The following is a 576,716-nucleotide window of genomic DNA, read 5'->3' on the forward strand; positions in this document are numbered from 1 at the left end:
ACAGGACAATTTGTAACCAAAATATAATCTTTGAACAGCCATAAGTTCAAAGTTGCAGTCTTCAGGTGAAATGTTAGTCTTAGTTAAAATTTTAATAAAATCTACATAATCAAGCAATCGATTGGTAAAGAAAAAACTGTATAATGAAAAACCAGTTTTTTATGCTTCTTTAGAACACTATGTCTCAGAATCCCTTTCACACTTGAGATTCAGTGCAACCCCTTCCTGTGGTCCGATTCCGCTCAAATTTGGCATATGGCCTTGTGATAACTCCCTTGAACCATTCAAGTCTTTTTTTGCGAGTATTTTGATTTTAAAGTAGGTATTTATTAAGACAAATTTGATAAATTCAATAAAAAATATCCTAAATTGTGATTTTTATTAAGAATTAAACCGTGAATAGCTCTTCACACGATGATACAAATAACATATTTTGTTCAGCAAAGTTTCCGCATCTTTTGATGGCATTGGTATCAAAAATATTCTACGCTTGGTGCATATTTTGGTCAGTTGAATACAAAATTTTTGTACCAAAAAAAAATTTTTTTTTCTAGGAAATAGCTTGGTTGTTTTACATTTTGATACAAATTTGGTTCATTTTTCATTTTTTACGATTAGTATTTAACTCAAACAAAATTTAAAAAAATATGAAATATGTAAATTTTATGAAAATTTTTGGACCCAGATTTTTTTTAAAATCGAATCTTTTGAAAGTGGACTTTTTTCAAAGATCGCGCTTGCGGAACCCCTAAACATGATTTTTCTTAGTCTTCCTCCAATCTACCATTTAGAGGGTGAGCCCCCAGATTCCCAGAAGTTATGCAATTTTGCAATCACGGAGGAAGAGAAAGCATCCAGAGTAGTGTAGAACATACTGCTAACAGTAACAGTATATTTCTTCGACCAACAACTGAGCAAAAAGTTATAATTAAAATCAGAAAGCTAGATCCTTCAAAAGGCCCAGGATCGGATGGAATTCCAGCTCAGTTTGTTAAAACCAACCATTTAATTTTCGCACCTTTAATGTGCGAAATTTTCAACCAATGTATTCAAAACGGAGCCTTTCCGGAGTTCCTTAGATAGCACGAGTTATACCTATCTTCAAAGCAGGGAAAAAACCGACCGTAGTAACTACCGCGCCATATCAATACTGTCAGTTTTCAGCAAGATTTTGGAACAGATAATAGCAGATCGTGTCTTGAAATTTTTGAAACACCAAAGAATACTGTATAGCTACCAATAGGGGTTCTGTGAAGGATCGAGTACTCTGACAGCGGCAACTGAGCTGGTCGATACCATCCACGAAGCCCTTGACAAGCGAAAGTTTTAAGGAGTCTTGTTTCTGGACTTGAAAAAAGCCTTCGATACGATTCACCACACCATTATCTATGCTTCGGAAACTGAATAATCTTGGAATCAGAGGCAACGCGAATGCTCTTTTTGCCAGTTTTCTTGCTAATCGGAAGCAGTACGTGCAAACAAACCAGTCATCCAGTGACCTCGGAGACCTGTCTGTAGGAGTTCCACAGGGCAGTAATCTTAATCCTCTTCTTTTCATTCTATATGTGAACGATTTGTACAAACTACGTTTGCGTGGTAAGCCTAGTTTGTTTGCTGACGATACATCGTTGTCATACGGACACTCCAATGTTGGGACAAAAATTTCCCAGATGTCAACGGATCTGGAAAAGTTGAAAGCTTACTTCGATGTCAACCTTCTTTCACTTAACCTGGATAAGACCACGTATGTCATCTTCAGCTCAACCAATCGGCTTTCTTTCTACCATGGGCAGCTTCAAGTTGATAAAACTCTCATAGAGCAGGTGAAAACCTTCAAATACCTGGGTCTTTATTTCGATGAATGCTTGAGATGGCACACACATGTTGATTATCTCAGAAATGCCCTTAGTGCCATACACAGTATCATATGGAAGATATCGCGATTTGTACCTACTAAACAACTAGCCAGCGTGTATCATGAATTTGTGCAATACAAATTGCAATACATGGTCTCAATTTGGGGAGCTGCAAGAAAAAATGACATCAAACCACATCAAGCTATGCAGATTCGATGCCTTAAAGCTGTGTACAAACGCCCCAGACTGTTTTCCACATACAACCTATTCCATGAAGCCCCTGCATATTACCAATAGTTACGTTAACTTCAAAGAGTAATTCAAATCCACAATAAACTACACAACCCACCACAACCAAAAAATCCAACAGCTGAATTACCGATTTCCCACAAGGTCTAGGGAAAATCTGATACATAGAAGAGTAAATACAGAAAAAATGAAGAAGTCTTCAAACTACTTCAACAAAATTAAGAACAATGCTCTACCAGCGTACTTGAAACTCATATCGAACGAAACATGCTTTAAACGTCAAGTAAAGGCTTACCTTAGAACCAACCTAGCAAGCTGACGGACAAATAAAATTTAAAAAAATGTGAACACACACAGTTCGTAAAAGCCCCTTTAACAGAGTATAATCTCACTGATGGCCACAAGACCACTATTTGTCTGTATTCCTTCTCTGCCAGTCATCTTCGCAACGAAATCAACCGCTATGAAACCGGCCACCAAAAACCGCCCACCTCAACACTGCCTACTACAAAACCGCAGGACCACAACAAAAAGTTTATGATAGAAGAAGAAATAGTGTAAAAAATAGTGTAATCCAAGAATTGTAAAACTTTTTTTCGAAAAAATATAAAAAAAAGATGAATGAATGTCAGGAGGTTTTATGCCTTCGGGAGAGCATGACCAACTCCCGGGGGGCTTTCCCTGCTCAAATAAAAAAAAAATCTGAATTGAAATTTTACGTTATTGGAGTGTCTTCTGGGAATGCCGGCAATATTTATCGAAAACTGTAAAATTTTCGATAATTTTCACCGCAACCGGTCCGTAATATCTGATTATAATGCAAAGCACGAATCACGACTCATCTCGCTTAAAGGCAGCCATACAATATAGCGTCGAACGTCGCGTCGCGTCAGCTGTCAACGCCGTCGTCGAGTACTAAAACGCTGGCGCGACGCAACCGAAGATTTTAGAGCACCTGCAACGGTTCAGGCGTAAATATTGGTTTTAAGTATACCAGTTTTAGCAGAATTTGAAATTTTAGAATCGGCTAAAACACCCACTCCCCACCGGTGTAGGAGTAATTTTAAAACGGAAACACTTTCATTGCAGACACTCATTAATTGAGAAGAAAAAACCCATTTTATAATAAAAATTGCATAAGTTTTGAGTTTCACGGTTAATTGTCTTAAAATTAATTCTACGAATATTCTTTTTGACAGAACAATGATTTCAACTATTCTACCAGGATTTCATTAATTTAAAAGCAAAAATAACTACACAACGAGGAAAAAAGGTCAATTGAAATAATTCTCCAATTAATTCAGTCAAATTGCTTTGAATCAATGGAATAAGGTTTTGTTAAAATGAAATGAAAAAGCAATTTTTTTTTTCAAGTTATTGCTGACATTGATAAAGGAAATTAGAAATGTTTATCCCAAAGTCAAAGGAAATTTTCCTTTGACTTGTCGACATATTTGTTTGACAAAAACTTGTTTCACTTTGTAAATTTATGTATGGATACAGAAAAATATGCTGATATTGACGAAAACTCCGAGCAATCTATACGAAACTAAAAATCTCTCAATATGTCAAATAAAACAAAAATTATAGAACAAACAATAAACATTTATTTTACCTCATCGAAAAAGTATTAAAATTTTCTTTTCGTTTATTTTTTTTTCCAAATTTTAGAACGCTGACTAAATTCACAAATTCGTCGAGCCCAAATGAAAAGCTTTTTATTTAATTATATTAAATCGAGAATAATGTGACATCTATACATTTATGACATTTATACTTGATATGGTATTTATTAACATTTATTCTCGATTTATGTTACGTATAGGCTGGTTGAAACGAAAAAAAACATTCAAATAATACCTATCTCAAAAAGAAACTATTATCACACCCAATGTTACCCAAACATGTGTGAAAGTAATCATCATTGGCTTAAATTTTCTCACCGTGAACTAAATCGGTCTGTCGTATATTTTGAAATCCTGTTTCAAATTTGCATGAATTTGGAACAAAGGCGTATAACTGTTGGGAATTTCGAAATCGATAACTGTGCTAAAACAGCAATTTACGCCACCGGTGCCAGCCGGATTGTTTTAGCGTGGTCGAAAACCGTGTTTTGCATCAACCGTTGGGACAGCCCTTAGGCAGGAACACAATACCGCGTCGAACGTCGCGTCACGTCAGCTGTCAACGCCGTCGTCAAGTACTGAAACGACGACGCGACGCAACCGAAAAAATTTGCATCACAATACAGCGTCAAGAATCATAGCAACCAAAAGTTTGTTTTGATTTGCTTCGGGACGAAGTTGGTTTTCGTGTCTGATTTGTTTTCGCCGTTTTTGCGGAAAAAGATACCAATAAGTTTTGTTTCCCCGGTATTTACGCTGCTTGAAGGACAGCTGCTGCCTCACAGAAGGGAGGTTCTACTTGGAAAATTGGGTCATCATCAAGAGATACAGCAGGTAAGGGATCTGAAATACTACTGAAATATTGGAACCAATTTATTTTAAAAGCAAAATAATTATTTTTTTTTCTGTTTCAGGTAATACTACACATCATAGGAAACGGCTTCCAGTTATTTTGAAGCATATTCGGTAGCCGATGGGTTGCGAGGACGATTTGAATCGGCCGTCGCGTCGGTGGAAAGATTAAACTGTGGAACGGACCAGGTTAGTTCAACTACTCAACTGCACGGAAAGGCAGGATGAAGGTTGGCACAAATTATCATTTGATTGGTATAGTTAAATAAATGTATTGACTCAAACTATTGTTAAAGAAAAACTAAATATCCGAAAATCCATTGGCACAACCACAATATTTTCATGAGACGGCTCATAGCATTGGTTACCCAAGGTATCAAAGAACATTTAAATGTTGAAAAATAATTTGAATGATAAAATTTGATAATTTCTAAGTGAAGGAGAATGTTGACTTTTATTTAAATTTTGGGTCTGTTTGTATCAAAATTCGGCATAAAACATAAATACGGAATATTCAAAACGCTGGCTGACGCGAGACAGTTTTGATTTTTTTCAAAACCAAAACGTCGACGCCGAAGAACGCTGTTGTTTAGAACATGTTTTGCGTTTTAGTACAATGCTGTCAATGACGCGAATCTCCATTGTGGTGGCTCAAACTGAAAATGGTATCCTCAAAATGAAATGTCAACGTGACGCTGACGCGACGCGACGTCTAACGGGCTATTGTGCGTGCGCCTTTTTGCATCACAATGCAGCGTCAAAGGACATAGCAACCGAAAGTTTGTTTTGGTTTGCTGCTTTCGATTTGTTGTCGCGGAACAAGACCGAATTCAATTTTTCCGGAATTTTCGCTGGTTGAAGGACAGCTGCCGCCCCACAGCAGGGAGGCCTTGTGAAATTTATTCAAAACTAGCTGATCCCATACGAACTCCGTTTCGCTTTCAACTTGGAATATTATTATTTTTATTAAAGACATTTTACCATTCTTATAACTTGGAATATGTCATAAACAGTTTGTATGAAAGGCAACTGCCAAATATTTTCCAGATGTACTTCCGAATTCATTGTTTAGTAAAAAAATAGTGTCGTCTGCCACTGAATTTGAAATCACGAATCAATTATCCGTGACAAAAACCCCCGTCTATACATTTCGACTCGATCGTTGAATAACAACTCAATTATTGCCAAAAAGTTAAACCTCTTTCGGTTGCCTCTCAAAACTGCCGTGTGCAAATTTTCAAAGCAATCCATTGCATAATAACGTCAATATTGCTAAAACAGTGAAAAAATTATTTTTATGGACGACTCTTTTCGACGACCCCTGGCAAAACATTTGACATCTAAAATCGATTGCCCGTCCCCAAATACTACCGTGTGCAAATTTTCATCCCAATCCGATGTCAAATAACGACGATATTGCAAAAATATTGAAAGGTTAATATGGACAACCCCCTTTGCCGGCCTTTTACACCAAATATATTACCTGGAATCCATTGCTCGTCCCTCAAAACTCTCGTGTACCAATTTTCAGCTGCATCCGATGTATAATAACGACAATATCTCATTAACATTGAATAGGTAATATGGACGACCCCTTTGGCTGACCCCTATTTGTAATTTGGATAAGTTGTTTAGTTTTAATCACCGCACGTACTTATAATCTTTTTTGATTGATATTTTTCGGTGAGCGCAAGACGAAATAAAATGCTGTTTTTTAACGTTTTCGGCCTACTTAACTTTTGGCCATCCTCAGAAAAAAAAAAACTTTTTTGCCGCGTGTTTCCTCAACGGCCGTCTCACGATCGTGAGACGGCCGTTGAGGAAACACGCGGCAAAAAAGTTTTTTTTTTTCTGAGGATGGCCAAAAGTTAAGTAGGCCGAAAACGTTAAAAAACAGCATTTTATTTCGTCTTGCGCTCACCGAAAAATATCAATCAAAAAAGATTATAATTTGGATAAGTGAAATCGATTGATTGTCCCTAATAACTCCTTTGTGCAAATTTTCATCCCAATCCGATGCATAAAAACGTCAATATCAATAAGATATTGAAAAATTGATATGGACGACCCCTTTTGCCGGTCGCTTACACTGAATTTGATATCTCAAATCGATTGCACGTCACTCAAAACCAAAGGACTGAAGCAACTGTCAAATCACATACAAACCAACCGTACTGACTTTTTGGAACCAGAACGTCAGTTCCCCTTCGATTTCAATGGAATTTTGGAACCAAAACGTCAGTGCGGTACTGAAATGTCAGTTCGGAAATTTTCTTCTCTTCCATCCCCTTGCTCAAAACTATCGTGTACCAATTTTCATTTGAATACGATGTATAATAACGTCAATATCGCAAAAACAGTTAACAGTTAATATGGACGACCCCTTTGGCTGACCCCTTACACAAAATTTGACACCTGAAATCAATTGCTCGTCTTTCAAAACATTCATGTGCAAATTTGCAACACAATCCGACGAAAAGTAACGTCAATATCGCGAAATCAATATTTCTCTTGTATGGGCGACCCCCTTCAGAAGGGGTCATCCGAAAATCTGAAAACATTTTTCATCCTTCCTGGTCCTAATGAGCATCCATGCCAAATTTCAGATCTCTAGCCCTTAAGACGGCTGAGTCTATAGAGGACAAACAAACAAACAAACAAACAAACAAACAAACAAACAAACAAACATACAGAAATTGCTTTTTATATATATAGATAAAGGATACAGCAGGTAAGGTAGTTCAAACAGTGCTGAAATACTGATTCATTTTTAAAATTACAAACATATGGTTTCTTTAAGGTTTTCCAGGAAGGATCTGAATCGATCAAAAGTTGAAGCTGTTGCACGGACCGAATAAGTGAAAGCCAGTCTTGTGTTTGGGTAAGCTAGTGAGGATCAAAACCAACCAATCTCAACGGAAGAGTATGCTCATGCGGCTTCCCAACTCCTCAACTGCACGGTGTTAATTTGACACGGAAGGAGAGGAAGATTGGGAGAGTTTGTATAAAAATAAGTCGATTTGATTAGAGTAATAAATGCATCCATTTCAATAAGTGTTTTGAGAAAAACTGTTAACACGAAAATCCGTTTGTATTCATTTATAATTACACAACAGTATGATTTTTCATTGATGATAATCCTCGAAAGAAAGATTAATTTTCTCAACGTGTCAAAGCACATTTAAATGTTCATTCTTAATGAAAGTTTCGAAAAATTTTAAATCGAGAAAAATATGGAATATTATAAGATATTTGAGTCTATTAGTATCATACTTTGACATAAAACACAAAGCCGGAACATTTATAACGCTGCTGACGCGAGACAATTTTGATTTTTTTTAAAACAGAGCGTCGATTGGAGAACGCAGCTTTTTAGAACAAATTTGGCGTTTTAGTACAATGCCTTCATTGACGCGACGCACCATTGTGGTGGCTCAAACTGAAAATGGTATCCCCAAAATGAAATGTCAACGCGACGCTGACGCGACGCGACGTCCGACGAACTATTGTGCGGGCGCCTTAATGCACTGGACATCATAAGGAAATTACCATACACTTTATGGTTTTCGGTAGAAATTACCGAAAACTTTACCTGTATATTACCGGTACTTCGGTAATTATTCAAGATATTTCTTCAAAAGTACTGATTTTTTTGTAAAACTTTCAGAGTTTTGGTAATAATTACCGATATTTCGGTAAGAATCCCCAGAATACTACTTATCTTTTACAACTTTTCGGTAAAAATATTTGGTTATAATTTCAGGTATAACGGTAATAATTAATTAATTAATAATAATAATTAATAATCATTTCGGGTCAACAATGCCGGTTATAAGGTTATATAACGAGCTGTCACAACTGTCAATATTTTGACAGATGATTTTAGATATGAAAAGCCGAATTTCGGCAAATTGTTGCCGAAAAAGTTCCGTAATATTTGACAGCTGTCAAAAAACTACAAATAGTTGTAGATTGAATGGAAATCCTTCGCTAAATATTGGCACGAATGAAGCTGTTTAAAAACATTATCCAAACCAAAACAAACATCTCACAAGCCATTGTCTTTCTGTTCAATATCGCACAGCCATATCGCACTGTCAACGTTCGTAATCATAATTTGGAACGTGAAACGCTGCTGATGCGGTTGCCGAGCAGAGCAATGGATGCAATGCACTGGTTGCGGGTACAAATTCCCCTGCAAAACTAACTAATTTCGCTAAAATGTTTTTATCTGTCTCTGGCGGTGGCGCGCCGAAGTCTGCCCCGGATGCACACGCCACGCTATCTTTCGCGTTGCTTGGCTGAAGATTGGCAAAGCCAAGGAGGTAACGTAACTCGTATCTACTGCTCGTCGTCGCCATATTGCATTGTTTTGTGTTCCGAATAAACTGCTCTTTTGCCGAAACGTCACGTCGTTGTCGTTTTGGTCCGGATACCGAGGCACGCGGTTTCATCTATACCTTCTTTTTTTGTAAGGCATTTTGTTTTACTCGTTGCCTTTTCAATGAACGGTTTGTTTTTACAAGCAGCAAAACGCGATCTTAAACTGCGCTTTATTGGATCAATTTGTTTTTGAAATTAGTTAGCGAGCAACAACTCAATTCCGCTCGGGCTCATATCGGTCTGAATCGGATGGTTGCTTGGTAGGGCGGAAGTTTCTCATTACGGGGGGTGGCGGGTGTGGCGCCATCTGATGCCGAGTACACGGGCGCAAATCGAGCAGTCTATCTCTATCTCATGGCCCCTGGTTCTCTGCGTCCGTTCTTGGGTCGGTGAATTATTCATATTTCCGGGCAGCCAAAAAGGAAAAAGGTTTTTGTTTTCGGGTCTGCCGTTCGAGGAAGCTCATTTATGATGAGTTCGAATAATAATATTTTTATTTTCGGGTTATGAAATTCGGCTCTTCAAGGATCGGGCTGCTGCGCTTCCGGATTCGAAGATACCAGACCCTTTGGGGCCACAACAGAAGAAGATGATTCGACGCGGGCTGGCTGATGAGGTTGTCAAGGAAACGAAACGAACGATAATAATGCAAACAAGATTGCTGCCCGTTTGGTTATGGTTTGTTGGGTCGTGATTATGGCATAGCCAATATTTTGGTGAAGCGAACGGAGTTACGTACATACATATGTACGTCGAAGGGTTGTTTCCGGAATCGAGATACACTTGCTCCTCGCTCGGTTGCCAATTGCATTAATTAATTAAATCTTGGAACTGAGTACTTTGTCGAGGCGATCGACCATTTGGAGCCCTGCATTTGGAGAACTTAGTCACGTGCCATTGCAATCTTTCACCCATACCTACTTCGGCGTACATTTGCTAAGGAAGGGATGGCTGCTTGGGGTTGGTCCGAAACTAAACTAAATCTCTTAAGATAATGAAGAAGCGTACAAGAAAATGTCGTGTCCGGTAAACTACACTTTAGAAGCAAACGAGGGACTTGAAAAACTTTGTATCTTTTCTGTTGATTTAAGTTTTTTTTCTATCAATTGTTCAATAATAACAATCTTCAGTCTACATCCTTTAGAACCTCATTTAGGGGAATTCATTCATCTTAAGAAGGGTATTGCTTTTATTCCGCTCAGAGAAGGATAAACTCGGATGATTAAACAGGAGCTTCTCGGAACAATTACTCGGTTTAGAACAACAGCCATTACCATGAGATAACTACCTTCCTGTATGGTATGGGTACAGTTTTCGAAAATGACATTCTTAGATTTAAATAGATACATACTATTTTATTTTATTTACATTTACAAAAAAAAAATATTTACATAGTATACCGTCTCACGACATAACTTGACGAACATAATTCCTAAAATTCACTCGGTCCATGGCAACCGTTATCCAATTTCTCGGGCACCTCACGTTCGCCAGATCACGCTCCACTTGGTCTAACCACCTCGCTCGTTGCGCCCCCACTCGTCTTGTTCCTACCGGATTCGTAGCGAACACCTGTTTTGCAGGACAGTCGTCCGGCATACAAATAGATACCATACACGTCCGGAATACAAGTGGTGCGCTCAGTTTTTAAAAATACAGGGAATTTGTATAGTGTAACAACAATTTTTACACCTGTGTTTAAAGCTAAGCTAGCTTCGTTTGTTTGACTACTCATATCCACCTTAACTCATTGAACCCGAATTGCTTCACTAAATTGTTTTGCAAACATTTTAATTCTATGATTATAAAAAAAAACATATGTCTTGAACACATTTCGAGCTCCATGATCACTGGCGTGTCTAAATAGAACAAGTTCCACATCGCCAATAGTTGCTTTTCCGTGATTGATCGAGGCCATCAATTTTATGCAAGGGCCAAAAAAAACTCAGGCTCTCACTTAAAAAAAAAAAAAGATCAGTAACGGCGCCGGCTACGTCCTAGTAGTCAATGAGGGATGGAGTAAGGATTGTTAGTAAGATACTTTTTAGGATCAACAATAAATCTTTTATTCCAATTTTTTTTTCAAAAGCTTGTTTTGAAGAACTCTGAAACATTGATAAGTCAGTATCACGAGATATAGAAACCATCTATAGGTCTGCGAATTTATATTCAAGTGTTTCAGAAAAGGATTCTGGAAGGTAAGGACCTTCTAAAATCCTAGACATTTCCTGAGGAAACTCCTAATAATATCTCCGTGGCGATTTAAATTTGGAATTTTAAAAAAAGTATTATGATCACTCAAATAATTACAAAAGCAATCATTCAATTTCCCACAGGCAAGTTATTTCCTTAACTATAACCTTTACTCCTCACAGATTTTCGAAACTATTCTATTCTATTCTATTTTGTTTATTTATAGAGGATTTTAACCACCTTGGTCATTCTTCCTCTGATTTTCGAAACTACTCTTGAAAAGAAATATCAAATATCATGGACGTGGAAGAATATTAAGAATATTGACCTTTTCAACTATTCGGCCAAACGAATATTCGGCCGAATATTCGGTCGAATATTCTGTTGAGTTTTCAATAGAAATAATTCTATTTCTACTGCTATTTCTAATAGAAATCTTCTACTTTTCTGCTATTCTCATGTCCCTCATGTTTTTAAGTTGATAATATTATACCAGATGTATCAGATCTTTTTTTTAAGTAGAGGTCTCTTTGATTTTCAAAATGTCACCATTAGCTGAAAGAACGCCAGATGACTTGTCGCTTCTAGAACGTTCATCACAAAAGAGATTGGATTCCAGTGAAATCTGGAACGAAACATGTCAAAAGAGATGTTAAGCTATTTTTTTTTTAAATCGAATAAGATGAATGTCTAATTTTTGCTAGATGTCATCAGAATAGTTACCAAAAAGAACTATGATCTTTAGCCTTAAGCATGTAATACTTTCTACGATACGACCGGGTCTGAACGATTTGTTGACAATACAACATGAATCTTTAACACATTCGTCGCCAAGCTCGTTTTGATAGTTTTATTTGCTGAACCAAAGAAATTCTCGGAGCGTGGAAGAAAAGAGAGAGCATTCCATGATTTAAAACGCGTGGCGAAATTGAGAGGCTAATTTGAGTAAGAGAGCGTCACTTGTTTTCTAAGTGACGGGGACTCCCAGGAAATACACCCGTCACCCGAATATGGGTCCCATGGCGACGAACTTGTTAAGAGATTTTTTTGAAGAAAAAGAACTCTTTGCAGAGATGGATTGAAAACTATGTTTCAAGCCTTTCTGGATTGCCCGGTTTTTGTTATATGATTAAACATGAAGGTCTCACTAAATCCAGGAATAAGGATGGAAGGATAGGAAGGATAGGAAGATGTGAAACAACTCATGAAATGATCCAACTCAACCGGTGAACAACAACGGAAAATTTGGAGTTAACGGTAACCATCTTGTTCTTGAAAATTAAGTTTCCCCTACGAAATATTTAAGTAGCGATTTTCTCAGACAATTGGGCTCGTGCTGTTCCCTTAGGATGGCTTGTCAATTTTGATTCGAACTGCTTAGAGTAAGGTTGCCAGATTGCCCGGTTTTATCCGGGTTTGCCCGGATATTTTGTACACAATTTAGAAATGGATTTCATTGAAAAAAGCCGGGATTTTGCCCGGATTTATTCATTTTATTTGGCAAATCAAACAAAAAAAATAACAAACGCCTTCAAAACAAAATTTTGTGAGCGAGTTTTTATTAAATAATCATGAAAGGTTTTTTGGAAGCCTAAAATGCGATTTAAAATACACTGAGGTTTTTTTTTACGCGGTATTTGGTCCCGCGTAAAAAAAACCCGCATAAAAAAAAACCGCGTTAATTCGAAAATCCGCGTAAAAAAAAAACCGCGTTAATTCGAAAATCCGCGTAAAAAAAAACCGCGTTAATTCGAAAATCCGCGTAAAAAAAAAAACCTCGTTAATTCGAAAATCCACGTAAAAAATCCATTTTAATTAAAAAGTTCAAACAAAACAGCACGTTACTAAAAAAACGCGTAAGAACCATGATTATTTAAAAATTTGCGTACAATGATAGTTTATTTTTAAGATAAAAAACAAAATCAATTAAATTAATAGAATAGTAGGGTCTCAGGTCTCATGTTCCATGTCTCAGGTCTTAGGTTTCATGTCTCAGGTCTCAGGTCTCATGTCTCATGTCTCATGTCTCATGTCTCAGGTCTCAGGTCTCAGGTCACATGTCTCATGTCTCAGGTTTCAGGTCTCAGGTCTCATGTCTCAGGTCTCATGTCTCATGTCTCATGTCTCAGGTCTCAGGTCTCAGGTCTCATGTCTCATGTCTCATGTTTCATGACTCATGTCTCATGTCTCAGGTCTCATGTCTCATGTCTCATGTCTCATGTCTCAGGTCTCAGGTCTCATGTCTCATGTCTCATGTCTCAGGTCACATGTCTCATGTCTCAGGTTTCAGGTCTCAGGTCTCATGTCTCATGTCTCAGGTCTCATGTCTCATGTCTTATGTCTCAGGTCTCAGGTCTCATGTCTCATGGCTCATGGCTCATGTCTCATGTCTCAGGTCTCATGTCTCATGTCTCAGGTTTCAGGTCTCAGGTCTCATGTATCACGTTCTTAGTCTCAGAGCTAAGATTTTCCCAACTACAAAAAGATTCTAAGTGTTTTCCTTTGAAAAAGTCTTAGAATATTTTCTCTGAAAAACCGCGTTAATTCGAAAATCCGCGTAAAAAAAACCGCGTTAATTCGAAAATCCGCGTAAAAAAAAACCGCGTTAATTCGAAAATCCGCGTAAAAAAAGCCGCGTAAAAAAAAACCGCGTAAAAAAAAACCTCAGTGACATCAATGAGTTAATAATTTTAATTTTTTTTCTTGATTTTGGTTGAGTAATTTCAAGGTTTGAGAAAATTTGATGGCTACAGGAGGGCTCACCGATAGGACTTGAACCCGCATTCTACGCTTTTCATGTAATTTTCAGGTACGAAATGTACCAAAACGTAACCAGAAACATTGGATTTGAGACCAAATCTCTAGAATTTGGTTTATTGGTTACAGGTGCACATCAAAACTTTCGATTTTTCTGTTTGAATTTCTCCGCAGCCAATTGCTTCAATCTTCTGGGTTTAAGACTGTTTTTTCATGCTTTTTTGATTGAATTTAAAAAATTGAAATGCGGTTGCGCAAAAGCTGAAAGGAATAATTCAGCGGCCACAAAGCTTATTATCGCCAATCGTGTGCAAATCCCATGCTAATTTTGTGCAAATATCGGCATGTCATGATTGGAGTAGATCCTGAACTTGGGGTGAACAATCGCTACAACCAGTTAGCAACATATTTCAAAGATGGAAGAGATAAAATTCGAATATTACCGTTGGGTCCCCTTCTAGTAAGTACAGAACAATCAAATTAAGTTGTACCTACCAAGTGGCAGTAGGCACGAGTTGAAGTGGTTTGCAATAAATTGGAATATTGACACTTCACTTCCGACAATGTGTGTCGGTTGATCGGTAGGTTTCCCTCTATCGATAGCAATCACCGGCAGCAGTTGGAGAAACAGTGGGTACTACACTTGTTTTAAAAGAAAAAAAAGAGACCGAATTTACTTCGTTTTGTCAACAACCATGTACTACAAAACTTTATTACCGACATCGACCGGAAAGAATGGTACAGTGAGAGGAAAAGACACGTTTTACTCAAACATACACGAAAGGGGGCTCTGTATGTAGATAAATACCACCGGAAACTCTCGGGGAGGAAAATTTCAGCGGGCGGGAAACGCTGAACGTAGGAAGGTGTGTAGTAGCTAGGTGAAGCTTCAAGGAAATAACATTTTCACTTCTTCAGCCCTGCGGGGGTTTTCGGTTCTTCGGAATCTCCCCAATGAGGGGATTTCTTGGTTGGACATCAACGCCACCTTTTTCGACATCTAATGCTTTTCCTTTACTTGTTGGTCACACGTATAAGCAGGGAAGTTCCTTTCCCCTTTCCGATTTGCTCCGAGCTAGGGGGAGGGGGCAGTCTGCGGTACATCCTTTTTTCGTCTGTTCATTTTCCTGTGAACACCAGCAGCCAAACAACGTAGTGTCCCATCGGAGTTATCTTGTTGTAACAAGCAAGCTTGGTTCTTATCCTCGTCTTTCTTCTCATAAAGTGCGGCAGCAGATTTAACGGGCGGAGAGCCACAAGATGCATCTTGACAGAGCACGCACCATTATAGAGGGAGTCGGTCGTCGGTATACTACTATCTTGGTTATCTTCGTCGTCGGATGGTACTTTTCTTTCCGTAGTTTTTTCTTCGTTTCGCTTCTACATTTTTGGTTAGCAAAAAGGCGAATCGAAATCGCCAAGTGCCTGGGATGGCGATGTGGTCAAGAACGATATCTGAAGAATGTTACGGTCACTGCCGCCTGACGACGACGACGATCTAGAGCCGGTGCAGCTTTATATGACCAACCCAGAGCCAGAGAGAGCTATAACCATAAAACTGTACCATTTCACTCGATGGACGTGAGTTGGAGTGTGTAATGTGTTCTAGTTTTTGGCCTGGTGGGAACATTCAAACGAACAGTTGCTGGACAGTGGCTCCCTTTAATAATAGTTACTTTAAACTACAGAGCAAAAAAAATAAAACCGAACATAATCCAAATCATTAAAGGACATGAAACCATCCCGTTACCGGATGGAACAGGAAACTCGTGCGGTGCTAGTTTTAACGGGAACAGAACGTTTGGTTTGGTTTACTGTGAAATTGTAAGAAATTCTCGGTACATTCCAAAAGTTTAAATCGAATGAGGGAATGTGTTTTGCTTCATTATTGAGATTCCCACTTCCCTTTCTTTCGGTTTGATCGTTGAAACTATCTTTGAAACATTGTGGTTTAGTTAAGTGGATCAAAAAAGAAAACAAGCAATCTCAGAGGAACTTGTGATATTCCCTTGAATTTTACACTTGTAACCCTTTAGATAGAAATGGTAATACCGAGCCGTTTTCGCAAAAGCGGTATTCGGTATTTTATTTTCGCCAAAACTGATAATACCGGTATTGAGGAAATATTTAAAAACCAATACAAAATTAAAGACGAGATTATGTTTCAGTAAAAAAACGCCTATTTAAACAAAAATAAGTTGTTTAGTAGTTTAGTCTATTCATGAAACGATTGAAAATGCGTGATCCTTTGCTGTAATGCAAGTTAAGGACTTAATAATATTTTTCTATTTTTCTTCAACACTTAATATCATTTTGCATTCAGATTTTGAGGACTTTTCTTATGAAAGTCGAATCCTAAGGCTGCTTCAATTCTTGGTTCAGTGATGAAGCATAAGCACAAATATGTTTATTGAACTTGCGATGAATATAATTAAAAAATACTTGAGAAGTTTCTCAAAAGCAGTGTCTTTTCGTTTCTTTCTTTAGGAACGAATTAAAGAAAAACAAATTATCTTGGCAGAAGATTGTCTATGAATCATAGTTCATTTATATTACACGACTTCCAAAACTGCATTTGAACCATATCGTTTAAGAGTTAGAGATGTACAGTAGGGTGTCCCGAACTTGAATGATGTTGTGAAATCTGGGATTCAACCTCCAAATGAGACCAAACTTTTGTATGGTACCATCTAAAAACAATCATATTTAAAAGTTTCGCAAAAGCGATCATTTAAAATAGTCGACTCTTCAAAGATTTTATTTAAAAAAAAATTTTTTTTTGGTTCCTAGGATTTTGATTACATTTCATACTACACAAAAAAATGGAAAAGTGATCCAAATTTGTATCACAATTTATAATTCACAAACTATTTTTTTATTTCGATTATAGTCGTTCTACCATTTTTATAGCATTCGCGACTTTATCAACGCTGCAGATGGCGGACAGTTAGCTTAGCTTAGCTTAGCTTGGTTGACTACTCACATCCACCTTTAAACATTGAAACCGGAATGCTTCATTATATTTTTAGTAATAAATTTATATTGAACAATACCGTTGAATTTCCTCAGTATACTTTATAAATACTGTTTTTTGGTAGTACGATTATATTGAATCAAATACATTTCGAACCCCATCCCCCCGAATCTACTCAGGAGACAACTGACTTGCCCACTGAGCTATATCACAGTTTTGTTCTTCAATTCTATATTCAAAAATGTGTACTTAGAGTATCTTTTTATTTTGCAATAGAGACTTAGATGGTTCAAGGGAATATCAGAAGGCCATACGGTAGTGGACTTATTTTCGAAGATCGCGTTTACGACAGTTCTAAACATTGATTTTTTTTTTACAAAAGTTTTTTCTCCACACCCTAATCTATCATTTGGAGGTTGAGCCCCCAGATTCTAAGGCATCATGAAATTTTGGGGCACTTTTATGTACAGCGATTTTAGCCTATTCCTAAATTAGAACATTAGAATTCTAAAAAAATTAAAGCTATTGGGTTTAGGTTAGGCTGGATAAGGAAAACTGAAAAAAAAATTCGTGTAACATTAAAATGCAAATTTATACCTTCATGGCTATTTTCCAATACCGGCAATACCGGTTATTGGAGAACTAACACCCAGTATTCTGTATTAGAAAAATAACCCGAAAATTTTCGGTTTTGGTATTTCCGGTATTACTATCCCTACTTTTGGTTCTGAGGTCCTAATTTGTATTTGAAAAACAAAAATTTATTTTAATTAGATGACATGAAACGGCATATTTTATAGGGCTCTCACGTTAATTAGCTAACGTTACAAATTCAATACCAACATTTGCATTCATCACAAAATATGATAAAAGTCATAAAAATTGTGTGAAACGGTTCCAAAATGCAAAGAATGATCACAAAATTCTATCGGACCCGAGAAACCTTGCTATTTTAGGCTTATCCGTTTTAATACCAAGCCGATTCACCGCATTGGCAGAGTTTAACAAAAATTTAATAAAAGCGGAAGTAGAAGTCATATTCACAAAACCCAAAAAGCGATATAATCTACAAATGTTAGCAACGATATATAAAGTGCCGAATAAAAAAAAATCTGGTATTGAATCAAACGCTGGAAACTGCTTAAAACATTAAAACGCCAAAAAACAGCTATAAAGTGCAAAACAAACGATCACGAAAATATCGAAAACAAAACAACTGGCTTATTAAAAAAAAAGATGATTTGATTATAAATGTTGCTCTTATTTAGGATTGAGAAAAACGCTTCAGAAGGCTTAAAAAATTATAAAAAAAATAGTTATCATAAAAGTAAAAGCGAAAATGATTTAAATAATTCTCGGCTTGTAAAGAAAACAAATTATCACGGAAAATTGCGAACGGCTATGAGGCTTTATAACACTAAAATAGAAAAAAAGTGAATTTAAAAGTTGCTCTGATTGAGGTTTGAAAAAAATAAACACTTTGGAAGGCTTAAAAAAGTAACAAATAAAAGCGAAAATGTTAAAAACTCCTCAAAAACAATCAAGAAATTTAGTCAAAGTCCCATCAGAATGGGTTTAAAAATTAAAAAAAAACTTACTCACAAAATGATTACTAAAATCAGATAAAATCAAAAAAATAATCCACGAGTGGCTTTGAAATAAGAAAAAAAAATACCACGAAACGAGGAAGAGACTTTGAAAACCAACGAAATTTTTTTTTAAATCGAAATCCAATCAAAACCGCGGAAAGCATAGCCTCAAAATGCCAATAATAAAATCTAGCACAAAATAAATCAAAGGTTGTTAAAAAAATGGTTCAAGTTCAAAACACGATCTTTAAACAACGCGTAGAAAGGTGAACAAATTATCACGATTTTGTGAAAATAAATATGCTTAAAGGAAATGGACAAGGAACATCAATGAATTTTTATCGAACAAAATAAAATCTGACCACTGTAAAAAAAAATAACTGACATTCAAAAAAAAATTAAAACAAGTTAAAATACAAAACAAAAACAAAATTGCCACGAAATTGAGATAAAATACACGGTTTAATCGGTTAAAAAAGTGAAATTGCATGGAAAATCTCAGAAAAATATTAAGAAATACACACGGTAATTGTTTTTTTGGTTCGCGCTCCATCTCGCCAAAAGGCCAACTTAATAAAAAAATAAAAAACGTTAACAAATATTAAAAATGTAGAAAAAAGATCAGGCAATTCGGTCTAAATCATGGAACAATTCATAAAAACGGCCTGACAGTTATCAACACAAATGATCACATAGTTCTAACAAAATTTTGAGAAAAGAAGCTAACAACTCTTTCAAATGTTCTTGATGGGTTATAATAGTCTGTGATTAGTATTTTTCGTATCACTAAGAACGTTTCATTGAAATAAAAAAGCATTCATCACTGTTAATGAGTCGGGGCGGTCGAACATATTGACGAATACCACCGTTGAAAAAGTTGGCCCATTTTTGAAGCCTAATAACTTTTGTATCTTAACTCTTATCGATGTGCAGTCTTCGGATGAAATATTTTTCATAATTTAGGCATTAAGAAAAACCGTTTTTGAAAGAAATCGACCGACGGGAACCAAAGTTATTGATGAAAAACTGGTTTTTCATGTTTATCCCGAACAAAATGTTTCCAAATCCCATACAAACTTCAGGCTCGTTGAGCGACCCCTTCCCGTGATCCGGTCTGGCCAAAATTTGGAATAACATCTTTTACTAGGCCTAGGATCAATTTTAGCCTGCAGCGCAAAAGTTTTTCAAAAGTCGGGTCATTTGGGGCACTCTAGTGTACACGCATTATTTATTGCTAAAATTGGTGGATGATGTCTACTGGCCGCTGCAAGAGCTGGAGCCGATGCCAGAGCTGATTGGGAATGACGAAGAACCTTGTAGGGGAAAGGTTTCCTAAATGGGCCTATCGGGTTAAATGACCCTACGGCTGTTTGGCGAAATGGCTGACTAGACAGCTTATCTGAGCAATGCATTTTGAGGGTGATACGCTTAGAACATAAGGCAAGAAAGAATTTTATGAATTTACAAACTCAAAAAAAATTAAAAAATCATACAAGGTTTTGATACATTTTGATGTAATATTTCGACTTTTATAAATTATACGTATAGAATCTTAAAACAAAAACTAGGATGGTTTTTGTTCCTTACTCAAATGAACTTAAGAAATTAAACATATTTCAGCTTTTGTGGAGGTTTAATAATGATTATATAGTGGAATAAAAGGGTGTTTTTGTATGCCCCCATCATGTTTCTAAAATGTCTCCATCCTAAAATAACAGGTTAAATAGAATAAATAAATGATTTTTATGATTGAACCTTCAAATCTAAGCTTTGAACAGCATCTTAAGAGAGAATTGAAGATCTAAACACAGATTTGATAAAGTTTTTCTCATGGATGTACTGTCTCCATAGTATGGCAACCCTAACTTTTGTTTTATTCTATAAAATCATAATATACATAGATTTTTATGAAACTTCAGCTTTGTCGTACGGAAATTATTACTTTCTAGTAGTTTCAATGAAATTATACGGATATATTGCTCAAAAAACACTAATTTTGTTCAAAACATAAATAGGCGCATTTAGCCCGCACGGTTTGAGGTTCGGCATTTTAGACAACACTTACAATAAAATCATTTTCTTGGAAACAGAAGATAATTTTAACATAAATTTTTTTCCATTGAATAGAAAACAGATGCCTGCACACGTGTATATAGTTTTTGTACACATATTCGATGGGATATTTGATTAAAGCAGTGTTCTGCTTAATAGGCGCATTTAGCCCGCTCCTCCCCTACTGAGAACATCGTGCGTCTTCCACATAACGACCGATGAATCATAAAAAAGGACAAGGAAAAGTACATTTCCAGGGACGTTGATTTAAGCGATGAACTCGGGAACAAATTTGGGGTACGAAGTGAAAGTGGCGAATGGGATTTTACCGGAGTAGGAGAACAGAAATCACCGGTTCAAAAATACTGATGGAAGAGATGAGCGTCCCAGACCTGCCTAAATAAGCGTAAACCTAAGAAGTTTCTGGTGAGATCAATCCATTGTTTTGTTTTTATTTCTGATTTCAACTGTACATTTTAAACATTATCACTTTATAACCTAATCCTACATAACCATAAGAAGCGTTTGGCAGAGAACTCTACGCTTCATCTCTCCCTTGTTCCTGTATCTGTTGCGTTTTCATCACATGGTTGGCCTGGCCGTAGTAGTATCTGCAATGCATGTTCTATGTATCAGATACTACGTTGAAAAGAAAAATGAGGAACGCAAGTTTTTTATTTTCGAGGATGTATACAAGTTTGGTCATGTTGGTGTTAGAAGAAGAAGAAGAGGAAGAGGATAGTTCGGATTAGACCGGCCCGAATATGTGCTGAAAAATTTCTGGCAACCTTTATTATGTTCATCATAAAACGTCTCACTTAGAAGACTTATAATCTTAAATACATGTTCCAAATTAAACAAATATCTGAATGATCGAAATTAAGCGATGTTACATCAACCCAATAAGAACCAAAGGAAAATATTTTATTCAAAGTTTAAGATATCCTCACTTAACCAAAACCTGTGCAGATTTATGGTTAGTTCCAAAATGGCCGAACGAACACCGGCTCACTCGGTGGCGATAATCAGATTCCAGGCAATCAGCAGGATTTTACCCCCGCGTGCCGGCCGGCCAGGTGCAAAATATTCCCAATGCGTTCCCGATGATGGTTCATTACGTTTCCGATAAGATGGAAGCGGAGAACAGCATCTTCTCCCACCCGATGTCGATTGGGGGTAGTTAAGGCTTGCAGACCGCCTCTTCCGGCATCAGGGTGGACATTAGATTTACGTGTTTATAGACTTTGAATCTTGTAGCTCTCGTGTTATTCTTCAAATAAGTGTGATATTACACATTCTGAGGAAACTTCTTTAGATGTTTTAATAAAGTTTGAGACTCAGACTGTTCTCTTTAAACCTCTTTTATAACTCTCATATCATTCTTCAAATAAGTGTGATATTACACACATTCTGAGAAAACTTCTGGTGATGTTTTACTAAAGCTTGGGACACCAACTCTTAAAATCCCACTCAAAATCGATAATAGACTCTCTATCGATTCGAGGCAAGTTGGGCAATTCCCAGTAATTCAAACCTTTCCGAAGTGTTTGAGATGAACGACATCTTTCCCGGAATTTCTCGAACTCCCCATGGAGCCACCCCAAACGGATAACAAGTGCCGGCAGCGGCCGGACACCAAATTCCATCGTCTTTGGCGGCTGCCACTTCCTGTTGTCCTGTACACACCTCAGCCAGTATAACCTGCTCCATCGGAGGCGCTTGATAATAAGATAATCTTTATTTTGTTGGTTCGTTTCCGACCCATTTTGCGCCTTTCGTGTTTCCTTCTTTCGGTTTTGTCCGCAACGACACAACCTTTTGAGCAAACGTTTAACCCCGGAATCCTTGCAGCAGCAGCAAGTTTCCCTGGTTCCAAGAAAGATAGTGGAAAAAATCCGGGTCTTCTCATCGTCGAAAAGCATCAATAGATTTGCTATTATCGAACAGTTGTTGTTGTTCTGTATTTGTCGATTGGGTGTCTTCCCCCCATCCCTACTTTTTTTTACTTAAACCTACCCGGAAGAAGTTTACCGAGCAAGGACCTTCTGGAAACAAGAAAAAAAAACATTCCGATGAGTGGCCTCTTCTTATTTTGAAATATTGTGTATCCGAGCAACACTCAAAATGACTGGAGGGATTTGGATTGGGACGGCGAAGGAAAAATATGAAAAATGGCGAGTGTCGAAGTTTATCAACTGTACTTGACTCTTTTTCTAGAGTTTAGGCTAGCTGTCAAGAATTCCCGGATAATTTAGTACTGATAATCTCGCCTAAAGCTTAAGAAGTTGATTGCTCAGGGTTGGCAAATTTTCTATTTAACAGAATAATCTCGACCAAAAAATAACTAGTTTCTTCAAACAAATTGTCTATAAATTATAAAAACAAAGATTTATACAAAGATTTATTTTATAGAAATAAAAGTAAGTTTTGATATTTGGAAGAGCAACAGCTGATGTTATGTTTTACGCGCGATAATTATTTTATTTTATTGTTTGTCATTTGAAGTTTTTCAGACTTTTTTATGAATAATTCAGATTAGATTAGACATAGTTGAATAAATATGAACCAATTCTTTTGATCAGAAATATCCATGGAAAATCCAATTGGTTTTGTAAGAAGAAAAACAGTTTTCCAAAATAAAAAGTTAAAAAATGTCACAAAAAGAAATATTTAATTTCTAACAAGTTTGATAATTGATAATTTAGCAATATCTCTGAAAATTAACCGCTAGATGTGAAATGTGGCTGTTATGTAAAACTGTCTTATATAATTGTTTTTTAACAATTCTTTTTTTTCTTTTCTTCTTCTTATTTATTTTTGAAATAAGTTTTATTAAAAAAATACGTGAAAAACAAATTGGTTTAGTAACAAGAGAAAAACGGATTTTAAATAATGAAAAATTAGTAAAATCTTCCGCTAAGAATCATGAGAAAAGAATGATTTCTCAAAAGTTCTCAAGGTTTTATGGAAGTTTTAAGCCGAATGAATGACTTGCTGAACCCGAAAAAGCCGATTTCACCTTTTCGAAGCGTAAAAACACGCAAAATTTTATAGCTGGACAACAACTTTTCATGAATTACTTCCATTGACATTAAGGTTTCTTGAAAAAATTCTATACAAATTAAATAGTTTTTTAAACAGTAGTATCTGTGGAAAGTCTATAGGTTTTGTAAGCGGAAAAATATTTTTTCAACAAAAAATGCTTTATGGAATACCAATTTTTCTCTTAAAATGCCCTAATTGACCAGTTATACTTAAGATTCATAATTTTTTAAGGTTTCATAACAGTTCTCAAAGTATTATTTCGATCATTCGAAGACTGACAGCACTTCCGTTAGTTTAACCTTATCTATATCAAAGAAAACAAATTTTTAGATTTTCAATACTATTGACGAATTTCGCGCCAACTCGGCACATTATCTGGCATGACTCTCTCAGAATTTAATGAAACTTTATGGCAATAAAAATCTTACCTGATAAAGCAACTTGGTATACTCTGTTTTGCCAAAAACTATGTAGACTTACATTTGAAAAGGGCTAAACTTTTAAGGCAAAAATTTTTATAAACACTTTTAGCTCGAAAATTAAAATTCCTTGTAAGTTTAAAACCTACCACCCCACCGGCGTTACAGGGACTCCCTTTATTAGGCCTCAGGGCGGCTCGCTTACCAAAAGAAATCGCAGGGAGTTCGAACTCTAAGATCAGGAAAACCCCAATTATGCACTTCTCTACCTTTATTTGACAATTGCCACAACAATTCGAATATGCGCAAACTAGTAATGACTAGAAAGATACGGTACCTTTTAGGGCCACGCCCTGGTTCGGTTTTGAAGATGGCGGAGCTTCGACGAGGGCGACGCTGCTGCTGCTGACCAACTGCTTGCCGGTCCAATTCCTACCGGAACCCGGGATGTTCTTTCCGGGATTTTCGGCTACGTGGCGGAAGGAGCTGCTTGGAGAACTTGATTGGTCGCTCCGAGTGTTGTTGTTCGGAACCGACAACAATCTCCAATCAATGATCACCCGGATGATAACGGCTATCCGGGCAATCGTGACCAAACCAAAGCCGATTCAGGGACCAGGGATCAGGGACAAAGGTTGGCTTCTGTCCCGCCAAATGGTTTCTTTTGGCCAAAACTTAGGGGTCCTGCATAATAACTCGGCGTTAGTGTTCCGTCTTTCAGCGGGAACAAAATGGCGGTTAGGCGTCTGATGGCTTACCTGGTGTCTGGCTTTTAACACTTAGCTGGCTTTATGTGCTGGATGTGTTGTGCACTTTGTACTTCGCAGTTTAGTGGTACTATTGGAAGTGAGCCAGCACCAGGTAGTCGCCTTTGACCGTCCTTGAACCGCGAGTACAGGTCGTTGCTCTCCCATTATGGCGGACACGATCGCTTCGCCTTCGTCAACTCGTCGGGCGTCGCTACCGATCGGATGGTTACCAAGCAGCGCGGGTTACCATGAATGGCCCTCTGGTTGTCAGGTGTTGAAGCTTCGTGGCTGCATACTGGTGGCTTGTGGCGCTGTCGTCGGCTTTGAAGACTACATTATTTGGGGAAAACCATCACCCATCATTTTCCCTCACTGCGATATTTAAAAACTACAATTACCCGCGACAAATCACTACAACCTCGATGGAAGTGTTATCTGACGCTTACATCCTACACAAATGTGGTACATGAGAGAGTTTTGGAAAAATTATTGAATTTTTTGAAAAAAATTTTGATTGTTTCTAAATCCTACACTGAGAAAAAGGCTTTTTAAAATCTAAAACACAATTTCCCAAAAAATGCCATTCCAGAATTTGATCTATTTTTTTTCTAAGCCGAGTCGTCCATAAATTCTAACTTGTGCATATTTAAGGGAAATAAGTTTTTTTCAAAAAAAAAACTTTTTCATGATTTTTTTTTTTTTGAAAACTACTTCGTTGAATGGGATTTTTATTTTGAAATGTCGCTTCTCTTACATGTAGGTTCACTAGGTAAAAGTATGTTAAAATCTTACACTGAAAAAAATGCAAACTAAAAACTTGAAGTCGATTTAAGAAAAATGCAATTTCAGAATTCGATGAGTACTATAATGATCTGCCTCTAATTAAGTTTTATCATTATACACCCAAAAAATTTGTTTATACAACCAAAGCATTTGTTCATAAAAAACAGCATAAAAAGTTTTTGATAGAAATTTTTTTTTCCCTTAAAAGTGCTCACTTTGCGATGTTCAGAAGAGTTTTAGACCACATTATTCCTCACTGCGAAAAAAAATTAGCGTATTCTGAGATGGGTATTTTTTTTTTAAATCGACTTTAATTTTTCAGATTGCATTTTTTTCGGTGTAGGATTTCCACTTATTTTTTTCATCGGTTATTACAATCGAAGTTATTTCTTCGAAATTATTACAATCAATTCAAGGAAGCAGTTTTTGATTTAAAGGTTGGGAATCTACACTGAAAAAATAAATTACAAAATTTTCAAAAAAAAAATCATGAAAAAGTTTTTGTTAGAAAAACTTTTTACCCTTAAATATGAACAAGTTGCAATTTATGAACCACTTGTATTCCTTATTATTATCCGGCTTAGAGAAAAAAATCATCATATTCTGATATGGCATTTTTTGGGAAAATGAGTTTCAGTTTTTGAAATTCATTTTTCTCAGTGTAGGATTTAAAAAAAAAACAACAATTTTGTTTGAAAATTCAATCATTTTTCCAAAACTCTCTCATGAACCACATTTGGGTAGGAATTGTAATTTTCGAGCTAAAATGTTTATAAAATTTTTGCCTGAAAAGTTTAGCCCTTTTCAAATGTTAGTCTAGATAATTTTTGGGAAAACTAAGCATGGCAAGTTGCTTTATCAGGTAAGATTTTTATGCCCACAAAGTTTCATTGAATTCTCAGAAGGTCTTGTCAACTACATGTCGATTTGTCGTGAAATCCGTCTATTGGCATTAAAAGTCAATTGAGTTTTTTGAATAAAACCCTGAGCCGATATCCGTGAGTTCGAACCCAATAGTAAACATCTAACACAGTTGTACCGGATAAGTTTTTTCAAAAATTATCCGCCAACTGCAACGTTGATATAAAGTCGCGAATGCCATCAAGAAGGTAAAACGTCTATAACCGAAACAAAATAATGTCAGATAACATAAAATTTGTTCTTTGAAAAAAAAACCTTAGTATACCACCAATGAAAAAAGAGGAAATATCTAATAAATCATCAAATGTAAAAGCTCATAAAAAATGATTGGTTGAACCGAAAAAATTAAAGATAGATTTTTCAGAGAATAGTAGAACTGAAAATGGTCATTTAACCCTTTTTTCCAAAGTATACACAGTGAACGAGAATTATCGAGTTCGGTAATTTATTTTACCGAAACAGTTTTGGAAATGCCGGAAAACTGTAAAATATTCGGTTATTTTTACTGAAATCATAAAACGTTCTTTAATTTCAGCTTATAATGCACAGCGTATTATGCCAGATGAATCGAGACTCCAGATTCGATTCATCTTGCGTAAGACACTGTGTATCATAAGCTGAATTATTACGATTTTTACGATTATCGGTAAAAATTAAAGAAAATTTTGCAGTTTTCGATAAATATTACCGGCATATTTCGGTAAAAGCTATCAGTTGTTCGGTAAAAATCCCCGAATATTCGGTAAATATCATCGATTTTTTTCCTAATTTCTCGGTAAAGCTTACCGGTATTTCGGTGTAATCACAGGTTTTTCGATAAGTCTACCGGTTGTTCTGTAAATATTACCGAGGTTTTGCAGCTTTTCGGTAAAATATACAGATATTTCGATAATAATCATTAATATTTCGGTAAATATACAGGTATTTCGGTAGACTCTACAGAATGTTTGATAGATATAATCGAGCTTTCAGTTTTTGAGTTAAATATTCGGACTTTCGGTAATAATTACAGGCACTTGTTGTTCGGTAATATAACGAGCTGTTAACATTCCGACAGATGATCTTAGATATGATCAGTCAAGTTTCGGCAATTTTTTACCGAAAAATTCCGTAATATTCGACCACTGGGAATTTTTTTTATAACCTTACGGGTTTGCGCCAGGGGTCTTACGATCTTCCCTAAGATTGAAAATGTGGTTCATTTTTATGACTTAAAAACATATTTTATTTGAAAAGCTGATAAAATTTCAATGCGTTTTGATGTGCTTTTTAATGATTTCCGTTGTAAAATAACTGAGTTATGTAGCTTTGGAATAAGGTTTCATTCTATTCACAAAAATTATTATCGAATCTAACTCGGAAAATGAAATTTTAGAGTTCTGAAAAATACATTTAGGATCGTAAAAATGAATCAAATTTTCAATTTTGGAAAAGATTTGAAGACCACCAGCGCAAATCGTCTGATTATTTAAAAAAAAACTCCAGCTGTCACTTCCCGGCCATGAAAAAATTACCGAACAGATTATCAATCTCCACAAGTTATAAATTCGGTAAAATAATTACCGAACTCGGCCATTTTCATGTACTGTGCATGATTGATTTTGATTTTATTTTATTTTTTCAGAGTAATGAACTATTTTTGTTTTTAAGAACAAAAAATAACAAGAAATTAATTTTTTAAAATGGGTAGATGGGTTTATAAATGACTTTAAGAAGTCAAATCGTATTTTTGTGGAATTTTGAACAATAAAAAAATATCATTGGGGCTAAATTTTGGAAAAAAAAACCTAAAAAAGATATCAAATGGTTGAGAGATCACATCATGAACATCGAGAAAATTTACAGTTTAAATTTTAAACTAATTCAAATTTAGATAAAAAAAAAAAACAAAGTTCACAGATTGGAATGAAAAAAAAACCTGATAATCGAAGATAAGGATAGTATTCTTATGTTGAAATAGCAATTCCGGGATTCAGCTGCGGATCTTTCCGGTCGATTCATTTTTTTCGATCTCATCTGATGAGATTAATGGCGTAGATGCACCCGCAGAAGCAGTCTGTCTGGTATGCTACATCCCAATCCATTGGGAAAAATCGTTTGGGGACCCTACCAGAAAAAAAATTGCAATAAAACTTTGACTTTTTTCTCTTTTCATTTCTACGATAACGACGAAGGCCGGGGTAGAGAGGTGGGGCGCTTCTCTTAATCCGAGGCTAATTTAGCGAAATGGCAAAGAAAAGATGGCAAAAGGATTTGAAATGGCACTTTTTACTTTTTTTTCTCGGCGACGGCGACAACGTCGAAGAACTTTGCGCTATCGCTTTTCGGGGCCAATATTGCAGATTGTGCCCCCTCCTCCAGTTTTCTTCTTCATTCAACATTGAAGGAGGTGAAGTTTTAAATCCTTTTGTCTTTTTTTTCTCCTCAAATTGTTATAGGAAAGACAAGTTCAAATCCGCCCCCTTCCTCCTATTTTAATATCTGCCATCGATGGAATAAAATCAACCAAAAAGCGTTAAGGAACCGGGGAATAAACTGGGCAAAAAATCGAAGCGATTGTGAAACATGAATAAGTTATTTTGCGACCACTTGCAGAAAATATCGAGTTTGGCGGCCGGAGCAAAAAAAAGTCCTGGAGGTAAGGAAAAATCACTTCCGCTGTCGACATGGCATGCCAAATCCGACAGGATTGTATGGAATTTTCGAACCAATTTTTTCCCGCTATTTGCGTTTTTCAGCATGCGTTTCGCTGCTGAAAAGTTCACATTTGAATATCAGCCGGAAAAAAAGAGAGTTCCACCAGTCAGTGGTGCCTTTTTTTCGGCACGAATAGCTGCAATCGAATATTTGCTTGATTCATGGGCGATTTTTTTACTGTCTTCCTTGCGCTTATCGACAGCTGTGTGAAGATATCTATCCGGATTTGAGGGGAGTGGTGTTAATGCCAAGAACATGGAACAATATTAAACACAATTTGTCGCATGAAGGTTGTTCCGGTAAAATGATCACATTGATATGGAAAATTTGCGGATGAAGAACGGAATTCCAGGAAGGATTTAGACTTCAATACATCGAATCAAGTGTGTGAGGATAAAATTATTTTATGCATCGCTACACATATATATCACTTTTTTGGCAAATTTTTTAAACCTTGAAAAAAAATGTTGTTTGATGTTTTAGTACTTTAAGAAATATGAAAACAACACGTTATGGAGTTGATGAAAGTTTTTGATCTAACTTTTTAATTGAGCACTAAAGATAAAGAATTGTGTATCATTTGCTTCGAAAAATTGGATTAATTCCAGCAGGTCAAACGGATCTTGCGGCAAAGATCCGCTATCAGCGGCCATTAGTTTCAATTTCGTACTGCGGGGCAATTTGTACTGCTCAGCTAGCGTGTCATTGCATCTAATGCCAGAGTCAGCCCATCGACACTTTGAGCCAGATTGACTTGACAGAGGGACGGCCGCGGCGCCCATCAGGAATCGATCCAAAACCACCATCCAAACGACAAGTGGCCGTTGCCGTCATTGGTTTTCAGTCGATGTGGATAACCCTCCTGTACGCACCGCGCTCTGGAAGAGATACAACAACACCAGAGGCCTCACGACGAGTACGAGACGTCCGACCAATTGACAGGGACCGGTTTTCATCGATAACCTCATTTTCTGGGCCGCGCGCCGTAATCCGGGCAATCGCCTCGATGACTCTTTTTTTTCTCTATGTTGTGTTGTTGTTTTTTGTTTGGGATTAGGTGCGCCGATTAGGGTGAGTTAGGAATATTTTGGCACGGGAGGTAACGTTACATTTTTTCTCACAGATTATTTTGCTAGTCAGATTTTTTTTAAATTGTAATCGTGTCACAAAATCACAAATGTATTTCAATTGACCGGGCTCCTTGCTTTAGCTTAAAACTGTGCAAAAACATGACGACTGTAAAATTTCTTTTTTTAGGCGACAGCTTAACAAATAACAGCCTTTGTATTTTGTTACGATATGTAATGCTTTGTTGTGCAACGTAACAGACAAATAGAAGCCTTTATGGAGCAGAGCTTTATTTTTACGATACATAATGCTGTGTTCTGTAACTTAACAGACAAATAGAAGCCTTTGTAGAGCAGAGCTTTGTTGTTGTAATGCAATGCTGTTCTGTGTAATGTTACAGACAAATTATAGTGCAACTGAGCTTTACTGTTACGATATATAATGCTGTGCTGTGTAACGTAACAGCCAAATAATAGCCTTTGTGGGGTTGAGCTTTAATGTTACGATGTGTAATGCTTTGCTGTGTAACTTAACAGAAAAATAATAGCCTTTGTAAGGCTGAGCTTTGTTTTGGAGCAGAACTTTGTTGTTACGGAAAGTAATGCAGTTCTGTGTAATATATTACACGCTAACTTTTGGCTACCCCTTAAAGGCGTAAAATTGACCCGTTATTGAGAACCTCCACGATCTGTCAAATAACGGATCATTTTATCGGATCAATATTACCCCTTATTTTAAAAAGTTTGAGTCCGTTTGGAAAGGGTAGTTTTATATCTTGTCGAAGTAACGGTGCAATTTTTTTGCGGTCTGGATGTTGGTAAGTTTTTATTAATAAAATGAATTCGTTATTGTGTTATTGAAATAAATTTTTCTCGCCAGATCATTCCAGAAGTTGTTGGGCTGATACTTATTTCGCAATCTACTCTGCAGCACAAAGATGGCAGTTCCCTCAGTGACCTTTGCGGATTTGATCGACGATATATTAAGTGGTTTTCAAGTTATCCAAAGTTACCATTATTTTCAGTTTTGGTCATCCCAATTCGACAAGGAAAAGGTCCAGGTCTAATGCAACAGAGAAGGAAATAACGAACAAAATAACTAGGAACGTTACGGAAATCGGACCGGTAATTATGTATAAAAAATCCAATTATTTATGAATCTAGTTAATAAATGTTTTATAAAATCGCCAATATTTCACTTTATTTTGATTTAGAACTTCATGCATGCAATATTTCTCGAAAAGCCGCAAGCGTTTGAAATAAGGGGTAATTGTTCGCTATGCTTTTAAAATAAAAGGTAATTTTCATCCGATACAAGCATTATCAAGCTGAGTACCCCTTAAAGGGTAAAGGGGCTTTATCAGAAAAATAGGAGTTCTCCCAGTCTTATTGAATAACGGGTCAAAAGTATTCGTTAAGGGGTAGCCAAAAGTTAGCGGGAATATAACAAACATACCATTGTGTGTTGTTACCATGTATTTATAAATAATGCTGTGCTCTGTAACGTAACAGGCAATCAATAGCCTCTGTAAGCCTTTGTGGTTACGATATGGCTTGATTTAAACTTTTCTACAATGTTAAATCTGTTAATTATTTACGAAACAAGTGATCTGGCAACATTTTTTTTATAAAAACTCTCCCACCCAGCATACATTATTGTTGCTATATATTTTTGCTGTTAGATATACAGTACCGTTCATAATTGTATAGAAATTGGAAGCACGCGCACTGTCACTTCGACTTTGAACTTCCATAACTGTTTACTCTGATGATATTTTTTGATCAAATTGTCTGCAAAAGATAGATCAACTATCACACTATTATATCACAAAATTTGAGCTTTCTGGAGTTTGTGTGGCCTGAGGTACAGTAATTCTACGAAAATCGAACTTTTTGGACTTTTCTCATTCAAACTGCAATATCTCAGAAACTACACTACATATTTTGTTCAAATTTTGCAGAGTGATTGTTGAAATGTAAAGCTATCATGTCTGAAGTTTTTGAAAAGTTCGATCGATGGGATCAAAAGTTACGCTAGGTACAATATTTCAAGCATGAGCCTAGAAATGCGATGTCTATAGAATTTTGGACGAATGTTTCCATAGGAAAGTCCTATTTTATGCTTAACAACCAGTAAACCTATTTCAACCAAAAAATCAAAACAATATCGCAAGATTCTGATTTCAAAACACAAATAGATCATTTATTTCTTTTTTTCTTTTCTTTATTGCTTCCACCAGACATTTTTTGACTGATTTGTGGAGGAAACGATTTTGTTCTCATGAATCGTTCAAAATTCTATAGAAATCGCATTTCTAGGTTCATGCCTGAAAAATTGTTCCTCTCGTAACTTTTGATCCCATCGATCGAACTTTTCGAAAACTTCAGACATGATAGCTTTACATTTCAACAATCACTCTGCAAAATTTCAATAAAAAATGTATCGTAGTTTCAGAGATATTGAAGTTTGAATGAAAAAAGTCCAAAAAGTTCGATATTCGAAGAATTACTGTTTCTCAGGCCACACAAACTCCAGAAAGCTCAAATTTTGAGGTATAATAGTGTGATAGTTGACCTAACTAACGCAGAAAGATCGAAAAATATCATCAGAGCTAAAAGTTATGGAAGTTCAAAGTCGAAGTGACAGTGCGCGTGCTTCCAATTTCCATACTTTTATGAACGGTACTGTACATTATAGAATGATCGTATGAATGTTGAAAAAACAGCATTTACTTTCCAAAGTGGAGGCAATATAAATACATAATTTTTTTTAAAAATGACGACAACTAAACCTATTTTGCATTATCCGACAACTTATTAGTACCTATCAGCAGCGTTGCCACAAGAAAATCTGAATTTTCAGGCTAAAAAATCTGGGTTTTTCTCAAATCTCAAAAATCTGTATCGCTCATTTGGATGCAGAATTTAAAAAAAAAAATGTAGGAATAAATGATAAACTCATTGAAATATGAATTTTTTATTTAAATTGCTGCTATGTTTACAAAACGTTTATAGCTGCCTTATTATTAGTTATTCTTATTTCCAGAATTTAACCAATGATTTACATTTGAGAATTGCGTTCATAATTCATGTGCTTAGAAGTTTTTTTTAAATTAAATTGTACAAGTATTATATAACAAAAAGCTAACTCTATTCAATGTGTTTGGCACTCTGAAGCATGGGTAGTAGAGTGCCCCAAATGACCCGACTTTTAAAAAAGTTATGCGCTGCAGGCTAAAATTGATCCTTGGCCTAGTACAAGATCTAATGCCAAATTTGGGCCAGATCGGATCACGGAGCCTGAAGTTTGTATGGGATTTTGAGACATTTTGTTCGGGAGAAACAAGAAAAACCAGTTTTTCATCAATAACTTTGGTTCCCGTCGGCCGATTTCTTTCAAAAACGGGTTTTCTTAAAGCCTAAATTATGAAAAATATTTCATCCGTAGACTGCATTTCGATAAAAGTTAAGATAAAAAAGTTATAAGGCTTCAAAAATGGGCTAACTTTTTTAACCGTGGTATTCAGCACTGTTAATGAGGCGTCGATATGTTCGACCGCCTCGACTCATTAACGGTGATGAATACCATCCTTAAAAAAAATTAACCCATTTTTGGAGCCTTATAACTTTCTTATCTTAACTCTAATTGATATGCAGTCTTCGGATGAAATATTTTTCATAATTTAGGCTTTAAGAATACCCGTTTTTGAACGAAATTGGCCGACGGGAATCAAAGTTATTGATGAAAAACTGGTTTTTCATGTTTCTCCCGAACAAAATGTCTCAAAATCCCACACAAACTTCAGGCTCGTTGAGCGACCCCTTCCCGTGATCCGATCTGGCCCAAACTTGGCATAAGACCTTGTACTGGAACTAGAATCAATTTCAGCCTGCAGCGCATAACATTTCACAGGTTCTGAATTTCCCATACAAATTTGGGGCAGTCTAATGGGAAAATCTGTATAAAATCATGATGCATTTCCAAAAATCGGTAATCAGTATGTACAGATTCTTGGTTCCAAAAATTTGAAAAATCTGTATGATTACAGAAAAAACTGTATATGTGGTAACGCTGCCTATCGGAAGAATGTAAGAGAGCTCAACATTTAGCTCTCATAGCCTTCAAGTCGTTGCCAGCACAATATTTTCCAATTCTCTCAGTAGTCAATATGACTCAATTCCCATCCGATTTTTAGCCATCTGGATGCACTGCTGGTTGTAGAGAGAACATGACGACGGTTTTCTCACTTAAAACCCGCGCGGGAGCAAAGTCATTTCAAAATTTACAAACATACAAACATGGCGGGCTTTCTATCATAGCCGATTTAAACTGACTTCAGACGACATTTTATACGATCTTTTCACTACGCAGTTGGAATTGCGATTTGCACCACCATTGTAAACGACTTAAGTTATCATTTCTGACACGATTTCATGTTTGCTGAGCATCAGCAAAATTTTACTAGCGTACATCGGAAAACAAGAAAAATCCCTGACTGGAAAACATTCATCGGAAATATCTGCTCGACGAGTCGAAATCATCCGGAATAAGACACATCTTCGGGAGGAATTCCTGTCTGGGCATTGTTTTGCTATTGTGGTGGGCCAGAAAAGTTGGTGGAAGCGTAAACTAGGGAACTTGACAACACGTGATTCGAAGTACCGGTTAAAAAAGTGGTGAAAGTGAGCAAAAAGTTTTGGGAAAAATCGGCTAGGTTCGGCTGAAATTTCATCTAAGTTGGATTCATTTCTCTACAAAAAAAAGTTTCGCTGACTGAATGTTTGAGTCAAGACCCATCTCTGGGTCGCAATTTAAAAATTTATGATCAATGTTTTGAAAATATACACAGCATAAAGCTGAAAGTTTATTATTTTGTATATTAAAATTCTATCGACTGGATTGGTAATGAAACTTTAGAAATGTGTCACATCGCGAGGAATGGCAACACGGTAAATAAGAAGACTGATACTGAAGGGCTCAGTGTCATCTATGCCGGCATTTTCAACTCCATCAAAAACAAACAAAAACACACCAATACACATAATAATACATCAAACACACAAAATACAACAAACACACAAAAAACAACAAACATCAGTAGTGGCTAGGTGAAAAACAACATCCAAAACAGTGAAAACTATTTTTATATCCGTTTTCGTTTTCAAAACTTTCAAAAGTGTTATATCCATCTCAACCAGATCAATAGTAAGTAGAACAGATTCCAAGGAAGATTGCATGCAAGTAGAAAGCTCAACTTTTAATATTTCTGTTATACACCACAGACAACTGGACTTACATTTCCCAATTAGACAGTTTAGCAGATTCAAAAAACTTTTTGGACAATTAAAACGAGAAATTTCAGTAAGTACACCATATATTGTAACACTTTTTAAAACACATCATTAATCATGTTATATTAATAGACTCCTTGAAAAAGGCATAATAAATGCCGAAACGTCGGATGAAGAAATAAAAATCGTTTTATGAGTTTTTCGTGACTGAAATCGCCGAAAATCAATTTATTCGTTTATTATTTTGATCTGACATTTTTGACAATCTGAAAATTGTTCAGACCTGAAAATTGTTGAAAGAAACCTTAGTACTCAATCAACTCAATCTTGAAAAATTATTAGAATAACACCAGTAGAAGTCAAAACAGGAATCAAATAGAATGAGCACATGCAAGTTTTTGATGAACGTTAAGACAAGAAACTGTAACATTTTGTACCAATAATACACCTTTAACTCATCTTATTGACCGAAAATATAACCATGAATGGCTAAAACGATATTGCGGTTGTTGAAAATGAAGAATCTCCAAAACAGTCTGGCCCGCCTCGGTTGCCCGGATTCCAATAAAAATGCCTGGATTTAGCCCAGATTTATTCACTTTATTTGGCAAATCAAACAAAAAAAACGCACGCCTCCAAAGACCAATTTGATAAATGACGAAAAAAAATAATTTCTTTTCTTGATTATTTTTGAGTAATTTCTTGGTTTTGAGAAAATTTGCCCGGATATTGCCCGGATTCATGGTCGTCACTTTGAGATCAAATGCCCGGATTTTGCCAGGTTTTTTTTGTATATAAAATTTCCCGGTTTGTCCGGCCCGGATACGTGCTGAAAAAATTATGGCAACCTTAGTTTACATCAGGGGTGAGCAACCTTTTGAAGCAACGGGCCACTTTTAATTTGAAATTTATTCGACGGGCCGCATAAAAAATAAAATTTAGTTAATAATAGTTTTCAGAGCTTAACAATATTTTTATAACGACAAATTTTTGTCAAAAAACAAAACTGGTCTGGCCCGGTTAAGGGTTAAAGACCGCAAAGAAATTTAAATCGAAAAATATCATATTTCTACCAGCTATTTCTCGCTAACAACTGGATACGGAAGTCTACAATTTTATCATTTTTGAGTTGCTCGAAGTTTCTAGTTTAATTTTTTAGAACCCGGTTTGGGTGTTAATTTCAAAATTTTTTCAGTTATCCTGGAGCAATGGATTCACTGAAATATATGCACAGAACAGCTGAGCCAAAAATTCCCGATTTCTTGGAGGAATTCACGTCTTTTTCCCGATGGATTTCAAATCCCGACTTTTTCTCGCTTTTCCTGAATGCGTGGCCACCCTGCAAATAGTTCGAGTTATAGAAAAATATTTAGCGCAAAGTTGTCCGAAAAATATATAAGTATAGAATCTTTTGTATCTCGTTAAATCTTGAATAACATTAAGAAAAAGAAATAAATTTTGATTTTGCACTTGCATTTCATTGATCCTGAGGATTTCAATTGATTTTGTGACATGTAATTATTAAATGGTGAAGAATGGTTTTTCTTCAAATTCTTCAAAATTTCTAAACTGAGACAATGAGGTGAGTTCCAAAAAGTGGACGAAGTTTCCAATTCCTAAGAATTCCGTTGCCTCTTCCTCAAAAACTTAACAACTTTTCATATAATTGTAACATCCTAATGTTTTTTTTCTTCTTTTATTTTGGTCCAACACTGCTAGGGCATTTTACACAAGGAAACCGCAACCGATTTCGCTAGCTTCTTACCACACTTGTCGAGTAAGCGCCACTTGGACTGGATGGGGGAGTGACTTGAAGAAAGTGTTTCTTCCAGCAGCAGTGTATTTCTTGCCCTCTGCTCTCCGCTGCTACTATATCACCCACCCCCGCTAACTTTGTCACCTTCCCCTTTGCAACCCTCCTCTAGGCGAAACCGTAGCTAGGTAAGTGTGCTAATCCACCTGTGATTTGTACCATTTCTTCGCTTTCTACGTGAGCTGAGGTGTTCTTCGATTTTTTTTTCTTTACTTCTGTCGCTGCTTCTTTTAGGTTGATTGTTCTTTGCGTGTTGTTGGTTGAGAGAGAGAGAGGTTGATGCCAAGTATAGGAACAGAGAGCGCAAATCGGAAAGTCACGTTGTCGCGGTTTTTCTGCTTACTCGATTCGTCTCAACCGCGACCACAACTTCCCGCCCAACCTCCAACGATGGATGGTTCACAGGTTTACCTCGTTTCCTGTTTTTATATGAGAGAGAGAAAAAAAAACAGAGACAGCTCAAGGCTGCTACTTTATTAATTTTCCACACCAATCTATCTTAGTTTACGGCGTAGATTTGTAGTAACTCCCCTCGACTTGACGACTGACTTTGATAATATTAGACACGAAGCATGGAACCAATCCGGGGCATCCGTCGTTGAAAGATTCATCAAATGACTGCTGCTTCATTGATGGGGTTTCAACGGCATCTGAATTCAATTTATTTTACTTGAACAATCCTTGCTACGTCTCAAACGGTAGAAGGTGATGAAGGTCTTCGGACTCAACAAATTGATCATCAACAAAAACTAGTAGTAAGATTACATTTTCCACGTTTAATTTGTTGAAAGATAAATAAGTTGCCCTAGAAGGAGGAGGAAAATAAACGGAAAGTGGAAATGATTGACTTTCAACTCACAACTACGAATTATCTGAATTGAAACCTGATAGCAATTGAATCGTTACTCTGGTATATTTTAATTTGGTGGAGCCACAAACACAAACACATAAAGGATCTCAATGAAACTTGATGTTTCTTCTAAGAGATTCCTTTTACTTAACTCTCAGCATTTTTCGAGGATATGATGGCTAGCATCTTCAGATATGGAATACAGATACAAATTTAAACATTAGCTTCGGAACTCTGTTCTAATTTTTTTCGCCCTTTATGTATATATTATTTCTTTTACAATTCTTTTGAAACACCATTTTTTCACTCTATTTACGCTCTCTCTTCACTTATTTTTCTATCTCATTTTTATCTGTTTCTCCCACTTTTTTCATGATTTCATTATTTTTTTTCTGTTTTGATTGTATTTTCTCTCTTCTAATCCATTATTGATTAAAAGCTCTCTCCCTCTATTTTTTTCTAATTTTCCCTTTCATTCAGTCATTTTTTCTATTTGCATTGATAATTTTCTCTTAAATTAAAAAAAATATCTCTTATTAATCCTATTTCAATTTTCCTCTTTTCATTCTTTTCTACCTTTTTGAACTCAGTATTATTTCTTGTTTTCATATTTATCAAATCTCTCTCTTTTAATTATCTATCTCCTTCTTTTTTATCTCTTTATCATATTTCTCGCTCTTTTTATGTTTCTCTGTTTTTCATTCTCTCTGTTTCATTTAAATTCTCTTTCCTTATCCATGTAATCTCAGCTCTCTCTTTCTTTGTTTGTATTCCTCCCTTCTTACTGTAATTTAAGCTTTTTCATTTTTCATTCTCTCTTGATTTTTTCAACATTTTTTTTTATTTTTATAGCTTTGTTTTTATCTTTCTATTTTCTATCTATAATTTTATCTGCTTTTTTCATGTTTGTAACTTTTAAACTCAGTTTTATCTGTCACTTTCTAAAATATTTTTCATTTTTCATCTGTTATTCCTCCTACTTTGAATCTTTTTTGCATACTTTTCGTTTTTTTTACATCTCTCTTTTAACTATTTTCTTCCTTTTTATATATTTTTATTTTTAATATATTTCCCATTTTATATTTCTCTTTTTATTCATCCTCTATTTTAAATCTCTTTCTTTTTTAAATCTCTCTCATTTTTTTATCTCTCTGATCCATATCTCTCTGTCTTATATCTCTCTGTTTTATATATCTCTTTTTAACATATATATCTCTCTCAATTTTTCAAAAATAGACCCCGTTCGATTTTGGCAACACGGCCAAACATTTTGTGTTGCCACAATCGATCGAATCGAAGTATTACCACATAAAAACTATTATTATTAACATTAAACCAATTTTTAGCCAGTTTTTGATAACTTTTAGTAATTTTTTTGCTTACCATGTTTTGATGCATTCATATCTTTTCTTGTTTTGTTTATAATGTTGGTTTTTTTTGTCATATTTGCTTTTTTTGCCATTTTCGATCAATTTTTAGTTATTTTTTGTCATTTTTAGTTTTTTAATTGTATTGGATTTTCAATTTGAGAAATTTTCATCATTTTTGTGATTTTTGAATACTGTAGGTATATTTTTTTTATTTTTTGTTTTTGTTTACATGTATCTCCCTCTTTGGACATTTCTCGCTTTTTTATATCTCATCATTTTTAATACATTTCTCTCCATTTTTCATAAATCTCTTTACTTTCCTTTTTTCTATATCTCTCTTTTTCCATTTTTTATTTCTCTCTACATATCTCTCTCCTTTTTGTATATTTTTTTATAAATCTTTCTTCATTTTTATATATCACTTTCTTTTTTTACATCTTTCTTTACTTTTCATATATCTCTTTTTTATATAATTTTCTCCACTTTTATCACTCTCTCTCTCTCTCTCTTTCTCTCTCTCTCTTTTTAAATATCTCTCTCCTTTTTTGTATATCTTTCCCTATTTTTATATTTCTTTTCCATTTTTTGTATATCTCTCTCCATTTTCTATATATTTTTTATATATTTCTCTCAGTTTTTTATATACCTCTTTCTATTTTTTCTCTCCATTTTTTATATATCTCTCTCCAGCTTTTATATGTCTCTTTCCATTTTTAATATATTTCTTTCCATTTTTAATATATCTCTCTCCATTTTTTATATATCTCTCTCTATTTTTTATATCTATCTATCTTTTTTTTATATATCTCTCTCCATTTTTTATATATCTCTCTCCATTTTTCATTTATCTCTCTCCATTTTTTATATCTATGTATTTTTTAATATCTCTCTCAATTTTTTATATATCTTTTTTCATTTTTTATATATCTCTCTTTCTCCATTTTTTGTATCTCTATCGCCATTTTTTATATTTTTTCTACATTTTTTATATATCTCGCTTCATTTTTTATGTCTCTCTCTTAATTTTTTATATCTGTCTCTATTTTTTATATGTCTCTCTTCATTTTTCATATATCTCCCTCAATTTTTTCTATCTCTCTCTTAATTTTTGATATACCTCTCTCTATTTTTTAAATATCTTTTCCCATTTTTTATTTATCTCTTTTCATTTTTTATTTATCTCCCTTCATTTTTTATTTATCTCTCTTAATGTTTTAAATATCTTTCTCCATTTTTTATTAATCTCTTTGCATGTTTTATTTATCTCTCTCCATTTTTTATTTATCTTTTTCCATTTTTTATTTAGCTCTCTCCATTTTATATTTATCTCTCTACATTCTTTCGCCTTTTCTTTGGCTTTCTTTTGATATTATTATAAGTTTTAAAAATTTCCATGTGTGGCCCTATTGTTTCTCATTTTCATGTCTCGTTTCGCTATCCATAAATAAGTTCTCTTTGACTGTCTTATATATTCTTTCTCTTATTTGTTTTTTGATAAGATGTTCTCTTATCTGTTTTTTTCTATTTTTTAACGTCTATTCGTTTCTCTTTGGTTGTGCAATAGTTTATTTTTCGTTTATCATTACTATTATTATTTTTTTATATATCTCTTTTAATTTTTTATATATTTCTCTGCACTTTTTATATAAAAATCTCTCTACGTTTTGTAAATATCTTTCTCAATTTTTTATAAATCTCTCTTCATTTTTTAAATATTTCTCTGTTTACTATATATACCTCACAATTTTTTAAGCATCACTCTTTTTCAAATCTCGCTCGTTTTCTCATACCTCACACTTTTTTATCACTCTTTTTCTATTTAAGCTCCTATAAATCCACCCTTTATTTGGCGTTCATTTTCATATCATTATATGTTTTAAAAATTTCCATTTTTGCCTCTCTTGTTTTTCATTTTTATGTCTCGTTTTGTTATCCATAAATAAGTTCTGACTGTTCTATGTTTCTCGAAATATGTATATTCTTTCTTTTATTTGTTCTTTGATAAGCTTTTTTTCTGATCTGTTAATTTTCCTGTTTTATATTTTTGAACATCTATTCTGTTCACTTTGTTCTTCGAACAGTTTATTTTTTTTATCTATTTATTTTTTTTTATTTGGTTTAACTTTTCCTGTTAACTGAACATATAACTTTTCACTTTGACTTTTCTCTGAGCTGAAATTTGATTTCTTCAATTTCTTTTTCCATCATCCTATGTATGATTTTTTTCTATTTGTCCCTCAACTCTCGATTTTAATCTTTCCTTGGTTCTGTTTCTACGTTCATTTTTTATCACTATTAATTTAATTTTTCTCGCTCTCTATTCTTTTCTTTTCTCTCTTTCTGTTAATTTGGCTCTCTTCCAATCTACCTGTCCATGCTTCTATCTTTGTCAAACGCTTTTTTGTTTGTATTCATTCTTTATTTCTTTTTATATTTCTCTCTGGTTCATTTTCCTGAACGTAAGCTTTGGCTTTCTTATCAACTACTTTTCAGCTCTTTCGTCTTTAGCAGTTTTCTCTCTATTTTTTACAGTTTGCTGTACTTTTCTTGTGTTCTCATCTTTTATTCCTTTTTTCACACTTTGCTTTGTCTCTTTTCGTTTTTCTTTGCTGTAACTCTCCCTTTTTTCTCTATTTTCTTTTTTTTCTCTTTTCTTCAACAGGTGTGTAAATATTTCAAAATAACAAATTTGAATTTTAGATTATTTATTTTCAAAAACAAACTCTACGACTTTAGCGTTTTTTACCCGACCAAGACTTGACGTTATTTTGTCAACTGGTAAAAGAAACAATTCGTGCCCAGACATAATCTGTTGGAATCCAGAAACGACAAAAATCTGGCTAGTGCATCCCAACAATTCGTGGCACAGCATCTCGGTTACGGTTCATTTCATTTAAAAAAAAAAGACCATCCACGAATCACGATGAATGCAATAGAACTTAGGCCGGCTGCCCGACTCGAGGAGAACTTTTCCACGGATGAATCATGAATGTGTATCATATTTTCGAACAAAAAAAAATGTATCCATTGGTGATGTACCACTGGCACTGGTAGACGGAACCGCCAGAATCCAGAGAAAGAAAAACTTGGTCCCGGAAAAAATGGCCAACAAAGATTGATCATGGAAAAAATTGTACAATGAAAGTTGACAGTCGGGCACATACAGGACTAGACGTATGAAAACAGGGGACATAAACATGAACCAAACATGACAGGACCCAGGCACACTAAGCCGTATCGTGCTGCTCGGAAGCTGGAAAGTTGTCCATCAAACGAATGTATATTTTTGTTTGTTTATTAATTTTGTTTTTTTTTCTATTTGAAATTCGCAGAAAGGCGAGAAGGTTGAAAGTAAATTTCACTGATTTTAAACACTGCTGCTTGACAAATCCTACACTGAACAAAAGGATTTGGGAGATTTCAGGAGAAAAAATTGGTAAATATTTGAGAATCAGAACGTGTCAACAAACCCAATGTGGGAACTCTAAATTTCCAGCAACAAATATATGTCCCATAACATCATCGCACGTCTATTTGTACAGAACGGAACACTGAATCTGCTGGGATAAGTCGACAGCATGAGAAGGGGTTTTCCAGGAGGACGGACAGGACCGCGCGCGAAGTATGAAAACAAAACCGCTGACGTTCCCATTTTTTTTTTGCTGCCAACCTTTCTCTTATCCGTAACTTCCTTCTCGGTTAGTTGTCGTATTTTTTTTTCCTGCTGCTGTTGCTGTGCCCCACAACTTTCCGTCCAGACATCTGAACGCCCCCATTCCGCACGTGCGCTCGATAGCAACACTACATATGTATGTATGTACAACATTGAGCGCTACGTCGTGGTCTGTCACTTGGAGCAACTCGAGCGAGAAAGGGGACAGGATTCCCTTTCTTCGCCGCGACTTGGAGTACATTTCTTTCCGACCGACCGGCCTGGCCCAACCCATGTAATGCACTTCATTGCTGGGACGATGACGACGAGACGGAACAGCAGCAGAGCAGCAGCACCGTCGAATGCAATATGGTCTGTTGCTTCTTAATGTCTACTTGAGCAGGGCAGCTCACCTCCGGTTTTAAGCCATTGAAAACGGGCAAAGAAGAAGGAAAGGGGATCATCTCTGTAAAAGGTGACGAAAAGAAAAGGGAACTAAATCGGGTGTGGATATCTTTCTTGGTTGGGAGACAGCCAGTTATGCATTCTTCGGGTTGGTTTATGCGACGAGACTATCGCAATGATTCATGAGGGGTTGCCAAATTTTACGACGAATTTATATCAATTTGATGACAGGATATTAATATCGTTTTTGCCAAACCCAGCATTTTCCCTTGAAGTGATCATAAGCAACCATGTGCAAAGGTGTTGATTGGTTTCTTTGTATCAATCATAATCGAAGTCTAAGTGATTGTTTTATGAACCGTTATTCAGCTTTCAAGTTCCATACACGTTTTTGAGGCATTCTTCCTCGTACAGCTATCGCCTTATTCTTCACGAACACTTAGGTCTTCGCTCTGTAGCTGCCTGTTCCTAGCCTAAACATCAGTTTTTTTCAAATTTTTACCTGTACTTGAAAGAAACTGACTTGCCAACTGAGCCCAAATCCCCAGCCCAAAAAAATTGTGATCTAATTTAGATTGAGTTTGAAAATACGAAGTTGCTATGTCTTCGTTAAATAAAGTTTGTAGTTAGACGTTCCACAGAATAAAAATTCAGAGCTTGATTTATGAGAAATATACTGGTTCCCCCTTCAAATGAGAATTTCTTGCTGGGATTCAGTCATCTTGAAAGATTGAATAGAAACGGAACAGAATGGACTTCAGAAGCACAACAACTTCGAAACAGACTTGAAATTGAATCTACAATTGAATTGTACGGATCACTGACAATTGCCTGGATTTCAGTTATTTATTATTGAATTCAAGATCTTTTTTATAAAAATGTAGCGTTTTCTTAAAACTTTTAATAAAAAAAATACGGATACAATTATTTGTCAAGGTTTTGGAGGGATTCTCGATTTTTTCCTGTAACGGGGCTCATCAGCACACCTTCTTTGTCCATCGTTTTAGCTATATAACAACAATTCTTCATCTGATTGATGTCTTTGGCAACCTTTCCTTTTGCCTTGAGTCTCATCTTCATAATTGCCCAGTATTTCTCAATAGAGCGGAGCTGGGTTCGGGTGTTGGGTGGGTTAAGGTTTTTCGGATCAAACTAGACCCCTTTCTCTGCATACTATCCTTGAACAACTTTGCTGTAATGACAGCTTGCCGAATCTGGTCAAAACATTGCGGGATGGTCGTGGGATCGAATGAACGGCTAAATTCGTTTTTTGAGACACTCTTTTTGGTATAGTCATTGTCTTATTTGTAACGAAAACTTTCGTTTTTGTTTGCCACAGGTGCAAATGCCCTGCCAAATCACAAAATTTCGTGCTAATTTTTCGGCAAAAATAAATTTAAATTTGGCTGGAACATCCCCCTGAGCCCTTACTAAGTAACATTTTTGGCCTGGGATTTGTCTGAAGTCAGCCTTGACATAGGTTTCATCGTCCATCAGAAGACACTCATTGAACTTGGTCAGCACCTGGTCGTATAACTTCCGATCACGGATTTTGGCACTATTTTGCTATATGGTCTAATTTGGCTGTTAGCTCGATACGACTTGTTTCCTTGCCGGAGTCGAATTCTCCTCACGGTACTTTGGACAACACCGAATGTTCTGGCCAAATCACGGTTCGACAGATTGTAATTTCTCTTAATCGTCTTCAAAATCTTACCACGCAGTTTTTGGTCGACAGTTCCACTCCGACGATTGGCTTGAGGCTTCCTTATCGTCGGCAATGTGTCCTTATATCTACCGTTTGATAACGCGCCATACGGTATTTCTGGGCAATTTCAGCTGTTTAGCTAGCCTAGATGTAGGACACAATGCAATTTTTTCCCTACTTTCGGCTGCCATGTTGATTGTTTACAAAGAACAGTTGATTTGCGGAAGGTCTAAAATACATACGTGAAGCTGACAAAATTCCCGACACGTGGGCGCCAAGAACTTCCAAATCCGTCCACCAAGAGCGCCACAATATAGCAAAATTTTGTTAAAATTCTGAATGAAGCAAGCTTTATTGCCATGCATGCATTTGCAGCTGGATTCCGATCCGGACGATCATGTGTGGACCACATCACAACGCTACGAATAATACTGGAACAAATCAACGAATTCCAGGACTCTCTTCTGCTGGTGTTCGTTGATTTCGAAAAAGCATTTGACCGACTGAACCACGAAAACATCTGGGCTGCTCTTAGACGAAGAGGGGTCCCAGAGAAACTAGTCCATCTCATCGAAGCACAGTACGAGGCATTTTCGTGCAAGGTCTTGCACGACGGTGTCTTGTCCGAACCAATCCCGGTAACTGCTGGAGTGAGACAAGGATGTATTTTATCACCGCTACTTTTTCTCATCGTAATGGATGAGATCTTGACTGGATCGATTGACTGTAGACCAAACCGAGGATTACCGTGGAATCCTTCAACCATGGAGCAACTGAACGACCTTGACCTGACAGACGATATTGTTTTGCTCGCCCAAACACAACAAGACATGCAGAGCAAACTCGATGACCTCACCGAAAGCTCCAAGGCAGCAGGTCTCAAAATCAATGTCGGAAAGACCAAGTCGATGGAAATCAATACAGGAAATCGTTCCAATTTCGTGGTAGCTGGACAACAGGTTGAGACAGTGGAGTGCTTCCAGTATCTTGGTAGCCAGATTACGCCTGATGGTGGTACCAAAAAGGACATCGAAACCCGGATCAGAAAAGCCCGATTTGCGTTTGCGAGTCTCCGAAACAACTGGCGGTCACGCCAGATCTCTCTACGAACTCAAATCCGTATTGCTGTACGGGTGTGAGACTTGGTGCACATATGCGGTGACGACGCGAAAACTGCAAGTTTTTGTGAATCGGTGCCTGCGGAACATCATCCGCGCTTGGTGGCCTGGCAACTGGATCTCAAACGTTGAACTTCATCGCCGGTGTCATCAAAAGGCGCTAGAAATCGAGATTCGGGAACGTAAGTGGAGATAGATTGGGCACACGCTGCGAAGAGATGAAAACGAGATTTGCAGAGAGGCGCTTGACTGGAATCCAGATGGGCATCGAAGAAGAGGCAGGCCCAAAAGCTCGTGGTGGCGAAGTCTAGCCGCTGAAATCCGCACAGTTGACGAGAACCTTGGCTGGCAGCAAGTGAAGACGCTGGCTCCGGATCGCCAGCAGTGGAGATCTTTTATCTCAGCCCTATGCGCCGGTCAATCGGCGCTGGACCCTTAGGTAGGTAGGTATGCATTTGCATTTCTTGTTTTGCCAATTCGCATTTATCTACACTTAATTAGGTTTTAGGCTATCTGTTAATATTTACCAATTTAAAACCATGCAAGATTTCTATCTTAATTACATCATTCATGTCCGTAACATCAAGCGTAAATTTTCCGTGACCAAAGATTCCAGTTAATTCTATCTTTAGAATTTTAACAGAAATTTTTGGAGATTTCTTATTCTTTATTATTTAATATTTAATTTTTAAAAGAACGGCCAGGTTTTTCAATCATCCAATCTATACAAATATCGCTTACAAGTAAAAAATATGTTCAAAAAACATGTCATATCTAGTGTGGATAGACTAAACGCCAACTTGGTCATTATGAGATCGTTCATTTGCCTCCATTTTAGCACCCGGTTTCAGCATTGTTGGGTCATTGTGAACTCACATTTTTTGAATATTGTAGTCGTAAATCATATATGAAAGATTCTTTCCTGCTTGTATGCAACTGTCTCTCGTTTGCTGGAAAACGTTCTCGTTCGGAAATTCTAGGATATCATGTAATTCAGTGAGTCGAATTCTCAGAACTTTAACTAAAAGAATATTTTATCATGAATTACCTAATGTGGAAATGAGTATTAATGCTCAAAAATCTCTTTAAGGATAGGCTTAATACCATATCAAATATATTTATTTGATTTTCTTTTAATTAGGATTCATGCAATATTCGTTAGAAAATCGCCGGATAGCTTTCATGCCGTATTAAAAATATATAATTTTTTTTTCATATCTTTTTTTTAGGTTTTAAGATTTCTCAGCTATATGATGAAACCTGTGAAAAAAGACTAGGTACAATTTTCAAGTTTATCTGGATAACGTGATGTGTGTGGGATAATTCATTCTTTTTTTTAAAGATTTTTAAAATTCGACTTCGGAAAAACCTTTCAAGAAATGGAAGCAAATTAGTGTGTCACATTTCTTGCCTGGAATGGTTCGTGAACTTATGTTACGAACAGCTTTTTTATAAAGGGATTACAGGAAAAATCACGTTTTTTTCAATTTTCCGATTTTCCGAATCTAAGAGCTAACCCTAAAATAATTTTTTGGCGCTATTGCAAAATATTCATTTAGTTTCTTTCTAACCGCTCTTGTTCTTTCTAGATAATTTGAAGGTAAAATCATTTTTCAGGCCAAACTTTTTTATAAAAGACGATTAAAAAAAATCCTATTGTAAAATGTTTGAAATCGGTATTTAAAAAAAATGGAATGTAGAGACCTCGTTCGATTTTGGCAAAACGACCGAACATTTTGTGTTACCAATGATGCCAAAATCGAAGAGTTTTTTTTCTCAATTTTTTTTAAACTTAGTAATAATTTAACTTACTATCATTATTAATGTAATTTTTAGTCATTTTTTATATCACGTATCAATTTAGCATTTTTTTTGTTTCATTTGTAATATTTGTTTTTTTTTGTCATTTATTTTTTAAATTCTTAAAAGTCTTTTAGTTATTTTATGTCATTTTGAGTGCTTTGTTTGTATTTGTTTTTTAACTATATGATATTTTATAATTTTCATCATTTTTGGGTACTTTATAATTTTTTTAAAAATTTTGTTTTTATTTTTGTTTTTTTTTCACTATTTAAGAACGTTAAAATGTTTTTATGGCGTTTGTCTAAATTTTATGCGTCCTGTTATAACGAAAACTATAAGGCACATGTGCCAAAAAACGAACGGGGCCTGAATTAACATTCTCGAATATTAAATCCCACATTTTAATGTTACAACCAATAAAGTTTGAAATCCGTGAAAACATTTACCGATTGGAACAAAAAATTATAAAATTATAAGAAAATAATTTGAAAACTGAGTTATAGATTTACAGATTTTTTACGTGTAACGTTAACTGAGTTCTAAAATATGAATGATCAAATCACACACAGCTAATTGTGTTCGACCTGTAAAAAAAATTACAAAAATGCTAAAACGTAAAAAAAGAAACGTTCTAAACGTAAAATGTAGTCAATTATAAAAACAAACAAAAAATGAAAATAGTAACCAAATTTCAAAAAGGTAACTGGTGAGTGACTTAAGCTTAAAAAAAAATGACAAAGTTACTAAAAAATGCCCAACTTCTAGCCCTGGAATAATCAACTTTCCCGAAGACCACGAGTAGTTTTGACTTCTGATTAAAAAGTTATTGCAATTTCTTCTTCATATTAATTATTTCTAAATCTGCAAAAAAAAACGACGAAATTTTGAAATACAGTTTAACTAAATTGAATCTTTGATATTTCTAAAACTATAAGTCAAATTGTTTCGCAGGTTTCAACCAAGTTTTTTAATGAGTTAAAATGTTCAATATCAAATACTCAAAGACTATCTTGAATGATGCTAAAAAAAATGTAACCATGTCTATTCAAATCTTTAAAAATAGCAAATTTATACCGTGTAACTGAAACAAGAATATCTCGACAGAATCTGAATCCTTGAATGAATAAAGGCTAATAAATTTATTTAAAACCAGCTTCTAGTGTTATAGAGTGGCCGCTCAATTTCAATTTTTGATTTCCCGCATTTTCCCGCTTAATCTCACGAAATTCCCGATTAACAAAAACAAAACATAAAAAGTCACAAAAGCTCTATTTACCGGTTTTCCATCTCAATAAGTGATTGTTACCGGCCCTAATTCTTCGCATTTTCAAATCTCGCTTACGAAAAACCAATTTTAAATAAAAATGAAAACATTTAAAAAAACCAAACCGAAATAAGAAAAAGCTTGGAACTTAACAGAAATGGTATCGGTTTGGGTAATTAATAATTTTTATAATATTCGAGAAAACAAGTAATTTCCCATCTGGAACTCAAAGAATAGAAGTATTTAAAAGAATTGGAATGATTTTGTTTTATCGGAAATGCTGTAAATACTAAAAGTATAAACATCATAAAAAGGAGTATTATAGTAAAATTCATTTTCATTGAATCTCCCGTTTCGTATAAATGATTCAAAAAGGCAAATAAATAAATTCTCGTCACAAAGAAGAATTTTTTTAATCATATGTGCAATATTGTGTTTTTTATTTCAAAAACCTTGATTGTACTTATGTTATAAACTTTCTAAAACCTAATGTTTTTCAAGGAAATTTATTAATATCAAGGCATGAAATCAGTTCAAAAACTGTTCTGAGTTTACTGTGTGAATTTAGATTAGAAACTAAGCGATGTGTTCCTCGTTTATTTTATCCAATCATCCACAATGATACCAAAAAATTCATTTCTTTCTCCTTAATATTTCATCTGAAAATATTTCCTGAGTTTGTATTTTACACCGGAGGCTCCAAGAAACAATTTATGAATTTTAAGGACCAGAATTACCTAGTAATTTTCAATCCTAGAAACAAATCTCTGACTCCACCTCATATATGAAGTCTGCAAATATCGTCCGGAGTTCCAATTTCTAATGCTATTATTATATATGTGCAACTTGTAATTTAAACTAGATGCTTCATTAGTTGATGCTCGGAATTTTGGATAAGACATTCAGTTATTTAAACAAAAAAAGGAGGATGCAAGTTTAACGGAATTTGACATAGAGTAAGGTGGGGTAAAAGTACGAGTCGGGTTAAAGTACGTTTTGGGATTGTCACAAACCGAGAACAGTAAAATTCAAAACTCTGGCGTGGATTGATAGTGATTTGGACTGCCAACAACCAACCATAATTTTTTTTCGTAGAAATTGAAAATCCTCCGAAAAATGAGGTTAAGTAGATTTTTTGCTTGAATGATGTAATATTTCAAACAACGGCAAAAATGTTTGTGCAATCAAGAGTCTGGCTTTCAATGAAAGTTTTAATGTGTCTTTTAGTTGGTTTTAATCACTATCGAATGCCGAAGAAAGAATTTAATTACTATGTCTCTGTTCTGCACAATAAACTGTGAATCATGAGAAACCATGAAGGGGCAAAAGTACGAACTGCAAATGGGGCAAAAGTACGAAGGGTCTACTGAAGTAATTCTGAACGAAAAATTTCAACTTATTTTTTAAATGCTCTGGAAACATCAGCGCGTATATTTGTTTCTACAAGACTTGCTCGCGCGAAAAATTGCTCTAATTCGATGAGAACTGGATTCTGTAAACCTGTTGAATATGGATAATTGGTGAAGAGCTGAAAATTTGCGCAGGTTATTCACCCATGTATAGAATTTGTATAAGAAGCGAACACAGGAGCTGCTTTTGTAAGCAAAGATTGATATAAAATAATTTTACTCTTGACTTAATGCAGAACTGTGGAATTTTGAATGGTCGTACTTTTACCCCACATCATTCGAACTTTTACCCCCGAGGTGGGGTAAGAGTACGTTTCGATAGCAGTTAGGCATTTTTACTACTGCTATCAAATGCGTCGATTGATTGTCTTCATAATTTTGTAGAAGAGAGATAAAAGTCCAAAGAATCAAATGCTGTTCTTGGTTTTTTGGAAAACAACCGGCAAATTTTTCTAAAAATAGGATAGCACTAAGGTCGTACTTTTACCCCACCATACTCTATTAACCGCAAAGAAATTCAAACGGAAAAAAAATATATTTCTATCAGCTTTTTCTCGGTAACAACTGGGCTGAAGTAGACCATTTTATCATTTTTGAGTTGCTCGAAGTATCGAGTTTAATTCTTTTTGTTTTAAGTGTTGAATTCCTGACTTTTTCCCGATAGATTTAAAATTCCGACTTTTTCCCGCATTTCCGACTTTCCCGTAGGAATGGCCACTCTTTATTTACGCAGTGATATTTAGCCAATGACAGTATTCACACGGTCGAGCATTCAGGACGTTTTTCAAACAAAAAAAAGGAAAAATTTAAGTTAATTTTGGAATGAAAAACTCTAAAACTATTCAAAGAGAAAGTTGATTATTTTATTTGATTTAGCAAATAATCTGAAAAAACCCGAGCAAAATTTGGATTTATGGGCAAACCTTGACATACCAGGGAAATCTGGAATAAACGCTAATCAAAGTAAAAAGCGATATTCGTCAGCATTCTCCTGAACGATCTACAGTGAAAGATGCACGGATACACCTAAGATGTTTTGCTGAAACCATAAGCTTTTAATGATTGTGTGGCTTTTTCAACATTTCTTATGGATATTTTATAAATTATCCAAAATCATTTGAAAATATTTAAAAGTCTATACGACCTATTCAGCCGAATACTTAGCTTAACTATTCGATGAGCCGGTAACGGTTTTTGGGCGGTATTCGGTCGGCCTAAAATTCGGTACATCTCTAGTTATCAAAGATCGAGTTTAACCAAAACTGACCATTTTTTTCAATTTCCACACGGCATATCACCATAACTGAAAGTGATAGAAAAAATTTAACAATTATTTTGATTTCAGAACGACAAAATCTTCCAAAATCAATTATTAAAGCATAGGCACCAAAAATGCTGTTCCCCTGTGTTATATTGTTTCTAGACAAAATATGTTCGAAGTTCTTGCGAAACAAATAATAATAGATTTCCAAAAAATTAAAAAAAAATCATCAGTTTTATCAAAGCTCCAATTTTGAAACCTGAAAAAATGTTCCAGTTTCTTCAATTTATCTACCAATTCGTTAACTTCCTTTTTTGAAATTTTTCGAGTTTTACGGCACATAGTTCTTTCAAAAGGTTATTAGCGAATAAATGAATTTACAAATGTTCAATCACTAGTATACTGAAAGTAGTTTTTCCTTCAATACAGGTTTCCATTTTTAACATTTCAGAAACTGTGTTTTTAAAACTAATTTTTAAGGAGATAGGTTTAAGTGAAGTAAAATATATGAAAGAAATATTGCGAAAAGGATGGACTTTCTGGATACATTGAATTACCTAATACGATCGTAAACAAGAAGCGGTATAACGATCCTACCTTCGATTCAGAAAACCAAACAACAGGAAACTGCTGGCCCAACTGGCATCCCTGTTTCCGTTTCCATCCGGCGGCGGCCGTAGCGGTGCTGGTGAGTTCTTTTAGGCAGCCAGGCAGGAAGCGAGCAAACAGCAGAACCCATGAGCACAGTTAGTATGAAGCAGAGAACGATTCCGGAATCTCAGCCAACCAGCCAACTTCAGCACAGTCAGGCTTTTGGGTTTTCCATTGCGTGCAGGTTCCGTCAACAAAAATAATAACAACAACTTCCTAACTAACCAGATTCACTCTTCAAACTCTCACTTCCCATTCCCGTCGTTGGCCGTTTTGCAACTTCGTTCCCCACACTCTTTTTGAACAATCTTACGCGTTTTGGCCTAGTGTATTGTTGTTATTGGTTCTTCTCGCCGCGTCGTCGTTGTGAACAAGACATGTGTGTTGTGCACATACTCATACCACACCTCTGCCTGCTTTGGTGCTTATTTTTCTTTCGGTTTTTCGTAGTATGTACATACGTCCGTGATCCTTTAGCCAAAGCAGCAGCTCTGTAACTAGAACCCGTGGTGGCGCTAGACGGTAATGTAACCCAGATTCTCAATCGGGGTGCCTCCCACACTTTTCCCTACCTTCAGGAAGTTTCCACCTTGGACCGTGTTACGTCTAGAGTAGGAGGCTGTTGGATGGTTGCACTCCACAGCTTACACCTGACCTCTCGGAGAACGGCGGCAGAGTAGCATCGGATTCTGCTGAATCTGATAGCGAGTTAGCGCATCTATCTGTTTCAGATGCTTGGTCCCCATTTAGGAGAAAAAAAAACTCAACAACATCACACACATTATACATATAACAAACCACTTGGAAGCTATATCGTATGTACGGACTTCGTTCAGCTTCTAGTACCTATCTACTATGCATATAAGTATGTACACAGCTGTTGGTGTTTGGATGCTACCGATTCACCGCTGAAGACCTCTTCACATAATCCACAAACTTTCAGCGGAGCACGGCACAGAGTTGAATGGGTCGGAATGCACAAGTAGAAGGTTTACACACGAAATGCGATATGCATATGCACTCTCTTCCCGATTGACTCTTGACTGAACTTGCTGTTACTGGCTGGTTTTCTGTTGTTAATGATGACCGATAGTGACGACAATGACGGTAGAGCTGAGCTAGTTGGAACACGGTACGGTACTCTACTCACGATTCTGTTTTTACTAAAGTTTGCAACTTCACTTTTCGGGGCTCATCCTGATGAGATGCATCACACACAGTGTACTAGTTAATGTCATCAGACACGGTGATGATTTCCATATGAAAATTATGGTTTACGACGTTGGTTTTCTTTTCTCTCGCTGTGCTCCATTCATCTATTACGATGCACATCCATCAAGATCAAGTCAATCGATTAGTTGACTGCACTCGTAGCGAGTAGGGGAAAAATCCTGGCTCACAACCGGAGATGCAGGTTAAAATCAAGATAAGCGAGTGACACTCGCTGGTGCCAGACACACCTCGAACTTCCTCCGCTTTGGCCACACAATCGGGCCAGGAAGGCCCAACCCCGTTGTTGCAAGAGAGTGTAGATTTCTCTAGCAATTCTTCACCAAACCGGAAACGACGGAACCGATCGTAATCCCTTTTGGTCCACCGACGGAATCCGACGGCAGCAGCATCCCGGAAACAACTCGCCGTCCGTCTGCAGCAGCATTAGTTTTTTGCTCTTTTCAAGCAAATCGCATTTTCTTCGCCACGACGAAACACACCTACATTTTCTCACCAGTCAGGCAGCTACTACTCGCTCTGAATTTATGATTACTCCAGGGCGAAAGGCCCGAGGAAAAGACTCTTGCCACCAAACTAACTAACTAGCTTTAGCACTTGCACTTTTCCGCCATCATTTGGGGGTTCCTACTTTCCAGATTCAACCCAAAAACGGCCCAAAAACTTTGGCCATTATTGATACACCGAAAAATTTCCCCAAAACCGATGAAGGGCTGCCGCCACAGAAGAAAAATATAGATAGGTACCGTCTCCGCCTTGGCCACCCGAAAATCGAAACGACGACCGACTCAACTCGCCTGAACACTCGACGGCGCTCTCTTGTAAAATGCTGCTATATTCCTATCATCGTTCCATTCCGTTCCGTCTGGTTCCGATGGAGCAGAGTTTTAACTTGAGTGGAACACTCTCTCTCCTCGAAGCTGAGTTATAGAATTGGTTGTTTGGGGGGCCATCTCTCGCGAGTGACATTGGGCTATACTTTTGGGGTTCCACCCACAACCACAATACCTATGTTCAAAGGCAGGCAGGAACTAGCGCTGAGTTGAGGAATGGTATGATGGTCTGGAACAAACAAGCAGCAAAGAGTTCCAGCAAAGTGACACCCGCCCGCACTAGCTCGACCGCTCTTTTGCTTTTCCAGCTTACAGCCAACGAATCCGGAAGGGACCACTGCGCACCGGGTTACCGGATGCGGTCCAAAGAAAAGAAGTTTTTCGGGGAGGTGGGCCATGATATTGTTGTTTTTTTTTTTGAGCAGGAAAAAATGTTATCAGCCTCTGTGGCGGTTTGGGATTTCTGAACTTGTAACAGATTTCAGCTCAAGCAACATGAAAAGTTGAAAATAGTTATGATTGATGCATGCATGAAGAAAATATTTTCCAACATTATATTGACAGATTTCGCAGCAAAACATAGATTACATTTGATGCATGCCGCATCATAGGAACGTTTGCAAATTGAATGTTACAGAAAAACAATTCTTTAAAGTTTTCCCAAACATAAATTTGCTGGAATGGTCGGTTTTTGTATTTTCCTTTGTGCTCTACTGAATACTGACATGGATACTACTGAAGAAGAACAGTCACTTCTTGTATTGGGGAACTCTCGGAAGCGTTCAAAGGTGACCTCTCCAAAAAATCTCTATAAAAGTCCCTCTAGTCAGCCTATCAATAAACAGTGCCGGAAGCGGACAGAAGCGGATAAGGAAAACAAAATACCACTTGGTTTCCGTGGGATGGATTTCTGTCTGTCTGTTCCCTATAGACTCGAAAACTACTGAACCGATTTGCGTGAAACCAGGCAGACGGAGATATCGGAGGGCGGGAAAGGTTCCTAAGTAGTTTGGGACCTCTCCCTATCCCTGGAAGGGGAGAGAGGGTCTCTCAAATAAAAGTAACAAGTCTTCATAACTCGGGAACAGTACATGTAGATGGAACCAAATTTGGCGCTCGCAATCGAGTCCAAGCGTGTGATAAAGTACCTGGGGGTGATGATCGACGACCGGCTGAGTTTCACGGCCCACGTCGACTACGCCTGCAAAAGAGCGGCAATGGCGACAGCAGCTCTCTCACGGGCCATGTCGAACAACTCGGCGATCCGCTGCAGCAGAAGGAGGGTCCTGGCGAGTGTGACCTCGTCCATTCTGCGTTACGGAGTGGCAGCCTGGAAGGCAGCCCTGAGCAGGCAGTGTAATCTGCAAGAGCTCTGCAGTGTGCAGCGGCTGATGAACCTGCGTGTAATCAGCGCATACCGAACGGTGTCCTCGGTAGCTGCTGATGTTGTGGCGGGGGTCATGCCCATCTCGGTCTTGCTAGAGGAAGATACCTTCTGCTACGAGCACAGGCACATGCCCGACGTGCGGAAACATGCCAGAGAGACCTCGCTGTACAACTGGCAGCACCAGTGGGACAGCTCGGAACGTGGCCGGTGGACCCATCGCTTGATCCCTAATATCGGATCCTGGATGGATCGAAGACATGGTGAGGTGGACTTTTGCATGACACAGTTCCTGACTGGTCACGGATGTTTCATGCAGTACCACCATCGGTTCGGACACGTGGCTTCGCCATCCTGTCTAACCTGCGGAGACATAGAAGAGACACCAGAGCACGTAGTGTTCAGCTGTCCAAGGTTCGAAGAGGTACTTGCTAACATGCTTGCCGCCTGCGGACCGGAAACGACCGCCGACAACATCGTGCGGAGGATGTGCGAGGGCGCCAATACTTGGCGCGTGGTCAGCGATGCGTTCACCCGGATCATGACTGCCCTGAGTTGGAACCAGTACCATTCCGCGATCGGTGTAGGGTGACTCCTTCGTCGGGGAGCACCTGAGTAGTGTGCGTCCGACCCTGACAGTAAAGCATACAAAGATAAAACTCTACCTTCTGCGTATGCCGAGCTGCTAGGTACGTCGCGCGTCTGTGTGTAGTGTGTGTAGTAGTCTGTGTAACGTTATCGTCGCGGAGTATCCGAGTCGAACGCGCCCTCTGCGACGGAGGCTGTGAGGATAAGACATGACCTTCTCCGCCGTCGAACTCGTAGGGGAAGAGTATTCACGTCGCGGAGTACTCTCGGGTAGAGTGGTCTCACGTCGCCGTCGGATGAGCCACCCGAGTCGGGTAGGATGACATCACCGTCGGGATTCATCTGATTCGCAAGCGTCTAAGACCCGTACGTGTGCTGTGACAGGCGCGAGTCTAGGATAAGCTGCTCTCGATTCGGCACACGGCGGGCAAAAACCCTAGGGTTGCCAGCCAAAAAGGGAGGAGGAAGACTGGACCACGGTCGGAGTAGAATGTCCTTTCGGCGGAGGGCATTCGAGTAGTGTGCGTCCGATCCTAGCAGTAAAGCATACAAAGATAAGACTTTACCTTCTGCGTATGCCGAGCTGATTAGGTACGTCGCGATCGTTGTGTAGGATACCTCCACTGCTGCGGAGTATCTGAGTAGAACGCGCTCCCTACGAGGGAGGCTGCGGGGATAAGACTTGACCTTCTTCGTAGTCGAACTCGTAGGGGGAAGAGTATTAACGCCGCGAAATACTCTCGGGTAGGGTGACTTCACGTCGTCGGCGGGTGAGTCATCTGAGTCGGTGTAGGATGAATTCTTCGCCGGGAATCATCCGAGTAGTTTTTCGTAAAGCCCCGGACGTGTGCTGTGACAGGCGCGTGTCCAGGATAAGCTGCTCTCGATCGGCACACGGACGGGCAAAGAGGAGAGGGCCTCGAGCCAAGCCAGGTGGAGCCAAGATCTCAAATCGTTAGAGGAGAGGTCATTGGTCTCTAGCAGTGGTCTCGAACAGAGGCGGAGCGCACGTTTTTCATGGGAACCAAGCTAGTCTCGATTTGCGAGTAAAGGCCGGATCTCAAGTCGTTAGAGCAGAGGTCCTTAGTCTTGAATCGTAACAAGAGGCAGGGTATATATGCTGGAGTTTGACTCGAACTGGAGTTTGCCGATGAGCGCTTAAGCGCGGACTCCCATCTCGGGTATAGCCTTCGTTGCAGGTCCGGATGGGAATTATGGCCAGAGGCCCCAGGTGGACTTTATGGCGTAGGGGTACATAGTATCATGAGTCGTCCAATTGCACCCATGGACCCAGAGTAGCATACTGGGGGGACTCGGTCGCTCGCCGTGCCTTGGAATGCAATCCGTAAAAAGGATTTACCACCTGGGTGATCAACTAATAAAAAAAAAAATTGGCGCTCTGCGAAGTAGTTCCACCACCCCGTGGTGCAGACTGGAAACGTGTCTGCTTATGCAGATGTACGGCCAAAAGAACAAATCCCCCCCCCCCCTCCCCCTTATGAAGACCCTCGCTATCGAATTTTGATCACGGCAATGAAAATACTAATGGAAACCGACTTCATTTGGTGAAGGTGTAAAGCTTAACCGTGCCGATGTACCTGGAAGGTTGGCGGGTCGTTAAGGCACCAGGACACACCCCACAGTATCCCAGTCCTTGCTGCGCTAAGCAGGTAACTGGCGCAGTGGACCGTTTTTTACCTAGCTACTCGTGGGATTCAAAATGAGCAAAAACATCAACAAAACAAAAAGGGGGCGGAACGGTTGAAGGCGAGACAGAACCCGTTCGGCGGGAGTGGCCTTAGGCGCTCGCCGGTTAGGCAGTCTGCGAACCCGGTGGACCCGACGGCGAAGTCGGTGGAAACACCGAGCGAGGTTCGAGCAGACCCGTACGATGAAGTGCGGGAAGCGCTGAAGGACCTACTGAGCTCCCCGGAACTTCAAGCTCCGGGAGCTCCAGTAGAGTTGGTCACGGCCATGGCTGGCATCGCTGACTTTGTGGAATGTGTGAAGGGGAAGTCCAACATCCACAAGGAAATACGCGAGAAGCTAGCCAGGGTGATGCAGCTTTTCATCGCAGCCAACAAAGCTGTGGTGGAACGTCTCGCGGAACCCGAGGCCAGTCCAAAGAAGCAAGTCCGGCAGAGACCCCTCTGAGGGCGGACACCATCCGCCCGAAGAAAGTCGATGCCTTTGCCCAAACTGACGGCGGTCTAGCGTTTGCCGGCAACAGCAAACGTAAGAGAGGGTCTTCCGGGGAACTCAGACCCGGTGACTCTAAAAAAAGAGCGAAGGATCCGTCTGTCCAGCAGGATCCTGCGGCCAGCGCTTCCAAGCGGGCGGAAGGTCCTGCAGAGAACGCAAGTGTGCCGACAAGCGCAAATACCGGATGGCAACCGGTAACGCGCAAAAGGCCCAAAGGTACGGAGACGAAAAAACCAAACCCCGACCCCAACGACGCAAACGTCGCGTCAGGGAGAGGGGAGAGGCGATTGTCGTCAAGGCACCTGAGGACACGTACGCGGATGTCCTGCGACAGATGCGTACTAATGAGGACCTCGCCGAAAACATTCGGAGAATCCGTCGGACACGCACCGGCGAGATGATCCTAGCACTAAAACGTGGTGCGGGAAACTCTAGCGGGACCCTTACGGCTAAGGCGGCCGAAGCCCTTGGCGACAAGGCTGAGGTACGCGCCCTCTGTAAGGAGGTGACCATCCGGGTCAAAAACCTGGATGAAGTCACGACCGAAGAAGAACTGCGGGTGGCAACCCCTCCCCCCCCCCCCCCCCCCCGGATCTGGTATGCAGATTGGGCTGGTCAAGCTTCCGGTTGCAGTAGCAAATGCCTCACTTCGAGTGGGTGGCTAAAGGTGGGATGGTCGATCTGTCAGATATCCATCCCCCAGCAACCGGACATGTGCTTTAAGTGTTTGGACTGCACTGGGCCGAACAGAAGCGGCATATGCTGGCGCTGCAGCGAAACCGGCCACAAGTCGGCTAACTGCAAGAAGCCTGCTAAATGCCACGCTGCTGGCAACCCTAGGTGCCCCGCCTACAAAAAGGCGCAGGCAGTACCACCCCGGACGCCAAGAGCATAGAGGTCGTCCAACTTAACCTCAAACACTGCTACACAGCACACCAGCTGTTGCGGCAGATGACAGTTGAGGAAAAGTTGGACATCGCGCTAGTGGCAGACCCATATCGCAGAGCTGCGAATGGCACTAATTGGGCGACCAATGATGTCAAACTGGCCGCGATATGGGTAACAGGTAGTTTCCCCATACAAGAAGTGTTGGCGACTGAAAACGAAGGCATGGTGGTGGCCAAAGTTAACGGGATCTACTTCTGTAGCTGCTATGCTCCTCCAAGATGGTCCTTGGAGAGGTTCGGCACTATGTTTGACAAGATGGTAGAGGTGCTTACGGGGAGAAGCCCCATCGTTATTGCTGGCGACTTTAACGCGTGGGCCGATGAATGGGGTAGCCGCCTCACAAACCCCAGAGGTCAAATTCTTGTAGAAGCCTTGGCATGGCTGAATGCCAACGAAGGGGACACCAGTACCTACCAGGGTTGGAACGGGAGCGAGTCAACCATAGATGTCACCTTCGGTAGCCCGGGGTTGGTATGCGATTGGATGGTGAGCGAGGCCTACACGAATAGCGATCATTTCGCGATCAGATATCGGCTAGGCTCAAGTACGCGGACAGGGGAACGCCTCTGGAAGACAACACAGTTCGACCAGAACGTCTTTGTCGGAGTGTTGCCCTGGGAGAGGAACCTGGACAACCTGTCCGCGGAAGAGCTGACGAGGGTTCTAGCTCGCGCTTGCGATGCTGCGATGACGAGAAGGGCCAAGCACAATTTGAATAATAAGTCGAGAACGAATAGGTAAAACAAGTGTTCCAAATTTAAAATTTCTGATTTTCTGATTTCCTTTGGTCTCCCCTTTGAGCGCTTTAACGCACCCCTAAATCAAGTCCGATTGAGCTGAAATTTTGCCCAGCTCAGTTTTTTGGGTCAATCTACGAAATCTTCGCTTGTCCACGGAGGGGGAGAGGGTGTAAAAAATCTCGTTTTTCTGTCCACGTGTTATCTGTACGGCCTCTAAATATTTTATTCAGAATGAACCTAAAAAAAAATTACTTAAGAAATATATTCACAAAAATCTATAGTTTAACTAGGTACATTTTTTACTGGAATAATGTCAAATATCTAAACGTCCAGAAGGTTTGGAAAAATCATTTTGATCAGAATTTGTGTCTTTGGAGACCGAAGACACAAATTTATGCCCAAAATTTGTGTTTGAATCGTACAAACAAAGCCATTGCAGCCAACCAACATAAATAATGTTTGCTCCAGGCGGCTTCAGCATCCGCAACGAGAGTTCCTCCGGTTTATGTTGAGAATTTCTGGCCAGGATGGAACTCTTTCTCTCTCATTCTGGTCTGGTCTGGTTTGAAATTCTTATCGCTGCCATAGTTGATGCCCACAAAAATTGTTCAGCTTCCCGGAAACATCAGTTGGTTAAATTGAATACGATATTCAGTAGCAGGCCAGGATAACCACTAACCATAATTGAACCCCAAGTTGAAGTTCAATGCCTATTTCGATAGGAATGACTGTATTTTTATATTTATTTGCATTTTTATTTATTAAGCATTTTATACACCTGGAGCACCTGAGCAGGTGAATTTCCAACATTCCATCCAATCGGTATCAATCATATTCTACGAAACGGAAGAACTGCGTGATGCATTATTTCAGTGTTTGGGGGAGGAGGTTCTCACCGTGGAAATATTTATCATTTTCCAAACGTCTCATACAGGGAGGTAATGTTTACAATGAATCATGCTGAAACATTTTCTCATTTTACGTCGGCTCCGAATTTCAGCCGTTCTTGAAAGCCATCTCTGTTCAAAATACCATTGATGCAAAGAAAAAGATTGAAATCAAACTACTTACCAATCAATGCCGGTAGCTAAACGAGTGTATAGTGGTTTGATAGCGCCTTCTCTCTCGCTCCTACGGTTCCTGTCCGTCAATCAGTGCAACCGAATAGTCACTCACACTCTCCCTTCAATCAATTCTGCTCACTTGTTTCATTCGCTTTTGCTGCTTCGCTCTCTCCCACACCCTTGAACAGGCTTTGCTGGCTAGCTTGCTTGCTTATTTGCCACACCACCGCCCGCACACACACAAAAAAGCTCCAAAGGCTCCGATTTCCAGCAAGTGATTCAATCGAAAGGAGCCAAAAAAAAAAAATGCTAACACTCACACAAACACACCTTCCAGTTCACTTTCGACCCTGGACAAAAAAAAATCACTATTTTCACGGCATTGAAAATGCAACTTGCAGCTAGCACTACCGACAACCTTTATCGACTTCCACTTCCCGTAATTGTCAAACACTGATTAGCACTTATTTCAGCAGGTGCCGAATCGATTTGATGCACTTTTTCAATCGAAAAAGTTCCGACCCGAAAAACAGGAGCGCCGTATTTCGATTTCGAGATGAACAGTGAATGGGGCACGGAAACATCTCACCTGCTCACTATTGAGAGACACAGGTCACGCGAGAGAGTGAGTTAACAAATAATCACTCTCTTCTGGATCGGGTAACCAGTTCCCAGTTCTGTATTCGCACGAAGCATAATTGTAAATAGAGATGCTTACTTTTTATTTTTAAATTGTTATAGCAAAATGTCGAAATATTATGTGATATTTTCTCATTGACATAAAAAAGTTGAACCAAGAAGGGTGCTCAGAACATCATATTTCAGTCGTAAATAAACACGAATGAAAAATGCTAATATCAGTTGAAAATCTTGTATAACAAAAATTAAGAAGACTGACCGAAAGCAAAGCAAAACAACTTAACAAAAAATTTAAATACTAATTTGAAAATTGTCTGATTCAAATGAACAAACTGTCGAGTGCTTTCGAAATTGTATAAATTGACAAAATTAACAAAATTTACAAAATTGACAAAATGACAAAATTGATAAAAATAGTCAAAATGGATTAAAATTGACAAAAATGAAGATTTCGACAATTTTTAAAATTTCGACAATTTTGACAATTTTGACAATTTTGAAAATGTTGACAATATTGACAACTTTGACAATTTTGACAATTTTGACTATTTTGACAATTTTGACAATTTTGACAATATTGACAATTTTGACAATTTGATCAAATTGACGAAATTGTCAGAATTGACAAAGTTGACAAAATTGACAATATTGACAAAATTGACAGAAGAGACAAAATTGAAAAAAATGACCAAATTGCCAAAATTGACAAAATTTATAAAATTGACAAAATGGACAAAATCGTGGAATTTGTCGGAATGTACAATTTGAAAAATTTACAATACAAAATTAACCATTTACAAAAATTATAAAATTTACAACATTTACAAAATTGACAAAATTGACAAAAATTGACCAGATAGACAAAATTGACAAAATTGATACACTTAACAAAATTGACAAAATTGACGAAATTGACGAAATTGACAAAATTCACAAAATTGACAAAATTCACAAAATTCACAAAATATACCTTATTGACAAAATTAACAAAATTGAAAAAGTTGACAAAATGGACAAAATTGACAAAATTGACAAAATGGACAAAACTGACAAAATTGACAAAATTGACAAAATTGACAAAATTGACAAAATTGACAAAATTGATAAAATTGATAAAATTGATAAAATTGATAAAATTGACACAATTTACAAAATTGACAAAACTGACAAAATTTACAAAATTGACAAAATTGACAAAATTGACAAAATTGACAAAATTGACAAAATTGACAAAATTGACAAAATTGACAAAATTGACAAAATTGACAAAATTGACAAAATTGACAAAATTGACAAAATTGACAAAATTGACAAAATTGACAAAATTGACAAAATTGACAAAATTGACAAAATTGACAAAATTGACAAAATTGACAAAATTGACAAAATTGACAAAATTGACAAAATTGACAAAATTGACAAAATTGACAAAATTGACAAAATTGACAAAATTGACAAAATTGACAAAATTGACAAAATTGACAAAATTGACAAAATTGACAAAATTGACAAAATTGACAAAATTGACAAAATTGACAAAATTGACAAAATTGACAAAATTGACAAAATTGACAAAATTGACAAAATGACAATTTGACAGAATTGACAAAATTGACTATATTGAGAAAAATGATAAAATCGTCAAAATTGTCCAAATTGACAAAAATGACAAAATTGACCAAATTTACAAAAATGACAAAATTGACCAAATTGAGAAATTTACTTAATGGGAAAAATTGACAAAATTGACATAATTGACAAAATTGATAAAATTGAAAAAATAGAAAAAATTTACAAAATTGACAAAATTGACAAAATTGACAAAATTGACAAAATTGACAAAATTGACAAAATTGACAAAATTGACAAAATTGACAAAATTGACAAAATTGACAAAATTGACAAAATTGACAAAATTGACAAAATTGACAAAATTGACAAAATTGACAAAATTGACAAAATTGACAAAATTGCCAAAATTGACAAAATTGACAAAATTGACAAAATTGACAAAATTGACAAAATTGACAAAAATGACAAAATTGACAAAAATGACAAAAATGACAAAATTGACAAAATTGACAAAATTGACAAAATTGACAAAATTGACAAAATTGACAAAATTGACAAAATTGACAAAATTGACAAAATTGACAAAATTGACAAAATTGACAAAATTGACAAAATTGACAAAATTGACAAAATTGACAAAATTGACAAAATTGACAAAATTGACAAAATTGACAAAATAAACAAAATTGACAAAATTGACAAAATTGACAAAATTGACAAAATTGACAAAATTGACAAAATTGACAAAATTGACAAAATTGACAAAATTGACAAAATTGACAAAATTGACAAAATTGACAATTTTGACAATTTTGAAAATGTTGACAATATTGACAACTTTGACAATTTTGACAATTTTGACAATTTTGACAATTTTGACTATTTTGACAATTTTGACAATATTGACAATTTTGACAATTTGATCAAATTGACGAAATTGTCAGAATTGACAAAGTTGACAAAATTGACAATATTGACAAAATTGACAGAAGAGACAAAATTGAAAAAAATGACCAAATTGCCAAAATTGACAAAATTTATAAAATTGACAAAATGGACAAAATCGTGGAATTTGTCGGAATGTACAATTTAAAAAAATTTACAATACAAAATTAACCATTTACAAAAATTATAAAATTTACAAAATTGACAAAATTGACAAAATTGACAAAATTGACAAAATTAACAAAATTGACAAAATTGACAAAATTGACAAAATTGACAAAATTGACAAAATTGACAAAATTGACAAAATTAACAAAATTGACAAAATTGACAAAATTGACAAAATTGACAAAATTGACAAAATTGACAAAATTGACAAAATTGACAAAATTGACAAAATTGACAAAATTGACAAAATTGACAAAATTGACAAAATTGACAAAATTGACAAAATTGACAAAATTGACAAAATTGACAAAATTGACAAAATTGACAAAATTGACAAAATTGACAAAATTGACAAAATTAACAAAATTAACAAAATTGACAAAATTGACAAAATTGACAAAATTGACAAAATTGACAAAATTGACAAAATTGACAAAATTGACAAAATTGACAAAATTGACAAAATTGACAAAATTGACAAAATTGACAAAATTGACAAAATTGACAAAATTGACAAAATTGACAAAATTGACAAAATTGACAAAATTGACAAAATTGACAAAATTGACAAAATTGACAAAATTGACAAAATTGACAAAATTGACAAAATTGACAAAATTGACAAAATTGACAAAATTGACAAAATTGACAAAATTGACAAAATTGACAAAATTGACAAAATTGACAAAATTGACAAAATTGACAAAATTGACAAAATTGACAAAATTGACAAAATTGACAAAATTGACAAAATTGACAGAATTGACAAAATTGACAAAATTGACAAAATTGACAAAATTGACAAAATTGACAAAATTGACAAAATTGACAGAATTGACAAAATTGACAAAATTGACAAAATTGACAAAATTGACAAAATTGACAAAATTGACAAAATTGACAAAATTGACAAAATTGACAAAACTGACAAAATTGACAAAATTGACAAAATTGACAAAATTGACAAAATTGACAAAATTGACAAAATTGACAAAATTGACAAAATTGACAAAATTGACAAAATTGACAAAATTGACAAAATTGACAAAATTGACAAAATTGACAAAATTGACAAAATTGACAAAATTGACAAAATTGACAAAATTGACAAAATTGACAAAATTGACAAAATCGACAAAATTGACAAAATTGACAAAATTGACAAAATTGACAAAATTGACAAAATTGACAAAATTGACAAAATTGACAAAATTGACAAAATTGACAAAATTGACAAAATTGACAAAATTGACAAAATTGACAAAATTGACAAAATTGACAAAATTGACAAAATTGACAAAATTGACAAAATTGACAAAATTGACAAAATTGACAAAATTGACAAAATTGACAAAATTGACAAAATTGACAAAATTGACAAAATTGACAAAATTGACAGAATTGACAAAATTGACAAAATTGACAAAATTGACAAAATTGACAAAATTGACAAAATTGACAGAATTGACAAAATTGACAAAATTGACAAAATTGACAAAATTGACAAAATTGACAAAATTGACAAAATTGACAAAACTGACAAAATTGACAAAATTGACAAAATTGACAAAAATGACAAAATTGACAAAATTGACAAAATTGACAAAATTGACAAAATTGACAAAATTGACAAAATTGACAAAATTGACAAAATTGACAAAATTGACAAAATTGACAAAATTGACAAAATTGACAAAATTGACAAAATTGACAAAATTGACAAAATTGACAAAATTGACAAAATTGACAAAATTGACAAAATTGAAAAAATTGACAAAATTGACAAAATTGACAAAATTGACAAAATTGACAAAATTGACAAAATTGACAAAATTGACAAAATTGACAAAATTGACAAAATTGACAAAATTGACAAAATTGACAAAATTGACAAAATTTACAAAGTTTACCAAATTAACAAAATTTACAAAATTGACAAAATTGACAAAATTTACAAAATGGTCCTAACTGTCATTATTTTCAAAAATCGCAAATTCTTTAATTTTATTTACCTTTAGTTCTGTAGGTTTTTGAAACCAGAGATAGAATCTGTCAAAGATGAGTAAATTATTGACAGGTGAGGAGATTTCCATTCGCGTCTGTTTTCAATTTCAGTCGTTTCCGTTCCTATACTTTTTTCTGGGACTCGATTTTTTGACGTTATCCATCTAGATTATTTTTACAATCAAATTTTTTAAACATGGAAGAAAATATTCTTAAAACAGGCCATTTTTTGACATTTGTGAACAACTCAAATTTGACTTCCTTTCATCAAGAGTGTATGACAGGGAGTAAATTTGTGAGAATGAGATACCGACCGATGAGTGTGGGATTGCTGCTGGACAAGCCAGAGTGAGAGAACGCGTATTATTCGATTAAGCACTTCCCCATAAAAGGAAAAGGAAGGGCAAAGAACTTTACACGCATACGTACGAAGGTGCAGCGGTCGCGTAATTTGTCTCGTTTCGGGATTTCTAGCGGAAAATTCTAATTGTAAGTGACGGAATAGTGTGTAGTGCATTGTTGGTTACCGATACCAATAGTGGTTTGCTGGGAAATATAGGTTCTAAGCGAAATATTTGGTTTTTGGAAAAGTGCATGCAATATGGGAGTGCTAGAGAGAATATAATAGCTTCTGGCCAGTCTCACTTATCTGGAAAGAGGAAATCGCGTCATCACTCATTATTTTCTTTCGCATGAAAGGAATGAGGCTAGCGTGAGAACTGTCAATGTCGAAGTTTGTTTGTAGATGTGATATGGGAATTAATCAATGAGTAGCTACGTGAGTCAGAATAATAAGACATTTCTTATTGGAAAGAAAGATTCCTGTTAGTTGAATGAAGTAACGGTGCAAGCGAGTAGTAAGAATAGTGTGAACAGTGTGAAAGTACTGAACGCACCAACGGGAATGAAAGCATAACAGAGAATGAGAGCACTGGCATGAATGAGCGACTGGCTCTCACTCTCTATTTATATTACGCTCATGTTTCACGCTCCCATATTGGTTTGTCAAAGTTTTGAATGGCCAGAAAATGGTTCCAGAAATTTGATACTTCAAGTAAGGGCATTGCCATCCAGAAAGTTACTTGCCGATTCAGGAATCAAAAAAGGTGAAATCAATTATGCAAATTAGTGGTTCAACTGAATAAATTTAACAGTGGTGAGAGTCTGAATTAAATTCAATTTCTGCTCAAAGTGTTAAAAATGAAGTTCCAATTCCAAGAATAAGGACTTGGAGATTGACCAGAAATTACGTAACGTAATATCAAGCTGGAGATCTAATTTTCAAACTTAATTTCATATTATTGGAGAATCATAAAGTATTGTAGAATAATTTTACATGGTACAAAAATGTTTAACGTAATTTATGAAAGGTCCATTTTTGCCAGTACTTGACCCGGTCGATCGACCTTCATATTCTCATCTTTTTAGTGCCGATTTTGGTTCTTGCGTCTTGGTGTAGTGCGTTTGTCAGAAAAAGTTGGAAAGATTACTGTCTAGAAAGATAATTGCGGTAACATCCTGACAAAAAAGAAACCCAACTCTATAAAAAACAAAGAACACTACACGGGACTGAAATTGTGCTTCACCGGAACTGCACTGTGGCCTCCGGTGGTGATGAGCACCAACAGTGGTACCAACCCTGGCACGAGACCACGTCTCGTATCTACCTCGATTAGGAGGAAATTGTCCCCATCGAAGAAGGTGAAAATTACCGATAGCAGCGACGATCCGGATCTGGAGCTCCCGGGTAGTGGGATGATGGCCGAACCAGCTGCTAACAATAATGATCTGCCAGACGGCGAGGAGCGGCCAACGCCCGGGGCCATCAGGGAGCCGGATGAATGCTCCGATGCTGATGCTGATAAACCACCGACGAAGTTCACCGAGGCAGACCTGCAAGCGATTAAATTGACCAGTGATACCTTGAAGGTGAGTGGAAGACTCTGCCGAATAGTTATCGAGTAATGATGAGGGAAAAACTGGGATATCGGAGGGAAAAAAATCGGTAGTCAAGTACCATAAATAATTATCGATTTTCATTAGAAATTGTAAAGCATCAGTGGCTAGTAAAATAAAAGAATATATTTTCTGAATCAGAGGACTTGGAACATTTCATACTTATTAAGGTATTAATTAAGGAATTAAGGTAATTTTAGATCCGGAAATTTTGTAGGTGTCAAAGTTTTTACATAGATATTCATAGTTACTGTCCTTATTTGTAAACTGTTGACATTTTTAAGAAAATCTGAATTATTTATTTTAATATTTTAGTCGAATTTAGCACTTTTTATGATGTTTTTTAAAATGTCGCCGGAATATAAGTACTTAACATATATACTCACACAAGACTTGGAAAAATTGTTGTTGTCAGTTCTTTTTCCCTGGGCTTTTGCATGACTAATCTAACAGTTTACAAATTCTTTCAAGAAAAGGAAAAAACAAATAGATAACAGAAAGCAATCAGCGAACAGGGCATTTCTCGATTTTCCGATAGGCATCATACAGTGTGCTGACAGCGATATATAACCCATGTTATCCAGGGCAAGGGTGAGCAACCCTTTAAACCAACATGGAAAAAGGAAAGATAATACGAATTCACTTGTTTAAAGAAGCCAGAAATTTTTAATTTGATGCTGAGTCTTGTCGCTAACAAAGCTAAAATCGCCAGGCTTTTTCCTTCCCAAATTTCGTCAATATTCAAGAACAAAATTATTACATTCGTATAAGAGGCGAATGAATTGTAAATTTAATGCCTCTATAAAATCAATAAAACAAACAAACAAACAAACATATTACATTCGTTAATGGTTCTAAATAAATCAATTTGAGAAAAGGCCGCGTGTTGCTCATCCCTGATCTAGGACTATCGGAACGCCAGAATCAGTGGTAGTATCCTTTAAATTATTTTTCCTCCATTTCCTCATTGTGTCAATCTTGTAACGAACCTCAGAGTCAAAAGTAAGTGAGTGAGTGATCTTAGTATACAGTTGAGTATATGCTAGCTAGTGGATGGATGTATGAAATCATCTCCGGGTGAAATAGATAGAAAATGGGCAGTCGAAAGCAACACTTCACCGAAGTGGAGGAAAAATCAATATTTATTTCAGTATTATCTGTACACTGGGAAGCTGGATAAGAAAGAAGGGAACATCTCGTGCCATCTTTCAAACTCGCATACTGGAGCACAATTTACACCTTCCAAACAGCTGCTTGAGGATTGAATTGATAGCAGTTTTCTCAATAAATTTACCCTATGGTTTCCCACGAAAGTGGCATGGCATAAGGAATCAAAATTTCTACTGAATTGCCATGCAGTCATCAAATGAATGTATTGTTTCTCTTCAAGGAATATATTTTTAAAAATAGTTTCATTATGTGGAAAAAAAACATCTAAGCTCAAACTTTTCCAAACATATTTGTATTTATGATCTGATAAAATTAAATAAAAATGAGACAAAAAATTAGAAAACAAAAATGACAAAAGCTGGACTTAAGTACCTATATGAGAAAAAATGAGATAAAAAATGTGATACAAAAATTAAACAAAAGTTGCAACACAAAGAGAAAAAAATGAAACAATGAAACAAAAACTTATACAAAAATAAAACAAATATGAGATTATTATATAAAAAAAAAACTAAACATCAGCCAAATTCTACGAAAATAGCAAAAAAATGTGACAAAATTATGAATCAATTAAACAAAGATTAGAAAAGAATGATGAATGAATTGAAACGAAAACCTAACAATAAGAAAACTCAAATGAGAAAACAATGAAACGAAAAATGAAAACTGACAACAATGAAACGAAAAATGAATAATGACAAAAATGACAAAAATGACAAAAATGACAAAAATGACAAAAATGACAAAAATGACAAAAATGACAAAAATGACAAAAATGACAAAAATGACAAAAATGACAAAAATGACAAAAATGACAAAAATGACAAAAATGACAGAAAAGACAAAAATGACAAAAATGACAAAAATGACAAAAATGACAAAAATGACAAAAATGACAAAAATGACAAAAATGACAAAAATGACAAAAATGACAAAAATGACAAAAATGACAAAAATGACAAAAATGACAAAAATGACAAAAATGACAAAAATGACAAAAATGACAAAAATGACAAAAATGACAAAAATGACAAAAATGACAAAAATGACAAAAATGACAAAAATGACAAAAATGACAAAAATGACAAAAATGACAAAAATGACAAAAATGACAAAAATGACAAAAATGACAAAAATGACAAAAATGACAAAAATGACAAAAATGACAAAAATGACAAAAATGACAAAAATGACAAAAATGACAAAAATGACAAAAATGACAAAAATGACAAAAATGACAAAAATGACAAAAATGACAAAAATGACAAAAATGACAAAAATGACAAAAATGACAAAAATGACAAAAATGACAAAAATGACAAAAATGACAAAAATGACAAAAATGACAAAAATGACAAAAATGACAAAAATGATAAAAATGACAAAAATGACAAAAATGACAAAAATGACAAAAATGACAAAAATGACAAAAATGACAAAAATGACAAAAATGACAAAAATGACAAAAATGACAAAAAATGACAAAAATGACAAAAATGACAAAAATGACAAAAATGACAAAAATGACAAAAATGACAAAAATGACAAAAATGACAAAAATGACAAAAATGACAAAAATGACAAAAATGACAAAAATGACAAAAATGACAAAAATGACAAAAATGACAAAAATGACAAAAATGACAAAAATGACAAAAATGACAAAAATGACAAAAATGACAAAAATGACAAAAATGACAAAAATGACAAAAATGACAAAAATGACAAAAATGACAAAAATGACAAAAATGACAAAAATGACAAAAATGACAAAAATGACAAAAATGACAAAAATGACAAAAATGACAAAAATGACAAAAATGACAAAAATGACAAAAATGACAAAAATGACAAAAATGACAAAAATGACAAAAATGACAAAAATGACAAAAATGACAAAAATGACAAAAATGACAAAAATGACAAAAATGACAAAAATGACAAAAATGACAAAAATGACAAAAATGACAAAAATGACAAAAATGACAAAAATGACAAAAATGACAAAAATGACAAAAATGACAAAAATGACAAAAATGACAAAAATGACAAAAATGACAAAAATGACAAAAATGACAAAAATGACAAAAATGACAAAAATGACAAAAATGACAAAAATGACAAAAATGACAAAAATGACAAAAATGACAAAAATGACAAAAATGACAAAAATGACAAAAATGACAAAAATGACAAAAATGACAAAAATGACAAAAATAACAAAAATGACAAAAATGACAAAAATGACAAAAATGACAAAAATGACAAAAATGACAAAAATGACAAAAATGACAAAAATGACAAAAATGACAAAAATGACAAAAATGACAAAAAATGACAAAAATGACAAAAATGACAAAAATGACAAAAATGACAAAAATGACAAAAATGACAAAAATGACAAAAATGACAAAAATGACAAAAATGACAAAAATGACAAAAATGACAAAAATGACAAAAATGACAAAAATGACAAAAATGACAAAAATGACAAAAATGACAAAAATGACAAAAATGACAAAAATGACAAAAATGACAAAAATGACAAAAATGACAAAAATGACAAAAATGACAAAAATGACAAAAATGACAAAAATGACAAAAATGACAAAAATGACAAAAATGACAAAAATGACAAAAATGACAAAAATGACAAAAATGACAAAAATGACAAAAATGACAAAAATGACAAAAATGACAAAAATGACAAAAATGCCAAAATGACAAAAATGACAAAAATGACAAAAATGACAAAAATGACAAAAATGACAAAAATGACAAAAATGACAAAAATGACAAAAATGACAAAAATGACAAAAATGACAAAAATGACAAAAATGCCAAAATGACAAAAATGACAAAAATGACAAAAATGACAAAAATGACAAAAATGACAAAAATGACAAAAATGACAAAAATGACAAAAATGACAAAAATGACAAAAATGACAAAAATGACAAAAATGACAAAAATGACAAAAATGACAAAAATGACAAAAATGACAAAAATGACAAAAATGACAAAAATGACAAAAATGACAAAAATGACAAAAATGACAAAAATGACAAAAATGACAAAAATGACAAAAATGACAAAAATGACAAAAATGACAAAAATGACAAAAATGACAAAAATGACAAAAATGACAAAAATGACAAAAATGACAAAAATGACAAAAATGACAAAAATGACAAAAATGACAAAAATGACAAAAATGACAAAAATGACAAAAATGACAAAAATGACAAAAATGACAAAAATGACAAAAATGACAAAAATGACAAAAATGACAAAAATGACAAAAATGACAAAAAATGACAAAAATGACAAAAATGACAAAAATGACAAAAATGACAAAAATGACAAAAATGACAAAAAATGACAAAAATGACAAAAATGACAAAAATGACAAAAATGACAAAAATGACAAAAATGACAAAAATGACAAAAATGACAAAAATGACAAAAATGACAAAAATGACAAAAATGACAAAAATGACAAAAATGACAAAAATGACAAAAATGACAAAAATGACAAAAATGACAAAAATGACAAAAATGACAAAAATGACAAAAATGACAAAAATGACAAAAATGACAAAAATGACAAAAATGACAAAAATGACAAAAATGACAAAAATGACAAAAATGACAAAAATGACAAAAATGACAAAAATGACAAAAATGACAAAAATGACAAAAATGACAAAAATGACAAAAATGACAAAAATGACAAAAATGACAAAAATGACAAAAATGACAAAAATGACAAAAAATCACAAAAATGTCAAAAATGACAAAAATAAAAATTGACAAAAATGACAAAATTGACAAAAATAAAAATTGACAAAAATAAAAATGACAAAAATGACAAAAATGACAAAAATGACAAAAATGACAAAAATGACAAAAATGACAAAAATGACAAAAATGACAAAAATGACAAAAATGACAAAAATGACAAAAATGACAAAAATGACAAAAATGACAAAAATGACAAAAATGACAAAAATGACAAAAATGACAAAAATGACAAAAATGACAAAAATGACAAAAATGACAAAAATGACAAAAATGACAAAAATGACAAAAATGACAAAAATGACAAAAATGACAAAAATGACAAAAATGACAAAAATGACAAAAATGACAAAAATGACAAAAATGACAAAAATGACAAAAATGACAAAAATGACAAAAATGACAAAAATGACAAAAATGACAAAAATGACAAAAATGACAAAAATGACAAAAATGACAAAAATGACAAAAATGACAAAAATGACAAAAATGACAAAAATGACAAAAATGACAAAAATGACAAAAATGACAAAAATGACAAAAATGACAAAAATGACAAAAATGACAAAAATGACAAAAATGACAAAAATGACAAAAATGACAAAAATGACAAAAATGACAAAAATGACAAAAATGACAAAAATGACAAAAATGACAAAAATGACAAAAATGACAAAAATGACAAAAATGACAATAATGACAAAAATGACAAAAATGACAAAAATGACAAAAAAAAACAAAAATTACAAAAATTACAAAAATTACAAAAATTACAAAAATTACAAAAATTACAAAAATTACAAAAATTACAAAAATTACAAAAATTACAAAAATTACAACAATTACAAAAATATCAAAAATGACAAAAAATTAAAAAATGACAAAAATGCCAAAAATGACAAATAATGACAAAAATGACAAAATTGACAAATGTGACAAAAATGACAATAGTGACATAAATTCCAAAAATGACAAAAAAATAATAAAAATAATAAAAATTATGAAAATAAAAAAATTAAATCAAAATAAGTTTAAAAATGACACAAAAATGAACGAAGTTGTTGGATGATAAAAATTAAAAAAAAAGTTATTTCTCCAAATGTTGTATTTAAAAGATTGTAGGCTTTCAAAAACACCTTAAATTATCGGTTTTATATAATGTTGTTTAAATTTTTTTTAAAGTATCGCTCAACACTAATTTCGTTGTTTTTTGCAGCGCAACCCAAAGATGGACTTCAGCAAAACCGATCTTCTCAAATTGCTGAGCTACCTGGAGGGTGAACTGCAGGCTCGAGACGTCGTTATAGCGGTTTTGAAGACGGAAAAGGTTAAGCACCTGCTCAATACGGCCCGGTACAGCAAGTCGACCAATCTGAACGATCCACATGCGGCCCTGTATCGGGACAATCTGGCCTCGATCGGTAACATTGCGAGCCGGCAGGCTTCGATTCAGGCTGCCTATTCGGAGCACGAGATGCGGCTGCTGAACGATCAGCGAGTCGGCGTCAAAGAACAGATGGATTCGCTGGCAACATTGGTGATGCAACAGCGTCAAACGCAAGGCAAAATGGTCCAGGTGCTGAAGGATGCCGAGGATCGCTACAAAACTGTGGTTGCCGAGCTGGAGGAAGAACGGCGGAAGCACGAACATACTACGGCTCAGGGCGATGACATCACCTATGGGCTCGAGATCGAACGATCTCGTTTGAAGCAGGAGCTGGAACACGAGAAGGAGAAACACAAGGCCCTGGAGCTGGAGCTAAAAAAGGTCCAGGAACAGTTCGAGGCCGAAAAAAACCGCCAGAAGCAGATCGTTTTACTTTTGCTGGCCGAAAGGAAAAAGATCATCATCAAGTACATTGAGGAGCGGAAGAGGAGCGAAGATCTGGCTCAGATATTGTCCGAGGAAAAGATGCGGGTGGACACGATTGCCGAAGGGCTCGAAGAGGAAAGCAAAAAATCTCTAAGAATGGAGGCGGAGCTGGAAACTCAAACCCAGCAGTTTGATCTCGAACGGAAGGTACTGCACCAAAGTCTAGCCAAGGAGGAGAAGAGGTTCGTTACAGTAGGCTGAAATGTTTTTGTATATTTTGTTCATCATCTTATTATTAATTTTAGGATAAAAGAACAGGAACTGGAAATCCAACAACTCAAAGCTGAACTCGACCTGCTGCGAAAGCAAACGGGAATCAGGCATCCATTGGTGGCTCCACAGCTGCCCACCAAACCGGGTGGTCTGATGCCTTCGAGGCCATCTATCGGTGGTGCCGGATCTAGTGGATCGGGTGAGTTGAAATAAACTTGTTCGTAATCGTACGTCTACAAAGTTGAGAGCATGATATTCTTATGTGATTATTTCCAATTTAACGCTTGGGTTTAGAAAGTTTGTAAGATTCAAAGCAATAATCAATCAACAATAAAATTCGGTTGAAGATAAACAAGTATTGACTAAAAACAAGAAAAAATTTAACTATCACCATTGGCACTTCTTCCAGTATTTTTATTTACATATTCATTTAACTCTATTTTAAGTTTCCGAACTAAACTCTTACTTCTTTTCTATTACCAACTCTATACAAAACTGCCATTCCCTCACAACATAAAACCAACAACTACCAAAAAAACCCGCATTTCGCTCTCACATCAGACGTAGATGGCATAGGATCTTCTTCTTCCGCTTCCGCTGGTGCTGGTTCATCATCTGCTGCTGCCGCCGCCGTTGCCGGAATTTTGCCGCCTGGTGCTGCCGCTATGATCACTAGTGTGGCCACTTCCAAGGTGGTCCAACCGACGGCTACCGTTTCTAGTGTACCCGTCTCGGGGCCAAGTAATACATACTACCTTCCTTTACCGATTTCGAACGTAGTGCTACGTAGTTTTAGCCCATGAATGCTTTGGAGACTAATCGTGTGCGCGCTTTCACGTGATTTGATTTTTCATTTAGTTCCATCACTGCATCCAGCTATTTTACCTTTTATTTATTTCTGTCGTAAGCATATTTACATTTTTTTAAAATTTTGTTTGGTAATCACACTAGTAGGAATGTCACTAGCTAAACTTCGTCTGATAAAAACCGTTAAAAATGCATTACCGATAACTACTAAGCTAACAATGTTTTTTTATAAGAACTTTGTAAAATTTTTTTTTTAAGAAAGTTTATCATTTCGCGTTTACATTCATTTTATAACCAAAAATCAATCATGACATATTCTGACTAGTTATATTTTTTAAGTTTCAATCAAATATTCATCACTACGATGAATATTCGTAATTGATATTTTGTTTACCATTTACTGGGTTAGAAATCAATTCAGATAGTTAATTTGTTGAAAAGGAGTTACAATCACATAAGATCTTTAACAATCATAAATTGTTCTATAACAACCTTAAAAATTAAAGTTATTGTAACATTTTGTTCATTGATTTTAGTTGAAGCCTCGTTCGAGCTTTAATCGTTAATTTGAGGAAACGATACAAAATCCTCTACATTTCTTTTTTTCATTTAAGTACTACAATCAAGCGAAATGATGAACCAAAACGTTTTCACGCAGTGAGGTTTTCGGTTAATGACGTGTGAACGCTCTATAGTGACTTAGTCAGAAAGAGTTTTCTTGCAACTGCAAAGATTTGTACAAACAAAACAATCAGAATTCTTAATACGCGCAAATTACTGAAATTCATCATACACTTTTTTACTATTTTTTTTCAAACAAGTATCATTAAAAATGTTGCAAACTAAGCAGCATAACGCTATTTGACGTAGCATCGATTTTTGTTGTTTTCGGTATGACTACTCAATAAAATTTATTTTAAAACAAATCTGTATCTTTGAGTGCTCAAACACTTATTACCTACAATAAATAATGAACATATTTTTCATATCCGGAAAATATTCTGAAAATTTTCGACAGTGTGCATCGCCCACATCCTCCCCCCAACTCAGCTTTATCATTTAGTCTCAGATTTCGGCGGTGTTCGCAGTTTTATGGCAAAGCATAAATCGGCAACACCATTACTGGAAAGGTTGTGCGCTGCCCAGTTGTTTTTTGAGTTCGAGCAGTTCATGAAAAGTCTGCTTACTGAACGTAGGCATCAAACAGTGAAATGTTCCTCAATATTGTTTTAGAAAAGTGGTCGAATTATCGCGAACAAGTCGAAGAAATGCTGATCTTGGCGTTTTTTTTTTCATTTGCCTCAAATTGTGCTTCCAGCCAAGCTGGGCAAATGTATTCGAGCGAGTAAGTAACCAATCATTTTGAATTATACTGACATGGAAATGTGAATTCAATTCCAGTCCTCAATTCGTAAAGATAAAAAAAAACAAAACGTTGAATAAATCAGTCTGAAACTTAGAATAGAAACTGATATATTCTGATAATTTTCTTTTTGAAATCGGCACTTCACTCTATTTTCGAATTGATGATTATTTTATTTTATCCAACGTTTCGAGACTAGGTTGGTGTCATTCTCAGGGAAAACTACAAAGTTGTAGATACATATTTTGTTGAGTTCATGGATTTGAGCATAATTTGTTCTGTCCTACTTAAAATATAGTCATCTGTATGCGGCTTTTGTGAAGACTAATGGATGGCACTGTTGTAGATTTTCCTGTTCGAACTGTTTGATTTTGTTAATTGGTGTTTTGATAATGTATTTTTTTAACTAATCTTACCAAAAACGTTGGATGAAATAAAATAATCATCAATTCGAAAATAGACTGCAGTGCCGATTTCAAGAAGAAAATGAAACCAGTCGAAATCTGAACAAAAGAAACTGATATTTTATGAAAATAAGGTCTTGAAATCGTTAGAAAAAAAAAAGAAATCGTTAGAAGAAACAAAGTTTTTCAGAACTTTGCATGTACAAAATAGAATTAACAACGTTTTAGAACATTCAGATTTTTCCTAATCCATCTATGAAAATGTGTTTTGATTGATTATTAGCTGAAAATAAATATTAGCTTTACTTATTATAAACGAAGAATCAATTTTAAGATCATTTAAAGTTTTTAACTTTCTGATATGTATACAATTTAGGTCATTCTGTAGAAAACAGTGGGGCTTTAGAATTTAACGGGATATTTTTGATTAGAAAGAATTTTTACAAAATAAATCAGGTGTAAAAAAACAATAATTAAACTTAATCGCCATTGAATCTCAAACATTCAAACTGAAGCTCATCTTTCATTTCGTAAAGTTTATTTGAAATCCTAATAATTTTACAAGTTTTAACAGTTTTTCTATGATGTTTACATTGTTACGAAATATATGAAACTGTTACAAAATACACTCTTTTCCTAGTTGGTATTCTCTTGAGTTTTCAAAATTTCCACTCCGTGAAAACCTTTTTTTTATCTTTTTTTAAACATCCTTACCATTATGAAATGTTAAAACTTTTTTAATCCATTTTTTTTCGCCGCAAATTTACAGAGTTTTATGATAACATACCACTTTAGTTGTACGAAAATCTTTATTGTTATGGAAACATATTTACATTTTTTCATACGCCATAACTACATGGACTAAATTACTTAATGCCTTTTCCAGTAGAAAATATTGAACATATTTGTCGATTTGTTGTCGTTTATCCCAACCCCGCTTTAGACGGGATTTACATTTCTTTTTTAATTCGTTGTTGGTTCTCAGTTCAAATTAAATTTCAAACACCTTAATAAACCTGATTCGTTGTCGCAGTAAGTTCGTGCTATCAATTCAATCTAACTTTCTTAATCTATGAAAGTGAATGAAACCCTAATGAGGCCTTATTCAGCTGTTGTAGTTTAATTAATAATTTATCGTGCTATCATTTTATTATTGGTTCTTTATTTTGGTATTGGTTTGTCATCGAATTCCTGCAAATTGATGCTTTAATGAAACCTTATTTTGGCAACAGGAAAATAATGATTCTATGCTATGCTATCATTTTGACATTGATAGCCCATTTTGGCAGTTGTTTGCTATCGATTCGCTCATCAAAGTCTACTCAGGGTGACAAATCATCTTAAAAAAAAAAACAAAAAATCAGAGTAGTTGTAAGATTTAGACCTAACTGTCAATAGCTATTTTAGATCTAAAAACACATAAATCAAGGATTCTGACGCTACCAAAATTATTAATTTGCGAAATAATGTCCTTTTTTAATTTTCTTATATTTTTAAGCTTTTCCTTATGTGTAGCTTTTGACAATTGCTTGTTAAATAGTGCCCATTAGTTTAATGGTTGGCTTTGGTTTATGCTGATTTTAGTAAACCCTGTCGGTAGACGGTGTTGGTTTTTAGAAGGTTAATAAAATTCAATTTTAGATATTTTTATAAAGTAACAAATTGTCAAATTATACACAGACATGTAAAACATAAAATGGCAACAACATTTTTTTTCCGTAAATGTATAACATTGCATGTTAATCATGATTTGAACTGAAAAATTGAAAACTTGATGGGATTCAATTTTTATTGCTATAACCTTGAAATAAATTTCAAATATGGATTTAATGGTTCAATTTTAATTGCAAGGCCCGATTTCGACAGAAATCATCTCAAAACCTCATTTGTTTTCTCTTAATAATAAACAAATCAACTAGACAATTTCAATTAGGAAAATGCATCAACTTTTTTAGAATTACACAAGTAGTTTAAAGATGTCCGCAACACAAAAGCCCTAGCACATTTTTTCCATCAGCTATTCGATTTTTTCTACTAAGAGCGCTCTAGTTTTGATCTTTCTACCTTATGTCTAACGGTTCTACTTTCAATTTCATATTTCGCAGAAATGCTATAAAAGAAATAGGAGAATATTAAAATTAATTAAAATTTATATTTTATTTGAGTCGTTATCACAATTAAAGTTTTTTTTATCATAGTTGCCAATTTTTATTACAGTAGTCGATTAGTTTATTTGAAGTTTGAAATATTTTCATAATTAGTTCTTTGGAGCTACACATTTAAATTCAGTTCCAGAATTAAAAATACTCACTCACAATAATAACAATAATAAATTGATTAAGATGAATACCACTTTTAACAAAGATAGCCAATTTTTGAAGCCTAATTACTTCTTTATCTTAACTCTAATCGAAATGCAGTCTTTGGATGAAATATTTATCATAGTTTGGGCTTGAAGAAAATCCGTATTCGAAAGAAATCTGCCGAAGGAAACCAAAGCTATTGATGAAAAACTGGTTTATCATGTTTCTCCCGCCCTCCTCCTCCTCTTTCCCATACAAATTTGGGACAGTCAATGATTATTCACTAAAATTTTTAATTTTTTTATTTTTTCGTAGTATTTTACATTTTTTTAAGTGCGAAAATTAATTAATTTTTACTTTTTACCCTTTTTACCAAATGCTAGCCTTGAATCAAATATACTAAACCAATATTTACCACAGCCGTTTTCTCCATACAACGAAAAGACGGCAGCATTAATCCTCTCGCGGACAAAATGGAAGTACTAATTCGAGAAATTCATGTAACTGTGATATAGCTTGTATTCCGGACACAACTTAGTCAGGGATGCCAGTTATAATAAATAAACACTTTATTTCTTTTCTGGCACCATGAATATTATGGAAATTTGAAAAAATAAATTTTTTTAAGGGAGTATTCCACGCTTTGAAAACATTTACCAACAATATTTGCACAGGGCAATTGTTTTTGATAAATTTCTAATGAGGTCTTATTGTCGATAACCCAGTTGATTTGAAGATTTTGCTTGCGATGTAATTTCAATATCAAATCAAATGATTAAAATTCAAAAGCCTTAGGAAAAAAAACTGGTCAACTTTGCATAAATTCCACTGCAAATCTACAATTTATGAAAATAATATTCATTTCATTAGTTGTTTTGGCATATTATGCCCAATACGTATCACTACTTTCTCTATACTAGATGACGGATGAATTATTTTAATTGAACTCAACTAAGTTAAACTTAAAAAAAAAGCCTTATGAAAATTTGGATAGAGGCATAAAAAATAGTTATAAAAAACATTTTTCTTTGAATTAGTAGGAATTTAAATTCCGAAAAAAAATCCACTGATGCATTTAAATTAACTAACAATGTTGCGCTATCCAATCTAGTCATTAATGGGGGTTTCGACGATTTTGAATAAAAAAAGGTGTTGTTTTCATACTGTGCTAGGTTTTTCTTGTTAAGTTCTGGAAATTCCAAAATAAATTGGCTAATCATCAAAATTTGAGCTTTGTTAGACCATTTATCAAATCTCTATCATAAATAATAGAAATTAATACACATTTTGTATCCAAATATATCTATCGATTTCCATTGTTTGTGTCTTATATCAAAAGAACTATACTGAACCCAAAATTTTCGTGCAGACTAATGAAAATTGGAGATTAAATCAGATTTCTCAAATTGTTTTTATCATTGTACGAAAATTAGAAAAAAAAATGATGAAAATTTATTCAAAAGGCATCCCTGATCAACACCTTATGCGATTGTCTACCAAAGGTGCCAGGTGGTTTTGTCAAAAATGAGTACACCACGAATAAAAAAATGAATTTTTAAGTACATCACTAGACGATTGCATAAAGAAAAATGAAATACAGATACTGTAAACGCCTTTATATATGCAGCATCTTCACCACATTAATATGATCTAAACCGAAGATTTTCATCCGTTAAATGGGTTTAAATATTTTGTTGCAGATTAATTCGATGTTATCAAAACTTAACAACAAATAAGATCCTAATCGAGCACGGAAAATAATAAAAAGGTAAAATTTACCGAGTTAGCAAAGGTGAACGCTCGTGAAAGCCAAAAAAGGTAACTTCTACCTCTTCGAGGTGAAACTCACTTCACAGTGAGGTAAAATTTACCTGAATCGAGGTTGGAAAAAAGGTACAATTCACCGAGAAAAAAGCTGAATCCAAAAAAGGTAAATATTACCTCGCAGCGAGGTGAAGTTCACCTGAATTGAGCTCGATAAAAAAGTATAATTCACCTAGAAAAAAAAGGTAAATCCAAATAAGGTAAAACTTACCTCGTAGCGAGGTGGAATTGACCTGGATTGAGCTAAACAAAACGGTACAATTATTCTAAAAAAAAAGTAACTATTCGCCGAACACGTTCATTGAGGTTAAGCTATTTTGTCATTCTAAGAACAAGTTTTGCTTTGTGCCTAATATGTGAAAATCGGAATAGAATGGTAAGTGTTCTTAAATATCATTTAGTTGTGCTGGTTCTCGTCATAATACTATTGATTTTGTTTCAGATCGGCCCATAGAGCTTTGAGGTGTATTCCACGTCATCCTCCAGCCGAAAAGGCGAACCTGACCGGATTAGTCGAACGGAGGAGGCCATGAATGTACGCAACGCAGGTGGATTCAGCGGCCATAGCGGCTCAGAAGAACGCGAAGCCGAATTACCAGTCCCTATTTATCTCCAATAAATATCATTTTTGTAAGAATTTTGTATTTTTTGAATTCTTATTGAAGAAAACAATCAAACCAACCAGCATTTACCTTTTAAATCAGTAAATGGGAAAACGGTATTATTTACTATTTTGCTAGGTGAATGCGAAAAAGGTAAAATTTACCTTTTTGCTAGGTAAATTGAAAAAAAGGTAAAATTTACCTTTTTGCTAGGTGAATGAAAAAAATGTAAAATTTACCTCGAAAGAGGGGTGGAAAAAATTCACCTCGCAAAAAGGTAAATTTTACCTTTTTTTTATTTTCCGTGAGATGTTTTTTTTTAATCATGACAATGCAAGATCCAAGATATATTGAAGACCAATTTTAAAAAATTAGGACAATTTGGGCGTTTTTCGAAAATCAGGACGGTATTTCGAAAACAATCAGAAAATCAGAACTAATCCTTAAAAATTAGGATACCTGGCCCCTCTGACAAAGCTCCGAAAAAAATCACAGTGTAATACGTCCATTTCTGTCGCCAGGTAGCGCTATACGTGTCTCCCGTTTTCTCGTTAAGTGGTGTATATCGGTTAAAGTATATCTGCTTGAATCTCAGAAACGAAAGCACTCCAAATCAGCCAAATTAGCTCTTAATTATTTGCACATCGGAAAACCGTAAATTTTGTTACCTTGTGCTATCAGAAATTGATTCTTCATTTTATGAGTTTTTGATTATTTCTCAAAAATCGTTTTATAATTTGGGAATGAATAATGTGTCCAAGGAATAAAAAACAATTTTTCACTTTATTCATACCTTCTTTGTTGCTAACTGGTTACTATTCGAAACGAAGGGTTAAAATTTCATCTAATTCGTTTCAGAAATTCAGAAATTTAAGAGCAAATACATTTTTGTAGAGTTTCAAAGGTTCCAAATGCTGAGAAATTAATTTCAGAACTGATAAAAACAACACGATATTTCCGAATTTCATTCAGAAAAAATGACAAAATTTAATAAAAAACAGAGTTTTAAAATTAGTTTACAATTCGTAGCAATTATTTTTAAAAACTTATCTGAAATATTAGCTTTTTCAAATGTCTAGTTGCGAAAGAATATTTTCAAAATTTCGTTATGGTAACCTTCGCTGATATGAAAAAGTTCAGGGAAAGATTTCTGTCATTCAACAACAAGTGTGTTATTTTCCTTCATAATATGACATTTCTATTTTAGTATGACATTCCTTAATGAGCTCAAACGTCGATATTCTTAAATTCCCTAGGGAAACTTCCCACATGAAGTTTATATTTAGTATTGCACCTATCGAATCACTTTCAAGTAATTTTTTTTTTAAATATGGTTTAAAACGAAATTTTACATTAAAAAATGAAGAAGAGTTTGATATTTGTCATGGCTTAATTTTTGTAACTGAGGGACTATATTTAGCTAAATATCTTGAATCTAGTGGTGTTTCCTCGAAAATCATTAGGCCTTATAGAAATTTGTGCTGGGTCATTCTGATCCATTTTAAATTTTTCACGCATTAACATTCTGCATCTTCAGCAGCATTAGATTGAAACAGTTTGTTAGGATTTCATTCAATTATTTATAGAAGAAGATAACTCTGTGAACTCTGTGTAGGGAGATTGGCAATCATTTACAATTTTTGGTCGTTCGAAATTTTCGGACTCGAAGATTACTGGATCATGATCTGGCGAATGTGGGATGTCCGGGAAATTGGAGAACGGTTGCCATGGGCCGAATTTTAGGAATTATGTTCATTAAATTATGCCGTGAGACGGAATACTATGAAAATAATTGAATAAAGTTTTGGTCGTTGAAGAACCAGGGGAGATTCCAACTTTTTTTTTAGCAAAGATTCCATAGATCTTTTGTTTATAATTTCTCTCCATTCGTGGAATTATCTTTTATCCTACTTTTTCGTGATACCGTGCATGAGAGATTTGACATTAACAAGCTGAAAACTATTAACGTCATAAGTGTTGAAATTTTGTTTTGTCTTTATTTTAGAGACTTTCAGGCTTTGGCTAGTTCGTCTCTGTGTTGAAATTTCATTTCAAGAAAAGTAGTCAGCTCTTGTACATAACTCAACATTGATTGAATTTCAAACAAATATCGTTCTTTTGCATAGTTGTAAGTTATCTCATTGTCATGCATATCATTTATAACAGCTTGAAATAAAGAAAAAAAACAAATTATCAAAAAAGATAAAATTTTAACTCATTCCATGTTCTGTTCCACCAAACTAGCAACCGGCATAGCCCGCTCGGTGTCCCCGGGGCAGCTCATCCGCCAGACGGCCATATCACAGGTTTCGGTGACGTCTCCACCGATCGGTTCCGGTCCCGGTTCCAATTCGATGCCGGTGGCACCCTCACCCGAGACCTACGCCAACGCAGCTGCCGCTTCCGGTTTGATTACGCCCGGAAAGGTAAGTGCTAAATATCCCGAGACTCGGGCTGTTTTTTCTCGTGTCATTGTAATTTGTTCAATCATGTCGTAGGCTATCGGTATTCTATTCCTTATTTAGTTTGTTTTGTTTTTCACTTTGTTACACTGTTTTAGTGGCAGTAGGTTAAATATGAAAATGAGGCTAGAATCAACATTTTTATAGTGTACTTATGTATATTATTCGTTGGCTTTCCTTTCTTCGGAAAACTCGTTCAAAATCTTGAGTTTTTTTTTTATGGATTAACTTTAACATGAATTTTTTCTATGTAAACTTATGCTACATATACCCATTGGCACTTATTTGTTTCTTGAAGCGAATCGCTATATTATTTTTGATTCGAAATCACACAATAGGTAGCTACACAATTTCAAGTGTGCTGAAGAGTTTTTTTTGTGTATTATCCATCAACATGAACAACACTCTCTAACTTCGTATTTACTACAGTTATTGTTTGTTTCACGTCATCTTCTATCAAGGTAGTATAACTTTAAGAAAAACGAACTTTCATTAGGGTTTGTTGTGTGCGCCATAGGAAATTGTAAATAGATTAAACTTTAAGACTTTTGAAACAAAAATCTATTCAGTAATATTACCCTTTTTTGTGTATTTTGATGGTTATGCCCGAAAAGCTACGAAGAAAGTGCTTAACTCTAGTTCATGAGAACTACAGTTCCAGTTTGAGCCTTTTGAAAGTACTGTACTTGTACTTCTTTCAGGAGCTTCATTTGGAAATCTTTTCTTTTGGGACTTCAAATAAAGTCAAAAAATCCATTCCTGAAACATCACAGCTGTATTTTTCTTTCCAAATGGCATTCTAAAAAATTGCAGCACAAAATTGGATGCTGTTTTATTTTACCGAAATCAATTTTTACATTTTTCATACATAGATCTCTGGAGCGTCGAAGATACGTTTTTCCATCCCGGAATTTTTGAAAATTCACACATCCCAGTTTCGCAACTAAATGCAATAAGATTTTAAGTATTTTCTATCACTGTTCGAAACGTTCTGCAACGCCAAAGGTGAACTTCTCAAATCGAAGGGCATTTTCTGAACTTCGCAGTATCCGTAAAAGTGAAAGTCTTATATTTTGTCTCTCATTGCCTTAAAATTTTCTCGAAAATTTCACTATCTTGCAAAAAACAATACATTAAGTTTGTGAGAAAAAGAGGATATTCACTTGGTTCTTACAAAAGTAAACCTGTGTAGAAAAAAATGATCAGGAAAACATCTAAGCGGTGAATTTAGAAAAAAGACTGTGAATATTTGATTGTGTATCTAGAACGTTCTATAATTTTGTAATTTTTTTAAGATAAAATTTGTTTGAAATCTTAAAGCCGAAAATAGGACACTAGGGGTCATCAAAAATTGCTCAAGATTCTTTAGAATCAGCCACTCAAAGCAAGTTCGCGGCCGCACAGAGTCGCTTCTGGGCCACTCGGAGCCTAGGTCAGGTCAGGTTCGTTACTTTTCGACAGAAAACTGATGAGACATGCTCAGTTTGGTGAAATTTTGCAAACCTGTGCAATGCAAAACTATCTCAAAGACTTGAAAAAAAGTTTTAATAATGATCATTCTAATGAACCAAAATTTGATAACTGCACACTGGTTAGCGATTTGATCAGACCTATTTGATATTTGAGCGCTTTTTCTTTCTGTTTTCCAGCCCTGGCTCAGAGCCAACTCGTCACTCTAAACAAACGAGCTTTTTTCTACCTAAGAATCACTCGGAACTCTTTGTATTTGTCATCAGCGTTGCCACATAAAAATCTGTATTCTCAAGCTAAAAAATCTTGACCAATCAATGATTTTTATTCGAGAGATTTTATAACAAAAAGCTTACTATGTTCATTGTGTTTAAGCTTGTTTGGTTTTTATAGACCAACTTCATACACTTGATTATCCCTCTGAAGCATGGGTGACCATGATTTTTATCAAACGAGCCTCAATTTGAAACTTGTGAACAGCAGAATAGGTGTTCAATTTTGGAAAAAAAAATCGCACCATAGATAGGCCTGTAGGAAGATTGTTTAAAAATATGTTTTCATACATTTGGCAATCATAAACAGTTAAAAACTTTGTTGACCGCGAGCCTAATCTGTACCTAATAATAAACAGTGGAAACTAAAGGGGACCGAAAATCTGTATGAATTCACAAAAATATCTGTAATCTGTATATGAAGATTCTTGGATCCAAAAATTTGACAAAAATCTGTATGATTATAGAAAAATCTATGTATGTGGCAACGCTGCTTGTCACTGAAGTCAACAAAAATCTCTCAAGCTCCTTATTAATTTTACCACTCAAAGCGCAACATTCATTTTGTGCCACTACTCAAAGCAATCAGAACTATTTCCAAACAGAATGTCTTGAGATTAACCGAAGTTACATTAATGCTTTGCTTTCGACGCATTCCAAAATGGATACCTGGCGTCATCCAAATCGTGTTTCTGCTTTCAGCTTATTCACACTTTTTTTATCAACTGAATGCATCTAATACCTACTAACGTGGGTATAATTGCTGCGCCTTTGTCGAGTCCGATGGGCAGGGTTGCCAACATTATTTTTTTTCAAAATCAGAGACTATTGAAATAAAAATCAGGCTACGTCCTTTCCATTATTCATCACATTCGCAAAAAACAGGCAAAATCAGGTATATTTTCAAAATTAGGGATGTGTAATGGCTTATCAGGTTGTCAGGCTGAGCCTCGAAAAATCAGGCAAATCTTGACAAACCAGGCACATTGGCATCTCTGCCGGTTGGTTTTTATTTATACCCTTTGACAATTTATTTCTTAAAAATTTTCGTAATTGAAATATGGAATAACTGTTCGTTTCAAATACTCTCTATCAACTAAAGAATGCTTCCCCCGATCTGATTCGGATTTCGGAAAGCGAAATAATTTTTCATACTCTGCTTCGAATACATACACACACTCTCACACTAATGTAGGGATGAGATGAAGGATATACAGAAAATAAATCACATTTAATTAAGAATAAAATAAAATAATAGTTGTATTCGGCAACACTGAATATAAATTAAATAAAATGAATTTCTATTAAAACATTTGCTATTTTGGCATCACTTGACAAACAAACAAAACAAAGTCAGTCATTGATCTATTCTTGTGAGCGACAGACGTGTTTAAGTGAATCTCTGAATTGAGATTAGTAAAATCACGACAATGGTGGTAAAATAAGCACAAATAGCGCAGATATTTAAGGCTGCTGCTGCTGATTGTTTTGATTTGGCCTTCCGGTGGAATAAGACGGAATTGGCGTTGTAAGCGCAGATATTTAAGGCTGCTGCTGCTGATTGTGTTGATTTGGCCTTCCGGTGGAATAAGACGGAATTGCCGTGAGAAGCGCAGATATTTAAGGCTGCTGCTGCTGATTGTTTTGATTTGGCCTTCCAGCGGATTAAGACGGAATTGCCGTGAGAAGCGCAGATATTTAAGGCTGCTGCTGCTGATTGTTTTGAATTGGCCTTCCGGTGGAATAAGACGGAATTGGCGTTAGAAGCGCAGATATTAAAGGCTGCTGCTGCTAATTGTTTTGATTTGGCCTTCCGGTGGAATAAGACGGAATTGGCGTTGTAAGCGCAGATATTTAAGGCTGCTGCTGCTGATTGTTTCGATTTGGCCTTCCGGTGGAATAAGACGGAATTGCCGTGAGAAGCGCAGATATTTAAGGCTGCTGCTGCTAATTGTTTTGAATTGGACTTCCGGTGGAATAAGACGGAATTGGCGTTGTAAGCGCAAATATTTAAGGCTGCTGCTGCTGATTGTTTTGATTTGGCCTTCCGGTGGAATAAGACGGAATTGCCATGAGAAGCGCAGATATTTAAGGCTGCTGCTGCTGATTGTTTTGATTTGGCCTTCCGGTGGAATAAGCCGGAATTGGCGTTAGAAGCGCAGATATTTAAGGCTGCTGCTGCTGCTGATTGTTTTGATTTGGCCTTCCGATGGAATAAGACGGAATTGGCGCTGTAAGCGCAGATATTTAAGGCTGCTGCTGCTGATTGTTTTGATTTGGCCTTCCGGTGGAATAAGACGGAATTGGCGTTGGAAGCGCAGATATTTAAGACTGCTGCTGCTGATTGTTTTGATTTGGATTTTTTAGGCTACTGCTGCTGATTGTTTGTTTTGAAAAAGCTTTCTGGTTGGGTAGGCTGTTTCTAAGAATACTATCGAATTATTCCGACTCTGGTAAACAGAGACAGAGTGACAAGGAAAGCACAGTTTGAGAAAGCTGTTGCTAAGAATGTTTTTTTTGCGGATTGTTCCGGCTCTGCAGAGCGACAGGGAAAGCACAAATTGGGAAGGCTTTTGTGAAGAATATTTTCGGATGAAATGAAGAATATGCAAAAAAAAAAAAGATTTAGAAAGCTTTTGCAGAGAATGGAATGTAGATTTGATATGAAGGATATTTGGGATATGAAATTTTGTATTTTAGAAAAACAAAAGATTCTATTGAGAACAAGTTGAGAAGGAATGTAGAGATGAGATGAAGGATAAGCAGAAATTAAATAAAATTTGTAGGATGGAGAAAAAAGATGTGGAATATGGAATAAAAATTGAGGATATTTGGTAAATAAAATTTTGCTTTAAAGAAAAATAAAAACAAAAGTTGACGCGTGAAAAGTTTTAATTGAGAATAGATGTGAGAAGGAATTTAGGGATGAGATGAAGGATATACAGAAAATAAATGAAATTTAATTAGGAATAAAATAAAATAATAGTTGTATTCGGCAACACTGAAGATAAATAAAATAAAATAAATTTCTATGACAACATTTGCTTTTTTGGCATCACTTAACAAACAAACAAAACAAAGTCAGCCATTGATCTATTCTTGTGAGCGACAGACGTGTTTAAGTGAATCTCTGAATTGACATTCGTAAAATCACGACAACTAAGACGTCTCCTCGTTAGGTTTATTCTCCCGAAATTCGATTTACAGACTGATAGAAGCTCCCCCATTTTCCGTAGTTTTTGTTTTAATATTTTACTAATAACTGGATTCGAAACAATATTTTATTTCGGATTGTTCGAGTTGAGGCTGCACAACAAACCCTTTGGAATCGATATGCATTTGGTATTCAATAGGTTTGAAATAATTTAAAAAAAAAAGTTGTTCTTTACTCTTATCACAAATGTATTGAGTACCGAATCTGCAAGCAGCGTTATGTCTAGGGGTAGTTATAGCTAATTGTGTTTTCTCTGTTTTATTTCAACTTGCGATACGAATGTTAAAAAAAATTAAAATTGAACCAACTAATCGGACTTTGAAAACTGCCCTAAACGTGTTTAGAAAAAAGTTTCCTAATATGAGGATTGTAGCGTTAATTAAAAAAACAGATTCGAAGAGGATAGATCCGACCCTTAAAACAAAAACATCGAACAGATGCGATATAAATACCAGCAAATTAAATCACCATTTTTGTATCATGTAATTAAACATCGACACCACAATATCTTATGTCTATTTCACCACTGTGTTATGTAAATGGATCACACCGGTATCCGCAGATGGCCACTGTTCGGAAAGCGTCCTCGTCGCCGGCTAGTGTAAACCCTGGCGTCGGAATCACCGCAGGAACGGCCACCGTTAAGAAGACAATAATTCCGCCCGTCGGGGGCCGCGGCGTCCCACCTCCGATACCGCCGAACAAGCCACAGATTCCGCCGAAACTTTCCGGCACTTCGGCAGCGGCTGCCGTGGCCGCTGCAGCTGTTTCGTCGCGCATACCATTTCTGAGCAATAGCAGCAATAGTCCGAACAGCCCATCGATACTATCGCCATCATCTTCTTCTGTGTCCTCACCATTAGCACTGTCTGCTGCTTCATCATCGTCACCCTGCTCACCATCACAACTCTCCTCACAACCATCACAACAGCTACCATCCAGTGCTAGCGCTAGCAGTACTTCCTCCACTACTACCGCTACTAGTACTTGCGTAGTGCCCCAAGGGCTAACTGCCAACAGCAGTGGAACGGTACCGCCCATAAATAATTTTATCACATCTTCAACAGCTGCCAGCAACAGCAACGGAATTGCCTCCGCAGCAACAGCAGCTGCTGCAACAACAGCAACAACAACTGCCGCAGCAGCAGGGTGTGCACCGGGCACCACAACCGCCGCCGCAGTCGCATCACAAAATTCTGCGGCGTCAGCCCCATCTGCATCCGTTCCAACCGCAGCAGAAATATTGACAAACATCGCCGGTTGCGAAGGTGGGATAGTGTAAAGCTACGGCTGCCGCTAAGAAGTGTCTCACTAGCATCTAGCATCCATTTGCGCATATCTCCATCAACCCGCTTTCAAGTGATCACATCCCATCACCCTCACGTTGAACAAACACTAACTACCATACCACAATCCTACTCCACTCCTTATAAAATTTAAATACACACACATAAACAGACAGCAAATCTTCCGCAGACGCCTCGGACAACTAATAGGTAGGTACACGTACAATAACCTCCAGTTTGAAAAGATTCCATTAAGTTTTGAAAGTTATTGTTTCATCAGTGGAAGCTGTACACGCTCTTCTGATTGTAGTTGTTTTTATTTTATTTCTAGCCCTATATGGGTATCTTCCTTAGAAAACTGTATCCAAGTTTTTGTAAAACATTAATATATACCTACCATACTTTAACAAACCAGCCAATAAATAACGAACACAAGAATAAAAAAATTTCAGCAAAACTCCAAAAAAAAGGTCAAACTAGTTAAGATTACGGTTAAAAGCACACGAGCGTGTAAATGTAGCTAATTTCTTTTTTTCAAATGTTCACTGGGTTTCTGATTGGTACAACGGTCAAGCGCACCGTAATTTATCACAAACACAATGAGTTGGGTTCCGGAGACTTCGCTGGTTTTACAATTGCTCTTAGAACTTAGAAGATCGTTAGAACTTTTTGGCGCCCTTTCCAACCCGACGGGCATTCTTAAATATTTATAATGTTATCAAATTGTTCTACATATTGTCCATAACGCCCTGGAACCTCGAGGGTACACTTTTCCATCCGAACGGAAGTCTTGAAAATTCGCAGTGCCCGTTCTTGATGCACTGAACCGCAGTTTTATTGTAACGAATTGGGATTTGACATAGTTGTTAATTGCTGGAAAGTCTATGGTTTATCTTTCAACCCGAACGGAATTCTTAAAAATTTGTATTGCCCATTCCCGTCACAAATTGCCGTTAGATTCTAAGAAATCGTTTTCCGCCATTTTGCATAACACGCTGCAACGTCAAAGGTGTATTTTTCTTTCCAAAAGGTATTCTTAAAATTGCAGCATAAAATTGGATGCAGTTCTATTTTGCCGAAATCAATTTTTACATTTTTCATACATAGATCTCTAGAACGTCGAAGATACATTTTCCTACCCCGGAATTTTTGAAAATTCTTACATCCCAGTTACACAACTAAACGCAATAAGATTCTAAGAAAGTATTTTCTATCACTGTTCAATACTTGCTGCAACGCCAAAGGTGAATTTTTTAACCCGAAGGGCATTTTCTTAGCAGCGCAGTGTCCGTTTTGTTATTAAACGCATTTTTTTTTTACCTCCCACTTGTACTCTTCCTAAAAGTTTACTTAACAAAACAGTCACCAACTAGGGCTCAAATTATTCCTATGGGTTTTCTTTGAGTCTTTTTAATATATAGACTGGCTTACATCTTTGACTTTTCACCATGTTTGAGTTACTCCTATGGATTTTCCTCATAGATGATATCGAGAGCTTAATTTGCTTCAAGCTCCAAGATCAGCTCTTATAAACCATCTGACTTTATGAGTTCCCCTTCCAAAACAGCTCCAGCCTGTGTTATGAGTTCAGCATAGTCCTCCTTAACGAGATCATCCCAGAACTCCACCTTGGCAGTTTCCTTTACAGCCTTGGATCTCAGTGCTGCAACATGGAAGTCCCACAACTGTGATTGTGAGGTCTTGGTCTTTCCTCCAATGAGCTTATTTAAGCGGATGCTCGCTAGGAAAGTTATTCTAGCATATCCAGATTTTATCATTTCCTGGGAAAGAGTCGAGGCAACCACAGGACAGCAAAGGCATTTCCCCCATTTGGTGTCTTGCTTCACACCAATATCAGAAAGATCGATGGTCTTTCTGGTGCTAGTGGGGTGGGATGCCACCTGGAGTGCATTCAGGAGAAAACAAGGTGCTATGCGGGAGAGAGTCACAGTGTCATGGCTCTTGGTCTCTCCTGGTGTCGACACTCTGGGCCTGACACGCATGTTATCAATTAGGGCCGTGAAGTTCTTCTTCAGAGCTGGGGAATCTAACCCTGCTTTGATGGCATCAATGTTATTGCCTCTAAGAATGAACAACTGAATAAAGAAGGTCATCAAGTTGTCAGCATACTCTCGTCCCCCAAATCTAAGGACCTTTCCATTGCCTAGCTCAAGTACAGTGCCAGTCACTACATCATTGCTGTAAAAATGCAAGATGACTAGCTTGAGGCGCGTTTTAGGAACGTTTGCCTTTTCTACATCGACTTGCGGAGGTTTGGGGCCCAGATCTATCGTGATTGAATGAATGAATCGAAGATAACATGTATTTGCATATTAATCCAATATTTATTTGTTGTATTCATTCCAGTACTGTTGGGGTTTCCCAACTTTTTGTTGCCAAGCCATGCTTTGTCGTGGGTTAACTATTTTGTTGTCCCACGACTCATATAAATTTATATCTCGCCTGGATGCATCAACGCTTCCAGCACGGATATTTTGTTAGCTTTCAGCACATAAAGTTGTTCGATGTTTCTTTATTGACAGATGTATAGGTGCCTATGCTAAACAGAATTAGAAGCCATGCTGGCCACCTTTTAGCTATTCCAATGCACAATAAGCAGACAATCACTATCATTTTGCTAACGCGCAGGAAGTTGAACGTGATCATCTCTGCCTCTGCTAGGAAATCGTGTTTTGGTTTGTCTTCATCCGCCTTTTTGACCTTCGCCTTAGAGACGCATCTTGAATACGCTATGGTGAACTCTTGCCAAGTAGATCCACAATCAATGTTGGCCAAATCCTTTTGAAAGTTGAGTACCTTCGGGGACTCCTTTTCAATGTGCGTTCCAGCTGTACAAACGTCGGCTGGTCGTTTGAAGTGTCCAATACGTTTAGTATAATTTTGGCCGGTTTCGGAAAAAAAAACCGATTCCCCATCTGCGCGCAGATCACGCGAATTTACAGATTATCACCGAAATTAGGTACGTGTACAATGGAGTAGTAGTAAAGAGGGAATTCAAGAAGGATCTAAGATCGAAGATGGATCTAAAAATCGAACCCCAACATGATTGTCTAAATATAATGTTAGTCTGAAACGGAGCAAGTCATTGGATGTGTTTGGGAGGTACCTCGAGGATCACCTAGTCGCAGACCGCCTGATCAGCAAAAAATGTTTCGAAAACTAGCTATCGATGGTGCGATCGATAGCTGTGTAGATTGATGCCTGGGCGAAGTGTCGCCATGGAGTGACCTGCTGCTGGCCGCTTGTCAGCAGCGTATCTGCCGGATGTCACGACAATCCAGTTAGTTGGTGTTCTCAGATTCTAAAGACGCCTTCAATGCAGGCTCGAGTGGCCGCCTTTTCTAGTTTCCGTAGCCTACTCTGACTACGTTTCCACACAACTATTATCGCGCCACGTCGTGTACGGTTATCGACGCTTGTAGAATCTTCAAAGGGTCACATGTTGATGCTTGGACTTCACGGTTACTTTCTCCTTCCGTGAAGGTTTGTGCGGGGTTCTATTGATCGTTGGTGGTCCGAAATTACCGATACTGGCTTTTTGTCTCTTGAAATCGGAATATGTCGCGATTCCGCGATTCCAGGTGACTGCAATCAGGGTAATAGGGTTACCAGATGCATTGAATTTTTCTGGAGTAAATTCGAAGGGACTATCATTTTGTAATAATTGTGCTGAGGGCATAATCATTTTGGCCTAAGAATTGAACTTCTCATCTAAAAAAAAGGATTTATCCAGTTGTATTTTCAAGCATACTTCTTTTAATTTGAAGAGAACTCTAGAAAACCTTGAATATGTTCTTCGAACGAACTTGAAGTATGATGATGTCGTCCATATAAACAAGGTAACAGAACGGTGTCCATTATCCTCTGAAAGATTTCAGGAGCATTCTTAAGTCCAAACGACATTTTAGTGAATTCGTATTTACCAAAATTTACGGAAAACGCTGTTTTTCCAACGTTTTTTTGTCTTGTTGGTAGTTGGTAGAATCCAGACATCAGTTCTTACTTCTAGAAATACACGGATCTTCCTAATTTACCAAGTATCGCCACTGTCGATAAGGAGTTTGATTTCTCTCCTGGACACTCCTGGTACACAAATGAATGGGAAAGTTGCGGTTGTTATCCGACGCACTTGCTCTTCCAATTTTTGCTTTCTAAAAAGTTAAGTTCTGCTGATTTTTTTCTTCATCTTGACCATGCGATTGAAAATCAATAATTTTATCTTCATTATGGTCATAGAATTCTTGTTGTTGTAAGGCGCGGTAATAGCTTGTTTCTTCTACGGGAATTTCTTCTGTAATATGCGCGAATCTCTTTGCCTGTGGATTATGGGCTTGCATAGAGTTTATCGCTTCCTGCTAATTTCGGCATGTTTTGGTCATGGGTGTTGGATGTGGTTGTGAATGGAAGAATGTTTTATTTGGTGCGAAGGCATTGGGCATTGGCCGCCTTGATGTGAATGGTTGATTGAATCTGGTCTATGAGGCCGAGGGTATATTTAATCTTGGTGGGAATGCTTGGTTGAATCTGGCCTGCGGAACATGTTGATTCGATCTAGGTTGGGGAATTTGTTCGAAGTTTCTAGGAGGTGGTATAGGATGATAAATCTCATAAGCCTCTAATGAATGTGTCGAGAACGATTTGATTTATTAGTTTTATAAATTATAATTATAGATTCGCGTTTTATTGTTGAAGTTTCTGAAATTTTGCTGGTTATGGGGTTCATTAAAATTTTGAGGCTTATTAAACATTTGAGGTCTCGGTTGTGGTGGAAATGGTTGGGGTTGAAAACGCTGCGGTCTAAAGGGTGGAAAGAATGGAGGTGGACGTGGTTGTGGTTTTGCGGGTAGTTTTGGAATTGCTAGACCTGTTGGTCTAGGAGGAAGTGTAGGTGAATAATCATTCCTGAGTGGACCGGATCTAATGTCCATGAAATTGATAAAAACTTCTCAAGGTTTTGGGTTGTGCTGTTTTTAAAAGAAGGTGAAGACTCCTTTCATCTACTCTTATGAATGATTCCCAGAGTTTTCTTCCTGAAGGACCTTCCTGAAGTAGTCTATGTAAATTGGAGCATTTCTCCTGTATTTTTCATCAGTTTGAGCCTGTGCAATTATCGCAGACAACAGCTCATTAACACGACTTTAATATCCGGCTAATGTTTCTTAAGATCCCTTTTAAATAGTAGTTAGCTCAGAATCCAATGTTTTGAGCTCCCTCTTATCGCTTACAGAAGCAAGGCTGATTTTATCTCCTTCCAATCTGAAGTCACGTTATTTGCGTTTAACACATCAGCAGCTTCACCGATTATTCTTCTTCTTATGATTTTTTTCAATGAGGTCAAATTTTAAAGATTCTTTTGGGATGTAGCTGTACATCCGAAATATTCTCTCTACATCAAGGAACCAATTCATAAGTTCTGTAGGATTTCCGTTGAATAATCTTAAATATTTTATGAAATCGGGTATTCTACCCATTTCGATGAAGTCTTCGAAAGGATCGGACCTTCTCGGTGGAAGGGATAACTCAGGTGAAATCGACATCTCTTCTTCAAAATTAAAATTAAATTAAAATCAAGTTTCAGTTCTTTTTGATTACTAGGAATCGGCCAATTCTGAATAGCTTAAATCTTATCCAGATTGTGTTTTACGCCATTTTTAGTCACTATGTGACCTAAAAATCCGAATGTTTTCTTTAAAAATTCACTCTTTTTGTTCCACTTTCATATTAACATTTTGCAAGGCTTTAAAAACCTTTTCAATGCTTTCTAAATGTTCATGTAAGGATGTTGAGTAGATGATTTGTATAATCCATGTAAACTAAACAACAATTTCCTGCAAGGTACGAGGTGCGTTACGCAGCCCAAATGGCATACGCAGATACTCGTATGAGCCATGCTCAACAGAAAACGCAGTTTTCGGAATATTCGTAGTTCTGATTCGATGTTTAATTACATTAGTAAAAGTTAAATCGGTGCCTTCTTCATAAAAAACGTCATATTTCGATAAAAGTGGTAATAACTTAGATTTTTGCTCTTGATTGAGGTGATCGAGTTGTAAATTTGGCTCGATTTTACGTGAACCTTTATACTCTTTTCTTTGCTTTGTAAATTCAAAATTGTCTTAACATGTTGACAAAATTGTCAACATTGTTGACAAATAGTGTACAATGCTTGATGTCTCGTTTATTGTTAACCAGTGGTACACACGTTTTGAAATTTGACGCGTAATATAGGCCAGACGGAATGAAAACGTCGTCGGATATTTCTACGTCGTTATTTAAAACAAAGTTCCCCTGGCAAACGGGAACGGTTATTTCCTGAACAACTGATTAGTGTTCGTTGAAATTCACTGTAATCGCGTCTGGATAATTTAGATCCATTCAAGATTATATTATTTGCTGCCGTGTCAGTTATGACACCAAGGTCTACCATGGTCTACCTGTTAAGACTGCGTTCATAGTCGTTTGAAATGTGACCGGAGCATTTTTGAGTCCAAAGGGCATTCTAAGATACTCGTAATGGCTATTTTCTATGGAGAAGACAGTCTTCTGTATGTCTTTCTCGTCCATTGGTATTTGGTAAAAACCGGACGCTAGGTCATGTGTGATGAAGTATCTACTTCTACCTAGCTTGTCCAGGATGTCTGATGTGTTAGGGATTGGAAATTTGTCGTCTATAGTTTTGTTGTTCAATTTTCTATAGTCTACGGCTATTCTCCATTTTTGAGTGCCAGCAGTATCTTATTTCTTTGGAATGACCCAAATCGGAGAGGTCCACGGAGACGTTGATGGTCCTATTATGTTTTCAGTTAACATTTTTTGTATTTGCTTACAGACTTCCTCTTTGTGACAATGAGGATATCTGTAGCTTTTTTTTTATATACATGCAGTTACCGGTATTATGTGAACGATTGCTCTCAAGAATTAATGAAATTTTATGGGGTCACCATCTTATAGCGGTAGGTCTCTCAAAATATTAGGTGTTTGAAATTTTGAGTTTGAGTCATCTTTTTCTTGTGGCCGTCAAAAGTTGACAAGTACTGGTATGTGTATCATCTTTGGAAGTGGTTAGGAGATATACTTAAGCCAAACGGAAGACTCTTGAATTCGTAATGGCCCCAATCAGTGGAGAAGATTGAAAACTTTTTCGAGTAACCATACAATTCATCCCGGTAAAGTTTGGATTTAAGATACACTCAAGGTGGAGAAATATGCGGCTTAATCTAACTGATCTAAAATATAATCGATTCTTTTAGAAACTTTTTATTCAACTGACGAAAATCCATTACGAGGTGTCCAAAGCTTCTGCCTCGAAGAACATAAGTTAAGACTACATTGGTCGGTTTCGGCTTTTTGAAAAGATTTACGACTGCGCCACTTTGATGTCTGATCAAGACTGATTTATTATTCTTATTTCAATCTACATCAAACCTACAACTTAATCTATATTAGCCTATACGATCATTACCAAGACAAACATCTCTTGCTGCCGATGGTCTCCACGAGTGTCCAATTCCCTTCGATGAAGCATCATGCGATCATGCGGTGGGAAGCTGCGTCGTCAGTATGTTCTGTGGAGATGACACTCTTGGGTACAACAATGTTGCGGGAGACAATGTTGCTGGTGAGAATGTTGGGTACAACAGTGTTGCTTTTGGACCCATTGCACGTGTTTCTGGTCCAAGAGTCCGGTCCGGTTCGGAGTTAACTAACATATAAGAAGAAAGATTGATATTCTCTTTTAATAAAAAATCGCCGCGATTTCTTTCGAAAAAGGTTCCGGGACTTTCTTATGCATCTGAAATTTCGTACCCAGCACAAATAAGGAGTTGTCTAAAGTGTCTATTTTTGCTTTAAGTTCATGGAGCATCTCATAGCCTATGAGACCATGGAAAAATTTGTGAAAATCAAAGATGTGGAACTTGAATGTTTTTTTCTTATAGATCTGAGAATGGGTTGAAGTCTACGTATCGATCGATGGCGTGTGTGGCTGAAATGTTCGATACAACTGATTAATCAATGGATTGATTAAGCTCTTCGAGCGAGGCCCTTGACTGTGAGTGTGCAGATGATGTACCAAAGTCATTCTCAGATGAAGAAATTCTGGACAGAACGCCTCAGAAATTGAGCAGATTATGTTGCTTTTAAGACCACATCCACCAGATGTCGTGAAAGAACTTTTCACTATTTCCTTGTTGGCCACTAACCAGTCTTTAATGGTCTTCACATCATTAGGATATTTTAAACAAGCGGACCTGCATTTCAAGGAGAAACCAAGGGTTTTCGAAGGCTCCTTATGAACCTCTAGAGCATCGGGCTTGAAGTTGAGGGTTATAACACTTACAGCGATAGGCGGAGATGCAAACCGAGATGGTACAGGTTTTGTATGTCCCTCAACGGTTGGGGTTTTCAAAGGAAACGATCGCTTTACGAATCTTGAGCATAGATAGTTTCCATTAGCACCCGTATCTATTGATAATTTGAGATGGAAGCCATGAAGAGACGGTTTTTTCACATACGGAATACAGTTGTTCGATTTTATCTTGGAAAGTTCGATGACGTCTCCACTTGAAAATTTAGGTTATCGTGTTCATAATTTGAGAAATTTTCAGCTATAGTTTCAGCCATATTTTCTGAGTGTGGTTCTGAGTGTTCTGTCTCCAAATAGTTAGTTGTATAAAATTCTTGGTTATAACTCGTGGAAGGAAGCGCGAACGCTTCCTAGTAGTTTTCCTTCAGCTGTTTATGGGCTCACTTAGATGTCTATTCCTGTTGTACTGTCTGTCTGTCTGATTAGAAATATTAGTCTAATGAGGAAGAACCTGTAAAGTTCCTTTGAGAAAAATGCTCACTTTGGGTGATCTAATAGACCTGATTTCGTTTAGCAAACTTAACTTGACTAGAAGTGCTACTCGGATTCCGTGCGGTAGGAGAATTTTAGGTTCTAATGATCTCATTACACACTGTTGGGCAGCCTGAAGTCTAACGGAGTTATTCTCAAAAAAAAAAAAAACGACTCACTAGTTGATGGAACAACAATGATCAGTCACGCTTGTTGTACGTTGTCCATCACTCTTTGAAATGTTGATGGAGCATTCGCAGGTCCAAAAGTCATTCTTAAAAATTCATAATGTCCATTGTTCGACATCAATCTTACTCGACTCGGTCCTCGGTCAAGTATCGTGATATGCATACAACATGCTAATTTGTCTGTCGTGGAAAAGTCAATGGCGAACTGTCATTTGCCTTTTTCATAACCATTTAGCAGTTTCTCCGCGTTTTTTTTTCCATCCATGTGAGATCCAAATTTTAAATGTAGTTGTTATTGTAATATTGTCAAAATTGACAAAATTGTGCAACAATTTCTGGTAAAATTGAAAATTTTTATCCCACATCAAGTACGCCTTAAATCTCAATCCGTTCATCTCTGTAAGTTGCTCCCCCCGGTGCGTGGGGGAGCAAACTTAGTTAAAAAGAATAAAAATGTACTTTACTCCCCCCGGTGGAGGAACAATCTTTCGAAACTATTAAAGGTGTAAGTTGCTCCCCCCAGTGGGGGAGCAACTTCTTTAAACAACACTCGGCGGTGATATTTACTTTCGGGAGATCCGAACTCACCCGTTTCTCAAAAGCAACTAACACTCTATTTTACTTCAATTTTTAGATTCGTGCACCAAACCTTTCCGATCTTTGCAAGATCAGCACAAAATGTGCCTTTTCTGGAATGGTGCGCCTTCGATGGTGGTCAGTTTGGGATGCTCATACAGCACTTATGTTGTCCAGGCGCGTTCTCCTCTGGTTCAGTTCCAGTTGATGAATTCTTCTGGCGTTTCTACGCCAATGAAACAGGAGTATGGCGATTATTATTGCCACGATAACGATTCCGTCCACGGAATACGACGCTATGTCGTGGACTGAAATGTTGTTTTCCACGACTTCGTCTCCACTAAATGGCCACATTATGGTACTCTTCCGTCGTTTGGTACTTTGAGGCGCATTTTATCCTTTGATAACTACCTTTTTTCTGCTTACTATGAATTCGTTGTGGGAACTCAGTCGGCCACCGATTCCCTTCGAATTTGAAATATGTCAGCGCTTTCGCATTGGTTTGTTTAACGCGACACTTTTTTTTCGCTTGGTTTAGGGTTGTTTCTACCGGCTAGTTTTCATAATAATATCACTTCCATTTTCTCCCCCCTTTGGAGCGCAATCGGTCGCTCCAAATATTAGCGGGTGGTAAATCTACTTCAGGATGCGGTTCTACCGCTTCTTCAATTGGATGATCGGTTGTCGCAGATTCGATGGGTAGAGGGGCTAACAGCCTAACGTTTCTTTTGTAGATGTTTGATCCGACGCGAATTGATGCTACTCGAACGACCCCGTCAGATCCAGCTTGCGTGTGAACGACGATTCCCATCGGCCACTTTGCCACGGGATTGTTGTCATCGCCGATCAGAACTATCTGGCCGGGCTTCAAGTTAGGCTGCTTTCTAGTCCATTTCGCTACACAGCGAAGATGTTGCAGATACTCGTTCTGCCATCGCCGCGCTATGCTCTTCTAAATGAGCCGACGGAATGGGTATAGCTGTCAAGGCCCTTCCTATTAGGAAGTGCCCTGGCGTCAGTGGTTCTGGAGCTCCAGCTTCCGAGAACACCGTTGTGAGCGGGCGTGAATTCATGATGGCCGCTACCTGATAGAAAACCGTTTGTAGTTCCAATATATTAAAGCTGGAACCTTGCGCGGCTGCCGTGAAGAGACGTTTAGCCACCTTTATGTTGGCTTCCCATAGCCCACCGAAGTTCGGGCTCCTGGGAGGGATGAAGGAAAATCTGATTCCTTCTTCAGCGGCCATTCCAACAATTTCATGCTGAAACAGCTCCGTGTTGTATACTTTCAGTAGCTCCGCAAGCTCTCTGCTAGCTCCCACGAAATTACGGCCGTTGTCAGAGTAGATCACTTCTGGTCTACCGCGAACTGATACGAATCGTATCATGGCTGCTATAAAAGCTCCAGTGGACTGACTTTCCACAACTTCGAGATGTACTGCTTTGGTCGAAAAGCATACAAATATGCAGGCGTATACGGTAAGTTTAGATTTTGCTCGCTGACTTGGTAGGACATGGAATGGTCCACACAAATCTACACCAGTGTGACTGAAAGCTGCAGAGGGGTTAACCCTGGGTCTAGGAAGCTGGCCCATCAGCTGCTCGAATCTGCGCGGTCTGGCTCGCGCGCATCGTACACATTTTTGTAGGACTGCTTGTGCAGTTTTACGAACACCACGCATCCAATATTTGCGTTGAAACTCAGCTAAGACTATTTCAAGGCCAGCATGCTTATTTAAAACGTGTAGGTTCAATAGTATTATTTTGGAGAACGGATGCTCCCTTGGAATCAAGATGGGTTGCTTCTGCTCTTCGGGTAGATCGGCCAAGTTCAATCGGCCTGTTACATGAATTAAGCCATCTTCAATCACTGGATTGAGATGCTGCAGTGGCCCTTGCTTCGTAGGGCTTCCGTGAGAACTAATGCTTCTTAGTTCCTCTTGCAGACATACTGTTTGCATATTTTTGATAATTAGACGCGTTCCTGCATCTAATTCTTCCATTGAGAGAGGACCGGTGCTGGCTGGCAACTTGGTTCCTCTATGCAGATTGGCCTTAAAGTTGAGAATGGCCCGTTGTATGAGAGCAAAATGCCTTCTGGTTAGCCTAAACGAATGGCAATACTTGTAGTTTTGAATTTAATCGTATGTTTCACATAAGGGGTGGCATGGAGCCATAGCTGTTTCTTCGTGGTTAAAAGCTTCCGAACTGTAATGCCACGAGAGATTATATCGGCTGGATTCTGATCTGTAGGAATGTAGCGCCACTGCATCTTGTTGGTTAACTCTCTGATAACCTTAATACGATTCTGTACGTATACTTCGCTGTGCTGCTCGCTCGATTGTATCCACGATAGCACTACTTGGGAGTCGCACCAGTAATGTACTGTGCTGACTGGCTGTGGAATGATGCCGATCACTCGATACATCAGTTCTGCTAATAGTTTGGCGGCAATTAATTACTTTCGTGGTAGAGTGATATCCTTGATCGGTACTACCCTTGACTTTGCGCAAAGCAAATTCATCGTTTTGTTACCTTGTCTGTCGATTGCGTAGGCGTAGATAGCGCCTCCATAAGCACGAAGAGAGGCATCCGAGAAACCATGCAACTCCAGATGAGCCGCGTTACTTGGGATTGCCTTTAGATTTTTGATCATTTACATATGATTTTAAATATTCAAGTAATGAATCTTTGGCTGTGATAGCGTTTTTAAAAAAACTGCTACACATTTGACGGTCAACCAAAGATTAATTTTAGCAATCTTGGTTGTTAAAAGCATTGTTTCTATAACAGTCATTGGTGTCATAGTTGTTGGAATTATTGGTCTTGTTGTCTTGTCTGTTGAAGTTCATGTAATTTCGGTTATCCTCATTTTTGAAAAAGTTGTCATTGGTGTTTCTATTGTAATGATTTTCTCGAGTATTATTACTGTAAACGTTTCTTGGCTGTTGACGAGATGTTTTTGAGGGATTTAATCTGTTATGTATGTTCCTCAATTCCTCTCCTTTCTCGCATTCAAACTGGAGCTATTCGAGTAAATCCAAAATCGACTTCCTTCTCAGTGTGGTTGCTAAATATGAATCGCTTTCGAAATTTCGAATTGCTTTTGTGTTTTGAAATAGTTTAATTGCTCGAGTTCTGTAATTATGATATGACTCCAATTCATTTTGGTTTAGTGTCTCAATTTCCTTTATAATCGACCCTATGGAAATTTCCAGTTGGAAAGCTTTTTCCAGTTTATTTTTGACTCTATCCCTTGTTGTATCCATTATGTCGCAGAGTCGTTCAAGCGCTTCCTCCTTAAGTTTAGTATAAACCATATTCAAAAGTGGCTTATGGTCAACTCCTTCCGGTATGTCTTCTGCAAATTAATCAATTTGCATTACAAAGGGTAGTAGATCCTTCGATTTCCCAAAGAACTCTGGAACGACCTACGAGGCTTCCAGCTTTGGGAATTTGTAATTAGGGGGGTTTGCCATTTTGAATTAAGAGATCGAGTGAAACTTAAACTATCTTTAAAAACTGTTTTTTAAATTTTTCTGCAAGAAACTCAAAACAAGTCGACTATTCTACAATCAAGAATATTACAATCTGAATGTTTTTTTTTAGCAAGACAGCTCATGCGGTTAAGAAATTCATTTTATCGGCCTTTTTTTCTTGTCAATAAAAGGAGAAATGAAGCAAGCAAGCTTCGTTAATTTTCCTTAAATACTCCCTAACTTAAGTGAACTTCAGTTCATTTAGAATGAACGAAGTTCACTTTTCTCTCTCTTAACTCTTGAAATATTAATCACTCTTTTAATTCTGAATCATCACCGGTTATTCAAGAGTAAACGAACTTGTAACAGTCGTGTAGGTTAGGCCACAGCAAAAGGATCTAACTGACGAGGTCGCTGGGTAAACAACCAGCAAGATCGTCAACAAGATCCTTTTCCTGTGGCCTAACCTACTCTTGGCTACACGACCGTTACAAGTTCGTTTACTCTTGAATAATAGCTTCCTAGGCTTTCATTACCGATTTTTCTTAACGATGTAAGTTCATAGTCCAGAGTTTTTGAGTCTTGAAAGTCGGGCAATCAACCAAGTTCGATAAATAGAAATTATGTCTACTTTTTTTCGCCTAATTCCATATTTTTTGTTAATTGAACTACTTAAACAGAAGTTGTGTCTTTCTCGGACAATGCAAAAGCTATCATCCGTTGAAAACTGTTTGGACTAATGTTTATTCCAAACGGTAATCTTACTAATTGGTAATGACCAGCTTGAGTTGAAAAACGCTGTGAATTTTGGTGATGTTTCATGTTTCATCCAAGGGAATTTGTTGAAACCCTGACATCAAATCTAAAGTTGAAAAATGTGTTGCTCAATCGAGCTGATCAAATAAGGAATTTATTCTTGGTAAAGCAAATTTATTAGTTATAATCTTCTTATAAGGCTTCCTGAAGACTATGACAAAGCGGAACTAAGTCCCAAAAATTCCGTTTCTTTCTTTAGGAATTCTCATTCTCCGTTTCTTTCTTTAGGAATTCTCATTGGTCCAGCTGAATTTTGAAGTTGAAATTTGTCAAACGTTTCAAAACTTTTTCCTGATTGGTTTTCTAAATTATAACCGATAATTATGATATAAAGATATACAAAACAAATTGTACCTATGTATTATGCTAAAATGCTGTTCGTTCATACATTTTTGAAATGTCCCGGGTGCTCCTTTGAGCCCGAAAGGCATCTTTGTAAATTGATATACTGCTTTATCTGTAGAGAAAGCGGTCTTCTCCATATGTGCTGGGTTCATCGGAATTTGGTGAAATCCTGATTTTTAGTCAATTGTTTTTAGGAAAGTGATGGTTCCTTCTGGATCATAAATTTTGGCTTTGCATTGAGCCATGTATTGCGAACCAATGATGCCATAAAAAAATGAAATTGTGATTCGTCAAACGTTTGAGTTGGAAATTTTGGGCTTAAAACATTTTCGGTCACCTTTTTGTTAATAGTTTTTCTTCCCATCATATTCGTGATACTAGTGTCTGTAATTCTAATGCTGTTTGGGAAAATACCTGGTCGAATGATATTTTTATTTGCTCCGGTGTCTTATGGGATATTTAAGTTTTTGAAATATGGTAAATAATTTACGGTACTTTTGGTTGATGTTTGATTGTGCAAAAATTTAAATCTGCGTCATCCTCGTCGGATTGTTCGTTTGTCTCGCTATTTTGGTTTTCGATTTCTTGGTTATTAATCAATGGGATGTCCGTCACGGGGAAAGCAGGTGGGAGGTTCCGAGAAAATCCGGTTTGCTATCCGGTACTACGGCCTCGTTGACACTTATTCCTGTTTTCCAGCAGTCTAGTCAAGCGTGGCTCCTTCTACCATTATAGTGAGTACGGCTCTCACTATCGTTAGTTTAAGTTTTTCACTTAAGCCTGGAGATTTTCACTTCACTATTGGAACTTAGTTCCTTTTGAAACTTTACTTTTTCCCCAGGAACGGGTCAACCCAGAAGGGGCTGCCCAGCAACACCCAGTCCCTGGTCTAAAGCCACGGGGACTAACGGGTTTGGGCGCCCAAGGCCTCTTTTGTTCCTGGGTCTCAGGGCGTATGTTAGGCTGGGGGAGCTTTCGGACGGGTGGATTCCTAAGTAAAAGAAAATTACCTCGTTTTAATAAGATGTATTCGGCGAATTCTGTTCTTGATGGAAAGCACACGGGGGTCAGGATGGTAACGGGACAATCGTCTCACTTCGTCGGGTCGTCTTGGGTCGCCACGGGCCGGGCGACGCCTGGAGGGAACGGGAGGAATGCGGTGCGGTACCACGCACCACCCTCACGGCACGACTGGGCTTGGATAGGCGAACCACACACACGCCTAGGGGACCTCTCGGCTGGACCGTCGTTGCACCAGACGCAACGTTTGGAGACGCCTGGTTGGGACGGGAGCAGTACGATACCACGCACCACACTAACGGCTGGCTGTTTCGGTCTCTCTTCTTCGTCTCGCTGGCAGACCAACCACGCGCTTTTGACTAGGCGCGCACCTTGGTATGCGGTTGGGCAACGGGATGGAATCGAAACGGTCGTGCGATACCACACACTCTTGGCTGGCTGAAGCTGTCTCTTTCCGGTTAGACCAAGCACGCGCTACTGGCTAAGCGCGCACCTCGGGACTCGGCTTGGATTCACACGCACAGGTTTTGTTGGCTTTGGTTTCGTCTCACCACACACTTTCCGATAACTCGCGCTGCGCTGCTTCTCGATCGTCTAGCGGTACACTCGCGCGGCACGATCGAACCGAAGGAACTTGTTCGGATCGTTGAAATTCGATGAGGTGATAATACTTTGTGGAGCGCTGTCTCGATACGTCTGCCCACTTTAGCTGCCGGAAACCAAGCGACTTGGTGATTTGTCTCGCCTCAGCAAGAAACCTCGGCTCGGCTCTGCTTGCGTTCTTCCAAAACGCGTGAATCTTGCGGCCCTGCGTTATAGGCGTACGCAAGCCGTCAAACCCATGTGCGTTCTTCCATTTCACCTACTCCTCGCTGACCACTCTTTTGAATTCGAACTCGCCGTTTACTATTAAACTATCTATTTACAATATCTTAAAACCTAACTCCGACCCATCAATTTAAATTATAAAAAAAAAACAAAAACAATGTTACCGAGTTGGTAACAGTCCCCCTCTGGTCAAATTAAAAAAAAACTATTGGGATTATATAATTCAAATGGTTTTTTTCTCTAAAATTTAAAAGGAATTTTAACGTTAAATTATTTATTATTTAAGCAAAACAAAAACATCATTGGCTCATTTCGGTGAATTCGATAATCATCAACATTATTATTTTTTTCGAATTTTACAATTAATCGAACATGCCTCCATTATTCTTCGAAGGAACTTTTAAACATTTTTTTTTTTAATTTTTTTTTAATCGATGTCCAAAATCCTCAACCAAACAACACCCTTCAATTGACACGAGAATAGAACGAGATCAACTATTCATGGTCCTGTTCAAAAACAAATCAACAACTTCCATAAACATTTGATCGGTCTTGTACAAGTGCACTTAATTCTGTAAATCGCGAATAGGGTTGTCGAATCAACAAATAATGATCATTCATCGAATGAGCCGAATTACCAAAATAAACCGAATAGTTATCATCAACCGAACAGATGAATAAATCGGTATTCCGTTTAGAGGTGATTGGAGTATCTGGTTTGAGCTTACAACACCTGCTGTAGCTAGTTGTCAATGTCGTAAATGAGCTTGCGGACAGAAATCTTCATGGTTTCGCGAGTGTTGATGCCATATGAGTGATCGAAAGAATCGAATGAAGTCGAGAGCTATTTATTCTATACGATGTTGACCATTGGCCAGATATCTCGTGAACCGATTATTTATTTACCGCCTAATACTCGATTTAAAATATCAATCAGTGATAATTCTGATGACTACTTTGATTGGCTACTTCTTAACCGGTTTAAGAAGATCTTTTACCATTTCATCAATTTTCTTGATACGCGCGCGTTAATGAATTTTCGTGGACGTCTCCACATTTTTTAATTTTCATGAATGAAACTATTAGATACGTATCCGAGTTTACGAAATTGTTTCGAGGTAATGGATTGAATGTTCCGAGTTATCCGATTTTTTTCAAAAGATGTAACCACACCACGAACCGCCAGAGTGATCAGTTCCCACGATCGAAGAGTAGACACAAAATTTGACTATATTTTCAGATAACCTATCTGTCTTCTAGGCAGCTTTCAGTAAGCATGCCGGCCAAACTCCGATGTTTTGACCATCTGCGTTTGCTAACTCATACGAAGATGAGCCATACCTTTTTAGTACCGTACAAGGCAAATATTGAGGACCTAGTTTAGAATTATAAAACTCAGCGGAGTTAGACAACTTAGTATTCTTTTTATAAACCGTATCACCGACGGAAAACGGTTTCGCGTGTTTACGTGAACGTAAATTGTAATTCCGAGTCGAGGTTTCATGAGCTTTAATAAGATTGTTGCGAACACTTTCATACAGTTTGGGATGTTCATTACGAATTCTTTCCAGTCTATTCTCTACCGATTGTTCATTTGGGTTTACGAACAACTTATGATCGCATCCCTTTAACACAAATTCCTCACCTCTTGCAACGCGAAACGGACTATACGACGTAGATGAGTGGATTGTCGAATTGATTACAACTTCTATTTCAGATAAACGTAGGTCCCAGTCACGCTGACTGGTCCGCGCGTAAGAACGGATAGCTGTGTTGATAGCGCGGTTGACACGCTCTACCGGGTTGGCTTGCGAATGGTAACGCGACGTAAGCCAATGTTTGATCTGGTATCTCGACATTAATGTAACGAACTCTTTGGAGGTAAAAGTGGAACCATTATCTGTTAAAATTACAGCAGGCACGGAGTTTCGATAAAACCAATGATCTACCAGCTCAGTCGAAAGTGATTTTACCGAGATTTGAGGAAAAGCTTTTATCTGTACCCACTTACTGAATAGATCTAATGCAACCAGGATATATTGCTTGCCACTTTTGGACCGCGGCAATGGACCGATATAATCCAGAGCGATGATTTCCCACGGTCTGGTTGGAGTACGCATGTCTCCCATCAATGGTGTTGTAGCGGTGTTTGGAGGTTTTATTTCCTTACAAACCTGACACTTTTTGATATAAGACTTTACGTCCTTTGTCATTCCTGGCCAATAATATTGTTGCCGAATTTTGGCCAGAGTTTTCTCTGCACCCTGATGCATGAATTGATCATGTGCTGCGGTTAGAATGTCTCGTTTATGATCTTCAGGAACAACGATTTTCCAATCAAATCGATGATCGGTCAAATCGTCCTGGAAAACGTATTTTAGAAGATTGTCTCCATCCAACCGAAAATCTGGGTAATCTTCGGGATTGGTGTCGACTTTAGATTTCAAATCATTATACCACGACGACTTTGAAGTACTTTGGATGGCCATCACACTACGTGAAAGCGCATCGGGTACAACGTTGTCTCGTCCTCGACGATGAACGATTGTCATATCATACTGTTGTAACGATAAGCTCCACCGACTTAGTCGGGAGGATGTTTTCCATTTGGAACGCATTATAAACGTCAACGCTGACGAATCTGTCACAAGTGTAAAGTGACTACCCTCTATGTACCCTCGAAAGTGTTCAATAGATAGAAGAGCGGCAAGTCCTTCTTTTTCTGTAGCATGATATGATCTTTCTGGTGTCGTTAGTTTTTTTGAAAAATACTCGATGACGTGCTCCTGATCAGCCAGGCGTTGCGTACCCGATCAGGAGAGCATATCAAAATAATAGCTCAAACGTATCTCACCAAGATATTTACATCTGATTCAGTTATAATTAAGTACTCCAAATTTTCGATTTTAAGTTTCTCTAATCTGAATTATATCTTATTCTGATTGACAAACTTGAATGGGGTTGAGCTCATATTCAATGATCAAGATTTTTTTCGGATTGTCCTAAAATAAAATGATTATATCATATTTTGATATACGTACAACTTTTTCTGAAACACGGACATCGAAGTCAACGGCTCAAACCTTACATTAACGAGTTTCGCTCAACAGATTCATAAAATTGAATCAAATTTTTGGGAAACCAAAAATGGGGCATGGTTTTATCAAATAATGTGGTTTATTGACCTTCCACTAGAAAATTTTCTCGAAGTACTCATATCTTGATAAGTTTTAATTTTGATATAATTTGTTCTGTCCAATATCAAACTATGCTATCTGAACCAGATATAATCTTGATAGGAGCATATCAAAAACTGATATAATTTAGCTATGATCGTATAGATTTTTTGATATAATTTGAGATATTTTAACATCCTACGAGTACTGAATTATAACTCATTTAGGTAGAAAAAAATAAGTATCAAAATATCTCATTTTGATATAATTTTGTTTTTCCCTCCTGATCGGGTAAGAACGCCGGCCACAGCGTGGTTACTCGCATCGGTATGCAAGATGAACTCATGATCAAAATCAGCACTTGCTAGGATAGGTGATGTTATCAGTTTCTCTTTAATTACTTGGAATGCTACTTCTGCCTCAGATGTCCACTTGATGGTCTTGTTTTTAGTTTTTAAAAGTTCGGATAATGGAGCAGTTATCTTACTATAATCGGCAATGAATCGCCGATAATAGTTTGACATGCCAAGGAATCTCCTTAGCTTAGTCACTGTCACAGGTCTTTCATATTCTACAATAGGTCTTATCTTCTCAGGGTTTACCTGTAAACCTTGAGAAGAAAGAATGTAGCCGAGGAAAGGTATTTCCTCCAGGCAGAAGTGAGATTTTTCCAGCTTGATTGACAAATTCGCTTGTCGTAAACGCTTGGAGATCTCGGAGAGAAGCCGAATGTGGTCCTCGAATGTCTCTGTGACCAGGACTATGTCGTCCAGGTACACAAAGACATTCGGCTCCAGCTCACCGTTTCCTAACACCCTGGACATAAGCCGCGCCAAGCTAGCCGGACTATTTAGAAGACCATAGGGACATCGGCGAAAGGCGAACATCCCACGCCCCTGAACACTAAATGCGCAATACTTGCGAGATTCACGTGCCAGGGGTATTTGGAGAAACGCCTCCGTCAAGTCTATGGTCGACAAAAACTTTGCCCGGGGTAACCGGCTCAGAATCCGTCCAGGATGCGGAAGCGGATACGCGTCACGAACGGTTTTCTCGTTGAGCTTCCTTGCGTCGAGACAGAGGCGAATTTGACCAGATGGCTTTCGAATTGGTACTACATTCAGAGACCAATCCGAATTGGACTCTTCAATTATTCCTCTTGCTAACAATCGATCGATTTGAGCGAACAGACCTTCCTGAATTTTAGGAGCCAAGGGATAAGGGTATAAACGAATTGGTTTTGCTGATTTAAATTCATCTTTGATCACAATATGGTGTTCACACAAATCGGTAGTGTCCAGATAATCAGAGTCAGCAGTTTTGAAAGATCGTTTGACTTCTTCTAATGACGCTAATTGCTCAAGGCTAAGCCTTGGCTTTTCAGAGTCCGTCAGCTGTTTGACTGGACTTTTTGAAATGGTGGCGATTGCTGGATATATCCCAAAACGTTCCCAAAAGTCAATCCCACAAATGCAATCTTTAGTTAAAGAAGGAGCTACTAAGGTTTTGATGATTCTGGTTTTATTGTTGTATCTAAAAGGAAGTAAAACTTCTCCGATGACTTCGAGATTCGAGCCATCTGCTGTTCGTAGCTCTACACTATCTGACAAGGGACGAATTTTAACACGATTCAAACGATCAAAGACTCTGAAGTTGATAAAAGTTAAGCTGCTACCCGAATCAAGCAAAGCTTGAATCGGAATATCATAGATTGTTAAATCTATGTGTGGACGATTATCCAAATTGTTACTTATGGTGATTTTATGAATTTGCGGTTTCTCTTCTTCATGTTCAACAGTATGTCTTGGGTTGTAAAATTTTTCTAAATTGGTTAAGTCCGGTAATAAATCGAATTCTATAGTTTGCGCGTCTTGAAGTTCCTGCGGCTTTAGGACTTCCTCGACACGTTTTTTCGACAATATGGGCAGTTTTCTGAGGTGAAACCTTTGAACGCACACCTATAACAGAAAACTCTACGAGGAATCGGACATGTTTCCAAATCATGGAGGTCTCCACAATTGTAGCATTCTCCTTCCCCAGGTGGTACATAGCTAGCTACTATTCGTTGAAAGTTATTACTTCTACTTGTTCCTAATCCAGGGTCTGAAGATTTGTTGGATATTTTATTCATGGTGGGTTTCGAGTAATTTTGAGACTTGAATTCACTATTTACAAAGGTCTTTTGACCTGATGGTTTCGCGAGTTTCGGATTTGGTTTGGAAAACGGGTTTTTGTTACTTTTATCAGGTAAGTTTTTCGGATTTTTGGAACGATCATAACCTTCAATTGGACGAGACAAATTCGGAGATTTTCTACCCTCTGAGATGGCACAAGTTTCCTTTTTAGTCGGACCAAAAACTCTGGAAAACACTGAAAAGTCGGTTGCATCTAAATCCTTCCCCAAACTTAAAAGATCTTTCATTGTTCGAACATTTTTCCCGACCAACGTTTTTCGTGAATCGTAGCGTAAATTCGACTTCAAAATTTCCACCCGTTCGGATTCAGGAATAGGGTGATTCATTGCTAAAAACAGTTTTTCCATTTGTAGGACGAAGCTCTGGTTCCCGTAAGGGAGCGTGGGTAATGCAATCAGACATCGCAGGTACTTCTTCCAAAAATGGGTTCGAGTCACGATTGGGTAAAAACGACGCTGAACATTGAGGAATTTCCTCTTCGGGAAACAAAAACGGATTGGTTTTGTTCAACTTCGGAATTTCAGTAGAACGCGGGCACGGAATTTCCTGAGTCTGAACCGGAAGACTAGGACGGTTATTAGACGCGGAAGCTTGAAACTGGGCGGTAGTGATAGTAGTCAAATTATCTAATTGTTCACGCATACCATTAATTTGTTTCGCTAACGATTGGATTAGAATACCGACGTCTCTCATCGCCCTATCGAACTCTTCTTTCGTCACAAATCCTGGCTCTACAACTCGTTTCGGAATAGCACCGGTTCTTCGTTTTTCCGCGAACGTGAATCTATGATTATCAAAATGCTCGGACTCATGTTCTCTATCGGGAAACGCGTTTTCAGACCAAAAACTTTCATTTAAAAGATCCAAAACTTTCCGAAACACGAGGTCACTTTCGAAACGAATTTCACCGATCGCGTGGTTTTTTATGACGGCTAATCGATGACCTAGGTGGAGTAACCGAGCTTTCAAATGCGACGTCTGGCTTCTGGGCAACGAGGTTACCATTTGATGAATTTTACGATAATTCTTCTTACAAATTTCCAGATCCATTTCGGGATCGATATCGTAGTGAAGCTCAAAATTCTCACCGTCGGCTTCATTTCGCAAAATTTGCTTAAGCAAACTTGCACGTTTTTGACGCGACGCATCTTCCGCGACGATGACTTTCCGAAGAAGAAGCTCATAGTCGAGCTCCTCCGATTGCAAATCGTTTGGGCACATCGCACTATACACAACCTCGAAATCGGTACCGGAAATGGAAGAACGCCGTGAATGCATGTTTGTCAACCGAAAAAAAAAATCACAAATGCTCGTGGAAGCTGTCGTCACTAAAATAGCCACTGAATAGAAAGCACTTTCACTTTTACGCCCCGCTCACTTCAAGGTCAATATTCACGTATAATTCAGCTTCAGATTAACAAATTTACCGCGTGTTTAGAAATTCCTTCTTCAGAATAATCAGCCTTGTACTGTGGTTTTCCCACCGCGGAATCAAAATCAAAAATTCACTTCAATAAGCGTTTGATGTGACCAGAGGAGACATTTAATTTTACAAAGCTAATTTGGAAAACTCCCCCTCCGCCAGGTGAAAGAATATTCAAAGAATATTTTTCCTCTCCTGAGAACCTTTTTGGTTGGGCGCCAGGTGAAACTTTGCTTTTATTTCGTATACTTCACGGAGATAGATATGAGCGCACAGCATATTAATGAGAGATACGCTGGTTTGATTAGGGGCAAGAAACATAAGCATTTAGGAATATAAGGTTAAGCTGGGAAGATCTGTGCTAGATATTATCATTCGGGTCGTTTCCTCGATTTCTCAAACCCGGAAGATTGGGTAATCGTCTGAATCCTGGACACGGCCGTCTCGATTACTGCTAGTCTACGTCCAATCTCAGTTTGCCCCTCCTCTAAAGATGTAATCCTAGCGGTAAGAGCAGTCAAAAGGATCAAGCTCCTGTCCACTGCTACTTTGATAGTATCCATGGTCGCTTTCGGATTCTTGATCTCTATAGCGCAACTTTCCTTGGACAGGCCGGGATCTATCTTCACTTCGTCACACCAGTTAGCTACCACAGAGACGCCTGAAGACTCCATTATGATAAAGGATTTAGAAATAAAGACTTATATATCGTTTGATGTGCCTTCTGGCCATTGGTTTTTATACAATCTCCCACCCTAATCACCTAAATACTTACTCTAGACTTTTTCTGGGGTTTTCTCATTTTTCTGTTCTCTCTCTTAAGTAGTATATATTGTGGATTATAGAATCTAATAGTATGATTATATAGTGTAGGTTGATTAAATGAAACTTAGATAACTATTTAGTTAAGACATATAGATAATATATAGTAAGTAGAAACATATAATGATTAGTATGCATAGTGAGCCGAGGCTTCTATTAATTCTCCTACCAAACCCTCGTCTTCTTGGGCGTTACCGGCGTCAGCCTGAGCGGCTTCATACGCATCGAATATGGCTTGTACTCGATCATGATATTGACAGGCGCGGGGCACTCCCATATATGCTCGCAGATCTGCCTCTCCTTGGTATCTTATCAGGACCTCCCTTGCAATCCAAGCGAGGTTTCTGTATTTTTGGCAGAGATACCCTCTAGAGAGTGTACGAAACCATAATACGGGTTTCGATCAATCAGGCGAAAGGCGTTCATCGCCACCCTCGCTTCTCCCGGGAATAATCCCATAACCCTCGCCCATAGGAAGTTAGGGACGAGATCCAAGGCTTTCTTGATCAGGGTCACACAAGTAAGCCCTGACAGAGCTGCTTGACGTACAATGATTTTCAGTCGCATATTTTCCTCGGGGAGTATCTGTTCTATAGCTCTAAACCTGTCCGCGACGTTGTCCTCAGTGAACGTGATCGGGAACCGATCATGATACCTGCGGATTAAATCGACAGACAAGGTTATTTGCCTGCCCAGATCAGTTTTTACTCCTTCCATGATCTTCTCAAGGCATTGAGTTGTTACAATGCCTTTCTTGGCGACGGCGGTTACCACGCAAGTGTATGCTGCAACCGGGGTTACGTATGGGCGCGAATCAGGATCGGCCCTAATCCTCTCCATGACCTCATCAAACACGGCTTTCCGATCTGCTGGATCTATACGTCTAGGCCCTGCAGCTTCTGGTGCTCTTTCATTTTCAGGTGCTCTTTCATTTTCTTGCATCAGGGGGTTTCCTTGTGTTAAATCGCAGCAAGCGATAGCATCGGGGTTCCTTAGTATGGCCAGACATGCTGCGTACATGAGCCCATCTGCCACCTGCTGAGCCGCCATTTTCTCTGCCTGATATAGGCCGGTCATCTCGGCAATCATTAGCACTTGTAAAGGGACTCTTCCGTTCTCATTGATGGCTTGCATCCTAGATTGGCATACGACGTTAATTAACATCGGCAGCCACATCTTCTTATCCTCGTCTGATAAGTCTGCTACAAGCTGTGAGGTCCTTAAAATCAGCTGGCGATAGACGGTAGGGCCAGAGAGATAATGGTTTTTCAGAGCGTCCATCCAGTATATAGACGAGTGGGCTTGGAGGTCAGCTTGAGCATTCCTATCGTTGTAATCTCGGTTTAAGCCTCTAGCTCTATTAGCTTCCAGGGACGATGGTGGGTTTTCTGGTCGTCGTTCTGACCCGCCACTTCCTTGAGAAGGTCCTCCTCGCGCTACTGGAGCCGAAGAGGAAGTAGACGCCTGACGAACAGGGTCAGACATGGCTAATTGAACAGGTGTTTGGCAGACAATAGCAGACACTTGGGTGGAGCTCTCGTTACTCGGTGAGCTACAGCTTGATTGACCTGGCTCTACGTCACTCACACGTACTTTCTGCTTAGATCTCAGGGTTTCTTCGGTTGGTGATCTAACTGGCTGTGCAGTTAGAACCAACGCTTGTTCTGGGGCCTCTGAGATCTGTGTATTATCCGTGTCTGGTCCGGGGAGGTTAGCTTGCGCTAGACCTGCGGATCCAGGGTCGTCTTTGCTGGAGGTGGATCTTCTGTTTTTCTTCCCTATTTTGTCGACTCCCTTTGCAAATATCTGTATAATCTGAATAAGCACAGTACCGAATACTGCGGATAAGGTATCCAGGAAACACCAGTCTGCAAGCTAATAACCCCTCACGGCTTAACGTCTCTTTAGTCAGCACTAATCTCTCGTCCGGAAACTCAAATACTGAATCACCAACGTGGAATCTAATGTTCTGTGAACTCAAATTTGATTTGAACAATCTGGAAACGGTCGGTTTATCTCGGATATAGTCAAAGTCTTTCTTACTCAACATTTGCGCCTTCCGGCAACTGTTACCAACTCGGTAACATTGTTTTTGTTTTTTTTTATAATTTAAATTGATGGGTCGGAGTTAGGTTTTAAGATATTGTAAATAGATAGTTCAATAGTAAACGGCGAGTTCGAATTCAAAAGAGTGGTCAGCGAGGAGTAGGTGAAACTTTACTTTTTCCCCAGGAACGGGTCAACCCAGAAGGGGCTGCCCAGCAACACCCAGTCCCTGGTCTAAAGCCACGGGGACTAACGGGTTTGGGCGCTCAAGGCCTCTTTTGTTCCTGGGTCTCAGGGCGTATGTTAGGCTGGGGGAGCTTTCGAACGGGTGGATTCCTAAGTAAAAGAAAATTACCTCGTTTTAATAAGATGTATTCGGCGAATTCTGTTCTTGATGGAAAGCACACGGGGGTCAGGATGGTAACGGGACAATCGTCTCACTTCGTCGGGTCGTCTTGGGTCGCCACGGGCCGGGCGACGCCTGGAGGGAACGGGAGGAATGCGCACCACCCTCACGGCACGACTGGGCTTGGATAGGCGAACCACACACACGCCTAGGGGACCTCTCGGCTGGACCGTCGTTGCACCAGACGCAACGTTTGGAGACGCCTGGTTGGGACGGGAGCAGTACGATACCACGCACCACACTAACGGCTGGCTGTTTCGGTCTCTCTTCTTCGTCTCGCTGGCAGACCAACCACGCGCTTTTGACTAGGCGCGCACCTTGGTATGCGGTTGGGCAACGGGATGGAATCGAAACGGTCGTGCGATACCACACACTCTTGGCTGGCTGAAGCTGTCTCTTTCCGGTTAGACCAAGCACGCGCTACTGGCTAAGCGCGCACCTCGGGACTCGGCTTGGATTCACACGCACAGGTTTTGTTGGCTTTGGTTTCGTCTCACCACACACTTTCCGATAACTCGCGCTGCGCTGCTTCTCGATCGTCTAGCGGTACACTCGCGCGGCACGATCGAACCGAAGGAACTTGTTCGGATCGTTGAAATTCGATGAGGTGATAATACTTTGTGGAGCGCTGTCTCGATACGTCTGCCCACTTTAGCTGCCGGAAACCAAGCGACTTGGTGATTTGTCTCGCCTCAGCAAGAAACCTCGGCTCGGCTCTGCTTGCGTTCTTCCAAAACGCGTGAATCTTGCGGCCCTGCGTTATAGGCGTACGCAAGCCGTCAAACCCATGTGCGTTCTTCCATTTCACCTACTCCTCGCTGACCACTCTTTTGAATTCGAACTCGCCGTTTACTATTAAACTATCTATTTACAATATCTTAAAACCTAACTCCGACCCATCAATTTAAATTATAAAAAAAAAACAAAAACAATGTTACCGAGTTGGTAACACTTTTAAAGATTTTTGCTAAACTCTGAACTGCACTCGCGACGGTCCCTATTCGGGCGCCAGTTAAATCTCTCGGGTTCCGGATTTCTTAAAAAAAAAACACTCGCGACAATTACGACGGTCAAACTAGAACTGATATATTCAACTGATTTATCCAACTCCTAACCGATGCGACGGTGTTCGATCTGATGTGTCAGCAACCGCTTTCCGTTGCTGGCCGTCCGCCCGAAACGCTCAGGTTGCTGTCGCCGAGGTCCGCCAAGTTCCGCTGACATATCATCTTTCGTCTTCGACTTGGTGCACTATGGGTAAACGGTCGGGTGACCAGGTTGCTAACTAGCGTCCCGTAATTTTATTAGCTATTGCTGTTACGTAAAGTTTGAATTGGTTTCGAATCACTAGTGGCTCAAAATTGTCCAATATTTGCTCAGCAGTAGCGAGCCATGACGACAATTGCTTGCGGTTACCGTCGAAATTTGGGATCATTTTCGTGAGTGCGTTTTTTATTTCTCTTGGAACTTCACAGTTTCTTGTAGAGTAGAATTTCTCTTGGAACGCTTCTAACTCCGAGCGTTCCGCCACACAATTTTGGATGTTAGTCTTCTCTTAGAACAACTAAGCATCGATAAAAAAGAATGATTACCGCAATGCTGGAAAATTTTTATATTCTACACTTTACACTTAGAAAAATGTAAGAAAAAAAAAAACTTACCCTTGCAATCGTTTGGCCGGCGGATGCGCTAGGAGAAATGTACGAGAAGTAGGAGAATATTTGATCCAACTTTTCTCCGTTTTTCAGGATTGTTATGACGTTCTTACTTGTCTGGTCAGTCCAGAGCCAAGTCATGAGCTTATCGATCGGCTGTGTTGTGATCCGAGAGAAATACTGGAGACTTGTTAGAGCGGCACAATTTCGATATCTAAAGCTCAGAGTGCAGGTTTGAATTTTAGACCACTCGTCCGTGGGAAATCTCGCAAAGCTCATGTTTACTGCTGACAACAAGCTAGAGTAGTTGGTGTTTTGATTTCATGTGCCGCACTCGATCCGATAGGAGTTCAAGACGAAAGCGTCCGGAGGCTTCTGTCTCAGAACCTTGATGAATGCTTCCAAATGGTTCATCAGGATGTTCTGATAATTTTCTCTTATTTAATGTCAGATGAATCATGTAAGGAGCGAGGCACATCACCAGCACATAGGGACTCGCTTTTACGGAGGGTGCACTGGTTTCGACCTCCAATTCACTACCTCTCGTCTCCGCTTTCCCTTTCACGATGTTCTGAATGTTTTTCGTGATAAGTTCGGGCATTGGAATCGCCATGTCCGGTGCACTTCGGACCGGACGCGCCTTATGCTGTGCTTTTTAACCATATAGCATAGTCTTTGAAAGTGGAGAGATATTCATTTATCCATCGGCTTCGAAGGTTCTATACATCCTAAAAAGGCCTTTACAATTGGTCATCGAAGCCAAAACTTCGTTTGGTTCTCCGCCGGAAACATTTTTGTGGCTGGCAAGGCAGCTGTAAACTTCTAACTTTATATAGCCCTGAAAATAGCAAAAGTGATTAAAATAGTACACCATCCCCCTTTCAAAGAATGATGTAATAAAAAGAAATCTTAATTGTTTTTTTTCATTTGTATTTTTCATCACAACTTTCAAGTTTAAGGGGTTTTGAAATTAAAATGCTTAATCTTACTTGAGATTCCATTTAATCATAGGTAGTTTATTCTTATCGTGTGCTTTTTGCTGAATCGAAACATTAAAAAAAATCCCGTTGTTCACGACAATCGCTTATTTGGTATGGTGTGGTAAGGTATGGTAAATCTTTTTGTTCTTTTGTTAGGATTAGATTCAGTCCGAAAAAAAATTGATACCCATAATCACACCTACATTAAAGTAATAGATAGACCAACAGACACACTCATACACTAACACACATGCGCAATATCGAAACTTGTACGCTAAGATGCACACTATCTCACCAGAAATGCTACCGTTAATGTTTGTTGTTGATGTTGTTGTTCTTGTTGCTGTTGTTATGGCTACCACGGTTGCTGCTGCTGGTGAAAAGATATGAAAATCACATTGCCTACCTCTAATAACATAATTCAAAACATCGCAATAGACACCGCTTTTGTTCAGGGCATGATCAAATTCATTCTCCTCCAACCATCACTGACACTTTCTCCGTTGCCCATACTTTGACCTATTATCCCAAGCAACTATAAACTTCCGTTTAAGCTTATTCAGCTTAATAGTACAATTACTTTCAAGTTCCGAAACAAAACTATCCCTTAATTGAACTTGTCTCTTTCGAAATCGGTTATCGAATCTTTATTCAGCCATTATGGAACTTTTAAAGCACGTATTTGAAAAAAAAAACATGGATATTTTAGTTGTTGGAGACGGAACATGAAAGTGTTTTGAAAAAGGTAGCTCGCGATAGGATTCAAAACAAGCATTTGTGATCATTACGTGTCCTCAAAACGAACATAAATAGAGTATCATGTCAACATCATTCTCACACAGCAGAGCGCTGTCAAAAAACTTCTACGCTTTTTTGTAAATCATTTGTTAACAGATAGTAGACATAATATCGCTAGAAATGGAATCAATCACTCGTATTGGTAGACTCTGAACGTTCAACATGAAAAAGTATATAAAAAACAATAATATTCTATGCAATTTTCAAAAAAAAATCATAAGGAAACAGAAGAAACGACAAATGTTTACGCCAAAATGCAAAACCGATCCCCACAGAGATAAATGAAGCAATAGTTCTTGTCCATACATGCACCTACACAAGTGGTTTGCCCGTTTGTTTGAGACAAAATAAAATGGAAATAGACAACATTTCTTACACAAAACAAAAATAAAATACAAACCGCATGTTGATCATGCCGAAATACGCTTCAACAAATACTTACAACAAATAAAAAAAATAACGTGCGTTCAGGTATCCGAAAAAAGGTCAAATGAGAACAAATTTTAAATTAAAGCATCCTGTACGAAATAGCATTCAATCTCAGTTAGAAACGAACTCAATGAAGCGAGAGGGCGAGGGGTTTCACATTAGTAATGCTCATGTTAGTAAATCAGCTGTGATTAAGTTAGGAAACAAATTTACGTTCACTTACGAAAGTTTTTAATTTACTTAGTAGCAGAGAACGCGGGTTTTTATCTCATTTCAGCTGAAAGACGCAAACAATAACGAAATAGTATTCAAAGCAGCTTTAAAGAGGAGAAAAAAAAGGAAAACATAATCAATTAACCCAATTGGTTTGTACTCGTTTGGGTAAGTTTTGTTTTTTTTTTAAATTCAACTCGGATGAAAATAAGCAGCATATAAAGAAGCAAATAATCTTCCAAACTAGTGAAAGAAATATGAATAGGGTTTTAGCATTAAGGATGGAACTACAATTTCTTAACAAATAAATACAAGTAGACAGGATGAAAGAAAAATGGAACTAAGAGAGAGTGAAATAAAGTAATCTGAGCAGTTAGAATAAAAAAACGATTGAGATTATTTGCCGGGCAAAGGAACGAGCTCATTCACGCATTGGTTCAAATTACCGTTCATAAGTTTAAAAGTATTAAATGGTGCATTTCCTTCACCCGCTTCAGCGATGGTGTATTCGAATTTTAAATTAGCTGATAAGTTAAACTCCAAAACAAATGCCATTGTTTACTTTCTTGAACGTATAGATGTATGCTTTTTTTCTTAATTAATGAAATCGATTGTTAGGGTAATCCCTTCTTATGTGGAACTATACAATTGGAATTGAGTTAACTGCCGATCCGTTACACAGTTGAGAATGGAAAGCTCGATTGTACTCAAACAAGAATGGGAAGAGAAAAAAACAGAAGAACTCATCATAATGCAGCAAAATATATATAAACGCATCATAAGATAAACTTACAACACAACAAAGCATTGTGAACGATATTCATCAGTGAAAGTGAATTATGGAAAATATAATCACCCCTAGCCCATATATCAGTTAAATATATGCGATACATTTATAGGAGAATTACTTGAAGATACAACGTATGTATAACTTAAATTCCTATAGAAAACAAAACAAAACATCTGTAACCAGTGTAATAAAACACCTTACTTTAGAGACTTGCAAGAAATAAATATTTATATTTAAATAAAGATTTGTATTCCTTTGTAAGTATCCGAAAGCATATGTGTAGGCATATCATATTTCTTATCTTTGGAGGTTACAATTATGAATAAACTCAAGGAAAGGGAACGCGAGATCTAGGATTTTTTGACGAAGTTAACGAACACAAACACATATTGGTTCTCAATGAACCCTTATGTTTCCTCGAAGGGAATCCGTCAACTTAATACTAAGTCTTACATCTTTGGAGGATACGATGGCTAGTATTTCACAAATGCTAACACCACCAATCCACAGAAAGTGTACCTTGATGCTTTTTCTTGAAAATCAATAACGGCGCAGGCTACGTCCTAGTAGTCAATAGATAGGAAGAAAAATGAGAAAGGAAAAAATTCGTGTTTTTGGGCCGAGGTGACCTCTGCGTCCTAGCAAATAATATGGGAGGGAGGGTAAAAGGATAAGGTCTTTTCAATGGAGAAATAGAAAGCAAGGAGGGAGGTTCCCATACAATTTTTCGTGAGAGAACTAATCAAGCCAACGGAACCAAACTTGGCATGCAAGTGTTTATGTGTAGGAAGATTATTTTAATGATGGTTTGAGACTCCTCCCTCCTTCCAGTGTGAAGGAAAAGGGGGATGACCTCGTATACAATTTTATGCAAAATTCGAGAACTAATCAAGCAAATGGAGCCAAATGTTACATGGGTGGTTATGTGGGTACGAGAAATGTTTCTATAAATATTCAGGACTCCACCCTTTTTGATTGGGGAGATACGCTACGAGTCAAGTTTCTTCGATGTTTGAGATCCATCTGTTCTTCCACTGCACTGTGGTCCGAAAGGGCTAAAAGTGGAACTTTTTTCGTGGCGCCTCTGTCTTTCATCTTATCTCTTAAGTGTCTTCAGAACATTTGCTTCTTCAAACATGCTTCATAACTTGAAAGCATCAAAAGTTAGCCAAAGTCCACTATAAAAAAAATAAAAATATTAACTTTTTTTTAATTTTTTATTAAAAGATAGAGCTTTACTTTGTACTACAAAGTTGTAGAATAAGTGCAAATATGAAACTTTGTTGAATACATCAAAACTCTATCTCTTTTCAGAGCAGAGTTATAAAGGTTTTATTTTGAAAGTTATTTAAAAGTTAGTTTTTTAAACTTAACTATAGTTAGATGAGGATTGTTAATTTTAAAAATCCACTTGCACGTTTTTGCAATAAACGCTCGTGAAGTTGAGTAAAAATAAAACTTAAAGTTGCAATAAGTTGACTAAGAAACGTCGTAGAATGTTGAAATCTTGTGCAAAACGTGTAATTTGAATGCTTCAACAAATGTTCAGAACATTTTATTCATGTTAATCCTCATCTAACTATAGTTATGTGTTTGATTCCGGATGAGCCAATTACCACCAACCTGTGTAGTAGTTTTTCCGTGGTTGGACTTGATCTCAAGCCGACCGTCGCACGTTACCAGCAGATAGGATGCCTTTGCTGGAAACCCTCGAATGTCCCCTTGTATGCTGGGGGTTTTCTGGAAAACAGTAAACTCGCAGATTTTTTATAAGTTAACTAAATATAATTGACGGTTTTGCTTTACGTTAACTTTACTTATAAAAATAAAATGCACTTAAAATTTAAAGCCTTTTAGACCCGGCCAGGGTACAAACTCGTTGTTGGATCGGTAGTCGGTGGTCAACTAACAATCGTTCGCTGCTTGAGACGCTCTCAACTCCTCACAATTGGTTCGGGTGGTGCGATGTTTTTCCAATTGTTATCAGAGCAATTCTCCCTATTATCAGCCACACAGATCATCATTGCTGGTGATCGAAAATCGGATCCGACGACGGCTATTGTTGCTTGCAGCAGAGGAGAAGGCTCAGTAAATCGGTGGGTTGGGAGGGAGGTTTCCCGGTATCCCCAGCCCACTTGATCTTGCAGTTGTTTCTCTCGCTCATGGTTTAGATTTATGCTACAGTGGTTCTTAAACTGAACAGTTAAGTTTAAAAAACTTACTTTGAAATAACTTTCAAAATAATAACTCTGCTCTGAAAAGAGATAGAGTTTTGATGTATTCAACAAAGTTTCATATTTACACTTATTCTACAACTTTGTAGTACAAAGTAAAGCCCTATCTATTGAAATAAAAAAGTTAGTCAATTCAATTTTTTTATAGTGGACTTTGACTAACTTTTGATGCTTTTAAGTTATGAAGCATGTTTGAAGAAGCAAATGTTCTGAAGACACTTAAGAGATAAGATGAAAGACAGAGGCGCAAAAAAAAAGTTCCACTTTTGGCCGTTTTGGACCACTGTGCACTGGGAGGATAAGAAGGGTTGAGGGTGTATCCCATACAGTTTTATGCATCACTCGAGAACTAATCGAACAAAAAAACAAATTCATCATGGAAGTATACTCGTGTACGAGAAAATTTTTTTATTGCTATTTAAATGTTTGAAATTGCTCCAACTTTTCAACCGTTGGGTAGAATTAAATGAAAATTTGGGTGGATTTAGTTCATAGTGCATTGTTTACATCCTGCAAGTTTCAAAGTCCTGTGATTCAAATTCGCGGAAATGGAGTCGGAAGAATAGCACGTGCGTGTTAAAATTTTGCGCTTTTATCACGAGAACAAGGATCTCTTGCATCGTTCAATCGCTAAGACTTTGGGAATCGCAAATTTCTCGGTGTCGCGAGTGGTTAAGCGGTTCGAAGAACGGTTGACCACCGATCGGAAGCCCAGAAGTAAAGGAAAAAGTATTCCGTACAACACCAAAAATCACACCCGCTTGGGGCGTTCAACCGAAACCCGGAGCTTTGTCCGGAAGGCCTAAACTAAGGCTGGGCTTCTAACGTTCAAGGTACAAAAGGCCCCTAATCGCGACGAGAAGCAGAACAAGTCCGCCAAACCCCGTGCCAGGATGTTGTACCTTAACATGCTTACGAAAGTTGAATGCTGCATGATGGACGACGAAACATATGCGAAAGGCCGACTTCAAACAGATCCCCGGCAACCTGTTTTTCACGGCCAAGGATAAGTTCAGCGTTTTGGAGCATGTCCGCATTCAGAAGATGTCCAAATTTGCGAATAAATTCCTGGATTTCTGGTTTGGCAAGCCATCTGCACGTGCGAGAAGCGGAGTGCACCTTTTGTGACCCAGGATGCGATGAACGGGCCTGAAAGAGTGCCTCCAGAAGCGGCTGCTTCCTCTCCTGAAGGCCAAGGCGCGGGCATTTGCGTATGGACTGTAAATAAAATACGAATAAAATAGTAAAATGAAGTTTAATAGTTATTTTTCAATCTCTGAAAATTTGATGGCAATCGGATGAAAACTTGAATTTTGCGAATCAGTTTTGTGTGTGGCAATTTCATCGTAGATACCCTTTATTTAGAAAAAACCTTTTTCGCCTTGTCCAACATATGGAACCAAATTTGAAAGAAAAGGTATTCGAGTACCGTAAACTGGGGGAACTTTGATCACCGGGGTAACTTTGATCAACATGAAATTTTTGCAGATAATCATCATTAACTAAGTCTGAAGTTAAAATATCTGAAAACTGTTTTCCACGTTTGAAAGCCTATAAATTGAGTTTCAAATAGGCTAAATTTGGTTTGTAGTTGGCCATTTTTTTAAGTTACTTAAAATGTAGTTTTAAAGTTATAAAATATCTGTTTTTTTCGAATACTCACAAACACACAAACAAACACCTCTCCTGGTAAAATGGTAGCAGAAGCAAATGGGTTGTTTTATATTAAAGTTCAACTTTTTTTCTTTGTATAGGTATAGTTTTAAAGTTATTTTTATGACCATTTATCTTCTTCTTCTAATATACAGGGTGGGACTTCCTAGTTTCAATCAGTCGCTGAAGAGGGCGCGCGCGAGTTAGCGGAGTCGGAGTGGTTTCATGTGGTGGGGGGAAAGACGCCATTTTTAGTAGTCACCATGCCGTGGACTGGCGAGCATCGTGGTTTTGTAATCGAAACGATCTTTAAAAATAAGGATAGTGTGGTGGCAACCCAGCGTGCATTTCGTATACGGTTTGGTTTGAAACGTCATGATAGGGTTCCTGATGCTAAAACCATGAGGAAATGGATTAAAAGTGTTAGGGATTATTTTCTTTAGGCTTACCTCATATCTGAGGTTTACAAAGTTCGACCAAGGACCTTGGAAGCCCTTAAGGAAGCAATGTTGATGTTATCGCTGGAATAACGCCAGAAATGCTGCGTAGAGTTTTTGAAAACTTCATTCAACTGCTGAATATGTGTATCGCTCGTCAAGGTCGTCACCGGCACGATATCATTTTTAAAACTTGATAAAAAATAAATGGCATTGTATGTAGATTTCAGAATTAAAAAGCTTTCGTAAGAATCTTGTATGCTTTTTATAAAGTTAACCGATCAAATCAGGGAGTCAATCTGCCCCACCCTGTATAAAGATGAGTTGGACTATATATGTTTGTTGGTTTGTTTAATTGTATACACATTATACAAATCCACACCGCTTAACCGATCAGCATGAAATTTGGAACAGTTATGTGTTTGTACCACGGTAAGGTTTTAGTAATAATTTTAAGCCCCTCCCCCCTAAGGAAAGTGACCCTCCCATACAACTTCCATTTTTATTCCCACAAATCAATTTTTTTTTTCCCCCACACCAAAAGGCTCATTTGAGCCCCCTGGTAATGGACGCTACTGTTCTCAGCACGTCTGGCAGCAATTGAAAAAGAAAAATTAAAACGCGAGCAAATTCTACTCATGCTGAGATCACAAAAATTATTTAATTAATTGCGAGGAAATGTGATGAATATTATTTACACTCATTTACACTATGAATCTCAATGGAAAAAGTTTCCTTTGAAGAGATTCATGTTGAAACAAAGTTAAACTAATTATACAATAAAACTATACTAAATTTAAAAAAAAACTAACACTTCAAGTAAAAATTATACAAGATTAACGCTACAAAGTTATAAATCTTTACACTTAAAACTAGCTTTGTTCGACTTGTTTAACGACTTATTTTTTCTTTAAACATTTGAAGCAGTTTGTTTTTGAATATGGATCGACGATTAGTTTCTTTCAGATCATTGGGTAAGTTATTATATTTGGTTGGTCCGATGAAAGAAATTCTTTTCTGTCCTAAAGTTGTTAATGACCGACAGCATTGTAAATAATTTAAATGACGAGTATTGTGTGTTCTTATTGCAGCTCTAAAGTTGATATTTTGGATGGTATTTGATGAGTGCATATTGTCAAAAACATACATGATAGTTTGGAAGTCACAAAGGTCTACTAATGGTAAGATGTTATGAGCACTGGAGGAGTAAATAAGTTTGGTTGGATGTAAAATAGGGAGATTGTAAATATTTTTTAGACATCTGTTTTGCAAGGATTGCAGCTTTTTGTAAATGTGATAACAGCATTTAATGTATCAATGTTCCATATATACTTTCCCAAATGACATAAATTCATATTTAGGTATTTCCATATTCAAAATATTATATGAAGCGTTTGGTAGGGATCTCCACGCTTCATTCCGCCCCTGTATCCTGTATCTTTCGCGGTTTTCATCACATGGTTGGCCTGGCCGTAGTAATATCTACAATGCATAGGAATATGTAACAGATAATACGCTGAAAAGAAAAATGAAAGACGCAAGTTTTCCATTTTCCAGGATGCCTACATGTTTCGGCCATGTTGATGTAAGAAGAAGAAGAAGAAGAAGATTGCAGCTTTTGTAAATGTGATTGAGATGCTCGACCCCAAACTGAGATCAGGTAGTGTAAAATTGAATGGATAAGAGCGTAATAGAATTTCAACAAGACATGTTGAGGCACAAAACGTCGTAGTCTCCAGAGTACACCGCAAAGAGGAGATATTCTTTTTTCTAGGCTTTTTATATGGCAATTCCACGAAAGAGTACTATCCAAGTGAATACCTAAATATTTGAAGTTTTTTACTTCTTCTATAACAAACTGGTTCATGCTAGGGTCTCTATATTGTGGTAAGACTTTCCTGGCCGACCGAAATATCATATACTTTGTTTTTGTATAGTTTAATGATAGCAAATTGCTGTTAAAATATGCGGATAGTAATTTTAAATCATGCTCCATGTTATCGATTATGACATTCGGAGATTTTCTTGTATAGAAAAGTGCTGTGTCATCTGCGAAAAGCCTTGCTGTACCTAAAAGTGGAAGTTTACATAGATCATTAATATATAAAAGAAAGAGTAGTGGCCCTATATTGCTGCCTTGTGGGACGCCTACACCAATATTTCTGATTTCACTCTCTACTCCTTGAACAACTACATATTGTTTCCTATCCGAAAGATAACTGTGAATTATATAATTTGCTTTGCCCCTTATTCCATATTTATTTAATTTTTCCAGTAAGATGCCATGATTAAGCGTATCAAACGCCTTTTTCAGGTCCAAGAATAAAGCACCAACTATATTTTTGGAATGACAATAATCAATGAGATGATTGTGTCCAAGAACAGAAACATTGAAATAAAACTCAAAAAAATCCTTTTTCATAACATTATAATGGTAACTGCGGTTCAGAGATGATTTTTTTTTAGAAAACTTCATAAAACTATTAGGCTGGTACAAATTTGAAATCCTTCTTCTGTCACTTTGAGTTGAAATATCACGAGGGGTGGGGGAATCATAAAAAATAATCCAAATTCTCAATAAATTGCAAAATATTGAACAAAAGCTTGCTTGCAATAAACTTTCATACAACCAACATCACATAGCATCGCAAAATTGAGTAATATAAGATCTAAACTTTTGAAAAACTTCGAATACATTCTCTACAGATAGACTTTCGCGCTTCCAATTGTTTGAATTTTCGTAAATTCATCAAATTTTTCGATAAAATACCTTGAATTTTATTTATTTCCCCCTTCCGAATTTTCAGAAAAATCGAAAGGGGGGGAAAAAAGAAATTGAAATTTGTTCCGGCCTTAGTGGAACTTTCAACATTTAAGAACAAGTATTCATAAAATTGTGATAAATTAGAAAGCGAAAAAAGCAAACATACAATTGAAAACATCAAAAGTGAGTCATTAACATGGTTCAACAAGATTCGAAGGCTTTTAAGAAATTTCAAAGTTGATAAAACTTAAATGTACCATTGTAAAAGGAACCATCTTAAAAAGTGATATGATCTCCAAAAGAGATTTATATAAGAAGAGGGATGGGAAAAATTAAAAAAAAAAACAATTTTATCATTTAAAGATAAAAAATATAAGACGAAATTTATTGAAGCTTCCTAAAAATGGTGGGTGAAAAAATGTTCTTCGTGATACGATGAATAATCATTCAAGGGAAATTATTTTGAATGTCTATTAATTAATATCGATACGATACGATACGATAATCACAGTTCTAAGTTTTCGAAAAATCAAAAGAATTATTTAGACTTATATTTTAGGTGAACCCGAGCAAGGCCGGATAAAATCAGCTAGTGTATATTTAAAACAAAAACGGATTTTTCTATGAGAAAGCCTGTATAGAACAAATTGCTAAAAACCCTATCAAATGGTTAAGTTTGAATAAAAAAAAAGAACATAGAAACAGTAGGAGGACCTAGGGAATTGCATGAAGGTAAAATTTCATATGTTTATGAGGCAACAACATTGTCCATCTTTAGGGTATTTTTGTTTTTGATAGAAAACGTTGAAAAATTCAATTGTGTCCAAACAAAAAATTACTGTTACTGTTGTTTTAAGCCTTCTGTGCTAATTGCCATCAAAACAATAATTTTAAAGATGTTAATATACGTTAAAACCATAATGATCCATGTTACCCCGAAACACGATATCTGGTTTTGTAACAAACATTTTGTTATAGCCACTACTGTCGTTTGAATATTCTGCTATTAATGATCATGTTTTTTACTCCTTACCTCAGTAAGTATTTTAAAACTTTTAAGTGTTACAAAAAAGTAACCCCTTCCAAAATATTCGAAAATGATTTAAAAAAGTAATCAATGTTTTCCCAGTTTACGGTACGAAAAATGTTTCTATTTTTATAAGGATAAATTCCATACTATACAGAGCCAGGAATAAGGGAGCTTTTATTGCATGGTTTTTTAAACTTTTCAAGCAATAGAACCATATTTGATCTGAGAGTTTTTTTTAGATTCAAGACCCCTCCTGCTTACAGAGGAGAAACGAGAAGAAGGAAAGTATGTATATATAGCTCGAAAACTTATCACTTATATGTGGAATTTGATGTTATTTGGATACGAAAAATGTTGTTATGGCAGTCCGTGGACTCTACCCACATTCCAGGGGAGAAAGGCAATTTAAAACGAGTTCTTAATGTCAGATTTAAAACAATTATTGAAAAACATGTGATATGAAATCTCTCATTTGTAAAGATACCGAGCAAAATATCTTAAAATCCCATTCGAGCTTGACACTCAAGGCAACTCCTCTCCATGGTAAAATCCGAAATTTGGCATGTGACCTTCTGGTAAGCTAATGAGCAATTTTAGCTTGAAGCGAGTGAGATTTATCATGTTTACTACTTCCTATACTGAGATTAGTACACTTAGGTTCGTTAAATTATAAAAAAAACGGAAACATTTCTGTTAAAGTATATAACTTCTAAAATTTTCAACCAATTTTGATAAACAACCGCTTGAAATCTTTGATTTGAATTGACATTTAAGGCCCATATAAGATAAGATTTCCAAAATGTTTCCATTAAGTCTCAAACTGTCGATGAAACTAAATTTTCGCTATAAAAATAGGTTTTAAATCATTTTTCTACCATTAATTCACTTATATCAATAATACTGTTGAATAAACGCAAAAATGAAGTTCAGATAATCGAGGTATTTATTTTCAAATTTTCCAAAATTGCATATTTGAAGCATAACCCAAAAACTGATCTACTGAGATTTTATTGAACATCATTTTTGGATTCAGCGCACGATTTTACGTTAAATTAAAATTGATCTTCAGTTTACTTTGTTAGAAAATGCTGTAAACTAGCAAAAACATGAAAATTATGTTCGTGTATTTTGTTCGCAAATCATCCAAAAACAAAAAAGGGTATTCTAGACCTCCCGATCGATTTTTTTCTGAATAGTGCGTTGAATAGGGGAGAATCTGCAAATGTGCAAATTTGGAATACCGATTTTTTTTTTTCTATAAATTGAAAAAAAGACACCGAGAGGTTTTGCTATCGTTTTACACGACCCTTATTGCTTATCGAAAGTAACACAGTATTTTGGCTAAATGGAGAAATTGATTCATAATTATGGCCGGAAGACGACCGCACGCAGCTGTTGGTGGACTACGGCAACATCCAGGGTTTATATTTCTAGCTGCTGAGAATCAAGTAAATTGCTTAGAAAGTTGTGTAAAATACCACTTTCTTATAAATTAAAATAAAAAAATAATCAAAAAAATAATTATAACATCATGGAGAAATTCCTTGTTTTAGAAATGTAGTTGAAAACAAACCGATTTAAGCCTAACATTTGCAGGCTTCTCCGAATGCCTTATTCTATTGCTGATTTTCCAGCAATTTAGTTTGCTGATCTTTCCAGCCAAAAATATTGCTGGAAATTTGACTGGGAAGCCAGTGGGACAAGAACCAATAAAATTTTGAAACAATCAGGTTGGCTATGCTTTCAATAACTGGAGCCATTTTATACATATTATAGCACTACATCAAATTATTAAATTTGGGCAGAACGTAAATAGTGTCAAAACAGAACACTCTTTGAAGAAGATCTTATAGGGCATCTGAGGGTCCTGATGAACCTTCATCCCTGTGCTCAGTGTTTCCACCCGGATAGGGCTACCATATCCTGAAACGCCAAAAAGAGTACATTGAGAAATATTTTCGAAATTGTGAAGACTAACGCCATTTATTCAAAACCATGATGTTTTAGGTCATTCATACAGCGCCAATTTGTTGCAAGATATGTGACTTAATTGACAAATGCTCAGTATTTTAAGTTGAACTATTCAAAGTTTCGATTTTATACTGAGAAAGCACACGAAAGTTGATAAAAAAAATGAATTTTCAAGAGATTTTTAGAGGCGTTTTTTTAACACTCCAAAAACATTAATGCGAACATTCGTTCGCTTTTCATTTGTGCACTATGATTTTATGTAAGTTGTTGTTATGCATATTGTCCTTTGTTCAAGAGTTCATTGCATACTCAAAGGCGCTATTTTTGAAAAAAAAATCCAGATTGAAATCTCGTTATTCCTTCCATCCATCTTTTGAAACATTTAACAAAAGAAGCAAAACTGAAGTGTTGTACAACGATTGCATACAAAGTTGGATTTTTTTTTATTTAAAAAAAAAACAATCTTCATGTATAGGAAGAAATTAGTGAATTTATATGAGAAAATTCCATTTATTTCCTTTCACCAAAAATAGAGTACATTTGGTAAAATTTTACAAAAAGAAGAGTACGCTCATTTTTCGATCGAAACAGAGTACATGTACTCTTAAAAGAGTACGGATGGTATCCCTACACCCGGATCGATTAAATTTTTTAATAATGGATCAAAAAGATAGAGCAGAACTGCGGCTGCTGTGATCGAATTGAAAACAAGCTTGCATGCCACAAAAAGCTTTTTATGAATATGGCAGAAACTCAGTCTCCCGTTCTATGTTGTATGCTAGAATTTTCATCCAAGCTGGCTGCGAGGAACTTGCTCTCGTGAATTCCGGTACCTCACGGTGCACGTGTTGTTTCCATGGCAGCATGCCTTCAACAAACAAACAAACAAACGAATGAACAGGTACCTGGCAGGCATTTGACTCTTTTTTTGCACTTTTCCAACCATTTACATTGTGACGGCCACATTGAAAGTTGAAGGCAAACAACCACGAGGTGGTTGGAAGTCAGAAGGAAAAAAACCAGAACACTACCAAACGACAATGTAAAAGTATTTTACCAGCAATTTTCCATCAGCCTTTATTTGTTGTCGTTACCGCGATCGGATTGGTAGGTCGGAAAATCGCTTCACTTCGTTTCGTGACTTCTAGGCACAAGCAGGCTGGGCGTTTTTTCAGACCGAATGTTTCCTTGATAGAAATGTAACATTCAACCTACTTTTGCTGGTCTGGAAGTGTGTACATTGGAATCTTGGTAAAGTTGAATGATAAAAGCAAACAACTGCCGCGGTGCTGATAAGTATCTCAATAATAGCTTTGTCTCGTGCTGAAACTTTAATGAGAAAAAGGTGTACAAAGTTGGTGAAATAGTTGTAAAGGTTTGACTACATTTTCCCACTTGGGTCTAACGAAGTTAAAAAAAACATGGCTACCAAATCGTCTTCGGGGAATTTCGGGTTGCACGTTCGGCCCCTATCGGGCTGCAACCATCATGGGAAAATCTCGAACGGCTCAACGACCCACACCGGAACTGGACGGTCAATCAAAAGTGCTTCAGCCCTCAGGCCGGTGCCAGCTTTTTCCATCGAGTCACTGCAAAAGGGCACTTTCGTGCTAGGTCCTCCGAAGGCGCAAAAATGTAAGTATGGACACAATTCTGAAGAAAATAATATTCAAATTTTAAACGATCATTTTACCGAGAAAACGAAGCAAGAAGCCAACGCAGTAGCCTTTGCTCTGTTTAAACTCAAGATTGATTTTTACCGAGAAAATTAAAAGTCAAAGCCTCCTTCCGAAAATGTTTGCCATCCATTAGCAGCTCAAATAATTGGATGCGCTTTGTGGAAAATCGCTCCTGGCGTGGGACTTTTCAAGGATGGAGAGGCCAGGCCGTCAATGGGAAGCACGCAAGGTTCGAAATTATAGCTGCCAGTCGTTTGTTCAAGGATGATTTGTTTCCCTATAGGTATATGTATAACTACGTCGATACTTACCGCATGAAAGTTGGTCTTTGAAAAACCAGAATCGTTTATTGAAAGTCATTAAAGTTAACTACATTACATTTTATTATTTATTCTAAATATATTTTTTTTACGTTGAATACAGATAGGAAAAGATTCATAATTCACATTTTTTAATAACATCAGGAAATGAAAAAAAATATAGCTCAACTCAGATTTTCAAACTAAAAGATTCACCATTTATCAATATTCAAATGATTGAAAAATTAGGCAATTAGCCTAGCCACATGAAATGTTTTAGCCTACTTACAGCCGGTTTTCACAATTTTTAGTGATGGTCAAATCAGTGATGTAGCTCTATAACTCGGTTGACTTCATCAAGTTGAATTCGCTGCTAGATTCTACGGCACAAAACGCTCATCGTGCCCCGATTAATGGTGCTTCGGCAAAAAAAAATTAAATGCATTTTACAAACGCTTTTATCTATTTCTTCAAGTTCCAGACAGTTAGGAAAAAGACTTTTTAGTGTCTTAACACGGAACAATGACTGTTTTCTATGGTTAAATAAGCGTCTTTCTTAGGGTGGCCATTATGCCCTTTTATCCCCTACTATTTGAAAAAAAAAACAAATACTTGTTTGGCAGAACAAAAAAATTATAATCTATTAATAAATCACATTAATCGAAAATTTTCACAAAAACTAACTAAGATTTAGTAACGTACCGAATTAAATTTTGGTGGTCAGCTTTGCATTTAACAAGTCGTCTTTCATTTCCCTTCAAACGTTTCAGATAATTAAGAACATTTGAATTTCTTTTTCTTCTCTTCCAGTTTTTATTCGTCATGATTTTTTTTCTTATGAAAAGAGCTAGGTGCGTTTAATTTTAATAATTCTCTATAACTAAGACCCTTGAGGCATTACAATTTTTATTTGAATGCCGTTCGCCGAAAAGATTTTAAATTCAAATTGATCCGTTGGTTGCTCACCCCTGATCAGATCGAGACATAATTTCACATACCGGCAAACGGGGCATCATTCAAAAGCAGGGTTAGATGCAACATTTGTATACAACAACACTTATTCAATTTTCAGTTTAATATAATGTAATAAAGTTATCATCATTTAATGGTAACAAAATGATGATGACATAGTTTCTCACATCGTTAAAAAAATCGAGCCGTAGATGTACAAATTTTATCATTCTCCGATGCCGTAAAAAACTTTACCCAGTATGACGGATTGGCTTTAATCATTAAGCCTACAAACATTATAATGTTTTTAATATCCTATACCAACGCTGTTAGTGTAAAAATATGTTTTGGACAATCACAAATGTTTTTTTTTCAATAATTACTTCTATATGTAATTCAGTTACCAGTTTGGGCTAAAATGCATAAAAAAATGCAAATCAAAGATTCACCTTTGAAAACTCGTTTCCATATGCTGGAAAATAATTGTTTTGCATCACGCGTTGGATCACTTAAAAATTTCATCCATCCAAACATTAAATTTTATGATTTCAGATAGTAGAATTCTTTGTACACTCAAAAGAAAAGCATAGAAAAACTACTACATCCGGGTTTAAATGAACAATACGCAATCGTACTTTGTTTATATCAAATGGTCGGGATGCGACCAGATCGAACTGAACGCCATCAGCATATTTTAAAGACACTTTAGTAAACTAATATTTTCAACTTTGGATAAAATCTGTAAAACTTATTAACCATAACTGATAGTTTTTAATCCAAGGAACACATCCCAGTGAATAAATTTACTTGTTTTGGTTTCGCAAACGAATGACATGAGTTTCAAAATCTGCAATTCAAAATTTTTCTCATGGCGTTCAGTTCGGTCTGGTCGAAGCCAGGCCAAATATGCTTGATTCTCAAGAGTACCATGCGTGTAGTATTTTTTTTATATGAATTTGTACCACAATGGCGAAATTACTAAGCGGACGCAAGTTGGAATAAAAGCTATGATCACCTGGTGCATAGTAACTGTACAATGCGCACTTTTCACTAAATTGATGCAATACTATGCCGTGGTTGAAAATACTAAACGACAAAAATGGTAAATTTAGCATGACAACGTTTTTGAAATAGCCATACAATTTTTTTCGTGTGCTATTTTTTACCCCTAAATGTATGCAGCACTGATGTGCTTTTTATTTGAAAACATTTTGACAGAAGAAATGTTAGGGTAAATGATCTTGAGCGGAACCAATTGGCTCAATTCGACGCAACTCGGAACAGTTGATCAAGCGGTATGGCTTTGGGCTATATCCCAACAAATATTTTTTCAGTTCAGCGGATAGATCTTGGTTTCAACTTTCTAATGATGATTTTTAGAATATTTTAGAGTGAATCCTTATAACTCTAGAGCTGTTTTACTGAAGTAAGAATTCTGATCTTGAGCGGAACCAAAATATGATCTTGAGCGGAACCATTTTCTTCTGTCAACATCTTTAATAGCTCTTATTCCTAATACTTGTGTAACTGTGAAAACTTCAATTAAATTTCATCTTTGAAGATTTTAAAGTTAAAAAATTAATCTTCTTACGTGAAAAAAAGAAACTTAGCGTTCCAAAGGTGTTCTCAAAATATCCGTTCAAATCTATTTCTTGCTTAAAAAAAGTCCAATTTTCCCTTTGATGCACTGTATCCTATTTTGAAAGAATCGTTTCTCTAAACTCAAATTTTAGTTTTTTTAATCACAAAAATTAAATTCGTTAGTATATTTCATTGATTTTTTGAATGTGCGTGTTTAGGATCATACTGCCCCGAACAACTTTTGAAGGTAACGACAAAATTAGTAATAAAAAAGAAGATACTTTAAATTACAGATTTGGCAAAAAAACGGTACATTGCTCAAAATCAATGTTTTTGAGAAAAAACTCTTATTTTTTTTAATCCTTATTCCCTTATTTCCTTTATCTTTATTGGAAAATCATGATAATTTGTGTCGTTTTTAAATTTTAGTTGGGAAAAATCAGTTTACGTTGAAAATGTTTTCATACTTTTTTAATTCAAAGTAGAAACCTTAATTTTATATTGACCAAAACAAAATTTTAATTATGGAAATCCATTCGCAATTAAAAAATTCTGTGTAATCTGTAAATATTTCAAAATATCGTGTTCTGTGACACAGATTCTGTGATAAAAATTTCCTCAAAATTTTGTGAAATAACAGATTTCACTGTTATTTCGGCAACCTTGCTGTAAGCAACTTATTCATAGAATAAAGTTTAAAATAAATTCCAGTTTCTCATGAATCACGTTGACATTTATTTATATTCAAAATTTATTGAAACATTAATGATTTATCTCAATTGATAACACAATTATTTCTCAAACCAATTTCCAGTTCGAGCTCAAGTGTAAAGTCAAACACAAGGAAATCTGATAGGTTTAAAATACCAGGCCACCAATTGAATCGTGAAGTATTATTAGTATTATCCTAATTAGTTTTTGTTCCATTCGAACTTAATTTTGATAGAATAAGAAATATACAAATGTGCTGCATACATTCAGGGGTATAAACTGCGTGTGAGACATTAGGCATAAGGCAGCGCACCTAGCGGTTTATTTCGGAAGCTAGTAGTTCCGCTCAAGATCGAAGATGGTTCCACTCAAGATCATATTTTACTTTTAAAAACTACGCTATTAATTGATATTCTGATGAAAAACTTGCTACAAAAACCCGAATAATGCTTTTTTATGAGTTTTTCTACCATTTTAATCATTGAGAATTAGTTTACAACGGTCAAAGGTGACATAAATTGACGTTCAAAGTCAGCGTAGATTGATGAAAATTGCAGCAAAAAAGCGTATGTTTTTAAATCTTCTAATAACATTATTTGAGTTAATAAATTTTAGCAAAAATGTCAATGCTTGTATGGAAAGATCTTGAAAAAGTGTTTTTTCAACAGTTTGGTAAGATTCATAAACAATCATTGCCTAGAACTTAGAAAAAGTAAATGGTTCCGCTCAAGATCAGATTTTGACTAGTTCCGCTCAAGATCATTTACCCTAAATTTAATTCGAACAAAACCAACAATTAGCGCAGTTGGTGCTTTATGCGGTATGCGGACTTAACAAATATATCAAAAACTATAAATTTTCAAACGTTTTCATTCGATTTTTCATTAAAACAAATAGCGTATTTTTTTTTATTCCGGATTTGGATCTGGAACTGTCAGAATAAAAAACGATTTTCGGGTTTCGAGTTATTCCATACGTAGGTGTGCGTGAGAACGAGCGCAATGTTTACATGCAGCTGTCAGTTTGTTCTCCCTTCTAGATTTCTTCATTCGGTTCTTCACATCCGGATTGCCTTTTTTCGTGTCCGGATTGCACTGGACAGCAGATAGTACGATTTTGCTTGACTGAGAGGTTCAAAATCGCGGCAATCATCATTTTCCCGTTCATTATTTCAACTGTTTTGCTTTCAGCCAAAAACAGCTGTTTAATGTTTTGACAACAACGTTGAGAGTATTGGTGAACTTCTCGCAAAACTGACTTTCTTCTCAGGGCGACTCCGTCCGTTTTTCGAGCGAACCTAGGTTGCCTCTCGAGCAATAAATAAGCACGATGACAGCAGTTAGAGCGAACCTAGATTGCCTCTAGTTTGCCTCCAGGTGAAAAAAAAAAATACGGTAAAAGTTTGTTGCAACTTACTCCTTTTTCTCAGTAGGGTAAAAAATGCTAGTTTTTGTAAATTAAATAATAACTGGTGAAACTAATAATTTTCCTGACTATGTCAATTTAATCACCCATCAACCTTAAAATTTTATAATTATCTGTGGACACTAAGTTTTAAGAAGCAATTGAAGTTGAAAAGTGTTACATGATGCCCCAGTTGACGGTGCCGGGTTGGACAAGTCAGGGTGGCCAGTGAACCGGGAAAACCGTGAAAAAACCAGGAATTGAAAGTAGCTCCGGGAAATAACCGCAAATTTGAAATTAAAACCGGGAAAATTTTCAACAAAAGAAATCATTTTCCCCCTTAATATACTTAGATACATACTTAATAGAAAAGTTTATCAAAAGATTTTTTTTCAGAAGCTTTAAGTACCAACTGGTCAATTTCGTTCTATTATGATTTAACAAAAGAAGGAGTTGCAAGTTTTAGTGCCCCAATTGAGCTTTTCCTTCAAATGTTAGAGAAAAAAATATAGCCATAAGAGTCCGAATTTAGAAAGCGAGTTTCAAATAAATAAATTTAAAACAGAATTTTGAACTTTAATTAAAAATTCAAATATTAGATTCAGAAATAATATTCAAATGTGATTTGTAGACTTTCAATGGATTATTAGGATACTTTTACGGTTAGCAGTCTAACAAACTGTTACTTATGATTCCGAGAATCGAAACGATGAAATGATAAATAAAAACTTTTTGTTGCTATTTAATAGACTGTTTGCCGAAAAAGTATCACACAAAATTTATATTCAAAATTTTGATAAGAATTTCATGAAGAGATTAACCACCGTAATTTTTGTTTGTTACTTTGATTTATCGGCCTAGCGGTGAAAAGTGATGTCCTTTTTAGTAGGGACATCTAAAGATTATGAAATTTTTATATAGATGGATAGAAGGTTAGAAGAAATGAAAGATGGTGAAAATGAGCGGGTAGAATTTGTCTAGAAGCATTACCATCACATACCAAATTTTTGTTCCTCACGAGCCTACTACTATGAAGTGGTAGATACAGATAGAGTTGCATCTACCACCACACATTAGTAGGCTTAGCGTGGTCCGCCCCACAAGCGAGAACTTGTAGTGCGGACGAACAAAAAGATGGTATGTGATCGCTCAGATAAGCTCCCTTTAACTCAGAAACGCATCTATCGATGTTTAAGTCTTCTCAGTTTGTTATCTTCGCATTCGTTACATGCGGGGTTTGCATGCGAAACGGTTTGGCCAAAAAGAAATAAAAACACGACATCATAGCATCGGTGGTTGGTCACTATCAGACTATCGACCGTACCGTTTCGCATGCAAACCCCGCATGTAACGAATGCGAAGATAACAAACTGAGAAGACTTAAACATCGATAGATGCGTTTCTGAGTTAAAGGGAGCTTATCTGAGCGATCACATACCATCTTTTTGTTCGTCCGCACTACAAGTTCTCGCTTGTGGGGCGGACCACGCTAAGCCTACTAATGTGTGGTGGTAGATGCAACTCTATCTGTATCTACCACTTCATAGTAGTAGGCTCGTGAGGAACAAAAATTTGGTATGTGATGGTAATGCTTCTAGACAAATTCTACCCGCTCATTTTCACCATCTTTCATTTCTTCTAACCTTCTATCCATCTATATAAAAATTTCATAATCTTTAGATGTCCCTACTAAAAAGGACATCACTTTTCACCGCTAGGCCGATAAATCAAAGTAACAAAGATAAGAATTTCGAGATGTATTTTTCGGCTTTCAGTCTTTTTAAATAGTGAAAACGACTATTTATTTAACGTTCCAACGTTTCAATCCATATAGGATCGTCATCAGGGACTGCAAAGTAAGAATTTCAGAATCTGAATTTGTTTTCGATTTGAATTCAAAGTTCAGATATAAAATTCAAACTAAGAGATCGGATTGAAATTTCTTTTATTCATACAAAAATCCGACTCAAGATGCAGATGAAGAACTCATATTCAGAATTCAAATTTAAGGTTGTTGAGATTTCTTATTCAGAAATTAGACTGAAATTTCAAATTTACAATTTAAGATTAAGATTGAACAGCAATTTTGAAACAAATATACAGCTTCAAAATCGGAGTCTATTTTGAGAATTTCTGTGGAAAAGATATACTTTTAAAAAAATCAGTTTATGTAACTAAAATTAACCTACATTTCGAAGTTAGAAACTTAGAATAGATTTTTTTTATAATTACATTGGATTTTTGAATCCTGAATTCAAAATTTCTCAATCACTTCTATTTTAAGTGATATGTCGTTTGGAAGCTCTAAACCTCCTTGGTTCTGTGTAGAATCAACATTGATAATTGATGAGCTTATAAAACTATATGAGGTCTCAGAGCCAAATGGGTGTAAGTGCAAAAATGTTCCAATTTGTAGTAATAACGCCAATCGATTCTTCATATTTTAAACTATATTTTGTGATTTTTTCAGATTTTAAGAATTTTATTTAGGGGAGAGCTGGGTATCATGGGCCACTTTCTTCCTTTGCTTCATAACTTCTTTTTTATAAGAGATAAAAAAAAAATAAACGGAAAGGCAATTTTGAAAAACTGTGGGAAAAGTTGGGTCTCCAAATCCAAATTGACTAGATAACTTGCAAAGTTTATGAATTGACCCAAAACTGAAGCTCAATAATTCATTTAGTTATTTTAAAGCGATTTCAGATGAGGAAATAAAAAAGAGAATTCTGTATGATCTAAAAGTTCCTAATTCCTGGCTCGCGAAAGTTTCGGCAAAATTCCTTATATAGGATTTATACTCGTCTCTATCGCATTGCAAAAAATGGACAAAATATTTTTCATAGATCTTTATTTGACACAAGAAAACTTTGCAGATAGGAAAGGCCTATTTAGGTTCTGAATGTGTATAAAAACACCAAAATATAGGTGGCCTAAAATACCCCACAAAAGCTGGCCACCGATTCCTCACAAGCTATGATTTGCAAATTGATTGCGTTTTTGTGACTTATTTAAGTTTAATCGAAAATTCCTTTTCCACGTGAAAGAAAAGGACATAACTAAAATCATAAGCGTATGAGCCTATTTTTGTTATGTAGTTTTGGTCTCCCACGAATGAAATTTTTCGGGTGCTTGTTTAATTATGTAAGTACATTTCTCTAGGCTAGTTAAATAAAAGAAGCATATGATGCGTACATAAGTTAACAACATATAGAAAAACATGCTTACGCAGCATTTATGCACTTAAGTATACCTCTTTGGTTAAAAGGGCCTTATATGAAAATCAAATACGATTTCTATCATCTTATGTTGCCCTTTAGGATTTAGATGTTTCCTAGATGTTGTAGATCTCATATAACAATGACTTCCTTTTGATCATAAAATTCTTTTAAATGTCTTCGAAATTTCCGTGTTTTACAGAATCGGAAAAAAATAAACGAAGTTAGAACTGATGTTACTCGGAAATCAATACAACTCACGATTTTCAATGAAATTGATATGACAAAGCATCTGAAATATTAAAATCCTGCGAATGTTGTTCAGTTTTTCTAAAAAAGGATAAATACACATTTTAAAATAAATGTATTTTCAAAGGTTAACACAACTTCAATCAACTCTTTAGCTGATTAAAAAAAGCTGATTGCCTCAAATAGAAAACAGCTCTCAAACTTTTGACTCTTCAGAAAGATTAAATTTTTTAAATCTGAATTTAAAATAAAATTTTGAAATTTGAATTCGATTAATTTACTTTCACCTTTAAAATTTGTAAAATGTGTTTTCTACAGTAGGTATAGAAAGTATTTATCTGGGTATATTGAATCCGGCAAAAAGATTAAAATCATAATCAGCAAAGGCGGAAAAACGCGAATTTTTATTATGGACATCCGCTGGCCACCCTGACAACTAGTCCTAGGTTTTGAGCCAAAAAAGGGTAATATTTTCGTAATTATGTATAAGACTGAGACGCAAATTAGCACACACAGGTTTTAAAGAATGTTATTTGGAACTTCAATTATTGAAATCGGGAAAAAGTGATCGTCTATAGAAATTAAAAAAGGTTTTTTTTCAGTTATTTGTTTTATGAATTGTTCTCTGTTCCGACGACAGAAAATGGATCGGCGTTCGTTCGGGATTAGCTTCTTTTTAATTAAATTGTCCAGTTACAAATGATAGAAAAATCATTCAAAACATATCTGAACAAGTTTACTTAAGATCAGCTAGCAACTCTTTCTATCGAACCCTTTGACATGTCTGTGATATCTCTAACACTAGGGTCTTAAAAGCTTTGTGTTGGTTCAAAACTCATTCATGATTTTTGACACAATTTTCTAGTAACGTTTACAAGAGTAAATTTGATCTTTTATGTTTGTATGAGAGAATTGAATATTTTGTTCTGAAAAAACTAAATCATGTATGTTTCTTCTGTGGAACCTAGCCTGGTAATGAGCGTGCCGATTAATAATTTCATAAAAGGAAATTTACCGCTGAACACCTTTCTTCAAGACCGTAACTTCGTATCTTATTAGGCAAAAAAATTCTTAGCCGATGAATATGGTTATTTATTTATTATCGTAGTATTCCGTCTCGCGACTTGACGAAAATAATTTCTAAAATTCAATCGGTCCGTCAACCGTTCTCCAATTTCTCGGACATCCCACATTCGCCAGCAGTAGATTGCTTTCAGTGCATAAGTGCAAATCCCTTGTGTTCGGCGAAGGTGAGCCTGTTATATTAATTAATCTGACACCAGCTCTCTAATGTAGCGATGTCAGCTTGTAGGGCGAGACAGACTACAGTGCTGTGAATCTTTCTAAAAAATCTTCAGATCGTCGGCATACAGAAGATTGAAGAGTTGCGCACAGGTCGTTTACAAAGATTATGGAAAGAAGCGGTCCAAGGTGACTCCCAAGAGGAACTCCAGATGGGATGGTAAACGTTCTTGAGCGCGAGTTTTTAACTTTAGTGAAGGCACGCCGGCCGGTCCGTGAGATATGACTCAATCCATTCAAGTGCCCATTCAGGGAAATCTTCTTAGCTGATCCAGCATAGCTACAAGCATTTTGTGCTGGTTTAAATCTGAAATACTAAAATGTGTGTTTTCCCTAACCGAAAATTATAAATACAATTTTCTTGTTGAATGACAAGTTTCTTAAAAAAAATTCTCTCTTTTCTTCTTAGCAAAATACATGCTCCAACCGAAAGCGACGTCGTTCCGGATGTACTACGACCGGGGCGACCTGCCGATCAAAATGGAATATCTGACGGGGGGCGATAAAATTGCCTGGACCGTCGACATCGACAAGCTGGACTACGGCCTTTACCTACCTTTATTTTTCGATGGCCTCTCGGAAATCCGTCACCCCTACAAAACATACGCTCGGCAGGGCGTTCAGGATCTGCTTTCTCATGGCGGCGACAAAATCTACCCGGTCATACCGCAGCTCATAATACCGATAAAAAGTTAGTTTGGCAGATTAGTTGAGTGATGATAAGAATTTTTTTTTAAACATGTGCCATTTTTTTTTCTTTTTAGATGCACTCAACACACGTAACGTTGAGGTTATGTGCGTAACCCTGAGAATCATCCAGCAACTCGTGATGGCTTCGGATTTAATAGGACCAGCCTTGGTTCCATTTTACCGGCAATTGCTACCGATGTTCAACGCTTATAAGGTTAAAAATAGTGAGTACATTTTGTTTTTATAAATTTTTGGAATTATGATATTTTTGTTGTTTAAAATTGGAAAATTAAATAAAGAAAAATATAAAATCCGATGTTTACAGGAATGTTACAATTCTGGTTTAAAACTTGAGCTTTTCCATTTTTCATTAGAACTTCTGTTTTTGCAAGTCAAAGCTTCGTTCATCGCTCTTTAATCAGAGGCTCTTTGATAGTCCATTAACCGGATCACACTATCCAGACGGTGCCGCCGGCCAGCCGACACAGGACCACGACACGACAACGTACAGTATCCAAATTAATTCATTTCATCTCACTCTCTCGCCTATTTTTTTTTTGCGCCCCCGCCTTCTCTGACGCCTTTCACAGTCAATTCCGGCGACGCCATCGACTACGGCCAGAAGAACAACATGAACGTCGGGGATCTGATCGACGAAACGCTGCAGGTGCTGGAACGACACGGCGGCGAAGATGCCTTCATCAACATCAAATACATGGTCCCGACGTACGAATCGTGCTATCTCAACTAAGTCTAAGTCTAGCTAGGTCCAGCTGCCCCGGAAGGTAGGCAAGCAGGACATCAAACGAGTTGAAGTCGGGAAAGCTGGCAAAAGGAGGAATATCGGCCCTAGGACATCAACTACTTTATGACTGGAACGTGGGACGAAATAATCCGTTCCGGGGCGAAAAAACGAGGATGTTTGTGTGTTTTTGGTGGGTGGCCATAGTTGCGTCCCTCTGAGAGCATCAGATCCGCTTTTCGTGGTATGGTCTGGGTGTGAAAAATAGATTTAGGAGGCCTTCAAAGGTCCGAACACGGATGGGGTTTTTAGGAGTCGGCATAGCGAAAGATAGAGACAGAATAGGGGAAAAAATGTGTCATTAGGAAAATTACGATTATTACCATAAATGCTATTATTAGTCGGTTAGGATGAAACGTGCCAAATTAGTGAGATAGAGTAGCAGCAGTTGGTTTGGTGCGCGAGAAATATTACCAAATATTCGAACGAATAGCAATACCAAATAGGAGTTATACATAGTTTAAGGTTAATTTGATTGTTCTGCTTACTGTTACTGCTAAGTGAAAAGTATTTGAATGTAGCCTACATGCAATCGTTTGTTGTGTTTTCGGTGTCTCCTTGATTTTTTTTAATTTGTTAGAAATTATTCTACATATTTATGTATTTTACAGTGAGATTACGACCAGTAGCTAATCTATGATAATTATCAACAGGTTTACCTGCATCTTGTCCCATTCGGCTATGATATAAAAAAATATGAGACGTAAAGTTTCAGTCATGACCACAATCGTGTTGACGGATAAACTTGGCTTACCAGACGGTTTCTGAAAAATGCTGGACATTTCGAGAAAAACAGCGGGACATTTGAAAACTCTAAAAAAAACTTCATTTCTGGTCAAATTTTTTTGAGTTTAAAGTAATTTAAATAAAAATTTAAAAAACGAACACAAACACATACAGGATCTCAATGAAACTTGATGTTTCCTCGAAGAGATTCCCTTTTTCTTAATTCTAAGCGTACATATTTCAAGGATATGATGGCTAGCATCTTACAAATGCTAAAACCACCAAACCACAGAAAGTGTACTATGTGTGCCATGACCGGGACTCGATCTCATACCCGCTGGCTTAGAAGACTGGAAGGCTATCCTCTAAGCCACGGGCTGCGGCGTAAATTACAGAAAGAGTTTTTTTTCATCAATTTTGACCACCCGATAACTCACCTATTTATCCAGAGAAATGAATAAGAACAATGAATAATCCATTGAGAAAATTGTAACATTTTTAATAATTTCATAAAGTCCCAAAATGTTTGTTTTAGCTTAGATGTTTATATTTCGGTTTGTTCCAATCAGATTTTACTTTTTTTCTTGAACAAACTATCGCTAAAAATTGATTTCCTTTTTAGTAGGAACATTATTTGTTCTAACTTTTTATTCGTCTATAAAATGTTATAATTTGAAGATGTTCTTACTAAACAGGACATAGTGAGATGATGCTTCAAACCAAACCCATTCGAATGAAATATTTGCCATTTTTTTTTTAATTTACATAGTATTCCGTCTCACGACATAACTTGACGATATAAAAAAAAATATTTGCCATATAAACTCTAAACAGTGTAGTATTGTCTGGAAAACCGGCTAATTTTACCAAAAGTATTTGTGTAAGTTGACGTCCGGTTATAGAAGCATATTTTACACTAGGTTTACGAACTTTTTAGCAATACCTATCAATATGGAAACCCGTCAATTTGACGCATCCTAGAAACCTAGAATATTTCCTTAACTAGTACTAAGTATTTCAAATTGACGATTTCTAATCAAGAATCAACCTTCTTGAAGGCCACAAGTAATTTTGGCTTTTGCGAAAAAAGTTGGAAAAGTTTATTTTAAAACTTTTTACGGCCGTTTTTATAAGTAGGGAGAATGAGGACACTTGATCCCTGGGGATACTTGATTCCTTAGCTATATCTCGAAACTGGAATGACTTACGAAGATCAAATGTTCTAGAAAAATGTGCCAAAATGAGCAAAATAACAATGCTTGCAGTTTAAAATTTTTTAACAAAATAATTGTTTGAGTAATTGAACTTTGTTTGAAAAATTTCACAAAATGTAACTTGAAGATCTTTTTTCATCACTTTAAAATGTTCCTTACATGGAAAAATTATGAAAAAAATATTTGTTTCAATGTATCAATCGTTCGAGCGTAAAATGAACTTCATAATGCCATATTTTCAAAGCAATGGAAAACTCTCAACTTTTTTTCAGAAAAAGTTTTCTAAAATGTTGATTATGGGTACAATTGATCCCCTAGAGTTGGGTACAATTGATCCCCCTTCCAAACGGCATATTCTTCTTCTGAATTGATCGTTATGATTGCTGATTACAAAATTACTAATATTTATCCAAAAACTAATATTTATCAAACAATTGTCTGAAGAAAAGGGAAAAAATAATTAATTTTCTCTTAATTATAAAAAAGCGCCTTTTAGTATGCAATGTTATTAGCGTTGAGACGAAGTTATAGAATTTTCTTCTTATGTCTGCTATTAATTGTGAAATGAGAACAAACATGACCAAAATAGTGAATTAACATTCTAACTTGGGGTTTTGTTTGATTTTTATACAAGGATTAGGGCTCCCTGAATAAAAGATCAAGTCTCCTTCATAAGGGGATCAAGTCTCCCCTAACTTCAGAAAAATCGCAATTTGTTTACTCCCACGAAAATGCTTCTAGTTCATCAACGGGTTCAAGTATCGTTCTAATTTTTGGAGCATAGAAACTTGAAGTTACAAGCTGTCAGAAAATGTAAAAGACGGCGAGTTGCTAAATTTTTCCTCAAAGATATGGTGAAAATAAGAAAAGGGGATCAAGTATCTCCACTCTCCCCTATGGAAATTTCGAAGCAGAATAGGGAAGATAAGGGCATAATGACCACCTTAAGAAAAACGCTGATTTAACGATAGAAAACAGCTGTAATATGTGAATGACATAATTGTTTTGTGTTCGGACACTAAAATAGCCTAGTTCTAGTTGGCTGAAATTTGAAAAATTAGATAAAAACTTTTAAAAATTCATTTTAAAAATTTTGCTTAAAGCTGAAAACCAGTCACTGTAGAAGCATAATGAGAACCCCCTCTGGGGTAGTATAAGCACTATTAATCGGGGCACGATGAGCGTTTTCTGCCGGGGAATCTAGCAGCGAATTCGACTCGATGAAGTCAGGTCAGTCGTAGACTCATTAAACAAAGCAATAACAAAATAATCTAGGTCTGTTTGTAGAATACAAACAATTCAAACACGCTCATACATTATGTTTTTGGTGCTTTGTTTGGCGGATGATGCTACTAGCCGTATAATGTTACAATAAAAAAAAATCGATCATTGTAAATGGAAAAAAAATCACCTCAAACAGAAATCGAACTCTAGTCTTTCGATTACCTCTCCGACACCTTACCTTACCAATAGGCCACATCGTCAGATGTAAATTAGTCAAGCTGTAGCTCTATTATTCAGTTGACTACATCGAGTTGAATTCTCTGCTAGATTATACGGCAGAAAACGCACATCGTGCCCCGATCAATAGTGCCCTGTTCGCCCCGAGCCAACAAATTTAAGTAAAATCGTGTTTTAAAATTGATAAAGTGAAAAATCAAAATTTTATAATGGTGAAAATTGAGATACAATGTGTACATCATGTTGCAGTGCGTACATTATAGATCAAGATGATTTAAAGATCATAAGAGCTTATTTCGTGGTGCTCAAAAATTATAATATTTTCGTCACAACCTAGCTGTTTTTTTTAATATCTTTGTAAAGATGATAAGGAGATTCTTTTTTCTTTTTGTAAAAAAAAAAATTTCATAGGAAATACGAAACAAATTCTCATGAAAATTTGTTTAAGGAAATACGAACTCTTGTAGAAAAGAGCCCCCGGGTGCTCGTTATGCCCTTTTCTCCCCTACGGCATATAAAACTGAAAGTTTATCTCCATTATCTTTTGAACCATAAGTCAAAACGTTCTGCGGTCTTCAACGAAGTTGCTGTATGAGATTAGGTCTAGAATATTCAAAACTTAAAAGTGATCTACAGTGATGCCAGAAATCTTAATAGGGCCTTATGGAATTTTATATTGAAATTTATTTCAAAACGTTAGGGGAGAATGAGGATACTTGATCCCTGGGGATACTTGATTCCTTAGCTATATCTCGAAACTGGAATGACTTACAAGGACTTACAAATGTTTTAAAAAAATGTGCTTAATGGAGCAAAACTACTATGCAATAAGCTCAAAAAATTATAACAAAACAATTTTTTGAGTTATTCAATTTTGATTGAAAAATTTCACATGAAGATCTTTTTTTATCACTTTAAAAAATCAACATAAAAAATTAAAACTATATATTCCAATACATAAATCGTTAGAGTGTAATGTGAACTTCATAATACCATATTTTTAAACTCTCATAAACTCTCAACATTTTTCAAATAAGGTTTTCTAAAATGTTCATTATGTGTTCAATGGATCCCTAGAGTTAAAAAGGTATTTTTTTTTCTTCTGAATAGATCGTGATCATTGCTGATTACAAGATTACGATTATTTATCCAATAAATGATATTTATACAATAATTGTCTGGCAAAAAGGGGAAAGAAAGTTGATTTTCTCTTAAATTCAGAAAATAGCGCCTTAAAGTATGCAATACCACATAGTTTTGGAATTTTCTTCTTCTGACATTTATAAATAACTAGCTGAACCCGTTCGAACTTCGTTTCGCTCTAAATCATTGGTACGTCAAAATGAGTTTAGAAAATGAATTCGAAACATTCTTTCAACAATTTTGGGGAAAAAATTCAACAGTGTTTAAAGTCGCTACTATTACTATTACTTGAAATTCAAATTAAACTGTTGATTGGCTTTTTATTAAAATTTATGTGAGAGTGTTTTCTACTCGATCGGTTGCAAAATCTAGACATTATGGCAGAAACATGTACTATTTATTTGTGTGCACGACTCTTTTGCTTGACCTTCACACTTAAATTGGTATCAATTAACTGCCTCCAACAAAATTATTGCACAAAACACTGAACTTTCAATGAAACCCTCTTTTTCTGTCCCATGGCCCGAAATTCGATAATTGAAACCAATTTGACGTTCTTCAAAACTCCCTTGTGCCATTTTTTCTTTTCAAATTATATGTAAAATTACGTCAGGAACTTGAAAACATTGATCAGTGAATATAGACGCCCCTTTCGCCGACCCTTGACACTGAACATGCTACCTGGAGTCAATTGCTCATAGTTTATAACCCTCATCTGAACATTTTCATCTCAATCCGATGCATGATCACGACGATATCGCGAAAACAGTGAGCAACTAACATGGACGGCTTTTTTTTGACCACGATTCAAAACTTGAACACCTGAAATCAATTATCTTTTCTGTTAAACTCCCATGTGCCAATTTTCATTACAATTCTATGCTCAATGAAGAGAATATCGTAAAAACAGTGAGCAGATAATAACCCCTTTTGCCGACCCCTGAGTCAAGATTTGAAACCTGAAATAAAAAAAGAGCGTCTCTCAAAACTCCTATGCGGAAATTTTCATCTCAATCCAATGTAGAATAACGTCAAAATCGCAAAAACATTAAAGTTGGGTATGGACGACTCCTTCAGCCGACTTCTGATCCGCAATTCGAAACTTGAAATCGATTGCTCGTCTTTCAAAACACTCATGTGCAAATTTTCATCACAATCCATTGTATAATAACGACAATATCGCAAAAACATTAATCAGTGAATATGGACGACCTCTTTGGCCAACCCCTGACCCTAAATTTGTTAACTGTAATCGATTGCTCGTCTCTCAAAACACTCATGTGCAAATTTTCATCACAATCCGACGGAAAATAACGTCAATAACGTGAAAACAATATTTGTCTTGTAAGGACGACCCCCTTCAGAAGGGGTCGTCCAAAAATCTAAAAACATTTTTCATCATTCCTGGTCCTAATGAGCATCCATGCCAAATTTCAGACCTCTAGCTCTTAAGACGGTTGAGTCTATAGAGGACAAACAAACAAACAAACATACAGATAATTGCTTTTTATATATATAGATGAAATGAGAAAAAACCTGAACAAAATAGTCAATTCACATTCTCATCATTTTTCAGGGCTTGTGATATAGCTCAGTTGGCAAGTCAGTTGCTTCCTGAGCCGATGTCCGCGAGTTCAAGCCCAAGAGTAAACATCGAACACAGTTGTACCGGATAAGTTTTTCAATAACTGTCCGCCAACTGCAACGTTGATATAAAGTCGCGAATGCCATAAAAGATGGTAAAACGACTATAATCGAAACAAAAAAAAAAGAAAAACATTCTTTTTTGAATTTTTTTTAAACTTTTCCTAGGACTAGGGCCCCCGGAATGAAGGAGCAAATCTCCTTCAACTTAACTTAACAAATATCGCAGTTTTTTTTACTTCCATGAAAATTCTTCTAGTTCATCTATGGATTCATCTATCGTTCTAACTTTTGGAGCATATAAACTTGAAGTTACACGCTGTCAGAAAATGCAAAAAACGGCGAGTTGCTAATTTTTGGAAATAAGTAAAAGGGATCAAGTATCCCCATTCTCCCCTATATCTCTGAATCTAAAACATCTAACCCAAATCTAAAACGTGATTTATATCAACAGTTATGACCTTATTCAAAAACAGTTTATGTTTTTCATGTGTATATTTTTGTTTATTAGTTATGAGCGGCAGATCTTCCTTCAAATTAACACCGAACAGATCACCAAAACTTGAGCTTATATATGAAATTCAATTCTGGACGTTACATTTCTTCAAAATCATATTTTGTAATTCAGAAACGATGATGCCATGCTCCACCGTAAGTAAACATGTCAAACTCGTCAAAATGACTGGCTACCGCAAAGATAGGTATACCACATAGTAAATCCTTTACTAGAAAACTTTGGAATAAAGTAAATACTGGAGGATGCTTGTCTTGTTGAAATATTAATATACAGTGAAAAAGATTTCTTCTATAAATTTGAGGTTTATTTTTATATTTGCCAAATGAAACTACAAACCCGTTGAAATGACGGGCTCCGTTAACCTTGTGTTAGACTTACATATTTTTAATAAGAAAAAAAGCGAAACATAGCGAAATTTTGAAAAAAAAAAAAAAATTACGTGTCCAGCTTAAGATTGGTTGATCTTGAATCGATCTTTTCGAGATCGATCTGTTCAGCTTTAAATAAAAAGAAATTCTAGAAAATAAAAGCGTTCATTTTATATCATTATTTAAATCATTGCATTCCCAAAATTGATATTTTAATATTAACAATTACAGTGAAAACCCGATTTTATCACCCCCATGATGAATTTTAGAGTGATAAATCGGGGAGAGTGATAAAATCGGGAGATTTTGAAAACATGATTTTAATCCGTTCTAATTCAATAAATTACTACAAAAACCGTATTTCATCCCAAAAAAAACAGTATAGAGGTTTTGTAGCAGGTATTCCCTTTTTTTGACATATTACTAATAATAGGTCCTTTTTACATCAAAACATCGTACAATATTGTTTTTACGTTTCTTTACACACCTTGTTTCGACCGGTATTATCAGAAAAATTAAATAATCTTAAATGGTTCAAATCCTAATGATCTAATTATTTCTTTTGGTCGTAAATCACTAAAGATTAGGTACAAAGCTTCCGTTTAAATAAAATTCAAAACCGACCACTTAGGCAACACCACTTCTGCTTATTTCAACCGAAGATTAGAATAATAAAATGCTACAGATGAAAACTGCATGCGATGAGTCACGATTGCAAATTGATTGTGTTTTTGTTCTCCGTTTTGTGCCAGCGTTTGTCGAAAAGACGAAATGACAAATAAGATTTTGATAGTAATTTACTGATCCTTACAAAACCCGGTATGCCTCCAAATGTGACTGCAGTGATTCAACCCATGGACCAGAATGTAATTCAGAACTGTAAACTAAAATATCCTCTAAAACTTTGACATGCAGATGTCATGGCTCGTGAAATCGATATAGGTCAAAGCTTGAAAAGCATAATGTTGAGGGATGTATGTTTCTGGATTCACGATGCTTGGAGTGAAATACAGCATACAGTAATCCAGCAGTCATGGAAGAAAATTGGAGTTATTTTAAATAACAAACTCGTTCACGAAGATGGTGTTCCCTTGATCCATTTGATGGATGTAAACAACCGCGATGAAACTATTTTGTCACAGGACCCTGAGGAGAGATATGCAAGTTAACCATTTACGGATGAAGAAATTCTGAACATGACGCTGGATGATCAGTCAGCATTAAACGAGCCCCTCGAATCATTGGAGCCGTTAAAAATTTTGGATGTAGCACCAGACGCAGAATCAGCGGCATCTACCGCAAATGATTCATGTGAAACTTCAAGAAACATAAATGATGTTGAAGCTGTACGTATGTTGGACAACATAATGAGCTGATGCTTCAGATCTCTCGATGGTTGATGTCATCTTCTTGCGACGTATAAGAGAGATTGCTTTGAAGAAAGCCCAAACAAATAAAACACAGCTTTAAGATTACTTGAATATGTTCTGTTAGACCATTATATTTAGTTATAATTGTATTCGACAATTTTGTTTAAGTTAAAATCGTAATAACAAAATACCTGTTTAAAACTTGACTTTTTTGTGTAAAAATCTTGATACGTCCCTGATCAATCTTCACTTTCAATATCGATGTAATCATCCATCAGTTTTGTCCCTTCAGAATGATTTCTACCCTAGATGTTCAACAAAAATGAAAAAAAGGCGATATTTAGTATTTTTGCGTTTAATAAAATATGATGACAAAATCGGGTGAAAAAATGAGACAAAATCGGGGGTAGACAAAATCAGGGGTAGAGAAAATCGGTGTGTGACAAAATCGGGTTTTCACTGTATACTTGAAAAAATTTGGATGCTTGAAGAATTGAACTTCAACCTTCCAGGTGATAGTTGAACAAGATTCCTTTGTAATGTGGATGATTACTACTTTAGGGATGTCAATTGAGTTTGTTGTTTATAAATACCAAAAAACATGCCCCTCTAAACAACTAATAACTTTTTTGCCAAAAAGGATACGAAGTTACGGTCTTCGACAAAGTTGTTCAGCGCTTCGCTGATTTCCTTTGAAGAATTTATAAATTGGCGCAAAAACCATAAGCATGCTCGGTTCTGCTGAAAATGACGTCAATTTTTCAATACAAAATATTCAATTTTCCCATACAAACCTAAAAGTTCAAATTTACTCATGTAAACGTTACTTATAAATTCTGCAAAAAAAAAATTAATGAGTTTTTAAACAAAACGAAGCTTTCAAGACCCCAGGGTTTGAGAAATTCGAATCTGACCTCAAATTGACTCAGTCTATTGTCATAAACGCTCAACTAAATTCATTAAAAGTTAAACATTCTGATGTTGAATTTGAAAACATATATTTTTTATTGCTTATACATTTGATATTCAAATGTATGAGCTTTCCTGTTGTTTTTTTTTTTATATTAACTTCAGCATAAACTCTCAGGCAGCACGCCTTTTTAACAAAAATTTAAAAGATCGATCTGGCAGAATCGATCCTTTTATTTCGATTTTTGAGGTGGATCGATCCTGAAGCCATTTTGCTGAATCGATTTTCGGAATCGATCTTTTCCAGAAGATCGAACCAGCTTTTGCGGCGACCCTAACTATTCAAGCTAAAATTTTTCCATGATTATTGTATCAAAATCATGGAAATATTTTACTTTATAGTTTCTGACTATTCAATCGCAAATTTTAACACACAAAAGTTTGGCTTATTTTGTTGGTTTCAATTACTTTGAGATTTTAAAAAATGTTGAGGCAAAAGAATCATCGCTAGTAAAGGCTAAATTTTCATTATAGAGCTTGTAACGTAGAAACCGGTCTCGAAAGACTAACTTGAACAGAAAGTATTCAAGATTTACTGAAGTAACCTCAGAATCCGAACAAAAAACGCAGCCCTTTCTACAATTATTTTCGTAATCGGAAATCTGGATCTAAAATGTGAAATTTGTACATGGTATCTAAATTTTCTATTTTTTAATAGATAAACCTGAAATCTGATTTATAAATCTGAACCTTAATTAGAAATCTTAATCTGATATCTGGAATTGATTCTTAATCTGTATTCAAGATGGAAATTTTTAACATTACCTGTTTTTTTTTAAATTGAAATTCAAACATTGATTATATGTTAAATAAATACATCAACTCATTTGTAATCTAATTTGGTCCAAAAATTCAAATTCTAAATCTTAATTTGAGCCCCACACAATAACTTGCTTGAAATTCTGAACTTGAATACTGAATTCTAAACAACATAAAATTGAAGCTTGTTTTTTTTTTAAATTTTGAAACGTTGATCCTTCTCTTAAATCTGGATGCTGATTCCGAAAACAGAAATTGCTGGGGTCTTCGGATCTCTCCAAAACTGAAAATTTGGTTAATTTAAATAAATAAATTTGATTTTTGCTATTTTTCTGCATACTTTCTTCGATATCTCACACAAATGTACATCCAAATATTGTGATAATCGCAAAAATACTTTTTGTGAATACATAAGGGGATTTTTTTAATTATCTGACAATTTGCGCCGGGGGTCTTCAGATCTTCCCTAAAATTGAAAACTTGTTGATTTTTACGACTTAAAACAACTTGTATTTCTTCAGATTTATAACATTTTTATTTTTCGAGTTAGATTTGGTTAGATTTTTTTGTAAATAAAATAAAATCACATTCCAAAGCTTCATAGTTCTGTTGGTTTTCAACGGAAATCAATAGCACATCAAAACGCATTGAAATTTCATCAGCTTTCCAAATAAAATATTAAATAAAAAACAATGATCTAAAACATGAAAAATTGTAGATAAGCCTTATGTAAAGTTCAAAAGTACCATTTGCATCACCAAATATTCTGCAAAAAATACCATGGTATAGCCCAACTTATGATGCAACTTTCATCTGAAGACACCAAAGTGGGACAAAAACGCCTTTAATTATTTTATTTGGAAAGCTTATAAAATTTCAATGCGTTCTGATGTGCTATTTTATGATTTCCGTTGAAAAATAACATAATTATGAAGCTTTGAAATATGGTTTTATTTTAATTACAAAAAATCTAACCGAATCTAACTCGAAAACTAAAAATGTTAGAAATCTGACAAAATACATGTAGTTTTAAGTCGTAAAAATCAATAAATTTTAAATTTTAGGGAAGATCTGAAGACCCCCGGCGCAAATTTTCAGATAACAAAATAAATCTTCTTATGTATTCACAAAAAATATTTTTGCGATTGAATGAACTCAGCCCATGTTATTTTTATCACGTTATTTTAATGTACATTTGTGTGAGATATCGAAGAAAATATGCAGAAAAATAATCTCAATCAATCACAAACATCTTTCTACACCTAATGAACAAAGTTTGGAAGAAATAAGCAAAATCGTATTGAAATAAATCAACAATATCGAAAATTACTTTTCAACTTTGATGGGCCTTTACTCTTATAAGACTCAAAATCTGGCTTCAAACCTGTTCAGTTGTGTTATTCGAATTAAAATGTTTTTATTTTACTGACTCAATATTTGTCGTTCTCATTTTAAAAAAGATATGCAACAAAGGGTGTACAAATCTTAGTATAAATTTTTTTTTATCAAAACTTATCGATAGATTATAAATCTTATTTTAATTCCAGAAATCCTTTCATGAATATTTTTATAAAACTTGCTCAAAATTTCGTTTTAGAGGCATAAATAAAAAAAATTACAACATAATTTGTATTTGAAAGTGAATAAATCCAAGGCAAAATCCAGGCTTTTTCAAAACAAAATCCGGGCCGGACTGTTCCCAATTTGTTTATTAAATATCCGGGAAAACCCGGATAAAACCAGAAATCTGGCACCTTAGTATAGTCCATATCATGAAAGGCAAAATTTCAATCTTTTAGAAAAATACAATCTTTTAGGTTTTCTTAAAAGGCAATTATCGATTAAATAAGAGTTTTTGAACAATCGCCAGTCATATTTTGCTCAAGCTCAGCAATGATGACGAGCTATGTTAAATAAAAATACGCCTTTTTGAACTGCAGGGACCGATTGAACCCAGAGGTAACATTTTAATAAACTTGTTTCTAAATAATACAGTCAAGATTTAACAATTGCACATATTACTCTCCTACAATTTCCATACTGGTTTAAATAAATTTTTCGTTACAATTTCTTCATTTTGGGAACGTTTGAAAATGATGCAAAAAAACTGGTCACATTTTGTTAAATTTTTCAACCAAAGTTAAATAGTCGTCTCCTAATCTGTCACATTTTTCTCGATCATGAGATTTTTGTAAGATACAGTTACGGGATATCATTATGGAACACTTTGGTCCGTGTCAAAAGCGAAAAACGATAGAAAAAGTTAATCGCTGAGGAATCAAAACATCCCAGAGATTAAGCCTCCTCAATCTCCCCTATAGTTGCAGAAGAATTTGGCAGGAATATATAAACTACTTAGACAGAATCGAAAGAAATAACTAATTACTAAAAATAAGAAGGTTTTAAAAATATGATGTTTCTTCGAATCTTTCGAAAATAATGTATTATGTCTAAGGAAAAACTGTTACTCAAGTTCCGTTCAATTTTTTTACTAGTAGGGGAGAGTGGGGTATCGTGGGCCATGGGGAAACGTAGGCCACTTTTAATATCTCAGATGTGTGTTGAGATAAAAATCTCAAACCAACTGTCATCGTCGTCGCTTAATCAGTAATCAGTACTACTAGTCAAGCTATACAACCTGCTATTTTTGAGTAAAAAATCTGATGTTTAAGAAATTAATGTTCTGGCGATTTTGCCCGATTTTCGTTTTATTTTTATTTTTGCAAACGGCATATAATAGTATCGAATATGTTGATGTTTTCAGGAGACACCAAAACGTAGTTTTTAAAGGCGCTTACAGATAATTTAAAACAAAACAACAAAAAAAAAAATACACACCGCAGTGCAATGTCAACCTATTACGCTTCGCTCTCTTACCATAAGTCGTTACACAGTTTAGCTGCAAAAACTTTACAGTTTCATAGTTTTAGATTCATACCCTAGGACAATTTCTTTCAACTTATAGTAAAAATAAAACTCCACCCTGTATGTAATAAAGTTCTAAATAAATATCCTTTTTATTTTCGAATTTCATCGTTCATCGTTATCATAAACGAGTTGTGTGATATAGATTTTGTATTCTAAGTTTTCAACTGATGATATATCCAAAATATTTTATCCATAACTTCATTCCGATTAATCTAACTTCTTTTTTACAAACAAACAGTGTACAAAGATGACATTTGTTAGCGTGGTTGACATTTCTGATTGCGAAACTAATACCTACTTGCTTACTTAACTGTTACATTAGATGGCTACCCGCAATATGTATTAACATCACATGTTTACAGTTTTTTGTGGATTCACATGTTTTAAGGTGAGTTTTTTCGGCTTCCTACTGATTGTTGTTTTGAATGTTTTGTTTTTTTTTTGAAATTTCCGTTCATGAAAAAAAAAACATTTTTTTTATTTACAAAAAACCGTAGGTAGGTTCTTAAGAACCTTGTTTTTTTTCTTCACAAAAATCTTTTCTTTGTATTTCAAAGAATAACAAACTAATAAGTTGTATACAATCTGCTGCTGTTTCAGGTCGCACAACGAGGTAAACCATCGAATTACTAGAAAGTTGCAATTATCTATTACTGTGCTGTGTGTTGTCTCTACCAAGAAGCGAGTGTCAATAGTTCCATCTGCATATCGGTACAAAGTATCTAATCATTGAGTAATCAAATTAGTCTCGGAACTGTCGGCAACGCCTCAAACTAGACTGTACAGGTGATGAGAAGTTAAATTACAAAAAAACGTCGAAACCAATATTGATACAGCTAATGGGTGCGTTAGTTCGATCTTACTGCTTTCGGGAGGAGGCAACTTAAAGTAAACTAATAAATGGGTTGTACAAGACGAAAAAACACTTTCGTTTTCTTCCCTACTATTAAGTATGACAAAAAAAACTAATGGGGTCCCTAATCACATAGAAGGTGCTTTCCATCAAACATCTAAAGCGACGTTCCCGTGTGCTTCTTATGGATTGTTTTTCCGTTTTTTTTTTTGTTTCGGATATAAAGTGTCCATTCCGTTCGAAAGGATGTTTGCTTGAAATTTTTCCCAGCTTCGGTACAATTTTTAATTTCATAATCACGCGATGAACGAACGGATTCGATAATAACTTAAGAATGCTCGAGGGTGGACACGTTCTTCTTTGCTGGCGGCAAACTCAATAGGTAATCATTTTTTACAGTTCTTGCTTGTCAATGGCTCCTTGGTAACCTGCAAAAGATAATGAAAAACAATTATCAATAAGTTTTGCAAAATTTAAATAAGTGCGATCTATGGTTTATTTCTTTTGGTTTCTTTTAGTGCGAACGATAAAGCATGAAATATAAATCAAAAGATCGTTTGAATTCTCCACATTCAAAAACATAAGCAAAAACAGAAAAGTCCTTCATACATTTTGATTGAGATTTTTGAAATATATAGTTTATTGTTTTCATATGATTTAAAAATTCATAGTTTTGAAGTTTGTTATAATAAAAATTTAAAAAATAGATTCTTGAATGATTATTCATCAAATCACAAAAACAATATTCGGCCAACTGGGTTAAAATCCAGGCAATTCTTATAAAATTTTAAGAGAAAAGAACCAGGGCCGTACTGGGTTTTCCCAATTATTTCTGTGAAAATCCGGATAAGATTGGACAAATTGGATTGAAAAATCGAACTTTCAACTGCTTTAAGGGTGCTTAATCGGAATTGCGCACGGCACCCTTTCAAATAAACGAATTTCAAATCAAATCAATTGCTTTAAAGTTAGATACCTAGTTAAGCATTTAAAAATAAAAATTACTGAAATTTATAGAAAACAGAGGTCTGTATGAGAAAGTTTGTTTTCATAAAATATCATTCGAGTAAGACGAGCACTCGGAGATTCATGGAACGTTAAATCAATGTTTAATTTTTTTTTAAATTTTTCTAAGCAAAATTTGACACAGAATTTGACTCACTCTTGAAAATGCATTAGAGATAATGCAAAATTTAAAGGGATATTTAGTTAAGTGTCAAAAAACTATTGAAAAGGGGAGGCGCATCTTTTATTTTTTATTTAATCAACTGCACATCAACACTCTATGCTGCTAGCTAGTGTTTCACTAATTTTCATTAAATAACCTTACAATTTACACTGCCGGCCAATAGTTTGGGATCACCCCCTCAAAAACATGAAAATTTTAATCGGTCATATCTCAACCATCTTATGACATATTGCAATTCTTTTGATCTCATTCAAAAGATCGTGAGCTAAACCTTCTTTGTATGTTTTCGACACAATGTTTATGTTAAATTTAGTTTCAAGTTGGGAGATTTTTCAAAAACTGCACTTAAATTTCAAACCCGATCGTCTCAGGGTGCGGTGAACCAATTTTCAAAACTCGAGTTGCATTCGAATCCTTTTTTCATACATATCAAAATACATTTGTTGAATTTTGTGCCAAAAATTTGAAATTTATTTAAAATAAATAAAATAGCTACTTAAGTTATCGTTCAAAAGTTTAGGATCTCCCCGCAGTATGGTGTAAAGGCCAAAAGTTTAAAATCAGTATTCTAAAACATGTATTTTTATTTCCCGCGTATTTCTGTTATTAAACAACGTGATGTTTATCTGGTAAGCTGATTTGGAAGATAATGAGTTGAATTTACTTAATAGAAATTCATTCAAAATAGTTTTAATATTTTTGCATTAAATATCATATCAACACCTTCATTTCCTCCATTCAAAGCTTTTCGATCAAATGAATAGTTTTTTATATACACACGTCTGTAACTGTCCGGATTCTAAATGATCATAGCCTTATAAACAGAATGAATATGACATTGATTGTTTTGTATTCATTGCACCATTTTTATTAAAAATTTTGCTGTCCTTCTGAAAGATTTGTCAGTACCGTAAACTGGAGGAACTTTGATTATCGGGGTAACTTTGATCAACATGATTTTTTTGCAGATAATCATCATTAACTAAGCCTGAAGTTAAAATACCTGAGAACTGTTTTCAACGTTTCAAAGCGTATAAATTGAGTTTCAAATAAACTAAATTTAGTATCTAGTTGGAAATTTTTTTATATTACCTAAAATGTGGTTTTAAAGTTTTGAAATATTTGTTTTTTCGATGACTCACAAACAAACACCTCTCCTGATAAAATGATAGCATATAGATGCAAATGGGTTGTTTTATATGAAAGTTTAACTTTTTTCCTTTGTGTATGTATAGTTTTTGAATTATTTATATGATCATTCTATGATAATTTTTGGATATTTAAAAAAACGGACATTTTATATGAGAAAGCCTGTATAGAACAAACGGTTAAAAAGCCTATAAAATGGTTAAGTTTGAATAAAAATAGAACATTAGAACAGTGGGAGGGTATAGGGAATTGCATGAAGGCAAAATTTGATTTGTTTATGAGGCCAAAACATATTGAGATATGTTTATGTTTTTTGCCCCTAAATGTATGCAGCAACATTGTCCATCTTCTGAGTATATTTGTTTTTGAAAGAAAACGTTGAAAAATTCAGTTGAGTCCAAACAAAAAATTACTGTTGTTGTCAAACATTAACCAATAATTTAGAGGTGTAGCCCCTTTTCTTTCAATATGATGTCATAGAACTTAGTTTTAGATATTATGGAAAATTTCAAAATTGGAGAATCAATTTTAACTTTTTTAACCTATTTTCTTTTTTATATATATTTTTTGATCCAACTTAAATCTGCGAATCTTTAATTATCCGTTGAATAGATGAAATTTAAAAAAAAATTCAATTATTTATTTTTATGAGCTTCTTTATACCAATGAAAGTTAATCAAAACGAAATTTAAATGATTTTCATTTCGTAACTAAACGTTCGAGAAAGAAATATTTGAGATTTTATTTTGATTATAATTGTAATAAACTTAATACTGAATTTCAAACACTCATTTATGCTGTTATATTTTTCAGAATGATGATTCGAAACTATCATGTTGTTTGTAATCAATTCTTAAATTTATTTCTCATTCTGAATTGTAGTTCAAGAATTTCATTTCTTAATCTAAATTTTATTCCATTCTATATTTAATTTTAGAACTTCATTAAATCCGAATCGAATGAATTGAAATTTGAATCATTTGTTTGGAATAGTAACAATTTTCCAACAAAGAGGGTAAATAAAATGAATCAAATGAAAATAATATGTTCACATGTTTTTTTTTTAATTTTCCTTTTTCATCGATTCTTTATAAATAATTTAAAAAAAATTGCTTTGATTTTAACGGATTTGGGGGTTTAAACTCGCGCATTTTTTTTAAACTGTTAAATGTTACAAAAAAATTGAAAATATAGGTTTGGATAAATTGATCAACTTTATCGATGATTGCAAATAAAATATGTGAATTATTTTGACTTCTCAGAAATGTTACATAAGTTTTCGCTTTGTTTTTTTTTTTTTTTACATTTCCACGAAAATTCAGGAATTTGATCAAAATCCAAAGAAAAAATTAAACCAAAATGAATCTCAGATTTTATTGAAAATAAAACGGTCTGCAGTCCTCTACATACATGTTAAATAGTTAAAAAACATTAATATTAAAAAATTAAAAACGCATCTTTGTGATGTCAGAAATGAAAAAGTTATATAATTTTCAACTGAATTTTTTTTTAAATTGTCAAATTACTTTTGTTTTCTTCTGACTAAAGCATTGCATCTCTGAAATTCGAAAATCTATGCAAAATCTTGAATTCTTAAATTTAAGATTAATAAACATATTTTTAAACGGTTTCTAGTTTTGATGTAGGTTTTTTTTATTTCATTGAGCTGCAATTCAGTAAAAACTGCTATAAGTTTTAGAATTATACGAGCCAAAGAACCAAAACTAGAGGTGATTGACAAAATCTGACGGAATATTTCATGATGCCAAAATCTTTCGAAACAGTTATTGAAACATGTGCACTAGACTGCCCTAAATGACCCGACTTTTGAAAAAGTTATACGCTGCTGGCTAAAATTGATTGAGATCTAGTACAAGATCTCATGCCAAATTTGGGCCAGATCGGACCACGGGAAGGGGTCGCTCAACGAGCCTGAAGTTTGTATGGGATTTTGAGACATTTTGTTCGAGAGAAACATGAAAAACCAGTCAAAAACTTTTGTCTCCTTCGACCGATTTCTTTCAAAAATGGGTTTTCTTTAAGCCTAAATTATGACAAATATTTCATCCGAAGGTTTCATTTCAATTAAAGTTAAGATAAAAAATTTATTAGGCTTCAAAAATTGGCTAACTTTTTTAAGGGTGATATTCATCACTGTTTTAATGAGGCGACTAAATGTCCGATGATATTCACTTGATAGTTCGGAAAGAAGTAAGGGCGGAAAAATGCTTGACAATTTAAAAGAAAAATTGCATAACCACAGGGGCTTAGGAACATGACTGGCGAATTGTGATGCCAATAAAAAAAAACTAGTTTTTGATCAATAACTTTGGTTTCCGTCGGCCGATTTCTATCAAAAACAATTTTTCTAAAAGCCTAAATTATGATATGATATGATGATATTTCATCCGAGGACTGCATTTCGATAAGAGTTAAGATAAAAAAGTTATTAGGCTTCAAAAATGGACTAACTTTTTTACGGTGGTATTCATTACTGTTAATGAGGCGTCAATATGTTCGACAGCCCCGACTCATGAAGTGAAGACAGTGATGAATACCATTCTTTAAGAAAAACCGTTTTTTAAAGAAATCGGCCAACGAGAACCAAAGTTATTGATGAAAAAAGGTTTTTCATGTTTCTTCCGAGCCAAATGTCTCGAAATATCATACAAACTTCAAGCTCGTTGAGCAACCCCGTGATCCGATCTGGCCAAAATTTGGCATGAGATCTTGTACTAGGACTAGAATCAATTTTAGCTTGCAGCGCATAACATTTCACAGGTTTTGAATTCCCCATACAAATTTGGGGCAGTTTATTGTACATATTTCACCATTGGGCGACTCTACCGCCAACATTTTTCTTGGAACGAAAAACACATGGACCAAGGCTTTATGATGCCAAAAAAATGATAACTTTTCGAAAAGAGGTCCTTTTACATTTTTCTCACGTTTTTATTATATAAGCTGTAGCTTTCTTTTGATAGAGAATGAGGGTGAATCTTTTTATTAGCATCACAAATCGTCCAGTCATGTTCCTAAGCCCCTGTTGTTATGCAATTTTTCTTTTGAATTGTCAAACATTTATTCGCCCTTACTTCTTTCCGAACTATCAAGTGAATATCATCCAAATTCAAATATTAAAAAAAACATCAACAATTGCAATCGAGCGCAACATCAATGGTAAAAATCGGTCATTATTTGACGAAACGGCATGTATTTGACATTGAGTGCTCTGGTCGGACATTTAGTCGCCTCATTAAAACAGTGATGAATATCACCCTTAAAGGGGGGGGGGGGAGGGGGGGGGGGATTCGTTAGCCAATTTTTGTAGCTTAATAAATTTTTTATCTTAACTTTAATTGAAATGAAACCTTCGGCTGAAATATTTTTCATAATTTAGGCTATAAGAAACCCCGTTTTTGAAAGAAATTGGTCGAAGGAGACAAAAGTTTTTGACGAAAAACTGGTTTTTCATGTTCCTCTCGAACAAAATGTCTCAAAATCCCATACAAACTTCAGGTTCGTTGAGCGACCCCTTCCCGTGGTCCGATCTGGCCCAAATTTTGCATGAGATCTTGTACTTGGCCCAGGATCAATTTGAGCCTGCAGCATATGACATTTCACAGGTTTTAAATTTCCCATACAAATTTGAGGCAGTCTAATGTGCACTAAAATAGCTGTTCTCTTTCCAATAATGAAACTTTTTTTGTCAAATCTGAAACTGGATTATAACTTTTGGATTGATGATTGGTATTAATATTAAAATTCAGCCGAGTTCGGAAAATAATTCAAAATATGATTTTTTAAATTAGGTGTATCAGATGGCATTATGAAATTGGAATTTGAAACAAATACACACATATAAATTTATGACATTACTCATTTTTGAGTTTCATAACTTATTTTAAAATGATGACTGATGATGAATTTAATTTGATTGGCTCAAAACACCAATATGTTATGTGCACCAGTGTAATTGTTTGGAATTTTTCAATATATTGAGTACCTAAATTAAAGCGTTTATATGCATTTATTTCAACCAAAGATAGAAGTTTATCGAAACTTTCTTTTCTTTATTACCCTTATTATAACAAAATGTTCTCTTTCTTGGAAAAAATGGATAAAATCGATCTAATAGAGCTTTCTGTCAAAGTTGGGACTTCCTATTAAAAGTATTTTTTATTGATTTTGATGAAATTTATTAAAAGGTAATCAAAAGAAGAAGAAAAAACAAATTGATACTTCAAAGTTTTCAGGTTTTTATTGGAATCATGTTTCACAGCCAATGGTAAAATAATTGAAAAAAAAAGTTGCCTTTCTATGTTTTACATGTCTGTTTTCGATTTGTAACTTAATGAAAAAAAATCTTACATTGAATTTTATTAACCTTCTAAACCCGCTTGCTCACGGAGTTTACTACAATCGTCATTAAAGCCAAGCCTATACTAATTTTAATTTACTTTTTGCGCAGAATGATTCAAAATGTGTTAGCAATCCATACTAATGGAAACTGTATGACAAGCAGTTGTCAAAAGATACATCTAAGAAACCCTTAACTTTAACATGAGAAAGTAGAAATGGACCTTGAAAAATAGAAATATAGAACACGTCTTAAAGCGTGTCATTAAATCAACAAATATGTTAAATGGTTACAACCGAAAAAGTAGACACTGAAATTAAGTCATTAAACCCATGTAGCTATGCATTTTTGGGACAAAAATGTAAAAGTTGTTTCTCAACGATAAAGTTATTCGTAAAAAGAACAAAAGTGGTACCGTTAACTGGAGCAACATGCAACAATTTTCAACTTCAATGGCTTCTAAAAAACTTATATTAACGGTTAATCCTACCCCTTATGCATCAAAAGATTTAAGTATGATGGGATATCAAATAGGCGTAGTAAGAAACGCTATTGGTTTCTTTATTTATTTTTAATTTTCTAAAAACATGCGATTTTCAACGTCCTTGCAACAAACTAACTTGCAACAATTTTTGTTTTTAATGAAAAATCTTATGAACACGTATGAAAATTTATAGTTTTTAATATATTTGCGATGCCTTAAAGACCATTACGCATGAAAAACACCAATTGCAGTAATATTTTGGTCTGTAAAATCTAATTTTCACATTTTTTCTGAAAATAAGGATGCTGCATACATTAAGGGGTTAAATATTACTACGAAAAATTCTACAAGCTGAGATCAAGGGCTTGCAGTGGAGAGAGAGTTCTTTGCATTTCGAATGGTAATGATCAAAATTCAACAACTGCTTAACAAACTGCAACAATTTGCAACAATTAGCACATTTTCACTCTCTCTGAGCACCGGTTTCTCTCATTTAAACTTAAACCTTATAATTCTCTCTAACCAATTGCAACAAATTACCACAAATTCAATCATTGGCAGCCAAATTTCTTTGATCATTGACGATGATTCTCCGTTTATCTCAGTCTCCTGGCTGAAATCATGAAAATAAATGTTTGGATGAATGAAATTTCAATGTTTACAAATCCGTGATGCAAAATATTCATTTTCCAGCATATGGAAACAAGATTTACAAGGTGTTTCTTTGATTTGCATTTTGTTCCATTTTACCCCAGACACCTAACTGACGGTACGTAATCATAACTAAACTTCTTTGACTTTTTTTGCGAAAAAAAAAGAAGTTTGGAATTGTTACATTAAATGCTGGTTACAATGTTTAAAGAAAGATTTGAATAAGGCTGGCAGTAGAAGTCCTACGCTTCGGAAGTGCCTATTGGAAAATTGATCATTCCAATGATAAATTTGACTGCAATTTGTTTGAGAAATGTTCCCACGGATTAGAAAATTTTGAAAATTCAAGGGTATACCAACTAAGAAAAGTTCTAAATTTTTATGAAGTTCGAGAATTTTTGTATATTTTTAATGAATTTTTCCCGCTTGGCGGAGGGGGGGGAGGTGATCAGATCACCCCGATCACCACCCCATACGACCGCGCCTGCCTTCAAATAGTGGGGGTGGGAAGAGAAAAGGAAAATTTTTAGCATTAATCGAGCAATTATTAAACAAAAAGGACCATCTTTTTTTAGAATGGCTGTTTGCATACAAATAAATTGAGACCCTCCTTTTCTTCAGTTCGGAGTAGGAATGGAAATAATTTATTTTTTCATATTGTTATCAAACAAATGAAGCTACATGCAGTGACGTTATTTAGATACCAACAATGTTTTATGGAAGTTCGTGAGCCCTCCACACTTTGAAAGAATAGAAGGAAGGATGCTTCATACTAATAAAACATACATTTTGGCATAATTAGAGAACTCATGAAACTTACAAATACATAGTAAATATATTAGATCTTTAAAAGAAATTTAAAGATCAAGTTACACTAAATAAGATTGAACCATTTGTGTATTGTAGTTCCAAACGCCAGTTGCAGTTTTCATTTTAAAATAGTTGTTTCTGATTTATGCTAGAATTGATTTAAAATGATAACTACGAAAAAAGTTGAAAATTCAAATAATTTAAACAAATTTCATTTATTTTCGCAAGGTGTAGCAAAGCACACCGGGTCAGCTAGTGCCTAAATAAATTATCCGATGAAATTTATAAGTTCCGAACTAGTCTTGCCATGAAAACTCAAATGTGTCAAAGTCACGCGCTAGAACAAACACTCTTTTATATTCCTTTTCTTTGTATGATATACACCATGGTCAGAAGCCTGTCTAAGAGTTGCAATTCCAAAATAACGGTGTAATTCAAAACAGATAGCACATCCTACAACTTCCAAATGGTTCGCTATACCTTAAACATAGTGTAATAAAAACCCACCGGGTGTAAACGACAGCGAAAAATTGAACTGTACCTGCACCAGAAGGTTGGAAACCGCGAATCACCCGTGAAATGGACCTGGACCTTTTCCTCCTCCTGCACCTTCTAACCCTGGAAGCTGTGCACGTGGCCCATGTTGTGGCCAGCTTGCTCCAGATACTGGCAGCTGAGCTCGTTGAAGGGTTTTGGACCACAGAGACACACGTAGGTGGCATGCAGTGGCGAATCGACGTTGGTCAGTTGCCGGGCAATGTCCAGCGAGATCCGGCCGCGTTCCAGGGGAGCCACCGCCACCGACTTTGGAACGGGTTTTGTTGGCTCCGCCGTAGAGGTGACATTCGACGACGACGACGACGTTGTTGTTTTTTTCGCCGCTTCTTGATTGCTTTGCTCTTCCTCTTCATCCCTCTTGGTAGGGTTAGTTGTCGTTGGTAGTTCGGTTTGGTCCTTTCCTGGGAGGATAACGACGACGTTTCTCGGGCTAGGTGGTTCCGTGTCCGATAGGTAGTGTCGCACCGTCAGTCTGGGAGCGTTGAATTTCGTTGAAAAAAAAGGATGATGATGGTTGACCACAGAGAAAAGAAGAAAGAGAAAAAAAAGAAAATAAATTGTCGTGCTTACAATTGATTAAAATTGTTATGATAGCTCGGGTACTTTTAAGCGGATTTACCCATCGGATGGGGGGAAAGTTCTCACCAACTTGGTATTTCGATGTTGTTACAGGGCTGAGAAACCCTCTATGAAGAGTCTGCAACAGATGTATGCAGGTAACTCTTTTTACTAAAAATTTAATTTGCTGTTGGTATCATATTCATAAAATTGTAGTTATGAAAATCAAAATCATCCTATAAATTGTTGGATTCAAATTAAAGACTCAGTTCGCCAATTCATCCAATTCGTTGTCAAATAACTTGAAACAACATAGAACGTCGATATCTGGTGTTATCTTTTATAAAAATTACAAAAAAAAACAACCATGTCAAAAATGACAAAAATTACAAAAATGACAAAAATTACAAAAATTACAAGAATGACAAATATGAAAAAAAAGACAAAAATTACAAAATTTGCAAAAATTACAAAAAATACAAAAGTTACAAAAGTTACATAAATTACAAAAATTAAAAAAAATGACAAAAATGACAAAAATGACAAAAATGACAAAAATTTAAAAAATGCCAAAAATGTCAAAAATGACAAAAATGACAAAAATTACAAAAATGACAAAAGTTACAAAAATTACAAAAAAAGACAAAAATTACAAAAACGACTATTATGACAAAAATGACAAAAATAAAAAATTACGAAAATAACAAAAAATGACAAAAATGACAAAAATGACAAAAACGACAAGAATAACAAAAATGACAAATATGACAAAAATGACAAAAATTACAAAAATGATAAAAAATGTCACAAATGACAAAAATGTACAAAAATGACAAAATTGATAAAAATGACAGAAATTACAAAAATTACAAAAGCGACAAACATGACAAAAATCACAAACATGCAAAAATGACAAAAATGACAGAAATGACAAAATGACAAAAATGACAAAAATGACAAAAATGACAAAAATGACAAAAATTACAAAAATGACAAAAATTACAAAAATTACAAAAATGACAAAAATTACAAAAATGACAAAAATTACAAAAATGACAAAAATGACAAAAATGACAAAAATGACAAAAATGACAAAAATGACAAAAATGACAAAAATGACAAAAATGACAAAAATGACAAAAATGACAAAAATGACAAAAATGACAAAAATGACAAAAATGACAAAAATGACAAAAATGACAAAAATGACAAAAATGACAAAAATGACAAAAATGACAAAAATGACAAAAATGACAAAAATGACAAAAATGACAAAAATGACAAAAATGACAAAAATGACAAAAATGACAAAAATGACAAAAATGACAAAAATGACAAAAATGACAAAAATGACAAAAATTACAAAAATGACAAAAATGACAAAAATGATAAAAAATGACAAAAATGATAAAAAATGACAAAAATGACAAAAATAATAAACACAAACATGACACAAATATGACACACAAGTGACACAAGAATGGTGCAAAAATAACACGAAATGTCCCAAAAAGGACTCAGAAAATGATAAAATTTAACAAAATTACACACAATGGCACAAAAATGACACAAGAAATGCACGAAAATGACACAGAAATGAAAAAAAATGACACAGAAATGGCACAAAATTGATACAAAACGACAAAAAAATGAAACAAAATTGCTTCAAATGACACAAGAATGGAACAAAAGTGACACAATAAATAACAAAAATGACAAAAATGACAAAAATGACAAAAACGACAAAAATGACAAAAATTAAAAAAATAACAGTAAAACAGAGGGTCTTTAAATAAACGAAAAAAAAAAAAATAACAAAAGTGGCAAAAATGACATCATTGACAAAAATGACAAAAATGACAAAAATGACAAAAATGACAAAAATGACAAAAATGACAAAAATGACAAAAATGACAAAAATGACAAATATGACAAAAATGACAAAAATGACAAAAATGACAAAAATGACAAAAATGACAAAAATGACAAAAATGACAAAAATGACAAAAATGACAAAAATGACAAAAATGACAAAAATGACAAAAATGACAAAAATGACAAAAATGACAAAAATGACAAAAATGACAAAAATGACAAAAATGACAAAAATGACAAAAATGACAAAAATGACAAAAATGACAAAAATGACAAAAATGACAAAAATGACAAAAATGACAAAAATGACAAAAATGACAAAAATGACAAAAATGACAAAAATGACAAAAATGACAAAAATGACAAAAATGACAAAAATGACAAAAATGACAAAAATGACAAAAATGACAAAAATGACAAAAATGACAAAAATGACAAAAATGACAAAAATGACAAAAATGACAAAAATGACAAAAATGACAAAAATGACAAAAATGACAAAAATGACAAAAATGACAAAAATGACAAAAATGACAAAAATGACAAAAATCACAAAAATGACAAAAATGACAAAATTGTCATAATTGACAAAAATGACAAAAATGACAAAAATGACAAAAATGACAAAAATGACAAAAATGACAAAAATCACAAAAATGACAAAAATGTCAAAAAATGACAAAATTGACGAAAATGACAAAATTGACAAAATTGACAAAAATGACATAATTGACAAAATTGACAAAATTGACAAAATTGACAAAATTGACAAAATTGACAAAATTGACAAAATTGACAAAATTGACAAAATTGACAAAATTGACAAAATTGACAAAATTGACAAAATCGACAAAATTGACGAAATTGACAAGAATTACAAAAATTATAAAAAATACAAAAATGACAAAAAATGACAAAAAATGACAAAAATGACCAAAAAATGACAAAAATGACCAAAATGGCAAAAATAACAAAAATGGCCAAAATTGACAAAAATTGACAAAAATAATTTAAATAATCAAAAAGGTCGAAAATGTCAAAAATGACAAAACTTACGAAAAAAAACTACACTGAATTTACAGAAAAAAGAAATCAAAATAACACAAATTGACACAAAAATGGTACAAGAATGGCACAAAAATTACACAATATAAAAATAAAAATGACATGAAAATGGCACGAGAATGGCACAAGAAAAACACAAAAATGATACAGAAAAGACATAAGAGTGACACAAAAATGGCACAAAAGTTAAACAAAACTTGCACAAATGGTATTGAAAAGGAATTAAATATGACACAAAAATGACACAAAATTCAGATAAATGACAAAAGTGACAAAAATGTTTAAGATGATAAAATGACAAATATTGCAAAAAACAACACACATATTTATTTTACGAAAACGGCATAAAAGAACAAATATATCTCAAAAACATTAACTGATAAAAAAAAGGTTAAAAGTGATAAACCAAATTTTGGTTAACGTTACAAAACGATATGTTATGTCGAAACTTGCTCGAGGACTGACTGGAAGAACCACTTTTCTCACCATCTCAGGGAGTAATTGGGGCACAGAATTTATGAACCAAAAGCACTCTCATCTCGACTTTATGGTTCCGGAAGCGGAAACTTATTTCACATCTTGCAATATATTATGCACTTTTGCTGACTTTCGTCAGGTGAGCAGCACCGAGATGTGTTCAGTGTTCATTCAGTTTATGCTCGTCATACATATGTAGCACCTTGTTGTTTTCATTTTAGCACATTTCCTGCCTTCTGGGCCTTTTGATCTCTTTCTCGAAAGACGTAAAGTTTTGTCAACATTTCCAAGTTTTCGACCTTCGGAATTGGCAAAAGTAACATCCTGGAGCGGGTGGTTGTTTATGTTTTTGTATGTGTGTACTTCAGGTCTACATCACCTTACGTAACGCAATGTGGGCGGTGAGAGTGTACTTGGAAAGGTCACTCTTACCAGTTTGTATCCTTTGTGCAGTTTATTTTTGTGATAAGAAAGTGGCTCCAGAGACAAATATAACTTTTCACATCCGTCGCCCCGGTCTAGAAGCCTTTGGCATCCTCAAGGATGTTGGTAATTGATTGAACAACTATGCAAGAGACTTCTGTCGTTCAGTAATTCCACTTTTATGGAATAAGAATTCAAAGATGGTCTTTGCTCGAGGTCGTTTTTGTCCTTGGAGGCATTTTAAACGACTTGATCTGGATTTTCTGTTCTAGCAACAATGGAACATTTTTATTTTATCATCGTACGGTTGAACGCGCGTCTGAGAAACGTAAAGCCCCATTTATTACCCTTTAGGGCGTTCACGCCAGTTCCACGCCAACAGTTCGCGTTAAAAGCAGTGGAAAAATTCAATAAAACCATAAATCAAGATGGTGAAGCTCTACATCGGATACATTGAAATTTATCCCTCTTGTGCGTGCCTAGTGCGATATACTATGTATTCATCCAGCATCCCCAATAAGAAGCGCAGTTACATGAGAATCCTGTTTATTGATTGGCATGTCAAGTCTTTGTTTTCATTTTAAATTCAAATTATTCAATTTGACACTCCTGACTAAAACCAATATATCTCTCTTGTTTCTCAATCGATTTTTACAATATTTATAGTTTTGGAAACTTTTTTGTAATGGATCGCGGCGCTTATGTAACTATAACACTAGAATTGGTTTGAAATTGGCATTCTGGTGAATATAAATTTGTGGAGAATATCTTCAGTTGATATACTTTAAAACCAGTGCAAAGTTAAATTTAAATCTTAGAAAATTTTGTCTTTCGTATTTTTACAATAAAAAAATGCAAAAATATGCTCAATTACGTTTACTTCTCAATCCTCTTTTCAAAATTTATCTGGTTAAACTTAAACAGTTCTGATGGCTCATTGATTGAAAAGTACGGATTTTACACCACTTTTTTGTGGCCATGATCTTAAAAAGTTCAGAATTAAATTTCTTTATATGCAACGTATAGGTTCTGTCTTTAGCTTTCTTGGATACACTTTATTTTGAGCATTTTTGTCATTTTTATATTTTTTTTCGTTTTGTCATTTTTTTATCATTTTTGTCATTTTTTGCATTTTTGTCATTTTTGTCATTTTTTTCTTTTTTATCATTTTTGTCATTTTTGTCATTTTTGTCATTTTGGTCATTTTTGGAATTTTTGTAAATTTCTGCCCAACAGAATATCACTCGATTGTAATCCCCAAGCTGCGCTCGTCAATACTTCAGTTTGTTCTTCTTCGTACTCCGAGAACTTCACGACTTCCACTGGGACTTCATCACCGGGACGCAAAGCTTTGGGCCTTACGGAGACCCCTGTGCCCTTCGACTCAGTCGCGCTGATTCCTGCCAACGTCACCAGTCGTCCGGGCCTTGAGTTCGTATGTGGCGTAGGGGTTCTCCAGCCTGTCTTACCAGGCAAGTATCCATCTTCTATTGACTTACCTTTTCGTGATGGATTTTCCCGTTCCAGTGTAAAACGACCCGGTTTGCATGACGGTAAACGTGATTATATCAATCTTTACTATCAGAACGTCGGCGGCATCAATGCCTGTGTTAAAGAATATTTGCTTGCCTCCTCAAGTTCCTGTTACGACATCATTGTCTTCACCGAAACTTGGCTTAAGGACAGGACCCTTACCAGTCTGGTTTTCAGCCCGGACTACACAGTGTTCCATTGTGATCGAGGCCCCCACAACAGCACGAAATCTACTGGAGGTGGTGTTTTGATTGCCATTAAGTCGTGCCTATCAGCCGTTCCCATCGATGATGTGGCATGGATTGACTTGGAAATGGTCTGGATTCGTATCGACCTAAGCAAACGAAAGCTTTACATTGGTGCTGTGTACCTCCCCCCCCGATCGTGCTAAAAATGCGACTTTTGCTGAATCCTTTTCTCGTAGCCTTTCTAAAGTTAGCTCAATCACTAATCCTGAAGACGACATCATTATCATCGGAGATTTCAATCTGCCTGGTTTAAAGTGGTGCTCCTCCCAAAGCAGCTTCTTGTTTGCTGACCTGGAAAGATCATCGTTCACGTTGCCCTCCAACATCATCCTCGACGCTCTAAGTACGGCCACTCTCCGGCAAATCAACAACATCGTTAACGAAAATGGCCGGACGCTCGATCTCTGTTTCGTTAATGACGGGTCTCTTTCACCAACAATCGAAGAAACTCCTGAGCCTCTGGTCAAGTCCGTCCCTCACCACCCCGCTTTGCTGCTTACGCTCGATGTTTCCGGAATTGTCGCCGTTACCGAAAATCCGGCATCCTTCTTCCACGACTTTAAAAGTGTCGATATTTCTGCGATTTTTCAAACTCTGGACACCATTAACTGGGAATCTGAACTGGACCCTTCTGATCCAAACGCTGCTGCTGTTAAGTTCACTCACATTGTAAACTACATTATCGATCGCCATGTGCCGAAACGCTCTGCAGTCTCAAATCTACGAGCACCTTGGGTCACGAAAGAGTTGCGACAAATGAAAACGCTGAAGAATAAAGCCCTCCGTTATTACACCACAAGATTCTTCAGGCCAAAAATCAGTATCGCAAACTTAACTCAGCCTATAAAATACTAAGCACGCGTTGCTATCAGAGCTTTCTAATCTGGATTCAGCGTGGTTTTAAAACAAAACCTAAATCATTCTGGCAGTACATCAAGGATCAACGGAAGGAATCCGGCTTACCATCACACATGTTCCTGGATGATACGTCGGCGACTTCGGACCGTGAAATCTGTGATCTCTTTGCACAGAAATTCCGTAGTATTTTCGACTCTGGCTCAATATCCTCGGAGCAGTTAAATAGTGCAACAAGCAACGTCCCTCATTTGAGCACTTCATTTGATAATTTTGCAGTCGACGAAGATACCAGGACTGGACGGTATACCAGCCACTTTTTTGAAGCGCTGCATATCACATATGCTAACGCCTTTAAAACGAATCTTCCAAGCATCGCTCAACACGTCAACAACTACCGCGGTATTTCTGCCTTATGCGCTATTGCCAAGTTATTTGAGCTGGTTGTTTGAGACCCTATCTTCTCGTACTGCAAACCATATTTTTCTAATGATCAACATGGCTTTATGCCTAAGCGCTCTACGACCACAAACCTGCTTGCGTTTACGTCTAAGGTGCAAGACAGTTTTGCTTCAGGATTCCAAACAAACGTCATCTACACCGACCTGTCCTGTCCGAATCCTTCTCTAACCAGTTTTTCGCCACCTCTGGAGTGCCTCAAGGGAGCCATTTAGGACCAATACTGTTCTTGATTTATTTCAACGACGTGCTGTTGCTCCTCGATGGACCAAAATTAGCTTACGCAGACGACCTGAAGTTGTTTCATCCCATCTCCGGCCCTGACGATGCCAAGTTCCTGCAGGACCAGTTCAACCTCTTCGCCTCCTGGTGTGATGTCAATTGACTGCCTTTGAATCGTAGTAAATGCGCAGCAATTTCTTTTTCCCGTAAGCGGCTTCCATCAAATGCAGTGTATTTTCTCGGCGGCGAGGCTATTGCTCGAGTTGACCACGTGAAACATCTTGGTGTCATTCTTGACAGACGGATGGATTTCAAGATTCACACCAATTACATCGTCGATAAAGCTTCTGTGATCTGTTAATGTACAATAAATAAATAGACGTTTTTGCAATAAACGCTCGTGAAATTGACATTTTTGTCATTTTTGTCAATTTTGTCATTTTTGTAATTTTTGTAATTTTTGTAATTTTTGTAATTTTTGTCATTTTTGTCATTTTTGTCATTTTTGTAATTTTTGTAATTTTTGTAATTTTTGTAATTTTTGTAATTTTTGTAATTTTTGTAATTTTTGTCATTTTTGTAATTTTTGTAATTTTTGTAATTTTTGTAATTTTTGTAATTTTTGTAATTTTTGTAATTTTTGTAATTTTTGTAATTTTTGTAATTTTTGTAACTTTTGTAATTTCTGTAATTTTTGTAATTTTTGTAATTTTTGTAATTTTTGTAATTTTTGTCATTTTTGTAATTTTTGTAATTTTTTAAATTTTTGTAATTTTTGTAAATTTTGTAATTTTTGTCATTTTTGTCATTTTTGTAATTTTTGTCATTTTTGTAATTTTTGTCATTTTTGTAATTTTTGAAATTTTTGTAATTTTTGTAATTTTTGTCATTTTTGTAATTTTTTCATTTTTGCCATTTTTGGCATTTCTGGCTTTGTCATTTTTGTCAATTTTGTCAATTTTGTTATTTTTGTCATTTTTGTCATTTTTGTCATTTTTGTCATTTTTGTCATCTTTGGCATCTTTGTCATCTTTGTCATCTTTGTCATCTTTGTCATTTTTGTCATTTTTGTCATTTTTGTCATTTTTGTCATTTTTGTCATCTTTGGCATCTTTGTCATCTTTGTCATCTTTGTCATTTTTGTCATTTTTGTAATTTTTGTAATTTTTGTCATTTTTGTCATTTTTGTCATTTTTGTCATTTTTGTCATTTTTGTCATTTTTGTCATTTTTGTCATCTTTGTCATCTTTGTCATCTTTGTCATCTTTGTCATCTTTGTCATTTTTGTAATTTTTGTAATTTTTGTCATTTTTGTCATTTTTGTCATTTTTTTCATTTTTGTCATTTTTGTCATTTTTGTCATTTTTGTCATTTTTGTCATTTTTGTCATTTTTGTCATTTTTGTCATTTTTGTCATTTTTGTCATTTTTGTCATTTTTGTCATTTTTGTCATTTTTGTCATTTTTGTCATTTTTGTCATTTTTGTCATTTTTGTCATTTTTGTCATTTTTGTCATTTTTGTCATTTTTGTCATTTTTGTCATTTTTGTCATTTTTGTCATTTTTGTCATTTTTGTCATTTTTGTCATTTTTGTCATTTTTGTCATTTTTGTCATTTTTGTCATTTTTGTCATTTTTGTCATTTTTGTCATTTTTGTCATTTTTGTCATTTTTGTCATTTTTGTCATTTTTGTCATTTTTGTCATTTTTGTCATTTTTGTAGTTTTTGTAATTTTTGTTATTCTTGAAATTTTTGTCATTTTTGTAATTTTTGTCATTTTTGTCATTTTTGTCATTTTTGTCATTTTTGTCATTTTTGTCATTTTTGTCATTTTTGTCATTTTTGTCATTTTTGTCATTTTTGTTATTTTTGTCATTTTTGTCATTTTTGTCATTTTTGTCATTTTTGTAGTTTTTGTAATTTTTGTTATTCTTGAAATTTTTGTCATTTTTGTAATTTTTGTTGTTCTTGAAATTTTTGTCATTTTTGTCATTTTTTTCAATTTTGTCAATTTTGTCATTTTTATAATTTTTATAATTTTTTTTGTCATTTTTGTCATTTTTGTCATTTTTGTCATTTTTGTCATTTTTGTCATTTTTGTCAGTTGTGTTTTTTTTGTCTTGTTTGGTTTTTAATGTTTATATTTGGTTTTCTCATTTGTCGGATGATTTTGTTTGGTTCTGAATTCTGATTTATGGCTTGGTTTGGGGATATTTTACGGTGTTTTATGATTTACGTCCTACGAAGCAATGCATCGACCTAGTTATTCGGAAAGCTTCCTGCTCTAATGATACTCTGAATCCTGAGCTTCTATAGTAATTGATTCAGTGGGAAATGGAAATTCTCTTAGTTTCATCAAGCCCACCAGCTGATACAATTATTCACCAGTAAGCAAGCAAGGAAGGAAGCACGCAAACAAGTGCATCTCCATCATTCATGAAAGTACGGAAATTACCTTGCATCCTTTTCACATAAATTATCGAGCAGCTCTCGGCACCAGATATCCGCCTCGGTTTTGTTGAAATACACCAGACTAATAGACTCCCTGTAAAGTGGAAAGAGAACAAAAAAAAAATTTACATTCATTAGTTTGGGTTCGATTGCTTCCACCCCCACTTTGCTTGTTGTTGTTCGGTTTTCGAGGATGGGAGATGAGAAAATGTAATGAGAAATATGTAAATTTTCACTGCATCGGCCAAAAGGCAGCAAAAAGTGGAAGTCTTCCTCTTCCTGCGAGAGGAAGAGGTTCTGCGCCCAAATTGCCCAATAGCCGGACCGGACGTAGATTGCATCCTTTCGGAATGAGTTCCGCTTTTTTGCTGATGCTGCTGTGGATCGTTTGGATTTCGAATTATCTGCGACAGCTACTGTTGTCGGATGAAGGTTGAAAGCTTCTTTGCTGCACAACTTCAATATCAGATTCGTTATTCTGAACACATCTTTCTAGTTAGAACAATAAAATCTGAATTGAAACGGAATCGGAGCATTTGTGAAATGTTTTTAAAAGAGGTTTTTTTCTGTTCGGATTAGAGTTTGAAAGAATAGTCAAAGTTTGTTTTTTTCTTTTTATCATTTCACAGTCATTTTTTGAAAGAAACACACACACATAGGATCTCAGTGAAACTTCATGTTTCTTTGAAGAGATCTAATTTAAACTTAACACTAATGCATACATCTTTCTGGGGTATGATGGCTAGCATCTTTATATGTGTGCCGTGACCGATATTCGATTTCATGACCTCTGGCTTAGAAGACTTGAATGGTATCCTCTAGGCCACGATCGACGGCTTACAGAATTTTTAAGTAAAGCGCAAGTCGCCATTTTGAATTTTAAGATGGCATCCAATTGTACATATTAATTTCATCTCATATTTTTTTCATTTATACCAATCGAATTTATACAAAACGCACACATATTTAATGGTAATACTTATCGTTTTTAATTGTAGTAGGAAAGTATTCCAGAAGAAGACTGCTATAGGTTTGAAAAAAAAAAAATTGCGGCATTTCACAAATTCCCCTTTTTACCCGGAAGTGTCTTTATTAAGATGCAGATGAACACAGTCACAGATCCTCAATTAGGAAACTTAAAATCACTGTACATTAAACGTTTCATTAACTCCTCCAGCATTCAAATCAACAGCACTACGTTCGTTCCGGGGGCAGATACAATTCAGTTCGTGACAGTTCTAAACCAAACATACTTCTGACGGAAAGCTTCATTCATGTTGGCAGTCGACAAGGTTATAAAAAGTAGGAGGTGGAACGGGCAGTGGAAAAAAATCCTCTCGGAATGAGGAAATTGTTTCCCTTTGAAAGCGATTCATGGCGGCAGCAAAATATCTGGCCCATAACGTGCATTCAGATTCTCTTTTTTTTCCTCCACTGTTGCTCGCCCACTTCCTTTTAACTTTTGTGCCTGTGTAGCAGCTAGATATCTATGAATGGCATCAGCACCAGCAGTACACAAAGTTGGGAAAAATTGAAAAGCCAAGTGGAAAAACTCTTGTAAGAGAATTCTACCGACAAAGAGTGGATTTTCGCTCTCTTTCTGTGTGTGTGCTGCTGCAGTTGATGCGTTTTGAATGGTCTCGGAAATAGAAACATAAAAGGATTTCGAGCATCATCCGGGATTAAGTTTATGGGCTTGATCGTCGGTGGGTGGAGAAAAAGCTTGAAAAGTGTGGATCCGGAATTATCAACATTGGCTATTACTTGGATAGGTCAATCATTTTTTTGAATTGTGAGGTTCTTTTGTGGACTTTAAAAGAATCGGGAATGATGATTCAAATACAAAAGTTGAAACTTGATTCTGATCCTAGTAGATGTTTACTGATACTGGATACTTATCTCAGTTTCTAATCCTGGTCCAGGATTTCAGACCCTGATCTTGACCCTGTGCTGTTTCTGAATCCTGAACTTGGATCATGATCCTAGACATTGTTCCCAGATCCTCAACTCGGATTCTGAATACTATATGCTGATCTTGAATCATGAGTCCTGATCCTGAACTAGAAACGTAATAAGTAGTTCGACATTTTGATTCCAGATCCTGCTGAAGATAAGGATCATATCTCCAATACTGAACATAGTCCTAAATTCTGGGTATCTTATCCTGGTTCTTAAACCTGGATCATAAATGGTGGTCCAGATCCTGGTTTCTAATCCTGTGTCCAAGATCCTGATCCCCAAAACCAGATCTAAAATCCTGATGATGGCCATGTTTTCTGATTCCAACTGTGATGAAGTGACAAAAATGACAAAAATAATGAAAAAAAGCTGAAAATGACAAAAATGTCAAAAATGACACAAGTACCAAAAATAATTAAAAAGCCAGAAATGATAAAAATGACAAAAATTAAAAAAAATAATAAAAAAAAACAATATAGGGGAGATGAGGGCATAACGAGCACCCGAGGCATAATGAGAAGTCCATTTTTCTACATAAGTACGTATTTTCTTAAACAAATTTTCATGAGGACTTGTTTCGTACTACCCATAGTATTAATTTTTCACCAAAAAAGAAATATCCTTTTCATATTTACAGAAATATTAAATAATAACCAGCTAGGTTCTCAAGTGACGAAAATATTATAATTTTTGAGCACCACCAAATAAGCTTTTATGACCTTTAAATCATCTTGATCTGAAATGTATGCACTGCAACATGATCTACACATTGTTTCTAAATTTTCAGCATCATAAAATTTTTGATTTTTCACTTTAATCAATTGTAAAACGCGTTTTTACTTTAATTTGTTCACTAGAGGCGAACAGAGCACTTTCAATAAAGGCATATTGAGCATTTTCTGCCGGAGAATCTAGCAGCGAATTCAACTCGATGAAGTCAACTGAATAATAGAGCTACAGCTTTACTTGTATCGTCTGACGATTTGGCCTATTGGTTAGATGTCGGAGAGGTAATCAGTAGACTCGAGTTCGATTCCTGTCCGAGGGGATTTTATTTTTTGCACATACCATTCATGATTGATTTTTTTTATTGTTACATTTACGGCTAATAGCATCAAAGCATCATCCGTCAAACAAAACACCAGAAACATAATGTATGAACATGTGTAAATTCTTTGAATTCTACAAACAGATCTAGATTATTTTGTTTTTGCTTTGTTTGATGAATCTACGCCTCCTACCGTTTAGTGCAATCATGATCATAAATGATAAATGAAGAAAAAAAAATCACCTCCACCAGGAATCGAACTCGAGCCTACTGATTATCTCTCCGACATCTAACCAATAGGCCAAATCGTCAGACGATACAAGTTGAGCTGTAGCTCTATTACTCAATTGACTTCATCGAGTCGAATTCGCTGCTAGATTCCCCGGCAGAAAATGCTCATTATGCCTTCATTAATGGTGCTCATACTGCCTCGGGGGGTTTCTCATTATGCCTCTACAGTGACTGGTTTTCAGCTTTCGGCAAAATTTTTTAAAATGCATTTTTAAACGTTTTTATCTACTTTTTCAAGTTTCATCCAATTAGGCAATAGACTATTTGAGTGTCGGAACACGAAACAATGATGTAATTCACATATTACAGCTGTTCTCTATGGTTAAATAAGCATTTTCCTTAAGGTGCCCATTATGCCCTCATCTCCCCTATCAAAAATTGACGAAAATAAAACCATGACAAAAATAACAAAAATAAAGAAATGAACAGAAAAATGACAAAAGAGATAAAAATCACAAAAATAACAGAAATTTCAAAAAATTCAAAAATTAGAAAAATGACAAAAAAGACAAAAATAACAAAAGTTACAAAGATTACAAAAATTACAAAAAATACAAAAATTACAAAAGTTACAAAAAATACAAAAATGACAAAAATTACAAAAAAAAAAAAACAAAAATGACAACAATGACAAAAATGACGAAATAAACAAAAATAGCAAAACCTGACAAACAAGACAAAAATAAAGAAATGAACAAAAAAACAAAAATGACAATTAAGATAAAATAACAAAAATGACAACAGTAACGAAAATTGATAAAACTGACAATAATTAGGTTTATGTTTACGACCGGGAATGATATATAGTAATTTAATTTTGGCTTTTTCGGTCTTGGATGTAGATCAAACAACGATGGTTTTTGAAATACCCGACGTTTCGACCAGTTTTGTTGGTCTTTTTCAAGGGAACTGGAAATTTTATTGCAAATTATTGTTTTGAGCGTTGTTAATGATTTGTGAAATGTAGTGTTGTAACTCACTTTGCTGTCTGTTGTTTTTGTCGATTTCGTTTTAGTCCAACGGCTAGGAGTCCATTGATTGCTGCTCGTCTGTTATAAATGTACAATTGTTATCTGTTTCATGTTCATACATACATTGATTAAAATATCTTACATATTTCAACGGATGAAACGAAAAAGTTTTCATCCGTGTCACTATGATCACACTGTTAACGTTCGGTTTGAATTAAGATGGAGTGTGGATGATGTTGGGTTCATGTTAGTATGAAATGTGGAAACTGTGGGTATTGTTGATATTTGAGCTTTCTGATTGAGTTTGTAAAGGTGAAATCATGTTGTGGTTTATACTATCTAAGCTATGTGTATTGGTTCCTGTTCTATTGCTATTTTTTGTTTTTGTGTGTGTTTTAACTGCATGTAATATTCCGGCGTATGTTGAGCTGAGTTTGGCGGTGTCTGTTCTGAAGTTCACAGCGTTTTGGGTGTTGGTGATATGGCACATTTCCAATACACGTAGGGTTTGTTTATGTTGTGCTCTGTCGATGATCTTCGCTCTGCAATGTTCGAATCTATGTGTTGTAGTTATGATATGATCCGTCATTGCCGTGGTGTCTCCGAGCTGTTTTTTTATGTCCATGGTGTTGGTGGTTCCATTCGCTAATACCTTTTCATATTTGTTTACATCGGATTTGTGTCCATACATTCTTTTTGTTAGAGTGTTTGTACTTAATCCGATGTAAACAGCTTCACAGTCTCGGCACGGTACGCTGTAGATGATGTTCGACTGTTGGGCAGGCAAAACGACATCTTTGACGTTGGGATACAATTTTCCAACATTATTGATGGTTTTTTGGGCAATTCTAACGTACGGAAAATTTACTTTTAGGTCTCTGGTGATTCTGCTGGTCAATGAAGGTACGTAGATTAAGGTTCTGTAGCTGAATTCCTGAGTTGATCCTGATTGCGAAAGGTGAGTTGATGTGATGTGAATGCTATCTGTGGCTGCTTGTATTCCGTTGTTGGTGCTGTGCTGCTGCTGCTGTTGGGTGATCGATGCTGTGTTTTGATGTTGTGGGGTTGTTGGTTGTACGGTTGCATGATGTTCATTATTGTTTGTGGTTCTATTTATGTTGAGTTGATTGAGTAACCTGTTGATTAGATGGGCTGGGTAGTCATTGGCTCGTAGGTGTTGGAAAATTATTTGTTTGCACTGTTGGATGGTTTGATTGGTTGTTAATTTAACAACTCTCTTCATGAAGTTGAACGCTACATTCAACTTCATTACGGTGGGGTGGTGAGAGTAGAAGTTTAACAGCCTTCCCGATGATATGGGTTTTGCGTACCACTGGGTTGATATGGTTTGGTCTGGATTTCTGATAACCACAGTGTCCAGGTAAGGAATCTTGTTTTCTCTTTCTTCTTCCATAGTAAACTGTAGCTTCGGATGATATGCGTTGAAAGCATCTAGCGTAGTTCGTGTTTTGTCCGCAGGTAAGGCCAGTAGAAGATCGTCTACGAACTTGCGAAGGTATGGTATTTCGAAATCCAGTGTGCCTATGACCGTTTTTATCAAGGTGTCGACCACTAATTCTGCTAGAATTGGTGAGAGACAACTCCCCATCGCTGTTCCTTCCGTTTGTATGAAGAAAGTATTCCTGAATTGGAAATAGGAACTTTCTAAGCAGAATTCGACAATTTCCAAAAACAAGTCGAGATTTATGTTGGTGCAGTCTCTAATGTTTTTCCATTCTGCTATCAGATTGCTGATTACTAGATGTCGTGGTATATTTGTAAAAAGAGATACAACATCAAATGATACCAGTACATATCCTTGTGGTAGCTGGACTGTGTTGATTTCTTCGACGAATTGAAAGCTGTCCTTTATGCTGAAGCTACTTTTTATACCCCCTTTTAAAATCTCTGCCAGGTATTTAGAGAGAGCATAAGTTGGCGCCGTTATGTTGGGGACTACTGGGCGAAGGGGTAAATTTGCTTTGTGAGCCTTCGGTTGTCCATAAATCCTGGGACAGATTGAATTTGCTGCTTTGAGACGATATGCCACATTCTTGTCTAATAATTTTAGGTTTTCTAATCGTTTGATAAACTGATTGGTTTTGGTTTGTATGGAGGATGTCGGGTCTTTTTTGATGATTTTATAAATTGGATCTTCCAACAAGATCTTCATTTTATTGTTGTAGTCCTCGACATACATAATAACAGTCCTTCTGCCTTTATCAGATTCTAGAATGAATATGTCTTTGTTTTCTGTTATGAATTTCTTAGTTGTGATTTGCGCTGTTTTGCAGAAATTTTTCAGCGGGGTATTATGATCGATATTTTTGCTTGAATTGATGTAGTTCTGTATATGGTTGACTGCTTTACATCTGTTCGTTTCCTGAATATCCTTGTCAGATGTTGTCATGAAAATGGATTCAAGTTGAGCAATCATATGGTAAAACGGCACTTGATCAAGATTCATGATGGGTAGTGTAAACTTAGGTCCCAAGCTCAAAAGGGCTAAAGTTTCCATCGGTACATCTTTAGTAGTAGCGTTCAGAATTGCTTTTTCGTTAGAAGTGGGTGTTTTGTTGCTTTCATGTTCAATTATTTTTATCAATAATTTACCTATGTTTTTGTTCTTTTTTACATCTCCTTTTCTCTGTTGAGATTCGAATGATGCTTTTTGGGTGGCAACAAAACTTTGAGCGATTTCGTTGGTGGTTTTCTGATGGATTTTATATGATAATTGTTGCATATCCCGTTTGTATTTATTTATTTTGTGGAAAGTATGAGAGATTTCTATGTTGAGCAGCGATTTCTTGAACTTTTCGATGATCCGTTGGAGCTTGTTGCTATAAGGACTTCTGTCCTCGAGCAGTGGATAGACGCACTTGAGAGAGTTTACAATGTGGGGTGGGAAAACTCCCAGAAGTTCAAAAAATATGCAGTTATCAATACAAAGCTTTCAAGAATGATAACTAGAAAAGCTTTTCTCATAGATTGCCGAAGGTTGGGAGTTTTCCCACCCCACATTGTAAACTCTCTCAAGTGCGTCTATCCACTGCTCGAGGACAGAAGTCCTTATAGCAACAAGCTCCAACGGATCATCGAAAAGTTCAAGAAATCGCTGCTCAACATAGAAATCTCTCATACTTTCCACAAAATAAATAAATACAAACGGGATATGCAACAATTATCATATAAAATCCATCAGAAAACCACCAACGAAATCGCTCAAAGTTTTGTTGCCACCCAAAAAGCATCATTCGAATCTCAACAGAGAAAAGGAGATGTAAAAAAGAACAAAAACATAGGTAAATTATTGATAAAAATAATTGAACATGAAAGCAACAAAACACCCACTTCTAACGAAAAAGCAATTCTGAACGCTACTACTAAAGATGTACCGATGGAAACTTTAGCCCTTTTGAGCTTGGGACCTAAGTTTACACTACCCATCATGAATCTTGATCAAGTGCCGTTTTACCATATGATTGCTCAACTTGAATCCATTTTCATGACAACATCTGACAAGGATATTCAGGAAACGAACAGATGTAAAGCAGTCAACCATATACAGAACTACATCAATTCAAGCAAAAATATCGATCATAATACCCCGCTGAAAAATTTCTGCAAAACAGCGCAAATCACAACTAAGAAATTCATAACAGAAAACTAAGACATATTCATTCTAGAATCTGATAAAGGCAGAAGGACTGTTATTATGTATGTCGAGGACTACAACAATAAAATGAAGATCTTGTTGGAAGATCCAATTTATAAAATCATCAAAAAAGACCCGACATCCTCCATACAAACCAAAACCAATCAGTTTATCAAACGATTAGAAAACCTAAAATTATTAGACAAGAATGTGGCATATCGTCTCAAAGCAGCAAATTCAATCTGTCCCAGGATTTATGGACAACCGAAGGCTCACAAAGCAAATTTACCCCTTCGCCCAGTAGTCCCCAACATAACGGCGCCAACTTATGCTCTCTCTAAATACCTGGCAGAGATTTTAAAAGGGGGTATAAAAAGTAGCTTCAGCATAAAGGACAGCTTTCAATTCGTCGAAGAAATCAACACAGTCCAGCTACCACAAGGATATGTACTGGTATCATTTGATGTTGTATCTCTTTTTACAAATATACCACGACATCTAGTAATCAGCAATCTGATAGCAGAATGGAAAAACATTAGAGACTGCACCAACATAAATCTCGACTTGTTTTTGGAAATTGTCGAATTCTGCTTAGAAAGTTCCTATTTCCAATTCAGGAATACTTTCTTCATACAAACGGAAGGAACAGCGATGGGGAGTTGTCTCTCACCAATTCTAGCAGAATTAGTGGTCGACACCTTGATAAAAACGGTCATAGGCACACTGGATTTCGAAATACCATACCTTCGCAAGTTCGTAGACGATCTTCTACTGGCCTTACCTGCGGACAAAACACGAACTACGCTAGATGCTTTCAACGCATATCATCCGAAGCTACAGTTTACTATGGAAGAAGAAAGAGAAAACAAGATTCCTTACCTGGACACTGTGGTTATCAGAAATCCAGACCAAACCATATCAACCCAGTGGTACGCAAAACCCATATCATCGGGAAGGCTGTTAAACTTCTACTCTCACCACCCCACCGTAATGAAGTTGAATGTAGCGTTCAACTTCATGAAGAGAGTTGTTAAATTAACAACCAATCAAACCATCCAACAGTGCAAACAAATAATTTTCCAACACCTACGAGCCAATGACTACCCAGCCCATCTAATCAACAGGTTACTCAATCAACTCAACATAAATAGAACCACAAACAATAATGAACATCATGCAACCGTACAACCAACAACCCCACAACATCAAAACACAGCATCGATCACCCAACAGCAGCAGCAGCACAGCACCAACAACGGAATACAAGCAGCCACAGATAGCATTCACATCACATCAACTCACCTTTCGCAATCAGGATCAACTCAGGAATTCAGCTACAGAACCTTAATCTACGTACCTTCATTGACCAGCAGAATCACCAGAGACCTAAAAGTAAATTTTCCGTACGTTAGAATTGCCCAAAAAACCATCAATAATGTTGGAAAATTGTATCCCAACGTCAAAGATGTCGTTTTGCCTGCCCAACAGTCGAACATCATCTACAGCGTACCGTGCCGAGACTGTGAAGCTGTTTACATCGGATTAAGTACAAACACTCTAACAAAAAGAATGTATGGACACAAATCCGATGTAAACAAATATGAAAAGGTATTAGCGAATGGAACCACCAACACCATGGACATAAAAAAACAGCTCGGAGACACCACGGCAATGACGGATCATATCATAACTACAACACATAGATTCGAACATTGCAGAGCGAAGATCATCGACAGAGCACAACATAAACAAACCCTACGTGTATTGGAAATGTGCCATATCACCAACACCCAAAACGCTGTGAACTTCAGAACAGACACCGCCAAACTCAGCTCAACATACGCCGGAATATTACATGCAGTTAAAACACACACAAAAACAAAAAATAGCAATAGAACAGGAACCAATACACATAGCTTAGATAGTATAAACCACAACATGATTTCACCTTTACAAACTCAATCAGAAAGCTCAAATATCAACAATACCCACAGTTTCCACATTTCATACTAACATGAACCCAACATCATCCACACTCCATCTTAATTCAAACCGAACGTTAACAGTGTGATCATAGTGACACGGATGAAAACTTTTTCGTTTCATCCGTTGAAATATGTAAGATATTTTAATCAATGTATGTATGAACATGAAACAGATAACAATTGTACATTTATAACAGACGAGCAGCAATCAATGGACTCCTAGCCGTTGGACTAAAACGAAATCGACAAAAACAACAGACAGCAAAGTGAGTTACAACACTACATTTCACAAATCATTAACAACGCTCAAAACAATAATTTGCAATAAAATTTCCAGTTCCCTTGAAAAAGACCAACAAAACTGGTCGAAACGTCGGGTATTTCAAAAACCATCGTTGTTTGATCTACATCCAAGACCGAAAAAGCCAAAATTAAATTACTATACTGACAATAATGACAAAAATGACAAAAAATGACAAAAATGACAATGATGTCAAAAATGACAAAAATGACAAAAATGACAAAAATGACAAAAATGACAAAAATGACAGAAATGACAAAAATGACAAAAATGACAAAAATGACAAAAATGACAAAAATGACAAAAATGACAAAAATGACAAAAATGACAAAAATGACAAAAATGACAAAAATTACAAAAATGACAAAAATGACAAAAATGACAAAAATGACAAAAATGACAAAAATGACAAAAATGACAAAAATGACAAAAATGACAAAAATGACAAAAATGACAAAAATGACAAAAATGACAAAAATGACAAAAATGACAAAAATGACAAAAATGACAAAAATGACAAAAATGACAAAAATGACAAAAATGACAAACATGATAAAAATGACAAAAATTACAAAAATGACAAAAATGAAAAAAAAAAATACAAAAATTACAAAAATGACAAAAATGACAAAAATGATAAAAATGGCAAAAATGACAAAAATGACAAAAATGACAAAAATGACAAAAATGACAAAAATGACAAAAATGACAAAAATGACAAAAATGACAAAAATGACAAAAATGACAAAAATGACAAACATGATAAAAATGACAAAAATTACAAAAATGACAAAAATGAAAAAAAAAAATACAAAAATTACAAAAATGACAAAAATGACAAAAATGATAAAAATGGCAAAAATGGCAAAAATGACAATAATGACAAAAATGACAAAAATGACAAAAATGACAAAAATGACAAAAATGACAAAAATGACAAAAATGACAAAAATGACAAAAATGACAAAAATGACAAAAATGACAAAAATGACAAAAATGACAAAAATGACAAAAATGACAAACATGATAAAAATGACAAAAATGACAAAAATGACAAAAATGAAAAAAAAAAATACAAAAATTACAAAAATGACAAAAATGACAAAAATGATAAAAATGGCAAAAATGACAAAAATGACAAAAATGACAAAAATGACAAAAATGACAATAATGACAAAAATGACAAAAATGACAAAAATGACAAAAATGACAAAAATGACAAAAATGACAAAAATGACAAAAATGACAAAAATGACAAAAATGACAAAAATGACAAAAATGACAAAAATGACAAAAATGACAAAAATGACAAAAATGACAAAAATGACAAAAATGATAAAAATGGCAAAAATGACAAAAATGACAAAAATGACAAAAATGACAAAAATGACAAAAATGACAAAAATGACAAAAATGACAAAAATGACAAAAATGACAAAAATGACAAAAATGACAAAAATGACAAAAATGACAAAAATGACAAAAATGACAAAAATGACAAAAATGACAAAAATGACAAAAATGACAAAAATGACAAAAATGACAAAAATGACAAAAATGATAAAAACGACAAAAATGATAAAAATGACAAAAATGATAAAAATGACAAAAATGACAAAAATGACAAAAATGACAAAAATGTTAAAAACGAGAAAAATGACAAAAATGACAAAAATGACAAAAATGACAAAAATGACAAAAAGGACAAAAATGAAAAAAATGACAAAAATGACAAAAATGACAAAAATGACAAAAATGTCAAAAATGACAAAAATGACAAAAATGACAAAAATGACAAAAATGACAAAAATGATAAAAATGGCAAAAATTACAAAAATGACAAAAATGACAAAAATGACAAAAATGACAAAAATGACAAAAATGACAAAAATGACAAAAATGACAAAAATGACAAAAATGACAAAAATGACAAAAATGACAAAAATGACAAAAATGACAAAAATCACAAAAATGACAAAAATGACAAAAATGACAAAAATGACAAAAATGACAAAAATGACAAAAATGACAAAAATGACAAAAATGACAAAAATGACAAAAATGACAAAAATGACAAAAATGACAAAAATGACAAAAATGACAAAAATGACAAAAATGACAAAAATGACAAAAATGACAAAAATGACAAACATGATAAAAATGACAAAAATTACAAAAATGACAAAAATGAAAAAAAAAAAATACAAAAATTACAAAAATGACAAAAATGACAAAAATGATAAAAATGGCAAAAATTACAAAAATGACAAAAATGACAAAAATGACAAAAATGACAAAAATGACAAAAATGACAAAAATGACAAAAATGACAAAAATGACAAAAATGACAAAAATGACAAAAATGACAAAAATGACAAAAATGACAAAAATGACAAAAATGACAAAAATGACAAAAATGACAAAAATGACAAAAATGACAAAAATGACAAAAATGACAAAAATGACAAAAATGACAAAAATGACAAAAATGACAAAAATGACAAAAATGACAAAAATGACAAAAATGACAAAAATGACAAAAATGACAAAAATGACAAAAATGACAAAAATGACAAAAATGACAAAAATGACAAGAATGACAAAAATGACAAAAATGACAAAAATGACAAAAATGACAAAAATGACAAAAATGGCAAAAATGACAAAAATAACAAAAATGACTTAAACGATAGAAATGATACAAATGACAAAAATGACAAAAACGACAAAAATGACAGTAATGACAAAAATGATAAAAACGACAAAAATGATAAAAATGACAAAAATGATAAAAATGACAAAAATGACAAAAAATGACAAAAATGACAAAAATGTTAAAAATGACAAAAATGACAAAAATGACAAAAATGACAAAAATGACAAAAATGACAAAAATGACAAAAATGACAAAAATGACAAAAATGACAAAAATGACAAAAATGACAAAAATGACAAAAATGACAAAACTGACAAAAATGACAAAAATGACAAAAATGACAAAAATGACAAAAATGACAAAAATGACAAAAATGACAAAAATGACAAAAATGACAAAAATGACAAAAATGACAAAAATGACAAAATTGACAAAAATGACAAAAATGACGAAAATGACAAAAATGACTAAAATGACAAAAATGACAAAAATAAAATGATAAAAATTACAAAAATTTAAAGAAATAATGAATATAAAAAAATGGCAAAATCAGGATGGCCACTCAATTCTTATTTTCGATTTTCCGTAATTTTCCCGACATTTTCGAAATCATTTTAAACAGCCAAACCAAAATCATAAAATACATAAATTTTGGAACCAATTAGAATTTTCGCCGTTTTGAGTAATTTACAGAAATTTCTCAAAGCAGTGATATAATTAGAAAAAAAGTTATTTCTTATCTGAAGCTTATTGTTTTTAAGCAATAAACTTATTTAAAGCAAAGCGAAAAGTAGAAAAGGTAAGTAAAGATAAGTAAAACTGGTTCTATTAAAATGGCACATTCCGAATAAAGAATGTTTAACGATTCAAAACAATCGAAAATAAGTGAATTCAAGTGACAAACAAAGGTTAATTTTACTACGCAAGAAATCAAATAAAGTGTTTCTCGTTGATTTGACCCATACAAGCACAATGATACTTAAATTTGGAATGCTTTTCCCATAATAAGCCATCTGAAAATGCTTCCTTATTTTATATTTTATACCGAAGACAGATATGTGTTAAAAATTACACTGAGTTGAACCTTCAATATTAAATTTAAACATCAATTTAAGTATTCAAAGCCCCAAAACTCAACGTTACTCAACGCGCATTTATTGAAAGTACTTTTTCGTGGTGAACCGTTTTATCAAAGATTTAAAGATTCGATAAATCTGTGGCAGAAAAATTTCATTAGATAAACTGTGAAAGTGAACTCACTTCATCGTGAAATTATTCATACTCCAAAGTAGTCTAATGTCGATTTGGCAACACTTTTTTGCTTTAATGACTATGACTATAAGCTAACCTTTCACAATTTTCTCTTTACTTGACTCCATATGCAGATATCGATCCGTAATCAGAGTTACAAATAATAATACTTTTTCAATTGTATGTAAATTGTAATAATGTTCATGTTTTGTGTTGATCAAGTTCAACAGCAGTCAACATATTTTAGACCGCAAAAAATCAAAACAGAAAATTTCTTATTTCTACCTGCTATTTATCAGTAACAGCTCGACTAAATTTGAAAGTTTTACCATTTTTGATAAACTCGAAATTTCGAGTTCAATTTTTAAGAACATAAATTGAGCGTTCCAGTTTTTCTGGAGCATTTCAAGGCAGTGAGAAAGATATTCCCGATTTTTTCGGAGAAAATCCCGAGTTTTTCACGCATTTCCCGACATTCCCGAATGAGTGGCTTCCTGTAAAAAAACAAAAATGATGAAAATGACAAAAATGACAAAATGGAAAAAATGCCAAAAACTGACAAAAATAATAAATATGCAGAATTTTTTTTGTTCAGTGTACGTCTGTTGATTTCTACTCACAACAAATTATGTACGCGCAAGAACTTTCATAAGGCGATGGGATTAACTGATGACGCGGGAAGGAAAGTGAGCAAAGAACCAGGTAATCCTTCTTTCAAAATTTTCCCAAAAGCGCTCTCATTTGGCTTCCAGGCTGTCGTTGTTTCGTGGTTTCACGTACCTGATGGCAGACTTTGGAACTTCCGGTATGCCACAATGTTAAGCGGAATTATTTGGCTTTGAACTTTTTTCCCTCTTTTGCTCCATCCTGCAACGATTTTCTTCATCTGCTTTTTTGATGGAATGAAAAATCTCTCTCTGGTTATGTTTGTTCATAATTATAACTGCTTTCAGCGGTCTAATTGAAATTGTTTCGAAGTTTTTGGTCGGAAGCATTGCAGTGTGAAGATTTTAGCGAGTTGGGTGATGAAATTTAATGGGTTTTCTGCTTTGTAATCCCGAAAAATCCCAAAATAAAGTTGACAGCTACTTACATCTTGTTACTACTCCTGTCCAGCAGATAGTTGAGTAAGGCTAGCATCGGTGTGAGTCCGCTTCCAGCGGCTAGTAAGGCAATGCGGTTGTGGTACTTGATTTTAGCGAGCGAGAAGTTCCCACTCGGTTGGGACAGCTGCAGGGACGTGGCCAGCGGGACCGGTTTCGAGATGTGCTGGGAAAGACCCCCGGTAGGATAGGCTTTGACCAGCAGCGGGACGAAAGTGGCCGGACATTCGGTGGGGATCGCATTTCCGGGAACCGGGGTGTAACTTCGAGTCAGGAACTCTCCACCAACGTTCCCCGTCACAGTTAAGTGATGACCTATGGGAGTCACCTGAAGGATTGAGTTGTTCTTCGGTCGAAGCAGCAAAGCGCAGGAATCGTGCGTGATCTCGATTCTCGTCGCGACATCATACTCGTTCAACTCCATCTCGTAGTTCTCCTTCCGTTCGTGCTCCATCTGCCCAAAAATCGTCCATAGTCCCGGAAGCAGTTTGTTGAACACAATTTCTACCTTTCCAGCCTCCAGCGATTGCCTCACGGTGCACGGCCACTGCACGTTGTTGGCCACTTGGAACTTGTACCGATGCAGGACGTTCCCTTCCAGAAAGAAACGCACGATAAACTCTAAATTATTGATAAACTCTATCACAATGGCCGGATTGCAGAGCGCTCGGGTGTAAAAGATGAACGTCACTTCCGCCGTCTTCTGGATCCAGTCGAAGCGAGGCACGATGGGAATGATCCTACTGGTTGATTCCTCACTGGAACTGCTGACCACCGAACTAGCGGACATGACCTTAGGAGTGCCACTACTTTCCCCAACAACGGGTTTCGCACTTCCACCGGGAGGAGTGGCTGGTGATGGTGGCTTCAAAAACGTTGAAGTTGGTGGTGGCATGCTGCCGCTGCTGTTCGAAGCGCTAAGGTTTAGGGTGGCGGTATTTCGGAGGGGTCCCACGAAACACTTGGCCAGCAAGGATTCGTAGTTGACCCAGGCGTGAACTTCGTCGAACAGCTTGGTAGCATCTTTTCCGGCGCCACGCATCAGCTCGTCGGCACCTGAAATGGGAAAAAATAATTTTAGATTTAGATGAACGGTCCTCGGATGAATCCATCATAAAAATCGGAGCTTGAAGATCGATCTCTGATAAATCGATTATTCATTTTTAACAAGGGGAGATGCTTTTTGTTATAAAAGCTGATTTTCAAGATCAGGGTTGGCAAATTTCGCTCGTCACGCTTGACCCGACTAGTTTTGTTTCATCAAACGTCTGGCACAGTTCTCAATTGACGGAGCCTCACTACTCGCATGACGGATAAAGCACGACAACAATCAACATTTCTCCATCATGCGACTGGCTAAGCTCCTACACATGGTCAAATTTCTCCTGAGAGTGACTGGCAAATCTCTTTACACTTCGATCGGCTGCAGACGGCAGGTACAACTAATTGAACGACTTGCTGGCAGAGAGCAACAATAGCAATAAAAAACCGAAAACGGGCTTGCTGGCAGAAGTAACAATAACAATAAATGCTTTTCTTTTTCGTCTTCGGTCCTCTTCGGCTTGCTGGCAGGAGCAACTTACTTACTTACTTAATGATCCCGCGCCGATCCACCGGTGCATAGGGCCGTGGTAAAAGACCTCCACTGTTGACGATCCGGAGCCAGCGTCTTCACCTGGTCCCAGTCAAGATTCTCGTCGACAGTTCGGATTTCAGCAGCTAGGCTTCGCCGCCACGAATTTCTGGGTCTGCCTCTTCTTCGATGACCTTCTGGATTCCAATCTAGCGCCTCTCTGCAAATCTCGTTTTCATCTCTTCGCAGCGTGTGCCCAATCCATCTCCACTTACGTTCCCGAATCTCGATTTCTAGCGCCTTTTGATGACACCGGCGATGTAGTTCCTCATTCGAGATCCAGTTGCCAGGCCACCAAGCGCGGATGATATTCCGCAGGCAGCGGTTTACAAATACTTGCAGTTTTCGCGTCGTTACCGCATATGTGCACCAAGTTTCACACCCGTACAGCAATACGGATTTGACGTTTGAGTTGAAGATTCGGATTTTTGTTCGTAGAGAGATCTGGCGTGACCGCCAGATGTTTCGGAGACTCGCAAACGCAAATCGGGCCTTTCTGATCCGGGTTTCGATGTCTTTTCTGGTACCATCATCAGGCTTCCATGAAACAGGAGGGATTTCCCGTGTTGATCTCCATCGACTTGGTCTTTCCGACATTGACTTTGATACCTGCTGCCTTGGAACTTTCGGTGAGGTCGTCGAGTTTGCTCTGCATATCCGGTTGTGTTTGGGCGAGCAAAAAAATATCGTCAGCCTGGTCAAGGTCGTTCAGTTGCTCCATTGTTGAAGGATTCCACGGCAATTCTCGGTTTGCTCTACAGTCAATCGATTCAGTCAAGTTCTCATCCATTACGATGAAAAAAAAAACAGCGATGATAAAATACATCCTTGTCTCACTCCAGCAGTTACCGGGATTGAATCGGATAAGACACCGTCGTGCAAGACTTTGCACGAAAATGCCTCGTACTGTGCTTCGATGAGATGAACTAGTTTCTCTGGGACCCCTCGTCGTCTAAGAGCAGCCCAGATGTTTTCATTGTTCAGTCGGTCAAATGCTTTTTCGAAATCAACGAACACCAGCAGAAGAGTGTCCTGGAATTCGTTGATTTGTTCCAGTATTATTTGTAGCGTTGAGATGTGATATGATCATATGATCGTCCGGATCGGAATCCAGCTTGTTGCCGTCGGAGTGTGGCGTCGATTTTCTCCTGGATTCTGTTCAGGATCACTTTGCAGAGTACTTTGAGGGCTGTACAGATCAACGTTATGCCTCACCAGTTACCGCACTCTGTCAGGTCTCTTTTCTTCGGGATCTTCACGAGGATATCCTGGATCCAGTCGGTCCGAAATAGTTCAGTATCCCAGATGCCAGCGAAAAGACGATGCAACATTTGTGCTGACAAGGCAGGGTCGGCTTTCAGCATTTCAGCAGGGATGCAATCGATCCCAGATGCTTTGTTGGATTTCATGTCTTTGATTGCCGCTTTTATTTTTACCAGCGAGGGCGCTTCCGGGTTGACTCCATTAATGCGACTTACTGTTGGCGCTTCTAGCTGCGGGTTCTATTGGTCATTGCTATTCGTTACTCGGAAGAGTTGTTCGAAGTGCTCAGTCCATTGCTTGAGCTGATCTGTTCGATTGGTCATCAACTGACCTGCTCGGTCTTTCAGCGGTATTCTCGCATTAGTCCTTGCACCTCTAAGACGGCGAGAGATGTCATGAAGTAATCGGATATCTCCATCGGCGGCGGCTCTTTCTCCCTTTTCGGCTAGGGAGTTTGTCCAGGCTCTCTTGTCTCGTCTACAAGCTCGTTTAACTGCCTTTTCCAGCTCCGCATATCGTAAGCGGGCGGCTGCTTTGGCTGACCCGGTACATGCCTGCTCAATTCCGACTTTCGTCTATCTCCGATCATCGATCATCCTCCAGGTTTCATCCGACATCCATTCACTTCTTCTTTCACAGACTTTACCGAGAGTACCATGGCTCGTTGTGATAAAGGCATTCTTGATTCCACACCACTGTTCTTCGACTGTTCCGTCTGTCGGCAGTTACGAGGCTCGGGATTCAAGCTGTTCAACTTTTGCCCTTTGCACCTCTGGGTTCTCCAACCGGCGGACGTTCGTATCGAAACCCGACTATCTCCTCGCGCCGTTAGACACGCGCAATTTTCAGTCGTAACTCTCCAAGGACGAGGTGATGGTCAGATGCAATGTCTGCGCTTCGTTTGTTGCGGACACCAAGAAGGCTCCTTCTCCATTTTCGACCGATGCAGATGTGGTCAATTTGATTTTTTGTTCGGCCATTTCGGGATATCCAAGTAACCTTATGTGCTGGTCGATGGGGGAAGAGCGATCCACCGATCACCATGTTGTTGTTGCCACAAAACTCTACAAACAGCTCTCCGTTTTCGCTCATCTGTCCTAAGCCATGGTGCTATGGTGCTCCATGATGCTCAAGTTCCTGATTGTCGGAGCCAATCTTTACGTTGAATTCGCCTAGTTCAGTTGACTGTAAAACTGCCCTTTCTCCTGCAAATCGGCAACGTCAGTTGGCGTATAACACTGGACCAAGGTTTCTAACCCGTGTTCGTTTATCGGTTCCCATCTTTTTAGGGCCGCATGGGCCTATGGGCTTAACAGAAAATCAACTCCTCCAGCTGTTCTCCAGCATTAGGCCAACGGACTTCGCTCAGTCCCAGAATTTCAAGCTTAAGGTGGCTAGCTTCTCTAGCAAATTGAGCCAGCTGGCCTTGTTGGGCAAGGGTTAAAACTTTTCAAATTCCAATTCGTGTCCGTGTTTTCTTGCTAAAAGTCGTCGCCAAAGTTCCAGTTCGATCATTTCTTTCGGATTCCGTAACAATTTTAAGTCGGGAACAGTAGGTTGTTAGCCAAAAGTCCCTATCCCGCGATGGAGCTGCCGTCTTAGACTAAGCTGGCGGGAGCCGCATTTCATAAATTCTGATCTGGGGAACAGACGCGTGCGGCCATTTTCTCAGATCTTGCAGAAATATCTTCGCGATGACAACAACGGGGCACACAAGTCTAATCGGGTCGAAGAGGCGTGCTGTTTCTGCAAGCGCAATTTTTAGTGATCTTGGCCTTGTCGCTCCCAACTGGACAGTCGTAAACGAAACAATCGGTAGTAGGTTTCCACACTAAAGCCGACGTCTTCACAGCTGAAGTCGTAGAATCCATGTTCAAGGAAGCGTGCTCGTCTATAAGGTGATTCGGTAAGCAGATAGTACGACGGCTGAATTTAAGTTGAACTTTCTCAACAAAAAACCACCAGCTGCTGCTAAAATCTGTTTTACATAGAATCTGGTCGGATAAAATCGATCATTTCTCCGCAAATAAATAACGTACAATAAAAGTAAAAATGTCATTTTGTAGGGTTTTTATTGCACTTTAAGGAAAAAAATACATAAAAATCATTCGTCAGCTTTTCGAATGAATTTTCGAACTTTTTTGTGATACCACCCATCATTTTCTGCACAGTACTACTGGTAACCTCATTCGCCATCTTGTTCCACCACTTTTCCATTTGAGCGGGTTTTTTCATGGTTCTGCCACATTACTTCAGTTTGCATTTAACTATTGCCCAATATTTCTCGATGGGACGAAAATCCGGACAGTTTGGCGGATTGATACTTTTTTCAACAAAATCGGTCTTGTTCTCCTTATACCACTTAACGACATCCCGGGTGTAGTGGCAGCTTGCCAGGTCCGGCCAGAACTTCACCGGACATTTGTTGGACCGAGTGAATGGAAAAACCCTCTTCTGGAGACATTCTTCTTTGTAAACATTTCCATTCATTGTGTCCCCAGTGATGAAAATCTTAGTCTTCTTCCCACAACTACAGATCCCTTGCCAAATCATCAACTTACGAGCAAATTTATCTGCGAAAACAAACTTGAATCTACCCGCAACATTCCCTTTACGCTTCGCAAGGTCAAATTTGTTACTGGGTATTTGTTCAAAATCCATTTTGACGTAAATTTCGTCGTCCATCAAAATGCATCCGTTGTACTTGGTCAACACTTTCTCGTACAACTTCCTTGCCCTGGTTTTGGTAACCAGGTTTTGTTTCAGCGTCCTGTTGGGGTGTTTGCTTGCATGATACGACCGCAAGCCTTCTCGCAAAAAAATTCTTCGAGCTGTACTGTGACTTGAACTTTTTCGCCAAATCACGCAAGGTACGCAGAGTACGCTGACTTCTTTTCGCTGTTGGACTCAAACCGCTTCTCTACGCCGAAAAATCGCCTTAGTGCTGCGTTACGTGACTCCCCCAGTTGCTGAATTACGTGGTTTCAGCGAAAAGTTGCCTCTTCCACGGATTGAGTACTCGCTGACCTACACGATTCCAGTTCCCAGAATTTTGTGAGCTGCTCCTTAATTTCTGCTAATGAACAATTCACGGAGGAAGGCGAACAAGATGCACATTTATTCGCAATGGTACCAGCAACTATCCATCCGAAAACAGAATTTTTAAGATTTGGGCCATCATTCCTCAGCTTGAATCTGCTTTTCAAAAGCAGATCGAAGAAGTGCTCAGCGCCAATAATGATATCGATCTCTCTTGGTTCCGAAAAGCTGATATAAGTAAACTGAACTTCGTGGGGTGAACGCCAGTTCTTTTACTCGACTCGTTTTGCGGGAAATTTGGCTGTCAGCTCAGGCAAAATGAAAAAGCTCGTTGTTGTGTTGAAAGCTGAGATGTGCGAAGTCCGAGCACGAACCGAAGCTACCACCAGTTTGTGTGAAACAGATCATGCTGCTCCGCCGATACCTTGAACGATGAGCTTTTCTGGAACATGTCGCAGTTTTTTTTTCAAAACACAATGAGTAAAAAGAAGGGCATTGCATGTTGGACGACAATTTGAGGCCGAAATACATTCTTTGAACTGCAATAACTTTTTAATTTTAAGTCCAATCGGGTTGCAGTCTTCGAGTAAATGATTGTCTCAATTTAGACTTTTAGAAAAATTCAATAAAAAACAATCGGTTTGTGAAGAACGAAAAAATTAATTATGAAAAACATGAATTTTTTGTTCCGCCCTAGCAGAATACCTTGAAATCCTAAGCACGTTTGAGACTCAAGCAACTCCTCCTCATGGTCTTTCTGAAATTTGATATGTGACCTTCTGGTTAGCTTATTATTATTTTGACTTTGAGGGAGTAAGAATTACCATGATTAGTTCTTCCTATACTATGATTAATACACTGCGGTTCGTTAATTTATTCAAAAATGCAATAATTACTGTTATGGTTACTTTTCCAATTTTAAACCGATTTTGGTTAATAACCACTTGAAATCTTCGTTTAAAATTGAAATTCACGGCAAAAAGAAATTAGATTTTTTGAATGTTACCATCGGGTTGAAAATTTTCGCCGAGACAAAATGCGTTTTTTTATGATTTTATCTCGCTTCTTTTCAGCACAGCGTGTTGAAGGGTGCCGGTATCTTTTAAAGCCCTGGAGGTTATGAATTGGATCGTTCAAGAGTCTTTTTTCCTTTTTTTTTATAGAAATTTAACTAATTTATCCTATCCTGAATGTTTTGGATCATATGATTGGTATTTATTACTCTAAGTTTTTTTCTCTGATCTTAAGGTCTTTTGACTTAAATCTTTGATAGTAGGTACTGGATAAATATGATAAAACAGCACAGCGAGTGCAGTACAGTTACTCAAACTTATCACACTAAAATGTCCCTTTTGCTTTGCCCTAGAAGAACCACTAGAAACTTCCTTCCGAAGAAAAACAAAAAAAAAAATCCATCATTCACTCACCTCCCGGGTGGAAGTCCAGATAGCCGGAAACGTTGTACACCTTGCCGCGGATGGCCATCCACGTGTCGCCCGGTTTGTTGTGCTGGGCCAGCTCCGCGTGGCTCACCGGCCTCACTTTGCCACCGACTCCGGTCAAATCAACGCCCGAGTTGCCCAAACGGATCCAGTCCATCAGCGAGTGACCCGGCTTCAGGGCGGTCTTGTTCCGTGGGTTGCCTGTTGTGCATCGATGAGAGAAGGAAGGAGAAAAATGACAATTCATTAATCTGATTTGTCTAGCTGGGGCTGTGATTGAGAGGGCCGATTGTTGTTGTAGATGGAACCGGGTCCAAGGTAAGTTCATTTATTTCTTCATTAGCCTCTACGCTCCGTAAGTTTTTTTCCCTGACAGGGAAAGTAAGATCGATGCCGTTGTACACACCATGCGAAAATTGGAAGCTTTTTTTATGAAAGTTTTTTTTTCTTTTCAAACGATCAATTACGTTGTGTTTAGAAACAATCCATACTAGGGTAAGTGAGCCTAATTTCGCTATATTATGTAAGAGGTTTTTAGCTTTCATATTAGTAGGCCGAATCATTATTTCTTAGATGTACAATTTTTTCGTAACTAAGTTCCAATTTTTTTTCTGAACTCTGTTAGGGTTTAAAATAACTATTTCAAGCTTTAATTTACAAAAAATATCATGTTTTATAAAGTGTGTCAATGTTCCTAATTTGGCACTAATTGTTCCTAATGTTAACATATGGGTGTTCCTAATGTTAACATATGAGGAAAAATGTATCCGCGTACCCAATATTTGTTCCGGATTTTGCATCTGGGTCTGTTTTTTAATACTTTAATGAGAACAATCTCAAATCTCACCTTTTTATAAATTTTACAACGTTTTTGGAATATGAATAGAGAAATAAGGACTATTTAAATCCTATGACTTTGATATAGTTTGGAAAACTTTGACTATGTCCATAATTAGGAACACATTGAAAATAGTGTTCCTAATTGTGGACATAAGCTTTTTTTAGTTTTTACACGATAAAATCATGATTCTAACATTCTTATTACTAAAATCATGATAAAAAACAACCCGACGAAAAATTTAAAAAAAAATCGGATGACAAATTCAGCTTTTATCTTCTATTTCTAAATAGGTGTTTTTTAAGAAATTTGCTAACAATTCCATTCAATTTGGACATACTTTGAAACAATCCGGATTTTACGAAAAATTCTGTGAATTAGAAAACTAATTTTTTTGTAAAATTAAAGTTTACATGATCCGTTACATTATCATATTTTTTAATAATTATGATAATTGAAAAATAAGGTCAAAAACAGTCAAAACCGAACGGTATGTTACATTAGGCACACATGGCAAATTAGGAACACTTACCCTACAATGTAAGTGACCGAACTGAAATTTTCAAATAATTTGAAAGTTGAATTGAGATTTTGTGTTTAGTATAGAATTGTTGATATCTCAGAACACAACATCGTTATTTTTTGTAACATACAATCGATTTCTGACGGTCGCCATGTAATTGTAATATTTTTGGTACACAAAATGTCAATACATATAAAAATCGGTTATTTGATTTATTCGATTCATGTTTTAGGATGCATATTATCCATGGCCGTAGGAACAAGGGGTGGGTTTGGGAGATTAAATCCTCCTCCATGAGTGTCCATCTAAAGCATGCGAGGTATTCTACTCTACACTCAAAATTAGTTATTCTAAATAAACTTGTTTTTACGATGGAGTAAGTTTTTCAAAATTTTCTCACTTATTGGTAGTAAATCATTTCTGAATACTAAATTTTAAAACAGATTTAATTCATTTAAGAGATTCAAAATCAAAATCAAAATTGTATTTGTGTTTTCATATTCCGGAATATGATTATAATTTTTTTTCGGATTATGAATGCAGTTTAAGATTCTTATTCATCGGTTCGAATCATCATTAAAAACTGTAATGTAAGGCTGTGTTTGAAATCGTCGTTTAAATTTGCTTTAACATTTCCTTCAAAATACGATTCAGCATTTTCGAAACTCATGCATTTTTAACATTTAGTTAATATTTTTCCGTATTTGAAAAAAAGAAATCTTTCCGAGTTTTTGTTTTATTTTCAGGTTCAAAGTTCATGAACTTTATTCTTAGGCAAAATTCAAACATTACAAAACTTAAAAATGGCAATATATGTAGGTTCATCATTCGTAATTTTTATTTTTATTTAGATTTGCAAGTCAGATTAGAAATACATATACGGAATACTACATAAATAATAAAAATAATTTAAATAAACAATAATCATTGAAATTTTAAAATATAATCAATGTCAGCTCAATTCAGCTGAAAATGACAAAAATTAAGTGAAATTTGAGTTCAGTTTGCATGATTTATCTTATGAAGAATTTATTTAAAAACAACCATCCCCAGGATTAATTTTTAATTAAAAGTAATTGATTATAAAGAAACGTGTATCTTCTATCAAAGAAATTGCGGGAAATTCCATATGTTTTGGCGTACTGTTCAACATTATTAGAATTGTAGTTTTCACTTCCATCTGTACCGTTGAGCCGTCAACACGTACGCCGGAGCATCGTATCGTTGCTGTGTACCTGCAGGAACATTTTACATTATTTATTTTTTCCTTACCTGTATTTCAATCAGCACTTTTCAGTGCTAAAATTATTTTCATTTTCTTTTATTCATATTTTCTCATTTCTTTCCAGCATGGGGAAGTCAAGGGCCGGCAGAAAACGGATTGCCGAACCTAATTCAGGTCCATCGCCCAAAAAAGTTGAAATTTCCAATTCATTCGATGTCCTTCATAACATCGGTGATGAGGAAATATTCATATTTAATTCTGATAAGAGTACTAAGAAACCTTCTTCTTCTTCTTATACTCTTAAAAACGAAAAGATTCCACCAATAACGGTCACGATTCCTGACTTCAATGCCTTTCGAAAAGAAATCGTCACTTCCGTCAAGGATGTGAAGATTTCTTTTCAGATCGGTCGAAGGGGAACTGCTCGTATATTGGCGGAATCTTTTAATGATTTTCAAAAAATTTTAAATTATTTGAATAATAAAAAACACCAATTTTTTACGTACGACACTAGAGGTGATCGTCCTTTTAAAGTTGTACTTCGTGGTCTCACCGGCGATCAGACACCGGATGAGATCACAAATGAATTAAATTCTTTGTTAGGTTTTTCTCCAATTCAAGTAATTCAAATGAGGAAAAGAACCAACACGAATAATAGCAGTAGTGTTGGTTTTGCTCCTGAACTTTATTTGATCCATTTTAAAAAGGATCAGGTTAATAATTTGAAAATTTTGGAAAAGGCTCGTCTTATGTTTCATTGTCGAGTCAAATTTGAACCTTTTCGTAAATCCCATACCAATTTTTTACAAAATATTACGCAATGTCGTCGTTGTCAAGCTTTTTGTCATGGCACTAAAAATTGTAGAATGAATGCCAGATGCATGTTTTGCGGCTCATTCGATCATGAAAAATCTAAATGCCTCTTTGGTGGTGATAAGCCAAAAACAGAATTTTTTAAGTGTGCGAATTGCGCAGGTAATCATTCCTCGAATTCTCTAGATTGTCCCGTTAGGGCAAAAATTGTTGCTTCTAGGAAAAACCCCAAAGTTTCCAGAAAAGTTTCTTCTCCTCCTTCCTCTTTTTCGTCTACACACGTCAGACCGGCAAACAACCTGCCTGTTCGCAGTCAGCCTCGGCCTACATTGGAATCACGGTTGGGTAATACCCGAAGTGATTTTAATGTTACCTGGGCTGATTCTGCGCCACAGACTCGTTGTTTATCGTTCTCAGAGGTGGTTGAAAATGGGTTTCCCTCTTCAGGTTTAACTAATAAAAATGGGAAAAAACCAAGTCTCAACGTTCATGCGAAGGCTTGGGAAAATCCCCGAAATTCAAATACTTGTTCTTCTCCTTCATTTTCTGATCCTAACAATTTTGTTGATTTGGGTGAGATAACTGAGGAAAAATTAAAATTTTTGCATCAAAATTTAATGGAAATGATGCAACTTATGTTGAAAGCAAATTCAATGTTTGAAGCTTTCCAAACTTCTTTTAATTATGCTAACAAAATTATTATGACTTTACGATTCCCTCATGGATCCAAATAGATGTTTAAATATTATGAATTGGAACGCTAGATCTTTGCTGGCTAACCAAGACGAGTTCTTTTTATTTTTGAAAACTCAAAACATACATATTGCTGCCATCACTGAAACTTTTTTAAAGCCAGACAATAACTTGAAAAGCAATGCTTTCTTTAAAATTTTACGAAATGATCGACTTGATCGACAAGGTGGGGGTGTAGCTATTGTCATCAATAGTCGTCTCAAATTTAGACTTCTTCCTTCTTTCAATACAAAAGTCTTAGAAACAATTGGAATTGAATTAGAAACTTCTATGGGGAAAATTATAATTGTTGCCGCATATTTGCCTTTTCAATGTAGCGGTGAACAGAAAAATTTTTTGAAGGGAGATTTACAAAAACTCACCAGAAATAAATCTAAATTTTTTATTATTGGTGACTTTAATGCAAAACACCGATCTTGGAATAATATTTCATCAAATTCAAATGGGAATATTTTATTTAATGACTGCTCTGCAGGTTATTATACTGTTGAATATCCTAATGGGCATACTTGTTTTTCTTCAATTAGAAATCCCTCCACAATTGATTTGGTTCTAACGGATTTAGGCGAGCATTGTAGTCAATTAGTTACTCATGCGGACCTCGATTCAGACCACCTTCCAGTAACATTTTCTTTATCCCAAAGTCCCATTGAAAACCCTTTAAAATCAACTTTTAATTTTCAAAAGGCTAACTGGGAGCGATATATGAATTTTATTGAACGTAATTTAGATGTAAACGTTCCATTGAATTCAATAGAAGATATTGATTTGGCTGTAGAAAATTTGACAACTTCAATAGTCAATGCTAAAGCCGCTTCAATACCTAAAGTTAAACATAAATTTAATCAACCTTTAATTGATGATGATCTTCAGTTTTTGATACGACTGAAAAACATTCGTCGACGCCAATTTCAACGAACTAGGGATCCTTATTTGAAATTAATTTATTGCGACCTTCAAAAAGAGATCAAACGTCGTTTAAATTTCATTCGTAATGAAAATTTTGCTAAAGCAGTAGAGGACATAAAACCCTACTCAAAACCATTTTGGAAATTAACTTAAATTCTAAAAAAGCCCCAGAAGCCAATTCCTACTTTGAAAGATGGGGATAAACTTCTTTTAACTAATTCAGAAAAAGCTCAAAAATTAGCCCAACAATTTGAGTCTGCTCATGATTTTAATTTAAACGTTGTAAGTCCAATTGATGCTCAAATTTTCCTAGAATTTGATGATATTCTATCTAAGCAAATTGTGTTTGAAAGTTCTTGTGAGACAAATATTGATGAACTTAAATTGATTTTCAAAAAATTTAAAAATATGAAAGCCCCGGGGGAAGATGGGATTTTCTATATTCTTATTAAAAAGTTGCCTGAAAGCACTTTAAATTTTTTAGTTAAAATCTTCAATAAATGTTTTCACTTGGCTTATTTTCCCAATAAATGGAAAAATGCCAAAGTAACTCCAATTTTGAAACCTGGAAAAAGTGCTTCAGAGCCTTCAAGTTATCGACCAATTAGTTTGCTTCCTTCTTTAAGTAAACTATTTGAGAGAGTTATTTTGAATAGAATGATGATTCACATTAATCAGAATTCTATTTTCCCTGATGAACAATTTGGTTTTCGTCATGGACATTCTACTACACATCAACTTTTGAGTGTAACTAATATGATTAACGCTAGCAAATCTGAGGGTTATTCAACTGGTGTTGCTCTTCTTGATATTGAAAAAGCTTTTGACAGTGTTTGGCACAAAGGTTTAGTAGCTAAATTAGCTCGATTTGATTTTCCTGTATATCTCACCAAAATTATTCAAAATTATTTGACTAGCCGAACTTTGCAAGTAAGCTATCAAAATTCATGCTCTGAAAGGATACCCATTAGAGCTGGTGTCCCTCAGGGTAGTATACTTGGGCCAATCTTATACAATATTTTTACTTCTGATCTTCCTGATGTACCAGAAGGAAAAGGTAGAAGATTATTTGCTGACGATACTTTGCTTTCAGCCAAAGGTCGAAATTTACGGGTGGTACGCAGTAGATTGCAACAAAATTTAAATTCCTTTTTGAATTACTTGAAAATGTGGAAAATTTCTCCTAACGCTTCCAAAACTCAACTTATTTTATTTCCCCATAAGCCAAGAGCAAATTTTTTAAAACCTAATGAAAATCATTCCATAACTTTTAATGGGGTTTCATTAGAATGGTCTGATCACGTGAAGTACTTGGGACTCACACTTGATCGGAATCTTTCTTTTAAAAATCACATTGAAGATATTCAATCTAAATGTAATAAATACACTAAATCTCTTTATTCTCTCATCAACAGGAAATCCCGACTTTGCCTGAAGAATAAGATGCTTATTTACAAGCAAGTCTTCCGACCAGCGATAATGTATGCAGTTCCGATTTGGTCTAGCTGCTGCGCGACGAGGAAGAAAGCCATCCAGAGGATTCAGAACAAGGCTCTGAAAATGATTTTGCGGCTTCCACCTTGGCACAGCACCGAAGATCTTCATCGGATTGCGGGCATTGAATCGATCGAAGAGATGGCCAACAAAATCATCTCCAACTTCAGAGGCAAATCGATGCAGTCTTCCATCGCAGAGATTCGTTCTCTCTACAATTAGTTTAATTTTAGGATAGCTTTAGTTTTTAGTTCAAAATATTTTTTTTTTTCACTACAGGATGTTCTCCTTTATAAAAATGCTTGATTGTGCTCAGTAAATTTAAGTCGAATAAATAAATTTTAGTGATTATTAAACTACAGGGCTCTGAAAGTTCATTATTGAACTGAACACCTAATTTAATGTATTAATGTAATATAAATGTAATGATGAATTGGTACTAATAAAGATATATTAAAAAAAAAAAAAAAAGAATTGTAGTTTTTTCAAGAACCAAATTTCAAACTAACATCTTTAACTAGGATCGAGTTTGCATAAATCCGGTTTCAACCGCTAAATTTTAATCCTTTACTCTTACTTTTGAGAATTGATTCTTTCGCTCAAAAATGTTATTTTAAAGCTAAATTTATTAAAATAAACAGAAACGATGGGAGCCTGAAATACGATTAAAAATCTGGAAATGGTTTATGATGAAAAAATAATAATTCGAATAGGTATCGATTTTTGGAAACGTACTTAAAATTTCAGAAAATATAATAAATTGTCTATTTCGTTGTATCTAATCATATAGATAGCTGATTTAGTAGCGAAATTGCTTAAAATTAAGCAAATAGATAAATACAAGTTTTCCGTGATTGTTACGTGAAAAATGGATAAATTGGATTTTTAGCCATTTTTTCAATTTTGCCTTTTCGCAAAATGGAGCGAGCCTGTTGAAATCCAGAATGATTTCTCACTGAACATACAGTACCGTTCATAATTGTATAGAAATTGGAAGCACGCGCACTGTCACTTCGATTTTGAACTTCCATAACTTTTGACTCTGATGATATTTTTTGATCCAATTTTCTGCGTTACATAGATCAACTATCACACTATTATATCACAAAATTTGAGCTTTCTGGAGTTTGTGTGGCCTGAGATACAGTCATTCTACGAAAATCGGACTTTTTCGACTTTTCTCATTCATACTGCAATATCTCAGGAACTACACTACATTTTTTGTTGAAATTTTGCAGAGTGATTGTTGAAATATAAAGTAAGCATGTCTGAAGTTTTTGGAAAGTTTTATTGATGGTATCAAAAGTTACGGGAGGAACAATTTTTCAGGCATGAACCTAAAACTGCGATTTCTATAGAATTTTGGACGATTCATGAGAACATAATCGTTTCCATCCACAAATCAGTCAAAAAATGTCTGGCAAAAGAAATGATGAAATGAAAAAATGAAATTAAAGATCTATTTGTGTTTTGAAATCAGAATCTCGCAATATTGTTTTGATTTTTTGGTTGAAATAGATTCACTGGTTGTTAAACATAAAATAGGAGTTTCCTATGAAAACAATAGTCCAAAATTCTATAGAAATCGCATTTTTAGGTTCATGCCTGAAATATTGTACCTCCCGTAACTTTTGATCCCATCGATAAAACTTTTCGAAAACTTCAGGCATGCTAGTTTTATATTTCAACAATCACTGTGCAAAATTTCAATAAAAAATGTAGCGTAGTTTCAGAAATATTGCAGTTTAAATGAGAAAAGTCGAAAAAGTCCGATTTTCGTAGAATTACTGTTTCTCAGGCCACACAAACTCCAGATAGCTCAAATTTTGTGATGTAATAGTGTGTTAGTTGATCTATCTAACGCAGAAAATTGGATCAAAAAATATTATCAGAGTCAAAAGTTATGGAGGTTCAAAATCGAAGTGACAGTGCGCGTGCTTCCAATTTCTATACAATTATGAACGGTACTGTATGTGCACATTTTAACACATAAACATTTAAAAATAATTTTATATGCGTTTTGCCTGGCAAAATTGATTTGAAAATATAAGAACGCCCTTTTTCAATCCCGGAATTACTAATGGCCTTTTTGTTTGCCATGAAATTTGGAGTGGAAAAATCTTCGCCAGATGAAATAAACAAAAATTACTCCTCACTCCGGGATGAAGATGGAGCAAAAAGTATTGTGAATGCATACAAAAAAACAAAATTTACAAAAATGACAAAAATGGAAAAAAATGATAAAAATTATAAAAATTATAAAAATGACAAAAATGGCATAAATGATAAAAAAACAAAAATGATCAAAATGATCAAAATGACAAAAATGACAAAAATTATAAAACTGACGAAAATGACAAAAATGACAAAAATTACAAATAAGAAAATGACAAAAATGACAAAAATGACAGAAATGAAAAAAAAAATGAAAAAAAAATTATAAAAATGACAAAAATTACAAAATAGACAAAAATGGCATGAACGATAAAAAACAAAAATGCAAAAATGATCAAAATGAAAAAAATGACAGAAATGCAAAAATGACAAAAATGACAAAAATTACAAAAATAACAAAAATGACAAAAATTACAAAAATGACAAAAATGACAAAAATGAAAAAAATGACAAAAATGACAAAAATGACAAAAATGACAAACTTGACAAATATAACAAAAATGACAAAAATGACAAAAATGACAAAAATGACAAAAATGACAAAAATGACAAAAATGACAAAAATGACAAAAATGACAAAAATGACAAAAATGACAAAAATGACAAAAATGACAAAAATGACAAAAATGACAAAAATGACAAAAATGACAAAAATGAAAAAATTACAAAAATCACAAAATGACAAAAATGACAAATGGTGAATTTCTCGTTGGTTTGATCCATATAAGCACAATGATACCAAAATTTGGAATGCTTTCCCCATAATATGCCATCTGGGAATGTTTCCTTACTTTATATTTTATATCAGAGGCAAATATGTGTAAAAAATTTAGTTAAGATAAGTTAACTTCACCTAATTTTGATCCAAATTTTAGGATTTCAACCATCGATGAAAGTAAATTTCCTATTTTGCTAATAAAGGATTCTTTATACAAAGCCTAATCATTATCTAAAAATTTTAGGATGTATTTTCAAAAGTTTCTATCTAAAACGAAAAACTGTTTGTGTATAAGAACTCAAAAATTAAAAGTCAAATAATATATTTATTTATTTTTATTCATGTATTGTTTGACAAGTTGTCAGAGACAAAAATACCCCCGCCCTCTGAGTCAGTTCTTTCTACGGCCTTGGTATTAACTCTAATGCAGTTACATGGCGACCGTGAAAAACTGGTGTTATTAAAATGTACTATTTTAAGATGCTAGTTCCCTCTTTTTGAAAAAAAAACTTGTCGCTTTTATCTTCTCCTTTTCAAAAAGTTAACATACATCATATATTATTTAATATTGGGAATAATTTTGGAAAAGCGGAAAACTGTATTCTTTCCATTCATTTATTAACATACATATATCTACATTAAAACATGAATCATACTCGCTCACCCTTTCGAATCAAATTGCCTTCAGATTTATCCCTTCGGGTTCATGAAGCGCACAAATAAATCCTGCCATTTAAATTGCACCGCACAGAATTTTGCACCGCCATCACCGGTGTGTCTGTATGTGTAAGTATGTGCTGCTGCAAAACCCCTGTGTGACATGACCTGCAATCGGTAGAACGCAGCTTATCCCATTAAATTGATGACTTTAGGCTTAACAGGTAATTGTTCCGGTTTATGACCGTCCTGGCCCGGCTCGTTGAATCCTTTCCCCACCCACGCGTGTCACAGATTTTACAATCACGCTATTCCCCGGGCATAATTATGTGGGTGGGTGAGTTGAGGGCTCAGTTAAATATTAAAATGTGAACATTGAAATGTGGAAATTGTGGCCGGCCTGTTTATTGAATTTATGTGTCCCCCCTTCGTTCGTTGGAATTTCAATGTGCAAAAGTTACATTGAATCAAAATTAATTAGTGAATATTAAATAATGAGCACCAGGCGTATAAATTGGAGAAAACTTGATACGGTTGAATGAAATTTTCGTCGACCTTCGCGAAAGTGCTCACGGGCAAAATGAAATCAACGAAAAAAAAAACAAATAATCAATCGCTCTTTCGAAACTCATCCATCTAGAAAAAAGAAGCGGAAGGACCTTTTTGGATTTCGGGTCAAGTCTTCCGAAGGACAGACCCAACTGGACCCGGACTAATCCTTACTTTCGGCGTAGGAGAAGAAAAAAATCCGAATTGTTCTCCACTCATCCGAAGCCAAGAAATTGTAACAGGTAGATCCGGAAAATTTGTCTAGAAGGAAGAAGGGACTCCCTCAGCGTAACAATCCGGCCCCAGGTGTGGGAAAATAGGCTTATGTTCCCGAGATTTTGCTTTGACGCTCGCTCAAATTACGCAACCGTTGGTTAGTTATTTTTCCTTCTGACGAACATTGACAAAAGCCTTTAATTTTCTATAAGATTGGGAGAAGTTTACTGTTCAAAAAAAAAAAAAAACAGTGTGAGAATTACACTGAAAATGTTATCATAAATGTATCTTTAACTTTGGATTTTTTTAAAATTATGTATGTACTTACAAAGATTTATTTTTCACAATTCCTCTCGTTCTATAAAAAAAGCATCGAACGATTAGGATTGAAAAATTCAATGATAATTTTTTTCTGCAATTTTAGTGACGTCTGACTAGATTCATCGGTACACGAGAAGGCTAATTACTTTCCAACGAATCCTTCCAAGCGCGAGCTTCCATGAAACACAATCGATCAAGTGGGATGATGTAATTTGCCGGGTTCCAACACGTTAAGAAATCTGCACCCCGGGAAGGCAAAAATTCATCATTTCGCCAAAAATAACAGCACTTAAAACTGATCTACCCCCAGTCGATATATCAAAAAAGAATCCTTGGCAATGGAAGCATTTCCCTGTTGACGATTGTGAAAAATTGGCACAACTTTCTCGACTCACACACGCACCCACAGAGAGAAACGACACAAAATCTTTCTGTTTCAAGCTCGCGGGAAAACATGGTTTCGAATTTCTACGACACGTCTAGACGTAGCTTGAAGTCGTACAATGGATCCTGCTACCTTGGGAAAACGGATTGACGCCGGGCTGGATTTCTTCGATAAATCATTTGTCACAAGCCAACAACGGAACGTTTGTCAAGTTGAAATGCTTCCTTCTTCATTGAATGGGATCCGATATCGGATTTGAGGCAGATTAAATCCCAATTGGAAAGTAGTCGTTCGTCGATATATTTCGCAGTGATACCCTTCTGGGATTAACAATGTTTGCATTAAGTGAGATTGTTTTGTTTATTCGATTCAACATTTATAACAAAGTTATTGCATGGCGACCGTTAAAAATGATTTGATTCATAGATTTGGTAGAAGCCAGGTGAAGGCGCTGGCCCCGGATCGTCAACAGTGGAGGTCTTTTACCACGGCCCTATGCACCGGAGGATCGGCGCGGGATTATTAAGTAAGTTTGGTAGAAGTTTGTTTTATTGACGACCTTTTCCACATTCCTTGAAGAAATTTTAAAACTGAACAGAAATAAATTAACAGATTTAAAAATTTTATGTGTTATTCGAATAATAAAATAAGATGTGCATCAGCTGCATTACTGTTTCCATTAACTTAAATCATAGAGGTAGAGTAAACAGAAAATGACTAAATATTGTCAAATGCATGAAAACAGCTTCCAAGTGTTGCATAGTATAAATTAATCAACTTTGTTTAACTTTTAAATGTTTTTTTTTTAATTAGAGTAAGAAACTGATTCAGCAAAATAATTTAATTCGAATCACACAACTGAATGAACAGGTTTAAAGTCGTTATTTTAAGTCTTACAAAAATATTTTTTTAATTATTAATTTATTTGAGTAGGGGAGAGTAGGGTATCGTGGGCCATGGGAAAACGTGGGCCACTTTTAATATCTCAGATGTGTGTTGAGATAAAAATCTCAAACCAACTGTCATCGTCGTCGCTTTGCGTGAGCATATATTCCTATATGTTGTTGACTGAAATACGCATCATATGCTTCTTTTATTTATTCAAGCTAAAAAAAGTTAGGAAAATTTACTTACATAATTAAAAAAAACACCCGCTAATTTCATCGATGGGGAACCTAAAGTGCATAACAAAAATATGCTCATACGCTTCTGATCTTAGTTTTGTCATGATCTTTCACATGGAAAAGGAATTTTTGATGAAACATCAATAAGTCACACAAACGTAACTAATTTGAAAATCATAGCTTGTGGGGAATCGTGGGCCACACATCTTGAATCACCTATATTTTTATGTTTTTATACACATTCAGAACTTAAAATACGTTTTACCTATCTGTAAAGTTTTCTTATGCCAAAAATATTTTGTCCATCCTATATAAGAAATTTTGCCAAAACGTTCGCGAGCCAGGTTTTGGAATCTATTCGATCATTCACAGCTCTCTTTTTTATTTCATCATCTGAAACTGCTTTAAAATAACGAAATGAATTAGAAAATTTCAGTTTTGGGACAACTCATAAACTTTGCATGTTATTTGGTCAATTTGGATTTGGTGGCCCACGATTCCCCACTATTTTTCAAAATCCAAAAAATATTGCTTTTTTCAAACAGTCAGAATTTGGGGAAAATAACTTATTAAAAATTTAAAAAAATACCTTATGATACCATGAAAATGTAGAAAACCATACCATTTTTTATTTTCATTTTATCTTTTATAATAAAGAAGTTATGGAACAACGAAAAAAAGTGGCCCATGATTCCCCACTCTCCCATACAGATTTTCAGATTATCAAGATGTTTGTGATTGAAATAGAACGAATTTTTTTAATTGAATTTCCAAATCAAAAAGAAATAACAGTAATTTTCCAAAAAAAAAACACTTTTTTCAACAAGAAAAAATAAATATGTTTTTTATTTTTTTTTAGCATATCTTCCCTTATATTTTACACATAAATACACATAGTTCAACGATCGTTTCTTAAATAGTTAAAACTGATAAATGAAATTTAGTTTTGAGCTCCGCCTATAAATGTAAATTAAAATTGATAAGCTACCTATACACTTGGTGTTGAAAATAAGGAGTTCAGAATCGAATTTTAAGTTTTGACATCACACGATGAGATTTCAATGTCATAATGAGAATTCAGATTTGGAAATTCATGTACAAACTTTTATATGAATTCATGAACAAACTTAAACATTTTTCGATTCCGTGAAAAACTTTACCAAGTAACCGCCCCCTCCCTCCCGCATGAGAGTCCAGAAAAAGCAAGCAAAATATTTTACACTACACTCAAAATGTTAAAATCTTAATCAAATTTTGATGATTGAATATGGTTTTTCAAGAGTAACAATATTGCCTCAGAACTGAAGCCAAAAACTTGAAAACTAATCCCAAGTTCAGAATTCTGTGACAAATTTACAATATTTTCTCACTTTTTGATGATGTGGAATGGTTTTTTAAAGAGGATTTTAACCTCTTCAACTGCTATCTTCACTTGATCGAAATTCAGTTCATACTATTAAATATAACATGAGATTTTACTCGTTGTATTTATGTTTTCAAATTTTAAATCTCAATCCTGTTTAGGATTCTTAATATTCATTCCGAAACATCATTATAAATCAGAAATAAAAAGCTGTTCTCGTCGGATTAAAAATAAATATAGATGAAAACAAAAAAAACATCAGAATATGAATAATACATTCATGAAATAAAACTCACTTCTAGGCTCATATTTGATATTCTGATCTGAGATTTAGATTAGAAATAGTTTTTTATTTAAAATTTCAGAAATCATATTGAATTGAAGAAATCGGAAACAGATTCCAAATTCATATTTTCAAATTTTGACACAGAAATAATAGATATTCCAAAATCAGATTTAGCTCGTCGATGAGTGGTACAAACAAGATAGGGAATTCAAATCGCAAGAAAATGCAGGTTTATAACATAAAAAATAAACAAATAAATAAAATTAATAATAAAAAATATGTATAAAAAATTCAGCTGAAAAAAACTAATATAAAGCAGAATTAAAGTTCATGTTATAAGTTTTGTTAAATGGAAAAAAATGTTTTTATTTTTTTTAATCATTTATAAGATTTTAATCATGGAATTGATTTTTAACGCAATATATTGGCGAATAAAGAAACATAAAAAAATGCATGAAATTCCATATTTTTAGTGTAGTGTTTTAACATTATTAACCCTCTAGTGACACATTCCACGCGCTTGTACCGCTCAAAAGTGATTTTTATAGGTTCGCGTATCAAAAAATCTCAAAATGGTCTATAATTTTGATAATTCAAATCACACAAAACCAACGGAAAAAAGAGAAAAAAGTTTTTTACACATGTTTTAGCTGATTTTGAAAATCAGTTTTTTTGTTGAAAAAAGTGATGTTTTTGACAACTTTTACAAAATCATTAATTTTAATATTTGGATGATTTTTTTTTGGAAATATTTTTAGTATGTTAAGAAGCCAAAAAACACTGCTTTATTTTGTAGCAAAAAGAATTTGTTTATATCCAATGTAGTTGGTTTGAAAAGCGAACAAAAACAGTCGCAAATGAGTGAATTCACGTCACAAAAAAAGGGAAGTTTTTAATTTTACGAGGAAACTCTAACTTTTTTTAAAATAAAAAATGAGATTTTCTTTGAAAATGATAAGACGATTCTAAAACTCTAAAATTTATAGAAATCGGTTGGAATCTAGGTGAGTTACAACAGCGCGAATGAGTGAATTCACGTCACAAAATTTGGGTTTTTGTTAAATTTTATATGAAAAATGTGCTCTGAAAGCTGTTTTGGCCCTCCAGATGGTCGGATTTTTACAAATCGAGCATAATTCAGTTGATTTTTTTAATAAGTTCATTATTTCCAAATAAAAATACAAAAAGATTGAAAAAAAAAACTTTTTTTTGGTGAATCTTTAAATGAAGACAGTAGTAATTTTAACATATGATCCTTCAATATGTTGCTATTCAAGTGCCAATCAAAATAAGGAAAAAGTTAGGTGCAGATACTGAAAATTTATGATTGTAAAAGTCGGAACAACAAAATATCGTTTTTGAAAGTGTACATAAAATTTGAAGGCTCCAAAGAATGGTTCAGTATAACCACAGGTATAACTTTATATTTCGTGACGTGAATTCAGTCAACTACCCTGTTCTTTTTGAACTGAGTGAATTCACGTCACAACTTCAAATAAGCATAATTTCGTTCGTTGTTTTTCAATCGAAAAGCTTCGTACATCAAATTGTGCGTAATTGTTTTCTTTACAACTTATTCGAAGACACCGATATTCTATTTCCACAGAGAGAACAGAAAATCAAAGATGTATGTACTAAAGTCCGAAATGGTTAATTCTAGCGTGAATTCACGTCACAAAAGTAATTAATCACAACAAAAACAAATTAAATTTTAAAATGAACAAATTATATTCATTTTGAAGGAAATTCAATTTGCGACCGTTTGCTACAATTTTTTTCATTTTCAAGTAAACTGGTTGACTTATAGAATGATAACAATGCAGAAAAGTCAGGAAAAGCGATTTCACGTCACGGTGGAATGTGTCTAGTGGTTTTTCTAAATTTGTCATAAAACTGCATCAAATAGTTATTTTTAAATTTTTTTTTGGTAAATGGTTAAAAAGATGTTGTTCTAAGATTCCGTAATGATGACGGCTGTTTGATAAGCTTTAGCTAAGAGAAGCTTAAAAACCAATAAAAACAAGAAAATGATTAATTTTTCCAAAAATTATCACTTTCGAAGTCTCAGAAAACAAAATTTCATAAAGTTGTTGGTTCTGAAAAAAAAAAAACAAATATGTAGCTTAAATGTAATAAAGATACAGGATTGATTTTTTGAAAAAATATGCCTGAAATTGGTTAAAATCGATGATTTATAAAAGTTGCCCAAAATATTTTGTATGATAAATCAAATATTTTCCATCAATATGGTTATTTTGTAAAACAAAAGTTGTTTGTAAGCGCAAATACAACTCCTGTAAATTTTTCAATGAAAAAACATAAGATTCTAGAGGATTAATATTGCAATTTTTTGTTTAAAGTTGTAAGATACAGATTTTTACCGCAAAATCTTAATCGTTTACTTTTACTTTTGAAAATTTGGTTTATTTTTGTCGATAGTTAAAATCTTTAAAATGTCCTCAAGAGTTTGGGTGGTTGAGCTTATTTGATTTGAGCATAGATTTTTTTAAAAATTTAATGCATTCTTGAAATATATAAACTTTTTCTATGCTTCAATCAAATAATCTAAATCTACCAGACTCTTGAACAAGTTCAAAATTTTTATCATCGATGAAAGTTTCTTTTTTTATTACCGAAGGCTTCATTATACAAATTTAGCTTACAATTTTATACATTTATGGACATATTTTTAAAAGCAATTATTTAAAACGAAAACAAAATTATGTAAAAAAATTTTGAAAATTCAAAATCAAATAGTACATTTTTTTTTAATTATTGTTATTTGTTTGAGGAAAAATACCATAGAAAAAATATTAGTCAGTTTGTTGCAATTTTCCTCTTTTTCTTAGGCGCAAAATCGCATGTTTTTCTAAATTAAAAAATAACTGATGAATCCAATAATTTTTCTGACTACGTCAATGTGATGTTCCATCAATCTGAAAAATTTTGATGTACAAGGTACAAGCGGTATAGACATTAACTTTTTAGAAGCGATTGAAGTTTGAATTTGTTGCATGATGCCCCAGTTGACGGTACTCATAATTAAGGAGCTTTGTCCGTTTGAACTATTTCCCTTAAGGTGAAAGATTCCAAATGAGGATTTTCGATAAAAAATTAATGAAATTACTTGCCATTTAAATAGGTAGTTGAAAAGAGTAAATGATTTATGTAAAATTCACATAAGATTCTAAACGTTTTTTTTAAATTGCCGAATAAGCTAAGTTTTACATCTAGATCAGTCGACTGCGAAGGCCGACAAGGTTGCCGAAAAAAAAAATCTGTATTTTTGCAAAAAAAAAATCTGACTTTCTGTGATATAACCCAGAAATTCTGTGGAGATTTTTTTTATGGAAAAAGCATTTCTTCATGACTTACCTTTGAAAAGACATGAAGAAATGTTTTTTTTTAGATTTTCTTTAAGAAAAATCAATTTACATTACCAATCTTATCATGTTTTGCCATGAAAAAAGTTACAAATCCGAAATTAATGTTGAAAACAAAATTATAATTTTGGAAATTCGTACAAAATTGATTTTTTTTAAAAATTCGTGTACATTTCTAATATTCTGTGCTCGGTGGCACAGATTCTGTGATGAAAGTTTGTTCAAAATTTAATGAAATAATAGATTTTTATGTGATTTCTGCCAATTTGCTGAGCCAGCTCAAATTATGATCCAAATGAAGCACATACTACAACTCATAATCAGGTTTCAGCTACGAGATGAACAATCAATTGTGATGCTCGAAAGTGGAAATCGCGGACTCCAAAATGTCAAGGAGAACGGGTTAATGTAAAAAAAAAACAAAAATACAAAAGTCATTACCTTTCTGCTGTCGCCTTACGATGTTCAAGTGTTTCAGCATTGCTGATGATGTGAAGATTTATTTAACTTAAGGGGGGGGGGGGGGGGGGGGGGTGGGGTAGGGTCTAACTGGTATTAAAAAACACCATTTTCACGATTTTTTTCTCGAGCTATCGTTCAAACTAATGTATTTAAATTTTTTGCATTATACAAAACATTGTTATAAGAACATTTAGTAATTTTTTCGTAGAAAAATATTGGAAAATGAGCCGGTGACGGAGCACTTTCGAGGATGACTTTTAGAAAACAGGATTTGCGGTGGACACTGTATCTCAGCACAGAATCATCTGAAGTCAAAAAATCAGAGCAAAATATTTTTAATAGATGTTTTTCTGGAACCCAACGATTTTATTTAAATTAAAAAAAAAATTATGAAATTTTTTTGGCAGTTTGAAGTAAAAACTAGGATCTTTCATCTGTAAAATCTCCCCAAAGTAAAAAAAAAAGAAAATCGTTGGAGTTTGGTATTTTATATGTAGAAAATATGTTCCAAATTTGAAAAGAATCGGTGAAGTAGTTTTCAAATGTCGATGTCCACTGACTTTAAAAATGTGCTTTCGAGAAAAACGCGTTTGAAGTTTCTGCTCTCTCTCTATTGCAGTATTAGATAAGAGGAGATAAAGGCCTATAATTTCTACAGTTTTGTTTCGATTGACTTGAAAATTTGACACAACATTCTTGAAATGTTTTACAATAAGAAAATAAAAAAAAATTGATTTTTTGAAAGTGTTAGACCCTTACCTCTCCCCCCCCCTTAAAGAGCGCCTTAATGTTGGCTGAAACAATGCTTTTCTATTTTCGTCCATGGCGACCGTTGAAATTGAGTTTTACGAATTTTACAGGGAACGAAAGTTCCCTATTGTAGTATTTATTTGCGTTTTCAGACTTGAAAAAGCCGCCTTACAAACTTTATTCGGGTGACGCAATCTTGTAGGTTTCTTTTGAAAAATTTTTGCTCCATGGTTTTAATTTTATTCTAATTTTACTGTGAAACCGAAGCGTTGCTTACATTGTTTATAAATTCAGATTTTTTTTAATTTCCGCTGATTATTTGAACTTATGAATTGACAGTTTCCTTCGTTCATTTTCCCAAACAGTTACCAAACAGCTTTGAAAACTTCAAACAAACCAAAAAAAGCTCGGATTCCACTTAAAAATCCCCCAAGTAAATGTATACTTCCGAGTGAGATTCCTGTTACTTACACATGCTTTCCGTTGTTCTATTCCTGGCGTAGTAGTGCGTAGTGTTGGTTTTGAATAACACCAATTGAACCCAAATTATCTTGAAAATGCGTTGATATTTTTAGTCATTTATATTCACAGAAAGCGTGTTGAAGATAAATTTATTCAGGAGTGGGAAAGCCATGTTTTTTTACATCTCAAGATTTGAAGTAAATTTAAAAAAAAAATCCAGATAGATATTTGAAATTATACTTATAAGTGAAAATGAGTTTAAATAAGATGAATAAAAATGTAAACACAACGTGAATCATTCAAAATTTTAGGAATTACATGAGCTTCAAAAGTAGGTACCTATATCAGAGAATTTTTATCGCTTGATTTTCAACATTAATTTTCATCATTCCCCGAAATTTTGCATTGCATTGATGGATTCACTTTTTCACAATTCATTTATAAAGTTTAAAGCCCAGCAGATTGTGTAGTAAAAAGTAGACGCCAGTGAAAGAAACTTCTATTTCTCAATTCACAAAACGAATACGGCTTCCCGGTGGCCCTCTAATTGGTATTCAAGAGGCTCCCCACGGATGGATGTTTTACGGATCAAGAAATCGTCATTCGATTGACCGATGGATGGGTAACGAATTGAATAACAAATAGGTAAAGAGAACGGTCCTTCGGGTTGATTTTTTGCCTTCCTAAGGAATCACAGTAAAGGCAGTTGAAATTAATATTGACAGACGGTAGAACTTTTAGGTCAAAAATAAACTTTTTTATTATTCAAGAAAAAGTACAATCGGAATAAACATTTAAATGTAAAACATGACCGGAATTATTGATAATTTATTAAAAAAAAATCAGTAGAGTTTGTAAAGTTTGAACTTATTAATGTTCTCTTTCAATTTTAAAATTTCCACATTTATAATTTGACCACTAACTTCAACATCCGGCGTAGCTCGGTTCAGGGATTCATTTCAGTTGGTTTTCTAGAAAAACAAACCGTGCATTGATTTTCGGTTCCTTCCAAAATCAACAAGGGTTTGTTTGTTGATCTGCTAAAAGTTACCCAACATTTGCAGGGCTGCGTTCTTCATCTGTCATATCTCGATCAAGCTTTGGTGGTGCCAAATGAAACGATGCTGATGTTGTATAAATAAAACAAACCGTTTCATCAATAAAAACGTTGAGGGGATATTTCGTTTAATTTTTCTTTATTGCGAATTTTCGCTTCCGTTCGTTTTGACATGATACGGAACCATGATGTTTTAATTATGTTTCGATATTTATGATATCATTTTCGGTTTTCTCATTGGGTTGGGTGCCCAAAAAATTGAACGTATGGATGGAAAAACCTTTATCGCCCATAAAAACTGATAGCCAACTCGCTTCTCCAGCCTTAGTAGTTACATAAATTTTTCACCACCACATCATTCCCAGCTGTTTACCACAAGCTATCATCCTTTTAGTCAGTCCTCCTAACATCCGTGCATCGTGTCTCTTTAGGTCAGGACTAATTTTAATCAAATTTATTATTCACACTATCTCTTGCTTCCTGTTTTGTGATGCGCCTCTGCCGCGTTCGGGTGCTTGCTGCTCGCTTGGAACAGCAAAAAGCATGAGTAACAGGAAACTCACCCAGAAGTATACGTTTACTAACTTGGGGGATTTTTAACCGGAATCCTGGCTCGGTTTGGTTTGTTTGAAGATTCAAAAGCCGCTCGGTGAAGGCGGAAATGGAATAATTTACCAGCAACGAGATGAAGTTGAAGTTGAAGTTGGATGATTTTTTCTATTAAATTTTCATTCATTCCGAATATCTAATTAGTTTCTTTCCTAATAGTTCTTGTTTACGAGATATAAATTCATTAAATAAATTCCTGCACATTTTGGTAAAATTGTAAAACATTAAAAACATTTAAACAGTGATCAGCTTTCCCAAAGACCGTGAGTTATATTGACTTTGGAGAAAAAAGTTATAGAAGTTTCGTTCAAACAAAATCTGACAAAGCACGGGAACTCAGAACGTCAAAGTCTTAACAAATCAATTAACGCAAGAATTCAATAAAAATTTCAAGAGAAACTTTTTTTAAAATTTTATGAGTATTTTGAAAGATTTTTATGTGACCTCTATAGATTTTTTTTTTATTTCGAAGAATTTGATAAAAATTCTTTGAAAATTTAATGAGAGTTCTATCAGAATTCCATGAGAAGTCTATGGGATATTGATGATGATTTTATGAGATTTCTACTAAGCATTCTATTAGATTGTTGTTGAAGAATTCCATGAAAATACTTTGAAAATTTTATGGTGTGAGAATTGTATATAATTTCCATAAGTAATCCGTGCAAAATGTACGAGAATTATATTAGAACTCTTTCAGTAGTCTATTGAGACGGTTAGAGAAAATGCTAAGCATCTCTGATATTTTCTCAAAATTCTATGATAATATCTGAGAATTCTATAAAAAATTTATGGGAGTTATATGAAAATCTTATGAAAATACTATGAGAATTATATAAGAATTGTATAACCATTGTATAAGAAAGTGGTGTAATTTCCATGAGTATTTTTGAGTAGTCCCTAGAGAGTTTTTGAAGATTTTTTTTGATAATTTAATGAGGATTTTATAAGAATTCTGAAAGAATACAGCAAAAATACTGAAAGATTTTTAGATTTTTCTCTGGAATATTTTTTAGAATTCTATGAGATCCATCTTAAAGTTACCAGATTTTTTTTCAGCACGTATCCTGGCCCCACAAATCCTTGATATTTTATTAAATAAATCAGTAAAAATCCCGGCATTTGTTTTCAAAATTGTAGACCAAAAACCGACCAAATTTGGTCAAATCCTAAAAATTACTCATCAAAAATCTAGGAAAAAAAAATTCATCAAAATTTATCAGCAGATTTCAAATCGTATTGTAGGTTTTCATGATTATTTTTATGAAACTTGCTCAAAAAATTTCGTTTTGGACGCAAAAATATTTTTTTAAACAATTTTTTTGGTAAGTTTGATTTGAGAATGAGAATAAGAATAAACCCGGGCTAAATCCGGGCTTTTCTAATGAACTCCGGGAACCCGGACCGGACCGGACTTTTTCCAAATTTTATGTACAACTAGCTGACCCGGTAAACTTCGTTTTACCTTTTGCTTAATAAATCGTTGTAAAATGTTCAACTTCATCTACATGTCTTTAACTGCTTCATGCTCGTGAATATTTTTTTTTTGAAAATCGTCGTTATTCGTTAAAGTCGTTATTTTGAGTTTCATAAAAGTTATGGCTCATCAATAGAGAGTCCATTTCATGGCCTTTTAGCGTTCCCGCGAATCGGGAAATTTGACGATCCTTCTCGGGATCCTGGGAAAAATTTAAAATGAAAATTTGAACATTCTACTGCATACAAACCTTATCAATATGGTATTTTAAAATTTTTTGGTAGTATATTACTGAGTTCGATGTTTGTTCTTGGTTCTATTTTAATTCTAACACCTTAATAACCCTTATTATTCATCAAAGAAAGTTAAATACCACATCATGTTATCATTTTGATCTCACTTTCTGCTTTATCATAATAAATGAAACCTTAATGATGCCTTGTTTTGTTATCTTGGAAAAAAAACCAAAAAGTTCTTTCATTTTGGTCTCAATACCTTATTAAGTTATTGATTAACCTTCATCCTTCAAAATATTGATGCTTCGATGAAATCTAATTCTGCCATCAGGAGGAATGCGATTGGATAGCTTATTTTGGTTACTGTTTGCTCCTAGATTCAGGCATTAAATTCTGCTCGGGATATCCTAATAATGCTCCTTTATGTGATCCTAGAAAAGAAAAAAACAACACCCTATTGAATCTGATTTTTCATCATAGAAAAATAAATACCAAATCATGCTATCATTTTGATCTCACTTTTCTGCTCTATCATAAAAATGAAACCTTAGTGATGCCCCTTTTTGTTATCCTGAAAAAAACCAATACAAAATAGTGCTTTCATTTTGGTTTCAATGCCTTATTTAGGTATTAGTTAGGCATCATCTTTCGACAAATTGATGCTCTAGCGAAACCTAATTTTGCCATCGGGAAAAAGGCGATACTTAATTATGCTATTATTATGGCATTGATAGCTCAATTTGGTTACTGTTTGCTATCGATTTGGGCATCAAAGTCTGCTCGGGATAGTATTAAAACACATTTTAAACATCACACTATCGATAGAAGTTGATTAGCTAGACTTCAGGATATTCATCAAATTCCGTGAATTATCATCTTGTATCAAAATATGGCATTTCTTTGCCTATAACTATGCTACTGTCAACAGTTTACGAAATGAGAGTTCTAAATGATGAGTGTTGCAAAAAAGAACATTCAGATTCTATTCAAAGCGTTTGTTTGTTGGAATTGTTTGTTTTTATAGATTCTTTGTCGTTTTTCACTTTTGCACCAAAATATCGTACGATTTTTTTTTTATCAAATTCTATGTTTTCAGAAAAAAAATGTTGAGGCCTCAGCCATCAAGGTAGAACTATCATTTTCCTTGCTCAATCTGATCCATTTTTCCATTTCAGATAGTGTAATTTTTTTTTATAATTTAGTACATTTCCGCGAATTTCCGGGATATTGAGGCGCTTTCCGGGATTCGGGTATTCCCGATTTTTTTTTCAAATCCCGGGAAATCTTGGGTAGGACACTCTACCCATCAAATTTAAAAAAATATTTTTTGGAATTTTGAACTAGCGATAGAAGTAAAAATTACTTGGGACCTTCGGGAAAGTTGATTGATGAATTAAAATTTTAATTTCCAAAGTTCTACAGTTCTACCCGAAAAGTGCCCAAATAGATTAATTGAATTTCTACCCATTTTTTCAAAGACATTTCGAAAACAAGAGCTGCTAGAAAAAAAAAATACTAATTGCATATTTGGAATCAGCGCCTCAAAAAATGCAAATTTTGTTGCCTTGTGTTATAGAAGAAACCTTCGAGAGATTTATAAGTAATCTAAAAAAAATTTTAAGAACTCTGTGTAATTTGATGCAAATTTGAAAGAATTCAGAAAAAAATCTATAAATGTTCTATAAAAATTCAATGAGAATGAGGAAATTTTCATGAAAATTCTGTGAGGATTCTATGAGATATTTATGAAAGATCTATGAGAATTCTATGTGAGTGAGATCTTCATAAATTCTATAATTTGTATAAAATATTATTTCTAAAAATTCATTAAAATTTGATCGTTTCGAACGTTTAATTTTTGAATCTTTGATTATTCCTTCTTTCGAATTTCGAATTATCCAGTTTCGGTATGAGATACAGGATTTTTTCTTCTTTTCAATCATTTGATAACGACGATCACAAAGAATTTCTCATACATTCTTCACAATTCGTTAATACATAGATCCCATCATTTTCAGCTTTCTGAAACCGGTAAATTGGCAAATCAAAATCGCAACAGAATAAAACGAAAAAAAAAACGAAACCATCTGGTAATGGCTTCCTTCCGGTGATTTTCTCTCTAACCGAAAAGCACCATCATCATGGCAGCTCGAATTGACCTATAAAAGCTTCGCTTGGCACCACCACTAATCTGTGCGTGGGATTTTCATTCAGTTCTGTTTCGAATTTTACTTTTTTTTCGAGGAGCTTTCCTGTCCTTTTCCATTACTACCACTCATTGGTTTCAGGCGCTCGAATTGGTTGTTATTTGAGATTAAAAGTTGTGTTGTCGGAGTTCTTTTTTTTTCGTTTGAAATCGACCATTCAAGCGAAACTCAAACGGAAAATTTAATTTAGCTATGAGCTAAAATCGGAACCAATGAGCTTCAATCTTCTTTTTCTCAATCGGTAGGTACGTGCCCTGGGAAAGTTGGAAAATGGTGATAATTATTCAAGAAAATCAATTAAAAGCTTCCATTATTACTTCATCTGTTTGGCGAAGGCTGCTGGTTTTGTTGCTGAACAGCTAATGAGCCATGATGATAGGCTTTGGAAGAGGTGAAATTGCTTGGAAAACCCGGGTCTAGACTTTCAATTAGGAAAGGTAGTAGCTGGGGGAAAATCCCCGGCAGAAGTTTTCCTTGTTTAGATTTCTTGTTGTTTTTCCTTTAAGAATAAACAACAAGGTCCCGCATCGCAAGACTCATTGGGACAGAAAAGCGTTCTAAGAACGCATTCAAGTGAAATGAATTACTCTTGGAAACAATTGAGTTGTTTTGATTGTAGTGAAACCTTTTAAATAAATAAAACTTACAAGAATTTTTTTGTTAAAAATTTGAAAAATCTCGAGTTGCATAATTGGTGGATCTGTTTTATGTTTTAGTTTCGTATGGGTTGTTGAGTTTTCATACAGGAACCGGAAATGCCCAATAAAGAGCGAACTTCGAAACAAGTGTTCCACGCGTGGAAAAACAAGGTCGGAAGTTTGAAATCAACGAGCTTGGCGGCAGCTGGTGAAACAAGGGATTAAGTTTGGTTTTCTTTCAATTTTGGAAAAAAAAAACCGATTCGGCTCAATGGTTTGTTTGAAATATACTGAATATACTTTGCCAGCGGCTTTGGCATAGTGTTTAAAGTTCAATTCATCTACGTCGAGGTTTATGACATCAAATCTCGGTTCTAAATCAATTTATCTTCTTTTTTTTTTCAAAGTAGTGTTTGGATTTTTCTTGATATCCTGATATCAGAAATAAAACCCTGTAAAAAATCAAAAAATCTTTTGTTAAAAAAATCAATACAAACGTTCATCATTATTTTTGGTAAAACGGTTATATACTTTTGAACTTAGAGATATTCATCAATTTATGAATTTTGCTGAATTTTTTCATTCACTGTGTCAAATTTATTGAGTGTCTTGTCGATTCGCCTTAAAGTTAAATTAATTTCTCCGAATTCCTGCTTTCAACTCCAAGTTTATTTTCTTAAATAATTATTTCTTTTCTTTAATGAATCTGTTTTAGAATCAACTCTGAAAAATAATTTAACGCTTATATTCTAAGGAACATAACTAACATGAAGTTCTTAAAAAAATAATATAGCTTTCATCGATAAGACCGATAACAATATTTCTTCCTATTTCTGAAATTTATAGCATGTTTTGTGTAATAAAGTTGCTTAAAGTTTTGATCTCAAATTAAGCTCAGAATCCCGAAGAAACGCTTCTAAAGGCCAAAAAATGCATTTTAAAGTTGTGATCCAAGATTAAGCCCAGAATCCCGAAAAACGCTTCTTAAAGCCAGAAAATGCATTTTCAAGTTGTGTGATCCAAAATTAAGTTCAGAATCCAGAAAAAACGCTTCTCAAAGCCAAAAAATGTATTTTAAAGTTGTGATCCTAAGTTAGGCTAAGAATCTCGAAAAACGCTTCTAAAGGCCATAAAACACATTTTCAAGGCCAAAAAATGTATTTTAAAGTTATGATCCCAAATCAAGCTCACAATCCCGAAAAACGCTTCTAAAGGCCAGAAAACGTATTTTAAAGTTGTGATCCCAAATTAAGCTTAGAATCCCGAAAACGCTTCTTAAAGCCAGAAAACGCATTTTAAAGTTGTTATCCCTAATGAAGCTCAGAATCCCGAAAAAAATGCTTTTAAAGGCCAGAAAATGCATTTTAACGTTGCGATCCCAAATACAACTCAGAATACAGAAAAAACGCTTCTAAAGGACAGAAATCGCATTTTAAAGTTGTGATCCCAAATTAAGCTCAGAATCCCGAAAAGTTTCTAAAGGCCAGAAAACGCATTTGAAAGTTATGATCGAAAATTGTTTATTGATTTTTGAATATAAATCAACGGATCAAATTTAGATCCTGATGATAACTTAATTAAAGGTTACATATAAAAATTAACATAAATCTACGTTTCTCTGGACTTGTTCAATATGTTTCTACGGAAAACATTTCTGGGAACGCCAAAGTCAAAGTACTCCGAAAACGGTTGAAGGTTTTCAGGATGTCTATAAGAGCGCTGTTAGCCTCAAAGTTATTCAGCCGAACGGGAACGTTGAGTTGCAGATTCTGGTTTCTCAATCCTCGCGGTCGCACGTTGAGAGGAATAGCTTCCAGAGGCACGGGACTGTCAATCCTCGATGTGAGAAGATCCGCAACGACCAAAGCATGTGTAACGTTTTTTTGGACTTTAAGCGTGTCTAAGTCTATCAGCCGGCAACGATTCTCATAACTGGGCAAACGGGAAGGATCTTGCCAGTTCAGGTGTCGAAGGGCGTATCGCATATAGCGCCCCTGGATAGCCTAGATTCGTTCAACTCCATACTCAAGAACGGAACGGACCATGCTACAAAATAAGCTTTTTAAGCAGTGCACATCTTTAAATTCTTTAGCCACGCGAAACAAGAAACCAAGATTTCTGGAGGCTTTGTCTACAACGTAGTTCGTGTGAGTCTTGAACTTAAGCCGTTGATCGAGAATAATATTCAGATCATTGACTTGGCCAACCCGGGAGATTATTTCATCCCCGAGAATGTACTCAGCATAAAGAAGGTGCCGCTTGCGAGAAAAAGAAATAATCGAGCATTTACTGTGATTTAGTGGCAGGCAGTTGTAGTCGCACCAGTCAGCAAAAATATTGAACTGCCCTTGCAGGAAATCGATGTCGTCTATGGTAAATTGATGGTGTGATACAGTTTAAAATCATCGGCATAAGCGAGTTTTGGGCCATCGAGAAGCGAGAGAACACCATTAAAATAGATGACGAAAATTATTGGTCTTAAATGGCTTCCTTGCGGCACTCCGGAAGAGCCGAGAAACTGTCTCGAGAAGGATTTTCCAGTATGAACGGACAACTTTCGTCCCGTTATCAACCGCAGTAGACAAATCTGTATAGATAGCGTCGGTTTGGGTCGTCATGGCATAGCTTTTTTGTACAAAAATTGTGAACGTCAATAAATTTATGGTAGTTGATCGTTTAGGCTTGAAACCGTGCTGATCGTTTAAAAAGTTGTGCTTGCAGAATGAAAAAATGGGATCCAATACAACCACCTCAAACAGTTTTGCAATAGCACACAGAGCTGAGATTCCACAGTAGTTGTTAATATCTTTCTTATCTCCCTTTTTGTAAACAGGAAACATATATGCTTCTTTCCACAAAGCGGGGAAGATAGCACAGTCCAGTGATGCTTGAAAGATATGCCTGATAGGTGTTAGCAGATGAGGCATAAACCGTTTGAAAAAAGTAGCAGGTATTCCAGCTATTAGAGTAGAGTAGAGTTATTGAGTTTGGCGGTTGCTTTTAAGATAGCTGCATAGTCGACGAGAATACCATTTATTGAAGAGTCTAGAGGTGAGACATTACTCATAGCCCTGGTCAGTTGCTCTGCAGAAATGGACCCGCTTGTGAAAATGCTCGAAAATTTCTCAGCGAACAGATTACAGATTCCAGGGTCAGTGCTAGCAATATCGCCGTCCAGGCACATGTGGGATGGAAGTCCGGATTCTTTTCGCTGGCTTTTGACATACTTCCAGAACGACTTCGGACTGCTCTTGAAATGCTTATTGTAGTTTTGGAGAGCGCACTTTTTAGCAATTTTTTGTCGTTGCAGTTCTTTAGTAACCCCGGGAGTTCATAGATTACCATAAACGTTGCTTTTTGGTACATGACGATCGATAGTGTAGTTGAGAATAATTGGAGAACGGTTGCCATGGACCGAGTGAATTTTAGGAATTATGTTCGTCAAGTTATGTCGTGAGACGGTATACTATGTAAATAAAATAGTTAAGAATATTTGAAAATATTTCGGCAGCTGCGTTAGGATCAGAAAAATATAGTTCATCTTGCCAGTTGAAAGAATCCAGAACGAGGGAGATAGCTACAAAGTCGGCATTCTTGATATCATGATAGAAGAATCTTGTTTTATCTGCGGGAGCAAATATCCTGGCAACATCGAGTGAGATCACTAAGGCGGGAATATGTGGGATAGGCTTAACAAGGGGAGCAGGAGCTAAATCGATTTTTGGATTTCTAAACCCTTCGTTGACAAAGCAAAGGTCGAGCAAACGACCGTTTTCGTTTTCGATATTGTAGATTTGACGCAGAGTCGCTGTACTTAAGCTGTCTAAAAAGGTGTTGGAGGATGCCGAAAACGAAGAATGTATGGGATCCGGAAATAGAAAGCCACTTCACGAAGAACACCATTTCAAACCGGGCAAATAGAAATCACCAATAACGAGTATGTCATCTTCGGGAGGGGAGAGCACATAGAGCTAACTTTGGTTAGGCAGCGCGAGAAAGATTCAGCTAACACCTGATCTCTGGAACGATCGGGAGGCACGTACACTACGCACAAGTAAAGTTTCCGGTCACCGAGATCGATGCGGGTCCATAAAAGTTCCAAATCTTCCCAGTCTTCGATTAGCATAGCAGGGAATTCAGATTTCACAGCAAGGAACACTCCACCTCCGGTTGACTTTGTGCTGTTTAATGGACTACGCTCGCATCGGAAGACTGTATAGTCCGGACTGATAATCTGACTGGAAAGCGTGCGGTCATTCAGCCATGTTTCAGTGAAGGCGATGATGTCATAGCTGGAGCACGATATAGTAAGCAGGTAATCGACAACACACGAATTTACACCACCGACATTCTGATAGAAGAAACTGATGGAGTCAGATGATTCGGGTGCAAGACGGATCACGCGGAGAAGAACGGTCAATGACAGCATACTTGTCTAAAAGTGCAGGTTGGAGAACCCTTTGGCAACAGACGAACTCAGGGTCGAGAGACTGTTGACGCAGGCAGAAAACAGCGCGACTGAGTCGAAGGGATCAGCAGTCTCCTTAATACCTAATTCGTTGCGCCCCGAAGCTGGAAACCCAGTAGAGATAGTAGCAGGAGCGTCGTACGGATGATTTTGTGAGATGGATCTGTGGTAAAGCGGAAACTGGGAACGCGAGCAGGATGGTTTGGTCGTAATGGGGTACTTGCCTGTAAAATTGATCTGGAGAACCCCCTCGCCTCCAACGAACTCAGGGCCAGGACGACTGATGACGCTGGCAGGAAACAGCGCGACTGAGTCGAAGGGCTCCGGGGTCTCCAAAGAACTCAAATCGATGCGTCCTGGTGTTGAAGCTCATGAAGAAACCCAAGAGTGTTGCTGGTCATTGTAGAATCTGTGATTGGTTGAAATTTCATCACAACAGGGAAAGTGTTCCAGAAGAATATGAGTACTTGCCTGGAAAAGTAGGCTGGAGGACCTCATTGCCACTATCTAACTCAGGGCTTGGATAGCTGAAGACGCTGGCTGGAAACTGCGCGACTGAGTCGAGGTGCTTTGAGGCCTCCCAAGCGCCAAGATAATTGCGTCCCAGTGATGAACCCCAAGCATCGCTGGCTTTTCCTCCAATATTTGAAGAATCGTCGTAAAACAATCTGCTGAGATTTAAGATTTCGTCATCGTCGTTGGCTGAAATAGGAGCCGAGTGGATACCATCATCCTCAAAAATGTTGGGAGAGCCTACATCAGGGTCGCTGAAGCCGTTGTGAATCGACCAGGGCCAAATACGGTCGGGGTAGTAGCATCCATAGGTTGAAAACGTTGAACCGTTGGGGCAGGAGTCAAAGGCTGTCGGTTGTAGTTTTTTGCCTGATCCACAAATTCCTGAAATAGCAACCCTGTAGGCCACGTCATGGGGTTCAATGCAGCATCTTTGTACAAAGGATCCAATCCAATTTTGAAAGACACATATTTACGGGTGGACCCATCAACTCCTTTCGGTAGCAGTTGTTTCGTTTCAACCGCTGTAGAAGGATTCAAGCAGCGGGATATTGTTTTGTCAACATCATCGTCCGTCATCTGCTGCTGGAGACCAGCTAGGTACAACCAGAACTTTGGTGTTGCGGCAGGAAGTACAATGAACGAGACTGATAGATCGCTAAGATCGACAGACTTAGTCCCGGTCATTGTGGAAAACACAAGCGAATGTCCATCATTGCCACGGTGACGTTTAATGTTCGAAGACGGATACGTTCGTGGTGTCCCTTTCAAAGCTGGAAACGAGAAAGCTGTGATCGGAGGATATTGCTTCAGCCATGTCATCGACAACTACAAGCTGTTGAGTAAGCTTGTAAAGCGCGGTTATTGGGACGGAATTTCCATCCGAGATCGAATTATCGTCTATATAACGGCGGGGTGTATATAAAAATGACCTTACCCTGTGTGAACAACTGCCTATTGAGGCGGATGTTGAATCCACAACACTGCTGGCTGATGTGGAAAAAATTGCCACAAAAACCACAAAATCATTAAAGATCAATTGACACTCTTCACACTGCTTCTTGTCTTTCGTGTTGGCCATTGTTTCTATGCGGAAAAGTTTCGAAAAAACTCCAAAATTTCAAAAAGTGCCAAATCAGTGCCAAAAAAAACTTTTTTTTTCGTTGAGGTTTTTTTCCCAGTTTCTCGTCTGTTCAGAAAGTATCTGTGCCACGCACGAAATCAAAACAGAACAAACGGCAACAGAGTGGCACCTAAACGACCAGATTTTCGGCACGGAACACACGAATCGGGCAGGACTCCACTTCTCACGGCGGCACAAGATACTGGGTACCACGTGCGACACCAGACGGAACGATATGATAATAAAAAACACAGTAAAACATCGCAAAGAAACGGAGCTCCGTAAGTACACAAATCAACAATTTTCTTTTTAGCTTTAGCTTCTTTCTAGCAAAAAAGGCCAGAAAATGTATTTTAAAGTTGTGATCCCAAATTGAGCTCAGAATCCTGAAAAAACGCCTCTAAAGTCCAGAAAATGCATTTTAAAATTGTGATCCCAAATTGAGCTCAGTACCCAAAAAAAAATGCTTCTAAAGGCCAGAAAACGCATTTTAAAGTTGTGATCCCAAATTAAATTCAGAATACAAAAAAAAAAACGCTTCTAAAGGCCAGAAAACGTATTTTAAAGTTGTGATCCCAAATTAAGCTCAGAATCCCGAAAAACGCTTCTAAAGGTCAGAAAATGCATGCAAAAGTTGTGATCCGAAATTAAGCTCAGAATCCTGAAAAAACGCTTCTAAAGGCCAGAAATCGCATTTTAAAGTTGCGATCCCAAATTTTGCTCAGAATTCCGAAAAAACGCTTCTAAAGGCCAGAAAACTCATTTTAAAGCTTTGATACCAAATTTAGCTCAGAATCCCGAAAAAACGCTTCTAAAGGTCAGAATATGCCTTTAACAGTTGTGATCACAAATTAAGCTTAGAATTCCGAAAAAATTCTTCTTAAAGCCAGAAAACTGAACTTGAAGTTGGGCCTTCAAGTGTAAGCTGGGGTTGGTATAGTTAGACGTGAAAATAAAAATGTCTTCATCTGTCCTGTTTTTTTTTTTTAGTTGTATGTTTTCACTTCAAAATCTTCAACAAAAAACAGCAAATCGTGATTAGAAATAAATTTTCTTACATCACTATGTTTTATTGAAAAGTACTAAAAAAAACTATTTGAACTAAAAATCAGCAAATTCCCTAGCATATAAACATTTGGAAGCAACTCTCATATTTTTTTCGTTGTAAACATCAAACTGGGACGTATCGCCCGGTCCATGAACCTTAGGTTTGAACGGCGCCTCCACCTCTTTATTGAGCAGCCCAATCCAGTTGACGCCTTGAAACCATGCGTGGCTTTTGATATCGCCGGATCCGTCTTTCAAATTACCAAAGCGTCGAGTTAGGTCCACATGAAGGATGTTCTTCACCAGATGCCGCAATGGTTCGCTAAAACTGGACGGAAAACGAAACTTTCCTTTGCAAATTTTCTCGAACAGTTGCATCTGATCGGCGGATCGCGAATAAAATGGCGTATATCCGGCCACCATTTCGTAGATCAGAATTCCGAAAGTCCACCAATCGACACTTTTCCCGTAGCCCTTCGATTGGATCACTTCCGGCGCCAAATACTCGGGCGTTCCACAAAGCGTCCAGGTTCGATCCTTAATTATTTTACAGAAACCAAAGTCGGTCACTTTGACGTAACCAGTGTGGTCGATCAGGATGTTCTCCGGTTTCAAATCCCTGTAAATCAGACTCAAGTGGTGGAGATACTCCAGGGCCAGTAGAACTTGTGCAGCGTAAAATTTTGCTTGATCCTCTCCAAACCTTCGACAGTTTCGCAGCAATGAAAACATTTCTCCCCCACAAATGAACGGCATCATCAGGTAGATGTACGAATTATCCTTGAAACAAGCCTCCAAATTCACCAAGAAGGGAAACTGTACACTCTGTAGAATTCGTTTCTCGTTGGCCGTGTGCTGCAACTGTTTATTCCGGACGATCGCTTCCTTGGACAGAATTTTCAGGGCAAAATAGAGTTCCGTGTTTTTCTTGCGCACCAAACGGACTACTCCGAAGGCTCCAGTCCCGATCGTTTTCAGAACGTCATAATCGTCCAAACTTGACAGCGGCAGCGATTTGGATGCTTCGTACCGTTTCTCGAACTCGCACTTCAACCGATTTAGGATAAGCTTGTAGTCACTGGCAGCAGTAAATTTAACGTGCGAAGCTGGCGATGATCCGGTTGAATTCAAAACCCCTTTAAGGATAACGGACCGAGGTTTGCTTCGAAAGGACGACGACTCGATTGACATGACGGAGGATTGTTTACCCTTTACACTAACGGCTAACTACGATGGGACTTTAAAAAACATTTTTTGTTCAAAATTTAGGACGATTTCGAACAGTATTTTCAACGGCCCAGTTGATAAAAAAAGATATTGACAAATTAAATTTAGTTAAACAATCAACAAAAATCGTAAAAAAAACACCCTTGAAGTGTTAAAATAACAACAAACTAAAACAAATTAGAATTCACAAAAAATACCAAAATTTACAAATTAACAATTATCCAAATTGTCACAAAAAACTCAAAAATTGTCATATTCTAATAAATTGAGACCCTTGAAGTCAACCAAATTCTCAAAATTGTAAAAAAACTGTCGAGTTTGTCAATTCGACAAATTTGACAATTTTTACAATTTTGACAATTTAGCCTATTTTGACAATTTTGACAATTTTGACAATTTCGATAATTTTGACAATTTTGACAATTTCGATAATTTTGACAATTTTGACAATTTTGACAATTTTGACAATTTTGACAATTTTGACAATTTTGAAAATTTTGACAATTTTGACAATTTTGACAATTTTGACAATTTTGACAATTTTGACAATTTTGACAATTTTGACAATTTTGACAATTTTGACAATTTTGACAATTTTGACAATTTTGCCAATTTTGCCAATTTTGACAATTTTGACAATTTTGACAATTTTGACAATTTTGACAATTTTGACAATTTTGACAATTTTGACAATTTTGACAATTTTGACAATTTTGACAATTTTGACAATTTTGACAATTTTGACAATTTTGACAATTTTGACAATTTTGACAATTTTGACAATTTTGACAATTTTGACAATTTTGACAATTTTGACAATTTTGACAATTTTGACAATTTTGACAATTTTGAAAATTTTGACAATTTTGACAACTTTGACAATTTTGACAACTTTGACAATTTTGACAATTTTGACAATTTTGACAATTTTGACAATTTTGACAATTTTGACAATTTTGACAATTTTGACAATTTTGACAATTTTGACAATTTTGACAATTTTGACAATTTTGACAATTTTGACAATTTTGACAATTTTGACAATTTTGACAATTTTGACAATTTTGACAATTTTGACAATTTTGACAATTTTGACAATCTTGGCAATTTTGACAATTTTGACAATTTTGACAATTTGGACAAATTTGACAATATTGACAATTTTGACAATTTTGACAATTTTGACAATTTTCACAATTTTCACAATTTTTACAATTTTGACAATTTTGACAATTTCGACAATTTTGACAATTTTGACAATTTTGACAATTTTGACAATTTTGACAATTTTGACAATTTTGACAATTTTGACAATTTTGACAATTTTTACAATTTTTACAATTTTGACAATTTAGACAATTTTGACAATTTTGAGAATTTTGACAATTTTGACAATTTTGACAAGTTTGACAATTTTGACAATTTTTACAATTTTGACAATTTTGACAATTTTGACAATTTTGACAAATTTTGACAATTTTCACAATTTTGACCATTTTGACAATTTTGACACTTTTGACAATTTTGACAATTTTGACAATTTTGACAATTTTGACAATTTTGACAATTTTGACAATTTTGACAATTTTGACAATTTCGACAGTTTTGACAAATTTGACAAATTTGACAAATTTGACAATTTTGACAATTTTGACAATTTTGACCATTTTGACAATTTTGACAATTTTGTCAACTTTGATGATTTAGTCAGTTTTGAAAATTTTGACAATTCCGAAAATTTTAAAATTGTCAGGGTTGACAAAATCGACAAAATTGACAACAATGACAAAAATCGGAAAAATTTATTACAATGATAAAAATGACAAAAATGACAACAATGACAAAAATGACAAAAATGACAAAAATGACAAAAATGACAAAAATGACAAAAATGACAAAAATGACAAAAATGACAAAAATTACAAAAATTACAAAAACTACAAAAATGACAAAAATGACAAAAATAAAAAAAATGACCAATATGACAAAAATGACCAAAAATGACAAAAATGACAAAAATGACAAAAATGACAAAAATGACAAAAATGACAAAAATGACAAAAATGACAAAAATGACAAAAATGACAAAAATGACAAAAATGACAAAAATGACAAAACTGACAAAAATGACGAAAATAACAAAAATAACAAAAATTACAAAAATGACAAAATTGACAAAAATGAAAAAAATGACAAAACTGACAAAATTGACAAAATTGACAAAATTGACAAAATTGACAAAATTGACAAAATTGACAAAATTGACAAAATTGACAAAATTGACAAAATTGACAAAATTGACAAAATTGACAAAATTGACAAAATTGACAAAATTGACAAAATTGACAAAATTGACAAAATTGACAAAATTGACAAAATTGACAAAATTGACAAAATTGACAAAATTGACAAAATTGACAAAATTGACAAAATTGACAAAATTGACAAAATTGACAAAATTGACAAAATTGACAAAATTGACAAAATTGAAAAAATTGACAAAATTGACAAAATTGACAAAATTGACAAAATTGACAAAATTGACAAAATTGACAAAATTGACAAAATTGACAAAATTGACAAAATTGACAAAATTGACAAAATTGACAAAATTGACATAATTGTCAAAATTGACAAAATTGTTGCAAAATTGACAAAATTGACAAAATTGACAAAATTGCAAAATTGACAACATTAAAAAATTTATAAAATTGACAAAATTTACAAAATTTTCAAAGTTGACAAAATTGACAAAATTAACAAAATTGACAATATTGACAAAATTAACAAAATTGACAAAATTGACAAAATTGAGCTCATGTCATGCATCATAGCTCATGCAGCTTTGATTATTGCTTATATGAATTTTAGGATTTTTTTACGGTCGCCATATGTTAGAAAACATAGCTTTAATTGCTTGAGTAACGTATTTCAAGAATTTTGTTCATGAATCCAACAGTTGTCGAAAATTTTTATCCTATCTTTGGTCGTCTTCTAGAATTGGTTGAATACTTTAACGAAATTGACGCGACACCCTTACTTAATCCCAAATGCAAACGCCCACACTTGACAAAACGCCACCATCGAAAATTGTTCAATCCGCTGTAACAAAAATTGATTGAATGTTGTTATCACATGTTTGTAGCGAGCAAACACTTCACAGAGAATTGAGAGTGGCTGGGTGTGTGTATGATTGAGTGTGCTGCAGCATTCAATGCGATTGATAGGAAAAAATATGGTGGGACATAAAAAAATCCTGTAACCAAATCCAGGGGGACCAGAACCACCTTGAGGCCTCCCCATTTTTTGCCGGATTTGGTGGAAATTCGATTCCCATAACAATGTAACGAGTGCTGAGCTTTGGATGAAATCATCGAGGAGGTTCCTGCCTCAAGGATTGCTTCCTAGCTTCTGTGCTGGGGCCGGATGAGGAATTTTGTTCCTTTGAACCGGGATTGGATCGGTGATGATCAGGGTGAATGAGAAGGCCCGATTGGCAATTTGTTAGATTAAAGGTGAAACGCGTTTTCAGATTCATTCATTCCCGTTTTCAAAATATTTTCTGGAGTTTTTGAGACCAGTTTTATCTTTGAATATCATTCAAACTTTTGTTATATTACTTGAATACTTGTATCTATAAAAACAAGCTTACAAACGTCTAAAGATTGATCCTTTAATTCTTTTAATTTTATTCTGATTGACTTGATAAAAAGTAGCATAAAAGATCAAATTAGGAACAATTTGAAAACCAAAAATAAAGATTTCCCTTAAGCTAAATTCGTCATCAACTTGTACTCAAAAAAAAAAACAAATATTTTATCTGGATTCCACCGAACTTGGAAGCTGTCGTCTTCTAAATTTCCCCCTACTTAAGACAAACTTCACCTGCACTAATACTTAGGAACCATTAACAGAAACATTTCGAGCTGTAAAAATCGTTTTCCAGATAATTTCAAACATAACAAAATAAGCAAAAACCCCCCGGGCAGGATCTTTGGGAAAGAAGCTGTAATTTCCGACTCGGTTTCTGGTCTCTCGTGGACACTCATATTTTATTTATTTTCCAAGCTGGAACAAAGCCAATTTCCGGGAGCAGAGAAAAAGAAGTGGGGCTGACGATGAAAAATTAATCTCATAACATGGCACTGGTCGTAATTGGTTTCCCCATTTGGGGTCCTTCAAGGACTCCTCAATGGATAAAGTTTAAATCTTTTTTTCGAAAATAAAAGATTTCTGTCATACTAAAATTTATAAGCCCAAGATTCAATTCTTGAATTGACATTTAATTCATCAATCTTTAACCAGGAACATTTTTACCCAGAGCACACAAAACAACAGTACGATACGGTATTTGTATTTGTACATCAAATTTTCATCCCCTGTCAATGTTTGCCATTGGGAGCCAGTTTCGCATATTTGCTTCGCCAACCACCCAAAACACCCACTCGGCCATCACCTCGATCCTCTTTTAGGCACCCGAAAAATGTTAAAAGCCACGGTAAATTAAGTTTCCCCCGTCCACGAGGGCGGAAGCTGCCCGGAATGATTGACACTATCGACATCCGGAAAAGGGAAGAATTGTAACGATCCGTCCGTCTCGTTCTATAAATAATTAATTTTTGATTGGAAATATTGGTCACAATTGACGACGGCAACGAACATCAAGTGACATCGAGAGCTGGGTGACGAAAAACAGAATTCTCGGAATTTAACTGGTGTTGCAGTTAAATGGAATGAATGGAAGGTTTATCAATAATTTGAGACGACACAAATTGAATAGCTTTGGTACAATTTCGTAGTTGATAAATATTGAAATAGCAACAGTTTTGGGCAGATAAAATAACAAAATGATATCATCACGGAATTATCACAAAAATAATTATTAAAATGGGAAAAGTTTAAAATAGATGAAAAAGATTGTGTTGCTTTGCCAATTTTGCTAAATTTGTAAATTTTGTCAAATTTTGTAAAATTTATCAATTTTGCAAATTTTGTCAAATTTGTAAATTTTTTTAATTTTGACAATTTTGTCAATTTTGTGAATTTTGTCAATTTTATCAATTTTGTCAATTTAGTCAATTTTGTCAATTTTAAAAATTTTGTAAATTTTGTAAATTTTGTAAATTTTGTAAATTTTGTAAATTTTGTAAATTTTGTAAATTTTGTAAATTTTGTAAATTTTGTAAATTTTGTAAATTTTGTAAATTTTGTAAATTTTGTAAATTTTGTAAATTTTGTAAATTTTGTAAATTTTGTAAATTTTGTAAATTTTGTAAATTTTGTAAATTTTGTAAATTTTGTAAATTTTGTAAATTTTGTAAATTTTGTAAATTTTGTAAATTTTGTAAGTTTTGTAACATATGCGATTTACTAGGAAACGCATTCCAAAAAGTTTCGAGCGTGAGTACATACAAGGATGTTTTCCTGAACCACAAACGAGCCGTTGAATCAAACACATTATTCATTCCTGAGGATACAGGCCCTCACAATAAAAAATTCACCAGGTATGAGCTCGACGAAGCGCTAGAGGGATTGAAAGGCTCATCGCCAGGACCGGACAACGTTCACTATGCAATGATTAAGCACCTCCCTCCAGATGGAAAAGTTCTCCTCCTCGAAACCTACAACCGATTGTGGGAGGAGTCAGTTTACCCACAAGAATGGACGAAATCATACGTTGTACCCATCTTTAAAAACAAAGGTCTTCGTTCAGACCCACTGAACTATCGACCAATCTACTTAAACAGCTGCATAGGAAAAGTCCTAGAAAGGATGATAAATAATCGTCTCATGCATCTGCTAGAAACAAGAGGACTATTATACACCCACCAATATGCATTCCGGAAGGGAAGAAGTACAACTGACCACCTATGCACATTAGAGGAAAATATTCGTGAGGCGTTTAACAACAACAAAGTTCCGCAAGTAGCTTTTCTAGACGTAAGCAAAGCTTATGATACAACCTGGCGTAGGCTTTGCTTAGATCAACTAGGAAATCACAACATAGGTGGAAGAATGCTCCGTTATCTAGAAGAAATGCTTCGCTCTAGATCATTTCAAGTGATCGCCAACGGTAAAACATCTGGAACAAAAATTATGGAAACCGGCCTGTGTCAAGGCTCGGTACTGAGTGTCACCATGTTCTTAATAGCCATCAACACTCTCATCGATTATCTTCCCTCGAATGTAAAGTGCTTGATTTATGCTGACGATGTCATTCTTGTTGCAACGGGCGATAATGCTAAAGAAACAGAAGGTAAGCTGCAGACAGCCTGTCACCAATTAGAACTTTGGCAAACCAAAACAGGGTTCCAAATATCAGCTCAAAAAAGTGCATCCGTGGTTTTTCGCAACCCGCGTCATAAAAAACCAAAAACCGGAAATAAACTTACATTAAATGGAACTATCATGCCTCGCAAAGACAGCTACAAATGTTTGGGTGTAACATTCGACCAGCACTTAAAATTCCGATCTCACGTTGAAGAGGTGAAAGCAGCATGCCAACAGAGAGTCCTTTTTATACGTAGCGTAGCTGCTAGGGCCTGGGGAGGAGATCGTAACACGTTGATCAAACTCTATCATGCAACTGTAGTGGAAAAGCTCCTGTACGCAGCCCCAATCCTATCAGGAATCGACGATAAAGTCCTTAAAGCCCTAGATACAGTGCATAACGCAGGACTTCGAGCGATTATCGGAGCATTCAGAACGAGCCCTATTTTAAGCCTCCAAGCGGAAACAGGAATCCCCAGCTTAAAATCATTGATCAATCAGCGCACTATGCTCTACACAATCCGTCGAGCAGCTGTTGAATGCATTGAGGAAATGATCGCAGTAGAAGACACTACAAGCGAGGACAGCGGCGACAGCAGCAGTAGCGACGCAGATGTAAGTTCTGGCGAAAGGTGGGGTGAACGAATCAGATCCCGATCCCATCCCAATTCTTATCGAATCAGAGGACAAAATATGATGAATGAACTAGATCTCAGCCTGCCAAGAGCAACTTGCTTCAAGATTCCAGTGTGCCCGCCATGGCAAAGATCCAAGCTCCACGTTGACAAAAGCCTCCACTACAAACTATCCCAAGGTGCAACTGCGAATGAACTCAGGTGTATGTTCAACGAACTTAAAGAATCGGAGTATCGTATCCATAAAATGATTTTCACGGATGGATCGAAACAAGCGTCAAAATGTGGATTTGGAATTGTTAGTGAAGAGTTCGTTTTCCGAAAACGTCTAAGCAATATATGCAGTATATTTGCAGCCGAAAGTGAAGCAGTCGAAAAAGCATTGTTGTGGATAGTCGACCAGCAAAGACCTCAAGCATATCTGTTGTGTACCGATTCTATGAGCGTGATAAACAACCTTGAAAAGTGCAAGATAAACTCTAGATGGAAGGACAGCATACAAAACCTGCATAATCGGATCACTCAAGTAGGCGCAGAAATCATATTTTGCTGGGTCCCCAGTCATATCGGGATCCCAGGAAATGAGAGGGCTGATCGTGAAGCAAAAAGAGCTTTGGATCTTCCACTAGCAGAACAAGAAACCGTTGAATTTAAGGAAGTGCGGAAAGTTGTGAAAACACAAATCACACATAAATGGCAGATGGAGTGGCACAGAAATTTAAATAATAAACTACGTGAAGAGAAGAACACTGTTCTACCGTACAAATCAGTGTTCTCAGGAAAAAGGAGAGACGACGTTATTTTAGCCCGCCTGCGGATCGGACATACACTGCTCACCCACGCGTTCCTCTTGGATAGAGTCGATTGTCCATTATGCCCGAGATGTAACGAAACTCTAACTGTAAAGCACATCATCGTAAACTGTCCACAACTAGAAGAGGAACGGAGAAAGCATGGCATCCCAGAAAACCTACGTGAAGCATTATCAGACGACAGCGATATGGCGGAAAAAGTGATAAAATATTTAAAAACCCTCCAATTCTATGAAAAAATTTAAAAATGTATTGTAATTTTCGAAAAAGTTTTATGGACCCGAATGATAAAAAAGGTCCCTAATAAAAAAAAAAAAAAAAAGTTTTGTAAATTTTGTAAATTTTGAAAATTTTGTAAATTTTGTAAATTTTGTAAATTTTGTAAATTTTGTAAATTTTGTAAATTTTGTAAATTTTGTAAATTTTGTAAATTTTGTAAATTTTGTAAATTTTGTAAATTTTGTAAATTTTGTAAATTTAGTAAATTTTGTAAGTTTTGTAAATTTTGTAAATTTTGTAAATTTTGTAAATTTTGTAAATTTTGTAAATTTTGTAAATTTTGTAAATTTTGTAAATTTTGTAAATTTTGTAAATTTTGTAAATTTTGTAAATTTTGTAAATTTTGTAAATTTTGTAAATTTTATAAATTTTGTAAATTTTGTAAATTTTGTAAATTTTGTAAATTTTGCAAATTTTGTAAATTTTGTAAATTTTGTAAATTTTGTAAATTTTGTAAATTTTGTAAATTTTGTAAATTTTGTAAATTTTGAAAATTTTGTAAATTTTGTAAATTATGTAAATTTTTGTAAATTTTGTAAATTTTGTAAATTTTGTAAATTTTGTAAATTTTGTAAATTTTGTAAATTTTGTAAATTTTGTAAATTTTGTAAATTTTGTAAATTTTGTAAATTTTGTAAATTTTGTAAATTTTGTAAATTTTGTAAATTTTGTAAATTTTTTAAATTTTTTAAATTTTTTAAATTTTGTAAATTTTTGTAAATTTTGAAAATTTTGTAAATTTTTGTAAATTTTGTAAATTTTGTAAATTTTGAAAATTTTGTAAATTTTGTAAATTTTGTAAATTTTTTAAATTTTGTCAATTTAGTAAATTTTGTCAATTTTGTAAATTTTGTAAATTTTGTAAATTTTGTAAATTTTGTAAATTTTGTAAATTTTGTAAATTTTGTAAATTTTGTAAATTTTGTAAATTTTGTAAATTTTGTAAATTTTGTAAATTTTGTAAATTTTGTAAATTTTGTAAATTTTGTAAATTTTGTAAATTTTGTAAATTTTGTAAATTTTGTAAATTTTGTAAATTTTGTAAATTTTGTAAATTTTGTAAATTTTGTAAATTTTGTAAATTTTGTAAATTTTGTAAATTTTGTAAATTTTATAAATTTTGTAAATTTTGTAAATTTTGTAAATTTTGTAAATTTTGTAAATTTTGTAAATTTTGTAAATTTTGTAAATTTTGTAAATTTTGTAAATTTTGTAAATTTTGTAAATTTTGTAAATTTTGTAAATTTTGTAAATTTTGTAAATTTTGTAAATTTTGTAAATTTTGTAAATTTTGTAAATTTTGTAAATTTTGTAAATTTTGTAAATTTTGTAAATTTTGTAAATTTTGTAAATTTTGTAAATTTTGTAAATTTTGTAAATTATGTAAATTTTGTAAATTTTGTAAATTTTATAATTTTTGTAAATTTTGTAAATTCTGTAAATTTTGTAAATTTTGGAAATTTTGTACATTTTTTAAATTTTGTAAATTTTGTAAATATTGTAAATTTTGTAAATATTGTAAATTTTGTAAATTTTGTCAATTTTGTCAATTTTGTAAAGTTGGTAAATTTTGTAAATTTTGTCACTTTTGTCAATTTTGTTAATTTTTTAATTATGTCAATTTTGTCAATTTTGTCAATTTGATCAATTTAGTGAATTTTGTAAATTTTGTAAATATTGTAAATTTAGTAAATTTTGTAAATTTTTTAAATTTGGTAAATATTGTCAATTTTGTCAATTAGGTAAATTTTGTCAATTTTGTCAATTTTTTTAATTTTGTCAATTTTGTGAATTTTGTCAATTTGATCAATTTAGTCAATTTTGTCAATTTTTTCAATTTTGTAAATATTGTCAATTTAGTCAATTTTATCAATTTTGTCAATTTGGTCAATTTGGTCAATTTGGTCAATTTGGTCAATTTGGTCAATTTGGTCAATTTTGTCAATTTTGTCAATTTTGTCATATTTTTCAATTTTGTCAATTTTGTCAATTTTGTCAATTTTGTCAATTTTGTCAATTTAGTTAATTTTGTAAATTTTGTCAATTTTGTCAATTTTGTCAATTTTGTCAATTTTGTCACTTTTGTCAATTTTGTCAATTTTGTCAATTTTGTCAATTTTGCCAATTTTGTAAATTTTGTAAATTTTGTCAATTTTGTCAATTTGGCCAATTTTTTCAGTTTTGTCAATTTTGTCAATTTTGTCAATTTTGTCAATTTTGTCAATTTTGTCAATTTCGTCAATTTTGTCAATTTTGTCAATTTTGTCAATTTTGTCAATTTTGTCAATTTTGTCAATTTTGTCAATTTTGTCAATTTTGTCAATTTTGTCAATTTTGTCAATTTTGTCAATTTTGTCAATTTTGTCAATTTTGTCAATTTTGTCAATTTTGTCAATTTTGTCAATTTTGTCAATTTTGTCAATTTTGTCAATTTTGTCAATTTTGTCAATTTTGTCAATTTTGTCAATTTTGTCAATTTTGTCAATTTTGTCAATTTTGTCAATTTTGTCAATTTTGTCAATTTTGTCAATTTTGTCAATTTTGTCAATTTTGTCAATTTTATCAATTTTGTCAATTTTGTCAATTTTGTCAATTATGTGAAATTTGTGAATTTTGTCAATTTTGACAATTTTGACAATTCTGACAATTTTGACAATTTTGACAATTTTGACAATTTTACCATTTTGACAATTTTGACATTTTTGTCAATTTTTCAATTTTGTCAATTTTGTTATTTTTGACAATTTCGACAATTTTGATAATTTTGACAATTTTGACAATTTTGACAATTTTGACAATTTTGACAATTTTGACAATTTTGACAATTTTGACAATTTTGACAATTTTGACAATTTTGACAATTGTGTCAATTTTGATAATTTTGACAATTTTGACAATTTTGACAATTTCGGCAACTTTGACAATTTTGACAATTTTGACAATTTTGACAATTTTGACAATTTTGACAATATTTTCAATTTTGACAATTTATGACAATTTTGACAATTTTGACAATTTTGACAATTTTGACAATTTTGACAATTTTGACAATTTTCACAATTTAGACAATTTAGACAATTTTTACAATTCTTACAATTTTTACATGTTTTAAATTTTTTACATTTTTTTATAATTTTTACAATTTTTACAATTTTTCCAATTTTTACAACTTTGACAATTTTGTCAATTGGGATATTTTTGACAGTATAGATTTTGTTATTTTTGACAATGTTGACAATTTTGACAATTTACAATTTCACAGTTCTAATTTTTTCCCAAGATTCCCAGTAAGATCAAATTTCATGGGTTATTTCTTGAGTGACATTTCAAATTCGAATGATAGAAAATTTTCATAAGCATAAAATTACTGCTTCAATGAGTTGGAAAATGTTCACGATCCTTTTTGGCAAGATTATTTGATCTCCTCGAGCAGAAACGAAAAAAACCTTTACAAAAGTTAAAGTTTGCATATCTCTGTGTCCACTTCATGCATCCATTTAGCCAGTAGTACATTTTTTCACGTTCCTTCCTTGCTACCTGCCAGATATTTGAGAACGGAACCGATTTGAGTAACTTTTCAATGTTTCGCTCTCTGCTGCTTTACCGGAAGGAAGTTGGAGCTTTTTTTATGGTTTCAAGGTTTTTTTCTTCTTATTTTTTCTCCCAGACCCAGACTTTCAGAGTGCTCTAAACCCATCTCGTTTTTATAGGCAAATGGCAGAGCGTGAAACTTTAGCCAACCCTTACGCAAACCGGTGGAAAGTGGTTGTAAAATTTCAACAACCCGCCACACTCGTTTGGATAACATTTCCACCTTTCGTCGTCGTCGTCTGTTAAATGGGAAAAGGTAATGTTTACAGGGGTCCTCGGGTACAAAATGGCCCTAAGGATGCAGGAAGAAAAAAAAGGGATGCGGGGGCGGTCAAATTCAAGGCAAGCACATCATCACATAGTACCTTTGTTTTTTGAATATTTGAAATGGTATGAGGTTGAAGCACCATTATTGCAAATTTTTTCCCACCAACCGACACTCCGGGGAATAATTTCCAATCTACTTCCCCTTTTTACTACTTACTTTCCCATTGTTTGAGAACAAGAAGATGCCGTAAAACTTACTGTTTTAGTTTCGTATTGTGCTCGACGCCATCCTGAAACTTTCCAGCAAACTTATGTTTCACACAATCAGTATTAAAAAGTGAATATTCATAAATAATAATTCTTCGGAAAGTTTCGCCCTGCTCTGCCAGAGCACAATAAAGTTTACAATCCATAAATGACAAAGTAACTTCCAACAATAACTGTGAGCTACTCTCTTTTCGTTTTCGCTGATTGTTACAAGTTCGCTACACTGTTACTTGGAGCGCAGAATGGTTGATTCTTCGTGTGGAAATGAGATGATGAAAAAATGAGGAATCAGTGTGGGAAAGGGATCAATTTATAAATTTGAATTGAGTAGCATGTTTGAGAAACAGTTTCTCTAACAGACATAAAAAATTGTGGAAAGCAGAAAAAGTTTTTACTGATATTCTTTAAAATATGGAAGATCATCCTAAAATCCTAAAATTGAAGATTGTTAAAAGAAATCGAACAAGGCGAATCGTTTTCGAAGATTTTCTATGTTTTTTTCTAATCGGAATGAACAAAAATTTAACATATCCTTTAATTTTAAAGTTCCATTTAGTCATGTACTGGCTTAAACTGCTCCTCCATTATCGTTACTTTTTATGTGTCGTTTTTATTGGCATTTCCTACTGAAGAATTATGCTCGAGGGATGCATACAGCCCTATTAAGTGCCCCGTTTAAAGTTTTTATTTCGTTTGCTTCCTATCGAGTCTCTTTCCATGCTTTGTTTCATTGTTTTATGAATCTCATTAATTAGCATTTATATATTCCAATGCTGACTATTTAGCATTGCAAAAATAAAACAAAAAAAATATTCGCAGTCATTTTGTTCTGAGCATTTTTTTTTCGACACAAAAAATGTTCTGCCTTTTCAAGCTTGTGTGTATACAATTGCTTTCATAAATTAAACAAAAACACGATACAAGAACCGCCATTGAGTATACCAGTCAGAAAATTATAGAAATCATTTGATTGGCCTGTTAAGTAAACTTAAACCTGTAATAGTCCCATCTAACCCACCCTAAAGTATGGTTTTAAGTAAAGTGAGTAAACTCGTCCCACTTGTTTTTTTTTTAAAGAGGCACTCTATCCTAGGCACCTCTAATTGGCGATCTTTTAATGCGATATACCGTGAATCTTGCTATCTCCATTTTTTACGGTCGCCATAGAAGGATAACAAAAAATTCAGAGTGTCTTATGCAACAAAGCTTATACAAAAATAAACTATGCAAATTATATTTGTTATTTGATACTCAAAATTCGATGTTCTATTTTCCATATTTTTTAGATTATTTGGATAGGAAAAGTACTTATAAAATTCATGCAATACATTTAACATGAAACGAAAAAAAATTGAAAGCAGAATGACCTTAATGGGTTAAATTCCTATAAAAAAGGAAAAAAAAGCAGCTTCTAAAATAACAAAAATGGAAAATTTATTTAAAAAATTGAAATATGGTCAAGTTTTGTAAACATGTTCGATCTAGAGCCTGGTCAAGCTTCACAAAATCGATTCACGGCCATGTACTAGATTGAACATTTTTACATCATTTCAGCATATTTCATGTTTTTTCAATGAAAATAGCAATCTTAAGATCTACCCTTTTTTACGGGAAAAGCTGTATCTTTTTTGCAGTCATTGTACAGTTTCTAAATGTTGTGGATAGTTGAACTAGATTGTGTGAAAATTTCAGGAAAAAATATCAAACGAGACAGAAATGACAATGTTGAAAGAGAGTGCGCTGCATCACTGGGTTTAAATCTTTTTTTTTTAACAATACTGTACACGGTATCCACACGAAGTTTATAGAAAGATACGTTACAATACAACATTAACTGTGTTAAAATCTTGAAAAATGAAAATAGAATGGTGATAAATCGAAACATCACTGTAGTTTGCAATAGAATAAATTGAATTTTGTAAGAAAACCCCTGATCCTTGGACCACAAAAACTGTAAACATAAAGTAGAAAGTAATTAGCATACATAAAAAAAATGTAATTAAAATTAGTTAATATTGTTATTTTAAGCTTGAATTTTTTTTTGTTTATTTGTGATACTTTACCAACGCTTTGGCATTCGTGTCATTAAGCTTGAAATGGTAATCAATTCTAGTATAGAAAAGTTAGGCTAAGTAGAATATGTTCAAAAGGAATAAAGAAATTTAGTATCGTACATAACACACATTTGACTATGGGTCTCATTCAGTGCCGGATTAAGTCTTGGCATCCAGGCAATGTATCTAAAACCCGTACAAAATCCGGGCAACTGTTTTAGAAATTTCCAACCCAAACCGGACAACATTCGGGCATATTTGGTCAAAACTACAGAGTTATTCAAAAAAAAAATTAAGGAAAAAAAACACTCGAAATATTGTTCTTCTATCAAAATATATTATCAGATTTTGAATCTTATGGTAGGCTTTCAAAAAAATGTTCTTGATTATCCAGAAAAACTTGCTCAAGGGCATTTAGACGGAAGATATTTTTAGCTCAACGAGTCCATGCAGTAGAGTAGGGGTGGGCAACCTTTAAAACCAACGGGCCACTTGGAACTTTAAATTTTTACGGTGAGCCGCACTTTAAAAAAACACGGGTCAATAGTTTACAGAACTTTTTTTTGATAAGAATCACTCGAATAAAGAAATATAGCAAAAAGATCACTGCACACTAGACCGCTGCAAGCTTTGTATGAAAATTTCGAATATACATATTTTTACACCTTCCATAGCTTTTTGGGTTGCATTTACTGCCACAAATAGCCTACAAAATGGAAGCGATTCATTCAGTCCAGAAATAAGGCAACGAGTTTCAATTTAGAACGAAAACTGATATGGGAATACCAAATTTTTCATTTAAAAAAATCGCCACTGTACTGTATGTACCGAAAGTTCTAAAAAATACAATTTAGGATTTAAAAATTCCTTGTTTTTTGCAGTGCATTTCATGTGAACAAACCCTTAACCTAACTTTTTCCACAGAAAAGATATTCGATATTATGCAAAAAATAATTTTTCCGAAATATATATCTTTTAAAATTTAGCGTTTTTGACTGCTCGTGTTAAAGCTGTTTAACCGTAGGATGGAATAAAAAATCGCAAAAAAACTGCTTTGCACAGCCTATAAATTTGTTGATTTATTTAACCTTGACAAAACTTTTCTTGAAATTTGTGAAAGCTCTAGCCAGCAAAACCTGCCATTTTTGAATAATTTTGATTGAATTCAGATTTTTAATTTTGAAAAGGTTTTAACTTTTTCCATGAAATGCTTAGCTTCACCTCATGATACCAAAAAAAAGAAGCTTAAGAATAGGCAAAACCAATAACTAAAGACAAACTCTTAAGCTTATTTGAATTTTCTGGATGATTGCAAATGTAAATTTTCGATGAGATAAAAAAAAACCGCAAAATCAGTCAGTATCAAGTATTATATTATTTAAAGTTTTAAAGTTCAATATCTACCTTTTTTCTAACGCAAGTCAAACATGTCAGCCGAAATTGCTTTGGTCACTTCATAACTGAATTCACTTAATCTAAGTCAGTGGTTGTTTTCGAATGATAAAAATTGTTCACTAAATTTGAACTTTTTAGCCAAAATTCATTTTTTCTTTCTATAAAACATTTGCATTTTTTTTTTAAATAAAAATGCATAAAAACTTCTAGGGCATCCATAAATTATCTGGCGCTGCTAAGGGGGAGGGAGTAAGTTCGATCGTTACGAATTGTTACATAGGGGAATGGGGGAGGTTTGCCCAGCTCATGTAATATTTTTGCTTTAGAAAAAATTGTTCTAAAAATATTTGTACGTCGTTCCATGGCCGTAGGAACGGGGACATTTTCAGGAAGCCCCCCACGAGGGTCCAAAAAATGTCAAGCAAAATTGTCTTCTCTTAACTCAAAATTTTTAAATTATTAATTTTGAAGAATGACTAAGCTAAATCAAGAGTAACAATCTCGACTCAGAACTAAAACCAAAACCTCAAAATCATATCTCAGATCCACAATTATATTACAGTTTTTCAAAAGTTTTCTCACTTGTTGATAGATATTTAAAGACTGCACTCGATAAACGCTATCAAAAGTTCTTCACGAAAGAATTTGATACATTAATTTTGGGTACAGTCTTTATTCCCGAATTTCGAATTTTCAATAATATTAGATTCACTAAGGTTGTCTGGTTGCCCAGATTTTGCACGAATGTTTTCACTATATTTGCAAAATCAACGAAAAAATAAAATTGCGTGATAATATTTATGTATTTTGAGCCAAGTTCATTTAAATAATTTGGCTGATGTGTTTCGATGAAAAAAAAAACAACTCTTCGAGTTTTTTTCATAACTTTAATTGAAGAATTCCCAAATTTCACTTAAGGTTGCCAAGATTTTCGGTTGTAAACTTTAAAATCGAATACCCGGATTTTGCAAGGTTTTTAGGTAAAATAGCCCTAGTTTGTATCCAGTTTATTATTCTTGATTTTCAGTTAGGTTTATCATTGAAACAAAATTCTTATTCGAATCTTGGTTTTGCATTTAAAACTAAAATTAAATTCTTTTCTTGCTCGAAACTCATTATTCCGAAATACTTAAACAAAATAATTAAAAATTTTTACTTTGAATTCTTATGCAGAGTTTACACCTAAAAAAGATCCATAATGGTGGTCCAGAATTGAAATATCAGAGTTTCTTCATTCGGAATTTCCATTCGGATTTACTAGTTGAATTGCGAATAAATAATTGAAGAGAGAATTCATTTATAAAATCATAGATTCACAATTCAAATATGAGATTCATGGTTAACGATTTTTTTTTTTAAATGCGCTTTGGTTCATAATAATTGGGAAATTTGGATTGGAATTCAGATTCTGAAATAAACTTCAAATCAGGAATTTTATATTCTGATTTTCTTTCTTCAAGAATATACATTTTCATCGATAGGCCGAAAAAAAAATTTACAAAAATTAGGAATTCAGAATTTTTATTCAGGTTCAAAATGCAGAATTCAAATTTGGAATTTAAAATAAAATTCGAAACAGGTAAAAACCATCATTATAAAAAAGATATGAACTCATTTTCAAGATAGCATTCTTTGACAAATTTAAATTTTTATTGAAGTTTTTTTTAAAATAATTTTTGGAAATGTTGCATCACAAGTTAGCTCCTTGAATATAATAAAGCATAGACTAGAGTAGTAGAATAAGATAAACTCGTCATAAGTGTGAACAGAAAGTAAACGTCGTTGAAAACTAAAAAGCAATCTGGATTAACGTGAACTTCGATAGTGATGATTTGATTTTTTTATGTATACCTACATTGTATGATTCCAGCATTAGACTTTTAAGGTTGAACTGCTATCGAAATTCATTGATTAAAGTTCCATTTTCTGAGCGTTTCCTCAAGAAGTTTTTGTAGAATTTAAAAATGTCCTCGAAGCCTGTTTTTGTAAATGGTAAATAAAATGTTTATTGACTTGAAGTTCCGTAGAAAATCATTGAAATATTGAGCAAGCTTGTAAATCACAGAACAATCTATGATTTTACAGGTTTGGAAGTAATTTTTTTTTACTTCAATAAGATAATACATATAAGAAAATCCTGTAAAATTTTGCATTATTATTTTCTAAGTAAATGTGTAAATTTATCGATGTTTTGTATAACTTTTTGATAAAATTAATGGAAATAATAATATAGAATCGTCACAGATTATTTGAGTAAAAAAACAGAATAACAAATGTTGTTTTTGTCAAGAACTCAAAATTACTTTTTCGGCGACTTGCATGATGAGTAACATCCGTAGTCAATTGCGACAATTGAAGAGAGATCAGATTGTCGATGAGTGTCGATCGCTCTTAAAAATCGCTTACCAAAATAAAGTCGTAATCTGAAATATTCAAGATCAAATAGATCTGACTCATAAAAGGGTTTTTTGTCAGTATTTAAGAGCCAACGAAACGAGCATTTTTTGCCTAATTTGATAGAGTTATAAAATATTCCAAGTATCTCCTGAGCATATTATCGAACATCTTTATATTCAACAGTATTAAAAGAAGAAATTGTTTTCCAATCTGCTTAGAAATACCACTGTTCATTCGTAGTCTTCTGCTTATATGTTTGTTTTTGGCGATCTGCTACTATTGATTGAAATTCAATATTTTTTAAGAAAAATTAGGAAAAGTATATTCTGAAGGAGAAATAAACAATATTATTGTACTTGTGCTTGTAGAAGAATACCATAAATTGTTTGAATAAAAGTTCACCAATCCGAGTGATTGAGTAATAAATGAATGAATAATCAAACAAGTAAAGGGTATATTTCAGGGTGGCCGGCGAGTTTCCATTTTCAAATTCCCGGTTTTTCCCGGTTTTTCCGATTGAGATTTTATGATTTTCCCTTTTCCAAAATGCGCAAATAAATATGTCCATCAGGTTTTTTGACCAAAAATTAAGATATTTTTATTCAAGTTGAACGTAAAATTGTGGAAGGACCTAATTTTTTAGTTTAATCTTGAAACTCAAAGGTTATTCAAATTTTAGATAATGGAAAGAAAATTATTCTAGTTGTCCTAACCTTAACCGAAAATTGTTACCTTCTTTTCAGTCATTCACACGAACTTCGCTAATAAGGAAAATGCTTCATTTTTATTATTTGTATGAGATAAATGCCATGTATCTATATAATACTTTCAAGTTGAAATACTGAATTTTACTATTGAAGTCTACTGATTGATGAAATCATATTTTACTTCTAAAGTTCCTAAAACAGATTCCGATGAACCTGATTCATGCTAAGGCCAAAATTTTATTTGAGAACCGTTTCATATTGGAATCATGTTTTTGATTGAATAGATTTAAAAAAAAATTAGAATTCGCTGATTTCTAGATGATGGTAAATTTATCTAAATTTTAAGTCTGGATTTTCTGTCCTAACTCAAAAATGTAAACAAGATTCACATAAAACTTATCTTTTTACATCTTCTGCCTTCTATGCATTTATCCATTAACCGAATAAAATGACGTCATTTTATTTTTTTATGTTTCCGGCATTTTTTTCCGCATTTCAGAACATTCCCGATTATCAAAAAATAAAATTATAAGAAAATGTGTTCGAAACCAAATAAAATAAATACTTCGAGATTATGTCGTTTCTCAGCAAATCGATGTTTGATTTTTGAACTTACGTTTTGATTGTTTTTGACAATTATTAGTGTGTTAGTACATAACACAAAAAAAAAATGTTTTTTTTAGATTTTTTTTTATATTTTATCAATCATATGAAAGTTTGAAGTATAGTTATGATTAGTTTTGTTTAGTTTTTATGAAGGTATTGTAAACTCAATTGAAAATATGAAAAGTCACGTTGAAAAAATCTCATTGTTCAATTTATTTAAAAACCACCTTCGAGATCTTTGTAAACAGATCTTCATGGATGAATTACTGAACTTATATCTCCCTTTAAACGTTCTATTAACATTCAAATTTTTGCATCAAATTTATTCGATTTCCCAAAGTTATTTCGCCTAACAGTTTAAATGTGTTTGTTAGGTTTTTGTTAATTTTCTCAAGTTTCGTTTCAGCATGGCGTGTTTTTCTGAAAAAATGAGCTCCTGGTACGGATTCGACCATCATCGATTCTGGAGTAGTGTATAATAATCTCAATTATAAAATAGATGTAAGGATTAAATCTTAGTTTTCGAAATGTAGACTCAATCGAATATTGTGTGATTACAACGTATGAATTCACATCAGAACTTTAAAGTCGCAGCATTTAGTAATTTTGTATATTTCTTTAGTTTTTTTTTTGCAGGTTTTGAAGGTATATGTTTTCAGGATATTCGCAAAGAAAGTGCACAACGGTATTTTTTTTAATTAATTAACGCTTTAAATGTTAACTACATAGACTTAACGTATTAAAACTTCACAGTTCTGAAATGTTTATTTAATTAAAAAAAAAAATTTGTATATTATGTTTCTTTGCTCGATAAATATATGCGCTGAGTTCGAAAATCAAATTGTTTTTTCGTATATACCCGGCTTTTTCCTAGTGAATATAAAATTCCGACTTTTCTCGCTCTTCCCGAATGGCTAACAATCATGACTATAGTTTGTAAAATTCCTGAAAAAAAAGTTACGTCATTATGAAATGAATAAATTTAAGGAATTAATATGTTTTTATATGGGGAAATATAATCCATAAATAATTTTCCCGGCTTTGATTAGAAATTCCCGGTTTTTTCCCGGTTTTCCCGGTTTCCCGGTTCGCTGGCCACCCTGATATTTAAACATGTCACAGCCATATAAGTTATTGGAATTAAAAATAATTTTATTGAAAGGAACACTCTGAAGCCACTTCAGAATCATAAATTTCCACAGGCACTTTCTGGGGTCGCTTTTGGAAATGTTCAAAATCAAATCTTAACTTTCAAAATTTTAATACCAAAAATTTTATTTACAGTCAATCTCTGGCGCCCCTTTTAAAAATATAAAATTAATCAGGTACTCCCTGGAGCCACTTTTGGGAAATTATAAAATAAAACTTAAATCTTATCTTCCTAAATTTGAAACACACTGAGACTTCATATACAGTCAGTGTCTGGAGCCACTTCATAAAATTTAGAATTTACCAAGCACTCTCTGGAGCCACTTTGAAAAATGTCTCATAGCTTAAATCTTCAAATTTTCTAAACTTTCAAAACTTCCTATCTGCAAATCTTCCTATCTTCAAATCTTCTTATTTTCAAATATTACATTTCTTCAAATTTTCCAAGCTTTTTAAAGTCTCTTATTTAACATTTCATTTCGCTTTGCAAGCTTCCCTTTTTTCAAACCGAACCTTATGAAAAAGTTATGGGTTGAATTAGTTTGAAATAGGATATTCAATCACTGGAGCCATCTTTATGAAATTTAACATTTTGATTTAAAATTTTCAAGTTGCAATTTATCTTATTATTTTTATTGTATCTTAAATTCAATTTTAACTAAGCATTTTCTTTTACAATATTTTTACAATTATTGTTATAATTCAATAGTGAAATTTACGAAATTTGTTTCATAATTGTTGTAAATGTTCATCCTTTGCCTCTGTCAAACTGAAAAAAAACTGGCTTTTCGCACTAGTATTTTATTACTATAATTAGTTTGATAAAAAGACATTTTACCAACTTTTTGTTATTCATGTCTGAAAAAGAAACACACAAACAAGTTCTTAAGTCTATTCATTTTCGTTCCACAATTCAATCCTTTTAAATGAATCAATCGTAAGAAAGCCATTTCTTTTGCTGGCTCGTGACTAAGAACATCGCAAATATCACCAGTGCAATTTAAGAACAAACAGAAGTCAATATCTTGAAAACAGCCGTTGAATATATTTAAGTCAACCTGCACTCATTTACGCATATTCTGCATTAGCTCTAAGTTTTGCAAAAAAGTGTAAAAGTAAGCTCTACATTAGACTGACTCTAATTTATATTTTCCAATCATTAATCGTTCTATGAATTTTTATGGGTTTACGATTAAATTCAATTAAACATTTTTATCATAGAGTTGACATACCGACTCAAAAACTGCTCTACAGGATAACCTGAAAACAGGAATAACCTGAAACAAGTATGAAATTTTATACAAAAATGCCGCTTTTTTTTCTTTTACGTTTTGAACTTAAGGTTTGGTAAAATCGGTCCATTTGAGAGTTATAGAAATTTTCACAAAAGCTTTTATACCGCAAAAGTAAAATTTTCACTACTCTTAATTGGAAATTCGAGCCAATCTTCTCCTTCATCTCAGTGGAATGCAACGGAAGTCACTCAAAAAACCGCAAGACAGCATCCTTCCGAAGGATGTCAGAATGGATGTGTACGCGTTCTTAAATATTCGTTAATACAAAATGTATAAATCCAACAGCTGCTCCCACAACCGCATCATAACGCGTACGGTTTTCTCGGAAACGAATCCACAAAGAGGGGAGAAGAAATCAGCGAAGACGTTGATGGGTAAGGGTTTATGATGCTGCTGTTCCATCAGTATTAACATCACGCAAAAAAAAACGAAAAAACGAAACAAGAATCCCTCGACTGCATGCCACGTGTGTCAACTGTCATACACATATTCGGTGCTCCCCGGCACGTCTTTTTAATTTTTCTTCCTTCGATTAGGGTAGAAGAGCCAAGTTAGGAGGGAAGTTTATTTTTTTTACTGGTGCTTTTAGTGAATCATTTGTAACGGTAATAAAATTTATGATTCCGTCTTCAAATTTGAGTAGCTGCAAATTCATCCCAAACGAACCATAACCCTATTCTCGGTTCGCATGATTTACTATTCATACTCAAGGGTTTTTTTCCTCACTTTTCAAAACAAGACGTGAGTTTACCTTCGCATGGTTATTGCTCCGGTTATGAGCGAAACGCCCTGATCCTGCTGCTTCTTAACCCTCCCTATAAAGGAAACCGGAAAACAACGACAAATATACGTGACCTAGCAGCAGCAGCAGCAGGTCCTCAAATTGGGGAGTACGAGAAGAGGAACCGGAAACTCCTAAGAGGTTGCGGATCAAGTGGCTTCTTCCGGGCGATGGATGCTTGATTTGGTGCTCCCGAAAGAAGAAGCCCCGCACACATCAATCATCAACATTATTATGAGCTTAGTAGCTTCCCAGCCATTTTTCATCTGCTGGTTGTACTTTTTGGTGGATCACAACGTTAAGTAGCAATTGGCGGGGGGAAAAACCTAAGAGTAGCTACCACAGCTATTCTCGGGGTCGTTACGGTATTAATAGATTGAAAAATGGCACTCGAGACAAAGACGTGCTAATTGATTGCCAGTTGATTGCGCAGCTGGAAACTGGAAGTTCTTATCAAGGCTTGAAGTTACTGCAGCAAAGCTGAACGAAGAATTTAATGATGTTATCTAATGCAATGAGAAAATTGTTCCTAGGGTGGTAGAATTTTCGTGGCATTAAAGATTTGAGATTTGTGGCTCCAGAGAGTCCTCAATATATTTTAATTTTTATGAAGAGGCTCCACTGTCTGCAAAAAAATCTTTACAATTCATTTTAAACATTTTACCCAGTTCCTAAAATTGCTTCCTACTAAAGGTCTAATCCCACAATTAATAGAAATCAAAACACCACTGTCGTCATAATGGAAATGGTCGGTAATGTTGCACCTCAAATGTTTCCTCCCTTTCCCGTATCCACAAAAAAAAGAGGGAAGAAAATCAATAGCTCCCGGATTTGTTATTTTTCTAATCATAACGATAGATGTAACAGCACCAACTAGTAGCACAGATTGTCCTATCCTCGGGATCAACTTTTCATGCTCCATGGTGGGCAGATGATGTTGATGGTTACTGAAACTAGAGTCCCGTGTTTGGGTTGTAGATGGGTTTATGCATCCATTACCTCTTCTTCTTCTTCTTTATATAGGAGGGATCTAGCAGATAGTATCTATTTGTGCGCGGAGGCGGAATAGCAAGGACACTGCGAGCAAGGTTCTGGGAAAAGGACCAGTATTAGTGTTTATGTTTGGCACAACGACACACAGGGATCGGGCATTCGCTTGAGAATAAACTTCTCGGAAACGTGTTCTTCTTTGCATTGACGGGGACTCTTTGCTCCCGAGCTGCGAAAAATAAAACTCTTTATTGAAAGGAACACTCTGGAGCCACTTCTAGAAATATAAACTTCCACAGGCATTCTCTGGCGCCACTTTTTAGGAAATGAATAAATCCAAATCACTGCTTAAAAAGTATGAAAAACAAATATTTTCTGCGATGAGTCTATGGCACCCATTATTTAAATTTAAACTTAATCAGGCTACTTTTGAAGATATTTAAAATCATATTTAAATCTTTACTTTAAAAATAAAAAAAAACAGTAAAGTCTCTGGAGCCACTTAATAAAATATAAAATTTGCTAAGCACTCTCTGGAGCCACTTTTAAAAATGTCTCATAGCTCAGATCTTAAAATATTCAAATTTTCAATTATTCAAATCACCAATTCTTCAAATCTTCAAATCTTCAAATCTTCAAACCTCCAAATCTTCAAATCTTCAAATCATCAAATCATCAAAATCTTCAATTCTTCAAACATTCAAACATTCAAATCTTCAAATCTTCAAATCATTCAAATCTTCAATCCTTCAAACATTCAAATCTTCAAATCTTCAAATCTTCAAATCTTCAAATCTTCAAATCTTCAAATCTTCAAATCTTCAAATCTTCAAATCTTCAAATCTTCAAATATTCAAATCTTCAAATCTTCAAATCTTCAAATCTTCAAATCTTCAAATCTTCAAATCTTCAAATCTTCAAATCTTCAAATCTTCAAATCTTTAAATTTTCAAATCTTCAAATCTTCAAATCTTCAAATCTTCAAATTTTCAAATTTTCAAATTTTCAAATTTTCAAATTTTCAAATTTTCAAATTTCCAAATTTTTAAATTTTCAAATTATCAAATTATCAAATTTTCAAATTTTCAAATTTTCAAATTTTCAAATTTTCAAATTTTCAAATTTTCAAATTTTAAAATTTTAAAATTTTCAAATTTTCAAATTTTCAAATTTTCAAATTTTCAAATTTTCAAATTTTCAAATTTTCAAATTTTCAAATTTTCAAATTTTCAAATTTTCAAATTTTCAAATTTTCAAATTTTCAAATTTTCAAATTTTCAAATTTTCAAATTTTCAAATTTTCAAATTTTCAAATTTTCAAATTTTCAAATTTTCAAATTTTCAAATTTTCAAATTTTCAAATTTTCAAATTTTCAAATTTCCAAATTTTCAAATTTTCAAATTTGAAAATTTGAAAATTTGAAAATTTTCAAATTTTCAAATTTTCAAATTTTCAAATTTTTAAATTTTCAAATTTTCAAATTTTCAAATTTTCAAATTTTCAAATTTTCAAATTTTTCAAATTTTCAAATCTTTAAATCTTCAAATTTTCAAATTTTCAAATTTTCAAATTTTCAAATTTTCAAATTTTCAAATTTTCAAATTTTCAAATTTTCAAATTTTCAAATTTTCAAATTTTCAAATTTTCAAATTTTCAAATTTTCAAATTTTCAAATTTTCAAATTTTCAAATTTTCAAATTTTCAAATTTTCAAATTTTCAAATTTTCAAATTTTCAAATTTTCAAATTTTCAAATTTTCAAATTTTCAAATTTTCAAATTTTCAAATTTTCAAATTTTCAAATTTTCAAATTTTCAAATTTTCAAATTTTCAAATTTTCAAATTTTCAAATTTTCAAATTTTCAAATTTTCAAATTTTCAAATTTTCAAATTTTCAAATTTTCAAATTTTCAAATTTTCAAATTTTCAAATTTTCAAATTTTCAAATTTTCAAATTTTCAAATTTTCAAATTTTCAAATTTTTAAATTTTCAAATTTTCAAATTTTCAAATTTTCAAATTTTCAAATTTTCAAATTTTCAAATTTTCAAATTTTTAAATTTTCAAATTTTCAAATTTTCAAATTTTCAAATTTTCAAATTTTCAAATTTTCAAATTTTCCAATTTTCAAATTTTCAAATTTTCAAATTTTCAAATTTTCAAATTTTCAAATTTTCAAATTTTCAAATTTTCAAATTTTCAAATTTTCAAATTTTCAAATTTTCAAATTTTCAAATTTTCAAATTTTCAAATTTTCAAATTTTCAAATTTTTAAATTTTCAAATTTTTAAATTTTCAAATTTTCAAATTTTCAAATTTTCAAATTTTCAAATTTTCAAATTTTCAAATTTTCAAATTTTCAAATTATCAAATTTTTAAATTTTTAATTTTTGGAATTTTTAAATTTTCAAATTTTCAAAAAATTTCAAATTTTGAAAGTTTTAAATTTTTAAATTTTCATATTTTCAAATTTTTATATTTTCAAATTTGCAAATCTTCAAATCTTCAAATTTTCAAATTTTCAAATTTTCAAATTTTCAAATTTTCAAATTTTTAAATTTCCAAATCTTCAAATCTTCAAATCTTCAAATCTTCAAATCTTCAAATCTTCAAATTTTGAAATCTTCAAATTTTGAAATCTTCAAACATTCAAATCTTCAAATCTTCAAATCTTCAAATCTTCAAATCTTCAAATCTTCAAATCTTCAAATCTTCAAATCTTCAAATCTTCAAATCTTCAAATCTTCAAATCTTCAAATCTTCAAATCTTCAAATCTTCAAATCTTCAAATCTTCAAATCTTCAAATCTTCAAATCTTCAAATCTTCAAATCTTCAAATCTTCAAATCTTCAAATCTTCAAATCTTCAAATCTTCAAATTTTTCAAATTTTTAAATTTTTAAATTTTTTTAAATTTTTGAATTTTTAAATTTTTGAATTTTTAAATTTTTTAAATTTTTAAATTTTTAAATTTTTAAATTTTTAAATTTTTAAATTTTTAAATTTTTAAATTTTTAAATTTTTAAATTTTTAAATTTTTAAATTTTTAAATTTTTAAATTTTTAAATTTTTAAATTTTTAAATTTTTAAATTTTTAAATTTTTAAATTTTTAAATTTTGAAATTTTTAAATTTTTAAATTTTTAAATTTTGAAATTTTGAAATTTTTACATTTTTAAATTTTTAAATTTTTAAATTTTTAAATTTTTAAATTTTTAAATTTTTGAATTTTTAAATTTTTAAATTGTTAAATTTTTAAATTTTTAAATTTTTAAATTTTTAAATTTTTAAATTTTTAAATTTTTAAATTTTTAAATTTTTAAATTTTTAAATTTTTAAATTTTTAAATCTTTAAATTTTTAAATTTTTAAATTTTTAAATTTTTAAATTTTTAAATTTTTAAATTTTTAAATTTTTAAATTTTTAAATTTTTAAATTTTTAAATTTTTAAATTTTTAAATTTTTAAATTTTTAAATTTTTAAATTTTTAAATTTTTAAATTTTTAAATTTTTAAATTTTTAAATTTTTAAATTTTTAAATTTTTAAATTTTTAAATTTTTAAATTTTTAAATTTTTAAATTTTTAAATTTTTAAATTTTTAAATTTTTAAATTTTTAAATTTTTAAATTTTTAAATTTTTAAATTTTTAAATTTTTAAATTTTTAAATTTTTAAATTTTTAAATTTTTAAATTTTTAAATTTTTAAATTTTTAAATTTTTAAATTTTTAAATTTTTAAATTTTTAAATTTTTAAATTTTTAAATTTTTAAATTTTTAAATTTTTAAATTTTTAAATTTTTAAATTTTTAAATTTTTAAATTTTTAAATTTTTAAATTTTTAAATTTTTAATTTTTTAAATTTTTAAATTTTTAAATTTTTAAGTTTTTAAATTTTTAAATTTTTAAATTTTTAAATTTTTAAATTTTTAAATTTTTAAATTTTTAAATTTTTAAATTTTTAAATTTTTAAATTTTTAAATTTTTAAATTTTTAAATTTTTAAATTTTTAAATTTTTAAATTTTTAAATTTTTAAATTTTTAAATTTTTAAATTTTTAAATTTTTAAATTTTTAAATTTTTAAATTTTTAAATTTTTAAATTTTTAAATTTTTAAATTTTTAAATTTTTAAATTTTTAAATTTTTAAATTTTTAAATTTTTAAATTTATGAATTTTTAAATTTTTAAATTTTTAAATTTTTAAATTTTTAAATTTTTAAATTTTTAAATTTTTAAATTTTTAAATTTTTAAATTTTTAAATTTTTAAATTTTTTAAATTTTTCAATTTTTAAATTTTTAAATTTATGAATTTTTAAATTTTTAAATTTTTAAATTTTTACATCTTTAAATTTTTAAATTTTTAAATATTTAAATTTTTAAATTTTTAAATTTTTAAATTTTTAAATTTTTAAATTTTTAAATTTTTAAATTTTTAAATTTTTAAATTTTTAAATTTTTAAATTTTTAAATTTTTAAATTTTTAAATTTTTAAATTTTTAAATTTTTAAATTTTTAAATTTTTAAATTTTTAAATTTTTAAATTTTTAAATTTTTAAATTTTCAAATTTTTAAATTTTTAAATTTTTAAATTTTTAAATTTTTAAATTTTTAAATTTTTAAATTTTTAAATTTTTAAATTTTTAAATTTTTAAATTTTTAAATTTTTAAATTTTTAAATTTTTAAATTTTTAAATTTTTAAATTTTTAAATTTTTAAATTTTTAAATTTTTAATTTTTTAAATTTTTAAATTTTTAAATTTTTAAATTTTTAAATTTTTAAATTTTTAAATTTTTAAATTTTTAAATTTTTAAATTTTTAAATTTTTAAATTTTTAAATTTTTAAATTTTTTATGATGGGTTTTTCCATTTTTTCAGACAAATGTTTTATGGTTTATAATTTTTTTTCATAAGACAACTCAAAAAGTCACTTGTAGTTTTTTTCTTGAAAAAAAAATCGAAGAAAATTTACTAAATAAAAAACTTTTTGATAAAAATAAAATCTGGTGAAATAAAAATTTGCAAAAGTAAAGCTTAAACTATTTATTTTTCGTAAATGCTCATCCTTTGTCTCTGTCAACCTTAAAAACTGGCAGATGCTTATAAAACATATCAGTGTAAAATCACTCTGAAACCACCCTCTTAAAAAAGTATAGAAAGTTAAAAATTTCAAGTCTTCTGTCAAATTTTTAATTTAAAGAAACGAATAAGATTATATGTTTTTATTTAGAACCAACACTTTTAGAAGATTTTGAAAGGAATTTTATAAAATATGTCTAAAACATTCTCTGGAGGCACTCTCAATATATATTTTATAATATTCTTTCAAGGTCTGATTCAAGATGAAATTGCTAAAATTGTCAAAAATATTCAAAATTTTCGATAGAATCAAAGTTGTCAAAATTTTTAAATTCGGGACAAATTGTAAAAAATTATGAAATTATCCAAATTATCAAAAAAGGCAAAATTTTCAAAATTATAGAATTTTAAAATTTGTAGAATTTTCAAAAATGATCAAATTTTAAAAAATTGTTAAAAATTGTTTGAATTGTCAAAATTGTTAAAATTGTCAAAATTGTAAAAATTGTCGTATTTTCCAATTAAGTCAATTTTGTCAAAATTGTCAAATTGGTGAAGTTTTTCAAAATTAACCAAATTGTTGAAATTGACGAAAAAGTTTAAATTCCAAAATTGTCAAAATTATCAAAGTTATCAACTTGTCAAAATGATCAAAATTGTCATTTTGTAAAAATTGACAAAATTGCACAATTGTCAAAATTGATCAAATTGTGAAAATAGTCCAAATAGTCAGAATTGTTAAAAATGTCAAAATGGTCAGAATTGTTAAAATTTTAAAGTTATCAACATTGTCAAAATTGTCAAAATTGGCAAATTCGTCAAAATAGTCAAAATTATGGAAAATTATCAAAATTGTCAACATTGTAAAAATTGTTCAAATTGTCAACTGGTCAAAATTGTCAAAATCGTCAAAATTGTTAGAATTATCGAAATTGTCGATATTTTCAAAATTATCAAAATTGTCAAAATTATGAAAATGACAAAATTTTCAAAACTGTCAAAATTGTTAAAATTGTGTTAATTGTCAAAATTATAAAAAAATTGTCGGAAATGGTCAAAATTAGTCGAAAATAATCAAAATTGTCAAAATGATTAAAATTGTTAAATTTTTCAAAATTGTCAAAATTGTGAAATTTGTTAAAACTGTCAAATTGACAAAATTGTACAAATTGACAAAATGAAAATTGTGTAAAATTTCAAAATGTTCAAAATAGTCAAAATTGTTGAATTGGTCAAAATTTTCAAAATCACCAGAATAATACAATTGACCAAATCAACCAGGGTTGTAAATTCTTGAACTCAAATGATTTGAATTCTTTTGATTTAAAGAATGAAAAAAATTCTCTGGAGCCACTATTAGTGGTTTTAACATTTTGTTTTAAAATATATGCGTTTGGAAGATTTCAGTTCTTTGTTCAATGTGGTTTTGCTGTAAATTAGGTCGGATTTGAAAATTTGTAGAAAACAGTTGGATTTTTTGAAACTCTCTGGAACCACTCTCGATGTGTTTTCGTCTATTTCCTTACGATTAAATCAAGATTTTGTTAATGATTTTTACTCTTCACAAGCAAAGAGTTAGCAACGGCTAATCCACTGGCACTGACCATGGCCAAGGCAAGTCAAATCCAAAACCTTCCTGTACAACAAGCTACCGATATTCTATATCCATTGAACTTTGGCTCCCTTTTCTCGCTGGATTGCTCTACACACACACCTACCAAGCTGTTGCAACAAGTTAATCCCTGGGACCTTTCGTTTCGAGCGAGGTTTGCTTTTGCGCTTCTGTTCTTAAACCCTCGATGGGAGGTGAAAAAAGCGAATGAAAAGGAGCGAGGGCAGGGGATCAACCTGAATGTATTTATTTGTTGACATCAGCTGCACTTGGCCTTCGGGCTCTCTGGCTCGCTTTTTCGGGCTTCTGCAGATGACGAGTTTTGTTGGAAATCAAGTGGGGTTTCGCCGGAGATGAAGTGCGGTTTTAGAACGTGTTTGGTTTGCAGAAGGTTAGTTTTATGGAAAAAAAATTCTATGACTCTGTTCGTGTTAAAAATATTTGGTTTCAAATTTGGTAACGAATTTTTAATACCATAAAGTTGCTTAACCGCTACGATTCAACGTCAACTTCATCTGTAACCGGGTAGCTAAGTCTGAGCACCCATTTCATTAGCATAATTACGGTTTGATAAACCCCACCACACTACTATTTTGCTTCCACCCAATTCAAAACTAATCGCAGATTACAATCCAAGCCAATTAAAGTCGGAATGTGAATTTCCTGGGAATGATGGCGCGATTCAACTGGAAGACTCGGAGAGCGGTGTGTTTTCCTTCCGTAGATTGTATCTCGGGTGAACATTTGTACCCACCAAAGTTTGCTAGAGCTAGCTAGCAAAATAGTAGTAGGGAAAAGCAGGCCTTCGTCGAGCTGGAAGGTAAAATCGTAGCTCTGAAGGAAACTTCACGTTACGCTAGATGGATTCCGGAGATTCGTTATCCAAAACCCACTAAATTGTGCTACGCTCATTATGCTAGACGAGGTTGTTAAGCTCGGGTATAATCATTAAGAAAGGTTGGGTATGGAAAATATTTGATTAAGACTTTTACTTGAGTTTGTTACAATAAAATCTCATTTTTTTTAAATAATCAACAATATTTAATTTTTTTTGTTTGACAATTTCCTTTTTCAAGTTCAACGAAAATCAAATAAAACAAATTGGATTTATGAAATGTAGAGCTCTTCATTTCCTCGAGAAACACCACAAACTGAGCAATTCGAATCAATGAACAACACGCCCGAAGGAAAAGAGATCTCCCGGTGGATTTACGAATTTCTGTCATGCAAACTTGTTGCCGCACTGAAAATGCCCTCTGCCCCCAAGGAGCAGCAGAAAGGTAACTGAAACTCAAAACACAGCTACATGTCTAACAAGATTTGCTGCAAGGAATTTAAATTATTCGGATAAAGGACACCATCCATCGTCGTTTTCGGTGCTGCACTTTCCAGCTATTTCTAGGAATTTAGGCGGTCGACTGAAGACAGCGAGCAAGAATAGAGCAGCTGATTTAGAGGCTCTTGTTCTTTTTGTTGGAATGTGACTGCTGGAATGGTGAATGTGACGCCATTATAAAGTGCCCACAGCTTCCCAGCAGTTCTTCGGGGAACAGAATAGCAATTTCGAGAATGAAAATGACATCTACCGAGGTCGGGTTTCGTGGCCTTTGGAAAGTGCTTCATTAGAAAAGGCTACTCACTCAGTTTATCAGTCGGGTTACATACCTGGAAAGAAATACAGAAATCGCAAATTATTCTTGAGCATTGAATGAATTAAATATTTTACAAAAGAATGGTTCTGAGATTTGTGGTGCATCTTAATTTTTAACTTAACCGATACGCATATTTTGAAAACAAAACACCAAAAATCATATAAAATAGTGGCTCCAGAGAACAGTGAAATATATTGAGAAAATTCAACCATAATAATTATAAAAAAAAAGTATCTAAAACTAGGGCTTGAACTAACAGAAGTACTTGGACTGAGACAAGGACTAGGACAAGGACAAGGACTAGGACTAGGACAAGGACTAGGACAAAGACTAGGACAAGGACTAGGACAAGGACTAGGACAAGGACTAGGACAAGGACTAGGACAAGGACTAGGACAAGGACAAGGACTAGGACAAGGACTAGGACAAGGACAAGGACATTTTTGTCATTTTTGTATTTTTTAAAACTTTTGTAATTTTTGTAATTTTTGTCATTTTTGTGTATTTAGTCATTATAAATCTTAAATGGTTATTCTTGGTCATTTATGGCCGATTTTCATATATTTTTCGACCATTTTTGTCATTTTTGTCATTTTTTGCCATTTTTGTCATTTTTATCATTTTTGTCATTTTTGTCATTTTTGTCATTTTTGTCCTTTTTGTCATTCTTGTAATTTATGCAATTTTTGTCATTTTTATCATTTTTGTCATTTTTGTCATTTTTGTCATTTTTGTCATTTTTGTCATTTTTGTCATTTTTGTAATTTTTGAAATTTTTGTCATTTTTGTAATTTTTGTCATTTTTGTCATTTTTGTCATTTTTGTCATTTTTGTCATTTTTGTCATTTTTGTCATTTTTGTCATTTTTGTCATTTTTGTCATTTTTGTCATTTTTGTCATTTTTGTCATTTTTGTCAATTTTGTCATTTTTGTCATTTTTGTCATTTTTGTCATTTTTGTCATTTTTGTCATTTTTGTCATTTTTGTCGTTTTTGTCATTTTTGTCATTTTTGTCATTTTTGTCATTTTTGTCATTTTTGTCATTTTTGTCATTTTTGTCATTTTTGTCATTTTTGTCATTTTTGTCATTTTTGTCATTTTTGTCATTTTTGTCATTTTTGTCATTTTTGTCATTTTTGTCATTTTTGTCATTTTTGTCATTTTTGTCATTTTTGTCATTTTTGTCATTTTTGTCATTTTTGTCATTTTTGTCATTTTTGTCATTTTTGTCATTTTTGTCATTTTTGTCATTTTTGTCATTTTTGTCATTTTTGTCATTTTTGTCATTTTTGTCATTTTTGTCATTTTTGTCATTTTTGTCATTTTTGTCATTTTTGTCATTTTTGTCATTTTTGTCATTTTTGTCATTTTTGTCATTTTTGTCATTTTTGTCATTTTTATCATTTTTGTCATTTTTGTCATTTTTGTCATTTTTGTCATTTTTGTCATTTTTGTCATTTTTGTCATTTTTGTCATTTTTGTCATTTTTGTCATTTTTGTCATTTTTGTCATTTTTGTAATTTTTGTCATTTTTGTCATTTTTGTCATTTTTGTAATTTTTGTCATCTTTGTCATTTTTGTAATTTTTGTCATTTTTGTCGTTTTTGTCATTTTTGTCATTTTTGTCATTTTTGTCATTTTTGTCATTTTTGTCATTTTTGTCATTTTTGTCATTTTTGTCATTTTTGTCATTTTTGTCATTTTTGTCATTTTTGTCATTTTTGTCATTTTTGTCATTTTTGTCATTTTTGGCATTTTTGTCATTTTTGTCATTTTTGTCATTTTTGTCATTTTTGTCATTTTTGTCATTTTTGTCATTTTTGTCATTTTTGTCATTTTTGTCATTTTTGTCATTTTTGTCATTTTTGTCATTTTTGTCATTTTTGTCATTTTTGTCATTTTTGTCATTTTTGTCATTTTTGTCATTTTTGTCATTTTTGTCATTTTTGTCATTTTTGTCATTTTTGTCATTTTTGTCATTTTTGTCATTTTTGTCATTTTTGTCATTTTTGTCATTTTTGTCATTTTTGTCATTTTTGTCATTTTTAAAGTTTTTGTTTTTTTTTTGTAGTTTTTGTAATTTTTGTCATTTATGTAATTTTTGTAACTTTTGTCATTTTTGGAATTTTTGTCATTTTTGTCATTTCTGTTATTTTTGTCATTTTAGAGATTTTTGTCTTTCTTGTTGTTTTTGTCATTTTTGTCATTTTTGTAATTTTTGTAAATTTTGAAATTTTTGAAATTTTTGTGATATTTGTAATTTTTGTCATTTTTGTAATTTTTGCAAATTTTGTTATTTTTATAATTTTGTAATTTTTGTAATTTTTGTCATTTTTGTCATTTTTGTCATTTTTGTAATTTTTGAAATTTTTGTGATATTTGTAATTTTTTCCATTTTTGTAATTTTTGCAAATTTTCTTATTTTTATAATTTTATTATTTTTGTAATTATTGTTATTTTTGTCATTTTTGTCATTTTTGTCATTTGTGTCATTTTTGTCATTTTTGTCATTTTTGTCATTTTTGTCATTTTTGTCATTTTTGTCATTTTTGTCATTTTTGTCATTTTTGTCATTTTTGTCATTTTTGTCATTTTTGTCATTTTTGTCATTTTTGTCATTTTTTGTCATTTTTGTCATTTTTGTCATTTTTGTCATTTTTGTCATTTTTGTCATTTTTGTCATTTTTGTCATTTTTGTCATTTTTGTCATTTTTGTCATTTTTGTCATTTTTGTCATTTTTGTCATTTTTGTCATTTTTGTCATTTTTGTCATTTTTGTCATTTTTGTCATTTTTGTCATTTTTGTCATTTTTGTCATTTTTGTCATTTTTGTCATTTTTGTTATTTTTGTCATTTTTGTCATTTTTGTCATTTTTGTCATTTTTGTCATTTTCGTCATTTTTGTCATTTTTGTCATTTTTGTCATTTTTGTCATTTTTGTCATTTTTGTCATTTTTGTCATTTTTGTCATTTTTGTCATTTTTGTCATTTTTGTCATTTTTGTCATTTTTGTCATTTTTGTCATTTTTGTCATTTTTGTCATTTTTGTCATTTTTGTCATTTTTGTCATTTTTGTCATTTTTGTCATTTTTGTCATTTTTGTCATTTTTGTCATTTTCGTCATTTTTGTCATTTTTGTCATTTTTGTCATTTTTGTCATTTTAGCCTTTTTTTTATCATTTTTGTCAATTTTTCCAGTTCTGTTATTTCTGAGAAAAGGTCAGGTATAAATTTGAAATTTTACATATGCATTCTGTATCGTGAAGTCTGAAATCTGAAATCTGAAATCTGAAATTTGCCATCTTTAATCTGAAATCTGAAAACTCAAATCATAAAATCGAATTGTAGAAACAAAAGGCTCGAGTAACGCTGTATGGTCCCTGTAGCTTTTTTTGTTCTTCGTAGAACTATGAATCTAGTTTGAGATTTTTCCCAACCTAAATCGAATTCGATGACCATAAACCGCAACAACAACAGCCGGAAAAAGTGTTGAAAGCACCAATCCTTGACCCATCCAATAAGAGCAAATCTGGTGGGAAAAAGGAGAAGACAACACAAGTTCCAATCACTTCCCTAACTCCTAGAATCGAACAGAGCCGACAAAAATGCCACTCGGGGTCGGGAAAATTTGTGGCTTTCGCCAGATAAAAGGCAAAAGCAGAAGGCGTACCGTTTCGAGGAGTAAATAATTTCTGGGAATCGGGCATTAGGGCATTCTTCCATCGACCGGAAACCGATGAGTATCGTCTTTCTGTATACTTATCTTTATTTCCCATCTTCCTGGAGAAGACAGGACGGGCGCCATTCGACACTGCCGGTCAAAAAATTGGACTACTTTCAAATTAGTGGGAGTCTAGAAAACATGTAAAAAATTTTAATACTTTTTCTAAGATTACTGAAAAAACAGAAAAAACCAATTAAAAAAAAATCAAAATATTCCCGGGAAAAACTTAAATTGAAACAAACTGTAGAAAGAATTTGAAAATTTTTCACGGTAGTGTAGTAGGTGCAGGTGAAGTGGAAAATTTCACCAAAAAAAACTGAAAGCACTTTGTCACCCAACTGTGGCCACCAAAATATGGACTGAACTGAGAAGAAAATGAAAGTACCCAAAGATAGGGCAGATATATTCATAAATGTCTACGACGACGACAACAACAACCAGTCGAAATTTCAAAAGAACCACCCAGTCTGTTTCCTATAAGCCGGTGGGAAGCAAGGTTTGGAATTTCATCTTCAACCCATCGGAAGATTTATCTTAATTTTCTCGAAGCCTATCCCGAAAGCAACAGATTTTTGGTGGTGGTGGGCGAAACTTTTAGGAATTTCTGGGGCAAAAAGGATGTTGATAATTAATTTTAATTATCGGGTGCTCTGCTCGACAAAAGAAGGAAAGGTGACTTGCTGTTCTGGGAAGCTGGAAACTGATTGAGCGCAGGAATTTGGAAATTTACGGTTGAAAGTTTTCACGAGAACAGATTCTGAGTCTTGAACCTACATATGTTCTAAGTATTTTTTTTCCACTAAAATTTGTTATTTTTCGTTCAAAATTTAGAAAATGAACTAAATTAAGAGCTTTTAATCATTATATAATTCCTCCAAGAAGTAACAAAATGTATAGTATAGTGTCTTGTGTTTTTAATCTGCGAGAACCAGACACTTGTATTTGGATGAGCTGAATTTTCGTTTTTCATTCATACATTTTTGTTGACTCATGAATGATTCGACAGCTTTTCAGCGGGTAAGACTGGATTAAAATGGATGTTAGGTTCGTAGACGAGTGAAAAGCTAGGAAAGAGAAAAAAAAACGATCGGAATCTGAAAAATTCCTGAATTAAAAGTCATGCTCATCGAGCCAAGAATGGTAATGGTAAGAATTAGATTTTCATGAAAAAAATGTTGAAAATTCGTAGAGCAATTTTTATTGAAAGTCTATCTTAAGTCATTATCTACTGTATTCTTACAAAAAATAATCTGATATAATTAGTTTTTGACGGTCGCCATTATCCACAGACTCTTCAATGCATCAACCAACTCTATCCACACAAATAAAAAAAAAATCTCTCATCCATCAATTTGATCTAGGATCGACATGCAAAATCTATTCATATACCAGTCCATAATTGGTACACCCATCACAGATTGGCACAAGAATAGCTGGAGCAAACAAAGCACGGAAATTTCATCCGCTTACACTGCAGTTAATCTAATCAATCAACATTCAAACATGGACTCGGTCAACACTCAGTTTCGCCCCTCTTCTAACAACACAACGTCAGGGAACAAACAGAAAGAGCAAAAATTGGAACGAAAGCAGAACAAACACAACTACGGGAAAACCATTCTCTGTTTTCCCATGGTAAGTTCCCTACACACCAACCAGACAGACAATGGATGATAGAGCTTTCGAAAGGATGAATGATGAATTTGGGGCTTGACCGGACTCTGAGCTACTTCAGCCAGCTAGTTTTTCGGGGCAGCTCAAATTTTGATTAGCAAACGTCGAACCGAAATCGAAGTGATGTTTATCAAATGGTTCCTGTTTTTTGATGAGCTTACTCCAAGGTTACCGAAATCACAGAAAAAACTATTATTTAACAGAATTTTCAGCAAATTTTCATCACAGAATCTGCGTCAAAGAGCACAGAATTTTGGAAATATTCACAGATTTTTTAAATTTTGAACGTATTTCCAAAATTATGAATTTTAAATCAACGTTAATTCAGGATTTCTAATTTTGTTTTAGAAAATCCTAATAAGATTGGTAATTTTTATTAATTTTTCCTAAATGAAATGTTTTTATTTTTTTTATTTACATAGTATTCCGTCTCACGACATAACTTGACGAACATAATTCCTAAAATTCACTCGGTCCATGGCAACCGTTCTCCAATTCTCGGACACCCCACGTTCACCAGATCACGCTCCACTTGGTCTAACCACCTTGCTCGTCTTGTTCCTACCGGATTCGTAGCGAACACCAGTTTTGCAGGACAGTCGTCCGGCATTCTCGCAACATGTCCCGCCCAGCGTATCTGGCCAGCTTTCACCACCTTCTGGATACTGGATTCGCCGTAGAATCGCGCGAAAATGGTTCATCCTTCGCCTCCACACTCCGTTCTCCTGTACGCCGCCAAAGATGGTTCTTAACACTCGTCGCTCGAATACTCCGAGTGTACGCAGGTCCTCCTCGAGCAATATCCATGTCTCGTGCCCGTAGAGAACAACCGGTCTAATGAGCGTCATATACAGGTTACACTTCATGCGAGGGCTAAGTGAAATGTGAAAAAGACTATTTCTTTATGACTTTTCAAAGAAATTTACGATTTATTCATCACAGAAAAGCATCACAGAATTTCTAGGTAAAATCACAGAACGTCAGAATTTTTCGTCAACCTAAAGAAAATCTTCTGATCAAAATTTAGAAAAAACTTAAAAGTTTTCTCAAAATTATCAAAATTGACAAAATATTAAAAAAAAAAATCAAAATGGTTAAAATGGACAAATTTATCATCATTAATTTTTGTTAGTCGGTTTACAAATTGAAGAGTGGTTCAAAATATCGGAATTTTCATCCTATTGGATGATTCAGAAAGAATTTGGAAACGTGGTTAAGAATATTCGAATTGTCAAAATTGCCACAAAATTTTCAAAATGGCCAAAGTGACAAAAATGAGAAAGACAAAACTGACTAAAATGAGGATGATGACAAAAATGTCAAAAGTGTCACAAAAGACACGAAAATTACGCAAAACTAATGAAGAGGTTAACCACCGTAATGTTTGTATGTTACTTTAATTTGTCGGCCTTAGCGGTGAGAACAAAAATTTGATATGTGATGATATGCTTCTAAATAAATTCTACCCGCTCATTTTCAAATCTTTCATTTTCATCTAACCTTCTATCCACCTATAAAAATTTAAAAAGCTTTAGATGTCCCTACTAAAAAGGACATCACTTTTCACCGCTAAGGCCGACAAATTAAAGTAATTACGCAAAACTTACATAGAATTTGATCAAAGCTTTAAGACAATTACACAAGTTTGGAACAATTGAACAGTATTTTTTTTGGTTAATTTATGACACTTCACCACCTTTTAGCATTCCTGTCTATAATCACTCAACACATCTACAAAAATCACAGAAAAATTGACAGTTAAATGAAACGTTAAATATTGCATTTATTGACCTTTTTTTTAAATGAGATATTGTGTTACTTTTTTTTTCATATGTTGTGTCAGTTCAGAGTTGTTTTATTGTCAGTTTTGTGTGGTTTAAATGTTTTTTTGTGTTATTTTTGTGATTTCTTTGTATATTGTGTGTTTGTTGTTTTTGTGTCATTTTTTGGAAGCATTGTTTGTCATGTTTGAGTGCTAATTGATGTTGGTGTCTTGTCATTTAAATTATTGCTGTTTTATGCTTGTTTTTTATATATATAATATATATAATATATAATTTTGTCACATTATTGATTTTTTTTTTGTATCATTCAATGCCCTCGGAGCCAAATGAGGTTAAAGTGCATTAAAGATTCTTGTGAGAAAACAAGCTTTTAAGTTTGAAAAGTTTTGGTTTTCTTCCTAACAAAACGATGTATGAATAAACTAAAAAGAAAATACAATTCTTAAATATGTTTTTTATTTATGCAGAATCATTGGACATTATAAACTCAAAATTGATCATTTTAACACTTAACCCTTTAAACTGTACTTATGTTTCATTTCATAATTGTATTGATTTCTTTTTTGTCCGTTTTTGGCTTAAGTGAACTTTTTTTCAAATTTTCAATTTTTATTGAGTTTATTTTTATTTTTATGTTATTTTAGGGATCAATTTTGTTAAAATCAATAGATTTTCATTTTTCTAATTTTTAAAATCAAATCTCGACGTTATTTAGACGGAACCACTTGAAAATGCAAACTGCAGACGAAACCTCTTGAAAATGCTAAAAGAATGAACAGTTAATTTCCCCTTTCCTATCACCGTATTGAAAAGAGGAAACATTTTTCGTATCTAAATACCCTCCTCCCATGCCAAATTAGTTTCCATTTGTTCAATAAGTTCTCGAGTTATGACAAAATATTTTTCCTCCTCAGTCCTCAGTTCATTTTTGTTAGTTATAGGAGGTAGGGGTACAAACAATTTAAGAATCATTTCCTTTAACCAAATCCACTTCAATGCCAAGTTTGTTTCCATTTGCATGATCAAATCATCAGTTGATTGATTGATTGTTTGATTAGAGACAAACATCTCTGCAGACAGACAGACAGACAGAAAGAGCTTAACATTTGTGTGAAGTATTGCCTAGCTTATGCAATTACACCACTAGAATTGGTATGAAATTTCCTTTCTAATAAATGTAGATTTTTTGCGGAAATCTTTCGTGAATATACTCAAAATCCAGTGTAAAGTTGAATTTAAGTGCAGAAAAATCTGGAAAATTGCAAATTCACAAAAAAGTTGGAAAAACAGCTGCTATTGAAAATTCGTCAAAAATTCTGTGTTTCGCATTTTGAAAATCTATAGATACACAAATGTGCCAAATTGCGGCAACTTTCCAATCCTCGTTTTAAAATTAATCTGGTATGACTTAAACTGTTGGATTACTAGAGAGCGATGTTAGGCTAAACCAATTACCCTTCTTACGCCCCTGGATCATTAATGAAGAAGGACAATTCAAGTCGAGATCATAAATTGTGCCAAAAACCTACTTGTGACTTGTGAATAAATAGAGCGTGAATTGTAAATTAGTGTTTGATTATTGAGCTCACAAGTATCGCTGAAGGAGCTGATGGAATAGCTCCACCCAACTCAGGAAACTCCCCCACGGAAAAATACAGTCCACGAAGGTATCCCGCACCCCAACATAAACAATTTGGACGGGTCAATGATTAAAAGTATGGTTTTTACAAAACATCCAAACACATCTTTTGTGTTCATCTTCTTAAAAAAATCCAAAAAAATTATCCTTATGTGCAACGTATAACTTCTAACTTCAGCTTTAACTTTTTGGACACTAAGTGAATTTTTTTTAGGATTCCGTAGCTGATCTTCTTTGTTCCGAAGCATGTTTTTTTCTTATACTTTATATAACGGAAAACTGAATTACCAGGTTTTCAAAACTATAAATTTAAATAATAAAAATCGATTACACAAATCGATACGAAACAAAACAAATATAGCGGTTTTAAGCGAGGAGTGTCAAATTGATATGCAAGGTCTGATAAGGGAATTTTTTTTCTTGGACTTTCAGGGTGCGTCCATAAAAAAGTCATCATGGAAAAATTATGACTTCAAGATTTCATTGAGGGTCTCCTAAGATTTTTTTTTATTTGGATGCACCCGAATAAAGTTACAAGCCGCCATACTTCCAATAGTGTCATATTGATACTCAAGAGCGGATTAGAGTTAATCTGTGTTTATTTATTTATTGACTCCTTAATAAAGAATTTATGTAGAAAAAACAAAATAGTTTTTTTCAATAGTTTAAATAGGTTGAATTGTGTATGAAAAGATATACGTTTGTTTAGTTTAAACAATAGAAGATTATATTTTTCATTAATTAAATTTTTTTGTTGAAATGTTTTACTGTATTGAATGGGGCTGAAAATGTTAAAAAAAAAACTTAAAATCCGTATACCTTTGGTTTGTTCTTTTTTGGATTTTTCAATTTTTTTCTATTGCTATTATTTTTTAGTTTTCATGTTAGGGGAACTGGGGGTAAGACGCACACGTTGAAAGAATATTGTATATCTCACAGTTGAAGGATGCAATCCAGTAGTTCGACAAAAAACTTTAAAGGGGGACTGTTCTTCACCAGAAATATATAAACAGCAACCATTGAACAATAATACACGTCCAAATCCTTAAATTTTGAAAGGATTTTTAAAGTATGATTTCCATTTCGTTTGAGGCAAAGTGTGCATTTGGTGTACTCAAACGCGCCGTCAAACGTTGAATACGTGTTTATTGAAAAAAGTGCTTTCGAAACTGTTTGCAAGGTAAAAACACTTTTATTTGACTTTACAGATGGAAAAATATATTGCTACACGCAGTGCTGCCAGATATACTGACATTCTTCTAAAGAGTTAATTAATTTATGTTCAAGTTATGTGTTCCAATTCAACATAGAAATTTCATTAAAAGTGTTATGATGAAAACTGCACATAAATATGAACAAATATGAAACATGCTTTTAGATAAACGGACATGTTTATTAAACATCAGATAAAAAAAATTGTATGTAATGTGATGAATGTAAATACTAATGTTCATCATTAAAACAGATGACAGGTGATTTTTTTGCTTTTAGATGCCATAATTTCTTACGAGAAAAGTTGGAAAATTGCAAGAAAAACTCCATAAAATTTTTGTTTTCTTTTTTCGTCATATTTACGTAACAAAAAAAAAAAAATGACAAAAATGACAAAAATGACAGAAATGACAAAAATGACTTTGTTATTAATGGACAAGCGGGCTCGGTCAGTCTCGGATCCGCAGGCCAGCGTATACTTCGTCTTGGACATATCAATGATAAATCCAATCCTCCCCAGTGTGAAGATCTGGTTCGTCGTCCGTCGTCGTCCGACCGTCCCTCCATGAAGCTGGCCTGTTGACTTCCCACGAATCTGCTTTCTTGTGGCTTTAGGTGGCGTTAGGACTCGGGAAAACACTTTATACGCGACATTGAGGACAGTGATCGCTCGGTAGTTTTCGCAGTCCAATTTTTCGCCGTCTTGTAGATGGGGCATATTACCCCGTCGTTCTACTCCTCCGGTAGCTGTTCTGTGTCCAGATCCGGACCAGGTGTAGGCAATTGGTCAACTTTTTCAGGCCCATTTCGATAAGTTCAGCTGCGATGCCGCCCTTCTTAGCCGATTTGTTGCTATTCAGCTGACGAATGGCTTCCTTAACTTCACTCATCGTTGGAAGTGGCACCTCTATGCCGACGATGTAGCTTCCTCCACCGTCTTGGTCTCCTGCATGTGCGCCGTTCAGGTGTTCATCGAAGTGTTGCTTTCACCCTTTGATCATCCCACGATTGTCCATCAGAACGCGTCCGTCCTTATCCCGGCACATTGTGGCTTGCGGCACGAAGACTTTGCGGGATGCGTTGAATTTCTGGTAGAGCTTTCGTGTTTCCTAGGAACGATGCAGCTGCTCCAGCTCCTCGAGCTCCTACTTCTTCAGCGAGGCTTTTTTGCCTGGAAAATTCGGACTCGCTGCCTCTTCCGCTGTTGGTGATTTTCCACATTTCGACGGGTGCTTCTTAACACTACTGCCGCTCACACGGCGTTCTCTTCGTCAATCACCCTCCAACACTCCTCGTCGAACCAGTGCAGTCGTTCGTTCCACATGCCCGATAACGATGGCTGTCTTGATTGTATCCCAACAGTCTTCGAGAGGGGCTTCGTCAAGCTCGCCATCTGCCGGCAGCGCTGTTTCGAGGAATGCGCGCGTAGATTGCCGTGATCTCATATTGCTTTAGTCATGCGATATTTACCAGAGGCAGGCGTCGGTTTCGTATGGCGTACAGTACGTTGATTTTCGGGTGCATCTTTATCATCACTAGATAGCGGTCTGGCTCAGTAAGTGAAAAAGTGAACCCATGAAAAATCGGCAAATGATGTCCATTTATTTTAATGCATGTCTTTTTTTTAGTAATAAAAATCCACTTCCGAATAATTTCTGTACTAAATTAAGGCATTCATTTTAAATCCTATGTCTTCACTTCAAGCAAGAGAAAATGTCTGTGAAATCTCTTTAAGTAAAAACCAATTTGAGCTTTTCCTTATCGATTTGGAAACAAACATCAACGCTGTGCTGTCGTCACCAAATAAACATTTATTCATTACATTTCCCATTGGTTCGGAATAGTATCGAGATAACGCTTAGGTACGCAAAGAAAAACCTCAATAGAATAAAACTAGAAGCAAAAGGTACCGTCGAGTCGACGTAATTAAACCGGCAATCGGACCAAAATCGACTCTTCCGTTTATCCCCGAATGAAAGCTTCCGCATTCGCAAAAAACTCGCACTCACACTCACTTTTTGCGTACGCCTGCCCAAATTTCTCTATTCATCGGTGAAATCGAATGGATTAGGATCCAAGTTTTGGCTAGATGGAGTATGTGGGTGGGGGGAAAATGTAGTTACGGCTTCCTCTTTCTAAGCAGCATCATTTGGATGGTTTTTCTTGCTCTTTCTTTGGCAAAAACGGATCCCCTAAAAGGTTTTTCAAAGAGGACATTTCCGAGGGGGTAATTTGGCATTTTTTTGGAAAGCTTCCGACGGCGGGTGGCACAATCCTAGGAAAAGCTTTTGATTGCAATATTAAGCCGGATTTGTGTCGTTCAAATAAGCATTAATTACCTTTGTTTGCTTGCCTAAAATAGCAATTCCATTGAAGGAGAGAATCCGTTTGATGAAGTTCAATTTATATTAATGATTTTTTTTCTTGTTTGTGACTCTCTCTGATTGATTCAACGTTTCGATTACTTTTTCATTATATCTTCAATTCTATTGCGCTTCCTGTCAGTGACAGTTTCTATCTATATCTTCTTTCACCGATGTGGTAAAATTGATATTCTTCTCATGAATTTATGCGGTATATACAAACAAACGAAATGGAGCACACATACGCAAATAAGGTGAACCAAGAAGAGTAAGTTTTCAAGCGAGCACTTTAGAGACATCCCCACCTCACCAGCTCAAGTTCAATCCCTAGGGAGGGCGGGTTAACGGCTTGTTTTATCCATCCCACAAAATAACAAGGGGGAGGGATCGTAAAATTTCGACATTTCGCACCAGGAACACTGCTGCTGCCGAATCCATGAAAGCTGGAAGGACCCGCGAAATCCCGCAAGCAGCAAACTGGTGCCATTCCAATTCATACACACGATAACATGTTCCGGTGCTGCGTGGTTGGACCTTCTCGATATGGTTGACGACTAACAAGCCGTGGGATTTAACGGTTTCAATCCGCACCTTCCCTGTATCCCTGCTCATTCGCTCGCTCCAGTGATGATGAAAATCTGTCACCCAGAACGTGCTTGAATACGCGCATTCTGGACGAGCAGCCGATAACAAAAGTTTCCCGGAGCGATTTGGTAGTCGAAAGTGGTTGTGTAAGAGTTTTGACAGAGATTGAGACATTGGGTATCAACGCGATGAGTACGGTGATTAAACAATTCGAAAATCTAAGAGAAGTTAAAATGAAAAATTCACAATATTCAAACATTTAAAAAAATATCATACACGAAAATTACAACAAAAATGTAAAATAACAACTACAACACATGATAAAAATTACACATAAATAAATCACAAAGCACAAGATGAAAATGATTTGAACATAGGGAAAATAGACAATACTAACAGAAAAAAACGCAACACTCATATTAAATGAACACAGAAGCGAAACAATAATGGTACGAAAAAAAAAGAAAAATACTTGAAATCCTCCTTCACTGGGCTGAGACTTGCAAATTTTCGAAAAATTGAAAAATAAAATGAAAAAAAAACTTCAAAACACTCGTTTTTTCGAACTCCTTATGGTTATGTTATGTTGGTTATCCACCATGGGTGCACGGGTTCACCTCAGTTTTGTTGGCATTCGTCCTATCTCGGCGAATGTAAACAACACACGCAGTTGTAGTTAGACGCTAAGAGTTTTACATGTACTTATATAAGGAGAAATTGAGGAAAAATTGAGAAAGAGGAAAAGGGTGAGATGTATAAGTGCATGAGCACAGCCTACCCCTTGATGTAGTATCATAGGGTGAAACCAAGGGGCACATCTGGCACACGAAGCCCAAGGTGGTTTTAGTGGGACGAACCCACACACGGCAGCAAACACCCGGCTGTTATGGTTTGAAGTCAAATTTCCATCTTGTAAAAAAAAAAAAAAAAAAAATGTACTTATATAAACAAGTGGGTTACGCATAATAAAGCATTCCAGTTTTAACCACAGAACGTTTTGGTTGTTGTTTTCTCTCAGCGCTAGTGGAAAGGAGGAAGGAGTGGAATCAATAGTGGAAGTATAACCAGCCAAGAAGCCAATGGAAGGACGAGCCAGCGCCGGGAATCCAGAGGAACGTCGTCGAGCCAGAACCGTGTAAGATTGTCGGACCAGAAGCTGGTAGGTCTTCGGACCGGGAAGCCAGCTGGAGGTCGCCAAACCAGGAGACACGGGAGGGAGGTCATCGGACAGGTGCTTTGGAAGGTCGTTGGTCCGGAGCCATTGAGAGCGGACTGGAATCACTGGTGGTTCGTGGTGCCGAAAGCCATGGAAGATTGGCGGGCCGGTGCCGTGGAAGGTGGTCAAGTTGTAGACCAGGTGATGGTCGTCGGACCAGGAACCTCTGGTGGACTTACGAGCCGGAAAACACGGAAGGTCGTCAAGCCGGTGCCATGGAAGGGCAGCGGACCGGAAAGCAGAGTGAAGGACGTTCAGCTGGTGCCACTGGGAGGCTTCAGGCCTCAGGAGGAGCGTCGAGGCGGAGGGTTTCGATTTGCTGCGAAAGGCGTCGAGCCGTGAAAAACGGCATCGATAGCAAGAAGGGCGTCGGACCAGACGGAAGTTTGTCTTCGAGCGATCTGAAGGACGGTTGTCATCGAGTGGGTCGAAAGATGGTCGTCGAGCGTAACCTTAAGAGGGTCGTTGAGCTGAAGGCGATGGTTGTGGTCCGGCGCAGGGCTTTGCCGAGCGGTGAACAGCGTATGTCGAACAGGTTATGTGCCCAGCACTAGTGGAAAGGAGGAGAAGAGTGGAATCAATAGTGGTATCCAGCCAGGAGGAAGTCAATGGAAGAGCGATACAGTGCCGGGAATCCAGAGGAACGTCGTCGAGCCAGAACCGGGTAAGATTGTCGGACCAGGAGCCTGGTAGGTCGTCGGACTGAGAAGCCAGCTGGAGATCGACAAGCCAAGAGACACGGGAGGGAGGTCGTCTGACAGGTGCTTTGGAAGCTCGTGAGTGTTGACATTCGTCCTATCTCGGCGAATGTAAACAACACACGCAGTTGCAATTGGACGCTAAGAGTTTTACATGTATATAAACAAGCGGGTTACCCAGCTGGCAACTGATTGAACATTGTTATTATAGTCTAGGAATAGAACCCAGTACACCTAGCATATCAAAACCAGACTCGCGCCAGCCAATCCGCTAGAACACATCGGCACTTTTCCCTGCGTTTTTTTTCGAACTTCTTCGGGTCCTATTCCATAAAACGAGTCGAGTAACTCGACTCGACTCCAGTCACTGTCGAGTCTAGCGAAGTGTCGTATTACGGTAGCCGAGTGAAACAGCTGAGTCACGAACCTTCAAGCAGTCGACTCAGTCGAGCTACTCGACTGAAATTTGACTCGACTCGACTACTGTAATACCAAAATGGCTCACTTGAGTAAAATGACTCGTGACTCGTCTTATGTAATGAGGCCCTTCGCATATATTCCAATTAACTGAACATTATTGCGAAAATTAATGTATAATTGATAAAGAAAACAAAGAAAATACTCAAAAACTTGTCCGCACGAATGTTTTTAGACGCCATTTTGAATTTTCCGATAAAACTTCGAAAAGCCGCTAGGAGGAATTGAGGTTTTTTATTCTTCAAATTATTTAGCTCATATAATGACCTTCCATTAAAAAATTTACAGAATTGAATTATATTTCTTAGATTATTTTAAACCGTCATCCAAAAAAGTCCATTTTTTATGCATACGTCAAGTAACAAATAATACTAACACTAGTTTCCAAATTTCAAAAAAAAAAAAAAAAATAGTGAACTTTTATGGCTGACCTATATTTTAAATGTGAAATCGAGCGCTGATTCCGAAAATGAAATTAAAAAAAAATCTAAATAGAACAATTTTTGAGTTATGCTCCAAATATGAAATAAAAAAAATTACTTGTACTCAAATTCAAATATCTCCAACTGCATAACATTTTTTTCGAAATCTTGCTTTTGCATATTAAAAATGAATAAATTTGCTATCGACCATTTGAACTATATTTTTGCGAATGATCGACCGTTTTGTAGACATTAGTGACTCAATGAAGGAAAAAGTTATTAAACACGCATTTTTTTAGTGAAAATATTGTTTTAGCGAAAGTTATTTATAGACTCGAAGGTAACATTGAAAAAAAAATTCCGTTTTGGGTTTTGTTTCAAGTCCAATCAGGTTGCAGTGAAGAAAGAGGTTATTAATGAAAAACCATTTTTATGCCTCCCGAGTAAAATACCTTAAAATCCTATTCACGTTTGAGACTCAAGCAAACCTTCTCCATGGTCGGATCTTTCTGAAATTTATCATTTGACCTTCTATATAAAGTCGAATAAAGTCACTAATATCAACAAAACGGTCGATCATACGCAAAAATATAGTTCAAATGGTCGATAGCAAGATTATTCACCATTAATTTGCAAAAAAGAGATTTCGAAAAAATGTTATGCAGTTGGAGATATTTGAATTTGAGTACAAGTACATTTTTCTTTTTTTTATTTGGAGCATAACGCTAAAACTGTTCTACTGAGTTTTTTTAATTTTATTTTCGGATTCAGCGCCCGATTTCACATTAAAAGTGATCTTTAGTTTACTAAGTTCAAAAATGCTGTATACTTGTGTAATATTTATAAAAGACCTTTCAATCTTTGAAAATCATTCGGTTCTGAATAAGTGACAAAAATGATCTAAAAATTGTTTTATTAAACATCATACGTAAAAATAAAATGCAACACAAAAACACTTCCACGAAACTATTTTATTTTCTATTGTTTTACTGGAACAGCTTTGGCGACTGATTTATTAAAAGTACTGTTTTTACACCTCTTTTTTACACTTTTTGAGGCCATGATCTTAAGAACTTAAAAAAATATTTTTATATGTGCAACATAGGGGAGAGTGAGGATACTTGATCCCTTTTTCTTATTTTCACCATATCTTTTTGGAAAAATTTAGCAACTCGCCGTCTTTGACATTTTCTGACAGCTTGTAACTTCAAGTTTCTATGCTCTAAAAATTAGAACGATACTTGAACCCGTTGATGAAATAGAAGCATTTTCGTGGGAGTAAAAAAATGAGTTTTTTTCTGAAGTTAGGGGAGATTTGATCCCCTATTGAAGGAGACTTGATCTTTTATTCAGGAAGCCCTAATCCTTGTATAAAAATCAAACAAAACCCCAAGATAGAATGTTGATTGACTATTTTGGTCATGTTTGTTCTCATTTCACAATTTATAGCAGACATAAGAAGAAAATTCTATAACTTTGTCAAAACGCTAATAACATTGCATACTTAAAGCCGCTATTTTTTTATAATTAAGAGAAAATTAATTATTTTCGCTCTTTTCTTCAGACAATTGTTTGATAAATATTAGTTTTTGGATAAATATTAGTAATTTCGTAATCAGCAATCATAACGATCAATTCAGAAGAAGAATATGCCGTTTGGAAGGGGGATCAATTGTACCCAACTTTAGGGGATCAATTGTACCCATAATCAACATTTTAGAAAACTTTTTCTGAAAAAATTAGATAGTTTCCATTGCTTTGAAAATATGACATTATGAAGTTCATTTTACGCTCGAACGATTGATACATTAAAACAAATATTTTTTCATAATTTTCCCATGTAAGGAACATTTTAAAGTGATGAAAAAAGATCTTCAAGTTACATTTTGTGAAATTTTTCAAACAAAGTTCAATTACTCAAACAATTATTTTGCTAAAAATTTTTAAACTACAAACATTGTTATTTTGCTCATTTTGGCACATTTTTCTAGAACATTTTATCTTTGTAAGACATTCCAGTTTCGATATATAGCTAAGGAATCAAGTATCCCCAGGGATCAAGTATCCTCATTCTCCCCTATAGCTTCTAACTTCAGCTTTTCTAGGCACTAAAGGTTTTTTTTTCGAGCACTACACTAACTGACTTACAGCCCTTTCCCAAAGGATGTTTTTTTAAATGATTCAAGAGTAACAATCTCAACTCAGCACCTTTAAATCTTTCCCCAGGTCAATAATTTTGCTACAGTTTTTCAAAAAAAAAAAAAATTTAACTCGTTGATTGAAATTTAGTCCCGAATATTGAATTCAAATAAGATTAGACTAAGCTTGCCAAATCACCCAGATTTTACCCGAAGTTTTGCATTTTATTTGCAAAATAAAAAAAATTATTTAAGTCATTAAGATTATGTATTTTACGCCGAAATTTTTTAAGTAAATTTTATCAAAATTAATGTGAACGATTTTTTAAAGCAAAAGTCAAGTGTTTTTTATCATGATTATTTTTTAAAATAATTTTAATATTGGCGGATACCTAAGAAAATATCCCGCATTTACACGGCCCTATACTTGGGGAAAAATATCTGGAAAGCTTAGGTTAGAATAATCCCTGATTTTGTGGTTCCAAATTCGCTATAATCATCAAAATTCGATGTATGTGTTGAGATTTCGGATTCTGTATCCAGTTTATTGTTACCGAACTTCAGTTTGGATCATCATTGAAAAAAATCCTGATTCGAATCTCAGTATTGTATTTCAAACTTTTATGTTCGAAACTTATCCTTTCGGAATATGAAAAGAAAATATTTAGAATTACAAACCATTTTAAGGATTTGAAATTTTGACTATTGATTCTTAAGCAGAATTGGATCTAAAGAAAGGTTCATGGTGATCCACAATTCAAAAATCTCAAAAGGTTTCATCATTCTCAATTTTCCTTAAGATTCACAAGTTGAAATTCCAATAAATAACTGAAGAAAGAATTCACATTGAAAACCAACAAATCAGAATTCAAATATGAGATTCTAGTTGACAAATCTGATCCAAATTTTGCTTTTTGGTTCATGATTAGTAAGAATTATTATCTGAAACTTATCTCTGGAATTCTGATTTCGAACTCGGGTTTCAAAGGCAGAACTCAGATTCGAAATCAAAATTAAAGATTCAGATTCAGCTCGAAGTTAAGTTTTATATTCAAGATAAAAATATCAGTGTGAGAATTTTCATAAGGATTATTATGGTCCTGTATTACAAATCGATGCAAAAGTAGTTCCAAAATTGTGTGGAAGTTAAATAAATTTAATCCTCTCCTGACGAATTTTTCAGATAAAAAAAATTAAACTCACCTTCAGCATTCGCCTTGCCGGAAGCATTTTGGCCGCTCGATTTACTTCTTTTCCCGCTTTTAGCACTACTTTCCGTTTTGTTTTTGTCGGCCGCCGTCGATTGGGCCGGGAAATTTTTCCCATTTTTCTCACCATTTTGCTTGCGACCTTCAGCACCATCTTCTTCCTCGGCCATGGCCACGGTTTCCCTCGATTTGCCGCTACTTTTCCGACTCCCTTGCCCCTCGGCAGACGAAGTCCTGTTTTTCTTTTTCCCCTTCCGCTTTCCAGTTATCTTTGCCAAAACTCCGGCCCCGCTTTCTTCCACACTTTCAGTTGTAGCACCATCTTCATCGTCGTCGATTCCCTTGATGGCATTTTTACGTTTGAATATTTTTAGCCAGCCACAAAAGTTCATTCTTCCTTGCTCCAGGATCCACGTTTGGGATTTTTGGGGATTTTTTCTTTCTACTACTTCTTCTGCGTTCGTCTTCCTCCGGGGGCAAGTTGATTTCCAACAAACCACGTGGATGATGGATCCCGGGAGCCGAAAAACTTTCGCCGGAGATGCTTTTTACATTTTTTTCCCGTTTATTTTTCCTATCTCGGATCACTGCACGAGTCAACGTTTCGAGCGGAATGTTTTGGGTTGATTTGATTTTCGTTCACCTTCGCTTTTTGCAACTTTTGATTGAGTGATGCAACTTTTCCGATGCATTTGTTATGGGAACGATTCACTGATTCCCGGCGAATTCAAGCAAAACTTTGATCGGTTGATTGATTGTTTGTTGATGGAATTTTCGAAGCGGAATGGAGAAATATTCAAGATGGTTGTTGATCCTATCTTATCCTATCACTTTCTTATGACTTTGTTTTTATGTGCAAATATAAATCGAGAGCTATAGAATGTGGTTTCAGATATACAATTCAAATTCAAAACTTGAACAGAATAAAAATTAAGATAAAGAGTTTTTAGTTTGGAATTGCAATCAAAATTCTCATTTTTAGTTAAATATTTTAAAATGCAAATTCTACCTTCAAGATCACTTGTTTAAACTTCAAACAATTTAGCTATTTGCATTCAATTTAATCTATTGCTCAATGATTTGTTTACCCAACACCAACATGCCATGTTTCTGTGATCAAACAAGCGACATTGTTTAGAGTTCACACTCTGAAAATCTCGATAACATCGCCGCGCTCGGCATTTAACAAAAAAAAACTTGTTCACAAACAAGCTCACAATTGTTCCGGGGGAAAAATCGGAAGTGAGGGAGGTTTGCTATTGGAGTTGTTCCTTCGCTGCACACGGAAAATTTGTTCTCCATTCACCAACGACTATACCCAATTGGGGGGGATGTTGTTGGTAGAACAAAAAAGAAAAAAAACATTTAGATTGGATCCTGGATATATGCTGAACTGGGAGCAACAAGCCAAAATATGGCTGCAGATAGCATCACGTTCTCGGTGGTTCTGTTGCGCATTATTTATATGGGAAAATGTAGGTTTTCAGTTGAAAACGATCATTGCTTGTGCTAACACGATTTCGGTGAGCGAGTTTTAAATACCAATAATGTACCTCGAAAAACTTTTATGAATGAACTGAATGAACCATCTGATAACAAGGTTTGTGTAATCATTATCAAATTTGGAATCATTTTGGATTGACAAAAAACAAAACGATGAAAAGCAGCTGAATTAACCAGAAAATGTATAAGGGTGGCAATGGATTTAAAGGAAACATTTCATGAAAACGGACCATAAACATTTTGTAAATAGATTGGCCAAAATAAAATTGAATGTAGAAAATTTCAGCTCAATCGGATTTGATTTGAGGTGCCTAAAAGCACTCAAAGATTTGGTTTTTTTTACCCTCAAGACCGAAGGAGATCGGAAAAAACGGAATTCTTATATTGAAGCCAAATGGCGTCCAAATGCTCAAAATGTCAGAAAAACTTTAAATAAAAATCGGATTTGGAATTTTTAAAATCACCAAAGGGGGTACCAAACAAATTTAAATTTAAATTTTTATGCCAAATGACTTAAGTGCATAAAGCGTGAAGGTCTGGTGTTATCTCGAAAAACTGTATTTTTGACCAAAATGCGACATTCTAAGACTCGTTTTTCAGATGAACGGCCGCTTTACTTAAAAAAGTCCCAGGAAATCGATTGTTGACCAAAAATGTCATGCGTTTCGTTTCAAGCATTTCGAAGTCATTTGGTTTAAAAATTAAAATTTCGGATTTTCGGATTTCTCTTTGTTCCCCTTTTGGTGATTTTTGAGGGTCAGAAATCAAGACCGATTGAGCTGAAATTATGCACTGATAATTTTATCGGGCCAATCTTCAAAATGTGCTTGGTCAGTTTGCGAAATTCGACATAATCGATCTGGCTGCAGCCAGTTCGTAGAAACATGACTTGTCACTAGCAAGACTTAGTTTTTTTTTTAGAAATGGGACACTTTCTTTTGCAGAAAGCTAATTTCCTAGTTATCGGACATACAGAATTTTGACAGTAAATTGTTACTTGTAAAAAGTACCATCCGAACTAGTTAAAATTAGTTAAAATTTTATAATTTATCGTTTTTGAGATATTTACGATGCAAGAGAAAAGGGAAAAAAAATATTTTGCACAGTTTCCTAAAAATTCATCACTATCAAATCGACAGCTGGCAAAATCGGTGATTATTCAAAAAAAAATCTTTATGATATTGGTGGAAAAGTACGCAAACAGTGTCAAAAATGTCCATAAAGTTCGAATCATGCGTTGAAGTGAAACAAATGATAATTAACTACGATAAAGGGTCATCAAGGAAGTCTAGGCTCGTACCAGAATTTATAATTTTCAATGAGCAAAAATTGTGTTGATCGCTGAAATTTCCCGCAATTTTTTCTCCGATAAGCTTAAAATGTTGCCTAGCTATGAGCCATTGAAACCTAACCTCAAATAACAAAATTCTGCTAGTTTCAGAGCTCGTAAACTATATATACGGTTCCGAAGCAAGAGAAAGGTGATTTCTGATGGACGATAAAATTTATGAAAAACCCTATTTCAAACAAATTCCAGCGTTTGAATCTTATAACGTTACTAATCTTGGCAATGTGCCTTGCAGATTGAAGTATGTCTTTTCTGGTTGTATTTTTTTTAATATAATGATTTCCCAAGACTCTGCTGCTGTGAAAAAAAAATTTTTTCAAAACGAAATCTTTGGTTTTCACTGTTTTGAAAGCTTTAAAGAAGTACTCTTGTATGTACATATATTTCGCATTTTACGATCTTAACTAACCGTTTATACTTGAAGTTCATAGTGATTCTGCTTCGTTTTTGACAGATTTTGCCAGCAAACATTCCAGTAAAAACGTTTTTTTTTGTGGCTCAAAAATAATCAAGTTTTTTAGAATTCGAAATGCTGAATCGATCAACTTGCGCTCAGTTTCTTTCAAAACAGAAGTATTGGAAAAAAAGTAGCGGAAATTGAAAAAAAGGATACAGCCACCCAAAATACAGATTTGACAAAGTATAAGAGGGAAAAAAAACTGATCAATATCATTACTGCAAAAAAATTGTTTGCCGGCTGATAGGAGATACCAAGAATAAAGTAGAAATATTTCTTTTCAAATATTTTCATGAATTATCACGAGATTACCTTAATTTCTTTCATAGAAATTGTTTTAATTAAACGAATGTTTTTTTTTGTAACTCGTAACATTCGTAACTATCCCACTCCTAAATGAACTAAGTTTTACAAAGTAGATCAGTTTGGCCAGCAAGTTTCCAATTTTGAATTCCTGATTGAAATTTTATGGTTTTTCCTGCTCCAAAATGCGCAAAATGATAATCAGTTTTTTTTACTAGTAATGAAGAAATTTGTATGCAAGTGTAACGTTAAAGTGTGGGTTGACTTAATTTTTTTTTTTAGTTTAATATTGAAACTCAAAGCTTATTTAGAATATAATTCTAGTTGTTTTAACCTAAACCGATAATTGTTACCTTCTTTTCAGTCTTTCACATATTTGCTAGTCATAAGGGAAAATATTTAATTTTTATTATTTGCATGCGATAAACTATAGTTTTGATATGATGCCATGATTGCATGCCCATTATATGTACTTTAAAAATTTCAAGAAAAATTTAAGTTCATTATTGAAATCTTGCTTCTGAATTCTTAAATTTGAAACATAATCATGCGTGATGAATTTTGTATTTAATAATCGATACATAAATCAACTAAATTTCAAGTTTGGATTCAATATTCAAATTTTAATTTTTTATTTTTGACGCTTATTTTATTTTAGGAATGGAAAATCAAGTTTTATTTGATAGCTTGGCAACTGATTGATATTCTAATATTTTCCTTCAAAAGTTCTTCTTATATTGATGTTTTTATTGAATATCTTGAAATTTATTATTAGAATGCGCTGAGTTCTAGATATCTGAATCTATTTACCTAAATTCTGGTAAATTCATCTAAATTTTAAGTCGGAATTTCCAGTCCTATCTTAAAAGTGCATGCTTTTACTCGATTTTTCAATTTGAAATCCTACTGGTTTACGTGAAAAATGTATACAAGAATCATAGAAAAACTTGGTACACCTTCTGCCTTCTGTGCGTTTATCAATGAACCAAATAAAATGTATGGTGGCATCTTATTGTACAGTAAGATGGGTTAAAATTAATAGGATTTCTAGCCTTTTGTCCTAGACTGGCTTACTCTTGGAAAACGTCCTTATTTATCTCTAAATATCAAAAATTTGTCTCAAATACAAGAAAAACTACACCAAAACTGTATATTTACTGAAGAAAAAAATTGAACTGTGATATAAATCAATCTGCTGCTTCTTAACGCTTAGATTTCATTAGGAAGGGTGTTTGTTTGCGAGCCTTCGATAAAATAGATTTTTCAAGATTTTGAAATAACATTTTTACTAACATTTGAAATGTTCAAAACCAAACCAAGTTTTTCCCAAATTGAAACTCAACATGTAGGGTTTTGAACGTAGAAAAAAGTTTTTAGATATTTTGACATTAGACTTAGTTATTGATGATTATGTGGAAAAAATTCATGTTGATCAAGGCTACCCCGGTGATGAATGTTACCTCGTTTTACGGTATTTTTTTCTGGCATTTTTTCCGCATGGGACATTTCCCAATTTTCAAAAGTTAAAGTTGAGCTAAATTAGAAGAAAATATTTTAGAAACCAAGTAGATAAGTACTTCGAGGTTATGTCGTTTAACAGAAATTTGATGTTTGATTTTTGAACTAATGTTTTGATAGTTTTGGACCATTTGTAGTGTGTTAGTTTATATAACACAAAGAAAGAAATTTGATTTTTTTTTAGAATTATTTATTTAAATATTTTATCAATCAAATTAAAAAAACTTGAAATATGGTTATGATTATTTTTGATTTTTAATAAAGGTAATGTAAGCTCAATTGAAAACAGTTGAATATAAGTAGGTAAAGTCACGCAAAAAAATCTTATTTATTTAAAAACAACTATTGATCATTAGATCTTTGTAAAAATAGCAGAAAATTAGTTGACCGAGTAAGGTTGAATAACTAAATTCACATCTCTCATTCAAAGTTCTATTAACATTCGATTATCTATTAACATTCGATTATTTCATCAAATTACTAGGATATTTTTGTCTAACTCTTCAAAATAACTCTCCAAGTTTGAATGTGTTTGTTAGATTTCTGCTAATTTTTCCAAATTTCGTTTCAGTATAAAGTGTTTTTCTGAAAAAAACAATAATAATAATAAGCTCCTGATGCAAACTCAAACATCATAAATTCTGGACTAGTATCTAATAATTCCAGTTATAAGATAGATGTTAAGCCTAAATCTTAGTTTTCGAGATGTGGATTAAATCAAAAACTGTCTGATTTCAACTTATGAATCCACATTAGAACTATAAATAGAGTCGCAGCATTTAGATGTTTTTAAATTCCTTTCACTTAATTCTTCCCTAAGGTTTATTTAAGGTCTATTTTTCCAGATATTCGAGAAGAAAGTGCACAACAATACAAAAGCATTAAATATTAACGCTATATAATTTAACTACCAAGACTTAACGTATTAAAACTTCACAGTTGTGAAAAGTTAATATTATTTAAAAACTTTTTTACATTCACTGCAGTGCACAATAGGCGTGAGCTGAGAAATAGTTTATGGTCGAGAAATTTTTTCAAAGACGATTCTTTGCTAGATAAATGTATGCGCTGAGTTCAAAAATCTATGTTTTTTTTAAATGAATTCCCAACTTTTCCTGGCATTTTACTCATGAACATAATATCCCGTCATTTTCCCGCTCTTCCCGAATGGTTTACAATCCTGAAATAAACGACTATGGATTGTAAAGTTTCTAAGAAAAAGTTTAGTCATGATGAAATGAATGAATTTTAGGATTTGAAAGGTTTATAAATGGGAAAAATTATCGATAAATAATTTTACCGGATTTGATTTGAAATTCCAGGTGTTTACCTGGTTCTCTCGGTCCCATTTTCGTTTCCGGTCCCGGTTCAATGGCAACCCTGAATAAATTTCAAGAAAAATTTAGATTTTTAGGAACACAAAAATGCCACTTTCAATTCGTAACTTTTTTTTAATTTTTCGGTCATCAACGCCAATTTTTTCATCGGAAAAAAGTAATTCATGCATGAGTTATCTGTTATACAAAAATTACAAAAATAGTAAAAATAACTAAATTTAGAAAATGACAAAAATTTAAAAAAAAAACAAAATGTATATAACGACATGATTAGAAAATAACAAAAAAATGACAAAAACATAAAATTGTCAAAATTACAAAAAATGACAAAAATGACAATAGGGTAATTTGCCAATGATTGCACAGCTAAGCACAAGAATTTGGTTTTTATGCAGTATTTTTGTCATTTCAACTGAATTTGCTCGGTTTTTTTTTGTCGATTTTATTCGTGTAGGTTTGTTCAACAAAATCCAAAAGTTCAAATGTTAGAAAACAGTTACATAAAAATTTAAAAAAAAAATCGTTAAAAACAGGTTGTCTAGTCTGTGCCCAATAGTTGCACAAGAAAATTTGATGTCGTGCCTTATGTTGCCCGAATTTTTTTTTCAATACTGGCACATTGCACATCTTAAAAGCCTATTTAAGGCTCAGCCAATATGATATTTGGCATGGAAGCTTATTAAGCGAACTTCTAGTTCAAATTCAATCCGCTTTGAAGACGGCCCCGTTTGAAGGGGGTCGTCTACACAATCCATCCAAGGCACAATGGGAAAATTTGGACCCGAAATCCGAAAAAGCCTGGTCAAAAAATTATCTTGCATGAAATTTTCTCAGAAGTTCCAATCTGTCGTCGGATTTGACCGAAACAATCTAAATGGAGTGTTATTTGACCTTATTTACCCAGTAATGGGTTGTTTTTCTTTATATGTCCTTACAGCATGCAATTTTAGGTCATAGAAATTCCATAAAACGTACTAAAAGGCTGTTTAACGCTTAAAATATTTGAAAAGGGACTATGTAGATAAAAGGATGCTATCTGTTTTGCCGCTATTTACCCCTATGTAAAAAATGTAAGGAAAATTGTCAGAAAAAGCACATTTTACAGCAGAAAATATCGTAAACAGCCTTGTTTCATCAGAAAACATTCCAGTCAACTTGATCCAGTATTATTTTTGAAAAAAAAAACCGAAAGATGGCTGAAATATTGACAAGTTTAGTCAAGTTTAGATGGGGCAGAGGACAACGACTGGCAAATCACCCTACTTAGAATATGACAAAAACCAACAAAAATGACAAAATTTCTAATTTTTGTTTTTTTTTTTTAGTTTAGCCACTCGGTATGATTCCTATGCATTCATGCTTTCATATCAAATATGGTTCCTTTTGCTAGATAAATTTTCGTCTTGTTACATAAAGGGGGGGGGTCTCCGTGGCAAATTTGCTTTCATTTTCTTGTTTAGTTTTAGAGCTATCCCCCAAATTTGTATGATTAGTTCTTGAGCTTCACAACAAATATTTTTAGAGAATCTCCCCACTGTGAGGCTGGTGGGCCTCAACTCAAATAATACCAAATTTTATTTCATTTTCTTTAAGAGTTTTCGAGATGTAACAAAAATGTATGGGATCCCTCTTTATCATGCTCTTTCTTCCCACTTGAAAAGAGAGAAGGGTCTCGAATAATCATAAAAACACCCCAACCTGAAATACACCCCCATGCCAAATTTTTGTCTATTTGCTTGATTAGTTCTCGAGTTATGCTAAAATTGTATGGGAGTCGCTCTCTCGCATTTGTATGTTCCGACTAAAAGGATAATACTTGACATTGTGAATCCATCAACATTGCGTCATTTTGTTCCTTTCGATATTGCAACCACGGCGTAGTAAATTTAATGCTGAAAAGCTTTATTATGATCAGATAAATGGCTAGTTAGTTTTATAACGGTTTTATGAGAGCCACGCTTAAATTTGACGTTACTCTCGCAAGCCAACCAATTACATGATTTGGATGAGTTCCGCATTTCTGAGTTGTTAATCATTAGTACAGTAAATTAGATACCATGAGTTGAAGTCGAATTTCGTTGTCTGGCGCCATCTTGGGGCTGTGTGGCAGCGGCCTAAAGAATACTGCCACTGGGATACTGGTCCATGTCGTACGAGGCGACTTATCCAGTACCTCCCAGATACGTTTATCTCATATTTCTGTCTATTGGAAATCAATGAGGTTGTATCTGGGAAGAGGAGAAAATGGGTGAAGGTCAATCATAACATGCAGATTTTAGAATTGTTTTCAGTTCGGAATTCTGTAAGCCAAGTTTTGAATCTAAATCGGTTTTGAATACTTGCTGATATTTTTGAACTTTTTGACCTATTTTCTTTCGGGGAGGATATGGCAATAGTGCGAATTGCCAAATATGCATTTGCACAAGTTGTATTCTTCCATAATTATTTTCTTGTTTTGTCAATTTGGAAAATGATCTATTATTTAACAAATATCTTTACTTTCTTGGTAATTCTTTCAATAAAATCTCTATACATGTGATTCTTAAATGTAAATCTCGTTTATGTACACATCGCTTACAGCCCAATGGGATTTATTTTTTTATTTTTTGGCAATCTGTTATGATTGGCTAAGTTGAAAACTTTTAAAAATTTGATCTACCATCTACCATCAGTAATATTTGTGACATCTAATAAATTCTTCATATTTGTCCTTGTTTTAAGACTAGAGTCCAGTGCCTTCTATCTTCAGTTTGATAACACCCTCTTGTGGAAGTAAATGGCCTTTCAGAAATAGATATTTAATTAAAAAAAAAACCGACCTGGTACTTCAATCATGCAAGCCGTACAAATGTCGTTTTCAAGTAACAAATGTTCAAAAATATATTTTTTTTTCGTTTAGGTAGCCAGAAAGCTTTCAAATTTATTATCGTATCTAGTTGGAAGTCAAAACTAATATCGCATATCGACAGTTTCACCAAATATGTGTAACTTCTCTTGTATTGAAACATGTGACAAGTTCACTTAGCCTTGCATGTGCTTTCGTAAATATCGCTTAAATTAAAAATAATGTTCAAAACTACTCGTTACTGTACAGATAGCCAAAGGGCTTTAAAATCGCTTCCCACGTCCAGTTTGTAAATATATCGCAAGGTAATAAAAAAGCCTTGCCGTCACATCGGATTGCTGTGTATCAAAATTCACCTACTTATGCACTCTTCAAAGCTGCTTTTTTAATTTCACTTTAAAGAAACTCATAGTAGCTATCTGACCAGAGCACTAACTGGTCTGTAAAATAAATACAAACTTTGTATAATGAATTTCCTGTTTGGTTTAACTATGATTCCGAGGTAATAGGTACTACCTATATTTTCCTTCCACCTAGAGTGTGATTGCCCTTTTTTGACTGACTACATTTCATTGGTATGTCTGAAAGTTTAAAGAAAAAAAATCATTTCAAATGTAATTTTATGAAGTGCAAATGCTTGAAATCCCTATGTGGGTAGGCTAAATGCCAACTTAAATCAGATTTTTTTATAAGTCCTCACTGTAGCATCCTGGTCGGAGCATTCTCTGATCAGTGTAAAATCAAATCTACTCAAATAATTTATGATTCTTAAGATTCTTTCCAACTCATATGTAACTGTCTCTCGTTCACTTTATAACTTTTCTGTACTCTGTCAATCATGTAATAATTGAATCTAATTCTAAGAATTTAAACTAAAGTAACATTTTGTCATTCTTTACCCCATAAGAGCTTTAACGCTTAAAAATCGCTATGTGGATAGGGTTTATGCCATACTTTGTCAAGAATTCCCATGTGGATAGCCTACATGCCATGTTTAATACGTTGAATTTATTTTCTTATGCTATTTATATGTTTTCAGATTCCTGAGGTATATGATGAAATCTGCAAAAAAAAAGGCTAGGCACAATTTTCCCGTTTGTTTGGATAACGTGGCGCTTTTCAGCCTAAACCTTTTCTGATACTTGATACCTGAAGTCAAATTTCGTTGTCTGGCGCCATCTTGAAAGCAAACTTTAAAATGTTCTAAAGGACTTAATATCGCATGAAACCCACACAATATGGGTATTAGGTGAAACAGCTAAACTAGAAGAAATCGGATTGCGCTTTCTGACGCCGCGGCGCGCCGTCTTGTAATCCAAGATGGCAGCTTCCACTTAACTTTCGAATGCTGTTGATCATTGAAAATCTCTACAATATTGGTATTGGGTGAAATGGCGGAACTAGAGGAAGTCTAATTTCGCTTTCTTACGCCACATGAAATCCAAGATGGCGGCTCTCTATTAACTCTAAAATGCTGTAAACGACTTAAAAGCACATGAAACCCCTACAAAATGGGTATTGGGCGAAAGGGCTAAACAAGTAGAAGTCAAATTTCACTCTCTGACGCCACCAAAGTTGGTGACTTATGCTAATCTTCAAAATACTGTAAATGATCGAAAATCTCATTGAAATTCCATGCTATTTTCAGTTGATTACAGCATTTTCAAGATAACTGGAAGCCGCCATCTTTGATTTCAAGATGGCGTCAGAGAGCTAAGATCGACTTCTACTCGTTTATCCCTTTACCCAATACCCATATTTAGGAAATTTCATACGATTTTCAGTGATTTACAGCCTTTTGAAGTGCAACGGAAGCCGCCATATTGGATTTCATGATGGCGTCAGATAATGAAATTCGACTTCTTTTTGTTTAGCCAAATCACCCAATGACATCGAATTATGGGGATTCAAGCTATTATCAGATTGAAAAGAAAAGATTTCAAGATGGAGTCAGATAGCGAAATTCGACTATTGCACAATTAGCTCTTTCACCCAATACCCATATTGTGGGGGTTTCATGAGATTTTCAGTCATTTTAAGCTTTGAAAAGAACAACGGAAGCCGCCATCTTGGATTAATGATGCTCTTTCACTCAATACTCATATTGTAGAGATATTCATACACCTTCCGGTGATTTGAAGTTTTTCAACGAGTTTTATTTATTTTTTATTTGGCTTAAAAACAACACACATGACTTATCAAAATTTAAAAAAATGGGAATTCCTATTCAAATATGAGCAATCTAGCCTGAGCGTGTCCTGTTTTGACATCTTGGTCGAGAACTGTCACTTAATTTGTGAACCTCAAAATTGAAGTCTCATATAATCTTACGGAAAATAAAAGACAGTTAAAATATTTTGAAAAACATATTTTAAGGAACAAATATGGAGTTTGAAATGTTTTAAAACTACCACACAGCCTGAGTTAAAATCTACAGAAATGTGCTTTGACAAAGTAAACGTCAAAATTTTAAGTCATTAGGAATGTTAAAAAAATTAATTAAATTTGAGTCTACTATAACTATTCAAAACTTATCTGTGGTTAAACTGGGCCAACTCTTAGGCAACTTTATATCTCCAGCCACCAGAACATTGTAATACTTTTACAATATTTTGTTTACTCAAAACACTTTTTTGATTATTTAATTCACACAACGGGAACTTGGCTTTGAATTCTTAAAAGCTCGAATATTTAGTATATGATACGCGAATTGACACTGCACTCGACTGCAGGATGCAATGAATCTTAAATGTTTGTTCCGAATTGGAAGAGCTGTTCTGGACGAAGAAGAGAACCTATAAATAACTGAACATTCCGATACAGCACTTCCAGGCATCATTCCCATCGCATTCGAGAGGTGTGTGCAGGAATTTGAATTCAATTACAGGAAAACGCTTCCCCAACTCTGCCCAAGAATGAGCTGCACTTCACTTGACTGTTAATGTTGTTGTTTCCAAGTTCGGAACACCATAAAATATCTTCCACTCATGTGTAAGCCGTACACAATCCTTCCCTGATGGTACGAAACGCACGTCGAAAGGTTGATTTGCCGGCAGCAGGTATTGCATCAAATTGCTCACATTTCGTTTTGGACACCCACCCACGCTCACAGACATTTTCCTATGTTTTGGATATTTTCGTAGCAAGATATATTGCAAAACATCAGCTGAACTTCACTCCTCCCAAAAGATCCAGCCGGTATCGTTCCTGTCACTCGCTGTGTGTGTCACAACTACACACCGAAAGCGTGAAATCGATCCATTTTTCGGTGGGCACATGGTCCTATTTCCATATTCCGGCTGCCTGGTTGCATTGCAAATTTCTACCGGAGGCTATCGAAGAATTTACACGGGAATCGCCATACCAGCTTGCCAGAAACCGGAGATGAGAAAAACACGATTTTCCAACACGCTCTTCCACAGCCCTCTGCCCCATTCCGGAAATCCGTACCGTATGGAGGAAAACAACTTCCAAACAATATCTGCCAGTTGTTGACAATTTTTGTTCCGCGGCCGAGATCCGGTTCTCGAAGTCAACGCGCGCCAGTAAGAACTGAACGACGAGATGCTTTGTCCTGGTGAATTTTATACACGCTAACACTGGATAGAGCTTCGGAATTCGGGATTTCCGAGAGCGCGAAAGCTCGCTTCTACACGAAACTGAGAGATTCTGATCTAAAGGACCAAGGGTTGCCAAAAACACGCTAAAGGTAACAAAGCTTTGGGAGAAAAATTCAGGAAGTTTACAAATTTTTTAGATTGAAAATGTTCGATTTTTTTAATTTAATTTTGGGCATTGATCATTTGTCATTTTTTTCATTTTTGTAATTTTTGTCAATTATGTCAATTATGTCATTTTAGTAATTTTTGTCATTTTTGTCATTTTTGTCATTTTTGTCATTTTTGTCATTTTTGTCATTTTTGTCATTTTTGTCATTTTTGTCATTTTTGTCATTTTTGTCATTTTTGTCATTTTTGTCATTTTTGTCATTTTTGTCATTTTTGTCATTTTTGTCATTTTTGTCATTTTTGTCATTTTTGTCATTTTTGTCATTTTTGTCATTTTTGTCATTTTTGTCATTTTTGTCATTTTTGTCATTTTTGTCATTTTTGTCATTTTTGTCATTTTTGTCATTTTTGTCATTTTTGTCATTTTTGTCATTTTTGTCATTTTTGTCATTTTTGTCATTTTTGTCATTTTTGTCATTTTTGTCATTTTTGTCATTTTTGTCATTTTTGTCATTTTTGTCATTTTTGTCATTTTTGTCATTTTTGTCATTTTTGTCATTTTTGTCATTTTTGTCATTTTTGTCATTTTTGTCATTTTTGTCATTTTTGTCATTTTTGTCATTTTTGTCATTTTTGTCATTTTTGTCATTTTTGTCATTTTTGTCATTTTTGTCATTTTTGTCATTTTTGTCATTTTTGTCATTTTTGTCATTTTTGTCATTTTTGTCATTTTTGTCATTTTTGTCATTTTTGTCATTTTTGTCATTTTTGTCATTTTTGTCATTTTTGTCATTTTTAACATTTTTGTCATTTTTGTCATTTTTGTCATTTTTGTCATTTTTGTCATTTTTGTCATTTTTGTCATTTTTGTCATTTTTGTCATTTTTGTCATTTTTGTCATTTTTGTCATTTTTGTCATTTTTGTCATTTTTGTCATGTTTGTCATTTTTGTCATTTTTGTCATTTTTGTCATTTTTGTCATTTTTGTCATTTTTGTCATTTTTGTCATTTTTGTCATTTTTGTCATTTTTGTCATTTTTGTCATTTTTGTCATTTTTGTCATTTTTGTCATTTTTGTCATTTTTGTCATTTTTGTCATTTTTGTCATTTTTGTCATTTTTGTCATTTTTGTCATTTTTGTCATTTTTTGTTATTTTTGTCATTTTTGCCATTTTTGTCATTTATGCCATTTTTGTAATTTTTGTCATTTTTGTCATTTTTGTCATGTTTGTCATTTTTGTCATTTTTGTCATTTTTGTCATTTTTTAAATTTCTGTTATTTTTATATTTTTGTCATTTTTGTCATTTTTTTAATTTTTTTAAATTTTTTCATTATTGTCATTTTTGTCAATTTCGTATTTTTTTTAATTTTTGACAATTCTGTAATTTTTGTAATTATTGTTTTTTGTCATTTTTGCCAATTTTGTCATTTTTGTCATTTTTGTCATTTTTGTCATTTTTGTCATTTTTGTCATTTTTGTCATTTTTGCCATTTTTGTCATTTTTGTCATTTTTGTCATTTTTGTCATTTTTGTCATTTTTGTCATTTTTGTCATTTTTGTCATTTTTGTCATTTTTGTCATTTTTGTCATTTTTGTCATTTTTGTCATTTTTGTCATTTTTGTCATTTTTGTCATTTTTGTCATTTTTGTCATTTTTGTCATTTTTGTCATTTTTGTCATTTTTGTCATTTTTGTCATTTTTGTCATTTTTGTCATTTTTGTCATTTTTGTCATTTTTGTCATTTTTGTCATTTTTGTCATTTTTGTCATTTTTGTCATTTTTGTCATTTTTGTCATTTTTGTCATTTTTGTCATTTTTGTCATTTTTGTCATTTTTGTCATTTTTGTCATTTTTGTCATTTTTGTCATTTTTGTCATTTTTGTCATTTTCGTAATTTTTGTCATTTATGCCATTTTTGTCATTTTTGTAATTTTTGTAATTTTTGACATTTTTGTCATTTTTGTCATTTTTGTCATTTTTGTCATTTCTGTCATTTTTGTCATTTTTGTCATTTTTGTCATTTTTGTCATTTTTGTCATTTTTGTCATTTTTGTCATTTTTGTCATTTTTGTCATTTTTGTCATTTTTGTCATTTTTGTCATTTTTGTCATTTTTGTCATTTTTGTCATTTTTGTCATTTTTGTCATTTTTGTCATTTTTGTCATTTTTGTCATTTTTGTCATTTTTGTCATTTTTGTCATTTTTGTCATTTTTGTCATTTTTGTCATTTTTGTCATTTTTGTCATTTTTGTCATTTTTGTCATTTTTGTCATTTTTGTCATTTTTGTCATTTTTGTCATTTTTGTCATTTTTGTCATTTTTGTCATTTTTGTCATTTTTGTCATTTTTGTCATTTTTGTCATTTTTGTCATTTTTGTCATTTTTGTCATTTTTGTCATTTTTGTCATTTTTGTCATTTTTGTCATTTTTGTCATTTTTGTCATTTTTGTCATTTTTGTCATTTTTGTCATTTTTGTCATTTTTGTCATTTTTGTCATTTTTGTCATTTTTGTCATTTTTGTCATTTTTGTCATTTTTGTCATTTTTGTCATTTTTGTCATTTTTGTCATTTTTGTCATTTTTGTCATTTTTGTCATTTTTGTCATTTTTGTCATTTTTGTCATTTTTGTCATTTTTGTCATTTTTGTCATTTTTGTCATTTTTGTCATTTTTGTCATTTTTGTCATTTTTGTCATTTTTGTCATTTTTGTCATTTTTGTCATTTTTGTCATTTTTGTCATTTTTGTCATTTTTGTCATTTTTGTCATTTTTGTCATTTTTGTCATTTTTGTCATTTTTGTCATTTTTGTCATTTTTGTCATTTTTGTCATTTTTGTCATTTTTGTCATTTTTGTCATTTTTGTCATTTTTGTCATTTTTGTCATTATTGTAATTTTTGTAATTTTTGTCATTTTTGTCATTTTTGTCATTTGTGTCATTTTCGTCATTTATGCCATTTTTGTCATTTTTGTCATTTTTGTCATTTTTGTCATTTTTGTCATTTTTGTCATTTTTGTCATTTTGCCACTTTTGTTATTTTTGTTATTTTTGTCATTTTTGTCATTTTTTTCATTGTTGTCATTTTTGTCATTTTTGTCATTTTTGTCATTTGTGTCATTTTCGTCATTTATGCCATTTTTGTCATTTTTGTCATTTTTGTCATTTTTGTCATTTTTGCCACTTTTGTTATTTTTGTTATTTTTGTCATTTTTGTCATTTTTTTCATTGTTGTCATTTTTGTCATTTTTGTCATTTTTGTCATTTTTGTCATTTTTGTCATTTTTGTCATTTTTTTTCCTTTTTTCCATTTTTTTCATTTTTGTCAATTTTTTTGTCATTTTTGTCATTTTTTTCAGTTTTGTTTCTTTTTTTGTCATTTCAAACTCTGTTTGAAAAAAAAAATTCCAACACTGACCAATTTTACTCGCAAAGTAAGCTCTCTCAAATTTTCCAACCCAATAACAAACAAAAACAGAGAATCGTGTTCGGCTGCCTGTTTTTATCAATGAAAAGCTTCTTGGGCTAGGATAGCGAAATAAAACGCTACTTTTTTCCTTTACCCAGAAAGCTTTGGGAAAACCGACCCGAGAAATGGAACCCATTCGGGAAAAACGGACTGGAATGATGTTGCATAACCGTAAGGATGGCAGCGAACTTTGTTTTGAGATTGTGAAAACACCCATTATTTGCCCATTCTCGTATTTTATTCCGAAAGGCGGAAATGTGGGGTGTGAGGTCATTGTGTAGGAAATCTTCTCCCCCTTTCCCCTTTTTATGGATGCAAACTCCCCGGAAGCGAAGGTCCTTCGGGGTTTTTGCTTCCGCTTTGAGCTGGCTTCTCTCTTGGAGTCGTATTTCTACTAACTGGGATAGATGGAACTGGTGCACATTTCTGGACCAAGGAGGATGTTAGTGAGCTGTATCGGCGGTTGGTTTTCCTAGACCAAAAACTTGGCAATGAATTGCATAACTGGCAAAATTACGATGGGAATAAATTATGAGACCTCGACGAAATGGTTTGCCGAGCAGCCAGTTCGTTGCCAATTCGAGCATGAGTCGTCGGGAAAGACATTCGAGGTCGCTGTAATGCCGTAGTATTTCAGTTATGGTTATGTTTACGAGTAGGACTTTTCGGGCTATGGGCGAATTGTTTGTCCTTTTGAGTGCGGCGGTGTGTTGAGGGTATAATTGTTGAATATCTCCAATAGAGGCGTGTTTTATTCAACAACATTTTTATACATAAGTCAAATTAAGTAAAATTTTATAAGGAAATATTTTAAAATCGACTCATAAACTTTTTTCAAATTAAGGAGTTCATTTGAACTTTCAAGTACATACCTGTGGCAGAAGCAGTTTGGGGTTGTTTGGCAGGAGTTTTCAGTTGCGCGGATGGAACTTTTATCGGAGATGTCGAAGCATTTTTAACGCTTTTCTCTGCCGCGGGCACTTGCAGGTTTGTTTTGTTGTCCATCATGAAAAGTTTGGAATCTACAGTAGAAAAATAATCGAAAAGTGCTTTGTTAGTTCTTTCTGTATAATGCATTAAGATAACTGAAAATTAAGTTAAAACATAATTTAAAAAAAAATTATCAAAGATTAGTTGGTTACTGATACATGGAGCTACCAGCTAGTCCAACATAGAACAGTCACCTTAGTCACTCATGCTCCCGGTTTTCATGCTCACGGAAATTCGAGTGATACTAAAACAGAAAAGCGAGGAAACTGTTTCACTGACTGATGTCACTATTCAATGAAACACGTGTCGCACACTAGTATGACTGCCGCGCAACGTAGGTATCCGGTTCTCATGTCAGTTTGACAGATACGTTATCAACATAACAGCACACTCATGCAAAAGATATTCTTGGCACTCAATCGGGGGAAGAACTCCAATACAGTGAGCTCCATTTGTGGTTCGCTCAGTTTGTTTTGGTATTTTACAGTGTGTTTATTCAAATTATACCTCAACTATTTGTCAGGATTTGCCTGATTTTTCGAGCCTCAATCTGACAACCTGATAAGCCATTGAATTTCCCTGATTTTTGAAAATATGCCTGATTTTGCCTGATTTTGGCGAATGTGACGAAAAATGGGTGGTAAGGAATTTGATTAGGTACAATTGCTGAAGTGAAAAAGTGGAAATGTGGAAAAAAGGTCGTCACTTCCAGCGAAGTTTCCGTTACTTTAGCGTATTCTGATTTAGCCTTATTTTTATTTCACCAGTTCCCTGATTAAAAAAAAAATTGGCAACCCTGTCAACCTAATATAAGGACTGTGTTCGAAAAAAATGCAACACTATCATCTGTGGATAACATTTCAGCGGATGAATGAAAATTGATAAAATTTTCAGAGATACTACCTAGTAATATAATGTTTACATGTGCATAATTTTGTAGCATCCTGTCAAGTAGTTTTCGGATACCGTCTAATGAAAAAGTTTAATGACTGGAAATTTTGGGCAACACATTTGCCATCTATATTGCACACTATGAACTACCGTTTTTTTAATCAAGGCTATTTTGTTAACATTTTTGATTTGCTGGAGCGACCTTCAAAATAACTTAACACTTTCTATTTTATCGAAGTTATGACAAGTTAAGCAGATTGTCCACCTTCTACAAAAAAACAACACTATAAACTTTTTATTACTCCTCCACCAGTTTCAACAAAAATTCAATATTATATTTGAGAAATCTTTGCCATGGAAGGAATACGGTCACTTTTGTAGGCCTTTTTTGGTATATTCGGCCGTTAATCGGCCAATCGATATATATTACTTATTGATTTGAATCTTCCACAGATCGTCAGCCAAATTTAGTACTAGATATAGTTTTTATTTCTAATTTTTCTCCTCGTTCTTCTCCGGAACATTCAAGCTACGCTTTTCAATTAAAAATGTTTGACAGGAGATCTCCCAAGTGCCGCTACAAAGTCCGTGTCGATTTACTCCACGAAATTTTTCAAATTTTCACCTCTCTAAAGGATCTACGATTTTGCGCACGATTTAACCATCGAATTTTGTTCATTTTATCGGTGGCAGCTTTTTTTTCTCATAAAGACACGATATTTGGTCGTTTTTTTTGTTTGTTGGGCAAATCAAACAGAAAAATTGACCTTCTTTATCACTTCTCCGCCAGATGGCGCTTTGATAAACCCCTCTCATACCTTCATGGAATTAATCATTCTCACTTATATTAAAATTTTAGCTCCCTGTTAGATCTTCTAGGACATCAAGAACAATTTAGCTCATGAATTTTGGTCGCAACGTTGATTTTCAGCTGCTTTTAAGTCTTTCAATCGGACTTTCCAAGATTTTTAACGATCAGAACGCCACAAAATGTTGCAAATGTTAACATTAAATTACTACTAAGAGAAGTAGGGCAGTTTGTTCAACAAAATCTGAAGAAGGCATTTTGATTTGATGATGAAAGTCTTGAGGGACCTACGTATTTGGTTCACCGTCTCCAAAAAGCTGTAGAAATGTCAGCTCAATTCGAAACTTTTTGTTAGAATATCGACTCTTTTAGACTTTATGGGCAGTCGAAGGACTTCTAAAATTACTCCCAACTTGCTCCAAACATATTATCTCTCATATGAATGTCAATATGGTAAATATATTAATTTTCAAATAGTTTCTGATTGAAAAGTTTCGCTTATTTTCAACAACGGTTTTTCCAATAATAAAATGTTTTAAAAATAGAAATTCGTAAAGTTAAAATCAAAAATAAAAAAATTGGAAAAACTTACAAAATTATCAAACAGTTTTTGAACAAATTTAAAAAAAATGACAAAACTGGACAAAGAAGATAAAAATGGTAGAGGTAACAAATGAGAAAATGATAAAATCAACAAAAATCACAAAACGACAAAAATGACAAAAGATGGCAGAATTGCAAGAAAAGCAAAAAATATATTTTAACGACAAAATGATAAAAAATGATAAAATTAACAAAAATGATAAAAAGGATAAAAAGGCAAAAACTGCCAAAAAAATGGCAAACATGGTAAAAACAAACAAAAGGGACAAAATGATAAAAACTGACAACAAATTTTAAAAATGACACAAATGCCAAAATTACAAAAATGGCATTAGCGACCAAAATGACAAAAACGACCAAAATGGCAAAATAATAAATGTGACAAAAATGACACAATGTCAAAAAAAAAAAAAAAGAAATGACAATAGTGACAAAAAATGACCAATAACAGAAAAGTGGCTATGCCGAAAAAATGACGAATAAAAACAAAAATGACAAAATTTAAAAAAAAAAATGATAAAAATGTTACAAATTAAGCTGTAATGTTTGTGTAAATTAAATTTTTATTCTTATAAAAAAAGGATTTTTGAGTATGAAATGAGGTTTGAAATAAGTATTTTGATTTCGGAAGCCAGATCTCAGACTTTTTTTTTCCAAAGCACTGCGACCCGTTTTTGAACTGTTGACCTAGTCCGTTTTTTGGGCAAAGCTTTTTTTTATCTAACCCGGTCTCAATGTTTTATGCAGTTTTTTTAAGTCGTTTTGAAATAAAAGGGTGGCCAGCCAGTTTCCATTTTCAAATTCCCGGTTTTCTCGGTTGAGATCTTATGATTTCCCTTGTTTTAAAGTATTCAAATAAATAAGTTGATCTGGTTTTTTTTTTACGAAAAAGTAGAAATTTAAATAAGTTTTACTTTAAAGTCTTAGAAAGATCCAAATTTCCTGTCATTCAATATTGAAATTCAAAGGTTTTTCAGATTACGGTGATGTTTTTATTTTCGATTTTAGTTTTTTTTTATTCAAAGATGATTTTGATATATGATGCCATGTGGTATTTTCAAAATTTCATGTTGAGGTTCCGATAAAAAGTTTGTTAATTTTTTTGTCCTCATACTAAATTTTTTCTATTGGGTTCTGGTAATTGAATTGTGAAATTTAAAATATAACCATGGCTTATAAATTTCGGATTGAATAACGGATCCATAAATAAATACCTTACTTTAAATTAGGATTCATAATTCGAATTTTTAATAAAACTTTCGATGGCTAACTCAAGTTTAACGTTTATTGCTACTGATTGATGTTCTATTTTTAATCTTCCATTTGCAATTCTTTAAAATATTTTTTGCTGAATTTTCTTCGTTCTAGGTAGCTCGATTTTTTTTCTGCACGTATCCGGACAATTTTTATGAAAAACCTGGCAAAATCCAGGCTTTTGAATTCAAATTGACGATAAAAAATCCGGAAAATATCCGGGCAAATTTTGTTTAAACTCAGAAATCACTCAACAAAAATCAAGAAAAAAATGGAAAAAAATATTTTCATTAAAACATATCAACAGATTTTGAATCGTATTTTAGGTTTAAAAAAAAACTTTCATGAATATTTTTATAAAACTTGCTAAAACAATTTCGTTTTGGAGGCATAAATAAAAAAGTTCTTCAGCACAATTTGTTTTTTTTTTGTAGATTTACCAAATGAAGTGGATAAATCCGAGCTAAATCCTGAGCATTTTTTAAATAATTCCGGACAACCGTGCTGGGCTGGACTTTTCCCAAATTTTGTATTAAATATCCGGGCAAACCCAGATAAAACCGAGCAATCTGGCAACCATAAATTTTATTTCGATTCTCGCATTGAATATTGTATTGACACTTTTTGATAATCACCACGGTATTTTGTATATATGACACAAATAAAAAAAACTAGGTTATTATAAGAATAAGATTGCCAGATTGCCCGGTTGCCCGGATTTCATTGAAAAACTTATTAGTTTTATATGGCAAATCAAAAAAAAAAAAAAACAAAGAACAACTCCTAAACGAAGTTTATTTGAGCAAATTTATAAAAATAGTAATGAAAGGTTTTCTGGAAGTCTCAAATACGATTCAAACTCTTTTGATGAGTTTAGATGAAGAATTCAAAAATTTTCAATTTTTTTTCCTTGATTTATGTTGAGTAATTTCATTTGCCCAAACTTTGCGCGGATTATGGTCGTCACTTTTAAAATCAAATGGTCAATTTTATATAAAATTGATCGGTTTGTCCGGCTGGGATACGGGCTAAAAAAATTCTGGCAACCCTATATTACAATATTAATCTAATAAAAATGTTTTTAAAAAACCAAAATTTGGTTATAATGAAAACGTGTGCTATGATTATCTAATCAAATGATAAATAAAAAAAAACCTTTAATCATAAGACATTTAAAAACTTTGCTTTTCGTGAACAAAAATTGATATCCTACATATGATTAAGGAAAACGTTAATGCATAACTGGATTCGTTTGTTCGTTCACAAAATTCATTCGATTTTAGGTCAAAATTTTCAAAATTGTTCACGGTACATTTTAAATGCTTTCGATACATTTCTGCTGATTTCAAGTTTCGATACAGCAAAACGTGTTTTTTCTGAAAAAATGGGCGTCTGAAAAAATTTCGAACATCATTAATTCTGGGCCAGTGATTAATAATTCCCTTCATAAAAAGATATTAAACTTAGTTTTTGAGATTTGATTTCATTCATTACTGATTTCTAGGATGAATCCACATCACAACCTAAAAATCGAATTATTATCAAAAAATCTGTTATTCACAATCATTTCTTCATCTAGATTTTTTTTCCTATTTTTCCTGAATTTCGTAAAGGAATTGCATTAACATACAAAATATATAATTTTTACTTGATCAAAATTATTAAAGTTGAGTTATGCAATGTATTCGCCGAGCTCAAAAATCTCGATTTTATTTTTAAATTCCCGCCTTCTCTTTATATTATTTTCAATGAAATTTATATCCCGATTTTTCCACTTTTCCATATAATTGGCCAACACGAAAAGTGAATATGTGATGAAAAGCTTCTGCGAGAAAAATCTTAGCGATGAAAGGAATGACCTTTAAAATTCAATAAGTTTGTGTACGGGAAAGACGATCTTTGGCAAATTTACTCGATTTTGATTACAAATTCCAGGTTCTTTCTCGGTTTTCCCGGTTTCATTTTGAGTTCCCGATTTTTTCCCGGCTCGCTGGCCACCCTGAATTTTTCGGAACATTACGATTTCCCCAATTTGATATTTATGATTTTTGTAAGCAAATTTCGCTTTCTAACGTTTTTGTACTAACCTCCGATTTTTGGCTCAATCCATCATGATCTAATCTTATCTGATCGGATGGAAATGTTGAAAATGACAAAAATTTTAGAAATGTCAAATTTACTAAAATGGTACAGTTAAAAAATTGACAAAAATGGCAAAATTGTTTCAAAACACATGAAAGACAAAATTTACAAAAAAAAACAAAAACTACTAAATTAAAAAATGATTAATTTTTTAATAGAATATTCAAATATGTATTGTATGATTTTCGTCATGATCGCTTAATATTTTTTGTCATTTAAATCTCTACCATATTTTATGTTTGTTTTCTTGTTTACTAACAGTTATTTGCATGGTTTTGATTACTATCGGGTTTTTTTGCCGACCTTGTTTTTTGTTTTTTTTTTCTTTTAATTTGAATAGATTTAAAAATACACCTAATAAATTATCTAATGCAAAATTCATTTGAAGATGTTAACCCTCTTCCGTCCCTGAAATTTTTACCCGTTACCCGTTGACAATTTGGTACTCCTGACTAAAACCAATATATGTATCTCTCTTGTTTCCCAAGCGATTATTGCAAAATTTATAATTTTGGAAACCTTTAACTTATGAAAATTGGGAAAGCATTTCACATTTTGATTTTTCATATTTTTGTAAAATATCGCAGCGCTTATTGAATTACACCACTAGAATCGGTATTAAATTGGCTTTCTGTTGATAATAAATTTTATGCGGAAACCTTGCATCAAAATACTCAAAATCCAGTGCTAAGTTTAATTTAAGTGCAAAAAAATCTGAAAAAAACAGCAAATTGATAAAACGTTAGAAAAATAGCTCCATTAACAATTTATCGAAAATTCTATGTTTCGTATTTTGACAACCTAAAAATGCAAAAATGTGGCAAATAACGTCAACTTCTAATCTTCTTTTAAAAATTTATCTGGTGTGACTTAAACAATTTTAACGGTTTATTGATTGAAAAGTACGGGTTTTCAACACTTTTTTACTTTTTTTCTGGTCATGATCCTAAAAAATAAAAAAAAATCCTTATGTGCAACGTATGGCTTCTAACTTCAGCTTTTTTGGACACTTTTTTCTTAGATTTTGAAAATCAGAAAACTTAAGTGTTGTTGGTGAATAATGCCTAAAAAACATATTTGAGTTACACTGCAAGATTTTCAAAACTATAAATTTTATAAAAATCAGTCGAGAAGCAAGAGAGATATTTAAAGCGGTTTTAAGCGATGAGTGTTGTTTAAGTCACACTAGATAATTTTTTAAAAGAAGATTAGAAAGTTGACGTTATTTGCCACATTTTTGCATTTTCATATTGTCAATATACGAAACATAGAATTTTCGACAAATTGTTAATGGAGAAAATAGCTCTAACGTTTTGTAAATTTGCAATTTTTCAGATTTTCTTGCACTTAAATTCAACTTTGCACTGAATTTTGAGTATATTAACGCCAGTTTTCCGCATAAAATTTATTATCAACAGAAAGCCAATTTAATATTGATTCTAGTGGTGTAATCACATAAGCGCTGCGATACTTTACAAAAACATGAAAAATAAAACAGTGAAATACTTTCTAAGTATTCATAAGTTAAAGGCTTCCAAAACTATAAATTTTGTAAATATCGGTTGGGAAACAAGAGAGATATATTGGTTTTAGTCAGGAGTGTCGAATTAGCACTTCAGGGACTGTAACTGGTAAAAATTTCAGGGACGGAGGAGGGTTAGCTTTTTCAAATGCATTTTACAGGGTGGCCAGCGAACCAGAAAAAAACGGGAAAATAGAACCGGGAAAAAACCTGGAATCTTGAATCGAAACCGGAAAAATTCTGAATGAATCGTTTTTTTTTTTTCATATTTTTTAGAATCTATTGAATTCTGAAGTTCATTCATTTCAATATGAATATTTTTTTTTCATAGAAGCTTTACATTTCAGAGTACACTTTACATTCCGTAAGGAAAATATGGATGATCATGATTTTTTTAAATCGAAATTTCTTTGCTCACCAGCGGTTACATTTTTAGTGTTCCAATTTCAGTCCCAAAATATTTTTTACGTATTTTAGACACTCAAGTTCTGATTAGGGAATTTTTTTCCTGGGCTTTCAAGGTGCGTCCATAGAAATACTAATGATGCAAAATTAAAGATTTCACGAATTCATTGAGGGTCCCCGAAGAAATTGTATTATTTGGATGTACCCAAATAAAGTTACAAGTCGCCAAACTTCCAATAGTGTCATATACCTATAATGACACTCAAGAGCGGATTAGGGTTAACAAAAATATCTACACTCAAAAAAATTTTCACCTAAAGGCTACATGATGAAATTCACAGAAATTTGCCACCTCATTTTCAACTTAAAATCTACATAAATGTTAAGTAGATAACAGAAAACGTATCTTTGCAATATTTAAAAAAAATAATGACAAATAATGGTACCATTAAATGCTTTATATTCTCAAATTGCAACCATCAAACATTATTTGCTCGACAATAACAATATCCCATTTTCCTAAAAGTGCGAAGAAGTGTTCAAATTTTGTTGCGAACAAACCCTCTCATACAAAGAGCAACATGACAGTATTTTGAGTGTCTGTAGCCCTCAACTTTGCAACAAGCACAACACCTACTACTACCGCCAAACACCGAGAGAACCGCGACTGGTAGAAAAACAAACAAAACAAATTTCTACGTATATGCACGTGTAGAGGAGATGTGGATGGATCATCGCATCGCCGACTGAAGTATTATTCAGGTTCTCCCGTCGGCCGGAATCGGACGTGCCGTGTGTGACACTTGTACGATCGTGATTTTCGCGGTCGCGGATTTTTCTACACTGTTGCGTGAGAGTGTGTATTGAGTTGTTTTTGTTGTTGCTGTTATTGGGTTGTGGCGTTGTGGTGTTCACATTAATGACTGTGATAATTGATGACAGCCGGTTTTCGTGGATGAAACATATGTCAGAATAGAAGCTTATGTTTTCAAAGTGCAGTGTCGTTCGAACGGAATAACACGAGAAAGTAGTGAACGTTGTACGGGTCGGTGGAAATATTTGGCAAGGTAAAAATAGCACTGCTAACTTGATTTTCACTTGTAGAACCAATTACCAACTTAGATCTGAGTGAGCGATGTTTTTTTAATCGTGCAAACACTACTGGAGAGATTATCATATACATAGGTGACTATTTGCGAAGCGAGTTCTCGTTCACGCTCGGGTTGCTTTGATTAGAGCACAACATACCTCCTCAAGCACTAAGTGTGACGGATTATGCAGTAGCGAGCAAAAAAAAGAGTCTTTTGCATTATTTCTTCCAAAACAGTTATGAATTAGCAACCGACCAAAACTAATGAAAGCAGGAAAAAACCACATCTGAGTCTTTTCTACCGAAGGAATGGGATGATGAGATACGGTCACGATTGAGTCCCGCAAAACATTATGCTAAATTATTCACCTTCTTATGGTATGGCGAGGCGTCTGGCGGAACGAAAAAAAATCTCGGGAACTTGTTGATTTCGGAGCACAGTGTCGTTTCGAGAAGTCGCGAAAAAAAAATCACCGCACCGAACTAACCGAAACCACCGCAGATTCTATCCGAAACGAGAAGAGGTGCAAAATCTCCCCGTGTGATGAAAAGACCTTGAAATGTGTGATTGTACCTTGGAGGTTTTTCTTCTTCTTTCTTCGGTCGCGCAACACGGGAAGGGACTATCGCGGGTAGTTATCGGGAATTTTGCGGAGAGAGAGTTGTAGGGAACAGAAGCAACAGCACAAACAAGAGAGGGTGCAAACCAGGGAGAGCGAAGATTATTACGCGACTCGACTCTGGCTCAAGGTTGACTGATTCAAGAGGAACACATCGAGTTTTATGAATCGTCAATAAAAGTATTGAAGAAGTGGTGGCACCGTTTATTCAATAAAAAAGGGGTGAATTTACTATATTGGCAACACTGTCTCGCCGGTCTGTGGTGGTCGATTATCCAGAGACGATGACGAATAATTTTGCGCCGTCCGGTCGGTTATCACGCACGACGGTGTTTGTGACTCGCGAATGACAAAGCGAGTGACCGGTTGCGATGGTATTTATGACATCATATCGTACTTTGTAGAGGATTAATGTTTATCAACCTCTGACAACATAATTATTTTTTTATTTACACAAGTGAACTGGAATGAAAGAAATGATTTAAATTTTACATAAGTGGTCTAGATATCAAAATCTTGAAAAAATTATAACAATAAAATTTAAATTAGGAACAATACAAATAATCAAGACTTAAAAACCAGACACAGGTTTTTAATCCATTATTTTTGTTGCTTAATTTATAGGCCTTATCGGTGAAAAGTGATGTCCTTTTTAGCGAGATCATATCAAAATTATCATTAAAATTATGGCTGATAGAAAGTTAGAACCAATGATTTTTTTTATTAATATTTTTTAAGCTAAAGTTTTAATTTTATGAAGAGATTAATCACCGTAATTTATATATGTTAGGGGAGATGGGGGCATAATGGCCACCTTAAGGAAAACGGTTATTTAACCATAGAAAATAGCTATAATATGGAGGTTACATTATTGTTTCGTGTTCAGACACTTGAATAGCCTATTCCCTAACGGGCTGAAACGTGAAAAACTAGATGAAAACGTTAAAAAATGCATTTTAAAAAATTTTGCCAAAAGCTGAAAACCAGCCACTGTGGAGGCATAATGAGAACCCCCCCTGAGGCAGTATGAGCACCATTAATCAGAGCAAGATGTGCGTTTTTGCCGGGGAATCTAGCAGCGAATTCAATTCGATGAAGTCAGGTGAGTCGTAGATTCATCAAACAAAGCAATAACAAAATAATCTAGGTCTGTTTGTAGATTACAAACAATTCACGCACGCTCATACATTAAGTGCTTTGTTCGGAGGATGATGCTACTAGCCGTATAATGTAACAATAAAAAAATCGATCATGAATTGTGAATGGAAAAAAATCACCTCGAACAGAAATCTAACTCTAGTCTTTTTACCTCTCCGACACCTTACCAATAGGCTAAATTGTCGGATGAAAACTAGTCAAGGTGTGGCGCTATAAATCAATTTTAATTCGCTGCTAGATTCTACGGCAGAAAATGCTCATTATGCCTCGATAATATGGTGCTCTATATGCCCCTAGTCAACAAATTTAAGTAAAAACGTGTTTTAAAATTGATTAAAGTGAAAAATCAAAAAATTTTTGATGGAAAAAATTGCGAAACAATGTGTACATCATGTTGCAGTGCGTACATTATAGATCAAGGTTATTTTAAGATCATAAGAGCTTATTTCGTGGTGCTCAAAAATTATAATATTTTCGTAACTTGAGAACCAAGCTAGTTTTTTTTTTAATATCTCTGTAAAGATGATAAGGAGATTCCTTTTTTTGTGAAAAATTAATACTATAGGAAGTACGAAACAAATCCTCATGAAAATTTATTTAAGAAAATACGCACTTTCGTAGAAAAGCGTAGTTCTCATTATGCCTCGGGTGCTCGTTATGCCCTCATCTCCCCTACATAATGTATCGGACTTATCGATGGAAAGTGATGTCTTTTTTAGTAATCCATTATTGAGGTTCAGAATACAGATTGAGAATTTTGATAAGAAATTAAGATAAAGATTTCAAACTTAGAATTAAAATTTAAAGCGCAGATTGAGAATTCAGATTTCAAATCTAGTTCCAGAATCCTGTCAGTAAATTTTTATTTTTGTGGTAGAAAATTTGACTGGAAATATGTTTTTTTAGCTTGCAGTCTTGTCAGTTTGTTTTAGCAAAAATGACGTCTTGATTAGCGTTTCCAACGTTTCGATCCTTATTGAATCTTCTGCAGGGACCAGAACTAGTGTTGATTTAGTTGGTTCTGCTGATCATAATTTATGCTTTCTCACCGAAAAGATACTGCTTCCTTGTGAGTGTCAACTCGACTGGTCGTGTATAGCTTTCTTTTGATCTGTTTTCCGAATAATTTAAGTCAATTCGTGTTTTTAGATACAATGTGTTTGGTATCGACTTACTGCGTACAGATGTTTGCGGAAAAAAATTCGTTTGTCTAGTGTTTTTGTGATTAACTCTCCACGGCATCGAACTTTTCACTTATTTAATTTTGATCACAAGTCAGATGTTGTGTATGGGCGTTGATGGTGTAGTTTTTCTGAGTATATTTTTTATCGGACAGCTCGCTTATTTTACCGAGTGATTGGAAAATTCTTACCTAGAGTGGATGTTTTCGCTGTCTTTCTTAATGTTTACTGTGTTTTCAGTTGTTGTAATGTGGCAGTAAATATTAAAATATTAACAAAAAATATATATTGATTCTCGTTATAAAATAAAGTAAATATGTTTAAAACAACGTCCAAAAGTACCGTCTGCACCACCAAAATTTTTGAAACATATTTAATTTTATAGTCCTATTAATTTCACAACTTTCATCTGAAGACACCAAAGTGGGCCAAAATCTCCTTCAAGAGTTATGAAAGAAACAGTGACAATAAATCTCTTTTTTAATGTCCAAAACTAACAATTTTCGAACAACTGCACTCATATTTAGGGACTTCTTTTTCTATCGTACGAGTACGAGTTTCTATCGAAGAGTGCAAAAATTACCCAAAATACAGCAATGTAAACGGCGCTAAACAATACAAAAGTATTTTAACATCCTTTAATCAGCTGTTTGCTTTAAGGTGGTTGGGACATTTATTTTGTACATGAAGGATTTTAAATATACAAAATAAAAATATTGCAAAAAATAATGAATTGGAATAAATCGCAAAAAAGAGTATGTAGTAAGTACGCAAAAATTGCACGATTGGACGTACATAAATTAGCGATGCGACCATTGTTAAAATTGAGGTATCCAGTGTAGGTGTAGAGTTTTAAAAAAATGCCGTAGATATTATTTTATTGACAAGTTATTTATCTTCTCTTTTGAAAAAATTAGATCAAAGAACATTCAATGAATATAATCGTTTCTAGGGTATGCTTAAGAATGAACGTTTGTGTAAATGGTGTTCTGCGTATAAGCGCGTGACTGTGCGAGAATTGTTATACCCTGACGCGGGCGCAAGAATACATTAGGGTAGGGTTGCCATCCGTCCCGCAAAAGCGGGACTTGTCCCGCTTTTTTGTTGAATGTCCCGCTTTCCCGCTTTTTCTTCAAAATGTCCCGCTTTTTTTCTTGGAAAACTTTCACAAAGTTAACTGTTTAACACAGGAAAAAATCAAACTTTAGTCTCAAATTGAATTCTGTGGGAAACAGAAATGCTTTCAAATACACTTTTTTCTAAAATAAGCAGCATTTTTCATAGTTGACAATACTGAATAACTCTGAAGCTCTTTGCATTATAGCAAGACTCTGATTCCGTTAAGTGTTCAGTGTACGAAGAAATATTGTTTAAGTTGATTCCAAAAAAATATAGATTAATGAATTAAAGAGATTAATTCTTTCGCGGTAATTTTAGTTGAATTGCCTTATATTGTACCAGCTTTTTTAACTCAACTGTCCGAAGTATATTAGGATGAAAGTTTTCTTGAGTTTTCAAATTTTTAAACAAATCACCAAACAACTAATTTTTATACAAATTACACAAAGGATTTTCACGAGGTATCGAATACGCCGTTTACATGTACGACTTGAAATATTTTCTCTCAAAAAACGTGTTGATTCGGTAGAACCGTGGAAAATAACGGTGCATATAGCAAAAAACCATCTAAATGGAAGTCATGTTAGAAAAAATTAGAAAAATCAATCTGCGGTGGAAAAAAAGTGTAAAAGTGTATTTTCTATGAACAATTTTGGCTGATGATAATCGTATAGATTTGGCTACACAATTAAGTTTTTTAAATATTTTCTTAAACGTCCCGCTTTTTTCGGCTATGTCCCGCTTTTTTTCGTGAAATGTCCCGCTTTTTTCTGAAAATATCTGGCAAGCCTACATTATGGTCCTTATTTCTTCCATAACTCTTGAAGGAGTGATTGGCTCATTTTGGTGTCTTCAGGTGAAAATTGTAAAACGAATTCGATTATAAAATGGTATTTATTGCATTTTAACCCCCGGTGCACATGCGTACGATAGTAAAAGAAGTCTCTATGTGTGAGTGCAGTTTTTCGAAAATTGATTGTTTTGGGCGTTAAAAAAGAGATTTATTGTCACTGTTTCTTTCATAACTCTTGAAGGAGTTTTTGGTTCACTTTGGTGTCTTCAGATGAATGTTGTGAAATTAATAGGACTATAAAATTAAATATGGTACAAAAATTTTGGTGGTGCAGACGGTACTTTTGGACGTTGTTTTAAAAATATTTACTTTATTTTATAACGAGAATCAATATATATTTTTTGTTAATATTTTATTTGGATAGCTGGTAAAATTTTAATGCGTTTTGATGTGCTATTTCATATTCTGCGTTGAAAATTGACAAAGTTATGGCCATTTGAAATGAAGGTAATTTGTTTTTCGAAAAAACTCAAACGTTATTTAACTCGAAAAATAAAAGTCTTAAAAATCTGCAAAACACATGTTTTTTCATGGTACTGAAACAAACAAAATTTTAAATTTTGGAGAAAATCCGAAGACCCCCGGCGCAAATTGTCAGATAATAAAAAAAAACCCAAATCAAAGGTCCCTTAAACGTTATAGTTTGTTTGTTTGACATCGATGTTGGGACATTAGCTGCTTCAGTTTAACGCTAGAAGGTCCTATGTAGCATGCCTTATATTTTTCATCGCTTGTTTCCATTCTCCATCACACTTTATTTTGTAAATTACATTTGTGTTTTCTTAATATGGCGTTTTTATCTTTAACTGAAGGAAAAAACAATCCAATCGTTTAATCTGTTTGCTAGCGATTTTTATGTTTTCATACCCGTTCGCAAAGTTTTTGTTATCTGCATCGTGAGATTGCCGATATTTATATATGAGTGATTATTATTTATTTACATAGTATACCATCTCACGACATAAATTGACGAACATATATTTAACTCACTCGGTCCATGGCAACCGTTCTCCAATTTCTCGGGCACCCCACGTTCGCCAGATTAAGAGAGTGATATTTCACTAAATTAACAAAAAACACTAGAAAAACGGATTTTAATCCGTAAACATCTGTACACAGTAGGTCGACACACTATACTTTATATCTAAAAACACGAATTGACTAAAATTATTCGGAAAACAGATCAAAAGAAAGCTATACAGGACCAGCCGCATCGACACTCACAAGAAAACGGCATCTTTTCGATAAGTAAGCATAAGTTCTTATCAGCAGAACAACTGAATAAACAATATTTTTAATCCCTAGAGAAGATCCAATAAGGATCGAAACGTTGGAAACGTAAATCAATACTTGCTAAAAATAAGACTGCAAGCCGAAAAAACTCCCCAAAATAGACAGTAAATTCAGATAAAGAATTAATTCAGATTCAGTCAGATTCAGATTTCAAAAAATTCATATTCAGAATTTCGACCCAAAATTTAGATTAATAACACAAACTAAGAATTCAGCTCCATAAATCAAATGAAAAGTGCTGTCCTTTCTAGTAAGAACATCTTAAGATTATGCAATTTTATCGACCAAACATCAAATCAAACGGCTCGACGCGAAGATTATAAAAATCAATGTTAGATAGTTCAAGCGACTAGAAATAGTTACCAGCACTAGTAACTATGAAATAGCAAATATTGGAAAAACTTGGACGAAACTTCAAATGAAAGGGCTCGTCGCGAGGATTATCAAAATCATTGTTGGGGGGTTCTAGTAAAAGCTACCAGTCTCAAGTAACACCGATAAATTAGTTAGATTCCTTAAGCCTCTTATGAAACCAAAAATCTATGTAGTAGTCTGCTATAAAACTGTAAATGTTCTTGGTAGCACTAGTCACTATGAAAAAGTAAATTTTCTAAAAATTAGAAGGAAAAGTCAACAGAGCCCTTTCTGTAACAAGAATCATAGTAAATTTTTAAAAATCGCGGACGTATGCTCAAATGAAAGGGCTCGTCGCAAGTTTAAATCAATGGTGAAGGATTCTAGTACTCAGTAATTGTTACTAGTACTAAGAGTTTTGAAATAGAAAATTGACGTCTTTGAAAAACATCCATCCGAGATTTTTGAAAATTTGATATTGCATGGTTACCAGTGCTGCTACCTATTAGTAGGAACTTTAACATTTGCCTAGCGGATATGAGTACTAAAACTTCAAAACTTAACTTTTGCTACGAAAAATAGAGCTATCCAACCAGTAGCATCTGTAGTTATCTTAAGAAAATGAAAAGAGGAGAAACATAAACTTGTAAAGTACTGCGATCTAAGCATTGCGAGTGGTGGACGTGAGAATAACCGAAAAGTTTTAGAGAAATGCACGAGAAGCTCCGAAAAGCGCAAGTTAAAATGCTCATATGTCGATGTTCAAATAAAAATGAATGCCTTTTCGATTGATTTCAAATAAAAAATGTGCAAACTTTAAAGTCTTTACAGTAAACAAAAAACGCCGAGTATTTTTTTACCGTACCAATTCTGCGATTTGGAAAAATTGGCTTTTCTGTAGAAAAACCGCCCAGTAGACTGTGAAACAGGTACCAGATAAGATGAACGTCAAAATTTCGATTAGTGTTGTATGAGTAGGATGTAGAACGCTCACTCACTCTTTCACTTGTTTTTAGTTGTTCAGACGAGAAAAAAAACGTCTTGCGGAATCATCAGGCGTAATATGCATTGTGCATTATGCATTAGCTGAAATTACCGAACGATTCACGGGAAAATTACAGCAAATTTTAGAGTTTTCTGTGAATATTATTGGTATTTCGGTAAAAATGACACCTATTTGTGCATAAATTACCGATCTGTCGGTAAGAATTACCAAGCTTTCGGTAAAGGTTGCTGATTTTTTTTTAATTTTTTCGGTAACATTTGTCGATAGTTCGGTAATATTTAATGACAATTCGGAAATATTTAACGATGTTTCAGTAATATTTATTGGTAGTTCGGTAATAATTATAGGAAAATTTAACGGTTGTTCGGTAAATATTTCCAAACTTCTATAGCTTTCCGGTAAAAAAATCACGGTGTTTCAGTAATTGCTACAGATATTTCGATAATAATTACAGGTGATTCGGTAATAATTTAAGGTATTTCGGTCGATGGTACCGGTTGTTCGGAATAAAGTATCGAGCTTATTTAGTTCTTTGGTTAATTTCTGGTTCCGGCTTTTCGGTAATGAACACAGGCATATCGGTAAACACTAACGGGTAAGCTGTCGTTTTGACAACTGTCAAAATTTTGTCAGATGATCTTAGCTGTCACTTCCCTGCCATGGAAAAAGTTCCTAAAAGATTAACGAATTCCACATGTTAGGATCTCGGTAAAATGATAACTGAACTCGATAATTATCGTTTACCGTGTATCAGAACCTTTCTCAAACGTTTCCGGGACCGGATAATTTTACATTCGTTTGAGTCTAGATCACTGCTATCCCACTCGCTCAAAAATGATATTTTGTAAATTATCATCCTGTGTATGGCACTAATCCAAAAACAATCCGGTTTTTAGTAATTTGCTCGCATCTATTAATGCCAATTTTCAGGATCATATTGTCGCGTACGTTGATGAGGGCAGCAGCGAAATGAGTCATGTAGAATTTCGTAAAACGAACATATGTATACATCATGTACATTGGCCCCTAAAACTAACCTGTGCAAAATTTCAACTCAATGGACTTGAACGAAAGTTAATAAGTAAAGGACTAGAAACATTCTTGTGGTTGAAAGGTATTGAAAGATATGATATATCGTTCCATTTCCGGTCAAAATTCGATACTTATCTTTACTTTTTAATTTTTATTGAAAGTAAAATAAAATCATTTTTCGATTGCAATGTCCGAATTAGACTAAATTTTTCGTTTATCTACATGATCCTCTATTCTGAAGAAACTCAAAAACAGTTCCGCTACCACTATTGACTCGTAAAAGATAGTCGTATTTGGTAGCAGAAACCGATATCGATTCTGTTACAAACAGTCACTTCTCTAGGTTCGTGTCTGGCGTTGATTAACTTATGAATATTCATTTGCTAAGGCTTTCAATAGGCTAATGACACCGGCCATCATGTGTATGTCATCATCTGGCCGGAGTCCGGACCTAGCTAAGCGAAGACCCTAACTGACTGACTCATGTTTAGGAAGCTCAAACAAACGTTCACATGAGGAAGTGCAGAAGCATTTTCTTTCCCTTAAGTTAACAAACAACATCAGCCAGCAGGACCGTGTAACCATTTACAATCACTTAATAAAATGGTTCTAAAAATAGTTCCGTGCTCCAGTTTCGTGCGCGGGCATTCCGTTTTACTTTTCTTCCTGTCATGGCACATCGGTGCAGCAATGAAAAGTGCCTGTTTGAGTATGTGTGGTTTCGGATTACCTACCTACTTGCTTGATTACGTACATGAATGGCGGCGATGCACTCGAGCTGACAATCAATTGCAATGGCTGAAACAGTGTTAGGTAGGTACCTACTCTCTGGGTTTGGCAGACAGTCAGAATATTTGCGGAAATAAGTGCTGTTGCAGAAGTGGCCTCCGACAATTTAAAAAAAAATGTTAATGAAAAATTTTGTCCTCTCACCCTCTGACTAATGAATATTTCCCAAGAACGTAGTTGAAAATGAATGAAAATTGATTTTAATAGATAATAGTGGATGGGTCACGTTTTGATGGGAATGACCAACGTAACGTAACAAATGTCATTCACTGTCACGACTTTTCCCACCGAACAGGCTAAACAATTTCACAACCTTACGTTACAATTAGATTGATTTTCGTTTGCTTGTTTAGAGAGCTAAAAATCGATTGTGGGATTCACCCGTTCTGCTTTATTACTCGATTCAGTGAAGCTTTTTCTGTTCATGGCAATTGTATAAAAGTAGCACGAGTATCTCATCAATCGTGTAAAAAGATGGGATATTTTTTTTACTGACACAATTTTAAATCAGCACACATCTGACTGATGTTTTCAGGTTTTTTTTCATGTTTAAAATTTATAATTTGCTTATAGTCATGTTAAATTTTTCCATAAAGTATTTTTATGTTTAGTATAAGCATATTAGCTACACCCATAGCGGAGGTTGAAAAATTCAATGCTTATTGAGCAAATTTCTGTAGTTCTGTGTAGTTCCCCTATCGTTAGCAAGGTCCAGCCTATGTCTGTGTGGTTTGGCCTTTGAATTGCTTCTAGGGCTTCCACGGCCGATGGTTCGTCGAGAGAAGGCATCCAACCTTCAGAGACCTAAAATGGTTGGCAATACACTCCGCTTGCAATAGTCTCTTCAGATTAACCCCAGACGCATTCCCTCTGAAATATATAATCTTCTAATATATAAAGATGAGTTGGACTATATATGTTTGTTTGTATGCACCTTATACAAATCCACACCGCTTAACCGATCAGCCTGAAATTTGGTACAGTTATGTATTTGGACCATGGTAAGGTTTTAGTAATACTTTTGAGCCCCTCCCATCTAAGAAAAGGGACCCTCCCATACAACTTTCGTCTTTATTCCCACAAACTAAAAGTCATGGCACCCATTTTGGCAAACCGATTATTTTTCCTTTGGCGGGGTTATTTTCACCATCACCATGGGCTGGACATTAGAAACGACCATCAAGCAGAGCTCACGTGTAAGTTCAGGACAGCAAATCAAAGCCTGCTTATGATGGAAAGTTTGATAACGAAATTTTCGGCGGGCGTTTTTCATATTCTTCTACTGTTTGTAGAAGAATGGACACAAGCACATGGTTCTTGGATGAAATAATAGTCTACTTTTGGGATTCAAAATACTATTTGCCTGTTACAAATAAATTGATTAGAACAGTGGTTTTTCGCCGCTGGGGGCGTTGAGAGTCTACAAGAATATGCAGTGTGTAAATTATGTTTACAGTGATTCATGCTCATTATGAATACACTTCTTCAGTTTTATAATTATTTGAATTGACAACTAATGTTCCAGCTTTTAGAAACCAATCATTTTCATATTTTTGGAATTCCTCATAGGGAAAGAAACTAAATTAAGGGTTGGAAGTCTAAAGCTGCGATCACAATGCTTTGATTGCCGTGCAGGAATTTATTTGAAAGAGGACAATTAAATGGGCGTTTTTGGAAAAAGTTTAAACCAAATCCAACGCATGAAAGTTTTTAGTAATTAAATCTGAAGTAGTTATTTCTGTACAATTTGATTTCATTGGTCATTTTATAAATTTTAAGTTATTGTTAATCATCAACGTGTTCAATTCTACCATCCAGTTATGAGAAAATTCAAACTATTTAGTACTTTGAATTCATACGCATGATTTCTAAGGATTTTGATATTTACACGATAATTCATGGAATAGTTGTGTTAAAAAAAAATGAAATGTTACTCTAATAACACATTTTCCATAAAATTATGAAATGGGTGATTTCGGTTTCAAGAATATGTGTTTTTTGATAACTACAAGTATTAGTGGAACTTTCTACATCTAAAACAGCTTATCATAAAACAGTGTAAAACTAAACAGTGAGAAAATGCACATTCAAACATGCAGAGGAAGCCTTTAACAAGGTTTCAGCGGAAGTTTATTCAGATATGATATAAGTACAAAACAAAACTTGAATATACCATTCTATGGGGAGATCATCCTTCTTGAAAAGGGAGATAATCTTCAAAAGAGGTCGTTTACATAAGTTTACAAGCTAGAGGTATTGGATTTCATTAGATAACACATGAAAAGATGAAAAATACGTTGTTATCATTTGAAGAAAAATAAAAAAGATTAAATCTATTCAAGTTTCCTCAAAAAATGATGGGTTTAAAATAAGGTTCCCAGATTTTTTTTTCGGGCGTAAGGAACCGAAAAAACCTAGGCAACTGTATGGCAAAATCCGAGCATTTTATGTCAAAATGTTAAACCAAAATTCCAGGGAATATCCGAGAAAATTTGGTCAAAACCACGGAATTATTCAAACAAATCAAAAAGAAAACATTTTGAATATTTTTTTTTCTCATCAAACCACATCAGCGGATGTTAAATCGTGTTTGAGGCTTTCAGAACACAAATCAAGATAAAACTTGCCATAAAAATTCAATTTTGAACGTGAAAATGAAAAATTGTAAGAACTTATTTTTGTTTTTTTGTTACATTTTAAAAATTAAGTTAATAAATTCGGGCAAAATCCGGGCGAAGAATTCAACGAAATCTGGGCAACCGGGCCGAGCCGGGCTTTCTCAAATTTTGTGTCAAATACCTTGCAACCTTTAAATGTTTTTCGTGATAGGATGAATGAGCATTCAAGAGAAATTATTAGCAAACCTCATAACTTTTAGTTTTGCATTAATATGGAATGATAAACTTTGTTTGTAATCCCAATCAAAACTTTAAAAAGATTAACAAAACTTACAAAGTTTACATGGCCAAACATGGTCAAATTGATTAAAATGATGGATAAAAAGCTTTAACAATTAAAAAAAAAGTCAAATGACTCATTTTAGTTTATATTTTAGGAGAACCCGAGCAAGGCCGGGTAAAATCAGCTAGTTATTTATAAAATGAAACACATATTACCTGTCGGCAACTTATGGGATTCGAACCCAAAAGTTTTTTGCCGATACCGGGAATCGAGCCCAGTACGCCTGGGTTACCAGACTCGCGCCAGCCTATCCACTAGACCACATCAGCGCTCATGCATATTGAGCAAATTTCTGTACAAAATATGATATGATTGGGAAAGCACTACTTGCATAAAGACTCGAGCTCCCAAGCAATATAGTTTCAAGCGAAACAAGGAAATTTTATGGGATTTTCATCCTAAAAAGTGAGCATTGAACTCACTGCAACATCTCATCACGGCTTGCCAGTCCGATATCTTACTCAGTGCACCATCTGAGTTGGTTAGCAAACGGAGGTTTATTGTCATAGTAGACTGAGTCGATTTGGTGTCATTTTTGAATTTCTTAAACCCTGGGGTCTAAAAAGCTTCGTATTGGTCCAAAACTCATCCATGGTTTTTTGTAGAATTTTTAAATAACGTTTACATGAGTAAATTTGAACTTTTAGGTTTGTATGGGAAAATTGAATATTTTGTACTGAATAATCAACATCATTTGTGTTTCTTCTGTAGAACCGAGCCAGCTGACATTTTTTGTGCCAATTTATGAATTCCCAATTCCCTTAAGCAAATTTTCCGCCAAACAACTTTGTCGAAGACCGTAACTTCGTATCTTATTAAGCAAAAAAGTTATCAGCTGTTAAACAGAAGTACGTCATTTCGCATTGATAAACAATAAATTCAATAGACATCCCTGCTGGGTGCCTAGCGAGGTATTGCATGGCTACTTTTCATGCAATACTCTAGCAGTGATGTCAAATGAATTTACTGTTTATCAATGCGAAAAGACATACCCCTGTTTAACAGCTAATAACTTTTTTTCCTAATAAGATACGGTCTTCGACAAAATTGTTTAGCGGAAAATTTCCTTAAGGGATTTTATAAATTGGCACAAAAAATGTCAGCTGGCTCGATTCCACAGAAGAAACAAAAATGATGTTGATTTTTCTGTACAAAATATTCAATTAGCCCATACAAACCTAAAAGATCAAATTTACTTATGTAAACGTTACTTAAAAAATCTACAAAAAATCATGGATGATTTGAGAACCAAGGCGAAGCTTTTTAGACGCCAGGGTTTGATAAATTCAAAAATGACCCCAAATCGACTCAGTCTATTGTCATGGTCCGTCGGCCTCCGCCGATTCCCAAAAAAAACGCACTGCATTCGCCGTCTACCGTTTGGCAGGTGATTGTCTATTCATAATTTTTTGTCTTTAATAGGAAAGGGATGAGAATGGGAGGAAAATGGGGTGGGAATGGGAAACTAGAAACTGTTTTCTATTGGCGGCCGGTTTATATAGGGGCTGTTCACAAATAACGTCACAATTCGTCACAGCCATACGAGACCACATTATTCAGGTTTTATTTTTTTCTCATTATCAATTTGTCGCTTATTTTTAATGTTACGTTATTTATCTTTTAATGTCTTTGAATTAATAAAAAAAATACTGGTTTAAACTGGTTTAAAAAATTGATGGAGAATCAAGTCAAACCAAGATACCTCCAAAAACATTAAATCACATTATTAAAAAAGATCGTCGCTTTTCGCTTTTATCATAACCATCTTTTTAATTGAGAAATTTATAGGAACAAAAAGCAAAGTGGCGCGTTGTGTTGTGACCCCACCAGGGGCGGTCCTAGAGTTGGCTCTTGGGGGGGGGGGGGGGGGGTGATTTTCCAAATTTTCAAAAATCAGTCATTTTCAAGGAACGTAATATCTGGTGAAAAAGAGAAAAGAGGGGGAGGGTGGCGGGGAGGGATGAGGGTTGCCGCTTTCAAATGAGTACAATATAAACTGCACACTGCTCCTCCTCCCCCACTTCAATTTCACTGAACAAAATCAGATGAATTTCGAAAAATATGAAATAAGAGAAGAATAATGAAATCTTATAACAAACTTTTTCAATATTAATAGAACAACCAGCAAATCTATAATATTCACTACAAAAAAAAAGTTAATAAAAAGAAAATTGTCATACTTTGTATATGTGGTAGTTTGAAATTTTCATTTTCAAAGATCTTTAAAGAATTTTTTGTTATAAAAGTCATTTTACAAATGAAGATTATACACACGTTATTGAGCTTCTGAATATTAGTGTTAGGCCAAACAAAAAGTATAGTTTCGCAATAAGTTTTAGTTAATTATTGCTATAAAATTCAAACTGATTAACGGTGATTAATTTTTTTTATTGGAGTAATTTATTGAATAGTGATTTGGAAATTTCGTAATATTATTTACAATTTGGAACACAATCCTCGTTCAAAATTCTGGTTCCGATTTTTCAGATTCTCAATATAAAAAATCAGCACTCTAAATTTTAGCTTAAAATTTAAATTTAAATTTTAACCTAAAATTTAAAAATTATAATGTGGATGAGCTGAAAGCAGTTTCGGCGATATAATCGGTGTAGATCTTGAAATCCAGCAGTATTAGTCAAAATTTACGAAAAGCTCCTTCGAATGTTAGCATGACGGATTGTCATGTTGCCGAAAAAATAATCGACTGATAACGGGAAAGATTTAATCCACAAGGGAAAAAATAAAACATAAGCAATCTGATTTTGCAAAAATTTTGCGCCCTTAACGCGATTTTTTTATCAAATTTTTTGTCAGAAAACTAATTAGTTTAGAGTTTAATCGATCAATGATAACTGATGAAGCAACTGACCTACATGAATAACAAATAATTATTTTGAATCTATAAATTATCTTTTATACATTCATCGATGCAGATTTTAGGGAAGAATGCCACTAAGTTGCTAATTTCCAAAAAAACGATACAGATTTGTTCCTAAAACAACGATTTGAAAATAATAATTTGACCATTTTTTTTTAAATTCTACAATTTTGTCGTTCAGAAGTCACGGTAAATTACTCACAGTTTTCAGAAAAATTGATCATGATGTTAGAACCTTTTTTTAATCTTTTTTGTACTGTACACTTTTGCTAGAAAGTGCACAATGTTTTTCAATGAATTTCAACCTTGTATTTTCAAAAGTTGTACCTAAAAACAGAGCATATAGAAAAAATACAAATGTGCATTTAGTACCTCTAAATAAGTCAAAGTCAGTTTTCAAATTCTTTGCACCTCGGAAAATGTAAATTTTGTTTCCTTGTGTTATAATTGTGAAGCAGATTTTGAGTTTTGAAGATGAATTTAAATCTTTTTCTCAAAATACCAATTCCTCTATATTAAAACAGCTTCTATACACAGTAAATTTTTGCCCGGTTTCCAGCAAAAAAAATTACTGGAAAAGTCCAGCAATCCAATTTTTTTAAAATTTTAATAGATGTAGCTCAAGAAAAATGAAATAACCAATTGCTCATTATACATATGACTGCCTTGAGAGATTAATATTGATATTTAAATTAAAAAATCTGATTTAGAATCGCAAAAATTCAATTAAAATTAAAGCAATTAAAATTGCTTGAAATTTTGCTGGAAAGTCAGTGGGACAAAAACCAGTTAAATTTTACTGGTTTCTAGCAAAAAACAAAATTTGCTGTGTAAATAGTTTTTATTCTTTATTGGATTCCAAGCGGCCTCAACATGTTGTATATTACGATTGAATTTATTTTGTTAAATATTGGTGTCAAACAGAAAGATTAGAAGGTACCAAAGACTGTAGATTGAAGTCACACGTTTCTAAACCGACTTTTCTTCAATCTTGAGCCTTTAAGTGATAAACAAACTTTTCCGTTGATTAAACACCCCCACGCAGTGGAAAATTTTTGAAAATTCAAAAGCACATTTACTAGGGGAAGTTCAAAGTTTGTTTGGAAATTCGAGCATTTACGAGTATTTTGTAACGGTTTTTTGCCGCTTGGGGGGAGGGGGGTGATCACCCCGATCACCCCCCCCCCCATAGGACCGCGCCTGGACACCACAATTTTAATCCATCATACTTCGAAAATGAAGAAGAAGAAATCATAAAAAATCAATATGAGGCGCATTAGATAATTAATTATTAGACATTTTTTCAGTGATAGACACAACCAACTCTAAATTTTACAAACGATTAACCAAAAAAAAAATCCTAAAACCTTATCGCTTATCGCTGAAATGAGTCCATGCTTTTAGGTTAGTTGACAACATAATTGTCATTAAACACCAATTGTATAGAAAGTATAGAAAGAGTTTTTAAGATTTTTATGATTTTCAGGTCGAAAAAATAACAATTTTTTATGGTACCTTAACTTGATCTTTCACTTTTTTTCAATAAGGGTTTAGATTTTATATTGTTCATTCGATTGTGGAGATTTATTAATGACTAGCTGATCCCGTACGAACTTCGTTACTCTCATAACAGTAAAAATGTTATCAGATTGGATATAATTATTTGAATATAATAAAATCTCGATACTCCAAACACTGAAGAAAAATACCTCCGCTTTAAGAGTATTCATTTTGAAGAACCCAACTTCATAAACTACATATAAGTTTCTTTTCGGTTCTCGTTATTCAATTCGACAATGTCGCAAAAACGGCGGATGGTTCGAAAGAATTATCCCTTTCCGTTCTGCAATAATTCAAAATTTAACCCATAACATAATATCGATTTTATCACTACATTCCTGTGCATAAATTTTCAAATCGATTCAACGCTTTTTGGCGCCATTTTTAGCAATCAATATGAATGATACATTCTCAGGAAATTTAAACTTCTAATTCATCATAAGAGAGTCCCTTCAAATTCCACTGTGCAAAAATTCATATTGATTGACACAACCGGAAGCAGTTTATATGGACGTCCCAGTTTGCCGATTTTTGATTATTAACTTGATACCTGAAATCGATTGTTTGTCCCTTAAAACCTCGATGTGGAATATCGCATGTCAATCTAGTAACGTCAATATAGCAAAAAGAGTGAATTGTTAATATGGATCAATCGACAAAAGATTCAAGAAAACGATTGCTCGTCTCTTTAAATCTCTGTGGGTAAATTTTCACCTCAATCCAATGCATTACAACGTAAATATTAAGAAACAGTAATAACGTCATATGGACGACCCCTTTCGCCGACCTGTGACCCGATATTTCACACCTGAAAAAAATTGCCCGTCTTTCAAAATCCCCATGTGCCTAGTATGATTTTATTCCGATGCATGATTACGACAATATCGCAAAAACAATAAACAATCAATATGGACGACCCTTTTCCAACCCCAATCCAAAATACAAAATATCGTTTCCATGTGATACATATTAACGACAATATCGCTAAAACAGTGAAAAGTTAATATGACGACCTCTTTGGCCGACCCCTGATTTAAAATTTGAGACCGGACATCAATTTCCCATCCCTTAAAACTCCAATATACAACTTTCATCTCAATCACATGTCAATATCGCAAAAAACAGTGGACTGTTAGTGTGGACGCCCCCTTTTGCCGACCTCTTACATAAAATTTGGCACTTGAAATCGATTGTTCATTCCTGAAAACTTCCAAGTGCCAATTTTCATCTCATTCCGATGTAAAATGACGTCAATAAAACTAAAACAGTATTTGTGTAGTATGAACGACCCCTTTTGCCGGCGCTTTACACAAAATTTGATTCCTTAAGTCGATTGTCCGTCTTTTAAAACGCCCGTGTACCAATTTTCAAATCAATCCAATGCATTATAACGTCAACTTAAACAGTATTTGCGTTGTATGGACGACCTTTGGCCGACCCTTGAGCCTAAATTTGATACCTCGATTTGCTTGAATCGATTGCTCGTTCCTCAAAACACTTATGTGCTTATTTTCATCACAATTCGATGTATAAAAACACCAATATCGCTAAAACAATATTTGTCATGTATGGACGACCCCCTGAAAAAGGGGTCATCCGAAAAACGGAGAACATTTTTCATCATTCCTGGTCCTAATGAGCATCCATGCCAAAATTCAGCTCTCTAGTTCTTAAAATGGTTGAGTCTATAAATAGAAACAAATAAATTGGAATAAATTGCACGGAAGCTTGTATACAACAAAATTGCATACTATACCGTTGCACAACACCAATAAATCAAGTAATTTTTCATCGAATAATTCAATCAAATCAAGAAAACAAAAGGTGAAATATCTCCCATCTTTTTTAATTTGTGTTGCGGTCTTGTAATTTTTCAGATATTTGAATATTTTATCAAAATTTACATAAATTACTTCAAACTTTATTCATTTCCACCTTTGAATTTTTTGAAAATTTAAATTTTGAAGGAGGGGGGGGGCGGTTGATAAAAAAAGAAATTGATATATGTTCCAGCCTTATTAACTTTTACTCAAAATGGACTTTCATGAAACCTGGATGTCAAATTTTTAATATTTTCAAGCTATTTTTGTTAAAAAACGAGTCAATTTTTCTAAGCATAAAAAACCTTAGATCTTAAAAGAGGGGAGCCCCCCCCCCCGGGTTTCGAAAAATCTTACTTTGTCTTTTAGAGAAGGGAGGGGGGATTTTCAAAATAGTGCTTACGTAATTAGTGAACAGCCCCATACACACGCTCAGCTCATCTTGGCTGGTGGTTTTTGCCGTTGGATGGAAACAAAGATTTTTTTTTTCAAACTCCGAAATAAGGTAAAATGAATCTCTTCGAGGTTACATCAAGTTTCATTGAGATTCTGTGTGTGTTTGTGTTCGTTATCAAAAACTTTTGACAAAAAAAAAAGACTCGTATTTGTCATTTTTGTCATTATTGCCAATTTTGTTATTTTGATAATTTGCGTCATTTTGGACGTTGATTTCTATTTTTGTATTTTTTTTTGATGTTTTTAAATTTTGTCATTTTTTGTCATTCACAAATTTTGGAGGTAGGGGAGATAAGGGCATAATGGCCACCTTAAGGAAAACGCTTATTTAACCATAGAAAATAGCTATAATATGGAGGTTACATTATTGTTTCATGTTCAGACACTTGAAAAGCCTATTTCCTAACGGGCTGAAACTTGAAAAACTAGATGAAAACGTTAAAAAAATGCATTTTAAAAATTTTTGCCAAAAGCTGAAAACCAGACACTGTAGGGGCATAATGAGAAACCCCCCTGGGGCAGTATAAGCACCATTAATCAGGGCACAATAGCGTTTTCTGCCCGGGAATCTAGCAGCGAATTCCACTCATAAAGTCAGGTGAGTCGTAGATTCATCAAACAAAGCAATAACAAAATAATCTAGGTCTGTTTGTAGAATACAAACAATTCACACACGCTCATACATTATGTTTATGGTGCTTTGTTTGGCGGATGATGCTACCAGCCGTATAATGTAACAATAAAAAAATCGATCATGAATTGTAAATGGAAAAAAAAATTACCTCGAACAGAAATCGAACTCTAGTCTTTTGATTACCTCTCCGATACCTTACCAATAGTCTAAATCGTCGGATGTAAACTAGGCAAGTTGCTGCTAGATTCTACGCAAAAAATGCTCATCGTGCCTCGATCAGTGGTACTCTATATGCCTCGAGTCAACAAATTTAAGTAAAAATGTGTTTTAAAATTGATAAAAGTGAAAAATCAAAAATTTTATGATGGTGAAAATTGAGAAACAATGTGTACATCATGTTTAGTGTGTACATTATAGATCAAGGTTATTTTAAGATCATAAGAGTCTAATTCGTGATGCTCAAAAATTATAAAATTTTGGTTACTTGAGAACCTAGCTGATTTTTTTTAAATATCTCTGTAAAGATGATAAGGAGATTCCTGTTTTTGTGAATAATTAATGCTATAGGAAGTACGAAACAAATCCTCATGAAAATTTATTTAAGAAATACGTACTTTTGTAGAAAAGAGTAGTGCTTATTATGCCTTGGGTGCTCGTTATGCCCTTATCTACCCTATTCGTACCAAGATTGCTATTCCTAGGCAATAACATACAATGTAATTCTATTGGTTTTATGAGACTCTCCATGAAGTTTAGGAACCACTCTTATAAAACTAAACTGAAGGATGCTCATATACAACCAAATGGTTTGAATGTGGATTGAAATTAGTTGTTAGTCAATCTAAAAGTCGATTGTCGAATAATTTATTATTAAGCAGCCGTTTATTTAAAATTCACTATGGAATTGATATCCTTTTTTTCTATCCTATCCTTTTTTTTCTAAACCGACCTATTTTCGTTATATCTTTCTGCTTACGGTGTTCAATTTCACGTGTGTGGATCTTTTTTCAATGGAATCCCTCCAGCCACACTCGTGTTTTTGTCACACGAATGCTCTTCCAGATAAATCCGGTTACAGGGGCCAGGGTTTTCCCGAGCCCCCTTTCCAAACCTGGTACCGGTCCAGGTCCGGTAATTGTTTCGTTTCCATCTGGTTCATTCCGATACATTCGACAGGAGTAGAATGGGCAGAAAAAGTGTGTCTCCCATTTGGATAATGATGATGACAATGGTAATCATCCGCCGTCGGTCGTGGCCTAGAGGATAGCGTTCCAGTCTTCTAAGCCAGAGTCCATGAGATCGAATCCCGATCACGGCACAGTACTCTTTCTGTGGTCTGATGGTTTTAGCATTTGTAAGATGCTAGCCATAATATCCTTGAAAGATGTACGCCTTAGAGTTAAGTAAAATTAGATCTTTTCAAAGAAACATGAAGTTTCACTGATATGTGTGTGTGTTCGTTTTTTCCAAAAAAAAAAAATTGTGTCTGACTGCAACTATGTAGCCGGGTATGTAGATGCGAGGTACACAATTTGAAGAAAATGAACTACGAATTACGCAATCGATTGAGCGATTTGCCGGTCCCCCACTTTATTGATAGAGCCAAGCTAGGGCGTCGTCAGCGATGGCCAAGATAATATGCTAATGATGGGAGCGTACTCTTAGCTAATCCAGTCAATCGGCATCTGGAACAATTGTTAGTAGAATTAGGAATGAGAAAAATATTTATGATTTTTATTCTGACCCTAGATGAGTATTCGAAAATCTCGTCACTAAGTATTGGGTGACTGAATGTGCCGGGCGGAATGACGGAATTCCCGGACAAAAGTTTACAGCTTCCGAGTGGTTTTTTAATTGAATTGATGCAACGGGTTTTTTCGCAGAGACAATTGCTTTCAATTGGGATCTCACGCTCTAGCACGTGGCAGTTTGGGTGACGAAAATTGATTCAAGTTGTGAAATAATACAAAAAGATTGATGGCTTTAACATCATTCTTTTTAAATAAGAAGAAAAGATTCAAAGGGTTCAATTTTTTGTACTAATGTTTGCAGACTGTATATGAAAAGTTTCAAACTCTACTCAAATTTAATGAAGAAAATATAAAAAAATACAATTTTTTCCACATTTCATTGTTTACACATGTAGTTTAGTTATTCCACATTAATTTTGATGGAACAAGTTCGTTAAATTGGTGATTCTGACAGCTATCTTCAGTTATTCGATCACTTCCGTTGGAATCTAAGACAAAAGATAACCAACCGAAACGAAATAATAATAATTTGATGTATTTGATAACTTGATAATTTGATTTCTCATTATTTCTAAACCTTTTCCTTAGGTTTTTAACCGAGTTCAAGGGATCAATTCATGTGAAAAAGCCTCTGAAAAATCAACGGGTTTGTACGATTATAGACAACATCTGATGCTCTTGAAATAGTATCCGATAAATCCAGAAATTTTAGATTTTCAAAAGATGAAGAATGACAGGTATAGTAAAAAATTTCAATAAAATGGCACATAACAAACTATCATTCAATCAACTTCTTTCCCCATTCAAACCCTCTACATCGCCATAGTCATCCAACATTTGTAAGGGGTATTTCCTCAACTGGGCAGCCAGCAATTGCAACCAATTAGCGGAATCGGTCGTCGTCGGTTCGCCTAATTAGTGACTATGCTGCTTCCATTAAAATCAACCATTCAACCAACTCGCTCGCATATATAACGGAATTATGTGTCGAGTTAAGAGAGAACTGAGAACTGGTGACGTACATACATGGGAATCAGCTGTGACGTTGAGTGACCAGGCAGCGTTGCGCTGGCGGGTGGAAATCAGATTGTGTTTTTCGCTAGTCAGACAGGTCAACAAAATAACCTCACCCACGTTGAGGGGGAAAAACGGCCAGTAGAGCAAATTAAAGGGTGGTTCCCATTGGCTCATTTCTTGGTTTGTAAATGAACTTCGAAATGTTAGCTTGAACTAAACTAAATGTATGAAACAAACTCCTTGGAATTCGTCTGTTGCTCCTATTGAATCTGCCTTGCAACTTCGTGAAATTTTATGCAGAACTTTTAGGTACGTCTTTCCGATTGATTTTCGATTATCAGGTCAAAAAATGAGCAACTTAGAACCACGCTGAAACTTGTTGAACATATTTCTGACGGTCGCCACCAAACGATAGCTGGTTGTCGGTTTTTTCCAGCTCTCTGGTTCATCTTCTAGTTTAATGCCAACATTTAATAATCGATCCACATCTAGTTAAGGGACATTAAAGTGTTTTAAATTTATGTACAGTTGATAAATTTCGGTTTTTAATCCTTAAAAAATCACCCAAGAAATCGGAAAAATCGAAATTTTAAGTTTCATGCCAAATGGCTTAAAAATGCATAAAACATCGAAGTCTGCTGTTATCTCGAAAAAAATGACTTTCAAAAATCGACATGAAAAATTTAAAAAATCATCAAAGGAAATTTGGAAATTCTAAATTTTTATTTAAGTGCCAAATGACATAAAAATGCACGAAACGTCAAAATGTTATTTAAAAAAAAAAACAATTGGTCAGAAATCAACTTTTTGGGACCTGAGTGGGTTTTCTAAAAACGGCTAGTTTTCCGAAAAAGTCCAAGAAAGTCGATTTAAAGGGTGATACGGTCAAAATTTGATCAAGGGAAAACGCGTGTAAATCGGTGAAATCGTTTATTTAAATAATCAAATTAAATTTCTTTTTCAGGTTTAATTAGTTTAAAATTCAGGAAAAATATTCAGTTAGGCTTCCGCTTTTCCAAATCCGAATTGCAGGGCCTTACGCTTAACCCCTGCCATCAGATTTTGTACAGCCACCTTGTCTTCGCCGCAGAAAGCCAGTTTGCCTTGAACTGCTGCTCGTCCTTAGCAGTTTTTTCGGTCTTCTTTAGGTTCCGCTTGACAATAGCCCAGTATTTCTCAATTGGGCGGAGCTCTGGCGTGTTGGGGCAAGATGCCAAATCCGGCCAAAACAGTACGGAACAACCGTGTTTCTTCAGGAAAGGCAGCAGACGTTTATTCAAACACTCTTTCACGTAAATTTCTTGATTGACAGTCCCGGAAGCTATGAAAATGCTGCTTTTCAAGCCACAGGTACAGATGGCTTGCCAAACCAGATATTTCTTCGCGAACTTTGACAGTTCCATGTGCTTGAAAAAGACGCTACCTTTCCCCTTTCTTTTTGCCGTATAAAACTCCTGTCCCGGAAGCTGCTTGTAGTCGGCTTTGACGTAGGTTTCGTCGTCCATTACCACGCAGTCAAACTTCGTCAGCATCGTCGTGTACAGCCTCCGGGATCGCGCTTTGGCCGTCGTATTTTGTTTATCATCGCGATTTGGAGTCACTACTTTCTTGTAAGTCGGTAGTCCGTCTCGTTTTTTGGCTCGATGCACGGTTGTAGACGATACACTCAGCTTATTTGCGGCATTTCGGAGAGAGAGGTTGGGGTTTCGCAAGAAACTACCGGCAACTCTCTTTGTTGTCTCAGCGGCTTCCGGTTTTCGATTTCCCCCCGATCCAGACTTCCTGGCTGTCGACAAACGTTCCCCACACACTTTAATTACATTTGTAACGGTTGATTTGGCAATTTTTAGCGATTTTGTCAGCTTTGCGTGCGAGTAGCACGGATTTTCGCGATGCGCGAGCAAAATTTTGATACGCTGCTCTTCTTCCTTGGACTGCATTTTGACAACTGAAGAGTGAATTCCAAAATCAAAATAGGAGCAACATTCTACACACACACACACACACCTTCAAAATGAGGGGTGTTCAGGTTTTTTTAAATGCAAAATTGAAAGAAATACGTCAAGTTGATATTGACCAAATTTTGACCGTATCACCCTTTATTGTGGCGTTCCTAGTGAACGGATTTTGAAGTTCTTGGTGCCCGCGTGTCGGGAATTATGTCAGTTTCACGTATGTATTTTAGAAAATCCGCAATTCAACTTTACTTTGTAAACAACTCACATGGAAGCCGAAAGAAGGGAAAAAAATGTGCACAGTTGTTTGTGTTAATCAGGGATTGAAATGCTCTTGCTCAAGCGGTTGAGCATCTAAGCTCTTAAAGCTCGAGAGCGAAGAAAGCTGGAGCCAATTCTAGCCCACCAATAAATGCTCAAATTAAGCTCAGACCTCTTCTGGCTCTAGGAGCCAAGGTTTTGCATTTTGCTTTGAGTATGTTAGCTCAAGGAGCCGAAATTTCTTGAGCTTGCTGGCTCAGCAAAATTGTAACACCTGAGCTAAATGATGCGTATTGACTTTGCCATTGTGGTGCTGTGTGAGCCAACGGCTTTTTTTATGCACCAGGAACTGTGGAAAGCCTTGTTGGGATTAATAAAATGAATGTTAAAGATTTCTTGTAACTGGTAAAAGCTACCAGCACTAGTAACTATGAAATAGTAAAATTTCGAAATTTTCGGGAAAAACGCCAATTGAAAGGGCCCTTTGGGAGGATTATTAAAATCAATGTTAGAGAGTTCTAGTTACTAGTTAAAGTTACCACTACTAGTAACTATGAAATAGTAAAATTTACTATTTTTCGGAAAAAACGCCAAATGAAAGGGCTTTTTGCGAGGATTATTAAAATCAATGTTTAAGAGTTCTAGTTACTAGTTAAAGTTACCCACTAGTAACTATGAAATAGTAAAATTTAATATTTTTCGGAAAAAACGCCAAATGAAAGGGCTTTCTGCGAGGATTATTAAAATCAATGTTAGAGTTCTAGTTACTAGTTAAAGTTACCAGCACTAGTAACTATGAAATAGTAAAATTTACTATTTTTCGGGAAAAATGCCAAATGAAAGGGCTATTTGCGAGGATCATTAAAATCAATGTTAGAGAGTTCTAGTTACTAGTTAAAGTTACCAGCACTAGTAACTATGAAATGGTAAAATTTACTATTTTTCGGGAAAAATGCCAAATGAAAGGGCTTTTGGCGAGGATTATTAAAATCAATGTTAGAGAGTTCTAGTTACTAGTTAAAGTTACCAGCACTAGTAACTATGAAATAGTAAAATATACTATTTTTCGGAAAAAAACGCCAAATGAAAGGGCTCTTTGCGAGGATCATTGAAATCAATGTTAGGGAGTTCTAGTTACTAGTTAAAGTTACCAGAACTAGTAACTATGAAATAGTAAAATTTACTATTTTTCGGAAAAAACGCCAAATGAAAGGGCTTTTTGCGAGGATTATTAAAATCAATGTTAGAGAGTTCTAGTTACTAGTTAAAGTTACCAGCACTAGTAACTATGAAATAGTAAAATTTACTATTTTTCGGGAAAAATGCCAAATGAAAGGGCTTTTTGCGAGGATTATTAAAATCAATGTTAGAGAGTTCTAGTTACTAGTTAAAGTTACCAGCACTAGTAACTAAGAAATAGTAAAATTTTCGAGAAAAACGAAAAATAAAAGGGCTTGTTGCGAGGATTATTAAAATCAGAGTAAATGTGAAAAAAAATTTGTAAATTTTACTTTTTCATAGTTACTAGTACTGGTAACTTTTACTAGTTACAAAAACTCTCTAACATTGATTTTAATAATCCTCGCAACAAGCCCTTTCATTTGGCGTTTTTCCCGAAAATTTGTAAATTTTACTATTTCATAGTTACTAGTGCTGGTAACTTTAACTAGTTATTAAAACTCTCTTACATTGATTATATTAATCCTCGCAATAAGCCCTTTCATTTTTCGTTTTTCTCGAAAATTTGTTAATTTTACTATTTCCTTATTACTAGTGCTGGTAACTTTAACTAGTAACTAGAACTCTCTAACATTGATTTTAATAATCCTCGCAACAAGCCCTTTCATTTGGTGTTTTCCTTAAAATTTGTTAATTTTACTATTTCTTAGTTACTAGTGCTGGTAACTATAACTAGTTACTAAAACTCTCTTACATTGATTTTAAAAATCCTCGCAAAAAGCCCTTTCATTTGGCGTTTTTCCCGAAAAATAGTAAATTTTACTATTTCATTGTTACTAGTTCTGGTAACTTTAACTAGTAACTAGAACTCTCTAACATTGATTTTAAAAATCCTTGCAACAAGCCCTTTCATTTGGCGTTTTTCCCGAAAAATAGTAAATTTTACTATTTCATTGTTACTAGTGCTGGTAACTTTAACTAGTAACTAGAACTCTCTAACATTGATTTTAATAATCCTCGCAAAAAGCCCTTTCATTTGGCGTTTTTCCCGAAAAATAGTAAATTTTACTATTTCATAGTTACTAGTGCTGGTAACTTTAACTAGTAACTAGAACTCTCTAACATTGATTTTAATAATCCTCGCAAAAAGCCCTTTCATTTGGCGTTTTTTTCCGAAAAATAGTAAATTTTACTATTTCATAGTTACTAGTGCTGGTAACTTTAACTAGTAACTAGAACTCTCTAACATTGATTTAAAAATCCTCGCAAAAAGCCCTTTCATTTGGCGTTTTTCCCGAAAAATATTAAATTTTACTATTTCATAGTTACTAGTGCTGGTAACTTTAACTAGTAACTAGAACTCTCTAACATTGATTTTAATGATCCTCGCAAAGAGCCCTTTCATTTGGCGTTTTTCCCGAAAAATTGTAAATTTTACTATTTCATAGTTACTAGTGGTGGTAACTTTAACTAGTAACTAGAGCTCTTTAACATTGATTTTAATAATCCTCGCAAAAAGCCCTTTCATTTGGCATTTTTCCCGAAAAATAGTAAATTTTACTATTTCATAGTTACTAGTGCTGGTAACTTTTACTAGTTACTAAAACCGTCCAACATTTATTTTAAAGATCCATGCGACAAGCCCTTTTTTTAGTTACTTCACTTGTGCACAAAAAAGCAGGCGTTGGCTCGAACAGCAGCAGTGAAAACAAGCTCAACGAATTTGAATCGGTTGAGCCAACAAGCTCAAGCTCCTCTGGAGGCATGAGCTAACGGGCTCACGAGGCAAAAAAAGAGCTAAGGTTTCTTCCAAATAAGAGCTTAGCAATACGAAGCTCCGGAGACAAAAACGATAGGAGCTTCGTCAATTGCTTTGTAAGCGGAGCTATGGAAATAAAGAGCTATGAAGCTCGCTCAAATGAGCTTAATTTTCAATCCCTGGTGTTAATACTTACGGTTTCGGCAGAGGAAATCTGCCACTCCGTCGGCGAAACCAAAACAGTTTGTTTTGGTTCCGCATGCTTTGAGTCAATTCGCAATTGAAACAATAGCGGCGATGATTGATGATGACAGCTGATGATGGTAAACACGGTACAAATGTTTACATCATCACACTGTGAAGCCAAACAACTCAATTTAGGTTCGTGGTAACTCACCAGTGTTTCCAGATATTCTGAGTGGTTAGCTCAGAATATCACACGAAAATGAGAAAACTAATAAGTGAGGATATCACTTCAGTGAATAATGTAAATAGCTATCGCTTATGTTATAAGTAGTTATTTAAGGACTTGACGACGAAACGAATAAAAATTAACTCTATTCCACCACTGAAACCTGCGTTTTCAACAGTTTGGAAAATCCATTGTGGTCAGCATCTAGGCTAACTTAACAGCTGAAATTGCACAGAAATCCCGTATGGCGCGTTACCAAACGGTATAAAGAAACATTGACGACGATTCAAAAGCCTCAAGTCAATCGTCGGAGTGGAGCTGTCGACTGGAAACTGCGCGGTAAGATTTTGAAGACGATTAGGAATCTGTCGAACCGTGATTTGGCCAGGAAATTTGGCGCTGCCTATAGTACCGTGATGAGAATTCGACTCTGGGAAAAAATCAAGTCGAATCGAGCCAACAGCCAAATCTGACATAAAACAGAATAGTGTTGCCAAAATTCATGACTTCTGGCAATATCACAGTTGCAGCTGTGGCAAAACTAACGAAAGTTTTCGTTACAAGCAAGACAATGACGTCGGAACTATACCAAAAAGAGTGTATCGAAAAACGAATTTTGCTGTGCATTCGATCTCATGACCGTTCTGTAATATCTTGGCCAGATTTGGCAAGCTGTCATTATAGTAAAGTCGTTCAAGAATGGCATGCAGAGAAATGGGTCCAGTTTGTTTCGAAAAACCTTAACCCACCCAAATGCCCCCAGTTCCATTTTTTTGAGAAATACTGGACAATCATTAAGAAAAAACTCAATTAAAAGGGAAAGGTTGTCATTCAGATGAAGACCTGGTGGAATAAGACAACACTAAAACGATGGACGAAGAAGGTGTGTGCCGCCTTCTAAGCCTTATTACAGGTAAAACTCGAGAATTCCTTCGAAACCGGGACGTATTTTTTCTTAAAAATATGGAGAAAACGCTACATTTGTATAAAAAAGATTTTGAATTCAATAATAGATAACTGAAAACAGGAAATTGTTTTTGTTCTAATTCTATCTGAAGAAAGCTTCATTTTGTCCAACATCCGTACACCTTCAAAAATATTAATAATTTCTGGAAAACCACTCGTATCATATGGGGTTGATTCTGCTGATTCTGAATCTAATATTACTTCCGAAAGGTTTAATGGCTCCAACAATTCCTCGTCCATTTCTGACTGATCAATGATCATCTAACATCATACTCAAAATTTCTTCATCCTTAAACGCTTTACTAGCATATTTCTCCTCTGTATCATGTGGCAAAATTGTATCATCGCTACTTTTTTCATTGAGCAAATGAGCCAAGGGAACTTCGTCTTCGTGAACAAATTTGTCTTCGAAAATTACTCCATTTTTTCACGTTGTACTTCATCCCAAACATCGTGAATTTAAAAACATGCGTCCTTCAACAAAATGTTCTTCAAGCTATGTAAAAGTTTTTGACGTTCTTAAAGTTTACAGTTCTGTATAACGACCTGGTGTATAAATTGGTTCACAGCTGTCACATTTGGAGGCATCAATAAAACAGTGATCAAGTCATCATCATTTTTGAGCTTATCAGCAGAGCAATTATCAAGTAACATTCTAGCTTTCGGAGGAACCTTTCAGTTGCGAATTTGCGTAATTCGATGATAATTTTTTTTTCGTACATCTTTTGCCACTCTAGAAATGATATTAGGAATTATTTTTGCCTTAAATCGTTCGGGTTAGGTGTAATCGAACCATATCAAAATCAAAATCGAAAGAATTTATCTTCATTTTTTTTTCAAATGCGAAGCTATAAATTTTTTAGTTTTGAAATATTTTTGCTTTCTGCTTCTAGTAGGTCCATGAAAAAAGATGTATCTGAAAGATTAGTCAAAATTAGCGATCGCAAATCGAAGCCCTAATCGCTACCTGAACAAAAAAACAAGCAAAAACAGAAATATTGAGGACATTTTTAGCATAATAACGATTTAATGATTTATTCATATCTTGAAAGTCCCGGTGAACATCATGTTGATGTAAAATAGGACGAATACTTACAGTTTCGGAATTGTTATCGAAATAGAAGGAAGTGGGAAGGGGGGCTACCATACTGTTTTTTGCATAACTCCAGAACTAATCGAGCAAATGGAACCAAATTTGGCATGGGAGAGTATTTAGATATGAGAAATATTTTCAATGATAGTTTGAGACCACTACCCATTTTCAATACGGGGACAGGGGGAGAGTGGAGGGGAGTTTTCGTAGTATTCTTTTTGCATAACTAAAGAACTGATCAGACAAAGAGAATCAAATTTTGGATGGATACGAGGAAAGTTTCTATGAATATTTGGTACCCTTCCCGCCTTCCAGTGACAAGCCCCTTCACAATTTTTTCATAACTCGAGAACTAATAGATCAAGGGTGTTTGTATACTAGAATGGTTTCTATTATAAAGTGAGACCCTTTCCTTCTTCCAATAGGGTGATGGGAATGAGGGAAGGGGTACTTTAATACTATTTTGTTGCCTATCGTGAACTTATCAAGCAAATGGAATAAAAATTGACATGGTAAGGTTTTTCGGTACCAGAAAGGTTTCTCTGATTATTTGGTACCCCTCCCTTTTTCCAGTTGGAAGATAGAAAGGAGAACAGGGGCTCCCACATAGTTTTTTGGCTAACTTCAAAAGCAAGCAAAGGAGTAGTATCAATTAAGCGCATAAAATAAATTTAATGAATTTCCGAAAAATGTTTCTAGAGAAACTTGATGCCCCACTGTACAAATAAAGTCTAAATTAAAGATTCAAAACACTCGTTGAGTTTTAGTTTTGCATTGCCATTTGCGTTTTTAAGAGGTCCCGTCTGAATAATGTTGACATTAGTTCAAAATCATGTACAACATAAAATTTAAATAACTTTCAATAGTCTCATTAATTTTAAAAATTTTGAAAGGTGTAGGGTGTAGTAAAGCACACCGGGTCTGCTTGCGCTTTATAAATATTCAAATGGGTGGTATGTGATTAGAGTCGAGTTGTGAGCCATTTTGGAAGCCATTTGAAATATTTCATAAATAGTGTCCGGTTGCTCAAAAAACATTCTCAGAAAAGTCCCAAAAATAGATTGGTTTTTTCAAAAAAGACTCCAGTTATTAATGCATTTTCGAAAAAAGCTAACTGCAGTCTTAAAAACGTTGAAAGTTTTTGAGTTCATGTGGTCGCACCACAGAAAATTCAAAATATTGATATTTTAGTTTTCTTCATAATAACATGAAACATTTTCCGTAACCAAATACACTCCCATGAAAAATTTGGTTCCATTTGCATGATCAGTTCACGAATTACTATTGTCATCAAAAGTTGCTGATAATTTCAGAAGGCATCTGTTTTTGATATTTTTGCGAATTTAAAATGGGGATTCGAAATGAAAACCGCTTAGACTATACGATTATTTAAAGGGGGAACGGGATGTTTTGGAATGAATATAAAATTTCTGGAGGTTTGAATTTCTGGCATTTAATAATGACAAAAATATGACATATATGGTAAAAATATGCCGAAAATCTGACAAACATGACAAAAATTTGACAAATGTGGCCAAAAAATGATGAAAGTATGTCGAAAATATGATAAACGTGGTGAAAACATGTCCAAATAATAAAGTTAGAATGACCAAAATCTGTCAAACATGACTGAAATTTGACAATAAAATGACAACAATCTGACAAATGTGACAAAATCATTCTATTGTGTTGTGAACCTACTTGGTTGATTGATTCAACTGAATCAAAGCAATCGAAAGATTTCTTTTAATTCAACCACGGTAAATGAAAAGTTCAGATACTGGTATTTCGAAAGCAATTTTCTATCTACTATCGCTCACTGAAGAGGAAAGTAAGTTGCTATCGAAATACCAGTATCTGAACTTTTCATTTACCGTGGTTGAATTAAAAGGAATATTTCGTTTGCTTTGATTCAGACAAAATCATGGCATAAATATAACAAAAAAATTACGTTAACCTAAGGTTGCCAGAATTTTTTCAGCACGTATCCGGACCGGACCAACCGGGCAGTTTTTAAATAAAAACCTGGCAAAATCCGGGCATTCGGTTTAAAACTGACGACCATAAATCCGGGCAATATCCGGGCAAATTTTGCCAAACTCAGAAATTCCTCAACAAAAATCAAGAAAAATAAATAAAATTTTGTTTTTCATCATAACTCATCGATAGATTTTGAACCGTATTTGAAGCTTCCAAAAAACCTTTCATGATTATTTTTATAAAACTTGCTCAAAAAATTTCTTTTTAAAGGTGTTTGTGTTTTTTTGTGTAATTTGCCAAATAAAGTGAATAAATCCGGGCAAAATTCGGGCATTTTTCAATTAAATCTGGGCAACTGGGCCGGACCGGACTTTTCTCAAATTTTGTATTAAATGACCGGGAAACCCCGGATTAAACCGGGCAATCTGACAACCTTACGTTAACCAGTACAAAACATGACAAAAATATGACAAATAAGACATTAATTTGACAAATGTGATAAAAATATGACAAAATTATGACGAAAATATCACAAATATTCCAAAAATTAAGTAAAATTATGTCATAAGTATGACAAAAATTTAACAAAACAATGAAAAAACATGACAAAAAAACAAAATTAGGACAAAAATCTGACAAATACCTATGACAAAAATACGTCAAAATTAAGACAAAAGTATAGTATGACATAAATTTAACAATAAAATGACAAAAAATCGATAACACTTTGACAAAAATATGACAAATGTGATAGGAATAAGACAAAATTTTGACATACATCTGATAAATATGACAAAATTATTACAAATAATAGAAACATAAAATTACAAAACATGACAAACTTATGACAAATGTGATAGAAATAAGACGAAATTTTGACATAAATCTGATAAAAATGACAAAGTTATTACAAACAGTAGAAACATAAAATGACAAAACATGGCAAACTTATGACAAATGTGGTGAAAAACGACAACAATCTGACAGATACCACATTTATCATATTTTAATCACTTTGTCATATTTTACATAGTTTGACATAGTCGGATTTTTGACATTTTATTGTTAAATGTTTGTCAGATTCAAATCACAGTTTTGTCATATTTGTCAGATTTTTGTCATAGTTTAGTCATATTTCTACCACATTTTTTTTTTTTTCAAAATTGACATGTTTTGTCATTTTATTGTCATATTTTCGTTATTTGTTTACCACACTTTTCATGTTTTTGTAATTTTATTACCAATATTTTGTTATATTTGTCATATTTTTATATAATTTGTCATTTTTTACTACATTTCTCATATTTATGCCATAATTTTGTCATTTTTGTCATATTTTTGCAAATATTTGGTCGAATTTCTATCACATTTGTCATACTTTTGACAAAGTTGCTTTCGAGATTAAGCTGTCTGTTCATTATTGTATAAATCCAGTTGGAATTGAACTGGCCGATACACTGCAATAAATTAAACTGAATATTTCAAACTGCCACTGATTATTTGCAGCACTGATCATGTCGAATATCAAAAACCGACCATATACACTTTGTAGATTGGCCCAAAAAACTGACGTGTGCCAAATTTCAGTTCAATCGGACCCAATCGGCTCAACTGATCAAGAGATGCCTCAAAGCGCTCAAAGTTTTGGATTTTCTACTTTCAAAAAATACCAAAGGAAATTTGGAAAATAAAATTTTCAATTTTGATGCCAAACGACTTCGAAAAACGTCGAGATCTGGTCTGGTGTTAACCCGTGAAATTTTTTGGCCTGAAATCGACTTTCTGGGACTTTGGTCGGTTTTCCGAAAAAGGAAGAATGAATCAAATGACAAAATTAAGCAAAACACAAAGTTGGATCGAACTTACAAAATTGGCAAAAATAAAAATATCAAAATGCGACAAAAAAAAAACCAGAACTGCAAAACAGTTAAAACTGACAAAAACGATCAAATATAAAAAAAATGAAAAAAAATCTACGAAATTTTATTTCAATTGATATTTGAGGCCCTCGGATCCAAAGCAAGTTTTGAGAAAACACACTTTTAAGCTTTCGTGTAGCGCTAATTTACCAATGTATGTTTATGAAAAATTTAAGACTTCGGTCGAACGTTAAATTATGAAAATAAAATTCTAAAAATCTCAAAAATCATCAAATATAGTTAGACAATTTGTTAATGATTCCAGAATTTTTTGACATCATTAACTAAAAATTAATCATTTTTGCACTTAGATATATACCCGCATCGGCTCAGAAAGCCTCATTTGACAAATTTTGTAATATTTTGTAAAATTTGTTTGTTTTATCATTTTAGACATTTTGAGTCTTTTTTAATTGTTGTCTGTTTTTTTTTCATTTGTTTCATATGTACTCTTTACAATTTTCTATTTTCTCATTTTTGTTTGCCATAGTTTCCAATCGTTATTGTTTCTTGAGTTCAAAGAAAAAAAACTCTATCCAAGAACCTCCCTACCAACGTGGCTTACGGCATTTATTATTCGATCTGACCGAAGTACAATTGCGGCAACTCGAGAAAACCGCTCTCTAGAAGCGGGGCTGATAACGATTACCTACTGCCTACTTATAACCATTCCATAATCAATGACTTTTTTTTTCTTCTGGTGCTTTTTTATTTTCAGCAAACCGCAACCGCTAAGGGAGAAAATTTCACTGGAAAAAGTCTAGCACCTGGAGCTGGAAGTGGGCCCGCTCTAAGTTAGAAAGAACTACCGAACAACCATTGAAAAAAAAAGCGAATGAGCGATAACTAGTGCGAGTAAGGTGAAGTGATAAAGAGCCCCCCCCCCCCGACCGAGTGAGAGAACAAAATAATAACTAGACTAGTGCACACGACCGGCTAGTACATCGATTAGTCTTCGTTGATCTGCCGGCCGGGTAAAACGTGTGCGCGAACTGTTCGGATCGGACGAATAAGGGGTTCGTCTTAGCTTCGGTTCGCGTTTCGGGAAATAGGACGAGCGAGCGTCCGATGAGATTGCGCGAGCGACTCAAGTGTAAAGCCAAATCGTTGCTCAGAAGCTTGCATGCGTGTTCTAGCTCGAACAATATCACTAATCGATTCGGGAAAATGGACAGCGGAAAATTCGTGGACGCCCGAAAGCCGCAGCCGTTGCTGAAGACCGTCGTCAATGTTTGGCACAAGTTTCTAACCCTGCTGGTGCGATGGCTGCTGAGGACAATCTACGGAGAGCATGGAGCTCGGATGCCCCCAATCCGAAACCTGATACTAATGGAGTCAGCCACCTCGCTGGCGCAGAAAATTCGCACCAAGAAGGTAAGGAAAGGAGGGAGGCGCGGAGTGTGAAGCACTCTTATCTTGCGGCTGATAAGTGACTTTAGAAATGATCCCCTCCAGCCTGGAAATATTGAGCTTTTATGCTTTAATCCAGACACTTATTCGGGTACCTACCTTGCTGATTTGATAAGTAGTTGTATTTCTTCCACGCGTCGAACTGTTAGAGCAAATCAGTTGCTGCTATCGTTTGTCGAGACTTGTGACTTGTGAGCAGTGTGAATAATCCGCTCGCCCCCCGGCTACAGGCTGCTCGTAGTTTGTTTAATGCACACCGCCTTGTCTGGAATGGGAAAAATTACAGACCACGAAAAGTAGAACGCAGTAAGGGCGTAGTGAATGGCAAAATGAGGCAGTTGAATTTTCTATCTGAAGTGTCTGTTTACTTCATTGCATGACTAAGCGATAGTCTAAAGTCCAATCATTTGTCGTTAGATATATGTAGGCTTAAACTCAGCTGTGTTAACAACCATTTTTATGGGATTCTTATTTTTTTTAGATGTACAGATTGTAAACCAAATGTGGGATGGATTAATACTTAGACCATTTTATTTTCCTGAACATTATCCTGAAAGCCATTATGAATTTCAACCAAGAAAACAGTTTGGATGCGTGTACAATAATTAGTTATAAAGTTCCAACAGGCGATGAGAGCCGTGCAATTGATGATGTCCCAGTGAAAGAAAAAAAATACAAGTCAAACAAAGATAGATTTTACCAAAGGAAACATTATTTATTATTAATCTACTTAAAACTTGTTTGGAAAAAAATGAAGAGTTCAGTTATTCAATCATTTTTATAGGCACAAAAGAAATTTTGAAAAATAAAATACACAAATGTGAAATCCGACCGAAATCGTTTTGACAGGTAGCCAGATATTTTAATGTAGATTTAAAAAGTTTCTGTGGTTTTTTTCATGAGTATAGGGTGTCCCATTATGTCTAAGCACGATTTTGATACAACCCTGCTCATTCCGTTTAAATTAAAGCTCTGTGTATCGGGAGCTCCTCTTTTCATACACAGAAAAAAAAATTGACTATTACGTGTCATTGAAATTTGCAACCTTTAAAATAAATCACCTGTAATTAACAAAACCTGTAATCTTAAATTGTTTTCTTGAAAGTTAACGAAGATTCATTTATTATTACAGCAAATATCCTGTAAAAAAGTTGTACACTAAAAATTAAATGTAACGTAATCATGTTTTCGACCTGTAAAATTACGGTAAATGCCCTGCTCCTTTTTGTTACAGGACATTTCCGAAATTTTACAGAAAATAATTTTTGCTGTGTATTTTTCGTGAAAATTAGAAGCAGTTACCCGTAAAAGAGCAAAAATATCGGACATTAAGGGTATACCATCCCCAACATTTCGCTTAGTCTGTTGGAAAAAATGGAAGAAGTAAACATTGGAGCGGTCTGAAATTGGGTTTAAAAGTATGGAGACGACGTACACAAGAAAAAATAGGAGCGGAAACCGGGTCCGATGGACAAAACATTGGACCGAAAAGTCTTGCGTGCTTACGTCAGTAAGAAAACTGCCTCAGTTCAGGATATGACCAATTCGTGGATCCCCTCTCAAAGGGTATTCGGATCAAGAAAAGGTTAAACTTAATTGCGTGTAAATCGATTATATGTTTTATTAAAAAAAAAACAAATTATCTTTCTTTTTGAAGTTTAATATGTAGGTATTAAAGACGGAAAAAATCCTCGGTTAAGATTCGGATCGACCTTATCCAATTTGGCGGGCCCTTCGTTTTATGCTGTGATTAGATTTTGTGCAGTCACCTTATCCACTTTCTTCGACGCAGAACGCCAATTTGCTTTGAACTGATTCGAGCTGCTAACAGTTTTTTGGTTCTTCTTAAGCTTCTGCTTAACTATAATAAATATTCGGGAAAATCTAGATAAATTCGAGCAATCTGTCAACCTTATGTTAGCGGTTTACCACTTCATGGTTCTTTTTCCATAATGACAGGATGCCAAATCCGACCAAAATAGCAAAGACAAGTCATTCTTCAGGAAAGGCAGCAAACGCATTTGAGTACACTTTTTCACGTAAATTTCCTGGTTGACGGTCCGACTACAACGAAAATGTTGCATTTCAAGCCCATAACTAGAAGAGATTACAAAAATTCAATCTTGGCTGGTGGTTTTTCGCCGTCGGCTGGAAACAAAGAATGTTTTTTTTTCTAATGCCGGTTCACATACACACATAGCACTCGATGCATCATTCGACAATTTGTCTGTTCAATGAAGTCTGGTCAAAACGGGTCGAAACAAGTAGAAATGGATTGACAGTTTATCACCTGTCTCTTTCCAATTGACTTCGACCGATTTCTACCAGGTCGAAACGAATCCTGCTGCCGAGCTGGATAGGTTTCGATTAGTTTCTACTTGATCCATTCAACAACGACCTGACTAGTTTCGACCAAAACATTGGCTCGTTGAACATCTACCAATTGACAGAAACCGATTTTTACCAACCATTGAACGAAGCTAATATGCTGGCTTGCTGGCTGATTGTTTCTATCCTGCTTTGTCTTGTGATAGGATATGGGATAAGTTTTTATTGGTTTCTTTCAGACATATGCAATGTGGTTGCGCTGAGAAGGCAAAGCCAGTTATACAAAACCTTGTTAATGCCGGTTCGGCATAAAATCTTATACCAATAATTCCACCTCTAAGGAAGTTCACTATCGGAGTAGAGTCTGATTTGTGGGTGTACAGATAGCTTGCCAAATAAGATATTCGGATAAACATTTATTTCCTCAGAGATTGGAAACCGATTTCGTTTGATGGATGTACGTATTGCAAAAACCTTTTTTTACTACTTGTCGCATTAATACAAACTATTTGAATTTCGATAAGTGATATTTCTTAAGAGAATAAAACTTAATTCTTCTAACCTGTTCAGTTGTGTTATACGAATAAGAACAAGAAAATTTTACTGCATCGATGAGCTATTTTCTTCAAGAAGTTTGCTGGTCCAAGTTTTGTTCGCAAGCCTCCAGAAGGACTACCGGCTCAGAGTCCATTGTAGCAAGAAAGGAGGCAGGGTTTCAAAATTCAAATTAAGCTACAACTTATAATTATAATTGATTTCTAAACCCATTTTTCTACTGATGACCATCATACAAACTCGAAAAAATGATACGCTTCAAAATAAATCAGAATCAAAGTTTAAATCGGTGCTATTTCCGGTAAGTGATAAATTAATTATTCAAAATTACGTTTCTTACTCTGAAGTAGAAATTTGCTTTAAAATGATTTTTTATCAGTCTTGTTTGATATGGTTTGAAAAGAATATTAAAAGTAGAGTACCAGATTAAAAAAGAAAGTGATTCCGAACCTAAAAATAAATTTTAAGATTAGGGCAGAAATTTACCATAATAAAAATTGTTCAGCAAAATGCTAATAATTTTAAATTATTAATCATCTTAATTTACATTTTTTTTTTCAATTTCCCTTGAAGGGTTAATAGAAAAAAAATCGCAGAAATATCTTTAATTTGGAAAAATATTCAATCGCGATTTGAAATGTAAACTTTCGGTAAGGTAAAAAATATCCAATTTAACTTAAGAAAAGTTATTCAAAACAAATAGTTGAGGGACGAATTTCAGTTATAAAAAGAAGAAAATAATTTATTTTATTCCAAGAGTGCTACCCAAGCAACCAAAATTCCCTTGAAAAAGGTTTCATAGAAGCTTAATTAGCTCTCATTTCTGTCTGAAGAGAATGCTAGTCCGCCCAAAATTTAGGTTTTTAAAGATACTTTCAAGTTCGTTTAGGTGGCTGTAGAGAATGATATCCAGCTTCTAAGAGAATGTCAAAAAACTTCTATGCGCCGAAAAAAATCCGGTTGACAGATTGCTCTGACAACCAGATGACAGATTGCTATGTTGCCGGTTTATCATGTTCTATCTCATTGATTTTAATTATATTATTTTTATTACAAAAGCTACTAACGCCTAGAGAATTGAACCGTTGCTCTCTAGGTTGCAATGAAACTCACCAGCCTCTCGACCAATCAAGCAATAGTTCATTGCCACTGTTATAATTAGTATTTACACTTTATGTCATTTGAGATGATTGAATGTTGGTCAATAGATTGTACCTCATTTCGTTCAAAGGACTTTCAGTACATTTAATAAATAAAAACAAAAATTCTCATTATCAAAATTTTTTTCGAATATCTTAACATTGATAAGAAAAATTCTAAAAAATCCTGAATTCCATTTGTAAATATCAGTGCTGATATAAACAAAAAAAAAATACCATGACAAGAAATTGACAGACATTTTTGACATGTCGCTTAGAATTCCCAAAATTGTTCTTGCAAACACCTAGAAGTATCTTAACGGTATTTTTTAAAATGTACCTTCTCATCGATGGTGAATCAGACAGCTCAATTAGTGGAGCGAGTTTTAAGAAATTAGAGTGAATAAGGAAAAATCACGTTTTTTTACTGTCCAAGGTCCAAAAATAGGAGACTTTTGACTTTGATGTTTCATTTTTAGGCCTGGTATCTCCAAAATTTTGTTTCAATACCAACCAATCAACAAAGGTGCGAATTTTTAATCGAGGCATTATTCAGAACCAATATTGAACACTTTTTTATCAGCTTTAATCAAATAAACTACAAGTAAGTAAACACAAAAAAGTTTCAGCTGATAGAGCTGATGAGGAGTGAAACTGTTTGAGATAATCATACCAGAAATTTCAGTGTTTTTAATTGTTAAAAAGCTGTTCTACGTTTTTTTGATAATGTTTGTTGAAGATTTTATTTTAAATCGCCCAATTTATGTTTTCGAAAAATCATACTTTTATAGGATCATTAGTTCTAGGTCCAATGACCAAAATAGGAACAAATGACAATCTTCCAATCACAACGAAACCTTTGTTGAAAATTCTCATTGAACCTTGCAAATAAGATCATGAACTATAAATAAATTTCCTGAAAGTTATAAACCTCCCGTTCATTTACGGAAAAAACATGATAATTTAAAAAACACTGCTTGAAGGGTCCAAAGTATCAAAATAAAAGGCAGAAAAGGCTCATTTGCAGAGATTACAAAAATAACTTTACATTTTCAATTCATCATTCAATGCTTATACTGACAAAGCACAGGTTGAGAAATTATATTCCTTGAATGATATGTAAGAAACTGATAAAAAAAGAATTCCAATCTTTGTTGTTAATATTGAAAGCATAAATGGATGCTTCGAACCTTTGAATTTGATCAATTTTCAAAAGTTTAAAATATAAATTAAAAATCATGATCATTTCGAAAAAGAAGACTCAGAATAATAAAAATAAGTGAAACGTTTATAATTCAAAATTATACAAAAGGGATAAAAACTGTTTTTCTTATTAAACATTTATATTAAGGGGAAAGTCGGGTAAGACGGACACTTTCAATATTTCGAGAATTTCAATGCTTGGCACTAACCTAATGATGGGAATATGTTCGCCTAAAAATATCAACACTTTCGAGACTCTTTGTTTATTTATAGCAAGCAAGTTCCCATAAGAGTAAACAAAACAAACAAAAACTTTGAGGATCCATTATTTGATGTAATTTTCCCTCCTCATAAAATGCAAAATTTTCGAAAATGTCAACCGTTTTCAAAGGAAGAGTGTTTATGAGGCTTCTTTTTAAGCATCTGGAGGAAAATCAGCGAGTTTCGGTCAAAGGGCTTGAACATCAAACGTTTTGAAAAAAAGTTGCTAAGGCGGGTAAGACGGACACCTCAAGGTCGGGTAAAATGGACACATAAGTTTCTCCAGGTATTGTAAATTTTTCATCGGTTTGATCCTAGCGCCTATAAAATACGGAATTCCGAAACCACACTGTTTCGCTTGTGAACTCGGACCAGTTGATTCCATTTTGGTTTAAACAAGTTTTCAAATACTTAACTCACAAAAATATCTAATGAAGATATTTTTGCGGCAATTTTTGCGGCAAAATGTACCTTTTCTGAACAGTGTCCGTTTTACCCGACCATTTTTGAAAAGTGTAATATGCAAGCATTTTTTAGATGGCTATAAAAACAGTCGTGATCATGGAAATTTACTAATTCCAGTGGTTAATGCGTTAGCAAACAACCTAAACTGCCCATCTGCACGAAAACTGCGATGAAAATAGGAGTATCTGATTTTCTATTGCGATTCTACCTTAGGGTGTCCGTCTTACCCGACTTTCCCCTATAGGCTTCCAAGAAAATAATGTAAGAAAAAAATCAGAATATAAAATTAAAGACAATCTTAAAAAAATAAAATAGAGAAATAGTGAATATTGAAAAAAATATGCTGCAAATGATTGGTTTTTTAACATTTTATAAGGAATTTATTCCAATGTCTTTAATGGATAAATCAAGGGAATAGCTTTTTGAATGCCAATGTTTTAATGATTGATTTGGAAAATTTTGGCTATCGCTTCTTGTTTTGGCGATATGGAGTTAATAAGTTTAAAAATGAATCGGATTTGAGTGAAATCAACCATTTATCCCTGATAAGCTTACAAACCTACATGCCGCCGTCGTCGACCGTGGCCTAGAGGATTACGTTTAGGTATTCTAAGCCAGAGGTCATGAGATCGGACACGGCATACATAGTACTCTCTCTGTGTGCTGGTGGTTTTAGCATTTGAAAGATGCTAGCCATCATATGCTTGAATGATGTACGCATAAGAGTTAAGTAAACGAGATCTCTTTAAAGAAACATGAAGTTTCAGTGAGATCATATATGTGTGTCTTCGTATTTTAAAGAAAAAAAAATTATTCTGATTTTTTTATTTTACTTTTTTTCAATCAAGGAGTAATAATTTGCATAGATATACTTTTTTCTGAGATTCAATTATCTAAAAGTGTTAAGTATTTCTGGAAAGGAATAATTAATAAGGAAAGTTAAAAAAAATTATTCTATTTTACAAATTTGTTGAAGCCTGTATAACGATTTGATTTTTGCTTTATGAAATATCTTTAATTTAACGTGGTTCAAATTATTTATTTTAATTTGTCGAAACTCCCGTATTTAACAGAATCGGAAAAAGTGAACAAAAATAAAACTTCTATAACATTTTTCAAAGAAATCAAAATTACATGCGGTCTTGGGAAAAGTTGATACCTCCTTGATTTAAAAGCTTTATTAAAAATTATTTTTTGCAATATTCTACAGTTTTGTTAAAAAAGTACAGAACTTTCTCGAATAATTTTTACCAATTTTCAAAAGTAGCATTCAATGCAGAAAAAAAATCTAAATTCTTTGCACCTCGAAAAATAGGGAATTGGGTGGCTTTTTATGCAATTCATAAAAACCCTTTTGAATGTAGAGCTGAGCATTTAGAAGACGCCTGTCATCTGTCATTGGGCTACCAACTTGTTGATGTGTTAGATTAGTATACGATGAATGACTTTTGATATAACAGTTGTTGGTTTTAAATTCTGAACATGTGTAGTTACACTTCTTCGTAAAAACCAATCCCAAAGACGAGGTAGGGATTTTGAGTGTCAAGATTTGAGTTATACATAAGGTTTTTTAAATTACAAATCGAAATTTACAATTAAAATCAGTATCAATTCGAGAACGTCATATAGTGTCGTTAAATGAAATGTTTTGGGCCTAGGGTGATGCATGACTAAATTCCGCCGAAGGCGAGCCAATTTTCTGACATGTTAAATTCATATTTTGAGCTAAAAATTTTACTTGGAAAAAATCTCCTTGGGGGGAGGGGGTTTCAACCAGGCCCGTGCGAAGGACTCGTCCATGGAGGGGGGGGGGGTTTCAAAATTCAAATTTAGCTAAAAATAATAACAATACCAAATTACACAATAAAGAAGGAAATTGATTTCTAACATCATTTCCTTATTCATTATTTTTACACAAACTCAAAAAATAATAAATTTTAGTGATGAAATGAATCAATCTTTAAAAAAAAAAATCACAATGAAAGTTTTAAATCAATTATGTTTTCGGTCAGCCATTGAAAAAACTTTCAAAATGATGTTCCTTGCTCAGAACTAGAAATTTGTTTCAAAATAATTTCTCAGCAGTCTAGTTTTCAAATTTGAAATATTTAAATGTTTCAAAAACACAGATTTAAAAATAAATCTTAATTCGAATAATGAATAAGGAAAAAAAATAAAATAAATGAAAATGATAAAAATTGATATTTATTACTCATCTTAAATTACTTTTTTTTCATTTTCTATTCTAGAGTTGATAATCGCGATTTTAAATGTGAATTTTTTTATAAGGAAAAAAAATTGAAGGTTTATGTTTTAAAACACAAGAAGTCAGTGTTAAAAAACATAGACAAACTTTTTAAAAATATTTATAAAATTTAAATAGCTTGACTTTAAAATTCGGTAAATTTATTTAAAAATTGGGAAACAAACTGTACTATGGAATTCGGTAAACTCATTTGAAAATTGAAACAGAATATTAAGATGAAAAAGATAAGTTCAAAAAGGATTTGTTTTTTCAATAAATACGTCTTACCATTATTAAACTTATTTAAAAATTTAATTGATAACTCAAGGGAGAAGCATTTTGGTGCTTATATTTAAATGATTAATTTGATAGATTTTAGCGCCCTGAACTCGAATCTTTTGTTAAATTTGAACTATCACATTTTGTTTAAAAATGTGTCATTTTAAGTGAAATCAATCATTATTAATTGAATAACTATTAAACCTACATTTGAGAAAAAATATGTTCTGATTTCTTTCCTAATACTTCATTCAATTAAGGAATAATATGTTGACGATGATGAAGATGATGATGATGATGCATGATTTTAAAAAGTAAAATTCGAGAGTTTTGGAAAATTTGGAAAGATATCATTACAAGTATTTTTGACATTGCTGCATAAAGGTTAAAAAATTGGTTCAAACTTCTTTAAAAATTCGTTAAATGAGAAAAGTAAACAAATAGAACTCTTAGTTACTCAAAGTCTTGAAGAAATTTTTTTAATCAGTTAATACTTTTATTTCAAAATGTTTTTTTGTTGTTTAAGTTTTGTCAAAAAAAGTCCAGAACTTCCTTAAAAGATTTTAACCTATTTTGAAAAGTTATTTCAATAGCAGCTGATCACTGACAGAAAAACTGCATATTTAGATTCAGGGCACTCAGGTTAGACAAAATTACTTTTTTAAATTCATTTACCCTGGAAAAATGTAGATTTCGTGGTCTTGTGTTATTTATCAAACCTTTTCATATCTGATGTTGAGCAAGAACAAGAAATACAAAATGTAGTTAAGACTGGAATTGGTTTCTTAAAGCATATTTCATATCAGCATAACATTTTTAATGACATAAACGATTTTATTTAATCAAAATTTAAGTAATAAGGTAAGGATATTAGATTTTAGATTGCTTTTTTTGCTAATTCTGTTGATCATTGTACCTGTTGCATGGTTTTCAACTTTTCGATGTATAAAATTAGTATTCGCTAAACTAATTTTAAAGTTAAAATGGTTCGTTTCAAACTCTGTTCGTGTTTAGTTACAATTCTTAATAAAAATCTATTTAAAGTTTAGGGTTTTAGTATCTCAAGTTAAGAGTTTCAATACAAAAGGTTGATTGAATTGCAAATCAAAATTACAATGAAAAATTAGTTTCAAATCGTGAACGTCATGAAGTGTCGTAGAATGAAATGTCTGAAGCCAAGGGTGATTTAAGACTAAATTCCGTTTTTGTACTTGCTTGTTAACACTTATTTAAGATGAAGTTATCTGATACTATGGTGAAAATTTTACTCGGAAAAAATCTTCATGGGGGACGGTTAAACCCTTAACCCCCCCCCCCCCCCCGTTCGCACGGCCTTGGTTTCAACACTTAACTTCCCCCCCCCCCCCTTGTTCGTACGGTCTTGCTTAAACACCTTTAAAATTGGTGTTTGACAACTTGTTGCCTAAGTTTAAGTCACCTGAACGTAGATTGGGACCATTTTTTTTGATGGCCATTTGGAATTGTTTTTTTCTAATTATGTTTTCGGTTTTACTGCCGAATGTTGTTAGGAATTTGCTAATTCGCGAAGGTGCATTTTTGGTTTTGCTTTGTAAACTTCTCTTTGAAATTTATAGCAGCATATTTATGCTCGACGGAGTTTTTGTCATGATTTATAAAATGTATGAAGAATTGACTAATTTTAGAGCCGTTTTAAACAATTAATCCATCTTTCAGCTCACCAGCGTCGAAGTGATGCAAGCCTACATCGAGCGCTGCAAGGAAGTTAACCCGGTACTGAATTGCATCGTCGATCAGTGCTACGAAACGGCCCTCAAGGAGGCGGCCAAGGCGGATCAACTGATCGCTTCCGGAACCCTCTCGGAACAGCAACTGGCCACCGAGAAACCCTTCCTGGGGGTTCCGATTTCAACGAAAGACTGCATCAGTGTCAAAGGTGAGATTTGTTTTATTATTTTGGGATTTTTGTAGAAATTGAATAATCGTTAACGATTTTACACCTCGGGGGGACCATCCAAAAATAGATCTCCTGCACACGGCCGGAATTTGGAAGCGGAGAAATATCCGGGGCGAGAAAGATGCCCGGGCCATGGAACTGATGAGGAAAGCCGGTGCCATTCCATTCGCGCTGACCAACGTCTCGGAATGTTGTATGTGGTGAGTGTGGGTGATTAATAAGTTGTTCGAAAATCACGGACGTTAAATTTAAATTTTATGGAATCAATAATCGATCGATCGATTCACATTGATATAGATTATTCCGTAATTTTTATTTTTTTACCGAATACCCAAACAGAACTGATTTTGTTTGGATCAGACTAACGTCGAAATGTTTGGGTTAGATTTTTTTTTTCTTAACATTTTTATTTACAATTTCCCACATGGTGTGCTAAACTTTGCTTACGTGGGCGATGCGATGATTGCATTTGGAGTTTGTTTACTTCAAGTCTAGATACTATTTTGTAAATATTTCAGATCAGACGCGTAATGTTTACTTCAGCGACTTCAGCCTATCGCGTGGATGAAGTGTTTGGTTTGATGAACTCTTCACGCCAGAGAAGCACTCAATCAGATTAATAAGGGTGTCTAAATGGAAATTTAAAAAAAAATTGAAATGTAGGTACATATATTGGAAAGCTATGAAGATATTTTTGAGGGAAAATTTTTAATGAGTGTAATTTTATCCTTGAAACTGAAAATTAAAATTTGAAATTGAAACTTGAAACTTGAAACTTGAAACATGAACCTGAAACATGAAACTAAAACTTGAAACTGAAATTTGAAACTTGAAACTCAAAGTTGAAACTGAAACTAGAAACTGAAAGTTGAAACTGGAACATGAAATTGAACTTTGAAACTAAAACTGGAAACTGAAACATGAAACTAAAACTAGAAACTGGAACATAAAACTGAAACTTGAAACTGAAACTTGAAACGAAGCTTGAAACTTGAAACATAAAACTGAAACTAGAAACTCAGCCTTTAAAATAAAACTTGCAACTGAAACTCGAAACTGAAACTTGGAACTGACACTTGAAACTTCAAACAGAAACTAGAAACTAAAACTTGAAACTGCAACTTGAAACTGCAACTTGAAACTAAAACTATAAATTAAATCTTGAAACAAAAACGTGAGGTTGAAACAAGAAACAGAAACAGTCTAAAAATTCAAGTTTTGAAACTGAAACTTGCAATATGAGACTGTAACTTCAAACTGAAACTTGAAAAATCAATCTGAAACTTTAAGCTAAAACTTGAAACTGAAACTTGAAACTAAACCGAAACATGAATCTGAAACATGAAACATAAAACTTGAAACTTTAAATTGAAACGTGAATCTGAAAATGAAACTTGAAACTTAAACTTGAATCTGAAACTGAAATTGAGACTGAAAATATTAAACTCTATAACTGAAAATTGAAACTGAAACTTAAAAATTAATATAGAAAGTGAAACCTAAAACTGAATGTTGCAAACTAAAATAAAAAACTTGTAAGATTGGGGAATAGCGAAAGTTGAAACTTTTATTCATAATTTTTATCTGGAGGTTAAAACAAAAAAATTAAGAAATTTTTTTACATGAGATCTAGAGTTTAAAACATTAAGATTAAATTTTGAAAAAAAAAAATCCATTGAAAATTAGTTTGAAACTGTATTTGAAAACGAAACAAAAGTTAATCTTTTTAATGAAAAATTTAAGTTAACATTTGAAAGAAAAAAAGCCAATTAAAATTTAAAATTTGAAAGTTTTTAAATTAAAAAATTATAAGAAAAACATTAAGAAGATATGAAAATTAAAAAAAATAAAATGTTTACAACAAAATCTATCGGATTTTTTTTAATTAAAGCAATAAAAATAAATGAAAATAATTTGATAAAATGCTATTTTGAAGTATAGGAAAATTCAAGAACAGCTAAAACAAATAAAACCGATAAAAGCAAAAAATAGATAGAATATATTCTACTGGAAACTGGAACTTGGAACTGAAACTTGAATTCCGTTGAAAATAGACATTAAAAATTAAAACTTCAAATGTAAAATTGTGAAACAACGGAAGTTGAAACTTCAAACTTGAACCTGCCATTTCAAACTGGAGCTCGAATCACGACACTAGAAACTTGAATCCAAAATTGTAAATTGGAATTTTAAGCAAAAAAGAAATAGATAAACTCAAAATTGAAAACCGAAAATTGAAAATTTAGAAATTAGATTTAGTATTAAATATTTGAAAACGAAAAAAAATAATCACTTTAAAATTTGCTAATATTTGAAAGCTAAATTTTAATCAAAATAAATAATAAGAAATTAAAACTTGAAATCATCAAAAATTTTCATATAAAAAAATTAAACAAAAAAATATATGAAAATTGAAATAGATATCTTAAAATTCAAAAATCTTTCGCAGTTTTCAAAAATCATAAAAATAAAAACAAATGAAAATATTTTGAGAAAATACTATTTAAAAACTTTAGTAATTTTAAATTCAGTTAAAACAAATGAAAATTCGTTAAAAAAAACAAATATAAAACATTTTAATATATAAAAAGCATGAAAAATTATTTTTTTATTTAACCCCCCAAAGCCGTTCGGGTCAATATGACCCGAAGCGCACATTTCAAACATCTTAATCATCATTCCAATATACTGATGAACTGGTAGTTTTGACAGACCAAGTATGTTCTATGAAAATAATGATCAAGTTAACGCCAAAAAACTAAAATTTGAGTTTTTAAAATCGGTTCATTGAGAAATGAAATACAGCTAAGCAAAGCAAAAACTGGATGTTGTTTTTTTAAAGTAAGACTTTTTTTTCTACCGGAAGATCTGTCATAGCGGTAAAAAGTTTCATTGGACCCCAACATATTTATACATTGTCGGATAGATGGATTCTTGACAATTTCAAACATCAATGAAATAATTAAATACAGAAAAGCTGTCAGAAGTTATGAGTATTTTAAAAATAAAATTGATTTTTCGGACTTTTACCTTTCTGAACCAGTTTCTGAAATCCTGGTAATACATATCGACTTTATTTTGAAATGTTGAGTAATTAGAATAAATTACCTACACAATGAATATAATATCATCAAAATCGGTTAACATTTACAGCCAGGAGAACGAAATCAAATTACAACGCATATTTCCAGGAAACGGATATTTAGCGAACGGCTTTGGAAGGTTAAAATGATCAATTCAGTATAAAATTTAAAATGTTAAAATTATTTGAACTGTTCAATTCATTAAACTGAAATATGAAACTGGAATTTGGAACTGAAACTTTAAACTGAATTTGAAACTGAAAATTGAAACTGAAACTTGAAACTGAACTTGAAACTGAAACTTAAAATGAAACTGAAACATGAATCTGGAAAATGAAACATGAAACCTGCAACTTGGAACATGAATCTTAAAAATGAAAACTTGAAATTGAAACTTGCAACTTAAAACTGAATCTGAAAATGAAATTGAGACTTAAAATTTAAAAAAAAATCAAGAACGAAAATTGTAATTAAAAGTTGAAACTGAACAAAAAAAAAAAAAATAGAAACTTAAAAAATGAACTGGAACCTGAAACTTGAAACTCAAAACTGAATCATGAAACTAAAATTTAAAAATTGAAATGAAAAATTTTGAAATAGGGAAAGTTGAAACTGCCATTTAAAACCGGAACTCGAATCATGAAACTAGAAACTTTTGTTCAAATTTAAATATGGAGCTTAAAACGAAAAAAAAACACGATAAAGAAATAAAAAAAGAGAATCGAGAATCAATCAAGAAAATCAAATTAAAAATAAGAAGATTGATTTTCAGAAAAGAAAATCATATTTAAAACAAAAAAGGTCAAATGAAAATCAATTTGAAACTGTCTTCGAAAACGAAAAAAAAGTTAACTTTTTTAATGAAAAATTTAAGTTAACATTTGAAAGAAAAAAATCAATCAAAATTTAAAAATTAGAATTTTAAACTTGAAAATTTATAAATTTAAAAATAAAAAGAAAAGTTTGGAAGATATGAAAATCAAAAAGTTTAAATGTTTATGAAAATTTGTCAAAATTTAAAAAAAATTAAAACAGTAAAAATAAATGTAGAATCAACTAAAAATGGGACACAAATCGAATAATTTTAAGACGATTTTCATGATTTTAAATTTATTCACAAGCACGAAGAAGTTGAGAACTTGTAGAATAAGTTAAACATTTATAACGATTTATTAAGTTGAAGGTGAAATGAAGTTTACCGGGCCAGTAAGTAGATAATACAAATTAAAACTTAAAATGTAAAATTGTGCAACAGCGAATGTTGAAACTTAAGACTAGAAACTCCCATTTCAAACCCAAGCTTGAAACATGAAATTAGAAGCTTGAATTCAAAATTTGGAAGTTTTTTTTTTTTTTGTTTCGATTATAGTCGTTTCACCATCTTTATGGCATTCGCGACTTTATCAACGTTACAGTTGGCGGATCGTTATTGAAAAACTTATCCGGTACAACTGTGTTCGATGTTTACTCTTGGGCTCGAACTTGCGGACATCGGCTCAGGAGACAACAGACTTGCCAACTGAGCTATATCACAAGCCCATAAAATTTGGAAGTGAAACTTCAAACAAAAAAAAGAATAAAGAAATTCAAAAATGAAAACGAAGAATTGAGAATTTAGAAATCAGGTTTTGTGTTTAATATTTGAAAACGAAAAAAAAAGTTTATCACTTTAATGAAAATTTAAAGCTAACATTTGAAAGAAAAAATTTCAATAAAAATTTCAAAATTAAAAATTAAAACTGGAATGAAAAAATTAAAAAAATACTTATAAAAAAATAAAACATAAAAAAAATGAAAATTGAAAAAAAATTAGAAAAAATCTTAAAATATGAAATTTTTTTGCAAAGTTTTCAAAAATCATAACAATTAAAAGAAATGAAAATATTTTGAGAGAATGCTATTTATAAACTTCAGCTTTATTTTAAATACAGTTGAAACAAATGAAAGTAACCCATAAAAGACAAAAAAAATAAACATGAAAAATTAAATTTAAAAAATTATCAAATAAGTGTAAAATTTCAAATATTAAATTATTTGAACTATTCTTTAATTTCAAACCGTTGAAATATTTCATGTATTAAAATGGTTTGATATTGATTAAAAAAACCTTGAAAAACAATGAAAACAAGTATACAAAAATTTAAAACATTGTCAATTGTGTAACTTGTGTTGTCAGTTTATAGTTTTTTTTTATATATTTTTGTTTTTCGTTAGGTCATTTTCATTTATTTTGTGATATTTGTCATTTTTGTCATACAGTGCTAAAAGCGACCATGCGGTAAAAAAGTAGGGCAAAATAATTACTTTAAAGTGAAATTAGGGTAAAATTAGTGACCACTTCAAGTCGAAAACGAACTTAAAAATCACTTAAAAACAAAAATAAAACGCTTTGAAGACAGTGTGACTTTTGGCCTCACTAATAGAGAAGCAATATGTTGGACAAAAGAGGAACATTTTAAATGAGCTTAGAAAATTTAAAAATAGAGACCGCAGAATCCTAGTCCTATCCTCCCGCAGAATTCAAGTTTACCTTATAGTGTATACACCCAAACCAGACTTTTTTTCAATTTCACTAAAACATTTTAAAAATTATAAAATTATATTGAAAAAAGTAAACAATTCGAAATAAATTAGCGGAAACCAAAAATTTAAAACTAATTTTTTATATATGAGAAATCTACGAATCAGCTCATGTTCAACGAAAAGTTAAATAGATTTGAGTCAAGATTTACATTTACAGAAGTTTCATTTCATGAAAAAGTCATGAAATTAAAAATTGGGAGGTCCTCATAAAAAAGTGACAAAACAATGATAGATGATTGAAAAAGAATAAACGATAAAGTGTTGACAGAAGATTGACAATGACTCACACAAAAAAGGCTAAAAAAATTCACGAGACAAATCTTCAAGGTTGATTTTTTTTTTAATTTAAAACTAACTCAATGAGAATTTACCTACAAAAATGGAACATTTCCAAAGAGATTCATTGCAGACTATATTGCAAGATTCACAAGAAAGATTTAAATGAGGTTCAAAACGGTAGAATTTTTTTTTAAATATTCATAAATGATATTACACGACAATTTCATAAAAAAGTAACAGATCCAAGAAACACCTCAGAAATTTCTTGGAATACTGTAGAAAACATATCAGTTAACCTCTAAAAAGGTTCAGAAATTAATGAAAGTTATCGAAAACTACAAATAGGTTTTGAAATCAAAAATTGATATCTCTGTACCAATCTTTCAAATGATTCGAAAGTGTTTAGAAATAAGTGAACTTAAAAATAAAATATCTGATATTTTCGATTCATACTTTTCAAATTATTAAAGAATAGTGATTTTATTGACTAAATTTCAAAAACAGAAACTAGTGATTGACCATTCAGAAAATAGTGACAAATTTACTAAAAAGTGACCAACTTCTAGCCTTGAACTCATATGTGCCATATATGTATGTCAAATTTGTTATTTTGCTCACTTTTGTCAAAACGAAAATCAGAAACAAGTAAATAAATCAAAATTTGAGAACAGCCCAAAAAGTTTAAGTTTTCATAAAATTTGAAAATGTTTTAGGAAAAAAAAATTAAAGAAAAACAAACGAAAATAGAATAAAATTAAAAAAAAAAAAATGGGCAAGTTTCAAATATGGAAAAAGAAATAAAAATGGATTAACTTTTTTTTAATACAGAATTTTGAGACTTAAAAAAATTCAAATAAAAAAAAATGTTCATCAATTTCTAAAAAAAAAACAATTACAAAAAAACACTTTCAAATTCTTAAAAAAATTAAACATTATAACAGAAAGTATGATCAGCAAAAGAAATGTTTTTAGATAAAAAAAAAATACGACAAGTATAAAACATAACTAAGGAATATAAAAAACACATTTCTAAAACAAATAATATTAGAATCTTGAAAAAGTACCAAAAAAATATTTGAATGAATCATCTTCCCCCATTTTGTTAAATCTTTATCAATAAAAAAATCCAAAAATTAACATCCAAATCTAGTTCTGAAAACTAGATATCGTCAGCTTAATCATATTTTTTATCGCTCTCCAATTCCATAAAAAGCTAGAGCCACAACAATCCTTCCGTCGCGTCGTCTACCGGACACAAACAACATTTGCGGATGGCGACAGAGATGAGTGGCGGCAATCATTTTATTGATTTTACCCGCGTTGAAAAAGAGCTCGCCTATCGACCCACAAAACGCGCCAGACGGACATGACATCGACATGACACGACACGACCGGCCATATTTGAACACCACACATGTGATGTGACTGTTTATACATATGTGGGAGTGTCTATTTATTGTCATTCGAATTATTTTAATTTTTTAGATATACCTCCGAGGTTAAAATTTAAAAGGACGTAAAATATATATTTTTTAAAAATTATTAACACAATCCAACCCAGTTTGATCCATCTAAAAGTCTAAAAGTCAGATCCATGATAAAAATTTCTCCTGAAAACAACTTTCCTCGACATCTAGACTGTGTTGGCTCTAGAGAAAATTAGTTTAGCCATTGCTCAGCGAATTCAGCCGCCTGACCAAGGTATCAATTATTTATCTTTATCGTGTTTGTTCGACTTAAGCACAGTCATAGAATGGAGTCATGTTTCTAAAATATAAATAGGAATGGGGAATAGTTCAACCCACTTTAATTTAAATAAACATCGGACGAGTCACCAACTGAAACTTAAATAGTAACCTCTCCCCTTCTTCAATTTCAGGTGGGAAAGTGTCAACACGGTTCATGGTCGGTCCCGGAATCCGTACGATACCAATCGAATCGTGGGAGGTTCGAGTGGTGGTGAAGGAACTATTCAGGCCTCGGCTGCAGCTCCCTTTGGCATCGGGTCCGACATTGGAGGATCGATTCGGATGCCGGCCTTCTTCAACGGTATCTTCGGGCACAAGCCGTCCCCCCATGTGGTTTCGAACGATGGACAGTACCCGATTCCGGTTAGCTCCCAGCACAATATGTTTTTGTGTAAGTATCTTGAAGAATAACATAACATAAGATATTTGGTTCGTAACTTAAAAAAACTGACCATTTGAAAACTGAGTCAAGTACTGTATGGGCTAGACATTTGACTTTCGCTTGATAAAATGAAATGACTTAACAGACCTAACTTACTTAACGACACTACTACCTTGATTGACCTAGCCATCCTGATTGCCCTGGCTTGTCTAACTTCACAGAAAATCTGAACGAAGTAGATTAGACTGATCAACCTGATTTAACTGGTCTTCTTCCAAGTCGTAAATCGTAAACCTTAAAATGAATTCCTAGGCACGGTAAACCACCGCGTCTCCTTAGTTTGCTTCTCTGTGTTCATGGGTGCAATGGGACGACTCATGATATACTCCCTTAATTCCAACTGGACTTTTGTCCACCTGGAACTCTCGTTAAACTGTTCTTTAGTAGCGGGAGGTCATCTTGTGCTAGTGTGGCCCAGGTTATACTCATAGACGAAACCACTTTCAGTAATACCTCTCCTTATAACTCGAAGCCTGAACTCTTCTCTAGCGACTCGAGACCTGATATCTTCTCTAACGAATCGAGATCCGATATCTCTTCGCAAGGAATCAAGGTTAATGTAAACATAACTCTCTAACTGGTCATTCCTCTAACAACTCAAGGTTAACACGCGTACCCCTGCCCTGACACAAGATCTGACCTCCCCTCTTGGAACTCGAGATCCAATTTCTTGTTATAAAGACTCGAAGTTTGAACACACGAACCTCTCAAAATGGAGACTCGGGGCCTGTCTTCTTTTGAAATGTATCGATGTCCAACTTTTTAACCCGGATATGAGGTTCGACACCTTTACCCGTCGTGTGTCCGTCAAGAGAAGTTCATCCTGTACTTACACCTGTGACAATACACGCTTAACGTAACGACTCGAACGATACTCCCGACTAAGACGTCATCCTTACACAGCTTGGGAACTGCAATACTCAGATACTCCCCAATGGCGGGGTTATCCTTTCGATTTAGTTGTTAACCCGACCAACGCAATACTCTTTAACAAGACAACTTTCAGCAATACCTCTCCTCATTACGACTTGACGCCTGGACTCTCCTCTAAAGACCCGAGAACCGACATCTCCTTGCAATTACTCGAGGTTCCCTCACAAACTTCTCCTCTTGGCGACACGAGGCCTGAACTCTTCTCTAACGACTCAAGATTAGACCCCTCCTCGTAATGACTCGAGGTTAAAGTACACGTCGTCCTGGACAAGCGCCTGTCACAGCACACGCTCTAGACTTAACGCAAGTAAGTAACGGATTATTCCCGACGAAGACGTCATCCTTCACTGATTCAAAAGGCTCACCTGGCGTCGAGAGCTACTCCACCCCAACCGTGGAATAACCTTTTCACAACAACTTCCACTACGGAGAAAGTCTTGTCTTATCCCCGCAGCTTCGATCATTAGGAAAGGCGCTACTAAGATACTCTCCGAAGGTAGAGCATCCTACGTACGAACTCAGCGTACCCACGCCATCCGCTACGCAGAAGATGTTGCCTTATCTTTGTAGTTTCAAACCGTGGGATCGGACGCACTCTACTTGACAGCACTCCGTCAATGGGGTCAGTCTACTCTGACCGTTGTCCGGTCTTCTTTTCTACTTTTGACTGGCAAACCAAGGATGTTTGGCCCGTGGATTTTTTTGCCCGTCGTGTGCCGATCGAGAGCAGCTTATCCTGGACACGCGCCTGTCACAGCACACGTCCAGGGCTTTACGAAACTACCCGGATGATTCCCGGCGAAAACGTCATCCTACGTCATAATCGAGTGACTCACCCGCTGACGACGTGAAGCCACGCTATTCGAGAGTATTCCGTGGCGTGAAAACTCTTCTGCATACGAGTTCGACTGCGGAGAAGGTATTGTCTTATCTCTGCAGCTTCCGTCGTAGGAATTGCGTTCTACTCGGATACACCGCGGCGGTCGAGGCACTCTACACAGTGTTCGCGACGTACCTAACAGCTCAGCATACGCAGAAGGTAAAGACTTATCTTTGTATGCTTTACTGCTAGAATCGGACGCACTCTACTCGAAAGCCCCCCGCCAAAAGGGCATTCTACTCCAAGTGTGGTCCGGTCTTCCTCCTTCTTTTGGCTAGCAACTTTGGGGCTGGCAACCCTAGGCTTTTAGCCCGCCTAGACTCGCGCCTGTAACAGCACACGTACGGGCCTTTTACGCTTACGAATCAGATGAATTCCGACGGTGATGTCCCAACGGCGACGAGAAACCACTCTACCCGAGAGTATTCCGCGGCGTGAATACTCTGACCCCTACGAGTTTGACTGCGGAGAAGGTCATGTCTTGTGGTAAAGCCACATGTCTAAACCGATGGTGGTATTGCATGAAACATCCGTGACCAGTCAGGAAGTGTGTCATGCAAAAGTCCACCTCTCCATGTCTCCGATCCATCCAGGATCCGATATTAGGGATCAAGCGATGGGTCCACCGACCACGGTCCGAGCTGTCCCACTGGTGCTGCCAGTTGGACAGCGAGGCCTCTCTGGCATGTTTCCGCACGTCGGGCATGTGCCTGTGCTCGTAGCAGAAGGTATCTTCCTCTAGCAAGACCGAGATGGACATGACCCCCGCCACAACATCAGCAGCTACCGAGGACACCGTTCGGTATGCGCTGATTACTCGCAGGTTCCTCAGCCGCTGCACACTGCAGAGCTTTTGCAGATTACACTGCCTGCTCAAGGCTGCCACTCCATACCGCAGAATGGACGAGGTCACACTCGCCTGGACCCTCCTTCTGCTGCAACGGATCGCCGAGTTGTTCGACATGGCCCGTGAAAGGGCTGCTGTCGCCATTGTCGCTCTTTTGCAGGCGTAGTCGACGTGGGCCGTGAAGCTCAGCCGGTCGTCGATCCTCACCCCCAGGTATTTTATCGCACGATTGGACTCGATTGCGCACGGACCAACTGCGATCGTCCCTGATTGTGCTGAGATCAGGTTGGTGATCAGCACCATCTCGGTCTTGTGGTGAGCCAGACGTAGGCTCTTGGAGCGCATCCAATTTTCCACCTTCTCGATAGCTACTGTGGCGAGTAGCTGGATTTCTTCTGTTGATGGGCCCGATGCCAGGAGAACCACGTCGTTGGAGAATCCCAAAAGTCTCACTACCGTGGGAAGACGCAGTCTCAACAGTTCGTTGTAGACGATGTTCCACAATACCGGGTCAAGTATCGATCCTTGTGAAACCCCTACCGAGACACTTACTGTGTCTAATCCCTCGCTGGTCATATACTGTAGTTGGCGGTTACGGAAGTATCACTCCACCATCCTTTGGTGGTACATAGGTAACTGGTCTAAATGAGTTATCTGGTCTTCATGTTTCAGGTATCTAGTGATCATGTGATTTTGATCATCGACCTGACTCTCCTGGTTGACCAGAAAAATGAGCTCAACCTATGTATCATCTGGTGGTTTTTAAGGGTCCTGGACGGTCCTATTCTTGTTTCTTGACATCTTTTTTTTATACTTGACGGAATGTACTTGACAAACCAAACTGACTATTATGTACTGTAATGTCAAGGAGGGTTTGACTGGCGAGATTAACTTGACTGACCTAGAAGACGGAACTTACTTGTCAAATAATATTGATTTGATGGACCAAGGTAATCGGCCTCTCTAAGTTGTCTGACTTCACATATTGAACCAAACGATGACATAAAATTAGAATAAAACAAAATATTTAGGTCTAACTACAGGGTATTCAAGGCACTTATAACTTTTCTTAGGAAAACATTCCTCGAAACGTTGAAGTAAATGTGCTCGGATAACGTTTGGACGATTTCATTGCACCGATGAGGGCGCTGTTCGCTTCATAATTGTTCATATGATTGGGAAAATTCTAAACAAAAAGGTTTTTCCAGTTCAGAGGTCGCATGGCGTATCGCAAGAAGCGCAGCTGAGAGGTCAGATCTCGAGTCGCTAGAGAAGAGTTCGTGGCCTTGAGTGAAAAGAAGAGGTATGTGAACGTCAACTTCGAGTGGATACGAAGAGGGGTCGAATCTCGAGTCATAAGAGGAGAGATCAGGCCTCAAGTCGCGAAGAGGAGGGGTTGTATGGGAATTTCAAGTCATTGCGAGGAGATGTCGATTCTAAAGTCGTTAGAGGAGAGTTCAGACTCTGATTCGTGATGATGAGAGCTATTGGTGAAAACTGTTTCGTCTATGAGTATTGCTTTGGAGGCTCTAAGTTGAAGCGCACTAGCGCGAATAGATCTCCCACTACTGAAGGATAGTGTGTTGAACAGTTCGAAGTGGGAACTAGGTCTGCGGCTTAAGGTGGTTTAGGGAGTAGGAGGTATATCACGAGTCTTTCCATTGTACTACCTATGGACCCAGAGTTGCAATCTGGGGGGCCGCGATGGCTTGCCGTGCCTTGGAATACAATCCGTAAACCTGGATTTATCATCTGTGGTTAACAACTAAAAAAAATATCTATCAAAACGTTTTGCTTCACTTAAGGTTGGGTCTCAGATAAACTGTTGTGAAAATAGTTCCAAGCCGTAAGCAGATGAAAAAAAAATTTAAAGCCCGACCTTTCCTCGTAATGACTGAAGAACTAATTTTTCATTTCAACTACTCGAGATCTGCCACACCCATCGCGAGGTATTACGACCAGGAGTCACTTTTCATGCATCCACGTCACCCTAGCGGGTCTATTTCCTAGCAAGATTTATCGATCGTTTAACCGCTCGCGCCTTACCTTGAAGGTATTCTCGGCCAGTGACATACCCCTTTTCCCTGCGATGTTCACTGCGGACAATGCACTATGGGGTTTGAGGCGGCAAAAAGTCAAAAATTAACTTCATCGTAATGGTATTTGTCATACACCAGTTTGTAGCTTTATATTCAACTAAGATATCCTCGATTTTTCAGATCGTAAGCATAAGCATTTATCGTTTCACAGACATCAGACTTAGAAAATTTTGAAAAATATAATTTAGATCCAATAATATTCAAATCAACTTTTCTCCTTTAAATGAAATGCTACACCAACTTCCAATACATCGTTAGAAAGCTTATTTTCTAAGCTTCTATTCATATTATTTTTCATTTTTACACGGTTAACAAAAAAGTGTAAAAAATGAGTAATTTAATGATTTACTCGAAAGGTTTACACATTTTGGTCTCTAAGAAAAAAGCCTTACGTTTCCCAAAACTTTTTTTGACTTTTAAACATAGCTAAAGATCGAATAACTCGAATGCAAGAAAAAAAAGTTGCATATATTTGCATCCTTCAAAGTTATAAGAAAAACTAAAAATGGGTAATTTTTACCCATTTTGGAGATATAGTATGTTTTATGTTAAACATCATTGAGCAAACATTATTCATAACGTGCAGGAAGTTGATTGTGACCAAAAGTTACGATAGAATTTTGATATCTGTAGAAATAACTGAGATTTTTTAAAAACTACTTATTTCCCAAAAATTATAAAAATATTATTCTGCATTTTTTTGCGTGTACTCATTAATTCTTCATACAAAACTGAATAATATTGAACAAAAATACAATGAGTGGTTTTGCTTTAATCTCTCAAATATTTTTTGTGAACACAGAACTTAAAAATATGCACGCGTTTCCGAAATAAGTTTATTTAAACAATTATTGTTTCAAAACTACACTATGCATTTTTACGAGTTATTGTTCCAATTTTATTGTCCTTTCTGAGCACACATGTAAAACCAAAGCCGAAAATAGTTTATATTGGGTTTCGAATGTAAACAGCTCATTTCATCTTCAAAAAAAGTTCATAAATAGCAAAAATATACTTTTTGCCGCCTCATTGTATGGGGCTGTCCCATAGTGCAATGTAAAGATTGAAGACATCGAATCGCTACTGCAATAGCAATCTTGTCCGGCAAAACATTTCTATTTGTCACCAACAGTACCTTGTATCATTGTGGACTTCAAGCTTCTCTACGTGCTCTTTCAGAAATTATAAGCCTTAGCGGAGTTAGACCGAAGACATGAAGAAAAACTGCTTCGAAATGCATCCTTCTAGGTTTTGTAGAAGACGACAAGCCGCTTTTCTTTTTTTCTGAGCTATCTTACAGTTTCTTTTTAAAACAAACAGGATAGAATAGGATTTCAGTGAAACTTTAAGTTTATTTGAAGAGATTTTATTTCCTTAACTCTATGGCAGATATCTTTCAAGGATGTTATGGCTAGCATCTTACGGATGCTAAAACCACCAGACCAGATCTCATGAACTATGGCTTAGAAGACTTGAATGCTATCCTCTAAGCCACGGCCGGTGACAGTTGCTGCCAATTAATCATTCAAGACTTTCCTACATAATTCCGAATGTTAATCAAATCCGTGGCAAAAGAAGTCCTAAATTGACACGAAATTCTTAATAGGGTAGAATTTTCGCTATGACACAGGTAACTGCATTCAAAACGATACATAAAGCAGTTTTCGCCCTTTTTTTACATTTCCGTAGTACTTCAGCAAGTTCTATTGCCTCTCTTGATAACCAAACGTATGAAGTAGCAGTTCGTGTTGCAGCTTTTCGACTGATTCCACCCGAGAAGTAACGAAATACGGATGGATGTCTCGAGTAGGGTATTTCGGGGGAATATGCACCTGCTAAGGGAAATGACCGAGTATGCTGAATACGTAAGCTGAACACCCGAATAAATTGCAACATGTGCTTCGTATTTCTATCTTCTACTCATATTCTGTCAAAAATATTACTTTTTATTGTAAAAACTATGAAAATATTCGATTTTTTACAAACGCCTTTAAAAGCAACCTTTGAAATTATTGGATGTTAAACGCCCTAGTGTAGGCAAATGATGCTCCAAAACATTGGATCAAAACGACTCGAAAACAACACAATATTCGCAGTGAAAATAAATTAATTCTGTTATTTGATTCGGAAAAAAGTGCAAAAAATATTTTTTTCAAGTTTATCTACACATAAAAACAAATGGTTTGTTAACATTTCCCAATGAAAAAATGAAAAATTTTGAAATTCTTGACTTTATTTTGAACTGTGTCAGTTTCTACCAAATTTTTCTGCTGCTTTTGGCGACAAATTTAGAGAACCGATTCGATTTTCTGTGCACGTTTTTTACTCAAATCCGATCGAAAGTTATAATTATTATGCATCCTAATGATAATTTAGGACTAAGCAAAGAAGAAGATCGAAATATCTTTTCAATAATCGTTCTGTATTCATGGAAAACTGCAGTTCAAAATTTAGAATAAAACACGTGGTTTTGTTTACATCTTACCGAACAGCACCTTGAGAGGAGGGCGATTTGTCCATAAATTCATGGGGGCATTTTGATCGGATATTTAAAATTTAATATGTCTTCAGTTTACCATAAAACAAGAATTTACCACAGTTTTTAATCAATTGATAATTCAAATATATAATTTGAACTATCAATACAATCAATGGTGAGGATGTTTTAAGCAATTATCTTGGTGTAAAAACCTATTTCATTTGATCACTTTTTACAACTTAAGTGATGGATAGCCACCTCAAAATTTAATTTAATTGTTATTTGTATTTTAATGAATATCTGGTAACCATTTTTATAAAAATTACAAGGTATTGGTTTTAAGAACACTTTTGTGTGAAAAGAATCCTCTAAAAACATCGCAAATCTCCAAAATTTAACAAAATATAGTCGCTGGCGTTTTACCCCGCAAGGGCGTTATGGACAGAAGCACCCTAGTCAAGTGGAAATTTTAAACCTAGAGTCGAAAGTGAACAGGTCAAACCTCAAGAGAGACCACAAATGAGTATATAAATACAGGAGATGACGTTGTTCGTGGATATTTCACTGTAGCGTAATGGAGCGCGAGTATGATCTCTTACTTGCAACATAGCATTCGTCTTATTTATTTATTTATTTATTTATTTATTAATGATCCTAGCCTAAGCCTTTTATCTGAGTCTGAACTTTAAAAACATCGACCACACTTTAATTTGTAGTAAAACACTTCTTAATACTAGCTTTAATTCGGTTTCTGGACATATTCAAGTTAATTTCTTCTGCATATGCGTTGTAAAGCGCCATCATCCTGTACATTGGCTCGTTTCTTGCGTAATTTTGGATCCTGTTTGATAGCTGGATCGGCTTTATGCTGCGCAAACTATTGCGTCTTTCGTTGGGAGATATCTGTGAGAACAAGTACGGCAAATAATACCTTCCACTTGTCAAATTCTTCAAAAACAACGCGTCAATTAACTTCCTGCGATTCTCAAGCGAATCCAGTCCGACCAGCATGCACAGGGCTCGATAAACCGGCATTTCCTCTTGCCATCCAAGGTTTCTTAGCGCGTATTTGAGAAACTTCTTTTGGACTCTCTCCAGTCTATTGATGTGAACGTTGTAGTACGGTTGCCAAACAATGCTGCCGTACTCAATTGAAGTCCGCACCAACCCGACATAAATTGAAACTAAAGTATACGGGTCATTTAATTCATTACAAATTCTGCTGACCATTCCAAACATTGAATTTGCTTTGGCTACCACTTGCTCTATGTGCTTAGAGAAATTCAGTTCTCTATCTATCTCCACTCCAAGATCTTTTACCGACGTCTTCCTAGTAATGATCAAGCTGTTTTCGAGGCTATACTCATAGATTATGTTCGATGTTTTCCGAGAAAATGAAATAACGCTACATTTCGATGCGTTAATTTTCAATCCATAGTTTCTGCAACATTCTGAAAATCGGTACAATGCGTTTTGCAGAATCTAACAATCTTTCAGGTGACGAACAGGAAGAAATATTTAGTTGTTGTCTTAGTTGTTGTATATGTTGAAACACACTCGCGACAACCGAAATTGACACCGCGGCGATTAATCTGGACTGACGAACCGCGTGGCGAATGTAAACAATAATAGAGAGTCGCAAGTGAGAGAGAACGTCAATTCGCTATTGTTCTAGAATCGACGGAGAGTGAATTCGTTGTGTTCACTGGAATTGTTGCTAATTAAACAGATAGGAAATCATTAGGGAAGTGTTGCCAATATGACGGATGGATAATCCAATATATCAATCACTATTGTAACCTGACCTTTTTATAAGAGTTAACATGAATAGATATGAATAGATTATCAGTTTTTCGTTTCAAATTTGTTCAGATTTTCTTTTGTGTTCAGATTTTCTGAGATGAGATTACACACAAACAAACTTGGCGATCAACCTGAAGGTGACGTGAAATTGCAGAAAAGGATCTGTTGCTATTTTATATTGCGTTCGAAGGATGTTAGTATTGGTCTAACTACTCGAAATCACTCAGCCGTACACTGTCTGTTTTTTGGTCTCCTATTGTTAGTAATTCCTATCAGTATCTAAAGGACTGTTATGGGAGAAGGGGCAGTTGAGCTGTAAACTAGTTCATGCATAAACAAGTCGTTAACTAATTAAACTCTTATGACCACTTTGTGGCTCAAGGCTACATCTCGTTCGCGGATCTTCCTCTTATCAAGCATAGCATTTGGGGATGCCAAGTTTCTGTCTGGCGGAGGAACTGAGGATTGATTTGAGTTTGGTATAAGCTTGAAATAGGCTGCGTCCCCCAAATGAATTTAGAAACTTTCTCTAAGCAAGTTCGTCCAATTTTTTCTCAGTGACTTCAATGAGACATATTCCGTCACAATAGAATTCCTTCATTTGATTCAACGAGGGCTTCACTGGCTTCTTAGAATTTGGAAGGGGGGCCTTCACTACTAGGAGCCTTCACTACTAGGAGCCTTCACTACTAGGAGCCTTCACTTATTACTTACTTATCGGCTGTTTTGGAGTAATTTGACTTGAATAAAGATAGGCGAACAAAACTAATTGCAACAAATCCAGATAACGGAAATAGCTATGTATATTAATTTTTTTTAATTAAAATGACACAAAGTTTTTGAAACTTAATAATGCATTTCTTTCTCGTTTACAGCCATCGGTCCGATGTGCCGGTACGCCACCGATCTCAAGCCAATGATGAAGATCATCACCGAACCGGATGTGGTCGGCAAGCTGCGACTGGACGATCCGGTCGATCTGAAGCAGGTCAAGTTCTTCTACCAGCTGAACGATGGCGGCGGCAATCTGGTATCGCCCGTCGATATCGACATCCGGGACGGGATCGAGAAGGCGATGGCCCACTTCCGGACCACCGTGAAGGCCGACGTACGGAAGGTTTACTTCGACAAGCTGCGCAAGTCGGCTCCGATGTGGTTTGCCAATATGAAATCGAAGGAAGAGGCCGGGTTCGATTCGCAGCTGGTCAATTTGGAGGGCAGGATCAATCCGTACATGGAGCTGCTGAAGTGGTGTTTGTGGCAGTCGAATCACACTTTCGTTGGTATTATGACGGCTATTTTCGAATCGCAAGGCGTCCAGTATGGATCGGATAAGTACAACGGTTTGGTTAAGATGCGTGACGATCTTTTGGAAGAGTTCCAAGCCATGCTCGGGGACAACGGAGTCTTCATCTATCCGACCCATCCCACGGTAGCTCCGTACCATAATGAGCCCTTGATTAGGGCGCTGAACTTCAGCTACACCGGAATCATCAACGTTCTGGGACTGCCGTCGACTTCTGTTCCCCTGGGATTGGGCCGAGAAGGACTGCCCATCGGACTGCAGGTCGTTGGAAACCGGAACCAAGATCGCCTCTGCCTTGCCGTAGCCTGTGAACTGGAGCGAGCCTTCGGAGGATGGGTTGCTCCGGAAGTTTTAGCATGAACAGCGAAGTACAATCCCACCACTACCGAATGATCCTTTACAACTTTACATCGTACTGTGCACCTGATTAGGTCGGGTGATGATTGTTGAGCCCTTAGGCAAATAAGTTTTCTCGGAAATGTTCATTATAAATGTAACATATTTTTTTATACAGTGAAAGAAATGTATCTACTTTGTATTTTAAGGAAATTTGACTAGTACTGATTTGTTCAGACAGCCGAAAAAGCAATTGAGAATGATATTACGCATAGTGCTTGATCATAACATAGAATTAATATGCATCGTCCCGGGTGACGATTTTGTTTGTTTACGAAGTAAAGGTTTGCTACTGTGCCAGTGGAAAAATGCGAAAATGCTATATGTTTAGGATGTCTAAGCACGATATAAAATGAACAGTATAAACACAATTTAAGAGCAACTTCAATTTTTTTTTCACCTTTTTGTTCTCTATACCCTTCTCTTTGCAGTGAACCATTAAAAAAATTAGATTGCAGTAGATCGTAGGCCAGCGATCTAATTTTTGATCGAAGACTGGTAATTAGCTTCAGCACAGACTGATTTGCAATGATTTTGACCACTTTATTAGTCTTTTGCAAAGTTTTCGATAGAATCTGAAGGTTTCAAATGTTTTTTTCAAATTCGATTTGGTACGGGCTTAAAAAGTTGCATTCGGTCTCGCTAGAGGACAATTTGGCGGATTCATCTTATTCGGTACGATCTGGACTTTGTTAGTCATCTAGTCATTTCAGTAATGAACTTATGCCAAATCTGGCCAAAAAAGTGTCAGTTTTCACGAACGGCTCGGAATGCATGCCCACTTACATATGGCTTGACAAACCATTGCATTTTCACCGATTTTTTCTGTAAAAATTAATATCTCCGTCTCATCAACACTTTGGCCATCCCGAACAGTGTAATACCGGTCACCCAGAAGTTTTTTGTAATCAAACTTGCAATAGATCTCGTCGTCGTCAAATTTTGAGTTGATCATATAATTTGAGAGCTCTTAGTTTGACGGAAGCAGCTAGTTTTTGACCCGGCTTCGATTTCTTCTGATTCTCATAAGTCTTTAGACCCAATCTTATCTTGGCACGATGGTCGATGCCGAGAGGCGATCCCACTTTTTTGTCCACATCCCGAACTGAGGGCAGTCTTCTTACTGACGTAAGCACGCATGACTTTCCGGTCCAAAGTTTTGTCCACCGGACCCGTTTTTCACCCAATTCTTTTTTGTCCACGAAGCTGATTCCCTCTCCATGCTTCCGAATTGTATTTCGAACCGCTCCAATGCTTCTTTCTACAGTTTTCGCTATCTGACTCAGCATGGGGATAGTACAACATTTGTGCACGATATTTTCGAGTTTTTCGGGAAAATGTTTTTCATTTTCAGGAAAATTACGAAAACTAGGTTCACGATACACAAAGTTTTAAGATAAGCTATAAACAACAACACAACCCAGCAGAAACCAGCTGTTTAAACGGCATCCGGAATGAGCTGGGTTGTATAAACATCGTGATTAGACATAATGGAGCACCCTATTATGGAAAAAAACCAGAAATTTCCAAACTGCCAAAAAAATTAAGCATTTCACTCAGTTCAAAAAGAATTCTGTTGTCTGATTTCATCTGTCAAGTTCGTAAGTAATGTTGAGCAGCCGGGAAATATGGATTTTATAAACATCGAAGTTCAAAAATTTCTTAACAAATTTTTGCTACTTTGTAATAATCTCATTGTTTTACAGGTATAACCATTTTTTTATTGTTCGCTAACTAAGAAAGAGTATATTTGTATGAATGAAATGTCATTTATGTCATTTTTTTGTCATTTTTGAATTTTATTTTTTCATTTCTTTCATTTTTGTCATAATTGTTATTTTTGACATTCTAGTCCAAATGACAAATTGTCATATTTGTCACTTTTGTCATTTTTTTTTATTTTTGTCATTTTTGAAATTTTTATGCCTTTTTGCCATTTTTTGTAATTTTCAATTTTTTTTATCAATTGTAATTATTGTAATTTTTTAAATTTTTGTCATTTTTGTCATTTTTGTCATTTTTGTCAATTGTCAATTTTTATGCCTTTTTGCCATTTTTTGTAATTTTCAATTTTTTTTATCAATTGTAATTATTGTAATTTTTTAAATTTTTGTCATTTTTGTCATTTTTGTCATTTTTGTCAATTTTGTCATTTTTGTCATTTTTGGCATTTTTGTCATTTTTGTCATTTTTGTCATTTTTGTCATTTTTGTCATTTTTGTCATTTTTGTCATTTTTGTCATTTTTGTCATTTTTGTCATTTTTGTCATTTTTGTCATTTTTGTCATTTTTGTCATTTTTGTCATTTTTGTCATTTTTGTCATTTTTGTCATTTTTGTCATTTTTGTCATTTTTGTCATTTTTGTCATTTTTGTCATTTTTGTCATTTTTGTCATTTTTGTCATTTTTGTCATTTTTGTCATTTTTGTCATTTTTGTCATTTTTGTCATTTTTGTCATTTTTGTCATTTTTGTCATTTTTGTCATTTTTGTCATTTTTGTCATTTTTGTCATTTTTGTCATTTTTGTCATTTTTGTCATTTTTGTCATTTTTGTCATTTTTGTCATTTTTGTCATTTTTGTCATTTTTGTCATTTTTGTCATTTTTGTCATTTTTGTTTTTTTGTCATTTTTGTCTTTTTTGTAATTTTTGTAATTTTTGTAAATTTTGTAAATTTTGTAAATTTTGTCTTTTTTGTCACTTTTGCCACTTTTGTCATTTTTGTCATTTATGCCTTTTTTGCCGTTTTTGTCATTTTTGTCATTTTTGTCATTTTTGTCATTTTTGTCATTTTTGTAATTTTTGTCTTTTTTGTCATTTTTGTCATTTTTGTCATTTTTGTCATTTCTGTCATTTTTGTCATTTTTGTCATTTTCGTCATTTTCGTCATTTTTGTCATTTTTGTCATTTTTGTCATTTTTGTCATTTTTGTCATTTTTGCTTTTTTTGTAATTTTTGTCATTTTTGCCTTTTTTGTCATTTTTGTCATTTTTGTCATTTTTGTCATTGTTGTCATTTTTGTCATTTTTGTCATTTTTGTCATTTTTGTCATTTTTGTCATTTTTGTCATTTTTGTCATTTTTGTCATTTTTGTCATTTTTGTCATTTTTGTCATTTTTGTCATTTTTGTCATTTTTGTCATGTTTGTCATTTTTGTCATTTTTGTCATTTTTGTCATTTTTGTCATTTTTGTCATTTTTGTCATTTTTGTAAGTTTTGTCATTTTTGTCATTTTTGTCATTTTTGTCATTTTTGTCATTTTTGTCATTTTTGTCATTTTTGTCATTTTTGTCATTTTTGTCATTTTTGTCATTTTTGTCATTTTTGTCATTTTTGTCATTTTTGTCATTTTTGTCATTTTTGTCATTTTTGTCATTTTTGTCATTTTTGTCATTTTTGTCATTTTTGTCATTTTTGTCATTTTTGTCATTTTTGTCATTTTTGTCATTTTTGTCATTTTTGTCATTTTTGTCATTTTTGTCATTTTTGTCATTTTTGTCATTTTTGTCATTTTTGTCATTTTTGTCATTTTTGTCATTTTTGTCATTTTTGTCATTTTTGTCATTTTTGTCATTTTTGTCATTTTTGTCATTTTTGCCTTTTTTGTCATTTTTGTCATTTTTGTCATTTTTGTCATTTTTGTCATTTTTGTCATTTTTGTCATTTTTGTCATTTTTGTCATTTTTGTCATTTTTGTCATTTTTGTCATTTTTGTCATTTTTGTCATTTTTGTCATTTTTGTCATTTTTGTCATTTTTGTCATTTTTGTCATTTTTGTCATTTTTGTCATTTTTGTCATTTTTGTCATTTTTGTCATTTTTGTCATTTTTGTCATTTTTGTCATTTTTGTCATTTTTGTCATTTTTGTAATTTTTGTCATTTTTGTCATTTTTGTCATTTTTGTCATTTTTGTCATTTTTGTCATTTTTGTCATGTTTGTCATTTTTGTCATTTTTGTCATTTTTGTCATTTTTGTAAGTTTTGTCATTTTTGTCATTTTTGTCATTTTTGTCATTTTTGTCATTTTTGTCATTTTTGTCATTTTTGTCATTTTTGACATTTTTGTCATTTTTGTCATTTTTGTCATTTTTGTCATTTTTGTCATTTTTGTCATTTTTGTCATTTTTGTCATTTTTGTCATTTTTGTCATTTTTGTCATTTTTGTCATTTTTGTCATTTTTGTCATTTTTGTCATTTTTGTCATTTTTGTCATTTTTGTCATTTTTGTCATTTTTGTCATTTTTGTCATTTTTGTCATTTTTGTCATTTTTGTCATTTTTGTCATTTTTGTCATTTTTGTCATTTTTGTCATTTTTGTCATTTTTGTCATTTTTGTCATTTTTGTCATTTTTGTCATTTTTGTCATTTTTGTCATTTTTGTCATTTTTGTCATTTTTGTCATTTTTGTCATTTTTGTCATTTTTGGTATTTTTGTCATTTTTGTCATTTTTGCTTTTTTTTTTGTTATTTTTGTAATTTTTGCCTTTTTTGTCATTTTTGTCATTTTTGTCATTTTTGTCATTTTTGTCATTTTTGTCATTTTTGTCATTTTTGTCATTTTTGTCATTTTTGTCATTTTTGTCATTTTTGTCATTTTTGTCATTTTTGTCATTTTTGGTATTTTTGTCATTTTTGTCATTTTTGCTTTTTTGTTATTTTTGTAATTTTTGCCTTTTTTGTCATTTTTGTCATTTTTGTCATTTTTGTCATTTTTGTCATTTTTGCCATTTTTGCCATTTTTGTCATTTTTGCTTTTTTTGTCATTTTTGTCATTTTTGTCATTTTTGTCATTTTTGTCATTTTTGTCATTTTTGTCATTTTTGTCATTTTTGTCATTTTTGTCATTTTTGTCATTTTTGTCATTTTTGTCATTTTTGTCAATTTTGTTATTTTTGTCATTTTTGTCATTTTTGTCATTTTTGTCATTTTTGTCATGTTTGTCATTTTTGTCATTTTTGTCATTTTTGTCATTTTTGTCATTTTTGTCATGCTTGTAATTTTTGTAATTTTTGTAATTTTTGTAATTTTTGTAATTTTTGTAATTTTTGTAATTTTTGTAATTTTTGTAATTTTTGTAATTTTTGTAATTTTTGTATTTTGTAATTTTTGTCATTTTTGTTATTTTTGTAATTTTTGTAATTTTTGTAATTATTGTAATTTTTGTTATTTTTGTAATTTTTGTAATTTTTGTCATTTTTGTCATTTTTGTATTTTTAGTCATTTTTGTAATTTTAGTCATTTTAGTCATTTTTGTCATTTTTGTCATTTTTGTCATTTTTGTCATTTTTGTCATTTTTGTCATTTTTGTCATTTTTGTCATTTTTGTCATTTTTATCATTTTTGTCATTTTTTTCATTTTTGTCATTTTTGTCATTTTTGTCATTTTTGTCATTTTTGTCATTTTTGTCATTTTTGTCATTTTAGTCATTTTAGTCATTTTAGTCATTTTTGTCATTTTTGTCATTTTTGTCATTTTTGTCATTTTTGTCATTTTTTTTCATTTTTGTCATTTTTGTCATTTTTGTCATTTTTGTCATTTTTGTCATTTTTGTCATTTTTGTCATTTTTGTCATTTTTGTCATTTTTGTCATTTTTGTCATTTTTGTCATTTTTGTCATTTTTGTCATTTTTGTCATTTTTGTCATTTTTGTCATTTTTGTCATTTTTGTCATTTTTGTCATTTTTGTCATTTTTGTCATTTTTGTCATTTTTGTCATTTTTGTCATTTTTGTCATTTTTGTCATTTTTGTCATTTTTTTCATTTTTTTCATTTTTGTCATTTTTGTCATTTTTGTCATTTTTGTCATTTTTGTCATTTTTGTCATTTTTGTCATTTTTGTCATTTTTGTCATTTTTGTCATTTTTGTCATTTTTGTCATTTTTGTCATTTTTGTCATTTTTGTCATTTTTGTCATTTTTGTCATTTTTGTCATTTTTGTCATTTTTGTCATTTTTGTCATTTTTGTCATTTTTGTCATTTTTGTCATTTTTGTCATTTTTGTCATTTTTGTCATTTTTGTCATTTGTGTCATTTATGTCACTTTGTAATTTTCGTCATTTTTGTAATTTTGGTCATTTTTGTCATTTTTGTCATTTTTGTCATTTTTGTCATTTTTGTCATTTTTGTCATTTTTGGCATTTTGTCATTTTTGTCATTTTTGTCATTTTTGTCATTTTTGTCATTTTTGTCATTTTTGTCATTTTTGTCATTTTTGTCATTTTTGTCATTTTTGTCATTTTTGTCATTTTTGTCATTTTTGTCATTTTTGTCATTTTTGTCATTTTTGTCATTTTTGTCATTTGTGTCATTTATGTCACTTTGTAATTTTCGTCACTTTTGTAATTTTGGTCATTTTTGTCATTTTTGTCATTTTTGTCATTTTTGTCATTTTTGTCATTTTTGTCATTTTTGTCATTTTTGTCATGTTTGTCATTTTTGTCATTTTTGTCATTTTTGTCATTTTTGTCAGTTTTGTCATTTTTGTCATTTTTGTCATTTTTGTCATTTTTGTCATTTTTGTCATTTTTGTCATTTTTGTCATTTTTGTCATTTTTGTCATTTTTGTCATTTTTGTCATTTTTGTCATTTTTGTCATTTTTGTCATTTTTGTCATTTTTGTCATTTTTGTCATTTTTGTCATTTTTGTCATTTTTGTCATTTTTGTCATTTTTGTCATTTTTGTCATTTTTGTCATTTTTGTCATTTTTGTCATTTTTGTCATTTTTGTCATTTTTGTCATTTTTGTCATTTTTGTCATTTTTGTCATTTTTGTCATTTTTGTCATTTTTGTCATTTTTGTCATTTTTGTCATTTTTGTCATTTTTGGTATTTTTGTCATTTTTGTCATTTTTGCTTTTTTTTGTTATTTTTGTAATTTTTGCCTTTTTTGTCATTTTTGTCATTTTTGTCATTTTTGTCATTTTTGTCATTTTTGTCATTTTTGTCATTTTTGTCATTTTTGTCATTTTTGTCATTTTTGTCATTTTTGTCATTTTTGTCATTTTTGTCATTTTTGTCATTTTTGTCATTTTTGTCATTTTTGACCTTTTTGTCATTTTTTTTCATTTTTGTCATTTTTGTCATTTTTGTCATTTTTGTCATTTTTGTCATTTTTGTCATTTTTGTCATTTTTGTCATTTTTGTCATTTTTGTCATTTTTGTCATTTTTGTCATTTTTGTCATTTTTGTAATTTTTGTAATTTTTGTAATTTTTGTATTTTGTAATTTTTGTCATTTTTGTTATTTTTGTAATTTTTGTAATTTTTGTAATTATTGTAATTTTTGTTATTTTTGTAATTTTTGTAATTTTTGTCATTTTTGTCATTTTTGTATTTTTAGTCATTTTTGTAATTTTAGTCATTTTAGTCATTTTTGTCATTTTTGTCATTTTTGTCATTTTTGTCATTTTTGTCATTTTTGTCATTTTTGTCATTTTTGTCATTTTTGTCATTTTTATCATTTTTGTCATTTTTGTCATTTTTTTTTCATTTTTTTTCATTTTTGTCATTTTTGTCATTTTTGTCATTTTTGTCATTTTTGTCATTTTTGTCATTTTAGTCATTTTAGTCATTTTAGTCATTTTTGTCATTTTTGTCATTTTTGTCATTTTTGTCATTTTTGTCATTTTTGTCATTTTTTTTCATTTTTGTCATTTTTGTCATTTTTGTCATTTTTGTCATTTTTGTCATTTTTGTCATTTTTGTCATTTTTGTCATTTTTGTCATTTTTGTCATTTTTGTCATTTTTGTCATTTTTGTCATTTTTGTCATTTTTGTCATTTTTGTCATTTTTGTCATTTTTGTCATTTTTGTCATTTTTGTCATTTTTGTCATTTTTGACATTTTTGTCATTTTTGTCATTTTTTTCATTTTTGTCATTTTTGTCATTTTTGTCATTTTTGTCATTTTTGTCATTTTTGTCATTTTTGTCATTTTTGTCATTTTTGTCATTTTTGTCATTTTTGTCATTTTTGTCATTTTTGTCATTTTTGTCATTTTTGTCATTTTTGTCATTTTTGTCATTTTTGTCATTTTTGTCATTTTTGTCATTTTTGTCATTTTTGTCATTTTTGTCATTTTTGTCATTTTTGTCATTTTTGTCATTTTTGTCATTTTTGTCATTTGTGTCATTTATGTCACTTTGTAATTTTCGTCATTTTTGTAATTTTGGTCATTTTTGTCATTTTTGTCATTTTTGTCATTTTTGTCATTTTTGTCATTTTTGTCATTTTTGTCATTTTTGGCATTTTTGTCATTTTTGTCATTTTTGTCATTTTTGTCATTTTTGTCATTTTTGTCATTTTTGTCATTTTTGTCATTTTTGTCATTTGTGTCATTTATGTCACTTTGTAATTTTCGTCACTTTTGTAATTTTGGTCATTTTTGTCATTTTTGTCATTTTTGTCATTTTTGTCATTTTTGTCATTTTTGTCATTTTTGTCATGTTTGTCTTTTTTGTCATTTTTGTCATTTTTGTCATTTTTGTCATTTTTGTCAGTTTTGTCATTTTTGTCATTTTTGTCATTTTTGTCATTTTTGTCATTTTTGTCATTTTTGTCATTTTTGTCATTTTTGTCATTTTTGTCATTTTTGTCATTTTTGTCATTTTTGTCATTTTTGTCATTTTTGTCATTTTTGTCATTTTTGTCATTTTTGTCATTTTTGTCATTTTTGTCATTTTTGTCATTTTTGTCATTTTTGTCATTTTTGTCATTTTTGTCATTTTTGTCATTTTTGTCATTTTTGTCATTTTTGTCATTTTTGTCATTTTTGTCATTTTTGTCATTTTTGTCATTTTTGTCATTTTTGTCATTTTTGTCATTTTTGTCATTTTTGTCATTTTTGTCATTTTTGTCATTTTTGTCATTTTTGTCATTTTTGTCATTTTTGTCATTTTTGTCATTTTTGTCATTTTTGTCATTTTTGTCATTTTTGTCATTTTTGTCATTTTTGTCATTTTTGCTTTTTTTTGTTATTTTTGTAATTTTTGCCTTTTTTGTCATTTTTGTCATTTTTGTCATTTTTGTCATTTTTGTCATTTTTGTCATTTTTGTCATTTTTGTCATTTTTGTCATTTTTGTCATTTTTGTCATTTTTGTCATTTTTGTCATTTTTGTCATTTTTGTCATTTTTGTCATTTTTGTCATTTTTGTCATTTTTGTCATTTTTGTCATTTTTGTCATTTTTGTCATTTTTGTCATTTTTGTCATTTTTGTCATTTTTGTCATTTTTGTCATTTTTGTCATTTTTGTCATTTTTGTCATTTTTGTCATTTTTGTCATTTTTGTCATTTTTGTCATTTTTGTCATTTTTGTCATTTTTGTCATTTTTGTCATTTTTGTCATTTTTGTCATTTTTGTCATTTTTGTCATTTTTGTCATTTTTGTCATTTTTGTCATTTTTGGTATTTTTGTCATTTTTGTAATTTTTGCCATTTTTGTCATTTTTGCTTTTTTCTGTCATTTTTGTCATTTTTGTCATTTTTGTCATTTTTGTCATTTTTGTCATTTTTGTCATTTTGGTCATTTTTGTCAATTTTGTTATTTTTGTCATTTTTGTCATTTTTGTCATTTTTGTCATGTTTGTCATGTTTGTCATTTTTGTCATTTTTGTCATTTTTGTCATTTTTGTCATTTTTGTAATTTTTGTAATTTTTTTAATTTTTGTAATTTTTGTAATTTTTGTAATTTTTTTAATTTTTGTAATTTTTGTAATTTTTGTAATTTTTGTAATTTTTGTCATTTTTGTCATTTTTGTAATTTTTGTAATTTTTGTAATTTTTGTTATTTTTGTAATTTTTGTAATTTTTGTCATTTTAGTCATTTTTGTATTTTTAGTCATTTTTGTAATTTTAGTCATTTTAGTCATTTTAGTCATTTTAGTCATTTTAGTCATTTTAGTCATTTTAGTCATTTTAGTAATTTTTGCCATTTTTGTCATTTTTGTCATTTATGTCATTTATGTCATTTTTGTCATTTTTGTCATTTTTGTCATTTTTGTCGTTTTTGTCATTTTTGTCATTTTTGTCATTTTTGTCATTTTTGTCATTTTTATCATTTTTGTCATTTTTGTCATTTTTGTCATTTTTGTCATTTTTGTCATTTTTGTCATTTTTGTCATTTTCGTCATTTTTGTCATTTTTGTCATTTTTGTCATTTTTGTCATTTTTGTCATTTTCGTCATTTTTGTCATTTTTGTCATTTATGCCATTTTTGGCATTTTTGTTATTTTTGTGATTTTTGTCATTTTTGTTATTTTTTTCATTTTTGTCATTTTTGTCATTTTTGTCATTTTTGTCATTTTTGTCATTTTAGTCATTTTTGTCATTTCTGTCATTTCTGTCATTTTTGTCATTTTTGTCATTTTTGTCATTTTTGTCATTTTTGTCATTTTTGTCATTTTTGTCATTTTTGTCATTTTTGTCATTTTTGTCATTTTTGTCATTTTTGTCATTTTTGTCATTTTTGTCATTTTTGTCATTTTTGTCATTTTTGTCATTTTTGTCATTTTTGTCATTTTTGTAATTTTTGTAATTTTTGTAATTTTTGTAATTTTTGTAATTTTTGTAATTTTTGTAATTTTTGTCATTTTAGTCATTTTAGTCATTTTAGTCATTTTTGTCATTTTTGTCATTTTAGTCATTTTAGTCATTTTAGTCATTTTAGTCATTTTTGTCATTTTTGTCATTTTTGTCATTTTTGTCATTTTTGTCTTTTTGTCATTTTTGTCATTTTTGTCATTTTTGTCATTTTTGTCATTTTTGTCATTTTTGTCATTTTTGTCATTTTTGTCATTTTTGTCATTTTTTTTCATTTTTGTCATTTTTGTCATTTTTGTCATTTTTGTCATTTTTGTCATTTTTGTCATTTTTGTCATTTTTGTCATTTTTGTCATTTTTGTCATTTTTGTCATTTTTGTCATTTTTGTCATTTTTGTCATTTTTGTCATTTTTGTCATTTTTGTCATTTTTGTCATTTTTGTCATTTTTGTCATTTTTGTCATTTTTGTCATTTTTGTCATTTTTGTCATTTTTGTCATTTTTGTCATTTTTGTCATTTTTGTCATTTTTGTCATTTTTGTTATTTTTGTCATTTTTGTCATTTTTGTCATTTTTGTCATTTTTGTCATTTTTGTCATTTTTGTCATTTTTGTCATTTTTGTCATTTTTGTCATTTTTGTCATTTTTGTCATTTTTGTCATTTTTGTCATTTTTGTCATTTTTGTCATTTTTGTCATTTTTGTCATTTTTGTCATTTTTGTGATTTTTGTCATTTTTGTCATTTTTGTCATTTTTGTCATTTGTGTCATTTATGTCACTTTGTAATTTTCGTCATTTTTGTAATTTTGGTCATTTTTATCATTTTTGTCATTTTTGTCATTTTTGTCATTTTTGTCATTTTTGTCAGTTTTGTCATTTTTGTCATTTTTCCTTTTTTGTTATTTTTGCCTTTTTTGTAATTTATGTCATTTTTGTCATTTTTGGCATTTTTGTCATTTTTGTCATTTTTGTCATTTTTGTCATTTTTGTCATTTTTATCATTTTTGTCATTTTTGTCATTTTTGTCATTTTTGTCATTTTTGTCATTTTTGTCACTTTTGTCATTTTTGTCATTTTCGTCATTTTTTGTCATTGATGTCATTTTTTTGTCATTTTTGTCATTTTTGCCATTTTGGTCTTAATTTTTGTGATTTTTGTTAATTTTGTCATTTTTGTCATTTTGTTGTCATTTTGAAAAAACAAATGACAAATCTTTTAATTTTTTATTTTTTATCATTTTTGTTATTTTTAATTTTTATTTTTATTTGTGTCGTTTTGTATCTCTGATGGGGTTTAACTTTTTATTCGGTTTTGTTGGTTTATTTCATTTTTATTATTCTGATTAATTCTATAGTGTTTGTCAATTTTTCTGTTGTCTGTGCAACTTTTGTGGTATATATTTTCGATTGTCGTTAGCTTATCTGACAAGATTATAATCAGTAAAACCACTACCTTCTGAAGTAGCTGAACCAAACTAAGACAATTGATCCCTGCAATAAGTAGATGTTTGGCAGCGTTTGATCGCGGATCGATCAAAAACCGTTGCAAGAATATTAATCACATTTTGACAAACCACATAATGCGGTTAATTTGTTGTGCATTTATTCAGATGTTAATCTCAATATGAATGTCAACAAATCAACTCTATTCTTCTGAACAGAGATTTGTTTGAATTTGATGTGAACTTCTAGTTCACAAGTTTATTTTGCAAGCAACTTTTTTTTTAACAAAGTGGACATATTTTTTATCTTTTACATGGGCACAGAAATAGTTCAATTATAATAAATTCCCGTAAATTTTTCAAAGCAGACAAGTTGTCATAAAACAATTGTAAAACTAATTCCATTGAATGAAATGAATACTTAACAAAATGACAATTTTACTTATTGAAGCCATATAGCTTAGTAAGTGGGTAAATATTCTATATTTCCTTCTTATTGCTTTGAAGGGTTTGTTTTATAATTTTGAAGTTTAACAGATTTAATAGGATTATTGAACCGGTAGAGCGACTGCCGCCAGCAAATCGTCTTCCTGTATATTTTATTTGACAGTCCACGAGATTAGCGAAACAGCAGTAAAGCCTCATTCACTCGATTTACGAGCCTATCGGTTTTCCCACTACCTATGTAAAGGACTATGTCAGTTTACTCGAATCACGCCTCATCCTGCATGCGTTACGTTATTACGAAACATTGGATTTTACCGATCGACATTTGTTTGAAAAACAATTTGTCTCATCTAACCAGATTACGATCGTTGCCTGGTGTCAGGTTGATAAGACCGGGTTTCTCCTGATCAGAATCTAGAAAACAAATCCTCATCAGCATATATGTACCGTAGGCAACTCGTTTGTGAACTCTTTGAAAAGTTTGATCTACAAATAAACAGTGATTAAGTTCTCATTCCTATGTGTAATGGAAACTAAAGGTTACATTTAATAAACCTTAAATTTTGAAAAAAGAATGTCTTAACAGAAGCTTAAAATTTTGCAGACTTCTTTAAGTTTTCAAAGAAAAGCATTTTGAAATCCACTAGTTTAAGTGTCCGCAATATGCAACTGAACGGTACATTTTATTTTCAAATAAGGTAGTGACGATTGCAACTATTTAGTATTGGCTAATAATTATTTTATTTTAAACGGTATAAATACTGTAATCTGCTCCAGGGATGGTGTCAGTCAGTTAAGTGAATTCAGATCAAACGGGCTACAATTGGTAAGTATTCAAGTCTTAAAAGTAGAATAACCAGTTCTAGGGCAGAAAATTACCAACAGGCGTGTGATTTGATCACTAGGATTTGCTGATGCGGATCGGTGAAATGAAGTTATTACGCAAAGTAAACCGAAACGTGAAGGACAAAGTGCGTAAAATACGTTTCTCTAATAACACTTTCATAACAAAAGAAAAAAGCAGAACGCAGTCAGAATTTGAAAGCAGAATTCAGAATAAGTGCTTAAAATCTCAGAATTCAAGATTCAGGATAAGATCTCAGAAAAAGATCTCACAATAAGATTTTAGAATTCAGAACCCAGAATGCTGGTCCAGAGTTCAGGGTTCATAATTCAGCGTTATTATTGATTTTGGTTGATATTTTTCGGTGAAAATTAAGTCAAATCCAAACAACTGAGAAGTTGTTTGGATTTTACTTAATTTTCAACGAAAAATATCAGCCACGATTATAACAATTAGCGGTGATTGAAAATCGTCTCCATATTTCAGCGTTTCATAGTTCAGAATTTAGCGTAAAGAGGTCAGAATTCGGAATTCAGACTGACCAGAAGACTGAATCAAGATGAAGATGCAAAAATTCTGAATCCGAATTAGGAATCAGAAATCAAAATCAGTTTTAAAATAAACATGTGCAGAATATTCAAAATTAAGAACCAGAATTTTTTATTAGGCATAAGATTTTGGAATCAGAATTCAGAATCAGAGTTAAAAAAAAGTGGTACAAGTGTCAAAAAAGCGAAGAAACTATACGATTTGCAAAGATCAGTTTTCTGATTGCCACACCAGTTTTAACAAAAATATAACCTTTTCCAAGTTTGTCCTAATTGCTGGTTTCAAAAATATTTCTGATAACCTTTAAAAATTTTGCTCTGAAGTAAAATTTTGATTACTTGAAGCAGAACCGAGCAATTCTGAAACTTTAATTTTGTTAACTGAAAATACACGCAATAACATGAAATATCTTCAAATTTCTTCCAAATTCAGATGTTTCAATTAATCCGAGATCAATTTTGTTGTTTATAGTATTGTATATTTTTAAATACATCGATTTTTCTTACTGTGGTTTGATCTTTAATAGAGATGTATCGAATAGAAGTATTAGGCCAACAGCCGAATACTAAATATTGGTTTTTTCAACTTTTCGACCAAAGAATATTCTATCAATATTGAATAAAAATGCAAAAGTGATCATTTCAATTTCCTTCTCTTTCTTCTAATCTCATGCCCCTCATGTTTTTGAGCCGATTATTTTCTACCAGATGATGCATTACAATAGTTTTTCGAAGTATGGGATCTCTCTGATTTTAAAGTTGTCACCAATAATTGAAAGGACATCAGATGACTTGTCCTTTCTAGGGTGTCTATTACTAAAAAGAATGAGTTCCTGTGAACTTTAGGACAAAACATGTCGAAACAGGTGCCAAGAAATTTGAAATTTCTTAGTCGAATTAGATGAAAATCGAACTTGAGCAAGATATCTTCAAAAAAGTTTTTAGAAAGAATAATAAGGCTGGAACAAATATCAATTTCTTTTTTGTCCCCCCCCCCCCTTCGAAATTTCCAAAATCCCGAAGGGGGGAATAAATAAAGTTTGAAGTATTTTAGGTAAATTTCAAATAAAAATTCAAATATCCGAAAGATTACAAGACCAAGAACCAAATTTTGGAAGATGGAAGTTAATTCACATATTGTATTCTTGAGTTTATTGAATTTTTCGATAAAAAAAATACATGATTTATAAGTTTTATGCAATAATACAGTATGCAATTTGGTTGCATACAAGCTTTCGTGCAATTTATTCCAATTTATTTGTTTTTCGCATTATGTTTTATTGTCCCCCCTCCCCTTGCGATGTTACAACTCCGAGTGACAAAAGAAGGATTTGATTTGTTCCGGCCTAATCTTTAAACTTAAGCATACAATACTTTTTACCACACGACCGGGCAATTCAAGACGATTTTTTTGAAAAATTTGTTAAAAAAGGGCAAATCTGAACAAAACCTAGGCCTAAAACTTACAAGACGAAAGTGAAAAGTTGAAATCGTTTCTAAGAATTTAAAAAAATCATCATCATTTTTATATTTTTTGAAAACCGTTTTAGAACACAAAGATAAATTTGAGATTTTGTATTTTATTTAGAAAATAATAATCCGAGAAGTTTTGAAATACTATCTGGGCATCCCGGCCTAATTCAATTTTTTTATTGAATCGATGGGCAAACCTGAATATATCAAGAAAATCTGGATTAAACGAAAGTAAAAGTATAAAGCTATCTATAGTGAAAGATACACGGAAACACCTGTGATGTATTACTAAAACCATAACTTTTAGATGATTGTGTAGCTTTTTCAACATTATTTTTGGATATACATACTATTAAAATTATTCAAAATCATTTGAAAATAGTAGATAATAAGTTTTTTAAAAATTTAATTCGGCTATTTACTTAATCAATTTTCAATAAAAGTTTTGCAAATTTTACTGAAATATTTCAAAAACACATTGAAAAAGATGAATGATATTCATGAATCCTTAACTATATTTTTTAGTTGAAGGATTGATGAATAAAATTAATCTTTTTGATATTTTTTAAAATTAACTTATCTGCCAAGCCCGGATTAAGAGGGGGGGGAGGGGAAAGGGGGCAATTGCCGAGGGCCACCAGGCTCAAGGGGGCCCCGGGGAAGAAAAAAATTAATAACATATTTTTAATCACACTACTTTAAGCTCTAGAAATCAAGCCGAAAAAATTGGAACGAGAAAATTGGAATTAAAACGTAACAAATTGGAATTAAAACGTATAACAAGTAAGGAGGCCTCAGTGAAATAATATCTCTAATAGTTTCATTATAATATTAGTTAAGGGAGCCCCTTAGAATAAGAATAGCAGAATTTTTCCCACATTTTTATTGGTTGGGCAAATCAGTACAACTATTTTCAAAACATAGCAAATTTTTCACATTTTTTAACAAAAAATCCGAATATTCGAAAAAAAAAATCATTAACAACCAAACATCAAATTTAAATTTTTCATTTTTTTTATATTTTTAATCGAAACTGTCAACAACGTTCGAATCGGTTTGAAAACTACAGAACAAAAAACAATTTGTATAAAGGTAGCTTAAGGGGGAGTAGGGTATAACGGGTAAAAAAACACCATTTTCACGAATTTTTTTTAGAGCTTTCGTTCAAACTAATGTTTTCAATTTTTTTGCACTATTCAAAGCATTGTTAAAAGAACATTTTGTAATTTTATCGTAGAAAAATATTGAAAATTGAACCGGTGACGAAGCACTTTCGAGGATGCCTTTCAGAAAACAGGATTTGCGGCGGGCACTGTATCTCAGCACAGAATCATCTGAAGTCAAAAAATCAGAGCAAAATATTTTTAATAGAGGTTTTTCTGGACCCCAACGATTTTTTTAACTTAAAAATTTTTTTTGTGAAATTTTTGTGGCTGATTGAAGTAAAAACTACGATTTTTCACGAAAAAATCCTTAATTTTTTATCTGTAAAATCTCCCCAAAGTGAAAAAAAAGAAAATCGTTGGGGTTTGGTATTTTATATGTAGAAAATATGTTCCAAATTTGAAAAGAATCGGATAAGTAGTTTTCAAATGACGATGTCCACTGACTTTAAAAATGTGCTTTCGAGAAAAACGCGTTTGAAGTTTCTGCTATTAGATTATGTACAGTATTAGAAAAAAGGAGATAAAGGCCTATAATTTGTACAGTTTTGCTTCGATTGACTTGAAAATTTGACACAACATTCATGAAATGTTTTACAATAAGAAAATAAAAAAAAATTGATTTTTTGAAAGTGTTAGACCCTACTCCCCCCTTAAGAAAATTTAAATTAATTTGAGTATTTGATGCAAACAATACATAATATATCACTTTCTCTTACTTTTAAATAAAGAAAACATTTCGGGCGTTACTGGCGAATCAATAATTAGTTTTTGGATATGAAATATTTTCCCCACATTTAAAAAACTGTTGCGATTTTTACGACAGCTAGAATAACGGGGGCCAGAATAATAATAAAACCGAACAATCTAAAATGCTCACCTTATAAGCATGCATAAGTCCTACTATGAAAAATGCAAATTTATTGTTAGCTTCTCGATCATAATTTTAACTTGCGTAGGTTTAAACACTCTACACCCTTTTCCCAATATGAAATATATTTTGAAAAATCAAACATTAAAAAACTACTGTAGACAAATCGCAATACTCAAGTGATTTTTCATTACAATTTCATTCTGTGATTTGAAATTATAAATGAAACTTTTCCAACAAATTCAACCCAAGTTTTACACAATTGATGCAGATGCACTTTTAGTGCTTTTATTTTAAAATTATCTTCTACTTAAGCAAATAACCGGAAATCAGCATATTAAGTCTAGTAGACCAGTTCTAGTTGAATTTCATTGAGTGATCATCTAAATATGAATTTTAATTCTATCTACTTCCAGATTTATGACTCAGTGTTTTGAAAATTTTGTTACATTTAGAAGAACTATTTGACAAAAGTTTCTGTTACTGATTATTGATCTGGTGGGAATCTTATTTTTTTACAAAATTAAAAAAAACGCATTATTTTTTAATTTTAAACACATTGCATGAACACAGTTTGGTTTGTTGTTTTTTTTTTGAATATCAAATTGAAATAAAACATTTGGATTTGAATTATAAATTTTGCCATTCCTGCCCTGATTGCAATTTTGTTTCTTAATTATGGATGAGATATTCAATTGTTATATGTTTTCAAATCTTGATTTGAAATTATGATTTAATTCGAGAAAATAAACTGTGGTTTTGAAAAAAATCCGATTTTAGGTTTCGAATTTTACTCTATATCTCTATGGAATTTGAATTTATTTCCATTATTTTTCATTTTTTTTTATTCTAAGTCTAAGATCATTATGTTATTTCCCAATTGTTTTGATGGAAATATTTTTCTGCTTTTGATCGTTTATATCTGCTTTCGATGATCTGTAATTAATCATGTAAAGAACAATATCGATCTTTGATGTTTTCTAAATCAGAGAACTATGGGAGATAATAGAGTCATTAAATAAATTGGAATTCATTTTAGCTTTACATAGAGTTTTAAAGGTTAACTTTATGCAGCATATTCAATGCAGATTTGCGTTTGACACAAAAAAAATTATAATAACTCAACTCCAGTTTTTTGTATGGTGTTGCAAGTAATGTGAATAAATCTGTAAAGAACCGGAAAATCTGGCAATATACTGAACTCGTTTCCAGTTGCTTTATGTGTTTGAAATATTATGTTCTCTCTGGGACGGCAAATGAAAAAAAAAAAAAAATCATAGTGGCCTCCGAGAAAAATTGCCCCGCTCTCCCCGATGGCTTTATCCGGCCCTGCTCATCAGTTTAGAATTGGATTAATTTTTTTTTCTCCAATGCAATAGGCTAAATAGATAAAAAGAAATGAATATTTTGTAAGCTCAGCTTTCAATGTTTTACAAAATAATAAAAACGGTTTCTACTCTACTACTAGAAAAAATCCAAATTAACAGTTTCAATAGAGGTACATTAATAACACCTCTAGAAAGTCTTTTTCAAGATTGAAAAATTGACTCGAACCTGTTTCGATAGCGTAAACATAATTATACGGGCTTGTGATATAGCTCAGTTGGCAAGTCTGTTGTCTCCTGAGCCGATGTCTGCGAGTTCGAGCCCAAGAGTAAAAATCGAACGCAGTTGTACCGAATAAGTTTTTCAATAACGATCCGCCAATTGTAACGTTGATAAAGTCGCGAATGCCATAAAGATGGTAAAACGACTATAATCGAAACAAAAAAAAAATAAACATGATTATACCGAAAAAGACTTTCCAAATTTATAGTTCGCTGTAAAATTTTATAATTTTTGTTTAGAAAATTATACTTTTTGTTCAATATCAGCTTGAAAAGAAATATTTAAGCTTAACCCATTTTACTCTTTGCAGCTTCCAAATCTTTCTTGCAGTTTTTTTTTTATATTTAAGACTCATTATAAACAGTTTGCATATCAAGTTTGATTTATAATTTTTAGCTTTTTGTTTTTTTTTTTTATAAAGGGTGTTCGCATCAAAAATTGGTCAAACCAAATTACGTAAAAATCAATTATTTGTTAACAAAAAAAATTAAAATACAGATTTTTTTTTAAAGTTCAATATGTATAAAAGATGGAGAAAATGCTCAGTTAAGATTCTGGTCGACTAAGTCCAAATTTGCGCACCTTTCGCCAGTTTGCTTTAAACTGCTTCTCGTTGCTGACAGTTTTTTGGGTCTTCTGAAGGTTCTGCTAAATAAACTATCGCCCGCTATTCTTCGATTGGGCGAAGTTCTGGATTGTTGAGAGGGTTCTTGTTCTTGGGCACATCCTGAATGTTGTTGGCGGCATATCACTCCTAGCCAATTTTTTCCACAATGGCAGGATGCTGAATCCGGCCGAAACAGCACTGACAATATTTCTTCAGCAAAGGCAGCAAGCGTGAAAGGTGCGTACGGCTTGCAGTTTATATCGAAAAAAAAAGTGTCATCCAAACCAAAAATTACCATCGGTTTAAAAGGTTGAACGGTTTTATTACAGATTCCTTGATGTTCTCATCATTTAATTTCAAATTCAATTATAATTTAGATTTTTTTGAAAATCAGGACAGTTAGACTTCTTTCCAAAAATCAGGAATATTCGAAAGTTTTTGAAAACTCAGGATGGTCTCTCGAAAATCAGGACACCTCTGACACCCAGCGTTGCCAGATTGAAAACCGCTAAAGTCCGTAGATTTTAGGAAAATCGAAAAATGTACTGATTTCGGCAAAATAAAACTTGATGACCTTTTTTTTTTTTTGGTCGTCAGGTAGAATTTTCAGTTATCCGCAGAATCCCTTGAATTTTTTCGATAATCCGTAGAAAATCCGTAGGAAATGCTAAAAATCCGTAGATTCCGAGTATCGATCCGTAGATCCGTAGAAATGCTGAAAATCCGTAGAACTATGGAGAAATCCGTAGATCTGGCAAGGCTGCTGACACCCCCGGTTCGGAGAGCAGCATCTTTTCTCGTGAAAGTACCAAGAAAAAACTGTGTTAAATAGCTCTCAGGTTTCTCCTGAACTCAATGCGCAATAGATTTTTCCGAAGAAGGTAATTCTCCGGATGTGGATGCTCTCGCTCACTCTTATGTGTTGTCAATCTCACTCTCGATTGCAGTGCAATTTATCTCTCCCCGCACAGCTTGGGGGAGCAGACGAAAAAAAATTGAACTCTCTTCCACTGGACAAGCCGTTCTGAGGAGTTTTGCCATCCATGGTGATAACTTTCACAAGACTGAGTATGACGTTTTCAAACGTAATCAATTGTGTTATTTGAATTTAACGAAGGTTATATTACTGCTACAGCATTTGTCATACTTATTTAAAAAAAAAATCATTTAGCAAAAATGTTTCGAATGTTGGAAGCTACGAACGAACAGAAGATTAGAAGAGAATGCAATGTATTGGAAATCAGTGTGTATCTAACTTTTATTTCTGATAAAACTATTTTCAGATATTCTCTGATAACATGTATCATCTAACGGATCGGGTTCGGAAGTGCTCCGGACTGTTTGTCCTGCTAGCTATTCAGTTAACCCTCTCAAGCGTAGCGGCCGCTGTTTTGGATACAAATGAGCCCACCAATGGAACTAAACTGCATCAACGAGCTAAACGTGCCGTCGATGTGGACGATCTGTACGGGAGAATCAGTACCGAAGACTTGCTGCAGCAAATCCGCAACGAACCCTACATCGTGCAGTTGATCGAGGGATTCGTAAACACCTACAACAAGATGAAAGAAAATGGGGAGCAGAATAGCCCCGTCGTCATCAAACTGGCCCAGTTCGTAAGAGAGACGCTCAACATGCCCAATTTGAATATGGTAGATCAGCGAATCCTAGGACAGCTCCTGATGCTGAGAGATGAGCTGCCACGTTCGATTAAAAACGCTGTCTTCGCTCAGAGAGTCTGTTTCCGAAATGTGGAAAACGACGAGTACCTGATCTCGCCGTCGCAAGCTTATCTGTACGATCTGGAGAGACGTCGAGTCTTCACCTGGATACCCGGAGGCAGGCCTCGCGATAACTTTGGAAGCTGGGAGCTAACCTTCCAGGGCAATGACGTTTTCATAAGGAACTTCAGGACCCGGGAAAATATGTACGCCCCCGCCAACATCTACAAGTACGATAGCGATCGGCGTCGGGTGTTCACTTGGACCCAGGATTGGATACAGATCGGTGGCTCTGGACTTTGGAAGCTGGAACCGGAAGGTGACAACGTGAACATCAAAAGTGCTGCGTATCCCGAGTATCTTTACGCCGCCGGGGATGGTTTTAACCACGACAATGACAGGCGTTCCGTTTATACGTGGGGTCCGGGAGACAAAATCTCCAACGGTCTTTGGGAGATTGAAGATTGTACGTAAATGATGAGTTTTTATTAATAATAAAACAAGCAGTGTATTAGAGAACGATTCCTATGAACGGTAGAACAAAGTTGTATTAATGTCAAAATAATAAAAAATATAAAAAAAACCAACGTTCTTATTATATCTTGAGAAACAATAAAGGGTGATACGGTCAAAATTTGGTCAACGTGTGTAAATCGGTGAAATCATTTATTTAAAAAATCAAATTAAATTACTTTTTCAAGTTTAATTAGTATAAAATTCAGGAAAAATATTCAGTTAAGCTTCCGCTTTTCCAAATCCGAATTGCCGGGCTTTACGCTAAACCCCTGCCATCAGATTTTGTACAGCCACCTTGTCCACCTTCTTCGCCGCAGAAAGCCAGTTTGCCTTGAACTGCTGCTCGTCCTTAGCAGTTTTTTTGTCTTCTTTAGGTTCCGCTTGACAATAGCCCAGTATTTCTCAATTGGGCGGAGCTCTGGCGTGTTGGGACGGTTCTAGTTCTTGGGAACCACCTGCACGTTGTTGGCGGCGTTCTTGGCGTTTTTACCGTAATGGCAATGTGCCAAATCCGGCCAAAACAGTACGAAACAACCGTGTTTCTTCAGGAAAGACAGCAGACGTTTATTCAAACACTCTTTCACGTAAATTTCTTGGTTGACAGTCCCGGAAGCTATGAAAATGCTGCTTTTCAAGCCACAGGTACAGATGGCTTGCCAAACCAGATATTTCTTCGCGAACTTTGACAGTTTCATGTGCTTGAAAATATCTTCTTATTTCCCCTTCCTTTTGCCATATAAAACTCCTGTCCCGGAAGCTGCTTGTAGTCGGCTTTGGCGTAGGTTTCGTCGTCCATTACCACGCAGTCAAACTTCGTCGGCATCGTCGTGTAAAGCCTCCGGGATCACGCTTTGGCCGTCGTATATAGTGTATCATCGCGATTTGGAGTCACTACCTTCTTGTAAGTCGATAGGCCGGCTCGTGTTTTGGCTCGATGAACGGTTGTAGACGATACACCCAGCTTATTTGCGGCTCGGAGAGCGAGGTTATGGTTTCGCTTGAAACTACCGGCAACTCTCTTTGTCGTCTCAGCGGCTTCCGGTTTTCGATTTCTCCCCGATCCAGACTTCCTGGCTGTCGACAAACGTTCCCCAATCACTTTAATTACATTTGTAAAGGTTGATTTGGCAACTTTTAGCGATTTTGCCAGCTTTGCGTGCGAGTAGCTCGGATCTTCGCGATGCGCGAGCAAAATATTGATACGCTGCTCTTCTTCCTTGGACGGCATTTTGACAACTGAAGAGTGAATTCCAAAATCAAAATAGGAGCAACATTCTACACACACACACCTTCAAAATGAGGGGTGTTCAGGATTTTTAAATGCAAAATTGAAAGAAATACGTCAAGTTGATATTGACCAAATTTTGACCGTATCACCCTTTATTTAACCGAGGCGGGCGAGGTGGGCGCATCTTCACCATCACCAGATAGTGATCTGACTCGATGTTGGCGCCTCGACAGGATCTGACGTCGATGATGTCCGAAAAGTCCCGGCTGTCAATCAAAACGTGGTCGATCTGTGATTGCGTTTGGTACGGTGATCTCCAGGTATACTTGTGTGGGAGGCGGTGCTGGAAAAAGGTACTACGTACGGCCATTCGTTTGGAGCTTGTTGGTCAGCTGGTGCGCTCTGAACCTTCCAATTGTCGGTTTGAATTCCTCCTCCTGGCCGACCTGAGCATTAAAATCTCCGATGACGATCTTGATATCATGTTTTGGGCAACGGTGGTATTCACGCTCCAGCTGCACGTAAAATTCGTCTTTGTCGTCACCGGTACTTCCGAGGTGAGGGATGTGCACGTTGATGATGCTGATGTTGAAGAACCGGCCTTGATTTTCAACCGGCACATTCGTGAGTTGATCGGCCACCACCCGATCACGCGCTTTTGCATCTTTCCCTCCCATCACTATAAAAGCTGTTCCAAGCTCGTGTGCGTTCTGGTAGATGGCACGACTATTTGGGTACGTTCGTACCGTGGAGCCCTTCCAGCATACCTCCTGCAGCGCTACGATGTCGAATTGGCGGCTCTTCAATTCGTTGGAGAGCACGTGGGTACTGCCCACAAAATTTGGAGATCGGCAGTTCCATGTTCCAAGTTTCCAATCGCTAGTCCCTTTTCGTCGCGTGGGTCTTTGCCGATTTCCATCCGAAAATTGTTGTTCGTTGTTCGTTGCTTATGTTTTTTGTAGTCACGGGCTCGCAAGGCCCGTAGCTAACCCCACTATCTCGCAGGAGGACCGTCGTGATGTTGCTGTTTTGGGTCCCGAATACCACCAGGACGTTATTGCACTTCGCACGCCGCCCCTAACATGGAGAACAGGCGCGTACGAAGCCGCCTAACTCAGTTTACATGCGACCAAAGCATCCACCGGGGTTGGGTACCCGATCTCCGCTAAGGTTGCTCGCACCCCAGAGAATCGCAGTTGCAGCCAAGAGGTGATATGGCCACTACCCGAAGGTTGGGTGTATGGGGTCTCGAGTTGCACATTGTCCACCGTTCACTGGCCAATGTTAAGGTAGCCAGTGGGTTCCTTCAAATTGTCGGTTTTCTCGGTGAATAGATTTGAGTTTTTTTTGGATTGAAATCATCAACATCGAATAAAATCGTTGCCTACACCCAAAGGAGAGATACCAAGAACTCAATGCCGATTTATGCTAAATGCATGCCAAGCATGGAATAAAACGTGAACTACTTCAAAGATGGCATGATTGGCTGTGCCAGCATTGACACAGCGAGACTCGAGCTCTCGAGCAGAATGATGCATTACCACTACATACAAACATTCAAGCGAAACAAAAACTTTAAAAAAAAAGCCAACGAGTGAGTGAGTTTCGAACTCAAAACAACTTTCTCAACTGGTCTAGCCAGTAGCACCTTTTTGCCATGTGTTCTAGTGATGGGATTGGAAGAAACGATAAAATGTTTTTCTGTTTATTCCTTTCATTCTACTGTGTTTTTATTTTATTTAAAAAATTTATTCGACCTGTTACTACTCGGTACCTTCTGATATTTTTATTTACATTTTAACTGCAATCTTCTATCGACCAAATGCCATTGGAGATTCTCTCGTCTTTCTTCCAAGTAAAAACGGTGCGCCTGTCGACGTCGTGTTTGAAACCGTCTCCGGCAGCATACAAATATTCGCCATAGGATACACTTTTAATGTACATGTAATCACCCTCCGGCTCAAATTTCCAGGCACCGGCATCACCGATCCTATCCGAGCTGGGATTCCAGGTGAACACCCGGCGTCGATCGTTGTCGTATTTGTAAATGTTGGCGGGAGCGTATAACTGTTCCCTGTTCTCGTCGTTTCTTATAAATACGTGTCTGCCATTGAATTCCAGTTCCCACATTCCTTGGGGGATGGGCCTGTCTCCGGGTACCCAGGTGAAAACTCGACGCCTCTGCACATCGTAATAATAGGGATGCGGAGAGTACAGATACTCATCATGCTGCACATTTTTGATACAAACTCTTCTTGCGAAGACTGCATTTTTCGCCGAAAGTGGCAGCACGTTTTTGAGGCTTCTGAGTCGTGCTTGGTCGGTCGGATTTACATTATAGAAGTTGGGCATGTTCAGTGTCTCTTTTACAAATATTGCCAGTTTGATGACAGCGGAGCTACTCAGCTCCCCATTTTGATTCATCTTTTCGAAGGTCTTTACGAATCCATCAATCAACTGTGAAATGTAGGGTTGATTTCGAATTTGCTGCAGCAGGCTTTCGGTACTAGTTCTTCCGTACAAATAGTTCACGTCAACGTCACGCTTGGAACGCCGATAGAGTTTTGTACCATTACTATGCTCATCGAAAGTTAAGGAAATATTCAGATCAGTAGCCGCTGCGTTGGAAAGAGCTATCTGAACAGCTAGAAGGAAAAGCATTCCGGAGCATTTCCCAACTCGATCGGTCGGTTGTTTCATTTTCGAATTGTGGAAATACCTGAAATTAATTCACTTGATCAGAAAATGCTTTCCCTTATGAGTTTTCGTTATTTTAAAATAAAATATGACCTAAACAATTACAATGAGTAATCAAACGCGAAATTCGCAAAATTTCAAAACTCCAACACTTACCAATAGATAGATGAAGCTGTAAACAGTCACTTGCAATCTCACTGAACTGAATGATGAATTCGCTTATCATGTTACAGTATTTATACTATTTCACCAACATAACTTGACCGTGCTTTTTAGAAACAGTTCTGAATAAGAAAACGGTACCGAGGTAGTCTCATCGGGAAAAAACCCAATCTTATCAGCTCGATAGGAGCATATTTTTGACTTGCATAATTGGGCAAACGAATTGGGAAAGCCCATAAAATGTCCAAACCGAAGATCAGTCAAACGGAATACAGAAAGACGACCCGCTGGTAGTAGACGATCATCTAACTTCAAAACATCTTGTCAAAGAAATAAGAAAATTTTTGAGTAGTAAAATTTATTGCAATCAATGTTTGAAGCCAATAAGATAGGGTATACTGGGGAGGGATTTTCACTAGTGAGGAACCTGGAGCGTAACTGGAAAACCCGTCGATTTTCTCAATACCAAAAAAACGGTTTTTAAATGGTTCAAAATCTTGTTTTGACGGTTAATTTTTCTTCATCCTGAGAACAAATCAACAGCGAAAAAAAATCTGTGGTATTCCTTAAGGCACATTTTCTGCTGAACAACTTTGTCAAAAATCGTATTTTCGAAAAAGCTAACTAATTGTTGGGGTGCTGGGGTACTTTGGGAGAACAGTGTGTTTTTTGAGCGATTCTGGGTGACGAATTGGTAGAGCTTCCTTCAGGTAAGTAACTCGATCCGTACGGAGTGTTTAATCGATGCCAATTACACACAATTTATTGATCATAACCTTATTAGGTTTTTGGGACTATTCATTCATAACACATTACTAAGCAAAAATCAACGCTGAGTTTTAAAATTTATTAGTACAATTTCACTGACTGCAATTACCGATCATCTATTCGAATGCAAGTAGATTCACAGTATCTTAACTTAAGAACCGGGTACAATACAAAAATGATGCTGTTGGTATGAGATAAAAATAGTGGAAATCGATGCATTTTAGTTTTTATTTGATCAAATAAGTGCAGCGATCAGCTGCTTAATTATAAGAGATATTGACAGTGGTCCACATGAATTTCCTTTAATCATCTGTCTTCCTCACATTTTTTTTTTTAATTTATTTATTTTCGGGATTTTAACAATGGTGTCATTCACCCCTAGCGTGCTTAAATCTAATTTACAGCAATTCTATAATTTTTGATTCCTTTAAAAAATCTATCATTTTATCTTCAGCTTGTTTTTCATTTTTTAAACTAATGCAAGGATTAGGATCGATCTGATTTTTTGTCTTAGAGTATCGTATTTAATACAATTGAACAGTAGATGTTTCATATCGTTTCTGGTTCCACAAGTGACACAGTTAGGTGATCCTCCCTTCGCCATCAGGAATCCGTGTGTAGCAACCGAGTGGCCGATTCTAGCCCGGGTGAGGGCCCTGCGTTCTACTTGATTGTCCCGATCATTCCACTTTTGAGTTGAATTTTTTATTTGTCTCAGGAAACTAGAATTGGCAAACCATTGAATTTGCCATACGTGCTGTACGACAGAATTGATCCACAGTTTTATGTCCTGTACTGGTACATCGATACTCAGCGGTGTTTTTTCTTTTCCTTCCGCAGCAAGGGTGTCTGCTCGGCAGTTTCTTTCAATTCCAACGTGTCCTGGGATCCATGCTAATACTGCATTTTGTTTTTTGCATTCTTCTTCAATTTTTTGAATCCACGGGTGAGGCGACGTTCCAGATTCGATTGCTTGCAAGGCACTTGCAGAATCACTACATATGAGAACCGATTTTCTGGATTTTCGTCCAATTTCAGTTAAAGCTGTTAGTATAGCATAGGATTCTGCTGAAAAAACTGTACAGTGAGGAGGAAGTGCATCATAAATTACGGTTTTTAAGTCTGTAGCTGAAAATCCCACTTTGCTATTTAAGTCTCGAGAACCGTCGGTAAAAATGACGTGGAATCCATTGTAACTAGATTTCAAATTTGCAAACAACTGTTTAGCTACTGTTGCCGCTTGTCCCACTTTGAAACCTCTCTTGACCGACCAGTCGATTCTTGGTGGGGAAGAGTTCCAATCTCGTGGACCAAATCGGACTACTTTGGCTGCAGGAGGTAAACTGTTATTGGTTTCCTCACTGAACTGTTCTTTGGTGCGACCAAAGAAAGGAGGTTCCAATACCCGATTGCGTTTTTCATTTTGAAGAAGTTTTGATTGCAAGTTTACAGATTTTACAGCTAGCGTTTTTGTCAGAAATTGTTCCCACGGTAGAATTCCCGCTTCTGAGTAGATAGAATCAATAGGGCTAGTTGCGAATGCACCGCTGGCTATTCTAACACCCGCTGTGTATTGTGTTTTCAGGCTTTTGTGGATCTGGTTCAGGTGGAGATTAGTCGTCACTATACCATGGAGCATTCGAGAAACTGTAGTACTTGTAAAAAATTTAAGTAATACTCGCCTATCTGCACTTGTTCTCCGATTGCTGAAAACCTTCAGCAGGTTGTTGCTAGAGTTGGCGGAATTTCGAAGATTCGCTAGGTGTTTTCCGGGACTTAACCGACGCGTGAATGTCACGCCGAGTATTTTGATTGACTTCACTTCAGGAACGATGTTATTTGTTATCAGTAGAGGTGGAACATTTCGATGTATTATTTTGCGACAGACGTGGAGTAGTTCTGACTTCTTCGGTGATATTTTGAATCCCGATGCCATTGCCTTTTCGGTTATAGATGTAACCGCAATCTGTAGTTGTTTGCGAACTGTTTTAGGGCTACGACCAGAAGCAATTAGTATGAAATCATCTGCGTACCCAAAATAGCGTATGCCACGAGGTATGTTTTCGTACAGTGGCTCCATAGATATCAGAAACAAAGTGACAGAGAGTACAGAGCCCTGTGGCACTCCATTATCCTGTGTTTTTGGGCTTGAGAGTTGGCCACCTACTGCTACTCTGAAGGTTCTGTTTTTAAAGAAGTCAGCAATAAATCTAACTATACGGCCACCTATTTTCCACCTGTATAGGGTATCGAGGATTGGGCCCCGCTGCACCGTGTCGTAGGCCTTGGACAGGTCGAGGGTAGCAACATCACTATGTAGACCATCTCCGAACGGTTCTCGAATCGCTTCTTCAAATTGAATCAAGTGGGTATCTACACCTCGTCCTCTGCGAAAGCCGAACTGCTGAGTTGACAAAAGTTTCCGTTTTTCTAGGACCTCGATGAGTCTTCGATTCACCATCCGTTCCATTACCTTTCCTACGCAGCTTAGTAATGAGATGGGTCTCTGGTTACCCAGTACTTCTGAAGGTTTCCCCACTTTCGGAATTGCGATGGTTATAGCCTCCTTCCACATATCAGGGATGCGATCTGTCGTCCAAATTTTATTAATTGCGTCGAGCAGCTGTAATTTAGTCACATACGGTAACTTCCTTATCATGTTTGGAGTAATATCGTCCGGGCCTGTCGATTTTCCTCGGCCGCGATCGATAGCCCACATTAGTTCTGGTAGGGAAAACTTTTCGTCCAGCGACTCGTCAGTTGAGATCTGGTTATTGATTTGTTGGGGAATTTGTGGTCCACTTGATACTTGTTGGAAAAAGTCAGCTAGTACATTGGCAACATCGAGCGGTTCATTGACGTAACCTGTCGGCATTTTCAGAGTGATCGGCTTGTGAATACGTTTGCCTGCAAAAGCGTTGTATTGCCTCCAAATAAACGGGATCGGAGCTTGTGTGTTGATGGAGTTCAGAAAATTTACCCACGAATCTCTTTTTGCTTGGATGACAGCCAGACGCGCATTTGCTCGTGCAGTTTTAAATTTACGAAGCGCTTCGATACGACGAGGATGTGCAGGGGGGCAATTTGCGTAATTTGCGTAAAGCTGTTCGCCTGGTTTTTATTACTGCTGCAATCTCTTCGCTCCACCATGGTACCGCCTTCCTATTCGTTTGACCGTTTGTTTTTGGTATGGACTGTGCGGCAGCATGATTAATGGCTCGCGTTATTTCGGTTATGTTCGGAGATGAGTTCCTTGTAAAAGAGGTTTCCAAGAGGCGTTCGTATAGCGTCCAATTAGCTCGATCTTCTAACCAGCGGGGTTTTGTTTTGAATGTTTTGAATGGTATAGTGCTGTTGAATGTGGATATCACTGCAGGAAAGTGGTCGCTGCTATAGCAATCATTCTCTACTTGCCAATGCAAATCTTTTGCGATTTCTAACGACACCAAAGCTAGGTCGATTGCCGATGTGTGTCCAGATGCAGAGAGAAATGTTTGTTGTGTGTTGTTGAGAATGATGAGATTGTGTGTCGCTACAGTTTCTTCTACAGCACATCCAGCAGGGTTGTGGTTATTGTTACCCCATAGAGGGCTGTGAGAATTGAAATCTCCTACTAAGATCAGTGGTTTGGGAAGGCTGTGTATAAGAGAATCGAGTTCTGTTGATACATTGTTTTTGTTCTCTCCTGGACGAATGTAGATGGAAGCGATGGTGACCTTCATGGGGACATGGATAGTGACTGCTACGGTGGGATATCTGCATTGGGTGGGAATGCTAGAGTATGGAATGTCCTCTCTGATTCCCAGGCCAGTGCTGTTTATGTGTGGGTAGTCTCCGTAATGTGCTGCCCAATTGTACTTTTTATGCAGGTGAGATAGGTCTGAGGTTCTTAAATCTTGGAGAGCGACAGCTACTGGATTGATGTCGCTTAGTAGTAGTTGCAGATCTGTTTGTTTTGCCCATGCTCCACATATGTTCCATTGAAGTACTAGAGCTGATGGTCTGGTAGACAGATGTGATCCGGCAGAAGAGAGGCTCGAGAGATCACTCGTGTTTATTGTGGTGTTCAACGATAAATTATCGGGTATATGGATTGGGTGATACGTTTGGGTATCTGAGTTGGTTGGTGGTCGAATGCTTGTTGTCGTGGTGTTCATATCGTTTGTTGTGGCCATGGTACAGTTGATTTGCGTTGTCAGTTGATCTGTCCTAGTGTTCTCCACCATCATCAGAGAACAGGGGTTGAGAGGTGTCCATAGTAGAGCGAATATCATATAACTGCTCTTCTACTTCGTCTGAGCCGGCCGATGGAGACAAGAATGTAAGTTCGGAGTTGCCTATAGTGAAAACATTTCCTCTCCCTGATGTCGATGGTGATAATCTTTTAAGTGGAGTTGTGTGCAAAGATATCCTGCATTTGCGTTTTGGTGTTTTATTTTTAAAAGTTTTACGTGTTGTTCGGCTTGCAGTGCTAGGTTTGGGTGAGATTGGAGAGCGTCTCTCAAGGCTTGCTAGTTTGAGTTTCATTGCCTCAAATTCTGCACTTAGAGTCTGGAAATTTTGTAGTTGTTCCTTAAGCTGTTGGTTTTCAGTCCTTAAGCGAAGAATTTCGTCGTTGCTACGGACATCTTCAAGCCGCTGTTGTAGTTTGCTGACGTTAGCGTAGGTGGATGGTCTGTTTTCGGCTGAGACCATTTTTCGCGCTTCGCCTAGAGATACCAGATTTTCAGCTGCTACATTGCAAACACGATTCTCAAATTCGTAAATCGGACATTTCTTGCTGTTGGCAGGATGATTGCCTTTGCAGTTCAAACAGTATGCAGGGAAACGGCATTCTTCTTCTTCATGTATGTTGGAGCAGTTCTGGCACAGTTGGGGCTTTTCACATCTGTTTTTGGTGTGACCATACGTGTAGCAGCGATAGCACAACATGGGTTGGTCATAGTATGTGCGAGTCTTAACTCTAAGTAACCCGAAATATAAAAATTCGGGGATTACTGTGCCAGAGAGAGTCAGCACGAGTGTAGCGGTGTTGACTTTCTTTCCTGAGACGGTTCTTTGTATACGTCTCACGTTGGTTATACCTTGTGGTCTAAGCTCCTCGCTCAATTCTTTTTCATCGATGTCGATTACGTCATGGCATGTAACGACACATCTGCTAAAGTTAAGGCGGTGGTAGGAAACGGTTACTTCGGTATCGTCGAAGAGTTTTTTCATCGCAAGAAGTTTTTCAGCTTGCTTTGCGTCACGAACTTTGATTACGTAACTTGTTCCGTTATTAATGGATCTTGCATCTTCGACCTTGCCGATGAGTTGCTGGACAGATTTTCCTATTATAAATGGGTTCTTGGGAAGTTCTTGATCCTTAGACGCAGTTAGCATTAGAACGATTATTTGACCTTTTTGCTGGTTCGTATCCATCCATTCTGGTAGTAATGGACCTGCAGAGCTGATTTGTCGGTTCGAATGTGCAGTCGAATTTTTGTTAGTTCGTTTGTTTGACTGGCTATGTCTGGAGGAACCGAAGGAGGTCCAATAGACGCCATTGTCACATTAGTTGTTTTACCCTAACGCTAGCCCTAAGCGTTTACTGGACACTGCGAAGACAACTAAAAGGTACCACAGTGCCAGGTGTCCTAGAGCGATGACAATTGACCGAAGGACACGAAGGTACCAATCAATGTCGATAAATCGAAGAAGAAAATTATTTGAGAATCGGTATTTTACGGTTGCGTTTCAGATGCGATGTGACTGCTCAATTGTTAGACAAAGGGGGCTCTTAATTTGACCTTGAGCAAAGTCCCACCAAATCTGAACAGTTTATCTCGAGAACAATTCAGTAGTAAAATTACTATTTTCACTCCTCAGAAGCCCGAATCTTATCAGATTTTGCAGAAAAAGACGCTGTCGACAATTTTGCGCGCGACGCTGACCGTAATTAAACGGAATTACTCGGGAAAGTATGCCGAAAATCGAAAAATTAGTCCAAGTGGTAGAACGTAGTGTGTCTACTTTGACTACTCGATTAGAACTGCTTCCTCACATAGTTACTCAGTGTTGTAAGAAGGGTCTTCGATACGCTCTCTAGTAACCCCACACTAGTTACAGGTTGATAGATGAGGGTCTGTCTTTTGGTATCGAAAAAAACCCATTAAACTCACAACACTGACTGTGCTAAAACGGGGTACAGTAGATGCTTTTTTTTTAATGACAATCCGTAAAGTCTGTTTCACATAGAATCTGGTCGGATAAAATAGATCATTTCTCCGCAAAGAAATAACGTACAATAAAAGTAAAAATGCCATTTTGTAGGGTTTTTATTGCACTCTAAGGAAAAAAATCCATAAAAATCATTCGTCAGCTTTTACGATGAATTTTCGAACTTTTTTTTGTGATACCCCCCATCATTTTCTGCACAGTACTTTTGGTAACCTCATTCGCCATCTTGTTCCACCACTTTTCCATTTGAGCGGGTTTTTTCATGGTTCTGCCACATTTCTTCAGTTTGCCCTAACCAAATATAGTAAAACAAATATACCTCACTGTCAGCTTTCTCTATACATCTCATCAAGGACACGCATGTCAGCACCACCTACTGACGAAAGTTCCTACCAGAGTCACTAATAGTACCACGTGGTACCACCATCACCACCACCAAGCGGCAACAGCTCCATCTACATGTTAGAAATCCGCCAGAAGCAGTTCAGATCGTCCATGTTTATACATGATAGTTAGAACTTTCTCCATATGATCGCGTGTTTGATGTGTCGCCTTGTTTTTTGAAGAGTGAGGTATATTGATTTTATATCATATTTGCCTTAACTATTGCCCAAAATTTCTCGATGGGACGAAAATCCGGACAGTTCGGTTGGTTGATACTTTTTTCAACAAAATCGATCTTGTTCTCCTTATACCACTTAACGACATCCCGGCTGTAGTGGCAGCTTGCCAGGTCCGGCCAGAACTTCACCGGACCTTTGTGGGACCGAATGAATGGCATTCTGGAGACATTCTTATTTGTAAACATTTCCATTCATTGTGTCCCCAGTGATGAAAATTTTAGTCTTCTTCCCACAACTACAGATCCCTTGCCAAATCATCAACTTACGAGCAAATTTATCTGCGAAAACAAACTTGAATCTACCCGCAACATTCCCTTTACGCTTCGCAAGGTAAAGTTTGTTACCGGGTATTTGTCCAATATCCATTTTGACGTGAGTTTCGTCGTTCATCAAAATGCATCCGTTGTACTTGGTCAACACTTTTTCGTACAACTTGCTTGCCCTGGTTTAGGCAAACAGGTTTTGTTTCAGCGTCCTGTTGGGTTGTTTGCTTGCATGATACGTCCGCAAGCCTTCTCGCAAACAAATTCGTCGAGCTGTACTGTGGTTCGTCTAGAACTTTTTCGCCAAATCACGCAAGGAGATTCCTGGATTATTGTGAACTGATCGAATTACCTTTGCTCGCAGCTTCCGGTCATATGTTTCACTTTTACGCCTGGTTTGTTTGCTCGATCCACCGTTAGGGTCTCCCGGTAACGTTGCAGCACCGAATTTACAGTCGATTTTGGATATTTCAGGAATTTCGCGATCTTTACCCCTGACCACGTCGGTTTCTCTACGTGAGTGTGCAGAATTTTCTCTCGCCTTTTGTGTTCCATCGTCGATAACTTTTGACTGACTGCTTCAATCTTGATGAAATTTTCACCACTAAGTAAACAAACCATCCGGATCAAAACATTGTCAATAGATTCGCGATGTGACAACTAGGAACGCTGCAGTAAATGAAAAGATACGACCAGATTATATGTGAAACAGACTTTAGAATTCACACTCGATTTTATCACAGTTATTGTTAAAATTTTATCACGCTGGGTCTCAAAAAATATCCGTAATGGTATTTACAAATGCATAAGACATACATATTCCAGCGTTACATATCACCACTAAGAAAAATCTTATTTTGATACTATGGACTAAAATGAATGGGTCCCAGTTCACCAAATGTGACTCCTTTGGTTTCATTATCAAAATAATTGATGATGTCGAGAATAACCAAGTGCAGAATACCTAAACCTCCTAAAACCAATAAAAAAAAAGTCATAAAGCTTGCTTGATTTAGAATTCGAACAAACTTTTGCTCATATTGTAGCGCTCCTGGTGGACGGATTTGGAAGTTCTTGACGCCCACGTGTCGGGAGTTTTGTTAGCTTCGCGTTTGTATTTTTGGCAATCCGTAAATCGACTGTACTTCGTTAACAATCAACATGGAAGCCGAAAGAAGGGAAAAATTGTGCACAGTTATTTGGAAAATCCATTGTGGTCTGCATCAAGGCTAGCTCAACAGCTGAACTTGCCCAGAAATACCGTATGGCGCGTTATCAAACGGTATAAGGAAACATTGACGACGATTCGGAAGCCTCAAGCCAATCGTCGAAGTGGAATTGTCGACCGGAACTGAGTGGTAAGATTTTGAAGACGATTATTTAAGAAGAATTCCAATCTGTCGGAGCGTGATTTGGTCAGAAAATTCGGTGTAGCCCAGAGTACCGTGAGGAGAATCCGACTTCGGGACAAGGTTGCCGAAAAAAAATTCTGTGTTTTCAAGAAAAAAAATCTGACTTTCTGTGATTTCACCCAAAAATTCTGTGCGGGATTTCTGTGATGCTATTTCTTGGAATTCATAGAAAATTTATGATAAAATGGGTATTTTTCACATTTAGTTGGGTAAAATCAATTACCATTATCAACCTTATCATACTTTTCTAAATCAAAGTAAGAAATTTTAATTTGATATTGGCCAAAAAAAATTATAATTTTGAAAATCTTTTAAAAATTTAAAAATTCTGTGAAATATGTGAAAATGTCAGAACTCTGTGTTCGGTGACACAGATTCTGTGATGATAGTTTGCTCAAAATTTTGTGAAATTACCAATGATTGAATTTGTGGTAATTTGTGGCAATTGGTTAGAGAAAATTAGAAGGAAATCAGTAGTTGTTTTTTCAAAAAGAATAAAACATATTTGGATTTTAATTTAATTGTAAATTTTAATGGTTCTCAAGCTAAGTGTAAATCGGAATTGGGTGTGTTCATTATTCAAAGGTTTCATTTATTGACATATTAGAATTAAAATGATACAGCCGGATACAGATGAAAAGTGTGAAAAGTCGATTCCAGAATATTGATCAAAAAACCTGACAAACAGTCGAATTGGCACCGCTGCTGCAGCGGGGTAAATTTTTTGTCGCGCAACATATCGATGATGATTGCGCAAAAGAGCACTCAATATTTTGTTTTGTTTCTGATCCAAGTGAGTTACGATTTATTTTGGTATCGCTGGTTGTCGAAATTTGGTCGTTTGTGCATCAAAGCTAACAAAATAAAAACAAGTGAAACTAGGAAACGGAACAGTTAACTTCTCGCATCAAGTTCTTCCAGCAGCGGGGAAGAGGTTTCCTGCTTCCGCCCCACACTCGCGATGGTATCCAAAGGTGATCAAGTCGCCCTGAGCTTCCACGAGTCGTGCCTGCGCCTGTCGGATGTTGAGCTGCTCAAGGGACCCTTCTGGCTGAACGACCAAATTATTTCGTTCTACTTCGAGTATCTGGAGAAGCTGATGTTCAAGGACGAGGAGGACATCCTGTTCGTTAGCCCGGAAGTGACGCAGTGTATTCGTATGGTGTCGGAACCGGAGGTGGGTATTTTTTTGGAACCGCTAAAGGCCAACGAGCGGGCGTTCATCTTTTTCGCTCTGAACGATAACCAGATAGCTGACCGGGCTGGAGGTTCCCACTGGAGCCTGCTGGTTTTCTCCCGCCCGGAACGAGCCTTCTTCCATTTTGATTCTTCGCACAACAGCAATTCGGACATTTGCCGACAGTTTGTGGCAGTCCTGAAGCGTGCCTTGCGATGTCCCGATGCTCAGCTGCGAACCGGAGATTGTCTTCAGCAGAGCAACGGGTACGATTGTGGGGTCCATGTGCTATGTACGGTTGACAAAACTACCCAGCAGATTCGCAAGAGCGGACGAATCGAGGGAGTGAAAAGCGCCCGGTACGATGTTGTTCGAGGAAAGAGGGAAGAAATCTTACACACGATTATCGATCTTGGCGGCAGAATAAATTAGGACAGTTTGGCCAGCAGCAGCAATTGACACACATACGACACACAAACAAAAATGATAGTGACCTAATATAGGAGATTGTGGCGTTTTTTATACCTAGATATGACATATGCATTCTCATAAAATTTCCGTTGTGTTTCCTCCTAGTGGTGGGATTGATTATTATGTGAGATGTTTTACAATAGTTCACACCTGTTTGCCGATTGTATTGTAGATGCTAGTAATTTATTTCAATATTTTGTAACAAAAAAAAAAACGAAATGCACGTTCAATATTAAAACAAAAGTTAAGTTGTGGTTTTGATTTCCAATTTATATCACGAAGACCTTTGGTTGAAATTGCCGAACTTGTTAAAATAGTCAAAATTGTAAAAATAATAAAAAATGTCATTAATGTTAAAGCAATCAAAATTGCCAAAATTTTGAAAATCGCGAAAATTTTGTAAAAACTGTCAAAATTGATTAATTATCAAAATTTTTAAAACTGTCGAGATTATAAAATCAAAATTGTCAAAATTGTAGAAATAATAAAAATTGTCATTAATTTCAAAGCAATCAAAATTGCCAAAACTGTGAAAATTGCGAAAATTTTGTAAAAACTTTCAAAATTGACTAATTATTAAATTTTAAACACTGACAAAAATGTTGAAACTGTCAAAATTGCCAAAGTTGACCAAACCCTGACAAAATTTTCAAAATTGCCAATTTGAAAAATTATTAAAATTGTCAAATGACAAAAATTGTCAGCTTTTCAAAATTGTTAAAAAAAAATAGGAGAAATTGTCGAAATTGTCAAAACTATCAAAGTTGGAAAAATTATCTAACTTGGAAAAATTATCTAAACGGTCCAAAATTGCCAAAGTTGTCAAAATTGACTAAATTGATAAAACTGACAAAATTTTCGAAAACAGTCTTAATTGTAAAAATTATCAAAATGGTCAAAATTACCAAAATTGACAAAAAATGGGAACATTGGTTTAATATGCCAAAACTATCAAAATTGTTAAAATGTTCGGAAGTGGTTTTCAAAATTGACTAAATTTGTCAAAAATCAAAGATGTCGAAATTTTTAAAATTGCAACAAAAATTGAAAATGGAAACAAAAATTATAAATTGAAAAAAATATACATATTCAAATTGTCAAATTATTCAACATTGAAAAAAATATTCAAAATGAAAAAAAAACTCAAATTTAAAAAATAATTCAAAACTGAAAAAACCATTTAAATTGTCAAAATTGTCAATAATGTCAAATTATCAATAATGCCAAATTGTCAATAATGTCAAAATTGTCAATAATATCAAATTGTCAATAATGTCGAAACTGTCAAAATTGTCAATGTCAATAATGTCAAAATTGCCAATAATATTATAATTGTCAATTAAGTCAACATTGTCAATAATGTCAAAAATTTCAAAATGATCAATGTCAAAATGGTTAAAAACGTCAAAATTGTCAATATTGTCAATAATGCCAAAAATGTCAATAATGTCAAAATTGTCAATAATGTCAAAATTGTCTATAATGTCAAAATTGTCAACAATTGTCGAAATTGTCACTAATTTCAAAATTCTCTTCAATGTCAAAATTGTCAATAATGTAAAAATTGTCAATAATGTCAAAATTTTCAATAATGTCAAAATTGTCAATAATGTCAAAATTCTCTACAAGGTGAAAATTGTCAATAATGTCAAAATTGTCAATAATGCCAAAATTGTATAAGTCAAAATTGTCAATAATGTCAAAATTGTCAATTATGTCAAAATTATCAATTGATGTCAAAATTTCCAATTAAATCAAAATTGTTAAAAATATCAAAATTGTCAATAATGTCAAAATTCTCAATAATGTCAAAATTTTCAATAATGTTAAAATCGCCATCTCAAATCAAATCTCGTTTCATTTTTAACAGCATTATTTCACATCAATTTATTGTCCTGATCGTTGACATGTTCGTTATTAAAACCCATTTTTTAAAACTTGTTTATTGGGAACGGAATTGGGATTGGGCCTGCTAAAAAGAATAAAGCCTGCTCTTTACTCTTACACAGATTTCAATAAGAACGACAGCTTATCGGAGTGAAATTGGAGTGAAGGCTATTTCTCTATCTGTTTAACACACGAGAAATCGTATACCGGGACTGCGAGCACGCCCATCGCCCATAAAATGAAAAACGACTTACCAACCAGAAGTTTTTCTGTGTGTCCAAGAAGACTTTTCTGCGAGTTACCAAAACAACTTTTTGTCACTCTTCACTGAACACTCACTTGACAAAAACCACCCCTAATGTGCCGCTCAGGCAGTGCGCACAAAATCTAATTCTAAAAAAAACGATAAGCACCCCTCTAAATTGATATTTGTAAGAAAAATTTCACCGAACAGTGAAGACAAATTAAAACCCATACAATTTCACTTTAAATTCACACTGTGCATAACTTTATTTTCCGACCGAAAACCCGAATTCGCACAAAACTTTCCGCGTCACGCAAAATAGTCGAAACTTGTTTTGATGCATCAACGAAAGCATGCTTTCCGCGAGTCACTCATTTGGCGCAACATTTGTGGTTTTATGTTACGCAACAACCCAAAAGTGTTGCGCATCAAGATGGAGAGATGAGAGAGTGAGATGGTGATCCGATAGTGAGAGATTGAAAATGAGTGCTGGGACTCATGGAATTGAAATCGTGGAAGAAAATTTTGAATGTTGACACGTGGTTTTCAGTATTGGAATTTAAGGAAGGCAAAAACGCTCAAGCTTTTACTGATGAAATTTTGACAGTTTAAAAAGAGTTTTATAAACCACATGATTTAAAACAGAGAAGAGAATTTAGAATGATCACAGATAAAATTTACTTAATATAAATTAATAAAATTTACGAAAAGCTGTTGTTTTGTTCACGTTTTAGATTGATTCGATGCATTGACTATCAGAATTTGCTAGAATTTGCCATTTTCGCATGTAACTCTTACCTTGAATGTAGGTCAATTCTAATCTATCTCGAGAACGATTCGACTGCATTCTTAACTCAACGCATGCGAAAGCCGGTCGATGAGCTTCTTTCAATATCACCATTAGAAGTCATAAGTAAAATGCCGTTATCAGCGCCTAGTAACGACCAATTTTGAGGTTAGAAATCGGCTCATAAAAGTGCGTTCGTTGCCCAATGTCAATCGGAATCTGGGATTCGTGTACGTGACTTAAGCCATCAAATGCAAAATCCATTAGTTTATGTAATAACATAATTTTCTTGGATCAGAATTCTGAGCAGACAAAAGTGGCCCGTCGTCGAAAACAAAAACAAACCTTCGGTGATAACCTCGTTGCGAAAAATAAATCAATCTGAATTTTCGGAAACGATTCGGAGGAAAAAAAAGTAGACATGAGCTCATGTTCTAGCTTAATTAATTTGCAATATTTGGTTGGGAGTTTTGGTAAATTTTCCATTGCGGTACGGATTACCTCGAAAACCTCTAGTCACAAACTGCATCTGAGATGAAAATATTTTTGTTATGAATCGAACTCGAAGAGTTTTAAAATTTATTCTAGGCGAAAGAACCTCGAATAAATAACAAACAAACGAAGGTCAGCCTCCGTTGGTGATAACCCTGAGTGAATTTTGTTTGAGCGCAGTTTGGCAACACGAATTCCGTCGAATTGAGAAATTAAAATTCAACCATTAATTTATTGGAAAAAAAATGAAAACCTTTATCATGACATTACATAAATTGTTTGAATCAAAAACTGTTCGTTGATTCCATAATCAATTTCAAAATCAGAATTCAGAATGTATAAAATAAAAGTCCGAAATGAAACATTGTTACATTGATCAATATTCTGATAGAAGACATTATTGACATTTTTGTCATTTTTGTCATTTTTAACATTTTTGTCATTTTTGTCATTTTTGTCATTTTTGTCATTTTTGTCATTTTTGTCATTTTTGTCATTTTTGTCATTTTTGTCATTTTTGTCATTTTTGTCATTTTTGTCATTTTTGTCATTTTTGTCATTTTTGTAATTTTTGTCATTTTTGTCATTTTTGTCATTTTTGTCATTTTTGTCATTTTTGTCATTTTTGTCATTATTGTCATTTTTGTCATTTTTGTCATTTTTGTCATTTTTGTCATTTTTGTCATTTTTGTCATTTTTATCATTTTTGTCATTTTTGTCTTTTTTGTCATTTTTGTCATTTTTGTCATTTTTGTCATTTTTGTCATTTTTGTCATTTTTGTCATTTTTGTCATTTTTGTCATTTTTGTCATTTTTGTCATTTTTGTCATTTTTGTCATTTTTGTCATTTTTGTCATTTTTGTCATTTTTGTCATTTTTGTCATTTTTGACATTTTTGTCATTTTTGTCATTTTTGTCATTTTTGTCATTTTTGTCATTTTTGTCATTTTTGTCATTTTTGTCATTTTTGTCATTTTTGTCATTTTTGTCATTTTTGTCATTTTTGTCATTTTTGTCATTTTTGTCATTTTTGTCATTTTTGTCATTTTTGTCATTTTTGTCATTTTTGTCATTTTTGTCATTTTTGTCATTTTTGTCATTTTTGTCATTTTTGTCATTTTTGTCATTTTTGTCATTTTTGTCATTTTTGTCATTTTTGTCATTTTTGTCATTTTTATCATTTTTGTCATTTTTGTCATTTTTGTCATTTTTGTCATTTTTGTCATTTTTGTCATTTTTGTCATTTTTGTCATTTTTGTCATTTTTGTCATTTTTGTCATTTTTGTCATTTTTGTCATTTTTGTCATTTTTGTCATATTTGTCATTTTTGTCATTTTTGTCATTTTTGTCATTTTTGTCATTTTTGTCATTTTTGTCATTTTTGTCATTTTTGTCATTTTTGTCATTTTTGTCATTTTTGTCATTTTTGTCATTTTTGTCATTTTTGTCATTTTTGTCATTTTTGTCATTTTTGTCATTTTTGTCATTTTTGTCATTTTTGTCATTTTTGTCATTTTTGTCATTTTTGTCATTTTTGTCATTTTTGTCATTTTTGTCATTTTTTTTTCATTTTTGTCATTTTTGTCATTTTTGTCATTTTTGTCATTTTTGTCATTTTTGTCATTTTTGTCATTTTTGTCATTTTTGTCATTTTTGTCATTTTTGTCAATTTTGTCAATTTTGTCATTTTTGTCATTTTTGTCATTTTTGTCATTCTTGTCATTTTTGTCATTTTTGTCATTTTTGTCAATTTTGTCATTTTTGTCATTTTTGTCATTTTTGTCATTTTTGTCATTTTTGTCATTTTTGTCATTTTTGTCATTTTTGACATTTTTGACATTTTTGTCATTTTTGTCATTTTTGTAATTTTTGTCATTTTTGTCATTTTTGTCATTTTTGTCATTTTTGTCAATTTTGTCATTTTTGTCATTTTTGTCATTTTTGTCATTTTTGTCATTTTTGTCATTTTTGTCATTTTTGTCATTTTTGTCATTTTTGTCATTTTTGTCATTTTTGTCATTTTTGTCATTTTTGTCATTTTTGTCATTTTTGTCATTTTTGTCATTTTTGTCATTTTTGTCATTTTTGTCATTTTTGTCATTTTTGTCATTTTTGTCATTTTTGTCATTTTTGTCATTTTTGTCATTTTTGTCATTTTTGTCATTTTTGTCATTTTTGTCATTTTTGTCATTTTTGTCATTTTTGTCATTTTTGTCATTTTTGTCATTTTTGTCATTTTTGTCATTTTTGTCATTTTTGTCATTTTTGTCATTTTTGTCGTTTTTGTCATTTTTGTCATTTTTGTCATTTTTGTCATTTTTGTCATTTTTGTCATTTTTGTCATTTTTGTCATTTTTGTCATTTTTGTCATTTTTGTCATTTTTGCCATTTTTTCATTTTTGTCATTTTTGTCATTTTTGTCATTTTTGTCATTTTTGTCATTTTTGTCATTTTTGTCATTTTTATCATTTTTGTCATTTTTGTCATTTTTGTCATTTTTGTCATTTTTGTCATTTTTGTCATTTTTGTCATTTTTGTCATTTTTGTCATTTTTGTCATTTTTGTCATTTTTGTCATTTTTGTCATTTTTGTCATTTTTGTCATTTTTGTCATTTTTGTCATTTTTGTCATTTTTGTCATTTTTGTCATTTTTGTCATTTTTGTCATTTTTGTCATTTTTGTCATTTTTGTCATTTTTGTCATTTTTGTCATTTTTGTCATTTTTGTAATTTTTGTAATTTTTGTAATTTTTGTAATTTTTGTCATTTTTGTCATTTTTGTCATTTTTGTCATTTTTGTCATTTTTGTCATTTTTGTCATTTTTGTCATTTTTGTCATTTTTGTCATTTTTGTCATTTTTGTCATTTTTGTCATTTTTGTCATTTTTGTCATTTTTGTCATTTTTGTCATTTTTGTCATTTTTTTCATTTTTATCATTTTTTTTATTTTTTTCATTTTTTTCATTTTTGTCATTTTTGTCATTTTTGTCATTTTTGTCATTTTTGTCATTTTTGTCATTTTTGTCATTTTTGTCATTTTTGTCATTTTTGTCATTTTTGTCATTTTTGTCATTTTTGTCATTTTTGTCATTTTTGTCATTTTTGTCATTTTTGTCATTTTTGTCATTTTTGTCATTTTTGTCATTTTTGTCATTTTTGTCATTTTTGTCATTTTGTCATTTTTGTCATTTTTGTCATTTTTGTCATTTTTGTCATTTTTGTCATTTTTGTCATTTTTGTCATTTTTGTCATTTTTGACGTATCATAAGCAGCATAAGCATAAGCATAAGCATAAGCATTTTGTCATTTTTGTCATTTTTGTCATTTTTGTCATTTTTGTCATTTTTGTCATTTTTGTCATTTTTGTCATTTTTGTCATTTTTGTCATTTTTGTCATTTTTGTCATTTTTGTCATTTTTGTCATTTTTGTCATTTTTGTCATTTTTGTCATTTTTGTCATTTTTGTCATTTTTGTCATTTTTGTCATTTTTGTCATTTTTGTCATTTTTGTCATTTTTGTCATTTTTGTCATTTTTGTCATTTTTGTCATTTTTGTCATTTTTGTCATTTTTGTCATTTTTGTCATTTTTGTCATTTTTGTCATTTTTGTCATTTTTGTCATTTTTGTCATTTTTGTCATTTTTGTCATTTTTGTCATTTTTGTCATTTTTGTCATTTTTGTCATTTTTGTCATTTTTGTCATTTTTGTCATTTTTGTCATTTTTGTTATTTTTGTCATTTTTGTCATTTTAATCATTTTTGTCATTTTTGTCATTTTTGTCATTTTTGTCATTTTTGTCAATTTTGTCATTTTTGTCATTTTTGTCATTTTTGTCATTTTTGTCATTTTTGTCATTTTTGTCATTTTTGTCATTTTTGTCATTTTTGTCATTTTTGTCATTTTTGTCATTTTTGTCATTTTTGTCATTTTTGTCATTTTTGTCATTTTTGTCATTTTTGTCATTTTTGTCATTTTTGTCATTTTTGTCATTTTTGTCATTTTTGTCATTTTTGTCATTTTTGTCATTTTTGTCATTTTTGTCATTTTTGTCATTTTTGTCATTTTTGTCATTTTTGTCATTTTTGTCATTTTTGTCATTTTTGTCATTTTTGTCATTTTTGTCATTTTTGTCATTTTTGTCATTTTTGTCATTTTTGTCATTTTTGTCATTTTTTTCATTTTTTTCATTTTTGTCATTTTTGTCATTTTTGTCATTTTTGTCATTTTTGTCATTTTTGTCATTTTTGTCATTTTTGTCATTTTTGTCATTTTTGTCATTTTTGTCATTTTTGTCATTTTTGTCATTTTTGTCATTTTTGTCATTTTTGTCATTTTTGTCATTTTTGTCATTTTTGTCATTTTTGTCATTTTTGTCATTTTTGTCATTTTTGTCATTTTTGTCATTTTTATCATTTTTGTCATTTTTGTCATTTTTGTCATTTTTGTCATTTTTGTCATTTTTGTCATTTTTGTCATTTTTGTCATTTTTGTCATTTTTGTCATTTTTGACATTTTTGACATTTTTGTCATTTTTGTCATTTTTGTCATTTTTGTCATTTTTGTCATTTTTGTCATTTTTGTCATTTTTGTCATTTTTGTCAATTTTGTCATTTTTGTCATTTTTGTCATTTTTGTCATTTTTGTCATTTTTGTCATTTTTGTCATTTTTGTCATTTTTGTCATTTTTGTCATTTTTGTCATTTTTGTCATTTTTGTCATTTTTGTCATTTTTGTCATTTTTGTCATTTTTGTCATTTTTGTCATTTTTGTCATTTTTGTCATTTTTGTCATTTTTGTCATTTTTGTCATTTTTGTCATTTTTGTCATTTTTGTCATTTTTGTCATTTTTGTCATTTTTGTCATTTTTGTCATTTTTGTCATTTTTGTCATTTTTGTCATTTTTGTCATTTTTGTCATTTTTGTCATTTTTGTCATTTTTGTCATTTTTGTCATTTTTGTCATTTTTGTCATTTTTGTCATTTTTGTCAATTTTGTCAATTTTGTCATTTTTGTCATTTTTGTCATTTTTGTCATTTTTGTCATTTTTGTCATTTTTGTCATTTTTGTCATTTTTGTCATTTTTGTCATTTTTGTCATTTTTGTCATTTTTGTCATTTTTGTCATTTTTGTCATTTTTGTCATTTTTGTCAATTTTGTCAATTTTGTCATTTTTGTCATTTTTGTCATTTTTGTCATTTTTGTCATTTTTGTCATTTTTGTCATTTTTGTCATTTTTGTCATTTTTGTCATTTTTGTCATTTTTGTCATTTTTGTCATTTTTGTCATTTTTGTCATTTTTGTCATTTTTGACGTATCATAAGCAGCATTAGCATAAGCATAAGCATAAGCATAAGCATTTTGTCATTTTTGTCATTTTTGTCATTTTTGTCATTTTTGTCATTTTTGTCATTTTTGTCATTTTTGTCATTTTTGTCATTTTTGTCATTTTTGTCATTTTTGTCATTTTTGTCATTTTTGTCATTGTTTAGGCACCGGAACACTTTTCGGACCGAATTTAGAACGCGGCGGTTAGTTTAAACTCAACTTAAAAACTCAACACTTTATTTCGTTTTGATTGGGGGTTTATTGCGAACGATGTGTATAGCACGGCGGATTGGTTTGTTCTGTTTTTATGCTTCAAATGTGTTGTACACAAAGTGTAGTGGAATTAGAGAAACGATGCAAATATAAATTTGTCCTATATGTACAATATTCAACTACATCGATATTTTGTGCAAGTATTAATTTTACATAGGAATAAAAGCTTCTGTTCGAGCAGTGAACAGAGCTTATATCCATCCGAAAGCCCCTTTTAGATCACTTTCGGATGGATCGACTTTGACGTCTGCTGATCTTAGTGTTCCTCACTAACACTAATTCATGGGCTGGCACCAAAACATACGCCGCCCGCCTTGAAATACTATTTCAACAAATTAACTTCTGCTGTGTGCGTGTGTGCCTTAAAATAATTCTAACGGTACTTTGTTGATTTGTTTTGATCTCTGTTTCGTGTAAGATTATTTCCTCCTGTTTTGTGTGTTGTGTAGTGTGGTTTGCTGCTGAACGTCTGGATCTGCTCGACGACCGGTGAATTGATTCCTGGAGGATGGAATCGATCCTTCTGTTGGCTGCCTCTTGATGTTGTGTAAGCTGTTAGCTGGCTGCTGCGACGATGTTGACCCGGAACATTCAAATGTTTAGGCACCGGAACACTTCTGCCAGTATGACTCAATCCAATTGTTGGGATTAAAGGAATGACGCGATGGTTTTTACTAGGTGGTTTCTAGTCGTCTTGAAGAAATTGTATGTTGCTTCTTGGCACTGCTCAGGATAGCCGTATAAACTAGAGGTAAGTGTAAACATAATTTTTAACGAAGTTGCACTAATGCAACGTTTCTTCCAGATCCGCTTATGTTGTAGCTGATTCGATGCTGGACCATATTTATGAAGACAGTTTTCACTACAGAGCAAACATGTTGATGTCCGGTGTAGTGTATTACACTCGTTGAAAATTAGTTGCAGTCAGCAACATCATAAAAGGCTCCCTTCTCTGCTGTGCTATATGTCTGGTGTACTTTAGACCCTCTTCGATTTGCAGAACCAAAGCATAGATAGGACTTTACCATCATGTTACTTCTACTCCGGAACCTTGCGATGTTGACTCGAAGATGCATGTGGTGCGAACAGTGCATTATGCAAACGTATTGACCAGGTAAGTGCTTCAAATATCCTTGGGTGCCCTTCGTAGTAGTTACAACATTATTTTCGTTGCACACCGTAGATTCTGTTGCTGTGACTGTTGGACGACGATATGTATGCACTACAGTTAGCTGCGCGACGAAGCCTAGTTCAAGTGGCGTGTGGAGGACCACAAAGACTACCAAGATTGTTCCCGTTGCTCAGATGGTTTGAGGCATTCACAACAACCGATTGAATTGGCTGCTCTTCTAATGATTCTGTGAGAAGAGGATGGCGTCACCGGCTAATGAACTACAGACAGCTGGACCTGGTGGCTTATCGTTGTTCGAATGGACAGATGTTGGACCAACATCTGTTATGCATGGTCGATTCCTCCTGATCGACTTTGGGGAGCTTCTTTAGCATACTGTGGAGCACAAACTGAAACCATCGTCGGTGGTACTTAGCATCTTCCTGCGTCGTCGCGCTTGGGCAGGAGCTAGCCAGCAGATGACTGTGATGGATTTAGTCGATTGCTGGTTCTTGTCGGCGGCAGATTTTCCCATGTCGTATGGCTTAAGTGGTGTGGAGCTGGCGACCTGGATGGTGATCTGAGGACCTCTATGTGGATTGTGGAGACCTCTTCGCCCCATGGTACCTGGATGCAGAGGGGAAAGTGTTTAGCATTTGTATAATAGCCTAAATAAATTTGGACTTTCCTGGATGCGGAGGCGCTGGGCCTCCGAGAGCGCTCCTAAGAACGTCTAATGGCCTTAGTACGAATGATGACATCCTCTCAACTTCTTTGGGGATCTTCTTAGGTAAAGCAAGGTAATTCAACCATTCTTCTGAGGAACCATTGTTCGGGCGAAAGTTTGTTACAAACGATAGAGCCTTACAGAGGATTTATAATTCTTCAGGCGATACGACTTCCCTCTTTGAATCGGTTAGAGTTTTTCAAGGATTTGAGTGGGTATGCGAACTTTAATTAACCATGTGGAATTTGATTCAAATTGTGCTTCACTTCAGTAAGGTTTGATTGATTAAAATGATAGATTTCTTAAAGGTTTGCAACTTAATTTGCCTTCTTGTTAAGTTCAGCAATTGGAGAAAGGGAAGAAAATGACTTAGTTCTCTAGGAAGAATTCATGACTCATTCGTACAAACTTACTTAATGATTTTCCATTTGATTCATTACTCTGACTTAAAAATATCGGACTCAAACTGACACCTTTTTTTTTTTTAGCCAAATCTTGCTGACAATTTTGAATAATTGTTACGCAGGTTATTCAAAAAATGGTTGAGTTCTTCGACTTATTCAACTGACACAAATCTGACTCATTCTTGGGTAGGGTATCTGACAAAACCTTTGCTTAATTTCTGACTGTTGATTCTCCAATTCAATTTTTGGTCTCAACGCGACATGTTTCCAGCTCCTAGAACCATGTGAGCTACTTCTATAGTTTCCTGCAGAACGAACGTAAGTGTGAGAAAGGTTTTGATGAGATTCGACCAATCGACCCGACACAATCCAACCAAAAACTGAGTTTTGAAGCGTGGGACCCTTCTTGGTGACCTTTCTTCGGTCCTTCTTCAACAAGTCCAAATAGTATTCGGCACCAATGACTACATCGATCCGCTTTGAGTCATAGAAGCAAGGATCAGCTAACAAAGTGGAATCGGGAATCGACATGGGCGAAGGATCAAACGATGTTGTGGGTATTTGTAGCTTAAGTTTTGGCAATACAAAGAACTGCATAGTTTCTTGGAAATAAGATATTTTTGGCGAACGTGGACAGACTTCTGCATGTATGGACTTCGTCGAAACTGACTGAGATGACCCAATACCCTGAACTGACAAATATGTAGGTGCTTCTTTCAACTTCAGCTTGTTCGAAAACTCTTGGGACATTAGGCAGTGCTGCGAACAAGAATCTAACAAGGCTCTGGCAATCTGAGCGTTACCGTTACGGTCCTTAATCTTCACAAGAGCGGTAGGAAGCAAAATATTCGAAGCAGACTTAACAGGTAGTGCGACGTAGTTATGGCTTGTGCTTGGCGTTGGCGAATCGAATTGTGTGGTTGCAATTGGTGAATTGTGTGTTCCATTTTGTGTTTGAGTGTGTGTTTCCGTAACTATTGGCATGGTGTGACTTTGCTGTTGATGGGCTTGCTGTGGATAAATATGGGTGCTTTCTTGATTAGAGGGTTGTGCTATTGACTGTTGACTGAGTCTCGGATTCGACGGATTCGGAACGGAGGATCGCGTAGCATGCAACATTGTGTGATGCCTTTGCTGACATAATCGGCAACTGCTACGAGTGCAGTTCGTCGCAAAATGTCCAGGCTGTAGACAATTTCGACAGACTCGACTTCGATTGGCGGCTTCAACACGTTCTGATATCTTCAATCGAAGGAATCTCTGACAGTGAAACGGTGAGTGCCATGCTTCGGTACAGAACGGGCATCGTGAATCCGATCGGATGGTTGTATGGCAAACTGTTGATCTTGTCTGACGTGCTTCGGATGGTGGACTTCTTGCAGAGGTGATTGATTGGAGAACTGAGCAGTGACCTTGCAAGAACAGTAGCAGCTCTTCGTACGTTGGGACCTCCTTAGACCCGTAATGCGTCTCCCATTGGCGCAATGTTGCAGAATCTAGTCTAGCGCACAACATGTAGACTAGTATTGTACTCCAAGACTCCGTATGCTCACCGATTTTCTGCAACATCATCAAATTCTTTTCAAATTCGCTGACAAGGAAGTTCAAACCGTCGTAGTTCTCTTTTTTAAGCGATTCGAGGGCAAAAAGAGCGTCGAGATGAGCCTTGACAATGAGCTTTTTGTTTTCGTAGCGGACTTCCAACATTTTCCAGGCGACGTCGTAGTTTGCCTCTGACAGCTCGATGTGGTTTATTTCCTTCAATGCATCACCTTGCAGAGAGGAACGAAGGTACGTAAATTTGTCCATTTTTGTCAGATGCTCGTTGTCGTGAATGAGACTACGGAAAGAGTCTCTAAACGTAACCCATTCTCTGATTTTTCCGCTAAAGGACGGCAAACGAATCTCGGGCAGCTTCACTCTGGACGTATTCCCTGATGCAGACTGACCTTGGCTGTTGCTGGTTGTATTTACCCCTAAGGCATCCTTATCGCCTTGAAGTCTAAGGAGGTCACCTCGAATTGCAAAGTATCGGTCATCAAACTGCTGCAGAATTTTGTCGTTCTCTTCTTCGCGCTGTTTTGCAATCTCCCCTTTGACTTCGCTGTCAGCATCTTTCTGCTCTTTCTCGGCCGCTTCGTCCAGCAACATTTCAATCTTGCTCCGTACTTCAAAAAATTCACTGTACACCGTATCAATCACTTGCAACCTTGAGCTTAACTGGCACCGATCACTACCGATGTGATAGGTTTGGATAAATCTATCAGTACCATCAAAAATCACATATAACTGCCGCTCACGTTTTTGCAAAGCCTTCAGCGTACTTCTCGACATTGCAACACTTTTTGTAATCTGACACAGGCTTCAAAATTTTGATGAACTCAGACTTGTACCTTCAGACAAGCTCTTAAACTGACACGTTGATTCTGACACAGGCTTAATATCTGACAATGTTTCAGACGATATGAATTCAGACTCGATTTCTAACAAGATCTCTTCTGACTTAATTTCTGACAATATTTCAGACCAGGTTTCTGACTATATTCAGACAAGAATTCTGACGCAAGCTTATTTTGAGACTCAGACTCAATTCTGATAAGTTTCAGACAAGATTTTCGACAATATTCACTTTAGAATTCCGACACAAACTGATTCAGACTTAATTCTGACAAGTTTTCCAACTCAAACTTAAACAAACTTGTATTTTCTGACAAATTCAGACTTAATTCTGACAAGTTTCGAACTCAAACTTAAATTCATACAAATCAGACTTGCTTCTGAAAAGAATTCCGACTCAAACTTAAATTCTTCAGCAAACTTGAATTTTCTGACAAACTCAAACACATTGGACCCAATCCGTCCAGTACTGAATTATTCTGACTAAAATATCTGACTTGCACCTTTATGTGCTCTGACATGCACCTTATGTGCTTCTGACTCAGGGTATATGCACTTAGTTTTGATCAACTCAACGTTCCATCCGATCGCGACGCGAATTACCGAGACTAGCAACCCGATATTGACAGCAGCGAGTGGGCACAACCAGTGAAAATTGCAAAGTAAAAATGCCAATAGTGAACCAAGACCAATTTATAGTTACGGACAGGGCACACACTTCATGCAACTAAAAAAAACCAATTCACACTTAAAATCTTTATTGAATCGCACTTTCTTTGGCCTCATGCACCAAGCCAGTTAATACTTCCTGCTATTAATTCTTGTTGCTGCTGCTTCTCCGAATGCTGCGTCGAGCTGGTTGAAAATCCGCTGATCTCTGCTGCGTTGCTGGCCAATACGCTTCTGTTATCGGCTTCACTTCACTAGTTTGGCTTCAGGAATCCGGAAACAATAGTTCAGATTTTCGCAATGGCTGACAATGTCCACTGATGCACTTAATTGCATCCAAGCCAAGCGTAGTTAGCGTCCCGATAGATGCACATTTATTGTGATCACTTTTGTTCAGCACTTTTGTCGCGCACTGCGATGGCGTTTTTGCGAGCACAAAATGGTTCACACTTTGGTGCTCGGCCGATCGGCGGTCTTCACTTAAAGTCCAATTTATGTTCCGGAACCACTTTCCGGACGGTCATCCGGTTCGAAGGACCAAATGTTTAGGCACCGGAACACTTTTCGGACCGAATTTAGAACGCGGCGGTTAGTTTAAACTCAACTTAAAAACTCAACACTTTATTTCGTTTTGATTGGGGGTTTATTGCGAACGATGTGTATAGCACGGCGGATTGGTTTGTTCTGTTTTTATGCTTCAAATGTGTTGAGCTTGAGCTTGAGCTTAGATAAACCGTACATTTCAGTAGTTGCATCTCCGTGATTGACAAGAACCATCAAAATTGTACATAGATCCAAATAAATGGGGCTTGGGATTAGCTTACCATTTTCTGTGTACACGTTTCGAAGGTTCCTTATCTTATATGGTCAATAACGGCGCCGGCCACGTCCTTACGGTTCATCGGGGAAAGGGAAGGATTGTTAGTTCGACTTCCGTTGCTACTAGAGACCGAATACACCTCTAAATCTCCACGGTCGTCACAGGAAGGGTGGTTTGTCAGTCGGGAAGGTAAATTAGATCTGGATTCCCTTTGGGAAGGGATGTGATCAAAGCAAAGTTAAATATTTAATGTTCGTCGCGTCGCACACTATCGAGTTCATCGCGTTTTTATTTAGAGCAAATACGTCCTAACGTGGCATTGTCATACACATACAATGTACTTAGCACCGGTGCAACTCACCGAATTTTACCGCGCGTTTATGACGAGGCGAGCAAAACGTCCTAACGTGGCATTGCCATACACTTACAATGCACAATTTTATCGCGCGCTTAATATGAGCAGAGCAAAACGTCCTAACGTGACATTGTCATACACGTATAATGTATTTTTCGCCGGTGCAACTCACCGAAGTTTTTCACGCGTTTCTGTTTTTATGCTTCAAATGTGTTGTACACAAAGTGTAGTGGAATTAGAGAAACGATGCAAATATAAATTTGTCCTATATGTACAATATTCAACTACATCGATATTTTGTGCAAGTATTAATTTTACATAGGAATAAAAGCTTCTGTTCGAGCAGTGAACAGAGCTTATATCCATCCGAAAGCCCCTTTTAGATCACTTTCGGATGGATCGACTTTGACGTCTGCTGATCTTAGTGTTCCTCACTAACACTAATTCATGGGCTGGCACCAAAACAGTCATTTTTGTCATTTTTGTCATTTTTGTCATTTTTGTCATTTTTGTCATTTTTGTCATTTTTGTCATTTTTGTCATTTTTGTCATTTTTGTCATTTTTGTCATTTTTGTCATTTTTGTCATTTTTGTCATTTTTGTCATTTTTGTCATTTTTGTCATTTTTGTCATTTTTGTCATTTTTGTCATTTTTGTCATTTTTGTCATTTTTGTCATTTTTGTCATTTTTGTCATTTTTGTCATTTTTGTCATTTTTGTCATTTTTGTCATTTTTGTCATTTTTGTCATTTTTGTCATTTTTGTCATTTTTGTCATTTTCGTCATTTTTGTCATTTTTGTCATTTTTGTCATTTTTGTCATTTTTGTCATTTTTGTCATTTTTGTCATTTTTGTCATTTTTGTCATTTTTGTCATTTTTGTCATTTTTGTCATTTTTGTCATTTTTGTCATTTTTGTCATTTTTGTCATTTTAGTCATTTTAGTCATTTTTGTCATTTTTGTCATTTTTGTCATTTTTGCAATTTTTGTCATTTTCTAAGTTTTGTCATTCTGACAATTTTGACAATTTTGACAATTTTGACAATTTTCACAATTTTCACAATTTTCACAATTTTGACAATTTTGACAATTTTGACAATTTTGACAATTTTGACAATTTTGACAATTTTGACAATTTTGACAATTTTGACAATTTTGACAATTTTGACAATTTTGACAATTTTGACAATTTTAACAATTTGGACGATTTTGACAATTTTGACAATTTTGACAATTTTCACAATTTTGACAATTTTGACAATTTTGACAATTTTGACAATTTTGACAATTTTGACAATTTTGACAATTTTGACAATTTTGACAATTTTGACAATTTTGACAATTTTGACAATTTTGACAATTTTGACAATTTTGACAATTTTGACAATTTTGACAATTTTGACAATTTTGACAATTTTGACAATTTTGACAATTTTGACAATTTTGACAATTTTGACAATTTTGACAATTTTGACAATTTTGACAATTTTGACAATTTTGACAATTTTGACAATTTTGATAATTTCGACAATTTTGACAATTTTGACAATTTTGACAATATTGACAATTGTATAACTTTGACAATTTTTACAATTTTACAATGTTTACAATTTTGACAATTTTTACAATGTTAACAATTTTTACAATTTTACAATTTTTAAATTTTTTACAATTTTTACTTTTTTGACAATTTGGACAATTTTGACCATTTTGATTATTTTGACCATTTTGATTATTTTGACAGTTTTGTATAAATGCAAATTGGTAATAAACTTCACGGCTCGGAAGATGAAGAGCTCAAGTTTAATCAGGAAATCCATAAGCTTACGTAGGATTAGAACTAATTAGCAGATGCAGCTACCAAATGATTCTGATTCCGTCGCAAATCTAATCAGTCCTCAGATTTGTTCATCTCTAATCAAAAGTGACTTTGGCCAAACCTTGACATATTTGATGTGTCCTGTGCTGCTATTTAAGGCGTAATTTGTGGATTTAATTGATGTTCTATTTGAAATACGCTTTTGAACAGAGACGAAAATCGTTCCGTTTACGAAACAGTTGTGGTTGGTTATCAGTCAATCGGTTTCAAGTAAATTACTAAACTTTGTAGACGGAATATCAACAAAACTTATATTGATAGTGATTTTTTACAGATTGTATTTAAGATTTGCAAAGTGGGATTTTCCAGATGCTATGATTCATTTGAACTCTTACACATCATTTGAACTTCTAAATTTTGTAAAAAAAATTATTTTAAATTTTATTTTCATGTATGCGAACCTAAAAAACATTAAAAAGACCCTTATTTTAGATTTCAAATGATGTAACTCATCGATCTTAGAAAAGCGAAGAGCTGCAAATAGGTATTGTTGTCCAGCTAGCTACAAGCTAGCAAACAAGCGATTGAAGTCGCGATCCATCTTGAAAGCGCGGTTCATTGCGCGAGGCTATCGGAAGCTGTCATCTGGAACCGCTCGAGTATGAGTAAAATAGCCAGTGTAGGACTTGTATGGCCGCGTTTCTTTTCTGGGATTGATAGCAACGGATTTGTTTTCATAGCGTTCTAATCCAATCGCAGCAGCAGCTTTCGCATCGTGGCTCGATGAAAATGTTCACTTAACACGGTGATAAGAGAAGGCAGCTCTTACTTTGTACCTACGTGATTGTCGGTAGGCGAGCTATGGTGTGATGCAATTCTTGGTGGGTTGTGATTACAATGGGTAAAATATGTATAAAACTCGCTTATAAATTCAATCGAAGGAGTATTAACAACATTATGAAATAAACACGAACAAATAAAAAATAACCAAACTTTAAAAAGTAAGTTGAACATGTTTACCGACGCCGCGTTACGACGGGTAACATAAGGCTTTACATTTGTTAGCGGCCTCGGAATTTGTAGTGGTAAAAATTTGAGTCTTCTATATCATCCTCCGCTCGGCTTGTGTCTTTTGATGCAATCCGAAGCGGTCCTTATAATTTGACAAGTTACAATGGTCGTTTCACAGCGAAAAACGTTATGTTTACGTGATGAGTCTTGACTGCATCGATTCGATCATTCTAGAGGGACCGCTACGAGAAAGTTACAGGGTGACAACGTGAATGAGATACACTTTGGGCTAAGCTGTCAACAGCCAAACTTCTAGGGGACCGTTCAAATATTACGTAACGCAATTTTCGAGCATTTTTTACCCCCCCGCTCCCTCCTACGTAACACATTCGTCACAGAATTTCTTAGTAAAATCCACAAAGCGTAACAAGCTGCTATACCCCCTCCCCCCCTTAAAGCGTTACGTAATATTTGAATGATCCCTAGGGAAGGAGTTTCAATCGGCTTGGTGGGAAAATATCTCAAGTTTTGGTGCATTCGAGATTCTGTGTATTACGGTAAAATGCAGCACAGATTGCTTCTTCATTACGTAGTATGGAAAATCTTAAGAATTCACAAAAAACTGCTGCAAAATTTATCAAAATAACTTAAAAATTTGTATTCCATATACAGAATATGTTGTCCAGTCTACAAATATTTTAAGTGGAAAAAAGTTACGACTGGTTTACGTCAGTTTTTGTAATTTTTCGTTATACAACTCTTAGTTTACACTTTGTTTCATACGACATAATGAAAGCTCACGCGAGATTTGACCGTAAGTAAGTAGTGGCAAGCCCGGCGCAAAAGACCATTTGCGCGTAAAATGCCGAGTCGCTGAGTCGTGAGTTGATAGAGAAACAACAAAGAGATCAATAGTGGGCAAAGAACACATATGCGAGCTATGGAGTGATCGATGGAAGATCCAGCAATTTTCGATGGGCGCGCTCGCTATCCCGGTATACGATTTTTTCATGTGTTAAGCAGAGAAAGCAGTAGCCTTCACTCCAATTTCACTCCGATTAGCTGTCATTCTTATGGAAATCTGTGTAAGATTAAAGAGCAAGCTTCATTCTTTTTAGCAGGCCCAAGCCCAATGACCAATGGAGCTCGACTAGTACTGGAGCCTATTTTGTTACGTTCACCGTGGTTTGTCTGGGAGTTTTCCTTGACATAGAGGGAGCATTTGATAATGTCTCGTTTACATCAATAATGAATGCGGCACTACTTCATGGAGTGCCTAGTGTTATTACTAACAGGATTGAGCAATGCTAAGTAACAGGAATCTTCTATCGTCTTTAAGACAGGCAAAAGTTTACAAAAGTTAGCACACGTGGTTGACCACAGAGAGGTGTGGTTTTGTGGAACCTAGTTGCAGACGGCTTGTTGAGAAAACTCAATGACCGTGGAATATATACCTATGGATTCTCAGATGATTATCTTCTGCTGGTAAGAGATTTGTGCATTGTGATATTCGGCATTACACAACATTATAAATCATCATTAATATCTATACTTGGCATAACACACCTTCACATTTTGTCTCTCCTAACACTCTATATCTTAGGAGCTCAACCCACATTAGAATCTATGCACTTAGGGATGCCACATCTTCCCCTCAGAGCAAAAATCATAATCCTAATATGTACTATCCATCTTTATCTCTGAACGCAGAATTAATAGTATTAAAATCATCAATCTCAGCACACTTGACTTGACTTGAACTAAGACGTGTGGCAATCATCCCGTTACCAAAACTTTCAACTACTTAGCCCTCACCTGTTAGTCGAAGGTAGTTGGCTTTTTTTCTTTCATTGCATACATTTTTTGAGCACCCTGTCATCCCGACCCCCTAATCTCCACGTTCGGGAAATGCACACGGAAATGACCTTCATTGCTTCCCTTCGACAACGTTGTTATATGCAGGCCAACTTGAACAAATTCATTTAAATCCACAATCCAACTCAGGAATCCCCACGACAAATAACCAAACCATAAAAAGAAAATGATAGCCTTTAAAAAAACTTTCACTTAAATTACAAACTCGTGTTGCTTAAGTACAAGGCTGAGCTCAAGAAAATTTAATAAAAGCCCATCTATCGGCTCACCATCCAGATATCTGACTGAACGAAAAACTGTTTGACAAAATATAGAATCCTGGACATCCTGATACACCGTCGACCATTTCCTCAAAATTATTTGTTGCAACGTCACGTTCTGGACTGCTCCCTCCAAATTTGCACAGCTTCTACGGTGCAAAAATGTTTATGATTTCGATGCAGCAACTTCATGAAATTTTGCTTGTTTATTATCATGCTTGCACACATAAATACAAAAATTACTCAAATCATTTACGACTTTGCGACTGTTCTATTTTCCAACTCGGGGGTTTACAAAGGCGATGACTGATCAACTTTTCGTTGTAAAGAGCCTGACTCAACTCAAGTTTTCAACCATTCTACTTAGCAAGGAGCTGTACTTTACTGAAGCTGTTTATTTTTTTACCATATTAGCCAAAATATTCTTGGCAATGAGCTGAACTCTACTCAAGGTTTCAAACATTCTTCTTGGCAAGGAGCTTTACTCTACTCAAGAAGTTGATCTCTTAACTAAATTCAACGAAATAGCCTCGGCAATGAGCTACTCAAAGTTCCAAACGTTTGTCTTTTTGCTAGCAAAATTCCCTTGGCAATGAGCTTTACTCTACTCAGGGTTCCAAACATTCTTCTTGGCAAGGAGCTTTACTCTAATCAAGAAGTTTGTCTTTTTACTAGCGAATAGCCTTGGCAATGAGCTTTACTCTACTCAGGGTTCCAAACATTCTTCTTGGCAAGGAGCTTTACTCTACTCAAGAAGTTTGTCTTTTTGCTAGCGAATAGCCTTGGCAATGAGCTTTACTCTACTCAAGGTTTTAAACATTTTTCTTGGCAAGGAGCTTAACTCTACTCAAGATGTTTAATTCTTCGCTTGAAGTTTCCTGTTGTTACTTGGTAATGAGCCGAACTCTACTGAAGTCGTTAAACATGTGTCTTGGCAAGGAGCTGAACTCTACTCAAGATATTTAACATTTGATAAAATCATATAAATCAGTAATCATTTCCTTGGCAAGGAGCTAAACTCTACTCAACGTGTTACTGTGCAACGAACTTTAGCAAAGAGCAAAGAGAATCACTCTTTCACCATGACTTTCTCGGATCCAAACTATGAATTTCCAGAAAAACCCGTTTTTTACACTTTGTTAACTTTTTTTATTATTTTGTTCTTTTATAATAAGTAAGTCTCCAAACAAAACTACAAAGTGCATAAAATATTTTTTTTAAGTATTGCTTAATTCCGAACGATTCATGTACCAAATACATAACTGTTTGTTTCAGTGTCATTCAATGGTAAGGGCCAAAGTATTTTTGTTTATTTTAGGGAAGATATTGCTTTGTTAACTATAACACCAATACGTACCGTTTCAGCATGATTTGTTCTCTCCTGGCAGGGTCGCCAATGTGATATTCGGCATTACACAACATTATAAATCATCATTAATATATAAACTTGGCATAACACACCTTCACATTTTGTCTCTCCTTATACACTCTATATCTTAGGAGCTCAACCCACATTAGAATCTATGCACTTAGGGATGCCACATGCATAAGCACATAATTTGATATAATGCAACAAGCTCTGCGCTCTGTTGAACGATGGTGTAGAACTTTCAGTTAATCCTCTAAAACAAATATTGTGGGCGTGGTGTGCGCTCTCTGCTGTTTTATGGTGTCATTCTTGACTTCAGATTAAACTGGTCGGATCACACCGAACTCCGAATCAAAACAGCATGCATGGCCTTTGGGAAATGCCAACGTGCAATCGGGAAAAATTGGGGACTGAAACCCAAACATAGTCACTGGATTTACTCCACAATAGTAAGACCAATTCTGGCCTATGGTTTCTAGTGAGTCTGGGAGTCGGTAATTTTCCTCAATCGTGCATACTATACTCACACACACGACGGCTGAGCTGTTGTGTCGTGAACGATCGTCAGCCGATTAACGATCTCCAGTAAGAGTGGGTGCGTGTCTCCCGTTCAGCCGATAAGAACAGAAATAAGCTTTCCACAGGGATGTTCGGAGCGTTCACAACAACTCCTACTGCAGCACTCGAAGCTCTGTGTAGAATCCCGACAATAGTGATATTCCGGATACAAGGAAATACGCGATTACGCTTCGGTAGGAGAACTATATTTTAATCAAACGTACGCAGCAAGAATCATTTGCCAACTAATTTGACATAGCAGTGTTTGTAAAGCATCAAGATTTAATGTGTTTTCTCTCGCTCTCCCAGCGCATCACGGCTCATCTCTACATTCTGGTTTCTATCAAACCTGAACACTTGTTCCTAAAACAGGAAGCCTTCTCATGGCAGGCAGTTGGTCTCAGGCTGTCAGAAAATATCGAAAGATCATCGAGTCATACAAATGTGTGGCCTCCCAGCAAACATTTTTGTAGGTATATTTGTCAACAAACTTTGCTATACGCTTCATATACATTATAAAGTCATCTTATATAACTCGAAAAAACAGCATTTACGTACTAAAGTGGAGGCAATATACATACATATTTTTAACTTCTGGCTTATGCGATAAGTGTTGTAAAAATTGGACGATATACTACACCTTTTACCGTACATCCGACACGTATGCGAGAGAGCGCAAGTTTTGCTCTCAATGCATGCAAACCGTTGCCAGCGACAATATTTGCTGCTTCTCTCATTGGACAGTTTAACCAAATGGACCCTCTGATTTTTAGAAATCTTGTTGCACTGCTAATCGCAGAGAGAACAACAAGGTTGTTTTCTCACTTGAATCCCGCACGCGGGAGACAAATTTGCAAACATGGCGCAATTTTGTCATATACGAGTAAGTAGACTTCAACTAACCATTTTTACGATCATTTACTTGGTTTGGTAGGAATTACGATTCGCATTAACATTATTAACGAGTTGCGCTGACATTTCTAATGCGATTTTATGTTTGCTGGGCTGAATCCTAGTTAGATTAAACGAGTTTAATGAAGCGTCAAACGATTTAACACTCTCGAGTAGTTTTCCCTACATGGGGTTTAAAGTCAAATTTCCTTCTCGTCAAGAATGGTTATCAGGATTCGTAGAGGACCAAATGTCCTCTCATATTGTATTCGATGGTTCATTATCAAACGGCCGTGCAGGTGCAGGAATTTACTGTCACGAGTTGAACATAGAACATGCTCAACCTCTAGGTAGATATTGTACAGTCTTTCAGGCTGAGCTTTATGCTATTATTTATGGAGTGCAAATTCCACTCCGAAATAAAATTATATTCAGAATAATTTATTTCTGTTCAGATAGCCGAGCAGCTATCAAGTCACTTAGTGCTTCCAGTTCTAGATCAAAACTGGTAATCGCATGCCGGAAAGCAATCGAAGAACTTGCTGACCTGGACATAGTAAAGGTAATTTTCAGAAACGAGTTGACGCCATTTATGCGACTTACTGTTGGCGCTTCGAGCTGCGGATTCCGTTGGCCATCACTATTTGTGGCTCGGAAAAGTTGCTCAAAATGCTCGGTCCAACGATTGTGCTGAACTGTTCGATCAGTCAACAGCTGACCTGCTCGGTCGAAATTCTTGCACTAGTCATTAATCGGATATCTCCAATGGCGGCGGCTCTTCCTACCTTTTCAGCTACAGAGTTTGTCCAGCCTCTCTTGTATCGTCTACAAGCTCGTTTAACTGCCTGCTAACTAGGTACATGCCTACTCAATTACGACTTTCGCCTTCCTCCGATCATCGACCAATCCCCAAGTTTCATCCGATATCCATTCACTTCTTCTTCCACAGAATTTACCGAGAGTACCATGGCTCGTCGTGATAAAGGCATTCTTGATTCTACACCACTGCTCTTCGACTGTCGGCAGTTCCAAGGCTCGGGATTCTAGGTGTTCAATGCTCTTTTCATTTCTGGATTCTCCAACCGGCGGAAGTCGTATCGACATCCGACTTTCTCCTCTCGCCGTTGGACACGCGCTACTCTCAGTCGTATCTCGCCGAGGATGAGGCGATGGTCAGATGCAATGTCTGCGCTACGTTTGTTGCGGACATCGAAAAGGCTCCTTCTCCATTTTCGACTGATGCAGATGTAGTCAATTTGATTTTCTGTTCAGTCCCCTCGGGATACCCCAAGTGTCCTTATGTGCTAGTCGATGGAGAAAGAGCAATCCACCGATCACCATGTTGTTGTTGCCACACAATTCTACAAACAGCTCTCCGTTTTCGCTCATCTATTCTAGACCATGGCGCCCCATGATGCGTTCAAGGTCCTGATCATCGGAGTCAATCTTTGCGTTAAAGTCGCCTAAGTGGATTTGCCGCTAAAGTCAAAATATTTCAAGTTCCAATTCTAGTCCGTGTTTCTATGCTAAAAGTCGTTGCCAAAATTCCTATTCGGTGATTTCTTGTCTCAGTTTCCGTAACGATTGATTTATCAGGAGCAGTACGTTGTTAGCCTAAGGTTCCTATCACGCAATGGGGCTGCCATCTTGGACTCAGCAGGTGGGAGCCGCATTTCATAAGTTCAGCCGCTCGCTGCAAGACAGACGCTGTTTGAGCCGTCCCTGACCTGGAGAACAGACGCTCGGTTGTTGTTGCACGCCGCCCTTGACCTGGAGAAAAGACGCGTGCGGCCACCTTCTGCATGCGCCCAAAGCATTCAGCGGATGCAGACCACCAAATCAGCTGGTTTTGCCCACCATTGATGTCCAACAGTATTTGGACCTATTTGAAGTGGATGAAGTAGCACCAATCGGTGCGCTTTCGAAGGTGAACCTGGTAGTTCCCACTTTCCACTCATTACAAGCGGTGGTGTGTTGAAAGCGGTGAGCTTCGACTACAAAAGGCCATGGATCTACAGAGACAGAAGACAGCGGTGGAACTCCGAAACATGCAGGAGATGGTGTGGAGTCTCCAATTGGACATCGGCACACGGAAGAAACGGAGAATCAAATGCAGTCTCCAGGAGGTAAAGAATTTGACTGATTTTCTCGATAAAAACTTGTAACACAGTGCAAATTATGGCCAAAATCCCAGGGCCCAGGTAGGTTTTGGAGAGTTAGCGATATTACTGTGATTCCGTGAGCCGTCCAATTGTATTCATAGACTCAAACAGGCACAGTAGGGATGCGAATCGTTAAAGGAATTTAGCATCCACTAGGTACAAAAAACTATTGAGCCAAAAGTTAGTATTATTGATTTTACAGTGCGTAACGTAAAACTATACCATGCCATTTTCTAGTTATTTTATGTGTTATATGTTGAAACTCTGTACAGACTCCGTTTGCACAATGTGTCTTGAAATTTTCAAAATTAATCCAAGATTGTGTAGCTTTTGTATGAATCACTGTGCCATATTTCACAAAAAAAAATGTCGGCTGAGCTAAATGTGTGCAAATCACACAAACGCACACAAGTGTCCGATTGTTCAATCGGACCGGTTCCAAAACCTTTAAAAACAGCCCGATCGCTGCGATTGCCTTTCAGTTCGTTTGACGAAACCATCGAAGACGGTGCAATACGTGCAGAGAGCGCGTGCAGTTTGTGTGTCTGTGTCGATCCTTGGTTGATCTTCAACCAACATTCATACATTCGTATGTTCATTGTGATAAGAGGCTCATCATCATTCGAATGAGCTTGCGTGAAGTGGCTGTTATTTACTACTACTGGGGAAGAGGCCAATGTGATAAGAGCTAGTGGCCGGTTTGATTTCTTATCAACGGCTTCCATCGGACAGGATCACGTTCGATCGACGTGTGCCTCGGGAATGAACCATCAACCAGTTCCTCCTGTTCCAAAAAAATAACTGTGATTTTGTGTGATTTTATTCAGGTTGAAGGGTTTTTTTTAATTGAATACTGTTTTCTCCTGGATTTTGCTTAAAACGGGGAAGAATATAGAAAAAAGGAAAAAAAAATCGGTACTGTGATTATAGAGGTTGTGATTAATTCGGTTTAGTTGTGTGGTTGTGGAGAGACGGTTTAAGATTTCGTTGCTGACTTGGTGAATTGAATGGTGCAAGACGAATTGTGCAATAGGGTCTGCTGTTTGGACGTGCTGCAAGGGCAACGACAACGGGGATTTGAACAAGACAACGCGGACTTTGGAAGCAGCAGCTACCAGGCGTATTTGCATGATCTAGCGTGGGCATTGTTCCATCATTGCTCAGGTTTGTATTTCGAAGCGTAGAATGATTCCACTTATTTCCCAATCGAGGAGATCTTGGTTTATTTATGACACTTTACCACCGAATATAAGAATGTATTTGGTTCTGCATATACACAGCAAATTTTTTTTTTGGCTGGAAACCAGCAAAATTTTGCTGGTTTTTGTCCCGCTGACTTTCCAGCAAAATTTCCAGCGATTTAAATTGCTGGAAAAAATAGCAAACGTTAATGCTGGTTTCCAGCAATTCAAATTGCTGGAAATCAGCTATTTCCTTCAGAACATTCGGCTGTATTTGGTAGCAAATTTATATTTCAATTCTAAATTTAAATTTGGATACTGGCTGTGGTATGACAAGAAATAAATAACAATTATTTTCTTCCATTGTTTATTTATGTATTTATTCCTAAAACCAAATGTATTTTAATGTACAAACACCGGGGTGTTAATCATCCACCACCTGAAATTTTGATTTTGATTAGTATTTTTCATGAAATATCTACCCATCTTTAAAGCACTCACCCTTGGCTTGATGTCTGGTTGCTAGAATATAGAAGATAATGTATTAATCTTATCAAAGTTCGTGAAATGAAGTCTCACCTTGCTTCAGCATACGAAAACAAACAGACTCCAATTTGACAACTCGATTGCTGATTTTCCAGCAAACTAGATCAATTGCTGGAAAGTCCAGCAATTTGAAAACAGATTGCTGATTTTTCAGCAAAAATTATAAGAACACAATCGATTGCTGAAAAATAAAGCCCGATTGCTGGTTTCCAGCAAAAATTTGGATTGCTGAACAATTCCAGCAATTTTTTTTGCTGGAAATCGAGGCAAAAATTTACTGAGTAGGGAGTTCTAAGTATATTTTACGTGATTTCTATGACCACATAATCGTTGCTGCTAGAAAACTACTTTGTTGCGAAGCCAAAGAGCAACATTCATCTGTAGGGTCACGTTGCCTGATAAACTTTCGGCAGAGCTCACGTTAAATCGTTTAATCGCAATTGGTGGCATTTCAATCGAGCACATTACGAGGAAAATTCCAGTAAAGCGGCTTAATTTCACTAATAATCTAGTTGAGTCAGGTTTTTTCCGGTTTTTTTTCCAGATTGCCTCCACGATGTGCTCAATGTCAAAAACCTAATTAAGCAATGGTTATCAACTCTGTCAATACCTTGTTAATCACATGGAAAAAGTCATAGTCTTGAACATGTTCAGAAACATTATGCATTAATACATTAGTCTAAATGTAATAAGGTGTTACATTTTTCAATGATTTCAAATTCTTGACATAAAACGATTGGAGGACTTTTTAATTTCCATTTTTTTTTTCAAATAACCATTTGCAATATATTTCTAACTTTTACTAAAAATTTACGATATTATTGAAACGAAAAATTCATTAAATTTATTAAACGATGATGTTAATATGAGCTTAACAACAATGTTATAAAATGAAAACAATTTGATGCATTAGTCATTCATAAAAAATAAGAAAGGAATTGATCCAATACATTAAAACTAACTCAGTGAGATACATAATTATTCATGAAAAATATTTACGAATTATCAATTGAAAATTCAATGATTTACGAGGAAACTCGAAATTTAGTTATCTAATTGTGTCATTACATGATCGGGAAACGAAGCTTCGGGGATGATGCGTTAGTTGGCGCCAGGAGCTCCGTGCGATCAATAGTTTTCTCCCAGGACTTAGGCAAGGTTGCCGAAAAAAATTCTGTGTTTTTGACAAAAAAAATTCTCGAATTCTGTGAATCGAACCTAAAATTCTGTGACGGTTTTCTGCGACGCTAGTTCTACGAAATTCATTGCAGAAATCATGTAAAACAACAACAAATTAAAAAAAAATACAGTTTTGATAGAAAAAATCATTTAACATTTAAAAATTGTAGTTAAAAATAAAAAATCAAAAGTTACTTAAAAATTTCGGATTTTGGAAATCTGTACAAAATTTAAATCTGTACAAAATTTAAATCTGTGTTAAATCTGTGAATTCTGTGAGAATTATAAAAATTCTGTGTTCTGTGACATAGTTTCTGTGACGAAATTTTGCTCAAAGTTCTGTGATAATACAGATTTTTCTGTGATTTTGGCAACCTTGGCCATATGTCGGCAACCTGCGGCTCTTTATTGACTGCGCTAATATTGTTTATATTTTTGAATAAAATTTTCATAAAATTGTGTTAAAGCGATAATTAAGTCTTGTGACATTTTACACGAATTTTCATAGGTCCAGAAGAGAATTTTAAAATTGCATCCGCTGTTAGAAAGAGAGAAAAGGGCCAAATGTTAAAATAGAATTATTTGAAGCCTTATTTTATATTTTTTTAGTTTTTACTGTTTTCAAGCATTAGCATCGAAATCAAGATTTTTTTATCATTTACCGTAAATGTAAAGAATATCTGTTTTTCAAAACATGAAAACTTAAATTAAATTTTATATTTCCAAAATGTGTGTACCTATATGTCAATACCTATATCAATCACAAACATAAACAAAAGAAACTAAAAGTTCATCATTTATTTACATAAAAGTAGACAGCCTCTGTTTTGTTAACAAACGACGAAACCCTCATCTAATTTTGCATCTTAAGCACTCGCAATCACTTTTTTACCCTCTATGAAAATTAATCAGTTGAAATCGCCCGGATATCGAGGAAAAAAGCTCGTTTTTTTCTAGGATTGCTCACAATTTTTACAAAACTCATATTTTTCAACTTGTTTCAGCGAAATAAATTCGCAATTTTATGAAATATTGAGATAAGGTTTAAACGTCACTGATAAAAATGTGGAGCTGGATTCGCCGCTATATTACCCGGTTATGAGTTTAAAATTTAGAAAGTTGCCCGGATTTGTCGGCCTGGATACGAACTGATAAATTCTTGAAAGCCTGCTCAATAAATAACGGGCTGAAAAAGTGAAAAGATACATTGAAATTCAATTCAAATTTAAATCTGAAAATCATTATGAAAACTTAATTACTGGCTAAATACTTGTTATAAATAACTTTATTGATCACATTTAAAATTTCAAGTGTGATACATGCAGCCAGTATTTACCGAAGCACACAAATTCTGAACGAATTTTCAGTAACGAACATTTGATTTAGGGTTTATCATCGTTTTTAATTAATTTTTGTTTTGAAACTTCAAAAGTATCCTTGTACTGATTTGCCAGTTAAATTGTACTATTTCGTAATTATATGTCACGAATTTTTCTATGAAGACTACAACATCACATTTTTACATTTATTAGAGTCAAGCAGCAGCAGCTTTAGCCAGCATTGATAAATAATAAACAATGTATTGAATTTAATTTTTCATTAAATTGGACGCACAATACTGAAGAATCACTGCTAAAATTCCAAAGAAAATCTATCTCGAAGTCAGAATATTGAAAGCATTGGTACATAAATTTTACTAATTGCCAACATGCGACTGTATACTTATTTGAACAACAAGACCCCTCAATTTTCCATAAATTGTAATTTTGTTTCATATCCCATAAATATCGTTCTAAAATAACCTCTGTCGATTGAGGTTAAGCTAAGGTTGCCAGATTGCCCGGTTCATCCGGGTTTGCCCGGATATTTGATACAAAATTTGGGAACAGTCGGCCCGGCCGGGTTGCCCGGATTTCATTGAAAAATGCTTTGATTTTTTCACTTTAATTGGTTAATCAGAAAAAAAAACAAAAAAATTGGTTTGTAATTTTTTTTTTATTTTGCCGCCAAAACTAAATTTTTTTTAGCAGATTTTGTGAAAATAATCATGAAAGGTTTTTTCGAATCCTATATAAATTAAAATTTTAAACTGTTTATAAATTTGATGAAAAAAATATTTTTTTAATTTTTTATCTTGATTTTTGTTGAGAAATTTCTGGGTTTTGACAAAATTATCCCGGATATTGGCCGGATTTTTGGTCGTCAATTTGGAATTGAAATGCCTGGATTTTACCAGGTTTTTTTTTTTTATAGAAAACCCGGTTTGTCCGGCCCGTATACGTGCTGAAAAAATTCTGGCAACCTTACGTTAAGGACAATGTTATACACGGAAAATAAAAAAAAGGTAAAATTTACCGAGAAGTGAGGTGATTTTTTTTCAACCCAGCTTTCTCGGTAAATTTTGCCTCTTTTTCATTCACCTCGCAAAACGGTAAATTTTACCTTTTTTTATTCACCTAGCAAAAGGTAAATTTTATCTTTTTCCCATTCATTTAGAAAAATAGTAAATAATACCGTTTTCTCATTTACTGCGATTGAAAAGGTAAATGCTAGTTGGTTTCTGCAATAAAAATACAACAAAAACAAAATTTACTAAAAAATTGATATTTATTTATAGATAAAAAGACTTCATTGTAGAGGCAAGTCCTTTCTTCGCCAGGCTAGTGGCAAATCCGCCTTTTCCAGAATGATATCTGGAGGATGACATCTCGAAGCTCTGTGGGCCAATCTGAAACAAAAATCAAAAGTATTATGACGAGAATCCGCACAACTAAATGATATCTAAGAAAATATTTACTATTTTGTTCCGATTTTCTCATATTGGAAACGAAGCAGAACTTGTTTCTGCTTAACCTCTATAAATGGGTTCGGCAAATAGTTACTTTTTTCGAGATGAATTGTACCATTTTGTTTAGCTCAATCCACTTCACTTCACCTCGTTACGAGGTAAGTTTTACCTTATTTGGATTTACCTTTATTTCTAGGTGAATTGTACTTTTTTATTCAGCTCAATTCAGGTAAACTTCACCTCGCTACGAGGTAAGATTTACCTTTTTTGGATTCACCTTTTTCCTCGGTAAATCGAACTTTTTTTTTATCTGCTCGATTCAAGTAAATACCTCACTGTAAGGTGAGTTTCACCTCGAAGAGGCAGAAGTTACCTTATCGGCTTCCACGAGCGTTCACCTTGCTATCGCGGTAAATTCCACCTTTTTATTATTTTCCGTGTACTTTTTTCTTTACCTATTTACACGGAAAACAAATAAAAGGTAAAATTTACCTTTTTGCGAGGTGTTTTTTTCCACCCGAGGTAAATTTTAACTTTTTTTCATTCACCTAGCAAAAAGGTAAATGTTACAATTTTCGCATTCACCTAGCAAAAAGGTAAATTTTACAATTTTCGCATTCACCTAGAAAAAAAGTAAATGATATTTGGAGGATGACGTGGAATACACCTTGAAGCTCTGTGGGCCGATCTGAAACAAAAGCAAAGTATTATGCCGAGAACCAGCACAACTAAATGATATCTAGGAAAACACTTACCATTCTGTTCCTATATTCACATATTGGGCACGAAGCAAAACTTCCTTCCTGAACGACAAAACAGCTTAACCTCAATAAACGTGTTCGTCAAAAGTTTCTTTTTTAGAGATGAATTGTACCGTTTTGTTTAGCTCAATCCAGGTCAACTTCACCTCGCTACGAGGTAAGTTTTACCTCATTTATCTTTTTTTCTAGGTGAATTATACTTTTTAATTCAGTTCAATTCAGGCGAACTTCACCTCGCTACGAGGTAAGATTTAACTTTTTTTGATTCACCTTCTTTCTTGGTGAATTGTACCTTTTTTCCAACCTTGATTCAGGTAAATTTTACCTCGCTGTGAGGTGAGTTTCACCTCGAAGAGGTAGAAGTTACCTTTTTGGCTCTGTTTATTATTTTCCGTGTAGAGTTCTAACCATGGTGAATCTAATATGCTGGTCACAAATGCCAAATCACACGCTCAGCCATATTGAAAAAAGTTTTGACAGCTGGCTGAAGTGTTCACGAAAAGGGGTCCAGGAATGCCAGGTGTTTGAGATAAAAAATCAGAGAAATTTGGCTAAAAAATCTGTGTATGTCTGTGCAAAAGCTAATCGTAAACCAAAGATCAAAAGATTAAAAATCAAAGTGGGTTGTATGTTTATTTTATTTAATCCATCTGGGTCTCCGGAATGATGAAATCTGCCTGATTCTAATGCAACCAAAACCGAACTCATCCGAACTATAAAGATACAGATGTTTGAAAACAGCTATTTTTTCTTAGTTTTCCAATCTATCTCGTTTCAGTCTGAATATGATTTAAAACTCTTTCAAACAATTTTTGCTTGAATAAGCTCGGCCCTGAAAATATATCGTTAAAAAACTGAAAATTTTGAATAAAAAATATATTTTTTTGTTACCCTTCTAACTTTTTTGGTTTTGCTTCTACTATGTTGATGCCTTCAACGAAATTCCTACATTTTTTACAATCTAAAAACTTTCAAAAGACATGATTGCGCGAAAATGAAAATGACAAAAATTTTTTTTTCTATCTCACTGCTCCAGACTCCAGTTGTTTTGGAAAAATTTAAAAGTTTTGATTTTGCTTCTTCATTGTATGCCAAAATACAATTGTTGGCCCAATGTTGCTTATCTACCTTTGGTGGCGTGTTGTAAATCTAATCCCAACTCTCCTGTCAAGTACCTTTAATAATTGTTTGAATCCAAGAATGTCAAGATTCTCTGTCTAAATTCCAAGTCTACACAGCAAGAAAAAATCGTGTAAATTTAGATCGAAAACGGAACATCGATTTTGATATAAAATTCTACCACGGTGTATTTTTCTCAACAATGTAATTTTTGAGGCGTGTAAACTTAGATCGAAAACAATGCACGAAAACGGATGACGACGGACGACGGTTTATGTCGTGTAAAAATACTCAATGATGTAAATTTCAAAACTTTTTTTTTTAAATAATCAGATTTTGGGTATTGTTTATGAATAAATACGCCACATGTGTCATTTTATTTAACATATATTGCCGATACACTGCAAACTCAAAAAACACCCACCATCCCTGGCAGCTGGAATTGTGGTTGTGTCCGATGATTCCCAGCAGGGCGATGTTTTGCCGATCAGCGTCAGACAGCATCCTTGAATCCTTCCGGAACAGCATAGTAAGCGGAATCCCCTAAACATTAGAAACATTCAACATTGATTCGGCTTTTGAACCATTTATAAAACTGCAATTCCTGCAATCGAAAGAGAATTTGAAGTTCCATTTTTTTCATTTCGTCTATAACTATAACCTACCATTTTTTAATTCAATTCTGAAAGAATTTGGTTCGGTTTTAATACAAAATTAACTGCGGAAGCGATTTTTTTTCTTTTCGCACAATAAACCACCATCTCGGATAAAAACAGAACAATTTATGCCGCGAAAAAAAGGAAAACAATGGATCTGTCGTGTTTTACATTGTTTTCGATGTAATTTTATATTGAGATATATTTTTTAGATCAGGGCGTGTAAACATACATCATACAAAATTAAGTTTATACCAACGATTCAAAAATAGATCAAAAAGAGTGTAAAATTACATGAGTTTTGAATTACACTGGTCAAAAAGTAGATCACTCGTATTTTAGATTGCGTACTTGCTAACTTTCAGCTACTCAGTTCAGAGTGACGGTTACTCAGTTGTCGCCTAAACCGCACCTACTCAGTTCTGACTAAACGGCCTTCACTCAGAACTGACTAACAGCCCACTCAGAATGCGCGAAAAATTCTGCAGCGGTTCTTGGCCACTTTTTTTATGCTAAAATAGTTAAAACCTGTATTATTATTCAGACATATGATGGATTGGTTGATATCATGAATAACGTAAACCAAAAAATTGTTCATACACCTTTATTTAAAAAAATCCACAAACTTATTCTAATTTTTTTCGCCCGTCGGGTTTCGTCTCCCGAACCGGGACGCATTATTCCGTACCAGATTTAGCTATGGAACATCATCACTTCGTCACAGAACCCTGAAATATGAATAAAATCGGATTAATATCTAGAAATTACCTTCAAAATGAATATTCACCATGTAAATTTTGCTGCTTGCAAACAAACCAAGTCCGACCGCCTCGCACAAACTGATCAAAATTTACTCAGTTGTCGCCTTCGAGCGCTCGAATTCTCTGAGTGCCGAATTTTCTGACGTTTGAGTAATTTTTCCGCTGATATTTGAGTTCATTAAGATCAGCCGTAGGCTGCTCCATATATGTGGCAACGTCTGAGTAAAAGGTAGCCGGGCTCTGAGTATTTCAAATTTAGCGAGTATACTTTTAGAAATTTTTTGCTGTGTAGCAGAACGCTAGCTCAATCAGTGGAAATGACTTAGGTAGGAATGGGTCTTTGAATCTTTTACTTCCAACTTAATATCACATGTCTCTGCAGATAATATACCTACTTAGAAAGGGTACGAACACAGTGAGCGCGATACGAAAAGCGAAGCGATTCATTCATGAGCGTGAATGAATTGGAACCGTTTTCTAAAGCATATCGGCAAATTATAATTCTAAGTAAAGCCTTAAAAAACGGAATTGATAGGTGAAAACATCAAAGCGCTGGGGCAAAGAATTACGCTAGAAGTATAATGCTGTTCATAAAACAAATGTCCTAACACACAGTTTTTAACGGCTGCTTCGATTTCTTCAACCCAATTCTAAGAGAAAGTTCACTGGTGTTGGGAAAAAGTGGTAGAAATTTTGTAACTTTTAGCACATTTTGAAAATTTTGCAATGCAAAAACAATTTCAAGATCTGTGGCCTTCAAATTTTTTTACAACATGTTTTGTAGTTTCGCATGCTGTGGTGCAAAAATATCAACATTTCTATCACATACGGCTGAAATAGAAACAGTGCTGTAAAAAAATACAACGACCAAAAATCTTGAAAACATTTTTGCATGGTAAAATTTTCAAAACGTCAAATTTCTTCAACTTTTTACCAACACCAGTGGACTTGCTCTAAATAGTAGTAAACAAAAGAAAAATTGAAACTGATATAGCGTCAATGTGGTCTATTTAGCAGATAGTTTTCCTATGTCAGGCGTACTCGGTTCGATTCCCAGTATCGGCATGAAAACTTTTGTGTTCGAATTCCATAAGTTGCCGACAGATAAGAAGTGTTTCCTCTTATAACTGACTATATAAAAAAATGTTCAATTTGAAAATTGTCTATGTATGTTTAATGTTTTGGATTCAATAACCACAATTATTTTTTTCATCGTATCTTCAGAATTCGACGACATGGCTTGTCTACCGCAGGCGGCTTTCGCAGTCAACAAGCTGCGCAACCAGAACGAGAAGAACATGACGGTGTCCCGTCTGATGACCGAGAAGCAGGACTCTCCCCGTTATCTGAATAACAAGAGTAAGATTTGATTATAAATTTTTAAATATTAAAAATAACTTGAATTTGAATTATCATTCTCAGCACCGGACTTGACGGCCCTCAACTATAGCGCCAAAATGATGAACAGCATCTGGGGTCTGTACAATCGCTACTCTCCCCATAACTTCAAGAAGAACAACGGATCCGACCAGGGCTTCTTTGGCATGCAGCAGCCGTAAGTTTAACGAAAATTTTGCAAATTTTATCCAAAAAACTAACAGTTTTTTAAGTTTAACGAAAATTTTGCAAATTTTAGCAAAAACACTAACAATTTTTTTCCAATTGTCATTTCAGATTCGCTGTTGCATGCTCCGCTTCGGACAAAAAATACTCCGAAGCGAAGAATTGATCCCCTGAACATTTTTTGCCACTCCAAGAAGAAACTAGAGTTATGTTTTACATTTTTTAAAGGCTTAACCTAAATGGGGAACTCACATAGATGTTAAACAACAATGGGATTTTTACTTAGAGTTTAGAAAATGATCATGATCTTTTCATAATAAACTGGTCGAATTTTACTAGAATCAGAAGGTGTTTTTTTTTATTGGAGAGTGTTTCTTGAAATATCCTTTTTCAGAAGCTTGAAAGAAAATTTCACCATTTTCTGTTCTTGGTCCCGATTTGTGGTTGACAGTTGCTCAAAATAAGGTCTTTGTTTTTTTTGTTGACATTTGAAACCATCAAAGTGTTCTAGCTTTTATTCATCTCACCACCCCCTATACGGTTTTGAGTGCCAACCACCCCCCTCAATGAGTGTTTTTCAGTGTCGTGCGGTGGGTGGGTTGCTTTGATGAATTTCCCTTTTGTTTCGTTTGCTCCGCTTTGTGTGTGGGATCTCCTCGAAAGGATCTCGCGGGGGAGGACGATTTGCTCCGATGTTCTTTTTGCCCGATTCTCGACGAACGGTGGCTCCATCCATCCAGTTAGTTTGCCTTTGCCAGTGCGTTTGGGAAAACAGTTCGCAAAAGTTTCCGAGAACGCAGACACGGTTTCGTAAGAATACTTCCGAGATTCGGTAGATTGAGTGAGAAAATTTCAAAAGAAGCACATTTCTGGGTGGATTTCCGGTTTATCGTGGGTGAAAAGTGCTTCGGGTCCGGTGTGGAATAAGTGGAAAACGCTTCAGGCCAGAGGAATTTGTCGGAGCCTTTTTGAAAAAAGTTCAATTTTAACCAGGAAGCAGAAGTTGCAGAAAAGGCCTCAAACTGGAGCACATAACGAAAATGATGGATTTCAGTGGTGGCGCCTACGGGGGAGGCAAAGCAGGAGGAGCCTTCGATCCGATCAGTTTCGCGATGCGGCCAACGGTTGTCTTGCGAGCTGTTTGCTGGGTATGTATCACTGACCATGTTCCGAAATCGAAAAAAAAAATCGGTTTCATAACCTCCTGGAGGATCCTCCTATCCAAAGCCATCAAGTGTAGTGCTCTCCGGTGCCATTGATGCCACCCCCTCTGGACTGTTCCCTGGTCCAAGTACGTAAAAAATCGATTTTCGAATGGTTCACCACGCCACCCCACCTTTTTACCTATCGGTTGTTATTAGATTTTTGTAGAGGGTTGTTTTGAGCTGAGTGACGACGATACATTTATGGTAGGGAACTCACGTTCCTGGTTTTCCCGAAATGCTGAGAGAGGGAACACATGCGCCCACTCATATTCTCCTAGATGAGGTTTCTGTTATTGAAGCATTTGCACGAACTGTTGGTTTGATGTTTTATCATTGTTTGTTAATAAATTTTCTGAAAATGGAAAAAATATAAAATACTTTTCTAAAAAAAAACATATTTATACTACCCGTTTCATAAAAGTTATACCAAAAAATGTAATTTTGTGACAATTGGGTAGCTCTAAAGTTAAATCTTTTCGTAATGCATTATTTTTAAATTTTCATCAGCTAAGTTAGTTTTCAAAACATAGCCTATGAAATAAGTGGTTTCAGAGATTCATAGAATTTTTTGATCGCATTCTAGGAATGATTTTCCCAAGCTAAACAAAAATCAAACAATTGGCAAATTAGACTTAACAGTCCGATATGTAGCTTACAATTAAGATTCAGGAGATAAATTCAAAACATAGTTCAAAGGCTGAATTCTGAGTCAGATATCAGAATGATAACTTTAAATAAATTTCAGGACGTTTGAAGTTGTTGATTTGACAATGGAATTAACTTATCGGATTTACGTTCTTTGTTAAAAATATTGAAATAAAATTTAGAACCTGAATTTGGATTCATAGATTGATATTTATTCAGATCTATTATGAGCCCTTATTTAAACACTAAAAGCGCTTGGTTTTGCAGACCACAGCTGGTTATTGCAAAGTTCTTGGAAAGTGTTCAAACTATGATATTATAATTAAAATTTCAAATAAACAAATGCAATACAAACGCAATGCGTAAAATGTGCTCATTACATGTTAGACAACAATTTGCGGCTAAAATTCAACTTTGAACCGCAATAACTCATTTGTTTTAAGTTCTATCGACTAATATTCATAACAAGCAATCAGTCAATGAAGAAAAAAGTTATTAATGAAAACCCAGAATTTTTTGCTTCTCGAGAGCAAATTACCTTAAAACCCTATTTTCTCTTGAGACTAAAGCAACCCCTCCCCATAGTCAGATCTTATTAAAATTTAGCATGCAACCTTCTGGTAAGCTAATGTTCAATTTTAGCTTGGAGTGATTAAGATTTATCATGTTTAATTCTTCCTATACTAAGATTATGACACTTTATGTTCGTTAAATTATGCAAAAATACAAATATTACTGTTTTAGTAAAATAATCATAACTTCTTCAATTGAAATCTATGTTTTGAATTGAAAGTTACGCTCCATAGAAAATCAGATCAGTCGATCTGATCAGTGAATCTGAGTCAGTCGATGAAGTTCTCGTTTTTTTTTTTAATTTTCTAAACTAGTATATTTAATGTTGACGCTACTGAAATGATAAAAAAGCTGATGAAGAAACCTACAAAGAATTAACAAAACTTTAAAAAAATAAATAAATAATCTTTCTGATCTATATTTGATAGCATTCACAATATTAAACCAAATCAATGTTTTCTGAATAAAATCTTTGTCTCTGAAATTTAAAAGAAAATAAAATACAAAGCAACTTTTCAAAAAACATACGTCAATTATATGCAGAACTCATTAGATAATAAACAAAAAAATTTCTGATAAAAAAAAAGTAGAATCGTTATAAATACCAATTTTTGGCCATTTTTCTTTTTAATCAAACGAATTTATGGGTTATTTATATGAAATAAGGCTGGAAAAAATATAAATTTCTTCTTCTGTCATCCCTCCCCCCCCTTCGAAATTTCCAAAAAACCCTAAGGGGGGAATAAATAAAGTTTGAAGTATTTAATGTAAATTTCGGAAAAAAAAAATCAAATCTACGAAAGACTACAAGGCCAAAATCAAATTGTGAAAGATGGAAGTTATTTCACCTTTTGTATTCTTGATGGTATTGAATTTTTCGTTAGAAAATTACTTGATTTATAGGATTTGTACAAAGCTATACTATGCAATTATGTTGCAAACAAGCTTTCATGCAATTTTTTCCAATTTATTTGTTACTCGCATTATTTTTTATAAATATCAGCTGAAATTGGTTAAGCCCGTCACTAAATCAAAGTCAGGCTTTGTAGTCGTTTTTAAATACATTGAATTTTTGCAATAAATTTGAACTTCTCCGCAAACATTCGTTCTTCCAAACATAGAAATCATTTGTATCACATTTTTCCCTTAAAAACGAAAATTTTTAAAGACTGCATAGAAAAGTTTGGTTCGTTTCCATATAATAATCTTTTTTTTTAAACCGACGGTAGCTTCTCTCAACTTCAACTCGAATTTTTTCTGGAGCTATGTATATCGCAGCAATAACGTAAAACACGAGAGAAATATGTTTTATTTTTCACACCGTCTTTTCCGCGTTGGACGTTGAATCGTTGTTCAAATTCACTGAACAAAATTTCGATTTCTGTGCGTTTTTTCAAAAAGTCTTTCCACAGTTCAAATTTGTCCTCGAAGCTCTGATTTTTTTCTGCAATTGATGAGAAAATATTTTCAACATAAGATGTGGATAAAATTTGCTGAAATCCTGGGAATAAAAATATATTCACAGATTCCCAAGCAAATTTTAACCAGGAATCTAGGCTTCAGTTTACATTCCTTATTGTTCATTTTTCTAAACGATAAATTAAATTTTATCGCTACTGCTACTGGGATATGATGCCTAATACTAGTTTAAGAATATTTCTTGCAGTTGTTAATATGAATTATTATTTTCCAAGTGAAAACGCTAAATTTTCAACGTTTGGTGTAACATTAAAAAAAAGTCAATAATTATTTGAATCAAAAAATTACAAACGAGAGACAATTCGTTTTTTGTCCAATTTAAAAAAAAATCATCATCATCATGTGATCATCAGTCTTCCGATTTTTTTTTATTTACTTTTGTTGACTAAGTATGAGTTATTGATTTTGAATCGCAAAACTTCGACGGAAAAGTAGGGAGGGAAAATTGTATTTTAAATTAGATAAAAAATCCGACATTACATTTCTGACTATGATGTTGCTTTTGATCCATTGAAAAACAGATTGAATGCTTAAATTTCTGAAAAAAGTTTCAAATCTCCTGATTGTGGGATAAATCCAAACAGTAACACTTGAAGGGCATATTTACTCCAACAAGTCATCGATATATTTATCTAAACAAGTTCATCACTTTATTACTACGATCATATTTGTAATGAAAAAAAAACGTATATAACACTACAAATTATATGCTGTTACGAAATATTCTTCGAGAATTCAATTTCAGCCTCAACTTTACCTTGTGCTTCTTGTTCTTCAACTCCACATTCAAAAGGGTTTTGATAAATTACACAAGGCCAAAAAATTCACATTATTCTGAAGTGTGAGGAAATCAAGAGCTTTTGGTGCCCTGATACTTTTGAAAATAGGTAAAAAAATATTTAAGAAAATTCTGCACTTTTCCAACAAAACTTTAACACAATATGAAAAATTCAAAAATAAAGGTTTTATCAACTTTCTTCAAGACCCCAAAATATTCGGACATATGCGAAAAAAGTTTTAAAGTTTTCTATTTGTTAATTTTTCCCAATTAGACATTTTGCCAGTTAACGCACTTTGTTAAAATTTGTACAAAATTTGCGGGAAAAATTTCACCATATGTATTCTCTCGAGATCCAAAATATGGTTTTGAGCAGGGGACTGAGATAAACGGAGAATCATCGTCAATGATCACACAAATTTTTCAGCCAACGATTGAATTTGTGGTAATTTGTTGCAATTTGTTAGAGAGAATTAGAAGGTCAACATGAGAGAAACCGGTGCTCAGAAAAGTGAAAATGTGCTAATTGTTGCAAATTGTTGCGATTTGTTAAGCAGTTGTAGAATTTTGATCATTACCATCCCAAATGCAAAGAATTCTCTCTCCACTGCAATCCCTCGGTTTTGACAGCTCCTTACAATACTGAAAAGAACGTTTCCGTCTTGTTGGCTTAGTTAATTATTTTGACAAGCGTCCATTTTTCGCATAGGTACCACTATTTTTTTTTTATTGAAATAAGAGTAGTTTTATCTGCCATATGTTTTTTTCATTGCACATATTTGAAGTGGAATTTAATTTTTTTTCGATCATGCATCATCATCGTCATCATCATCATCATCATTTTTAAGTAGATTTGTCAGTTAATCAGTTATCAAAGATTGATTTCTCCCAAAACTGATTCATTTTTAATTTTATAAACTTCATATTTTAAGTGTCCTCCCAGGGATGTCCCGGCGATAAAAAAAATCCGCGAATACCCGAGTCCCAGAAAAAGCTACAAAATCCTGGGAGTTCCCGAAGCCAAAAAAAAAGTGCTAAATTACTTAAAATTTACACGACCTTAATTGAAAAAATAGAACAGATTGAGCTGGTAAAATGATAGTTCTACCTTGATGTATGGCTCAGACGTCTTTTTTTTTCTTTCTAAAAACTGGTTAAAACATTGAATTTGATATAAAATATCAGCAAACAAATGACATATTTTCAAAAAAAAGGATATTTATCTGAAAATTTACGAGATATAAATCAATTGATGAATAACCTGGAGTCTAGCTAACAAACTTCTATCGATAGTGGAAAATCTTTCTCAATTATTTCAAATTTTTGCAACTATCTGTTTGTCGGTCAAAGTACTAAGTTTTTGTTTCTTGGGTTTTATAATTGCTAATTGTATTTTTTAGGGATCAAAAAACTTTAAATGTTTTGCAATACATAAGGAAAATTAGATATCTATATATTTATAAAAAAATATATTTCCGAGAATGCTCAAATCGCCGGAAAATGGATACTTTATTAATATTATATTTCTTAGTTTTATTTATTTATTTTATTTAATTATGAACGTTATATTCTTTAAGTAAGCACATTTCAAGATTATGAAATTTACAACCGAATAGAATGTTAAGAGAAATGAATAGATATTGAAAACGAGCGTGTAGATTTTGATACGAAGCATTTTCATCACATGTCATTTATTTGTTCGTCATGGACCGAATTTTCATTTTCATAATTTAAAATGTTTTTACTAAAACATCATAACTTTTACCGATAAGGCCGTTAAATTAAATTTACATTTTATTTTAATTTTCAAATAAATATACGGAATTTTATAGTAAAACTAATGATATGTTTTTTTTAATATTTTGAAAAAGTTCGCCTTCGTTTTTAGACTATGAATTTTTGTTTACAAGTTTTGATCACCGCCAGTTGTTGTTATCTTTTTAAGTTGATATTTTTTGGTGATTGTCGAATCAAATAATAACAATTCTTTTACGTTTCGGCCTACTGGATAATTTCAGCCATCTTCAGAAAAACTGTATTTAGGTTAAAAATATAAAAAACTTCAAATTAACACACTTATGACTTGAAATTACTTCACTTCTCTTCATAATTTATAAACGTTTTACTTATTTTCGTTGTTCGTTGTTGTATTGTTAATTCAACTTTTTGGAATCGGTTATGACGTTATGAACAAAAAAATCAAACTTTTGTAGCCTTTCATTCCGATAACTGGAAGAATTTGAATTCAATCATCATCTATGTATTTTTAATAAACTTTAAAAAGTTCAAAATGGACATAGCTATCCCTATCGATGATTTACATTTCCAATTGAGCCTAAATTTTTTTTCAAATCTTAAATATCACAGAGGAATTTTTCAATCGACCCTTCAATTGAAAATTATAAAAAGAAATGTAAATTAAAAGTATGAATAATGAAATGAATAATTAACAATTATTATAATTTTGCTTGACAATTTTTAATCATGGTTAATATCTGACCTGATCTGAAATTTATTCTGTAGTTGGGATTTAATTTCTTTCAAATCTGGTGTTGTTTTTAATGTATTCTTCTCTTTGCAATGATTCTTAATCCAAAAACTTTTATATTCTGGTTCGAAATTATAATTCCCATTCGTTTTCTGTACTTCTAATATTGACTTTTTAAATCTAGTTAAGAATATAAATCATTATTTTGAATTATTTATTTATAACTTACCGGAAATAGCATTGATTTGATACTCTGATTTATTTTGAATCAGTAAAGTTTATTTTTATTTCGAGTTTGTGTGATAGTAATGAGTAAAAAAAGGGTTGAAGAACAACCATAGTGACTTTTTCCGTATCCAAATATTCTCCCATGTCATATTTAGTTCCATTTGCTCGATCATTCCACCAGTTCTGCAAAACATTGTATGGGAGTCCCTCCCCTTTTATGTTTCTCTAATGAAAGGTGGGAAGAGCTTCAAAACATCCCCAAATACCCTCTGATTATCTTCGCTTGATCAGTAATCGATTATTGCAAAAATTTGTATGGGCCCCCTCCCCATCCTATTCTTCCAATGCAAATCGGGAGGAGTTTCAAACCTTCTAAGGACCTTTTCCTTTATCCAAATATCCTCCCAAGCCAATTTTGTTCCATTTGCCCGAATAGTCGGCGAATTTTGAAATAAAAATTGTATGTAAGCCCCCTCTCTCTTGAAATCTCTCCATTGGGGGGGGTGGGTTGTTTCGAATAATCATTGAAATATTTCTCGTGTCCAAATACCCTCACATGCTCAATCTGGTTCTATTTGCTTGGCTAATTCTTGAGTTATGTTGAAAAGTGTAAGAGTCGTAGCCAAATCCACTTCCATGCCGAATTTGATACCATTTGCTTGAGTTATGCAAACATTTCTTTTATGCTTGGGGGACCTCGTCTCCCCTTCCAGTAAGAGGAAGAGGTCTCAAACTGTAATAGGAATCTTCCAAAGCCTCATAAGCACCCATCTGCCAAGTTTCAAGAAAATCGATGTGTAGTCTTCGAGGCTATAGGGAACAGACAGACATACAGACAGACAGACAGAAAGAAATCAATTTCTATATACATAGATTTTTGGCATTGCAATTATTTCCGGCTAAACCTGAATTTCGAATACACCCTCCCCCCACATGGACGGGTCTTTCGCACGGGCCCGCTGTCTTAAACTATTAACTTAACTAACTGAAATATTTTGAATATTTAAACTTTCTAAAAATGGTAGGTATAATTTAATTTATCTAGGCTTTATTTATCTGAAACTAGAATATCTAGGCTTCATATGAATCGTTGATGGGGATTTAATTCTCTCAAAACTAAAGCTTATTGATTTTTTAACTTCTAAACGCCATATCATCAAAACGTCATAATCTTTTGAAATAAGTTATCAAAACATAGGCACCAAAATCCTTTTCCTCGGAGTATTTTTTAATACCTTATTGAAAAAATCAACTTAAAAAAACATTATTCAAGTTCTGTGAAAATCTAACAGACATCAAAAATCAAATATAGAAGAAAACTCACGTTATTGAAACTGTCAAACATCCGATCGCACGGAAAGTCAAGCCCGCTTTCAATATATGGTCGCTTTACATATTTCTGCCTTCAACTTCATTCAGCTTACCATCATCCTCTAAACCAGGGGTGAGCAACGCGCGGCCCGCGGGCCGCATGTGGCCCGCGAGACCCTTATGTGCGGCCCGCGAAGCTTTTCTCAAATGTTCATGCCTAAACTTTCTTCTACAATGGATTACTAGGAAAAAGGAATATGACATGGTCAAATATGCGCTTATCTGCATTTTCCCAATAGTCATTCAGATTGTCAACCTTTTCCCCAGCTTTTAAAGCATTTATTATGTTCTGTTCAAGGCATAAATGCAATATTGTTTATTGGCGTAATGTAATATTGGAGTTTTTTTTTATTATTCAGGAATCAGGATACATTTTTCTTAATACTCCTATAAACTCCTACAACTTTGAAAAGTAAAATCCATTGAAGTGAGGAAGAGCAGCTAAAAATCGGAAGCTACACATGATCAAAGAAATTTCGAAGCCCGTTAGTCAAGTCATTATTTTCGTTTCAAGCAAAAATAAAGTTTTATGATAAAAAATATGCTCAGCAGATAATATTTATAAATTATTTTATCGAATTCGGAAAAAAAGATGGTTCGGTTAGCATTAAAATACTGGGAAAAATTAAAACCAAAACCATGTGAAATTTTTTTTTTCTGAATATTGACGAAAATTACGAAAGTATAATAATAATGACTGGGTGAACGTTTTTGAATTTTTTATCAACTTGAATTATCCGGCATCAAAGTTACCGACAAAAATCAAAGTTTTTGATAAAAGCAATAGATATCTGAAATTTTGTGATTCGACCCAAAAGGTCTTTGAGAATTATCTTTGATGTTTTTTTTTCAGAAATTTGATAGAAAATTTATAACAAACATCGATAAATTGAGTTATTTCATTTTTCAATCGCATTCCCCATTACCAAAGTCATTATATTACTAGAGAAATTATTTCCCAATAATATCTAAATAAGAGAAAAAATATTAAAAATCTGCATAAAAATTCTAGAATTAAGAATGTAGTTTTGTAGATAATTGCTTAAAAATATGTGTAATTGAAAATTTTTCTGTGATTTCGACCACCTTTTTCAATTTCAATTTAAGAAACGGGGGTTTTACCGTTTGAAGGAAAAAATCTAGGTTTTGAGGACAAGTTTTAACTGTGGAAAAAAATCCTACAAAGTCAATTTGCGATTCAACTTCCAACGCTGAGAAGACGGCGATTTCTTTGAATACATATTTTTCACACTCTTAGTTATCATTCTGGGAGGCTCCAGGAGATTTTTAAATGGAAGTGATGACGAATAACAGTAACAGTTTTAACAAGAATGTATTATGAACGAATGTTTGCCGAAAGTACTTTAAAAAAAATTGAGGGAATTGAAAAAATGACAAATATTTAATGATACACCTTCTCAATATCGGGTATTCAAAAAGTCGTGTTGAATTTCTGATGTTGAAAAAGTAAATTCGATTTATCTTTCCTTTTTCAGATTTGTTTTCGCCAAAAACTTTCAGTTATTGAAATGCCACGAAGCTCTGCTTACTATTGAAAAAAAAAACAAAAAGTCATTCTGTTGTGGTATGAGCCTACTTGGTTGAATGATTCAACTGAATCAAAGCAATCGAAAGATTCCTTTTAATTCAACCACGGTAAAAAGTCATTATAAGTGCGGCCCGCCGACAAAATTTCAAATTTAAATTGGCCCGTTGGTTCAAAAGGTTGCTCACCCCTGCTCTAAACACAATCACCCTCATCAAGGCACGTTAAAAAATGTTTCATGAACACAGCGCACTGGAAGATTTCATCGGGCGGCGCTTGCTGTGATGCAGCAAGAAGGATTCTTGATTTCTTCGCACATCCTCCAACGATCAGGCAGCGCCTGTCATCGTCAAAGTGTCTGTCGTCCTTCTAACTAGCATGTTAGGTATATCAAGCATCGATCCGTTCGTCCGGAGGATGTGATTCACACCATCTGTCAGTAATTTTCATCGCTCACCGAACACGTTCGAAGACTTTCTTGGCTGTGTGAGGAAAGGGGGAAAAACTACTACTGGTCTGGTTGATGGGAAAATAGTTACGTACTTTTTTTGTCGTAAATGCGTTAACACTTCCGGTGTGATGAATATCGAAGTTAAAAAATTGTAAATCGCTTTCCTCTTTAGCGTTTTAAACATACTTCCGCTGTTGAACCGAAAAACTCAGTTCACTTAAACTGAGTTTAAAGTTAAAGAGAATCTTTTAACCCAATTACAACAATCAAAGGCAGTTTCGATTGAAGTTCACCGATTCCTCCAAAATTCGAACCCATCAATGAGCAGCACATTCCAAAGGAATTCTATTAACGACATATCCACTTGAGTACCGTAAACTGGGGGAACTTTGATCAGCGGGGTAACTTTGATCAACATGAAATTTTTGCAGATAATCATCATTAGCTAAGTATATAGTTGAAATATCGGAAAACTGTTTTCTACGTTGGAAAGCCTGTAAATTGAGTAACAAATAAGCTAAATTTGGTTTTAATTAGGAGATTTTTTATATCACTTAAAATATAATTTTAGAATCTTAAAATATCTGGTTTTTTGAAGGCTCACAAACAAACATCTCTCCTGATCAAACTTAAGCATTTAGGAGCAAGTGGGTCGTTTAATGTGGAAGTTCAACGTTTTTCTTGGTTTAGGTTATGTTTAAGTGTTATTTTTATGGTCATTTGATGATAATTTTTGGACATTAAAAAAACGGTCATTTTCCATGAAAAAGCCTGTATAGTAAAAATGGCTAAAACCCCTAACAAATGGTAAAGTTTGATGAAAAAAAGAACTTGGGAACAGTACGAGGACTTAGGGAATTGCATGAAGGTAAAATTTTATTTGTTTTCGATGCCAAAAAATATTGAGAAATGTTTATAATTTTTGCCCCTAAATGTATGCAGCAACATTGTCCATCTTTCGAGTATATTTGTTTTTGAAAGAAAACGTTGAAAATTCAATTGAGTCCAAACAAAAATTGCTGTTATCGATGTTTTGAGCCTTCTGTGCTTAATGGCATCAAAACAATAAATTTGAAGATGTTGAGATACGTAAAAACCATAGCACAGTGGTCCAGAAATGAAATTTAGCGGGAAACAATTATTTGCGCTCTTGCCTTAGGTTTAAGACATTTGGTGTCCAAGACAAAGTTGTACAACATTACAAGGCGCTACTTTTGAATGAAACATTTTTAGGGTGGTTCATAAAACTCCTTAGATACGAAAATTATTTTTTTACTGTAATGAGACAGTGCTATATTATGTTCAGCAATTGTGTAGAACAACATAATTGATGAAACTTTGTAGAAGACTTTGAATGTCTATCTGTTAACGTGTAGGTTTTATGATGATTTTTCGTGTACAAGTTAGGGTGGTTCTACATAAACAAGTTTTTTTGTTATAACTTTGTTGGGTATCAATTTATCAAAACCATATGCTCGGCAAGTATTTAGCAAATCATTATGCGCATCTTTTGTAGCAAACAGATTTCTAATATCTGCTTTTGATTCGCAGTTATCATGAATTTTGTGTTCAAAAATGGCCGTTTTGTATGAGCCATAACCTCAAATGGAGCAAACCAAAAAATTCAAACTTTAATTTGTTTGAAAGAACATGTTAAAATCTACATTATATCAAAAAACTGGAGAGGTGTTTTTTGTTTAAAGCTTTTTATTTACATTTGAACTTGGCCAAAATTGCCATTTTTCATATAACGTTTCTATATTATTTTTTACCACTTTTGGCTGCGTGAAGAATAACCGTACGCATCGTAACATTTATATCATCATTATAGTTAACAGATCTGAACAACTTTTTTAAAAACGGGAAAAAAGTTTATTTGAGAAATCAATAAAAAAATTCATAGAAAAAAAACACTTTTTGCTAGAATGTAATGAAACTAATTAAAAAAACACGTTAGGGGTCACAGATCAAATGACGGCTGCATTCAGGAAGGCTGATTCTAGAATATTTCATACATTTTCTATTGGATAGTGAGATGTACGGATCTGATGTCAGGAGGAGGCTTTTAAAAACATCCTCCAGTCTAACCACATGATCGAATTTTCTGGAGTGGTTTACTCGAAATCTTCGTAATTTTTTGTTTCTTGTTTCACCAGCTTCTTCCGAATACATGGCTATGGGTAAAATATGATTTTTTAAGACTGCTGCTCCATGCACTTACAATTTGTGTACGGTTGGAGAAACGGGATACCATCTATATAAATTGTTGTAAAGCACCCGAGTTTCTTCAGCATACCCTTCAAACGATTCAACGTTGATTACGGAGCTACTGTTGATAATGGTTAAAATCACGTAAAACTTTTCCAAAAGCTGAACATTCAGCCCCGTAATTTGTGCCACTTCAATTCGTTCCTCGAAGAATTTCCTGGCAATATTTCCTGTATTGGAATTCCCACCGGTGACCCTAGGCTCATCAATACATAAGTTCAGTTGTTCTTTTAGTATGTTTCGAAGATTTTGACACCGTTCATTCACTTCTATATTGGTTTTCCTGACTCTCCAAGTGGGTTTGTCCATACAAAGACGATCTGCGATCTTCATAAACATTTCCATCGTTCGTATGCGTGCATGCAACGGTGACAATCCGAATTTATAATTTTCGGGCTCATCGAGGTCTTACGAATTGCCGGGTAAATTCAAATCCTTTCCTGATCGGAGGACAATATATAGCACGCTTGTGAATTTGTGCGAGTCAAATCGTTGACAATTTTTGTGTCAATCATGGTAAAATACATTTGTGATTGTACCGAAGTCTGATTGATCATCGTCGGAATCAAAGAATGTATTTCCTTTCAATTTCGCCTACGACGAATCTTGTTTTCAGTTTATGGTTTTATACATTAATAATCAAGAATCCTTTTTTTTTTCATTTGTGCCCCTCTGGCTATGTTAGTCTTTCAAAATTTTGTCAAAAGGTTATGAATAGGATACTCTGCTTTTGTAGTAGTAAAAATTAAGAATTGTTGACTATGGGTGCGAAAGCAAAGAAGAATTCCATAATGCAGAGCAAAAGTGATATATTTTGTTATATGAAAAATGGCAATTTTGGCCAAGTTCAAATGTAAATAAAAAGCTTTAAACAAAAAACACCTCTCCAGTTTTTTGATATAATGTAGATTTTAACATGTTCTTTCAAACAAATTAAAGTTTGAATTTTTTGGTTTGCTCCATTTGAAGTTATGGCTCATACAAAACGGCCATTTTTGAACACAAAATTCGTGATAACTGCGAATCAAAAGCAGATATCAGAAATTTGTTTGCTACAAAAGATGCGCATAATGATTTGCTAAATACTTGTCGAACACATGATTTTGATAAATTGATACCCAACAAAGTTATAACAAAAAAACTTGTTTTTGTAGGACCACCCTAACTTGTACACGAAAAAGCATCATAAAACCTAAACGTTAACAGATAGACATTCAAAGTCTTCTACAAAGTTTCATCAATTATGTTGTTCTACACAATTGCTGAACATAATACAGCACTATCTCATTACAGTAAAAAAATAATTTTCGTATCTAAGGAGTTTTATGAACCACCCTAAAAATGTTTCATTCAAAAGTAGCGCCTTGTAATGTTGTACAACTTTGTCTTGGACACCAAATGTCTTAAACCTAAGGCAAGAGCGCAAATAATTGTTTCCCGCTAAATTTCATTTCTGGACCACTGTGCATAGTGATCAAAGTTACCCCGAAACTTGAAATCTGGTTTTGTAACAAACATTTAATTATAACCACCAATGCCGTTTAAATTTACTGCAATCAATGATCATGTTTAATACTCCTCACCTCAGTAAGGGTTTTAAAGCTTTAAGGTATTACGAAAAAGCAATTCCTTCCAAAATATTCAAAAATGAATGAAAAAAGTGATCAAAGTTCCCCCAGTTTACGGTATGTCACATTCAGCCAGTTTGGTGGAAGAGACCACCTCACAATTGCGGATGGGGTGAAGATGGTAGCAAACATTCAAAAACGTCCCCCCGACTGAGTACCGAGAAAATTTGTCCGTCCATGCATACTCGTACGTTCCTCAAGTTGGCAGTCGGTAATCAACCACTTCCAATAAATGGACGGATACTGGCAGGTCTGTGCTTCGAACCAACTATCTATATGTATGAATGAAGGTATGTGATCCATGTGTATCTGGCTATATGCCGTTTGGCGCCAACGAAACCGCTCTTCCGACTTCCGGCTAAAATCGATGGACCGTTTAGTGGCACAGCCACAGCACTTCTCGAGATCGTTCCAGGAACGAACGAATGATGTGTGGGGTAGACTGTTGAGAATTTGAACCATTTCTGCGTTTGTCATCGCCCATCGGGCGTAAAACCATCTATCTCTTTAGGCTATATTGGTCTTGAGAGGATGACTCTATTATCACAATTTTTTTACGATACAAATTCTCTACTATCTACCATAGAGTTTCCAAGTATTCAATTGAATATGAAATAAGCATGTAATAGATAAACAGTTTTAAAACTTTTAAATCTCAAAACAAAAAGTTCAAGCATCTATTTTTAAAGCTAGCAAGTGAAACTCTTAACACTAAACACACCGACACTTTGTATATATTTATTTATATAAATGGTGAAACGGTCAAAATTTGGTCAATATAAACTTGACGTTTTCCTTTTAATTTTCCATTTAAAAAACCTGATCACCCCTCATTTTGAACGTGTGTGTGTCTAGAATGTTGCTCCTATTTTGATTTTGGAATTCACTCTTCAGTTGTCAAAATGCCGCCCAAGGAAAAAGAGCAGCGTATCAAAATTTTGCTCGCTAAAAGTTGCCAAATCAACCGTTACAAACGTAATTAAAGTGTTTGGGGAACGTTTGTCGACAGCCAGGAAGTCTGGATCGGGGGGAAATCGAAAACCGGAAGCCGCTGAGACGACAAAGAAAGTTGCAGGTAGTTTCAAGCGAAATCCTAACCTCTCTCTCCGAGATGCCGCAAATAAGCTGGGTGTATCGTCTACAACCGTGCATCGAGCTAAGAAACGAGCCGGACTATCGACTTACAAGAAGGTAGTGACTCCAAATACGACGACCAAAGCGCGATCCCGGAGGCTGTACACGACGATGCTGACGAAGTTTGACGAAGTTTGACGAAACCTACGTCAAAGCCGACTACAAGCAGCTTCCGGGACAGGAGTTTTATGCGGCAAAAGGAATGGGAAAGGTAGCAGATATTTTCAAACACATGAAACTGTCAAAGTTCGCAAAGAAATATCTGGTTTGGCAAGCCATCTGTACCTGTGGCTTGAAATCCGGGAATGTCAACCAAGAAATTTATGTGAAAGAGTGTTTGAATAAACGTCTGCTGCCTTTCTGAAGAAACACGTTGTTTGCCTTGAACGGGCAGCAGTTCAAGGCAAACTGGCTTTCTGCGGCGAAGAAGGTGGACAAGGTGGCTGTACAAAATCTGATGGCTCTTTATGATTCTCAGACAGTATTCAGCTACAATAATTTATTTTAAAGTTATTTGAAGTCGAAGAAATGAAAAAAAAACTGATTCGGGGAAAAGGCTGTAAGTCAGTTAATAAGTGCTCGAAAAAAAAAGGTTAACTTAGTGCATGAGAAAGCTGAAGTTAGATAGATGACTGTTTTTGGGAAAATTAGTTTTTTATATATGAAAAATAAAAACTGTAAGTAAGCCATCCTAACCCCTTCCTGTTTCTCTACTGAAACGAAGGAGGAGTCTCAAATAGTCGGGGAATTATTTCTTGGGCTCAAATAACCTTCCATGTTAAATTTGGTACCATTTGCTTGATCGGTTCTCGAGTTAATTAAACATATGTTTTTTTTTTTTGTTTGGAAGGTCCCCTTCCCGGTTAATTTGAATCGGCAGAGAGGTAACTCAAATCGCCAGAGGGATCGTAACGATCTCTCTGGCGATTTTGCATCATCACATCGTTAGAGAGGAACACACCATACGCGTGCCTTGGGTGAGTGCCACGAATTAAGCTAAGACACGCCCTCCAGAGAAACACACGAACACAATCCGAATCGTGTTTGTATGTTTCCCTCCGAGACGCGTGTTCGCCTGCCTGAGAAGTCGACAGCTACGATTGAAAGCACACACGGGACACGGGGACAAAATGCGACCACACCGTACGAGTGTACGATTCAAACTGATTTCGCATGTACGCATTCGTATTTGTTGCCTCTAGGTATCTCGGCAGGACAAACCGAATGAAAATATTTGCGTTCTTGGAGTGTCGCCGAAGTTAACCGTTTTATTCTAAGTTCGGTGACTCAACTCTCAATTTTTTGCATGCTCTGTCGATTTCTGAGAGGACGCGCTTACTGGGTTTCCGCTAGAAATCTTCCCCATAGAAGTCTCAAACCATAATAGGAACCCTCCCCGCCCTTTATAGCCCCACCCTGTCAAGTTCACGTAAATCGTTTCACTAGGTTCCAACTCTCTGGGAAACAGACAGATATACAGAAATCCCTTTTCAAATTGTTTGTTTATCATTTTTTTTTTATTTTTATCATTTTTATAATTTTTTTAATCGTTTTGTGTTTGAGTTTATTTGCTAAAATTTCTCTTGGAATGTTGATTAATTTCTATGTATAAAGTTTGAATGTAAATTAGAGTAGTTTTTATGTAACTTTTATGTCTTTTTTCTTTTGAGAAATTTAAATAAATTCAGTCGGTATTGTCCTTTATCTCATTCTTGGTGGTTCTAAATTTCAATTTAGTTATTTGTATCAATTTTAATGTTTTATTTTATTTTAGTATTTTCAAAATAAGTAACATTTTAAAATATTTTTAAATTTTGATAATTTATGTAATTTTTTAAATTTTTGTCATTTATTGTTACTTTTGTAATTTTTGTAATTTTTCTAATTTTTGCCATTTTTGTTATTTTTGTCATTTTTGTAATTTTAAAATTTAAGTTATTTTAGTAATTTTTGTAATTTTTGTAAGTTTTGTAAGTTTTGAAATTTTTATAATTTTTGTCATTTTTGTCATTTTTGTCATTTTTGTCATTTTTGTCATTTTTGTCATTTTTGTCATTTTTGTCATTTTTGTAATTTTTGTCATTTTTGTCATTTTTGTCATTTTTGTCATTTTTGTCATTTTTGTCATTTTTGTCATTTTTGTCATTTTTGTCATTTTTGTCATTTTTGTCATTTTTGTCATTTTTGTCATTTTTGTCATTTTTGTCATTTTTGTCATTTTTGTCATTTTTGTCATTTTTGTCATTTTTGTAATTTTTGTAATTTTTGTAATTTTTGTAATTTTTGTAATTTTTGTCATTTTTGTCATTTTTGTCATTTTTGTCATTTTTGTCATTTTTGTCATTTTTGTCATTTTTGTCATTTTTGTCATTTTTGTCATTTTTGTCATTTTTGTCATTTTTGTCATTTTTGTCATTTTTGTCTTTTTTGTCATTTTTGTCATTTTTGTCATTTTTTGTCATTTTTGTTATTTTTGTCATTTTTGTCATTTTTGTCATTTTTGTCATTTTTGTCATTTTTGTCATTTTTGTCATTTTTGTCATTTTTGTCATTTTTGTCATTTTTGTCATTTTTGTCATTTTTGTCATTTTTGTCATTTTTGTCATTTTTGTCATTTTTGTCATTTTTGTCATTTTTGTCATTTTTGTCATTTTTGTCATTTTTGTCATTTTTGTCATTTTTGTCATTTTTGTGATTTTCGTCATTTTCGTCATTTTCGTCATTTTCGTCATTTTCGTCATTTTCGTCATTTTCGTCATTTTCGTCATTTTCGTCATTTTCGTCATTTTCGTCATTTTCGTCATTTTCGTCATTTTCGTCATTTTCGTCATTTTCGTCATTTTCGTCATTTTTGTCATTTTTGTCATTTTCGTCATTTTCGTTATTTTCGTCATTTTCGTCATTTTCGTCATTTTCGTCATTTTCGTCATTTTCGTCATTTTCGTCATTTTCGTCATTTTCGTCATTTTCGTCATTTTCGTCATTTTCGTCATTTTCGTCATTTTCGTCATTTTCCTCATTTTCGTCATTTTCGTCATTTTCGTCATTTTTGTCATTTTCGTCATTTTGGTCATTTTCGTCATTTTCGTCATTTTCGTCATTTTCGTCATTTTCGTAATTTTCGTCATTTTTGTCATTTTTGTCATTTTCGTCATTTTCGTTATTTTCGTCATTTTCGTCATTTTCGTCATTTTCGTCATTTTCGTCATTTTCGTCATTTTCGTCATTTTCGTCATTTTCGTCATTTTCGTCATTTTCCTCATTTTCGTCATTTTCGTCATTTTCGTCATTTTCGTCATTTTCGTCATTTTCGTCATTTTCGTCATTTTCGTCATTTTCGTCAGTTTTGTCAGTTTTGTCATTTTTTGTCCTATCAATTTTTTCAATTTTCAACAACTCTGGTCTTTTCTTAAACCATATATAAAAATGGTGACTAAGAAAATAAACTATACAAATGTATGTTATTTTTATGGAAAATCCAAGATATTATCACCCAATCAGTATGATCAAATGGGACTGGTAGAATTAATTTCGAACTTCGATTGATGGCCATGGTAAACAGGTGTTATGTAAGCACAATCGTGTCGGTGTTGACAACTCGGAGCCAAGTGAGCAAAGAAAGATTAACTGCGTTTGCATAACACACATACCAGCAAACAAACGCCCAGCCAGCAGGGGGCGCCCCAAGAGAGTCGAAAAGAAAAGGGAAGAACAAGAAAAACAACTACATTTGCCTAATCATCCCCAGAAGGCGGCTCGAATGATCGAAAATGTTAAACTGAGGAAACGGCACAAGGACGCAAGAAAGACGGAATTGTTTTCCTAGTCAATGAATAATGTCAACTAGAATCCATCTGTTTAGCTGGAATCGATAGTCAGTCGATTTGAAGAAGGAAAAATCAGTGATAGGTGTCTGAATTTTCCGGAAACAAATTCTGACTGTGAAAAAGTGGATGGAAATGAAAAAGGGAACTTCAGAAAGGTGGCTTCGGTGGCACTCACTAGGATGCCACCCTCAACATTGATGAGATGAGTCACTCAGTACTCAATAATTTTTGGGAAAACTCTCTTGCGCTTTTGACTAATACAGTGAGAGCAGTTCAAAGAGGAAAATGAGTGCGGGAACGTTTTTGAAATATTTTGTTTTCGTTGTTAAAATTTATCAAAACGCCGTAATATTTATGAGATTATTCGGCAAAATGTTCTATTTTCTACTTTGATTTAGAGTTACATTCCTGAAGTGCAATATCGAAATTCTAATTTCTCAGAGTAGATCAAAGACTTTATTTGAGATAAATCACCATGATTTTTGTTTTTTTTTTATATTAATTTGACGGAATTATCGGGGAAAATTATCTTCTTTAGTAAGAACATTTTAAATTCATCAAAAACATTGTATTCGGGTTTACCTGTTGAAACTATTGGTCATTTAGCTTTAATTGTCTTCTGATAGCTGTTTCCAATAGTTAATAATTATTTTTTCAATTTCCATTTAAAGCTGTTTGCCATCATTGTCTTCGGCTGCATATCGTCCGAGGGCTGGCGGGAAGAGAACGGTAAGGAGTACTGCATCATCAATAGGGATTCCAATGCTTGCAACTATGGAGTCGGTATCGGAGTGATCGCTTTCCTGGCCTCGATGGGATTCATTGCCGGTGAGTACTTCTTCGAGCAGATGTCCTCGGTCAAGACGCGGAAACACTACGTCCTCGGTGATTTGGGCTTCTCCGGTAAGTTGTATCTCAAGTTTTATAGAATAACCAGATAACGTTAAACCCACAATTCTACAATTTTAGCTCTGTGGACCTTCCTGTACTTCATCGGCTTCTGCTATTTGACCAATGCGTGGGGCAAGGCCGATGATCCGCCAAATGGAGAGGGAGTGAACAACGTGCAGGCTTCCATCGTGTTCTCGTTCTTCTCGATCTTCACCTGGGCCGGATGTGCGTATTTCGCTTTTTTGCGCTTCAAGGCCGGAGTGGATCCGTCGTTTTCGTCCACGTACGAATCGGATCCGAACGCCGGAAATCAGTACGCTTCCTATCCGGTGGGTGGCGGAGGAGCGGACAGTGACCAGTACCAGCCGGCGCCGTTCAGCGGTCAGCAGCAGCAGCAGGCCGGTGAGTCCAGCAGAACTAAAATTTTAACGATAAAAAATCATGACTATTCAGTTACACTCTGAGTTGGGGTTTTGACTCTAAAATTAACAGTGATTTTGGGTATTTTCGTTCATGCCAGCCAGGTTTTTGTCAACTGTGCGGAATTCAGCGGCGAGACTACGCCGCACAGTGGTTCAAAATCCAAAAAAGTGGGGAAAAAATAATAAAACGCTATTTTGTTAAAGATTATAAGCGGAAAGTTAAAAAAAATAATAAATCAAAGTTTTTTAAAAGTTTGCTATTTTTTTCAAAAATTTCTAAAACGGGGTTTGAGCTTTATGCTGAAAAATTTAATATTTTTCAATTAATTATGAATATTTTTGTTAAAATTAAGTATGGGTTCCTAAATTCCTTTAGGTAAGTTGGATTAATATTAGAACTGATGTTTTATGGTGAATTTGCATATGTACCGAAGCAAACAATGCTTGGTTTATTCTGTATAAATACTTTTAAATTTGCATTTTTAAACCAAACAGCGTTCCACTCAAAGACATCGTATTCAAAATATAGCAAAAACTAGCAGCTGATTTTAAGATATGTTTTTGCTGAGGTTTTCACCTATCCAACGATGTATCATTTACCACGGCGATCGGCAGCGCAAGCTTTATTTTTGCTTCCGAAAAATAAATAGAGTAAATCGAAAAAATTTTTCATCTGTTTTTGGTTTTTAAATCAAGGGAAACTTTAGTAGGTCATGATATTGAGGACGTTTTTCATCTTCAAACTGTGAATAAGATTATAATACATCACTTCGGTATAAACATTTATAAATTTTTAAAGATTTATATGCTATTTTAAGTTGTTTTGGGTTGAGAATAAAAAATCCTATTTTTAGTTCTTGTGTTTAACTTGTCGTTCATGTTTGTTTCATAGAAGGTGTATAAAAGGTCCTAGAAAATATCTAAATACATCATAACGTTCCAAAAATATTGAAGATTCGATTCCAACACAAAAAATTTGGTTGTCGCTAACTTGAAAAATGGACTTTTTTCCGGCTTTTTGGGGATTTGAACCACTGTGCGCCGCCACGAACTTTGAGATCCAGTTGCCAGGCCACCAAGCGCGGATGATATTCCACAGGCAACGGTTTACAAATACTTGCAGCTTTCGCGTCGTTACCGCATATGTGCACCAAGTTTCGCCCCGTACATCAATACGGATTTGACGTTTGAGTTAAAGATTCAAATTTTTGTTCGTAGATATATCTGACGTGAGCGCCAGATGTTCCGAAGACTCGCAAATGCAAATCGGGCTTTTCTGATCCGGGTTTCGATGTCTTTCATTAGGCGTAATCTGACTGCCAAGATACTGGAAGCACTACACTTTCGTTGCTCATCTACACGAAGTTAGAACGATTTTTTGTGTCCATCGACTTGGTCTCTCCGACATTGATTTTGAGACTTGCTGCCTTGGAGCTTTCGGTGAGGTCGTCGAGTTTGCTCTGCATGTCTTGTTGTGTTTGGGCGAGCAAAACAATATCGTCTGCCAGGTCAAGGTCGTTCAGTTGTTCCAATGTCGAAGGACTCCACGGCAATCCTCGGTTTAGTCTACAGTCAATCGATCCAGTCAAGATCTCATCCATTACGATGATAAAAAGCAGCGGTGATAAAATACATCCTTGTCTCACTCCAGCAGTTACCGGGATTGGATCGGACAATACACCGTCGTGCAAGATTTTGTACGAAAACGCCACGTATTGTGCTTCGACGAGATGGACTAGTTTCTCTGGTACCCCTCGTCGTCCAATAGCAGCCCAGATGGTTTACTTCAGTTGGTCGAATGCTTTTTCGAAATCAACGAACACCAGCAGAAGAGAGTCCTGGAATTCGTTGATTTGTTCCAGTATTATTCGTTGTAATGTGGTCTACACATGATCGTTCGGATCGGAATCCAGATTGATGCCGTCGGGGTGTAGAAGATTGACCTTCTACTGAATCCTGTTAAGGATCACTTTGCAGAGTACTTCAAGATTAAGCTTTGGATGACCCGGTACATACCTGCTCAATTTCGACTTTTGCCTTTCTCCGATAATCGACCATTCTCCAAGTTTCATCCGACATCCATTCACTTCTTCTTCCACAAACTTTACCGAGAGTACCATGGCTCGCATTCTTGATTCCACTTCGACTGTACCGTCACCTCTGGATTCTCCAACCGGCGGATGTTGTATCTCACCAAGGCAAGGACGAGGTGATGGTCAGATGCAATGTTTGCGCTTCGTTTGTTGCGGACATCAAGAAGGCTCCTTCTCCATTTTCGGCTGATGCAGATGTGGTCAATTTGATTTTCTGTTCGGCGATCTCGGGATACCCAGGTGACCTTATGTGCTGGTTGATGGGGGAAGAGCGATCCACCGATCACCATTTTTTTTCCTGTTGGGGAGAGAGTCCACTGCGACCATTAAGTTGATCTATTGTGGTATTACCCCGCGTTATTATTTTTACTTTGCTATACTATTTGACATCCCTGCACTATTGGTTAATGTTGCAGTTGTTTACCAGTAGCACTACGAGCACACACAGAACTAGGTAGGATCTTTAAGTGCAATCTAAGTTCCCTTAAGGGAAGGGGGGGGGGGGGGGGGGTAGGGTCTAACACTTTCAAAAATTCGATTTTTTTATTTTTTTATTTTCTTATTGTAAAACATTTCAAGAATGTTGTGTCAAATTTTCAAGTCAATTGAAGCAAAACTGTAGAAATTATAGGCCTTTATCTCCTCCTATTTAATACTGCAAGAAAGCAAGAGCAGAAACTTCAAACGCGTTTTTCTCGAAAGCACATTTTTAAAGTCCGTGGACATCGCCATTTGAAAACTACTTATCCGATTCTTTTCAAATTTGGAACATATTTTCTACATATAAAATACCAGACCCCAACGTTTTTATTTTTATTTTTTTTTTTACTTTGGGGAGATTTTACAGATAAAAATAGGCGGATTTTTTCGTGAAAAATCGTAGTTTTTACTTCAAACAGCCACAAAAATTTCATAAAATTTTTTTTAAGTTAAATAAAAACGTTGGGGTCCAGAAAAACATCTATTAAAAATATTTTGCTCTGATTTTTTAACTTCAGATGATTCTGTGCTGAGATACAGTGTCCACCGCAAATCCTGTTTTCTAAAAGGCATCCTCGAAAGTGCTCCGTCACCGGCTCATGTTTCAATATTTTTCTACGAAAAAATTACTAAATGTTCTTTTAACAATGCTTTGTATAATGCAAAAAATTTGAATACATTTGTTTGAACGATAGCTCTAGAAAAAATCGTGAAAATGGTGTTTTTTTTACCCGTTAGACCCTACCCCCCCCTTAAAAAATACATTCACATGCATGTGCTGCATCATTGATGCGTACAATTTCAAGGTATACCCGGCTAGCATTACACTAATGATAAAACCGCCAACCTTCATCATACTATGTGTGCCAGGTTATGTCACGACCGGAATTTGATCTCATGAACATTGGCTTAGAAGACAAGGATGCAATCCTCTAGGCCACGACGTACAGGTCACCGATCACCATGTTGTTGTTGCCACAAAATTCTACAAACTTCTCTCCGTTTTCGCTCATCTGTTCTAGATCATGGCACCCCATGATGCGCTCAAGGTCCATGCGTTGGAGTCACCTAAATGGATTTGAATGCCACCTTTTGGAATTTTCTCAACCACGCTGTTCAGTTGACTGTAAAACTGCTCTTTCTCCTGCAAATAAGCAACGTCAGTTGGCGCATAACACTGGACCATTGTAAGGTTGTAGCATTATGATTTAGTACTTGTAGTTATTTCGTCTTGAGTGTGTAGTCTATCCTACACGCTTGAAATTCATTAACCAATTATCGTTCAAAAGTAATCATTTTCACACCTTTCCGAATTAAGTTATTTTTTGACTTCTTCCGTAGAAGTCATTTTTCGACATTTCTTGAGAAGTGGAAAATGTGGTTATTTTTCATCCGTATGGGGTAGCACCCTAGAAGAAGGAAAATGGTTTTTTTGAACCGTAATTCGGAAGGCAGAATAGCAAATGTGAAATTTTCAGAATTGTAGATAAAAAAATAGAAAAATACGAGTTATCATTTTTTAAATATTTAATTTCTTGTTTGTTTAACATGCATGTCTACTGTACAGGCTTTCCGGTTATCGACAATGAAAGATTCCTTAGCAAAACTTTGTTTTCCGATTCTGCTCCGACAGAAGCTTTTCGGAATGGCGTTTTTTGCATGTTCGACTGGTTTTACTGGCGGATGTGGCCAAAATTTAATTCGCGCGTTTTATTCCTTGTGAATATTGTGAGGCGACGAGCTGAGGAAAAGCATCACCTGCTAGCAGTAATAAAGCCGAAGTTAAATTCCTCCACGATAGCCACCAAATCCAAAAACGAAAACGATTCTAGTCACAGAGCGGGGCAGTGCCGGAAGTGATGGACTCATGTACCAAAAATGGGCATTCCAACAGGCTGAAAAAACACTCCAATCCGTCCAATGGAAAATACTACCGAAGTGGAACGGTTTTCCGGTAACCCTACAAAAGTTGTTTTCAGAAAAGTATTTGATAAACAGGTAGGAATTCACATACTTGACAATGCTAACGCTTGAGCTTTGGTCTATCCAGGCCAGGGTGGTGCTAAGGCTGTAGGCTCAAACCAGCTTCGCAGTGTTGAAACTCGCTGCTGGTTCTCTGGTGCTGCTTACTGGATGCTGAACTGAGTGGTAGCTACGATGTTGGCGATCAGCGGTGACGCGTGGGTCCAACCGCCGAACAAAATGGTGGCTCAATAGAGTCAGTCTTCCATGAAACTGTACTGACTCTAACGTGGAGTGGGGGGGGTATCTCACAGGCGCTTCCTTCTTTGGCTCAATCGACCTACCCAGGCTAACCTGATTGGTAGAATCGAGAAGGGCCCTCCTTGTAAGTTAGAATCGGGTCTTCCCCGATCCGAGGGAAAATCCTCCTTTACGTTGATGGCCCGCAGACCAGAGGATCTCGACGATCTTTTACGGGTTAGACGTAGTGGGCTACTGGGCCCACTAGGCCGAGGAGTGTTATCGGGTGTTTGTCAAACGGCTTGCCGCTTGAGTAGCGAGAAAGGGTTTTTGATGGTAAAGAAAAAAGGTCCTTTGAACGGAAATTCAAAAGGGTAAGTGAGGGCCACTGGTATGTGGAGCAGTTTCAACTCTACCTGAATAAGGCTGGTGCCCTGCAAGTAGTCCAGGATGGCCACCGTGACACTTTTTCACCACTTTCTTACTCCACTTTATCGGTTTGATCACACTCACGCCTGTTTGACTAATGACCGTTGCCGGTCAAATTGAAATGAAATCACCCCTTTTGTGCTTTGGCAAAATCGCGCCAGTATCAAAGCATTAACGCCGAAACCATTTTCCTCGACCAACGATGTTGCATGCAATCTCCTTCCATTTGCAAAAGAAAGAATTTTCCCATTGCATGTTGTGCCATGATGTCGAGTGTGTTAACAAATTATGTTCTTATTCTAATTTAAATCTAACAATATTTTATTTAACCCTAACAAGAAATAAAACAAAAGAACAAAAGTACTTTACAATGTACCAATTTAAAAACAACAAGAATTTTGTAACAAATGGTTACAGTGTTTCCGAGTCATTCCGAGACTTCCAAGACGGCTTCCTGTCATTTGATCTGAAAGATCCATGTTGCAGCAAATTCAGTTCAGAAAAGAATCCCGACAGCAGACAAATCTAACGGTTCCACAACGGCCAGTCCGACCCGATTCAGGTTTCCGGGTGGTACGGAAAATGATCGTGCCAGCTTTTCAAAGCTCTTGATTTAAGGAGAACCTCCAGATTTCAGCATCCTATTCTGGAAGAAACAATTTGAAATTCTGTTTTAGTTTCGATCACTTAGCAAATAATTGACTTACCGTTAGAAGAGGATGTTCGCCGTATGATTTTGATCCCCAAAGCAGTATAAAGGGTGATACGGTCAAAATTTGGTCAATATCAACTTGACGTATTTCTTTCAATTTTGAATTTAAAAAACCTGAACACCCCTTATTTTGAAAGTGTGTGTGTGCAGAATGTTGCTCCTATTTTGATTTTGGAATTCACTCTTCAGTTGTCAAAATGCTGTCCAAGGAAGAAGAGCAGCGTATCAAAATTTTTAATCATTAATCATTAATTTTTTGGAGTTTAAATGATTTGAAAAATCGAAATTAAATTTCTTTTAATGAAACAAAACATGTTAAAGAAAACTGCAATACTTTATTAATAAATTACATGTTTTCAACGTTTTTTCTATAAGTAAAATATATAAAAAGTGTATTTCCAATCGTTCAAATCTCTACTAGTTCCACCGATTCACCCTCTAATTTCAAATGGAAATGATTTCGCTTATCATCGAAAATAATCACAAAAAAGGGGTGTTGCGAAAATGTGCACTTTTCGATGGACGAGCCTTCCAAAATTGCCAATAAAATACACTAAATGCTTTCTATATAGGGCTTCAGCGACTTCTAAACCCATCATGATGTATAAGACAATTGTAGATCATAGCATTTTACAACTTTGTTTCAAAGACAGTGAACCATTTTATCCAATCTACAACGTGTCAGGTTCAAAAAACTGTTTTTTCAAGAGATTTTTTTTTACTTTGACTGTAACTCCTGAGGGTGATGTGATAGAACTTTGATAAATTCAACAAACTTATGAATTTTGATCAGATAAACAACTTTGTTCAAGACATCAAAGCCCTAATTTGAAAAACAAAAAAGTTAGCATTTTTATCTCGCTATCGGTGGACCACTCGGCAAAAATTTTTATACTAGAATATGCTCCATGTAACACTGGACAATGTTGCTGAAGACATCAAATGTCTATCTCTTCATCTCTGGGCGCTATTAATTTCGTACAGCTAGATTGATGTTCTGCGCCACTGTGCACTGATGGTGGAAGTTTTGGTTTGAAGAAGACAACGTACCCCAATCGCCTTTTTGCGAGCCGATCAGCCGTCGCATGGCCAAGCCGGAACAGATCCAGCCGGAAGCAGACATAGAGATGCTCCAGGCAATAACCATGCGTCCGTTGAGCAGTGCAGCCAGGCAGGGCTGCCAGATTGCCAGATATTTCTGTGATACTACCGTGATGCCTAAGGAAACCGAGCTGCGATATCACTGTTGTTTGTGTTGGCTACCAGATGTTTGTCTTTAAAGTAGGATACGGGTCCGTGAGTAGAAATTATGTTAAGCTAGCTTAGGTTTTTAAAATGTCGTGTGTAGGTGAATAATTATAATTGGTACAAGATTTGGGTTTTGCATGTTTGTGTTTTGGGTAAAAGTTAGATGTGGAGCACACACTGAAAGTCAGTGGTGCTCAACTTGTTTCAAGGTTTCTAACCCGTGTTTTGAATCCGGCTACGATTATTCTTTCGTTTATCGATTCCCATTTTATGAGGGTCGCATGGGCCTGCGGGCTTAACAGCTTAACATGGGCCTGCAGGCTCGTTCCCGAGTAGCGTGTTCTCCTCTTATGTCAGAGTAAAGCGGGACTGTGTCTTGGTTTCTCCAGAGTTAGGCCAGCGGACTTCGATTAGTCCCAGAATTTCTAGCTTAAGGCGGCTAGCTTCTCCAGCAAGTTGAGCCAGCTTGCCTTATTGGGCAAATGTTAAAACTTTTCAAGTTCCATTTCGTGTCCGTGTACTTATGCTAAAAGTCGTCGCCAATGTTGCTGGTCGGTCATTTCTTTCGAATTTTTGACAATTCAATAAATCGGGAGCAGTAGTTTGTTAACCTAGGATCCTATTCCACGATGGGGCTGCCATCTTGAACTGAGATGGCGGCTGGGCTGAGCATGAATTCAGCCGCTGGGCGATGGGGTCCCTTTATTAGTGTACAATTTCCCGTGAGTAATCGACGCGAGAACCTTCGACAGAATGACAATCATGACAATTATGGACATAATTGACAAAACGAACAATGTTGTCAAAATTGCAATTTCGTTTAGCACTTATAGTTTCATTCGGTTTGTACTTCAGTTCAGCGTTTAGCTCAACTGGGTTAAAAAATTAAAAGCTGGAGCCTCGTTTCATAATGAAATGAATTGCATTGCATAAAGGGGTTAAACCCCGAAGTTCAATGAGTCAATCATAGGGACTTGAATCTTACACCGTATGCTACGATAGCGATTGTAAGTCCTATCCTTCACCCAACGCGTAATTCTCAAGCACAGATTGCTCTGAGAAGGAGAAAACGACACGATGACTCGGATGATACACTCTATCTAATCTTCTCTCGTGCCGTCGTGCTCAGGAAGCTTTTTCCACGAACGAGACAAAAATGACAAAAATGACCATAGTTGTTTCTAAAACTACACAATTTTTTACCATTTTTTTGAACATCATTTGTTTATGATTTTGTATAATATGTATCCTCATATTATTAACAGACTGTAAGAAAGGCTACAATCCACTGTTAAGTGTATTAAATCCTTTTTTTTTAAATTTATTTCAGGTGACTTCACAGCCCCCACTTATTAAATCCTCGCGATAGGAACACACGAGAAGATCCCTTCATTATCTCTAATTGATAACAGCAACAACAAAATACATACAAAAAATGTAGATTCGTTATTTTGCTAACGGAAAAGAATAAGCAGCAGCAACAGTATGTAGTAGCGAAGGGGACGACTCTACCTACACAAATACAAAACAAAAAAGCAAAACCAAAACATTTGTCTGTATCAACCCCCAACAAAAAAAAAACGGAGATGGTATTTATCGAATAATTATCCCTCTCTAATCTGGTTATATAGGAATATATCATATGTTTAGGACTACCACAGACTACCTATTTAAATAATAATTTCGCTCAGAAGCGCGTGCTGAAGACAGACACGTTGCAATCCTCGTTGGCGCATACCAGAATAGACAAAAAAAACAACCAAAATACAAAACTAAACCAAAAAGAAACCTACACCTTAAACCCTAAGTAAGCAAAAACAAGACAAAAATCGTTAACCCTTCAAATAAAATAGAGCAGAAAGCAAAAAAAAAAAAGTTGGAATCCATCAACATAAGCTGTAAATCGCTTTTGTTTTTGGACATTTAGCCAAACTCAAACTAACAAAACAAAACAAACCAATTGTTGAAATAGAAGGAAACAAAAAAAAAACAGCCATTTGATACCATCACAACGAGCAGGATAGCCCAGAAACCATAACCATATTATATTTTTAGCAATCCAAATACCTGCGGAGAGCTTTTAGGAAACTGCTGGTGAGAGTGTTCGGAAGCTCTGCTATTTATTACAGGAGAAAGAATTCACACACAGACACATTAACATAAAATGATTACAAAAAACCGTAGAGAATACTTACAAAAAATTGAAGAAGATTGCTGTTGAGTTGAGGGTAATTTTAACACGTTCGTCGTCAAGCGCATTTTGGAAGTTTTACTTGCCGGGCCCGAAGTAGTTTTCGGAGAGTGAAAGTTAAGGGAGAGAGCTCTAAGATTTGAAAAGCGTGGCGAAATTGAACGGCTAACTTGAGTAAGAGAGCGTCACCCGTGTTTTTTTAATTGCCAGGCCCCAGGAAATACACCCGTCACCCTATTATGGGTCCCATGGCGACGAACGTGTTAAGGTTAGGAGAGAGTTTTGTGCCGAGATACTTCAGATGTAAGATCAAATTAAGTTTCTGAAAAAAAGTGTCGCTCACACAAGATTCGATTGACGCAGTATTCAAAGTCAGAAGGACAGTGCTCGATGCAATAAAATACATTGAAAGTTCCATTAAATTTTATTCGAAAGCTTTTTCAAAAGTTTTTGTGATGCAAAAGCGTGAAGTGGCATCTGAACGGAAAGTGTTTAGGACGAAAACGCAAATAAAAATTGTGCTTAGATTTAAGGTTAAAGTAAACTGTTCAATGTTTCGGAACTGATAGTAATCATAGAAAGAACATTCGAATAAGTAGCTAACCGGCTGTTGAAACTAATTATGGTACACACAATATTGTAAAAAAAGGGTACTTCAATTTGATATGGTTGAATGCAGCAAGGGACAGAAATATGACAAAACAGAAAAAAAATCATCAAAAAATCAGGTAACATCCCAAAACCAACCAGTTCGGTAAGACGACGACACCTTCAAACATTTTATCACAAATAAACAAAAAAAATCTCTTCAACAATCACTCAAAACCCACCAACTAATGAACAAAATCAACTATACCTTACATTCCAGAAAAAAGTTTTAAAGAATCTGTTTTAAAAGAATTAGAACTGTTGAAATTATGTTTGAATATATCTTTTTTAATTTTTTTTTCAATTTTGAATGTTTAGAGTTTGGTTTTGAAGGTATTCACCTAAAACAACACGATTACAATTTCAAATCGTTCATGTTCAAACTTTAATTAGTTCGGAATTTCCTAAATTCATCGATTAGTATCATAAATATCTGGAGACATAGAATTATCAAACCTGAAACTATATCTTAACCACGTGAATAAATGTTTTTAAGATCAAATATTGAAATCCGTATAAGCAAAAATAACCTGTTAATAAAGACACGGAACAAATCAACGGAACAAGCTATTTGAATGAAGCATTGAATTTCGAGAAGCAAATAAGCGAATGCAAAATAATAAAGAAGATGAGAAAAATAAAACAGCAGAATGATATAAAGTTATTATTGATATACAACAAAACACACAATATATTATTTATAGAGCGAAATCATGGGATAAATATCAATAATTAAAAACAGAAAAAAATCTCAAGAAACCTTAAAGACAAGACACGCTATAACTAACAAGAAAAATACTTTAATATATGTATTTTCAAATGAAAGATGTAGTGCAAGGCTATTTTTGTGTTAACTTAGAAGCTGAATTATCCACCTTTTTCCGTTTTTCAAACGTGAATGTGAAAAACAAATTCAAGAAAAACATAGTTCAAATAGAGGAAATTAAAGTAATCTATCGATACTGTTACCGCGCGTTATAATTAGGTTCGGAAATAAACAATAACTTGACATGCAATTGGTACCTTTTCTGACAAACTTTAACTTTAAAAAAATGTAGGACGAAATCAACAATTCTACGAACATTCAACGTCAAAGTTCTGGAATCCAACTCCAATGATAAAGTTAAGATGGAATCTCCGTTTTAAGAAGCTGTCGTCGAGAAATATTTACAATTAATATTAGTTCAAACCCCAGAAAAAAATTATCAATAAATTGTACGATAATCATACGTTAACCTCTCTTCGGTTAGTTGCTTATTAATACGTATAAATTAATCAATAAAACGAAAGCGATCATTCCTCATTATTGATAGAAAGTAGTAGCAAGTGAATGTGATTATGATTGAAAAGTAAATCAGAAACAAAAATCCCAACGCTCTGCCGGATCCGTTTTTAATGCATCGATTGCAAAAAATCCTTAAAAAAATCCTTAACAAAATCGTTTCCAAACAGATTCAAATCCAACGCAAAACCCAAAAGTATTAGTCAAAATGTATCGGAAGTTTGAAAAATGTCAATCCATTAAAACTGAAATAGGAAAAAATATACAAACAACAAAGCTTTATCTTAGATTGAGGTTAATTTCTTTAGTTTGAGCATTTGAAGATAAAAAAAAACCCGAAATCAACAACATTGAAAAATAAGATCACACATCCAAAACAAAAACAAAAACAGTCGAATAATCGAAAAGAAAGCAAAAACAACAACAACAACAAAACATTAGCAATTGGGTTAATTTGAAAGCCGAAAATTGGTGATTTTGCACGTGGCCGCGATAATGGCGCGTCGCAAGAAGGCTAAACATACAATACAAACACACACACACTTTCTGTAAACGCAAGTAATAAAAGTCGAAAAAGGAAAAAAATGGAGAAGCATTTGAAGTGGTTATGATATAATGAAAAAAAAAAACCAAAATAAGTTATGTTAATAAAACTACATTTAGGAAAATGTAAGCGATATGGTGTTGAGTTGGTTTTTTTTTCGTGAGAGAAATCCTGAGTTCTGGGTCTGGCAAAGCATACAAGTGAGTTTTTCTGGAACAATCGTGTGCACGCATAGGGTGATTTGACAATCGTTGTCCCCTTACCTATTGTTGCACGGAATGACTTAAATTGTCAATATTTCAGCTATTTTTCAACTTTTTCCCAATTGTAGTACTGAATCATGTTAATTGGATTATTTTCTGATGAAATTAGGCCTTTAACGATCCTTCTACGGCAAATAAGATTTTACGTCAGAACGAAACATTTTTCGAATCAGTTTTCTTCACGAAATGTTTTTAAGACAATTTTAACACCATGATTTTGGAAAAAAAAAAATTATGATCCATACATAACCAGAGAAATATCGGCTTTTCGAGACGGCAAATCTTAAAGAACTGTATTTCACACCAACAGCAAACTTCTTGCTTTTGATAATAATATTGTTAAAATATTGTTCAGTAGGAAAACTTCGACCCTGAATCCCAAAAACCTGAAGTCGAAGGTTAGAAGAAATATTACTTTGTACCGTATCGATTCTTTCCAGAGTCTAAAGCTGAAATAAGACGGCAAAAGAACCTTCAGCAGACAATAAACCCTTATTGATTTGCTATCACTTCCACTTTGTGAAATAAAAAAAAATCACAGCAAAATTTGCGCAAATAAACATCAAGCACTTAGGCGCCAACAATTCAAGGAGTTGATGTGCTGAAGTCGCTTTAAACCCGAACTTTCTTCCCAGGGGTGGGCTTCCAACGAAAGTACACAAAATGGGGTTGGCGAAATAGGACAGGTAGCGCTGGTACATGAACTTTAACTCAGTGATATTATCCGTAGAACTCCGCTGCATAAAATGTGCAAACACAATGTTTAAAGTTTGTAACACCCTTGGTAACTAAAATGGTCAATATACCGATAAAATCGTCCTTCCACTTGCGCATTAACCCTCATCCGCATTAGATTTCATTACCCTAATCAGCACTAGGAGTGTTAATTTGACACTCCAAGCTAAAATCGTCATAACTCTTTTTATATCAAACCGATTACAATGAAACTTATATCATTAGAAACCTTGTGATGTCAGTAAAATATTTTTAGAACATTATATATAGCTAAAGCTTCTAGTTTTCTCGTTATTCAGCATGAAAGAAAAAAAATCCGAAAAAAACATGCCTCAGGAAAACTGCTGTAGTTCATATATTACACGTTCAAAAAAATATTTGCCTTATACATATGAAAGCTGAAGTTAATGTCTACATCATGGAACAAAGAAATATTTTTTTAAATTTTTTTTAATGAAATGGTCTCAAAAAGTTCAAAAAAGTGGTCTGAAAAACCTACTTTTCATTCGATTGCTAGTAAATACTGTTTGAGCGATGGTAGAGTTTTTTAAAAAACATGACTACAAACTTTATTGAAATTCTAACATTCTGCTGTCTTTAGATTTTCGATGCAACAAAAATTGAATTTACTGGAATTTTTCAAAGTTGGCTACTTTGCGCGATTTTTTCACTAATTGAAATTTCATCTGTTTTTGTGGTCCTCCGTCAGGTTGTACCCGGATTTTAAGTGCTTTCTCGCCGTTTGAAGCAATCAAAACTATATCCATTGAAAACCCGCATACTAAAAAACTGAATCTCAAATAGTCTATACGATTCATCTACTGCTCTGTAAATAGTGATTGTCACTGTAAACGTAGCTATTATATTAAACTTTACCTCGACAACGATAAGAATCTTCAATGAACGTTAATGTGAAAATGTGATGTTTTCTGAAAAGGTGAAAGATACCATTCAACGATTTACTTCAGTTTTATCAACAATCGTACAAAAGATCTCGAACCGTTATCTGTAGCGTTCATGCCTTCTGTCAAAATGGTACAGACCTGTTCTATGTACATTCAAATTTGATCTAAAAAAAACTGTAACATAAATCGTATAGTTTCCATTATTAATAATTAAACATTTGTAATTCATCATTGAACAGAGCTTAGCAAATATTGACAGTAACCAGGGGTTCCAGGTGATTTAATCGAAAATCAGCGGGAAGCAGTTTCTTGACTGGCCTGCAGTTCATATCGAAAAACATCATTTGAATCAAGGAATATTTAAATAAATTAGTGCCGAGAGCCATATTGGATTTTTTTTATGATGTCACAAAAACGATTGTATCGAAAATTTATATGAGAATGGTAGGAATTTTAAAGAAAAACACGTTTTAGAACAAAAATGAATTCCAATTTCATTTTGATTCTGTTGTAAAGCTTCTATTTACTATGTTATGTAGTTTTTTGGTCCTTTATTGATTGCATTATGTTTTTTTTCCTATTTTAATAATGAATGCAATGACGCCTTGAAGCTAAAATGTGCAAAAATGAAGCAAATATCAGTTTTTAAAAGGTCTTGCTGGTAGAAATTGCGTGTTCAACTGATAGTCATGAATTTAATTCAACCGGTTTGCCGTATATAATTCTTGTGTAGAACAATGAACACCAATAAATGATTTTTAAATCAGTTCACTAAAATGCCAATAAAAGATTGTTGTTTTGTATAAAAAATTGTGTTTTGATCACTTTACTGTAATGAGGAGTTTAAACTGCACTAACTTGAACATTTTCATGGAAGACTTAAAAATAATTTCAAAGTTTTGCAAATTTCAGTGGAAAAATTCCACCATTTTTTCGAAATTCGATGGTCTATTTTATAGAAAAGTTATTCAAAAATGCAACTACCGATCTTGAAGAGCAAGAATCCTTCTACAAACATGTTTTCAAAGTGGAAAACTTCCAGCAGATTCTTCGAATTAACAACGAAAAGGATAAACTTCTTAGTAAATTAACAGATTTTTCATGATTGTGACGTCTCAGCCTGTACCAATCCTAGAGCAGGGCTGCCTTGGCACTGCCTTCTTTAAATATTCCTTGCATTTGAATATCATCTGAACCGAACATTACCATCTGTTCAATGGGTTTAACTATTTTACTAAAGATTTATTTGATTTTCTCATAGTTTAACTATAAATTCGATTATATTTGAGATGTTTTTATGAAAATCAGGACAATTCAGGATATTTTAGAGATCAATTTAAAAAAATCAGGACAACTCGAGTGTTTTTGAAAAATCAGGACGGTCTCTCGAAAAGCAGGACAAATCCTGATAAATCAGGACACCTGGCACCTCTGACAGTAGCACGTTCAAGTCGGCCATTTTCGTTCGACAAATTTTCTGATGTCGTCGTAATAAATTGAACCGTTTTTTAAGGAAAAGTTATTTGAAGATCACCAAAGAAAGGTAAGCTTTTAACATTATGTCTTATGTTGATAAGTTTAGTAATAATCGATTTGTATTTTTCAGCTGTATTGATAGAAAAAGCAAGCATGAGGCACCTACTTTTCGAGGAAAGAATGCTGGCTGTCGGGACAGAAAATAGGATAAGGGAGACTAATACCTATTTCGATGTTTTGTAAGTGGAAAATAGTGCAAGTGCAAGTGAAGTGCAAAATGAAAGTGCAAGTGATAAAATTTTAAATTTAGTAATAAAGAAATTTTATAAAAATATTCGAATTGTTATATTTTATTGGTACTGTACTCACTACCGTTTTCTCAAACAGACTGTAGATACTAAAGTATATTCGAACAAATTTACAAACAGTACGTTATGTGCAATCGTTTGAAAACTGTTATCATTAATGTTTCGTTAAAACAATACTCTTCGAAAAACTGTGATATTAACAGTTTGGTTGTCTGAATACGTTTGCCAAGAGCAGTTTTTGGACGTTATTTAAACTGTTTGTAGTACAGTTCCTCCATATAGAGGTTTTAATAGTTTTAAACAGTAACATAACTTAACGCCATATTCAACAGACCGTCGTTTTGGAATTCAAGATAAGTGCAATGTTTTTTATGGTTTCAGATATCATTTTCTAAACGTTTTTTTACTCTGTTTCGAATCGTTTTATAACTACTACAGGAACTGTTATGTTACAATATTTTCGTATTCGGGAAGGGAATTTAATCTACATTCTAGTGAGGTGCAACAAATCACGCTGTGAGATTTCACAAAAATATGAAAATTATAAACGTAAAATCATTCCTGAATTTCTAGAACTACAAGCAGCGTGTCCAGCAAAACGTGTTTGTTTGCTCTCCGAGTAGGTACGGTGGGTGGTGATTCGGGCAGAGAGCGAAGCCGACAGACGAAATAATGATGCGTGTCGTGACAAGCAAACGTGAACTACTATCAATTGAAAATTTCCAACCAAGAAACGTACGACACGCATCATTATTTCGTCTGTCGGCTTCGCTCTCTGCCCGAATCACCACCCACCGTACCTACTCGGAGAGCAAACAAACACGTTTGGCTGGACGCGCTGCTTGTGGTTCTAGAAATTCGGGAATGATTTTACGTTTATAATTTTCATATTCTCACAGCGTGAATTGTTGTACCTCACTAGAATGTAGATTAAATTCCCTTTTTAATGGATATAGTTTTGATTGCTTCAAACGGCGAGAAAGCACTGAAAATCCGGGTACAACCTGACGGTGGACCACAAAAACAGATAAAATTTCAATTAGTGAAAAAATCGCGCAAAGTAGTCAACTTTGAAAAATTCCAGTACATTCAATTTTTGTTGCATCGAAAATCTAAAGACAGCAGAATGTTAGAATTTCAATAAAGTTTGTAGTCATGTTTTTTAAAAAACTCTACCATCGCTCAAACAGTATTTACTAGCAATCGAATGAAAAGTAGGTTTTTCAGACCACTTTTTTGAACTTTTTTTGACCAATTCATTAAATAAAATTTAAAAAAAATATTTCTTTGTTCCATGATGTAGACATTAACTTCAGCTTTTATATGTATAAGGCAAATATTTTTTTGGACTACAGCAGTTTTCGTGAGGCATGTTTTTTGGGATTTTTTTTCTTTCATGCTGAATAACGAGAAAACTTGAAGCATTAGCTATATATAATGTTCTAAACATATTTTACTGATATTAAAAGGTTTCTAATGATATAAGTTTTATATGACGTTCATAATAATTCAAACGACTTAAATGGATTTTACTTTTGGAGTGTCAAAATGACACTCTAAGTCGGAAAAGGGAGTTTTTTTGTCCAGGCTTCCAGGGTTCGTCCATAAATAAAGTAAAGTTGCAAAATTGAAGAACTTTTGAATTCATTTAGGGTCCCCGAAGAAATTTTTGTTTTTTGAAGCTTCTGAAAAAAGTTACAAGCATTCAAACATGAAATAGTGTCAAAATGACACTCTAATGCGGATGAGGGTTAAGGAGCCGTTCACTTATTACGTAAGCACAAAGGGGGGGGGGGGGTGGAATGGTTTCACATTTGCTTACGATCTCTTACTAGGGGTGTAGGGGGGGTTTCCAAAAATCTTAAGTAAGAAATATTACATCGATTATCCGTCACAGCCATACGAAACAATACACAGCAAAAATTATTTCCTGTAAAATTACGCAAAGCTCCTGCAACAAAAAGGAGCAGGACATTTACAGTAATTTTACAGGTCGAAAAACTAATTACGTGACATTTTATTTTTTAGTGTACAACTGTTTTACAGGACATTTGCTGTAATAATAAATTCATCTTCGTTAACTTTCAAGGAAAACAATTTAAAATTACAGGTTTTGTTAATTACAGGTCAAATTATTTTAAAGGTTGTGTAGTGACCGGACGTCATTCGTAGAACACATTTTTCAATTTTCACGGATCAGTTCTTTAAGACGTCTATCCTTCCAAACAGTGATGCCAACTGTTTTTCAGGAAAATCTGGAAGATTTTGAAAAAAAAATGTCTGGAAAAGTGTGGATGGCAAACTTTATAGGTGACGACCTTTTTTTTTTCTTTTTTTTGGTCGCCAAATCGCAATAGTAGTAGTCTAGGAATCAATACTCATAACTTGAAAATAATCAATGTCTGGGTTTATGTGAACGAAAGCTTGAACAACCGAAAGCTAAGACCTATTCAGCTGTCAAAATAACTTCTGTATTCTGCTTCACAGTAAATTCAGTCTTGTCGTTATGAACTATTGGATTTCAATTGTATTTTTTTTTTATTAAAACGTTGAGCTTATAGAAATTTCTGGATAAATCTGGATAATTTATGAATAGTCTGGACCAGACAACATTAGGTCTGTGTTTCTGGATGACACATAAAAATCTGGAAGATTCCAGAAAAATCTGGAAGGTTGGCAACGCTGCTTCCAAAATTTCTTTACTCAACTGCTTTTTCTCACTACTACTCAAAAGCTTTGCAATAAGGCATTTCCCCACTTGTCAAACGAACAGCTGATTTCTCATGTTTACATTTTCTCGGTATATCGTGGTAGGGTAAACATAACAACAACATAACGCATGTTCAATGACCAGATAGTAACAAAATAAAATTGGCAATGCAATTGTAGTGATTTTGCAAGCGCACCTTTGTGAGAAGAATATAAATTCATTATTTAATGAATTGTATGTTCATAACAAGTTAAGACATGAAGGTATGTTCATGAGTTTAATTAAATAAGTTTTTAAAAGAAAGCATTGAACAGTGCTTACCATCAAAGCTCAAAATGGCGACCAGTTGGTGTTTACATTTTTAAAAACAAAAACAAAACGTTACCCTACCACAATCTGTCTCTGGAAATACTCTATATGGATTCACAACACTGAAAATCGAAAATACCCAAACTTGAGAACTGTCACCCGCCAAACCTGAGTTCGATCAAGGTGTGTATATATTCAGGAGGTGTTAAAGAATATCGAATTCCCGATTCAGCCATTTTGGCTATGTAGGCTATGCAACTATGCGGAACTCATGAAGTTTGTTTACCAACAAACCACCGAAAAGCTGAGCAAAAAATAAACAAACTCATTAAGAGCCCCGCTCACTCCTCGCCTACTTACTGTGAAAGTCGGAGAACCTAGTGTATAAAAAGACCTTGAGTTCGAAATCGACAACTAAAGTTTGTGAAAAAATCACAGCTTGAAATTAAGCCAAACTTGTCCTTCAAGCGGAGAACTGTTTTTTTGGGGGGTTTTTTGTTGTAAGCGAATCTGATTCTATTACCTCCATCATGGCAGATTTAGGTTTGGAGGGTAAGTTGAAAGCGGAGAACTGTTTTTTATTTTGGGGGATAATTTTTATTCCCGCTTCATTCGCAGAAAGTCTCCCATATACGATGATGTAGCTGCCTTTCTCAACAATTCCTCAGTGGTCGAGCGGTTAGCATACTGAGATGGTAATCGCAGTGCCATTGCAGGTATGGGAGTGAATATTTTTGTTTTTATTTCCTTTTTATTGCGGAATCAGAGTTTGGGGGATGAGTTCTCCTTTAAGAGCTTAACTTTGGGCTAAGCCACCAATAGCCAAACCTGTAGGGAGGGAGTTTCATTCGGGTTGGCGGGGAAAGTTCTCAAGTTTAGGTATTTTTGAGGTTCAGTGAAACTCTTTTCAACCCATCTCGGAAGCCCAATACGTCTCGGTGGTCGAGTGGTTAGCGTGGTAAGACGGTAATCGCTAGTCCACTGATGGCATGGGTTCGATTCCCATCTTGGTACTGGGTGTTAAATGTTAATCTTAAGTTGTCCACGTCATTTATTCAGTCTGTAAAGCCTAAATCGGCTAAGACGGTGTATGTCTTTTTTTTTACTAACGCACACCAATATGTAGGCTTTATTCAAACTGACATTCATCTGCGACTCTCATGACACTCATGCACACTCTCACATCTCAACTTAACGAAGGCTACGGCCTTCTCATTTGCGCGTTCACGGTTATCTAAATTCGATCAACCTAACTATTGTTACTATTCAAATATTCTAATACTCCTATTCCCTACAGGTTGCAGTTTCAGTGACACGTAATAGTCATAAATTTTTTCTGTGTAGTACTAAATTTTATTTGTTTCTCACTACCTTTTTGATGATTACTTTTGATGTTATGTTATTAATTTTTCATGTCTTTGAATTATGAATAAAAATGGCTGGTTCTATAAAATTTGTAAAGATCCAATTCAAACCCACATGCCACCAAAAACACTAAAACACATTATCAAAAAAGATCGTCGCTTCTCATCATAACAATCTTTTTGATTGGGAACATTTTAGAAACATAAAGGATAGTGGCGCTTTGTGACACTACGATTTGAATCCATTATATTTCGAATGACTTAATCAAAAAAAAATCTTAAAAATCAATATAAGCCGCAGTAGATAATGAATTTCTAGACAGTTTTTTCAGTGATAGGCACTACCAACTCTAAGTTTTACAATCGATTTACCAAAAAAAAAAATCCTAAAACTTTATTGCTTACCTTTGAAATGAGTCTGAACTTTTAGGTTATTTGACAACGTAATTGTCATTAAACATTTTCGCACCAATTCTAGTGGCATCAGGCATAGAATGAATAATTCATTCTAATTGTAATGTTTTTGATCTGACAATCATAAAAATCTAAAGAATTATTCTTCTTTAGATTTTGATGATTGTCAGATCAAAAACATAACAATTTTTTTTTTGGTTTTTGTGCTAATTTCACTCTTCTTTAATCGAAATTTAGATTTTATATTGTTTATTCGATTGTGGAAATTTATTGAAGATTATTGTAACGTTAAACATGATATGTCTGAAATAATGTTTTCTATAATCGTATATGTTGTTTTGTATAAATTGTGATTTTCGAATTTAGTTAATAAGTTTTACTTAGCTTTGCCAAAGCAGAGATGTATGTTTTTATGGTTTTTTTTATTTTTTTCAAGCTATTTTTGAAAAAACGTGTCAATTTCTCAAAGAATAAGAAACGTAAGATCTTATTAGGGGGGGAGGGGGGTGGGAGTTTCTGAAAAACCTTACTTTGTCTTACCAGGGGGGAGGGAGAGTTGTAAATTTCCAAAATCGTGCTTACGTAATTGGTGAACGGCCCCTAAGCCACCGCCGGATAACTTCCCCAGTTTGTTCTTGGACGGGAATCGGTCCAGGGTCGACTTCCGGATACACCACATAGCAAAACTACTAGCGTACTAAAATGACCGAAAATATGAATGATCGAAAACCGTAACGATAATCGCCTTTTTAAAATCACAATCCGAGATTTTATCAAGCTTACTGCTTGATAATGACAACCGATCGACTCAAATCTAAAATGGATAAGCCCCAATATTATTCTCAACATCCCAAGAAAACTGCATTTTCGCTATCAGTTAGGAAAGTCACCAATGGCAACTCATGACGACTGTCAGAATAACGATAAGCTAACCTGTGGTTCTTCGGGTGGATTTTTCCCTCTATTGTGTTGTGAGCCAACTTGATTGAATGATTCAACTGAATCAAAGTAATCAAAAGATTTTTTTTAATTTAATGCTTTCGAAATACCGGTATCTGAACTTTTCATTTACCGTGGTTGAATTAAAAGGAATCTTTCGATTGCTTTGATTCAGTAGATTTTTTCATTTTACCGGCGTTTTCCAGTTCACTCACCCAGGGATCAACTCCCAGTAAGTCTAACATGCTACATGAAAAACTTTTATGTTTTGGAGATCTACGAATATTACCACATTGTCTATTGCGGACCGTAACAACTTTATTTATTTATTTACATAGTATTCCGTCTCACGACATAACTTGACGAACATAATTCCTAAAATTCACTCGGTTCATAGCAACCGTTCTCCAATTTCTCGGGCACCCCACGTTCGCCAGATCACGCTCCACTTGGTCTAACCACCTCGCTCGTTGCGCCCCCGCTCGTCTTGTTCCTACCGGATTCGTAGCGAACACCTGTTTTGCAGGACAGTCGTCCGGCATTCTCGCAACATGTCCTGCCCAGCGTATCCGGCCAGCCTTCACCACCTTCTGGATACTGGGTTCGCCGTAGAGGCGCGCGAGCTCGTGGTTCATCCTTCGCCTCCACACTCCGTTCTCCTGTACGCCGCCAAAGATGGTTCTTAACACTCGTCGCTAACCGTAACAACTTATCATATGCTATTTTCTCAGAAATTTAAATATGCCGTCGAGCAGATCGGAGACTTTTCCGTGAAGCTTTATTTGGCTCTCATGAAAAGATATATTCAATAAATCAGGCGAACGATCTGAAACTTTGGGCGTGGTTGATTCCATTTTTCAGCTTTTAATGGATATTCATTATGTAAAAATGAATCGACTTCCAAGTGAGTCCTTAAGCAATTATTATATAAAATCATTTCTTTATAGGGGTAAAGTGGGGTAAAAAAGATCGCGTCCTTTTATCCTTTCACCAGTAAATAGGCACAATAAAGAAATTTTAAATACCTTTCAGTTAATTCTACGGAAGTTCAATGTAACAAAATTTTAAGTTGGTAGGACATATAAAAAAAAACTCGAAACTGGGCAAATAAGGCCAAATAACACTGGACTGAGATGGCTCCGGTTAAATTCAGTGGCAGATTTGAGTTTCTGAGAGAATTTCACGTGTGAAAAATGCTATTCCAAGCTCTCAAACCGGCAACTTTGTTTTTTTTTCAATTTTGGGTAAGGATTTTTGTCATTGTGCATTTGGCGGTTTATATGAAAGACCCTCTCAAAACGGACCGTCTTCAAATTGGATTTCCTTATAACTTGAAGTTCTCACAGTAAGCTTCTGTAACAAATATCAACCTCTTTGACCACATGGTGGCTGAGCCTTAAGAAGGTTTTTAAAATGTGCAACCATTGGAAAAAATCGGACTACATAAGGCACGACATAAAATTTGCCTGTGCAACTAATGGGCAGGGACCAAGGTTACCGAAATCTTATTCTGATCACACGTTGACGGACAGTAGAAACAAGTGAAATTCGAAAATTGACACTATATGTTTTTGTAATTTTTAGAATATTAGAAGTATAGAGGGATACGACGGAGGAGGGTACACCTACCCTACTAAATTTTTTTTCGAAAACATGACACTAGGCTTCTACTTGTACGCTGGTAAATGCACATTTGTGCTGCTACAGCCGCAGTGTCTAAAAACGACCGTTTCGTATTGGACGGCTATTGCCGTCATGTCACATACATAGTGAACTTGAACTTGACGGCTATAGACGCAACTGTCCGTCAACGTGTTAAGTTTAACTAAAATATGATCTTGAGTGGAACCATTTTGTATTGTCAACATATCTCAAAGCTCTCAATCCTTTTCGCTGTGTAATGGTGAAAACCTCAATTAAACGCCATCTTTAAGATTTTCAAGTTAAAAATAATAATGTTTTTAATTAACAGAAATTTAACCTTCCAAAGTTGTTCGTAAAATATCCGTTCAAATTGCAATAACAACTGCACATGGATCTAAACAACTCATTCATAGAATAAATTACAAGTTCTTTTTAATCACGAAATTTGAAATCATTTGGTTTACAGCTCAGTTGATAAAACAACGATTTCCTAAACCGATTTTCTTGAATTCAAGCTCGAGTGTAAATATCGACCACAAGTACATCGGATAGGTTTTCAATACCAGGCTACCAATTGAATCGTTATCTTATATATAAAAATGGAAGCGTTTTCTTTGTAACAACATCACGTATGAATGGCCGGTCGGAATGAAGTGAAATTTGGTATCCGAGGGTTTTTTGGGTCAGAGATGGTTTGTATAATAGTTTCAAGAATCTCACTTTTGATGAAAGGGGGGTCCCCATACAAAGTTATCTCTTCTTCACATGTTATGTATAAAAAGGGAGGCGTTTTCTTCGTAACAACATCACTTGTGAATGGTCGGTCGGAATGAAGTGAAATTTGGTATCCGAGGGTTTTTTGGGTCAGAGATGGTTTGAATAATAGTTTCAAGGATCTCACTTTTTATGGAAGGTGGTCCCAATACAAATTCAACTTTATTTGTTACGATTTCCATAAGAATCTATTCGCGAGCACCATGCAGTTAAGGACGTGAAGATGAAATAAAACATTTATTACGATTTATACTTTAGAAGGTAAAACGAAGTTTACCGGGTCAGCTAGTGTATTATAAAATAGCTGATCCGGGGTGCTTTGCTACGAAATGCAAACGATGACCATGCGAATGGCAATAACTTGGTAGGCTGTTGACGAAGAAAACGGTTAAGCCTGCTCCAGTCAAGCCACGTTCCCAGACACTTTTACTGCAGTTGAAGCTTTGACTGCGTCTTGAATCATCCGTAATCATCGTTTTTCATTGATTTGGTGAGTCCGTTCTGTATTATTTAATTTTTTTGCTTATTTATTATATATGAAGAAAATCACAAACATCATAGCCAGAGCATAAATTTTACACACATCATAGTTGGCGGGGTTGCTGATTTTCCTTCACCATCACGTTTCAGATCTCATTTGACTACTAGTCATGCTTTAAGTGACTGGAAAAGCTTGACTATCGTCATGGATTTCTGTACGCGTGACGCATGTTATTTTTCAAGCGGCGGTCGTCCAGCAAGATGACGGCGTCGGTTGAAGGCATTTGTGAATGATTCGAAAAATTTCGAATATGGTTTTCTTGTTGAACTAATTGCCAGTGTCGAGGACAAATGAAATTCAGATTTAAATAATACTACTGAACATTTTGAAAGGCTAAATAAAAAGCACAAATAAAAGAAGGATCGTAAAGGGTGATACGGTAAAAATTTGGTAAAGGAAAAACGCGTGTAAATCGGTGAAATCGTTTATTTAAAAAATCAAATTAAATTTTTTTTTCAAGTTTAATTAGTATAAAATTGAGGAAAAATATTCATTTAGGCTTCCGGTTTTCCAAATCCGAATTGCCGGGCCTTACGCTTAACCCCTGCCATCAGATTTTGTACAGCCACCTTGTCCACCTTCTTCGCCGCAGAAAGCCAGTTTGCCTTGAACTGCTGCTCGTCCTTAGAAGTTTCTTTGGTCTTCTTTAGGTTCCGCTTGACAATAGCCCAGTATTTATCAATTGGGCGGAGCTCTGGCGTATTGGAAGGGTTCTGGCGTGTTGGAAGGGTTGGGAATAGAGATGTAACGAATATTCGGTCGGCCGAATATTCGGCGCCGAATATCGCCAAAAAACCGTTAAACCGAATATTCGGCTCACCGAATAGTTGAGCTAAGTATTCGGCCGAATAGGCCGAATATCTACTACAGACCTGTAAATTTTTCAAATAATTTTTGATAATTTATAAAATATCCTAAAGTAATGTTGTAAAAACTACATAATCATCAAAAACTTATGGTTTCAGCAAAACATCTAAGGTGAAACCGCGTATATTTCACTGTAGATCGTACAGGAGAATGCTGAACGGTATCGCTTTATATTTTGATTATAGTTTATTCCAAATTTTCTGGATATATTCAGGCTTGCCCATAAATCCAGTAAAGAACCCAGTTAAGTCGAATCTGGACGGGATGTCCAGATATTGTTTAATACTTCACGGGGTTTGCTCGGGTTTATTCAGATTATTTGCTAAATCAAATAAAATTCTCCAATTCCTTTTTAAAATTAATTCGATTTTGTGTTCAATTTTTCAAAAATTTCAAAATATAGATAAATGTTGCCCTTTATAATTTTAATTTTTTCAAAAATCGTTCTGGATACGTGTGGTTGAAATTATGGACATGTTTTCTCCCAGATTTCACAGGAACCCAATCGCTTCGGTGATAAACGCTCTCGAAGCGACTAGTCATCTGATGTCTTTTCAGTTATTGGTGACATTTTAAAATTCAGAAAGACCCCTACTTAATCAATCATCCGATAATATCATCTGGTTGAAAATAATCGACTAAAAACATGAGAGGTATGAATATGGAAGAAATAGAAAGCGTTGAAATCATAGCTTAAGGTTTTTTCATTGAAAACTCTATAGAATATTCGTCCGAATATTCGTTTGGCCGAATAGTTGAAAAGGTCAATAGGTTTTCGGTACATCTCTAGTTGGGAACCACCTGCACGTTGTTGCCGGCGTACCACTCCATGGCATTTTTACCGTAATGGCAAGATGCCAAATCCGGCCAAAACAGTACGAAACAAACACTCTTTTACGTAAATTTCTTGGTTGACAGTCCCAGAAGCTACGAAAATGCTGCTTTTCAAGCCACAGGTACAGATGGATTGCCAAACCAGATATTTCTTCGCGAACTTTTACAGTTTCATGTGCTTGAAAATATCTTCTACTTTCCCCTTCCTTTTTTCCGTATAAAACTCCTGTCTCGGAAGCTGCTTGTAGTCGGCTTTGACGTAGGTTTCGTCGTCCACTACCACGCAGTCAAACTTCGAGAGCATCGTCGTGTACAGCCTCCGGGATCTCGCTTTGGCCGTCGTATTTTGTTCATCATAGTGGTTTGGAGTCACTACCTTCTTGTAAGTCGATAGTCCGGCTCGTTTTTGGCTCGATGCACGGTTGTAGACGATACACCCAGCTTATTTGCGGCATCTCGGAGAGAGAGGTTAGGATTTCGCTTGAAACAACCGGCAACTCTCTTTGTCGTCTCAGCGGCTTCCGGTTTTCGATTTTCCCCCGATCCAAACTTCCTGGTTGTCGACAAACGTTCCCCAAACACTTTAATTACATTTGTAACGGTTGATTTGGCAACTTTTAGCGATTTTGCCAACTTTGCGTGCGAGTAGCTCGAATTTTCGTGAGGCGCGAGCAAAATTTTGATACGCTGCTATTTTTTCTTAGACGGCATTTTGACAACTGAAGAGTGAATTCCAAAATCAAAATAGGAGCAACATTCTACACACACACACACCTTCAAAATGAGGGGTGTTCAGGTTTTTTAAATGCAAAATTGAAAGAAATACGTCAAGTTGATATTGACCAAATTTTGACCGTATCACCTTTTACAGCCGCAAGGTCGATTTGTCCTTTTTAGTCCCTACGGAGTTCTCCTCGGTCTAGTTGATGTTTCGTCCGATTTTATCCCGGGCCTTGACTACCCTGGATTGATCTCCAAAAACGGAAATTTAGTTGAAAACGTTTCCATTCCATTGTATGTCTATCTGAACCGAAACCCGGTAACGAGTTTCAATTTCATTATTGGCATTATCAATGATGAACGTGTCCTTTTCGGCGTCGTCTTAGATTTTTTTTTTTAAATTTAGACAATATCCCGTCACAGTAAAAAAGACGGCGATGATCTGAAGGCGCCTATGATTATTCCGACGCTTCATTTGACTGGAGGTTGAGGCGAGATTGTTTGCTTGGTTACTCATTTGAAGGCGACTGTTTTGAATGCGACTGTTTTAATTTTTTCATAGTCACAGTTTTTTGACTGACTACGGTGACTTTTTTACGCTCTGCAAATATCACGATCGTCCCGATTCATGACTTGAATTGCGCGTAATGATTCGTCGTAAATATCATGTAGAGATCGTAATCCGTCAGCTGATGATGTCGCCAGCTGATTGATTTGAGAACTGCTGGATGTGTTGAGTAGCATTCCAGAATATTTCCCGAAAATACGGGAAAGGTCATTCTTGGTAATTTCAGATCCGTAGCGATGACAGGTCGTCCTTGAGATGGACTTACAGATGCATTAGGTGCGTTGGCCGGTGCAAAGCTGATGGATATTTGGCGCAGAAACTCCGCTTGTTATTCCACGAGTAGACGAAAGTGATCTTCACCATCTTGATTGGTGAAAGGTTTTTTTTCGTGTGGATGTGGCTTAACTAACTCTTTTCAAGAGTTTTAAGAGACGATTTTTGTTGACCAAGAACGAACTTTCGAAGCGCTTGAGGTGTTCCAGGATGCTTCATCCTTGCATATCTCGATCATGCGTTTGTGAACTAGTAGAAAATCATTCCAGATTTTTTGGAGGTTATCAATTTCGGTCTGGATGTCCAACTATTCGGTTTGTTCACTACCTTGTAACCGGGTCAGACTTTCAATAGACCTTTTAAGACGTGCGTCAAGCGACGTTTTTTCGCGAACCAGCCCCTTTATTGATCAACGGTAATATTTCTAGGGTTTATTCCGGAGGTTCTCAAAGTGGGTTATGAGGAACCTTTCTTTTGCACCAAAGATGGAATGACACTATGTCGGTGAAAATGGATGAAAGCGCACTTGTAACGACAGCAAATTGTGCTAATCCGGTTCGAAGGACCATTCATGGTGGCTCGAGACCAGAATTTACCCGAAAAACCGCAAAGAACTATTTCTCCGGACGAAAAACAAAAACGCGTGTTTATTTAACCGACGTTGAATTGATTATATTTCTGTAACATATCGAACTCAACACTGATAATCTTGGTAGAATGGTTATGTAAAATCATTTGACAGTGACATTTCCATCAGCATCGTTAAGGGGGGGGTAGGGTCTAACGGGTAAAAAAAAACACCATTTTCACGATTTTTTTCTAGAGCTATTGTTCGAACAAATGTATTCAAATTTTTTTCATTATACAAAGCATTTTTAAAAGAACATTTAGTAATTTTTTCGTAGAAAAATATTGAAAAATGAGCCGGTGACGGAGCATTTTCGAGGATGTCTTTTAGAAAACAGGATTTGCGGTGGACACTGTATCTCAGCACAGAATCATCTGAAGTCAAAAAATCAGAGCAAAATATTTTTAATAGATGTTTTTCTACACCCCAACGTTTTTATTTAACTTAAAAATATTTTTATGAAATTTTTGTGGCTGTTTGAAGTAAAAACTACGATTTTTCACTTAAAAATCCGCCATTTTTCACCTCTTAAATCTCCCCAAAGTAAAAAAAATCAAAAAAGAAAAACGTTGGGGTCTGGTATTTTATATGTAGAAAATATGTTCCAAATTTGAAAAGAATCGGATAAGTAGTTTTCAAATGACGATGTCCACGGACTTTGAAAATGTGCTTTCGAGAAAAACGCGTTTGAAGTTTCTGCTCTTGCTTTCTTGCAGTATTAGATAGGAGGAGATAAAGGCCTATAACTTCTACAGTTTTGCTTCAATTGACTTGAAAATTTGACACAACATTCTTGAAGTGTTTTACAATAAGAAAATAAAAAAATAAAAAAATCGATTTTTTGAAAGTGTTAGACCCTACCCCCCCCTTAAGTGTCAACCTCATATCACGCTCCAACAATACGAAGTCAGTTTTAACTCGAAGGGGTAGAAAGTTTTTGGATTTTCCTTTATTCTCATTGTACCTTTCTGTTCTGCTCAGTTCAAGTAAACTTCACCTTGCTACGAGATTAGCTTGACCATTTTTGTATTTTACAATGATTGTGTAGTGAGTTCCACCTCGACGAGGTAAAAGTTACCTTTTTGGATTTCACGAGCTTTCACCTTATTATCTCTGTAAACTTTACCTTTTTATTTTTTTCCCTATAGGTCGTAGTCAGTTATGTCAACTTTTCAGAAGTGTTGTAGTAAAACATGGTAAATTGAATACTAAAGAGCTTATTCCTTGGAACTTCGAGTACTATGAGGTAATTGATATTGGTCGGTAGAGGGTGAATGACCACGAAGGTTAAAATCCTCTTTAAATATTAAAAAGAACAAGAATAGAATAGATATTGGTCGATAATTGAGCGTTTCCATCACTTATGAATTGAAGATCTAGAAACCAGATTTCGATAGATTGTGAAAGGTTATGTGAAACATACCAAAATTATTTAAGTGGTTGAAACGGCAAATCAGGTATTCGAAGTTTTTCGAAACAACAGTAAAAACACCAACGCCAATTTAAATATACTTTATTTAATTTGATCGTGTTAACGCGTTTTGCCTGCTATCAACTAGGTAGTAGCATTTTTCATCATCAATTTTCCTTTCTTTATTGTTTTATTAATATTCAAACAGTTGTTGCAACAGTCGTTAATAGGTAATAGTCGTTTGAAGATAAAACTATTTTTTTTTAAATAAAACTAACAGATGTTGGATAAACTTTTAACTATTTCTTCCTGGTTGATAACACAATCACAACTTCCGTTTACTGAACTTTTTTTTTGTTTGGTTTTTGATATGAAAGATTTGAAATGTAGCGGAGCATGTACGTATTGATGTTTTTTTGTTTAGTTTTGGGAACCGAAATTTTAATAATTTCAGGTAGATAATTAATAATATAGATAATATAGATATTTTAAAGTTTCATTATGTTCTCTAAATGGCCGGATTGAATTTGCATTTTTTTTATTACAATCTTTTACGATCGAGTTTTTTCTTCTGTTTTCATAAGTTGGTTATTTGTTTGCTCTTTTTTTTAGCTTGACTGTGTTTCGATTCAAAATGGTGTTTTATTGAAATTTTTATTCGCCTAACTGTGTTCGGTGTGTAGCTCAACGCGCTCAGATTAACAATTCTTGAGGGAGAGGATTTAGCGTTTTTTTTAACGTGGATTAAAGAGATGTGGTAATAGATTTGCAGTAGTATATGTAAGATTTTTTTTTTTTGTTAAAGACAACACTAGTTTAAAGCCTTCTTTCCACACGTTTTCAACCTTCGATCACTTATATTTTTCACGAGTCGAGGTAAAAGTACTTCACGTCTTCATTCCTACAATTTATCAACATTCATTTTTCCGAAAAGATTTTTTTCCTTGATATAACAACAATACAACAGGTTTTGCATTTGGGAAGATTTGTTTTGCATTTGTTATGGAAAATATGTTTATTGACATCTTTCTTCTTCGAGAAGTTTATTTTCGATTTTATAATAACAGCAACAGTTATAGAGGTTACACTTTTCTTTAGATGATAGACTTTTGATAGGTAGGTTTCAACAAGTGTTTTAGGAAAAAAAATCGGTTTAAGTTTAAGCTTACATCAATTCATCTGTCTCTGGCATCTGCGTTCTGTGTGAGAAACTCTTTAAGATAGACAAGCTTCGGTAAAATTCTATCTAAGGTTAGCGAAAATTTTTCCGTAATATTTTAAATAGAATTTGATGGTTGATTTATGTATTTTTTTAATTTCGAATAATTTCAATGCTCAATCAACTTTTGGCACGAGATTTTCGTTGAACGGAAACCATTGTTATTGGAAATCTCTAGTTTTGGTTGATGTTATTTCTGGTATTATTCTAACCTGTTACAGAGCTATCAAGCGATCTTTTGTTTTGCTTCTGCTGGTTAGAGTGTAAACATTGAAATACTTCGGAGGAATCTATCAAATTTAAACAGTCTAGCTTCAGATTGATTATAATTTTCAAAGAACTATCTACGATAGGAAAAGCGTTCTAATTTTACCAAAACTTAGATACGCAATAGTCAAAATACATAAAATCATGATGAAAATATAAACAGTTTTATAATAGACTTGAAAGTTTATAAGCACTTTCTTCTAAATAATCTTCAGTCATGCCAGATTTAAGAACAGATTTATCTAAACGTTCAAAAGTGTTTGGAAAGGAAATTATAGATTAAAATCATTTGAATGTAAACTCAAGTATCCACTTTGAATAGTGCATCTTATTTTTTGTAGTTTTTTTTCTGAAAGATAACATTAGTGTCTTAGCAATACCCATTCTTACAAGTTGAGAGTATGATTTTTGACAGATTTCAAGCCAAAATTTGCAAAATTAAGCATGATAACCTTCCACCAGAAGCCATTGAAACACTTCAAGCTCTCTCTTTTTCTTTATTAAATAAGAACATAAGTTTTGAAACAGTAGAAGATTAGATTCTCATAAATGGACTAATTTTTGTGCTTCATCTAATTTATCCGGTTGTGGATCATCCCCCGAAAAGGGATTTTCTTAGTTTTTTTTCGTTAGGGCCTTTCACCCCTTTGATTTTTCGATCATTTTGCTCTTCGTCGGTAGAAATGCCCTTATTGTTATTGTTTTGTTGTTCGTTTATTATTTTTTCTATTTTTCGAGGAATTCACAGCGTTAAACGCTGCTCGTACCAGCTCGATCGTTTTGCCAATTATGAACCCGATTTTTGATGTTGTTTTTCGCATTATTTGTTCCAATCTTTTTGTCCGCTAGATTCAGAATGATGCTCACTCAGTTTGGTAATTTTGTTCAAATTCTCCCCTTCCCAACTACTCTTTTATTTTTCAAATTTTCGCTAATAGTGTATTAATTTTTCGAAATAAGCCACTAATAGTTTTTGGTGTTATTCATTTTGTTACCAATTTCAGCTGAGATCATCTACTGTTTCTTGACTATCCGCTTGATGCGTCGATAGAAGTCAACTACCGGCAGAAGCTGGGGCTGCTCTGCGCCGCTACTGGCACTACTTCCGCTAGGGTGGTGTCCATTGCTGCTACTTCCGGTGGCGGTGGCCGCTTCTTCTACTCCGAAGATCTGGTGTTCTTCTACCGGTGGTTGTTGTTGAGGGTGTGCTGCGGTTGTTGGATTCTGCGATTGCTGTTGCTGCTGCTGCTGCTGCTGGCCGCTCTGATGTTGATTTCCCAGTCCTAGCATCATCCGGAACTTGGCAATGGGTTGCATCACCAGCTGGGTTGCGGTTGAACCGGATCGGGAAATCCTACGGCGGTGACTACTGCTACTGGCACCAGTACTACTACCAGCAGCTGAATATTGCGGGTGCGATGACGATGACGAAACGAGAGTGGTACAGTCCCCATATTACTGTTCGTCCTCTGGGGGTTGTTTGGCGAGCGCTAGCAGGATCATGGTGAGCTCCTTGCGGGAAATTTTGCCATCCTTGTCGTAGCCTACCCCCCGTAGGATGGTTTCTTCGAACTCGTTCAGGTCCTGGGCATCGTAATCCTGTTGGAAATTGGATGTTAGAATTTCAGGTGTTTATAACTTTTAGTCTTGATATTTACCTTTTTAACCAACTCCAATAGATCTTTTAGGAAACCTCGGAGCTCTTCATTCTCGATTGAGCCGTTATTGTCCTATAAGGAAAACAAAAAGGAATTTTTAAAAAATCTTTCAAATACAGAATAGAAAAAAGAGTATGAATCTACAACAATGCCATTTGGCATCTGAAAGGCTACGGCTGCTTTCCAGATAGTTTCGCCAGAAACCATCCTTTACTGTCCTGGAAATATGGCAAACCATCAATCCCTGACTCACGCGATTCTTCAACGCACCGATACTATCTACAGGATACGAACGGATCGAACGGATCAAACAGACTTCGCGTCATTCGTCATTAGCATGCGGGAAGTCAGTCAGTCCCCTGGCAATTTGAGATCCAGCAGTTCACCGGTGTAGCTTCCGAGCTTCGGAGCTCCGGACAGGTCTGCGCATTTGGCAACCGTGACTGGTAATTTCTCGTAAGCTTAACTAAACGAGAAATTATAAAGAAAAAACGAACCAAAAAAGGAAATCATACGGTTCACGTTGAGTAAATTATCATCAAAGTTCCTTAGAAATCAAACACTTTATTATTTACCCAATACGCAAAAAAAAAAACGTGGCAATATGAGTCATTCAAATACTTACTAAGCAAAAAGTAGTTGAAGCAAAAAAGGAATGTAGTTGGATGATTTTCGGTAGCTGTTTAGACTGAAGTGAAAAAAATGAAAACTTAGTGTTTATCACACAACAAGCTTATTTTTGGATGTGAACTTATGCCGGCCTAAAAAAAAGCAAGTCAATAGGACAGCTTGTTCATGTTCACAATTTCAATCGAGTTTGGAGGACACCCTGAACGTTTTGAAAACAATTAGGCGAGTTGGCCGTACAGCATAAAACATAAAGGCGAGTTGAGAAGACAGCCTGAGATGTTGGAGAGAAATCAAGCGAGTTGAGATGACAGCTTTAAATCGGAAGGCGAGTTGAGAAGACAGTCGTAGTAATTGATGAGAAATCAAGCGAGTTGAAGGGCAGCTTGAAATCGAAAGGCGAGTTGAGAGGACAGCCTGAGCAATTGATGAAAAAACAAGCGCATTGAGGGGACAGCCTGAAATCGAAAGGCGAAGACAGCCTGAGTTATTGATGAGAAATCAAGCGAGCTGAGAGGTCAGCCTGAGTAATTGATGAGAAATCAAGTGATTTGAAGGGAAAGCTTGAAATCGAAAGGCAAGATGAGAGGGCAGCCTGAGTAATGAATAAGGAAACAAGCGAGTTGAGAGGACAGTCTGAGTAATTGATGAGAAATCAAGCAAGTTGAGATGACAGCTTGAAATCGAGAGGCGAGTTGAGAGGGCAGCCTGAGCAATTGATGAAAAAACAAGCGCATTGAGGGGACAGCCTGAAATCGACAGCTTGAAATCGAAAGGCGAGTTTAGAGGACAGCCTGAGTAATTGATGAACAAACAAGCAAGTAGGGGACAGCTTGAAATTGAATGGCGAGTTGAGAGGACAGCCTCAGTTATTGATGAAAAAAACAAAACAAGCGAGTTGAGAGGACAACTTGAAATCGAAAGGCGAGTTTAGAGGACATCCTGAGTTATTGATGAGAAATCAAGCGAGTCGAGAGGACAGCTTGGAATCTAAAGGCGAGCTGAGAAGACAACCTGAGTTGAGAGTGGCTTGTGATATAGCTCAGTTGGCAAGTCTGTAGTCTCCTGAGCCGATGTCCGCGAGTTAGAGCCCAACAGTAAACATCGAACACAGTTGTACCGGATAGTTTTTCAATAATGATCCGCCAACTGCAACGTTGAATAAGTCGCGAATGGCATAAAAAAAAAATAAAAATAAAAAAAAAAACCGCGAGTTGAGAACAAAGCTTGAAATCGATAGGTGAATTGAAAGGACCGGCTGAGTTACTGATAAGAATTTCATGCGAATACCTCAAAATTGAAAGGCGAATTATGTAGGGATGGTCGCTTTTATTCTTTGTAGCAGGCTCAAGTCAACTTTCGGGATCCTGTCGTTCCAGGGTCTCGTACAGGAGTTTTGTCTTGGACAAATTGGTGGCAAGTTTTGGTCTGTTAGGTCGTACAGGAGAGAATCGGTTCTCATTCTTTCGGTCCACCGTTGGCAAACGCTCGCAGAGCTTTGGTGGAAGGCCATCTAGCACTCTCGGCCATCAGGGAAAAAGTTGGACTGGTGTGGAATGCTGAACTGAATATTCTTACACCTTGGTTGTAGAGAGGTTCCAGTTTATTGATCAGATCTACCTTGGCTGGGCAGACAAAATGTAGTCCGTAGAGGATTGACGGAAGTAACCAGCCGTGTAGGAAGAGAAAATGAGAGTCTCGATGGGCCATACTTGTATGGTATGAAATTTAGGCGGTTGTCTAGCCAGACTCCCAGTAGACGGGTAGGGTGTACTAGAGTGATTCTTTGACTATTCATCAAGAGCGAATGTAGTCTGCCGATCATCCTTCCAAGGGCCCAGTCAACTACTATGTTTACTGTATGCTGCAGTTTTCTTCTGGCGATCTTAGGAAACGAAGAGATTGAGAGAGCCGCTCGCTTTTCGGAGGCAAAATTCCAGGTCTGCCAGAGTAAAGTCTTTATCGTACTCTTGGTTGTTTGGGGTTGTGTCGTTGGAAGCAAGTGGAATCGTTGATTGAAGATGGAGCATGGAGATTGAAGAAAATTGTTCGTAAAAAGTATCAACCAGAATTGAGGATTGTTTAAGTGTCGTTGATTCAACAGATATCGGTAGGAGTTTTTACGGGGTTCCGAAATCAGCCTTTCCAGTTTCTCCCATTGAACATTAGAAGAGGTGCTATGGGGTGTTTCTCTTCTGTAACCTTTTTTGTTTATTCACTCAGGCATGTATATAAACATGTTAAGAAACTATAACTCCATGCGTCCACTCTCGTTCTCAACTACTGTCCAGGCGATATCTGAATCGGGAGCATACGTTCGCAATATAGGCCTCTGATATGGAAGCCCACACCTCAGAGATGGGAGCCTCCAGAGAATTGATGATTGAGTGAGAGGATGCACAAGCGTTCGCTTGAACGTAGGCCCATATAAACAAAGTGTCAAGGGGGTTCTAATCCGGACTACTCGGAGGCCAAGGATTGGTTAAAACCAGGCTTGTAAGTGGTCACCATCGTTCGAATTTTTCCGGAGACAACCACCACACATCATTCGTGACAATCGTGGAGAGCGCAATCGTTTGATCGGAGAGCAAATAAATGTCAAATGAAATTTTGATCTTTGTGGTGGTTAGTCGTTCGTCTTTCATCCCTCTTGCGTAGATGATCGAGATAATCATTCCACATTGTTCGACCAACACATCCAAACATCACCCGGCGCTGCAGAGTGGCGAATTTTTTTTCAACAGGAGGGAGTGAATAGAAAAGATTGCATTTGCTTATTGAGTCTGTAGGTTCTGCTGCCTGAAAGAGATAGGCGATGTCGTAAACTGTCGGGAATTATGGTCGTTTGACCATCAAATTATCCCTCTCGTGTACCAAGACACGAAATTTCGTTCGACAATCACACAAAGAAGAATGAATGTCGTTTCGTTTGATGGTAGTCGACTGTTCGGCAAGTTTTCGGTCGCATTCGTTTGATGGCACGAACAATGAAACTGATAAAAGCAGGCTGTGCGACTGTCAGAGAAAATGTCGATGGTTTACATTAAAACTTCATATTCTTCTCCTGCCAAGTTTAGGTCCGTGTCAAAGTATGGTAGGGGAACATGCCCTATTATGCGCCACCTAAGCGAATCGCTGATTTTCTATGTATTCCACGTACAAATTCTGTTAAAAATGGGTGTAATCGTTGAAGAAAAGTGTTTTCTACAAATGCCTATTATTTTTTATTACTCAAATTGCTGTAGTTGCTTCAAAAACTTGATTTTTAAAAACCATATCCAAAGCCACAGAACAAAACTGTGTTGCAAATAGGCACCGCTGTGTATTCAATACGCGTCTAGCAGCCGAACACACCCGAAAGTAGCCGAAGACCGAAAACACACCAATACTTACAGACACTTTGACTGGAAAGAAAATCAAAATTGGCTAATCAAAATTAAAAAAAAAAAAAAAAAGAAAAGTAGATTTTTTGGGCTGAATTAACGCTGAAAATATGGTTTTCAACTTTTTGTTCATTTCCATTGAAAATTGGCCTTTTTGAAAAATTTATGCTATTTTCAGCCTACTACGATTGGCGCGTTACAACAAGCGCATGGGCCGTTATAGAAAATACCCATAAAAAGCATACCTTTGCGAGTTCAGTATGATTTTTTAGTATTAAATCATAGTTTAGATTCTCCTCTATCGATGTGTCAGAAAATATTATCTTATTCGTTTGGTTCTACATGGTGACACCTTATTGAAAGTGTTTTTAAATTTAGATCGAAACGAAGAAAAACCCAAATTGTGAAATTACCACGACACAGGGGCATTTTAAGGGAAAATTCATACTTGCCATGACCAATCACAACATTTGAAACAAATTGGTAATATTTTGGTAATATTTCTCGGAGCGTAAAAATCAATAGAGAGGAGTTCAATATTTAAAACGCGTAACGAAACTGAGCGGCTGACTTGAGTAAGAGGGCGTCACATGTTTTTTTATGTGACGATGCCCCCCAGGAAATACACCCGTCACACGAATATGGATCCCATGGCGACGAACGTGTTAAGTCATCTTTAACCAATCGTTGCATGAAAGCATTTGAGATATTCGCTTGGATTCCGCTCCAGTTAAGTATTGGCCAATTTTATCACTTTTACAGTAAGTGCAGACTGTGGCCTTCCCCTATCCGGCTTCGTTGGACTTGGTCTATCTTTGAGAGGACGTTTTACGCGGCAAACAGTCGCTAGATTGCATCTGCATCCTACAGCCGCGCAATTTTCTTGGGATATTTTAGGTCACTCTCTCCTTCGTGCACATCTTGCTGATATAGCTTATTTTACGTCAAAAAAAAAATCAATTTTGTTCTAATCGCCAATAACAACCCAAAACAGAATCTTCAAATTTTTAAATTTTGTATGGGTCATACTATAGATTTTTAGACTCTTGCCGAAATTACTTACCCTGTCATAAAGTGAGAAAACTTTTTCGATGTCATCCTTGGTTAGCTTTGCAGCACCCTGCCAAGAAAAGTTGTGGAAGAAAAGGTTAAAGAAAAACACACTCAAATTAGTCTTCTTAAAAATAAAGTTGTAGAAATAGCTGGAAAGAAAATCATTTGCTGATCCGGAGATCAGAAAACGATCAAATATTTATAACGCAATGTACAGACATAGATATATAACACGAACTTCAGAACGAAATCAGCCTACAACAATGAACAAACATTGCAGCTGCAAAAGAGAATTCAGCAAATTTTTTTATAGAATAGTTAGGAACAGAATACTGTTTTCCTTTGTAATATTGACATTTTGTTGATCTCTTCTGAGAAATCAGTTTCGAAAACAGTTGCTCAAATAAACGTATAGACAGTTATTGTTTCAACAACAGTTTCGTTCAAAAGAAATCACTTGAAATGTCAAAAAAAGTGAAACGATAAAGGTTCATATTCCCAACAATAGCAACAACGATGTATATGTTCTTAAGACAACATTAAAATACCTTCGATCAATTAAAGCTTTCAATGACTTGGCAGAGAATGGGTTACGAACATTTAACATTTTAACGCACAACAGCAGCTTAATGAGTTTTAAACATTGTTAACAGATCAAAACGTATTGACAATTTGCATATAAGTAAAAAAAAAATTAATATAAGAAGAAAATCGAAAGTTGAGAAGCGTTTTTTAAAGAAAGCTTTGATATGGAAAACATTGCATATTTATTTAAATTGTAGGATAGTTCTGCCAAATTGAGAAGTGTAATTTTAATATTTGCTAAAGTTATCTACGGTAAGCACCTTTTCTATTTACTAAGCGTAAGTTAATGTGATATTTTGAGGAAATTATAAGATGCTACTTAACATGCAATTCTAAAATCATTTATGTATTTAATTTATAAGTCTTTTATTTACTATCTTAGATGAATAATTGTAGAAAATGAGAATTTCAAAATTGCTTAGGATTTTATATATTTTCAAATTTTTCTTTTTTTTACCTACTTTTTGATATTTTATAAGGTGCAAGTGTAATTTTTGTTCAACACCTAAATGTGCTGCTTCAAGCGGTTAGTTTTCTGGTGCACGTGTGAACCTCAGCGTAACCACGAATGTGGTTTCACTCACAACTTCCCAAACAACACCGTAAGTGCACAGCACATGAAAAACCAAACGCAGAACCATGCACGGTTTATTTCGCGGCCGGGCATCGTTTGACAAGCCCGACACTTTCCGGGGTGATTTTCGTATGAATATTTATCCTGATTTATCTGATAGGCCGTTTCCATGGTGCAAGTTGATTTCATCTGCGCTGTCAAACATTCGAATTCTAATTTATACAAATGTATGCGGCCCGAGCTTTGGCTGCGGAAAATTGGCAGAGCAACCGTGTGGATTTCCGCTTCCGAGCGAGTTCTCTTTCCCGGATGGTTAACCGAATGCCATTGGGGCGGAAGCTTTTCGCAAATGTGATGCGAATTCAGTGGCGAGATTTTGGTGTTGGTTTTGGCACATTTTGCTTCAAGCATCATACACCGAGGGAGGAAGATTGGGCTCATGATGATGATGATGAGTATCGTTCAATATAGGTACGCATATGCTTCGGTCTCCGGTAAATGTCAAATCATAAAGGATACTGATTTCCGGATGTCAAGATTTTGGGACACACTGTTGGGAGATTGTATCGGATATACCGTTGATTTGATTTTAGAGATGAGTGCATACACTACGAACCATTATTAAATTGGACAAAAAGGTAAAAAAAATGAGGAGGAGCATGAGATGGTATGGAACTGAAACAAAAGTAAATACTAGATACAGAACGTGAACAAACTAGGACGAATAATTTTTTTTTCGAATTTCTAGGCAAGGTTGCGAAATCACAGAGAAATCTGGTATTTCACAGAATTTTGAGCAAATTTTCAGTACAGATTCTGTGTCACAGAATTTGGGAAATGTTCACAGATTTCACAGATTTTTTTAATTTTGTAAGTATTTCTAAAATAATCATTTTTATGTCAATATAAATTATGGATTTTTAACTTTGTTTTGGAAAAACATAATAACATCGTTAATGTTAATTGAGTAAAATGTAACACAGAGTCAAGTTTTTATGACTTTACAAAGAAATTTAAAGGGTGATTCGGTCAAAATTTGGTCAAGGGAAAACGCGTGTAAATCGGTGAAATCGTTTATTTAAAAAATCAAATTAAATTTCTTTTTCAAGTTTAATTAGTATAAAATTTAGGAAAAATATTCAGTTAAGCTGCCGGTTTTCCAAATCCGAATTGCCGGGCCTTACGCTTAACCCCTGCCATCAGATTTTTTACAGCCACCTTGTTCACCTTCTTCGCCGCAGAAAGCCAGTTTGCCTTGAACTGCTGCTCGTCCTTAGCAGTTTTTTTGGTCGTCTGTAGGTTCCGCTTGACAATAGCCCTGTATTTCTCAATTGTGTGGAGCTCTGGCGTGTTGGGAGGGTTCTTGTCCTTGGGAACCACCTTCACGTTGTTGGTGGCATACCACTCCATGGCCTTTTTACCGTAATGGCAAGATGCCAAATCCGGCCAAAACAGTACGGAACAACCGTGTTTCTTCAGGAAAGGCAGCAGACGTTTATTCAAACACTCTTTCACGTAAATTTCTTGGTTGACAGTCCCGGAAGCTATGAAAATGCTGCTTTTCAAGCCACAGGTACAGATGGCTTGCCAAACCAGATATTTCTTCGCGAACTTTGACAGTTTCATGTGCTTGAAAATATTTGCTACCTTTCCCCTTCCTTTTGCCGTATAAAACACCTGTCCCGAAAGCTGCTTGTAGTCGGCTTTGACGTAGGTTTCGTCGTCCATTACCACGCAGTCAAACTTCGTCAGCATCGTCGTGTACAGCCTCCGGGATCGCGCTTTGGCCGTCGAATTTTGTTTATCATCGCGATTTGGAGTCACTACCTTCTTGTAAGATGAACGGTTGTAGACGATATACACCCAGCTTATTTGCGGCATCTCGGAGAGAGAGGTTACGGTTTCGCTTGAAACTACCGGCAACTCTCTTTGTCGTCTCAGCGGCTTCCGGTTTTCGATTTCCTCCCTATCCAGACTTCCTGGCTGTCGACAAACGTTCCCCAAAGACTTTAATTACATTTGTAACGGTTGATTTGGCAACTTTTAGCGATTTTGCCAGCTTTGCGTGCGAGTAGCTCGGATTTTCGCGATGTGCGAGCAACATTTTGACAACTGAAGAGTGAGTTCCAAAATCAAAATAGAAGTAACATTCTACACACACACACACACCTTCAAAATGAGGGGTGTTCAGGTTTTTTAAATGCAAAATTGAAAGAAATACGTCAAGTTGATATTGACCAAATTTTGACTGTATCACCCTTTATCAGGAACGTTAGCACGTCTCACTGGGGGCGCCCAAGTACCATGGAATGAAGTATGATTTCAAAAGTCAGTTCGTGTTTGGTGATCGTGCGAGTTAGACGCAATTTCTTCAAGCTCCAATAGTTTTTTTTTCTAACCACGCACCGTCGGCTTTAAAGCTGTGCGGTAACAATAGCTTCAATCCAAATTCCTAAGTAAAGAAAGGAATATGGCGGAACTGGAGTTAAAAGCGAATTCGCTCCGTATCAGATTCCAGCGTGGAAGCACGGAACCAACAGAAGCTCAAATATTTGAGTTTCTGAAAGGGAAACTTGGCCTCAAGCCCGACAATCTTTTGGCCATGTACAAAGATCGCCCAGAGTTATCAGTTATCGTTAAATTTAAAACTGATAGTGATCTGCAGGCAACGTTGCATAATCACCCAGGAACGATGGATTTCCATCACGGTACAAGTGGGAAAAGTGCGGTTCAACTGTCTCCAGCATCAGCTGTCGTCCGTTATGTGAGACTATTCAACCTTCCCCCGGAGATCGATGACCGGGAGATTTGGACAGCGATGTCAAAATTTGGCAAAGTTCAGCGAGCTGTTCGGGAAAAATATGGTGCCGACACCGGATTTCCTATCTGGACTTCGGTTCGTGGAGTCTACATGGAGTTGGACGAAGGAGTTGAAATCCCCAGCAGCCTGCATATTCGGAATATACGGGCTCGTGTTTTCTACGAAGGATTGATCAACAAATGCTTCAAATGTGGCAGCACCGAGCATTTGAAGGTCAATTGTCCCAAGAACTCAGTAAATGACAGGATGGACCAAAATCGTCGAGCGGAAAGCAAGCCGGAGGAGCAGGGAGTAGAAAACATTCAAAACCAGAAACCATCATACAGCACAATTGCCAGCAACACGTGGTCGAAACCGTTGAAAGTTCGATCACCAGCGATGCTCCCGAGTTCGTCTTCATCCGACGGCGCCCTAAATGGACTCACGAGTTTGAACGCTTTATTCCCGGCTGCAGCGAAACCGAGACGCAGCGCACAACCTTCTTCCTCTCCAACCCAGCGAAATTTGGATTCGACGATGGAAGCTACCGAAGAGGCGTCGCCAGCAATCGGTGATGCGAATGATGCGATGCCAACGACGTCAACCGATAAAAGCCACCCGAAAGATGTTACCGAGATGGGTATGGATTGCGTAGATGACAACCGGAAGCGAGGACGGCCGAAGGGGACCGATGAGACGGTGACGTGTTCGGGCTCAGAAGCCAGCTCGGACTCCGAAAGTCTAGCTTCTGAGGAAATGGATCTTCATCAAACATCGATCAGCGCATCTCAAGGTATGATGACCAGGAATAAAAAGAAGGTGCAACGTTTGCGTAACAGTGGAGGTAAGGTAGACGAAGTTAGCAAAGCTAGTCCGAAAGTAGGTTAGTTTCCTTTCTGCTTTTTACCAGTAATTGAATTATTTTTTTCTTTGTTATTTTCTTTTTACATATTTTTTGTTCAGTTATGAATTATATTTTGAGAATAGCTTCTGTTAATTTGAATAGTTCTAATAGCTTGGTCAACAAATTCCTTCTACGAGATTTTGTGTACAATAATGATGTTGACATACTGTTTCTACAGGAAGTATGTTACTCTAATTTTTCTTTTATTCCATCACACCTTTCATTAATAAATTTAAATGATTCAGGATCGGGAACCGCCATTTTGTTGAGATCATCGCTAGAGTTTTCTGAACCTTTATTTGAAAAAAGTGAATATCTTCAATTATTGTTTATAAAACTAATTACGTAAATGTTTACGCACACTCGGGAACCAATAAAAAAAAAGAACGAGAAAATTTATTTATTAACGACCTTTCTTTGCACATAGCTAAACCAAACTGTTTCCAAACTGTTATTGGCGGCGATTTCAACTGTGTTTTGAATCCCATAGATTCAAGCGGGAGCTCTAATAACGTATCGTCAGCATTAAAGAATGTTGTTAATTTACTTAAACTGAAAGATATTGCATTAGAATTTAAAAAAAACACCCACACATTTTTCACAGGAGATACCTCTTCAAGACTGGACAGATTCTATATTTCAAACAACTTGTCGAATAATGTGCTGGATTTTTCTACTGTTGCTGTTCCTTTTTCTGACCATTGCGCAATTTTAATGAAACTTAAAGTAAATCAAGACTCTATTATCAATAAAGGCAGAGGATATTGGAAAGTTAATTATTCGATTCTTAAAAATTGCTCGGCAAATGAACGCTTTGTTGAAAACTATCAAACATGGAAGTTGCGTCAATTATATTTTAATGATAGAAATAGGTGGTGGCACGAGGTTGCGAAAAATAAATTAAAACAATTTTATAAACGCGAAAGTTGGACGTTGAATAATTCAATAGCTAGTGAAAAAAGTTATTTTTATGCGAAATTAATGGAGTGGATGCAGAAAAAGAGCCTAAATATTCCAACACTTTTGGACATAGGTGTAATAAAATCAAGGCTACTCGAAATTGAAACAAATAGGATTAAACACTTTTCGAATAACTTAAATGAAAATAGCGTTCTACAAAATGAGTTAACAAATATATTTCAAGTTGCGGCACATGTTAAACGTATTGAAACTTCTGCAAATTTCAAACTTATTGATGATGGTATTTTAATCACTGAAAGTAATGTGTTACTGAACAAAGTTTTTGATTTTTACACAGATTTATTTTCATGCAAAGTTAATTCTGCACAAAATGAAGAGAACGATCCGATTAACAACTTAAGTAAAAATTTGAACGACGAAGATAGATCATCTTTAATGAAAGAAATAACAGATGATGAACTTCCGTATTGAAACGTTGCTCCAAGAAAAAAAGTCCCGGTCCGGATGGTTTGACCTATGAGGTATATATTAATCATTATGATCACTTCAAAGATGATTTACTTTTTATTTTTAACGGTTATTTATCTGGATCTATTCGCCCACCAAAATCATTCACAGATGGTATTATCACATTAATTCCTAAGAAAGGTAATAAGTCAAGTTCCTTGAATGATTTTCGTCCAATAAGTTTATTAAACTGCGACTACAAGTTGTTTATGAAGATTTTAGCTGAACGTTTAACGAATATACTTCCCAAAATAATAGGACCCGGACAAGCAGCTTTTGTTAATCCAAATTCTTGCGTTGAAAACTTAAAAGATGTTAGAAGAATTCTCACAAAATCAGTAGAAAGTGCTAAATTCAAAGGAGCATTAGTCAGTTTAGATCTGCATAAAGCTTTTGACCGTGTAAATCATGATTATCTATGGAAAATTTTGGAAAAATTTAGGTTCCCGCCTTCTTTTATCAACTGCTTTAAAAATTTATACGCTAACGCTTGTTCCAAAGTACTCGTAAATGGTTTTCTTACAAGAGAAATCAAAATTAACTCTTCAGTTCGACAAGGGTGTCCGATGAGTATGATTCTGTTCATTCTGTATATTGAACCTCTTATTAGGCATCTCGCGAATGAAATCAATGGTGTTCTTGTTTACGATAAGTTTATTAATGTAATTGCATACGCTGATGACCTGGTAGTTTTCGTAAGGAATGATAAAGATTTTGATATTTTATTTGAAATCATAGATTCATATGGCCTTTACGCGCACGTTCAGCTAAACAAAGACAAATCCGAATTTATTAGAATGAATAAAGCGATTTTTGGTCCTCAAAAAATTCGAGAGGTTGATAGTGTGAAAATTCTGGGTGTAATATTCGAAAAAACGTGGAATTCTTCGATTACAAGTAATTATAATAAACTCATAAGTTCAATAAAAGGCACTTTGATAAAGCACAATGTTCGGGCTCTAAATCTCTACGAGAGATGTTTTGTTTTAAACGTTTACATTTTGTCAAAACTATGGTATGTTTCGCAAATCTTTCCTCCTCTGAACAGTCATTTAGCGGAATTAAAATCCGCTTCAGGGAAGTTTATTTGGAACGGTTTCATTTTTAAACTAAACAGAAATCAACTTTACTTAGATTTTGATAAAGGAGGATTGAAACTAACAGATCCAGAGGCTAAAGCTAAAGCATTATTTCTGAAAAACATATTTTACAATCAGGATGTGGACGGTGGTTTTGCTTTGGAAAACTATCTCATTGAATCAACGACAAATTTCGACTTACCGACAACTAAAGCTCTATATAATTATTTTTTAGATAAAATGCAAATAAAACCCGATATAGAAAATAAAATGTCAGTTGAATGGACAAATGTGTGGGGAAATTTGAATTATAAACTCATTTCTTTCCAAGATCGCTCATTAGTTTATTCTTTTGTAAATGACTTGATACCAAATAAAAGAAAATTAGAAATGTACAATGTTGGTAATTTGAAATCAGTAATTTGTGAAAAATGTGGCAACATAGATGATAATATGCATCGTTTAAAATCATGTAAAAATGCTAATGCAGTTTGGAAATGGTGCGAAAGTATAATAAAAAATCGTCTAAAATTAAAAATCAATGACATTGATAATATCTTACAAAAAATTATTCCAAATAATTGTAAAAAACTTAAGGCAGCATTATGGTTGGTAACGAAAGCGATTTCATACAATTTGAGGGTGGCCGATCCTAGTTTGTATGTTTTTAAAAGAGAATTGAGGGAAGTGAGGTGGAATAACAGAAAGCAATTCAAAACGGAGTTTGGTGTGCATTTAAATATTTGTTGACCCAAGTTTTGAGTATGGCAGTAAGATATGAGTTAGGCTAGTTAGTTGACCATGTAATGTAAAAACACGATTTTTAGCTTTAAAAAAAAAAAAAAAGAGTTATCCTGTGTATGGAAATATTTAAATTTAAATACCACTAATAATAAAAAATCAAATTGGATAGTTCAAGGTAATATAAAAGCAAACAATAACGGACTCAATGGTAGGAAAATTTATGGAAGTCAATTGCCATGAATATGAAATCAAACACGGTGAGATGAGACTATTATCGCCATAAATGAATTACGATTTAATGATGATGATGATGCCATAGCGCATTACAATATGAACACAACAAACAGATAAATCTATCGAAATGAACATATAACATCGACATGCTGCTGCTGACTCGACAAGCCAGGAGCTATAAATGCGTTCTACAATCGAAATTGAATCATGTTGAATGGACAATCAAATAGAGCTAGATGTGGAAAAATTTAATTCACTACGGGGTTTATCTATATAGGATTTATTTAGCTTTTACTTTTATTGTTTACGACTTCTGGTGGATGTGTTTACATTTATTTGTCAAAGGGTTTTTACTGAAGGGCGTGTGTGAGAGAGTTGTGCATTGTTGATGTTGGTGTATTTTTGTTGTAACAACTCGTAGCAAAAATAGTTTCAAACAATATTTCTTACTCTCTGAATTTTTGTTTGAGAAAAAAAAAATAACTGGAAAATATGACTGTACATTTGAAATTTGAGAAAAAAGTTTCAATTTTGAAACGCCCATGAAAGTAAGCAATATTGTTTCGATGTTTGAAAATAGACACTTATCGACTACTACTTATAACTGTTTTATATTAGATTTGAACATGATAACGCTGTTGATTATTTTAATAGTTAAGAGAAATCGCGAAACTGTCTTTTAAAGTTCCAATCAAAATCAAAACCAAAACGAAACGTTTTGCCAGTTTGGAAATACAAAATCAAAAGACTCAAACTACCAGCAAAAATTGCAGCCTTCGGCTTAACATATTCATAAAATGGTAATCAAAATACATTTTAAGACAACTTTGGAATACCAAAACTCTCTCCAAATACTCACTTCTTCATCAATTCTGCCCTCCTGTTAATGTTTATTTTGATGTTACATATTTCATTGTTTGTTTTTTTTTGTTTTGTTTTGAAGAAGCAATCATTCGCATTTGAAATGTTTTATTTTTGTATGTTCGTTGTTTTTATTTTTAATGTTGAACAGGTTTTATTTAGGTTTATTTTTAAAGATTATTTTACAAAACAGTGCATTTGCGTTCATCATCCGTGATGTTTTTTTTGGATCGGTCGGTGCCAAGCGAAACAAAATTTTCGATCAGAGTGGTGTTATAATTGAAATCGGAAGTTGGTGACGCGTGAGATATTTTTTTTTAGTAGGGTGCATTCGATTCGTGGATAGGGTTAATTGGTCATCGAGAGTAGGAAAAAAGCATAGACAATTAAAGCACAGTGAGTTTTGATTTTTTTTTATTTTGGGTTATTGATAATATAAATATATTTATTCGCTTTTGGGTTTTCACAATTTTATTCACAACAACAACCAGTTTTATCGCACAAATTTGTATGATGAACTATTTTCTCAAACACACTCTTTATGTTTAGTAAAGTCCACACACACAGAGCATTTTCGAAGGATTGTATTTTTTTTTCTAAGAAGTATTATAAACGATCTTTACTAAAAGTGAACTATTTAGTTTTAGCAATTTTTAGTCGAATTAACGAGTTTAAATTATCCAAAAACCTGTCTATAGAGTTTTTTTATGATTTAAAATCACGTTTCAAGTCGTGGGTAGTAAATCATTGAAAATAAAAAATTGCTTGAAAAAAATCATTTTCAAACAAAAGGTGTATACATCCGACAAAATAAATGATAAATACTTATCAGATAAACTCACTAAAAATACCAATCAAATAACTCTTCCCACCCCTTTCAAAAAACTGTCAATTACAAAAACCCATTTATGGGCTTGGTAATCAATAATAACACACCAACTGTTCAAAACCATCAGCCTCACAAACAACAAACAATTACCTACTGCATTGCAAAAACTCACATCGATCACTGGCAGAAACGTCCTGCAAGAGAAAATGCCTTCGGGCAGTATACAGTTAAACCAGTTCAGTACATCGATATGAATTAAATATTGGCCCAAGCTAGGTCATTATTCAACGCCATGTTTCGGAGAATCCATTCGGACGTTTTTTTTTATTCATTGTTGATGTATCGGTAGCACAAGATTTCACAAACAATAGTTTGCAATGCAAAACAAAGGACTTTCATTCAAACATTTAGAATCTAGATATTCGAAGGCCTTTCGATGCAATATCGATTAATTTTTCTTCGATTACAAAGGTTTTATTTTCTGAAAAGCAAACTATTGAACTTTATTCCAAGTAATTTTGCTATGATTCTATGCAATAAAATTTTCTTGTTGGTTGAGATTTTTTTTGAAAATGTTTTACACCGTTTTCGTAGTGACCGAAACTGAAAAAAAAACTCATAGAAATAATCATTCCTACCAATCAAAAGTGTAATTGTGCAAACATTGTTTGTAATTGAGTTTTCATTAACCACAGCAGCTTCCATTCGAGTTGCACCAGAAAATAGCTTTCCCGCAATTGTGTAAATAATATTGAAATTGATTTCCAACCATCAGGGTACACCCCTTCTTTGTTGGTCTCAAATAAATCAATTCCCGATCTGCTTCCGGAGGTTTATTTTGGATGAATTTTTTGTTATCGTTGTTGTTGATTGAAAAGCGAACCGCAATAAAACATACTATTTCAACAGCTTTTCATTTTTGCGGCTTATTTGACAACAAATGAAAATCCTAAGGACTTTCAGTACTTGGTATTAAAATATAATATTGATCATTTCCCATAACGAAATACGGCTAAGGAAAATTATGAAAAAAGTTCAAATTTTTGGGTTTTTGATGTAATTTTTGTCAATTTAATTGTCAGTTTTCATTAATTTTATATTTGATATAATTATTTGTCAATATTTGTCATTTTTATATTTTTTTTTGTCAATTTTTGCCGAATTATGTCATTGTCATTTCATTTTTGTCATATTTTCAAATTTGTTGTCATTTTAGTCATATTTTGTGATCTTTTGTCAATTTTTGTAAATTTTTGTCTTTTTTTAAATTTTTGTCATTGTTTTGTAACTTTTTGTCATTTTTGGTCAATTTTTGTCTCTTTTGTCTTTTTTTTTTTTGGCACATTTGGTATTTTTTTGCCATTTTAATGTCTTTTTTTGTAATATTTTGTCATTTAGGTGTCTTTTTACCAATTTAAAGCATTTTTCATTATTTTTTACGCCATTTTTTATCATTTTTGAAACTTATAAATTTTACTAAATTTTTTTTTTAACTTTTTTTGATTTTTATCATTAATCGTCTTTTTTGGTAATTTCTTGACTTTTTTTTACATTTTCTGTCATTCATTTGTTTTTGTTGGTCATTTTTTGTAATTTTTTTTGAAATTTTTTTTAATTTTTTTATATTTTTTTAGTTATTTTTATAATTTTTTTGTCATTTTCTGTTTTTTTATGTCATTTTAATGTAATTTTTTTGTCATTTTTTATAATTTTAGTCATTTTCTTGTAATTTTTTGTAATTTTTCGTCATTTTTGCCTTTTATTGTATGTTTTGTATATTTTTTGTAATTTCATTGTCATTGTTGAAAAAAAATTTCAATGAATTTTTGACATTTTTTGTAGTTTTCTTTAATTATTCGTAATTTTTGGGATTTTTTATTGTATTTGTCTTTTTTAACATTTTTTGTCACTTTTCGTCATTTTTTGTCATTTGGCAAAATTTTTTGTAGTGTTTTTTCAATATTTGTTTTTTGCCATTTTTATTTCTTTTTTTTTTCATTTTTGTATTTAATTGTCATTTTTGTCGGTTTTTCATTTCTTTTTTATTTGTTGTCATTTTTTGTCATTTTTGGTCATTATTTGTCATAAAGTTACTGTCTTTCTTCTTGTAATATTTAGCAGATTTGGAATTTTTTGTTTATTTTTGGCATTTTTTTGTCAATATTTTTCATTCTTTGTCAAGTTTAGTCCTTTTCTGTATTTTTTTGTCGTTTTATGTCTGATTTTTATCAACTTTGTAATTTTTTCATCTTTTGTAATTTTGTGTCATTAACTTAACATTTTTTTGTAATTTTTAATAATTTTTAATCACTTTTTCCTCATGTTTTTTATTGTAATTTTTGTTAAAAAAAACATTAATTTTCAAGATTTTTTGACATTTTCTTAACATATTTGTAATTATTATTGCATTTGTAATTTTTCGTAATTTTGTTTTTGTTTTTCATTTTTTGTCTATTTTCCAGTTTTCGTCATGTTTTGTCATTTTGTATAATTTTTAGTTTTTTTTTTCATTGCCTGTTATTTTTTGCTATTTTCGAACTACGGCCATGAATTTTTTTGACTTTAGTTGTCATGTTTTGTCAGTTTAAGAAATTTTTTTTCTAATTTTTTTGTCATCTTGTGTCATTTTTTGTAATTTTTTGTTAATGACAAAAATTACAAAAGAATAGCAGAAAACTTACTTAATTCAGCAAAAAAAATTTAAAGAAGAAAAAAGATTAAAAAAAAATACAAAAAATTACAAATAATGAAGAAATTTTAACAATTGATAAAAAACTTGAAAAATTCAACAAAAATTGTAAAAAATTAAAACAAAAAAAATAAACAAAAATATTCCAAAGAAAGTTAAAAATTTCAAATAAATGAAAACAAACTCAAAATTGTAATTTTAATAATTTTCTTGTAATTTTTCGTATTTTTTTGTTATTTCTTGTTATTTTTTTTTAAATTTCTGTTATTTTTTTTGATTTTTTTTATTATCTTGTTATTTTCTGTAATATTTCGTAATTTTTTACAGCTTACTTTTTGGAATTTTATAGAATTTTATGCATTTTTTTTCTTAATTTTTTGTAATTGTTTTTTGCAATTTTTTTTCATTTTGTTTGTTTTTTTTTGAATTTTTTAAATTTGTGTGTTTGCTTTTTGATTTTTTTGTAATAATTTTTTAAACTTTTTGGATTTTTTTGTATTTTATTTCAAAAGTTTTTAAATTTTGTTAATTTTTGTTAATAAGTTTAATTTATTGTTATTTTTGAATTTTTTTCAAAACTGTTATTATTTAGAAAAATGTAATTTTTGATTTTTTTTTGTAATTTTTAATAATTTTGTTGATGTGATATTGACTTTCTTTTCTGAAATCGGCACTGCAGTCTTTTTTCGAAATGATGATTATTTTATTTCTTCCAACGTTTCGAGACAAGGTTGGTCTCATCCTCAGGGAAAACTACAAGGTTGTTATTTCTAAACTAAACTTACCAATAATGGAATATAATGATTAATTTAAAACTATCTCACAGAACTTTTCAACGGTGATTTTGAAAGACTGAACAATCGGCTTTTTTCAAAATAAAGTGTTGCTTGCGTTTTTCAGTTGGGTATCTGTTTGATTGTTGTCTGTTGTTTGTGTTGAAGGGAGAGAATTTGTGTTTTTAACAATTTTCGGGAGAGATTTTGTTTAAAAATTGTGTTTCTTCAGGTTGTTTAGATTTCAGGAAAGAAAGCCAATACCACGTTTTTTGTATTTTTTTTTTAAATTTATTGCCATTTTATTTATTTATTTATTTTTATTTTATTTTTTGGAACCTTCTGCCGTTGTGTATTTTTTTGTTATTTTTCTAATTTTTTTTAGTTTTTTTTTAATTTTTTGTTAATTTTTGAAATTTTTTGCAAGTTTTGCAAAACTATTTTGTAATAAGTTGTAATTTTCATTTTTTTTAAATTTTTTTGTAACGTTTTGAAACTTATTGTAAATTTTTATAATTTTTTGCAATAAATTTAAATTTATTTAAAAAAAATTGTAATTGCATAACGTTGTGAATTTTTTTTTAAATTCTGGAATTCTTGAGTATTTTTTTGTGTATTTTTCGTCATTTTTGGAATTTTTTTAAAAATTTTTAACAATTGTTTGTAATTTCAATTTTTTTTCAGTTTCGCAGTATTTTGTTAAAATAAGTAGTTTTGTCATTTTTGTAAAATTTTTGATTTTTTAAAAATTTTTCCATTTTTGCCATTTTTGTCATTTTTGTCATTTTTGTCATTTTTGTCATTTTTGTCATTTTTGTCATTTTTGTCATTTTTGTCATTTTTGTCATTTTTGTCATTTTTGTCATTTTTGTCATTTTTGTCATTTTTGTCATTTTTGTCATTTTTGTCATTTTTGTCATTTTTGTCATTTTTGTCATTTTTGTCATTTTTGTCATTTTTGTCATTTTTGTCATTTTTGTCATTTTTGTCATTTTTGTCATTTTTGTCATTTTTGTCATTTTTGTCATTTTTGTCATTTTTGTCATTTTTGTCATTTTTGTCATTTTTGTCATTTTTGTCATTTTTGTCATTTTTGTCATTTTTGTCATTTTTGTCATTTTTGTCATTTTTGTCATTTTTGTCATTTTTGTCATTTTTGTCATTTTTGTCATTTTTGTCATTTTTGTCATTTTTGTCATTTTTGTCATTTTTGTCATTTTTGTCATTTTTGACATTTTTGTCATTTTTGTCATTTTTGTCATTTTTGTCATTTTTGTCATTTGTGTCATGTTTGTCATTTTTGTCATTTTTGTCATTTTTGTCATTTTTGTCATTTTTGTCATTTTTGTCATTTTTGTCATTTTTGTCATTTTTGTCATTTTTGTCATTTTTGTCATTTTTGTCATTTTTGTCATTTTTGTCATTTTTGTCATTTTTGTCATTTTTGTCATTTTTGTCATTTTTGTCATTTTTGTCATTTTTGTCATTTTTGTCATTTTTGTCATTTTTGTCATTTTTGTCATTTTTGTCATTTTTGTCATTTTTGTCATTTTTGTCATTTTTGTCATTTTTGTCATTTTTGTCATTTTTGTCATTTTTGTCATTTTTGTCATTTTTGTCATTTTTGTCATTTTTGTCATTTTTGTCATTTTTGTCATTTTTGTCATTTTTGTCATTTTTGTCATTTTTGTCATTTTTGTCATTTTTGTCATTTTTGTCATTTTTGTCATTTTTGTCATTTTTGTCATTTTTGTCATTTTTGTCATTTTTGTCATTTTTGTCATTTTTGTCATTTTTGTCATTTTTGTCATTTTTGTCATTTTTGTCATTTTTGTCATTTTTGTCATTTTTGTCATTTTTGTCATTTTTGTCATTTTTGTCATTTTTGTCATTTTTGTCATTTTTGTCATTTTTGTCTTTTGTGTCATTTTTGTCATTTTTGTCATTTTTGTCATTTTTGTCATTTTTGTCATTTTTGTCATTTTTGTCATTTTTGTCATTTTTGTCATTTTTGTCATTTTTGTCATTTTTGTCATTTTTGTCATTTTTGTCATTTTTGTCATTTTTGTCATTTTTGTCATTTTTGTCATTTTTGTCATTTTTGTCATTTTTGTCATTTTTGTCATTTTTGTCATTTTTGTCATTTTTGTCATTTTTGTCATTTTTGTCATTTTTGTCATTTTTGTCATTTTTGTCATTTTTGTCATTTTTGTCATTTTTGTCATTTTTGTCATTTTTGTCATTTTTGTCATTTTTGTCATTTTTGTCATTTTTGTCATTTTTGTCATTTTTGTCATTTTTGTCATTTTTGTCATTTTTGTCATTTTTGTCATTTTGGTCATTTTTGTCATTTTTGTCATTTTTGTCTTTTGTGTCATTTTTGTCATTGTTGTCATTTTTGTCATTTTTGTCATTTTTGTCATTTTGTCATTTTTGTCATTTTTGTCATTTTTGTCATTTTTGTCATTTTTGTCATTTTTGTCATTTTTGTCATTTTTGTCATTTTTGTCATTTTTGTCATTTTTGTCATTTTTGTCATTTTTGTCATTTTTGTCATTTTTGTCATTTTTGTCATTTTTGTCATTTTTGTCATTTTTGTCATTTTTGTCATTTTTGTCATTTTTGTCATTTTTGTCATTTTTGTCATTTTTGTCATTTTTGTCATTTTTGTCATTTTTGTCATTTTTGTCATTTTTGTCATTTTTGTCATTTTTGTCATTTTTGTCATTTTTGTCATTTTTGTCATTTTTGTCATTTTTGTCATTTTTGTCATTTTTGTCATTTTGGTCATTTTTGTCATTTTTGTCATTTTTGTCTTTTGTGTCATTTTTGTCATTGTTGTCATTTTTGTCATTTTTGTCATTTTTGTCATTTTTGTCATTTTTGTCATTTTTGTCATTTTTGTCATTTTTGTCATTTTTGTCATTTTTGTCATTTTTGTCATTTTTGTCATTTTTGTCATTTTTGTCATTTTTGTCATTTTTGTCATTTTTGTCATTTTTGTCATTTTTGTCATTTTTGTCATTTTTGTCATTTTTGTCATTTTTGTCATTTTTGTCATTTTTGTCATTTTTGTCATTTTTGTCATTTTTGTCATTTTTGTCATTTTTGTCATTTTTGTCATTTTTGTCATTTTTGTCATTTTTGTCATTTTTGTCATTTTTGTCATTTTTGTCATTTTTGTCATTTTTGTCATTTTTGTCATTTTTGTCATTTTTGACATTTTTGACATTTTTGTCATTTTTGTCATTTTTGTCATTTTTGTCATTTTTGTCATTTTTGTCATTTTTGTCATTTTTGTCATTTTTGTCATTTTTGTCATTTTTGTCATTTTTGTCATTTTTGTCATTTTTGTCATTTTTGTCATTTTTGTCATTTTTGTCATTTTTGTCATTTTTGTCATTTTTGTCATTTTTGTCATTTTTGTCATTTTTGTCATTTTTGTCATTTTTGTCATTTTTGTCATTTTTGTCATTTTTGTCATTTTTGTCATTTTTGTCATTTTTGTCATTTTTGTCATTTTTGTCATTTTTGTCATTTTTGTCATTTTTGTCATTTTTGTCATTTTTGTCATTTTTGTCATTTTTGTCATTTTTGTCATTTTTGTCATTTTTGTCATTTTTGTCATTTTTGTCATTTTTGTCATTTTTGTCATTTTTGTCATTTTTGTCATTTTTGTCATTTTTGTCATTTTTGTCATTTTTGTCATTTTTGTCATTTTTGTCATTTTTGTCATTTTTGTCATTTTTGTCATTTTTGTCATTTTTGTCATTTTTGTCATTTTTGTCATTTTTGTCATTTTTGTCATTTTTGTCATTTTTGTCATTTTTGTCATTTTTGTCATTTTTGTCATTTTTGTCATTTTTGTCATTTTTGTCATTTTTGTCATTTTTGTCATTTTTGTCATTTTTGTCATTTTTGTCATTTTGTCATTTTTGTCATTTTTGTCATTTTTGTCATTTTTGTCATTTTTGTCATTTTTGTCATTTTTGTCATTTTTGTCATTTTTGTCATTTTTGTCATTTTTGTCATTTTTGTCATTTTTGTCATTTTGTCATTTTTGTCATTTTTGTCATTTTTGTCATTTTTGTCATTTTTGTCATTTTTGTCATTTTTGTCATTTTTGTCATTTTTGTCATTTTTGTCATTTTTGTCATTTTTGTCATTTTTGTCATTTTTGTCATTTTTGTCATTTTTGTCATTTTTGTCATTTTTGTCATTTTTGTCATTTTTGTCATTTTTGTCATTTTTGTCATTTTTGTCATTTTTGTCATTTTTGTCATTTTTGTCATTTTTGTCATTTTTGTCATTTTTGTCATTTTTGTCATTTTTGTCATTTTTGTCATTTTTGTCATTTTTGTCATTTTTGTCATTTTTGTCATTTTTGTCATTTTTGTCATTTTTGTCATTTTTGTCATTTTTGTCATTTTTGTCATTTTTGTCATTTTTGTCATTTTGTCATTTTTGTCATTTTTGTCATTTTTGTCATTTTTGTCATTTTTGTCATTTTTGTCATTTTTGTCATTTTTGTCATTTTTGTCATTTTTGTCATTTTTGTCATTTTGTCATTTTTGTCATTTTTGTCATTTTTGTCATTTTTGTCATTTTTGTCATTTTTGTCATTTTTGTCATTTTTGTCATTTTTGTCATTTTTGTCATTTTTGTCATTTTTGTCATTTTTGTCATTTTTGTCATTTTTGTCATTTTTGTCATTTTTGTCATTTTTGTCATTTTTGTCATTTTTGTCATTTTTGTCATTTTTGTCATTTTTGTCATTTTTGTCATTTTTGTCATTTTTGTCATTTTTGTCATTTTTGTCATTTTTGTCATTTTTGTCATTTTTGTCATTTTTGTCATTTTTGTCATTTTTGTCATTTTTGTCATTTTGTCATTTTTGTCATTTTTGTCATTTTTGTCATTTTTGTCATTTTTGTCATTTTTGTCATTTTTGTCATTTTTGTCATTTTTGTCATTTTTGTCATTTTTGTCATTTTTGTCATTTTTGTCATTTTTGTCATTTTTGTCATTTTTGTCATTTTTGTCATTTTTGTCATTTTTGTCATTTTTGTCATTTTTGTCATTTTTGTCATTTTTGTCATTTTTGTCATTTTTGTCATTTTTGTCATTTTTGTCATTTTTGTCATTTTTTTCATTTTTGTCATTTTTGTCATTTTTGTCATTTTTGTCATTTTTGTCATTTTTGTCATTTTTGTCATTTTTGTCATTTTTGTCATTTTTGTCATTTTTGTCATTTTTGTCATTTTTGTCATTTTTGTCATTTTTGTCATTTTTGTCATTTTTGTCATTTTTGTCATTTTTGTCATTTTTGTCATTTTTGTCATTTTTGTCATTTTTGTCATTTTTGTCATTTTTGTCATTTTTGTCATTTTTGTCATTTTTGTCATTTTTGTCATTTTTGTCATTTTTGTCATTTTTGTCATTTTTGTCATTTTTGTCATTTTTGTCATTTTTGTCATTTTTGTCATTTTTGTCATTTTTGTCATTTTTGTCATTTTTGTCTTTTGTGTCATTTTTGTCATTTTTGTCATTTTTGTCATTTTTGTCATTTTTGTCATTTTTGTCATTTTTGTCATTTTTGTCATTTTTGTCATTTTTGTCATTTTTGTCATTTTTGTCATTTTTGTCATTTTTGTCATTTTTGTCATTTTTGTCATTTTTGTCATTTTTGTCATTTTTGTCATTTTTGTCATTTTTGTCATTTTTGTCATTTTTGTCATTTTTGTCATTTTTGTCATTTTTGTCATTTTTGTCATTTTTGTCATTTTTGTCATTTTTGTCATTTTTGTCATTTTTGTCATTTTTGTCATTTTTGTCATTTTTGTCATTTTTGTCATTTTTGTCATTTTTGTCATTTTTGTCATTTTTGTCATTTTTGTCATTTTTGTCATTTTTGTCATTTTTGTCATTTTTGTCATTTTTGTCATTTTTGTCATTTTGGTCATTTTTGTCATTTTTGTCATTTTTGTCATTTTTGTCTTTTGTGTCATTTTTGTCATTGTTGTCATTTTTGTCATTTTTGTCATTTTTGTCATTTTTGTCATTTTTGTCATTTTTGTCATTTTTGTCATTTTTGTCATTTTTGTCATTTTTGTCATTTTTGTCATTTTTGTCATTTTTGTCATTTTTGTCATTTTTGTCATTTTTGTCATTTTTGTCATTTTTGTCATTTTTGTCATTTTTGTCATTTTTGTCATTTTTGTCATTTTTGTCATTTTTGTCATTTTTGTCATTTTTGTCATTTTTGTCATTTTTGTCATTTTTGTCATTTTTGTCATTTTTGTCATTTTTGTCATTTTTGTCATTTTTGTCATTTTGTCATTTTTGTCATTTTTGTCATTTTTGTCATTTTTGTCATTTTTGTCATTTTTGTCATTTTTGTCATTTTTGTCATTTTTGTCATTTTTGTTATTTTTGTCATTTTTGTCAGGTTTGTCATTTTGGATTTAATTTAAGAAATTCTCTATCATAAACAAGAATTGTTCCAGAATCTCTATTTCAAAAAACCTGAAAAACCTCTTTTGCGAGAAATCATTTTGCCCATGAAATTTCTTCAGATTATTTCTACAAACAAGTTAAGAAGTATTCTTATAACTTTTACCTTTATTGCTGCATTAAGTTGTTAAGAAAAATTAAAAACAAGTAATAGTGATTGCCTAAATCACGGGTGGCCAAACCATGGCCCGCGACCAACTTTTTGTGGCCCGCGAAGCTCATTTTGGAAAAGACATGTTCTAAGAACTGGACGTTTTTTCTTATTCTTCATATATCATTAGGATAAATATATCTGAATCAAAACTAGCTTAATTCAAAACAAAGATCTGAAAATTTCTTTGAAATAATAAAAACCAAAGGAATAAAAGTGTATTAAAACTAATTTCGAGAAAACACGCTTTTAAGTTGTTGTGAGTGGCCATTTTCCATACGTTTTTAGAACATTTGCAATTTTCTGTCGAACGTAAATTAAAAATCTGAAAAAAAATCACCAAATTCAATTTGAATCTTGAAGAATCATTTGGCATTATTTACTCAAAATGGAAAATTTTTGCAGTTATGCTTCTTTGGCTCTAAGGGCCTCATATGATTTTTCAAATAAGGTTACCGTCACTGAAAAAAATTATTACAATTACAATTTTTAAAATATCAAAATTGTACGGTATTTGACAAATTAACTGTAAATTTCATCACACATTTTTCAAAGTATTCCGATTGGGTTTTGGTGACAACATATCATTAGTATTTATGAAGAGTGTTCAAGCGGACTCTAGTTTTAATATTGAGGAGTTTGGATAGCCTCAGAAAGATAGTAAGACACTATCAATATCGTTTAATTTTTTTTTCAATAACCGAATTATATCGACATCATTATTGAAATCATACTTTTACAACAACTTCAACCATACGTAACCTGAACTCTATTTCAAAACCTTCGTTTATCCATAAAAATTTAAAAACTTTTACAAATTATGTAACTTATCGAAAGTTTGCTCTGTAAATTTTTCTGATTAGTAATTTTTTACCCAGCTTTTCAGAAAAGGGTATAATTTTGAAAATTAAACCAAATCCAAATATATTTTAATTGGCAATGTGGTTTGTAGTTATGAACACAAATAATGAGAAACTAGAAAGATTTTACAGTTGGGTAGTAGATATAATTAAACTAAAATCGGTTTGGTATGGACAAATCTCTCAGAAGAACGACTTTTTTTGCGAAAGTTTTCCTTAAAGAAGGTGCAATGATTACAAAACAATCAAATTCGTATTAATCCTGTTTAAAGAAGTCTTTCCCAATACACTTGTCAAATCGAAATACTGGAGAATTTAAAAAAAAAAGTTGAATTTAGTTGATGTTAAGGTCCGTACTTTGTAAAATCATTATTTTTTATGATATAACAAAAGTTCATTAAAAACCCCGATTTTATGTTCCCTATGATTGATTCATCGGTGCAAACTCATTTATAAGTTGAAATAAAAATTCTTTTGAGTGTCAAAATCTTGTGACCGTTTTTTTTTTCAACAATTCCATTCTGCAGTTTTCCCTATTTTGTCTATCAATTTTTTCTAATGAGAACGGTGAACTTGAAAACTTTGGAAAATGGGCGGTCATTTTTTTAAGTTTAATATCCATAAAATTGACTTGATGTCTATTGTAGTCACTCGATTTCACATTTTTGGGATGAATAAACCGAGGAGGTTTTAAATCCCATGAAAATAAACATAAATTGGGAGGGATTATTAATTTCGTATTGCATAATATTTCTACAATTTTCATATGGAGTGAAATATGTAAAAATTTGCAAGTAACAAAAACTTATCATGACTTATTAAGATGAATCTATACTCGATGTGACCTAGGCAAATGTTTTGTCCATAGCTTTTTCAAAAATCTGTTATAATTTTTATATGAATACTCCAGAACTATTTGTTTTTGTGGCCCGCCATCCAATCCCATTTCTGAAATTTGGCCCGCTTGTTGGAAATGTTGGCCACCCATGGCCTAAATGGTTTCAATCAGCGATCCTTTATTTAATTTTTGCCCAAACAAATGTTGCTAAATTGTTCATTTTGGGAAAACTACTAGGAATGGAATTGTGAATAAACAACCCAAACCCCCGAACAGCAAAATTTTCCCAACCTTGAATTGAAAGGGGATCAGTTCCACTGTCGTTCCACATGACAGGAGCACCGTTCCTAAAAACGCAAACGGAACGGATACCGAATGCGGTTCGGTTGGTCGAACAAACCATGGCTGTTAAAATTAATTGGTTTCGACTTCCGCCAGTCCCCGATCGAAAACAACTGGAGGGAAAACTGCGGAAGGTTTATTGTTTTCATTTCGGTGATTTAGTTGTTGAAATTGAAACAGTCCAAATTTTGGGCTTTGACTTTGGCAGCGAGCTTTTCGCGTTTTCGCTCGATGTCCTAACAACTGACTTAGGTTTTAATTCAGACTAACGGGAGTGAGTTGGAAAGTAATTGTCGGGATCATGGCGATAAATTTTAACACTCGCTGGTGTTATATCCTTCGTTTTTCGTCATCTCATCTCATCTCATGACCTCTGGCTTAGAAGTCTATGTTTTAACCGACAAGCCAAGGCTGCTGGAAAATTGTGCCTTGTGTTAGGTAAGTTTTTTTTTAAATAGATGATGTTTAGTTTACGATTTTTATGCTAAAAATTGCATTAAAGCATTAAATACAAAATTTTGAACCTGTTTACAAATTTCCGAAAAAACCTTAACTCGAAAATTTGTTCTGGGCTTAAAGGCTCCGTCATTCTACACCTGTCAACCTTTAGAGACAGCGCTAGAGATAACAGCGAATCATGACAGACATACAGGAAGTGAGTGTGTGAGTGTGTCTGTCAGTGCTTTCGCAAATCAACCTTTTTCCCGAATGATATAAGTTCAAATATGCTCCTACATGGGAAAAGTCACATGAACGAACCAACAGACAGACATCCTGAATCTTGCCTGACAAACAAATCCAGCAGATAGCTCAACTGACACCGATGGCGTGTGTGCGATAATTTCCGGAATCGGATTGTTGTCGAGAGTGAATTAAATTTTAAATGCTTCCCCCCCCCTTTTTTTTGCAGGAAACCACCATTATTTACTGAGTTCGTAATGAAAGTAAATTATTAGCAACAAACTGGATTAGGTAAAAAATCGTTTTGTTAATTATCTTAATTAGTATCGCCCATCATCGTACGGTGGGTAGAATCAGGAATAATATAGTTGTTATGTGATAGAGAAATTAATTGTTTCAGAGATTTTAAATAAGCACAAACTGTATCATTTACAGCCATCGTTCTAACTTATTATTCATGGATATTAAACAGTACCATCCAAAGGGATGCTCCACGCCTGCAAAGCACCTTGAATTTGTTCTTTCATTATTGAAACATATCACACACACAAAAACACGCACATACACAACAATCACACGAAGAAACCGGAGTGGAAAACCCAAAAGCGAGCCTGTAACATGTATCTTACCTTAAACACTTGGCGGCACAGGAAATTTTCCTTCACAGGAAGCAATCTTTTTTCGGAGTGGAAGAAAAAAATGGAAGCAGACATGAGAAAATGAGGAAAAATATAACAACCACACAAAAACATTTTAAAGCGTTTATTTTGCTGGAGTTGTCTGCCTGAAATTAAAACCAGGATTCGGTGGATTTTTTCCTTTAAATCTAGTGTATATCAAAGTGGAATTTTTCAAATTTCTTCAAAAACATGATTATGGCTCGTAGTTTGAGCGAATGAGGTCATGATGGCCATAGTGGGCAAAATTAGCACTTTCAAGTTTGCAGAAACTGTGCGTGTTTAAGTTTTTTTTTTTTTTCAAAACACACCTTCTTTTAGAGCTCTTTCTGATTTATCACGCTTTAAAAACTTTAGTTTTCATTTGGAGAATGCGTGCTGTTTTAAAACGTTACAGAACAGGTTAAAATTTAGAATCATATTCGTTAGATAGCCTAAAGGGTGAAACAGTCAAAATTTGGTCAAGGGAAAACGCGTGTAAATCGGTGATGATTAGTATAAAGTTCAGGAAAAATATTCCGTAGAAAACCAGTTTGCCTTGAACTGCTGCCGTCCTTAGCAGTTTTTTGGGTCTTCTTTAGGTTCCGTTTAGGTAGCCCAGTATTTCTCAATTGGGCGTGTTGGGAGGGTTCTTGTCCTTGGGAACCACCTGCACGTTGTTGGCGGCGTACCACTCCATGGCCATTTTACCGTAATGGCAAGATACCAAATCTTGCCAAAACAGTACAGAACAACCGTGTTTCCTCAGGAAAGGCAGCAGACGTTTATTCACACACTCTTTCACGTAAATTTCTTGGTTGACAGTCCCGGAAGTTATGAAAATGCTGCTTTTCAAGCCACAAGTACGGATGGCTTGCCAAACCAGATATTTCTTCGCAAACTTTGACAGTTTCATGTGCTTGAAAATATCTGCTACCTTTCCCCTTCCTTTTGGCGTATAAAACTCCTGTCCCGGAAGCTGCTTGTAGTCGGCTTTGACGTAGGTTTCGTCGTCCATTACCACGCAGTCAAACTTCGTCAGCATCGTCGTGTACAGCCTCCGGGATCGCGCTTTGGCCGTCGTATTTTGTTTATCATCGCGATTTGGAGTCACTACCTTCTTGTAAGTCGATAGTCCGGCTCTTTTTTGGCTCGATGCACGGTTGTAGACGATACACCCAGCTTATTTTGGGCATCTCGGAGAGAGAGGTTAGGGTTTCGCTTTAAACTAACGGCAACTCTCTTTGTCGTCTCAGCGGCTTCCGGTTTTCTATTTCCCCCCGATCCAGACTTCCTGGCTTGTCGACAAACGTTCCCCAAACACTTAGATTACATTTGTATCGGTTGATTTGGCAACTTTGAGCGATTTTGCCAGCTTTGCGTGCGAGTAGCTCGGATTTTCGCGATGCGCGAGCAAAATTTTTATACGCTGCTCTTCTTCCTTGGACGGCATTTTGACAACTGAAGAGTGAATTCCAAAATCAAAATAGGAGCAACATTCTACACACACACACACCTTCAAAATGAGGGGTGTTCAGGTTTTTTTAAATGCAAAATTGAAAGAAATACGTCAAGTTCATATTGACCAAATTTTGACCGTATCACCCTTTTTTAGAACACACTTTTGAGTCAAGAGTATACAGCTCCACTCTGGGTTGTGTCGATAAATTGGTGAGCAATAGAGTTGTTTTTGCCATTTCTTTCGCACACTTGCAGAGCGTGCACATATGAGACTTGACAATTAACCTCAAAATCTCTCGGTACAAAAAACGGGCAGCCCTGGTCGACAAACATGGTCGTTTTGAGGTTGATTTTCTCAAAACTAAAAAGTGTTGATGAAACAACCAGTACCAATAACATTACGAACACTACCAGCAGCAAATAGGACTATACCTGGTATGAAATACAGTGCCTAGTAAGCGTATTCTCAATACGTCGACGTTATGAGAAAACGCTTTCTATGTAGTGCCCAAACTGGTGAAATTCCCGGGAAATGCGACGTTGTCCTCCTAGGCTTTTCTAGTGAAGGAGCACTGGTACCACACTTAAGCGATAGAAACAATGTAGAACGGGATGCACTTCAAGAGCTTAAGCCTGATAACCAAATGGAAAAGAACTGTAATGTTTATGATGGCCACCCTCACGGGAATATTTCAAGAATTTTTGCGATCTGATGAAACAAAACTGTTGAAAATTAAAGATTCAAGGCAGGTTTCAGTGGTGGAATAGAGTTAATTTTTATTCGGAATCATTCGTCAAGTCCTTAAATAACTACTTACTCATATTCCCTAACAGGGAAAGTACTCATTTCTCAATGAGTAAAATGAGATTACTACTCATAATTTCTGGCAACACTATTGTGTTACCACGAACCTAGTTTAAGTAGTCTCGCTTGACTGTGTGATGATGTAAACAATTGTACTGTCACCATCATCACCATCCTATTGTTCTCTACAATTATCCATCGCGAATTGGACATAGCGAACAGAATAGAAAAAAACTGTTCTGGTTCTTCGATGGCGGTTGCTGCTGGATCGGATCGATCTTCCACCAGGGGAAAACGTAAGTTTCAACAAAAACTAGGGTGGTCTCGGGAGTGACCCCATTAATCCGGCAATAAAGAAGGAATGACCTGGACTACTTCGGAGACTAAACAGTGTTCCGGGAAGTAGTTTCACCACCCTGTGGAACGTGTCTGTAAACCCGATGATTGCAGATGTACGGCTATTAGAAGAGAACTACTAGCAAACCCACTACAGGGTGTTCAATAAGTTTGAATACAAATTAAAATTACGATAATTTAAAATCAACTGAACAGAATTTTTTTTTACTCAAATGGAAAGGTAATTTAATGATGGCCTATCATACCTTTTGTATTGGAAAAGTTTTACCTAAAACCAATTATATGAGCTCCAGCGGTTTGTCAAGTCCACCGTAAGCGGCACGCTCCTCTATGGTTGAAATTTCGTTCCACATAAGAATGCTGACGATTTTTATATAGAGCCAAAATAGGTTTCCTGTATTAATTATTGTTTTAAAACAACACTATGCCTTAAAGGGTAAAAATTAAATCCTTAAGTCCCTCATTTATTTTAAAAAACTTCTTGAAAAAAATGGCAACTGCTATAATTATTTTCTTTTATATTTGGGGATCGATTGATTTTTGTGTTTTTCTTGGGAAATTCCGGCTTGCAGTCTGTTTTAGAGCGAAACGATTTTTGTTTTATGTATTCAACGTTTCAATCCGTTTTGGATCTTCTTCAAGGTTAAAAAAATGTTTCTTCCGACAACAAACTGCACTCCTAAACCACGAGATAGCTATGAACCACCTGTTCGACATCGATGGAGCCGAATCATCGACAGGGGAGACAACCAAGGAAAACCACGAATGCTGGAAAGTTGCCACATAAAACCACACCTTACACTATAAACATTAAAAAAGATACAGGAAACATCCATCCTACATATGCCAATATTTTCAAAACTATACAATCAATTAACGAATATCCAAAACACAAAAATAAACACACAAATAAAAAACACCACTCTACACACAACACAGAACAAGCTGACATTTAGAAACAACAAAAACAAAAGGTGAAAAGTGAAAACTGTTCCAAAGTTTCGATGCTGAGGAAAGTTTATCCCAAAATCCCCGGACAACCCGATTTTATCCGAGAAACACCTAACACAGTAAGTCAATCACTGCACCATATTGTCATAAAACACGAATAAATTCGGAAAATTTAAAAAACACATAAATAGACAGCTTTACAAGACCAGCCGTGTCGACAAAAATAAGAAAACGACCCTTTTTAGGAAAACATCTCACAACAAATATTTTGTAATCGGCCAAAAATAAACTGAAAAATACAATTTTTTAGCCCCTGAAGAAGATCCAAAACGGATTGAAACGTTGGATACATAAAACAAAAATCGTTTTTGATCAAAAATAGACTGCAAGCCGGAATTTCCCAAGAAAAAAAATATAATTATTTTCGAAAGTTAGAAATTAAACTAAATACCTTTCTATCAATTAAAAAAACTCAAACCTGAATAATTACAATGGTCGATAGTCAGGAGCAGGCTTCCAAAAAGTACTGCCAAACGACAGTATTCTTGATGAAAGCTTTCTGAATATTTCTTCTCCGACAGTTTTAAAAGGAGCGGTCGCACGATGTACAACGAAGCCTTGTTTTACTTCATATTAAAGTTTGTTCGTTGGTATGAAAGCTTATGTTCCGTGACAGTTTAGGGAATATCTTCGTGACAGTTTTCAATGCGCATGACAGTACTGCTAACTCCGTCCGACTGTAGCCGAGATTCGCTTTGGATTATCATCCAAGCTCGGGCCGAGTTGATTTCGAACGTACGTATGAATTTTCCTTTTGCTTGAAGCTCAAGCTACCTGCTGCGGCTGGTGATCGCCTCAATCACCCTCCCCTTCCCTTTTCGCCTAAGGTGCACCGGCACCACACGTCGCGTTACGCCTCGGTCGTATGCTACTGCTCTGTTCGAATAGATGGCACGTTCGATCTATTCAAACCGAGCAGCAGCGCATACGAACGGGCATGGGTACGGTGTGGGCACGACAGTCACCCGTGACAGTCCTGCCCAAAACTGTCACGCCCTGCAGCCTACAGTTAGGATGAAATAATTTTCGAAATAGGAGGCATGAAGGGATGGAAACGGAACTGTCGGTTGGGTTTGCTGCAGCTTAAAGCACAACATTTTCGGCCGCGCAAGCTTTGAGCCGATTTTTCATATACAGCCTGCGTTGCCGCACGTGTGCGATGTAGCCGAAGCGTTTCGATTCGTTACCGACGGTCGGTACAGCAGCAAACCTAGTGGTAAGAAAAACCGAGATAGTTTGTTTGGCAAGAAAAAAGCTGTCATAGTAAAGCTGTACTTTTCGGAAGCCTGGTCAGGAGGATAGGAGAAAATCGATGCTACAATGAATGAGATCATGACTGAATCGATTGGCTGTAGACCGAACCGAGGGTTGCCGTGGAATCCTTCGACAATTGAGGAACTGAACGACCCTGACCTGGCAGACGATATTGTTTTGCTTGCTAAAGACAACAAGACATGCCGAGCAAACTCGACGACCTCACCGAAAGCTCCAAGGCAGCAGGCCTCAAAGTGAATATCGGAAAGACCAAATCGATGGAAATCAACACAGAAAATCGTTCCAATTTCGTGGTAGCTAGAAAACTGGTTGAGAAAGTGGGGTGCTTCCAGTATCTTGTTAGCCAGATTACGCCTGATGGTGGTACCAAGATAGACATCGAAACATCAGAAAATCTCGATTAGCGTTTGCGAGTTTCCAAAACATCTGGCGCTCAAGCCAATTTTCTCTACGAACTAAAATCCGAATCTTCAACTCAAACATCAAATCCGTATTGTTGTACGGGTGTTAAACTTGGGGCACATATGCGTTGTTGACGCGAAAACTGGGAACTGGATCACAAACGTGGAACTATATAAGAATATGTTTAAGCAGTGTCTGCTTTACAATTTTTCTTAAGAGTTTAGATATCTTCGATGAAAATATTGTTTGAGTTTTTGCCGAGACATTGTAAAGTCAATGGTTTCGCAGTGACAGTGACTGACAGCAAGTGATGACGCTGGCTCCGGATCGCCAGCAATGGAGATCTTTTATCTCAACCTTATGCGTCGGTCAATCGACGCCGGATCCTTAGGTAGGAAGATAGGTCGATAGTCAGCCCAATTCCATTAAAAATTACGTTCACAGAACTTATGAGAATACGCTTCCTTGCGGGAACCGAACTGGTGAGATTCCTGTACAGTGCGACATTGTCTTCCTAGGCTCTCCTACTGAAGATTCCTAATTCGTACTAGATCGTGCATGATTCGCGATATTTCGTCGACTATAGCACACCAAGAATGTTCGTCGCGACACATCTTACTCACAACATTTACAGTGTTCAAATTTTAAAGTTTTTGACGTCGTGAAACGAACTTGGGGCAGAAAAATAAAGCATGTTCAGCGATTTCTCAGTTTCGACGTATTCCGGGCTATGGTGAGCTTATAAGATTAAATCGATAAAGGTATTGCTTAAAGCACTCATGGCCCGTAACGTAAAAGTTGACCACATCATTCTTCCGATTTACCCAGTTTTAAAGTCGCGGGATCAGCCTATGTGTCCATCTTGCGTTGTTGGATGCGTCCCATTGCTCCTGCCACTTGAGCATTAACGCTGCTCTTTGAGCTTTACGCACTCATTTAACAGCTCTTGCTACGTAATATTCGTTATCTTCGGTCAGAGTTATGTCGATGGGAATCATGCCCGCGATGACAAGAGCATCTGCTGATATGGTCCTGTATGCACATTATTTTTGAATGGCTAGCAGCCGATGTGTGCTCCGTAATTTGGATCGGTTGCGCTCTACCTCTATGACTGAGATCCAGGCCGCTGCTCCGTATCGAAGTTTCGACAGAGCACTTGCTACTCTTTTGACCATGGCAGTTCGGCATAATCTCCAGGCCAATTAATCGATAACTTTCGATGCATTTTCACAACAGTATTTTACAAGCGCGCTCATCAACATCGAGCCCGAAACCGGTCGACAAAAAGGTTACTTTATATCCTTTTTCCGTAAATAACAACGTTATGTGTCGTGTTCTGTAATACGTCGTGTGTTATGTGTAGGTATATTTTACAAGCACTCCAAAATTCAAGCGATTGTCGACCATTACTCCGTTGTATTTATTTCAGCTGCTGTTTTGAAGGTGTCGTGTGTCCTCCAACAGTAATCTGCATGTGCGGCACAACTCTTCTGTTGGTCACGAGCAGAAATTCGGTTTTGTGGTGAGCTAGGCTTCCATCCAGATGCCAACCCGTTCTACGGACACCGTTGCATTGCAAGGTCTTCTACCTCTTCGATTGTTTCGCTGGTGATCATGAGCACGATAGCATCTGAAAATTCAACTATCAGCGCGCCTGCTGGTAGTTTCAGCCTTAACACCTCATTTTATAGGGCATTCCAAAGCACAGGTCCGAGTTTGGAACCCTGTGCAACACCCGCTGTTAGGGCAGCAGATAGTAACCCAGTTTCGCTTTTGTACGTCAAGACTCGATTTTGGAAGAAGTTTCCTATTATTTTGCAGAGGGTATTGGGAAAACGCATTTTGTTAAGCTTCTCAGCTGGCATTGTTGAAGGCATTCTTAACGTCACAATGGCGCAATGACGAACACCTGTCCACTTCTTTTGATATGCGCGGTTCGCGTACTCTGTCACCATTCGGATGGCGTCCACCGTGGATCTTCCTTCCCAAAAACCGAACTGTCTATACGACAGTCCACTTTCGCCATCTGTGTAGCTGATAATTCTTTTGAATATTATCCCCTCCAGAAGTTTATCGAGGGTGTTCAGCAGAAAAATGGGTCTAAACGATGATGTTTCTTAGGTATCGGTAGTAGCACCAACTTCGCCGTTTTCCACAGATTGGGGAAGACAGTTTTGTAGCACCACTCTGAAAGTGATCTGTTCTGCCACCTTTAGCACTGCATTTGGGATTCCGTCCGGACCAGAGGCCTTATCAACCGCAAATTTTTCAGCGATAGCCACAAATTCCTCGTTCGTTACTGGCTCGATGTCGTGGGTTTCCTTGTCATATGGGGTTAGGTTAGAGGCCACTGCTTCGGGCCATGCTGCGGGAAAAGATGGTGCAACGATATCTTCCATTTTTCCAGACACTTTTCGGTCGGCGACCTTGGGCCACCGAGTCTTTCGAGTGCAACTCTATAGGCTTGACCCCATGGGCTATCATCTACGCTCTGGCATAACATTCTGTAACAATTCTCTTCTCTCGTTCTGTTAGCTCGCTTAAGTGCCACCCTGGCTGCTCGATAAACGGCACCTCTAGTTTCTCTATCGGCTTTGTTTCGTTGAGCTCGTCGAGCCGTTGAGCTCAGCAATATCTGAGATCCACCAGTAAGGTTGTCGTCGCCACCATTTGGGTGTATTCCTTTCGAGCATGGTCATGTCGCACACCGCTTCCATCATTTTCATCAGCTGCTCAGCATTATTGACATGCGATGCTTCCTGCATGTGTATATCTTCGGTATACACTTCCTTATCCAAAACTTTAGTCTTCCATCTCCGTTCCGCTGAGGGGAAGCTTAAATATTTCCTGAAGTATACCCATCAAACAATTTATTGCTGAAAACGAGCAGAAAAATACCGTGGCTCAATTTTTAACCAACTATCTAGCTGAAAGAAGGCCTCCAAAATTCACTAATTCACGTGTCTTCATCCTTTAATCATCTAGATTTGGAGAAGTTATTCAGCGTACGTCATTAAACGTCAATTGAAGGATCAACCAAAAAAACAAAAAACAAAAAAAATTACCACTGTCTGTCCGATGCTTAGTCTCATTTTTCTGCTTCTGTGATGTTTTTTTGTTGCAACTACCCGAACTTTAAACCTCCGACTTGTTGGTAGCAGGCCGCAGTATTTACGGAGACCCAATGCCTCTCAACCGAAGATTAATTTCATGTAAAGTGTACCAGAAATGATCTTTTTTATCAATTTTGGTCACCAATAATCCAATTTGTGAGAAAGTTCAATCTTCATTTCAAAATCAAGCTGAAAAGGAAATTATGAAAAAATGCATAAAATAAGGAAAACAAAAATTCCCCTCCCATTCCAATCTAGCCGCCAACATAATCAACAAGTCTGTCAAATTTCAATCGTAGCGAATTGTTGAACAGAGACTGAAAAAGTGTGTTAGAAACAATTCTTCAACTTCTTCCATTGGCTGCACTATGACTTCTTCAAACGCTGAAACACGGTTTCAGTTTGACTTTATTCAGCCAGTAAGCTGAAACAGCAATTATGCTTTAGCTCAGCTTTTGTTCAGCAAATTGCCATTCTCAGGCAACCAAAATGTTTGATAGGTACTTCAAAACGTTCTGCTGCCTTTAACAAAGTTATTGAATTTATTGAAACCTTGAGAATCAAAATCTCATAAATGTTTTCCAGTAATTACAGAAAAAGATTTTCTAAGAATTGTTTTTAAACATAAATTTCTAGGCCAAATCAGAATCCTTGATTGATTGCAGCATAATCAATTGATTTATACTCAGTGCTTACTAGTTATTTTACATACATATTTAGTTCTTCATCAGTTATCAAGGAAAGATAAGACTCAAAGCTGAAAAAATTAAAATCTTTTATACGCCACATGATCAAAACGAGAGGTAAAATCTAAAAAAAAGTTAGATTTTTGAATCAAAGGCATATAATGTTATGCTCCCCAGTGTATTTTTCACAGTTATTTTCAGGCAATTCTAAATGGAATCAAAAGTTTCTCTTTAACATCAAATTTAAACTCCTTTTTTTAAATTCTAAAAACAAATTTCTGTAATTACTTAAACTTAATACTGTTTGTTTGAATCTATTTCTAGACAATTGCTTAGTATCTTTCTACCCAAAACAGGAGGGATCTGCATTCAAATACCTTCTTCAGGAAGAATTTCGTTTCATTTTACTGAACTGTCAAAAATCGGTTCCAAGTTAAAATTCTTCCCACAAAACTTTTATTCCGCCCATCACACGCGTGTGACATCAAAGATGGTTTCGAACTCTTGCCCGTATGAAGCTCTTTCAGCTAGGAAAATCTTGCTGAAGCTGCGGTTTTCAAATTGTCGCATGTTTACTCGGTTTACGGGTAGAAACTCTTTATTTTCTTTTTCGAACCGGGAACCGTTTTGGCCCAAAATTTTCTGGAGTCGTTAGGAGTTTTCGGTTTTCTTTCCCCCGTTTGTGGCCATGGCTCTGGAAATAAGCTCCAGGGCTTTTGGTGAAGGGAACGAAACCACACACGTTCTGTGCAAAATCCCAACCGACCGAGAACTTCAGGCTCAATCTTCACAATCAGGAGAATGCAAAGTTGATAGCTCAGGGATTTTGGGGATAGGTAAGCATTTTCCATTTGCCTCTGACTTGTTAATATATGGTGTGTTGTGGTAAGTTTTCCTAATTCCGGGTAAAGAGTTCTGCCAATCGAGTGGAACGGAGAATCGAAAAAGAAAACTTAAACCCGGAAATTTCCATTAAGCGTTTAAAAAAGCACAAGTTCTATGGGTAAATTTACTAAAATCGAATCGAATTATACTTACTTTGCCATTTCCGAAAGCTGCAATCGACCGTCCTTGTTGGCGTCGAATACTCGTAGCTTTAAAAAGGAAAGTATTCAGATAAAAAATAAACACCAGTAAATTTCAGATCCCAGTATAGAAAGCGAAGGCAAATCTCTTACCATGGTGTCGGTGTATTCGATTAATTTATCTTCCGACACGTCGTTTATTTTCTTTGCCTCTTTCAGCAGGTCCCGGAGGAAATTCTGAAAAAAGAAAACAAAAGTTTTTTTTTATTGCAAATTAAATCGTTTGAATTTAAATTCATTTTGAGATTAAACGCAATTGAAAAAAACAGTGATGTGTTTCAAAACATTACGGATTTCAATTTAAATTGGAGTTTCTTGAAAATTCCTTTCAGATATGAAAAGTTTTTGGTAGATATCTCAATAAGCTAATAAATTCCTTCAAAGATTAGCGGTTTTTGATAATAAAAAATAAGCTAAAAGCTCTCTGGAGCCACTTTCATATCACATTTTTTTGAGAAAATCGACATAAATTTCACTTTTATAACACAAGTCTAATTTCTAAGTAGCAGTGTAAATTTGTTTTGTTTAATGAGTTAAAGGAGAAAAATTGATTTATTGTTTCTTCAAACACTCAAAAGTTGTATTATTTTTTCCTTAAACCGGAATCTTGGAGTAGAATGTGAATTGGATTTTCACAGTATCTTTCCAAAAGACTTCGAAAGATCACTTATACCTTTTTTTTTTAAATTTCTTAATACAACTTTAGCTCACGATTATTATAGATATTCAATTTCAAATTTTTAAAATGTTTATGTTTATTTAAAAAAAGAATATTCTTCGTTTGCCGTTGCCAAATTTCGAACATTTCTAGGACAGGCTAAAATTCCCACTTGATCCCTTAAAGGTGCGAAGGCATTGACTTTCGGGTTTGGAATTCCTTTCTCACTGCCACGCCACGGTTATCTTCAAATGGTGAGAAATATGGGGCGTTTATTATCCGGGAAAATGGAGCAGGAGGAATGGCATTGAAATTTTCCGACACTCCCAACAGCAGCGAAGTGGTTATTAAAATGTGAAACGCTTGACTTGGCATTTGCAAACGACTTCATAACCGTTAGCCGAAAATGTCTCATGCCATCATCAGTCTATTCACTTAATCTAGTGTTGGGACGAATTTTTTCGTTTTGAATCTGTTTGGATTGCATTTTTGTTACTGAGGAGAAGCTTTTAGGGGATCAAAATTAAAATGTAATTAAGATCGAAGCTTTTTCCGACAAACCATTCGAACAGCGAGAAAACTGCTCTTTGACTGACTTGGCAGTTTGGCCACGTTTTTCTCATTGTTTGATATTCCGGGATCGGAACCGAAAGTAATTAGTCAGTTCTTTGGCAGCTGTCTATGAAGCTGGAATCACTAATGAACTCTCGCTCTTTTACTGAGTCCATCTGTTTTCCTCAATCAACTCGAACGCTTTTTCCTTGTCTTCGGGATTGGAAAAATTTGAACGAAAAATCGATTTAACCGAATTTTTCAAACTTACCTTCAGCTCATCTGCCTCAATGTAGCCACTGTTGTCGGAATCGTATTCCCGCCATATCTGAGATTATTTTTAGAATAAAAACAGAGGAAAAAAAGGAAAACGCAAATATTAAATTCAGCTATCAAGTTCAGCTGAAGGAATAATTAAATATATTCCGAACTGGCTCGAGGCCTTACGTACCTTCATGAATTCCACACTGGATTCCAGCGGGTTATCGAATCGGAACAGCAGCAGAAAGTTTTCCTCCATGGGCAGAAGCTGGGCCAGCTGGAAATTGTGTGTTTGAGAGAAATAATTGCACGATAATGAGATAAGAGAAACTATTTGAGGGGGGTCATTTAGGTTCATAAAATGGCATGAAATGGCAATTGTGCAATAATTAAAACAGAAAGTGCTGACGACGTTATTCGGGGGAAATTATGAGAAAATTTGACTTTTGCTCCGTGCTATCATCCTCGAAAGTGTGGGAGACTTGAAGCCGGGATGCTGCGGGAAAAGAGCACGAATTTTCGGGTTGGAATTTTTTCGCCTAATTTTGGAGGATTTGGGAAGTTCTCCAGCTGGTGCCGGATCGTTGGTTGTTGGCAGGGAGATGAGTTCATGGCAGCTATTTTAGGACGTGACTTGAATTCCGTTTGTCCAGATGAGATGCGGGGTGAAAAATCGATTCAAGAGAATCTCGCGAGGGCGTTCGCATTGAAGAAAGAAACAACTTGACGCATTCGACGTTTACTTTAAAAGTTCATGTTGCAATTTTACAACCGGCAAAAACCAACCTTTTGAAAAAAGCAATATTTGAACAAAAGCCAATAAAATTTCAGAAAAAAACATTCTTGGCTCAGTCGAAAAAAATTTAACAGAAAATCAAAAAACAAAGCGAGAATAAGAAAATAAACATCAAAATTGTCAAAATTGTCAAAATTGTCAAAATTGTCAAAATTGTCAAAATTGTCAAAATTGTCAAAATTGTCAAATTGTCAAAATTGTCAAAATCATAAAAATTGTCAAAATTGTCAAAATTGTCAAGATTGTCAAAATTGTCAAGATTGTCAAAATTGTCAAAATTGTCAAAATTGTCAAAATTGTCAAAATTGTCAAAATTGTCAAAATTGTCAAAATTGTCAAAATTGTCAAAATTGTCAAAATTGTCAAAATTGTCAAAATTGTCAAAATTGTCAAAATTGTCAAAATTGTCAAAATTGTCAAAATTGTCAAAATTGTCAAAATTGTCAAAATTGTCAAAATTGTCAAAATTGTCAAAATTGTCAAAATTGTCAAAATTGTCAAAATTGTCAAAATTGTCAAAATTGTCAAAATTGTCAAAATTGTCAAAATTGTGAAAATTGTCAAAATTGTCAAAATTGTCAAAATTGTCAAAATTGTCAAAATTGTCAAAATTGTCAAAATTGTCAAAATTGTCAAAATTGTCAAAATTGTCAAAATTGTCAAAATTGTCAAAATTGTCAAAATTGTCAAAATTGTCAAAACATTCAAAATTGTCAAAATTGTCAAAATTGTCAAAATATTCAAAATTGTCAAAATTGTCAAAATTGTCAAAACTGTCAAAATTGTCAAAATTGTCAAAATTGTCAAAAATGTCAAAATTGTCAAAAAAGTCAAAATTGTCAAAATTGTCAAAATTGCCAAAATTGTCAAATTGTCAAAATTGTCAAAATTGTCAAAATTGTCAAAATTGTCAAAATTGTCAAAATTGTCAAAATTGTCAAAATTGTCAAAACATTCAAAATTGTCAAAATTGTCAAAATTGTCAAAATATTCAAAATTGTCAAAATTGTCAAAATTGTCAAAATTGTCAAAACTGTCAAAATTGTCAAAATTGTCAAAATTGTCAAAAATGTCAAAATTGTCAAAAAAGTCAAAATTGTCAAAATTGTCAAAATTGCCAAAATTGTCAAATTGTCAAAATTGTCAAAATTGTCAAAATTGTCAAAATTGTCAAAATTGCCAAAATTGTCAAAATTGTCAAAATTGTCAAAATTGTCAAAATTGTCATAGTTGACAAAATTGACAAAATTTAAAAAAAAATTGACAGAACTCACAAAATTTACAAAATTAAGCAAATATCGAAAATGATAAAATTGACAAAATGACAAAAATGACAAAAATTGTCAAAAATGACAAAAAATGACAAAAATGACAAAAATGACAAAAATGACAAAAATGACAAAAATGACAAAAATGACAAAAATGACAAAAATGACAAAAATGACAAAAATGACAAAAATGACAAAAATGACAAAAATGACAAAAATGACAAAAATGACAAAAATGACAAAAATGACAAAAATGACAAAAATGACAAAAATGACAAAAATGACAAAAATGACAAAAATGACAAAAATGACAAAAATGACAAAAATGACAAAAATGACAAAAATGACAAAAATGACAAAAATGACAAAAATGACAAAAATGACAAAAATGACAAAAATGACAAAAATGACAAAAATGACAAAAATGACAAAAATGACAAAAATGACAAAAATGACAAAAATGACAAAAATGACAAAAATGACAAAAATGACAAAAATGACAAAAATGACAAAAATGACAAAAATGACAAAAATGACAAAAATGACAAAAATGACAAAAATGACAAAAATGACAAAAATGACAAAAATGACAAAAATGACAAAAATGACAAAAATGACAAAAATGACAAAAATGACAAAAATGACAAAAATGACAAAAATGACAAAAATGACAAAAATGACAAAAATGACAAAAATGACAAAAATGACAAAAATGACAAAAATGACAAAAATGACAAAAATGACAAAAATGACAAAAATGACAAAAATGACAAAAATGACAAAAATGACAAAAATGACAAAAATGACAAAAATGACAAAAATGACAAAAATGACAAAAGTGACTAAAATGACAAAAATGACAAAAATGACAAAAATGACAAAAATGACAAAAATGACAAAAATGACAAAAATGACAAAAATGACAAAAATGACAAAAATGACAAAAATGACAAAAATGACAAAAATGACAAAAATGACAAAAATGACAAAAATGACAAAAATGACAAAAATGACAAAAATGACAAAAATGACAAAAATGACAAAAATGACAAAAATGACAAAAATGACAAAAATGACAAAAATGACAAAAATGAAAAAAATGACAAAAATGACAAAAATGACAAAAATGACAAAAATGACAAAAATGACAAAAATGACAAAAATGACAAAAATGACAAAAATGACAAAAATGACAAAAATGACAAAAATGTCAAAAATGTCAAAAATGACAAAAATGACAAAAATGACAAAAATGACGAAAATGACAAAAATGACAAAAATGACAAAAATGACAAAAATGACAAACTGACCAAAAATGACAAAAATGACAAAATTGACAAAAAACGACAAAATGACAAAAATGACAAAAATGACAAAAATGACAAAAAATGACAAAAATGACAAAAATGACAAAAATGACAAAAATGACAAAAATGACAAAAATGACAAAAATGACAAAAATGACAAAAATGACAAAAATGACAAAAATGACAAAAATGACAAAAATGACAAAAATGACAAAAATGACAAAAATGACAAAAATGACAAAAATGACAAAAATGACAAAAATGACAAAAATGACAAAAATGACAAAAATGACAAAAATGACAAAAATGACAAAAATGACAAAAATGACAAAAATGACAAAAATGACAAAAATGACAAAAATGACAAAAATGACAAAAATGACAAAAATGACAAAAATGACAAAAATGACAAAAATGACAAAAATGACAAAAATGACAAAAATGACAAAAATGACAAAAATGACAAAAATGACAAAAATGACAAAAATGACAAAAATGACAAAAATGACAAAAATGACAAAAATGACAAAAATGACAAAAATGACAAAAATGACAAAAATGACAAAAATGACAAAAATGACAAAAATGACAAAAATGACAAAAATGACAAAAATGACAAAAATGACAAAAATGACAAAAATGACAAAAATGACAAAAATGACAAAAATGACAAAAATGACAAAAATGACAAAAATGACAAAAATGACAAAAATGACAAAAATGACAAAAATGACAAAAATGACAAAAATGACAAAAATGACAAAAATGACAAAAATGACAAAAATGACAAAAATGACAAAAATGACAAAAATGACAAAAATGACAAAAATGACAAAAATGACAAAAATGACAAAAATGACAAAAATGACAAAAATGACAAAAATGACAAAAATGACAAAAATGACAAAAATGACAAAAATGACAAAAATGACAAAAATGACAAAAATGACAAAAATGACAAAAATGACAAAAATGACAAAAATGACAAAAATGACAAAAATGACAAAAATGACAAAAATGACAAAAATGACAAAAATGACAAAAATGACAAAAATGACAAAAATGACAAAAATGACAAAAATGACAAAAATGACAAAAATGACAAAAATGACAAAAATGACAAAAATGACAAAAATGACAAAAATGACAAAAATGACAAAAATGACAAAAATGACAAAAATCACAAAAATGACAAAAATGACAAAAATGACAAAAATGAAAAAAATGACAAAAATTACAAAAATGACAAAAATGACAAAAATGACAAAAATGACAAAAATGACAAAAATGACAAAAATGACAAAAATGACAAAAGTGACTAAAATGACAAAAATGAAAAAAATGACAAAAATGACAAAAATGACAAAAATAACAAAAATGACAAAAATGACAAAAATGACAAAAATGACAAAAATGACAAAAATGACAAAAATGACAAAAATGACAAAAATGACAAAAATGACAAAAATGACAAAAATGACAAAAATGACAAAAATTACAAAAATGACAAAAATGACAAAAATGACAAAAATGGAAAAAATGACAAAAATTACAAAAATGACAAAAATGACAAAAATGACAAAAATGACAAAAATGACAAAAATGACAAAAACGACAAAAATGACAAAAATGACAAAAATGACAAAAATGACAAAAATGACAAAAATTACAAAAATGACAAAAATGACAAAAATGACAAAAATGACAAAAATGACAAAAATGACAAAAGTGACAAAAATGACAAAAATGACAAAAATGACAAAAATGACAAAAATGACAAAAATGGCAAAAATGACAAAAATGACAAAAATGACAAAAATGATAAAAATGACAAAAATGACAAAAATGACAAAAATGACAAAAATGACAAAAATGACAAAAATGACAAAAATGACAAAAATGACAAAAATGACAAAAATGACAAAAATGACAAAAATGACAAAAATGACAAAAATGACAAAAATGACAAAAATGACAAAAATGACAAAAATGACAAAAATGACAAAAATGACAAAAATGACAAAAATGACAAAAATGACAAAAATGACAAAAATGACAAAAATGACAAAAATGACAAAAATGACAAAAATGACAAAAATGACAAAAATGACAAAAATGACAAAAATGACAAAAATGACAAAAATGACAAAAATGACAAAAATGACAAAAATGACAAAAATGACAAAAATGACAAAAATGACAAAAATGACAAAAATGACAAAAATGACAAAAATGACAAAAGTGACTAAAATGACAAAAATGACAAAAATGACAAAAATGACAAAAATGACAAAAATGACAAAAATGACAAAAATGACAAAAATGACAAAAATGACAAAAATGACAAAAATGACAAAAATGACAAAAATGACAAAAATGACAAAAATGACAAAAATGACAAAAATGACAAAAATGACAAAAATGACAAAAATGACAAAAATGACAAAAATGACAAAAATGACAAAAATGACAAAAATGACAAAAATGGAAAAAATGACAAAAATTATAAAAATGACAAAAATGACAAAAATGACAAAAATAAAAATGACAAAAATGACAAAAACGACAAAAACGACAAAAATGACAAAAATGACAAAAATGACAAAAATGACAAAAATGACAAAAATGACAAAAATGACAAAAATGACAAAAATGACAAAAATGACAAAAATGACAAAAATGACAAAAATGACAAAAATGACAAAAATGACAAAAATGACAAAAATGACAAAAATGACAAAAATGACAAAAATGACAAAAATGACAAAAATGACAAAAATGACAAAAATGACAAAAATGACAAAAATGACAAAAATGACAAAAATGACAAAAATGACAAAAATGACAAAAATGACAAAAATGACAAAAATGACAAAAATGACAAAAATGACAAAAATTACGAAATCGACAAAAATGACAAAAATGACAAAAATGACAAAAATGACAAAAATGACAAAAATGACAAAAATGACAAAAATGACAAAAATGACAAAAATGACAAAAATGACAAAAATGACAAAAATTACAAAAATGACAAAAATGACAAAAATGACAAAAATGACAAAAATGACAAAAATGACAAAAATGACAAAAATGACAAAAATTACAAAATCGACAAAAATGACAAAAATGACAAAAATGACAAAAATGACAAAAATGACAAAAATGACAAAAATGACAAAAATGACAAAAATGACAAAAATGACAAAAATGACAAAAATGACAAAAATGACAAAAATGACAAAAATGACAAAAATGACAAAAATGACAAAAATGACAAAAATGACAAAAATGACAAAAATGACAAAAATGACAAAAATGACAAAAATGACAAAAATGACAAAAATGACAAAAATGACAAAAATGACAAAAATGACAAAAATGACAAAAATGACAAAAATGACAAAAATGACAAAAATGACAAAAATGACAAAAATGACAAAAATGACAAAAATGACAAAAATGACAAAAATGACAAAAATGACAAAAATGACAAAAATGACAAAAATGACAAAAATGACAAAAATGACAAAAATGACAAAAATGACAAAAATGACAAAAATGACAAAAATGACAAAAATGACAAAAATGACAAAAATGACAAAAATGACAAAAATGACAAAAATGACAAAAATGACAAAAATGACAAAAATGACAAAAATGACAAAAATGACAAAAATGACAAAAATGACAAAAATGACAAAAATGACAAAAATGACAAAAATGACAAAAATGACAAAAATGACAAAAATGACAAAAATGACAAAAATGACAAAAATGACAAAAATGACAAAAATGACAAAAATGACAAAAATGACAAAAATGACAAAAATGACAAAAATGACAAAAATGACAAAAATGACAAAAATGACAAAAATGACAAAAATGACAAAAATGACAAAAATGACAAAAATGACAAAAATGACAAAAATGACAAAAATGACAAAAATGACAAAAATGACAAAAATGACAAAAATGACAAAAATGACAAAAATGACAAAAATGACAAAAATGACAAAAATGACAAAAATGACAAAAATGACAAAAATGACAAAAATGACAAAAATGACAAAAATGACAAAAATGACAAAAATGACAAAAATGACAAAAATGACAAAAATGACAAAAATGACAAAAATGACAAAAATGACAAAATTGACAAAATTGACAAAATTGACAAAATTGACAAAATTGACAAAATTGACGAAATTGACGAAACTGACAAGGTTGAGAAAATTGACAAAATCGACAAAATCGACAAAATTGACAAAATTGACAATATTGACAAAATTGACAAAATTGACAAAATTTACAAAATTGACAAAATTGACAAAATTGACAAAATTGACAAAATTGACCAAATTGACAAAATTGACAACATCGACAAAATTGACAAAACTGACAAAATTGACAAAATTGACAAAATTCACAAAATTCACAAAATTGACAGTATTACAAAATTTAAAGAATATTGGGAATATGCAAATTCCATCGCCTTATCTGGTTTGCCTTTTCAAAGACGATCCTTATTTCGAAACTATTTACATCAGCAAACTTCAAAAGCAGCTAGTCCAGAAGCAATTGAAAATAAATGAGCTACCAAATAAAATTCCTCATTTCACAATCTAAGAGAAGAGCTGATATTGTTTCCTCAAGGAGATTAGCTCATGATCTTGATAATCGAACATAAAGTGCACTTTCGATCGGCAACCCGGAAAAAAATGAACGGCGAACAAACAGGAAGTAGGAAATTGATTTCCATTGAAGCAAACTGGAGCAGACAAGCCGGTGTAGTTTGCTGCTGCTGCAGGAACAAAAAGCTGACTCCGCCGTACTCCCCCGCAATAAAAAAAAAAAAGGGGAAATAGGGGTCGAGTAAGGGTGGGTCTCTTCCGTTTTATGCTCCAAGACAGGCCATAACTCTTGAGGCGCCAAACTTTGTGCCAGAAAATTTTCCGCAGTATAAATTTTCTTTTGGCTCTCTCTTTCTTGCTGTAGTAGCAAGGCAGCAGCAGCAGTACTGATTTGGAAGTTTCGCAGCAAGAGTGGGTGGACTTGGGACATTTTTTTAAACTTTACTTCTCTCTCTGAACTTCGAGCAGCAGTGGAAGAGGAAATTGGACAGCCAAATAATACATAGATTTAAGTTAAATTTAAAATATACGTTCCGGCGAGTCTGACCTTCCTTGAACGGATAATTGGACGGAACAGAAGTGTTTGGAAAAAATATACACTGGATGGAAGTTATGTGTTCGTAAATTGGACGTGAAGATCAAATTGTCAACAAAATAATTATTATCTCCTAGGTTGAGAGTCTCTGTTTCAAGTATTGAATCGTTAAAAAAAACTCATAAAACTATCGAAACTAGAAAAACAGCAACTATCCATTTTGTATAAGGATGAAGTTCCATTAAGTTGAAATTCAATAAGCTTCAACATGTTTAAACTTACCTCTCTGATATCGATTTTACCATCCTGGTTATCGTCGTAGGCTTCCATGAAGCAGGCCTTCAACTCCACCAGCATTTCATCGGTCAGCGACTGGAGATTTGTCCATCGGCAGCAAGTCAGATTTGAGAAGAAGTAAAAATATCATTAGAAATCTATAAAAAATATCGAAAAAGTTCTAATGTTGATCACTCTATTGAAAACAACTATGTTTAGTTAGAAAAAGCCTCCTTTGTAGCGGAACAATACAGTAACCACAAGTTATAAAGCAAAAATAACTAAATGTAAATTTCAAAATGATAATTCTCTATTAAAATAATAAAATAACCATGCTAGAGCAGGTTCTGGATTATGGGATGTATGAAACACGCAGGTATGGAGGTGCTGGTTGAAAACAGAAGTTCTTTTAATTCGCAAAATTTTGATCATTTAACTTTCTTATCAACTCACAAAAACGTATAATAAACCGACTGACTAGCAACACCTCACAGACAGCAGCAGTGATATCAGTAAAAAAGTTTTTTTTTCGATGCCAATCGACAAACCCAGCCGCCGCCCTCAATGAAAAATGACCTCAGCCGCCGCCCGTGGCGTAGAGGATAGCCTTCAAGTCTTCTAAGCCAGGGGGTATGAGATCGAATCCCGGTCACGGCATACATAGTACACTTTCAGTGGGTTGGTGGTTTTAGCATTTGTGAGATGCTAGCCATCATATCCTCGAAGGATGTACGTTTAGAGTTTAGAAAAAGGAATCTCTTCGAAGAAACATCATGTTTCATTGAGATCCTGTATGTGTTTGTGTTCGTTTAAAAAAAAAACTTAAAAAAAACCCTATTCAGCGGCTTATAGTTTTACTGATTCAAAAGATACAATTTAACGAACTTGAGCAAAATTGTTGAGCAGAAAATCCCTTGAAAAAAATATGAATTGTTTAAAAAATTTAAGATGACTCGGTAGGACTACTTCATTATATAAAATTTTCCCATTAAAACCTAGAGTTAAGATGTTCTCATGGAAGTCTTACTTTAAATTCTGCATGATCGAGATTTTGAACCAAAACAAAACATTTAAGACCTGAGGACCTAAGGACATAAAAAATTCAAAAATGACCAAATTTAATTAAGTCTACCACATCACCGTACCCAAATAACACAGATTAAACCAACTAGCATAAGGAAGTTTTATTATGGTTTAATCATGGCATTTTTTGTGTAGCTTATTTTATGAGGGTTTAATTATGGTCATGCAAAATGCTTTTATTTTTGTTTCAGGATGAATAAACCATAAGGATGCTTAAAATCCTTCGAGAAAAAAAAATTATATTTTTGTTTCGACCATTTTTTTTTGCGAGTATTTTCATCCGTTTGGATGATTCTTCCCGATTGTTTCGACCATATGTTTCCAAATAGTTTTGAACGCTAATAAAACATTTATTAAAAATACTGTTTTAGTTGTTTTGAAAGGGTTATGAATGTTCTGTCTGTTTATACCATAATAAATCACAAACTTAGAAGTTTGCTGCAAGCTTTCTTTTGCATGTTCGATAATAGCACTCAGTGCTTGATTATTAAACCGCCATAAAACTTAGTGACAGTTCATGATCAAGATGTCAAAACAGGACACGCTCAGATTCGATAGCACATATTTGAATTGGAATTCCCATTTTTACACATTTTTGATAAGTTATATGTGTTGGTTTTGAGTTTGAATAAAAAAAATATATAAAAATCTTTGAAAAATTCAAATCAACGGAATCGGTATAATATCCCTACGATATGAGTAAAGCTATGATCATTTAGTATCCGGACACTTTATTTCGGTGATAGCTACGCAACTAGACCTTGGATGTGCAAAAATTCAGCAGCGTTGTGTTGGCTATAAAAAGGACTATCTCAACCATGGTATAAATTCTATGTTTATTGGGGATAACTTAATGCAGACCCCTTGACTTTGCTGTAAATCCGTTTCCGGCAGGCAAAAAGTGTTGCCTGTTTAGTATACACTCAGCAAATAATTTAAAATCAGCAGTTCCATGGATCGCAATCTGTGCAACCGGGTTTTCACGCAATGTGCCAGATATGTTCTGATGGACAAAGAAAGTTATGTTAAAACCGAATTTAAGAGGTCAACTTCAACGAGATGCATACTCATGCAAAGGTTCGAAACAGATTTCAATTATTTTACAGGTGAATTTGTGTAAAATATCAGTATGATTATCACTTGAATGAATTTAAGAAAAAACAAAAATTCCCAAGCTTCCAAATTAATCCTTCAGATCTGCAATACGATGTTAGATGAGGAAGATATGAAAGAGATAAATTTGCATGTTTTTAAAAGAACTTTTGGCCGATACACCATACTAAAAAGTGATCCCAAACTTTTGGACGATAACTTAGGTGTTTATTTTATTAATTAAAAGTACATTCTTAAATTTTGCACAACATTTTTTTATTGTGTTTTGAGAAGTACAGAATAGGGATTCTAATGAATTTGAAATTTTGAAATTTGGTCGACCCTATCACGAGATGATCGGCTTTGAATAGTGAGTGCGATTTTTCGAAAATGTTCTAACTTAAGGTTAAGATTAAGGTACAAAGCTAAAACATTATATCTGGGCAAAATACCTCCAAAATAGCTATTGCTCATTATCTTTCAAATGATATGAATGATCAAAATTTGCATGTTTTTAGTGGGTGATCCCAAACTTTTGGCCGGCAGTGTATATGTTCATGATAATATACACTCGATTAGCAATAACCAAAACCTCAATTTTACTACGGGATAAAGAACCCACAATAGGGTAAGTGAGCCCTATTTTGGCATGGTCCTTTTCTTGGCATGCCAATATGTCTTTTCATGTTTTTCAAGTCCAAATTGAGCTAAAATTTTTTGAATATATTTTAATTGCAAAGAGAATAATTTGTTTCAAATTTGTGCATACCGAATTTTTCAATTATTTGTATTTTATTAAAGTAGTTAATTTTTTTTGCGATCTGAATCCGAGGCAATTATGTTGGAAATCACCGTATGAAAATCAGATAAATTCACCTTTCTAGTGCAACTGTTAAATTCACATGCGATTTCAAATGCGGACATTAATTTGAAAAATTTGCAATAAATACTCATGCCTACAGTTAAACTCAGCAAAAAATCAAAAAATACTAGAAAGACAAAAGAATGAATATTTATTTAGGTTTTGAATAAAAATTTAAAACTAATTTTGTTCCTTTTCTTGGCATGCAACTTCAATCGAAATACACCACCATTGTTGGAAGCTGGAAAAAATACATGTTCATTAAAGAGGAATTTTTGGGCTGATGTTTTCCCTAAAAAATCATTTAAAACTAGGCACAAATGTTTTCATACTAATTGGGTTGTATGATAAGATCGTTTCTATCAACTTAAGCTTTGAAATAAGTTGGAGAACATAAGTGATTCGACTAATTAAAAGTCATATCCAAGCATTGAAAATGCAAAAATCGCTATTTGGGAACCATGAATCGAAGGTACATTGGTATGTGTGCGAACAGCATTTGCATTGCAGTCTGCCGAACAGAGACCACGTGGTCTCCTACAGAACACAGTGGTTCGAAATAAAAAAAAACTAAGTGAAATTAAGCAACTCACAAGACTTAAGATGATTTTCTTATCTAAAAACTGTTAGATCGATGGCAATTGATGACTTTAGTATATAAAATACATAATTAATTGAGTTTTGGAATCGTTTTCTATTGCTTGGGAACCATATGCTCAGATTTAATTTTTTGGATTTTTGTTCTTATTTTATTCTTGGAAACAGAAGTTGGAAGTTCAGAAAAATATCGTTTTCTTTCGAATTATTCCTTGAGATATTAGATGTGAGTCGAATTAAAAAAATGTTTTAGCAAGGTTTACTTTTTTTACGTTCTTTTTGGCGTGTCAAACCACTGCGCAACGCCCCGGGCATTCGAAATGGCTCTTGCTAGAAGCTCATAATCTCAGCTAACAAATTCAAAAGGGCAAAATTTTAAAATACCATTCAAGGAATTTTTTAATTTCTTACTTTATGAAGCCAAACTTAGAAAATAGTTGTTTGGTAGTGAAAATAACCAACCCTATGTGTCGCAATCGCAAGTCTCCTAGAATATTTTACTATCAACTTATGGTCTATACAAACTCAAAAGGAATAATTTAAACAATGATTTATAAATGACAACACATCATGATGCACAGAACCATAGAAATGTCGTAAATGAATCGGTTGTCAGGCTTAGCATTCGTGAATTTGTTCAGTTAGCATAGAAAACAGGGAATTCTCCAAAAAAACTGAGAAAATCTAAGCAATTTTTCCAATATTTGGAAAAATCAAATCGATGAGAAAAGTTCGAAATAAGATATTCCAATTCAACGTTACAATACCACTTTGACCACAACCCGTTCAAGTCATTTTTTTAATAACCCGTTAATTTGACACGGCTCAAACCTTTCAGTATTACTCTCGTTCAAGTCGTTTTGGATTTTGATGAAATTGTCTCAAAAAAATTCGCAAAAATGGTGAACTGTGAAATCTCTTTAAAAAATAAGGAATGTGAATCCATCGTGGCCAGATACGGATATTTTACCTCAATATTCTGGCAGCTGGACCACACCAACTTTCTGATAAAACTCTACGTTGAAAACCTGGGCTAGTCAAGATAAGCCCATTCCATCTGAAATACTTTTCCTAGATTGATTGGCTTTTTTCAAATTTTATCAGTCCTTCATTAGTAATTTACTGTATACATATTGGAGAAATTTTTTGAAGTTTTCAGTTTAAAAAGTTTGCTTACAAAATATGTTAGTTTAGATTTCATCAAAGGGATTTAATGTTAATAAAAAAGAGAAAGTTCAAACAACTCGTGGACATAATTCGTTTCTGAATCGGCCCCCCTGATGAAGGTTTGGTTGTCATTCATAAACCAATGATTCTTGTTCATACACAAATATTCAGAAACAACCTGAGGTGTTCATAATCATCACTTTGTTTAAATGGGTAAAAAGTTTAAAGTTTTTAAATTAAAAAAAAAATTGCGGAAATTCTGGACTTCCGATTTTTTGAAATGAAAGCTTATTTTGTGCTTCCCTTCCAACCAAATTTCATCAATGTTTTCGAAAGCCTTTTTGTTGTATGAGTGAAGCCCGGTGTTCCATCGTCGCATAGAACTTTACGCGCAGCTGACGTCATTCTGTCAGTGGCCTTATATTCAGAAAAGCCAACGATTCTGTTAACTGTCAATTGAGCGTTGTTTGTAAAGATCTAATGCACATTGCTGGTGGCCAAGAATCGGATCATCGAAACGGCAAACAATTGGTACGGAGGCCAAGTAATTGGAGCACCGCAGTGAGTACTTTGCATGCATTTTGCTCACAATAATGACAAATCTTTACCAAGAAAAACAAAATTTCAGAAGGTGTTTTGTATCCTTTATTATCAATAAAACTCGTTAAAACCGTCAAAATAGAGACTGATCAATGTTACCTCAAGGCATCAAATTCTAAACGGAGACGAAATCGATTTTTAAAACAAATTAAAGTAGTCTAATAAATGTTTGCAACCATGTTTTACGTTCATTGGAGTCCAGCAGGGTAAATGATCTTGAGCGGAACTAGTCAAAATCTGATCTTGAGCGGAGCCATTTACTTTTCCTAAGATCTAGGCAATTGTTATTTATGAATCTTATCGAGATGTTTAAAAAATACTTTTTTAAGATCTTTTCATACAATCTATGTAATTTTTGCTAAAATTTATGAAATGAAATAATGTTATTAAAAGTATTAAAAACAAACGCTTTTCTGCTGCCATTTTCACCAATCTATGCTGACTTTGAACGTCAATTTATGTAGCCCTTGGCCGCTATAAACTGATTCTCAATGATTAAAATGGTAGAAAAATTCTTAAAAAAGCATTATTCGGGTTTTTGTAACAAGTTTTCCATCAAAATATCAATTTATCGCTTAGTTTTTAAAACTAAAATATGATCTTGAGCGGAACTACTAGCTTCCGAAATAAACCGCTAGGTGCGCTGCCTTATGCCTTATGTCTCACACGCAGGTTTTACCCCTGAATGTAAGCAACACCCTACAAGTACAAGTACAAGTACAAGAAATGTTTTTCGATTCTTTCTTTCAGAAGGACGACGGTCAGGTGGAGGAAGGCTCTCATGCATATTTTTTGGCATAATTCGAGAACTAATGAAGCTAATAAAGTAAAATCATTATTCCAGAATAAGAATCAATCTTCATTGCCAGTACTATTCGATCTCCAAGAAGCAGCTTTCGGTAAAGAGGTTGTTCTTGATGTTGAAATTCCAATTGAAAACGATATACCAATAAAAAAAATCAAATTATTTTTAACACAAATTCCTTCAGTTCTAAAATGTGTTGCAAAGCACATCTGATTAGCAATTTTATAATACTTAACGATTTAAATGGTGGCCTGGTATTGAAAACCTATCCGATTCCCTACTGTTTGATGTTAAGACTTGAGCTGGAACTCATGGAAATCAGTTTGGGAAATAAGTGTTTTATCTATTGAGCTAAATGCTTTCCATATTTTTTAAATATGAATTAATTTTATCGTGATTCATAAGAAACTGGAATTTATTATAAACTTTGTTCTATGAATAAGTTGTTTCGAGCAAGAATGCTGAAATCTAAGAAAAATCTGAAATTTCACAGAATTTTGAGCAAATTTTTATCACAGAATCTGTGCCACTGTACACAGAAATTTGAAATATTTACAGATTTTACAGAATTTTTGAATTTTGAATAGATTTCCTAAATTATTAAGATTTCTTACTTTGAATTAGAAAAGTTTGATAAGATTTTCTATGTTAACTGAGTTTTCCCAGCTAAAATATAAAACAAGAAGCAATTTAAAAAAATTTCAATGAAATTAAAGGAATCAGCATCACCGAAAATCATTAGTGAGTTGTAAGATAAAAGAACAAAAAATCAGATTTTTTTCTCAAAATGCTTTGATTTAGAGCAATGTACATTTTTATTTGCAAAATCTGTAAATTATGGCATCTTCTTTTGTATTACTGACTTTGTCGTAACCTTCAAAAGTTGTTCGGGGCAATATGACCCTAAACACGCACATTCAAATAATCACTCAAATACACTAATGAACCTAATTTTTGAGATAAAATAACTAATATTTGAGTTTAGAGAATCTATTCTTTCAAAATAAGATACATTGAATCAAAGTGAATCTTTTTTGAAGTAAGAAATAAATTTGAACGGATATTTCGAGAACAACTTTGGAAGGCTAAGTTTTTATAATTTACGTAAAAACATCAATTTTTGAACTTTAAAATCTTTAAAGATGAAATTTAACTGAAGTTTCAAAGTTACACAAAGATTTGGAATGTTAGCTATTAAACATGTTGACAGTACAAAATGGTTCCGCTCAAGATCATATTTTAGTTCCGCTCAAGATCAGAATTCTTTCTTCAGTAAAACAGCTCTAGAGTGATCAGGGTTTACTCTAAAATATTCTACAAATCATCATTAGAAAGCAGAAACCAAGATCTATCTGCTGACCTAAAAAAAACTTCGTTCGGATATAACCCCTATCCATACCGCTTGGTCAACTGTTCCGAATTGAGCCAATTAGTTCCGCTCAAGATCATCTACCCTACTGGTAATCAAAATATAAAAAATTAGACTGAGGTGATTGGGGTCATTTTTAAATTTCTCTAAACCTGGAGTCTAAATAGCTCCGTCTTTGTCCGAAACTCATCCATGATTTTTCGCAGATTTTTTTAAGTAACGTTTACATCAATAAATTTGAACTTTTAGGTTTGTATGAGAAAGTAGAACATTTTGTACTGAAAATCAACATCATTTTTGTTTCTTCTGTGGAACAGAGCCAGCTGATGGTTTTTGTGCCAATTTATTTATGTCCTAAAGAAAAAAATTCCGCTGAACAACTTTGTTGAAGACCGTTTCTTTGTATTATGTTAGGTAAAAAAGTTATTAGGTGTTAAACATGAGTAAGTCTTTTCGCATTGATAAACAATAAATTCAATTGACATCACTGCTGGAGCCTAACGAAGTATTGAATGAAAAGTAGTCATGCGATACCTCGCTAGTCACCCAGCAGTGATGTCTATTGAATTTAATATTTTTCAATGCCAAAAGACATACCCTTGTTAAAAACCTAATAGCATGTTTGCCTAATTAGATACGAAGTTACGGTCTCTAACAAAGTTGTTCAGCGAAAAAATTTCTTTGGATAATTTTTAGACCCCTGGGTTTGAGAAATTCAAAAATGACTCCAAATCGACTCAGTCTATTGAAACATGCCACATTCCTCTTAACAGAAAACAAATCATCGAAACGTATTGAAAAAAGTGAACAATCTTACCCCAGATTATGGTAGGTTATTTGGATACTTTTTTGAACATCTAATGATGTTACGAATGGAAAAATTTCAGTTTTAAAGTAACTTTACCATTTTTCGACACCTAATTCAAAGGTTATACATATGAATCATTAAATGTGAAAACTATTAATTTTTGAATGCGTTGAATTATCCTCTTCAAAAAGCTTTTACTGTAGGAGTTATTTTAAAAATTTCGACTCTCACGATGCAAGTGCGTGGAATGTGTCTATTTTAGAATGATTAAATTGTAACATTCTTGACTCAACTCAAAACTACATTCTGTTTTCTATAGAAATGATTATAGCGAACACACCTTTATCAATGCTTTTGTTAATTTGCTACAGTATTCTCAGTTATTTTCACGTTAAGTTCTAGATAGTTTTTATTGTTAATTTTAATTTTTTGTCAAAATTGATACATTTTTGTCAAAATATTTGATGAAAAATTATTTTTATCAAAAGCAAAAGTGTTGGAATTATTATTTATTTTTTGAAAAAAATATTGTAGATCTCAGCTTGAAAATGTAAAATTTGAAGTTTTTAGGAACAGGAAATAGTAAAAGTTCAAACATTTTGATGGTTTATCTTGTTCGCTATTCTTTTAAAAAATGTTCTAGACCGCCCGATCGTTATTTTTTTTGGATAGTGCGTTGGATAGGAGATCGATAATGTGGCAAATTTTTTGAAATGCATCGGCTTGTTGTTCCTACGCCAAAAAGTAACCTAGAACTAGTTTCTACTACATTTAGTATCAGAATGAACTTTATCGATATAAGCTCATCATATTGACGAAAATTATGAAAAGAAGGGGTCCGAACTGACTACCTTTAAGTACTCTAGGGATTTTTCCCAGAGATTTTCCCGTAGAATTATTTTTCAATTTAGTTTGGTAATTACGGTTTGTTTAGAAAAAAATAAGTAAGGTGCTGACACTTCTGCTAGACTTGGTTGACATTTTCACTAGCGAGCTTGTTTCATCATGCTACTGGTTCTAGTTGTAAGGGGGTTTGCACCTCTACCAAGGCTTGAAATTATCTCTTGATTCAAAATATCGCTTAAAACGACAATGATTTGTTAAACTTGTTAGTTGACATTAATGTTAACATTTTATCTGTTTTTTTTTCACGAGTGTTTTAAAACTGTTTATCGTAACTAGAAGTGATAATTTCAAGACATGATCACACTACTTCATTGCACCACTACATACTAACCGTTTTCTGGAAGGTGTGCGTTCGTGTGTTTTTTTTTTTCAATTATTATTGGGGTAACCCACATACGCACGCACACGCACAAGCAGAAGAAGAAATGTGATTAATGACCGAGGAATGTTGTCGAGCAAACAAAAGTGGACGAGTGAAACAAACGAAACCGAAAACGTCAAATTCCACCAAACATTCCACATACAATAACGAACACCAGCAGTTCGTCGAGTGTATGTCGATGATTTGGTTTCCGTTTTTATTTTCGTTTTCGGTTATTCGGTTCGGAAATCCGGAGAAATAAAACCCAACATAATGGCCGTGATGGAAAGTAACAAACGGAAAAGAAAGATTGGAAATACATGAGAAGAAAAAAAAAGTATTAATAAAATCCCCCAATGTCTTACCATAAAAAAGCGGCAGGATCAAGTTTGGGCAATGTGGAACGCTCGTGAGGTTTGTTCGTTTTTTGATGTGCTCTCGAACCGAATTTGCTGCGTTAAGGAACTTAGAAAATGGTAAATGAAAATCATCAAAACGTGTTATGGCGAATCGATTCGAGCAAATGGTCAAGGCTCTTCGAAGATTTGTGGGCAATACTAGGTTCGTGTTTATTAGCCCTGGTAACTTAAACTTTTTCATGAACGAAAACTTAAGTCTTGAAGCAGCTCTTCTTTGAAACTTTGTGATTAGATTTTTTTACTGCTGAAACATGTAACGAAATAACAAATCCATAAGAAACCAACCGGAAAATGGACAAATAGATTTGCCGAGTGTGGGGATTGTCAGTAAACTCAAAATGACAACCGCAAAGCTCACATAGTTCACAAGATTGGTTTCCGTCTTCTGTGTTTTCCGAGCCGGAAGAGATGAGAGTTTGTTCGACTTCTTCCCAACACGTTAGAGTTATCCGGTTGCTTCTTTATTTTTCATATTCCTTCAGGCTGCGTATCACTTCGACTTCGGTCCATGAATCGCAGCAAAGACCTGCCTCCCTCAGGGGAATAATCGGAAACGACCGGAATCACTGCCCAGCAATCACTTGATCCTGCCGCCCACATACATATGTATGTTGAATGTACCTAAGATTCCCCACCCATTTGTTGACAATAGACCAGGGGATGATAGCGGTTAAATCACGAGCTTACCTCAGGACCGAGATCCGATGTGTTGGCACTCGAGACGAACTCTTTCAGGAAACCGTCCAGCTCGGTACCCTCAATGTAACCGTTGCCTGAAATGAAAACAGAAAAATACGTGTCAGACGAATTGAAATGACATTCGGAATCAAACGAATAAAATTACTGAATTTCTGAAATACTATTTCTAAAAAAATAATAATAAATATTATTTTTCAATTCAATGATCACAAGGTAAAAAAAATATATTATAAAACCTAAACAATAACAAAAATTAGAAAAAAAAACATCAAGAAAAATTGGATAGTTATGCCAGAAACCTTAAAAACATTGATCAACAAAAATAAAGTTAAAACTAAAAATAGTGGAAAAGTTGAATGAAAATCAACCAGTGAAAAACAAAACAAAAAAGATAATAGAGAAAAAATTCGTTAAACCACAAAACCGCAAAACTATTCAATAAGTTTCGCAAAAAATTTCGAAAGCGTTTTCATTTTGAAAATCCCAAAAAAGCTTCAAAATAATTGAGGCCATTGATTTTTTATTCGTCAAAGTCTAAAAGTCTAAAAAGTCTAAAAAGTCCAAAAAGTCTAAAAAGTCTGAAAAGTCTAAAAAGTCTAAAAAGTCTAAAAAGTCTAAAAAGTCTAAAAAGTCTAAAAAGTCTAAAAAGTCTAAAAAGTCTGAAAAGTCTAAAAAGTCTAAAAAGTCTAAAAAGTCTAAAAGTCTAAAAAGTCTAATTAATCTAAAAAGTCTAAATAGTCTAAAAAGCCTAAAAAGTCTAAAAAGTCTGCAAAGTCTAAAAAGTCTTAAAAGTCTTCAGAGTCTTAAAAGTCTGAAATGTCTAAAAAGTCTAAAAGTCTAAAAAATCGATGAAATCTAAAAGGTCTAATAAATCTGAAAAGTCAACAAAGTCTAAAAAGTTTCAAATGTCTAACAATTCTGTAAAGTCTGTAAAGTCTAAAAATATAAAAAAAGTCTAAAAAGTCTAAAAAGTCTAAAAAGTCTTAAAAGTCTAAAAAGTCTAAAAAGTCTAAAAAGTCTTAAAAGTCTAAAAAGTCTAAAAAGTCTAAAAAGTCTAAAAAGTCTAAAAAGTCTAAAAAGTCTAAAAAGTCTAAAAAGTCTAAAAAGTCTAAAAAGTCTAAAAAGTCTAAAAAGTCTAAAAAGTCTAAAAAGTTTAAAAAGTCTAAAAAGTCTAAAAAGTTTAAAAAGTCTAAAAAGTCTAAAAAGTCTAAAAAGTCTAAAAAGTCTAAAAAGTTTAAAAAGTCTAAAAACTCTAAAAAGTCTTAAAAGTCTAAAAAGTCTGAAATGTCTAAAAAAGCCAAAAAGTCTTAAAAATCTAGAGAGTCCAATGGAAACTCTAAAAAGTCTTAAAAGTCTAAAAAGTCTAAAAAGTCTAAAAATTCTAAAAAGTCATAAAAGTCTAAAAAGTCTATAAAGTCTCAAAAGTCAAAAAGTCTAAAAAGTCTAAAAAGTCTTAAAAGTCTAAAAAGTCTAAAGAGTTTAAAAAGTCTAAAAAGTCTAAAAAGTCTAAAAAGTCGAAAAAGTCTAAAAAGTCTAAAAAGTCTAAAAAGTCTTAAAAGTCTAAAAAGTCTAAAAAGTCTAAAAAGTCTAAAAAGTCTTCAAAGTCTAAAAAGTCTAAAAAGTCTAAAATGTCTAAAAAGTCTAAAAAGTCTAAAAAGTCTAAAAAGTCTAAAAAGTCTAAAAAGTCTAAAAAGTCTAAAAAGTCTAAAAAGTCTAAAAAGTCTAAAAAGTCTAAAAAGTCTAAAAAGTCTAAAAAGTCTAAAAAGTCTAAAAAGTCGAAAAAGTCTAAAAAGTCTCAAAAGTCTAAAAAGTCTAAAAAGTCTTAAAAGTCTAAAAAGTCTAGAAAGTCTATAAAGTCTAAAAAGTCTTAAGAGTTTAAAAAGTCTAAAAAGTCTAAAAAGTCTTAAAAGTCTTAATAGTTTAAAAAGTCTAAAAAGTCCAAAAAGTCTGAAAAGTCTAAAAAGTCTAAAAAGTTTAAAAAGTCTAAAAAGTCCCAAAAAACCAAAAAGCCTAAAACTTCTTAAAAATCTTAAAAGTCTTAAAAGTCCAAAAAGTCCCATGAAAACTCTAAACAGTCTAAAAAGTCTAAAAATCTAAAAAATTCTAAAAAGTCTAATAAATCAAAAAGTCTTAAAAAACTTAAAAGTCTCAAAATTCTGAAAAAGTCTTAAATTTTAAAAAAGCCTAAAAAGTCTAAAACGTCTAAGAAGTCTAAAAAGTCTAAAAAGTCTAAAAAGTCTAAAAAGTCTAAAAAGTCTAAAAAGTCTAAAAAGTCTAAAAAGTCTGAAAAGTCTAAAAAGTCTAAAAAGTCTAAAAAGTCTAAAAGTCTAAAAAGTCTAATTAATCTAAAAAGTCTAAATAGTCTAAAAAGCCTAAAAAGTCTAAAAAGTCTGCAAAGTCTAAAAAGTCTTAAAAGTCTTCAGAGTCTTAAAAGTCTGAAATGTCTAAAAAGTCTAAAAGTCTAAAAAATCGATGAAATCTAAAAGGTCTAATAAATCTGAAAAGTCAACAAAGTCTAAAAAGTTTCAAATGTCTAACAATTCTGTAAAGTCTGTAAAGTCTAAAAATATAAAAAAAGTCTAAAAAGTCTAAAAAGTCTAAAAAGTCTTAAAAGTCTAAAAAGTCTAAAAAGTCTAAAAAGTCTTAAAAGTCTAAAAAGTCTAAAAAGTCTAAAAAGTCTAAAAAGTCTAAAAAGTCTAAAAAGTCTAAAAAGTCTAAAAAGTCTAAAAAGTCTAAAAAGTCTAAAAAGTCTAAAAAGTCTAAAAAGTCTAAAAAGTTTAAAAAGTCTAAAAAGTCTAAAAAGTTTAAAAAGTCTAAAAAGTCTAAAAAGTCTAAAAAGTCTAAAAAGTCTAAAAAGTTTAAAAAGTCTAAAAACTCTAAAAAGTCTTAAAAGTCTAAAAAGTCTGAAATGTCTAAAAAAGCCAAAAAGTCTTAAAAATCTAGAGAGTCCAATGGAAACTCTAAAAAGTCTTAAAAGTCTAAAAAGTCTAAAAAGTCTAAAAATTCTAAAAAGTCATAAAAGTCTAAAAAGTCTATAAAGTCTCAAAAGTCAAAAAGTCTAAAAAGTCTAAAAAGTCTTAAAAGTCTAAAAAGTCTAAAGAGTTTAAAAAGTCTAAAAAGTCTAAAAAGTCTAAAAAGTCGAAAAAGTCTAAAAAGTCTAAAAAGTCTAAAAAGTCTTAAAAGTCTAAAAAGTCTAAAAAGTCTAAAAAGTCTAAAAAGTCTTCAAAGTCTAAAAAGTCTAAAAAGTCTAAAATGTCTAAAAAGTCTAAAAAGTCTAAAAAGTCTAAAAAGTCTAAAAAGTCTAAAAAGTCTAAAAAGTCTAAAAAGTCTAAAAAGTCTAAAAAGTCTAAAAAGTCTAAAAAGTCTAAAAAGTCTAAAAAGTCTAAAAAGTCTAAAAAGTCGAAAAAGTCTAAAAAGTCTCAAAAGTCTAAAAAGTCTAAAAAGTCTTAAAAGTCTAAAAAGTCTAGAAAGTCTATAAAGTCTAAAAAGTCTTAAGAGTTTAAAAAGTCTAAAAAGTCTAAAAAGTCTTAAAAGTCTTAATAGTTTAAAAAGTCTAAAAAGTCCAAAAAGTCTGAAAAGTCTAAAAAGTCTAAAAAGTTTAAAAAGTCTAAAAAGTCCCAAAAAACCAAAAAGCCTAAAACTTCTTAAAAATCTTAAAAGTCTTAAAAGTCCAAAAAGTCCCATGAAAACTCTAAACAGTCTAAAAAGTCTAAAAATCTAAAAAATTCTAAAAAGTCTAATAAATCAAAAAGTCTTAAAAAACTTAAAAGTCTCAAAATTCTGAAAAAGTCTTAAATTTTAAAAAAGCCTAAAAAGTCTAAAACGTCTAAGAAGTCTAAAAAGTCTAAAAAGTCGAAAAAGTCTAAAAAGTCTAAAAAGTCTAAAAAGTCTAAAAAGTCTAAAAAGTCTTAAAAGTCTAAAAAGTCTTAAAAGTCTAAAAAGTCTAAAAAGTCTAAAAAGTCTAAAAAGTCTAAAAAGTCTAAAAAGTCTAAAAAGTCTAAAAAGTCTAAAAAGTCTAAAAAGTCTAAAAAGTCTAAAAAGTCTAAAAAGTCTAAAAAGTCTAAAAAGTCTAAAAAGTCTAAATAGTCTAAAAAGTCTAAAAAGTCTTAAAAGTCTTAAAAGTCTAAAAAGTCTAAAAAGTCTAAAAAGTCTAAAAAGTCTTAAAAGTCTAAGAAGTCTAGAAAGTCTATAAAGTCTAAAAAGTCTTAAGAGTATAAAAAGTCTTAAAGTCTAAAAAGTCGATGAAATCTAAAAAGTCGTTGAAATCTAAAAAGTCGATGAAATCTTGAAAGTCTAATAAATCTGAAAAGTCTACAAAGTCTAAAAAGTATCAAATGTCTAAAAAATCTAACAAATTTAAAAAGTCAAATAATATAAAAAAGTCTATAATGTCTTAAAAGTCTAACAAATATAGTCTAATACGTCTAAAAAGTCTAAAAAGTCTTAAAAGAAAAAAAATCAACGAAATAATAAAAGTTAAATAAATCAAAAAGTAAAAAACTCCAAAATGTAAAAAAGCAGAAAAAGTTAAAAAGTCAAAAATGTCAAAAATGTCAAAAATGTCAAAAATGTCAAAAATGTCAAAAATGTCAAAAATGTCAAAAATGTCAAAAATGTCAAAAATGTCAAAAATGTCAAAAATGTCAAAAATGTCAAAAATGTCAAAAATGTCAAAAATGTCAAAAATGTCAAAAATGTCAAAAATGTCAAAAATGTCAAAAATGTCAAAATGTCAAAAATGTCAAAAATGTCAAAAATGTCAAAAATGTCAAAAATGTCAAAAATGTCAAAAATGACAAAAATGTCAAAAATGACAAAAATGTCGAAAATGCCAAAATGTCAAAAATGTCAAAAATGTCAAAAATGTCAAAAATGTCAAAAATGTCAAAAATGTCAAAAATGTCAAAAATGTCAAAAATGTCAAAAATGTCAAAAATGTCAAAAATGTCAAAAATGTCAAAAATGTCAAAAATGTCAAAAATGTCGAAAATGTCAAAAATGTCAAAAATGTCAAAAATGTCAAAAATGCCAAAAATGTCAAAAATGTCATAAAATTTCAAAAATATCAAAAATGTCAAAAATGTCAAAAATGTCAAAAATGTCAAAAATGTTAAAAATGTCAAAAATGTCAAAATTGTCAAAAATGTCAAAAATGTCGAAAATGTCAAAAATTTCAACAATGTCAAAAATGTCAAAAATGTCAAAAATGTCAAAAATGTCAAAAATGTCAAAAATGTCAAAAATGCCAAAATTGTCAAAAATGTCAAAAATGTCAAAAATGTCAAAAATGTCAAAAATGTCAAAAATGTCAAAAATGTCAAAAATGTCAAAAATGTCAAAAATGTCAAAACTGTCAAAAATGTCAAAAATGTCAAAAATGTCAAAAATTTAAAAAATGTCAAAAATGTCAAAAATGACAAAAATGACAAAAATGACAAAAATGTCAAAAATATTAAAAATGATAAAAATGTCAAAAATGTCAAAAATTTCAAAAATTTTAAAAATGACAAAATTGACAAAATTGACAAAATTGACAAAATTGACAAAATTGACAAAATTGACAAAATTGACAAAATTGACAAAATTGACAAAATTGACAAAATTGACAAAATTGACAAAATTGACAAAATTGACAAAATTGACAAAATTGACAAAATTGACAAAATTGACAAAATTGACAAAATTGACAAAATTGACAAAATTGACAAAATTGACAAAATTGACATAATTGACAAAATTGACAAAATTGACAAAATTGACAAAATTGACAAAATTGACAAAATTGACAAAATTGACAAAATTGACAAAATTGACAAAATTGACAAAATTGACAAAATTGACAAAATTGACAAAATTGACAAAATTGACAAAATTGACAAAATTGACAAAATTGACAAAATTGACAAAATTGACAAAATTGACAAAATTGACAAAATTGACAAAATTGACAAAATTGACAAAATTGACAAAATTGACAAAATTGTTAAAATTGACAAAATTGACAAAATTGACAAAATTGACAAAATTGACAAAATTGACAAAATTGACAAAATTGACAAAATTGACAAAATTGACAAAATTGACAAAATTGACAAAATTGACAAAATTGACAAAATTGACAAAATTGACAAAATTGACAAAATTGACAAAATTGACAAAATTGACAAAATTGACAAAATTGACAAAATTGACAAAATTGACAAAATTGACAAAAATGACAAAATTGACAACATTTAAAAAGTGAAAAAATTAACAAATTTCACAAAATTGACAGAATTCGCATAGAAAATCTTCATGCCGCACATCTCTATTGGATTCAAAATACACTGTGGAAGAAATGTTAATAAATTGAATATAATCTGACAATGATTATCTCAATATCTTAATTCAAGAAAAAAACGAACAGGGCATTGGTTCGAATATATTTGGAAGAGAGATTTTCCAAAGCTCGGCTGAATCCTGTCGAAAATGAATGCATAAACTCCATACATAGGCACTCGCCGCTTGGGCACTTTCAGGGGCTTTTCTATGGATTCCGCAAGCGAAAAACGGAAAAGCACCAGACAGCACAAAGCTTAAAATTGTGTGTGGGGGTGGACCATTCCCCGGGATTTCCTGGCCTGGCCTGGCACAATGCCATTCATTGATGGTGGTGCAACTTTCACAGCACAAATGGAATACGAGTGCGGGTACACAACAACGAACGAAAGAAAAAAAATCAGAATCTGAACAGAATAAATACACTACATAACTTCTGCCAAGGACAGTGTGCCGTCGTTGATACGAATGTAAATCCTTTCGCTGATTTCTCCCAAAGCGTGACAATGAATGAGTGCGGGATTAGCGTTGCTGGCTGAGCGAAAGAGAAGAGAGTGCAGGAAAATGGAGGAACGATGTTCCATGTTTTGAAGTCCTGAATGCTGGGGTAGCTGAATCCAACTTCGGTTTATCGAAGCTGTCTGTGGTTCATTTAGCTAGTTCTCGCAAAGCGACGTGACACACTATTTTGTCAGCCAACCAGCCAGCTAGCTGCAAGTCAACGGAGGAATGGAAACTTTTTTTTTCTATTTACACCACAAACGGCAAGCAAAACACGTCCTCCATTGGCGAAACCATTCAACAACAGTTCGTGAGCAACGTGACTGGCGAATAAGTATGTACCCGCTAGAGTAGCTGCTGGAAACATGTTGTGCCGCCTTTTGCCTTCTGTCGATGTGCTGCCTTTTGGCTGGGTAATATTCATTGGGGAATTAAAACCATTTCGGCGTCAATGAAATCAATTTTCGGTGTCGTCGATAATAATTTATATCATTTAAAACAACAGAGAAGAGCTCTTTTATTCGAAAATATTGAATCATATCATCGAAATCAATTTATTTAGCTATTTTTGAACAAGTTTTTGAGGATCTAAAAAGCATATTTAAATCATCTTTGAATCTTCTTTAAATCATTTATGAATCTGCTTTCAATCTTCTTCGAATCGTCTTTGAATGCTCATGGAAACATCTTTAATTCCACATGAAAAAGCTCACAACTATGAGCTTGACTGAGCTCAGAGTCAAGAGTCTAAAACTTCTAAAAAGTCTTCAAGGTTCCAAAAGCCTAAAACGCCTAAAAAGTCTTAAAAATATGAAAGTTCAATAAAAGTAAAAAACTTTAATAGTCAATAAAGTCAAAAAAGTCAAAAAGTCAAAAAAGTCAAAAAAGTCAAAAAAGTCAAAAAAGTCAAAAAAGTCAAAAAAGTCAAAAAAGTCAAAAAAGTCAAAAAAGTCAAAAAAGTCAAAAAAGTCAAAAAAGTCAAAAAAGTCAAAAAAGTCAAAAGAGTAAAAAAAGTCAAAAAATCAAAAAAGAAAAAAATGTCAAAAAAGTAAAAAAAGTCAAAAAAGTCAAAAATGTAAAAAAAACAAAAAAAGGCAAAAAAGTAAGAAAAGTAAAAAAAGTCAAAAATTTCAACAATGCTAAAAATGCTCAAAAATGTCAAAAATGTCAAAAGTGACAAAAATGTCAAAAATCTCAGAAATTTCAAAAATCTCAAAAATGTCAAAAATGTCAAAAGTATCAAAAATGTCTAAAATCTCAAAAAAGTCGATATGTCACAAATGTCAAAAATGTCAAAAACGTCCCAAACTGTCAAAAATGTCAAAAATGTCAAAAATGTTAAAAATGTCAAAAATGTCAAAAATGTCAAAAATGTCAAAAATGTCAAAAATGCCAAAAATGTCAAAAATGTCAAAAATGTCAAAAATGCCAAAAATGTCAAAAATGTCAAAAATGTCAAAAATGTCAAAAATGTCAAAAATGTCAAAAATGTCAAAAATGTCAAAAATGTCAAAAATGTCATAAATGTCAAAAATGTCAAAAATGTCAAAAATGTCAAAAATGTCAATAAAAGGCAAACAAATCGAAAAAGTCAAAACATGTAACACAGTCAAAAAAGTAAAAAATTTTAGAAATGTCAAAAATGTCAAAAATGTCAAAAACGTCCAAATCTGTCAAAAATGTGAAAAATGTCAAAAATATCAAAAATGTCAAAAATGTCAAAAATGTGAAAAATGTCAAAAATGTTTAAAATGTCAAAAATGTCAAAAATGTCAAAAATGTCAAAAATATCAAAAATGTCAAAAATGTCAAAAATGTCAAAAATGTCAAAAATGTCAAAAATGTCAAAAATGTCAAAAATGTCAAAAATGTCAAAAATGTCAAAAATGTCAAAAATGTCAAAAATGTCAAAAATGTCAAAAATGTCAAAAATGTCAAAAATGTCAAAAATGTCAAAAATGTCAAAAATGTCAAAAATGTCAAAAATGTCAAAAATGTCAAAAATGTCAAAAATGTCAAAAATGTCAAAAATTTCAAAATTGTCAAAAATGTCAAAAATGTCAAAAATGTCAAAAATGTCAAAAATGTCAAAAATGTCAAAAATGTCAAAAATGTCAATAAAAGGCAAACAAATCGAAAAAGTCAAAACATGTAACACAGTCAAAAAAGTAAAAAATTTTAGAAATGTCAAAAATGTCAAAAATGTCAAAAACGTCCAAATCTGTCAAAAATGTGAAAAATGTCAAAAATATCAAAAATGTCAAAAATGTCAAAAATGTCAAAAATGTCAAAAATGTCAAAAATGTTTAAAATGTCAAAAATGTCAAAAATGTCAAAAATGTCAAAAATATCAAAAATGTCAAAAATGTCAAAAATGTCAAAAATGTCAAAAATGTCAAAAATGTCAAAAATGTCAAAAATGTCAAAAATGTCAAAAATGTCAAAAATGTCAAAAATGTCAAAAATGTCAAAAATGTCAAAAATGTCAAAAATGTCAAAAATGTCAAAAATGTCAAAAATGTCAAAAATGTCAAAAATTTCAAAATTGTCAAAAATGTCAAAAATGTCAAAAATGTCAAAAATGTCAAAAAGTAAAAAAAAAGAGTCAAAAAAGTCAAAAACGGCAAAAAAAAAATTACAAATTTAAAGAAGTAAAACAGGAAAAAATCGAAAAATTCAACAAAGTTTTGAGAAGTAAAAACAATGTCAAAAATGTAAAAATAGTCAAAAAAAGACAAAAAAAAAAATTCAAAATAGTTAAAAACGTCGAAAAGTCAAAAAAAAAAAAAAGGAAAAAAAAATCGAACAAGTCAAAAAGTCGAAAAGTCATGCAAGTCCAGCAAGTCGAGCAAGTCAAAAAAGTCATAATTAGTAAAAAAGTAAAGAAAGTATGAAAAGTTGAAAAAAGTAAGAAAATTTAAAAAAAATCACAAATTAAAAATGTCCAAAAATTTATAAAAGTCAATAAGTCATAAAAGTAGAAAAAATAAATCAAAAAGTCGTAATACCAAGCAAGTCAAAAAAATTTAAAAAAAAGTCAAAAAAGTAAAAGAAATTCGAAAAATTCAAAAAAGTCAAAAAAGTCTATAAAGTTAAAAAAGTAAAAAAAGTAAAAAAAAAATAAAAAAAATAAACAATGGTCAAAATAGTAAAAAAAAAATAAAAACGTTCAAAACAGTCAATAATTTAAAAAAATTAACAGTCAAAATAGTCAAAAAAGTAAAAAAAAAAGTCAAAAAAGTAAAAAAAAGTCAATGAATCCAAAAACGTCAAAAAAGTAAGAGTCAAGAATCAAGAATCAAGAGTCAAGAGTCAAGAGTCAAGAGTCAAGAGTCAAGAGTGAAGAGTGAAGAGTCAACAGTCAAGAGTAAAGATTTAAGAGTCAAGAGTCAATAGCCAAGAGTCAAGAGTCAAGAGTCAAGAGTCAAGAGTCAAGAGTCAAGAGTCAAGAGTCAAGAGTCAAGAGTCAAGAGTCAAGAGTCAAGAGTCAAGAGTCAAGAGTCAAGAGTCAAGAGTCAAGAGTCAAGAGTCAAGAGTCTAGAGTCAGAGTCAAGAGTCAAGAGGCAAGAGTCAAGAGTCTAGAGCCTGTGAATCATGGCCCTTTACTATCTACTCGATTTTATCTCTTGACTCCTGACTGAGTTAAGTTAAAGAATCAAAAATCAAAATCGAATAACATAAAAATTGCTAAAATACAAAATCTAAGAGTAAAAAGTTAAAAATCATTAGAAGAAGTCATGAGAATGTCTCAGTTTGAGGCAAGGTTCATCTTTAATAAACTTTTCAACTAGGTTGTTTAAATGCATTGCAAAATAATAATTACAATTGAAAAAACGTTCAAAATGTCAATATTCAAAATTTACGAGATGCAACATTTAATTCAAAATAAGAGTTCAATCAACAGATCCTTCAACCAACGATTATCCTCTATAAGAAATGTTGAATATTTTAAGTTATACTTGAAGCAAACTTTGTGTTGATATAAGGAGTAGAAAAAACCTGGCTCAGTTTTAAATACAGCCTTTTGGCAGCCCCTATGATTTTCGGTGGTAAACTGATCCGAGCTCTTCAGAATCCGACATGCGAGCACGTTTGCTATTTTAAAATCAATTTTCAACGGTCGTCATGGAAGGAAATGTATAACTTCAATGCCAAAAAAAATATATTTTAATTCATCTAAATTTGAACATCTTTCAAATTAAAGCAACAAATATCAAAAAAATCCCATCCCTACTACACATGAAACATTTCTTGATTGGGGGTAGTAGACACTTTCTCATCACCTCTGTCGGCAAAAAAAAAATAAAAGAGAAAATATAAAAAACCACTTTCGAAACCATTCTTCATTTCGTCCAGCCTAATTGGGAAGCTGCCACTCGTGCCAGATATACGACTTCAAAGTTCCTGAACCACGGCAAGGACAGTAGCAAAAACAGTAAAAAGGCTCACAAAATTGAGCTTCTCAAGTACGGAGATGGAAGAAGAATTGGGCAAAATTCAAACTACCACTCGTTTAGTCCAAATTACCAGTGTGCTTAAAAAGTGGAAAGGCAGAGGGCAAAAATTGTCGTAGAGAAAAAACGTCACCCCAAAAGGTCCCATCCATAAACTGAAAAGACATTTTGGACCAACAAATTGTAACGAGTGTGGTCCCGGGGTTTTCTTTCCCCATCTCTTTCTCTCTCTCTTAAGGGTAAGCGGGGATCACACACAAGAACGGCTGGTTTGTTTTAATAAGGTCGTCGACAAAAAGCTTAGAGGAGGTCGAAAGAATGGAAATGCGGCACCAAGGCGAGGAATATAACTTACTACTACGAGGGACAATGAATGGGAAAAGCTTTTCGTTTCACATAATCCTTCCATTTGCCATTTTCCTCGTGTTCTGAGATAGAGAGAGTGAGTTTGCAAAATAGGAAGCAAGGGGAAGTTCATTGTAATTTTGTGCTTCAGTAAAGTGGTGAAGTATAGCGATCTGATGTGAGTAGTACTTATGGAAAATATGGAGAAAAAAGCCTTGACAATAGATGCTCAAGATTAAAATATCTTGTACGAATGAGGAGACTGTATCTTGAAGGAAAAAAAATCTTTGGTACCCGTTGCAGTAGAAAATGAAAATGGATGTCACTGTTTATGAATTTAAAAGTGATTTTCTTTGTTCATAGGGATAAGTGAGTTTTCTTGATTTTCATGATTTTTTTTCAACAGTTTTTCGATTTTCTGACAATCTAGACTTTCTAGATTTTCTTGATTTTCTTCATATTTTTGATTTTCTTGACTTTCTTTATTTTCTTGATTTTCTTGATTTATTTAATTTTCTTGCTTTTCTTGGTTTTCTAGATTTTCTTGATTTTCTTGATTTTCTAGATTTTCTTGATTTTCTTGATTTTCAAGATTAACTTGATTTTATTGATTTTCTTGATTTTCTGGTTTTTCTTGATTTTCTTGATTTTCTTGATTTTCTTGATTTTCTTGATTTTCTTGATTTTCTTGATTTTCTTGATTTTCTTGATTTTCTTGAATTTCTTGATTTTCTTGATTTTCTTGATTTTCTTGATTTTCTTGATTTTCTTGATTTTCTTGATTTTCTTGATTTTCTTGATTTTCTTGATTTTCTTGATTTTCTTGATTTTCTTGATTTTCTTGATTTTCTTGGTTTTCTTGATTTTCTTGATTTTCTTGATTTTCTTGATTTTC

General features: G+C 34.3%; 14 protein-coding genes across 20 annotated transcripts in view; 7 read left to right on the forward strand and 7 right to left on the reverse strand.

Moving 5' to 3' along the window:
* The first annotated feature begins 68,129 nt into the window (after nt 1–68,129).
* LOC129746760 (CTTNBP2 N-terminal-like protein) lies at nt 68,130–92,351 on the forward strand. The gene is made up of 8 exons (XM_055740633.1): nt 68,130–68,230; nt 68,553–69,053; nt 75,268–76,106; nt 76,170–76,336; nt 76,699–76,878; nt 85,685–85,866; nt 91,421–92,126; nt 92,335–92,351. The coding sequence occupies exons 2-8, from the start codon at nt 68,739–68,741 to the stop codon at nt 92,349–92,351; spliced, it is 2,406 nt and encodes an 801-aa protein (XP_055596608.1). The 5' UTR covers nt 68,130–68,230; nt 68,553–68,738.
* A 10,298-nt stretch (nt 92,352–102,649) lies between these two features.
* Nucleotides 102,650–103,768, reverse strand: LOC129743352 (uncharacterized). Its single transcript, XM_055735335.1, has one exon. It carries the CDS (start codon nt 103,766–103,768, stop codon nt 102,650–102,652), a length of 1,119 nt encoding a protein of 372 aa, XP_055591310.1.
* Nucleotides 103,769–134,431: 30,663 nt separating this feature from the next.
* Nucleotides 134,432–159,354, forward strand: LOC129747273 (parkin coregulated gene protein homolog). 2 transcript variants are annotated; one of them, XM_055741389.1, is made up of 4 exons: nt 134,432–134,910; nt 145,076–145,357; nt 145,431–145,580; nt 145,947–159,354. In XM_055741389.1, the coding sequence occupies exons 1-4, from the start codon at nt 134,697–134,699 to the stop codon at nt 146,105–146,107; spliced, it is 807 nt and encodes a 268-aa protein (XP_055597364.1). In that variant the 5' UTR covers nt 134,432–134,696; the 3' UTR covers nt 146,108–159,354. The 2 variants fall into 2 exon arrangements, with proteins under 2 accessions (XP_055597364.1, XP_055597365.1); XM_055741390.1 differs by having other exon boundaries at nt 145,731–145,969.
* LOC129747268 (cytochrome b5 reductase 4) lies at nt 159,316–417,239 on the reverse strand. 5 transcript variants are annotated; one of them, XM_055741380.1, is made up of 9 exons: nt 417,134–417,148; nt 416,911–417,049; nt 348,784–348,949; nt 304,436–304,585; nt 202,060–202,275; nt 194,688–195,753; nt 179,482–179,571; nt 169,295–169,783; nt 159,316–160,538 (listed from the first exon to the last, which is right to left on the reverse strand). In XM_055741380.1, exons 4-8 carry the CDS (start codon nt 304,569–304,571, stop codon nt 169,366–169,368), a joined length of 1,926 nt encoding a protein of 641 aa, XP_055597355.1. In that variant the 5' UTR covers nt 304,572–304,585; nt 348,784–348,949; nt 416,911–417,049; nt 417,134–417,148; the 3' UTR covers nt 159,316–160,538; nt 169,295–169,365. The 5 variants fall into 5 exon arrangements, with proteins under 5 accessions (XP_055597355.1, XP_055597356.1, XP_055597358.1 ...); XM_055741381.1 differs by lacking the exon at nt 348,784–348,949 and having other exon boundaries at nt 416,911–417,239; XM_055741383.1 differs by lacking the exons at nt 348,784–348,949; nt 416,911–417,049; nt 417,134–417,148 and adding an exon at nt 313,638–313,968.
* On the reverse strand, nt 234,866–236,072 carry LOC129747270 (cAMP-dependent protein kinase catalytic subunit beta-like). The gene has a single exon (XM_055741385.1). It carries the CDS (start codon nt 236,044–236,046, stop codon nt 234,910–234,912), a length of 1,137 nt encoding a protein of 378 aa, XP_055597360.1. The 5' UTR covers nt 236,047–236,072; the 3' UTR covers nt 234,866–234,909.
* Nucleotides 312,934–378,126, forward strand: LOC129747269 (fatty-acid amide hydrolase 2). The gene is made up of 6 exons (XM_055741384.1): nt 312,934–313,245; nt 347,993–348,648; nt 358,855–359,074; nt 359,163–359,295; nt 366,920–367,179; nt 377,147–378,126. The coding sequence occupies exons 2-6, from the start codon at nt 348,343–348,345 to the stop codon at nt 377,935–377,937; spliced, it is 1,710 nt and encodes a 569-aa protein (XP_055597359.1). The 5' UTR covers nt 312,934–313,245; nt 347,993–348,342; the 3' UTR covers nt 377,938–378,126.
* LOC129747272 (uncharacterized) lies at nt 391,120–399,812 on the forward strand. The gene is made up of 2 exons (XM_055741388.1): nt 391,120–391,224; nt 398,796–399,812. The coding sequence occupies exon 2, from the start codon at nt 398,811–398,813 to the stop codon at nt 399,705–399,707; it is 897 nt and encodes a 298-aa protein (XP_055597363.1). The 5' UTR covers nt 391,120–391,224; nt 398,796–398,810; the 3' UTR covers nt 399,708–399,812.
* On the reverse strand, nt 402,700–403,872 carry LOC129747271 (uncharacterized). The gene is made up of 2 exons (XM_055741386.1): nt 403,831–403,872; nt 402,700–403,696 (listed from the first exon to the last, which is right to left on the reverse strand). The coding sequence occupies exon 2, from the start codon at nt 403,675–403,677 to the stop codon at nt 402,775–402,777; it is 903 nt and encodes a 300-aa protein (XP_055597361.1). The 5' UTR covers nt 403,678–403,696; nt 403,831–403,872; the 3' UTR covers nt 402,700–402,774.
* On the reverse strand, nt 408,814–409,986 carry LOC129743353 (uncharacterized). Its single transcript, XM_055735336.1, has one exon. The coding sequence runs from the start codon at nt 409,984–409,986 to the stop codon at nt 408,814–408,816; it is 1,173 nt and encodes a 390-aa protein (XP_055591311.1).
* Nucleotides 413,901–414,982, forward strand: LOC129747274 (sentrin-specific protease 8). Its single transcript, XM_055741392.1, has one exon. The coding sequence runs from the start codon at nt 414,083–414,085 to the stop codon at nt 414,728–414,730; it is 648 nt and encodes a 215-aa protein (XP_055597367.1). The 5' UTR covers nt 413,901–414,082; the 3' UTR covers nt 414,731–414,982.
* Nucleotides 417,240–425,028: 7,789 nt separating the features above from the next.
* LOC129743354 (uncharacterized) lies at nt 425,029–428,353 on the reverse strand. Its single transcript, XM_055735337.1, has 3 exons — nt 426,394–428,353; nt 425,300–425,515; nt 425,029–425,135 (listed from the first exon to the last, which is right to left on the reverse strand). The coding sequence occupies exons 1-3, from the start codon at nt 428,351–428,353 to the stop codon at nt 425,029–425,031; spliced, it is 2,283 nt and encodes a 760-aa protein (XP_055591312.1).
* Nucleotides 428,354–440,686: 12,333 nt separating this feature from the next.
* LOC129744464 (uncharacterized) lies at nt 440,687–451,100 on the forward strand. The gene is made up of 4 exons (XM_055736985.1): nt 440,687–441,369; nt 450,421–450,555; nt 450,619–450,751; nt 450,871–451,100. Exons 1-4 carry the CDS (start codon nt 441,213–441,215, stop codon nt 450,923–450,925), a joined length of 480 nt encoding a protein of 159 aa, XP_055592960.1. The 5' UTR covers nt 440,687–441,212; the 3' UTR covers nt 450,926–451,100.
* Nucleotides 451,101–451,461: 361 nt separating this feature from the next.
* On the forward strand, nt 451,462–483,063 carry LOC129744463 (synaptogyrin). Its single transcript, XM_055736984.1, has 4 exons — nt 451,462–451,907; nt 471,052–471,283; nt 471,350–471,673; nt 480,188–483,063. Exons 1-4 carry the CDS (start codon nt 451,800–451,802, stop codon nt 480,211–480,213), a joined length of 690 nt encoding a protein of 229 aa, XP_055592959.1. The 5' UTR covers nt 451,462–451,799; the 3' UTR covers nt 480,214–483,063.
* A 19,090-nt stretch (nt 483,064–502,153) lies between these two features.
* LOC129743716 (calbindin-32) overlaps nt 502,154–576,716 on the reverse strand; it is a 266,038-nt gene continuing 191,475 nt past the window's right edge. Inside the window, exons 4-14 of one of the 2 annotated variants that reach the window (XM_055735838.1) lie at nt 564,192–564,277; nt 553,442–553,531; nt 544,810–544,896; nt 544,630–544,686; nt 543,242–543,325; nt 543,102–543,157; nt 532,927–532,972; nt 518,620–518,640; nt 509,423–509,479; nt 504,350–504,421; nt 502,154–504,290 (exon numbers count right to left, since the gene is read on the reverse strand). In XM_055735838.1, the coding sequence (XP_055591813.1) occupies nt 504,147–504,290; nt 504,350–504,421; nt 509,423–509,479; nt 518,620–518,640; nt 532,927–532,972; nt 543,102–543,157; nt 543,242–543,325; nt 544,630–544,686; nt 544,810–544,896; nt 553,442–553,531; nt 564,192–564,277 (800 nt within the window). In that variant the 3' untranslated portion in view covers nt 502,154–504,146. The remainder of the gene's footprint in view (nt 504,291–504,349; nt 504,422–509,422; nt 509,480–518,619; nt 518,641–532,926; nt 532,973–543,101; nt 543,158–543,241; nt 543,326–544,629; nt 544,687–544,809; nt 544,897–553,441; nt 553,532–564,191; nt 564,278–576,716) is intronic. The other variant, XM_055735839.1, reaches the window with a different exon arrangement.

This window comes from Uranotaenia lowii, chromosome 2, assembly GCF_029784155.1.
Source record: "Uranotaenia lowii strain MFRU-FL chromosome 2, ASM2978415v1, whole genome shotgun sequence".
Taxonomy (NCBI): Eukaryota; Metazoa; Arthropoda; class Insecta; order Diptera; family Culicidae; genus Uranotaenia; species Uranotaenia lowii.

Excerpts from the sequence above, each read along its gene's own strand:
- LOC129746760 (XM_055740633.1), top strand. The coding sequence starts at position 68,739 with ATGAGCACCAACAGTGGTACCAACCCTGGCACGAGACCACGTCTCGTA. Across the intron at positions 69,054-75,267 it reads TGACCAGTGATACCTTGAAG|CGCAACCCAAAGATGGACTT; the intron begins GTGAGTGGAAGA and ends TGTTTTTTGCAG. Across the intron at positions 85,867-91,420 it reads GTTTGATTACGCCCGGAAAG|ATGGCCACTGTTCGGAAAGC; the intron begins GTAAGTGCTAAA and ends CGGTATCCGCAG.
- LOC129743352 (XM_055735335.1), bottom strand. The coding sequence starts at position 103,768 with ATGGAAGAATTAGATGCAGGAACGCGTCTAATTATCAAAAATATGCAA.
- LOC129747273 (XM_055741389.1), top strand. The coding sequence starts at position 134,697 with ATGGCTACCAAATCGTCTTCGGGGAATTTCGGGTTGCACGTTCGGCCC. Across the intron at positions 134,911-145,075 it reads TCCTCCGAAGGCGCAAAAAT|CAAAATACATGCTCCAACCG; the intron begins GTAAGTATGGAC and ends TTTTCTTCTTAG. Across the intron at positions 145,358-145,430 it reads GCTCATAATACCGATAAAAA|ATGCACTCAACACACGTAAC; the intron begins GTTAGTTTGGCA and ends TTTTCTTTTTAG.
- LOC129747270 (XM_055741385.1), bottom strand. The coding sequence starts at position 236,046 with ATGTCAATCGAGTCGTCGTCCTTTCGAAGCAAACCTCGGTCCGTTATC.
- LOC129747268 (XM_055741378.1), bottom strand. The coding sequence starts at position 287,447 with ATGAACTTTTGTGGCTGGCTAAAAATATTCAAACGTAAAAATGCCATC. Across the intron at positions 195,754-202,059 it reads TCTGGACTTCCACCCGGGAG|GTGCCGACGAGCTGATGCGT; the intron begins GTGAGTGAATGA and ends TTCCCATTTCAG. Across the intron at positions 179,572-194,687 it reads GACAGGAGTAGTAACAAGAT|GGAGTCTATTAGTCTGGTGT; the intron begins GTAAGTAGCTGT and ends TCCACTTTACAG.
- LOC129747269 (XM_055741384.1), top strand. The coding sequence starts at position 348,343 with ATGAGATTGCGCGAGCGACTCAAGTGTAAAGCCAAATCGTTGCTCAGA. Across the intron at positions 359,075-359,162 it reads AGACTGCATCAGTGTCAAAG|ATCTCCTGCACACGGCCGGA; the intron begins GTGAGATTTGTT and ends ATCCAAAAATAG. Across the intron at positions 359,296-366,919 it reads GTCTCGGAATGTTGTATGTG|GTGGGAAAGTGTCAACACGG; the intron begins GTGAGTGTGGGT and ends CTTCAATTTCAG.
- LOC129747272 (XM_055741388.1), top strand. The coding sequence starts at position 398,811 with ATGTATCATCTAACGGATCGGGTTCGGAAGTGCTCCGGACTGTTTGTC.
- LOC129747271 (XM_055741386.1), bottom strand. The coding sequence starts at position 403,677 with ATGAAACAACCGACCGATCGAGTTGGGAAATGCTCCGGAATGCTTTTC.
- LOC129743353 (XM_055735336.1), bottom strand. The coding sequence starts at position 409,986 with ATGCTAACTGCGTCTAAGGATCAAGAACTTCCCAAGAACCCATTTATA.
- LOC129747274 (XM_055741392.1), top strand. The coding sequence starts at position 414,083 with ATGGTATCCAAAGGTGATCAAGTCGCCCTGAGCTTCCACGAGTCGTGC.
- LOC129743354 (XM_055735337.1), bottom strand. The coding sequence starts at position 428,353 with ATGTCGAGAAGTACGCTGAAGGCTTTGCAAAAACGTGAGCGGCAGTTA. Across the intron at positions 425,516-426,393 it reads GCTTCAAAACTCAGTTTTTG|GTACCATGGGGCGAAGAGGT; the intron begins GTTGGATTGTGT and ends CTCTGCATCCAG. Across the intron at positions 425,136-425,299 it reads TACCACCGACGATGGTTTCA|AATCATTAGAAGAGCAGCCA; the intron begins GTTTGTGCTCCA and ends CTCTTCTCACAG.
- LOC129744464 (XM_055736985.1), top strand. The coding sequence starts at position 441,213 with ATGGTGCAAGACGAATTGTGCAATAGGGTCTGCTGTTTGGACGTGCTG. Across the intron at positions 441,370-450,420 it reads ATTGTTCCATCATTGCTCAG|AATTCGACGACATGGCTTGT; the intron begins GTTTGTATTTCG and ends TCGTATCTTCAG. Across the intron at positions 450,556-450,618 it reads CCGTTATCTGAATAACAAGA|CACCGGACTTGACGGCCCTC; the intron begins GTAAGATTTGAT and ends TATCATTCTCAG.
- LOC129744463 (XM_055736984.1), top strand. The coding sequence starts at position 451,800 with ATGATGGATTTCAGTGGTGGCGCCTACGGGGGAGGCAAAGCAGGAGGA. Across the intron at positions 451,908-471,051 it reads TCTTGCGAGCTGTTTGCTGG|CTGTTTGCCATCATTGTCTT; the intron begins GTATGTATCACT and ends TTCCATTTAAAG. Across the intron at positions 471,674-480,187 it reads TCAGCAGCAGCAGCAGGCCG|GTGACTTCACAGCCCCCACT; the intron begins GTGAGTCCAGCA and ends AATTTATTTCAG.